This window comes from Trichosurus vulpecula, chromosome 8, assembly GCF_011100635.1.
Source record: "Trichosurus vulpecula isolate mTriVul1 chromosome 8, mTriVul1.pri, whole genome shotgun sequence".
Classification (NCBI taxonomy): domain Eukaryota; kingdom Metazoa; phylum Chordata; class Mammalia; order Diprotodontia; family Phalangeridae; genus Trichosurus; species Trichosurus vulpecula.
This window is the reverse complement of record NC_050580.1, coordinates 110,578,274-111,031,374: the sequence shown is the minus strand read 5'-3', so window position 1 is coordinate 111,031,374 and position 453,101 is coordinate 110,578,274. Positions and strand designations below refer to the sequence as shown.

The window sequence follows — 453,101 nt, the reverse complement described above, 5'->3', positions numbered from 1 at the left end:
GTGGTCTCTTTCAACGGGGTGGTTTCTGAAATCTTCAACATTGGGTGTGTTTGTGAGGTTGGATGGTACCACCTAGAGGCCAGTGAGAGAAACAGCAGGATGAGGAAGTAACAAGTCTTTGCCCTAGGAGATGATGTCCTGGCTTCAGTTAGATAGAAGGTCCTGTAAAGTCCATTAAGACCATCGTTTTTGACAGGCCGGAAGAGCACCTGATCTACCTTAGTTAGCCCAGACTACTCAATCATCCTTCCTAGGGCTTGGTCTCCAGCAGGTTCCTGAGATAGTACAGAGGTGGGGGCAGGGGCACATAGAGGTCCTCTAATGCACCAAGTACTGCCCTGTTTGGCCAGAGAGACTTCTGGGACCCAGGAGGGCCGCATTAGGATTTCTAAGGCCCCCACTTTTTGATTAGAAATGGCACGTGTTTGGGAGTTAAAGACCAGGGTGGAAATTCTATCTGTGATGATTACTGTGTAACACTGGCCCTCAGTTTCCTTCTATGTAAATTGAGGGGGGAGGGAGGTTATACTATAGGGCCCCTTCCAACCCTAGATCTGTGATCTTATGTTTGGAGACAGTGATCTTGGGCAAGTCATAACCTCTGTCTGCCTCAGTTTCCCCAACTGTAAAATGGGGATGATAATAGCACCCACCCCCCAGGGCTGTTGTGAGGATCAAATGAGATATTTGTAAAGTGCTTAGTGCAGTGCCAGGCACATAGTAGGTACTTAGTAAATGTTTATTCCCTTCTCTCTAGGTCTCGACATTTAACTAGCTCTGAACCCACCTCACCACTATCATCTAGCCCACAACCCTCCATCTTGTTCATAAAAATAACGAGACTTTGCCAAGTTATTTGTTAAAATCTAGGTAAACTATATCTACAACATTCCTTTGATCTCCCTTTCCAGTGACACCGATCAAGAAAGGAAACAAGGGATGACTTGGTCTGGCTCCTGATGACCACTGCCTCTTTTTCCTACATGTTTGCTAATCATCCCTCTAATATCAAATTCTAAATTCTCCACTCACTCTCAAACCCTTCCCCTCCCCTTCCAAACCAAAATCAAACTATCTGACTTTACTTTCTCATTTTTGAAGATTGGGATGACAATATCCCCCAATCCTTCTGTACCTGGTGACCCGACCTTGGCAGAGGCAGAAGCAGGCAGTCCACTAGCATTTATTAAGTGCCTACTAGTGTGCTAGGTGGCTAGCAGCTAGGTGGCACAGTGCATAGAGTGCTGGGCCTGGAGTCAGGAAGACTCATCTTCCTGAGTTCAAACCTAGCCTTGGACACTTACTAGCTGTGTGACTCTGGGCAAGTCACTTAACCCTGTTTGCCTCAGTTTCCTCATCTGTAAAAAGAGCTGGAGAAGGAAATGGCAAACCAGCCCAGGATCTTTGCCAAGAACCCCCCGAAAGGGATCACAAAGAGTCGCACAGGAATGAATAACCACAGTGTGCCAGGCATGGTGCTAAGCACTACATACTTTCTTACTGGTTCCCAACCTGTCTTAAGGATCAACTCCTTAGTAGCCATTTTCCTGCCATTTTCCAGTCCTTGGCTGGGTGGGGAAAAAAAAGCAACACCATAAGCAAAATAGGTTTGCCTTCTCACTCATGTCCATTATTCTCAGCCCACCCACCCTGACCAGTGGTCCTATTTCTCCAAAAAAGGATTTTTAATTGGACCTGTGATGTCATGATTGTAGAGAGTTTTTATGAGGAATTACCATTATCAGGGCAAGTTGTCAAATTTTCTGCAAGTCTTCAGGGAGTTGCCTGGGGCATTGACTTGCCCCGGGGTCTCACAGCCTATGAGGCAGAAGAAGGGCTGGAGTTCAGCTCTTCTGGACTCCTAGGCCAGCTATCTTGTTGTTTGTCAGTCATTTCAGTCTTGTCTGACTCTTTGTGACCCCATTTGGGGTTTTCTTGGCAAAGATAGTGGCGTGTTTGCCATTTCCTTCTCCCACTTATTTTACAGATGAGGAAATTAAGGCAAAGAGGGTTAAGTGACTTGCTCAGGGTCACACAGCTAGTTAGGTCTGAGACTAGATTTGAACTCAGGACAATGAGTCTTTCTGACTCCAGGCCAGCCATTCTAACCGCTGTGATACCTAGCTTCCCCTAGGCCAGCTATCTATACACTATGTAACACTGGACTGGGAAACAGGAAGACATGGCCTCAAATCTTGCATCAGATGCATATAAGCTGCGTGACTCTGGTCAAGTCACTTAACTGCTCTAGAGCCCTACTTTCTTCATTTGTAAAAAGTGGTTGGATTAAATGATCTCTCAAGCTCCATATGGCCCTAAATTCTACTATAATCCTATGACTTCCTTCTCTAATACAGTTTTAAAAAATCTCTTTCTCTCTCTCTCTCACACACACACACCCCTACCATCCCCCTCCTCCCCCCCTTATCTTTATTTGCCCAACTTAGGGTATGATAAGCCCAAGCACTTCTGACACTATTCTTACAGGATTCTGTATAGACTATGTCTGTATCATTCTCCATTCCCTGTCCTTGCTTCCATCTCTCTAAATCTTTGAAAAAAATCTTTTGGTTGATGAGTTCCCTACGTATTCAATAGATCTATTTAGACAACTTTCCTCTTCAAGGTTTCTATCATTTCTACTCAGCAGAATCAGATCCACAATGGAAGTTTCCCTCAGTTTTTCCATTTTTTGAAAGATGAAGTTATCATTGAGGCAAATCTAGAAATCATTAGCTGCTCTGCTTTGGATAGCGAGCTCCCATGAAAACACTGCAAAATAAGGGGGTTGGACTAGATGGTCTTTGAAGTCTCGATCTATGATCCTGTGTCTGGATAATTGAAATCTATGATCACTACTCAGTGGGGGCTGGGCTGGTGATGCTTCACAAATTTCACATTGATTTTTCTGTGTTCCATGGTATTCTTTGAGGAAAATATCACTTCTGTTTCTGCCTTCTTCAATCTTCACTTTAATGCTGTCCACCACCCCTTCCCCGATAGGGCTCCTGGATTTCCTCAGGTATGTCCTTAATACACAGTGCTAGCCAGTATTGCCCACTCTCTTTACCCTCCCCCCTTCCCCCCCCCCCTCCGGCTTTCACGACATTATGTTCCTTTTGAATTAGGGCACATACACTCATACAGAACAGTCTAGGCATTGGTGAGGCCAAATTTCCCTTCTTGCATTAGGTTTTCTACCTAATTTGTTACTTTGTGCCTGTGTGTATAGACATCTGAAGCCCTGAGTTTTTGGCTTGGTCCTTTCTTGGATTGGATCTCTTCTGAATTTGAATGTTTCTGCAGCAACTTTTCCTACACTGTCGCTACTCTTTATGGTCATCCACTTTGGTGGATATAGTTTTCCTCCCCCCTTTCCTTTTCAGTTGGAGGTTTTTAAAAATTAGGTTTGAAAGATTCTAGGCATACATAATCTTACTATTCTTTGTTAAATGCATCCTGTCACTAGTCAGAAATCCAAATCTCACCCAATTTCTTAACCAGTAGTTAACTTCTCAAATTTGACCGTCTCTTCCAAAACCCTTGCATTCTATCAACAACAATGATGAAAACCCCACCTGTGTCCCTAAAGTCTTCTGTTTCTTGCCCAAGGCTTTGTAATTTTTAGCAATGCTTTTTAAAAAAAAATTTCTTCCAGCCTCGCCTCTTGCATCTCAGAGTTACTAATAGAAAGTAGTAGTCATTTTGTTTAAAAAGTCTTGGTAGCGCAGTGAGTAGAGCACCGGCCCCGGAGTCAGGAGGACCTGAGTTCAAATGTGACCTCAGTCACTTGATGTACTTGTTAGCCGTGTGACCTTAGGCAAGTCACTTAACCCCAATTGCCTTGCCTCCCCCCCCCAAAAAAAAGTCTTGGGAAATTCTCAGTTACTTCCTGGATACAGGTACAAAATAAACAGCAGACCTCTCTGTTATTTGAACAAATAGCTCCTTCAATACCCTTCAGCATGTGTCCTCTCACCATTTCTTCTTTCTCTGACCTTTACTAGATCATCTCTCAATTTGATGGCACCTGTGGATTCACAGCATCATTCCTTGGAAGAATACCTTCCTTCTTAGATGATCCAGCTCCCTACTCTTCAAGAAGAGCCTTCAATCTTTTATCTTCCCTCCAAGTATTCAGTTGTCCTTCTTTCCACTTTCTCCTCTCTCTTCTACCCTTCAACCTCCTGAAATAGGTCACGATTTTTTTTTAATTTGAAGACCTCTTTCCATTAAAAAAGGGAGCAATTTAATCTCCACGAAGACCTGAAAATAGATTATATTCTTCCAATCTCTTTAATCCCTTAAAACTTGCTAGGACGGAGATTAATCTTGAGCACAGTTAAGTTACTTGGTCCTGGTAGAAAGACAAACATCACAATCTACACTGGTTGCTGCAAAATCCTCTCTGCTTTCCACACTTGCCGTAAGTCAGATTCCTAGACTTTTGCTAGTTTTGTGTTCCCGCTAACAAAAAAACTATGGTGCATTGCTTGTGGGGATTTTTAGGCCTGGAATCATCACTGTCCAAATCTTTGTAGCACCCTCTCCCTTTGCGGACTTTTCTTGCAATATCTTACTAACTTCTTTCTCCTTCTTAAGATTTTCCTCGGGTCCTTCTGTTTGAATCCTTCGGTTCAAGCCTACTCATCCTCACCTCCATCTCTCAACTTCTGAGTTATCATTTTATAACTTCAAGTTTTAATTTTTCCTTCCCAGATTCAATCTCTGATCTTCATAATTGCTAACCTCCCCCCAGTTCAATTCTCATCATCCCCCTCCCCCCCCACCAAAGTGGGGAGATGTCAAATCATAGATTCTCAGAGTTGGAAGGGATGTCAGGCCATCTTGGGCTCTGGCTCGACAAGAATCCCCCCAGGATGTCCACAATAAGTGGTCATCCAGCCTTTGCTTGAAGACCTCAAGAGATAGCCAAGCCATTACTTCCCAAGGTAGCCCATTCTCCTTTCAGATACTTCTGATTGTTAGGAAGTGACTATTACTGATGGAGTGCTGGGCTCAGGACACATTCACATTCTGTCTCTTCCACTGTATTTCCATGACGAAGGTTCAGAATGAGACACCTGGCCACCTGTTAGATCCTCACAGGATCTCAGAGTTGGAAGGGATATTATAGGTTGTCTAGTCCATTCTCCCACTCCATTTAGGACAACATCCTGGACAAGGGGTCACTCAGTCTCTGTTCCAATAATTTCAGTAATGGGGAATTGACAGTTTATTGTTGAGAAGCAAGGGTACTTTGGAGAGTATTAAACCAGGAGGCCTTTGCTTCAAAGATTCTTTGATCTCCAAACACCAAAGAAAGCTTGAGCAATATGGTGCGATAGAAGAACATCAGACTTGGGAATCAGGAGACTTAGGTTCGAATCGCCCTACTGCTGCCAGGTGTTCTGTTTTGGCCAAGTCACTTCACTTCTTCCTCATCACTAAAATGGAAAGGATAAAATCCCTACTCTGCCTTGCAGATAAAGTGAGATGATATTCATACTCATGCACTAAATTTGAGCTATTGGTATTATTAGCCTCATAATCAATATTGAAGCAGGAAAGGGGAAGTAGATACTTTGAGAGGCTACAGTATGTCCTACTGCCAGGATACAATGCGAAACTTAGAATCATGAAGACTTGCATTCAAGTTTTGCCCTGACGTGTGACCATGGGCAAATTATTTCATCACCTTGAGTCTGTTTCCTCTTCTGTAAAATAGGAGTAATACCACCTATCTCCCAGTAATCATGAGGCTCCCATAACATAATCTACGTGAGTGCTTTGAATACTTCGACATGATAGCTCTATCAATGCCAGCCTCTAATGGTGGGAGCTTAAGGGGTTCTCTGCTGGTCTCTCAGTTACCCTCAACACTGTACCCCATCAGGGCATCCATCCCTGGCTGGGCTGGCTGCTTTCCACAAAGACAGTGACTGGGGAGAATGTATTCATGGTTTCACCAGCAGGCTCATAACAGAAGCTCTTTCCGCTTCATTTTGCAGGTATCCGGAGGGGGAAATTAAGAGGCGATTTGTGCTCAATTAAAAAGGTCAAAAACTTTATTTGGTTTTGAGGGCAGTATAAGATGCAATGTAAACAAAATACAAAAAAAATTAATCACAAACCAAACCTTACAGTTGACAAGCATCCCAAGATGAAACATCTTTTCTGCAGACCAATAAGCCCCATCAGAGTGAATATACACACAGTATCTGGGAAGTGGGTGGCTGAGGGACTGGGGCTGGTGGCAGGGGCCTTCGGAAAGGGACAAAAGTTCCTTTCATAAAGGTACTGCATCTTGATGAAGACGACATTTAAAAATATCTCAGCCATATTATGAACATGGGAGTCACGTAGCACCACCATTGGTTGAAGAAATCACTAAAGCTCAGAGATGACACATGATAGCTCCTATTTTCAAGTATCCTCTGCTGAGGTGGGAGACAATGCACTGGGGTTTCAACCCAGTAGTTCTTACCCATGGAACCTGCCCTGAACTCAAGAGGAGGGGGGGAGGGAAGTCAGATAGAATTCTATAAGATCCTGGATAGAATATTCAAGAAATACACCTGACAAACTCATGGAATATTACTCGCTTTCCCCAGGACCAGAAATTTCTATCTTCAGTACTCCATGGATAAAACTTTAAAGCAGACTTTTGCTGAAACCAGTAATGAGACCAGGATTTCAATAACCCATATAAACACAATTAAAAGATTTACTGAAGGGAAGAATGAGCAACATATTCACGAATTGTGTTTCTGCTGACATGTCTATTCCCAAAGCTAATTGTTCATTTAGCTAAGAGTGATGGGCCTGGTCATTAGGAAATTAAAGTATAGGCTATTTATGTTTGATTTTCTGAGTTTTGCATTTCATAATGGGCAGCCAAGCCCATCAATTTCATGTCCTAACAGCTCTGATCCAAGCAAGGGGCTTTAATTTTACAACTATATCATAAGCTTTGAGAATAGGAAAGCCAGTGGAAGCACAGTGAGTCTGCTATTTTTTCTTCCCTGTAGTAATTAAGCAACCATATGGCTGATAGACCCAGTAGTTGACATCTAGGCCACCAGGTGTACAGGGGACCCTCCAAATTGCCCATGAATCCCCAAACCAATGATACAACTGTATTTGACCTGAAAGACTATGTTCTCCACCATGAATATCAATCTTATATCCTTAGGGTCACTAAAGACAAACTGGAGGTCATCATAGCTAGAGTCATTAGGAGTAATCATTGCATAAGCAATGAGTTTAAGTTCTTTGCCCAGCTGTGCCTTTATCTCCAATCTACTGGGTGGATGGTCTCTAGATCCTGAGGTCTTAGCCTGAGGGTAATAGGCCGCTTGACCAATGCTTATCATGGTTACTGGTTAAAAAGAAAAGTTGGGACACCTGGTTCAGGTTGCCCAGGGAAGACAAGTGGTATGTCCTTGGGTCCTGGATAATAGACTTATTATTCTGAGCTATGCATACTCAGGTAAGGGGTTCACACTAGTGCCAAGGCTAAAGAAATAGAGCAGAGGGGCATATGATACTACCCCCAGAGTCTACCTGGGGGCACCAACCAAAAGCTCTGGACAACCATTGTGAAACACCTCCAGGGTTGACATTGGAGGAGCGTGTGGCATGGTTTGGCCAAATCCCTGACAGGGGTGGATGGGTATCTGTCTGCATTTCTTTATCTCAAGCTTTTGGGTTTACTGCCTCTGGTGTGGTACCTTGAACCATTTTCTCTCTAAGCTAGTTGAGGAGCATTCACTGAGTACTTGCTGTTGGCAGAGCCCTGGAAAAAGCAGGTGCTAAGCAAATGGTTCAAAGGCGGTGCCCTTTCACAAAGCTGACAAATTCCCAGGAGGAGGTCTCAGCACCAGAACTGAAGTCTCTGCAGATTGTTAAATCTCAGAATTATGGCAGGGCCCATGGAGGTCACTAAGTTCAATGGCCCATCCCATGAAAGAACTCCTTCTATATCATCATTGGAAACTACTTAAACACTTGCAGTCATGTTGAAACCAGTACTTACTTACTGGGTAACACTGAATTAAAAAAAAATCTGCCTCCTTATGAAATCTACTTAGTTCTATCCCCTTAATTTAGAAATTGCCTGTAGATGGCCAGTCATTAGGACTTTTCCAACCTATTTTGGTCCCCTCTGTATCAAGTCACTTAACTCCTACCTACTTAAAAAAAAAAAACCTTCCTGAAACATATTGAATAGACTTCTTCTTTCATCCTTTCTTGAAACCTTTCCTGTTTTCTCTTCCTTCTCCTTCCTCCTCCTCCTCCTCTTTTTCTGTTGTGCCTAAAGCACAACCCTTCTAGGAAGTTCCTTTCCTAGTAACAGGTATATGCTCTCAGCTACCTCAAACATGCACACCATCATCTCAGTCAGACATGACACTCTCTTCCTACCAACATGCTCTTTTAGACCGTCTCTGGAATGGAAATACTCATCCTGTATTAATGATATTGCCAACATCATCCAATAACCAGAACAGGGACTGGACCAATTGGGGAAAACAACACTTAATTGCTAACTCCTAAGGGAAATGGGTCAGGGATAGAGATGAAACTGGATCGTTAAGGTTAATGGTCATTGGCCCAGACCAAAAGGCTAAAGAAAAGACTTAAGCAAGGTCCAAATTTGAAAATCCTTTCACTAGGTGGGGATTTCATGCTACATGGGCATTTGGAATTTGACCTGTAATAGAAATTCACAACGGAAGTGGGACTCTGAAACAAAAAAAAAAAAAGAGGCCATATATGGCACTGGGCAGATTAGAGTGTTATACTTTCCTTGTGATACCAAGGTGGCAGGACCACCCCTCTCTCCCACTCCCACTATATACCTTCACTGAGCCGATAAAGAACAGGAGGCTCCATACAGATGGGGTGACTTGGGTTGCTTTAGGCAGGTCTGCTAACACCAGTGTGAAGTCTTCAACCAAATAATTAATAAAATAATTACAAAAAAAAGACACATTGCACTCTCCAGCCAGAATCACCTATGTGAATAGTGTATGGACTCAACGCACAAGAGCCCTGTGGGACCCGCCCGACACTGTTGGCCTTAAACATGGAGACATCTTGGTAATGGTATTTTTTCCCCCTAACTCCATATTAATTCAAGTGGGAAAATTACTGACCTAGAATAGACCTTCTCCCCCCCATATTCTCTTCAACTCAATGCATACAGACACATGTATGCTCACGCTCACATACACACACACACCACACACACATACATATACATGTACACATGACCCTCCAAAAAATGAGGGAATCTAATTCTTTAGCATTGTGGACAACTCCCTCTCCAAAGATCCCTGTATTGAGTTTACCAAAGATTTTATATATATACACACATATAATATATACACTAATATATTTTTATACATATGTATATATGTATGCATATATATGTGTGTGTGTATGTGTGTGTATCACCGAACAGAGAAGACTGAGGAGTTGGAGTAACAGTACAGTACTGGATAAGAATGGGATTAACCAGCAACTCAAAAAGGCCACTGTGATCCCGGATCACAAAGAACCAATCCATGGAACCTCAGAAGAACCTTCACCCTGTCAATCTTGCTCACCCCAGCGCTGCCCTGTAATTAAAAGGAGGAATCTCTGCTGCAGTGGTCCGGTTTGTACCTGTGGAATGCAAGTTATCCACACACAGAACACCTGGGGAAGTCCTTAGCTTCCTCTTCATAGACTAGAATTTCAGGAAGACCCAGACTGCACCAGGGAGGGTCTCCAAGGTCTCTCCGAAATCCCCCATCCACTAGAAGAACTCCAGGGCAAGCAGCAGGATTCCAGCTGAGATGAACACATGAAGGGTGACCCAGCGCTGGGTCACGCTGTGGGTGCTCTGGTGAACATCAATCAGTGTCTCATTTTGGCCTCACAGCCTCCTTAGGATGGCACTCGGGCTTATCAAAAGTACCAAGGAGAGGACTTTGTTGCTCTTACGGTTCCTGCCCATGAGCTGAACTGAGGTTACTTAGTTTAAAAAGGAAAATGGGGGGTGGGGTGGGGAAAGAGAAGTCCCTTTTATACCACTGCTGGCGGCCTAGGTATTACAGGCTCCTGGGGTCTGAGAGAGGGCTGGGTGGAAGGTGATATTCTAGCTAATCTTTCAGGAGACCCCATTTACTTAAAGCACGTAGTCCTCCTGATTAGTTAGGCCAAAGTGACCAAAATAGTACTCCATCAGCTGCCTATCTATCTACATCTGCCTTCCACACTTCAAAGGGCCTCTGTTCCTGAAGCCAGGATCTTGGGGGCATCCTAGCCATTTCCTAGCTTTATTCTACCCATTCTCAATTCATTGACTTTGCAGCTGTTTTGGCCTGTAGTTTATTTCAAAATGATGGACACCTTCCTTTTTCCTTTACTGGGATATGGGGTGGGGAGAGGAGGAAAAGAGTATCCAAAACCAGCCAACACCACACCCCTTCGGGGCCTTAAGCCTGGTCCTTTTCAGGTCTGTCTGCTCTCGAATGGCAGCACATGCCACCCCAAGGTCCCAGACAAGGCCTGGTGTTTCTCACCTCAATATTGCACTTACCCTCTCTCTCCTCAGATTATTTTTTTCTTTTCAATTGAGAATGCAAAGTATGGGGGAAGAGGGAAAGGGGTAGGAAGAGTAACCTAAGAGGATACAATATTAGTAAAATATAAACACAGGAAAGTAAGAATAATTTTATCTTTTCTTAAAAAAAAAGCTACCAACCAAAATCTAAATTTAAATAGCACTATGTCTACTTTGCAAATACTAGTAATATGAAAATAATGAAGGCTTTACCCAAATTCCCTTGTGTTTCTCCTTAGGTGATATAAGCAGTAACATGTTTTGCAGAGGAAAGCAAATGGATACAGATTACAGTAAAATACGCAGCACAAAAGTCTGAAAGTGATTAAACAATTATATAATGCCTTCGTCAGGACTGAAAGTCAGGATAGGAGGAAATTCTTTGGGGCCGGATTTGGGCTATCGCCCTTCATGCTCTAGGGCTGTCTGAAACTGAGAAACCTGAACATGGAAGGGTATTCGATGAAAGCATCCCCGAAAGTTCACTCCCCAGAAGGAAAGTCATTCCCTGCTAGGGGTGCTTGGGGGTGCCGGGGTGTGTCCATTTTAAAATTCCAAGTGCCAGTTCATAAGAACTAGCTCTTCATTAGATCAGAGCAGAGGATCCCAGAGACCTGGAGAACCTTTCCCCTGAAGTTGGACATGGTATGAGAATCAGAGAGGAAGTTATTTTTGTTTCGTCTCTTAAAGAAAAAAAAATAGAAAATATCTTTAAAATAAAAAACAAAACCAAATGGTCAAGTGAAGCTTTTCAGGCATTATATAGACGTCAATAACGACGTCAGAAGTGCTCATCATTATTAAAGTTGCAGTATACAGCAATACAACAGCCTTTCACATTTTCAATCAATCGAATGGAAAACTAGGGTTGGATTCTGATAGGATTTTTTTTTTAAAGTTGGGGGAAGGGAGGTGGTAGAATTTGATAGTGAGGGGCTATCACTTTCTTCTGCCACCAGAGGGTGCTCTCTGCTCTCCCAGAACGGGTTGTTCAATACTTGCCCTGGGGCCTGGGAGTGAAGGGTCTGAAACTGGCTGACCTGGCAGAGCTGGTATGGGCATGCCCAAGGAGGACTGGGATCCTCATACTTCCCTGTCTTCAACTTCAAGTAATGAAACCTCCAGCTCCTTCCTTCATTTTGGCTCCTCTCTAGGGACTAGGTGGTGTCTTGGCTGGTCCTACAGACAAGGGAAAATAAAGGCAGTGGTAGAAAAGGGAAAATAAGAAGGGCACAGCGACTTCTGTTCACTCTCTAGACTTGTAGGGTGGCACCAAGTGGTGGCATTTGCCTACTTTTTTTTTAAGCTACCATGGCTGACCACCAACGATCAACCTCCAATATGCCCTGGTGTGTTCAGGTTAAATCGGGGAAGGACGTCATAATACAAGGTGGCAAATTATCATGTACGGTCAAGTAGAAAGAGCGTTGTTGGATTGGGAGTTATCGGCCCTGGGTGTCGGTCCTGGCTCTTCATATGACCCTGGCCAGGTCACATCCCTTCTTTGGGAGTCACTTTCCCCATGTATAAAAAAAGGGAGTTGGACCTGATCATTGCTAAAGTCCCTTCCAGCTCTGGGATTCATGACTCAAGAGTGTCTGGGCTAGGAAGGGCTGGAGGGGAGGGTCGGGGCACTCAGTGATTATCAAGACAAGTGCCGGTGGAAAACAGAGACCAGAACAGAGACAGAGCTGAGCATGGTCCCAAAGCACACTAGTGAGGGCAGGGAGGAGTCAGATTTCCCAGGAGAAATTCTAGTCCAGCCCATCTGAGATGCTTTTGTTTGGTCAGAGACATGCCACACTTTTCTGGAAAGGACCTGACCTGATTTCACGCCCTCAAGATTGTATTGGCTCAGTGCAGAAATGGGGGAAGTGGGGTATGCCCTGGCATTGAGGGGCAAGGGAGGGGCAGCTGTGTAGAAACTTCTTTAACCCAACGGTCATTATAATTTTTAAATTTTATTTTAAATAATCATAAATTACTTTTTTCTTTTAATAAATATGTGCTGTTTAAAAATGAGGAAAGCATATACTGCACCTTTAAGTAATGCACTCAGCTCTCTGCATGTTTCTTTCCTTTCCACTCTTAAAGTGCATTAATTAAAAAATAATGAACCACTTCTTCATCATTATTGTTCAAATAAATCATAACACCACCAGTAACTAACCCGCTACCATTAGTACTGCAATCTAGCAGATAACTCTTATGTATTGCTCTATTTAACACTGTCCAGCAGAAGAATATAGCATTTCTAATTTAAAAAAAAAAACAAACCTCACAAAAACAAAGAAATCTCATAACGGCCCTTTGACGAAATTTGGGCAGTCCTCAATAGCTGCCACACGTCAGTGTATGGAGGTTAAGGGCCGCGCATGCGCGGTTCCCCAGGCAGTGCCCTCAGAGGGTGGGAATGGGGCCCTTTGATTTCCAGAAGCACAGAGATGACTGGTGTGTTCTCAGTTAGGCTCCTGGGACATAACAAGTAGTTTGGGGAAGAGGATGTGAGTGAGGAAATAAGGTAGGGGGTAGGGAATAAGGAAGTGGAAGGAGGGCCTTTCCTTCTCTGTGAAAAATACCAACTCTCCCCCAGGTACTCAGCAGCTTGGAGCTCCTTACCATGGAGTCTGAGCTACTGGAAGTCGAAGGCACATGTGGAAATCTGCAAAGGCCACTCCTCTGCAAAGGGAGCCAGTTGTGGCCACTGGGCCCCTTTCCTCTGAACCATCACATCGAATTTAAAATGTACCCCAAAGTCAACTCACAACCAACATGTACTTGGTTCCTATGTTTCCTCTCTCACTCTCTGCCTTTCGCACATCCAACTGCAAGCTGTGTGCATTGAGGAGTTCAGCTCCCAAGAAGTTAATTCTCAAGCTTCTGAAAGCACCAACATTATCAAAGGCCTGGAGAGCATTTGAGGCAACAGGCACACCCTCCAGGGTGGGTTAGAAGGGCTGAAGGTCCAGTGCCAATCCTTCCCATCCATCAAAGAACACACACATAAACCACAGCCCTTAGTTTGTGAATGTGATTCAAATTATTGAACACTAATGTTCGGCAACAGAGTGGAGGAATCATTACTCTATGCATCTCAAAATGCAAGAGTTTTTGACAAAGCAGGAAGTTGCTCCTGGCCCCATTTTGGACCCAAGAATCCATGGGGCTCTAGCTGAGGTGCAGCCACCCTCTCTTGATTTCAAACTCTGGCTTCTTTAATCAACTCCAATTCTCTCCTCCCTCTTGTGTGGCATCGGGAACATAGGTGAAGAGATGGGCAACTTTCCTGGTTCGTGTCACTCCAGAGCTGTGGGTTCTTTCAGTTCCAATATTCCCCAACAAGCCCTGGGCTATCTTGCTGTCCACACATTTCAGACTCAAGTGGAAACCAAATGGGAAATATTTTGGCTTGTCAGGGGAGGAAAAAAAAAAAGGACAAAAACCCTAACCCTGTCCAACCCAATCCCTTTTCAGAAAAACAATGACCCTCCCCCCTTTCCTATCCCACCCCACCCTCAAAACAAATCCATCAAATATAATAAAAATCAAAGCCCTAAACACAGAGCAAAACAGTGACCAGAGATGTGCACATGAACACACATACACAGAGTATACCCTGTACCACTACTACAATACAAATGACACTTATGCAGATTTTGAACTGATGGTTTAGCCTTTTCTTTGTTTGTAAACATGGATGCTGCTATGATATTGCCTTCGTCAGCAGAGAACTGTTCCTGGTGGAATAAGGGACTGGTTCTCTTCTTGAGGGCTGAGGAGAAGAGATAATGACTGTAAAAAGAGAGGTCCTTAGGGTCACTATGCAGGACCAAAGGGAACACTTTCCCTTAAACAGAATACACTGTAACCCTCTTCCTTGGGTTTGCCAAAGGAAGAAAGAAGTCTAGAAACCCCAACTCTAGAGCTGGCCAAGGAGAACAGATAGATACTGGGGTTTCTGTCCAGTGCTGGGCTTAGATGCAAAATATCTCCGGCCTCCAAAGCCTCTAGAGTCTAGACTCTACCTGGCCCTGGCCTATAATCTGTTTTTTTTCCTTCCCCTTAAACAAAGCTGCCTGGAAGGTTAAATTCATCATTGAAAGCTCTTTTGCAAGGGATGAAGAGATATAACCTGTACCCCCAAAACAAAATCATATTTTGCCAGGGGTGCTTTTGGCGGTGAGATGCCAGTGGTGTTCCATAACCAGGTGGTAGCTATGGCCACAGTATAAGGAAGGACTGGGCGTCATGCTGGAAGAAGCCAGCATGGGGTTCCCCTCCACCCTATCAAAGTTATTGGCCAAAGGCACACATCACGTTTTTTCTTCAAAGCCTTGCTTCCACCAGGGGGCTCCAATCACGCACGGCTCATGAGTGACATCATACAAATCCAAATTCCATTCCTTTTCTTCTCTCCCTTCCCCACTCTACTCCAATACCTTTGGACATCAATCACTTTTACCCCTCCCTCCACTCTCCCACTCTCTTCCTCACCTCCTTCCTAAAAACTTATGAACCATTCACCCTCCGCTTGGATCCGCAGACATCCTTCCATTCAACCATGGTGCACAAATTTGAAGAAGAACTTTCTGGTCACTCATCACCCTTGGTTTTGTTTCCCCATTTTAAAATGATTTCTTCCTCTTTTTTTGTTTTTGTTTTTTTGTTTTTTGGTTTCATCTTGGTTCTCTTACCAGGAGACAGCCGAAGCAAGCAAAATTACAGCCCAGATAAGTTCCCTGCACATGGCTAGTTCTTTTTTTCTAGATAGTTGGAAGGCACCCATCCTTTGAAGGGCTTCATACTGTCTAGGATCTGACAGTACCACCACCCATTTGGATTCCTCTCCAGCACCTCCATGGACACCCCCTCCTGGAATCCTGCAGTCTCTTCATCCCCCTCATAGTCTGCGATAGAGACATATATGTCTTTGAGGTTATTGTGTATGAACTGAGACTTCTCAATGGGTTTTGGCCGGACAGTGGATACAGGGATCCCATTTCGTTGGGTGGGCAGCAATGGTGTGTCTGAGCCCTCACTTCCTGCCCGCTCTACCAACCTGCTCTTGGCATCCCCAGCTCCTGCTCGAGCGGTGCTGAAGGACGAATTCCGCCGGACACCACGGAGGCCATCTGTGGCGGTGAGGGACTCATTTCTCCGTAGGGCACAGGAGAGGTTGTTCTCCTTGGGGGGTGGGGACACAAACACTGATTGTGGTCTTACAGTTACCTGCCTCACACCGTTCCTCATCTTCACTGGCCCGTTGCTTAGTCCAGAGGTCTTGGAGAAGCCCCCAGGGGGCTTGGATGGGATGGGCGGTGTCACTCTTTTACTTTGGTTAACAGTGTTCAGAGCTTGAACCCTCTTCTCAATCTTTTCTAGGCTATCTGATTTACCTTCATTCCTCTTGGTCTTGGTAGAAGTAAAGTCCAAATCCTTTGTGGAAGATTCCAACTGTTCATTTTCTCCAAGGACTAGATAGTGGGAAGGGGCCCAGCCCTCTAGTTCTCCAAACCTCACATACCACCAACCACTCTCCTGCTTTTCTAAGACTTCCACCTCCACACCAGCAGGGAAGCTGATCTCTGAGTCTTGGACCTTCTGGTAGGCATCAGAAGTTATATAGGAAGAGCCCTGAACCTCCTTTTCTTGATCTTTCTTGGTCCAATTGTTGGGGGAAGGGTGAGCATGGGTGGGAGGAGTGATGAAGTCAGCTGAACCTCTCCTAGACCTCTCCTCAGGTCCTTGGGATGCTGTCTGTGGAAGTGTTTCTGAATCTTCACTCTTTGAACCCTTGAGACCACCCCGGAGCTGTCCTGTGGGCCTCAATTGACGCCGGAGGCTGCTGATGTCCATTTTCTCTTGGCTCTGGGATTCTCCTTTACTTAGTAAGGGTTTGGGTCGGACTGATGGCTTAGCTCTGAAGCACAAGTTCTGCCCGGCTTTCAGATCAGTGACCTCTTTCACACTACCCTTAGGAGGGCTCCGTAACCCAGCATCTGAGGCTGACCTGGGTTTCATGTCTCCAGTCTTGGATAAGGAAGAGGAGGAAGAGGATGAAGAGGAGGAGCAGGTGGTATTGATGGTCACTGAAGAAGAGAAAGAGGCGGTGGAGTGGTTTTTCCCCAGCTCTGACTGAGTATTTTTTTCTGTCTTAAATTTTGTGAAGGATGATTTGGGGGAATTGGATTTGGGTGAGCTTCTCTTGTTGAGTGAAAGCAAGGAACCCCTAGGGGAGTCAGCCTCACCACTGGATTCCTTGGCCTCCTCCACATATGACTGGAATCCCTCGTTCTCATAGATGGTCTCCTCCTCCAGGGCCACATCCTCAGATGATTCACCCACCTTAAACTTGGCCCTCTGCAGGGAAGATGCTGGAGAAGATCGCCGGGGTTGGTAGGAACGTTTCTCCCCAGAGCTGTCTTCTCCAGGAGCCTCTCCCAACTCTGGCTCAGAGTCAAAGCCAAAGGCAGGAATATCATATTCCGGCTCCTCGTATTTGGGCTTCAGTGGGGAGTCCTGACCTTCTATGGTACTGGATGATCCCTCCTCAGCCTCCTTGGGTTTGCTGGGAGGGGCAGGGGGAGGAACCTTAGGCCGGGTCAGAGTACTGGTACGTCGGTTGAGATTTGGCTTTTTTCTCTTATCAATGTATGATGCAGGGGCCCAGCCTTCCTTCTCTCCAATTTGCACATACCACCAGCCACCTGAGTTTTTATCAATGACCTAGGAGAAGAGAGAAGAAGGAATAGACTGGTGAGCTATGAGGATACTAGGGATGAGGATAGATTATCTTGTATTTTCCTTTCATACCTGGATGTGGAATCCACATTCCAAGCCTTTTCCATGCCTCATTTCATTTCAAGCTCACAAATACCTCCAAGACTTAGCTCAGGTTCCATCTCTTCCATTTCCTTTTCAATGTATATTAAGTGATGACTGTGTACAGGGTACTGTGTCTTTTGTTGGGGATCGAAAGACAAAAATGACACTGTTCTAGTTGTGAAAGGGCTTCTACTAAAGGGAAATTTATTACATGCACAGATTAGCAAAATATAAGAGGACGAATGAGAGAAGGACAAAGGAGAACTCACAGGACCAAAGTGCTCCAAGGAAAGAGACAAAACTTTGAGCTGAAAGGAAGGGGAGGCATTAGGGAAGGCTTCTTAGAAGAGTCAGCTAGTCAGTCAACAAGCATTTATTAGGAAAGGGAAAAGCAGTCCCTACCCTCAAAGAGTCTGAATTCTAATGCTAGAGCCAAAATGCACATAAGTAGGTACATATAAGATGTACGCAGAATGAATGGAAGGTCGTTTCAGAGGAGGAAGACCTTAGCAGCTGGAGGAGGGCAGGAAAGTCTGTCTGCCTGGAAATAAAAGGATTTTGACAGTTGGAGATGAGAATAGAGTGTACTTCAGGCATGTGGGAGAGCCTGCATGAATGCACGGAGTCTCTAGAGAGATAGCCCAAGTATAGGGAACCTAATCTGAAATAATTATTTTCACAGCAGTGTGAAGGATGTATTGAAGACCAGAGTCAAGGAAGCTAGTTAGAAGGCTATTAAAATTTTACAGGCAAAATGTGATAAGGGCCTGAACTAGGGTTGTGGTTGTGTATGTAAAGAGAAAGCAACGCATATGAAAGATGATGTGAAGGGAGAAATGTCAAGACTTGGATAGATTGGACATGTGAGGTGAGTGCAAGGGAGAATTAAGAGTGCCACCGAGGATGTGAGCCTGAGTGAGGAGGAAGATGGCGGTACTCTGGACAGTCGTGTAGAAGTCTGCAAGAGGGGAGGGCTTGGGAAGGAAACACAATGACTTTTGTTTTGGGCACGTTGAGTGTGAGATGCCTAAGGGACATCTAATTTGGGATGTCCAGAAGGAAGTTTAGCCTCAGAAAGAAGTGAAAGCTAGATGTGTAATCTGGGAATTATCTGCATGGAGATGATAATCAAACCCATGGGAGCTGATGAGATCACCAAGTGAGGTAATAATAAAGTTGAAGACAAGAGAGCCTAAGATAGAGTCAAGACAACACCCATGATTTGTGGGTATGACGTGGACAAAGTACTTCACAAGGCTTTCCGATAGCTGTACAAATGCTGGCTGTTATTGGTCATTCATTCATTCAATAAGTACTTAGTATGTGCCTACTATGTGGCAGGTACTGGGGGAGACTAAGAGACCAAAATGGAATAGTCCTGGCCTTCAAGGAGTTTATATTCTATTAGAAGAAAAGAATATGCACATAGATAATAAAGTACAAAATATATACAAAGTAATTTCCGGGGTGGGGTGTCACTGACTACTGTTATGATTATAATAGCTGCTAAGAAACTAATTTATTGTGAGGAAAATAAGACAAAAATTTTACACTTTACTCTGGGGAAAAATCCAGTTCTACAAAGAGAAAGTTAATTGAAATCACACACTAAGTCTATATACAATAGAGTTAGGATTATAACCCAAGGTTCATAATTCCTAATTCAATGTCCTTTCTATTGTCCCATAACTAGGACACTGGTAAGGTACAGAAGAAAGAACACTGGACTGGGAATTCAGAAACATCTAGTCTGGGCTCGGTTTTGCTACCCTTCTGCTGTGTGACTTTGGCTAAGTCATTTCCTCTGACCAGGCTTAGGCAGTCTGTGGAGTTCCCTAAGGTCCTAAAATGGGAATAACGATACAAGACCCCATAGGCCTGTTGCTGGTAACCAAGTGACTTTAATTCTCTGGTCTCTGTTTGCGCCTCTATAAAATGAGGGGGGTTGGCAAGCTAGAGCCCCAGGAGCAAAAGTTAAGAATGTTTTTGTTTTTACATTTTTAAATACAACAAAACCTGATTTAAAAAATATGGGGAGAAAAACCATTCTTCGCTTACAGGCTATACAGAAATGGACAGTGGGCTGGATCTGGCCCATTTGGGATAACAAAGGTCCTATCTAGTTCTGAAATCCTATCAAAGTGAGGTCAAATGAAGGATGTCAGAACGGTTTGAAAAACAGTATCTCTTGAAGTCTCAAGGTTGCTCCCAGAAGAAAAACAGACTACGGAACCCAGGTTTGCTGTGGGTCAAAGCCACGCTGATGACAATTACCTCTGCCTTCTGTCCACCCCGGAAACTGATGCCATCCGAAATGCAAGACTGGAACTCGGCGATGGTGTAGTACTCGACCTCTACGGAAGGGGGCTCTGGTGGCTTTGGCAGCTGGAAGCCCTGCAATCCATGGAGAAAGGCTGTTAGTTATCTACCTACTTCCCAAGAGTGGCATGGGGAAAATACCTTGTAAACCACAGAAGGCTAATGATGAACCAAGAGTTACCTCTCCTTCTACTGGAAGAGCTATAACTGGGATGGGGCAACTGTGCCTTTGTCTCAGTGTGCCTGACTTAGAGGGTGCTGACAATGCTTGCAGTCCTCTGGCAGTATAGAGAAACAATTGAAATGAGCACCTCATTAGCAAAGATAATCAAACTAAGGAAGCCACCAGATGGCAGGCTGCTCCTCTCCTGTCCCCCACTGAGGACTGGTTTGGGGGTACCTGTCTCAGATGCAGTTTATGGTCCTCTCTTCCTAGAAGCATAAATTCCCAGTGACAGCTTTCCTCACTACTATGATTCTCCACTGGGCTCTGAGAGTAATAAGGAAGACACAGAATATCAAGTCAACTTGGCCTTTAAAGGTCAGGGGAAAGCAAGGGTGGCAGAAATGACTACCATTGTGCCAGAAAGGTGATCTAGCATAAAAGAAAGAACATAGGACCTAGAATGGAAAGATGTAGGCTCAAGTCTCTATCCTAATCTTGGCAAGTCATCTGATCCCTGAGTCTTCATTTTCTAGACTGAAAAGTGTGTTTAAAAGCTTAAAACTGCACTAAGATTTTTGGGCTACCTTGTACACTATCTCATAAGAGTATTAGGAGGGAAAAAACTGAAATGATGTGGGTAAAGTCCTTTGTAAAGGATTAGGTGCCACAGAGATTTCAGCTGCCATTCTTTAGTACACAACTGGATACAGTATGAGACACATGTTATTTTGGCTTCAACTCAGAAGGAAGGACTTCTAGACATGAGTCATATCACCTGGGGACTTCTGTCCTGGCAAAGGATTCTTAGAATATAGAAACACCTGGTATAATGTTGTGACTTGGTACCACAAAAAGGACAGGAGTAGAAACATCACGACCAGGGATAGTTTAATCAACGGGAAAAGACTTACATAAAGTGATGAAGGCACAGAGAGAGTCACCAAAGTGGATGGAGCTGACCTGGGCAGAAGGGGGCCACTAGATGATACAAGTCAGACCCAGCCCAGTGGGGAAACTAGCAATATTATGGAGGGGGCTTGGGAGGCTTATGTCAGGCACGTGCTTATAATATCTTAATTTAATTGTAACATAGCACTGGTTAGGACAACATCATGTGAGATATACCTGTTTACTACGTCAAGGAGGCCCCCACTGTTGAAACGAACTTATGCCTGACTTGTCTGGCTTATAGAAATAATTAATTACAATATAGTAATGCCCCAAGCACCTGAAGGTCAGACTTCCAGCAGCCTGAATAACCCAGGACACAGCAGGGAATCCAGAAGAAGAAAAACAGGCATCAGAAAGTTCATATACTTTGTTCCCTAGGACAGACCAGGAAGCGACCTTGGGCCTGATGCAGATAACTGTGCATAAAATACAGCAGCCAAAGTGGCCACTGATGGCAAAGGACGGAGACAAAATTGATTGAGTTTCCCCATCTCTGAAATGAGGCTTTTGGCCTAGATGGGTTGTAAGATGATTTTTTCTCTGTAATTCTGAATGAATCATTGAATAGCTTTGGCCTTAAATCGAAAATGGAGTTTGAAATTAGATGATCTAAGTCAGTGGAGTCAAATTCAAATAAAAATGGGGGTGGGAGGGCACTAAAGGATAAGGATCCCTGTGGGCCACATACTAGCTTAGAAAAATCACTTATTAACATTACCCATGTCCTGCTGCATTTTTATTTATTTTGTTAATCTGGTTTGGGCTGTGCTGGAAGTGCTGTGAGTGGCATTCACAGTGTATTTGACACTTCTGAGCTAAGGTCCCCTCTGGATCCAGTTCTGTAGCATATTTTATTGTTGTCCTATCCCATTCCAGGTTTTCAACTCCACCATTTAAGCAGAGGCAAATAGCCCAGCAGAACACAAGAGCTACTCCGAAGCATCACTGTATAATAACCCAGTACGGTCATTTACATTCATGATGATGACCTTGAGACAATCACTGTGAAAAAAAACTGAGCTTGTTTTCAGTTTAAATGTGCACAATTTACCTGAGAAAGACGTCTATGAAAAATGGTTAATGTTTTTTTTGAAAACGCTTCGGTTCTTAAAGAGGAGAGGTCTAGTTACATAGCAAATTTCTTTGTGTGGACAGCTCTTTGCCCAATGCCTGATGAATAAGGAGTCACTGATCCTCCCCACACAGGGAGTGTGTGATAGTATGGGCTCTGGCGCCTGACACTCCGTCAAAAGAGGTGAAAGTCATTCATTCTCTAGGTAGAGATAAGGCTGAAGGTGCACAGCCCCAGGAGAGGAAGGATCCTCTCGGTGACTGACAACCTCACTCGAGCATTTGTGACTGAACGCAGAAAATAGGGTTAAGAAATGGAGGTAGAAAGGGGGATGGGGAGAAAGACCGTAGCATGGAGGGGACTGGTTTGGTCAGGGAAATGCTCATTACAGATCAGATCCTGCTGCAGCAGTAGGGTGATGTGTGTGTGTGTGCATGCATGCACATGACTGTGGTGGGGATGTGACTCATAGGATGCGGGTAGAAGAACCAGGTGTACTGGAAAGAACGTGGTTTTTGGAGTCGAGAAGGTTTTGAATCACAGATCTGTGGGATCAGGTAGGAAATCCATCTTTCTGGGCCTCGGTTTTCTCATTTGTAAAATTGGAGGGGGCTGGACTAAATGACCTCCAAGGTTCCTCCCAGCTCTAAATCGGTGATCCCGCGTCTCTCGATTTCCAGCCAGGACTTTCTTCCCCACCCCATCCTTCTTCTGTATCACCGAAAGGTGGAAGTGAGAGGATATGCCCACAAGAGGGCAAACCATGGCTATGGGGAAACCGGCTACAATAGAAGGAGACCGAGCCTAGACCCTCCGAGGGGCACAACGGTGCTCCAAGTGTGCACGTGCTTTGTGGACAGAGGCATTGGCCTGGCCTGCTCTGACCCTTGGATGGGAGGGATTCCACGGGGCTTAATTGGAACCAGCAAGGCTGCTGCCCCGGCATTCCATGTGTGCTTGGTGAGTATGGAATTAATTGCCTCACTGCTGCCAAAATAAAGTCTAATCGAAAATAATTAGTCAGGGCTAAGCGATTCAGGAGGAAAAGTCAACATTCAGCAGCACACCTCTCAGTGGGAACAGAAAGAAGCAATGTCCACATAGCCAAGAGTGCAAGCTAGATGGGGGGGTGGGGAAAGGTACCCTGGATCCCATCTTTGCCAAAGACCATCTGTGTGTGACCTTAGCTCAGTCATTTCACCACTGTGGGCTTCAGTCTCCTTCTTCATAAACTGAATGGACAATTAGACTGGATGGGACGTTAACATCCCTTTTTCCAGATCTAAACCTGGGGTCCTATGGTTTTACCCAACAGGATCTCAATCGAGATCCCATTTGTAAGGTGCTTAGCATGGTGCCTGGCACACAGCAGGTGCTTAATAAATGCTTATTCCATTTCACTACAGTGGCCACAGTCCCTTGTTCGAGCTGAACATCACTTTTTCCACAAGCCCAGCAAAGTAAGAAAAGCCTTCCTAGATTCCTTGTGTTCAAATCTACATACACACTTTGAATTTATCCTGCCTACACATTTTCCACCTGAGTCAATAAGAGCTAGCTGGTAGTAATACATTTATGAAGTGCTTTAAGTTTTACCAGCCTTACAGATGAGGAAACAGAAGCTGAGAAAGGTTAAATAACTTGCCCGGTGTCACACAACCAGTATGTAGCTGAGGCTAGATTTGAACTCGGATCTTCTTGACTCCAAGTCCAGCATTCTGCCGCCTTAGTGCTCCCACCGCCTCTTCCTATAGTCATGGCTTGGGCTGGTCACTCTAGAATGGGATAGACGCTGGGCTGACCACAGAATGTTGTAAGAGTCAGCTAGGTGATTCAGAGGATAAGAGTACTGGACCCGGAATCAGGAAGACTTGAGTTCAAATTCAGCTTCAGATAACTGACTGTGTGACCCTGGGCAAGTCACTGAACCCTTTGCTGCCTCAGTTTTCTCATCTGTAAAGTGGGGATAATAACAGCATTGACTATTGTAAGAATAAAATGAGATGTATAAGGCACTTTGCAAATCTTAAAGTGCCATATAAATGCCAGTTATTACTGTTACTATTAACGAGATCCTGTACAGGTTGGATTAGGGACCCTCTGAGGTCCCTTCCAATTCTCACGTTTGGGTATTGGCTCTTTTCCTCCACAGGACTCATCAAAAAGGTCTGAGATTGAGGAGCTCCAGGTAGTGAGGTCCTTCTTGGTGTCTCATACTCGTGCTCCCTCCCTCTCAGTTTCTGCAGAGCTGCTCCTTCCTAAGGGTTGTCTTGCTCTCTCCGCTTTTCCGATCTCTAACCTACTGCTCTGTTTTGGCTCAGCCCTGCCCCTCATTCTTGGTGGCACCCTGATGTTAGCTTGTCTTCTTGGTCCTGGTCCTGAACCTGCTTCTCTTTTTCTAAGACAGACAGTAACTCCCCAGACTTGTACACATGGCTTCCCTGTTCCCACCACTGCCCATCCTTTACGTCGAAGAGTTAGGGATCTCTAAGCGAATACTTCAGTGAACCAGCTGAGTTCCTTATTTAGTGTTAAGTGGTGAATCTTTCTCTAATACAATCCCCTAATTTTTCTGCTTTGTAAGTTGTGTTTTACTGAAAGGGGCTCACTTATACATTCACCATGGATAAATAAGTTAGGTCCTTGAAATGTGCTACCTTCAGCAAAGGCCTTTGGTATTTGAATACATTTCAACTCCAAATAGCCCACCTGGGTAAGAGAGTTATGCCATTAGTTTCTGGATACTGTTTCAGGTTCTTTTTTATTCTCATTTTTCTTTTATTCCCACAACTTCCTCCCCTGTGGGAAAAGGCCCAGGGATAGTGTCCACTGGGGTTCTTTATCCCAGAGTTCTGCCCTAGTGAGGGGAAACTTTTAGTTTGCTGCACTGAACTCTACTCAATCAAGATTAAGATTTCAACTTCTGATGTTGTGGCACTTGTGTGACTTTGGTTAAGTCACTTAACCTCTTTGGGCCTCAGTTTCCCCACCCATAAAATGAGCAAGTTAGACTAGATTGGCCTCTGAGGTTCCTTAAGATTCTCGATTTAGGATTCTAATATCTTGTCCACTCCCCTGGGGCTGTCTCTGGAATCCATGGCCTGGCTCAGTAGGGACAAAGGCCATCTGAGGAAGACTTTATAGGCTTGCGTGTTGATACAGCAGTTTATACTTTTCTGGTGGCAGAGTCAAACAGCTTACTTCCTGCTCCATATCACTTTCTGTATCCTAAGAGCCAGGGCCGGGGGTGGGGAGGGGGGGAAGGTGACTACCCATAAATGTGGTCCCTAATTATTTCTCTGTCTCTGAGGAACCCTGGCCACCACGGCCTTTTCTTACAGTTTACTCTTGACAGTTAACTTTATTATTGGTATATATTTTTCTGGGTGAAATACAAAGGCTTTTCAACTAAGCCCATGTATGCACCATCTACATTTCTAGAGCCTAGTAAACACTCTGGCGGGACACTTGAGATGTCCAGTCTAAATGTTTATGTCTGCCAGGCTTGGTGGCTACAGATGTCTTTATTTAGGTTGAGAATACAGTGGGCTTCTGAGTGATAAATCCTCCAGCCAGGCCCCCAGAGTTTCAGAGTTGGAGTCCTCTCTCCATGATCCAGACTCTTAGGAATATATTATGTTATGTCCAACACCATCGGCAATGCTTCCAGGAACATGGAGACCTCTAGCCTTTGAGAGTTCTGAACTGACAGAACCAAAATCCATTCCCCACAAAAAGTCCAGCTCCAGCCCCAGTTCTGTGAGGGGCAGACACACACAAATCCTACACCCCAGGAAGGAGTACAGGAACAAAGAGCCAGCAAACCCAAGTTCTAGTCCTGACCCTATCACAAATGAGTTGTGGGACTCTGGATAGTGGTAGATGAAGTATGGGAGTTCAAGTCAGACATTCTGTTGCAGTGCTGTCATTTTTCAGTTGTGTCCAACTCTTCGTGACCCCTTTTGGGTTTTCTTGGCAAAAATACTAGACTTCTTTGCCATTTCCTTCTCCAGCTCATTTTATAGATGAGGAAACTGAGGCAAACAGGGTGAAGTGACTTGCCCAGGGTCACATAGCTAGTGTCTGAGGTCAGATTTGAACTCAGGAAGATGGGTCTTCAATCAGAAAATCAGAAATAACTGGCTTCAAATCTTGCCTTTTATACTTACTGGCTGTGTGATCCTAGAAAAGTCACTTAACTTCTCCATGCCTCAGTTTCTTCATTAGTAAAATGAGAAAGTTGAACTACATAGTCCCACCCAATTCAGATAGTTTATGATTCTGACTGGCCAACTCTTTGAAGGCAGAGACCCAGACTTTAGGTTTCTCTGGTATTTCACTACTAACTAATTTTGGGACCTTGGATAGTCAATTTCCCTCTCCGAGCCCCAACTTCCATCTTTGATAAAATGAGAGTTTTGGACCAAATGATTTCTAAGGTGCCTTGTGGATCTATCTCTCTATGATTCCTAAATAAGAGTAGAAAATAAAATTAAATACCAACCAGACTGGATTCTCTGCGTGGTGGGGGCCTTGTCCTTAGATTTGGGGAACCTGGAACAAGAAAGAAATCCTTAGAATTCTGAATAGGACAATGAGCAGCTTCTGTACCTCAGCCTAACCTCTCCCCTTCCTCTCATTCTGAAACAGGGCAAGAAAGAAAGATACCGATAAGCCTCTAGTCCGGGTTGGGACTAAAGAAACTGACTTTTCTCCAAATTTCAAACACTTTAACTTGGTCTGGGAGACAAATTAACCTTTCCCTGGCCTCAAGTACCAATCCAATCCCTCAGCACAGAGATCTTGCTTGCTAGAAAGCTAGAAGTGGCCAGGGGTGGGAGGAATTGGATGTTTGTTCTGTGAAGTTTGGATTCAGTCAAAGGGCCACACTTGAGGACCTAGAGGGCCACATGTGGCCTCGAGGCCACAGGTTTCCCACCCATGTTATGTTATGTTATGTTATGTTATGTTATGTTATGTTATATCACATCATATTATACATACCATACCGTATCATATCACACTATACCATATTCTATTATATTGCATTATTCCTTAATTCCTACAAAAACTACAGCAATGATAATGATTATGATAATGATAATAATCCCAGCAGTGTAGATTTGTGCAGCACTTTATGCTTTATACATATGATCTCATTTGAGCCAAATAACCACAGAGATCATTATCCCCATTACACGGAGGAGAACACCTGAGCCCCAGCCACATGAAGTCTTTCCCAAAGCTACTCCCAGCAGAACTAGGATTCAAACCTAGGCTCTCTCATTTGAAAACCAAGGCTGTTTCCATATTCCATATTCTATGCGGAAGACAGTGCCTCCTTCACATGCCAGAAAAGGAGAGAGCAACAGGGGCCAGAAGCCTCCAGAGAATAAAGTCAAGGTTTGCCATGGAGCTCTTGTCTGATCAGGAATCAGGAGGCCAGGGTTTGGATACTGGCTTTTAATCTTGGACGAGTCACTTAACATTTCTGAGACTCAGTTTCCTTATCTATAAAATGGAGATAATGATCCTGCCCAGCTGACCTCATAGGGATGTTACATAAATTAAATATGATAGTCTGTCTGTTTATCTATCTAGATATGAGATGTCTATTGATAGATACTTCATCACATTTAATATACATAACATTATACAGATATAGCTCATGATATTTAATCCCTATAACTATCAGAGCTTAAAATTGCACTAAGACTTTTGGGACACAGTGTGTGTCTACTCTGACAATTGCAGGTGCTACAGAAATGTAGGGGCCCATTCTTATTTTTTCTTCTGCATGTTCTCTCCTTTCGTAGTTCGATAGGCTTAAAGGACGTGATACCAAGACCAAGGTTATCAGGAATGGCTGTCAGTAATGACATCCTGACTATTGTGCGTTATTGGAAAACTGGAGAAGCGAGATGTGACTGAACTTCTCCGGGCCTCTGTTTAGCCCTTGTAAAATGAGGAGGCCAGTCTAGAGGGCTTGTGAAGTCCCTTCCAGCACTACGATTTCTCTATGATCCTACTATTTCAACAATATCAACAAAGGCAAGGAATGAAGGGTTTTGCTTTTCCCTGGGCCACATCTGCTTCCCAAATTTCCAGAATGAAATCTTCCACCCCGCCCCCCCAAAGGCCCCGAATCACTCCTCCATGACTCGACTGCTGTGAAGTCCTTTCCTGCCTCAAGTGTTGGACAGCTTGGGCCTTTCTGACTTTTATCCCACTGCCTGGGCTGTTCTCTGTTATGGAACTGTAGCCAGGGCCCCCCAGAAAAGATGGCAGGTGCTAACAACGTGCCTCCAATGTTTAGAACACGTGTCTTTCATGGACATACTGACTTCAGGAAGGAGCCTTCCGTCGGTGCCAGCATGCAAAACCCACGGCAGACTGTCACACAATCGTGTGGCTTCGGTTGTAAGGGCTAAATTTACACTTACACACACACACACAGAAATAATACTCCTCTTTCTTTCTCTATAGGGATGTAGTTATTTGCTAGCCACAAAAATTAGGACATGAACTTGGAGCTATCTAGCAAGGGGATGGATTCAATGAGCCATCTACACTCTCCTGTTCAGACCCTTTTGTGAACAAAGACATACATTTGGATAGGGTGAGAAGTCAGTCTATTTCTAGGGTTAAGGATCCTTCTGGGGGTCAGGATTAGGGATCATTCTGTAGCTGAGATTAGGGGGTCAGTCTCTGATTGGGATGGGGGGGTCAGAGTAAAATTAGTGAACAGAGTAAAGTTCAAAGTTCATTCAAAGATGTAACCAAAGGCCTTGGCTTCCCTGGCTGCATGTTCTTGGCTGAGAGTAATGACCACATTGGAAGCAAAAAGAAAGGGGAAGGAACAAATCTCTTACTGATCTGTGCCCTCTGGGGTGCGATCCTGGCCACGGCTGGTGATCCCTGTGCCAGCTTTGAACCTGGCTTCTCTGGAGTGCCCACTGGGTTGCCATTGGCAGTGCTACAGAGGATGGGCAGGCTGATCTCCTTCTTGGTGACGGGTGCCTCAGGGCCCTCACTGTCAGCGGGGGCCTCCTTGTCAACAGAAACCTTCTTGTTCAACAGGTTGCTGATCTCCATGATGTTACCGATGATCTCAACAGGGCCTGTCAGATTCTTCTTCCGAGCAGGGAGGTCATCCTTGGCTTTTTTCAGGTATGATGCTGGTGCCCAGCCTTCTTTTCCCAGATACCTATGGCAAGGAGAACACTAAAGATTAACATGCTAGCGCTTGGGCTCTATGTCTCCGAATTGTCCAGCCCAGGGAGCTCTCAGGCCTCCATGTATCCAACCTTCCCATCCCAGTCTCTATTTGGATGGCCCAAGTCCAAGCCTGATTGCCCTAACTCTGTCCCTTCTGTCCCTCTATCATCACCAGATAACACCACCCATTCCAGCAGGAAGTGGCTGCTCAGATCCAAGGAAACAGTTACAAATAACAACTGTTAAAAGTTATAAGAAGCACAACATAGCAGCCCAAACCTCTCTCCTGGTTCTTTCCTAATGTGCCTTTTCTCCCCTAAACCAGACAGAGAGGGGAGCTAAAAATGAGACCCCATGTGTTTTAAAGCTTGGTGGTCCGGATGGTAGCATTGGCAATGGCCAAGCCATGCCATTTAAGTGCAGCTCAGTAAACTATGTAAAACTCTCCATGACGCCCCATCCTTCTCTCTTACTGTGGTTCAGGGGATAGAGAACTGGTAAGATCTGGGTTCAAATCCCACCTGTGACATTAACTGGCTATGTGATCAAGGATCATAGAATCACAGTTCTAGAGCTAGAGGAGATCTTAGAGATCACCAAGGTCAATCCCCTCATTTTTCAGATAGGGAAACTGAAGCATAGAGCAGTTAAATGATTTGCTCAGGGTCACACTACTAATGAGTATTTGAGGCAGGATTTGACTAGGTCTTCCTGACTACAAATCCAGGACTCTTATCTATTACAATGGTAAGTTAATAAAATTTCTTTGTGCCTCAGTTTCCTAGAAAATGGCATGCTTGACTGATCTGTAAAATTTTACTACTGAAGATCTTTTTTTCTTAAAATCTATAAACTTTCTAAAACCTCAATTTCTCCTCCTTGTGTTCTGTTCCAACTCCCTCACCCTGACCTGCTGAAAACCAGTGTCCTGAGAGGTTGCAGGGGGAAGAATGGTCTCTGGCAGATAATTGCAGTATTTGACTGGCTCACAATTAGTTTAGCTTAGAAAACAAGGAGACTCTTCTGGCTCTCACTTTCCATACGATTTTAAAATTTGAGGAGTCTATTGAATGTGATTTTCCCTGTGAGTGAAAGTTGTTCTATAAAAAGACCCTCTTATGGGCAGTCCCTGTGTCCCCCTCCCCCTCTCCCAAAGCTCTCCTAATCCATTGGCCAGCTGCCACAGGGAGACGAGGCAAGAGTGCTGACTTCACTAGGGGACCCAGACAACAACATATCAGCTGTCTAGACTGGCTGGGCCAAGTAATCAATCATTCATTCTCACAGGATGTGGGAGGAGGCTGTTCAGTACAGTGTAGTGTGCACAGGGGTTGGAGTCTGAGGACTTGGGTTCCAATGCTGACTCTGCTGGTTACTTGCTCTACCACTTTGGGCAAGTCACCCCTGGGCCACCCCTCTCCCCTGGGCCTCAGTTTCCTCATTTATAAAATAAGGGAGTTGGACTTGATGACCTCTAATGTCCCTTCTAACACTCTGAGAAGCTAAGGCTATCCTTAAGACCATGGGGAGGTGATGTTCTCAGGCCAGAAGCCCACTGGCTCCTGCCACAATTCTAAATAATCCTAAACCATACAAAGAAAGACTAGAATAAAGGGGAGTAACAGAGAAAGGAAAGAAACATTTATTAATCACTTATTATACACTAGGCACTATGCTAAGCACTATCTGATTTGATCCTTACAACAACCCTGGGAGGTAGGTGCCATTATAATCTCATTTTATAGTTGAAGAAACCAAGGCAGACAAGCTAGCAGCAAGTATCTGAGGCTAGATCTGAACTCAGGTGTTCCCGACTCTGGGCCCAGCGTTCTACCCAATATACTACCCAACCTGCTTCTAGTACGGAAACAGGATGAAAGGCTAACAAGAGGGAGAGAGATTCTCTAGTTTCCCTCTTTGTATCCTCTTATTACTTTGGACTCTTGGGAGGGAATCTCTGGGGACTCGGGCATCCTTCAGGGGCATAGAACTCTACAAAAATGTTGTCGCTCCAGTTTCCTTAGCATGAAGGATCCAGAGTCATATGATTCTCTACAGGTTTCTAAGTCAAGGTAAAGGATATGAGGCTAGGCTTTTGGTAGAGAGCAAGGCATGCTGGGCATCTGTGCCCTCAGATATCACCAGAAGGGGTTTTCCCTCTGAAGACAGGGGGACCTCAGAGCATAGCCATGTCATCAGCACAACGAGGGCTCCTGGGCACAACACGCTGGCTGACACTGGAGATTTCTGAAGCCACATCCCATCCCCCATCTCCCACTCAGCTTGTAGGATGACTATATCCTTCTCAAGCACATTTTCCTCAAGCACTGCTTCTAACATGTTGTCTCCTGTTCAAAAGCTTTGACAGGTTCCTCTTTTTAAAAATGCACATGGTCTTGGGAAGACTGAGGTCTCTGATCATTCCTAATTGGTTTGACAGCCTGGGATGATTAGTATGATCTCTCTAGTCTTTCCTCATCACCGCTACCAAGCCCAGGTGTCATACTAAGGGTGGGGGACAGGGGAATAGGTAAATGCTCATGGAAGACACTAGGAAATGACTGAGAGTACATAGGGAATACTCCAGATAATTTTTCAGCTATGGAGAGAGGGTAGGGGAATGGATGGGGAGGGGAAGAAAAGCAGGTCTGGGTGGGATCTTGGGTAAGTGGCCTGGGGCCCAGAGGAACATGCAATGGACAGTGACAGAGAAATACAGAAAGGGAGGTGGGAAGAGCCAATGACCAACTGCCCATTTTCAAAATGTTGCTTCCAACAAAGAGGGAGTGGGCGTGGAACGTATTTCTTCTTCCTCCCACCTGTAGCACATGTCCTTCTGCTTGTAGGTCCTAGAATTTGGGATGGTGTTAGGACTGTTATTATTGATCAGCCCCAATAGGAGACTGATAAGCTTTGTGAACTGCCCCAAGGAAGTCAATGCTGTCTCAATGGAGGTCTCTGAATAGAGGGGAATTCTGGTATAGAGAAGGAAGCTGGAAAAGAGAATATGAACTCTAGAACACAATGAAGAAAGTTCCAAATAACAGACGTACTTCTAAAGTGCAGTCCCTTCCTAAGTTGAAGAAGGCCTCTATAGGCCTATTTAATGGGATGAAAGAATCAGATGTAAAGCAAGGGCAGGAGGGAGCCTTTCCACGTCTTCTAAACTAGAGGCTAAATGAATGCAGCAATGCTAAATTAATCTATGGTACAGGTACAGGGTCTAATTCTTACCCAAATAGCTTTCCCATTCATCGTTTCACTCAGGTTTGCCATAGCCCTGGGATGAGGCTCAGACAGGCTGAGGGTCAGTACTATGGTTAGTCAGAAGGTACTCCACCTGGGATGGACCAGGCTGGAAGACAGGGTGGAAAAGGGGGAGCCCTCAAGACTGGGGGCCTTAGTCAGCTGTTGCTAGACAGCAGAAGCAGTAGACAAAGGCCCGAGGGACCAAAATACAGGGGAGGGCTAGGAAAGAAAGGAAACGAGCATTTATTAGGCCTCTATTACGTGCCAGGAACTGTGCTAAGCGCTTCACAAATATGATCTCCATCAGTCTTCACAACAACCCTGGGAGGTAAGTGCTATTATATTATTTTGCTCATTTTACGTGGTGAGCCCTAGGGTAGTGGGGAAAAGGGGGGAAACTCATCTTGGGAAATTTCAGAACAAAGCATGTCGAAGCTCAAAGGGACTGTAGAGATTGCGCAGTCCAACCTTTTCACTTTACGTAGGAGGAAACCGAGGCCTAGAGAAGGGTGAGGGACTTGTCCAAGGCTGTGCAGAGCTAGAAGCAGAACTGGAACCAGGAGTCAGGTCTCCTGAGGTCAATGCTGTGAGCCTCTTCTCAACACAACCTGAAGGTTCCAATGAGAGAGCTAGTCACAGGCACTCTGCAGAGGCATCTGCCCCTTGGCATCCTACAGCCTGAAATCTACAGGCCTCTAGAGACAGAAAGACACAGCAGGCAAGGGAGAGGGTCAATCTTTCCCAGGCTCCCGAATAGTCTGGTCTAAGCTGTTCAGGACTGGGGACCCTTGTCCCACCCTACAGAAGGCCACCCAAGAGACGCTCAACATGTTGGAATTTTTCAGTGGAAGGTGTCCTGAGCAAGGAGTAATGATATCTGAGTTTGAATCCTCTCTGTCTGTATATGCCCCGGGGCAAATAACTTGACTATTCCGACCTCAATTTTCTCACATGTCAAATGGGAATAATCCCTGCTTTCCTATCTCACAGGAGTGTGGTAATGGAAAGTTATGGATATGAAGTAATGGAAATGAAAGCTCTTGGAAAAATAAAGCATTATAAAAAGTCAGGTATTACTTTTCCTGTCAATTGTAATAATAATACTATTGGAACAGGAAAGTTTTTGCTCCCAAAAAAAACTTCCCGACCACTGGCATATAGGAACCTGGGATAGGAAAATATGAAAAGTTGCCATGGCCATTCCAAGTTTGGGCTCAGGGACCCTAAATTAATGTGTTAGTTTGAGCTTCTGACATCAGAGGTTCCATCAAAAGCAGGCCTAGCCTGGTTTCTATGCACATGGTCAAACAGCCTGGCTTCAGTGACAGGTTACAGAGAGGAAGGATGGGCCGCACCAGAGATGGTAACAGATGTCACCTGCTTCAGTAAGGGTCAGTAGGAGGCCTCAGTTAGCAGTCAGTCTGGGGCCAGGTTTAGGGTAAATCTGTGGCTGAGATTAGAGGCTAGCCTGGGTTCAGGATTGAAGGTCAGCCTACAATTAGTTTAAGAATCCAGTGCTAGGGGGTTAATCTATGGCAGAGATTAGGGGGTGAGTGTGGTGACAGGTTAGGCGTTAATTCATGGCTGGAGTTAAAGTCCAAGGCAGGTATAAGATTAGAGGTCAGTCTGTGACCATGTAAGGGTCAGCTGAGAGATTCAGCATGTAACATAGAAACGCATAGGAGCAAGCCTAGAAAGACACAGAGAAACCTTGCTAAAGATTTCAGCCCTGGATGCCCACTCACAGAAGTGAGAAGTTCTGTTCAAGCACCTCTACGTAGGGATCCTGAACAGAACACTGATTGTTAAAACTGGAAGGTAATTTAGAGATTGTCTAGTCCAATGTTCATTTTACAGGGGAGGAAACTGAGGCCCATCCACATGGCAGAATTAGAATGAGGACCTAGGCTTCCTTTTCTTGGCCCCAGGCCTCAGAACTTATTTTTGTCTCCAGAGTTACAGTGACAAAGGTAAATACTGAGCAAAGACAGGCTGGGAATTCAGAAGTGCCTCTGTGCATCTGATCTGGACTTGGACTCCTCCACATCTGCTTTCCAGCTCCAGAGCTCTGGAATCCCTCCAGAGATGGAGGAAACTGGGGGAAAAAGGAGTGACACAGAGCAACAGACAGGAAATGAGGATGAACACAGAGCCTGGAATGTCGGGAAATCCCATTTAAGGGGGCCCAAGTCAGCATTCTTAAGGTGGAACAGATCTTCGTAGGACAGACCTAGAGAACATCAGGGCTGCAAGGACGATATTGCTTCATCCAGCTCCCTCATTTTACAGATGGGAAAATGGGGCTGGCACAGGGAAGAGGAAAAGGTCACACAGCAAGTCAAAGAGAATCTAGAAATAGAAATAGAATCTAGGCAAGGACCCTGCTTCCTAATCATTCAGACTGTCAGAGGTTCCTTCTTAAAGCCTGAGCCTGGTGCTGGAGGGAGAGGCTATTGGAACGTGTCTCCATCAGGGTCACAGGTATGGTGGTGGTTGTTGTCTTAGAGAATCGGGGAAGGAGGAAAAGTTCAGAGACAGCTGGCTAAGGAAAGATAGTAACAACAGCTAATATAAATAAAGCACCTACTATGTGCACTCTGCTAAGCACTTTACAATTATTACCTCATTTGGTCCTCACAACAACCCTGGGAGGAAGGTGCTGTTATTATCTCCATGTTACAGATGAGGAAAGTGAGACAAATAGGGTTAAGTGACTTGCCCAGGGTCACGCAGCTAGGAAGTGCCTGAGGTCACACTGGAACTCAGGTAAGATCAAAGGCTATCTAGTCTGACCCTCTGTCATTTTTACCAGTTTACCAGAGGAAACTGAGGCCCAGGGTGGAGAAAAGAGAAAAGACTTCTCCAAGGTCACACAGTAAGTATCAGAGTGGCTCTGGGATTGGGTGACCTGGGTTTCTGCCTCTGATACCAATGCCAGAGCCTGGAGAGCAAGAGGGGACAGGACACATCTTCGTGTTAAATTCAGATTCCTACCTGCTGGCAGCTGTAGCATGGCCAGAGAAGCTACGCCAGAGGTGGGGAACCTGAGGTCTTGAGGCTACATGTGGCCTCTTGGGTGCAGCCTTTTAACTGAGTCCAAGTTTTACAGAACAAATCCTTTTATTAAGGGGGTTTATTCTGTGAAGTTTGGATTCAGTCAAAGGGTTGCACTTGAGGACCTAGAGGGCCACATGGGCACTTGAGGCCAAAGGTTCCCCAACCCTGAGCTAAGCTTCTTTTAGGTCAAGAGCTCTTAACCATGTTTGGGTCATGGACCCCTTGGGCAGTCTGCTGAAGCCTCTGAGCCCCTTCTCAGGATAATGTTTTTAATGCAGAAAATGAAATACATAGGACTAGAGAGGAGGTTGGAGATTAGTGGAAAATAAATGTGTAATTGTTTTTCCCTTTCCACGTTGATAGGCCCCTGAAATGTAACCACAGATCCTTTTGTGGGGGGCAGGTAGCCATGGACCCAGGTTAAGAACCACTGTTTTAGGCTGAGTCTTACTTCAGGTTCTAGGCCCATTGACCCACTGTTCTTACTATCTTGTGCTTAGTGAGCATTCTACAGATATTTCTTGAGTTGAACTGAAAACAGCTGTAGCATAGTGGAAAGGACACTGAATGAGAAATCAGGAAACCTGGGTTCTAGGAGGAAGCCCTTCCTGCCAGCGGCCTTCATAAAGTGCATAAATTCATACCAGTAGCTGAGCGAGAGTGTGCATGGCTCAGAACAAGCAGTCCCCACTGCTAGGCACACAATTCTGAGCACATACAGAACTCAGCTATGTAGGGACAGGAGCGTGTGTTTGTCTCTAATAGACAGGATGTTATGAGGAGGAAAGAGTAGATGAGGGCCTGAAAACTAAGTGGAGCCTATACACATTTAACGTAGGCTCAGAAACTGATTCCTGGGCCCAGAAGTTTGGGGGGAACTTCTCTGCCAAGCTAAGCAAAGCTCAGTGAATGGCAAGCCGAGCAGAATTATTCATACAGAGCTGTTTCCTTGTTCTCTTGGACTAAGTCGGTCTCCAAGGAAAGGATCCTTTCTAAAAGACAGACGTCTTGAGGAATGAAAAGATATGTTCTGCAAAGACGCAAAAGAATCCTTTGCTTGTCAATCAGACAGTTGGTTAAATAGGAGGCTCAGAGAAGATCTTCTAGGGGTCTTTTGCCTCAGGGTCCCTGATGACTCACTCACGAGATGTCACTCGATGGTGGTGTTAGGGAGTGAACAGAATAAGAGTTTTGGAGTCAGAAGACCTGGGGTGGAATCCTATTCTGCCACAGTCACAGTATGTAACCCGAGGCAAAGAATCATCTGTTTCCCCAGCTGAAAAATAAAGAGACTATGCTAGATGATCTCTGCCATCCTACGATTCCGTGGTCACTGGGAGGTATCATGGGGGTCCAGGGAGAAGTCCCTCATGATCATGTAAATTAAGAGCCTTACTAGAATTGACTCACATTTCTGTCTCAATGTCCTAAGAGTTGGAAGATCAGAGATCTATCATTAACTCATGTGATTCTAGGCCAAGTCCTTCCCCGTCTCTGGGTAATAGTTTTTCTTCGTAAAAAGGCCCCTTTCTAACTCTGGCAATCCAAGATCTATGCTCTTTGCCTTTGACCTCAACTCCAGCCACGTGTCTCTAGCTCTCTGGCCATGTCCCAGTGCCAGTCTTGGGACATCCTATTCCTCCTTGAGGGGCCCCATTTCATCAGGTGGCTGATAGCTCAGGATTTCCTTGAGTAACCTGACCTGGCTCCTTCTAAACTTAGGATGGGCTTAACCCCCCTCTGAGGTTCCAGCCTGGCTCCTTCAAGGTGGACAGGAGGAGAGCCTCAGGCTGGGGTCAGCTGTGACTGGCTGGTGTGGTGTTCCAATTAACTGGTGGCCAGGCCATAGCAGGGAGTACAGGAATTGGGGCTGAGTGCATCATGGCCCTTGTGGCCTAGAGCCCCAGGCAGCCCTTGTCAGAGGGGACGCCAGATGGCCCCGGTTTGGACACGGGAAACCAAACTCAGACGCACTGAAACTTTCCTGCAGATGTGAAGCCAAGGGAATTGCATCATAGCCTAAATAAGCCTGGGCCAGCCCACCAGAGGCTAAAACCACTGCCCCTACTTGGCAGTGGCTGGGTCTCCATTTATTTTTTACCCTCCAGGGAAGGAAATCTGCAAGATAAGCATGGTTTGGTCAAACCTTTCAGATCTCCAGGCTCCATCTGCCAACACCCCCACATCCAGGCCCCTACAACACGCTGCAGTTAATAATTGATTACCATCTGACACCCATTCTGCAGCAGGGGAGGGGGAAGGGAAGGGAAAAGGGGAGAGTGTGAGAAGCAAGCTGCTCTGGTTTTTCTCTGCTCTGCCAGGAATAGTTTGCCTTTAGAAACAAGAGAGTAATAAAATGCAGGACATACAGCTCTCTGGGCTAAAGGAAGCACATTACCTGATGTACCACCATCCTTCTAGGTTCTTCTGGATCACCTCCACAGTGACCCCCTTCTCAAACCCAATCTCGTCTTTGCTCTGGCTGGTGTACGGCTGCACTGTGATGTACTTCTCTTCTGGGGTGAAAGGAAGGGATTTGAGAGGCACAGTTATTAATGAGTCCATGAACAACAATCTCTTCCCAACCTCCTTTATTCCTTCCCCAAAGCACTGCCTACCCACTCCTCAAACCCATGAACTTGAAGGTCAATCTCAGACCTCAGGATGGTGGAGTAGGTATAAAGGATAGACCCTGGGAGCTGAGATGAGGGACCATGGGGACCTCGTCACATAGACTGTTCCCACCTGAAGTATAGAGGGAATTGGAAAAACAAAGCTGGCTCCTCCAACCTCCTGATCTGACAGCCTTGGAAGGTAGCCAAAGGGATCAAGAGCCAATTGGCTCCTTGGGTAGCCAACAGGGAGTAGTGTTGCCAGGGGCTGCCTGGAACCTATTTGGTGAATCCTGTTATAGACCTCTGTCTCCCACTTCCCACCCTGCCCCCGCACAGCAGGAAGATACTTGGTAAGGTGGGCGGGGGACCCCTTAATGCCCTGGGATAGCTCCAGCCTTATCTTCCCCTCCTTCTCAACCGGTCAACTCCAATCTAGTAAACCATGTCCCTTTACCATCCCCTGAACAAAATTACTCATTTCTGCCTCCCTAACTTTGCCTCATTTGATCATCTGGAATGCCCTCTGCCTCCTTCTATTTATCTAAACTGTATCCATCCTTCAAGGCTCAATGTTACTTCAGTGAGTCTGTCCTCCCTACAAACCCCTATTGCTTTTATTGTCTGGGCCACACAGACTGGCATCGTATAAATATAAGCATAATCCATCTAATTTCATTAATAGGCTCCACAAAAGTTTACTAAGTAAAATAATATTACAAGGGACAATTAGTTCTACAGGAACAGTATTATAAACATTACGAATTGGGGGTGGGTGGCCTAATGACATTGTGACATTTCTCTTTGTAAAGAGAAATGGCAGTTTTTTTAATTGAAATCCATCATGGTGGGCTTCAACCATTATGTGTTAACAATATACCAGCATCCCTCCTCCAAGCTCTGCTCTGCTAGCTTGCTCGGATGGAGTGATCACAGATGTATTGGGAATGAGGCCTGGGTACTTAGTAGGTGGACTCAAGTGGGACATGGAAATTAACCTAAACCAAGGGCATCGTAAGTAAGGAGACAGGTGGTTCTCATCCTTTAGCCTCTTTTCAATCATATAAAGTATTTCGGGGATGTTACTTCCTTTTTCTCTCCTACAAACAGTATCTCAGGGACAACTATGAAATGGAGGAAGATAAGCTAATCACCTCCAACAGACCCTTCCTGAGTTGGACAATCCTCAAACTTGGTCCTGTTCAGTCCACATTAGCCAACTTCAGAAAGCCTAGCTCAACTCCTCGCTAGCCTTGAGAGATCCTAGGAGTCATAGTGTAAGCACTTCTGAAGGCTAGGATTAAAGCAGTGAGGACTAGGCAAGAGTGCTGAGTTGCTGTCCTTGGGAGAACAATTTGGAACAAAAAAATCTGTCAAGAAGGGTTCACTCCCCTAGAAGCAGCCACTCAAGTTTCCATTCCTCATGATCAGAGGGTAAGGAGTATGGGGAAGAGAAGACAGAATGGGAGAAAGGGGCATGGTGCCATAGGGCCGTTGCCCTTTGGGAGGAGTTGAACTGATTTAGGTCCCTCTTTGGCTGGTCCATCTGTAAGCAAGTGGCCATGTCAAATGAGGCTTAAATTGAGAGTGGACAGGCTGAAGAAGAAAATACAACCTTCTTGAACCTTCTTTACAGTTCCCAGGCCTGACAATCACCCTCTTGGGCTTCTTATCCTGACCAGCATGAAAAGGACTGTCCAAAGTTCTGCTGACTGGAATGAAAATTGCCACTCCTGCTCCCTGTTCAGGGCCTCTGTCTTCATCTTTTGCTGGTTATCTGCTGGAGGAATGGTGTTGAGGATTGGAGCTGGTGGCCCTGTTTTTGGAGACAACTTCAACCATTGTGGCTAGGACAGCCAGAGCCATGCTGGAGTAAATTGCCCTTGGTTAGTCTGTACTGAGGACACCCTTTGGCTCCCCTATACTCTTTAAAAGAACCTTTTTTTTTTTGGAAGCAGATGCTCCTGTCTCCCTCCACCCCAGCCACCAGTGTTTTTGGCTCTTCCTCTCCACTCAGTATAGGTGCTGTCTTTGGAGAAGCCTTGCTTCTGGAAAGTTTCTGGTCCAACCTGGCTAGGGAGAGAGGCCAAGGAAGCGTGAGAGAAGCCCACACTTGCCAAATTCCAGCTTGGCTCTTTCAGAAGTTCATTGTTCTATAGTTCTGATCTTCTCCATTCAACAACTTCTTGTCTGGAGTGTCCCATCTTTCCAACAGGACCTTCTTTCTCTCAGCGTTGCTGAAGAAGGGGAGGGGATGGTGAGGGCAAATGTTGGACAACTACAGTGCCCGGAGGGGCAGGGCTGGGTCCCATGATCCAAAGTTCCGAGGTTAGGGATGGGCGAGGTCCCCTCCACATGGTGCCTTTGTTTAGCCATGCTATTTTTAAAAGCCTGTGGTCCTGAACAGGAAGCCATCATTAAAGTTTCCCTCTGCAGAGTTGCTTTCACAGCAAAAAAAAAAAATATAATACTAATTTTTTAAAATCACAAACACTCCTCTCTTTAGTGAGGGGGGTGGGGGAGGATGGCTAGGGGGCCAGATTGGCAGAGTACTGATCTTATGTAGATACACAGCCTCCAAAGTCAGCATCTGCCCGAGTCCCCAAATGATAATGGCTCCCTTCTATAGAAGGCAAGGAGCTAGGTCAACTGTTACAGAAAAGTGAGTTTTCTGTTGACCATTCATCGTACAAGTCTAGGGAATTAACTTTAGATGCTGGGCACTTCAACTACATTAAGCTGCTGTTTGCACTCTTAGCTCTAAGGACTAGAAAAGCGGACAGTTCTTTGGTGAAAGAGTAGCAGCTCCTTAACCTCACGTGGGTTCTAGGTTTGATAAGAACACAACACTTATAGCTTTAACATTTGCAAACTTCCCCTACAGTATCCCATTTGGCCCCTGCCTCCCCTTGTGAAGGAGAGGAGAAAGGGACGGATTCTACCTCCTCCCAGATGTTTGCCTGAGAGTCTGCAAAAGCTGTGATTTCACCATCCATGGCTCCATACCTACCTAAGACCCCTATGGTCCCAAACTCACTGGCCCCAAAAGGGGCAGGGGTAGGGAAGAGAAGAGTAGGGAGTCCAATACTCCAAGACAGTATAAACCACAAAACTCTTGTACGCTTGCCTAAGAAACCTGGAGAAGCAGAGGACCCAATGACCCACGGAAATAATTGCACTGTATGGTCAAGGGTCACTCAAGCTTTTTCTCCTGAAAATATGCCTTTGTTAGAAAGGTGACTCAAGCAGCTAGGCTCTCCCAAGCTCCTTCCTGGAGGCTCTAAGAACATTGTCACACCTATACTCAGGCATGAGGTAACAGTCCCTCCGCTGCCGGCCACCCGGCTCACCAAGCACTGAGCTTGCCAAGGGTGGAGGGAGGGTGAGAGGGAGAGCATGGAATGGCCCCAGTTTAGGTTAGGGAGCCAAACGTGGCTGGAGAGTTGTGAGTTTTCCAAACCACAGAAGACTTCTCTTTCCAGACACTTTCCCCTCCGTCAGCAATCTCCCCCACTCCCTTCCCGGCCCCCACAACTTACTCAGCCTCTGCTGAAAAAAGAGGCCTCTTCATTCCAATGGCCCCTTAACAAAGGCCTGGTAGAGGCCCCTCAAGGAAAGTCCTGTTTCTCTCTTGCTCAGCTACTCACCAACCAGCTTCCCCCATGCCTGCCTGCCTGCCTCCCTCCCTCCCAACCCCTAGGGCTGTTCTCAACAAACCGGTCCCCCAACACACTTAGCAGGATTTTCCATTCTGGTTAAATCAGTTTAACCTTGTAGGTCTAATGCTCGGAGAGTGTTTGCTGTCTAAGCCTGTGTACATATGTCTCCATGTGTATGCCTGTAAATGTGTCTATGTGCATGCTTAAGTCGAATAGGTCTTTATGGAATTGGAGGAATGCCTGGATATGCACAGTTGTAGTACGTATGGGTTTGTGTGTGCACGTTTGTTTGTAGTAGTGGGTTCCTGAACATGAAGTTTCTTTGTGCAGGGATGGGCCTGTGTAAAGAAATGCCATCAGAGTCTGGGACTCAGGTGGGAGGGGGAAGTCATAGCTTGTCACACCATATGTAGAATTTGTGGCATGTAGTTGTATAGCACGAATGAATGTGGATGTATTTGTGTGTTGTGTAAATATAATTAAAGGTATGTGTCTGTGGAGTTGTGTATATGTATTTGTACCTGTGTGTGTTGGGGGGTGCTGCTATTATAATAATAATAATAATTAATAATAATTCTCTATAGATATTTGTACATATATCCTCCCAAGTATGACTGTCTTTCCATGGTTATGTTGATACAGTCTCGTGTGTGTGTGTGTACATTTTGAGGAGGGAACTCCTCTGCCTTTAACAGGCTGGAGAGAAAAGCAGTTTCATTTCTTTCCTCGGAATCCCCGGTGAGAAAGAAAAACAAACAGAGGAGGCCAAGGTGCTGGAGTCCAACTGTGTGAAGCTGGTTTGTATCGAGTCCTGGAACCAGGACTAACGAAGCTGCCTTGGACAAGTTTGCTTTTACAAGCTCAGAAAGAAGAGGGGTCAGCTGTGGGCTGGGCCAGACTGGTCTCTTGGTGTCCTGTGGGAGGGGCTGTTTCCTTCTGGGCTGTTGTTGGGGTTGATTTTGGTCTATTCCCCAAATTCCTCTGCTTTGGGAAAGGCCCTTGGGTCATCCCGGGGCCCTCATTAGTGGATTTCAGTCTCTTCTTCCCAGTACGCTGCTTTTCATATGACTCAGCTTCTTGGGGACATTGATTGGCCTGGTAACTGGATTTCGGACCTTTCTCCCCATTGCACTTTTCCATTGATGGCTTGACTTCACGGGGACTTTCATAGGCCCTTGTTATCAGATTTCAGTCCCTCCTCCTCTAATTCCTGTGCACAAGGCAAACTAGGTCCTAGTAAACTGGGAAGCATCCCAGGGCACCATGCATTCAGGAGCGTCCTAAATGGAACACATTCATGACAATATTTTTATTTTGTTTGGGGTACCAACAATCCATAGAGAAAGCCTAGGGCTGGGCCTGCCACTGGATAGCCTAGCTTCACGGAGAGGTCTCTGACCCGTGCCATTGGATCTTCTCTCCCAAGAAAATGACCTGGGTATGCCCTAGCTTTATGACTCCAAGCTCGAGCTGTGTCCACTGCAACAAGAGGTCAGTGAGACGCTCAACTCCAGCTAAGGAAACCAAGAAACATCTCCAGTGTTGCCTAAATTCCAATGCCCATCCCATTCACCCTTCCATGTCACTTATCCCTAAAGCTCTAGCACTGATCCAGCTCCTGAGGGGCCTAAGGTGGGAAGAACAGATGGTTGTTGGCTTGAGGGTATATGTGAAAATGAACTCTTATTGCTCCCAGGTGAGCCAGCTCCAAGACGATCCAGGGTAGCCACCCACTCTCTTTTTGGGAAAGGGGCCATTGTTTGAGAGGACACCAAGGTTTCCCACTATCCAAAAGAAGTCATGGTGACTCCCCACTGTAAGTTCTCCTGCTAAGCCTTTACAAAAGGGCATAAATGAACTTCACAGGCACTATGCCATTCCTCTGGGTGTGTTCCGTGAGCTGGCAGAAGTGGAGACTCTGGCACAGAAAGGCTGAGTTTTAGGGGATTGCACAACTTGGAGAAGAGCTCCATTCACCCTTCTGAATGGTTACTCTACCAGACCCCAGTTTGCTGAGATACACCTACAAGAAGGGAGCAACTGCTATTGATAGGGAGTGAGGTGCGGGAGTAACGCCCATAGAAGGGATACATTTTGGCAATTTTGCTCCTTGTGGTCCCTGGGCTCCATCTAAGGTGGTCAGAAGGATTCTGAACAGGTTCCTGCAAATGCACTTTAGGTCAAGCCTGTTTACAATAAACTTTAATGAGGGTGTTTCAATGATTACAGATGAAGTTTTGCTATACTCAATACTGGGAGAAATAAGCTCTGAATTGGACTAATATTTTTATTATAGCTTATTCTGTAATAGAATTTGTAGTTGTTGTGATAGAAATTTGTTCTTTCCAGATTTGACCTGGAGGTTTGTACCCTTCTTAATTTCCTGAGGCTTGCTGGGGCACAGATCGGGACTTACAACTGACAGTGATTCAAAGCATCCATTTGAGAAGACAGGATTTATTAGTAGGACTAACAGATGAGGACAAGGCTCTATTAGTAGGACCAGGAGATGTGGCCAAAATGCCTCCAGAAGCTGAAACATTCAGTTCCTTCAAGCTGCTGGGCCCCTGGGTGGTCTCCCCTTCCCATTGCAGGATTCCCACAATTGCTTCTTGAGAGTCGTTCAGGCTGAACCAGATCAGGCATGGTCCACAGTAACCATTTCTTTCCCAAGAAGCAGTTGGGGCCAGTCCCACTTTTCATTCCCCAGATCTTGAGAGGCCCCCCTTCCCTTCCCTCCGAGCCCAATTCCCTAGCCCCACAGCAGAGAGGACGGAGGCAGGTGAGCATGTGTTAGGGAGCACACCAGCTGGGCTGGTCCCAGAGGAAGCGAAGAGTTGCCATTGCTGATTATATCATATGCTCTCAGCCCAACGGTTAGGTGAAGCAGTGACCAGACCCTCTGCAGCCACCCATGCCCCAATTCACCTCGACTCTGCTGCCTGTTGACTATCCCGCCCAGCGTCCACCGCCGATCCAGACGCCGCAGGTGGGCCTTGCGTCTCTTAGACACTGATGGGGGAGATGGTGATGGCCAGGCAGAGAAAACAAAAACGGGGTGAGGGGGAGGGGAGGGTGGAGAAAATGTAAATGATAATGAGATGGGCAGGGAGGGAAGGAGAGGTCACAGTTCGAGGGGAATGTTCAGATGGGACACACAGGGAACAAACTCAGACAGCCATGTAGAGTGGAAACACCTGAAGACTCAGGTGGCATGATGAGAAAATCAAAACAAAATTGCAAAGCCACACTGTGAGACTTGGGATGGACTGGGGAAGAGTATTTTCCTCCCCAGAATGAATTGAAATGCACTCATTGCAATAGTTGTCTACCCCATCCCTTCCCTGACCTGGATTTTGGGAGCAGTGCCTGGACAAGATGGCCTTTGTTTGATTTTTGCAACTGGTTTTTTTTAACCACGCCTTTCATCCCTTCACTCCCCCTGGTAGAAAATGCTGGAGGCCAATCCTTCTTTGGCAGGGCCCAGTTTTCTAGATGGCTATCAGTGATTCCTCATGATGCCGAGAGGTGAGATTTTTCTTATGACAACTCAGAAAATTAGTACTGAAAGGAAACTTAGAACCCATCTAGTCCAATTACTCCCATGTTGTGGAGGAGAAAACTGAGACCCAGGGAGGGAAAGGGATTTGTCCAGGGTCAGGCAGTTTCTAATCAGAACCTGCTGTGTAGTTTTCTAATTGTTTCATGCCTCCAAGCCTTGTCCTCTCCACTACAGTCAGCTCCCAGGGACAACAAACATTAATTAAAAGAGTCTAAGGTGTTTGAGATGCTATACAGGGTACTTGGGGGTGGGGAAGGTGTATGTGCAAAGTTTTAGGCCAGAGCCTTCCCTCTTGAGATTACCTTCTATCTATATGGTCTGTATGTTGGTATTTATTTACATGATGTCTCCCTCACTAGAATATGAATTCCATGAGAACACGAGCTGTGCATTTGTCTTTCTTCGCAGCCAGGACACTCAGCATAGCCACCGCCATATACAAGTGCATGACGAATGCTCGATGATTATCACTGATTAGATTGACTGAATTATTGATTAGATAAAGTCTCATCTTGGGCTTTCTCATGGAAGTGACCAGATTTTCTCCTCCACAGGGGGGCTAAAGGACAAGGCCAATGCAAGGTAGGTGCATAATATAAAAACCTCTTTCACTGAACTAGATGGAGGGGTGGAAAGGCTAGGAAGGCATGGGGTGTGTGGTAGGGGTTATGTTGAGATGCACTGGGGCTCCAGGGAAGGATTTCACAGATGGGAGGATTAAGGGGCAGATGGATGAATAGGATTTGAGCATCAGAAGGGACTTTGAGGTCATCTAGACCAGCTTCTCTCTCTGAGTCTGCCTGAAGACCTTCAGTGATGAGAAATTCATGACCTCACATCAGGCAGTCTACCACTGATTAGAAGACTTTCTGGGGAGCCTAACCCTACTGGTCAGAGTGCTGCACCCTGGGACCACCTAGAATAAACCTGACCACTATTGCATGAGACAATCCTTCAGATACATGAAGGCAGTGATCGGACTCCTCCGCCACCCAACCTTCCAAAGCACTCTCTTCTCCAGGCTACTTGCTCTCCACTTCTTTCAACTGAAGCTCACAGGACATAATTCAGAGTTTCTGCACCATCTTAGCTACAATTTCCTTGGGGCACACACTCCGTGAATCAGGTTTTCCAGTAGTAAAGTGAGACACCTAACCCTGAAGTCCTGCTAGTGCACCGCCCCCCCCTGCCTCCCCCACCAGCCCCCACCAGCTGTGTTCCTCAAGTACTCTATTTTTTAGAAGGACTTTTTGCTCGGGTGCCCCTGGGTTTCTAGACTCCAGTTTGTTTCACCCTGGGCCTCACCATGAGGCACAGGCATTAAGCCCAAACTCAGAAAAAACTATATCACTCCCAGTAGGAGTCAGAGTGGGATGGAGTGGTAGAAAGAACACCAGCCCAGGAGTCAGGAGCTCTGGGTTCAACATTTACTACCTGGTGACAGTGGACACGTTCCTCACACACAATATCCCATCTCCCATCTCCCATCTGCATACCTTTACCTTGGCCTTCACGCCTAGAATGCATTATGGCCTCACCTCTACCTCTTCCTCCAAAATTCAGCACAAGTGCAACTTCTAATATGGGTCATGTCCCAACCTCCCCATTTTCTCTAGTACCGTTTGCTAGTGTGTCTCCCTCTCAAAATTACCTTTCTTTACTTTGTATACATTGTGTATCTCTCTATATGGGTACTGCTGTTTTCCCTGATAGAAGTAAGCTCCTAGAAGGAAGAGGTGGTTTCCATTTTGCCTCTGTATCCTCAGCACCTAGCATGATGCTAAGTCACTTAATAAATGGCTTGCTTAATAACTTAACATCTGAGCCTCAGTTTCCTCCGCTCAAAAATGAAGATAACGATATTTGTGGCACCATCTTCGCTATCCTGTTGTGAATATCATATTTTATAAATCTTTAAATTAAAATGTAAGAATTATCATTATTCCCAGGCACTGCTACAGGACTGCTTATGGCCAATGGAAAACTTTGGCTTTAAATGGTAAATAAATAAACAAAAAAATTTGGCTTCCTGAAAAACATCTGCCTTAGAAGGCATATCTACCCTGGGCGAGTTCCGCTTGGTCAGCCCTTTACTAGTAGAAGAAGCATTGGACTCAGGAGTGAGATGGCCTGAAGTCTAGTCTTGACTTTACCACAAACCAGTCCTGCGACCTTGGGTAAATTACTTTCCTTCTCTGAGACTTAGTTTTCTTATCTATAAAATGGAGGTGTTGCTGAGACTGGGGGTTCTTAACCTGAAATCTGTGAATTCTTCAAGATTAGCTATCAGATGCAGAGAAAGGCAGATACCCATGCCACCACTACCAAGTTCCTGCGTCTCATTTAATGGGATGTGACACTGGCCATTTTAGAGTCATTCATCTCTCTCTCTCTCTCTCTCTCTCTCTCTTTCTCACACACACACACACACACACACACACCTGTACATGGGATCTATCTGCTAGTTGCCTCATACTATATCAGACTCATCTTCCTCAATCACTGCTTTCATCACGCTGCTTCCTTCTCAAGAATCTAGAATGTTTACCTATTCCCTTCCCCCACCAGTCCTAACTCTTCTTCTTGGTATACAAGGCCTGCCATATTTGGGCCCTATGTGACCTGTTTAACTTTCTCTCCCCAACTTACATCTGAAACAAAACCTCCGCTTTAGCCAGGACAGTTTCATCTTCTGACTGTGCCACATGAATGGCTTCATTGACATCCCCTGCTTAAAATGCTATCTTCTCTCCACTCTGCTGATCCGGCTCCTACTTCCCAATCCCTCAATGCCCCACTCATGTCCCACAGATACCTTCCTTCCCCTAAACCTCTTAAAATCTTTAATAGACGTACCACTCATCTAGCACCAAGCGAACACTATCCTGATGTTGTTTTCTGGTTGCTTTGTATATTAGTCCTGTCTTCCCAACGAGACTGTTGGTTCTAAGGACAGGGGCTGAATCCTTTCTTTCTCTCTTCCTCATAGCGATGGACAGGTGGCAGCTGCTCATTAAAGATTTGTTTGACTGATAAGTTGGGCTTCTGTTATGTACTGTTATGTACTGGAGTAGTACTGCTAGCCAGGGATATTGTTCCAACCTGTATAATAATGAGCAGGCTCTCCTGTATCCTTATGGAAAGGTTAGAGAAAGGTCCTTGAGGAAACCAAAAGAGCAAGACATTGGTGCAAACAAATGTGAGACCATAGACAGCTCAGTGATTCATAACCACCAACACCGGGAGCAGGAAGATGTGGGCAGGGCCAGGACCAAGAGAGAGCCCTGGGAAAAAGATGCCATATGAGCCTGAGCATGCATGACCTTCCTGAGCCTGCCCCATTCCTGGAAGCTGAATCTCCAGGAGCCAGAGTTTGGGGAAGTTAGGTCAGGAGAAAAAACAAAGAGTTTTACGTTGGGAGGAAGGGCGGGAGAATGAAGGGCTACAGGGGCCCACCCTATAACCGACACTTAGAGAAGGATGAATAAGAAATCTAAAAAAAACCCCAAAAGTTGGAGCTGAGGTTTATAGACCACTTTCATTGGTCCAGGAGCCGGGCCACTCCCTAGCTCTGCAACTTTTCTACTAGAAGAAACCGTTGGTACAGAACAGTCCTAGGAAGGGGCCCTCAATGGCAGCTCTCCATCTCCATCACAGACTCTCTCATCTGGACTATATAGTTTGTCCGAAAAAATTTTTCCCATTGTCAAGACACGGGCATTTGGAAGTCATTAGGGGCAGGGGCCCAGCTGGGAGCTGAGCGTAGGGGAATGACCCCACTGTTACAGACTCTCTCAGTTAAAAGGCTCATTGGGTCCCAATAGGAATTCTCTGTGAAAGCCTCAAGATGGACTGAGAAGTTGCTCAGGACAGGACCAAATTGTATGGAAGAATCTCTTTGAAATTGAAGAAGAAAGATCCAGACAGAACTTTCTCTAGGTCTAGATCTCAACCAACCAAAGTTAAACCAAGAAGTTATAATTTTACTAACCATGAAGTTCCCAGAGTAGACCAAGAAAAGCCTCTTCTAGGCTGGTTGGCTGTCTTTGTATCTGGCCTTTCCATGGTGGCTCATGCCAGATGCTTCCGAGCAAAGCAAAACTAATTTGCAACAAAAAGCACATGTGTGCACGCACACACAAGACACACACATCCATCCATACACACAACACACACACACACACACACACACACACACACACACACAGAAACGCACACGAACACTCTCTCTTGCCCACATACTCAGCAGCTGCCCATGCGGCAGGCAGGCAGCACCAGGGTAAAAAGAACATTCTCTTGGATTACTTTCTCAGGATCTGCTGGTTCTAGCATTAGGGGGAACAAGGAAGCCATGCAAAGGAGGAGGGTCTGGCTCTGGTTTACAGCCACTGTGGAGTAATGTGAATTTCACAGGAATTCAGAGGGGAGGGCGTAAGGTTCACCAGCCAGAAGTTTGGGAAGGGCATGGTTTCCAAAGAGGGAGAATAAGAAAAGTGGAAGAAAAAAATAGTGAAGGTAGACCAGACCAGGTAGGAAACAGTAAAGGGAGAAGATGCTAAAAGGAATGGTTCAAGGCCTGTGGGGAGGGCGAGATCATGGGAAGACAGTCTCAGGGTCATCTCCCTCATCTGTACATGTGGTAGTGACCATGGGATCTCAGAGGATCTCCACTCTATCTTTAAAGCCTTTCAGACAGCTTAGGGACATGTAAGAAGGAGGTGGTACTGACAGCATGGGGAGGTTGGTCAGGAAAGACAGGAATTGGTAAAAGTTTGAAAGAAGAACAGGGGAACAGAAGGAGTAGGAAAGGGGAAATGAGGACATGGGTCTGCAATTCCTCCTTGACCTGAGCACTCAGTGATTCAAGAGCCAAAGGAAGGAGAGGGAAGGGACCTGGGTATGATGCCCACGTGAGGTTTTTGGTATGCCCTCGTTCTTTGCACAGGGTCCTGGACAACTCTCCCATTGTAACAGTGGGTTAGAGGTGGGGGAGGCACACAGAAATGGCCCGTTTTCTTTCAGTGGGGCCTTGGCCAGCAGGCCGATTCAGACTGGCTTCATTCAGTCAAGAGTTAGGCTGAAGTCTGACTGCCTTCTCTATTGGAGAATGGGGCTGGCCAGAGCCACCAAGTTCAGTTTCTTCTGATAAGGTTGTCACCAATTCCTGAGGACCCAAACTCTCAGACATGGGCCCATTCCTCACCCCTTCCTTCTCCCAGGCTTGCCTTACCTTCCCCAGCTTTGGAGGTGTTGATCTCTGAATCATCCCGAGTACCATTCTGGGATTCCAGGTATGTGGCTGGGACCCAACCTTGCTCTTCAGATGTGCTCACAAACCACCAACCTGCAGGAATGACAAGAGAGAAGCCAAAATCATGAGGGTGACAGATCACACAGTCGCAGCTGGGAAGGAGACAGTGAGAGAGGAGGGAATAGGGGCCAAGAAAGCTGGGATTTAGACAATGAACTACAGACAGGAGAGGCGCCACAGTGTAGTAGACAGTGTTGGCCTTAGAGTCAGGAAGATAGATGGAGTCTAAGCTACCTCTGTGCAGGTTGGTGAATTTCTCTGGACCCCAGGCAACTGTCTAAGACCACCAAGTTACAAAAAACAAAAAACAAGGCCTATTTGCATCAGTAGAGAGAACTTCCACACTTCAGTTTCCTAATCTATGAAATCACAAGTCCAGACCAAAATCCAAACAAAAATGTAGACCCTCTCCCAACTAGGTTCAGGCTCATTTTTGAGGTATTTTGGGATAATAATGATAATTTGCATTTATATAGTGGCTTATAGTTTACAAAACATCATCCTTGCAACAACCCTGTTGAGTCCAAATTATCACGGGTTCTCAATTGAGAAAGACTTGAGAATTGAAGAGGTTTTTACTGTATGATAATTATCCAAGTGTGTTGAGGGAGCCAGTATTTGGAACATGCCTGGAGTGAACCCAGGAAGGTTTCCTGGAGGAGGTGGACATGAGCTGGAAGTGACAGGGAATAGCTAAGTTCCTTCAAACAAATGGGCTAGTCTGGACAAGGGCTTGGAAGTCATCTAGGATCACAGATTTAGAGTTGGAAGGAGTCTTGGAGTCTAATCCTCTTATTGGACAGCTGAGGAAAGCAGGCCCAGATATGCTCAGTGATTTGCTTATAGTCACTCAGTTACAAATGTAGGAGCCAGGAAATAAAATATACAACAGCATGTTATCAAGTGGTTAATCATAAGTTCTGTAGGAGCTCAGAGGACAGATTCATGTGGGCTTGGATGGTCAAGGAAAGCTTCCTGGAGGAGATGGTCCTTGCCCCGCAGCTTGAAGGATGGATGGGCTTTGATTGCAGGGGGGTGGAAGAAAGAATACATTATGGGCAGGTACAGTGACTTGAGTTAGAATGGGCCTAACACTGAGAGAGTGATAGGCAGGGAGAACTTGGGAGAAGAGTTAGGAGTAGGGGATCAATCCTAGAACTATCTGTGGAGATTTCTTTTTTTCTCTTCCTGACTGACACTAGTTTCTGGTGAACCATTCCTGTTTGGGCAAATGTTCTCTGGTCCAACAGAAATCTGGAACTAGCCCCTTCAGTCACTCACCACCCAGGAGTTTAAATTTAGTAAGAAAGTAATAACCCTCCCCTCCACACCAGAAGGCAGATTTTCCTGCTGTGACATCCACCGATGGCAGCGGCCACAGCAGGCCGGCCCTTAGCCAAGTTGCTGAGAACAGCTCCTCATTCACAGTTCCAATTTTTAAGGAGCAACATGGAGAACACATGGGAAGACAGATAGTTGCAGAGAATGGCAGAAGCAGATTTGGGAAGAACTGGAAATCAGATGCTCTTAGAGCTATGATTGGAGACAGGGGAAAGGAGACCAAGAAGGGTCTCTTCAATGAGTGCTTTGTGACCGCTCATGGAGAGATAAGGGGAGTGAAAACCTTCAGGGGTCCCTATGTTTGAAGAACTCCTAATAGACCATCTGTGGCTTCTTTTTTCCTCCTTCAAATAGGATATTTGGAGCTTGAACCTCTTCTTTGCTCCAAGGTTGGGCCTCCCACACATTACCAAAATATCTGTGTCTACTATGAGAGGCAGCGTGATGCAATGCAAAAGAGTCAGGAGATACCTGGTTACAAACCAAAGCTGTGACGCTAGCTCTGTGTTCACAGGCAAATCCCCCTCCTCTCTAGAACACTTGCTGCATCATTAGATAGTACAATGCTGATACAACCCACCTTCCAAGGTTGTTGTGAGGAATGTGCTTAGTAAGCTTTAAAGAATATTATAAATGGAGGATGTTCTTTAAAAACCAGAAATCAGGCCATGTGGCTTTCCCCAGAGCCTGGGCTGTGTTGGCATGAATATTTATTTTACCACTTAGTTACTGCTCCAACAAGGTCTTTGTGGGTTAAAAGCCAGAGCTCCCACCAGGAGTACACATTAAGTAGCATATATCTCTTCTGTGTTGGCCTCCCACTTGAGGCTGTAGACCCCTGTGCCAGGACCAGTTCTCAATGGGAGGGCTTTTGTGTCTCAAGGACCTTAAGATGGTGTCTTGGGACTCAGTTTTACAGTTATGCCAATGAATGGATTAGGGGAGTTGGGGATTTTGAGGCTGTTTCAGCTATCTTGCTAACTTGCCAAGCTCCTTGGGGGATGCTGCTCACCTTTTCTAGGTCTTATCTTGTCCAGAACCTTCTCCCTCCTCCCCAGTCCTACCCCATGTGATGGTTGTGAAAATAATGGAGAGCACAGAATCAAAAGAAGTCAGCAAATGACTTTGAGGAAAGGACCTTATTTTTATTTTTTTGGTGTTATGGACCCCTTGGGCAATTTGGTAGAGCCTATGGACCTTTCTCAAAATAATCTTTTTAAATGCATAAAACAAACTACATAAGATTACAAAAGAAACCAAATGTTAGTGAAAATAGAGATGTGTTGTTTTCCTAAGTTAATAAACCTCCCGAAATCTGTCTACAGATCCCTTGGGAGGGTCTGTGGAACCCCAGTTAAGAATCCTCAAGCTAGTACTGCCCTGTCATTTTCAGGTGAGGTAACTGAGACCAAGTTGCTCACACAGGGTAGTAAGCAGCAGAATCAGGACTAGGACCCAGGGCTCCTAACTTCTAGCACAAGGTTCTCTCCATGATACCACATTCAGAATTTGGCTTTGAGGCTGTCTAACTAGGTAAGACACAATGAAATTCTAATCTAGTGGGGTTACTGGGTAGAGGTATCAACCTTTCCTCAGGGCATGGCCCACCTCCCCCTTTCCATCATTGCTGCTCTATGGCACATGCTCATATAGGGCTGAGAGGAAGGCCATGAATGGGACAACAGGGAGCCTTGGTTTATTTCCTGGGAAGTTCCAACTTCTAGGGAGGCTTCACAGGCATCTGATTTCAGCTCGGCAAAGTATTCACAATAATGTAGAAAGAGGAGTCAGGAGCCTTAGGTTCTAATCCCAGCTCTGTGTGACCTTGGAAAAGCTAGGTCCCCCTCTCTGGGACTGCTTCCACATCTGTATGATGTTCTCTCCGATTCCTTCCAGTTCTAACTTCCTATCATTGTATGAACTAAGGACTTCAACTATGAATTTCCTAGACCAGCTTTCGCTAGGAGTTGGGTCCCAAAGGCTACCCTCCCCTGGCTGGCTACCTTGCCTGGCATTTCTCTGTAGGCTCCACCAGTCAGTGGTTAGAGGTGAGGAAGAGGAGCTGGCTCACCATTAGTCAACATTAGGCAGGGCCCTCTCTCTGTTTACTGACAAGCCTGTGAGGAAGAGAACTTAGTGGGGGCCATTACCCTGCTTCCTCCCTCACTCCTGGCTTATCTGACATGGTGAGGTGTTGGGAAAATCACACATTCAAGCAAGAATATGAAAGAGAAATGCTGCCAAGAGTTGAAGTTGCCCTGGACCAGCATAAGGCTCAGTCTATTCCTCCCCCACCAGCCAGGCCTCCCGCCCACACAGACACAGACATGGACTCTCTCCCAACTCATTCCTGAAACCCTCCTCCACCAACATCTGCAGGGAATTATACAGAGCTATCTGCCAAGACTGGCTGAGGCTCCCACTGCCTTCAAACCAGCTGTAGCAATTCCATGGACTCCCATTTTTCACCCACCTCCCAAAGCCTCCGATCAGCCCTTTGGGCTAGGCTTATTATGTCCCATGGGTGCCATCTTGGACCTCTCCTAGGTTCAGAAAGCTGGTGCCCAGGGTCAGGCTTGGTGGGGCAGAGAAAAGATGCAGCAAGAGTCTCTGGACAAGGACAATCCCCCTCAGGTTTTTAATTCTTTAGCCCACGGGCCAGAGGTCTGGGGGTGGGGTTGATCTAATTGCTTCTAGCCCCTCAAAGGAGCATGGAACAAGTGAGGGAGCATTAAGTTTGGTCTTACTTTCTTCAGAAAAAGGAGTATCTGGAACATGCCTAGGGCCCTGTTGTGCCCCAAATGGGTCCACAAGGGCCCATTCTCTACATGTCAGTGGCTAAGGCTGCTGTTTCTCAGGCCAGCAGGAGGCCAGGAGATCATAGGCATTGGAAATCACCAGACAAGGGCCAAAAGCATTAGAAAAAGATACAGGCAGGCTTCATTTGGGGACAAAGGGCAGAGCTATGCTAGGCCAGGGTTCAAATGCCCCTAGAATGAGACCAGAGCTTTTCTTCTCCCTAAATGGCTTAGGTTGGTAAAAAGGCAAAGTGGTAGGAGCTCTAGGTTCTACTTCTCTAACCCTGGAAAAGTCACTTTGACTTTTCTGGACCTCAATTTTCTCATCTGTAAAATGTAAATAATTATTCTGGCCTTGTCTAACCTCCAACTCCAAGGGGTGGAGTGAGAAGTAAATGAGAAAGCCTGTTGAAAATTGCTAAATGTTAACACAAATGTGAGGTATCAGCATTATTTGGCATCCATTAAAGCACACACACAGACACATTCACACAAGTAAGATTCCCATATTGGCAAGTTTCTTCTCAGCTCCTCAGCTCCAACAGTCAGTGTTTCCCTTCTTTCCATACCCCAGACAGCTGCTCCTGCATCCTGAAGCCTTGCTGCCTGACCTTTGATCCTCATCCCGGCCTCGCTTGAGCTGTCAGGGCAGGAACCTTGTAAATGAGCAGAGCTGACAGCATCTCCAGCTTTTAGGTCACCCCTAGGCCTACAACATTGCCAGGAGAACCCCAGACCGTATGTATACATGACAGAGACTGTGGGTTCTCAGTCTTTGTTATATTATGGACCTCTTTGTCAGACTGATGAAGCCTGTGAACCGCTTCTCAGAATGACATTTTTAAATGATTGAAGGAAATGCCAAATTTTAATTAGATGTTAGTGAAAATAAAGATGTGATTTTTTTTCCCCTAACTTCACAGACCTCCTGAAATCTAGAACCCTAGGTTAAGAACCTATAGGTTAAGATTCTGTATTCCTATTAACCCTGCCAAATGATCATAGTTATTCCCAATCTAGAATGTTCTCCCTCTACTCTACTCCCTTCAGTCTAGCTAAATCCTGAAGAAGGGCCACTTACCTGAGGACCTAGTTCAAGGGTCCTCTCCTTTGTGAAACCTTTCAGTCCACAAGGATCTTTTTCCCTGCATTATACCCACAGTCTTTACTGATGATGCTTCTCATTTGGCGCTTATCACACCCTACCTAATATTATTATGTGTATGTAGAGGGTGAGGGGGCCAGTTTCTCCATCTAGGCTCTGGAATTCCTTTAGGGCAAAGAGTATTTTATCTTCCTAGCATAGTGTTAGAGGCCTGTAATAAAGACTTGCTAATTGGGTAAATCACAAACTTTCAGAACTGAAAGAGGTCTGAAAGGTCTCATCTAGCACAGTGCTTTACTCAATGAATGAATCCTCTCCTATAGTGAGGTGGCACAGGGATGGAGCCCTGGACTGGGAGTCAGGAAGACTTGACCTCAGACACTTACTAGTTGTGTGACTGTGTCCATGCCATTAGCCTCTATGTGCTTTGGTTTCCTCATTTGTAAAATGTAATAATAATATCTACACCTCTCAAGGTTGTTCTGACGATAAAATGAGATAATATTTGTAAAGTGCTTTACAAACCTTAAAATGCTTTATAAACACTAGTAATAATCATAATAATTATCATTGTTACTATGCCTCACAGGCGTGGCTTTGACTAAATGGGCCCCATGAGTAGTTCTAGAGCATAAAAGACTCTAAGTAACTGATGGTGTGGAGAAGGGCCATCCCTAACTGGATCCTACATGGTGCCCCCCAATTCTCCAGTAGCTGACAGCTCCGCTTCCATACCTGGGATCCACAATCAGGACTCCTCCTCAGATGCAGGTAGGAGCCCAACAAAGTCCACATGCATCAGAAGGGAAACAAATCGAATAGGAAGAAGGTCTGGATAAAAGGGCTCTAAGTTAGACCGCGGAATTGGGGGAGAGAACTATTATGTTGGTGTCCCGAAGCTCTCTCGTTCATAATTCTAAGATGGTCTGAATCCAGCTCAGTCTGGAAGCAGAGATGAAGATAATTTGCACTCTATGACTCCTCATGTACCTTTTCCACTCGGATCCCCCATTTTCTCCCCAGACCTTCTCCCCTCTCCTTGCCCTCCACTTCTCTTTGGCATGATCAACCATCTTTCTAATCCCACAATACTGGTCTCATTTCAACTAGAATAATTTTTTATGATGTATCTCATATCTTCTCCTCCTCACCTTTTTGGTCTAAAATACTGCTGGCTCCACCCTGCCCCTCCACTTCCACAGGAGTGAGAGAACCAGGACCAAGGATGGTTCTGGCCTTGTCCCCTTGCAGGAATACAGAGAGCTACGCTGTGAGCTCCCAGGCAGCTAGGTCCCATCTTCTCCTGACTCCACCAAATGCCTAGTATGGGGCTAGGCACACCAAAGGTGTTTAATAATGATGTGTTGACTGATTGGTTGAAATACAGAAGTCCCCTTAGGCAGGAAAGAGACCAAACATGTCTGTGTTTAGACGAGAACTTCTAGCAGGCTGGGCACTTCAAATCCCAGTCCCTTGGATGCCAGCAGTCTCTCTACTAATATTCATTGACTTGCTAAACAGCGTGGCACAAAGTAAAGTGGACTGAGCTAAGAAGTTAGGGTACCTGGGGCCTGGTCCCAGCTCTGCCATTGTATTAGCTGTTGTGATCTGGGTTTTCACTTAACCTGGGTCTTGTAACATGTCAGAGCTGGAGGGGACCTCAGAGATCATCCAGGCCAACCTACTACCCTCTGCATGAATCCCCTCTATCATATCCCTCACATATGATCACCCAGCATTCACTGATGTTAATATAGAACTTTAAAAGTTTACAAAGTCCTGTACAAAACAATGTCTCATTGGAGCTTCACAACAACCCTATGAGTTAGGTGCTACAGGTATCATCATCCTCATTTTGTAGAGGAACAAACTGAGTCTCAGGCCAAATGATTTGCCATCTTCACACAGTTATCACTGATAGAGCTGGGGTTTGAACTTCTAGTAATGTGTACTAAGATGCCATCTAAAGTTCCTTCAAGCTCTAATCCTATCACTGCCATTTAACTTTGTTGATAGTCACATCACCCAGTTGACCAATATTGACCTTAAGGTCAATTAAAACCCCCAAATCTTCCCCTCCCCCCATCTAGTCCTCTTTTCCACTCTGCATTTGTTAAATCAAGTGTTGGACTTCACACTGATCTCTGTTGAATTTCTTCTGGTTGGATTTTAGCCCTTTTTTTCAACCTGTCAAGAACTAACATCCCATCCTAATTCTGGTAAGAGATTAGCTAACCCTTCTGTTTGGTATCACCTGCAAATTTAATATGCAATGTTCCAATGCAAGTAATTGATGAAAATGGTGATCAGGGAAGAATTAAGGACAGATGTCTGAGGCGCATAACTAGACACCTCCCTTCAGGTTACTATTATCCATTAATCAGGACTCTTTGGTTCTGGATGTTTGACAGTCTAAAATCTGGTCAATCAATAAGAATCTATTAAGTGCCAACTATGTGCTAGGCATTGTGCTAAATGCTAGGGTTACAGAGAAGAGCAAATGACAGTTCCTGTTCTTGAGGAGCTCACAGTCTAAACAGAAAGACAACTAAGCACAAACAAGCTATATGCAGGATACATAGGAAATTATCAACAGAGTGCATTAACAGCAATTGGGAAAGGTTTGGTTTTTTTTTTTTTTTGTAGTGGGTGAGATTTTAGTTGGAATTTTAGGAAGCCAGGGAAGCCACTTAATTATATTCCCACACCCACATTTACTTGCCTCATCTACAAACATAGCAGAAGAGATTTTGTCAAACACCACATGGAATTCCAGCTGTACCATGAATATTTCTTTGATGTGCCAGTTTAGTCATTTTTATCATAAAAAGAAATGAAATTAGTGTCGTAGGACTTGTTATTGGTAAACTTATGGAGAGTCCTGGGAATCAATCACCTTCCCTAAGTGCTTGTCACATACCATGTTGATTTCCTTATCTGTATAATAATTATAACGATTAAATAAGTCGTTTGTGAAAGAACTTGTAAAGAGCTCCTCGTAGCCTGGGAAACATGTTTATTATTATTTTTTTCTGTCCTAGGCTCTGTCCATCCATCAAGTTATCTATTCTTTAGTGATACAACCTCCTCTTATATAGTACCTACCTTTCCTACTCCCACCCATCTGCTCTATCTTTTCTCTGGAGCCCCCCACATCTGGAAACTTCTCTACTTGGAACAGACCAGGCTAGAAAGGTTCAGTTTCCTAACTGACTGCCAACTCCCTACCTGTGACCTCTGGGGTAGGAAACCCATCATACCCACCTTGGAAAGACTCTTCCCCTGTCCTCTCCACTTGCTCCCAAGCCCTTTAAAACAACTGAGCAGCTCTGATATAGAAGCTTCCCTGCCTCCGGAATTGCCTGAGCTCCCTCAGGGCAGGGACCCAGAAGTCCTAGACACCATTCCCAAGGCTCCCTGGTGACATCCTTGGTTGTATCCCTTTTCTGTCCCCTTCCCCATCCTGGTTTGGAGATGTCAGTCTTGGCTCCTGTGTAAGTCAGCTGAAGTATTGCCCTCATACTTTTTTCCTTATTGCTCTTACCTCCCACTGTCATATGTCTAGTTAAGCCATGAGGCCTTCCATTATAGGCTTTTTCTTATATCAAATATAAACATCTATTGCTTTCAGCATTGATTGGCTCATAAAACTTGATATGTAAAGAACTGTAATTATCACAAGGTGCTCTGTGGACGTTTCTAAGTGTTTATCACCTCTATCTGTCCTATCTTTCCAGTTAAACTGGAAACTCCCCCAGGGTAGGCACTGTGTTACCCCTACAGGATTTAAGTCCAACATCTATATTCATTGGATAACAATGTCAGGCCCAGTCCACCAGCACCATTTTTCAGTGTCACGTATAGTTAAATGGGCTTTTTGGACAGAAACTCCTAAAAATACAGGACGCCCAGTAGGGAAGGATGGCTAATATCTTGAATGATAGAGTCTGAATCCAAAGAGATCTTGACAAGCTAGAACACTGGGCTGGACTGGATAAAATTAAATAAAATTCAATAGGGAAAAATGTTAAGTCTTATTCTGGGTTCAAACAATTCGCTTTATAAATATGAGAGGGAAGGAGGAGGCTGAAAAAAAGATGGAGGTATTAGTGGATCACAAGTGGACTTAATTTGTTGGCAAGTAATTATGAGATAGCAATAAAAAAAGTTAATGGGCTCATGGGCTGCATTGGGCTCCAGAGCATCCAGGAATAAAGATGTGAGAACACTATTGTACTCTGTCCTAGTCAGACCACTTGTGAGGCATTGTGTTTAATTCCTAAATACCGGTTTAAGAAGAGAACATACCAAAGGAGGGCAAGTGGGATGACTGAATGGATGGGTCTTGAGTCTATGCCACATAAGAGTCATCTGAAGGACTTGCAAGTGTTCATATTGTAGAAGAGAAGGCTCAGGGTAACCTAATATCTGCGTTGCAGTATGCAATCACGTGGAAGAAGGAGCAGCCTTGTTCCTTTGGCTCCAGAGGATAAAATTAAAAGCAATGGGTAGAAGATATAGAAATAAATTTAGGTCTGACATCGGGAAAGCTTCCTAAATAATCTGAAGTGTCCAAGGGGAGGCGGGGGTGGGGTCTTCGAGCACAGGCTGGATGTCCACTGGTTAGGCATGTTATGGTGGGGATTCCTTTTCATGTGTGAGTTGGACTACGTGGTCGCTGACGTCCCTTCCAACTTGATAATCCTGTGATTTTGTGCCTATGGCTCTTCCGGATATGCCAGGAGGTGAAGGGGACCAGCTGTACATGACAGAGCTCTCCATTCATCCTGCATATCCCCCAGAGACCTAAAAGGAAATGAAGGAAGAGGAGGAGGAAAAGACAAAGGCAGCTGTAGGGAAAAGAACGCCTCTCAGCTTCACTGTGGTCATTGCCAGCTTTTCCAAAACTGACCTAAACATCTTATCCCAAAACTGCTCTTCCTCCTGATTCCCCATCTCTCTCTCAGTGGCCCTGGATCCTTGTTAATTGGGCCTGAAAACTTGAATTCATCTTTGACTCCTCCCTTACCCTCACATCCTGCATCCAAACAGTGTCATCTATCTCAGCAAACAAAGGGGAGGGGAGATAGAAAGTCACTCACAGCATAAGCCAAGGGAATTCCCATACCAGCTATGGGGATCATTGGCTCAGCATCCCCACTCCCCAGCTAACTATATGGACGTTCAGCTTTTCCTCCAGATGCTACAAGCAAGAACATGTGTATGTGTGTGTGTGTGTGTGTGTGCATATGCAAGCACATACCTGTAAGTTAACACATGTGTATGTGATACATGTGTGTGCATGTCCGCCTGCATGTGAACACATGGAGGAGGTAAGTGTGTCTATGTGCATGCATGTGTAACTTGATACCAGGATGTATATGCATGTGTGTATATACTCTTATGTGTAGAGTTTGGGGGCTGTTTCTGGGGGCTGAGAAAGGAACTGAAAATATCGTCATCTTACAGCTCAGTTGCTGTAATTCAAGACGCCATCACCTAGTGAGAAATGATAGAAAAGAGAAGGTGTCTCCTGAGGAGTTCATATCTGCACATACTTTGCCAAGAACGGTTCCAGCCTGTGTGGCTATAAGGGAAAGACAGGCTCAAACAAATTATTCCCAGGGTCAATAGATCAGAATGACATGTTAGAGATGAAGAGGCCTACTAAGGGCAACCCATCCCCTCTCAAATCCAAAGTCTTTGACCTGGCATTCAAGGCCCTCTACCAGCTGACTCTGACTTACCTTTCTGGCCTTATCTCCTATGGTTCCTACACATACCCCCTTGGCTCCAACCTCACCATGCAGGGACTATATGCACTATACATCCCTGCTGCTGTTCTTCTTGACCTGTGACCACCACTTAATAACCATAGCCAGGATATGACTATTAATCAAAGCCTGACATTTATATGGCATTTTCAGATTTCCTTTACCCACATTGTCGCATTTGATCTTTGCAATGATCCTATGTGGTACATGCAATCAGACATTAACATCCCATCCATTCTTTTTCAAAATATTATCTGTCCTTCAAAGCTCAGCTCAAAATCCACCTCCTCTAGGAAGTCTTTTCTAACCACCAAAGCCTACCTTGGTTTCTCATTTCCCCTAATTCCGATAGTGCTTCTGGTCTCAACACCATCTTTGTACGCATTGCCCCAAACCCTCAACACCTCTCCCTCATCTAGAAGACTGCAATAGCTAAGTGGTCTCCCTACCTCCATCCTCTTCCCTTTCCAATCCATTTTCCACCCAGCTGCCAAAGGAATACCCTTAAAGCACACATCTCACAATATCGATCCCCAGTGCATGAAGCTTTGCTGGGTCCCTCTTGCCTCTCTGCTCCAGTACAAATTCCTCCAGTTGGCACCCACAGCCTTTGCAATATGGCTCCAACCTATCCTTCCCAACAGATTTCCTATTACTCTCTTTACTTTCTGACTAATCCTGCCACTCTCTATAGGAGGTACACACATGTATGTATGTATGTATTATGTAGGTATATTCCTGCCATAGGGCATTTTATCTGCCTCTGAACAAACCTGTCCTCCCCTCCTCTTCGAATTTCTTGCTCCTGTCAAGACAAGGGTTCCATTTGGATTCAGTCAAAAGGCTGCACTTAGGGATTTAGAAGGTTACATGTGGCCTTAAGGCCACAGGTTCCCCACCTGAGATCTGTGAATTTTAAAAAAATATGTGTGTGTGTGTGTGTGTGTGTATTTTGATAACTGTTATTTCATTAGAATTGGTTTCCTTTCCAATCCTCATCCTATGTGTTTTATGATTATTCTGAGGAGTCCATAGGTTTCACTAGATGGCCAAAAACAAGATTAAGAACCCAGCTTTGACTCAATTTCATTGCCATCTCCTACAAGAAGCCTTTCCTGATTCCTCCAGTTGTTAATGCTGTCCCCTACATCCTTAAAATTACTTTTGTGTGTATTTTGTGTATGTTTTTGATTTATTTATCTGGCTACATATCATCTCTTCACCCCACCCCCCCACCCCACCCAGCAGACTGGAAATTCTTAGAAAGCTGGGATGGTTTTATTGTTTCTCTGTCTCTCCATTGCCTAGCACAGTATCTGGCATATAGTAAGTGCTTAATAAATGCTTGTTGTCTCCTTCCTACATAACCCTTCTCCCTGGTTAGACTGTGAGCCTCTGGTGGGCCAGGATCACATCTCACACATGTAGCGCCCTTAGCTCAGCATAGGACAGGGTACACAGCAAGCGTACTCACACCCCCAAGTGAAAGTGCTAGAAGTAGACTGGCTGTGAAAACCCTGGCAGCACTTTCATCCCTGGAGGTTGCCAAGCCCGATTAGCCCCAGCCAGCACTGACATCCCATGGGCATTTAAGACCCCACCCCAGAAAGGTTTTTTTTTTTCAGACACCCAATGGCCCCAGGAAGCTGGTTCAACATCACCAGCCCCTATAGCTGCCAACAAGGCATTTCTCCATTCTCCCTAAAAGAGCAATTCTTGGAAAAGGAAACTGTGCATGGGATGAGTTATTAATGGGCTTTGCCTTGGGCTGCTTGCTTGATTAAGTGATACTATTTTAGCTGCTGGCTGTGGGGCTGGGATGGCATAGTGGAAAGAACACTGGATTTGGAGGCAGAAGACTAGCTTTGAATCCCACCTCTGACATTTAACTAGCTGTGTGACCGTGAGTAAGTCAATTCAATGGGGAGAATCCCACTTACATTTCCTACCCTACAGGACCGGTGTGAGAAAAATGCTTTGTTAACCTCAAAGCTAGCTAGTAACATTAGTCTTTGGAAGAGCTAATCAGCTTTTGTGGACTTACAATTGGAGTTATGGTAGCTGGGGACATGGGTTCTCGAAATACATTCAGACTCTGAAAACTCACCAAAAGCTAGCTTAAGTCAGAGGATCATAGATACAGAGCCAGGAAGGACTTTAGAGGTCAATTAGTTCAACCCAACATTTTACAGATGAGGAAACTGAGGCTCAGAGAGGTTAAATGAATTGTCTGAAGTTACATAGTTTGAAATAGGATTTGAACCCAGGTCTTCATGACTCCAAGTCCAGTTTATCTGCTATATCCTGATTTTTAACCTCCTTGCACACACTCGCGCACAGACCCCTTATACTGTCCAAGTCACTAATGTGCTTCTCATCTGTTTTGGCATTCTTTTTTTTTTCTTCCTCTATGACTTTGCCTAGGTTGTCTCCCACACCTGCAATGCTCTGCCTCCTTTAATTCTGTCTCTTGGAATCTTAAACCCACTCAAGGTTCAGCCAAGTGCCACCTCCTACGTGAATCACTTACTAATTCTCCCCTCCTCCCCGAGAAGTTAGAGGTTCCCTACCCCAAATTATTTATTTTGTATACATGTTTTATTTGCTTTCCTATGTACACGCTACTTCCCTCAATAGAATGGAAGCTCTCTGAGAGCAGGGACTGTTTTTTTTGATTTGATATCCCCAGTGTAGTGCTCGATACACCATAGTTATTTATTTAATAAATGCTGTTGAATAAGCTGGATGAAATGTCATGTCAGCCTCCATATCTTTGGTTACATTATTCCCCCTCCTCCCACAAAATGCTTTCTAGCTCCTCTCTGCCTCCCCAAATGCTACATGTCTTATGAGACCCAGCTCAACCTCACCTCTTTCAGGAAGTCTTCCAGGATTATTGGAGCCCACATTATCCCTTGCATCTTCGAAGCTCCTAGAGCCCCAACATCTGAAGTACATGTTTTATAACAGGCACAATATGTCTCCTGGGACTTTCATATGATTTTAAAATGCTTCTATTTTAATTTTAAGATATGTTAATAATATAGCATTTCTAGTTTATTTCAGTTGATGGGCAGAGCTGGGCCAGGATTTTCTAGGCTACTTAAGAAATAAGTTGCTGGCTGATAGAAAGGTACAGTGAAGATAAAAGTGCTAATTAGTGATGACTTTTTTGTGCACCTTTAAGTATCCCTGGGTCAGAGAAGAGGACAAAGGGTCTAATTCTACACATACCAGAAATTCACTTTAAAACCAATAAGATAATCATTCATGGAGGAAAGTCAGACACCTAAATGAAAAGGACTAGTATGGTATCATGGGAAGAGCGGTGGCCTGGGAGTCAGAAAACCTGGGTTTTCTGAGAAGTCAACCAGCTGTGTGAACTTAAGAAAGTTAATCCTCCCCCCAACTCCTGGCCTGACTCAGTTTCTTCAGTTTACTAATCCTCTAAGAGAGGGGAGTTGACCACGTAATCTTTAAGACCTCTTCCAGCCCTAATATCCCATGAATATGTGTATTTGTAAGGCTCCCCAAAAACATTCTCAATGGCTTGGAGGTGGGAGGCCAAGGATCAAGGCCCAGAAACTCAGAATGTGTGGCTCCCAGGTGGTCCTCTCAAAGACTCTAAGTAGAAATCTACTGGAAAGGAGAATTAATCTAGGGGTAGTTTTCCCAGGAAGAAGTTTTCATTAGAGTTTGATCCAGGATTTCAAGGTACAGAGAGAGATACTCAAACTCAGTTGTTCTAAATGTGAGATTCATTGATACTATACAAGTGTATCTAATCCCTATGGCCCATCTCTGCAACTGGATTACTATATTACCACCTAAGGTTTTAACATTTGTTACGAGAGATCATAGGGACCATGGGCTCATAGATCATAGATTTAAAGCTGGAAAGGCCTTAAATCCATCCCTTCATTTTACTGATAAGGAAACAGGGCCAAAAGTGACTTGACCAAAATCAGAACATAAAAGAATCTCAGGAAATCAGCCTTCCGCAGAACTTTGCAGGCTAATTCTGAATGCTCCAGGGTTGTCAAGGCCTGTGGAATTTTATGTTGAAGTAGATAAGGGGAGATGGGACTTTTTACAAATGCACCAATATAAAGCACCTTCAAACATACCAATCATAAGTATGTCTGATAAGGAAAAACCCAGGAGTTGGTAGAATTCTTCTGGTGGCAGGGGCTGTTTTCATTAGTCATTCTAGCTGGTTCTGCTCAATGTCCCTCCCCCAAACCCTTTCCCCCTGGGCACTGTCTGACCAGACTGCATCAAGTTCCCATTGAGAGCTACCCCTGATTCCCAGATGCTGCCTCCCTCCCCCCAAATCCCCAATCACAGCTCTCATCAAACAACGGTGGAAAAAGAGGAGGATGTGATTCAGCTGATCTATTCTTCCAAGGCTGAATAGAGCTAATTGAAGTAAAAGCAGAGAAGGGGCCCAGCAGCATGTTGTCCATCTGCCTCTGCACTTCAAAATGAGGACACAGCAAAGCTCTCCCTCTTTTCCCCTCTAGCCACAAATCTAGGAATAGCAAGATTTCTGAAAGGCTCGTACAAGGCTCAGAGTTCTGAGACATGGATTGGGGAAGAAAAAAAATGCCCTAAGACTAAAGAGAAGAGATTGGGACATAGAGGCCCTCAAACCTACCCCCATCATCACACTCCCAATAATTTTTTAATGTTTAATGCTAATAATCAAATCTTTCAAGCTGTATGGTATCTGTAGCATTTCAATATTCTTTCCTGTCTTTAAGCCTCCCAACAATTCTGTGAGCTGAGGATGATGGGGGGAGGGGGGTGAGAAGGAATGGAACATTCCCATTTGACAGAGGAGGAAGCTGAGTCCTAGAGAGATGCAGTGATTTGCTAAAAAGTTCACATTGTAACTTACAGTAGCGGATCTGGAATTAGAACCCAGATTTCCTGATTTCCCCTTACACTATGTGTCTATTTCACTCAATACACTAAACACAAACCATTTTTTTTTCTTTAACAATTTAAAGTGGCCCTTCACCTTTCACCACAGCTGTGGTCCTGGAAGAAAGCTGTGGTTGGTCATATCTCATCTCTGTAATAGAATCCTACTTTTTGACCTGCAGTGATGTAGAACAAAGAAGGCTGACCACAGATACTGACCACATTCACAGAAGACAATTCACTAACAGCAGCACGATCTGACAAATATACTAAGGAAAGAGAGATCAACAGGGCTCCAAAGCAGCTGAGATGCCATTGTCATTTTGTTAAATAACAACCCAAAGTAGCAAATGGTTTAGAGTTGTGTTACAATTTTACTTTTAATTTTATTTGAGTGTTTCTGACAATGGTTATATTTATAACGGAAATTATCTTTAAAAGGAAACCAATTTCCAATGGTACTTTCCCCCTAGTGATTTCCTGAGAGGTTTTTGCAGGAAGAGAGGAGGTTTTTGCAGGAAGCAAGGAGGATTGGAAGGCTTGGGGTGGGGGTAGGGGACAGAAATGGGGAGACTGCAGAAGAGAGAGGCTGGGAAGTGTTAAAGACAGGGGTCTAGGATAAGAACAGGCAAAAAGGAGTGGTCTCTACTTTGGCTTTCCAGAGCCCATCCCTTACCCCACCTAAGCTACACCCTTATAGCCAACAGGGATTTGTTCAGGGTGTGTATGTTGGGGTTGGGAGTGGGGAGGGATGGGGAATGGGAGTGGCAATTCCCAAAGATAGATGCCAAGAAACGATGGTCAGTGGGACCCCCTGTGCTTGAAGAGAAGGGAGAGATTGTGTGATCACTGCCTGCCTTCCGGTGTATTTGCGCTAATTCTGCTAGAGAGGCTACTCCCTCAGTTCCTAATCCAGGGTACCCTGGATCCAAATTGATTCAAATAATTTCCACAGACATTTATTAAGAGCTCAGTATGTGCCAAGCACTGCACTTGGTGCTGGGGAGGCAGAGACACAAGCAAAATGGTCCCTGTTCTCAAGGAGCTTACTTTCCACTCAGGAAGAAGACCAGTGAAGGTGCTCAGAAATTTTACTGGGGGAGATGGAGGAGGATATAACACTTACACAAGTAAATAAAGTACAAAGTCTACAAAAAATAATTTTAAGAAGAAAAGCGTGCTAATTACTCAGGGGTCCAAAGAAAAAGGCTTTCAATTAAGTTCCCACAGATACAGATAGATAGATACACACACACACACACACACACACACACACACACACACACTACTGCAATTATGGGTGGCCCTTGCTTTTTGCATTAGCTCTGTTGCTGAGAGGAAGTTGTGGCTAAATTATTTTTGTAACAAAGTCCTGCTTTTTTTCCCCCTTTAATCCACACTATAAACAGAGGGTTATCATTTCATCTTATTCATTCAGGCAACAGATCTTTAACAAATACTGTATTTCAGTGCCATCACTAGGGGGTCACAAATAGGCATGAATAGGGGTACCTGCTTGCCCTCAGAGAGCTCAGTGTTTAAAAGATAGAAATAAGGTAAGCATGCATGAAGGATATCTGGTATGCAAACACAGGAAAGGAACCAGTAGGTTTTGCAGAAAACATCACATAGTCATACACCTGACTGACATGTAAAGAACAAGACTCAGCTGTGTCCATTGCTGATTAAAAATTTTTTTGGCTTAGTAGATATGGTTTCGAAGCTCTCTTCAAGCATAACCCCTTATGTGTTAAAGCCATACAAACCCCTAATTCGGGTGAATAAATACCACTTTGTTCTAAGGTTTGCTAAATATTGATGGACATCAGATGACTGAAGTATGGTGAAAGTCCTTCGAGTTACACTGTAGATATAAAATAGCCCCAAGGGCCTCCAGGTCTCAGCATCTGCTGTGCCTTTGCACCTGTCAGATGCTTGGACACTGTCATCTCACCTGCTGTCACCCTAAGGATCCCTAGGCTTCACCATCTGTCCTCTGGCTGACCTTTTGTGTATGTTGTCTCTCCCAATTAAAGTGTGAGTTCCTAGAAACCAGTGACTGTCCCACTTTCTCTACTTGTATCCCTAGCACTTAGTATAGTGCATGGCATAGGAGCACTTAACAAATGGTTTTGTTTTTTTTTTCATTTTTTCATTCATTCATCAAGTGAAGCAAAAAATAGGTAGGCATTGGTTCACCCCGGGTGTGTGTCAGTATCATGGACAATGTCTTTCACAGAATTTCAATCTCCTTTGCAGGATCATGATCCACAGACTACTCTCTAATTGTTAAGTGTCCCCCAAGGCTCTGTCCTATATCCTTTTCTCTTTCTATACCCCCAGTGTTCTCTACTCTCTTGTCAGCTCCCATGGGTGAATTTATTTCTATGCACATGACCACCAGATCTATATAAAGATTGTTCTCTGAACTAGTCTCTCACCTGAACTCCAGTAAATTAGACATTTCCAACCAAAAGTCCAAAAATGATAATGATAATAATATTAATATAGCACCATACAAAAATTATCTCATTTGATGCTCACAACAACCCTACTAGGTAGGTGCTATTATTGTCTCAAATTTACAGATAAGGGAACTGAGGCCTTCAGAGGTAAAACAACTTGCCCAGGATCACACAACCAATTAGTGTCTGAGGCTGGATTTGAAGTCGAGTCTTCCTCATTCCAGGGCCACAACGATCTTTCTACTATACCACCTAGTTGTCTCAAACTCAACATGTCCAGAACAGAACTCATGAGTTCCCTCCCAAATTCATCCATCTGCCTAACTTGCCAGATTTCTGCCGAAGGCCCCAAAATCACCCAGATTCACCACCTTGGAGTCACCCTCAACATCTTACTCTCCCTCACTCAGCATTCATTCCTTTCTCTCCACTCACAGAAGTACCTTCCTGCATAGCCTCTCATACTTCATGCCTGGACTACTGCAATAACTTTCTAATTAGTCCCCCTTTGTCAAGTGCCTCCCCCACTCCAAGGCATCCTCCGCACAGCTGCCAATGTGATATGCTTAAAGCATGGGTTTGATCTCACTCAAAAAGTTCCTGTGGTTCCCACTTACTTCTAGAATATAATACAAACTCCAGTGTTTGGTATTTAAAGCCCTTTACAATCTGGCTTCAGTCTTCCTTTCCAGGCTGCTGGCATATTACTTCCCCTCCCACACTTATGTTCCAGCCAGACTGGTCTGCTCGATGTTTTCTGCACGACATTCCAGCTCTTGTCTCTGGCTGTCCCTCTTCCCTGGACAGACTCTTAGAATCCTAACTGCTTTTAAAACTCAGTCCAAGTAGTACCTCTAACATGAGACCTTTCCCGATCCACCAAGCTGCCAGGGGTCATCCCCTAAAACAGCTTTGGAATTAGCTTTTTCTGTGTGTACATGTTGTTTCCCTCAATAAGCTCCCTGAAAGTTTGTTTGTGTCTTTGTATCAGTGCCTGGCACACAGCAGGCACTTAATGAATATCCCTAAAAGATAAACGATCAAAAAATATGAAAAAATAGTTCCCAAAAGATGAAAATTATGAACAACCATTCGAAAGAATGCTGCAAATCACTAATAAGAGAAATGCAAATCAAAACAACCCTGAGGTTTTCACCTCAAAGTAGCAAATTGTCAAAGAGGATAAAAGATTGGAATGGTAAATGAGGGAGGGGTGGTGGAAAGCCAGGCATACTAATATATTGTTGATTGAGCAGCGAATTAGTACAACCATTCAGGAAAGCAATTTGGATTTATGTAAATAAAGTGACTAAAATCTCTATACCTTTTGGTCCAGAGATTAGCCTTCTAGGCATGGAGCCAAAGGAGATCATTGATAAAGAGAAAGCCTCCACAGACACCAAAGTGTTTACAGCAGCACTTTTTGTTGTAGCAATGAAATGGAAACTAAATGGATGATCATGGACTGGGGAATGGCTAAACAAATTGTGGTAGGTGCATATAATGGAATTTATTGTGCAAAAGAAATGATGAATATAGAGAAGCAAGGGAAAGATTTACATGAACTGATGCAACGTGTAAGTAAGCAGCCAAGAAAACACTATACACAATGACCACGTCATTATGAATGTAAAGACAACAATCAAAAAATGAGTATCAGACAATTACAAAGAACGAGCATGACCCCAAGAAGAGATATGAGAAGATACCTTCCAAAGGTGAGACCTGGTCCACAGATGTGAAACACTGAATATATTTTCAGATATTTTTCAATATCTTGTTTTAAATTGTTTTTTCCTCTTTTTAGTTTAAAAAGAATACTCTTTGTTACATGAGATAGCTTTTTAGGAGGGGACAGGGGAAACATACAGGGCAAATTCAGGTGACAAAAACTAAAGCTATCAATAAAAATTATTTTTCTAAAGAAAGGAAATGGACATTGTAAAATTTCAAGAACAAGCCAAGACATCCGCTCCTTTCAGAGGTGAGAGACTTACAGGTGTGGAACATTGCAAATATTGTCAGACTTTTTTCACTGTATTGATTGGTTTTGCTGATTTACTCTTCATTTAAAAAAATTCTTATTTTAAGGGATGACTTTCTGGGAGGTAAGGGGGAAAGCATATAAGGGAAAATTTAGGCAATGTGAAAACAAAAGATATTAATAAAATCTATTTTTCTAAAAGTATGGTTATGATTGACTAGCAAGATTCTCCCAGCACTCCTATTTGAAAATACCCTTGTATCAACTGCAGGGCAGCTAGGTGGTGAAGTAGACAGAGTATCAGGCCTGGAATCAGGAGGGCCCAAGTTCAAATTTGGCCTCAGACACCTACTCACTGTGGGACCCTGGGCAAGTCACTTAATGCTCTTTGCCTCAGTTTCCCCATATGAAAAATGAGCTGGAGAAGGAAATGGCAAACCACTCCAGTATCTTTGCCAAGAGAACCTCAAAGGGGGTCACAAAGAGTCAGATTTGACTAAATAACAAAATTGTTTTAACTGCACCTAGCCACAGAAGATAACATTAAGAATCTCCTCTATGAAATCCAAAGAAATTTTAAAGAGATAGGTCTAACTATACACACCAGAAAAACAAAGTGAAGTAACTGGCTAGGAGTTGATCATGCTGGATTGAATTTAGGAACTTATGTAGTGCTTTCAAAAATCCCAAACTGCTTGCAGCTGAAAAAGCTCCATCTTTCCTAACACCAGCATCCCCCCAGTGATACTCTGTGGGAATGAATCATAAAAAACCATGATTTGGGAAGAATCAAAATTCCAATTAAGCCAATTTGGATTTCCACTGCAAAAGAGCAATGGAAAGATGCATGGTGTAAGGAGGTTGCCACATATTACTGGTAATGATTTTGCATAAGAAACAGCATCATCAAGAACACATAAGACCAGAAACAGGGGAGGGCAATGATTACATGGAGGAAAAAAGGGACAGTTACTACTTTAGAGAGTTTAAAAGAGCTGGAAGAAGGGCTCCAGCATGCTGGGTAGATAGTCTATTGAAGATGTGCAGAAAGAAATGGACAAAAGAATCATGTGTGATGGGAAAGAGAAGCAGTTAGGATGTGTTCCAACACTGAGCACAGGACATAGTAGGTCCTTCATAAATCCCTGTTCTTGACTTGGTAGATCACTAATCCATCTAAGCATCTAAGAGAAGCACACAAGTAACAAAACAAGGAGGAAATAGATAGATGAATAAAAATAGATAGATGAATAAATAAAATAGCAATGATGATGATAATTAACATTTAGATAGACCTTTAAGGCTTATAAAGCAAACCTTCCTGTGGTATCTCATTTGAACCTCACAACAATCCAATGAGGTAGATGCTATTAGCATCCCCATTTTACAGATGGGGAAACAGGCTCAGAGAGATTAAATAATTTACCCAGGGCCACATTGCTAATAAATGCCTGAGACAGACTCAGTTCTTTCTGACTCCAACTCCAGGACTCTCTGGCCACTGGCCACACTGCCAGAAGGTGGCACAAACACACACTAGCAGATGTGTAAAAACAAATAGTTTGCAAAAACGGTCAGACACTTAGACACCCAAAATACAAATACATACAGACTCACATGAAATTCTCTCCTTCCGGCACACAAAAATAGAGTGGGGAAAGCCCACCATTTCCATTTCACCAGCGCCATCCTTGAGGATCAAGACTCCATCTTTGATTTTCCCTTTTAGTTTCCCCATTGCATAGTCTATCTCCAGAATGGGCTTAGAGTAGGTGTGCCATAAATCATCAGATCATAGATTGACACCTAGGGACCCTAGAATTCACTTACTCCATTTGCCTTTATATGACAGACAAGGAACCTGTGACCTGGAGAGGGTAAATGACTTAGGATCACAGATCTAAAGCTGGGAGAGACCTCAGACATTATCTAATCCAATTCACTCATTTTGTAGTTGAGGCAGCTGAGGCTCCCAGGTGGAAAGTGACTTGCCCAAAGTCACAGGGCTACTGGGAATTAAACCCAGGATCTCCTCACTCCAGTCCTTAAGTAAATTAGTCCATTTCTATTTACTCTCAAGGAAAATAGGACTAAAAGAGATGGCTATGGAACTGGGGAGCAGAGCCTGAAGTACATTTTTTAAAGTATTCAGATGTCTGGCATCTACATTAAAGAAAGATCACTGGGGACAAGTCCCTGGCCTCACGGAAGAGACTTTATAAGTACAAACAGCAGTGGGTCCCAAAGCATACAAAAACACCTCAAAGACTTTTTGATCCCATATCCATTTCAGAGCTGGGGATAGGTGGGGACAGACATGTCAAGCCCTGAATTTGAGCACTGGGCCATATACCCTCTTCCACAGGATCATAGACTTAATGCTAGAAGGGATGTTAGAGGTCATCAAATCCAACCCCCTTATTTTTACAGATGAGGAAACTGAGTGTTTAAATGATTTGCCTAGGGTCATACAGATCCAAGCTGCCCCTCTACACCAACATTCTCAGCCACCGCATGGTTTGGCCTTGTCCCCGTTATCAGCCAACTAGGATTTACCACCTACTTATATCCAACACTGTGCTAGGCACTATCAGGAATACAGGAGAAGTAAAAATACTCGGTCCTTGCTCTGCAGGAGCTGAAGGAACAGTATAGTTAAGAATATAAGATATAAAAACTTTAAAATCCTAAATTTATGGTGAATGGCCAGGAAGTGGTGCAGAAAAAGGAGAGATCTCCATGAGAGAGAGTGATGAGAGGTTCCCTGGAGGTAATGGGACCTAGGATCATAGAATCATCTCTCTAGAGCCAGAAGGAATCTCAGATCATCTAGTCTGATCCTCGAATTTTACAGATGAGGAATTAAGGATTAATACCCCACCCCTACCCCCGGGGAGGGGGTTAAATCGCTTGCCAAAGGTCACGTGGGAAAGCACTGAAGGCAGGATTTGAACCTAGGTTTTCTGTCTCTACTGTCAGTGCTCCTTCCCCTGACTCAAAATGGGCCTTGAAGGATCAAAGCCTTTCTAGGCATGCCAGGCACCAGTGATAACATGAACAAAGGGATGGAGGAAGGAGTATACAAGGCATCATCTCACCATCCAGGGTGCTCTACTGATGGCACAGGTGTTTTTCCTAGCTGGAAAGAAGAGATGTTTGATGTCAGGGGAGGCATCCCCTCCTCAAAAATGCTTTGTTTCCCCAGTCCCATTGTAGGGCAGGAGAAAATGCCAGTGACTGGCAGTGAGTTTTCAGAGAATTCTGGGCTAGAAGAAATCTTCTAAAGTCAACTAGTTTAACTCCATTTCACATCTGAGAAAAGTGAGGCCTGGGGAAATAAAATAGCTTGACTACACCAGAGTCTCCTAGACAACAAGGAGCAAACCTCTGAGATTAACCTCTCCAGAACAGAAGGAGCTTTGGAGTCAAAGGGGTCCAACCAGAGAACTGGTCTAACTAGGACTGGACTCCTGCTTCAGCCAATTATCATCTGTGAGACCCTGAGCAAAGGTTAAAGACTTAACCTCTCTGGATCTCAGTTTATCTGCCTCTGTGACTCTCGTTTATGTCATTCTCTGTGTCTGAGGTGCCTTTCCCTCTCCAGTGACTTTTTAAAATTTCTAATTTAGTATTTTATTTTTCCCCAGTTACACGTAAAAACAATTTTCAACATTCGTTTTTAAAATAGAGTTCTGAATTCTTTCTCTGCCTCCCCTACCCCACCTCCCGCATTGAGAAGGCAAGCAATTTGATATGGGTTATACATGGCCTTTCCCTCTCCTGTATTAATTCTGCTCGTCCATCCTTCAAGGTGCAATTCAAGTCAGAGGAAAGAGCATTGTCAATAGGTTCACATTCTGCCTCTGATGCTTACCTATGGGCAAGCCACTTAGTCTTTATTTAAGGCCCTTTGATCTGAGCTTCATCTGTAAAATGTGGGGGTTAGATGAGACCCAGGTCCTGTCCAGATCTCAATCTATGATTCTGTGACCCATGTTACCACGTTAACTGTCACTTGACGTCTTCACCCTAGGAAGAATTGAGATCTGCCACCTATAGCCCTGTCATATGGAATAATCTTGGAGGTGGAATTTTTTTTCCCTCCCTTTTTGGAAAGAAAGAACCAACCATCATCTGTTCTCATTTTTCCTGGTTTCCAGGATACCAAATATCTCATTCTGCTGGAAATAGCAGAAGTTTCTCTCTTTTTTTTTCTCCTCTGTTGCCAACTAGGGTCTAAAAAAGTGGTTCTGATAGCCCAGTAAAAAGTCACAGGCCTGCCTTCTAACCAAAGTGTTTTCCCAGGAACTGGACAGGCTGCAACAATGAGCAGTTCAACTTTCCACCTGCCCCAGCACTCCATACTTTAACAGTCTCTCAGGGCTCTAACTCTATGTTCCTTGAATAAGAATGATTATTAATAACAATAGTAACATTTAGAGTGCTTTATAATTTACAAAACATTTTTTAAAATAAATTTTATCTCATTTTATCCTCACAAAAGCCCTGGGAGGTAGGTTCTATTTTATTCTTATTTCACAGATGAGGAAACTTAAATAGACAAGGGTTATGTGATTTGCCCAAGGTCACACATTTAGTCTAAGGATGAATTTGGATTCAGGTCTTCTGGACTCCAGGTTCAGCACTCTGTCCACTACACTACTTATAGCTGCCTGTTTTGGGTTTTCTCTACCTGGGATATTGTTAGAAAACCTCCAAGCTGCATATCCCTCTGAGCCAGAAAGGAATGGTAGATACACCTCCTTAGGTGGAGTCAATTTTTCTGTCCCTCAGTTCCTAAATAGCCCCCTTGAGTCATCCATGACTCTCAGCAGCTGTTAGGAAAAGCCAAGGTGGCCAGAGAAACCTTCTTTCTCATTCCCAACTCCTCATAGGTCCCTCCCCTGACCAGTGGATAAAGCCAATCAACTGAAATGCCATCCACTGCAGTACAGGAACAGAGTGACAGAGTAGTTGTCAGACCAGGGTTTAATTCCCAGCTATATATACAACACCTCTCTGATCTCTCCTGTCTATAGTTCAACCTCTTCTTCAGAGCCTCAGTTTTCTCTAGAGGTACCTAGGCAACACAGTGGATAGAATGCAGGACCTTCCATCAGGAAGATCTGATTTCAAATCCAGCTTCAGATACTCACTAGCTAAGTGAATCTAGGCAAGTCATTTAATCTCTGTCTGCCTCAGTTTTCCCATCTGTAAGATGGGTGTAAAAATAGTACCGATCTCCCAGGATTGTTGTTGAGTATGAAATACTTATAAAAATTTTAATTTACCTCATTTAAATTATCTCACCAAAAACTTGGTGAAGTAATATATTTGTAAGGCACTCTGCAATGTGGCAAAGAGCTCCCACGCCTGCAGTCAGGAAGACCTGAGTTCAAGTCCAACCTCAGATACTAGCTGTATGACCCTGGACAAGTCACTTAACCCTGTTTGCCTCATTTTCCTCACCTGTAAGAATGAGCTGGGAAAGAAAATGGCAAACCACCCCAGGATCTCTGCCCCCAAACCCCTAAATGGTGTCGCAAAGAGTCAGATATGACTGAAGAATGACCTAACAACAAACCTTTAAGCCTTATATAAATGCTTGCTATTTATTATTATTATTTTTCTCATCTGTCAAATGGGGGCAAAAGTTTGGACACATTTTCTCATTGGGTGGGTAAATAGAAAGGAAAACACATACATACTAGACTTTATTGCTGCTCTATCAATCCTATATAGTGCCTTGGCCATGCTCAAATAAATTTTCTTTTCTCTCCTGGACAAAGAGAAAGGTGTCTTGGTCCTCAGAGTGGAGGCGGGGTCAGCTGAGAAAGTCACTGCAACCTTAGGAAAGAGACTTGCCTCAGCCCTCTCTATTGGGCCACACTGCCCTGAATGAAAAAGAAGCTGACCTTGCTTGTTCACTCTTAACTAGGCTCAAATTTAAAAAGATGGGGGAGGGAGGGGAGAAGGAGAGGTTTGGGAATGGGTGGAAGACTCAATTTAAAGAACTTTAAAAAGCAAAGCAAAACAGAACTCAGACCACAGTTCTTCTGTAACATTCTTACCCAGACTCTGCTTATTTAATTCCTGGGGAATTTTAAATACAGGGCTTGCAAAAATATGCACCATTCAAAGGCAGTCACCCTTTCATGAGGCAGATTCTTCCAGACCGAGGTGAGGGGTGGCTACCAGGAATGCTGATGGATTTGGATCTCTCAAGTTCACTGATGGAACAATCAGCAGAATTGGAGGGGGGGGGGGGGGAGGCAGGGCTTGACTCCCATAGACATGTAAAGAGGACAAATGGAATGGAGCATCTCTCACTCTCAAATCTCCACTTGCTGGGCTTGGTGTTAGGAAGGAAAGTAACAGTGGGGAAGGAGAAGAAAAGTCCCTTAATAGTAGAGAATCTCTCCTCCCCAAATCCTCAGGATGAAGAAAGTTGGGTTCCAGACACACTGTTCTTTAAGACAATCCAGTCAGGGTCTGCCTCAGCCCCCAACCTCTAATTGTGCCCTAATTAGGCACAAAGAGGTTCTACAACGTACTCAAGGTCAAACAGCAAACAGATACTCCCTGCTCCACCTCTAACCCTGCTTAGATGCTCTATGAATCCTTCTAGGTTCTGGACCCTTCTCAAAACAAGAACTGAAAACCAAACTTCTGGAAGGATGGAGTAGAGAGAGTCAGGAAAACCCTACACTTATCAGAGGAGATCCACTAGGGCAGAAAGAAAAAGGATTCCATGTCAATATTTTCTCCCAAACAAACATGATTTGCCTTTCCTAGTCCCTTAGGACACAACCTCACTGGTGAGCTGCAGGATGGACACAATGAATTTGAGACAGCACCTTATACGGTAAACACAAATACAGCCCCTGCTTGTTGAACCACAGAGCCTGGCGACTCACAGCTTTGGAATGGGCAGAGGAAGACCTGCAGCCCCACATGGCCTGGGAAGGGGGAGAACAGAGAGCCAAGCTGCCCGCCTGGCCTGGTGAGCTCTGGGTTTTCCCAGGGAGAGTAAGGTTTGAGACGGCCAGATCTCAGAATACTGGGGAAAGCCTGGATTCAGGTACAAAGCAACAGAAGTTAAATAATAAGTGACAAAAGAAAAAAAAAACAGAGATGGAGTGTGTGTGTGTGTGTGTGTGTGTGTGTGTGTGTGAGAGAGAGAGAGAGAGAGAGAGAGACAGACAGACAGACAGACACAGAGCAGGGAGAGAGATAGAGGGGAGAAAGAGGAGAAGAAGAGAAAAAGGAAGGGGAGAGAGAAAGAGAGAGAGAAGACTGAGGAAGAGGAGAGAGAGAATGGAGAAAGGAGGGAAGAAAGAAAGAGGAGGAAGAGAAAGGAGAGAGAGGAGAAGGGGGAGGTGAGAAAGAAATGAGAAGGGGATAGAGAAAGCAAATGAGGGTGAAAAGAGAGAGAAGGAAGAAGAAGAGACAAAGAGAAGGGAGAAAGGAGGAAAGAGAGAGAGGAAGAGGTGAGAGATAAAGGAGAAAGAGATAGAGAAAGAGAGGAGGAGGAAAATAGAGAGAAAGCACATGAAGGCAAGAGAGAAAGTGATTAGATAATATTATGCTTCAAGGGACCTTAGAGATCACCCAACTCAAACTTCACCATTGTCCAGATGAGAAAATGGAGGCCCAGGAAAGGGAGATGACTCAGGAGGGTGGGGATTAAAGGCTTTCTGCCCTCATGCCTGCGCCTTTTATTTTACTGTTTTTAAAAGTTTTATTGCTGTTTTTTTAAACACCAGTCACTTCCCCATCAACTGCATCTCTTCCCCCACTCAGCCCAGAACCCCTTCTTGTAACAACAACAATAAAAAACATCAGTTAGCAAAACCAAATGATAAAACAACAGCTCAGTGTTCGAAAACTTATGCAACATTCCACTCCAGTAGGCCTTCACCTTTCTCCGTGTTTCATTCACTGTCTGTTCTCTGGGGCCCAGGTTGATTGTTACAATTAACCTGAGTCTGGCTGCCTTTTAATGTTGTTTTCAGTTAGATGATTGAAGTCATTGTGTGCAATGTTCTCCTGGGTTGGCTTACTTCACTCTGCATTAGTTCATACAAGTCATGTTTCTGTGACTCCCTCAGATACATTGTTTTGTATGGTGCAATAATATTCCATTACATTCACATGCCACAATTTGTTTTGCCATTTCCCAATCGATGGGCACCCATGCTGTTTCCAGTTTGTTTATTTTTTTCCACCACCGAAAGTGCTGCTACAATTCTTTTTGGTTACATATGGAAAACAGGGAAGATTATGGAGGCAGAAAGGAAGTGGGGTCCCAGTGGAAAGTTGCAGTAAGAGGGACATTCTTGCTATCCTTGCTACCCAACCTCTGGCTGGGTCTTTGTGGGATCTCTATATAAGGCTAGTGGGGTGGTTGCTCTCCTTTCCACTTCATCCCCATCCCCTCAAGTCCCAAACCTTTACTCTTTCCAACCCATACAGACCAATCTAGAGCACAGGAACCTACATTATAAGCCCCTATCCTGGGGACTGGGCTCAAATTCTACAGGAAGGAGGAGTCCAGGGATGACTAGACCAGCAGGATTCTAGGTAAGATGAACATACAGGAGTTAACTTGTAAGCCACAGTCAAGGGAGGAAGACATGCCTAGTTAGAGATAAGCTATCCCATGCAGTTCATAGAATTAATAGATTTAGAGCTAGAAGGAACCTTAAAGATCAGTTCAACTTTTTCATTTTACAGATGAGGAAACTGAGGCACAGAAAGGCTAAGTAACTTACACAAGGTCACAGAACTTGTAAGTATTTGAGGCAGGATTTGCACTCAGGTCTTCCTGGCTCCAAGTCCAGTGCCCTATCCACTATGCCACCCATCTGCTTTCCACTGGAATCTCTATTTTCTGAGACTGAGATTTCCTTAGTCCTGACCTCACCTTAGGAGGTCTAACTCTTGCCCTTAGTTCCAAACTCATTCCTATCTCCATGCTCAGGCTGCACCCCCCGCCTTCTCTGTCCATCCAAATCCTACCTTTCCTTCAATACCCAGATAAAGCAAGGTCTCTCTCCTCTTTGAAGCCCTCCCTACTCGTTCCACTCCACAGTAATTTTTCTGACTCAGATGCCTCCAGATGTACTTAGAGTTCTGCTCCATAACTTAGCACTTAATCATCCACTGCCTTGTATTAGGTGCTAATTACTTTGCTTATAGGATCTCCCCCATTAGACCAAGAGCTGCCCCCGGATAGGGGCTGGCTGTCTCCTCTTCAGCTTATCTCCTGCACAGAACAGCTAGTCTAGCTGATCCCAAGGGCTGGCTGAGAACAGGGTTGGCTCAAACTATCCTTGCTGATATACTTGCTGAGTGGTTCTTGACCTCACTCCCTGGTTGCCATGTCAGATCGAGGCCATCATACTTCCAGCCCCAACTGGGTAACATGATCCCAGTGCTTGTCTGTTTCTGCTCCTAGGAGATCTGGTTTCTCATTCATGTGGACTGAACCTGTGCCCCCAGTGGGAGATATCAGGGGATTAAAGTAGTGAGGTAATATGGTAGTAAGGAAGGCTACTGGTGACTGAACAAGGACTCCGGACAGAGTAGCCCAGATCCCAAGGGGTAATCACTGGTCTGAACAATGCCCCTTATTCTACAAGATACAACCCGAGCCATCCAAATAAGAGACAGTATTCTAGAACAACAGAACTGCCCCAACTAGAAGGAGACCCTCGAATGCCCTCATTGATCAGCCAGGCGTAATATAGTGAGTTAGTGCTATTTATTCTAGGCTGTGGGCTATTTAATAGAATTTTTACTAATAATCCACATTTGTATGGGCATTTGGTGGTTTACATAACAACACTCTACTCAAGGCAAGTAGTACAAACATTATTCCCATTTCATAGATAAGGAAACTGAGAATTTTTGAAGTGCCAAAGGTCACAACTAGCAAATACTGGATTTGGGATTTGAAACCAGGTCACCTGACACCTAGCCTAATACTCTTTCCACTATGCAACATTGCAAAGCCGAGTTTTATGCTTCTTGTGTATTCCTACCACAGGGTCATCTTCTACGTAGTAATGACAGGGATGGATTTATTTGGTGATAAGTAAACTTTATTATCTCACTTGAGCCTTACAACAACCCTGTGAGGGAGATGTAAAGATTATTCCTATTTTACAGAGGAGGAAACTGAGGCTCAAAGATAAGAAATTATTTACCCAAGATCACACGGCTACTAAGTCTGAGAAGAAGGATTTGAACGCTGGTTGCTCTGACTATATACCATGCTGCCTCTCATAATAAGTGCTGCTTATTATTTGTTGGTTGGTTTTCATTCACTCATTTATTCAGCCAACATGGGGTGGGGAGTGGGAGAAAGGAAAGAGAGGGGCATGCTGGAGAATATAGCAATGAACATGACACAATCTTGTCCTCAAGGAATTTGAAATCTCATAGGGGAGACAAGATATATGCACATAACTATGATACACAATAGAAAGTAATAAGTACATGAGAGAAGGACAAAGTACTAAGTGAGTTCAGAGGATTGGGAGATCCCAGCTAAGATACTGGGGCTAGGAAATGCCCAGGAAGGCTTTGGGGGTCATGAGGGTAAAGAAGATCCTAAGAAGGGAAGTGGAAGGTGCTGAAGACTTCACAATTTTATCTGGGACCAGATGGTCAGGCTCACCACTTCTTCTTCTGTATTGCCCCCTTCCCCCCTTCCCCCTTCTGCTCTCTCTCTCTAAGGGCTGGGCATACACCAAAAACCCAATGCCAGCTTGCTGAGTAAAAGCAGCCACGGCTCTGGTAGTTTGGGCTGCTGAGCAAGGCAGAGACTCAGAGAATGTGGGACTCCTCCAGCCCCTTCCAGAGACACTGGAAATCCCAGCTCCTAGATCCCCCAAGGGGGAAGGAGGCAAAGCACGTGAGACACTAGAGGGGAAAACCTGACAAGCGGAAAGGGATCAAACACTGATGCCAATGGGAACCTTGGAAACCTTGCAGACACTGGCTGTCTTTTTCAGACCTTATCCCAGCTCCGAGTGGGTCCCATATTTCAGCATGGGACCTATTGCATTTGCAGATCAGGTTTAACTGGGCAAAGTTTTGGGCAAGTGCTGTGAGGGGAGGGGGGCACATTCTTCCCCATGGAAGCCAACAGTCTAAAGTCATACTTCTGGTTGTAACCGAAGCCAGTCTGTTTGTGATTATGGTCCCTTGCTTGCTGCCAAACCAGCTCTCAAGCTGCTTATTCACAGTCCGGCTCTTAGGGAACACACTCAAGTTAATAATCTTGTCCTCATCTGACACAAGCCCAACCACCCAACAGCACCCTTCTCCCTCCCCGCCCCTCTCATCTCTTCCTCTACTGGGACCTTCCTTGTTCCTCAAGGCCAACTTTTGGAAACAGCATTTTTAAGAAAAAAAATTAGCAAAACAAATACCTCTCTAGAATACCTTCCAAAACACTTCCATGAACTTTCTTGCTCTCCTGCTAATCAGCTCGAAAAAATACCAGCCTGGTCATCCAGGGCAAGGGTAAACAAGCTATAGAGATGGGCCTTATCAGCTTTAAAGGGTCATAGGCTTTAGAGACAGAAAGAACGCTGAAGATGATCAAGTCCAAGTTCCTGATTTTACAGATGAAGAAACCAAGCTCCAAAGAATGACCTGCTCGAGGTTACCCAGATGAATAAGCACCACAGCCAGGATTTGAGCTTACTCCCTCCACATCCAGGTTCAGTGCTTTTTAAACTATGATGTGCTTTCTTCCTGCCTTTAAGAAACAAACTTTGTTGAAATGCAACAGAAGCAGCCAGAGGAGACTCCAGTCTATGCCTCAGCTGCCTTGTCTCCAGAAACATAATATTCAAAACATTTGGTCTGCATAAAGCTCACTCCAAAGTGCATATGGTAACCCTTGACCTCTGCAGCTGCTGTTTCAAACCCAGCCATTTTTGCCACAAGAGACACTTTTTGGTAGGATAGTTGACTAGGAGTGACTTAGAATGGCTAGATTTTTGGCCATCTCCTTAGTCTCCCAAACTGGCTTCTCTCTGGAGCCCCTGAAGCTAGAGAAAGATGGGAAAAATCTTTCAGGGGGGCCAGGAGAGGGGTGTATGTATGCGTGTGTGTGTATGTGTGTGTGTGTGTGTGTGTGTGCTCGTGTGAAGAAGTGTTGCCATGAGGACCAAGAAACAGGAGCCACAACCATCTTTCAGTACACCTTGGTAAGACCATGTCCAGCAGCCTTGGGAATACAGACTGTTCCCAAGAAAAAGTAACACAGCCCACTCCCTTTCTAGTCTTCTTACACCTCACATCCCCTCACCGGCTCTTCAGTGCAGTGACAACAGCCTCCTTGATGTTTGCTGATCCTCAAACAAGATATTCCATCTCTTAGTTCTGGGCATTTCCACACATGCCTGGAATACTCTTCCTCCTCATCCCTACCACCTGGCTTCCTTCAAGTTCCAACTAAAATCCCACCTTCTACAAGAAGCCTTTCCCAATGCATCTTTAATTCTAGTGCCTTCCCTCTATTGCTTATTTCCAATATATCCTATTTATAGTTTGTATTTAGTTGTTTGCTTGTTGACTCCTCCATTAGACTGTGACCTTCTGGAGGGCAGGGGACTGCCTTTTTCCTTCCTTTGTATCCTTGGCACTTAATACAGTGCCTGGCACATAGCAGGCACTTAATAAATGTTTATTGATTGACTGATAATAAAAAAATGCTCCATATATGAAGATAGAGACAGTTCATATTAAACTTGACTATATGAGAAGATCCACATATGTATTTTGCCTGAAATAAATGAGATTATAAGAGGAGAGGCATTTCTCCTGTACTTACCTCTGGAGCCTGCCTAGGAAACCAATCCTGTTTACTCTCCATGCCTTTCTTCCTCAACTCCCCTTTGTCAAAATGACTGTACAGCACAATGGACAAATTAATCCATTGTCTTCCACAGTCAAGCCTCATCGTTTGTTTGGTCAAAGATGCCTTACCATCAGGACAGATGCCCTATCCTTCAGCAGGATGGAAAGAGAAACAGAGCCTGAGTCACAGAACCATAGAATCTCAGGGATAAAGATTCCTATTACCGCACCACGTTGTTGTAAAGTTCAAATGAAATATATAGGTGTGTGTAGGTTTATGTGTATGTATATATACACACTTTTATGTACATACAGATAAGACATCTACACACACATCTATCTATATGGACATGTGTGTATGTGTGTATATATGTCTATTTATGTATAAAGCTTTCAGCGCATGATACAACACCAGCTATTATCTAGAGTCTTTCTCATCCACAGCAAGAATCCCCTCTAGAGATGGAGTGGGTGGGGGGTAAAGGGACAAATGTTTACATAGTGCATACTATGTGCCAGGCACTGCGCTAAGTGCTTTACAAATATTATTTTATTTGATCCTCATGACAACCCTGTGAGGTTTAGAGATGAGGAAACTGCAGCACAAAGAGGTTAAGTGACCTGAGTAGGGTCACCCAAATAGTAAATATCTGAGGAAAAATTGGAACTCAAGTCTTCCTGACCCTAGGGCTGGCATTCTATCCACTGCACCACCTAGCTGATAGGGAACTGACTGCCCTGTGAGATAGCCAATCTAATGTCCAATAGGACATTATCAATAATAACAAATAACATTTATACAGTGCTTACTACAGGCCAGGCACTGTGCTAAGTGCTTTACAAATATCATCTCATTTGACCCTCACAACAATCCTAGAAAGTAGGTGCTATTATTAGCCCCCCATTTTATAGATGCGGAACTCAGGCAAACAAAGGTTAAGTGACTTGCCCAGGGTCACACAGCTAGTTAGTGTCTAAGGCCACATTTGAACTCAGGTCTTCCTGACTCCAGGCCCAATGCCCTATGCTCTATCCATGGCACCACCTAACTGCCAGTTATTGTTAGAAAGCTATTCCTCATACTGAATTGAATCTGTTTCCTTGTTCTTTGCACCCATGTGCCTAATTGTCTGTTCTGTATCCACACAATATAGCCCTTCTGATAGCCTAATAGAAGGTTTGGCACATAATTGGGTCTTCATAAATGCGTACTGACTGATCATTTTGCCCTTCTCCTCTCCAAGGTAGACATCTTCAATTCTTTCAGCGGTTCCTGATGTGGTTTTTGGCTCATCACTACTATTCTTGTGACCCTTCTCTACAGGTATTCCCTCCAGTTTGCCCAGGTACCCTTTAAAACATGGATTCTAGCACTGACCATAAAATGCAGCTAGGGCCTAGCTGAATCCAAATCCAGCCTAAGACACTTACGAGCCGTGGGACTCTAGACAAGTCATTCACCTTTGTCAGTCTCAGTTTCCTTAAGTGTAAAATGGGTATAATCATAGCATCTCTCCCAAGGTTGTTGTGAGGACCAAATAGATAATATTTGGAAAGTGCTTAGCACGGTGCCTGGCACACAGTAGGCACTTAATAAATGTATATTCCCTTTCAATATAGATGCGGTCTAAGGCAGTGTACAGTGGTCTTTGTTTTAACATTTAATAAAGAGACCTAAGAAGATGTTAGATTTTTGTGGTATTCAGGTCATACTGATGACTCACACTGAGTTAGTAGTCAACTAAAATCTCAGGTCATTTTCACACAAACTGCAATCTATCCATCTCTCAAACCATTCTTATACCATTAGCTTTTTTTTGAACCTAAGTACAGGCCTTTATACCTATCTCTCTTAAATTTCAACTTGTTAATTTCACCTCATTTTTCAAGACAATTTTTGGATTCCAATTCCATCATCTAATATATTTAGTCATTCTTCATGTCCTCTATCAGTCATCTCCCACCCTGTTCTTGTTTAGTCGATTTTTTTAAACTTAAATGTAGGCGTTTACATTCATCACTATTAAATTCCAACTTGTTAGTTCCAACTAATCCTTCCAGATAACCAAAACAACTTTGGACCTCAATTCTTCCAACATATTTAGCCATTCTTTGTGTCATCCACAGTCTCTACACCTTCATTCAAGTGAAGGACGATGAGGTTGACCAGGGTGATTGCACTAATTTTTCTCAGCAGCTACAACACGCACACCTTGAGCACAGCCCCAATTGGCAATCCCTTGATGAAATGCTTGAAATCAGAAAGAGGTGATTTATGGCTAACTGAATGTCAACTTGGGTGCCACAGAGTAACCACTTGAGGTGTGGGATGAGCATTCAATAGTTCCTAGGGGTGCTAATCACTAAGGATGATCCTTACTTACATTTCCTCATGCTTCTAAATTTTTCCAATAAATGGAAATCCTCTGTTCTATGAAAGAAAGACAAAACACACAGGAAGAGAAAAAAAACAGCCATAACTGACTGAGACCTTTCATTACTATCAACTCAAGTACAGAAAACACATCTTTTAAAACAGTCTAGAAAGCTCCAGGATTGGGTGACCAGCCAACCACAACAGTAACCCTCATCACCTAGTTCTGAGACCATGTGGAGAACAAAATGGATGGAATAGGTTGGAGGAGGGGAGAAGACCCTCCCAAATCTAATAGGGAGATCACAAACTGGCTCATAAAACCTCTTTGATTTATGCCTCACCACGGCATCTCGCCAAGAAGAACAACATCTCCTCCAGCTGCCTGTCTCCCTCTGGCTATATCCACCCCAGGTTCCCCCAGGAGCAGTGCCGCCACTAAGGGGAGTGTCTCTACTTTTCAGGCTGTGGAATGGAGGTTTTTCTGGTAGGGGGGAAGTTAACACCTTTGAAAAGTGAGTCTCTTTAAACATTCAGGCTTTGAGGTTAAAAAATATCAGGAGGGATGAGGCAAGAGAAGCTGGATGCTGGCCAACACAGAACCACAGGATGGATCAAAGACACAATCATTAAATTCCCCCCAACTCTGTCTGCCATGGCTCTTTCTCCTTCTTTGGCGGTGGGGATGATGTGCTATACAATAGGGAAGTCAGATTAAGTTTTCTCCTCTGGGTACTGGATGTAGAGTTATCTCAGAGGGAAAGTATCAACCCAGAATCAGAAAGTGAACTTGGTCATGGATAGTATAGTGAGCACAGCCCCAACTGGCAATCCCTTGACCAAATGCTCTAAGTCAGAAAGAAGTGATTTATGACTAACTGAATGTCAACTTGGGTGCCACAGAGTGACCACTTGAGGTGTGGGATGAGCATTCAATAGTTCCTAGGGATGCTGATCACTAGGGATGATCCTTATGGGATCAGAGGGTCTTGATTCAAAACCCTGACCTGCCACCTGTATATGACCTTGGGCCAACAACTTAATTTGAATGGAAATTGGTTTCTCCATTTGTAAAACAAGGGGACTGATCTAGAACTCGATGATTTCTAAGGTTCTTTCTAGCTCTAAATCAATGATCCTGTATATGAATGGTGATAAGCAAGGGGACTGGCATTTAAAACTGTACTGTATCCACCACTGAGGTTTTTTATCTTTTCTTTTTCTTTACTAGTATTCTTTCTGACCACAGAATATAAAACAAGATGGAAGCAGGGGAAAAGATTTTGGATTTGGTGTCTGGAGGTTTGGGCTCAGATGTCCGCTCTAAGCACTCACAAGCTATGTGTTCAAATCACTTAACCTGAAACTTATTCTTCTCATCTTCTGAATGGACATAATAGTAATATACCCCCTACCTCAAAGGGTTGCTTTAGAGAAAGAGTTGTCTCAAGCTCCCATTCCAATCTCATCTTCCTCTGTTCCTTGACAAGAACCCTTTACTGTTATCAAACTGGTCTCTCCTTAATGTGACCCTCTGCTTGCACTATTCCTCCTCTGCCTAGAATTATTATGGAAGTGTGAGCTATTGTAATAATTAACTTAAGGTCCCTCAGTTGTTTTGGTCAGCCACCATTTTTCCTGGGTTAGTCCAGGGAAGAGAACAACTGAGTGACAGCATGGCCTTGCTAACTCTCAGAAATTTTGGGAAGGGCACTTAATCAGTATAGTGGTGACAGCAGTGGACACATAAAGGGTCATCACCCCAGCAACTCTAATGTATAAACCAAGTCCAAAGGGAATCCAAAGAAAACCCCCCAGGTAGAACTGGAGCAGGGCTATAAGACCTGGGCCACTTCTTGCACAGAAGTATGAGGTTTCCATGATTCTGTGGTAACTCAGCCTATATGAAACAACATAGCTCTGTTTGAACACCCTCAGCAATGGGGAAAGCAGATGCAGATGCCACCACACACAGATCCAACCATCTCACCTTTCAACCATGGACGAAAAGGAGGTGGCTCTGATAGGTTTCTTTGACTTTCCTTTCTTTGTACCATTTACCATTCAAAGCATGACAGACTTAATACTAGAAGGGGCTAGTGACTATCTACCCAACTCCTTCATTTTACAAATGAGGAAAAAAAAGGCCTAGAGAGGTTAAGGGATTTTTCCAAAGTCACAGAGGCAGTTAGTTTTGAACACAGTTCCTCTGACTCTAAATTCAGGGCCTTTCCCAGTGTACCCAACGTACTGCCTTTGTTCTTGGCAGGGCTAGCAATTTGCTCCTGAGAACTGATGAAGAAGGGTGATGATGAAGACTGCTGGTCGAGAAAACTACATTTTAAAATCTCTAGCCAAAGCTCCTGGAGAAATGCTCGTTACTGTGAAGCCTATAGCAATACCTTCCTTCTGGTGTTGTGAATGATCTCAAAAGCAGTATACAGAAAGTCCCAGAGGAGTTCAGTTGGCACAGGCCAGCCCTGGGGCTGCTCAGTTTACTCAGTCCAGTGTCCTTCCCAGTTTGAGGCAAAAAGGAATACTATTGGAGGGTTGCTGATATCCCACCCCCAACATGGGAGCGTAAGGACAACATAACCCAAGCGTTCTAGAATGGAATGTTTTGCACTGGGAGCAGCTGATTTGCTGGGCTGGGTCCGCACGAGGAGATGGACTTTCACAATCATCCTTTGATCTTGGAGGGGTGGATTATTCACTTTATAGGTCAACGAAATTTTAATCTGGCTTCCTTCCAGTAGCTGCCATGTCCCTGAGTTACTTTCCCTAGCACCCAGAGAAGGCAGAATCAGAGAGATGTGCAATTAGGAAAGGAAAACTGTAACTTTACCAAAATAATGATGATAATTAAAATTCATAGAGTATGCTATTAAGGATGGAAGTTGGGATTGTGATTTCATTAGACTAGGGAACTCCTGGACAACGAAACTCTACCAGTGAAGACCAGCATCTTCTTTGCAACTTATTGAGGCAGCTGGTGGTACAGTGGGTAGAACACTGGGGTTGGAGTCAGGAAGACCCGAGTTCAAATCCAGCCTCAGACACTACGTGTAAGAACCTGGGCAAGTCTCTTAAACCTCTGTTTCTTTAGCTGGAAAATGAAGATAAGAATAGCACCTGACTTGTTGGGAGGTTGTTGGGAGGATCAAATGAGAAAATATTTGTAATAAAGCACTTAGCACAGTGCCAATCAATTGATAAGCATTTATTAAGTGCCTACTACGTGCCATTTATTATTGTTCAGTCGTTTCAGTTGGGTTCAACTCTTCATGACCCCATTTGGGGTTTTCTTAGCAAAGATACTGGAGTGGTTTGCCATTTCCTTCTTCAGCTCATTTTACAGATGAGGAAACCGAGGCAAACAAGGTTAAGTGACTTGCCCAGGGTCACATAGCTAGTAAGCATCTGAAGCTGGATTTGAACTCAGGAAGATGGAGTCTTCCTGACTCCAGGCCCAGTTCTACCCACTGCACCACCAAGCTCCCCAACTATGTGCCAAAATAGGTGCTAAATGAATATTTATTCCCTTCCCCTCCCTTATTGTGTAAGAGTTATCTAGAACACTGAGAGGCTCAAGGTAACAAAGTCTTGAACCCTGGTTTTCCTGGCTTTGAGGCTTGGCTCTTTATCTACTACATACTATACAGCTTCTTAACTACAGTGTACTATTACTGTCTAAAATAGACTACCCTTTCCCCCAAAATCTGGCTTGTATAAAACCTGGTTGTAACCTATAATCAGTGTTATTTTTCAGTGTATATTCTACACATCTTTTTCTTCTCATGAGATTTCATTCTAGAAATACAGCCTACACACTCGAGGGTGGCTTGTAAACAAGGGTATGCTGGGGCCTGCTCATATAAACCAATTGTTAAATTTTCAGTGTGAGCATTTACACTTTGGAATTGACAATCAGGTCTTGATTTATTGTTTTGTTGATTATTTCGACTTAAGAAAGTAACAAAGAAAATGGTAATCACGCATATTAAACTTAAAGTATGTCGATGTTTTTGAAAGCTGGCTGTTAAACATTTATCAGCACACCCTTTTATAAGGTACTTAAAAACTTGCTAGCTGCAATTTTTAAAAGAATTAGCTGCTACTTTGAAATATCCATGCCATTAAGAACCTAAGGTAAAAACCTACGGTACATTTTTAGGCAGGATTCTAGAGCTCTCTCTGAGTCTGTGGCCGGTATAGTGTCCCAGCAAAACATTGGCCCCCTGGAACACTTTTTATGACGTCTGGCTTAAGTCACAGAATCCTAGAATGGCAGCTCTCAAGGTAATTTTCCTCAGGAATGATGTGAGGAGTTCTGCCAGCTGTGGTAACATGGCTATGGAACATGAGGTTATGGAATCCCAAAGACACTGATATCGGCAGAGAGAATGGTTGCGGCTGAGAATTTAGAGCAAAAAACCCCAAAGTATCTTGGAGCCCCAAAACGATTACCATAAACCCAACTGCTTAAGTGTGTAATATCACATTGCCACAAGATAATCTAGGGAAAGGAAAAAGAAAGGAACAATCTCTCAACCCCAACTCCCCCAGGGACAGCAAATTACACTCCCCAGAATGAGTTTGTTTTACATATTACAGACAATTCCGTATTGGAAATCTGTTATGCAATGAGGGAAGAAACAGGGCTGGGGTGTCATTTTTCCTATTCCTCAGCGTTAAGACCAGGCCAAAGACCTGCCAGGGTAAGGTTCCTGAGGGTGCCTCTCAGAAGGGTAATGGTGAAGGAGGTAAACCTTGTGGTCCCAGGGCAATAGTGTAGGCCTTACAAGTTTGTCAGTCTTTCCATTACAAATGGCCCCTCAACAGTTCCTAACATGATTGTTCTCTACCACATTCACAGGCAACTTGGCACTCAGGTGGCCTTTCCCTGGCAACTGTTTTCAGAGAACTGTGGCATTTCAAATTTTGCAAACAAGCAAAACTGAGGTCCAAGGTTACCCAGATAGGCCCAGTAGCCTGGGTCTTCTGCCTACCCATCCAGTGTTCTTATGGGATACTTTCTTGGACAATCTAGTGCCTGGCTAGTTTGACATAGAGGTAAGGGTTGTTCTGGAGCTCTGTCATCATGTTTTAAGTTCAACATGGCCCTTGGACTCAGGAAAAGTCATGTTTCTGAAACTCCTTTGCCCCAAGAATGAAAGGAAACCTGTTTGCTTTCAAAATGTCTATAACTGGATGCTTCCCATATGCTAGAAATCCCATCCTGGAAGTGGAGCGTCATAGCCAATGCCAAAATGGGACATTAGCATCACTTGGCATCCTGCGTCCAGAGGGCCAGGGGCCATCACCACCGCAGGCCCCCACACCAAATTCCAATGTGAAATTGGCGTGAGGTAGTTAGTGCACATTAGATAGATCACTGGCCTGGAGTCAGGAAGACCTGCGTTCAAATCCAGCCTCAGACACTTCCTAGCTGTGTGATCCTGGGCAAGTCCCATAACCTCGATTTGTCTCAGTTTCCTCACCTGTAAAAGGGGATAAACAATAGAACCTATCTTGTAGGGTTGTTGTGAGAATCATAAGAGATAATATTTGTAAAGTGCTTAACACAGTGCCTGGCATATAGCAGACACTTAATAAATGCTTATTCCTGTTCCTACATTTCAACGTGGGGGAGGGGAGGAAATGTTAGAAAGACTAGGCATGGAATCAGGAAGACTCATCTTCAGTGAGTTCAAATCTGGCCTCAGACACTCAATAGCTGTGTGATCCCAGGCAAGTCACTGAACCCTGTTTGCCTCAGTTTCCTCATCTGTAAAATAAGCTGGAGAAGGAAATGCCAAACCACTTCAGTATCTCTGCCAAGAAAACCCCAAATGGGGTTGTGGACATGACTGAAAAACAAGAACAAAAGAGCAGAAAAAGAGGTCATCTAGATAAGATCAATTACCAGATGTCTCCTACTGCCCAAACTCAACAGGACAGATTGCAACTTTTCTTCATTCCAGTTACCTGATGCACTCTCCCATCCAGGAGACTATGTTGGTGTGACTTTGGATACCTGACAGTGCGCCCTTTGGCAAGTGACCTCATCTCTCTGGTTCTGTTTTCCCATCTGTAATATGAAGCCCTTCTAAGAGCCCTTTAATGACCTCTCTGGCAAGTTCTCCCACCTGCCCTGGGGACCTCGAATCTGATGGTTTTCTCACTTGTCTTCCCACCTCCACTCTCTCTCTCTCCTGAACATTATCACTAGCTTAGTGATCTCCCTTAAGCCTTGATCATGTTACTCACTTCCTTGCTCATAGACCTTCACTGGCTCCCACTTTCCTACCATAAGCCCCACCAACTCTGCCTGCCTTTCCAAGTCCTACATCATTTGGCCTTGTCTTATCAATCCAATCTAATTTCTGTTCCAGTATCTAGTCTCCTGGCTATCTAATGAATACACAAGGATCATTTCTGTTTTTATTTCTTCACTCATATTTTCCAATTCCCCAACCCCTTATTCCCTTCTCCTTATCCCATGACCTATCTATACTTTCAGGCCCGGGTCAAGTCCCATCTCTGCCAGAAAGTCTTTCCTGGTAAGTCTTCACTGACTTATCTGACTCTTACTTATCATCTGTGCCACAGAATTTAACCATTAATTAAACATTGTTTTGCATTGTTCACCACCGTTCTGTGTGTGCGCATAAGTCTCCCAAGAGCTGGAACTGTGCTGCCTTCCCTACATCCCTCCCTGTGGTGTTTAGCACTGAGTTAGGCATAAAAGAGGACTCATATTGACTCAACTGAGTGTTTGCTAAAGTTGCTCCATCCCCTTAGGTTTTCTGGGCCAGGGTATCCTATCCCATGGCTCTTCTTTCCTTCAGAGCCATGTCTCCATCCCATCGGTTCTCTGTGGCTGGAATATCCCCTAGGATGCTTCTGGTCCCTATGATGGATCCGTAGATTGTTCCTCTTGCATTTACAGTTCTCATTCCTCTGAGCTCTGGCAGGGCACAGCCTGAGTCTGACGCATCTCTGTGTCTCCCCTGTACTTAGTGTTCACTTAGATGTTTGATGTTCTTCCTGTTCTTGCCAGCATGACTAGACTTAACCTCCCCCTGGGCCAGCCTCAAGAAGAATGGCAGCTGACCATAGAGAAGATAACCCAGGGCAGGATTGGACATTTTGGGCAAGGTTTACTCCCCCTAAAATTCTCCCTTATAGGGATGGCAGATTTCAGAGCTCAATAACGGGGCTAGAATCAAAGAATCACACAAAGAAGCAGTTGGAAGGGTTGACTATTTCCTACCTGAAATCTTTATTTCAAGTGCCTTCCCTCTAATAATTATCTCTAATTGATCTTGCCTATATTTTGTTTGTACATAGTTACCTCACCTCCTCTCCATCCTTTGACTGAGAGCAGGCACTAATTTTTGCCTCTCTTTGTATCCCCAGCACTTAGCACAGTGCCTGGCACATAGGAGATGCTTAATAAATGCTTGTTGACTAGTGACTGACTGACAGGTGATAGGCCTACCCTCTATCGCCTCTAATAACATTTGGTCTACCAGAATATGTTCTTTCTTCTTTGGAAAACACGTTTGTCTTAAACTACTTTCCCTAAGACATTATGAAGTGACCTAGGGATGTGGGTGAATACATTCTGACCTGACCTTGACCCACAGAGGAAGCAGGGAATTTGTCTGAATGAACCTACATACAGCCTGGCTCTCAATCCACTCCGAGCTGGCAGTGAAGAGCTCAGGACAGAACAAGGTCTTGGCTTCCATTCCAGGGAGTTACGAGACAGAAACTGCTCACGGAAGCATATGACAGGACGACCCTGAGGGTGCCATTCATTTGGAAAATACTCTAGGGTAGTGCCACTGTGCCAATGAGGAAGAGAGAGAAAGCGGCTGGCTCATAGGTATGTGAAAAGTTACAGCAGACGTGGGAAGAGACTCTGTCTCTCTGTCTCTGCCTGTCTCTCCACTCCTCCTAGGGACGGATCCAAACCAAGACAGAAAAGGCCGACGTAGCCTTAACAGGTTGGCAAAACTACTGAGGCAGAACATGGGGTTTTGCAGCTGGTTTCCCTACTAAGCATTATACCCTTGGTCCCTGGAGAAGCACGTCCTTTTTCTGTCTGGGCCCCAAATACACCCTGTGATTTCAGGTTAAAACTGCTTTCTCTGTGGCTACCTGAAACCTTACTCAGCAGTATCCCTGGAATCTGGCAATAAAAACTCACTCAATTAGCTCTTCCTCTGTTTGGGAAGGCTCTGTTTTAAAAGGCAGCTGGGTGGCACAGTGGATAGCGCTGGACTTGGAGTCAGAAAGACTCGAGTTCAAACCTGGTCTCACATGCATACTAGCTGTGTGACCCTGGGCAAGTCACCTGACCTTTGCTTTAGTTTCACCATATGCAAATAGGAATACTAATACCACCTATCTCCCTAATGAAATTATGTATGCAAAGCACTTAGCAAAACTTAAAGTACTATATAAACGACTACTAGCTGTTAGTATTGTTGCTAGGCACAGGGTACTCAACTCAGACTCCCTGAACTACTCCTACTCTCCCAAACTCAATCCACCACCATTTATCGAGATCCCAACTACATGCAAAGTACCATCCCAGGCACTGAGGTCACTCGCTCAGCTGGATCTCCACGGAACATTCTGCTGCACATTAGCTGGCCTGGATTTCCTCCACACCTGAATCATCCCAAACTCCAGGCTTCTCTGATTTACCTGGTGTTTCCTACATCGAGTCACTTCTCAGACCAGCATCGGCACATCCCAAACTCCATTACCCCGTATACCACAGGGTTCTTACTGCGCACACAGGCAGGAATTTTTAGATGCAGGGAAACACCACCTGGGAAGCTGTCATTGGCTGGAGCTCTTTAGAGATCTCTCGATTTCTCTCTCTCTCTCTCTCTCTCTCTCTCAGTGGAGGCAAAGAGCGAAAAACTCTGATGTTGTCAGGGCAAAGAAAAGGCAGAAGTTTCACTCGTCTGCTCAGAACAGAGCTCCAACAATGTTAGTGGAAATGCTTCAACACGCCCACGCCCCAAGGTCAAAGACACCACAGTCAGGCCATTGTTTCCAAGTTCAAACTTCACTCACTATGCATTCAGAGTCCAGCTTGTAGACAGTGGCACACACAACACATGCACATGCACATATATATACACAGACACGCATGTTGCATATTAAGGTGCCAACGTAAGCCTACGCAAGCACATACATAGGGCTGAAGCTACCTTCCTGGTCAGAAGGGGTGAGCCTCCTGAAAGTAAACCCCACCCCTCCCCTGCACACACCCCCTTTTCTGGCTAAAGCCTCAAGTTCCTTCTCTATTTCCTAAGTTTCCCATGTCAGCAAAAGAGGACCCAGGCAGAACAAAGAACCCGAGGCTCCCGGGACTCATGTGAAAATAGTTGTCCCACACTAACATTCAAAGCCTACTTGGGGTGGGGGATGGGCATAGGGATAATGAAACAACCTGTCAAAACTAAGAAAATCTAAACCCCTAGTTCAGAGAGGGCTGCAGAGCTGTCAGGGATATCAAGGAGACCATCTGGTCCCACCCTCTCCCTTCAGGCAGGTAAGACATTATTATCTCATTTCACAGACCAAATGATGGAGGCTCACAGACTTGAAAAGTCTGACCTGCCCAGAGTCACATGGATAGCAAAGGGCAAGAACTAAGACACGAGTCTCCTGTCACCTAGGGCAGAGACTCTAGAGTGTACCACGTTGTTATTTCACCTACACTGAGGCTCCATCGGTGGATTAGGTGATTCTGGTGGTGGGGTGACATTAAGGATGCTCAGGGCCCTGCAAAATGCCTCCAAGGAGCTTCTTACCACAGGGAAGGCTTGGATACTTTTTCTGTGTTTTTCTAACTACTCATTCCAGTCATTTATAAGCATTTAAAGAAACCCTTCCCCATCCACCCACTGTAACCCCCTGGCCCTCTGAATGCCACATCTTCCCAGGCTCTGGCGGGGTGTGGTGTGGTGGTAGACAGTACCTACATCGTCTCACAGAACCACAGCATCTCAGTGTTGGAAAGTAGAAGTCACCTAGTCACCCAATACAAGAAACCTTTCCCTCGAGTACTCCAGGCAGCTGGTCATTCAAACTTTACTTAGATATCTCCAATGACATACGGGGCTCATTGCTTCATGAGGCCGTCTCCTTCATTTTTGGACAGCTCTGGTGATTCAGAAGTTCTGCCCTATCCAGAGCTGAAATCTGTCTCCCTACTATTGGTCCTACCTTTGCTCCTTAGCTCTACACAGAAAAGGTTTAATGCCTCTGCTGAGTGGGAATCATGGGAATTAGAGATCACAGGATCATGGTTTTTGAGCTGGAAGAGACCTTGGATCATCTAGTCCAGTATATCCATTTTACAGATAAAGGCAACAGTCAGGACTTGAATCTAGGTCCTTTGATTCCAAATCCAGCAGTCTTCCCACCATACCATATTACCTTCAGATGTTTAAAGACTATGACCATGTTGTTCCTACCCCCACCCCCACCCCTATTCTTCTGTCCAGGCTAAAATAACCAGCTGTTTTAACTATTTCTCATACATAAGGGTTTTGAGTCTCTATACCATCCTGGGCATCCTCCTCTGAAGTGCTCTAGCTGGTCAACGTCTTTTCTAAAATGACACTGCCCAGAATTGAACCCAATACCCTTGAGGTGACATGAGCTAAGAAGAATCCAGTAGGGTTGAACCCACCTTCACTCTAGACCACATGTCTGCTAGTAAGCAGGCTGAGGTCACATTTTTGGCATCCAAGTCATCCCTCCCATTATTCTGTGATTGATCAATCATTCATTAAGCACCTGTTACATGCTAGGCATCATGCCCTAGGGGCAAAAGACAGTCCTGCCCTCAAGGAGCTCATAATCTAATATTCTTCTGGTCGTATGTAGTGGAAAGAGCCATGGAGCACAAGTTGAGATGCCCTAGTTTTAGTCCCAGTTTCTGCCAAGCAAGTGGCCAAGTGACTGGGGAACCAGCTTCTCTGTCCTAGTCCCTAGTACTCCCTTTTATAAAATAAGGGGGTCAGACTAGATGATTGTAAAGATCTTTTCCAGGTCTGAGCTTCTAAGGCCCTGTTTCTATAACTTCATTTGTTTTTCACATGGATTTTCTGTGATGCCTGTTCTTTCCAAAATGAAGATTGAGAATAGCAGTCAAAAGGGGTAACCATGGATAAAGTTTTGGGCTTGGAGTCAATGGGGCCAAGTTCAAATTCAGCTTTAGATACAGTAGATGTTGAAAGCTGTCGTGACCATTTTAATCTCTGTAACCACTTTACCTTCTGTAAACCTCAGTTTTCCCATTCTTTAAAATGGGCTGTTGTGAGAACCAAATGAGATAACATAAGTAAAGTGCTTAGCAAACCTTAAAAGCTCTTTATTATTGATTAATATAAATAATAATAATGACAATTATCAATTTAAATAAGAATTATTTATATAAATAATGACAGTTATTCATATAAATAATAACAGTGAAGATTATTAATATAAATGATAATAATCACTATTAATATAAACAATGACTATTATTACTAATATCCCTACCAGGATACCTGTGGACACACATGAGCACCATCCTCAGAAGTCAGGTCTGAGGACTGTGAGCCTCAAACAACCTCTGCCCTCACATTCCACTCTATAAAGGAAGTTCCAAGACAAGACAAGAGTTTCTTCATTAGCAACCAGCTGATTCCCTTCCCTCGTTCATCATTCGAAGACCCTCCCCACTGCAGGATGGCTGGGGAAGGATACCGAGTCACATTCAGCCTAACCACAGCCTGGTGTGATGGAATGGCCACTCAGACTAGGAATCAGGAGACCCGGCTTCTGGACCAGGCACTTCAGCTCTGAGCAAGTCACTACAAGTTTACTGATGTGTAACATAGGAAACAGCTCTGCCTTGCTAACTCATAGGAATACTAGCTCAAAGGAGAAAATGAATGGGAAAGAACTTGGTAAAACAAAAAATGCTCTAAAAATAGGAGAGATGGTTAGGCTAGCTCTCAGTACTGACTCTTCCCTTGTGGGCTGGGACCTATAATGGTCATATCGACTAGGAAGGAGATAGAATCTTCCCCATCCCTAACCCCAGAGGGCGGTGGAGAGGGACGAATAGCTCCTGGACAGGGCTCTGAAAATGTCAGTGCTCTTGAGGAATTTTCCTCAAATAAAACTTCCAGGAAAGTCAGTCCAGTGTCACCAGCCTGAGGGGAAGAGCCTTTCATACCTCTCCTGAATCCTGCCCCACAGCAGCATGGCCATTGTCAGCTGTGTGCCAATGGGAGGGATGGACCCCATAGCCCATCAGATTTATTGACTCTTGGTTCTCTCTTTTCACCACAGTGACTTTTGCTCCTGAGTCAATATGTACTTTGGCCTAGTTTGTGAAAGCCTCTTAATGGCTCTCCCCTTTCTCCCCGCCTCCTCACTACCATTTCCTGGACATCCATGGGACTGACCTCCCCGCTTCCTCTACTGATCCTGATCTTGGCCTTGTACAAAATGGGGAGGGGTGCTGACTGTAAAGTCTTGGAGCCTCACTCTCACCACACCATCCATGTAGGAATTATGGGCTTGCTCCAGAGACTCTTCCTCCCTGAAGACTTAGTGTGGGACAGGGACCTGGTAAGCTGGTGACTTGCCAAAACTTACAGTTGCTCCAACCCTCTGGGTGGCTGAGGGGTGTGGTAGCCCCCCTCGTAAAAGAGCCGAGATGCATCACTTTCTCTGTCTTGTTGGTGGTTAACTGATCATGAACTGGCTTGGTCAATGTCCCTGGCTGGGCCCTGGCTGAGAATGTGGTCCTAGGAGGAGAGGTAGCAACAGGGGAGTGGGGAGGAGAGGGAAGGGTTTAAAGAGAAATAGGCACCTCCATACAGATGCCATCCATCAAAGAACCTCTAAGCTCAACCCCCAACCCCACCCTGGGGCTGAGAGATGCAGGGTGGAGTTGGGGTTTGGGGGAAGAGTTGCCTGCTCTACCGGTCAGTCTTTGGAAGTGGGATCTCAGCCCAGGTGATGCTGCCTTGGCTTTCCATTAACGGGAGCCGGTTAATTACTCCATCAGCCCGGGAGACATTCTTACAGCACAAGACAACCTTCTGGCCTCTGGCCCAAACCAACAGGGTGAAACTTCAGCCCCCACAGCCAAGCACAGAACCAGATGGAGCTAATGTATAGCTTCAGTGAAGGACAGAGAGAGGGAGGAGGGAGGGAGAAGAGCGGCGATTGAGGGGAGGGGTGGGGTGGGGAGAAGAGGAAAGAGAACAAAAACAGTAACTTTCAGATGAGAAAGCAGACACAGGCAAACATCCCCAGGATGGCTGGGAAGGAGAGTCTCACCGCTTTCATTCTTCTCGATGACATCTACCACCTCGCCAGCCTGCAGGCTGAGCTCAGCGTTCTCTTGCTTCTTATAGTTGGACACCACCACATACTGCTCCAGGATCATGGGCTCCGAGTTCACGTCGGCACCTGGTGAGGGCAGAAAGCATGCGGTGAGCCAGCGTCCAGCCATGGCTCCGCGGGGTGGCCGACCTCTGTCCGTCCGACTCATGATAGGCCGATCTGTTGCCAGTACCAGACCAATCAGCGGGCAGCTGGGGCTCACAGCATAATCCCAAAGGCCTGGCCATATAGAAATACCCCCCTCTGGCCCGCAGTGCAGCGGGGCCTGGGGACATTGGGGAGCAGGAGTGCAGGGAGAAGGGGTGGAGGGAGGAAGAAAAAGGAGAAGTAGTAAGAGAAGAAAGGGAGAAGGGGGGCAGGCAAATCCCAAAGTTTGCCCCACAGGGAGTTAATCTCAAAGTTTCCTAAAGGAGTCTGAAAATAAGTCTCTTCTGAATGGGAGCTCCACAATCTCCCAGCCTGGCCTCATAGTGTCGAACATGGGATCCAGGGAGGGGTGGGGGGGAGGCATTCGGGTCTGTGGTGGAAAAGGGGAAAGGAAACAAAAAGAAAAGAAAAGAAAAGAAAAGAAAGAAAGAAAGAAAGAAAGAAAGAAAGAAGGAAGAGTCCCCACCTCCCCCCACCCCTGCAAACTCCAGCAAAAATAAACAGCTCTCCCCTCAGAGACCCAGCTCCTTCTCTTGGAGCTGTCTGAAGCTTAGGCTGGAAGTTAAGAGGGGGCTGTGGACGCCAATCACTTGGGTTTACACTGCAGCCCTTAAATAGAAACACATGAGCCCATCGAATGAGGAGCTAGGGGTGGAGGAAGGGAGGGAGGGAAGGAAGGAGGGGTAGGAGGGGTAGGAGGGGTAGGAGGGGAGGGAGGGCTGGGGGACTGTTTACTTGAAACTGAAGAACTAAGTTCCAGAGCCAGAGTCTTACTAACTGCCTGCCTTCCTCCCGCCCTCCCTAACTGAAGTTTCCAAAAGTTCGGTTGCATTCCTTCCCCACTGAAACCCAAGGCTCCTTCACTGCCCCATAGCGTACTGCTATTTGTGCAATGACACTCCCCCACCTCCACTCCCACCCGAAGACCCAGCCCCCAAAGCAGAGGTTTGCCCAACTGTGGGAGTGCTCCCCCTTCCCTTCCTAACTGCCCCTCTGCCAAAAGAGATTTCAAGCTGGGACTGGCCATTGCAAAATGACCCCCCCTACTTCCACCCCAGCACACTTGGAGAGCTCTCGGCCACAGCTCTTCCTCTCCTCAGGTCTCCTTTATGGGGGTCTGTTGCAACCTCCAGGATTTCAAGACTGAGGCTGGCAGTGGGAGGCGCTGAGGCAGGAAAAGGCAGGTCAGAAGGTCCTCATTCAGAAATCCAGGCCCACCCCATGGAGATAACCCCTTCTCTGTCAGAAGGTGGGTCCCACCTCTTCCAAGGGGAGATCTCTAACCACTCTAATCCACAGAAATCCTCCCCCCACCTCAACATTTACAGAAGTTATTACATATATTTATAGAAGTTATTCTATAGCTTGGTGCCTGGCATACCCTGCCTGATAACATCGCTTTTTCTTCATGTACACATCTTCTCTCCCAAATTAGACTCTAAGCTACCTGAAGGCAGGAACTATTCCTCTCTGTATAAATATGCTGGAACCTCTGCTGACTCTGTGAGATGCAGTGATTTAGGAGGCCCTGCTCTGGTCTTCTTCCTCTTTGGGTTTATGATACAGTGAAAAGAACACTGGCGTGGGTATCAGGAGACCTTGCCCTAGTCCTGGCCCTGACACCCACTTACTTTGTGATGTTAAACATCTCACTTCCTTGCCCTGGGCCTCAGTTTCTTTTTTTGTAAAATAAAAGAGTTGGACAAAACCATCTCTAGGGTCCTTTTCAACCCCAGCAATCTATGACACTACGATTTCAAGTCTTGCATCTATTTTGTGTCTGGCCTGATACAATAAATAGGAATCAGTCTAGGAACAAAACTGTCCCTAGGGAACTCCCTCTACCAAGTCAGACTGGCCTGTTCTCGGCACTGGGTCTCAGAGAGTTGTCTAGGATACTGAAAGAGTTGGGGAGATGAGTCTTATGCACATGAAACAACGAGAGACCAGCTGAAAAGGATGTAAAAGCTGAGTGTTCCATGAATGGTGAGCTGGAGACATTAAATGCTATGAGTTCATAGGAAGGAGACATCCATGAGGGCTGGGGTGGTCAGGGAAGACTTCCTAGAAGAGATGTGAACTGGATCTGCCCAGCTGGGAGCAGCCTGTTTGGAAGAGGTTCCTTCTGTCTTTGAACTTCCCAGAGGGGGCACTCCTCCACTCTCCTGAGATCTGGGATCCTGCTAAACTGATTTCTCCCATCTCCCATACATATCAATTAGCTCCTACAGAAGTTCTGGAGGGGAGAGGCCCCTATAGAGAACTATATGTGCCCAAGCTGCGCTATTGATCACAGTGGACTTCCAGCACCAACATCACCCTGTCTGGTCCATCTGGAGCGCTGCTTGAATGTTTCTCCAAACTCTCTCCCAGTGGCCCTGCCACGCTCAGCCTTGCTCCACCACCTTGCTTTGCCTTCCCTCACTTCCCATGTGTTGCTTTGTTTTTTTCTTTAACAGGCTCATTTTACTGGCAGGTGTTTATTCCTTCAGACAGACCCCAGAGTCCTTCTCTAATGGTGACGCTGAGTCCCTTCCACAAAGGGCTAGAGAACCAATGGCCAAAACCTGTAATGCCAGAGCTACCATAAGCAGTCTTCTTTTGACCAGCAAGATCCTACAGACTGGGAGCCACCCAAAAAGGGGATAAGGAAGAGAGGGACCTCCAGGAACAGGCCACAATACCCCCAGCACACAGCTAAAAAGACCACACAACTGTAGAACTATGGTTCCAGGAAAATGTGCGTGCGTATGTGTGTGTGTGTGTGTGTGTGTGTGTGTATGTGTCTACAGTGACTGTATTCCTGGAACAGTACCCAGGCCAAGCCACTCCAGGGCTGTGATTAAATGTCAAGAAGAAATGTAACTAACAGCTCTGGCAGCTTCCCCCCCTCCTCCAAGACAGGGCCTGGAGTCTCCCCTTTCTCCAGCTGGACAGCACTGCTTGAATGAGGAAAGGATACCTCCCACTGAGGCTGGAGCATGAGTACCTTCAAGGGGTGAGAGCATTCCCTGCCTAAAGGGGTTAACAGTGAGTAAAATGACACTCTTCCCCCTGCCCCTTATATTCCCTAGGGAATGTCTTGGCCCAGATGGCCACATAGGTGGGACTTCCTTTTACAGCCTACACGGTTAAAAACAAACCCTCAGTGTACAGGGGTCTGGAGCACCCATCTTTTGGGGGTATCTGGGAAAGGTGATTCAGGCCTGCCAACTGATGAGTTGGCCATTAGATGACATGAAGAGATAATTCTGTGCATTACCTACTTGGAAAGAAGTTTGGGTCCCAGAAAGGGAATGGGGTGGGGAGGGGAACAGGGGAAGAAAAGATAGAGAAAAGGAGAGAGGCTTATGGCCAAAAGATGTTGGAAGGGTCAGGCCATGTGCAGAGTATGAGGGTAGGGGCTGGAGGAAAATCAGGAGGGTTTAAACCCAAGCCAAGAAAATCTGAGGCAGCATGACAAAGGAGAGGAAAACTATGCCTTCCCCCACCCCCATCCTTTTCCCCACTCCCTCAATCCTAGGTCCCTCTTTGGAAAGTTGGCTTCAGCTTTCTAGGGGTTGAGCCTCTGTGGTACAGGTAGAAAAAGTTCATTTAGCCTACAGATGTAGACACTTAGTACACAGATGAGCACACCACTTGGAAGCTTTTCAAGGGACTGCTAGACACCCCATCCCCTGTCTGCACCACTCTTTCCTCGACCTCCTCTCTTTCTCTACATACTGACACATACAAGTGAACAGTCACAAAAGGCACATATGTTCCCACATTCCCACTCATACTTTCCTGTACATTCACCAATTTATATATGCACAGTCACTTCTAATGCACTACACACACAGATTGGACACATTTGCACATGCATATTCACAATTGCCTACTTCTGTAACTGTGCAACAAACACAAGCACGCTCAGAAACATCCATGCACACAAACAGGCATATTTGTGAACAAACTCATAAACACACACACAGGCATAGGCTAAAATATATAATCCCATTTGTACACACAACACATTCACTCACACATGTATATATAAATATATATATATGTATATTTATAGAGACATGCTTAAAATGAGCATAGTGTCTGGCGTATAACAGGTACTTAATAAATGTTTCTCATTTCCCCCTCCCTGCCTCCCTTCCAGTCCATCTCATTCTGTCTTTCTGTTTCTATCTCTCCCTGAGACCTTGGTAAGGAAGTACTCTGGCATTTGCCCCAACGCTCATACTGAATGCATGGAGTGAAGGCTGCCCCAGACACTTGAGCTGGGAGCAGGTATCCAGATGAGAAACTACTGGTCAGTAGTAGTGTAATTCCATACCGGCCACCTTGGATTCCCTCCCAGCTGGTAATGGGAACACTGGAGGTCTGCTTAGGCTGAGGCAGAAGAGAGGTCATGAGTGGGATGGCTCTAGTTTTGAGATAAGCAGGGGACAGCATGAGCCTGGTGCAGTGGCAGGAGCATTTTTGGGAAGGGGCTAGCCCATGAGCTCTGTCCTATCCTGGTGATGAATTCCTATGACAGACCCACTGAGACTCTGGCCCAAAGATTTCATGGCTGCTCTTCCTGAGGGCCAAAGTCTTAGGCCCTGGGCAGGTCACCGTGCTTTCAGCAGGCCTGGAGGAAAGCCTGGTAAGCCCAGGTAAATGGGACATGCCACCCTCATAGTCCAGACCTTCATTCCTGCACAGCCTGGCTTCCTACTCTGATCTCTTCCTCACTGGGGTTCCCCCTGCCTCTAGGCTATTCTCTTCCAATTCATCCTGCACACACCAGGAGACTTGAAGAATAATACCATCGCAACAGAAGTGAATGTTGGCGTCACCTAAAACCAGGTCAGGGACTAGAGCTTTGGGTCACTGGTTGGAAGGATCACAGGACCGTGGATTTCAGATATCACAGAGCTAGAACAGGAAGAGACTTTAGAAGTCATCTGGTTCAGCTCAACTCATTTTACAGAGAAGGAGGCCAAGGTTCATTGAGGTTAAGTGACTTGTCCAAGATCACATAGGAAATTAATGGCAGCTCCAGGATTCAAAGTCAAGGCCTGTGACACTAAGTTTATTTTAACAGATGAGGAAACTTGGGCCCAGAGAAAGGAAATACTTGTCCTAGGACACAGAGGCAGCAGGTCAGCAGAGCTAGAGCTTAAACCTACGTCTTTGGACTCCATATCCCGCATTCTAGCCAATGACCCACACTGCCACGGTGACCCTTCTTTATACTTGTCCCTGGCATCCATGTGTCACTTTTCCCCCCAAATGATGGCCTTGATATCCCTGTGAAGAAGGGCAAGTTAAGGGTCATACCAATTATTCAGGAGGGGAAACTAAAGCCTGGGGAGGTAAATCAAAGCAAAGCAACTAATTAGTAGCAAATCCAGGTTCCCTGACTCCTGGCCTGGGTCTCTTTCTAGAAGACCTAAATAACCCATCATTTTGCCTTTTACTCTTCAAAGATCCCTTCCCAAGTAAAATCCCACTATCTCCTGGCCCCAGTGCCCACCTCCCTCCCTACCTGCCCCCCTCACAGGACTCAACTCTTAGAAACTCCTTCCAAATTCCACTGAGAACCCATTTGCCCCTATAAATGTCGTGTGGTTGGGTTTTTTTCTTCCTAAGCTGGGCCAGGCCACTGCTGGCTGCCCCACAAACACACAGTTTGAAAAGCTATACGTCTCTCGAATAAAATGTATTGTTGTTGGCCACAGCTCGAGGTCCCTCCACACTTGGCCTATGGAAGGGGGGAATAAAAAAAGGAAACGGCCCAAGCGATTAGCTCAGGACCCAACACTTCATTACAGACAACATCAGGACAGCCATTGTGTGGGGAACAGCCCAGCTGGGGTGAAACGTGGCATAGAGAGCCCTCCTCTTTCCTAGGGAGAGGAGAGAAGGCCCCTCCAGAGACCCAGTGCACTCTTTTCATTCCTGCAAGGTGCCTAGGCCAGGGCTGTTCCTGCTCTCCCTCCTAGGGGAGAGGGAGAAAAATCATTGACTGTCAGCTGAAGGGGATTTTGGAGACCATACTCCAACCCTTTCATCTTATAGGGAAGGAAAGTGACTTCTCAGTAGATTCAGTGAGTGGATAGTGCAGCTGAACTAGAACCCAGGCCTCCTATGTCCCAGGCCAAGGAGTCTTCCATTACAGGGATGAGACCTGGTACAGGGTGGAGCTAGCTCTTTGGATCCTCTGTGGGTGTGGCAGGAGAGGGTAGGAGAAAGGAGGAGGGAAGAGAGAGAGAGGAGATGGGCTTCTGCAGGCTCCCCCTGTCTTTTCAGGAAGCATCATTCTCCAATAGGTGTCTGTCTATGCTCTAGAGATGACCTTTACTCCTGCCTGATATACCCTATATTGAGGAGGATATTCCTTGCTAGAAGCTCCCAGCCCTCATGCAAACTCACAAAATTGTCATTCTCTCAACTGTGATATCTGTGGTAGGAAACCACTGTGCCTGAGTGAGACCCTTCCCACTTCATAAGACACCTGGCCCTCTTCCAAATTGAAGTGCAGCCTGGGTGTGTTGCACCAAGGAACTAGAAGAGAGACTAAAGAACTGGCATAACCAGGTTGCCAGGGTCAGGCAGGTCTGGATCATTAATCCCCTTCCTCCACCTGCTGGGCCTGAACAGCATCACACCCAAAGGCATGACCACTCTGTATATCCTGGCCCTGGGAGATCCAATGGGGTCCTTATCTTTTGGGTAACAAAGATCCCCTCCAGTTCCAATGGGGTCCTCATCTGGTGGATAACAATGATCCCCTCCAGATCCAATGGGGTCCTCATCTGCTGGGTAACAATGATTTCCTCCAGGTCCAATGGGGTCCTTATCTGCTGGGTAACAATGATCCCTTCCAGATCCAATGGGGTCCTTTTTTTGGGTAACAATGATCCCAAAGCATCCTAATAAAAGCTATTATCCTTAGCACTTTAAAATTGGCAAAGACCTTTACATTCATTATCTCATTTGATCTTCATAACAATCCTGCTATTGTTATCTCCCCGTTTGCAGATGAGGAAACTGAGGCTGAGAGAGATTAAGTAAAGTGTCCAAGGTCACTCAGCTAAATAAACGTCCAAACTCTAGTCTTCCTGTCCTTAAGCTCATCACTCCTTCCACTGTATCACCTAGCTGCCTACTACCACTGCCCTGCCTAAAGTTAAAAACCTTCCCTGGTGAGTGGGAAGGCTTCCCTTATAAAAGCTCTACTGTCTTTTCCCCAGTGTGGCCTGGTTTGCTTTTTCTCTGGAAAGCCTGAAGTCCCCAATAAGCAGCTTTGACCAACTGGGACAATCTCACATAACATCTCCACCGTCCTCTGTCCTTGTCCCTCTCCTTTTTTATCCCAGTGGACAGGAAGGGGGAGGGAACAAAGGGAATGATTTCCTAAAGTACAGCCCAGAGTGATAGATTGTGCCCTGAAAAAGACCACCTTGACCTTTCCCTGCAGCCTCATAAGGACCCCCACATCTCTTCCTCACTTTACAAAATGAAACAGACTGATGTTGTCTCCCTCTTCCCCAAATGGTCTTAATGGGACCTCTGTACACCTCTTTTCTCAGAGGGGAGAAAGGACTGACTGTAAACCTCCTTATTTTCTACTTGAGAATCTGGGGGAGGCCAAGCCACTCAGGAAAAAGGGGACTATGACAGAAGGTAACAGAGATGTTGCTGCAGAAACAACCTTGGGCTGGGAGTCAGGGGGCCTAGGCTCCAGTCTCAGCTCTGCCACTAATGAGCTCAGTGAAGTCACTATACACCTCTGTGGGCCTTGTCTTTGCCTTCTGCAAAATGGGGATAATCCATGTCCTGACTGGTTTTCAGAGCTGTTGCAAATGATCAAAAGAAAGGAGAGAAAAATATGGGAGGCCAAAGGGGGTTTTCTAAGGTCCCTTTCAGTTCAGTCCATGAATAGGTCATATTATTATTATTATTATTATTGCTAACAAGGGTCTCAGGACTAGGAAGACATGCATTTTTGAGTGCTTTCTACAGGCAAACTGCAAAGGTAGGAAATAAGCAAGTGGCAGTAACGAAGGCGATAATTTGCTAGGAAAACCCAGATTGGTTGTACTACCACCTCCCTCCAATCTGGCATGTCACCTTTGTGGGGGCAGGCAGGCAGTCCATGCAGGACCCTGGCACAACACCATACACCTACACAAGCACACACAGTTCATGCAGTGAGTGGTACCTGTGAGATCCCTCTTGGGAGACTCAGCCCAGCTGGACATCCATACTTCCAAATCCCCAAAGAGAAAGGCAGCAGAGAAACAGAGTCAGAGAGGAAGAAAGCATTGGTTAGATAATCAGGCAAACCGGAAGGGTCAAGAGCTCACTCATCAAGACGAAGAAAGGAAATAACAGAAGAGTCATACAGACAGATCTCTTTCTCAGGCCAAGGCACACTGGGCGGCCAGCTGGTCAGGGGCCGCTGTCATCTCTGGAAGAGTCGCAGTTGGGGTAGGATGTGGGCTAATGAAGTGTTTGCTGAGACCCAGGAATCCCCTAAGTGCTCCAGAATCCTCATTGATTTCCTGGATCTGACCCTACCGTCATATTAGTATTGGCCTAAAAAAAAAAAAAAAGCAACCCCTGACCCTTCCTTCCTTACATCTCTCCACCACAGCAAACCATGAACAACTGAAACTCCAGAAGATTAAATGACTTAGACACACAGTTACACAGCTAATAAGGGCCAGGGGTAGGATTTGAACCTAGTTCCTTCCCCAATGGCCTGGAGGTAGTAGTTGAATTATAGTAGGTGATATCAAAGGCTAGGGTTGGAGATAAGAAGTAGGAATTGTTTCATTTCAGTGTTTTTGTGTACCTAGTGTTTGGCACATAGCAGGTGCTTAATAAATATTTGATTAATGACCAATCAGAGAGGATGCAGTGAGTGGCATGGTGGAAAAGGCACTGGGCCAGGAGTAAGGAGAACTGGGTTCTAGTCACAAATTTGCGACTGACTTATTGACACTGGGAAAGTAATTTCCCCTCTTTGGGACTCATTTCCTTCTGTAAAATGAAGGAATTGGACAATCTTTTAGTGTCTCATCTATTCAAAGTTTTGCTGAGTATTTATTGTTTGTCCAGCCTTGTGTTGGGCTGTTTGATGAGGAGGGACAGAGCAGGAAAAGAGCGACCCTGTCTGTCCACTCTGGATGGTGTGAGAAGATTCACATAAGCAACCATACATATGTATTACCAAGGGCTACGTTCCATGGTACGTCCAGGAAGGGCTGGAGGAATGAAGGGAAGGGGGGGCATCACTCCCATTTAGTGTTGGGGTGGGAAGGAAAGGAAGCCTGGAAGTATTGGGACTTGAGCCTAGCCTTGAAGGATGAGGTGAGAGCCAAATAGGTGGGAAGGCAACTCCATGCAGGAACGCTACACCAACTCCATTTCCGGAAGCAGCTTTCTGAAGAGGTTAGGTTAAGATTCCCTAAGTAAATACTTAGGTGAGGTGGCCTTCACAGGCAGTGATAATGGATTACCAGAGAGCCATGGATCTTACCAGGCTAACAGGTTCAATCTCCAGTCTTCAGGAAGGCCTGCTTGCCTCTAACCCAGAAGAGATAATAATCAGAGACCACATTTGTATAGTGCTTTTCTATGGTACAGTCAGGATTTGAACTCACACCACCTAACTCTCTAGGTTCAATAAATACACTGTCCCTCAAGAAGAGGCACCTTTAGATTAAATGTTTGGATGATAAGGAAAGTACAAGAAAATGCAGGGCCTCCTCACTTGTTTGACAAAGTAACATCGAAAATGGACTAGAAGTGGTCCTGACTTTAAAAAAATTATATAAATTCTTAGGATCATAGCTTTAGAGTTGGAAGAAATTCCACTCCGCCCCCCCCTCCAATATGATATATTTCCCAGTTCCTCAGATGAGTAAAATGAATCTGGTTGCTCTAGTCCCCTCCCCCATACAGCACAGTCTGCTCCCTAATGGGAAGGACTCATCCTGCCTCCTTACAATATCCAGAGGGGAGAGCTGGGATCCACACTCTGAGCCTTTGGCCCTCAAATGCCTGTCCTCCAGCCAGGAAGCAGACAAGGCTGTTGGCTGTGGGTTGGAAAGGGGAGGAGGGAGGGAGACGGGCAGACAGAGAACAAAGAGATGAGAGATAGAGGGAGAGAGGAAGAGAGGGAGGGGGAGAGGGAGAGGGAGGGAGAGGAAGAGAGAGAGAGAGAGAGAGAGAGGGAGAGGGAGGGGGAGAGAGAGAGACAGGGAGGGAGGGGGAGAGAGAGAGAGAGAGGGAGAGAGAGAGGGAGAGAGAGAGAAAGGAAGAGAGGGAGAGGGAGAGGGAGGGGGAGGAGGACAGGAGGGGAAGGGAGACGGGAAGGAGGTGGGGGGAGAGGGGGAGAGAGAGAGAGAGAGAGAGAGAGAGAGAGAGGGAGGGAGGGAGGGGGAAAGAGAGAGACAGAGATGGGGAGAGAGAGAGACAGAGATGGGAGATGGAGAGAGAGAGAGAGAGAGAGAGAGAGAGAGAGAGAGAGAGAGAGAGAGAGAGAGAGAGGGAGAGAGGGAGAGGGAGGGGGAGGAAGGGGAAGAGGAGAGACAAAAGATAGAGAAGATGAGGAGGCAGGGGGATCAGGAAAGAAGGGTTCCATTCCATTGAGCCACTATAACCTACACAGATCATCAGTTCCTGCCATCCCATTGTCTTGTCCTGAGCAACCACAAAGTGTTGGGAAGGACAAACCTGGATGAGGGCACTCACTTGATTGTCAGGTCTGGACAACCACCTTAATACTAGCTAACCCACAGGCAATCATGAGGAGCATCAGATATGTGACAATTCAATGTAGTGGGAAGTACTGGTTCAATTCAGAGGATGCTTCTGCTATTTACTAGATATCTGACAGATTACTCTAACCTTCTGAGCCTCAATTTCCCTGTCTCAAAAGTCCCAGGGTTGGATTAGATCAGAGGTTCTTCACCTTTTTTGTGTTGTAGATCCCTTTCAGTAAAGCCCTTCTCAGAACCATGTTTTTCTTTTTTTTTTTTTGAATGGGGGGGAGCAGATTGGGGTTAAATGACTTGCCCAGGGTCACACAGCGAGTAAGTATCTGAGGCTGCATTTGAACTCAGGGCTGGTGCTCTACCCACTGTGCCACCTAGATGCCCCCAGAATCATGTTTTTAAGTGAATAAAATAAAATACATAGAATTATAGAGAAAACTGATTACATTGAAATAAAATTATCAAAATAAGTGCAAAACAAGTTCACAGACCCCAGGCTAAGAATTCCTTATCACTAGATGACCTAAAAGGTCGCTTTCAGCTCTAAATCCTGTGATCTAAAAGGCAAGGATTATTTTACAGAAACAATTCTCCCCTTCAGAAAAAAGATTCACTTGAAACAGTAGGAACATACCTAAGAGATCATTAGTCTAAGTCCATCCAGTTTAGAGAGGAGGGCCACACCGACCTGAGGTCACACTATCAATTGATAACACAGCTAAGACTAGGACCCAGGTCCTCAGATTTCCATTTCTGTACTCTTCCCTCAGACTAACATTATTCGTATTATTTCTTTAATGTTGATCCTTTTTCCTTTGAGGTCTCTATAGCTGGGGGGAGAGTGGGGGTAGTGAACAAAACAAGCCCTTGGGCCAGGTCCCCTAAGAGCTAGATTTCTCAGAAATCAAAGCATGTGTGTGGGAAGCCAGGCTCCAGGACGGAATGTGCAGTTGACCTTCAGGGTCATAGAGCCAGGCAGTTAGGGATTGGCCAGTTTCCTATTTCAGGTAGGAAGTAGGGGTGGGGTGCTAAAGGTAAGGTAAGGACTGCCCTACGGGGCTGGGACCTATGCCAGCTCAGGACACATACTAGATGGGTACTCAACAGCAGTACCCAAGGGAATCTGTTCTGAGCTCTTCAGTAAGCAGTATCAGAACCACCTCAGCTAGGAGCATGAGGGAGCCCTGTGGGACCAGCCCCACCTCCAGCTCAGCCTGGCTCCACTGCAGCTATCCACAGATGGGAAGATGCCTTGGGAGGCATGGAATGGGAGAAATGAGGGAGGAATGGGAGTCATTTCTCCACCCTGCTAAGCAAGCTTGCACAGGCCCCAGCAAAAGACAGGTGCTGGTGCTCCAAGGGGCCCTGGACAGGGTAGGGCTGGGATGGACAAAGCCTACTGTTTGCAGCTGCTGCTGCCTGATCCTACATTAGTTTACAAACATGGGCCAGGCGAAACTGTGCTGATTGGGAGGCAGGAGACTGGGGTTCCAATCCCCGTTCTGGCAGTAAATGGCCTTTAACTTGGAGCAAGTTACCTCTTTAAATTTCAGTTTTCTCAACTGTAAAATGAGGAAAGCAATTCATTCCAGCCCTGCCTATTTCACAGCATTATTGTGAGAAACTAAGGAAAGCTCCTTGAAAATGGTAAAAAAAAAAAAATATTGATGCTGCTATAGAGAGCGATGGTGGCATAGTGGACAACAAGTAAACCTCAGTCTTGACCCGAGTGGGTAATTTAACCTTACAGTGCCGAAAGCAACCTTCTAAGACTAGAAATTGCAGAAAAGTTGCCTATCTGCATTGGTAGAAGGGATTTTCTCACTGGGAGGTCCTCACACCAATAGAATCACATGTCTAGGGGGCCCCTAAAATCACTTTGCAGCCAGAGGAGGAGGGAGGGAGAGAGAGGAGGGGTTACAAACAGGACACATATCTGACTTCCAAGTTTCAAGAACTCTGCCTTCACTCCTCCTCAACACACAGATGGTCTAAATCTTGGTGGTCCCAGCACCAACAGTGACATTCCTTACTCTTTCTGTTGCTCATCCTCAAATACCTTCCCCAATTCCCACTAGCCCCTGGCCAAGCTTGTACATTCACATGGAGGCATGGATCTAGAAAAGATGGATGGGGGCCAAGGAAGAAAAATGAAGTCATCAGTCTTGTAGCATCCCGCCCAATACCTCCTCCCTATCCTAGTACCTCCTCTCTGACTAGGGGAGAAGCTTGCAATGGGATGACATGAGGGTTTGAGATGCATTCATGGTAGACTCCTCATAAAGGTGAAAGGTCAGGAAACAGGATGGGAAAGGCAAGACAATATGTCACAGTGGGAATCTGGGAGTCGGGATTCTTGTCCCAGTTCTTTTTAACTAACTAGCTGTCCTACCTTGGACAGGTCAACATTACCTCTCTGGGCCTTGGTTTTCTTAGTTGTAACAGGAGGGGATTGGACTAAATGATCTCTGAAGTCCCTTATAACTGTCCAATTCTATCGTACATTAATTATTCCTAGAGTCTGCATGGCCATGGGTTGTGACCTACCTAAACTGGAAGCCAGGTCTCCCGATGAGCAAGCAGTCAAGTGCTTTTTCCTCTGAACTAGCATCTCTAAAAGCCAAAAAATGTCACCCACCCAGGAAAGGCTGTGGATTTCTTGCATCTGCTGCCTTTCAAACAGACATGGGTTTATGTATAAATAACTGAGTCTGATTCGAAAGCAAGATAGATAGTGCAGGAAATGAGCATCTGAACAGTACAACTCGATTATCTGTAATGTCTTGTTGGAAGCTGAGCTCAGTCCCCAGCTGCTCTTGCAGAGAGCCTCTCTGCCTCTCTCTCTCCCCCCCTCCACTCAGTGTCCAGACCAATCTCCACCCCCTCTCAGATGCCACGTAAACAGAGCTATACACACACACACACACACACACACATGCATACGCATACATGCACACAACCAGCCCCCTGCATCACCACTCCTCCTCCTCCTCCTCTCTCCACCCCCACCTCCAACCACTTGGAAAATTCTTCACATCTGGCTTTCACGTGATGGAACCGTGCCGTGCCTTGCCTTAGAAGCTGGTCCTCCCGTGAGGCCAAATGGGATGGGATAGAATGACTGTAGGACCTAGAAAAAGGGAGAAGGCCAGAGAATTGACCCCCTACTTCTTGGAGAAAGGGGCCCAGAGAAGGGCAGACATGGCCCTGGTTCTCTCCTGTTGTGGGTTAAGAAGCTAACCCTTCCGGACTATCACTTTGGTTTGGTCCCCTGGGGTCCAGCAGTTTTCCCTCTGTGAGAGGCATCTTAGCTATTCATGGTGGAGTGAAAAGACCCCTGAGCTGGGCCAACTGCAGCTCACTCGCTATCTGCATCTGGGCAAGCCACTTCCTGTCTTTAGGCATCAGCTTCCTCTTCCACAAACGATGGCTGGAATAGGTCATCTTCTAAACCCTACCCCTAACATCTCTACCTGTCATGCATTCATTCAGCATGGCAGAATGGAAGGAGCAACGGATTGGAGTCGGAGGACTTGGGTCTGAATCCGATCTCTCGCATTTATTTCTTGTACGCACTTTACCTCTCTGAGACGAAGTCACCTCAACCGTAAAGCGAGGTAGCTTGAGTAGCTGGTAAGCTCTTCCAGCTTTAAATCTATGATCCCACGATCCCATCTGCAGGCTCGAGTGAAGGCTTAAGGCCTGCCCAGAGAATACATTTTCTCACTTTCGGGGCAGCCCTCCGGCAGGGGTGTGACGTGGCCCCGAGGGGATAGGGTGAGAACATCTGCATTTTCACATCTGTGAACCTCCGTGTCTAGGATTCCATCTCTCTCAGAGAACCCGATCGGCCCTCACGACATCCACCTCGGAGCTTAGGATCATGTCCCCCAAACTGCGAGCTCCTCTCAAGAGTCTAACATAGGTCTATTTCTTCACATTTATATCTTCTTAGAATGCTGAATACTAAAAGGGACCATGCCGGCCTTCTTATTTTAATGATGAAGAGAACGGGGCTGAGAGAGGGAGGAGTAACTTGGCAGAAGTACCTAACACAGCAAGTGATGGAAATGGGACTACATCCCCTGAGGTCACTGTTCTTCCTAACTTATTTCACTGCCTTTTGAATTCATTTCTATTTCTTGGCTGTGCCTCCTCTTAGGAGCAGCATGGCATGGCAGAAAGAATCCTGGACTTGTAACTAGGAGGGACCTGGGTTCAAATCCCACCTCTGACATTCACTAGCTGAATGACTATAGGCAAGTCACTTAACTTCTGAGACTCGGTTTTTCCAATTGGTGAAATGGATAGTGCCTATCTCACAAGGCTGTTGTGAGACTCAAATAAAAGAATGGATATGTAATGATAATTGTTACATATGCAAAAATTTTCACTATATAAAGTAGGATCACCCTTTATATTTAGACTAAAATTTATTTTCCTGGGCAATATATAAATAGCTCCATCGAATCTCAGAGTAGAAAAGAACCCCTGAAGTAATCGAAGCCACCCTGCTCTTCACCGCAGGAATCTCTTCTACAGTATCTCCAACAGGCAGGCATCCAGCCTTTCCCTGAATACCTCCAATGATGGGGGAGCTCGTGACAAGGCATCCAGGTCCAGTGCTGGACAATTCGAATTATTAGACGTTCTTCCTAATATTTGATTCGACAAATATTTATTAAATGACCACGAGGAGCAGCCGAGAGTTCTGTGAGACAAAGGTGAAGGAATGTGTTCTATTAAAGGGGGAGTATTTGCGCAGAAGCACAAGACAGACCCCAAATATCCAATCAGCAGCCTACCTTATTAATCCTGCCTTATCTCTTGTATTTGTTTCCTTCCTGCCACTCATATAGCCTCTACCCTAGATCCTTATCACATCTTCTCTGAACCACTGTAATAACTTCTAAATCGGTCTTCCTATCTTTAGACTTTCTCCCCTCCAATCTATCCTCCACATAGCTGAGGAATTGATAATTCTAAAACATAGCTCTGCCTCTGTCTGCCCTCCCACACGCCAAGCCGAAAAACCTTTAATGGTACCCTATTGCCTCTAGGGTAAAATAGAAAATCCTAAATTAGGCATGTAAAGTCCTCTACAATCTGGCTCCTATCTCGTCTGACATTACACTCCTTCCTGTCTTCTGTCTCTGTGTGTCTCTCTCTGTCTCTCTCAGTGGAGGGACCTGCTCTGTTTCCAACCTGGGCCAGTTCAGCCCTCCCTTAGGTAACCTGGTACCCTAATTGGCTTTGCCCACTGCAGCTCAAAGCTGCTGAACTCTCCAGAGATCTGCCAGCCTCAGTCTCCCTGTTTGCAGGTCTGCCCCTCTACATCTAGCACCACATCAGTTATTTTCCATAACATACACACTTGCCCGTTGGTTGTTCCCATACTGGCCACATCCAAAAATATGTGCCTCAGTTTGCCTCCTGAGTCCCTCACCTCTCTGACAAGAACTAGGGAGCATATTTCAACATGAGGCTTCTGGGGTCATGGCAGACTACAGACTCTTAAGTGAATTATTCTCCCTGATTTCCCTTCTCTGATCTGCATATACCAAAATTACCAAAATGGTATTTCTAAACAAAGCTCTAACTATGCCATTCCCCTGCTCAAGAATACAAACTGTTGGGCTTGGTATTTAAAAGTCCAGTCTTTCTAGACTTACTTTACCCCGCTCCCTTCATGCATTCTATGTCCTAAGCAAACCAGCCTAGAGGTTTTTCCCTTCTCCAGCCTCATGCCAAGAATAATCCTTATCTTCTTTCAACTCAAATGCCAGCCTCCTATGAGAAGCCTTACCTGATCTCTCTCTCTCTCCCTCCCTCCCTCTCCCTCTCTCTCCTTCTTGAATTATCTTTTAAGTACAATCTGTGTATATATTGTATCATCTCTGTAGAGACTCATAAGTACCTCTGGAGAAAGAGTAGTGTTCATGTATTCTTAGTATCTATCAGTTGGTCAGTCAATAAACATTTATTAAGTGCCTTCTACTTGCCAGGCACTGCGCTTAAGTGTGGTGAATATAAAAAAGGGGTAAAAGAGAGTTCCTGCCCTCTTACAATCTAATGGGAGAGCCAACAAGCAAATATGTACAAACAAGTTATATACAGGATAAATAGGAAATAATTAAAAGAATTAAAGAGGTGTTGGGAAAGGATTCTTGTAGAAGGTGGGATTTTAGTTGAGACGTGAAGAAAGCCAGTAGGTGGAGATAAGGAGGTAGTACATTCCAGGCATGAGGAAGAGCCATTGAAAATGTCCAGAGCTGAGATAATGTGTCTTACTGAGGAATGGCCATAAGGCCAGTCTCACTGAATCAAAAAGTATGTGGTGGAGTGTAAGGTGTAAAACTAGAAAGGTGTTGGGGGGGAGGGGGGAGTGGGTTATGAAGGGCTTTGAATGCCGATTTGATCTTGGAGGTGATAGGGAGCCACTGGAGTCTACTAAATAGGGGGGTGACTTGGTCGACATGCCCTTTAGGAAAGTCACATTGGTGGCAGAAAAGAGGATGCATTGGGGAGGACAAAGACTTGAGGCAAGCTGAGCCACCAGCAGATTATTGTAATAGTCCAAAGGGCTTCAGCCAGGGAGGCTTCAGTATCAGGTGAGAAGGGGCCTATCTGAGGGAAGTTTCAACGGCAAAATTGACAGACTTTGGCAACAGATTGGATATGGAGTGAAAGATAGTGAGCATTTAAGACTGACACCTAGATTGAAAGCCTAAAGGACTGGGATGATGGTGTTGCCTTCTATATTAAAAGGGAAGTTAAGGGGGAGAGGAGAATTTAGAGGGAAAGATAATGTGTCCAATTTTGGGCATGTTCAGATGTCTCCTGGACATTTGGTTTTAAATATCTGAGAGGCAGATGGAGATGCGGGACTGAAGGTTGACAAAGACGTTGGGGCAAGATAGGTAGATTTGATGAGATGGTAATTAAATCCACGGGAGCTGATGAGATCACCAAGTGAACTAGTATGGAGGAAGAAGAGCCCAAGGCAGAACCCTGGGGGGGGGGGGGGGGACACCTCCAGTTAAGAGGGCATGATATGGATGATGATCCAGCAAAGGAAACTGAGGAGTGGTCAGACAGAGAGGAGAACAAAGAGAGAATGGGATCCCAAAAATCTAGAGAGAAGAAAATATTAAGGAGAGGGTGATCAATCAACATTGTCAAAGACTGCAGAGAGGTCAAAGACAAGATCAAGAAAGACCATTGGATTTGGCAATGGAGAGAACATGATAACTTGGGAGAGAGCAGTTTCAGTGGGATGATGAGGTTGGAAGCTGGATTTTAAGGGGTTAAAGGGAGACACTTATTGTAGACAACCTTTTCAAGGAGTTTGCCACAAAAGGCAAAAGATATAGGATGATAGTTAGCTGGGATGGAAGGATCAAGGGTGAGGGGGTGGGGGAGACATGGGCATGTTTGTAGGTGTAGGGAAGGAGTCAGTAGACATGAAGAGACTGAAGATAAATTTTAAGAGCGGGGATGACAGAGGAGGCAATCTGTTGGAGGAGATGAGATGAAATGGAATTGCTTGGGCAGGCAGAGGACTGGGCCTTGGTAATGAGTAAGGTCACCTCTTTTTTTAGCTAGAAGTGGAGGAAATACCTGGAACACAATAGATGCTTAATAAATCCTTGCAGACTAATTGTACCACCTCTCTAAAGCCTCTGAGAACCTCAAAAGGGGATAATACTTGCACTATTTCACAGCATTATTGTATGTCTCAGGCTAAAATGTCCTCTTCTATGTAGTGTGCATATCTAATAGAACCTCAGCATTGGAAGAAGCCTCAGACATCACCTGGGCCAACCTCTTAGTACACAATGGAGGAATCTCCAATATAATGAACAATATAGAAGTCTTTATTCATTCTTTGCAAGATTTTTCAATGTTGTTTCATGGTGTTTAATTCAGAGAAACAGAAAAATAGAGAAACCAGCGAAATGTGGCTCAGTATTGGTGAGGGCAATGGCGGGTGGATAAAGTAGGCTTGGGGCTAAGAGGGAAGCTCTGAATCAGGAAAATGCTTCTTCCATGGCCTCGACCCAATCCACCTGCCATGAATTTCATCTTTGACAGTACCTGGCCTTGCAGACAGCCAGACAGCTCTTCTGAAACAAGAGGTAAGGTACAGCAGTTGCAGGACAGAGAGAGCAAAAGAGGACAGGGAATGGGGGGTGGAGAGGGAGGCGGGGAAATGGCTCCTTTAATTAAATCCTGATGATCAAGTGCAAACAGGGAAGCCTTGCCAGAGGAAGCGTGGCAGTAGGGTACTTGAGGGGACAGCTATGATAGGGGGTGGGGGGAAGAGGTAGCAAGGGAATGTATGTAACACCCCCAGAAAAATGTAGCCAACCCTTGCCCCTCCCTGCCTGATGCAGAACAAAGGTGTGGAAATCCTTTGTAGCCACTTGGACCAGGGGCTCACAAAGCTTCTCTAGGGGCTATTGACAATTCACAACTGAGATCAGCATTTGGGATCTTGTCACCAATTTCATCACTTCACATAGACCTCACCCTCCCTCCCTTTGGGAGGGAGTGCTATATAAATGCTATATAAATGCTAGCTATCACCCTCCTCGTCCTGAATATCATCATCAATTAGAAGAGGTGCTGTTGTGAGGGTTGAGGTTTTTTTTTAAATAGTAATGGGCAGCTGGGTAGTACACAATGCCACATCCCTCAAAATATCTGACACGGTTGGAGTGGAGTAAGACTTGGCAAGTTGGGGGAAGTCTTGGGGTTCAGAGATTCACTGCAGTGCCTCTTTACCACTGTATCCCCACAGAGGGAGCCTGGAAGGCAGAACATGGAGGGGGAGAGTTGGTGATTATTATCCTAAGCATAGGGAAGTATGACAACTTGTCTAATGTCATCGCTAATAACATCAAGGCAGGGACTAGAACCCAGGTGTCCCTTCCCAGACCAGTACACTTTCTGTGAGATTCTGAGTCTTACAAACGCAGCTCCATCTCAACTGCTTGGGCCCTGTGAAGTGATGGGAAGTCTTAGAAAAAGGAAAAAATTCAGAGAAAGGAGAGAGAAGAGACAAATTTTTTTAAAGACTTTTTTATGTTCTCTTTTTAAAAATCTTTTGGGTAAGTAGAAAAAAAAACCCCAAATATTTGCTTTTCCCAAATGTTTCCAGCCTTCTCCATCCTAAAATATACCCAAGATAATTTAAAAAGTGAACAAAGTTATAAATACTATACTATGTTTCTATGCTAACAGCATGGCTTAAGGTCTACAGAAGGCAGCAAGAACAGCAAGGGTTGCCTATACTTCTGTTTCCCTAGGATGTACGGAAATTCATCATTAGTCAAAAGAGCCATGCATGAATAGACTGAGGAGCGGTGCTCCCTTCTGGCTGATGGCTGGAGGCAGGTGGCACTGTAGATAGAGTGCTAAGACCTGGAATCAGGAAGACCTGAGTTCAAATGTGACCTAACAACAGCTGTGTGACTTGGCAAGTCGCTTAACCTTGGTCTGTCTTAGTTTTCTTATCTGTAAAATGGGAATAACAGCACCTCCCCCAGGGTTGTTGTGAGGAAAACATGAAATAATTGTAAAGCACTTTGCAAACCTTCAAGTGCTACATAAATGCTAGCTATCACCCTCCTCGTCCTGAATATCATCATTATCAGTTAGAAGAGGTGCTGTTGTGAGGGTTGAGTTTTTTTTTTTTAAATAGTAATGGGCAGCTGGGTAGTACAACAGACACAGCACCGGTCTAGAGTCAGGAAGACCTGAGTTCAAATCTGGCCTCCGACACTCACTGTGTGACCCTGGGCAAGTCACTTAACCCTGTTTGCCTCAGTTTCCTCATCTGTAAATGAGCTGGAGAAGGAAATGGCAAACCACTCCAGTACCTTTGCCAAGAAAATCCCAAATGGAGTCACAGAAAGTTGGACACAACAGAACAACAGGAATGATCGCAGTTCCAACTTCACAGAATCCCCAAATTCCAAAGCTGGAAGGGAGCAGAGTAGTCCTCCAAGTCCAACTCCTACCCGAATAAGAATCCTTTGCAAAATAGCCAATCACCATTCATCCAGCCTTGGCTCCAAGACCTCCAGTGAGGGAAACCTCCTGGGACAGCCCATGCTACTTTGGGAAAGCTCTGATCATTGGCGAGTTTTTGCAGACGAAGACAAGCCCACATTTCCTTATTTGTAACTTTAACCGTTGCTCCTACTTCTGCCAGTTGGGACCCAACGCTCTTGAAGACATCTATCATTCCCCCCTCCTTCCCCCCCAAGGTCAAACATCCCTAGTTCCTTTAAGACACCCTTGCTCTGGCATCTTTGCCGAGGAAAACACCAAATGGGGTCATGGAGAACTGGACGTGACTGCCTAAATAATGACAAACACGATAATAAAAATAATTATAGCATCTATAAAGGGCTTTACGATTACAAAGAGCTTTGCAAAGGCGATCTCATTTTATCCCCTCAAACGCTGTGGGACGCTCCCATTTTACATAGAGGAAAAGGACTCACCCAAGGTCACACAACTAGTAAATGCCGGAGCTCGGACTTAAGCTTCAGGTATGACACCCGTCCGCTGTATCACTTAGCTATCCGTCCGTAAAATGGGACCGAGGATACTTATCCCACTTGCCTCTCAGGGGTACTCTGAGGAAATAATAATAGGTGGGATTTCCATAGACTATGTTTTCAGGTTTACAAAGTTCTTTTTTTAGAACAACCCTGTAAGGTAACCTGTGTTGTCTCCACCGTACCATGGCACTCTCTAGGGCTCCTCACAAAGACACTGGATAGAAAGGTTCCTACTAGGGACCCTGGCTCTCTCACTGTACACAAGAACTCAGTTTCCCTCTGGCCCCAGGACGCCCCCCCCCCCCACCACACACACACACACACACACACACACACACACACACACACACACACACACTAGTCATGTCTCAGGAGCTCCAGGAAGTTGGGTTAGTGGTCCAGGATGTGACGGTCCCAGAACCCCCTGCTCTTCTGCTGTGTCTCCCTTCTCTTGGCTGGACTGCATCCATTTCAGTGATGGAGAATGGAATTAATCTGAGTTTTGTGCATAAGAGAATAATATCTTCTGGGCACGAGGCCCGTGGTGGATATGGGGTCTGATTCATCTTCCCGAAAGCTTCACACTCTGTCTTTGTATCTCGGTGGCAGCTCACTTGAGAAGCCAGGTAGCTTCTGAAGGCCCTGGGCTCCTTCCTGGACTAGGAGAATCTCCCCTCAATAGCCTCCAATCTTTATCCCATTCAACTGCTCCGAGGAGGTTGTCTAATGCCAGTTTAGCAGATCCAAGCTTCTTGTCAAAAGAATTTTTTTTTTGGCTCCTCGTCAAAATCCTCACCATTGCATACTAAAAATACTGTATACACGTAGCCCTCCCAAACATTAAGGGGCTGTGTTCCAAAAGTTTGTAAGATGGGTATTTGGAACTCAGAGCACATTTTCCCACAGATATAATGTTATATGTATTTTGGTTAAGTTCCCAGGCTAGCCCACAAAAACCTATTTAGTTAGTAATGGAGCTGAAACTCTAGCACTAATATTCTTAGCCTGAGTCCTGGGATTATGGGAGGAAAAGAGAGAAAAAGTGTTCTCTTTTTTTCCTGGAGGCAAAACCAGAGGGTCTCAGCAAAATGTGAAGTCTGACTTTAGCCTCTTCTACCTCCCTTTCCTTTCTCTCCTCCATTTCTTAAGGCTCGTATTCCTCAGGCCTCTAAGACAGCTAGGTGGCCCAGTGGGCCTAGAATCGGGAAGACCTGAGTTCAAATCTAGCCTCAGATACTTACTAGCTGCATGACCCTGAGCAAGTCACTTAACCTCTGTTTGCCTCAGCCGCCTCCACTGTAAAATGGGGATAATAATGGTACCTACATTACAGGGAATGAGAATCAAAAGAGATATTTGTAAAAGTGGCACATAGCAGGCACTTGTTCCCTCCTTATTCCTTTCCTTCCCCAGCTTTTATTTCTACCCGTGTCTGTCCTCCTCCCCACATGGCCCCATACTTCAAAATGACTGCTTCTGCAATTAAAACCACCCATTCCTTCAGTCCAGATAATTTTGACTAGGAATAATTTGGACTGGGCTAAAGAGCAAAGACACCTAATGGAAATGATTCACACTAATAACTCTCCAAGGGGGTATGCACATTTTAAAAATAGGCATTTCTGAATTCAAACGGATCTCTGAGGATATTTCAGGGAAACTAAAAAAGAAACATCCTCTCGGTTGGAGGAAGGTAACTGGGGGCAGAAATGTCCCCCAAGTAAGCAGACTGGATCAGCTCTCCTAAGCAGAGGAAGAAGGGGGAGTGAAGAACACCAGAGGACAGGTTTTCGTAGCAAGGGATACTGTAGATTGGAGATTGCTCTCTATTCTTTCCCATCTAACATCTCATCTGAGTCTCACAATAACCTTATGTAGAAGACAAAACATGAAATATCACTTCCATTTTACAGATGAGAACACTTGAGGACCTAGAGGGCCAAAGTTACATGGTTAACAAGTGAGCAGATAGGGGCTAGAACTTGGGTCTCCTGATTCCGGGGTCTAATGGCTTTTTTTTTTAACTCCACACACACTGCTTGAGTCATCTCAGGACTAGGATGCTCGAGAAGAGGATTTGGAGGGCTTCCTTCTCTTCTCGGCATCCAAATCAGCTAGACCGGAGAACAGTGCTAGCTCTCCAAAGGGGAGAATTGTGTGCAGAAGCTGATTCACTTTGTCCATCACCTCACTGCCAAAAGGAGGTGGGTTCAAGTGCAGCCAAAACCAAGATGCCTCCTTTCTAATTTCCAAATAGGTTTCTAATTTCCAACGTGGGTGGTGACATCATGACATCGGGTTATAGGAGAGGTCTGTTTGAGTATAAATTTTGAAACACCAGCATATGTGACAGATGCCAAAAGCTGGTGCCTCTAACAAGACATATTCAGTTCTGGAACGGGTCTCTGGTAGCTGCCAGGAAAAGTCTTAGATGAATTCACAAAGGAGAGAGAACTCAAGCCCAGAGGACTTTCCTCCAAATGGATGGTCAGGGTAGGCCAAAGCTTTGAAAACTACATCTGACAACAGACATGCTCCTATAATACAATCCTGTCTAGACAAATGCTACTTTTCTCCCACTGCCCCCTGTATGTAGCCCTCCATCAGAAGGCTTGCACGCACACCATATTCACTCTTGCTTTGAGTCCCATCTCCATGCTATTCTGGGATACCCTCCTTTCCTTCTCTTTGTCTCTAGCCAACTTCTCTTCAAAGGCTACACTCTCAAGTCCTACCACTTCCAGGAAGTCTTTCTTCACCAGAACATCTCACAGTGATCTCTCTCTCTCTCCACCCCCCCATTTAGCGCTTAACATGACTTATGTCATTTTGTGATTTCTTGAGTATCTCCTCTGCTGGACTAGAAGCTCCCATGGCCAGGCACCATGTTTTATCCTTCTTTAACAACATGAGTTAAACTTGGCATATTAGGATCATTAGATTTAAGATTTGAAAGGAACTTAAAAGATTTCTCCTCCAGAGCCATCTGGGTCCAGTGGCCAGATACAGATCAGGATGACCAGAGATGACCCCTAGAAATATAGAATATTAGAGCTAGAAGGGCCTTTAGAGAGCATATAAATTCAACTCCATCATTTTATGTGATGGGGAAATGCAGACTTAAAGAAATGACTTTTCCAAGGTCACATAGGAACTTAGTGACAGATGACCAGACTGAGGCAAGAGAGATGAAGTGGCTTTGCCCAACGCCACACATGTAGCAGCAGAGTACAGGGAAGAGAACACTGACTTGGAAGTCAGAAGGCATGAGTTCAAATCCAGCCTTTGATGCAAGCTATCTTTGCAACCTTGTGCAAGTCACTAAGCTTCTCTTGAGTCTTAGTTTCCTCATGTGTCAAATGAAAGAGTTGGACAATTGATGATCTTATCTGTCTCTAAGTGGCAGGGCAGCATTTCAAACTCAATTCATCTGACTCTAAATCTTATGCTCTATCCACCGCACCATATTCAATAGAAATTGGTTACATTCAATTAAGAACTCAGAGAACATTAGGTTCTACTTAGAACCTCTAGTCTTGGAGTCTGTGAATCTGTTAAATGTATAATAAATATGATAATATAATATGATAAATATATATATATATATAGACCTCTCTATAGATATATATACATGTATACATACACATGTTTATAAATACACATATATAAATATAAACTATTTTTCAATATAATCGATTTCCTTTGCATTTTATTTTATATATTTAAAAACATAATTCTGAGAAGGGATCCACAGATTTCACCAGCCTTCCGAAGGGATCCATGGAACAAAAAATGGTTAAGAATCCCTGCTGTACAATCCAACTCTCTCATTTTACAGGTGAAGGGAGTGGGGGCCTGAGAAGGGACATGATTTTCACCAGGTCACAAAGCTAGTTAATGGCAGAGCTGGGACTATTCCATGAATCTCCTAATTTCTACACCTGGGGAAGGGGGAAGGAGGGGAGTCTGCTCCAATGTCCCATCAGGCTGCCTCTATTTTTAATTGAAGTAAAAGTCTCACATTGTCTCTAGTAAGAAATCTAGGCGATATTCTTGATTCTTAAGGAGAAAACTTCTTTGGGCCTCTCTTTCTACACAATTAATGAAGCTCTATAGTCGGCTTTCATGAATTCAAGTTTGGATCAGAAAGACAGCTTGGCCTTCTTTGATGTCAGGCGGGGTCATTAATTATTGGGGAAACATGTGAAGATGGCTATAAACTCTGTGTTTTTGTTTTCCCGAATCACGTGGCTTCTCTTACACAAGGCCCATGACTACCCAGCATTACTTGGTGATGTCGGAGGGTGGAGGGGAGAAGGAAAAAACAAGACAAAAGACAAAAGCCTGGGAGCCAAGAGACTCAGTTCTAGTCCCAATTCTGTCACTAAGTTCCTATGTGACCTTGGATAAGTCATTTCTTTAAGTCTCCATTTCCCCATCACATAAAATGATGGAGTTGCATTTATATGCTCCCTAAAGGCCCTTCGAGTTCTAATCTGGCCACTGGACCCAGATGGCTCTGGAGGAGAAAGTGAGGCTGGTGACTTTGCACAGAACTCACCTGCTAGTCATTGCATCATCTTCCTGATGTCATGGTCCTCTTTAAGAATGAAGGACAGACAACAACATGATATTTCTAGTCTCCCTCCACCTGACAATGACAAAGGTGGTGGCTGGAAAGGGGCAGGAATATAAAATCAATCTCCTGCTGTTAAGAAGCTCGTTAATGAAAAGTGGATTTTGAATCACTTGGCAAAATGTTGAGTATTCCAGCACCACAGACCATAATGAGTTAGACCCAGTAATTCAGAATTTCTGATCGCTGGGCTTATCGATACAAATATTTCAGGTCCAAGAAGAAATCTTCTTGTCCAACCCCCTCATTTTATAAATGGGGAAGATAAAGCCAAGAAAGGGAAAGTGATTTGCCCCAAAAGATCACTTGGACAAATAGGTCCATCCAACACAATGAGTTAGTAGAAAAGATGGGACTAGAACAAGGCCAGGAGGTCTCCTGGCTTTCAGCCTATTCTCTTTCCACTATGGCTCACAGCTCAGTTCTCAAGAAGGGAATTATCAAGGAAATACTGAAGCAAAATCTCAGGGAGAACATCAAGTGCGCCTAAGAGAACAAATTTCCTTAAGTACTTTACAGCATCCATTTGCATATTGTACAAGGAATGTGACAATCACAGATGATTCACAGCTCTTCGTTAAAGCAGATCCAAAAGAAACTCTACATAAGCAACATTTTGCTTATTCACATCCCAGCAATGTCTCGTGAAATTTCCTAATTCCATGAAGCTCTGGCCAGTCACCTGGCATCATGGGAATGTTCCCACTTGGAACTGGGTAGTTAAAAAAAAAAAAAGCATTAGATTTGAGATGAGAAGACATGCCTCTCCCAGCTCTCTTCAAACCTCCTGGGCAAACCACTCACTTCACCTGCTTTTTTCTTCATGAAATGAGGGCATTAGACTGGCCTGGACTGGACTTCAAGGTCCCTTCTGGCTCTGGCATCCTGTGACTCTGTCCTCCCGTCTTTGATAAGGATGCTGGGGGAATGTCGTCTCCAACAAATCCTCAGTTCCTCCATGGAAGGGTTTCCTCGAGAGCACAGAAGCCACATTCACAAAAACTCTGGGGAAATTCTAAAGGAGTCTTCTGAAGGAAGCTGAATGGAAGGGTCAAATGCTGCCTCCTCCTCCATAAAATATTCTCTGCCGCACCCTCTCCCTCAGTCAGAAGAGGTCTTTTCCTCCTCTGAACGCCTACAGCTCTTTGTTCCTACTCCTCTTCTGACCCATTTTATTTCATAGTATAGCTGTTTTTGAACATGTCTTACCTCCCTTACTAGACTATGAGTGAACCTTCCTCTGAAGGCAGGAATGGTGACTTACGTGTATCTCCCTCAGCATTCAGCAAAGGTAACTACACACAAGAGTGCTCTAGGTTTTTTTAGTGGATTGAACTCACCCTATTTTATAGAGGAGGAAACTGAGGCCTGCCCAGGTCACCTGGATAGTTAGTGACTTAGTAGTCCTAGAACTGAGATCAGTATAGTCAAACAATCATACATTCACAGATCTAGAACTGGAAAGAAACTTGGAGGCCATTGAATCCGATCCTCTCATTTGATATTTGAGAAAATTAAGCCTCAAAGAGGTTAAGATAACCTGCCCAAGGTCACATGGGTATTAAGCATCAGCGGCAGGGTTCAAACCTAGGTCCTCTGACTCTGGGTCCAATACCCTTTCTACTCTCCCACACTGATTCCTAACTAATGCAAGGTCCTTTCCACTGTACCTCACTTGTTCCCTTTTCCAGAGTAAATCTTGTCCCATCAGATGTCATTCCAAGTACATGTCACCCAGAATTATGCTCAGCTCCCAATGTGACATGGAATTTCTAGTCTAGAATGTACCCAATCAAAGACAGCCATCACCATAACAGGACCACTCTTCTGGATGTATTCATTCCAATGGCCCTGAGCCCATGGCTCAGGTCTTAGCCAAATGACCCCAAACAATCACATACTGTGCTTTGAAATCAGAGAGGCGGCTCAATGGATAGAGTGCTGGGCTTGGAGTCAGGAAGACTCAACTTCCTGAGTTTAAATCTGGCCTCAGACACTTCCTAGCTGTGTGACCCTGGGCAAGTCACTTCACCCTGTTTGCCCCAGTTTCCTTATCTGTAAAATGAGCTGGAGAAGGAAATGACAGACCACTCTAGTATCTCTGCCAAGAAAACCCCAAATGGGGTGACGGGCAGTCAGACACAACTGAAAAATGAGTAAACAGCAACAAAACCCAACCATATCCTAGCACTTTGGAGTTCATAAAAACACACACCTCTTCAACATTCCCAAGAACAGCCCAAACCAGATAAAAACATAACTGGGAAATGCCTAACAAAAATAAATAAAGATATAATAAAACATAGATAACATCAATATGTGCCCACAGGGATCCTTCTGTACGCATTAGTGGCCCCCATTTCGATTTGAGCTTCATACCACTGCCCAAGAGACACAACTGGTTCGTGAGTGAGTTGGGGGCAGGGGGTGTGAAGAGAAGGAGGGAGATGGATGGAACCATTCTACTGACCCCCTTCATTCCTCCAAGGGGGTAAGGGGTGCTAAGAAGAGCGGCTATCAGTATAAGGGATCCTACCCTGATTGGAGCTGACTCAGGCTCCTGGGGAGGTCTAGAAGAGGTAGTCCCTTTAGTTCATGATGAAATCTGCTCTAAATAGAGAAGCTGGAGGTGACAGAGCACACAGATACAGACATGCATGCACGCGCACACGCACACACACACACACTCATGCACGCACACATGCAGCAAAGGACCGTAGACTCCCACTGAGCACACACAGACACACAATACATATCTTAACACATATATGGTACTTGTAAACAGACACTACAACCTGCAAAACATCTTGACACCCACATATACATTCAACATGCAAACAACCCTGAACTCATACCACACCCCAAATACACAATACCCAACACTGCCAATGCACAGAATACACACCCTAATATATGCAATGCAACCCAACATATGTATAAACACAAAGAAATACATACACCTTAGCCCCACAATGAAGACTTCAATGTTCACCCAAGTACAAACATAGACATCTACACCTCTCAGTGATGAAATCCTTTTACTGGCCTTCCTGTTCTAAGGCAGGAGGTTTAGAAGGAGGGTCAGAGAAAGCCTAGTGACTTAGCTTGGTACTTTTCTCCCCTTCTTCCCCCCTCCCCATCTCCCTCCTTCTATTCCCCCCAGTCCAGCTACTGGTCTAGCTCATAACCCAGCTAACACCTCTTCTGTACCTCTTTCCCCACCTCTCCTTTCTAAATTGGCCCCAAGGACTCAGTTTCCACCCTCTGAAGTCCTTATGAATTTTAGTGAACCTGCCCTTCCACCTTCCCAGCTTCAGGCAAGAGGAAGAAGCCCTAATGGTCTCCAGTGGAGAAGGGAGGGGCTAAGGTCAGGAGTAGCCAATCCATTAAAGCTCCATTTGGTCCAAGTACAATCTGCCCAGCCCGATTAATGTCCAGCTGATCAACAAATGCCCAATGCAAGAGGAGACGCAGTAACCCTTTATTATCCCCCTCAAAGAAGAACAGAAAAATAAACCTTCCCCAAACCTCTGGGAGTGGGAAGCTGGGTTGAGGACAGGGACTCAGAAGGAGAAAAAGACTTGTTTTCTAGAAGGCTGGACCTATCAGTAAACATTCATCAGTGACCTTCCCCATCCCCACCCCCACTCCTACCTCCCCAAACACACACAGAGGAGGGGGGACAGGAGCTTTGGGGTCTGGCTGCTAGCATGTCTGGAAAAGAAGAGAGGAGAGGAAAAGGAAAAGAGGAGAGGAAAGGAGGGTTAGAGAGGAGAAGAGGAGAGGACTAGGGTTAGGTTTAGGTTTGGGGTTTTCTGTTGGATACCTCTTCCTGGGCATGCTGAGGGACTGGGTGTGCACCAGAAGTAGGTGACCCCTGGATATGGCATCTACCCAAATAAAACTGGCTTTTTGTATTATGGCAAATAGGTGAGAAACCTCAAGAAAAATGTATCCCAAATGCTTTGGAGAGCAAGTCCCTCTGCATGACCCCCAGGTAATCTGGAAAGAGCCCCCAGAGCACATGCAACAGGCAAAAGAGAAAGGAAAGACAAGCAGTCCAGAGGTCCCACTGCTTACCTGATTTCCTCTTCGAACTTCCATAGTCCCTGAAAAAGAAGCAACAGCAGATAGACATGGTTAGCTTCAGTGTGGCCGGCCACTCTTCCAAGCCCTGGAGAGGAGCCCCAGGCTCCCACCCAGAGGCCCCAGTCTCTGCCACTGGCTGCTGCCTCCAGGCAGAGGGACTGAGGAATCCCCTGCGCAAGGGCTGGCCAGCCCCACTCAGGCTCAGGCTCAGCTCTGAGAGCAGCTGGTGCTGCAGTCAGACTCTGGCAAAGCCATGTGATCCCCAAGGCAGGGAGAACCTTCCGCAGAGCTGCGGTGCAAGCACGCATGGCTCTGGGCTCCTCCCGGGGCTTCCCCATCATGCCCAGTCTCCCTCCCTCTGCCATCCTTTCCCCTTCATCACCTTGGAGGGTCATAGAATTAACCCCTTGGGAGACCAGCTACCAGAGCCAGAGCAAGTGAATTCGGAGTACAGGGAAAGGAGAAGGAGGCGATCTTCCGCATCCCCTAACTCCTTATTTATGTCATTCCCAGCCCCTAAACTACCCTCAATGCCCATCTCTGTCTGTTAACGTCTTAACCACCGTTCGATGACCAGTTCAAATGGCACCCTTCCAAGAAGTCTTCTCTGTGCTCTCGGGCCAGAAAAAAATGTTCCTCTAATTGATTTTATAGCACTTGATATCCTTATGTATCTATATTATCATTTGTACTATATTTATCTGTGTGGCCTTAACACGGCAACTAGATTATAAACTGTCTGAGGGCAAGGTGGCTACAGTTTTAGAATCTTCCTCAATGCCTAATGCAATGCAAGTCAGTGAAGTAAACCTAAATATTTGTTGAATAAATTAGTGACTCTCTGGACAACAGAATGTAAGCTCCTGAGGGCAGAGACTGTCTTTCTTTCCTCTTTGTATCCCCAGCACCTAGTCTAGGGCCAAAGGGGATCAGGACACATAACAAGTTAAGAGCCCTGCCCTTGACTACTGCAGTGGACTCACTGCCTAAAGTTTCTCTCCACTACGGGCCATCATCCGCACGGCCATCCCACTGTCAGACCCCTACTCAATAATCTCTAGTGGCTTCTTATTGCCTTTATGATAAAATATAAACTACTCTGGCTTTTAATAAAGCTTTTCACAATGTCAACATACATTACCTCCCACTGCCACCATTCCCCGCCACCATTCCCCACCCCCATCCCCATCCCTAACTATAATCTAGCCAAAGTGGCCTTCTCCCTGATCCTCACACACGGCAGCCCCTCTCTGGCCTCTGCACTCCCACACTGTCTGTCCCTCATGCCTAGAATCCCTCCTCACATGTGCTTTATAAAATCCCTCTCTTCCTTATGAGGCAGCTCAATCTCAACCTTCTACAATAGGGGTTTTTAACTAAGAGGTTCATGGATAGTCAGGAGGCCTGGGAACTTAGGTGGGAAAAAAATTTATATCTTTGTTATTTTAATTAACCTTAGGTTTCCTTTTGTAATCCTACATATTTTACTTTGTGCATTTAAAAAATATTATTCTAAGAAAAGGCCTGTTGGCTACACCAGATTTGTCAAAAAGGTCCATGACCTCTAAAAAGGTTAAATAAAATATATGATCTACAGGAGGCCTCTCCTGACCCCCACATCTGCTATTCCCCATCCTCCACAACTACCTTGTATTTATTTGTTGTTGTCGAGTTGTTTTAGTTGCATCTGACTCTCCAAGGCACCAATTTTGGGAGTTTTCTTGGCAAAGATACTGGAGCGGCTTGCCATTTCCTTCTCCAATTTATTCTTTAAATATTTGTGTGTATCCATATCTCCATCTATGTATCTCTCTATCTCTCTATCTTTCTATCTATCTATCTAAGCTCTCTCAACAGAATGTCAGCTCCTTCAGAACAGGGATTATTTCATTCCTTATATTTGTACTACTGGAGTCCAGCAGCGTACCCAGTACACAATAGCTCTTCATCAAAGCTTTCTGAATGATTGCTTGATTGGTGTTTCCCTTATCCCCCGGTTTGCAGAAATATCTTCATCTGACTCTAAACATTTAATTTCCAGAATCTTAATCATTTAAGAGTTTAAAGGAGAGTCATACACACCATCTACTCCAGTCTGCCAACCAGTGCAAGAATCTCTTCTAGACAGATCATGCTTGATAGGGGGTCATGCAGCCCCTGTTTCGATACCTCTTATGCTGGGGAGCTCGCTATCCCCCAAGGCAGCCCATTATGGTTTTAGAACTAAGTCTGTGTTCAATTCTATTAAGTGGCCCCCTGAACCTAAGAAGAACAGGGTTGGTTCTCCTTCACCTCACCCTGTGGACCAAGGAGGAAAAAGAAGTACTAAGAAAAAACACACTAAATCTTCTGAGTTCCAGGCCAATGAAACTATTCTCTGAGGAGGAAGAAGAAGATGGTGTGACTCTGATCTATCTATGTAGGAGAAGAAGCCCCTCAGATGTCCCCTCTGAGCTTCTAGAAGATGTCCTCTTAGGACTATGTCACCACTGTTGGTGACTGGCCCCTTGGTGCTGGATGGAAAGGTAGCCCTTGATGCGAGATGTATTGAGCAAGGCTCCAATCCCATAAATATTTTCCCACCCTCATCAGTTATGGTGTCTAAAATGCTACCATCAAAGACACATTCCTCAAAGACTTAAAAGTTTTGTAGTGACTATGAATCCTATTAAAAAAGAAACACTACTAGAAAGTGTCTCACATTTACACCTTAGTAGAAATTAGTTTCTCAGATGATTTCCTGTATGAATTTGGAAGGGCCTGCAACAGATGAAAAAATAGCAACATCCCCTAGCATTCTGACAGTGCTTTTCCATTCCTCATCTCATTTGATCCTAACAACAACCTCATGAGTGATCTGGAAGTGCATTTTTACTCTCATTCTCCAGGTAAGGAGACTGAGGGCCAGAGAGATTTCTACATGGTTAGTAAGCTAGGACTCCAACCTGGGTCTTCTGTCCACTGTTCCTTCTGTTATCCCAAGCTAACCCTGGACAATGGACCCCTGGCAGAGAGGGAGAAGTTGCTAGAATACAATGAGGTGTGGAGGAGAAATACCACAATTATGATTCTGACCAGTCTACCCAAGAAGACGCTTTATTATCACAAACACCAGCTGGGGCCAATATGCGGGTGGAAGATGCCCAAACCTATTCATTCATAGCCTATGTGACTCTACAGTGCCCTCCCCTTGTCCTAATCCTGGAGCATGGCCTAACTGAGGCACTGAAGGACAAGAAGCTAGGGATGTCTGGGGTCCTCTTGTAATTAGGGAACTGGTATCAACTCCAGTTAGGAGAGTTAATTAAGTGGTTTGTCCCTCAGGTTGAAATTTGTAGAGCTGGGACTAAACCTAAGCTTTCTGACTAAAAATTCCGTGTTTTTGCTTCACCACATACGGCACAGAGAGCCTGCTGGTGCAACACATGGGAGTGATAGTCAGCAAGTATCTAAAGCCACACTATGAGTTTGGGAATCATGCTAAAAAAAACATGCCCTCTCAGTCCCTAAAGAGCATTCAGCCTTTTCTGGGGTTGAGGGTACATAGGACTTGGGTGCAAATTACAGAGGGGTCACTTCTTCCTGTGTGACCCTAGCCAAGTCATGTAACTCTGGTCTGTTTCCTCATCTGGAAAACAACGTAGCCAGATGGCCTTCAAGTTCCTTCTAGCTCTAAATCTATGGTCAATCCTAAGTGTGTGATCATGTAAATATATGGTAAACTTGAGAGGCATCATGGTATGATAGAAAGAGCACAGGAATTGGAATCAGTAGAGATCTGGGTTCAAAATTCTCCTCTGATTCCTACCAGCTGGGTGACCATGGACAAGTCACTTAACCTCTGAGTCTCAGTTTCCTCGTTTGTAAACTAGGAATAACAACAGAAGTTCACTTAACTCACAGGGTTGTGAGGGTCAAATGAAACGATAAATACAAGGTACCTATGTAAAGCATTATATAAGTTTTTGAACAAAATTGTACAAAATTTTGGAAAACATTTTTATTGCTATCTTTCATTTTTATATCATCTCCATTTCCCCTTTTATCCCTTTTCTCATCTACTTTTTACAAATAGTAAATCATAAGAACTTCAGGGTGGCGGTAGTGGGGCTGGTGCTGGCCAGTTGACAAATAGGTGGACTTAATCAGGGGAAGCTTCCTGGATGAGATGGTGACTTGAGATTAAGTAGCGGCTAATGGTGGGCAATTTGGAGTTCTTCCCATGGTAGCTGGCCTTCAGCCCAGGCCAGTGTTGATGCCCCTAATAGGAAACCTCGGGGGCTTCCGGTTGGGCACCTTTTAACAAATTTATTTCATATTTTTAGACGTTGAACATGCTCAAAAATAGCCTAGGTATCCTATCCAATGGCTGGGATTGGCTGAGCTGAAAAATACCAAATCTCGGCAGAAGAATGCACGTACCAGCCAACTTCCTCCTCCCTCTCATCCACACCCAGCTCCCATTGACAGTAGTGTAATACTCAACGAGGGAGGGGCCCCAGGGTTAGTGGGACTGTTTCTCTGGTTCTGGGTCCACTGCAATTCAAAAAATCTTAACAACTCCCCTCCCCACCCTGGCTTTTTTCAATCTCACCCACCCACACTCTTCTCAGGGCTTGGCCCAAGTCAGTCTTGATAGAGCCCCCAACATGTGCATGGCACAGGCTGTAGCCTGCTTCCTACTCACTGCTGAATCACATTCTCTACAATGCCAAGGAGAAGGGGAGAGCTTGGTGGTTCTCCCTGGCACTGCCGACAGGTCAGCTGGGGAGGTGGGCGGTGCATGCCTTCTGCTCCTCTCATTGCTGATGGGAGGGGACAGCTCCTTCAGAGTGCAGGCTGAGGATTACCTGGCACACTCCTGGACTGGCTGGAGGGGAGGGGATGTTTCTTCTCCCTCCTGTTCCCTTTAGCATTGCTCTGTATGAAGGTAATCCTCCCCCTGGCTCCGCACCTGCCTCACCCACTCCCCCCAAAGGCATACTCAGTCTTCCTCAGCACCCACTCGAAGTAGCTAATTGCCTCCAGAATCTGAGGATGTTAGAGCTGGCAGCTGAGAGAGTCTGTAAAGATCATTTAGTCCAGAGATTCTTAACCTTTGTGTGTGTGTTGTGGAACCCTTCTGGGAATTTGGTAAACCTGTGGGAGGACCCCTTCTCAGAATCATATTTTTAAAGGCACAAAATACATATGATTACAAAGGAAACCAATTATATTGAAATACAATTATCAAATATTTTAAAACACTCGCTGTAGCTATTTTTAGAGGCAACAAGACACCATGATGGATATTATGCTGAATCCGAAAAGTCAGGAAGACCTGAGTTCAAATCTTATTTCAGACACTAGCTGTGTGACTCTGGATAAGTCATTTAACCTCTGTTTGTCATTGTTTCTTTATCTCTGAAACAAAGATAATAATAGTTCATATTTTCCAGGGTTGTTGTGAGGATAAAATGAGATAATATTTGTGAAATGCTTTGCAAACCTTAAACCTCTATATAAGCACTAATTATTATTATATTAAAACAAATCCACAGACTTCAGGTTAAGAACACTTGATCTAGACCAATACCAGCATTTTACACACTAGGTAATTGAGATGCAGAGAAGGAAAACCAAACCCTTCTTTCTCTCACCCCAGTCCAAGTCACTTCAATTCTAAATGACTCATCTTACCTAACAACTCGGCACTTGAGGTAGATCCTCTACCCATGGATCCCTGAAGATTCTAAGGGACAGAGTCATTCGCAATTACAAGCAATCTTGCAATTCAATTTATATTTATTTAGTGCCTTCTTGTGAGCCAGGCTCCTAGGATACAGAGACAAAAACAAACTGTTCCTGCACACAAGAAGCTTATGCTCTATTTGGGGAAGCAACAAATACAAAGATAAGCACAAATATAAAATATAAAGTAAGGACAAAGTAATGAGGGCAGAGGGAAGAATCAATTGGAAGGAATCAGGAAAGACCTCTTATGTGAACTGACATGTAAACTGAGTCCTGAAGGGGGCCTTAGGTTATAAGAGGTAGAGATGAAGAGGAAGGGCATCCCAGGCATGGACCACAGAGATGAGGAAAGGCATCCCACATATGATAGGGAAGCAGTGTGTCTCAGAGATATAGATTGGATCCATATTATGAAGAGATTTACCAAATAGAGAAGTCATAGAGGCAGGTAGAGTCACTGAAGCTCCTTGAGAAGGGGAGCAACATGGTTACCCTGGAGTTTTTAAAAATAGGTACCACCTCACACCTGTTAGATTGGCTAAAATGACAGAAAAGGAAAATGCTACATGTTGAAAAAGATGTGGGACAATTGGGAAACTGATGCATTGTTGGTGGAGTAGTGAACTGATCCAACCATTCTGGAAAGCAATTTGGAACTGTGCTCAAAGGGTTATAAAACTGTGCATACCCTTTGATCCAGCAATACCACTTCTAGGGCTATATCCCAAAGAGATTATAGATTATAAAAATGAGAAAAGGACTCACATGTACAAAAATATTTATAGCAGCTCTTTTTGTGGTGGCGAAGAACTAGAAATTGAGGGGATGCCCATCAACTGGGGAATGGCTGAACAAGTTATGGTATATGAATATAATGGAATACTATTGTGCTGTAAGAAATGATGAGCGGGCAGACTGCAGAAAAACCTGGAAAGACTTATATGAACTGATGCTGAGTGAAATGAGCAGAACCAGGAGAACACTGTACACAGTAACAGCCACATTGTGTGATGATCAGCTATGACTGACTTAGCTCTTCTCAGCAATACAATGATCTGAGACAATTCCAAAACACTCATGATGGAAAATGTTATCCATATCCAGAGAAAGAACTGAGTCTGAATGCAGATCAAAGCATACTATTTTTTCACTTTTTTTTGGTTTTTTGTGGCTTTTTCCTTTTGTTCTGTTTCTTCTTTCACAACATGACTAATGTAGAAATATGCTTACATGATTTTTACATAAACTATATCAGATTGCTTGCCATGTTGGGGAAGGGAGATGGGAAGGAGAAAGGGAGAAAAAATTTGAAACTCAAAATCTTATAAAAAAATGAGTGCTGAAAACTATCTTTAAATGGAAAAATAAAATACTATTTACAAAAAATAGCAGTTTTGCAGCTCTGTGGAGGGTGGAGGAGGGAGAGGGTTCAGTGCAGTGAGACTAAGAGGCTATTGTAATAATCCAGGTCCTGAGGGTCTGGATTAGGGTGGTTGTTGTGTAAGTAGAGAGAAAGGGTCAGATGTGAGATATGTTCTAGGGGCATAAACCACAAGATTTGGCAAGTAATTGGATAGAGGGGGTGAGTGAAGAGTTCAGGATGACTGAAGGGGGCAAACCTGGTTGACGAGACTGCAACCAGAAGAGCAGCCTGAGCAAAATGGCATTCTTGATACACAGCCTCCCACAGCAGAGCCCTGGGCTAAGAGGTCAGAGGTACAGGTTCTAATACCAGTTCTACCACTTTTTAGCTGGGTGACCATGGGAAAGAGCTGGACAAATTATCTTCATTTCACGGATGGGTAAACTGAGGCCCAGAGAGATGATATAACTTAGCCAGGTTCACACAGTGAATAAGTGGCAGAGCCCGTATCAAATCCCTTCCCACTTCTCTTATAAAGTCTGTTAATGGTACTATATAACAATAATAATGATAAAGATCTTGCAGAGCATTTATTTAAATTTTAAATATTTTAAAATATTATATCGTTATTATATTCAAACATTAATTAAATATAAAATTTTAAACATTATTAAAATTATTAAATGTTACGAATATTTAAATATCGCATTTTATCTTCACAGCAACCCTGGAAAGTAGGTGCTATTATTATTCCCATTTTAGAGGTGATGAAAATGAGGCAGAGGTTAAGTGACTTGACCAGAGTCACCCAGACAGGTATCTGAGGTTGGATTTGAACTCAGGTCTTCCTGATTCCAAGTCCTACTTGCTAACAGGCCACCGAACTTCAGTTGGGGAATGTTTTGAGTGGGTGGGATTTGGAGTAACTAACAAGGGGTTAGCCTTTGATCTTGGAGATTTTCATGGCCATATAATAACCGATATAACCTGGGATCTGTTGGTACCAGTAGGTAGCAACATAGAAACAAAGCAGAAAAAATAAGACTTTGACTACAGAAAACCCGGCCACCCACTCACCAGGCTTGTCTCTTTCCTCCATTTGTGTCTGTTCCCATAACAAGAGAGCTGAGTCCAATGGGAGCAGGGAAGGAGAGGGGGTGAATAATACATGCACATCAGGTTTGACTGTCTGCCCAGGACAGCTTCTGTCTAAAGGGCTACTCTAGGTCCCCATTCTTATTCCGATGAGTGTTCAGGGAGAGTGGGGGTGGTCTGATTTCTGAATCACTTCCTACCGCCTACTTAAGTGAACTGGCAGATGCAGAGATGCAGGCTGCCAGCTCCAGCATGCCCTTGTCCTTGCTGTCTGCCGCTGACATTGGGTAACTCTGCACTGAGCACACAATGGTGACAAAGGCTGAGCCCTGGAACCAGGAGTGAGTCTTTGACTTGCTGGGCTATCTTGGGCAATCTCTCAACTACTCTGAGGCCTTTGATGGAGGCTGTCACTGGTCCTTCCCCGACTAAAGTGGGGTCATATGCTGGAGCACGAGATAAAAGAGACGAGAACTGGGGACAGCCTGGCCAGCGGTGGAACGTAATGTGATAACGACAGCCATAAGGAGTTCAGCTACTGCCATCAAACTATCGATCAGCGTTCATGACTATATGTTGAGCCCTTGGCTTGGTGAATTATAGTCCCTGCCCTCAGGGAGCTCACGGTCTAGTTGAGAAGATAAGACTGCGCCACATGAAAAGATTAATAATAAGACAAGGTTATGGAAAAAGAAATGCCAAAGAATGATGCAAACAGTAATTGATACTTTGAGAATTTGGAAGGAGGGAGGCGGATGGATTAGATCACTACTAAGGTTCCCTCCACTTTAAAATCAATATCCTTGTGAGACATGGGTTGGATAGACTATGCGTGACCAGATTTTAGAGGGCTTTGAATGCTAGGCTAAATTGGTTGGAGTTGTAATGGAACTGGACTAGATGAATTAGGATAGATTGGAGGGGGACACGCTGATTAATTAAGGAAGCTTCTGCAGTAGTTCAAGCAGAAGTTAAAGAGGGTCCAAACTAGAGACCCTAAAATCAGGTTTGTCAAATTTGGGGAAAGCTGGGGTTTTCTTCTCCCATTTTTACCCTCCCACAAAGATGACATGCTAGTCATGTAACTGCCTTACACACAATTGTCAAGATGAGCTCAGCACATCCCTCACCCCTCCAAACAAGACAAATGCCTTTTGCCTTCTTTCCCCGTGCTTCTATTCATCTCCTGATCTAAATTGTTGTATTGTGGGTCCTTGCCAGGGACATGAATCTGTCCTTTCTCCATGAGGACCATGTTTTCCAGGGCCTTGAGAAAGGCTCCCATTGTGAGCCTGTGGAGAAGGCTGGGGAGGCCAGAATTCCTTGCCCCAGGCAAAATGGAACTACATTCCTTGGGAGGGAAGTTTGGAGCTTTGGCTCCAGGCCCAGGAGGGTCTCCAGCACCCAAGCTGCCCATGACATACAAGTCCCAAGCCTGGCCCCAGAATCCCCAAAGCACTTCCTTTGTCTCAATCTCTATTATACCCCCTTATGAGGTTTTTAAGGGAAACTGAGGCCTGGAGAGGGGTAGTGACTTAACTTGGGTCACACAACCAAGTAAAGGCAGAAACATGGTTCTGACTCCCAATTTGGGGCTTTTAAATACCTACTTTGGGCCTATTTATGTGGTAGATACCAAGGGGCAATCAAGAGAAGCTCACAGTCCACTAGGGCAGACAAGAGGCCTACAAGCAAAGACAAGACCTGACAATGTGTGTTAAGTGCCTATGGAAACCACTCAGGGAAGGCTTCCTAGAGAAGGAGGGCCTTGAACTGGCATTAGAGTAGGTGGGGAACACTGCAGGAGAAGGAAACCAAGACCTGGGGACAGCAATGTGCTGTGAGATGGTGTAACTTGTCTGTGTAAGAAAGCAGGAGGAGATAAGTGAAGAATCAGATTCTACAAGTATCAAGCCTTATATACCCAGTTTAAAGGAATCTCTGGAAAGGGCTGGGAGCAACTCTGGGAAGGACAGATCACCGAGCTTAGAGAAATCCAGCAGGGCATCTGTAATAAAACATTCTTTCCCTTTCTTTGTTTCTCCCCTTGGAAAGTCAGAGAATAAACACCATGACTAAGAATCACGTTTCCATCTGGTTCTGCTTTTCCCTGTTTGTGCCATCAGAGTGGAGGTCTGTATGCATTCGAGTTAGTTACCTACCTAAGAGCCTCCCCCACCCATTCTGAAGACCTCCAAATGGGTCTTACAACTCTAGGGCCATGCAGGGACGGATGTCTGCTCCCATCGCAGGATCCAGTGCTACAAACACACACACACACACACACACACACACACACACACACACACACATACACACACACACACACACACTATGAGGGAGGGAGTGGTGGGGGCCCATTCTTTGGCTGTGGATCCCCTACCAGTGCTGAGAAGCCCAAGCCCCTTCTTTCCCTCCCAGTCGGGTCAGGAGTTCACAAGCGGCTGAGAGTTCTCTGTTGGAGGGTGTTCACACAAGGTTCCTCTACTTCTGCCAAACCAATCTCTTCCCATGGAGCTGTTCCAAGGGGCCCAGCCGAGGATGGTGTTCCTGACCTGGCCTCCAAGGGGAAGGCCACACCTCCACCCCACCTTCCTGGAGGGAGAGAGACCACCCAGCTTCTCCCAATCACCTATCCCACCAGCAGAGCAAACTGGGGGTGGGGTGGGAACAGGAGGAAGCAACTGTAGTTTGGCCATGTGAGGTTCATGCTTAGATTGAGAGTCTGCCTTCCAATCTCCCAGGTTCCTTAAAGGCAAATCCACCTCCAAGCTTTTGCTCACAATGTCCCCCCAACTCCTAGAATTCCCTTCCTCCTCCTCTCTACCTGTCATTTTGTTTTTTTCCTTCGGGGGGAGGGGGAGGATGACTATAGGAGAGAGAGAGAGAGAGAGAGAGAGAGAGAGAGAGAGAGAAGCAATTTTTTTAAAAATGCGCAAGACAGGAAGAAGACCAGAAAGAAAGTTACATGCTGGATATATTCTATTTTTTAAAGGAAAGCAAGCAGCACATAACAGAGATTTACAGTTTCATGCACAATTGCACAATCCTCTTTCTCTCTTCTGTTATATTAAAGATAATGATGATAGCTAGCATTTACCCTGCCCCAGGCACTATGCTAAAGAGTCATAAATATTGAGCTCATTTGATGCTCACAACAAGGTAGAGGTGTTGTTATCATCCCCACTTTACAGTTAAGAAAACTGACTCGCCCAGGGTCACACAGCTAGTAAGCGTCTGAGGCTGAATTTGAACTCAAGTCTTCCTGATGCCAGACCCAGTGCTCTATAAACGGTACCACTGAGCTGTTAATAAACTATTTATATGAAAATGTTTGTTTTCTTTTTTTGTTAAGATCGAAATTTAAAAAACCGAAATTCAAATCTTACCCTGTAAGACCCAGTTCGTGTCCTGCATCCTCTAGGCAGCATTCCCAATATGTCCTAGGCAGGAGCCCTCTACCTCCAGAACTCAAGATCTGAACTCTACTCCTAAGCACTTAGATCCATGACTGTTCACATTTTATTGTTTTACATGTGTTAGCCATGACGACTCATGCTAGATTGTGAACCCCTTAAGAGTAAGCTACAGGACTCTCAATCGTCACCTCCCTTCTGGGGGCATCAGCTTCTTCTTCTATGAAATGTATTGGATTGTTGCTGATCCTCTTGGGCATGGACATTTTAATTCTGATTCTAGAGCTCTTTGGGGGAGCTAGGAACAGATCTCTCAAGCTCCTCAGACACTGAATGAGTGCCCCGTTGGTAACCCTTGAAATACCACCACCTAAAGTCTGTATATATTTACTTAGCCCCAGGTGCACCTAAGACTCATTAGCACTTGTAAAAATACAACTGCATTTTTTTTTAGTAGCAAAGAACTGAAATCAATTTAGATACCTACTGCCGAGGGAATAACTAAATAATTTGTGGTATATGAATGCAATGAAATATTGCTGCTCCAAAACTAAACAATGAGTACGAAAAATGACACATACTGGAAGACATATAAACAGATCCAAAGTGAAGTAGACAGAACCAAGAAAACAACACACGATGACAAGTACAGGATGACAACAACATAAACAGAAACAACAAAACAAGTGAAATTGAATGCTGCAAAATTATAATGACAAAGGCTGACCCCAAAGAAAGAAGAGATTTAAGAAGATAATCCCCACCCACCCATAACCCCTTCCCCTGCCTTTTTTGAAGGGAGACTATGAGTGTAAAACAAAGCATATAACGTATATAAGCATACATAAGATTTTTTTCAATATGTATATTTGTTTTGCTCAACTGTTTCCTCCTCCCTTACTTTTTCGGTCCTTGATATAAGGGATTGCTGGGTGTGGGGGGATGGCTAGGGGGTACAGGAAAAGGGAAGGATAAGTAGGTAAATGTAGGTGACATTGATTTGAAAGATAGGTTAAAATGCATTTTTTTAAAAAATGCAAGAATCTGCCCAATATCATCTTCTCCCTCCCAATAAAGCCATACCAAGGTTCTAGATGGGGGAGGAGGGGAAAGGTAAGGGGGGTTAACTTTATTGATGGGATCCATAAATGTTGTGGCAAGGAGATGAGACATATCAGAAGGCATGTAGGAGACACAGTCTATCGGCAAGTCTTGTATGAGTATTACTGTGCCTCAGTAGTAACTTGGTTCATCCATCCAACATGTATGCATCGTGCCCTTCTCAATGCTCAACTCTCTGCCAGTCTACAAGACAGAGAAGACTAGAAAAGGAGGAGACGTGCTCAGAGAGCACAGTCTAGTAGGTGAGACAAGCCCTGTGGTAGAATGAGGGGATGATAAAGGTATAAAGTAAATTATGGACTGTACATGAATGCTATAGGAATTTGGAAAGGGGAGGGAATCCTTTGGTCTGGGGATGGGCAATGAGGCTTCCTGGAGAACATGAGCGATGAAGGCACCTTGAAGGATGGGCAGGTAAAAGGCAAAGAAGAATGTCAGAAGTAAAATATTTAGGATTGAGAAGGCTGTGGTTCTGGAGGGGGATGGTCTGAGGACACAGGCATCACGTTACAGTGGGAAAAAGGCTAGATTTGGAATTAGGTGTGGGTTTGAACCCAGTCCTGCTACTGCCTGTGTGACCTTGGCCAAGTCACCACTTCTCTGGGTCTCATTCCTCATCTGTAAAATGAAGGGGTGGGGGATGGGGGGAGGTTAGATTAAGTGGTCTCTAAGTTCCCTTCCAGCTGTAAATCTAAAATCGTTTAGTGGGGGGAGGTCACACATGCTACAGATGTTTGGCCCTTCCCACTGAGAGAGTACACCAGGGTTTATCCCTCATAGGAACCCATCCCAAGGTAAGAGTTATAATAATTTATTACAAGCTGTTTTGCTGTTCAATGAATATCAGGTACATACAGTGGCTTTGTCAGATATACCTCATTAGAAACAAGTAAAGAAACTCGGTGGCCTCTTCCAGATCCCACCAAATACTGCTTTTCTGAGCAAGCACATCATCTGAGCCACCAGAGATGTCATGGAGAAATAGAGGCTTGAAGACCTGAAAGTGGGATAAGCTGGGAGGGGAAAGAGGGCTTCTTTGGAAGGGCAGAATAATGGGAGCAAAAGTCAGGTGGAGGAAATGAGCTGGGTATGTGACAAGACCAGCCCTGACTAAAAGAGGTTTCAGGTTAGTAACTGTGGGAGGAAAGGCTGGAGAAGGAGTGTGGAGGCACAGGCAGGAGGAATACGCCAGGCCTGGACAGTAAGGAGCTGGGCTGGAGTGAAGCGGAGGGTCTTTGGTAGGAAAGCGACAGCAAGGAGGCCGTGTGACTGTCACTACTGTTTCATGTTGAAGGGCAAGTTACACTGCCAGCCTTCGAAGGGCCCTCCTGGGAACTGTGATCTAGTTTAATTCCAACTAACAAGAAGGACCAGACACGACATCTCCCCTCAGCGGCCCGAACAAAGCAGGACCACTGAATGAGGCCATGCCACAAAAGAGCAGCTTGCTGACACGCTCTGAGCTGGTGGGGCCTCGAGTGCAGGGACAAAGGAGCCTGTTGGCTCAGGATGGCTGAGTGCCTGTCTGCTCTAGGAAGTTGGCATCTGTTGCCTGTGGCAGCCTGTGCTCCATCACAAGCTGTTGAAAGGTCCTGAGCCTTAGTCTCTGGGGTGTTCCAAAGGGGGTATCGATCCCTCTTTTCAGGGGGTCTAATACAAATGGGAAGAGAAACTTATTGGAAGTAAGGAAGGGGGAAAGGAGGAACCTAGCCCCCTAATCTACATTGAAAGTCCCTTAAGTGCATCAGCCAAAGAAGAATTGCAAGATATAAGATAAGTAGCAACACAGTATGATATAAGTGATAGCAGACACACAGTTGGAGAATGAATAGGTTTGCCAGGGTGACAGTTAACAGAAGTCTCCGGTTCAAGATCACTGTCTTCTCCTTCAAAGAGGAAAGAACCTCTGAGCCTCCCTAGGAATCTCCTCTATCACTCCCTCCCAGCCCTTTGGGTCTCATGGGAGTGGGAGAGGACACAGCTTCCTGACCTCACAGTACGATCAGAGACTCTGGAAAGAAGTAATATGCCCAGTACTGTTCTCCTCTCCAATGACAGTTTCCAAGTAAAAGATCACCACTTAGCAGTCCTGTCTTCCAAGGTACCTCTCGCACCTTAATCCAACCCCCTTCCCCCATCTCTCTGAATGTGGATCAGGGCAAGGCAGACATTTATTAAAAGTGTCATGGCCTGGAAAACTTCTCTCCTTCACTCCAACCATCCAATGCCTGTGTTCCGAAATGGCTTGGGGGATGGGATGGGGATGATGGACAGGAGGAGGGAGGGGGATCATTTTCTTAGGATGAAGTGATGTCACTCCAAATCACACAATCGTACTATTGACTCCCTAAATAGCTAACAGCAGAAATGATTTAAGTTAAACTTTGGAATGCCTTCCTTCCTCTTGTATGCCCATCCACGCCCAAGCTCAAGCCCCACTTCCTTTGTTTCCTCTAACAATTCTCAAATAGCTTTTATAGCATGTCATAGCCAAAGAATAGGATGCTGTACAGACCCAAATGTTGTTGTTTTGTTGTTGTTGTTGTTTGTCCTTCATTCTCAAAGAACACTACCTGCAACATCAGGAAGGAGATGTTGTGACTTGCAAGTGAATTGGATTTAAGTGAGGGAGGGCTGTGCAAAGTTACCAGCCTCACTCTCTCCTCCAGAGCCATCTAGCTCCAGTGGCAAGAGATAGATCAGGATGACTGGAAAAGGCCCTGGATATAGTCAGAGGCCTTGGCCTACAGGCCCAGATATATGCCTACACGTTGGGAAAGAAGATTTTGAAATGGCAGGTACGGTCCTATGGCCAAAACTGTGAAAAGAAGGAGAGGCTCTCTAAAAAAAAAAATCCTGATGATAGACTTGTGAATGATCTTGACAAAAAAGAAAAAAGTAGTCAACTAAAGCAATTGATGTGACTGCATATGGAGCTCTCTACCAAGGTCAGGTTTTAAAAAGTTTGTATGCAGATGGACATAAGGGCACCAAATCAAGGACAAATATGAAAAGGTGGAATCTTGTAACAGTTGCGTCAGAAGCACTAAAGTCTAGAATAAACTAAGGCTGGGTAAGGCCGGCAAAATTGCTAAGGACATACAATGTGTCATTTGGGGCTATACAGGTGGAATGAAGAAAAAAGAAAGGAAAGGTGACAACAGAAAGAAGGCACAATTACTCCAATTAAACAAGCACAATTTTCAGACTGAAAAGGGTAGGCAAAACTAAGGAAAGTGTAACCCAAGATAGGGGAGGAATGAATGAGGGAACTTAAGTGCTTTAAATGAATTCAAGTGGCCTAACCTATAAAATTACATTGCAGGGTATTGACAGAACTTGCAGATGTTATCATTGAAAAGCTATCAGTGATATGAAGAATCATAGAGAAATGGGAGATCTGTCACAGGACCGAATGTGGGTGAATGTCTTAAATGTCAAGATAAGAAAAGCCCATAGGCAGTAGAAATCACCCAAGAGACAGGATTTGTGTAAACCTTCTGCTTCTAAGTCCCATTTCTCCCTGACACTCTCCCCCTTCCACCAGTAGCAGTCTGCTGCCATTCAATCCAATGGGAACCTCATGAAAAAACAGGATGGAAAAAGGCCCATCATGTCAACATTCTAGTTACAACTTCGGGATTACAAGTTGTTCTCAGCTTCATTTTTGAGATTCAAACATACCCAGTGTTTGTCATGTCCCTTCCTTGCCCACATTATGTTCAATAAAGAAGTGTTAAATTGAATTAGATTCAGTCTAATTCATGTCTTGCCTTCCTAGGAACCTTTTAATTGCTAAGAATAGGTCAAAAGTACTGCATTCTTTTCATGGAAAGAGAATCAGGTCTGTAGTCAGAAGCCCTTCCATCTCTGCTTGTGAGATTTAGGGAAGCGTTCCTACCTCTCTGGACCTCAGTTCCCATCTCCAGAATGGAATAAGAAAAAAAAAAAACCTACCCCCACCCCTCTGTAATGATTTGCAAAAATGAATCTTAAAACTTAGATGGTAGCCACTTTGCATAGTTGCAAAGTGATGGACATTTGAGACAGAAATCCTGAGTTTGAATCCCAACTCGGGTGTTTACTAGCCTTGTGACCTTGGTCAAGTAATTTATCTTGTCGGGTGCCTGGGTCTCCTAGTCTGTAAGAGCTACCCTTTCCCAGAAGCCTCCACTGCCATTACAATGAAAGTGGTGATAATAGATAACAACATTTGTACTCTCTGTCTCAGAGGGTTGTGAGAAAAGCTCTTTGCAAACCTTAAAGTTTTTTAGAATATGCTGTTATAATTAAGATGTTTCCTCTCAACGACAGCAGCAGAGACTACTTCCTGCTTGTTCCCTCTGTACTCTCAGACTCTCTTCTCACATGTTTGCTTCCCAGTCTTGATTCCTGTCCCTTCACAGTAGCCTGGTTCTCTATTTTTTCTTTCCATGTACAGACTTTCAGGACACTGTCTCACTTTTCTCAATGACTTTGATATCTTGCATACAGCCTTCCTCTCCACGTCAATTATCACCACCCTTGGTGTCTTCAATATTCATGCTGATGCCTTCAAACACCCTGGACTTTCCAGATGATCTTCACTTCACAGGACCTCAATTTGTACTCCACCACATCAACCACATCTTGGAGCCAACTCACTATCCTCTGTAACTGTTCCATCTCAGAGAGACTGAACCCTGAAATTTCCCTCTCTGGTCATTATCTCCTCATCTCCCATCCTCCTCCTGATCTTCCTCTTTGTGGTCTTTATTGTGACCTCTCTCATCCCATTATAACTATTTCAGATTCACTTCTTTACCTTCACAGTTATGGCTCTGTTTCCAAACACCATCTTCCATCTTTGAAATGCCTGCCCTCTCTTTCTTATACTGGATCCATTCTGTTCATACCTGGGTCACCCCCACCATCTGTCTTTTCCATTCTGAATCTGAGCCACTGAATGCTGCTGGAGGAAGTCATAGAAACAGGCTGACTGGTTCCACTATAAATTTAGGATACTCTTTTGTGGAACTCTGGAATCAAAGGACTTGGGTTCAAATCTCACCCCTAGCACTCCCTGAGGGAACTGGGGAAAGTAATTTCATTACCCTGGGCCTCAGTGTCTTCATCTGCAAAAATCAATCAATAAACGTTTTTTAAATATCTACTATGTGTCAGGCACTGTGGGGTGTGTGTGTGTGTGTGTGTGTGTGTGTGTGTGTGTGTGTGTGTGTGTACACACATATACCACTACTGGGTATACAAAAAGGGGCAAAAGACAGTCCCTGTTTCTGGATCTGGGATCTTAGTATCCTTCAATTTAACTTCAACTGGATCCTCACTGCTGTACAAAAATCCTTTTACTTGTTTAAGACTAACTCCCCATCATGCTCCTCACGGTGGCTTTTGCAAACCTAATGCTTTCTCCTTAAACACTCAATGTTACTGCTGTGTTAATGCCTTCTCTTTTACCGAGAAGACTGAAACCATCCATCATAAGTTCCCTCATCCCTTCTTCTCAAGAGGCAGGTGGCGGCACAGTGAACAGAGTGCTGGGCCTGGGGTCAGGAAGACCTGAGGTTCAAATCCTGTCTCAGACGCACACTGGCTATGTGACCCTAGGCAAGTCCCTTAAACTCTATTTGCCTCAGTTTCCTCATCTGTAAAATGTGGATGATAATACTAGCACCTACCTCCCAGGGGTGTAATGAGGACCAAATGAGATAACAACTGTAACGTGCTTAACACAATGCCCGTCACGCAGTAAGTGACAGATAAATGTTCTGTTGTTGTTACTATTTCCTTTTCCAATACCTCAGAACTTCTCTATGTCTTAACCCATCCTCTCCTGATTCTCCCGACTCCTCTGATGACTCTCTCTCTCTGTCTCCTTCACTGGTTCATCTTTCTCCTCTTGTCCCCTGCGTGTGGCTACCCCACAAGGCACTTTCCTTTATTCTCTTTTCTTTCTCTATACTCCTCCTCTTTGTGACCTGACACACCACCATGGCTTCCATGATCCCCTCTGCGCAGACGACAAATGTAAATAGCCAGCCCCAGTTTCGCTCTAGAGCTACATCACCAACTACCAACTGGACATCTCAATCTGGCTCTGGCTTTCCCTTCAAACTCAACAAGTCCAAAGCTGAACTTATCATCTTCCCCCCACAACCTGCTCCTCCTCCCCCATCTCTATTTCTAATGATAGCATCAGTATCCTTCAAGTTACTCCCTCTGGAGACCTCTGGGTCCTCTGACTTTTCCCTTCCTACATCCAATCAGGTGTCAGCTCTTCTACCTCTGGAATTCATCAAATTCATCCCTTCTTTTTTATTTATATTAACACCACCCCAGTACAGGCCTTTAGAACCTCCCTGTCTCTCACCCAGACAATTAGCAAGAGATACAAAGAGAGTTTACAACAGGGGTTCTGAAGTTTTTGGGGTGTCACGGACCCCTTTGGTGGTCTAGTGAATTCTAGGGACCTATTTTTTCAGAAGAATGTTTATAAAGGCATAAAATAAAATACAGAGCATTACAAAGGAAACCAATTATGTTGAATGAAATACAGTTATCAAAGTATTTTTAAAGTCAGGTTCTCACACCTGAGATTAAGAACCTCTGGTACAGGATCCAAGGCAATAGCAGAGAATATAATTTCTTCAGGGCAGGGACTTTTTCATTTTTGTCTTAGTAACCCCAGCACCCAACCACGCCTTGCACCTTCTTCAGGAGGCCTTCCTCAGGCCCCTCACTACTAGCCCCTTCCCTTTGAGATTACCATCCATTCATCCTGTATATTTCTTGGATGTACGATTTTTTGCTGGTGAGAATGTGAGATCCTTCAGGGCAGCGACTGGTCATTTGCCTCTCTTTGAATCCCCAGTGATCAGCCTGGCACGTAGTAGGCATTTAATAAATGCTTGTTGACTGACTGACATAACAGGTGCTTGGGAGGTATCCTCCCTGTCATCCACCCTCCATAAGCCCCTGTTGCTGAGTCTTCTCTTCAGTGCAGGAAGGAGTGGGGCAGTTCATAAGAGCATAGATTCAGCAGGACACAACCCTGCTCTTTTGAGGCATACTTTCCCCTTTCCTTGGAGTAGCTTTGGGAGACCTGAGGTTCTACCTCTAAAGCTCGGTCCTCTTTCCTAACAACTCTGTTCCTTCTTGAGCTTTAGATCATAAATATGATATTCCATTCAGATGGGTACTTCATTGTTACTTAGCATACCAAGCTCACTCCTCTCATCCCCATCTTCGTTTCTGTTACGACTCTCTCCCTACCTTCCTTTCAATGCCTACCTCCTTCCACCCCATCTGAATCTTACCCATCCTTCGAGGCCCAGCTTAAAGTCTAATTTCTCCAGGAAGCATCCCTGACCACTACTTGACCTCTCCAGATCTACTTTTCTGAGCTTCGATGTCGCCAGAGTCTGAGTCACACAATTTAACGTAGTCCACCATTTATTGTCTTGCATCATTTGCTAATTGTTTATATTTGTCCCGTCTCCCCAAGGAGACCGCTGGTAGCATGGTGAGATGGATTCACCTCCTGATGGTCAGAGCCAGCATGGGCTTCTGCTTTTCATGACTGCCTATAGTAATTAATGTCTGTAACAGACGTAAAGGTCTTGATTATCTCCTCGTCATAGAAAGTCTGATATTCTGTTTCTTCATCCCTGCCAATAGTCCAGTTACCCAGGGTGAAAATGTCAGATTCATCCCTAACTCCTTCCTAACCACCCCCCTCCCCTCTAATCATTCTCTAAATCCTGTAGTTTTGATCTCCCCGATATCTCTTAAACCTACACCTTGTTCTCATTCCTCGGGTCCACTCCTGTAGCTCTTTCAGGTTTAAAAAATTTGTATACAGAGCATAAACCTGAGGCACCAAACCAAGGGACTGTAGCATTTTTGTAACAGCAATGCTGGCAAAAACCTGACTTGAGTCTCTCTCCCCTCAATCCATCAAGCATAGTCTGCCAGACTAATATCTCTGTGTTGTTGTTCAGTTATGTCTGACTCTGTGACCCTATTTGGGGTTCTCTTGACAAGAATACTAAAATGGCTTGCCATTTCCTTCTCCAGGTCATTTTACAGATGAGGAAACTGAGGCAAACAGGGTTAAGTGACTTGCCCAGGGTCACACAGCTAATAAATGTCTGAGGACTTATTTGAACTCAGTTCTTGATTCTCGGCCTGGTTGTTCTATCCGCTGCGCCACCTAGCGGCCACTACACTACCCAGCAGCGTTACTATCCCTAATGCATCCCCAATTCACACTAAGGAAAGGAATGGTATGCATTAAAAGAGCCTGGGTGTCTTCTGCCAAGTCTATGATCCTACAATATACCCTACTCCTTCCAAAAGTGGAGACAGGACTCAGCAACACCTCTGATCTTAAAAACCTTCAAGGGCTCCTCCCTGTCAACCAGACAAAGTTAATACTTCTCAACCTAATCCACAGATAAGTTCTAACTTCTATACTTTTTTCTTCCATTAGGCTATTGTACTCACCTCCAGACCAACTGGATTCAAACCTTTCCAAGCATATGTCCTTTCTGCCTATGTTTCTTTACCTAAGTCTTTCACCTTCCTCACTCAGGAAAATCCTCCCTAGTTTAGTGGCTGTGTCCTCCAATAAAGCCAACCTTGGTTTGCCCAAGTCAGAAGCTATTTCCTTTGAACACCTAGAGAACTTTTTTGGCCTTCTTATAAACTTAAAACACTCTTGTAGTATACTAAGTATACTGTACTTGTACTGTACTATGTATAAACCTTGTGCTATAGCTATTTTTTTTGTTTTATTCTTTTTTTATTTAATTTATTTAATATATTTAGTTTTCAGCATTGATTTTCACAAGAGTTTGAATTACGAATTTTCTACCCATTTCTACCCTCCCGCCCACTCCAAGATGGTGTATATTCTGGTTGCCCTGTTCTCCAGTCAGCCCTCCCTTCCGTCACCCCACTCCTCTCCCACCCCCCTTTCCCTTCTCTTGTAGGGCAAGATAAATTTCTATGCTCCATTGCCTGTGTATCTTATTTCCTAGTTGCATGAAAAAAACTTTCTTTTTTTTTGTTTTTGAATGTCTGTTTTTAAAACTTTGAGTTCCAAATTCTCTCCCCTCTTCCCTCCCCACCCACCCTCCCTCAGAAGGCAAGCAATTCAACATAGTCCACATGCGTATCATTATGTAAAACCCTTCCACAATACTCATGTTGTGAAAGATTAACTATGTTTTGCTCCTTCCTAACCTATTCCTCTTTATTCAGTTTTCTCCCTTGACCCTGTCCCTTTTCAAAAGTGCTTGTTTTTGATTACCTCCTCCCCGTCTGCCCTCCCTTCTATCATCCCCACTTTTTTATCTTCTTCCTCCTTCTTTCCTGTGGGGTAAGATACCCAATTGAGTGTGTATGGTATTCCCTCCTCAGGTCAAATCCAATGAGAGCAAGATTTACTCATTCCCCCTCACCTGCCCCCTCTTCCCTTCCTACAGAACCACTTTTTCTTGCCACTTTTATGGGAAATAATTTACCCCATTCTATCTCTCCCTTTCTCCCTCTCTCAATGTATTCCTCTCTTATCCCTTAATTTGATTTTATTTTTTTAGATTATCACCCCTTCATATTCAATTCACCCTGTGCCCTCTGTCTATATATATATACACACCTACATATATACATAGACACACATATGTGTATATATATATATATATATACACATACATATATGTGCATATTCCTTTCAGCTACTATGATACTGAGGTCTCATGAATCATACACATCATCTCTCCATGTAGCAATGTAAACAAAACAGTTCTTTAGTAAGTCCCTTATGATTTCTCTTTCTCGTTTACCTTTTCATGCTTCTCTTGATTCTTGTGTTTGAAAGTCAAATTTTCTATTCAGCTCTGGTCTTTTCACTGAGAAAGCTTGAAAATCCTCTACTTTGTTGAAAATCCATATTTTGTCTTGGAGCATGATACTCAGTTTTGCTGGGTAGGTGATTCTTGGTTTTAATCCTACTCCATTGACCTCCAGAATATCGTATTCCAAGCCCTTCAGTACCTTAATATGGAAGCTGCTAGATCCTGTGTTATCCTGATTGTTTTTCCACAATATTCAAATTGTTTCTTTCTGGCCGCTTGCAATATTTTCTCCTTGACCTGGGAGCTCTGGAATTTGGCGACAATATTCCTAGGAGTTATCTTTTTGGGATCTTTTTGAGGAGGCGATCCATGGATTCTTTCAATTTCTACTTTGCCCTCTGGTTCTAGAATATCAGGGCAGTTCTCCTTGATAATTTCTTGAAAGATGATATCTAGGCTCTTTTTTTGATCATGGCTTTCAGGTAGTCCAATAATTTTTAAATTATCTCTCCTGGATCTATTTTCCAGGTCAGTGGTTTTTCCTATGAGATATTTCACATTGTCTTCCACTTTTTCATTCCTTTGGTTCTGTTTTATAATATCTTGATTTCTCATCAAGTCACTAGCTTCCACTTGCTCCAATCTCATTTTTAAGGTAGTATTTTCTTCAGTGGTCTTTTGGACCTCCTTTTCCATTTGGCTAATTCTGCCTTTCAAGGCATTCTTCTCCTCATTCGCTTTTTGGAGCTCTTTTGCCATTTGAGTTAGTCTATTTTAAGGTGTTGTTTTCTTCAATATTTTTTTCAGTATTTTTTTGGGTCTCCTTTAGCAATTCATTGACTTGTTTTTCATGGTTTTCTCGCATCCTTCTCATTTCTCTTCCCAATTTATCCTCTACTTGTCTAACTTGCTTTTCCAAATCCTTTTTGAGCTCTTCCATGGCCTGAGACCAGTTCATGTTTTTCTTGGAGACTTTTGATGTAGCCTCTTTGACTTTGTTGACTTCTTCTGGCTGTATGTTTTGGTCTTCTTTGTCACCAAAGAAAGATTCCAAAGCCTGAGACTGGATCTGAGTCCGTTTTTGCTGCCTGGCCATGTTCCCAGCCAACTTACTTGACCCTTTTTTCAGCAGGGTATGACTGCTTGTAAAGAGTACTTTGTTCCAAGCTTGAGGGGATACGCCATTGATTTCAGAGCTATTTCTATATAGCCAGCTCTGCCACACCAGCACTCTTCCTTCCCCAAGAACCGCCAACCTGGACCTGATGAACATCTTAAGCAGGCTCTGCACTCCAGTTCTGATCCACCTAATTCCTCCCACCAGGTGGGCCTGGGGCCAGAAGCAACTGCAGCTGTAGTTCTGTAGCTGCACCACCTCCGCCGCCCTGGCGGTGGCCGAACCACAAACTCTTTTCACTCTGTCCCCCGCAGCTTTTCCCACTAACCTTTTCTGTTGTCTTTGGTGTTTGTGGGTTGAGAAGTCTGGTAACTGCCACAGCTCACTGATTCAGGTCGCTAGGGCCTGTTCTACCCAGCTCCTGGTCTGGTTGGTCCTGCCGCCACCCACGCTGGGCTCCGCTCCGCTCCCAGCTCCACACGTGATAGACCTCACCCAGACACCATCCAGGCTGTCCTGGGCTGGAGCCCTGCTTCCCTTTGCTATTCTGTGGGTTCTGCAGTTCTAGAATTTGTTCAGAGCCATTTTTTTTATAGGTTTTTGGAGGGACATGGTAGGGAGCTCACGCAAGTCCCTGCTTTCCAGCTGCCATCTTGGCTCCGCCCCCCGCTATAGCTATTTTTATCAGCGCCTTATCATCCCTACTAGTCTATAAGTTTGTTAATAAATTAATTTATTAGCAATAAGTTAAATGAGAGATTGAAAATCTAACAATAACAAAAACCAAAATTTATATATTGCTCCTAGAGGGCAGGGCAGGGTTCATGTTTCATTTATTTAATCTAACATCTATTAAGTACCTAGGGTGTGCACAATACCACTTTAGTAATGATGATAGTTAACATTTAGAGAATGATTTGTTTTACATACATTATCTCATTTAAGCTTGATACCAACCCCATGAGGTGGGTACTATGGATTTCACTACCCCACATTTTATAGATGAGGAAAATGAGGTTCAAAGATGGGTCACATAGCTAGTCAATGTCGGAGGTGGGATTTGAACCCAGGTCTCTCCTAACTCTAAATCTATTATGTTTTCCCCCATACCACATCATTGTATTAGATGCCTGATGTTCAGCGATAACATAGGTAAAGGCTATGAAGAGGGAATGGCGGTCTGCTCAAATGACACAAGCTTCCTCTTAGTGCCAGGCACAAGGCCTTGTACCTAGAATCAGATCTGGAGCTGAAAGGGACTTTAGGGGCCATCTTTTCCAGCCCTCTTCTCTTACAGATGAGTAAACCTAAGCCAGGAGAGGTTAAGCCCATGGTCACTCTGGTAGTCAATAACAGAGCTGGTATTTAACCTCAGGTTCAATACACTTCAGTACACTGTCCACTCTGCCACACTGCCTTCCCCTAACTCCTTGGTACCTACTAGTATTCATCCTGGGCCACCTCCAGTCATCCTGGTGAATATCTGGCCATTGGACCCAGATGGCTCTGGAGGAGAAAGTGAGGCTGGTGACCTGGCACAGCCCTCCCTCCCTCAAATCAAAGTCAACTGCAAGTCGTGTCATCATCTCCCTGATGTCATGGTCCTCTTCGAGAATGAAGGACAAACACAGCAACAACAACTAGTATTCAGTATAGATACATTTAGATCCCTATTAATACAAATAATGAATCCCCTGAAGCGGTCATATGTATTCTAATTAGCACTATTCAAAGTTATAACTGTGCAAAACAATGGTGTTTGGTTCCTTCGCAATGGAAATATGCTGTGTGAATCTGAATAATATGACCACTTCAGGAAGGATTCATTATTTGCACTAATGAGGACCTAGCTGTATAATTGTACCCAATATAGCCTAGTTTTTGCATTGAGACCTAATCGGGACTAAAACCCAAGTTTCCTAGCTCCCCAGAAAGGCCTCATCCCCTTTTCACCATTTTATTCTGAGACAAAATCATGGTAGAACAAAGCTCAGCTCTGCTCTCTGCTGGCTGCTCACGGTATTGCGGTGATTCAAACTGCCTTCATCCCCTCACCTCTCAAAGCTCTTCCCCTAGTTTTGCTGCTGCTCTAGAGACAGAGCTCGTCTTTGCCTGATTAAATCAGACAGAAGCTGCATCCTCGTTCTTTCTTACTTACTTTCAGGCATTTTGAGGGCATTGAGAAGCAGAGGTCATCCCAGCCTGCCAACCTTGGGCCCCAGCCCCCTAGGTTTCTCACTAAGAGTTCTGCATACATCATCAACATGCTCCAGTCTCCTCTCACAAACACAAGGAAGCCTTCGAGAAGGGCAGCATGGGAGAAAGGGGAGAACACAAGACACATGGGTTCTGCTCCTCATTCACCCTGAGCAAATCACTTAATTTCTCTGGGCCTCCGTTTCCTCATGAATAAGAGGATTAGTGTGTGTGACCAATACAGTTTCTTCCAGTCATATCAATTGTAATATTCTACCTTAGAGAACGTCTCATCCAACTTCTCTGCTTTATAGATGGACAAATGCAGCTCTCAGAGGAGTAAAGAGGATTGCCCCAAGGATTATGGAGTAAAGAAGTGATAGGAGATCCAGGGAACAAGGCTTCTCACTTCCCAGTCTAGTACCCTCTACATGGCACTGCAGGTCTATAAAAACCTCCTCTGTCCTCAAGTACTCATTAACTCCTTTCTCCCCTCATGGATTCCCGGAGGAAATAAAAACAGACAAAAGCTAAAACAGGCAATTCCCTGAAAGTTTGGGCGGGCAAGGCTTGAAGTTGGGATGGAAGCTACTCAAGGATTATCACACTGAGGCAGAAGGATGTGTATATGTGTGTGTGTGTGTGTGTGTGTGTGTGTGTGTGTGTAGCTGTAATCAGTAACACTGAGAAAGAAAGTCTCTGGAGAGAGGAGAGGTGGGATTTGTGGTGACCGCAGTGACCCCTCACATTTCTGGGGAGATTATGTGTCAGCGGCAGGCTCTCCTGAAAGTGTGGGTAACTCTATACTTCCCAAGGTCAGAAGACCAGGGACAAAATGTGCAACCTGGCCAGGAAATGTAAATAAATCCCCCAATCATATGAGCAGGGCTAGAAAAGCAAGTGTGCTTTGTGACTTAGCCCTGTGCCACCGCAGAGTCAAACTGAAAGGCTATACTAAGATTCCAGAGAAAGGAATATACCTGGCTCATTCAATCCGACCAATTCATTTTAGTGGAGCAGAAACAGCACTGGCTTGGGACTCTAATTTATGTTCTATTATTTACAATTTATCCCAACTTAAATAACACGAATAGAAACAACAAGAACAAAACGAAGCTGAGTGCTGTGGCCTTTGAGAAGGGATATGTGAATGTACCTCTTTCCCTTCTATGCACAGGTAGGGGGCTTTGGATACGGAATCCTGCACATATTGCTAGAAAGGACCTTAGAAGCCCTGAAGACCAAACCCCTCATTTCATAAATGAGGAATCTGAGGCACAGATAAGTTAAGTACGTCACACACTAGTAAGTATCTGATGAAATCAGTCAGTCAGGCAGTCAATCTATAAGCATTTTTTATGTGCCCAGCACTGGAATAAGTGATGGGGACTAGAAAGAGAAAGCAAAGAGAAGCAAAAACCATCCCTGCCCTCAGAGAGCTGACATTTTTTTATGGCTCTAATTTTTTCTTTTGGAGGGGGGAAGGGCAATTGGGTTTAAGTGACTTGCCCAAGGTCACACAGCTAGTAAGTGTCAATCGTCTGAGGCCGGATTTGAACTCAGGTCTTCCTGACTCCAGGGCCGGTGCTCTATTCACTGCACCACCTAGCTGCCCCGTGAGAGCTGACATTTTAATGGAGGAGACACATATTACAAGATATATACTGGAGATGGTCTCAGCTAGAAGGCACTGGCATTAAGGCAGGCCTCGAGCTCAAGTATTCTTGACTCAGAGCCCAGCCCTCTGACTGTTCCATACACCCAGGAAGATGGGAGAGGTGATCACTCATGTAGTCAAACACAGTTCTGTAATGGTGTATATGGAATATGTACGTTTACATTCTGCTCTGCTTTATATCATTCATTGTTATTACCAAAATATGTTTTTTCATTTTTATAAAATGTTGAGATATATATATATATATGTATGTATGTATGTATGTTTTGTGCAATGCTCTTCATATGCTGAATATATATTGTGATAAAGTATATTACTGCTGTACTTGCATCATAGAATTTTACATGAGTTCTTGGCCCTCCTTTCCTATCAGAGAAGAAATTTGAATTTTTTCTCTTTTTCTTTCATGGGGTATTTACAGTACCTTATTGTAAAATTTGGGTTAAGTATTTGGTCATAGGCTATATTAAACAATACTACACATATATTTCATGCATTTCTGAGTCTAAACTTTTTCTGCGTAATCAGCTGGCCTTTGTATGTTGTCTGCAGCTTCAGCAAAACTCCCCCCAAAATTCCCATTTAATTTCTTATGCAGACTTGCAATATATTCAAACCGTGATGGGGAAAATTATGATGTGGAAGGGATAACTGTATATTTTGTTGCTATGTAATTGTCATGAATTAGAATGTTCAGTTTTGCTAATACAATTGTGTATATATAGGGTTTGTAATGAATTAAGATGCTTACTTTTGTCTATATGTTATCTTAAATGAGAAAATTTTATTTTGAATTGATCTAATGTAAAATACGTTGATTATGTAAAATGTTTGACTGGGGTAGGGGGAGCCTAAACACTGCTTGCATATACCCCTTCTTATCCTAAATTTTAATTTGCAGAGGGCTGCAAATGTGTACTGGGCAGAGGATAGGGATATAAGGTACTGCCCCCTTTCACATATGGAAATTTTGGTTCCTGAAAAGATCAGAAAAAGGAATATTTGTGTAAGGAAAACTGATTAAATCAGCTTCAGAAGAAGCATAGCTTTTGAATAAAATGGTAAGCAGAGACACACACTTCTGGGGATCTACCTCCCTTCACATAAATATACTGACAGAACCTGTTTAAAGTCAGAGCACTGACTAAAGTAATGAGAATTGCAGGCCACTAGTTTATCAGCTTATTTGCATGTGACACTTTTCAATTTTGAAGGTTATACCTGATAAGTTATAAATCAAATAAGTGTCAGGATCTATGGGGAGATGAGATAAGGGATGCTGAAGTGATACCCAACAGAAAGGCAAAACTTTTGAGTTGCACATTATAAGTCAGGGATGGGTCACTGCCTATGAGAAGGTTCTGACTTGAGATAGAAGCCATAAGAAAAAAAGGAAGAGTGGTAGGAGATGGCCAAATGAAGACAGAAACAAGAAAGAAAGCTGAACAGCCACAGGGCAATGAGGGAAGCTTCTTTAAAAAGACCTGATGTAGGCACTGATCAAAGCCGACAGAAAGCATCTGCAACTGTTTGACTGGAGGCTATTCTGATTCGAAGAAATGTATTGCTTTAGCAGACTAGATAAAACAGGATTCCCTGCCATCTGAAGAAATGACCAGGAAAGGCTAAATAACCACTATCTCTGGCTTAAGAGGGAGAAACTCCTCAAAGCTCCTGAGCAGATCTGGGGAGCTTGGAAGTTCTCTGGCTTAAGGAAACTTCTTGGCACTGAAAGAGTGTAACACTTTCTTCACACCCTTTCAAGGGCTGAGAACAGTAGAGGAGCAGCTTGGCCCAGTAGGAGAGCTGTGAGAACCAAAAGGACAGCAGATAGCAGGTGACACATGACGCAGACCATTTTCTAAAGCAGAGGTGTCAAATCTATGGCCTAAATAATCTATAATCTATACTTCAGCACTCCTGAGTGCAGCCCAAATCTGATTAAGATTATTTGGGAAATATTTAACCTATAAATAAAAATACAATAAAATGTGGATAGTATTAACATTTTAAAACTAAATCAATATGTGGCCTGCAAGCATCTTTATTTTTGGATTAGTGGCCCCTGTTTATATTTGAGTTTGACACCACTGTTCTAAGGTACCAAGGACAACAAAGCCTACTATTGGGAGTCTGCCATGTTGTAAGTTGCTCCAGGGACATGGGCTTCCCTACTCATGTGTCTCTCTGCTAGTCTTCTATGACTATCCACTCTTCCCTATGGGTACTCTATACATTAGTGAAAGAATGTAACCATGTTTGTGGATGAATGATTATATTTTTATGACTTCTGCTCTTGATTCCTATGTTGCAAATGTTATGAACATTCTTTTATTTTTTAGCAAATGTTTCATGTTTAAGAGTCAATGGTGTCATTGTGACTCATTGATTTGTATGAACAGAAAGAAAACCAGTGGGGGCTCAGGAGCTATAGTGTTTAGTAATGAGAGTGAATGCCCTCAACACCAGGGTTACCTCTAGGATCCTGAGAAAAGAAAGAGTTTCAGTTGTAGCTGCATGGTAACCACCCCTGTAGGGATACCATTCTTACCTGTCAGAAGTGACTGCAGATGGGATGAGCTAGCCTTAGCTCAGGAAGAGAGAAAGCTTGGAGTTAATTGGAGGTTGGTGATGTGTCTGAGCTTTTTTTTTTGGTGCCTAAGTGCAAAAGTTTATATTTATCTCTATTGAATTTTATCTTATTACATCCAGCCCAATGCTCTAGCCTGTCAAGACCCTTTTGGATGCTGACCCTGTAATGCATTGTATTAATTTCACTTCCCAACTTTGTGTCATTTGCAAATCTGATAAATATACCATCCATTCCTTTATTTAAGTCATTGATAAAAATGTTCCGTAGCATAGGTCCACACACAGATCCCTGAGATATACCACTGGAGATGCCCTTCCACGTTGACATTGTACCCTTAACAACAGTACAGCCATCCAACCAGTTCTGGATCTATTTGATTGTATTCTCATCTAATCTATATCTTTACTCTACAAGAATAACCTAAGAAAGGTTTGCTAAATCTAGGTAAACTATATCCACAGCATTCCCCTCCTCTACTAGCTTACAATCCTGTAAAAAAAGGAAATGAGATTAGTCTGGCATAACTTGTATCTTGAGTAGTCATTGAATTTCTTTCAAAACATTCACCAAACATTTCTCTAATGATCCATTCTAGAATTTTTGGAGCTACTGAAGTCACTTGCAGTCTCTGTGTTCATCCCCTTTATAAAAATTAGGGCAACATTTGTACTCCTCCAATCTTGTGGTACCCCCCTCTTGTTTTCCATGACCTTTAATATATCACTAAAGTGGCTCAGCAATCACATCTGTTAGTTTAATCTGCACCATGTATCACCTGCTGATCACATCTGCTAGTTCTTTCAGGACCTGAAGAGGCAATTCATCTGGGCCAGCTAGGTGCTCTCTTACCATCTCCTTACGTATCTTGAGTACCAACTCCCTGTTACTCGTTTTTGTTCCATGATTTTCAATGTAAAGGTCATTTTCCTTAGCAGAAAAAGTGGAAATACAATGAGTGCCTTCTCTCTATTGTCAATTATCATCATCCCACTGACCCCAAGCAAATTTATTATCCCTTCTTTCACACATTTCCCCCAATATAACTAAATAATTCCTTCTTCTAAAAAACAATACACCATGTACTTGAAGACCATATGATATAGGTAAGAGGTGATGAGCCACATTACTAGGGTCACTGTGGAAAGAATGAGACTTTTGGGGTTCAGTTTTAGACCATGAACTTGAGGTATAAGTGGAGATGTCTAACGGACAAATGAATATGAAGGACTAGAACTTAAGAGATGGTTTAGGGTGAAATATATAGATTTGGGAGACATCTGAATAAAAATGATTATTAAAGATGATTATTGGAGTCAATAAATGAGGAAATGTAGACAGAAGCAAAGGCCAAGGACAGAATATTGGGAGACATCCACCTTTGGGGACAACAGGAAGAAGAGTAACAAAAAAAAAAAGCAATAAGAGAGATTTAAAAAAGAATAAAGACAGCCCAACGTCATGGAATCCACAGAAAGGAGGGAACAGTGTAAAGCTGCAGAAATTACAAGAACGAAGATTAAGAAAAGACTTTGGATTTGGCAATATAAAGGTCATTAGTGACCTTGGAAAGAGTAGTTTCAATAGAGCAATGGCGATAGAGGCCAGACTGCAAGGGGTTAAAGAATGAGGTGATGGTGAGGACATGAAGGCAGGAAGCATAAGCTATTCTTTGTAGAAGTTTGTTAGTGAAGGGAAGGAAAGAGACAGGATGATAGCTTGAGGATAGCAAGGTCAAGGAAAGATTTTTGGGTGGGGGGAGGGAGTGGAAAACAAATGTGTTTGCATGTAGTCTGGAATGAGTCAGAAGAGAAGGAAAATTTGAATATGAAAGACAGAAGGAATGTTTTAAGGAACAAGGGCCCATGGGAGAAGGAAGAGAAGGCGGTCAAGGGCAGGGGCGGTTGGGAATAAAAGTCAGACATGCGAGGGTCACGTACATATTCAATCCAAGAAAATCTGGAACACATAACTGTCCAGGATTGGGGAATAACCAGACCCTGAGAAGCATGTGTGACTTTTCACAAGAAATGGCAGGTAGATGGAACGTAACTGGCTTTGAATCTAGCCAATGAAGCATCCTCTTATATGAAGGTTAACAGGACATACCAGGAGGCTGTGTGTCTAGTGGTTGAGAAGGGATTTGGACTAGATCATTAATTTGATTTGATATAATTAACATTTATTGAGAGCTAAGCACAATGCACTTTAATACATGTTCCAGATACAAAGACAAAACTAAAGCAACCTCTGCCCCCACAGGGTTACATTCTATTAAAAGTGGAGATGGAGATGCAACATGTAAACTGTTAAGTAAGCACAAGGTTACTGAGGAGGCAAAGAGTATTAAGAACTAAGAAGGATCAGGAAAGACTTTGAGGAGTTTGAAGAAAGTAGATTCAGTGGTAAAGATGAGGAGGCTGTATGTGCCTGGCATGGGCAGTAAGTTCTGAAAATGTATGGCAGAAGGCAGAATATCAAGTACAGAGAATGAACAGACCAATCTGCTTAGAATTCATGAAGAGAAAGGATTGGAGATAAGATTAGAATGATAGGTTGGAGCCAGCCATAAATCTCAAGTGAAAAGACTGTATTTTATTCTAGAAGAAGTAAGGAGGAGTCTCTTTTGAGCAAGGGAATCATATGGTCATACTGGGGAAAAATAATTTTTCAGCTGTCTAGATTGGAAGGTGGAAGACCAATTAGGAGGGTAATGCAATAATCTCATTGAAAAGGGATAAGGATCTGAACTAGGGTGATGACCCTATGAATGAAAAGATAAGAAGACACTGAAAGGATGCTATTATGGAGGTAGAATCAATAAACCTGGGAACTGAATGTGTCCAGGGCTACAGGAAAGCAAAGGGTCAGAGTCCCAGGTAACTCCCAAACCAAGGTGACTGAGAGGACGGGGCTGCCCTCAAGAGAAACAGAAAAGGATGGAGAAGAGATGGGTTTAGGGAAAAATAGAAGTTCCATTGGGGCCTGCTGAGTTACAGATGTTGATGGATCATACAGGTGAAAATGTCCAGCAGGTAACTGGCCTCTTCCAAGGAGTCTATGAGAAAGATGTGGACTGGAAATAAAGGTTGGGTAGTGATTTTTATATATGGGATAATTCAACAATGGGAGATGATGAAATCACCAAAAGGAGAGAGAAAAAGGAAGAAAAGAGCACAATGGTTTAAGCAACATCCACATTTAGAGGGTGGAAGTGGATAAGAAACCAGCAAAAGGCGGTTAAAAAAAAGGAAGTTCATATATAAGAGAGGAAGAGAGAGAGAGGAGAAGAAAGGGAGAGAGGGGGAGAGAGAGGAAGAAGAAGAGTGGCAGGAAGGAAGGGAGAGAGAGGGAGAGAGAGGGAGAGGGGGAAAGAGAGAGAAGAGTGGGGAGGTAGAGGGAGAGACAGACAGAGACACAGAGAGAGAGAAGATTCCCAGAAGGTGGAGATGGTCAACAATATCAGACACTTCACAGATGTCAAAGATGATGGGGACTGAGAGAAGCAGTTGAGAGAGAATTGATAAGCTTGAAAAGAGTAGTTTCAATAAAAAGGTAAGGTCAGACAGCTTGATTGTAAGTAGCTGAGAAGTCAGAGAAGAGGAAATGAAGGCATTACTGCAGATAATTCATTCTAGGAGCAAGGCAGTAAAAGAGGGGAGAGTTATAGGATGCTCACTTAAGAGGATTGCAGAGTTGAATGAAGAGTTGGTACGTTTGTACCCAACAAGAAATGATGTCATTGAAAAGGAAAGACTGAAGATGGGGTAGGGGAGAGAATGATCACTAGGGTAAGCTCCTAGAGAGAACAGGATCAAGGATGCAAGTAAAGGGTTTAGAAGGTCTCACTGGAGAACTTTAGAATGCATTGTGAGACATGGGAAACACTGGCACAGACCTGCCTGGCATGGTGTATTCCACATCAAGGAAGGCTCTATGCTCTATGAGCAAAGCAGCACTGTAGTAACTCAAAAGAAACGGGAGATGTGCAAATTTAGAGACACATCCACTCCAAATGTTCATATGGTCTATTTGTGCACAAGCTGTGGTAGACCCTTCTGAGCTCGTACTGGTCTAACCAGCCAATCGGACACACTGTACCCTGATCCCAACATTGTGATGACATTTTGGTCCTCTTTGAAAATGAAGGCTAACAACTAACCAGAGGGCTTAGAAGTGACAAAGGGAATGAGGTTGTCTCTCTCTCTCAGAGACTACAGTAGAAAAGGAAAGGACAGATGAAGATATAGAGGGGCTTTTAAGTGTGGAGTTAGGGAGAAGAGGGAGCTCTTTGTGGCTTTAATTTTTTCAGCAAAGCATGAGGCAAGGTCATCCGTTGGGACAAAGAGGATTGACATGAGGTAGGGCTTGAGGTGAGAGGTTTGCAACAGCAGCTCCTGGGTATACGATAGCCATTTAGGGTTGAATAAAACAATTGTGGTGCCACAATTACTCACACTTTCTTATGTGATTATTGTTGTAAGGAACAAAAGTTTGTTGTCGTTGTTTTGTGAAATAGCTGGTGTCCATCTCTAAAACAAGATGGGGGTTCCACCATGCCCAGAGTTCAGCCTTAGTTTGGGCTCTCAGCAGATACCAGTCTGTGGCCAGGGCAATGGTGGTTCAGTTCATGGTCAGACATTGGTCTGTATTCAGGGGCATGAGTCAGTTTGAGTGAGGGTAAGGAAAGAACCTCTGGACAGGGTTAGGGCTTTAATCAGAAGTCAGGAAAATCTCGACTCACTGGCCCATTCTGAGTGGGAAACTGTCACCTTGGTCTAATCAAAGATTTGCAAGGATATGTTTGGAGGAATGCCTAGATCCCTCAGAAGAATATTTTTATTAGAGAGATTTCAATGGGTATGGCAGACTTGCTCTCAGTCACACCTGTCTTTTCCAAATTATATACCAAGATGTAATATCCTATGTCATCCACAAGATGGAGCAAGATACCCACAGACTCAATAGCTCAGAAGGTTTATGGCCAAGGAAATCCTAATGAAAAGAATTTGATTCGATTCAATAAACACTTATTAGGCACCTACTATATGCTTGGAATCACAGAATGAAAGGATTTATTAAGCACCTACTATGTGCCAGACGCTATACTAAATCCCTTATAAATATCTCATTTGATCTTTACAACAATCCCAGAAGGTAGATGCTGAGGAAAGACAAAGTTTAAGTGACTTACCCAGGGTCACAGGGCTAAATTAGCATCTGAGGTCGAATTTAAACTCAGGTCTTCCTGATTCCACTGCCTATCTATCCATTATTAGTCATGAGTAGCTTGATTTTAACTTGGACAGAGGTCTGTAGTGGAGTGTCCCAGGAATACATACTTGAATAAGACCTTCCTGACTCCAGGTCCAGTGATTCACTGTCACACCTTGTTGCCTCAATAAAATAAATTCATTATGAAGTGGTAGTGAGCGTAAGCACCTACAAATACTTGGCTTCAGCTGCATTGAGAGGCTGGGCAGTACCCAGGAGGGTGAAGATAGCCTTGCTTTCCTCTGCCCCCATCAGATAATATATGGAATAGCATTCCTTTCTAGAGCCCTCTGTGTGGAAAGGCTATCGATAAGGGAGAAGCTTGTCCAGAGAGAGGCTCTGGGGATGGTGAAAGGCCTTAAGAGCATACATATGCCTTAGGACAAATTGTTGAAGGAACTGAAGAAGCAAAGACTTGGGGGGAGGTCATAGCTCTCTTGGGGTACCTGAAGGGGCTGTCATGTGGAAGACTGGCTCAGTTTGTTCCGCTCGGTACCAGAATTTGGAGTGATGGGCGGAAAGGAAAGCATCCCAGGAATAAGGACGACCGATGTTAAGGCACAATGATGGGATGAGTCGTCTGGGAGTTGGGTGGAGAAGTAGGCAAAGAGACTTCTACTAGCCTCCTTTTCTAAATGCCTTTAGTTAGCTAGGTGGGACAGAGGCAAACAGAGGGCAGGACTTAGAGCCAGGAAGACCTGAGTTTGAATCTTGCCTCAGACACTAGCTGTGTGCCTCCTTGGCAAATCATTTAACTTTTACCGGCCTCCGTTTCCTCTTCTGTAAAGTGGGAACAATAAAAGCACCTGCTTCCTGGGTTTATTGTGAAGATCAAATGGGTCCAACATATACCACGGGCTTTGTAAACTTTAAAGCCCTCCATATAGATGCTCGCTACTGTTTTCCCGGTGACTTGTCACCTAGAAGCCCTGGAGTTCAGAATCAGCTCTGGAACAGAATGGGAAGCTAGTGGAAGCAGGCCCAGCACTGAACATTCCACAGAGATAATGACAAATATAATTGGTGGAGAAATACCTCCTCATGCCTATTCAGGGCTATTGATTATTTTCCGTCTAATTTTCCATCTAATCCTCATCATGAGGCACTTTGGGCAGTCATCATTATTCCTGTTTTACAGAAGTAGAAACCGAGTCCCAAAAAGTTTAGGTAAGTTAGGCTCATTAGGAAGGGACCTTAGAAGTCATAGGAGCCTATATTTAGGACTGGAAGGGCCTTTAAAAGCCATCTAAGTACCACCTCCTCATTTCAGAGAGGAGGAGAGTGAGACCCCGAAGGTCACTCATGCAGCTAGTTTGTGGCACAGGCAGGTGGCGATATCATCAACCTGCAATGGGATGAGGATGAGAGGTTATTTATCAGAGAGGTGCAGATGGTGCAGACAGGAAGGCCGGTCTTTCTGCAGAGAGCTCTGTTTAAACAGAGAAAAAAAATACTTTACACTGGCAAGTCGTGGTTCATCTTTCAGGTCCAAGCAGCAGGGAAAAAAAGCATATCAGTGGCACAAACAAGACTTGGGTTTGAATCCTGGCTTTGCCAGGATTTACTTTATAGGATCTTGTAAAAAGCACTCCTCCCTCCCTCCCTCCCTCCCTCCCTCCCTCCCTCTCTCTCTCTCTCTCTCTCTCTCTCTCTCTCTCTCTCTCTCTCTCTCTCTCTCTCTCTCTCGACTTCAGTTTCTTCGTTTCTTCATCTGCAAAATGAGGGAGTTGGACCAGACCCAAACTCCAGTGCCCTAATATGAACACAATATTTCAAACATTATCACATCGCCAAGCTACCCCTTACCCCTAAATCTATGCTCAGGTGATGCTTCTGTGACCTCAGAAGAGAGTTCTCAGATGCTATGTCTTATGCTAACCAGAAGCGCAAACACTGGCTGGTACTTCCCATCCACCTGCTTCCAAGAGTCAGGGGAGGCTTTGTTGGGGCAAACCACTCTATTCTTGACTCTAAGATAGAACAAACCAGGGGTAGGGAATCTGCGGCCTCGAGGCCACAGGAGGTCGAAGGTTCCCCACCCCTGCAACAAACCATCAGAGAGGTGAGCCCCATGCTCCCTTTGGAAACTCTCACTCAGCCGCGCTCTATTTGCTTCTAGGTTTTAGCTAGATACAAGGTACAACCAGATGCTCGAGGCCCAAGGTTGACAGGACTCCAGGGAGATGTAGGAGTTTGGGGGAAAATAGCCCCCAACAAAGTGTGTGGATTTTTTTTAAAGTGCCCTGGGGGAATCATTAATGATACCTATAAAATTCAGAACCAACCTCCCAGTGGGCTCTTTCCTTTCCTCCCTTCCCCCTTTTCTTCTAAAGGGGAAGACTCTGGCTCAAAGGCCTGAGGGTCTAAGCTTCCTTCCCTCCTCCCATGCAGGCAGGACATCAGAAGAAACTTCAGCGAATTTTCCTTAGGGGCTTGGCATTTATACCCATTCTGGGGTTGGCATGCAAGGAAGGCAGCCAAGTCCAGAAGCTGGGTGGTATTACATGGCTCATACTCTCTGGCAAATGTCAGGGTGTCCGATTTGGCACCACCCCCTAGCTGGGATGGAGGAGAAGGCTCTCACTCTCTGTCCCCAGACCACAGGGCAACAAACAGTTTAGGGAGGTCCAGGGAGAGAAACAGAGAACTGCCTCTTGGCAAACACTTCAATCTATCAAATAATTCATTACTGAATGTCTCCTATGTGTCTAGCCCTGTGCTCCAACTCCTGTGAGATTTATAAGGATGGGGGTCAAAATATTCCTAACTCCTTAGCATGGAGGATTGGGTGCCAATATCTGAAAGGAGTTTAGGACGAGATAAGAAAAAGACTGCCTTGCACTGAGAGAGGAACTCTAATTTTCCAAAGCCCTGTCATAGCTTGTCATAGGAACGTTTGGCTCTCTATCTCTCCAGCAGGAGGAGGAGGTGAACTTCCATGAATCTACATTCGAGTTCTTTACCTCAAATTTTATGCAAATCATGAAAACAAAGCCCCTTCCTCTATGTGGTTAGAAAACTAAGCTTCCATCCCATTCCCCTCTCCCAGTGGTTTCCAAAGGCAACCAGAAAAATAGGTTTCAAATCAATTCAACAGACTTTGATTAAGTACCTACTGTTTACAACATACTGTGCTAGGCCCTAGAAAAGATACAGAATTTACCCAAGACTGGTTTCTGCCCTTCTGTGTATCTGTGTGCATACCATAACTTCCCACCAGACATAAATGTTTATCCAAATGAATGGAGCTCGTGATCTATGTAAAGTTATACAAAAAGAACTGTAATACAAAACAGCACAATGTACAAAATAATAATAAAAATTGTAAGTATATTAGAGATGTCTAGAACAAATATTTTTGTGAAGTTAAAGGGGGAAAGAACGTTGCTGCCTGGACGAAACAGAAAGGCTTCGAGGAAGAAGCGGCATTTGAGTTGCCTTTTAAAGGGTGGCTAGGAATTCAAAAGGCAAATTCGGCAGTGAGGGAGAGGAGGAAAAAAGTAAGAGAGAACATTCCAGACAGGTAAGAAAGTATGGGCTGTGTTCAAGGGACAGATAGCTGTATAATATGCCTGGAACATTGTATGTGGCTGGGGAATAGTTGGAAATGAGGTTGGAAAGGAAGAATACCATTGTTTTATGAATGGCCCTGAATGCCAGATAGAGAAATTTGGCCCATACTTGGTAATAGGGAGCCACTGAATATTTTTGAGCAGGAGAGTGTCTATGAACAGATCAATGCATAAGGATGTGAAGGATGGATTGGAGACAGAGAGAATGGATCCCTAAAACCTGGTAGCAAGTTGTTTAATTAAGACCTAGATCTGGAGCTGAAACAGACCTCGAGAGGTCATATAGTCCAACCCTCTCATTTCAGCATTTAGATGAGGAAGCAGGCCCAAAGAGTAATTTGCCCAAGGTCACACCAGTAACGAGGAGTAGAGGCAGCTTTCGAATTCAGCTCCTGTGAGTCCAAATCCATGGCCCTTCCTGCTCCACCATATGGACTAGGTTGGTAACAGGGGCCTAGACTACAGGGTGGCGGAAGTGGGAATGGAGAAGGGGGGCGGTTGCCTCCGCCAGCAGCTATCAGACCTGAAGACAAAAACAGAAGCTCAGAGATATCAGCCACCAAGGGGCAGCAGCCATGCAATGGCCTCCACGAGCCTCAGGGGGCTCGACAGGGGCACTCACCAGGAGTGAAGGCCCCATCCACCTGCTTTTAGGGCAGTAAAGTCAGGAACGGAAAATGAGAATCCTGCCCCTTCTTGGTTTCCCGGAATGTGCCCACCCTCATTCACATGCAGCACCAGAGCAGCCCAGCTCTGCTTGACAATGGAGATTCTAACCACCTAGCCACATTGTTTGCCAGGACAGCAACATGCAGAGAACTTGAAGACCCGCTGTGTGACAACAGCCAAGTAACCTCTCTAAACCACAGTTCCTTCCCATACAGTAACTACCTCCCCTATAGTAACTACCAATGTCCTTCAACCTCTTCCTTCTTCCCAGGAGTCCTGAGAACATAGCTATTCTCCAAAAGGAACTGAAATCTAAGCCTTTCTTTACTATAAAAGTGTGCTTCGCAGGCTTATATTCAGTCTTTCTAGAATAAAGCCAACAGGAAATAAATATAGAGTGCTGACTTGGAGTCACAAAGACATGGGTTCAAATCCTGCCTCAGCCCTTATAAGCTGTGTGTTATCGTTTAGTTGATTGGTCCGAATCTTCATAACCCCATTTGGGGTTTGTTTGTTTGTTTTGGGGGGCAAAGATGCAAAGATACCGGAGTGGTTTTACCATTTCCTTCTCCAGCTCATTTTACAAATGAGGAAACTGAGGCAAAAAAGTGAAGTGACTTGCCAGGGTCATACAGCTAGTAAGTGTCTGAGGCTGAATTTTAACTCAGGTCTTCCTTACTCCAGAGCTGGCACTCTAGCCACCGTGCCACCCAGCTGCCCCATGAACTGCGTAGCCTTGGGGAAGTCACTTCACTTTGTTGTACCTCAGTTTCTTCATCTGTAAAAGGAACGGCTTGGAATTGGATGGCCTCTAAGGTCACCTTCCAGCTCTAGATCTATGTTCCTAGGAATAACTTTCAAAACAGTTTCTCTGAACTGCAAAGAAGTCTTCACAAAACTGGCCTGATCAGAAAGTCTTGCTTCAAAGTCAAAGTTATGATTTGGGGGGTGGGGAAGGGTTGGGGTGACAGAGGAGGTGTTGTGGTATATATATGTGGGTGTGGGTATGTGGGAGGACAGTGAGGTGTTGTGCAGTGGTCCACATAATAAAACAGACACAGCTTTTAAGAAGCCTGCCTCCTCCTTTGAGCAGATTGGTACTAAAAGGCCATTCAGAATTGAGTCCCTTTTAAAGTGGATTTAGTACCATTTCCTGTGGGCATTCCGATACCACCCACGCACCCTCCAGACAGGCCCTTCCAGGTGGAAGGAAAACCACTGGATGAGAGTCATACAGGAGTGCAAGTCGAAAAGGATGGAAGACGTCTAACATAAAGCTGTATGCCTGGACCACTCTCCTGGCAATTACACCCAACACTCAGAAGGGTCCACTGGCTCTCCTAACTTAACACAAAGAGTCTGTTTATGTGGCTGCCAGGCAGTGGCAGAGGTTAGCTGGGAGGACAAAGCTCCCAGGCATCCCTGGTTTTCTCCAGGGACCAGATGATGGGAGGGGGATCCCCAAAAGAAAGAACCTGAGGAACAGAGTTCAGTGAAAGCATTTCACTGGGAATTGATCAGAGCCACACAGTGAGCAAAAATGGGCCTCACAGTCAGCCAAAGCCCCACTAATATGAGACACACAGTGATTTCTCCCCAATCTACCCTAACCCCAAACTGCCTCACCACTGGCCCACCCAAGGAGAGAGGTGAGCCACATGGCCAAACCTGGCAATGTCCACTGTACTCCCAATGAAGAGGGGAAGAATGATTAGATTTCAGGGGCTAACTCATTCCAGTAAAAGGGAACCCCTACATTCTAATGCTACTCATTTTAAAGGCAGGTCAGGAAGAACCCCTAATTCATACACTGGGTGATGGGCCTGAGGAAAGAGTGAAGGAGTCTATGGCACTGCATGGGAACACAGCAGGAGGACTCTGGTAATTAATACCTTGTTATTTTTAACCCTAATCTCTCTTCTGAGCCCCAGACACACATTCTGAACTGTGTGCTAGTCCTCACCCTCCAAGGTAATCCCACCAATACCTCAAAAGCAATGCATTCAAGAGGGAACACACTCCCTCCTCTGCTTCACAGAATCCCTAGTTTCTTTTTGAGACTCAGATTAGGTACAGCCTCCTCCTATAGGAAGCCTCTTCTGATCCCTCCCCTCCTCCCCAGTTTCTAGTACTCTTTTTCCCAAAGGTACTCTGCATATATTTTATATTCAATTTTCCATGTCTGTACTGTTGTCCCCAAATAGACCGTAAGCTCCTTGAGGGGCTATTTTGTTTGTCGAAGCACCCCCAGCATTGAGCAAAGCACTTAATAAATGCTGGTTAAATGAATGAATGAACCCAAGCCCATCATACTCACTCCTCCCCCTTCCCCTTATTTCTGCTGATGGCGCCATCATCCCCCCAATGATACAGACCTGAAACTTTAGAGTCCTAAGATGAGTCACCTTTGACTTTGTCCTTTTCCTCATTCAGTTGCCAAGTGTCATATATTTTACTCCAAAGCCTCTCTGGATCAATGATTTTGAGCTGGAAGGTTATCAGGTCCAACCTGCTCATTTTAAGGATGAGGAAGTTGAGGTACAGTCACGAAATCACACGTCCAAAGGTCATGTAGGTAACAAGTAGCAAAGCCAGGGTTCAAACTCAGATCTTGTGACTCTAAAATCAGTGTTCTTTCTACCAGGCCATGTTGCTTAGATCTAGTCCTCCTCTTCTATCCCCCAGTCGCCTTTCTAGCCCACACACCCTTTATCACCCACCTGGATAGTTATGATAGCTTTCTGCTTCGTCTCCCTACCTCTGGTTTCTTCTCATCCGGGTCCCTCCTGTACCTTCTGCCAACGTAATCTTCCCCAAGTTCACTTTTCATGACACTCCCCTACTCAAAAGCCTTTAATGGCTCCAACTTCTTAGAAGATAAAGTTTAAATTTCTTAGCTTAGTATTAAAGGCCTTCCGCCAGTCTTATCTGCCATCATTCCCTTTCATGAACTTATGCTTTAGGCAAACAAGAGTCAAAATGGCACCTTACAGTGCCTCCTGGAGCCCCCAGCTCTTTGACAGGACTTAGGTAGGCTATTTTCAAGTGTCCTGGGCCAATCGATCCAGCAACTTTTCAGTGTTCTACTCACAGGTGTCTCCGCTGAACAGGCAGCCTCCTTCTGGATTTCATGTTTGCACAAATGGTACCTAGACCAGCCTCCTTCCTTGGTCTCCAATCCTTCAGTCCAGATGGCTGGCCCCAGTATCTCATTGGGCAGTCTATACTTGACCCTGGATCTCACTGTCCTCCCAACACACACACACACACACACACACACACACACACACACACACCCCTTGCAGCACTGCCCCCACATATGCTGGTCACAGCTGCTTGGCCTAGGCAGGTCACCAACAAAACTGTTACAAAAATCAAATACAGTAAGAGCTTCCCAATGTGGGAAAGAACACAGGGGTCAGTGACAGCTTGCCCTTCCTGAGCCTTGGGGAGCTCGGTACCTTTTTGCTTGGTCCCACTCCCACCCATCCTCACCAAACCTGTTTTCTGTGACTCCTGGGAGCAACTATCGGCTCTAGGTCCTCCGTGTGGAATGAAAGGCTTTAGCTATTTGGGAAACAAGACTTCAGGTATCAGCAAACAGATGAAGCCAGGGCCTTCACGCTTGACCTAATGTGCCTGTATGTACTACTAGCTCTGATCTCTCTTAATGAGCCTTAGAATGTAGCTAAAACAAAGCAGTCACCCTAACATCAACCTCAAAGTTTATCATTGCCTCCTATAGTCTAGGATTCCTGCAGAAACCTCCATGGGTATTATCTCTGCGAATTGGCCTCAACCAAGGTTTCCTAACCTCTTTTGTGTTACAGAGCCCTTGGCAGTCTGGAGTCCACGGACCCCTTCTTAGAATAATATTTGTAAGTAACTGGAAGAAACACTCAATTTAAATTAGAAGTAAGTGAAAAAAAAGATGCAATTTTTCTCCCATCCAAGTCTAAACCCTCTAGAACAGAACGTAGAACATCTGAACAGGACTAGATCCTTAGATGTAGACGTTACTTTGTCTGACTGCCCCATTTTACAGACTGTGGCCCAGAGAAGGGCCAAAGTCATACAGCAAGCTCATGAAAAGCTAGCACTAGAATTCCTCAAGTTGGCTCAGTGCTGTTTTTCAGCTACATTGTGTGCCTAATGCTACCCAAGCCCAGGCCCTACGTGGGGGCTGGAGGGGCTAACACTCTCCTCTTAGAAATTGTCTTCCCCACATACAGAGAAAACTATAGCTTCCCTATACTCAGAGAAAACTATAGCCACGTTCCCATAGTTGGTGAGGAGGAAAAGCAGAGGTTCACTACACAGCAGCCATATCGCAGCCCCTACTCTCCCTGGTTATAGAACTTGCACCCTGACTAGGAAGAGGGGGAAATCAGGTGGCAATCAACACGAAAATCAGCCAGAGTCCTCCTCTCAGTACATGAAACATTCTGGAGCAGTCATAATGGACAAGGACTGAAGAGAAATTCTTCAGCCTGAGATTTGCTCTTTCACTTCAGCCTCCAAAGGCTCCTCCTCCCAGAGTGTCCTGGTTTTTGTATTTTGGAAGTGACACAAAGCATCCTTCATCAATCTGATGCTCTGGCCCAATCTCCCCTCACCCCCTCTTGTTACACTTTCCCCCCAAAGCTTCAATTCTAAAAGTTCTCGGGCCTGAAAGCCTCCTTTTATCCTCCTCTCTGTATCCCTCTCATTTCTTTCCTGAGTCGGCACTCTCCCTCTCTGGTGCTGGGCTGAATAGACATACAGGCTTTCTGAGAACCCACCACTCCAGGGCTGGGAGGGAGGGGGAGTGAAGAAAGCATGGGCTTTCCCTCGGGGGCAGGCTAGCCCAGACAGATATAGAACTAGGCCAGTTGAGGTTAAACAAGGCTGCCCAAGGTAGAGGGGGTAGAAACAATATCTTCCTGGCAAGAACTCCTGGGGTTTGCCCTCTTCAACCCTTTCCCCTTCTCCCAGATGGTACCAGGGGCAGCCGGAGGAACATTAATGTCATTGTTCTCTGGGCACAACAGAGGCGAGCTCTGTGCGCCCCCAATGCCTGGGGAACAAAACCTGCTTTGCAGGCTGGGCAACTCCTAGGAAATGTGAGGAATTTAACCAGAATACTCAACTGGGCAGCCTTGACTTCAGCAGGAAGAAATGTGAACTGGAGAGAAGGGACTGGCCTCCAGGGCAAGAGATGGGGGCCACAACTGGAAGCAGTGAGGAAGCTTCTGTTCTGATGGAGGATCTTACCAGAAGCCCTCAGGGAGCATCTCCAGCATAGATAGACTTGGTTGCCCTCTGGCACTGGGCATACATGGCCTCATGACAGTTGTACTATAAATGTCTCTTGCTGAACTTTAGGTGTGTGTGGGGAGAGAGAGAGAGAGAGCGAGCGCGAGTATATGTGTGTGTGTGTGTGTGTGTGTGTGTGTGTGTGTCTGTATGTGTGTTTTCTATCTGAGCTCCCCGACTAGACCTTGAGCTCCTGAGGGGAGGGATTCCACCTAATTCTTGTTTCTCCCATACGGAGACCCTCTTGAGTATAATAAGGCAAACCACCCAGGGGCTTCTAAAGTCAGCTAACTCTGCCCATTATCAAAGGACATCAGATCACCCTTTACTTAAGCACTAAGTATAACAAGGGCCACATAGAGTAAGCTCAGAGACTCAGAAAGAACAGTGAAGCTGTCAGAATAAGTCTATGAGTCTCCAGGCTGGACTCTGTCTCCAATGGGAAAAGGGGGTGGCAAAGGAGAAGTGGTTTTATGAGAGACCAGCAGACACTCTCACAGGATAGTAACATCCCAAAGCATACTCATTCCTTTCATCCATAACTCCATCATACATAACTCTATGACATTAGCTTAAGTGACCCCTTTTAAGAAGGTGCTTGTATTGTAGACTGAATCTCTTCCTGGAGAGGGACCAAAAGTTCCAGAAATTCACTCGGCCCTATATGAAGCAGGGCAGACTTTGATTTTTCTAACCCTTCTGGCAAGTAGAAAAAGACCTTATCACCATTGTCCCCTGGAGCTACATAGATCCCTTGAACACCCACAATCAAACAAAGTAAACGTTAAAAAAAAAAGTTAATGACCATATAGGAGTATCAGTGTGAATGTATGAAAAAATCCTGAATGGGAAATCAGGTGATTCAGATCCTAACTGACTCCACACGTAACTTGCTATGTGCTCTTAGCCAAATCATTTCCCCTCTCTGGTCCTCAGATTTCTCAACTATAAAAGAAGACAGAAAAAATGATGTATATGGATTCTTCTAAATCTATGAGTTAACAATTCAAAAAGCATTTATCAAGTGCCTCATGTATGCAAGGTTCTGGAGATACAAAGACAGGACAAAACAAAAAACAGTCTTTGCCCTTAAGAGGATTTTAGTCTGATCTAATTTTCCTAATTCTGAGGTTCCAAAGGCCCCTCTTAGAGATAATATTCTTAGATCCCTTTTCCACTTAAGATGGCTGAGTTGACTCAGCACCCCCCCACCTCCCATCATCCTATTACACTAGGGAGGTTCCAAGGAGACCATGGTTGGTTCCTATACGTGATTTCTTTCTAGCAACCCCTCCTCTCCCTCCCCCTCCCTTTCTCTTTGCTGGGGGCACAAAACACATTGGGTTTTCAGTCTTATGGAGAGGCAGGAGTTCAGGCCTCCCACAAGTGCAACTCAAACCAAAAGTCAATATAAATGCTCCAGATAGAAAATCACTGAGGTTGTTGAGGTGCTGGCAGCAGGCAGGTCCTGGGAAGCCCAAAGAGGCAACTTGAGAGGGAATCAGACAACGGTTTTTGGGTCTGAAGAGAAGTCACATAAAACTACAAGGGAACTTGCATAAGGACGGAGCACATCAAAGGTTTCTATAAATGCACATCTTTTCTGCACTCCAGTCAATTGTTTTTTTTTTTTTTAAACAACGATAGCTGAAACTCAAGAAGAAAGCTTCTACTTTCTAAGGAAGTAAATTGACCTTGGCTCGAGGGAGCCAAGAGTAGCACACGCACACCCCAGAGGCGGTGTGGTCACAGGGAGACTTCACCAGGCTGACCTGAAAAAGGAAACCTCCCTTCCAAATGAATTCTCAATGGCCCGCTGGAGCTGGACACTTGAAAGAGGCTCTGGGGTTATCTGTGAAATTCCAATTAAATTGAAAGGCTTTGATAATTTGATAAGGGGCTCCTTTGACTCCAAACACACTGTTATTTGATCCAGGGCTTGTATTTGAGAAGGTATCAGGAGAGGGAAAGACAGTGAAGGAGAGAAACTGAGAATGCCTGAAAGCAGAGTCTGAGGAAGCTGCAGAAAGATATAAATGTTGTCGTTGTTATAGTCATTATCATTCAGAAAGGATAAAATCTGGAAGGAGTTGTCAAAATTTTGCTGACATTTCTCTGACCTCTCTAATAGAGGATGGAACACAAGGGTCCACACCTACACACACACACACACACACACACACACACACACACACACACACACACACGTTCCTCCAAGTTCTAGAGAGGAGCTAACATAGCAACAAATGCTGGGCTACCAAACTGGAGAAGGCAGGGGCTGATGGGGAAGTCCATAGGAACCACCCTGCCAGGGCCGAACACTGCTCCCAGGGACAAGGTCATTGCTATTGTCCTCATTCTACTCTGTGGCCACTGAGACTCTAGAACCCTCAGGACCAATTCAGAATCTAAGTGAGAATCTAACCAGATCCAGCACACTCCCATCCCTACTGGGAAGGTCAATTTGATGCAATTCAATCTGTTGAACATATATTGAGCCCCTAATGATCATGTGTAAGCCCCTGTTATAGGTGCTGGAATATAGAACACAAAAGTCCCTCCCACATCTGTCCCCTTCTCTCCATTCATATCACAACCTCAGCAGTTCATGCCCTTATCACTTCTCCTGGGACTGTCAAAATAGCTTCCTATTTGGTTTTCCTCTAGCCAGCCTTTTCCTTCTCCAATCCCTCCTTCAAATAGCTAATGATATTTCTTTCCTCCAACCTCCAAACTGATATTCTTCAAGCACAGGTCAGATCATATCACTCAAGAAACTTCAGTAGTTCTCTATTATCTCTAATTAATATTTAAATTCCTCTGTTTGTCATTTAGCTTCACAATCTGGCTATTTTGACCACTCTGTGATTTGCGTCACTGTCAATCACCTTCTTTTGCTTGAAACTCTCTTCTCTCTAGGTTTTCATGGCACTGCTTTTTCCTGGTTCTCCTCCCACCAGTCTGACAGCTCTTCTGTCTCCTTTGATGGACCCTCATCCATCAGGTGCACACCAGGTCATGCCCCCAGTGCTCTGTCCTGGGCCCTCTTCTGCCTCTACACTATTTCCTTTGGTGATCTTGTCACCTCCCATAGATTCAATTAGCTTTTCTATCCAGATGATTGATTATCAGATCTATGTGTCCTGCCCTAATAGCTCTCCTGGCCTCCAGTCTCGAATTTCCAACTTCCTATTGGACAAAACAAATTAGATATCTTGTAGGCACCTTAAACTCAATTTGTCAAGCCTAACCTCATTATCCCCCCCCTCCCACTTCGTCCCACTCCTCTTCCTAACTTTCCTGTTACACTCCCTCCTCCACACTGCCCCAGCCAAGTCTCTCCATCTGATCTCTGGGGCATTCCACCTTTTCTTCTGCCTTCTCTGTCAGGCTGCCCCTCATTCAGGAACAAATAGGGCATCAAGAACACATGTGACCAGAAAAGATGATGGACCAGAAATAAGAGATGAGAGCTGCTCCCGAGGCCAACATCTGAAAAAACAGATTTTGAGAATATGTGATAAATCCTCTACAGAGGATTCATGGAAAGACACAGGCAAGAATTGTGCAGGAGGAGGGAGATCAACTATAATTTGCAAGAGGGAAAGGAACATCCATATTGATGAGATTGCAGTGGTACAGGGAAAAGAACACTGGCTCAAAAGAAAGACAAGATCATCAACAAAACATTAAAAACACAGAGATAAAACAGAAAGAAGTTCAGAAGGGGACAGAAACAAGGCAGCATGGGTATTATCATGCTAAATTTAATACACACTTTTTAAAAATGGGCTATAGGTGATACTCGGTTTCTTTTACAATCCTCTTTTTCTGTTCTTTGGATATTGATATGTTCATGCTGGCTGATATTTGTTAAATTCAAAATGATATTTAAAAAAAGAAAGAAAGAACACTAACTCCTGGAGTCAGAGGATCTGAGCTCCAATCCCACCTACTCTGTGTTTGACCTTTGGCAAATCACTCAACTCCCTGGGCCTCAGTTTCTTCATCTGTAAAAAGAAGGAGTTGGACTAAATGACAGCTTTAGATCTAAGATCCTTTCATCCAGTTTTCAAATAGAGAATCAGGACAACAGAGGACCAGATCTTTACTTAGAATCGTTATGCCATCACTTCTTTCTCCTTTAGACAAGGACCACCCAAATACTCTCTCTGCATTAGCTTTTTAAGGCCACCTGCTTCATTAGGGAAAACTGGCATCTCCCCTTCCATTAAAGAATCTGGTAGGAACCCAGGCTACCAAGTGGCTAGAAGTGCTTCTGCTGGGGGCAGAGAGAGAGGCTACAGCTGTAGTAGCATGGTTTGTTCAAGTGACATGTGAGTGCTGTGGTTTTAATGAGATTCTAGTTTAATTTATTTTAATATTTATTTTTAATAAATAATTTAGTATTTATTTTAATTCAATTTAATGGGTTTTAGTGAGATCTGGGTTTTAATACTACTCTGCTAGCTACTAACTAGCTGTCTGACCTAAGAGGCAAGCCTTTTAGGCACTCTGGCTCTATTTTCCCCTCTGTGAATTAAAAGGATTGTGAGCTCTGAAACTCTATGATTAATATAAAAAAACAGCGTTTTCTTCCTCTCCTGTGCCTGGAATTCATTCATTCATTCATTCATTCATTCATTAAAGGTACATTGTTTAATAAAATCCCTACTGTGTGAAGATAAAGAAAACACGACAGAGTCCATACTAGTAAGCAGTGATAAGCTATGCACTAAAAGGAGGTAAGATATGAGAAGTGAATAAAAGGATTATAAAGTGCTATGAAAGTAGATGGGGTAGAAATCCCTTCCAATTGAGAGTACCAAGGAAGGCTTCGTGGAGGAGGTGACATTTGATCTCTGACTTGACCGCAGTATGCAGAAATAGGAGATTGGAAAGAGACTGTAAGCTCCTTTAGATGCTTCTATTTGGAGGCACCCACCATTCAACTACCCCCTCTACCAAGTCTCAGTGAGCACCCACTACAGAGCCTCTTAATCAGTACATATTCCATCAAAGCGCTAGGAGGAAATTCTAAACTGGAAATTCCCAGCTCCATTGGGGATACAAAGTTTAAGTGACAGAGTCAAGCTCAGGAGAAAACCCTAGCTCCTGAGGGTCACAAATACTGATGGTCATGGAAGAAGAAAGAAAGACTCATAACTGTGTGAAAGCATCCCGAGATTTCAAAATGTTTAATGACCTTAAAGGTCAAAGCGGCCCTGGCCCAGGAGATTTCAGCTGCTGGACTTTCCTGTCACCCTCCCCCAGGGCTCTTTTTACCTTCCCTCCATGGGATACTTATGTTCGTGTGCTTGTGCTTGTGTGTATGTGTGGGGATGGGAACGGTCAGATGAAGGAAGGAAAAAGATAGACCATGAAGGTTGGTCACATAAGCACTAGTGGAGTAGGAAAAAGGGAGCAGGAATAGAACCCACAAGTTTCATCTTCTAGTCACATCGGGGGCATCTAAAAATATGCACTTACTAGGAAACAGAATAATTCTGGTGTTAAACAAGTTTTACGAAAGGAGAGTAGTGTCCATCTAACCCAGTGAATCCAGCTTTCCTCTGTATAGGGTGCTTCTCTTTCTCTGCCTCTGTACCCCTTTCATTCCTTCCTTTTTCTTTCTTTCCTTCTTCCCTTCCCCGACTGTCTACACCCTTGAGGTACAAGATTTTTTAAAAAATCAATTGTTTAATTAATCCACTTGTAACTAGTACATCGAGATAGAATATGTAGTCCTCTTGAGATTTCATTGCAGCAGGGGTCCCCATAATCAACTTTTAATAGAAGGAAAAAAATACCTGGCATTCTAATACCCTTTATAGCTTCCAAAGTACTTTCACATCTCATCTCATACAACTAACAAAGTGTCCCATAAAAAATACTCAGTCAGGAATTATTACCTCCATTTTATGTATGTGGAAACTGAGGCCCAGACACAAAGCTATATGCTCAATGACATCTAGTTCATTAGCAGTAGAAAAAAGCTAGGACCCAGGTGCCCATTGGTCCACCATTTTTCCTACTATATACATGCATCTCAATTAATAGGGGATCCTCTGATTTGCATGGAATCAGTTCACATCCACCATCTGTCTCCAATGGGATTGGTTCTCCCCATGGTAATCACCCTCTACCTGAGAAGTGCTAGGTTGGCAAGGACCAGCTCGGGACTAAAGGGAGGGAAAACCTATGAGACCACTTCCTGTTCTCTCATTGCCAAGAACTTGTGGCCTCCCCATAAAACTAAATTTCCCAAGCCAGAGGCTGCAAATTCTGCTTAAGAGAGAAGAAGACAAGTTTTTTTTTTCCTTTTCTCCCTCATCGTTCCTAAAAGGCGGCTGAGGCCCATGGTGACTACTTGATAAAGACTTGCTGGTCAGCTGATCAAATGTTTCCTATTTGAGGCCCTCATTACCTCCTTCCTAGGAAATCATAATACCAGACCTTTCCCATTTCCACTTTTTCAAGCTTTTTTTCCTTGATGACCATCCTTTCCTAATTACTCTCCCAATCCTCAATATGTCCTATTCTTGTGACACAGTGTAGGATAGCAACAGAAATCAACATATAGACCACTGTCTAATAGTGTATGTCTCATGCCACGCCTGTAGTCCACCACCTCTCTGCCAACCAGGAGGTGTCTTCTGGAGTCAAGAGGGGTGATTGCATTGATCTGAATTCTGAGGTGTTTTAGAGTTTCCCACCCCACTTGTCTTTAAATTACCGTGGTGATTGTGCTTCTTCTCTTGGTTCATTTACCTCACTCTGTCCATACATGTCTCTCTAAGTGTCTCTTGATTCTTTGTTTTTGCATTTCTCATAGTACAATAATATTTCATTATGTTTACATACCACAATTTGTTCAGCCATATTCCAACTGTTGGGTACCTATTGGATTTTAGGGGATTTTTCTGCTACCACAATGAGTGCTGCTATGAATATTTCATATACATATAAGGACTTCCTTTATGTCAGAGTAGGGTGGCTAGGTCAAAGGGCATCAATAGTTCAGTAACTTTTCTTATCTAGGTCCATGCCAAAATCCACAGATATATTAATATGTCTGTCTCCCCCAAACCCCTGAAATACTATTCATCATCTTTTATAATTTGATAGGTATGAAGTTAACCTCAAAGTTATTTTAAGTTGAATTTCCCTTATTAATATTGGAGCATTTCTTCATATGGTTATTGATCATTTGCACTTCTTCTGAAAACTGTGCATGTCTTTTGACCTCTTGTCTACTGGGGAAATGCTCTTGATTTTATATATCTGTGTCAATTACCCATACATCTTGATATCAGGCTTTTACCCAAGATATTTGATGCAAAGATTTTTCCTAGTTGATAGCTCCTGCTCTTATCCTGCATTGACTTTGTCCATGTAAAAGCTTTTTAATTCTAAGTATTTGAAATTGTCTATTTTATCTATTTTTCTTATTTATATCCCCAGAGATTAGTGAAGTGCCTGACACATATTAAGTGCTTAATAAATGTTAATTGAATTATTGAACTGAATCTTTTATGACGACTTTTGTCCTTTTTCTCCTTTAATCCTAGATTTGAAAGTTACATATATATGTGTATACATACATACATGTGTGCACATGTGTGTATATATCTATACACATATATATGTGTGCAGGTATATTACATATGTATATGTGTGTATGTGTGTGTGCCTATATAGACACATACATATATACAGATGTATACATGTGTGTATGTACATGCATGTGTGTATGAATACACATCCAAGGAGTCAACAGTCAAATAATATAAGGCAAAAGACAACCCTATAATTACAATCTTTCTCCAGCCTTCTCTGCCCTAGATCTGCAGCATCTGGGACAGCCAGGGTTTGATGGTGACTGGCATTTCTTTCTCAGCAGGATCCCTGAACTCCCAAAGGACCAGATTTTCCACACTTTCTCTACAGTGCTTGGCACACATTAGGCTGTTGATTGACTGAAACTAGAAGATGCCTCCCAAACAAGCATTCCATCCAACTCCATCCCTCCTTTCCCAGAAGTCGTCCTAGACAGGACATTCAGAGCCCAAAGTGACTCAACCGGCAGGCTGAGGCACCCATTAACAACTGATAGCCATTTTTCAGGAACCCTATTTCCTCTCCTGCTGGGCCCACCACTCACTCCTAGAGGTTTAATGACCCCTGGCTGATGAGGAGGTAAGAAGAATAAACAGGACAAGCTCTCTAATTAGTTCTATCAGCAGGGAACCAGGAAGGAGTAGGCTGGGGTTTGTCTGGATTTTCTTCCCCCTTCTCTTGTTTTGATCAAGAGCCATTCTTCCTTTGTTGTTACCTTCCCCAGGAACATCTGCAAACAACCAGACACACTGAGTGTCTTCCAACCCACAAACCAGGCTGCTCTGAATGGACTCTGGTATCTCTCTGAAGCCACAGAGCTGATCAAAGGAAGGGCTTGTCATGGTACTTACTCTTTGGGGGGATTGACGTCCTCTGGCCGGGCCTCAAAGAACCGAAAGACTTCATCACACTGGGAGATGTGAGGGGGCAGGCGGACAAGTGCCTGGGGGAGTAAAAAAAATCAAGAAAGGGCATGAAAGAAGAACCTGGTGCAAAGAGTTACAGGAGTTAAGTAAGGTCAACCTTGCCAGGAACCAAACGCTGGCCGGCCTATGGAGAACATTGGCCATCACCAGCCACCAAACGCTTAATGGACGTCAACTCTGGGGCAAGCCTTGACTATATGATGGGGGAGATAAAGAAATTAGAGACATTGTTCCCATCATCAGAGACCTCTCAATATAGTTGGGAAAACCATTTAAAATACACTAAATAATTAGAATTTTTAAAATTCAGAATTTAGAGATGAGTGTTAAACACAAAATCTCATTCCGTCCACAAAATAGCTTTGTGAATTAGCCTGGTCTGATATTGTTAGCCCTTTTTTTCCTGAGGCTCAGAGGCCTAATGGGAGTTGCCTAGAGTGGCTAGTTAAGTGGCAGAGCCAAGACTGTAATCTGAGCCTTTGAGGGAAGGAGACATTCAAAAAGCATTTGTTAAGCCCCCTATGTCGTGATGGATGTGGAATACATAGGCAAAATGGGGGGGGAAAACCCAACAATTGTCCTTGCCCTCAAGGAGCACACATTTTATTAGGGAAGACATAGAATTTAGATAGAACATAAGCTCCACAAGAACAGGAACTGTGTTGCTTTTTTTGTATTTGTATCCCCGGCCTTAGCATAGTCTCTGGCACAGGAGTGCTTAATAATTGGGTTTTTTTGTTCCTAAGTTCAAGATAATATGAGGCAGGAAGAAACAACCACTAGACTCTAGTTATTAGGGAAATCAGGAAAGGATCCACTTCTCATAGATGAGAATTCTTAAAACATTTTTGTGTCCTAGGTCCCTTGGGCAATTTGGTGAAATCTATGGACGCCTTCACAGAATTATAATTTTAAATGCACAAAATAAAATACATGAGATGACAAAGGAAAGCAATTATGTTTAAATAGTTAATATATAAATATATTATATAGCATATAACATATTAGTTATATATTTAATTTAAATAGTATCTTTAATAATATATTTATATGCATTAAATATTACATTATATAATATATTATGTGTTATATATAATACATAATAATATATCAATAATATAAGATATTAACATATAATTAAATTCAAGGACAGGTAGTACCCAAATTGAGCCTTGAAGGAAAGTAAGGATTCTACCCAGAGGAAGGGAGCAGGAGTACATTGCATGCATAAAAGGGAGACAGTCTATGCCAAAGTGAAAGATGGAGTGGGAGTCAATGTGTGTTACAATTCAGCATAAATGAGGGAATTCTTGTCTTGGAGGAAGCAGGAAAAAGTGCCAACCATCTGTTTGGCCACCACTAACCCCAGCAGGCAACAGGCTGTTTTAAAATTAAAATCAAACTCGGGACAAAACGGAATGTCTCTTTGTGGAGATTGAGATGGCTTCTTTTCTGGGGGAAGGGGGCGAGAAGAGAACAATGATGAGTTTGGATCTTCAGCTCAGACAAAGACGCCTTTTGGCTGAACAGCCGCCGAGTTTTTATTAAATAGAGTGCCCCATAACAGGAAAAGACAACTGAACCCCTTCATTCTTGCAGACAAATGGGACTCTGATCCCAGATAAAACCTATACAAAGTAGCTTCCCAGGGCACTCTCCTAAAATCACTCCTTGTTGAAGGGAATCGGCCAGAGTCGGTGATTCCATTATTAAGGGGAAAAGAGCGACCACCAGAGCACATCTGCATATCAGGACTGGATGAGTCCTTTGAAATCCCCTGGCTCAACCTATTCAGTTTTTACAATGTAGGAAGCTGAGGCCCAGAGAGGGTAAGGAACATGCCCAAGGTTATGCCCAGTGGGTTAGTCAGTGGTAGATCTGAAGTTAGAACTCAGATCTCCTGGCTCCCAACCCAGGGCTCTTTCTACCACATCTGGCTGGAGAAAATGAGCAACAGAGGGTGCCCAAGGAGTCAGTCTTTCCTTCAGAAAGGAAAACACATGAAAAATGAAATGTCTTTTTCTCTAGCTCTAGGATCAACCTTCTTCAGAGGTGGCCACTCACTCACTCGTCAGATGCCAGAAGTTCTCTAATTATAGCATTATCCCTTGCAAAAATATAAATATCCTTGACTAGAGTAACATATTAAACTATTATGAGTCAGTAATACTTTAGTACGAATTCGTTTACAAAATTAACTAGTGCATTTGATTTTTCCCAGGGGCTTTAAGAGGACTGAAGTAATATGAAAAAATTTCCATGAGTTATACACATCCTAAAGAGACTGAATAATTATAATGATAATGCTAGGATATAATATCTACATAGTGCTTTTGAGGTTTACAAAGCAGCATATATATTATCTCACTTGATCCTCTTAACAACCCTGAGAGAGGCAGGCACTATTGCTATCCTTATTTTATAGATGTGAAAACTGAGGCCGAGAGGGATTAAGTGACTTGTCCAGGGTGACACAGCTTGTAAATATAAGGAGGCAGGATTTGAACTCAGGTGTTTTTGATTCCAAAGTCATTAAGGGAAGGTAAAAAGATTACTCAACTAGAAGAAAAGCTGGACTAGATGATTCTAAGGTTCTTCCCCATCCAGAGAGCTCTATGGACAAAACCCACTGATGAGGTAATGAGGGGGTTGGATCACGATGTATGCAAGAATGGGTGGGATACTTCATAGTTTGACACTGGACAACCCTGACCCAAGCTTCTCCTATGGCTAGTTTCTTCTGTGGGGCAGCTAGGTGGCACAGTGGATAGAACACTGGGCCTGGAGTCAGAAAGTCCTAAGTTCAAATCTGGTCTCATACACTACTGTGTGACCCTAGGCAAGTCACTTAACCCTGTATGCCTCAGTTTTTTTCATCTGTAAAATGAGCTAGAGAAGGAAATGGCAAACCAAGCCAGTATCTTTGCCAAGAAAACACCAAATGGGAGTTGTGAAGAGTTGGACACAACTGAAAAATGACTGAACAGGTTTCTTCTGTGTTTCCCTACAGTCAAAAGCAGGGAAAAACCATTTTTCTATTCCTTGGAGACACTGAGATCTGGGTCACCACACCAACCTGGGCATCCTGTGTCCCTAATCCCAGAAGAGGAAAAAGATCAAAAAGCAGGAGGTTGGAGGTGGTATCTAAGTGTCTATTATTGGGTCTGCCCCTGAATTCAGTCTCATAGGGAAAATGAGAACTTCCTGTCTTCAGAAACTTGGGAAAGCATGGACCAGCCAGGGATACCAGTTAGAATGTGTCCATTTCAAAATTCACATCCCCTCCTCCTGAAACCAGTATCCTATCAAAGTGTTTCAGGCCAGAATAAGGGGCATGGTCATTATAAATATCCCTAACTTTAGGTCATAGTTCTACATCTGCTTGGCAGTATGCAAAATGAACTACTAAAAGTCCAATAATATTTAAGAAATTTGTATCATGTTGTTGTTGATACACTGCAGCAAACTTGTGGATAAGACCAACAAACTCTAATTCACAGTTTCTTTACACTAAAACTTTGGAACAAAATAGAGGAAATTAAACCTCATTTCATACCAAAAAAAAATTACTGGCAAATAATTCAACTTTAGCAGACATTTGTCGAACAACATGTACTGAACAATATGGTAGACACTGGCGCAGAAATGAAGAAGAAACATGGCCCCTGATTTCCTAGCCTTTAACAACCTTATAAAGTCTCACCTAGGCACAAATGTACATTTGGTTTTTAATTTGGAGTTTTAGAAAGTTAATTGGGAGGTAGGAGGAAAAGGATTCCTATTTTACAAAGCACACATAAATCAAAGAAATAATTTCTTCTAGCATTAAAAAATCTTCACAGAGCTCCTGTTCCACAGAAGCATAGATTTAGGGTTGGTCTCAGTGTGGGGCCAACCTACAGTGAGGTAAGCACTTGTATGATTTAGCTAGGTGTGTATTGTATTGTATATATAAGGCCTCATACAATATCCTGAAATTCTTGTAGCTAAACCTGTCTGTCTGAGGTGAAATTGATTCTTCCTGAAAAGTACTCCTATTTTGTCTCCTATGCTCATACTAGTTGGGAAGTATGAATGAACTAGACATATAAACAGAGGCAGTATTATGTAATGGAAAGAAACCTAGATTTGGAGCTAGAAGATCTCAGTTCAAATCCTGACCCTGCTACTTGCTACCTATGCGTCTGAGCAAATCATTTAACACCTCTTAGATTCCTCTTATCTAAAATGAAGGGACTGAGCTACTTAATTTCTAAAGTTTCTTCCTTCTAGAGACCCTATGATCTTATGAACTGTCACAGTGGTTTCCCTCTGTCTGGCCCAATACAGATGTCATCAAATAGGAAGGAAAACCAGAGGCTTGTGGTTAATTGCAGAATCACAGAGTTCAAGAAGAAGAAAGGGAAGTGAACAGCCGTGTATTCTAACTCATACAGAAAAGGAATTCCCACGGTAATGGATTTAACACATGGTAGTCTAGACTCCACTTGAAGAACCCCGGGGACCTCTCCAGACAGCCTGCTCCTCTTTGGGGCAGTTCTAATTTTTAGGAAGTTTTATCTGACATCAAGCCAGAAAATGGCCTCTTTGCAACTTCTCTTTTAATGCCAGAACCTTCCCTCTGAGATTGCCCCTAATTTACCCTGTATTTACGTACAAAGTCTTGTATATACCGAGTTGTTTGCATGTTATCTCCCCCATTAAAATGTGAGATCCTGGTGGGCAGGAACTGTTTTGCTCTTCCTGTGCTTAGCATAACACCTGGAACACAGTAAGCACTTAATAAAATGCTTATTGACTACCCATTGCTACTGGTATTTGGCCTCTCTAGGGTCAAGTAGAACAAATTTCATCTCTCCTCTGTAGGGCAGCCCTTCATATCCTGAAAGACTACTGGAAGCAACTATGTCCTCCCCTAAGTTTACTCTTCTCCAGGTTAAATATGCCCAGTTGTTTCAGCCCATTCCCACTGGACATGGACTTAAGACCCTTCATCATCCTGGTTGTCCTCCTCTAGACATCTCCATCTTACCCACCTTCTTTAAACTGTAGTATCCAGAATTGAAAACAATTGTCCAGATGACGTCTGCATAGGGCAGAGTAGAGTAAGACACTATCTCCTTCTTCCTAGAGCAGTGCCCCTCTTAACGCATGCAGTCCAGGATGGTGTTAAAATTTTTGGCTGCCCTATCACATTGCTGACTAACATCTCCAGATCTTTTTCAGAACAGTTTTCAGAAAACTATGCCTCCTCATATTTTACCCATGAAGAGAATTTTTTTTAACTAAGTACAAGACTGTATTTATCTCTACTGAATTAATCTTACTAGATTTAGCTGATCCTGACTCTGTTATGTAGTGTGTTAACTAGCCATTTCCAGCTTTGTATCATCTGCAGCTATGATGACCATGTCATCTATGTCTTCAATAAAAATGTTATATGGCGTAGAGTCAGGCATGGATCCCTGGAGTACTCCACTGGAGATCTACTGCCACATTGATGTCTGTTTCCACTACAAGCCTCTTTCTGACAACCTGAAAATAGGTCTTAAGGCAACTAACCCAGACAAGGAGTCTTTTGCCTGAGCAAGGCTGGAGTTCTTTCAAGGACAGAGTTAAGTCCCTAGCAATAGAAATCTCTGTCTTAAGACCAGAGCCAAGGGAGAGTTGGGGGATGGGAGAGGGTAGAGGCAGAGGATAAGAGGTAACTACCAATACAAAGAACTTAGGAGGTGGTATTTGGGAGATTCCCAAACTCAGGCCCAGGCAGGCAAGAACCAGTTCAATTTCCCTTAATTTGACTATGTCTCTGAGGCTTCCCCTGACACAGACTCTCCCTCAATGAGAACTTAAGCCACATAGAAAAGAGGAAAATGGCATTAGCTGCCATAGGAGATTGAAAAAGATCATGGTTTAGAGAGCCAGGAAGTGAGTGCAACCACCTAGGGAGGTTGGTCCCAAAAGGTAAATTCCTTGCTCTCGTTAAAGTCCTCACTTCTAGCTTAAGTCTAGGGGGAAGAGAGGTCTCCAAGCACCTTTATCTCCTGGTTCCTCTCTTGCCACCTTTGCCCAACTCTAAAAATACAGGGTCTCTGAATTCCCCTATCAAGAAAGCCATTTGGACCTATAATGCATATTTATTGAAATAGGAACAATTAAAGTAGTTGGAAAAAAAGAGGAAAATATATATCTCTTGCCACACTCCCTAGGAAAGGATGGAACACATAAGCATCATTAGTCAGGTAAAAGGTGAGTAGATGGCACTAAAAAACTCCCTCTGACTCCAGTGTATTTTCTAAATCACCTGGATAAACACGGAAAACATGTACTTCAAGGAGGGAGTCAAAGCAAATGGAGCAGCTTATAAAATTGCCGCCTGAAGCCCTTCAGCACAGGCCTCTCCAGGCCTGCAATTTCCCGTCAGATGAAAGTCGTGACCTTGTTGTGGCCACAGAACCATTAAATATTAACCGCATAACCATGTTGCCCATTAAATTAATTTATGGAGTTAAAGAAATACTTTTGAAGCCCAACTTGATAGACGTGCAGACCCCAAGTGCCATATAAAACAATCCTTCTTGCCCGTGCTCAGGATATTTCCACAACAACCTGCCAATCTGTTTCATACATGCTTAAAATTAATAGTGAAAGTTTGGGTTTTGAAACAGACTTGTGAAGGGGAGTGAATGGTTGGCCAGAATAGAGGGGAGAGACGAAAGGTTGGGTTTTTCCAGTCAGATTTTCCATCTTTAGTCCTCTGAGAATATAGCTGGCTGCCCTGTGCTCAGGGATGGTTTCAACAATCATATAGGTACCTGCAGCACCATGAACTTTCTAGGGGCCACACTGCCCACCCGACTCAGGAAAGTGGTGAAATGTATGGAATGTAAGCACCAGAGTCAGGAAGACCTCAGTTCAAATCCCAATTCTGATCCATGCAGCGTGTTTATAGATTGGTGCCTTAATTTTCTAATCTGCAAAATGTTGACAATAAAACCTACAGTACCTGCTTCATAGGGTTGTTGAGAGGCTTAAATGAGATAATGTATATCATATAAAATACTTTGAAGGCTTATATAAATGTCAGTTATTATTATCATTCCAGAGGAATTGACACAGGAAAGATATGTTTGTTGATCTCTAAGCAATCTAAGTTGGCTAATAAGAATGCAAACTTCAGTGTGCACATTTCATTCATTCTGCAAACATTTATCAACAAGCATCTTCCAAGAACAGAGCACTGTACTAGGCACGGGGTGGGGGGGGTGGGGAAGAACAGATAGTTTAGGTAAGACATGGTCACTTCCCTCAGACCATTTATAATCTTGCCGGGAAATAAGATACAAATAACTGCAGCATACAATATTACAAGTGCATCATTATAGAGGTGTAAAATAAAGTACTATGTTGCCCATGGGGGAATATTGTTACAGACCAGGGAAGCCTAGGAAAGATTCATGGAGGAAGAAGCATTTGAGTTGAGTTTTTGTAGATGAGTAGGAATTCAACAAGCAAAGAGATAGAGAAAGACTATTTAAGGCACAGAGACAAGCCAGGTAAAGGCACATTCAGGAAGAAGACAGTAGTACAGTTTGGCTGGAGTACATAACATGTGGAAGGCAGTCATGTGTATACTATGAGATATGGCTAGAAAGGCAGGATGATATGAAAAGTATGGAGGACTTTGTCTGGCAAAGGAGTATGAATTTTGCTCAGTGGGCAAGATCAATCAATCAACAGACATTTATTAAGCACCTACTACGTTTTAGGCACTGTGCTAAGCACTGGGGATAAAAAAAGAGGCAAAAGACATTGTCCTCAAGGAGTTCACAATTTAGTGGGGAAAACGACATGCAAACAAATATATACAAAGCAAGCTCTATACAAGATAAATAATTAACAGAGGGAAGGCACTAAAACTAAGAGGGGTTGAGATGCGACAAAGCCAGGGAGGTCAGTAGGTGGAACAGAGGAGTTTCAAACTTGGGGGACAGCCAAAGAAAATGGCCAGAGCACAGAGATGGAGTGTCTTGTTCGTGAAATGGCCAGGAAGCCAGTGTCACTGGATCAAAGAGTACGTGTCAGGGAGCAAAGCGCAAGGTCTGGAAGAGAAAGTCACTGACGACTGTTGAAAAGGAATTACCAGATCAGATCCATGCATAAGAAAAATTAAATTGGCAGTTGTATGAAAGATTCCTAGGGGTTAGACAGGTAGGAAGACTTAATAGGTTATTACATCAGTCCAGAGATGTAGTAATGAGGGCCTGCTAGGTGACACAGTGGATAGAGGATTGGGCTGGGAGTTAGGAAGACCTGAGTTCGAATCCAGCCTCAAACACTAACTCTGTGACCCTGGGCAAGTCATTTAACTTCTGGCTGCATCAGTTTCTTCAACTATAAAATGAGGAAAATAGCACCTGGGCCTGGAGTCAGGAAGACCTGAGGTCAAATTCAGCCTCAGACACTCACTAGCTGTGTGACCTTAGGCAAGTCAACCTCTGTTTGCCTTTATCTACTGGAGACTGATGTGGCAAACCACTCCAGTATCTTTGCCAAGAAAATCCCAATCCTGGTTACAAAGAGTCCAACATGACTGAATGACTAAGCAACAACCATAATAGTACCTACCTCCCAGAGCTGCTGTGAGAATCAAATGACATAATATTTATTAAGCATTTGGCACAGTGCCTGGCACACGATAAGCACTTAATAAATGCTTGTTCCCTTCCCCATCCTCCATCTCCCCTTAATCCCTATACTAGGGCAGTGGTGACAGGAATGTAGAGGAAGGTACAGACAGAAGAAATGCAATCGGGCAGTACTTGGTAATTAGACGTGAGAGGAAAAGAAGAGGAAGAAGTAAAAAATAACAATAAAGTTTGAAACATGGAAGATGGGGTGAATGGTGGTACCACAGATATAATGAATATCTTGGAAATTGACCTCAAAGTGCCTTTAAAATTTTGTCACCTCCAACACTTATTTTTTCCACACATATTTGTATGTCCAGCTATTTTTCCCAAATTTATTTTTATTGAGTTCTACTTCCACTTCCTCATATTTGGATATTTCAAAATCAGCATATAAATATGTAGCCATACTAGCATTGGTGATGGGAATGGATGATTTGAAATATGCTGGAAGAGCTCTTCCATTTTGTTTCATTTGTTATTTTCCCTTCTAGTTTCAGTTAATTGGGTCTTACGACACCGCTTTCTACAATATCTTTTCCCCTGTCCTTGGCAATTCATTATTTTATGAGATGTTCATAATAATCCATTTTCCTCCTCCATAGTGTTTTTCTTACATTTTAATTTATTTCTTTTTAGCATTCTTTTTCTCCTTAAATTTTGAGTTCTAAATACTCTCCCTTCTTCCCAGCTCTTTTGTATCCCCTCCCACACTCACTGAGAAGGTAAGTAACATGTCAATTGTATGTAAAATCATGTAGAACGTATTTCTACATTAGCCATATTTTTAAAAAAGCAAGAAAAAGAAAGAAAGTGAGAAAATTATGCTTCAATTTGTATGAAGATTTCATCAGTTCTGTCTCTGAAGGTCGATAGCATTTTTTCATCTTGAGTCCTTTGGAACTGTCTTGGATCATTGTATTGATTAGAGTAGCCAAGTCTTTCACAGTTAACCATCATTACAACATTGTTGTTACTGTGTACAATGATCTCCTGGTTCTGTTCGCTTCACTTTGCATCAGTTCAGATACTTCTTGCCATGTTTTTCTGAAACCAAATCCCTCATCACTACCTCCTTTAATCTGTCCTCCCTTTTACTGTCTACCCTTTTCTCTTATCCCCTTCCTTTCCTATTTTCCTGTTGGTTAAGTTACATTTCTATACACAAATGTGTGTGTATATATATTCTTCTCTCTTTGGACTAATTCCGATGAGAGTAAGATTCAAGCATTGCTCACCCACCTCCAGTTTCAAATCCATTGTAAAAGCTCTTCTTTGTGCACCTCTTTGATGTGAGAAAATTTTCCCGATTCTCTCTCTCCCTTTCCCCTTCTCCCAGTAGATCCTTCTTTCTTACCCCTTCATTTTTTTAGAGATCATTCCAACATAATTGACTAACAACCATGTCCTTTTTCTACGTAAATTCCTTTTAACTGCCCTAATAATGATAAAATTCTCAGGAGTTACATGTATCATCTTCCTATATAGGAATGTACAAAGTTTAACTTTATTGAGTCCCTCATGATTACTTTTACATGTATACCTTTTTCTGCTTCCCTTGAGTCTTCTGTTTGAATGTCAAATTTTCTATTCAGCTCTGGGCTTTTCATCAAGGCTTTAAGGTCCTCTATTTCATTAAATATCCATTTCCCCCCTGAAGGATTAAACTCAGTTTTCTTGGGTAGGTTATTCTTGGTGGTAATCCTAGCTCCTTTGCCTTGCGGAATATCATATTCCAAGACCTCCATTCTTTTAACATGGGAGCCACTAAATCTTGTATGATCTTGACTGTGGCACCACAATATTTGAATTATTTTTTTCTGTCTGCTTACAATAGTTTCTCCTTGACCTGGAAGCACTAGAATTTGACTATAATATTCTTGAAAGTTTTCATTTTGGGATCTTTTTTCACGAGGTGATCAGTGTCTTCTTTCAATTTCTGTTTTACCCTCTGAATCTAAGATATCAGAGTAGTTTTCCTTGATAATTTCTTGAAATATGATGTCCAGGCCATTTTTTTTATCATGGCTTTCTGACAGTACAATAATTCTTGAATTATCTCTCCTTAATCTATTTTCTAGGTCAGTTGGTTTTCCAATGGGATTATTTCACATTTTCTTCTATTTTTCATTCTTTTGACTTTGTTTTTATTACTTCTTGATGTCTCATGGAGTCATTATCTTCTATGCACCCAATTCTAATTTTTAAGGAATTATTTTCTTCAGTGAAATTTTGTACCTCTTTTTCGATTTGGCCAATTTTGCTTTTTAAGAAGTTATTCTCTTCAGTGGATTTTTGAGCTTCTTTTAGAATTTAGCCAATTCTGTTTTTTAAGGTGCTATTTTCTTCAATATTTTTTGTGCCTCTTTTACCAAGCTCTTAATTCTCTTTTCATAATTTTTTTTTGCATTACTCATTTCTTTTCCCAATTTTTCCTCTAACACTATTAGCTCTTTCTTTAATTCTTCCCAGAATACTTGTTGAGTTTGGGGGCAGTTAGCATTTTTCTTTGAGGGTTTTTGTGGCTGTTTTCACCTTCTTGTCTTTTTCTTAGTTTATATCCTGGTCTTCCCTGCTACCTCGTAGCTTTTTTTTAACTAGTAGCTTTTTATGGTCAAATTCTTTTTTTGTTGTTTGCTCATTTTTCAAGACTATTTCTTGATTTTTAACTCTATGTTAAAGTTGGGTTCTGCTTTCCTGGGGGTGAGGAGGCACTGTCCCAAGTTTCAGGTTTTTTCATGATGCCATTGTCAGAGCTAGTTCTGGGGGTCTACAAGTTTTTGGTGCTTCCAAGATGGTGTGATCCTGGGAGAGGTATGGTCACTGCCTTCCTGATCTGGGCTCTGGTCTTTCCCCCAGGAAGGGTCCTCTGGTCCCCTGCAGCTGCAAGTGCTAGCACTCCTCTTTACCTTGGAACTGTGACCAGGGCTCCTGATCCCTTATGATCAACCACCAATGCTCCTTTCTATCCTGAAATGCAACCCATAATTGCATATGGGCAAAATCAGTACCAGCAAAGGGTCCCCTATAATCCCTTTCTGACCAATTGCCTGTACCCCTTACCATCTCAAAGCTCCTGAAGCTGCTGCTGCAGCCACTGTTGCCAGAGCCACATGTATGGGCTCCAGGAGCCCTCTACCCCAGAGTCACAGACTTCTGTCAACCTCTTAAGTTTTCTTAGTCCAGAAAAATGTCTCACTCTGACCTTTTGTTGGCTCTGCTACTCCAAAATTTGACTTAAGGCATTATTTTAAAATGTGTGAAGGGAAATATTGGGAGAGTTCAGCTGGGTGACTGACCCTAATCCACCATCTTGGCTCCACCCCTCCATGATGTTTTGAGAACTTTGACCCTAAACCAGTATTGCCCTTGGTTGCCATGTTCTTCTGCTTTCTGAGGAGATCAAGAATATGCTGGCTGAGACAGTATTGGACTTTCTCTAATACCTCATCATTTGGGTTCTTGAAGACTACGCCCACGAGACACACAAGTTCTGGCAAATTCTACCAAGCTGGATAAACTTCAAGCACAAGCAATAGACTATGTCTGCTTTTATTATCCTAGCTAAGTAGAGAGAGACTCACCACCACCAGACTGACCAGTAACTGATAAATTATTTGGTTCTGGCAACCCTTGAAATGGACAAAAATGCAAAACGATTCTTGCTTTAAAAAAAAAACACTTTTTAAAAAAATATCACCAATATACCTATATTCAAACTCTAATCTGATGACACATCTCTTACCTTCCATTTTGCCCAAGGAGCTTGAGATAGGGACAGCTAGAACTGATATTTAAAGTGGAGAAGTTGGGATCCTGTGTTTTTCCCAACTTCAAACAATGGAGATTTCTTCTCCTGAACCCAAACCTTGTTATGGACTTTGAGTCTTAATAATCTTTCGTTCAGTATCTTGAACTTCAGACAAACATCCTGGGCTGGCCTAGGAAAGGGCCAAAGTGAGAGACCCCCAGGGCAGGTGAGATCCTTCAACTTAATTTCGCCATGCAGGACTTTAAGGGCTGAGAGAGCAGAGGAAGTGAGCTGGGGAGAAGGCAGGGCAGGCAAGGAAAAATGAAGTAATAATGTCTATTCTTTAAGGAAGAAAAAGGGGGTGAGGAAGAATGCTAAGCAATCTCCCACCCACAACCACCATCACTCTAAGCAGAAATCTCGCACAATTAGGAATGTATGTTGGGCATCACTTGCCTCACCCGAGCCTTCTGTCCTCTGAGGATGGGCTGATCCCCATCTAGATAACAGGCCTAGGACTTAGAAATACTGAGTTATATAATCTCTGTTTTGTTGCTACCTCGTTGTGAGACTGGTCAAGTCACTTCTGTTCCTTTGACCTCATTTTCCTCACATCAAAGAACTTAAGGCATAAATGTCACCCCATTAGTCTCTTAGTAGATGTAAGATCGCCATTTTCTGAGAGTCTGCAGCTTTCTAGTTCCTCAAGGTCAGAAGTTAGGTCTGAAAAGCCCCAGCTCTTGGAGTCACTACAGGAGATAGCAGTGACCTCATGGTTTTGGTGTTTACTATCTAGGTTCAGGAGAGTTCCTGTCTGTGCTAATTGGGTTAGGAGACTACAGTTCTACCTAACCTAACCTTGCTGTGCCCCTTAGACTCTTAAGACCAATTCAGGACTCAAGTTTAAGGTATGATTTCAGGAGATAAGATGTTTATCAGTTTCCTCTACACCGGAGATGAGAGTTTCGGAGATGCCTGAGGCTAGACCATTTCAGGAAGGCTGAGTCTGATTTGGCCCTGTAAATATCAGATGAAAAAAATCTTTCCCTGAGTCTGCCCTGTTCTCCTCCCCTCCCCACCCCCATGTTTGCCCATTTAACTCCTTGGAAAAAGAAGAAAGAGAAATAAAAGCAGCGAGACCACCTGTCAATTCGTGCTCAAATGCCTGGTGCCATTTAAAAAACTGATATTGATCTGATCAAGAGAGAGCTTTTAAGAAGAAAGGACTCATCATTCTGGCACCTCATTAGCTCAAGATGGGACACTCTGGGTCATGCACTCCTTGCCTTTACTAAAACCAGACTTTTTTTCTAATTGGCTTTGTGTGGACAAGTTTGTGTATTTGTAGCAGAGGGAGAAAACAATTAACAAAGTTAGTCCTTTTGAGAAACTTTCAGTCAACCAGAATCATTTGTTTTAAGTAAGAATTTCTGTTTTCATTAAAAATATCAGGGTCTATTCACAATGTTTTAATTTCTACAAGTATATTTGAATTCCATAAGCTTTATGTTTTCCTCCACAGTCTCAGACAACAAGAATAATAATAGCAAACATTTATATAGCGCCTACTATGTGCCAGGCACCATGCTAAGCGTGTTACAATTCTCATCTCATTTGATCCTCACAACAACCCTGAGAGGTAGGTGCTATTATTATCCACATTTAACAGTTGAGGAAACAAAGGTTAGGTGACTTGCCTGGTCACACAGCTAGTTAGATGTCTGAGGTCAGATTTGAATTAAGGGCTTCATGACCCCAAACCCAGCTCCCTATCCACTGTGCCAGAAGGAAAGATCAGAAAACAAAACGGTTGTCCTTCCCAAGAGATTAAGAAACTAAACTCTGTTTTGTGAACTTGCTAATGATGCTACTCACTGACTTCGGTGAACTACGTGTTGGTACACAGATACAGAATATTTCTGTCTGTATATCTACGTAGTATGTCATACAGTTCTGAAATGATCAAATTAGCTGCCACCAAAGGATAGAGGGAAGTCTCTCAAGTTTCCAGTGAAGTTCCATGTTCATGGAATTTCTACAGCTGGATTGTCAACTTAACACCAGGTGACAGCTAACATCTTAGGGCTTCAAACAGAGCCCATTTTAAACTGCGTTGAGTGATAGTATTAAAAGGGGCCAGGGACAAGCTCCCACACATGCGCTGGTTCACCTACTAGCCTTCCTTCCCTGGGCACCAACCTTAGAGACATAGAATCTAGAGTAGGAAGAGAAGACCTCCTTAGAGGTTCTTTAGTCCAGTCTTTCACCCCATGTAATCCTCCCTCTAATTGTCCAGGAAGCACTTTTGATGGATCTACTAAACTACACCCATAATCCTGGGATATTTACACCACCTGTGTAAATACACACATGCACACTCACCACTCCCCCCCCCACACACATCCATACACACACAGACTCACACCTACATGCACACTCACCCTACAATATTCATCAATGGGCTTCAGTCTCTTCACAGCAACATCTCGAATGTGACTCCTCCGGAACAGGATCTTACCTGAAAGAGAGTGATGTGTGAGGAGAAGATAACATATTCCTAACCTGCTCGGGGGACCAAGAATATTTTGCCTGCCATCTCTTCCCTCATTACCCTGTGACCTGACAATTGTTTCTCTCCTGGCTCTTCCACACAAGCTCATCACTTGACTCTTTTTTTTTTTTTCCAATTCAACTGTCACAAAGTTGACAGGTAGCAGGCTCTGGAGTCTAATGAATATTGCCAATTGCTATCTCTGGGCTGCCTGAATGACATATGAAAAAGCCACGCTAAATGCTCTTACCACAGGGTAGGTGTTCTTCACTTGAGGTCTGTGAACTTTTAAAAAATATACATTTTGATAACTGTATTTCAATATAATTGGATTCCTTTGAAATTCTATGTATTTTATTTTATGTATTCAAAAACACTGGTCTGAGAAGGGGACCATAGGCTTCCTTAGCCTGTCAAAGGAGTCCATGACAAAAAAAAAGGTGAAGAACCCCTGTAATAGAGCCAACAACAAGGCAATGCTGCTGCCATTTTCCCTCTAAAGATGTAACCCACTCTTACAGATACATGTAAAAATGTACCAGTCCGCATGTAAATGCTGTTAGCCCTAATAAATAAGCCTGGTTCCTCTGAGCCAAGCAGGAGTTTTTGCCCATGTTGAAGTGGCAGCTTTTCCCAACAATAACATATGCTAAGAATATCCCCAGACATGAGGCCTGATCAACCTCAAAAAAAGCATGTCTCTAAGAACCAAGGCCCAAACACTCTGATCTCCACGGCTTTAGCCCTGGTTCCCACTTCTCCCCTAACTGTACCTTTTGCTCCAGAAAAACTATCCTAATTCCATAAGCACACTCATGCATTTTCTGGATTCCATACTTTATTTTTTGCCATTGTTTGGAATGTTATAACAACAATGCTACTTGTAGCTGCTGTGGAGGTGTAAGGCCAATAACACCAGCACACAAGAGGGCTGCTAGCACAGTTTCTTTGATCTGCTTTTCTAAAGGAAAGCAACTTTAAGGGGTTTACAATCTTACTTTAATTAAACATATATATCATTCACTTAGTTCAAGGGAAAAGTCAGCACCTTGAAGCAGAAATTATATAAAAAGAGCAAATAACACAAATCAGCAGACAGGGCTTCTACCTGTCTGAAAAATTAGCATAGATCAACAGACAGGGAGAGAGAAGCACCAACATCTGGGTTTTTCAAAGCCAAGGGGCTCCTTAATGGCTACCCAGAGTCTCATCTGGCCAAATCACACAAACATTCTTCCAATGAGTTAACCCCAAAACAAAATGCTAACCCCAGAGTATATACATCTATACATCTATATACCCTTTTTAGAGCCAGAAGGCATCACAACCCTCGTGATGCCTAATCAGAAATTAGCAAAAGGTGTGGGTCTTTCTACAAACAAGCTTCCCCTAATCAAGCTTCCCTTAATGGGCTCCACCTGAAGCCTATTAATAGGGGGTAGGGGGAGACAGAAGATCTTCAAATTGTATTAACATTACAAATGTATTCCCCCATGAGTTCCCTTGGCAAAGATCCAATCCATCCCTCCAGAAAAGCCCCATTGGAACACCATCTCATCATTAAGATATCATCACTTTAGAGCTGGAAGGGATTGTAGACGTCACCCAGACCAAAGTTTAAAACTTTCATTTTACAAAGGAGGAGAATGAGGCCTGTGGCTTGCCCAAGTTTGCAGAGGTGGCAAGTGGCAAGTGGCAAAGTCAGGATTTAAACCCAGGTCATTTGACTCCCAAACAATCATTCTTTGCATTGCATCTAACTGAAGCCTTACCTGATCTCAACAGGGATCTTTCTGAAACTTTGCTTATCTTTCTCTTATAGCATTTCTCTTAGAGCTGTCTTACCCCTCCCTACCAGACTGGATGACCCCAGGAGCACAGGCTACCCCTGGTTTATCCATCTTTGTATTCCCTGTTGCACTGAGCACCTGTCAGGAGGTTTAGTTGAGTGTTTACTGAATGAACAAATGTCTGAGCTGTACTCCATGGTCTGGTAACATTTGTAGCTTCCTAGTCGAGAATGAGAAATAATGAAATGCTTACTCCCAAAGCTTCAGAGAAGTTTCTTCTTAAAAATCCATCTCATTAAAACCTAATTCAAACCTGTTCAAATCCAGCTTCAGACATTTATTAGCTGTGTGACCCTGGGCAAGTCACTTAACTCTTTTTGCCTCAGCTTCTTCATCTGTAAAATGAGCTGGACAAGGAAAGGGCAAACCACTCCAGTCTTTGCTATACAGATGTCAATGTCACTTTTTGATGGCCTCAGAGTGAAGAAGACCTTCTCTTTACGTTCTCTCTCTCTCTCACACATGGAACCTTTCTCACATGCAGCAATTCTCTAAGACCAAATTCCAGAAAGAGATCCTCAATTGACAGAGGGAATTTCTTGACCCAGAATTCCACAGATCTCTCCCTCCAATTCACTGCCTCTCCCCGTCCCCCACCACCCTATGACAAATCATGTGTATGTGGTGAAGCAATAAATTAACCTACAATCTACATGAAGTCTATTTAATCACTAGCCTGCTGCCTGCCTGGTAGTTTGTTTATAAAATTCATCTCTCAAAGCCCAGCTTAAGTGTAAACTTCTTCCATGAAGCCTACATTACCTTTCCACAACAACAGTACTCCAGCCCTTAAAACTACTCTAACAATAATATCCTAAACCACACAACTCAGCCCTGAATTAGAATCACACTTGTATACTGTGCCTTGTACTCTGTCTGCTCTTCTTTCCTGTGTGTGTGGCTCTTGTCTTTCTGACTAGACAAACAATGAGCTGCCACAGGATAGGAGCTGTTCCTTACAGCTCTGAAACATGTCTTGGGGCAGTGGGGGCGGGGGGAAGGCACGGGGCTCCCACCCAGCCCCTCAGCAGCCAGTTAAGCACTGGCTCTGGGTTCCCAGGGAGGCCTCCCTAATTTTGCTAATTGGTGGCGCCATTAATTTTTCACTGGGGATCTGTTCCAAGCTGTTCTTTCACCTCCTCTCCAAAAAGGGAACATACCCTATCCAAAGGAAGACACTCAAGGAAGCCACAAATGCTGTTAAAAAGATAAATGAGTTCTGTCGTTTTATAAAAAGAGATCACAATTTATGAAAACATTGGAAGTAAGTGGCTTTTTCTTGAGGAAGATGTCACAGATTAGGTATTTCTTGCCTTGGAAGCCTTTGATCTTCCTTTCCTTTTTTGGTCTGTTGTGTTCTTCTTTCACAAGAATTGTTAGCATGTGTGTATTTGGGTGTACATCTTATGTGAAGGTATGCATAGTTCTTTAAAACAACAACAAAGCAAAAAACAACCCTTGACACATATCTCAGCACAGTCCTGAGGACCAGAACTCTCCCCCCACTTTTGCCAGAAACAATCATTAATGAAAGTGGGAGAGACTTCAAGCTGTCCCCTTTGTCACCCTCACTCCCAAAGATACTCATGTCTATCTGGATAGTGTCACAGAAAGTGAACAGACTGGAAGAAGAGGGGTCTGTGAGGGCCATATTCTCATTTTTATCCACATTCTTATTCATCTTTCACAATAATCCAACATGAGGATCATCACAACCCATTTATCTGTAGAAAAGAAAACAGAGAGGGGTAGGGGTAGGATTTGGAATAGGGGGATGAGATAAGACAAACTTAACAGGTACTGGGTCATTTGCCCAGACTTAGTGGTCTAATTTGTTCCCTTCTAGAAGACTTTGGAAGATAAGTGGTTGTCTTTTGAAAATTCTCATGTCATTAGATGTGTTATTCTTAATTTTTAAGTGATAAGGACACCGTCCTATTTGCCCAGCTAGGTGGAGATGTGGATAGAGCATCTGGCCTACAGTCAGGAAGACCTAAGTTCAAATCCAGCCTCAGACATTTATTAGCTGTGTGACCCTGGTCAAGTCACTTAACTCTTTTTGCCTCAGTTTCTTCATCTGTAAAATGAACTGGAGAAGGAAATGGCAAACCACTCCAGTCTTTGCAAAACAAACAAACAAAAAAAAAAACCAAATGGAGTCACAAAGATTCAGATACAACTGAAACGACTGAACAACAACAAAAACACTTTCTTTAAGGATAGAATCCAGAGGAGGGTCTTGAGTCATGTTGGATGAGGATAGGTTGGAAATAAGCGGGAATGTTTAATATGGAGAAGACTTTGGGGAGAGTCTGTCTCCCCAATGCCATACAAACTTGGACCCAAGAAACCAGACAAATATAATAAGGAAGACTACAGAGAGAAGATGAAAAAAACCCCAGGATATAGACAATTAATGAAAAAGAGGTGAACAACCTCAGAAAATAGAACCCTGTGTTAAAGACAGACTAGGAGGTTACCCTCCTTAGACAGCAGTGTGGTAGAGTGAAAAATGGCCCTGAAATTGGAGTCAGAAAAGCAATCTCTGTGTCTTCAATTATCTGAAAGATCATAAAGTGAAAGGGATTAGACTCAGTCTGTTTGTGACAAACATACATTAATCACTTAGTAATCTAGGTGGGTAGCAATGTAGCATGGAAGCTGTCCATTTATTACCCCCTTCACTCAGCAACCAGTACATCTCCTTTTTCCAGTCATAATAAGGAGGAAATAATCATATATTACACGCCTACTGTGTGCCAACAACTGTGCTAAGTACTTTACAAACATTACCTCACTTGGTCCTCATTTTGCAGATAAGGAAACTAAGGCAGATAGCAGTTAAGTTACTTGCCCAGGGTTACACAGCTGCTAAGTATCTGAGGCTGGATTTGACCTTGGGTTGTCCTGACTCTAAGCCCAGTACTCTATTCACTGCATCACCTAGATGCCTCTGATAATATACCTAATATAATATCATAATATATTATTTCTGAAATTGTATAATCTCTTTTCCTTGTAACCTCATAAAAATGGTACTCTTACAGGCTGGGGTATGTCACAGCTAGAGTAAGAAAAGAAGTCAAAGTCACAGGCCTAGGTGACAAGATATGGTAGATGGAGGAGAAGAAGAAGGTGGGAAAGGTTTGGAAGCAGCAGATCTCTGAATTTAGGGAGCTGAGCTACCTCAGGGACCCAGAAAGCAAAGGTAAGTCTTGCTCTCGTGGAGTTCAAGGTTATGGTTAGAGAAACAAGACTAATACATGTGAAAAAAAATTGGGGAACAATTAGGGGCTACACTGCGAGGCTGCAGGAGTTCAAAGAAGAGAAATTGGTGGTTCCATAAGTCATCAGACTAATTGAGAAGGATTTCAGGGAGGTGGTCTGAGTCTATATCCTGCTTGAACCCTCCTTACCCAATGCTGGCTCCTAAGAGAAATAACAACTTATCTAGCCCGCTTCAAAGGACCTTCAGGGGTGCCTTCCTTGATATCTCAGACTTCCCTGGTAATTATCTTGGGTTTTATGTTATGACTTATGTAGATACATAGAAATGCCATTTCCCATTTTATTTTAACCTTAAACATACAAAACCCCAGTGCTTAATAAATGTTTGTTGAATTGGATTGAATTTTCTTCCAAATTGCAACTTTCTTTTCACAGAGATTCTGGTAAAACAGGCCAGAGGAGAAGGGAGAATGAGGTCTTTGAAGCAACATTATTCTCTTGGCTTCTTTGTCCTAGCTCCAAACCACACATCAAGAGCCAAACCATTGACCATATTAAAGAGGAAAGAGAAGAAAGGAGGAGTAGCCCATACAGGGAGCAAAGCCTTCTAACATCTTCAGTCTTTGCTGAGGTCCAGGACGGGAAGGCCCGGCTCCTGCTGGTCTCCCCAATGTCATGCAAACTTGTACCCAAGAAACCAGATAAATATAATAAGGAAGACTACACAGGGAAGATGAAAAAGACCTCAGGGTATAGATCATTTCTGAAGGAGAGGTGAACACCCTTAGAAGCTGGAACCCCCTATTAAAGATAGAGTAGGAAGTCTTCTTGGAAGGCAGGGTGGTATCATAGAAATGGCACTGAACTTGGTGTCTGAAAAGCAATGTTCAAGTTCCAGAGGGAGTACCTCCTGTATGTATCACCCTGGCAGAGGGCCCCTTAGCTTCTCTGAGCTTCATTTCCCTCATTTGTGAAATGGGGACAAAACTAGTTCTATGAAATATCTATATGAGGCCACAAGGCATGGTAGATAGTAATGAGCCTCAAAATCAGGATGGTCTGGGCTCAAGGTCCGGCTCTGACACATAACTGACTGAGTGACCCTGGATAAGTCTTAACTTCTCAGTGCTCCCAAAGAACTCTCTAAAACTGACCACGTGCAGGTCTGCCTTGATAGTGGGGGTTTTCTCAGTGGGGAGGACCCTATGCCAATGATAGGAAAAGTCTAAAAAAACATGGTCACTTGCATTGCCTACTCCCTCAGAGTAGTGGTAAGTAAAATGCTTACAAAAATATGGGTGGTTGTTACAGACTGGTTCTGGCTAAGAGAATGTGAAAAGGAGGGACCAGAAGGAAGAAAATGGGAACAATCAGTCCAAGAAGCTCTGGCCATGCCAGTAGATTAGCCCTTGTTTGAGTGCACTCAAAAGTTAGCCCTACAGATCCTAGAGCAAAAACCTCAATGCTTATTAAATAAGCCCCATCCCTTAGATTAATAATGGCTTTGTCGCTGTCATACCACCTTCTTGCCTCTCTGATGGGTGGGTGGTTAGCAATTTCCCTCCTACCTACTGACTCTCCTATTTAGAGTCCTGTTCCAAACTCAACAGACATGTTGCCTGCCCTTGCCAGGAGGAAGTATAAGTTATCTGAAGGATATTCAAAGATCTTGCTTACTCCTCGATATCTCCTAACAGTCTGCCACAGCTCTATCCTTCTCTTAGCAGGCTCATCAGTCCCACCAATAAATAAATAAATAATGGTGCCTGCCTTCACAGGCTTTGATCAGTTCCTAGCTTGGTAGATAAGAGACAAATACTGTAATACCAGGTAGGGCATGATAGGAGAAAGGTTCAAAGCCCCTAATCAGGAAGGCAGCAGTTCTGATCAGGGGAAATCAGAGAAGACTTCATGGAGGCGGGTAGCATTTGAGTTCAGCCTTGAAAGATGGTTGGGATTTCAACAGGTGCAGGTAACCATAACATTAATAGCAACTACAACAGCAGCTAACATTTAAACAGAACTTAACATGGGTCAGGATGTGAGGATGGAGACAGAGCATTCCAGCTGTAGGGAACAGCCGGAGAGGATGCATAAAGACCAATCGGTGGAGGGAGAATTTAGCAAATGAGAAATAAACAAGTTTTGATTGAAGTGGAATGCGCATGTGAAGAAAGTGGTGAGAGGTGAGAGGTCAGAAAAATAGACTGGGGTCAGTTTGTGGAAGGCCTAGAACTCCAAGCTGAGAAAGTTTGCATTTTATTCCTTAGGCAATGGAGAGGTGACTGACTGTACAGGCTCCAACAGGTTGTCTATGGAATCCAAGTATTCTTAAACTGGAGTCCATTAAGTTGTTTTTTTTTAAATTATTATTTTAATTATTTAATTATTTAGTAGTTATTTCGACAAAATTTGTTTCCTTTGTATTCTACTTTATGCATTTAAAAGCATTGCTCTAAGAAGAGATTCATAGGCTTCACCAGACTTCCCAAGAGGACCAGGCCACCAAAAAATGAAGAAAACCTATTCTGATGCAATTCACAGTAGAATGTGATCACTCAAAGGACAGGGACTACTAGAAGTCACAGGACCTAGCGCAGTGCTTTGGTTCACTCACTAAATGAATGAATGGATGAATCTTCTAACCTTGCAGTAACAAGTATTCACTTCCCATTAGTGTGACCCATAAGCAAAGGATGGTTTCAGTGACAAACTGTGACCAACACTTCACCATGCCTTTAGGTGCCCATAGAGACTTTCTGACAGTGCTGGTGGTAAGCCCAGACTGCCTCTACCTGCTCTAGGAAAAAAAACTGGTTTCCAAAGGGTGGGTCAGTGGGAGGTGGACGAATGGCTGGTCCCTTATGATAAAAGGAAAAGGAAGAAAGGGGGGAAACCCATCTGTTGAACTGTATCCTATGGCCAGGCTTGGACACCAGGGAGCGGTTGCTGATAAGCATAATCACAGTTGGAATGCCTTCTGCTTGAGAGAAGGTATGGGGGAGAGATAGGTTAAGCACATATCCCCTCCCCGCCAGCCACAGCACTACTCATCAGAAGTCCCATGTGCCAGACATCTCAAGGATCCACCAGCAACAAAAAGCCTAAGAGCAACTAGATTGGAAATCAAACAACCTGAGTTCAAATCTTGATTCTATTACTACTTGAATTGAATCATTTAACTCCTGTGAGCCTCAGTCCTCATTGGTAAAAATGAAAAGATTGGACTGGATCAGGGTTTCTTAACTTGAGGCCCATGGAGCTCCAAGGAGGTCTGTGGAAACAAAACTTATTCCCTTCTCCTCCCTTCCCTTGTCTTGCTTTTCACCAGGAAACACAGAATCACAGCAAGAGGATGTCTCTCAGTGGGAAGAAGAGAGATTAACTAAGGAGGGGTGCGAAGTGGCTGGTAAATTGAAAGCAGCTCAGTGGTGCAGCAGAGGGCTAGGCTTGGCATCAGGAAGCCCTGAGTTGAAATCCAGACTTTTTAGGGTGAATCACTTAATGTGTCTGCCTCAATTTTCTCAACTATAAAAAGAGAATAATAACTGTACCTACCTCCCAGGGTTGTTCTGAATCTCAAGGGATATAATATTTATAAAGTTCTTAGCATAGCTCCTGGCACAAAGTAGGCATTTAATAAATACTTGCTCCCTTCTCTCTCCTCTAAATTAAATTCGACTTGAGACCTTTTCATGAGCAATAACTATAGAAAACTTCCGTTTGCACCCGATCTTTGGGAGGCATCCGCTAATTACCAATCAAAACCAGCAAGTTCAGAATCAGTGAGAAAAGAAAGGAAACCCAACATATACAGGCAAAGCCTATGTAAGCACCTGAGCTCCAATTCAGCAAGCACACACAGCAATCAGGCAGTTTGCAAAGCCCACAGGATCTGCAGAGAGTGATGCTAAATAACCCAAAGCCAAACATAGATAGATCCCCGGAGATCACCACTAGAGACCTCCTTACAAAGTGGCATCACATCATTAATGGTGACACTGTGGGTCAGGTAATTCAACCACTTCTAAATCCATCTAATACAAATTATACAAGGAAGAAAAATCCAATCAGGAAGAAAAGGGAGCCTGTCTCAAATGACTGGTCTGGATGTATATTTAAAATCCTAACTTGGTTAAAGCTCTGAATAGAAGAGAGAAGGGAAGATAATGGAGGAAGAACAATAAAGAGTTGAATGGTCCTGAAAATACATTGTTGGTATTGCTAGAGCACATAATAAACTAAGGCTAGCAACAAAAACTAAAGGCTTTTCGAGGAAGATCCCAAGTCTCTCCATCTTTTCCACAAGAGTACATCAGACTTTGACAAATGCTTTATTACAATCAAAATAAACTATATCTATACCATTCCCCCAATCTACCTAAGTCTAACCTAATTCTATCACAAAAGGAAATGAGCTTAGTCTGGCGTGACCAGTTCTTGATGAAGCCATGCTGGCTTTGTGATCATGTTCACTAAATGTCCTTTTAATAATACATTCTAGAAATTTGCCAGGAATTGAAGTCAAACTCACCAATTTGCAGATTCCATTACTGGTTATAGTTAAAAACCAAAGACTGGCTAATAACCACAAAAGAGAACTGTTGGCCATTTCAGTAATTATGATTTAGTTTATATTTCCATTTCAAAGTTAATTATTTAAGGCCTCGTGGCAGAACTCATGTTGTTAGCAAAAAAGTACCTGGTAGCTTTCTCGGGTGAGACTTGTAAAATACAAGCTTCCTTGTGTATGCAAACATACTTTCATCCACTAATAACCACAGTAAAGGGGAACATTTATTCAAAACATTAACCAAAAGTATAAACAAAAACAAAGTTCATGATTTTGCTAATAATTTATGCTTATGTTGGAAAGTTTAGCCAAACTTAGTCAAGTTTGGGCCTTAGCTGTGATATAAAGACGATTTATTTGATAGATGTGACAGAGCACATTAGAAAGTGAGAACTTGAATGTATCTGGCTCATTAATATAGACTTAGAGGCTCCTAGATCTAGTGTTAGAACACACCTCAGAGGTCATCTATTTCAACTCCCTCAATTTACAGATGAGGAAACTGAGGCCATGGGAAGCTAGGTGACTTGTCTAAAGTCACACAGGTAGTGAGCCTCAGAAGTGGGATCTGAATTCAGGTCCCCTGATTCTAGAGGCAGCAAAGTGGACCCATATTGCATAGAGCATCAATCAGGTCTCAGGAAGACTCATCTTCCTGAGTTCAAATCTGACCTCAGACACTTCCTAGCTTTGAGCAAGCCACTTTACCCTGCTTGCCTCCGTCTCCTCATCTGTAAAATGAGCTGGAGAAGGAAATGGCAAACACTCCAGCATCTCTGCCAAGAAAACCCCAAACTGGGTCACAGAGAGTCAGACATGACCAAAAAGTGACTGGACAATACAACAACCCCTGATTCTAGAGCGAATGTTCTTTTCCATTGCCCCATGACTTTACCAGAAGTTGTTACGGCCTCCCCAAAAAAACATTTAATGAACGAGAGAAGTATGCCCACCAAAGAACTACCATAATAACCAAAGGGATACACAAGATAGCAGGGACAGAACTGGTCTAGCTTACAAATGTAAAGACAACTACCACCACCACCACCACCACTAGAATTTGTTTAAAGATTTGCAAAGCATATATTATTTCATTTTGTCCTTACAACAACCTTGCGAGGAAAATCTTATTATCCACATTTTACAGATGAGGAAACTGAGGCTGGGAAGTTAAGTGACTTACCCAGGGGCATACAGGGGATAAGTGTGTAAGGTAGGATGTGAACTCAGGTCTTCCCGTTTGCATGATGCGCCCTCTTCTACCAGTGAGGTACAGGCTTAGGGCTGGGGGGTACTGATGTTCTTACATTTACCTTCTCAGCCACAATCACACATAGATGAGAGCTCACCAATGAGCAGCACATTCTTCCAAAACCCTTAAGACTTGGAGTAGAAAGGGGCCTTATAAAGCACCCAATCTAAGTTTTCCATTTGACAGAAGAGGAAATGGAAGCACAAGAGTCACAGAGTAAGTTAGAAGCAGCACCAGGACTAAAACTCTGGTCTCCAGATTTCCAGCCCAGAGCCCTTTGCACTCTGCAGAATGGTCCCTGAGGCGGCTTCTGGCTCTAAATAGATAGACCTCTCATAGGAGGACAACTGTAGCCATATATGTGTGTATGCAGAAGGTGCTACATAGCTAATGACTAACAGGCAGGGTGAAAAGTATATGGCACATCTTCTCTCTCCTAACAGGAGGAAAAGACATATAGAAAGAGAAATACACACACACACATACACACACACACATACATACATACATACATACATACATATATATATACTGGCCTGAGGCCACTTTTCTAAAACTGACCACTGTCTGAGTAGGAAAGGAGAGGAGCTCTCATTTATTCCTACTTAGCCCCTCAATGCTGAGGGTGGCTCAGCCCAGCCCAGTCCAGTCCCCCAGCCTGGGGCTGCAGACAGAGTGGGGCCAGAAGAGTATGATTGACTAAGTGACCCTCATGAAGACACAAACAGATCTTACTACATACGGCTGTGTGGCCGGCGCCCAGGCCCCTTGGCTCTAGGAGCCTGAGAATCAAAGCCTTCATTCAAGACCATAGAGTTTTTCAATGCCTCCTCCTCCAAAGAGAAACTCCTTTCAGAAAAAGGATTGGGGCACTTAGAAGTGGGTCACAATCCCCAGAAAGGGAGGGAAGACTCAGACTATTAAGTAGGATAAGGCCTCCAGTGAGCCTTATATATATAGTGTGTGTGTGTATATATATATATATACATATACACACACACACATATAAATGTTATATAGTAATATAATAAAGCCCCATTAGACAACCAGACCTAGAGATCATCCAATCCACATGAAGAAACTGAGATTGGGAGAAAGGAAGTCCTTTTCAGAGGTCAGTTAGTCAATAAGCATTTTTAGGTACCAACTACAGTCAGGCATCGTGCCAAGTGTTAGGGATACAAAAAGAGGCAAAAGACAGTCCCTGCCCTCCAGGTGCTCACAATACAATGGGGGAGGCAATAAGCAAGCAAATACACATATATACAAAAAAGCTATATGTAGGAAAAATGGGAAATATTTAAAAGAAGGAGGATTAATGGCAGAGCTGTGGATTAAATCATATGTGCCCCTGACTCCCAGTCAGAACCAGAACCAGAAGGCTGGTCCTTGACTTAGGTTTAGAAATGGAGTTGAGTACTATCTGTGTGATATTGGGCAAGTCTCAGTTAACTTCTCTAGGCCTCAATTTCCTCATCTATAAAATGAAAGGTTGGATTAGACCACCTCTTTGGTCCCTTCTCACAGATGTAAATCTATGACCCAACGGCCCTTTGTAGGTTCTTTGGAGCAGCACAAGCCAAAGCCTTCAAGCTGGAAAAGCTGCTGTTAATTTGGCTGCACTGGCTGGAAGGAGCGGTCTTGTCTCTCTCTCCAGCCTATAGCAAGAGGATCCCTCAAATCCTGTTTATTCGGGCACTGGGAAAAGAGCCTGCAGCAAAGATGGGAATGAAATGAAGTGGGTCATCTATTAAGAAAGAAGAGAACGTGATCTGCAAACTATAGGCCAGTGAACTTTAACTCCCATTCCTGAGAAAATTCTAGAACAGATGATTAAAGAGATGACTGGCAATATCTAGAAAAGCAAGCAGTGATTATGAAGAGTCAACTTGGCTGGTATCAACAAAGGGTCCTCCCTGACTAACCTGATTTCCTTTTTTTGAGAGGATTGCTAAGCTAGTAGATGAGGAGAATGCTATGAATATAGATTATCTACTAGGCAGTACAGTGGATGGAGTGCTAGGCCTAGAGTCAGGAAGATTCATCTTCCCAAGTTCAAATTCGGCCTTGTACACTTACTAGCTGGGTGACCCTGGGCAAGTCACTTAACCAAGTTTGCCTCAGTTTCCTCATTTGCAAAATGAGCTGGAGAAGGAAATGGCAAACTGCTCCAGTATCTTTGCTGAGAAAACCCCAAATGGGGTCACAAAGAGTTGGACACAACTGAAAAAAATGACCAAGCAACAAAAACATTTCAACAAAGCTTTTGATGATGGAGAAGATGCAAGAGACATGGATTAAATGACAATACAATTGGATGACTTCAAAACTGGTTAGTCTCAAGAACTAGAGAGATGGCCAGAGGTGTACAGGGTAGTATATGGGGATCTGGGACTGGCCCCATGCTCATCGAATCTGCAGATGACACCAGGGTAGGAGGGAGAGTTAACACCTTGGATGAGAGAGTCAGGACCTAAAAGGAGCATTGGGCTCAATCTAATAAGATGAAATACAGAAAGGATAATTAATGTAAAGACTTACACTTGCATGCAGAAAAAATCCAATTCACAAATATAAGATGAGAGAGGTACAAATGGTAGCTCTCAAAAAGAGCTGGGGGTTTTAGTGGACTACAAGCTTAGCGTGAGTCAACAATGTCATGTGGCAGCTAAAATGATCTTGGATGGATGGAATGGAACATAGCTTCCAGAAATACAGAAGGGGTTGTCCGTACTGTACTCTAGGCTCATCTGACCTGTCTTGGGTGTTCAGTTCTGGGTACCATAGTTTAAGAGACACACTGGTAAGGTAGAGAGGGTTCAGAGGAGGACAACCAGGATGGTGAGTCAATTGAAGGAATTGTTTGGCATGGAGAAGAGAAGACTGGGAGGGGGAGGGGGACATGATATCTATCTTTAAGTATTTAAAGGTGGGGTTGGACTTGTTCTATTTGGCCTCAGGGATGAGAACAAGGGGCGAGATTGAAATTGCAACAAGCCTAGTTATCAGGAAAAATTTCCTCAGAGCTGTGCCAAAGTGCAACGGGCAGCCCTGCCTTCCTGCAGAATTTGGGTGATCACTTATGACGTATGTCATAATGGTACCTTTTCTGTATGGGTTGGATTACATGGCCTCCGAGGTCCCTTCCAACTCTCAAATTCAGTGATTCTCTGTCTTTAGTGTACTCCCATCACTCTGCTTTATTCCACTCCTCTTAACTGACTGCCTCTCCAGGAGATCCAGGGTCTTCCTTCTGCTCTCCCATCCATCACTGCTTACCTCTTTCCTCCAAGTGATCTAGCCTCTAAATTGTTCTCCTTCCTCCTCTTCCCTCCCCCCAATTAAAACTGGTTTTTCCTCAGTGCTCTATTCTCTACAAAATTAGGAGTCTAGCAAATTCATTCAAACTAAGGGATTGATGAGGATTATAGTTTGTAGCATTTGTTCTTAAAATTGTTGTTATTCAGTTGTGTCTGACTCTTCTTGATCCCCCGGATCATAGCACATCAAGCCCTTCTATCCCCCACTATCTTCCAAAGTCTATCCAAGTTCTTGTTTATTGCTTTCATGACACTATCCATTTCATCCTCTGCTGTCCCCTTCTCCTCTTGCTTTCAATCTTTCCCAACATCAGGATGTTTTCCAATGAGTCCTGTCTTTTCATTATGTGGCCAAAGTATTTAAGTTTCAGCTTCGGTATCTGTCCTTCCAATAAGCCCAACCTTGGCCTTCTTCTCTTCTCTCTCTACTTCTCTCCCATGGCAATCTCATGTCTTCCCATGGCTTTAATTACCATTTTGACAAAAATAACTCAAATCTATTGCACCACCTCTGACCTCTTTTCTGCATTCTGACATCTGACCAACATCCCCAACTGCCTAGACATGAACTACTGGATGATCCACTGGAACCTCGCACTCAACCTGCATTCAGAATCAACCTTTTTCCCCCTTAACCCTCTGACTTCACTATTTTGTCTATGGCCTGACACTCAGGTTCTAGATAATTATGATGTTGGGATATCTTTGACCGTCTCATGCCTCATATTCCAACAACTACCAAGTCCTATCAATTCCACCTCCCCAACATCCACCCTATTGCCACTACCCTACTCCTCTCATTTACTGCCTCCTAACAGGTCTTCCTGCACCTACTCTTTCTTCATTCTAAAACATCTGCCAAATGGCTACCCCAATAATCTTTCCTAAATGGAGGTATATTTAAACTGTCACTCCCCTACTCAAAAATCTTTACTAGCCTTCTTTTGTTTCCCAAGTAAAGTTCAAATGCTTTTACTTGACATTCAAGATCCTCCACAATCTGGCTTTCTACCTTTCCAGCCTTGTCTTATTATCACTCCATTCAACCTACCTTCCAGGCATTAGGCTATGCCCCATGAACATTTCCTGTATTCTCCCATCTCCATGACTTTGTTCAAGCTGTTCTCCAGGCTTGGAACATCTTCCCTCACACTCTTCATTATTAAACCACCTTAGATTTAAGAAAGATTTATATAGAGAACATGGAAGCAGGATAGGTAATGTAAGATGAATACAAAATCCTAGCTTGGTACTACAAGAACAGTGTTACGAATGCTAAAGCTCAGAATAAGTTGAGGCTGGTGAGGAAAGCTATGGATAACCCAAAAGGGGGATCTTTGGGGTTTTGTTTGTTTGTTAGCTACACTGGGGAAAGGAGGATCCAAAAAGAAAGCAGCATTCACTATTCAGAGTAGATAGGATAACAATGACTGACAGTGAAGAGAAGATAAAATTGCTTTCTTTCTGTTTTCTCTGCCAAGGATAATGACCATTGGGCAGAACAAAAATGGCTAAGAAAAACTGACACCTAAGGTAAGTAAGGAAGCAGTAAGGGAACATCAATGAGAAGTACTTGAGGAGCCCTGGTTACCTGACCCGGGTGACCTACATTCTTAGGTACTGAAAAAGTAGGTAAGATATCAATGTTAAGTCATTTATTTTTAGAAGATCATAAAGGACAACTAGGTGGTACAATGGATAGAACACTGACCCTGAAGTCAGGAAGACCTGAATTCAAATCTGGCCTCAGACACTGATGGCAACCACACTGGCACTTTCAGGATGGTTGCAGGTGCAGGTTCTTAGATCTATCTGCTTTACTAGGAAAGATAGCTATTTCAGGGGTCAACAATCTTCTTTAATTACATAAAATACAAACAGAGCAAAGAAATAAAGACCAACAGACAGGGCTCACCGCCTGAATCAAAGCAATGTTGCTTTATACTTTACATACATCACTGGATTGAGAGATACCTCTGAGCAGTCGGGGAGCTCTGAATATTTGGCTACTCAGAGTCTTGACCAGGGAATCACAAGATCCTTCTTGTAAGCGAGTCCCCCCCCCCCAAAGGAAAAGCTCACCTCTCAGAATATATACTCTTTCAGCTAATAGGCTCAGAGCCAGAAGGCATCACAACCCCTCCTGACTCAATGCCTAATTAGAAATTAACAAAAGGTGTCTGTAAGCCTTCCTACAAGCAAGCAAACTTTCCTTAATGGGCTCCACGTAAGGCCAATTGATGGGCAGGGAAGATCTTATTCCCCATTAACCTTACAGACACTTACTAGCTGTGTGACCCTGGGCAAGTCAGTTAACCCCGACTGCCTCAAAAAAAAAAAAAAAAGATGATGGAGAACCAGAAGGCGATGCAGGAGTGAAAAATGTAATCTTCAAATTTTTTTTAAAGGTGAAGAAGGTGGAGTCTGCAAACTATAGGCCAGTGAGACTGACTGAAATTCCTGAAAAAAATTCTAGAACTTATGATTAAAGGGATGATGAGTGAGTATCTAAGAAAGGCATCTCTGATCTTAAGGGGCCAACATGAAGAACAGGTCATTCCAGACTGACCTAATTTCCTTTTCTGACAGACTCAATCAATCAACCAACAAGTATCTATTAAGTACAGACTGTGCTCTAGGCACTGAGCCGGGTGCTGGACATAAAGAAAAACAACCCAAAAATAGCAGATTAGAAGACTGAAGAAATGCTATAGATAGAATTTACCTAGATTTTAACAAAACATTTGACAAAGTCTCTCATGACCTTTCTTGCGGATTTTGTTATTGTTCAGCGTTTCAATTGTGTCCAACTCTCTGTGACTCCATTTGGGGTTTTCTTGACAGAGATACTGGGTGGCCATTTCCTTTTCCATCTCATTTTACAGATGAGGAAACTGAGGCAAACAAGGCGAAGTGAGATAAGATAGAGAAATGAAGGCTAGATGATAGTATAGTCAGTGGGCTCTGCTTCTGATTCTCAGAACTTGGTCACCATGCCTCAGCTGCCCTTTTAACCCTGAGACTTCCCTCAGCACATTCCTCCAAAGGCCCAGCCTTCTTCTTCCATTGGTGAGTTCCTGCCAGGAACTCCATTTTAAGTTCCCTTCTCTGCGTTATCTTCCTCCAGTGGAATTTAAGCTCTTTGAGGATAAGGACTATCTTTCTTTTTGCTTATACTTGTTTTCTCTAACACTTAGCACAGTGCCTGGCACATTGTAAGTGCTTAATAAATGCTTGCCTTGTGGTTCAAACCTTGAATGTCCAGATATAAAAAAAAAATCATTAACATTCATTAACATCATGTAATGTGTGATATAACTATCTATATTTACTTAGTCCCTTTCCTAGACCAAAAGTTCTATGGGAACAGATATTGCCTTAAGTAAATTTTATGTAACCCAGGATCTAGCAGTGCTCTGCAAATGTTAAATATTTAATAAATGTCTGTCGAATGAATGAATGAATAGAAAGAGGAGGCTTGAAGAGGTTTTCTAACTATATAGGAGTGAATTCCAGAAAGTAGAATTTCAGGCAGCGTGGCAGAAAGGTGGGGGGAATGATTTTGAGGGCAAGAAGGCTTCACAAGGTACTCATCTTATACCAGGTAGGGAGACATGGCAGTCCATGGTAGGCAGTCCTATATACAGACTATATGCCCAAAGTCTTAATACTGGACACCATGGCCATAAGCAAGGAGTCTTGCTTAGGGCTCCAAGTACATACCAAGAACTTGATGTGAAAATAAAAACTTTCTTAATCACTCCCTTTTTTTTCTTAAACTGAGTCTATGTTTGGACTATACAGAAACTTTCTTGATTAATTTTGTACACAGTAGAGAGAAGGCTAGAAACCCACAGAGCATATTAGACCTTAGACATTATATAATCCAACTTTCTCTGGAAAACTGAGACCCAGAGATGGGAAGAAAGTTGTCTAAAGTCACACAGTGGGCTAGCTGCAGAACTAAGACCAGAAACCTCTTCTCCTCACTCCCAATATGGTACTCTGTCCACTATACGAATAAAGGCTCTTTTAAAGAAAAGTCTGGGGAGAAAGGAAGAAGGGAAACTATCTAGCATTTTTAAAAGCCAGGAAGAAAGAGGATTTCTCTAATTTCTCCTGGGGGTTCCTGGGAACCCTCACTAAAAAAGTCTGTAACTAGCCAGAAGGAGATAGTCAAAGAACTGAATTATCTTACTTAGGAAGTGGGCCACCTCTGTGCACTATGAGAGAGGCATTTCTGCTGATGGAATATTTTGTGGCTGTGTTATTTATAGACGACATCTCTATTTATATGTTCATTGAATTTTCTCTATGATCCCTTTTTTTCCAGTCCATGGCGGGGAAAGAAAACAGCTTCCTCTCCCCAAGTTATTTGGGGCAAAGGTCAAGGTCAGGATCTTAAATATGCATAGAACTTTTTGGTAGGATGCCTTGGGCACTGGGATAGGGGTAAGAAGTTGGCAAACAACACTAGTCCTTCACTGCACACTGTCTAAAGGAAACAGACTGGGGGTAAAGCATGCCTTAGGAAATGGAAATGAATGAACCAATGATAAGAAGACTTTAATGAGGCAATGCCTACCATCTCTATTATTAAAAAATATAAGAGCAACTGGAAGGATGCTTGCCATATAATATTTTTCCCATCACCTGAAATTGTCTACAGACCTTGATTCCTTTGATATTTTTTTTAAAAAATAAGTTTTTAATTGATTTTATATCACCACAATTTCCCTTAATACCCTTCCTCATTCCCCTCCCAGAAAGTCATCTCATATAGCAAATACAAAGTCTCCTGGAGGGGAATGCTAGGGACATGAGAATCTAGAAGGATTCCTCTTGGGAAGTGTGTTTCACTCAGTGTGAGACATTATCCTTTTAGTGTTATTTTCATTTGTATTGTTGGAATAATAGTGTGTGTATTCTCCTGGTTCTGCTTTCTTTGCTCTGCATCAGCCTATATAGCCCTTCGTGTGCCTTATATTTCTTAGGGCTCAGTAATATCATATGACATTCCTACGCTCTGATTTTTGTTATGGTTTGGGTATCAGTCCTCAGCACGTGTGGGAATGTAGGTCTGTCACTGCCCAGACCGGTCCTCTGGGGCCTGAGATAGATCCTGTTTCTTCTCTTTGCCTGTTCCCACCCCCACCCTCACTCCCATAGAATAACACCGCCCATTCTGTAGGAGTAATAAAGGTGTGTATATAACTCTAAGACCTAAAATCATATGTCTATATCTAGCTGAGTTGTCTTGGAGCTTGTTTCAATGAGAGCAGAAAGTCTCCAAGAAACTCTTGGAAGTCCCTTTCCCCTTAAGTCTCACAAGGCCCACCTTGGGCAAATTTTTGAAGATTTCCTTTGGAACCATCCCACCTTCCCCTCTATGTTCCTCTTGCCTGCTCATAATTTCCCTTTTTCTCTCCCATTGCCCTCTACCCCTTTCCTATGTCCTGTTCCTATAGGGACTCACCCTCAGTTGTCTACCAACTAATTTCCTTTGTTATTAGTTGTAATGACCTAGGGAATAAACCTTCTTCAGGGATGTTCACATTTTAACAAGGGGTTTTGACAATGAAGAGTGGACTGGGAGTCAGGAGACTTGGGTTCTATCAAAGGAATGAAAAATGTTGACAACCCTACCCTGGGTACAGTGGGGATAACCTATTCTCAAATGGAACCCCTGGTCTGACAGGGAAACAGAGTAGCCTCTGCCCTAATCTGACTCAAGGCTGATACACTCAGGGCTTGACCAGGAGAGCTTGTCCCCCACTCTTGCAAGGTTAAAATTTGGGATTAAACAAGTGAAGCAAATGCGACATTTCTTGAGGCTTCCATTGATTCTAAAAATTAAGTTACAGCCTTATTTCTGCAATATGAACATATTGCTACAGAGGAGAGCATGGAATTTCCTTTTGCTCATAATCCCTGCCCTCCCTCCACCCTACCCCAAAGCCCAAAATAATGCTACCCCGCTGAGTCAATGCAATGACATGTCTGGGTCAGAGAAATGATGTCTATGAAATTTAGTCCTTTGAGAAGTCTGAGTTTTTCCAGGCCAACTTCTGGCTGGTTCTTGCTCCCCACTCTCAAGGCTCTACGCATGGTAATTAGAGTGGTTATCTCCAGTCAGATTGCAAGCCAAATGACCAGGTACCCCTAGTCATGGACAAGGAAAGAAAACTACAATGCAACCCAGATAGAACCTATTACATTTCTCTATTTAAAAAGAACTTAATTAAAACCATAGCATAATTATTTATTAGCCTCTATTTCTACATATAAGGAACAAGAGCAAGGTTTAAAGAAAACACAGACCTAGGAATAAGTTCTCTTTCCCTATGATTAATCACAAAATAATCCAATCTTACTTCTCCCATTCCACTTTAGAACAAGTCGAAGGTTTTCTCATGATCCAATGAAATCCAATAAAAAAATTTGTTAAGCCAACCATGCCAGGCCATTATAACAGGTACTGATAATATAAAGATAAAAAATCAAAATAACAGTCCCTGACCTTAAGGCACTTACATTCTATCAAAGGAATACAAAATGTGAAGAGATAAGCATATAAATGATAATATGAGGAACGGAAATATTCACTAAGGGCTTCCATAAGATTCCTCATAGAAATCAGTAAACAAGCTGAGACTTAAAGAGAAGTAGGGATTTTAAGAGAAAGAGAAGAGATGAGGGAGTGCACTGTTGGTAGGACAGCCTTGACAAAGGCTCCCCCAGAGGTAAGAGTCAGAATGCCAAATCTGGGCAACAGTACGCAGACAGGCTTGACTTGAATGTAGAGTCTGTGAAGGGAAACAATATGTTTAAAAAAAAAAAAAAAAGCCTGGAAAGGTAGGCTAGAGCCAAATTGTGAAGGGCATTACAAATGCCAAACAGAGGGGTCTGTTTTATCTTAGAGCTAATGGGGAACTATTGAAGTTTCTTGAGCAGGAGAATAACCCGGTCAGATTTCTGCTTTAGGAATATTATTCTGGCAGCTACAAGGAGGATGCACTGGAGAGGAAGGACTGGAAGCCAGGAGCCCAGTTAGGAAGCCAGTACAACATTCCAGGCAAGAGGTGATGAAAAGTTGAAACAAGGTAGTGGGTTGGAGAGCAGGGGATGGATAGATAGGAGATAGGGTAAAGGCAAAAGTGACAAAACTGAGCAAATGATTAGATGGTGGGGGGTGGGGGGTGTGTGAAGAGTCAAGGATAACTTTGAACTCATAAGCCTGGGTAACTGGAAGGATGGCAGTACCCTCAACAGGCCCTGCCTACCATCTACCAACAAGACGTAGTAGTTTGTGTGTGTGTGTTTTGCATTCCTATAGTAACTACATTATTGATAGGACTTCATATTACTAACCAGTTCTGACTCATTCAGCTAACTAGATCCCTTCTTGAGAAAGAATGGCCTTGTTAACTCAAGAAAGTCTTTAAATTACCTTTTTCTATACCAACCATTACTTGATTTTCCCCCCAGTTCAGATCTGAAATTTAAAAAGTATACAATGAGCTATGCAACTTTACCTTCAGTTTGAACAAAATCCCATGACCATCTTTTTTCCAGTTAGAAGAGAGTTCTTCTGCCAACCAAGTTACTGGTCATTTGCCCCTCTCAATTTTGTTTTCCTTCCTTATCTTTGACATGCAAACCTGTTATGAAAGCAATTTTATACAGAGCAGCTAAAAAGTATCCTTTGACTAGTCTCAAGACTCTCACAGGCAAGAAAGAGGCTAATTTGCTTATAGCTGAGTCCACAGGGCCCACGTGGGGGAAAAAGGCAGATATAATCACTTCTTCCACACCAGGCCGGTGATCAAACAACAGGTCATTTACTGCTTCTCTGCATTTCCTCTGCCACTGGCTACCAAAATCAGGAGGGCTGGAGGTCAGCTCTATGTGTGTATGCATGAGTCTCCGTGTGTAACTAATGTTCACCGAGTGCCTGGGCTGTATCATCTCCTTACTTCTCTTGTTCTCACACATCTGTGTTTTTGTTAAAAGAGGCCCTGCCAGAATTCAGAATCACTATAGAAAGTACAGTATGACTCAGTTATAATAGAATTTGTTTCCGATTACACAGATGTTGATATACCTTGTACTTCAAGGACCTGTGATTTCATCAGGGTAAGCACTCTCTGCACTAATACAGATCGAAGCCCCTTCCCCATATTAAGAGACAGTCTCCATGCAGGGCTGTGGATTAAATAATTATTATTATTATAATAATCCACCACCTTGTGACTAATCTCTAGGTGGTTAGTCTCTGGGCTTGACTAAGCTGGTCTTCACAAGACAGTTCATTGTCAGGTCTGTACTCCCCACCCATGTTATGGCTCACAGCCTCTCCACTCCTCATCTTGTGTCATCAAATACATTCTCCAAAGGGGATCCATCCAACAAGTGGAGGACCCTATGCTAGGTGGGTATCAGGGCAGGATGCAGGCTGTCCATCTGTTATCACACTCACTCAGTGCATCTCCTTTTTTCTGGTCATAAAATGGGGAAGGAGAGAGGCAACAAGCATTTATTAAGTAGTTACTATGTGCCAGGCCCTCTGCTAAGTACATTAGAAATATTATCTCATTTGAACCTCACAACAACGCAGGGAGGAAGGCTCTATCATTATCCTCATTTTACAAATAAGGAAACAGAGGCAAACAATGGTTAAATGACTTGTCCAGGGTAACACAGCTGTTGTGTCTAAGGCTGGATTTGAACTCAGATCTTCCTGACTCAGGGCTACCTGGTTGCCTTAGAGGACATCCATTATACCACTTTTTAAACACAGATCTTGTCCAGTTTCCCAGATATAATCCATCCTCCTCCCTTCCTCCTATTCTGGGTCCAGTTCATTCTCTATCAGCAAGTCTGTCCAAAATTAAGGGTACCAATGACGAAGCTCAATGGGCTATCCATTCAACTTCATGCCAAAGTCTGGACAATAAACATTCTTCATCCATTTGGCTTTTCCATGTGGATTATTACACTAAACTCTTCTGAGTAGTTGGAAATATTATTTAGGGGGCTCTGTTTTTTTCAAAGCTTGATGTATTTAGGACTATATAACATCTGTAAACAGGAGCACTGGAGGACCTCATCATCGATATGTGGGAAGTCATGTGGAATAGGAGATAGAGCATTGACTTTGGAGTCAAGAAGACCTGGGTTCAAATTCTGCCTCACACACTTCTGAGTTTTGGGACTGCAGGTTAAGACATTTAATGTCTCTGTGCCTCAGTTTCCTTATCTATAAAATAAGGAGAATAATGGCACCTACTTACAGGGCTGTTGTCAGGATCAAATGAGATATGTGTAAAGCTTTTTGCAAACCTTAAAGTGTTATATAAATGCTGGCTATGTTTTAAATTTTTATTTCTTTTTTTCTATTAGCAGTTACTCTTTCATTTGGATTCTGTACTGAACAGCTGCCCAGCTCCCTGATTGCTTCGTGTTAATAATTAGAGGATCACTGAACAAAATTATAGATGTAGTTCATCCACCAAGGAACCTTATATGGTCTTAATATATGTGTGTGGACCATAATTGTTAGACTAGAACCTTTAAGATTACATATTGCTTTACTGAATCAGGTGGTGATGTATTTCTTTTGTGGGCAACAAACAACAAACACAGCGGAACATTCAATTCTCTAGAACTTTTAGTCAATTGTGAGACTATGAAGATGTGGTCTGTTGTGGAACAAAATTTGCAAATGCCCATACCCTTCTCATATTTTCATCATTGATACGCCTGTAGATGAAATGACAAAACTGGCATGTAGGATGGTAGTTACTGATGTTTGCTCTCTCAATTCCCCGCCCCCCCCCCACTTTTTCTTTGGTATCGATGTTATCCATGATTTTTGCTTCCAAATCTTAAGTATCTTTCCCTTTTCCAGATACACTAAAAACTAACTCCTCAACTCTTTCCCAATTTACAAAAAAAGAGACTATTGTTTCCGTTAGTGACTCTGCCTGAAGTCTTCTGACTTTAGAGATTCTTCTCAAGATCTACCCAACTTCCTTCTTGGTCCTTTGTGTGCTGGCCTGCGTTTTCACTGACACAAATCCTGAGGCTGTTCTGTGCCTCTCCAACCCTCCCTTCTCTTCACTAGATCCAGAGACATCTGAGAGGTTTTAATCCTCTATCCAACTCTGTCCTAACAAGAGAGGCCTCCTTCATCTTCTGAATACACCATTCAAAGTTAACAGACATCACTTTTAAACTGAGAGATTCTCTGGGCTGCTGTTGACTAAGGTGCCAATCCATTTTGGCATCCTTCTGCATTTTCAAGGGAAACTAAATCCCTCACTATTCCTGAGGCAGTGAAGGTGGGAAAGAGCCTGAAATGGGTTGTTTTCTGAACACAAGATTAATCTTTGATTGCCAAAAGCTAGCCATGTCTTCCATGAATGATGCTTCAGTTCAGGTTGGTTTGCAGGGCCTCAGATTAACCTACAGTGCCAACTCACACCCTGCTCCCAGGGAGAGAAGAGTTAAGAGGCCACATCTGCTCACTGACAACTTTGTCCAACACCCTGTGATGGTAGCCATGAACCAGGCCAAGGCCATTTAGAAAGGGAGATGAGAAGTCTGGGGAAATTGTAATTTTTCTAAATACTAGGAGACAGTACAGGACATTGACATGATCCACAAACAACCTCACAGGCTGTGGAAAGAGAGAGGTTGGGATCTGGAATAGTGTTCCTCATTCACTAGTTCTCAGTCTCGTCTTCCCAGTGTTCTATAGAGGTACATATATAAGGCCCTTGGGTTAATAAGGCTACAGAACCTCTTCCATATGCACTAACAGCTCAAGAGACCTGAAGAAGAGGAAGGAGAGAGGCTGGCATCACTCACAGCTTCATCTCTGGTACGGAGGCTGAAGGAGACTCTACTCGTCTCTTCTAAGGCCAGAGCAAGCAATAAAATTGTGAAATATAGACATCTTTCCCATCTTGTGCCTCATGTCCTCTCCCTTCCCCCATCTAGGCATCTGAGGTTCTCTAGCTCTCTCCAAACCTGTTCTAAGGACAAACACCTACCCTTACTTGCTGACAACTAAATGTGAAAATTCACCTTATCTCTCCCTGTGGAATGAGAGGCTTTAAATGGGTAATCAAAGGGATTTCAGGCTTCACTAAGCAAGCGGGAGAGACATTTTTAAGGGAGGCCAAGAAGCTTGCCAGAATCACTTAGCACACTGGCATGCTCTGCCTGTTCCTGAAGACACCTTCACTCTAATTCAAAAACTCACAGAATGGTAACAATTGGAATGGACCCCTACAATCCATTTTAAAAGAAAGAAAAGTGATCCACGGAGGGGTTCTGAGTAACTCAAGATCACGTAGCCAGTTCTAGAGACAAATAAAGGACTAGAACCCAGGTCTCCTGGGTCTTAGTCTGGGAATAAAATTATGCAGACTGACCTAAATGAGATAACATAAAATACGATTTGTTATGCGTGGAGGGTCTCTCTAATTCCTACCCAGCTTAGCCCAAACTTAATTATAGGAATTCGAATGACTCAAAAAGTCAGCCTCTAGTATTTTCACCCAACAAGATATGATCATATAATGCAACTTCTTCTAAGGAAAATAAGAAGGATTTAGGAAGAATAGGAGCAGGGGTGGTATAGCATGAGTATGCATTAGAGAGATTAAATATTACCTTTAAAAATGAAAAAAGTCCTCTGACACAAGCAATCTGTTCCACGTGACTAACTTCCAGCTAAGCTAAGCCTCATTATTTCCAAAGAGGCCTGACAGCACTGAAGTTAAAAGTTTAGGAAGTGGGTGGACATGACATTGTTCAAAAATTTAAAAAAAAAAAAAAGGTAAACATTTATGTAGTCAGGTCCAGCCCTAATCATTCCCCTCCTGGACTGCTCCTTTTTCCACCTCATCAGGTTTTTGGTAATTAATTGTTGAGGAAATGAGCTCCCTGCTGGTTAGCAACTTAACTTATCACATTTCAAGGCTCACAATGTGTCTCCTGAGCCTTTTCTCCGGTGGCTTATATCCAGGGCTGGGGTCCCAATCAGACCTGATTCTGGCATGGATCCTATAAATGTGGGAGGCTTAAGCTCAGAGGACTGACAGGCTGGTATGTAGTCACAGCAGGCCTAGCAAGAAGCCCACTTACACATGGACAAGCTAGCCCCTAAAGGTCCCTGGTCATGCAGGAGAAAACGCACCCTGCCTGCAGTAGAAAAGGTCAACCTGGAGGCCAAGCAATAACAGGCCCATTTGATCAGCTGACCCTTTAACCAAGCAAGGCTTCCTCTTCCAAGCCCTGCCTATTTGCTTCCCTACCAATGCCTAGTTAGCAGCTCTGCAGTTGGGGGACCCCTCCTCCTGCATCCCTACACACATACCCTCTGCCTGTCCAGCCCACCTCAGCAGACACATGGACCAGGCTCTGAGGCACTTTTTAGAATGCCAGCCAATGTTCTCCTGCCTGACATCATCAGAGAAACAAAGTGGGAAGTCATCGCCCACTGCTGTTGGCAGACTCTGGGTACCACCTACCCCAGATTACAGACTGGGAGAATTATTCCGGGGGAAGAGGAAAAAAAGACCATAATTACAGCGATAGAAACCCCAACTTATATACCAAGGGGCCGGGGGGAGGGGTGGCTTGACCAGCACAAACTGCTCCTCTAGCCTATAATCTTGCTTACTTCTTTTTAAATACAGGCATCACAAGATGATTGGGCATCCCCTCCCCCCCTCTCCTGTCATTGCAAGGAAGCAGGAAGAGATGGGGGAACTTTAGCTCCACCACTCTGCTGTTTTTACAAATCAGTCAGTCACTGATTCCAGTGTCTCAGGGAACCTCCCCCGCACCTGGTCTTCCTGTGAAAGCTCACCTGTTGTGTGGAAAACCCAGAGATCATGAGAAATACCAGCACAAAGCTATCACTCTGCCCTGCATTACGCTCTGGATAAGGGCTATTTAAAGAAATCCCTTTAACCGGCCTTGGCTCAGGAGAAAACAAACGCCGGATCTGGTCCCAAGCAGGGTCAGGAGAGGAAGGCAATGGAAAGTGTGTTTACATTTCAGAGGTCACCCTCCCCACACAGTTTCACTCATTATTTGAGAGCACGTCAAACTGGAAAGACACCGATGAACACCTTCAGCGTGAGCTCTTTGTCAATGGACACTTCTCCCCTTTCCACCTATAGCCAACTTCACAGGCTTTGTGTCCGACAACACCTACCTGGACGAGGATTAAAAGTTTATGTTTCCCCTTAATATATATTGGTTTTTTTCACTCCCCTTCAGCCAAGGCACATTTATAACTCTATTTTTCACTATCAGTCATATTAGCTCTGCCATCCTTTTGAGGGTGGTTAACGGAGAAATAGCATGGGGGTAGTGGAAGAAAGCCATCTCTGATTCGGACTGGCTGTTGCTACCAGGAGCAAATCATCTAAACTCTCAGTGCCCCCAGGTAATTCTCTAAAACAAGTTACAGAAAAGCAATTAATTATAACTAGGATCAATAAGAAAGTGATACAGGATCAATCTTCATCTTTTCACAGACCTTTTGCCAATCTGCATTGATAAAGGGAGTTTTTCCACCAGAAGTCCCCTATACTTGGTCCTGCCAAAAATAAATAAATAAACAAACACATGGAAGCCTGGTCTCCACATCATTCCCAAGCAGATGAGAATTAGCTGTGAGTGGGCCTCCCGAAAACAGCCAGGAGACCTCCCAAGGGCTTTGGGGAAGATCACTTGGTAATTATGACTCTGAAGTTCAGGTACTCTGTCTGCTCCCAGACAGTCATTTGTTTTTTACATTGGTGGTTCCATAGTCAGCTACACTCTGGAAGGACCATTTCCTCCTAGAGAGCCTTGTCTTGCCTTCAAACTCAGAGGAGACAGGAAATCCACTGTGGTCCTATTGCATGGAACAGGAGATGGATTTTCCACAATAGTCTTTGGAAACAAGGCAGAAAATTCCATGTAAACAAAGAGAATGACAGCCACAGTTCACTAGCTACCCAGCACCCCCAGGCTGTCTTTAGTGCCTGTCTCGGAAAGCCCAGAGGTTTCTGGAGATCTCTCAAGGAATGAAGGCAATCCAAAAGACACAGGTTCTATTCTTCCTATAGGTGATCCTGGGATCACCGCACCCACAAAATTACAAAGCTCCTAATACATAGACCCTGGCATTTGTTAAGCACTTAATACATGCCAAGCCATGTACTAAACACTGGGAATAAATAATCTGTCAATAAGAGTTTATTATTACCCATGTGCCAGGATATAAAAAATGAAAAAAAAAATCGTTCTTTAGGAATTTATATTCTAATGTGGGAAATGAGTATATATGAAAGTATATACAGAATAAATATAAGAAGAATCAATATGAATAAATATAAGCAAACCCAGTATAGAAAAATCTAAATAACAGATAAATTAGGGAGATGATTTGCTTTAGATATCAAAATTATCAAAACTTTCCTTTAAATAGTGAGTTGTTGTCGTATATTTAAAATATGGTACGATTTGCCCTGTAAAAAAAAAAAGGATTAATATACAACTTTTCAGGTTCACATCTATTATTGCACGTAAAGCAAAATTCATCCATAATTTGATTGGCTTATGGACTGAAAGTAGGAAAAAGATGCTAGCTAGGAGAAATTCCTTAGGCCTTTCTTCCTGAATTGTTAGCTGGTGTTCAAATAAATACTATGCACAACATTTCCCTTTAAAATAAAAACCAAGTGCTCAGTATCATGGCACAGGAGAAATAATGCTGAACTGGGGACCAGACGACCTGGGTTTAAATATCAGATCTTCCCCCTTACCGTGTGACCTTGGGCAAATTACTCAGCTATTCTGGCACTGGGTTTGCTTAGTTGGATCAGACTGGATCTTGGTGTTCTCCGAGGTCCTTTCCCTCTCTGAGTCTATGATTCTTAGGAGAGAGATAACTCTCACCCAGATTAGAACTTCATCTCCTCCCATGAGAAATTCCACTTAGTTACCTGTGGAACTTATGTGCTGTGCATTATCTCTCCATCTGGTCTACAAAGAAGGCAAGGACAGTGTCTCATTCAAAGTGCTCTGTAAATCCTGGAAACAGGAGCTATAGAATGAGTTATTATTCTTTTTAATAGGGTTGTTATGAAGATCAAATAAGATAACAAAAGCAAAGTGCTTTGTAAACCTTAAAACACTTGGAGGACTAGCTGTTATAATATTATAGTATTATATATTATAATAATTATACTATCATATTTGTTGTTGTCTAGTTATTTCAGTCATGTGACTCTTCATGATCCCATGTGGAGTTTTCTTGGCAAAGATACTGAAGATAATATATTATTATAATGTTATAATATTACTATCATGATATAATAATTAATAATAATAATTTCAAAGCCCTAGCATGGGTCTGAGTATGTTAGGTACCCAGTAAACATTTCTTCAATAAATGAATGAATGAATGAGAGTGGAAGTAGGAGACTTGTCTGTCTTGGGACATCTGTATCTATGATCAGGTTCTGTGGGAGAAGGTTCATTTATTCAATAAATATTTATTAAGATCCTACTATGTGCCAGGCACTGAGCTAAGCACTGGGGATGCAAAAAGAGACAAAAAACAGTCTCTTCCCTAAAGGAGCTTTCAATCTAATGGAGGAGGCAACATACAAATATATACAAAGAAGCTATGTATAGTATAAATATGAAATAATTAAAAGAAGGAAAGCATCGGAATTGGGGAAGGCTTGCTGTAGGAGGCAGGATCTTAGTTGGGACTTAAAGGAAGCCAGGGATGGCAGTAATTATGGAGCAGAGAAGGGAGAGTGTTAAACATATGAGGGATGGCCAAAGAAAATGCCTGGAGCCAAGAGAAGGGGTGTCTGGTTGGTGGAACAGCCATATGTATGGGAGGAGCAGGAGAAGGTGGTAAGCTGAAGGAGAAGCAATTGTGAAGGTGACTTAGATGGCTTTGGAATCGTTAAAAGAAAAATCTAGGGATTTAATTTAAGGAGGCTAAATTTGGGAGAAAGAGAAAGGGAGGAGGAAGGAGGGCTCAATTGAAGGCGAAAGTGCTAGGATTAAAGGAAGAGAACAACTGAATGAGAAGGAAGATTTGAGGAAGAAGATTTGAATAGAACTAGAAGAGGAGAAAAAGAAGTGACAGGAGGAGGATCTTAAGCTAAAAGAAAAGAACTCAAAAAGAGGAGGTCAAAGTAGATGGTAAGACAAGGCAAGTGGCTAATAAAACAAGGTGGGGAAAGGGAGCTGAGGTGGTTGTTGAGATGATAAGATGTAGCAGGGAGGCAAGAATTAGCGAGGTGATCCCAGAGTTGTACTGAGTCCAGCCCCATCCCAGGAAATCACCATTAAAGAGTAAAGCAAGATGGCAAAAACAAGGTAAGAATAATTGGTAAGGCAAGATCAGTGGTCAATAAAACAAGGAAAGGGGGATTTGGCTGTGGCTGTTGAGATCCTAAGATGTGTTAGGGTGCTAAGAAGTAGAGGGGTCATCCTGGAGTTTACTGACAATCCCAGCATCATCTAAGGAAATCTGTCATAACAAGTCTCCAGGGCAGCCTCCAGCAAGAACTCCAGCGAGGAGGATCTCACTTTCAGCAAGAATGGGGGGGCAAAAATAATTTTCACAATAACCTTCCCAGAGCACTGACGTGTAAACTTCTGCCATGGCCATGAAACTGCCATCTATGCACAAAGTGAAGGTCAGTCATGTTGCTTCCCAGAAGAAAAGGCAAAGGGGGCCTGGGGAATATCTGTCCTTTTTTTTTAAAAAATGCAGAGACAAGAAGACAGGCCAGAAAGAAGCATAGACAAGCAGGATGTCTCTGAAAACTACAAGTCAATCTTATAAAAGAAAAGCAAGCTGTATATAAGAGATCTGTATCTTCACATACAATTTTCATTTTCAGTTCTACCATATATATGCAAATATATGTGTGTACATACATGTACATATATATGTATGTATGTATATATATACATATATATATATTTATCATTTAGTATTTGCAAGTTCAGAACTTTAAAAAAAAGGAAAAAAAAAGAAAAATCATAGCCTTCCCTTTCCCCTCCTCCCTACAACACTCCACCTAAGGAATACCTCTCTGTTCTCCAGCTTATCAGGCAAGAATGAAGTATTCTGGATTTTTAAAAAAACCACACCAATAAAAAACAAATGAAAGCTTCTGTATGAAAAGTAAAGTGCCTTATCTTTCCCCTAAGCATCCCCTCTTCCTAATTTCCCTATTACTACTATGTATTAACATTCTCCCAGTCACTTGGGCTTACAATCTAGGTGTCACCCACAACTACTTTCTCTCAGCCCTCCCATCTAACCTGTTGCCAAGGCCGATCATCTGCTTTCACAACCTTCTGTCCTCTGACCTCATCACTACTTGGTGCAGGCCATCATCACCGCATACCTGGACTATTCCAATAGGCTGCTGATCGGTATCCCCGCCACAAGTCTCTCCTGATCTAGTCCATCCTGACTCAGCTGTCAGACAGATCTTTCTAAAGCACACGTTTGATTTTGTCACTCACTTCCCACTTCCCCTCATTCAGTAACCTCCAGTGGCTCATTGCTACCATCTCCAGGATCAAATATAAATTCCTTTGTTTGGCTTTTAAAGCTCTTTATGACCTGGCCCTTTGCTATCTTTCCAATCTTTGTGCACCATACACCCTCCCCGCTCCACCAGAGGAGAGAGTGAGGCTGACAATTTTGCACAGCTCTGCCTCACTTAAATCCAGTTCAGGAGCAAGTCAAGAAATCCCCCTCATGATGGCATCAGTCCTCTTCAAGAATGAAGGGGAACAACAATAAAAGCAAGAACAGCAATTCTGCTGTCCAGCGATGCCACCTTCCTTGTTGTTCCAAAAGACACAGGTTCTATTCCTTCTACAGGTGATCCCAGGATCACTGTACCCACAAAATTACCAAGCTTAGGAGCCAAGCCATGCATTAAGCACTGTCTTCCAGCTCTGGATGTTTTTGCTGGCTGTCCACCATGCCTGGAATTCTCTGCTCCTTCACCTCTGCCTCTTAACTTCCCTGGCTTCCTTCAGATCTTAGCTAAAATTCCACCTTCTGCAAGAAGTCTTTCCCAGCCATTCTCAGTACTAGTGCCTTCCCTCTGTGGATTATTTCCAATTTATCCTGAATAGATCTTGCCTGTCTGTAGCTGTTGCCACATTGCCATTTAACTGTAAGGCACTTCAAGAGCAGGGACTGTCTTATCTTTCTCTGTATTCCCAGTGCCTGGGCAAGTCAATAACTCCGACCAATGTCAAGAACCTGAAGATGAAAAAAATGAGGGAAGGGAAAAGGGAAGAAGAAAAGAATACTGAGCACTTTGAGCTTAAGTAACCCATATGAGGATCTTCCTGAAGAGGAAGGAGCTGGACTTTCTAAGTAGAAACAATGATAGGACCCCCAGGAGCTGTTAGGTAGGCAAGGATCAAAGGAAGAAGAAGGTAAGAGTAGGTGCTAATTCCCCTGATGAGAAGTACTGAGTAAGCTATGATAAGAGCTATGCCAACCTGACAAGATATCTGCCAATTTGATAAGAGGTTCAGAGAGGCTGGCTATCTTGTTGGGGCATGTATCCAAACCTCCTAAGACTTGGCCTACCAGACAACTACCACCCCCTCCTGTTGATTCACATAGGCACAAATGGTGGGTCAGAAAAAAGTCTGGAAATTACGCTCAAAGATGACAAAGTTCTGGGCAATACAATGAACACCTTAAGGGAGAAGCATGGCTAAACATCTGTTCGTCTGAAAATGATCTGAGGGGCTTAATGGATCACGAACTGTCAAAAAAGCTAATGTAATCTTAGGTTGCATTAAAGGAGGAATTGTGTTCAGAACTAGGGAGGTGACAGTCCCACTGTAACCTGTCCTGGTCAGACAACTTCTGTAGTTTGGTTGTAGGTGCTACATTTTAGGTGAGACATTGGTAAATCCGGTGCATTGCAGTTTTGATACACACTTAATAAATGTTTGTTGAATTGAATAACATAGAAAGTGTCCAGAGAAAGGCAACCAAGATGGTGAAGGGTCTTAAGATGATAGCACATGAGGATCAGCTAAAGGAATTGAGTATGTTTAGCTTGGAGAAGGGAATACTTAATGGAGTCATGATAGCCATCTTCGAACATCTAAAGGGTTGTCTTGTGGAAAGAGGCAATAGACTTGCTCTTTTTGGTCCACGTGCAAACAAGGAACAGTGACTGGAAATTACAAAGTGGAGTGTTTAGGCTTGATTTAAGTAAAAACTTCCTAACAAGTGGAACCATCTAAAAGTGGAATGAGCTGCCTTAGAAGACAATGGTTGCCCATTGACTTGAGGCCTTTGAGCAAATGCTTGATGACCACATGTGTGTGGGGTGTGCAGGAGGTGGGGAGATTCCTATTCAGTCATAGCTTGGGGGTGCCAAAGATCATGGATTCGGCTTCAGAGGTCCTGTGTATGTGAATCAGAGCTTTGCTATTTGTGACCTTTATAACCTTAGGAAAGTCACTTTGTTGCCCAATGCCTCAGTTTCACCACCTATAAAATAATGAGCTAAGATTCTTAACCTGAGATGCATTAACTTGGCTTTTTCTTTTTCCTTCGTTGATAACTGAATTCGTCATAATTGGTTTTTCTTTGTAATCTTATGTATTTTGTTTTATACATTTAAAAAACATTTTTCTGCTGGACATAGCATATGCCTGTAGTGCTGCCAGGTAGGCTAAGGTTGGTGGGTTGTCTGAGTTCAGAAAGTTAGAGCTGTAGTGGGGCTAAAGCCAAACGAGTGTCTTCATTAAGTCCTGCACCAATATGGCGAGCCCTGGGAGAGTGGAAAACCACCAGGCTGTGCAAGGAGAAGGAAATCAGCCTAGGCTAGCAAAACAGAGCAAGTAAAAGCTAATAGAGAGAGAATTTTGTCATTTTTCCTCATAGAGGGAGAAAGTCCACAGAGAATCTGACCAAAGTCCCCTGACACTACACAGTAATTTTCCAGGCAAAGTTAGGATTGAAACATGGTGGCCCCAAAACAGCATCCAGGAGCCTGAAAGATGACAACGGGCACTGTTTCTAGAAGTGCTTTTTGTTTCCGAGCACCCAGGAAAGTCCTGTGTTACCTGGGAGGAAGGGGATGATTCTTTGCTTGGGATCCTTCTGGCCACCTTCGATGGGGAACTTATCCAGAAGTTGCATCTATAAGGCAAAAGACAAGACGACAGAGTCTTAGGAGAAGGAACTTGGATGAGTTCTTACCTTTTACTTCCTCCCTGCTAATCCCAAACAGCCTTTATTAAGCCCTCTGGGCTGCAAAAGGATGAGTTATTTCTCAAATCCCTCATTTCACAGTGAATTAGCAAACCAAACACTGCAGCTGAGAGGGCAGGAGGTTGGCTTGTGTGTGGATGGGGGTGGTGGGGGTGCTTGTGTGCATATCAGGGGGAGAGAGAGTTCTCAAATGGGACACTGAAAGCTTCTTGTGAGAAGCCCCTCCATTGTCAGGGCTAGGATGAAGCAGGCCTCATAATGCCACCATTTTTCAGGATTTGCAAAATTAAATGGCTAACTTGAAGGTGCACTGGAAACACAAATTGGGCCTCTTTGGGCTTGTTGTCTTTTCTAAGCCATATTGGGGCAAGGCATGCTGTGTCTCCTGCAGTCTGAGAAGAGAGGAACATCCCACCTGACACTTCAGACAGACCACCCACCTAACAGAACCACTCTGCGGAAACAGGCCCACATGTTAGTTTAATCACAAAGCCAAATCCAATTCATTGCCACTGCTTCAGTAAGCCCTCCCTCCTCCCCCTTCCCAGCTTCCTACCCAAGACCTTCACTGTTTTTCTAGGGAAAGACTCACCAAGGGGAAGAGTCTCCAGGATTATAGGAAAACATTCTATCTTTTTGCAGGTTTTTTTTTTTGTAAATAATGCAACACTATTTAAACTGGGAAAACACCTAAGAAATTTAACTTGAATAGAGTTTGATACATCTTTGTTGAATCAAATTGGTTGAACCAGAAAGAAATGGAAGCCAGGAGAGTGTAACCATGTGCACTCACACAAAATACATGGTCAATCTCTCCAGCACCGGTGATTTTAAAAACTCCCTAAAAGACAGAACCTTTGGCATTCCAGAAGGAAGGGAGAACAGAGTAGAATTTGTTTCATATGAGACTCCTGTCTTTATTTTAAGGTTCCCTTGAACATAGGGATTAACCCTAAATATGAGCCAGCCCAGGACTTCTCAGATCTCAAGGTTTCCTATAGTTTTAGAAATCTGTGTCTAGGATTCTCTGTCAGGAGTCAGTAAGCACATTATGGAAGTGGACACTGAGATGTCTCATGCAAAGGGCAGCAGGTCTATGGTCTACCCCAGGAGCAGCTCCCCAACCCTGCCTGGGTTGTAGGGTAGGAGAGGTGACTTGCTGAAGATCAAACTGGTCCAGGAACAGTTCCAACATGAAGCAGTTCCTCAAATCTGAGTAGCTTTTCTTCTAGAATGAGGGGCAGTTCTTCAGCCTCCTCTCCAACCCCTCCCCAGCAAAAAAAAAAAAAAAAAGCCTAACAGAGACAGGCATGACAACAGGGAGAGTAAGGGAGAATTCTGATTTCTCCCTGTCTCAGTCATGCTCAGAAAAATAATCACAGGACTAGAGGGGAAGGTGACGTCCAAGGACATCTAACCTAACCCCACATTTTACAGATAAGAAAACTGAGGAGGTTTGAGTGACCTGACCATGAGCACACAGGTAATAAGTGTTACACCACTCAGTGCGATTAGACCTTAGGTCCAATTGTGCTTTTAAAATTAAAGTGTTTCTTAGAAGGAAGGAGTCTATCTGTCTTAATGAAGAAAATGATGGATTCTGGGTATTCCTCAGAAAAGAGGAAAGGGTGGCTGCTTGGTTACCCTGTTCCATTCCTTACCATTCCTTCTATGGCCTCTCATAAAAGCCTGCCCAATATGCCACAGATTAAGTCTAGGCTACCATGAGGCCAAGAGATGCACCAGCCCACAGTTCTGGCTCCACCCCACCTTTCCTCCCTTGCTCACTGAAAATGGATCTCTTTCACACACTGCTTGGGCAGTACTAGCCTAACTGGCTATTATCTGAACTCAGCTCTCCATCTCCCACAGCCACACCTAGAATGCACTACTTCCTGGTCTCCTCTTAGGATCCCTTAGTTTCTGTCAGGGCACAGCTCACATGCTATCTCCAAAGGAAAGCCTTTCCTGATGCCCCCAACCCCTCCCAATCAATCATGTACTTGTTTATCTTTTTATATGTTGTATCTTTCCCCATTAGCCTATAAACTCCTTGAGGGCAAGAAACTGCCTTTATTTTTGTTTTTGTAGCCCTAGCACAGGGGTGAGGAACCTGCGGCCTCAAGGCCACATGTGGTCCTCTAGGTCCTCAAGTGAGGCCCTTTGACTTGGATTCAGACAAAGGGCCACACTTGAGGACCTAGAGGGCCACATGTGGCCTCGAGGCCGCAGGCTCCCCATCCCTGTCCTAGTACCTAGCACAGTCCCTTGCTATGTGATATAGGCTTAATCAATGCTTGTTAGTCTGGATTAAGTTGGAAGCACTCCTCTATATGGGGCCGAGACAGACCCCTAGATGACCTGCCCATCTCCCTCCTGCTCCAGCTTTATGGACAAAGTCTTCCGAGCTTGAAACTCACTGCCAAAAGCTAGCATCACCTAATCCTACTGACACTTCTAAAACAACAGAGATCCAAATGTTTGGGTCTGCTTTACCCTTCATCTCCACTAGCCAGCCAGCAGGGTTGGAAAAGGAAATATTTCTAACCAGCTGCTGGGGCAACATTTTCTCTGCACCAAGAGGTCATCTTTCAAAGAAATCAAATCTCTCAGGCCCCAGTGAACATGCAAACAAAACAAAGACTGCCCAGCTGGGTTTACTTTAGGAAACAGCGTGTAGGTCTCATAAGAATTGCGTTTCCAGCATCTCTGCCCCCACAAAATGGACAAAGGCAGAAGCAAAGGGCCAGGACATCTGGGGTAACATTTTCCCAACAGGGAGTCAGACTGGTAGTTAAACAGATCACAGCTTCGAGGGTCAGTTGATAAATTCAATTTAGGCAGAAATTTATTGTAGTTAAGAATGTAGTTAAGAGTACTGAATTAAGATTTTGATGGTATTGGGCAGCTAGGTGGTGCAGTGAGTAGAGCACCGGTCCTGGAGTCAGGAGGACCTGAGTTCATATCCGGCTCAGACACCTGACACACTTACTAGCTGTGTGACCCTGGGCAAGTCATTTAGCCTCATTTGCCTCACTTTCCTCATCTATAAAATGAGGTGGAGAAGGCAGTGGCAAACCACTCCAGTACCCTTGCCAAGAAGGTGTCATGACGAGTTGGCACAACTGAACAATAACAACCACAACAAACGTTAGCTCTAACACTAAGCTTTTGCCAAATACTCTAGGATATACCACCTCATTTGATCTCAAAATGGAAACAACACAAGATTTAGAGCTAGAAAGCCAATCAGAGGTCATGTAATTCAAACTTTGAGAGAGTAATCTGCCTAAGGTCACACGGGAAGCAAGTAGTGAAGACAAGATTTTGAATCTAGGTCTTCATATGGCTAATCCAGTAGGTTTTTATCATCAAAAATGTAGACAATTAGAAGGGGCTTGGTTGTGAAAGGCCTGTAAAAAGTCATTTTCCTATCATTAATAAAAGATAGGATGGGAATGGAGGGGGAGGGAAGGGTGGATCAAGAAGGAGGGGGTAGGTGAAAGCAGAAGCTATTGAATAATTTTACTACTCTGTATTCATTCCACTAGGAAGATAAATTCAGTCTCTCCTGCAAGGCCCTGGCTCAAGCTGTACCCACGGCCATGATCCAGATTCCCAGAGCTATTCTTGGAGAGAAAGGCGTTTGGCTAATACAGCCTTTTTCAACCACATCAAGAAGCTTACCATGTAAAACTTTGAACTATTTATCTAAAGGGTGGATATCAGCATGGGAGATAGAATAAACCACAGCAGGGAGAGCCTGGCTGGCAAAAGCTGGGGAAGCTGAGTGATTCCCTCCTCCTGACTCCCTTTCCCATTAACATAGCTCAGTAGCAAACAAAGTTGGGACACATTAGCTGGAAGCCCAGCTTAAACACATCTATGGCCTAAAAGTCAGTAACTTTTTCTGTCCTCCAAGGCAGAGAAGAGTCAGTCAGTCAGTCAGTCAGTCAATAAACATTTATTAGACACCTACTGTGTGCTGAGAACTGTGCTAAGCACTAGAGAGACAAAGTAAGGCAACAAGACGGTTGTTATTGTCAAGGAACTCACAGTCTAATGGAGGAGACAACATGAAAACAACTATATACAAACAAGATATGTACAGGGTAAAGTGCAGTTTGGTGGTGCAGTAGATAAAGCACTAGGCTTAGAACCAGGAAGACTCATTTCATGAGCTCAAATCTGGCCTCCAACACTTACTAGCTGGGTGTAATAAAAATGTTGCTAGCAGCTACTGTGGCGGTGTAAGGCCAATAACACCAGCGCACAGAAGGGCTGCTAGCATAGGTTCTTTGATTTGCTTTTCTAAGGAAAGCAACTTTAAGGGGTTAACAATCTTACTTTAAGCAAACATACATGTATCATTCACTTAGTTCAGAGGGAAAGCCAGCACCCTGAACTTCAGAGCAAATACAAACAGAAATTACAAACACAAACAATATAAACAGAGCAACATTTCTGTCTAACCAAATCACAATACATAGTTACCAGAGAAGCACCAACATCTGGCTTTTCAAAGGGAGTGGGGGGGGGCGGCGGTGGGGGCGCTGCTTCAACAGCATAGCCGGAGTCTCCTCACTGACAGTCTTTCAGTGAGTGTGCCCCCAAAGGCAAACCACCAACCTCAGAACTCTTATACCCTGTTCAGAGCCCTGAGGGTTCAAAGCCTAGCAAAAAAAATTTGGGACCTGAGGCCTCACACCTAGTTAGTGAAAGGGTGTGGGCTTTCCTCTAATCAGGCCTCCCTTTGTTGGCCCCACCTGAGACCTATTCAATGGGCAGGAAAGATCTTTCACTTACAGATTGGCCTCACTTAAACCTGTTGGCCTCAGTTTCCTCATCTGTAAAATGAGCTGAAAAAAGAAATGGCAAACCACTCCAGTATCTTTGGCAAGAAAACACCAAATGAGGTCATGAAGAGTTGGACAAGACGTAACTCAACAACAACAACAACAAATTGGAAACAGTCAACTGAGGAAAGGCACTAGAATTAAGGGAGATTGGGAAAGACTTCCTGGAGAAGGTGAGATTTTTATCTGGGACTTGAAGGAAGTCAGGTGTCAACTTTCTCTTCCCAATCTCTGATCCCAAATTCCTCTATCCCAGCTCCTGAGAAAGCCTAGGAATCTCCATCTCTGTGACTACTCAAGGATCAAATGCTGAGGCCTTTACCATGGAGAATGACTGAATAGTCATAACCCAATCATTCTTCCTGGGGGGATGAGGGGGGAAGAGAGTTGAAAAAAACAACCCTATTTTCCCCTCCCCTGCCCTTCCTGACCAACTCAGGGACACTCATCAGACACAAAGCCTTCTAGGTTTTTCTTTCCTTCCTCTCTTAAAATTGGATTCATTCTAAAAAGGAATCCAAACTTTTAGCCCTGAAAAACTAATAAGAATAGATGATAAAATATACATACTTCCTCTTGAAAGAGAGGCAGGGGACTACTAGGAAAGAATGTTTTATACATTGTGAGATGAGGTCACTGTATCAGGTGTTTTTGCTTAAAACTCTTTTTCTTCATTAAAAGGGAGGGTTCAATTTAGGTGGAAAGGGCAATATTTTCAGAAAGGATTTTGCTGTGAAAACAGAAGGCATCTAACCAAATAGATTTGCTATTAAAAAAACAAAATTTTTTATTGAGATTTTTTTTTAAAAATCAGATGCATTTCATAATATGGTGGCATCTTAAACTGATTAGTAAAGTCCTCATGGAGTAAGAATTTGGAGGAGGAAGAGGACTAAAGTGGAAGAGATGGAATTGAGATAAAAAGCAAAAAGGAAAAGGACCTATATGTGCAAAAATATTTATAGCAGCTCTTTTAGTGGTTTAGAATTGGAAATTGAGAGGATGTCATCAACTGGGAATGGCTGAACAAGTTGTTGTATATGATATGTATATGTAATGTATATATAATGTATGATTGTAATGTAAGAAATGATGAGCAGGATGCTCTCAGAAAAACATGAAAAGACTTACATGAACTGATATAAAGTGAAACGAGCAGAACCAGAAGAACATTGTACACAGCAACAGTAATATTATATGAAGAGCTACTATGAAAAACTTAGCTATTCTCAGCAATACAATGATCCAAGACAATTCTGAAGGACTTAGGATGAAAGGTGCTGTCCATTTCCAGAGAAAGAACTAGTAGAGCCAGAACGCAGATCAAAGATACTTTTTCTTTATTTTTCTTGGGGTTTTTTCTCTGTGTTTTCTTTCACAGAATGACTTACGTGGAAATGTGTTTTGTATGACTACACATATATAATATGTCAAATTGCTTGCTTTCTCAATGTGGGGGAAAGGGAAGGAGAGAATTCGGAACTCAAAATTTGAAAAAAAAAATGTTAAAAATTGTTTTTATATGTAAATGAGGGAAAATATCAAATGGGGTGGGGGTGGGGGGTAAAGTGGAAGAGATGAATCCTGAGGTCCCTTCCATCTCTAAGCTTGTGGCAGAGTAGGGATTCAAAGACATGCTCCAACTCCCCATCCAGGGCTCCTGCTGCTCCCACTCAAGAGCCAACAAGACTTTCAAGCTCCTGATGCCCACCCACACTTTTCATTTCAACACTCCAAAACAAAAACAAACAAAACAGCCATACAGGAATGGTTCAGGTGACTTCTGGGAATGAGAGTGAGTTTCCAAGGGCTATGCAAGGAGTAGGGCTGGCTTCATCCTTGCAGAGTCCCCAAGGCCTCTCTTGAGTTTTATTACTATTAATACTACCACTACTAATAATAATATTAACATCTATATATACATACACACATAAAAACACACACACACACACACATACATAAATAAAATTTTCCTCCACTTAAATCCTACTCTGATGCCTCATCATGGGGTAGAGGTGACTCTGGGCTTTCAAAGGCTGAACTCAAGCCCTACTGAGTCCAACTAAGTGAGAAAGGTTTTGAGCATGGACCCATAAAAGCAATAATAGCTAACCTTTATATACCATTCAGCATGCTAAGCCCTTTACAAATATTATCTTATTTGACCTTCACAACAGCCCTGGGAGTTATTCTCCTTTTCCAGAAGAGGGAACTGAGGTAGGCAAAGGTTATGACATGCACAGGGTCATAAAGCCAATAAATGTCTGGGGCTAGATCTGAATTCACGTTTTCCTGACTCTATCTACTGATATATCCACCTAGCTGCAATAGAATATATGTTTGCTGTCTGAGGACCAGTCCAGCTCCTTACCGAGCCCACTGAAGGGATGAAATCTTCAGCCACGATCAGTTTTGAAGACTGTCTGCTTTGTTACAAGCGTGTTTGCAGTCTTTGCCACTGGAAAGAGTATCCACACAGACAAACTTACAAGTCCCTGAAGCACCGAATTTTTGAAGTACATGGGCTTACAAAGCACTTTCCTCACAACAACCCTGTATGGGTTAGGCGGGGCAAATTATTCCCATTTTTTAGGTAAAGAAACTGAGACTCAAAGAGGATGAGTGACTTGCTGAGGGATCCACAAGTAGTAAGTGATGGAACCTGGAATAAAACCCAGGTCTCTCCTAATTCCAAGGCCACCCCTCTTTCCACTATGCCAGGCCATCTTTATAAGCTCTAAGGAAGGCTTCCCCGCTGTCCTGCAATGGTGCAGGGAGGTCTCAGCTGAGTCAGGTACTCTATACTGGGAGTTCTTGGGTGACCCTTCAGGCTCAGCTTTGCCCATGAATACAGCAGGCTAACTCACTAGATAGCCTTGAATGAGACACGGCCCCTTCTGAGCTTCAGTTTCATCCACAAAATAAGAAGGGGTGAGTTCAATCACCACTCAAGTCCCTCTGGAAGAATGCATGATTGTGATTCCAGGTAAGTTACACTACATAATGAGATAAGATGGAGGGCAGAGAAACCCCGTTCTCTACCAACCATCTCTAGCTAAAAGTCTACCACTATAGAGCCAGACCTTTGGGTCTTAAAAGTCCCAGATTCTGCTTTCAAAAGCACAGAGTCTGAAGAGGTAAAGACATTAGCAGTCATTAACACTTCAGAAAAGGATGTAAGAGCCAATTTATCAGGTCCATTATCACCCACAAAAGCTAACTGAGAACAAGTCTAAAGATAATGGGCTGAGTGGACACTGGGGAAGGAGCCAAAGCAAACTTTTCATCAACTTCACAAATCTGCTGAGGGAGGGCTAGCCATCCTGTAGACTTCATCTTTAGGATTCTCTACCTGGTCCCCAGAGAGATCACTCTCCTCCACAGGGGAGGGTCAGAGCCAGAACTGTATCCCCCAAGGGAATGAAGAGTGATGAAGTTTCCTCTAAGTTACATAGGGCATTCAGAGCCAGGGAGAAGGAAGGAAGGCAGGGAAGAGCCAAGGCCAGGGCCCTTGGCAAGAGCTCTCAGCATGAGGGAACACTTAGGCACAAGCCAAGCAGGTCTTGTGTATTCCACCAAATCTGAAGCCAAAATTTAGATTAAGAAATCCAGTTTTAACCCTCACTGAGGTGAGCCTGCTCCCATTCAGAAAGCTGAATGAAAATATTAAGAATTTACATATGTTGTTGTTCAGTTGTGTTCCAACTCTTTAGGACCATTTGGATGATAGCAAGTCCATACTGACCATGGGGTCTTCTTGGCAAAGATACTGGAGTGGTTTGCCACTTCCTTTTTCAGTGGATTAAGACAAACAGAAGTTAAATGACTTGCCCAGGGTCACACAGCTAGTAAGTGTCTGAAGCGGGATTTGAACTCAGATCTTCCTGACTCTAGGCATCCCAGTGTTGTATGCACTGAGCCACTTAAATTTACATTTACATAGTGCTTTAAGGCTTATAAAGCACTTTCCTCATCATAACCCTGTGGAGGATCATCATTCCATTTTACACATACAGAAACAGAAGCCCAGAGAGTTTAAGTGACTTGCTCAAACTGGCACAATTAGCTCATTGGCAGAATTAGAACTCAAAGTGAAGCGTTCTAACTCCAAATCAAATGTTCTTTCTGCTACAAAAGGATGCTGGATCTGCCCCATTGATTCACTTTGAGGATCAAATGAGAGAAAGCATACAAAGTGCATCTAAATGTCAGCTACTGTCATTTCTGTTACAACTACGGGAAAAGCTAATCCACAATTTCAGGCAGTTTGTGGAAAGTTCTGAATTCATCACAGACAATGAGTGAGAGCATAGCAGCTGGGTTTAGTTTAGACACCAGTGATCAGGGAAGGCCTCATACAGGAGAAATGAAACAGCCCAGTGCCTTGCACGTAGTAGGGATTTTAATAAATACAATTTAATTAATTAAAACAGAGGGGGATGAGGAGGAATCACAAAGCTGAAAAGGAGGAGGAAGGCATTCCAAGGGAATGGTTTAAGTGTAACACCCTCTTACAAATCATTAGCTTCATTTTAAGCCTAGTTAGATCTATGTGGTTCCCTCTTCTGAGATTTTAAGGAGTTTATTTTAAATGAAAAAATTATTATTTTACTCATAGTTGCTCCAAGCTCCCAGTTAGGAAAATTCCTAACATTTAGGCAGAGGTTAGGCTCTTTGCCTAAATTACATTTATATGTATTTCTATTATAGTTAACCCCTGGCCTCTGTGGGTGAGGCAAAACATTTAGGTAGAAAAATAGCAGATTATATTATGATGTCTTTGGCTAGATGGGGACTGAGAGAGGAAGTTAAGGAAAGAGACCTTTGAGTAGATGGCCACACAGGTAGCATCAACCAAGATCTTTGGCTCTGAGATGCCCATAGAGCTGAGATACCTGGAGAGGCAGAACATGGCCCTCCTCTATACCTCCCTTCCCTGCCCACCTGAGTCCTACTTTTCCTTTTTCCTTTTGCTGGTTGCCCTGGAGATTCCAGGCCCTGGTCTTGGCTCAGTCCTGTATGTCCCCACTCTCTCTTTCCTCTCTCCTACCAGATGCTAGCAATCTTATCTGGCTCTGAGATAGTGTCTTTCTTTTATATAAATTTCTCAGGATGACCAATTCTCTCACACAACGGCTTTGATTAGTTCAAGATGGTTTGCAGGCCTTATTCCTACTCAATTAGAATTTATTGATTGAATTAAGAAGTATTTTTACCTAATGACTGGTAATTGCTATTTTTAGCAACACCTAAGTTGCTGAAAATAGAAAGGTGTTGGACTTAGAATGGAGAAGTTTCTAGTTCAAATACAGTTTCAGACACTTAACTAGCTATGTGACTCTGGACAAATCATCTAGCCTCTCTGTCATTCAATTTCCTCATCTGTAAACTGTAAAGGATAAAATGAAATATTTGTAAAGTGCTTTGCAAACCTTAAAGCAGTCTATAATTACTATCTACTACCACCACCACCACCACTACTACTACTACTATTATTACAGGATAATCAATGGAGCCCAACCATTTACATAAGCAAAAATGCAAAGATGGGAATATGTATATTGTACCTTTTTTGGGACTAAGTAGACAAGGTGGCCCAGTGCATGGAGCTCTAAGCCTGGAGTCAGGAAGACTTAAGTTTAGATCTGAACTCAGATACTTACTGTGTGACCCCGGACAAGTCACTTAACCCTGTTTGCTTCAGTTTTCTCACCTGGAGAAGGAAATGGCAAAACTGCTCCAGTACCTTTACCAAGAAAATTCCAAATGGGGTCACAGAGCTGGACACAACTGAAGTACTGAAGAACAAGATAAATTTAACTTAATTCACTTAACACGTATTAAATGCCTAAAGCACTGTACTAGGTGCTAAGGATACAAACATACATAGGACACATGCCCTGCCCTCAAGGAACTTAAAATCTAATGAGCAATGGAAGATAAATTTGGAAAGGTAGATTGAGGCTAAATTGTGGAAGTCTTAAATAGTGTCAGGCTAAAGAATACAAACTCCTTAATCTTCTAACAAATAGAAAGGCAGTGAAATTGTTTGAGTATGGGGGCACGATAAGAGCAAAGCTGTTACTAGATTCATTATTGTATGACCTCCAAGAAGTTCTGGCACAGATTTGTCAATAACCACATTGCCATCATCCATCTCACAAGAGGAACTCCTCAAAATATTTCTTGCCCTTGTTGCTGGTACAGAAACTCCAAATTGAGGGCAAGCAAGCCCAGATAAATACCACATGGGGTTGCTTGACTTTTTCCCATTCCAGTCCTGGCTTATTCACATGTTCTCCTCCTGGACGCAATTTTAAGCTCTTAATCAACGTTTGTTGAATTGAACTCAACTGAACTGCCAAACACAGCTGGAGAAAATCACAGTGCTCTGCTGACAGAGTTCACAACCAATTTATATTATCTAATATTAAGGGGCTCTCACTGCTGCAAGGTAATCCTTTCATTTGTTTACTACTACTTTGGAGAGGCAGCATGGCACAGGAGACAGAATGCTAGATTTTGGTCAGGAGTATATGGGTTCAAGTCTTGACTCTGATCCTGCCACCCCTGAGTAACCATGGGCTGGTCACTTCAATTCTTGGTACTCTGGACAACTCTCTAAGACTATTAAATCCCAGAGAAGTTTCTCATCTGCATCAGTGGGAAGAATTTCCACAGACTGAGCCAAAAAGAAATTTGGTTTTCTATGTCATTCTGCGTGTCAGCTGCTCTAAACCTCCCTTAAGCCCTAAAGTCCACACTTTCATCATTACTCTCAGCAGAAAACTTTATTTCTTGCTCTCTTGGTAAGATCAAGACTCTCTCCTCCATTCTCTTAAACCTCTTCATATCCTCATCCATCCTCTTCATTCTTCCTCTGGAGTGCAGAGAACGAAGTGGCCTTCCTCTATGTCAAATCTCTCTATTGTACTTTTCACTCTCTTTCTCTCTCCACCGGCTCCTTCTCCCTTGCCTACAAACATGTTTGAATTTCTAAGCAGGTGTCAGGTCCTTATTGATTCAATTTTCAAAAAAATCTTGCATTTCTGTTCTCTCCCTCCACTCCGGACTGCCAAAACCCTAGATGAGACTCTCCTTTGCATTATTCTAAAGGTCTCCAAAACCATCCTCCAACCTTCACCCTCTCTCCTCTGTAAATCCATTTTCAACACCACCACTAGCTTACTGCTAGTAACGTAGTGTTATTACACATTGGCCCACTGCTCAAAAACCTTCAATAGCCTCTAGAATAAAGTATATTCTAGCATTCAGCCTGCCCCTTCTACATCCTCAGCAATCTGGCTTCTATTTATTTTTCCAGCTCTATTCAAACTAATTTTCTTCAGAAGTGGCTAGGTAGTACAATGGATTGAGTGATGGGCTTGGATTCAGAGAAACTTGTGTTCAAATCTAGTCTCAGACATTTACTAGCCATATGACCCCGAGCAAATTATTTAATCTCTGATTGCTTCGGTTTCCTCAACTGTAAAATTGGTATAACAATGGTACCTGCTTCTCAGGATTGTTATGAGGATCAAATGAGATGATATTTATAAAACTCTTAACACAGTGCCAGGCACCTAGTATGCACCATGTTGTGCACTCATACCCGACTCTTCATGACCCCATTACCCCATTTCAGGTTTTCTTGGCAGAGATACTAGAATGGTTTGCCATTTCCTTCTCCAGCTCATTTTACAGATGAAGAACTGAGGCAAACAGGGTCAAGCGACTTGCTCAAGGTCACCTAGCTAGTAGGTGTCTGAGGCCAGATTTGAATTCATGAAGATGAGTCTATCTGGCTTCAAGCCCCTTAGCTGCCCCATAGTAGGCGCTAGATACGCTATTATAAATATAGGCTATATTTAAAGATGTATAAATATACACTCCATTATAAATGTTTATTCCTTCCCCCCTTCCCTTCATATACTCTAGATTCCTGCCAAACCAGCCCACTCACTGACCTTCATTCTCACTTGCTTGCTTCTAAATTCAGAACTTTACTCAATGTCTTCCTATGCTGGAATGAACTCCCCTACCCCTTCCCCATAAGGACTTCCCCAAATGAATGAACACAGTCCCTTCTTAAAGCAACTTTGTAAAATTATCACCTAACAATGCCCTCTACACAGAAGGAGTCTGTTGAATGGAATTAACCCCATAAGAATCCTTGCTCTTCAAACCCAGCACCCACAAAACATCCCAATCCCATCACTAGGTATCAGTTGGGGATAGGAGCACCCACAGCACAACAAAGATATCCCCAGAAGATCAGGGACTCTGCTCCCACTCCGTACCTGTTCTTACAATCCCCAAGTTAGGAGCCATAATGTGGAGGATTCCATGCAAAACAAACTCATAATACTAGTGGAACTCTGCCTGTAATCCCCATTGCTACAAACTGACCCTGAATACCATAGAGCAAGAGGGAACAAGGGGCTAGGAGCAAGGTCATGCACCTTGGGTACCATCAAGGTTAACAACCTGGACTGAAGAGCCCTAGAAAAGACCAGTTACAGCTGGTGTGACAGGAAGGGCTGGGGTTGGAGAGGCTTTATTCAGCTTTAGCTTTTCTGAACAGATGATAGGGTGGGGAAGCCCCTGGGATATGTTGCAAATTAAACATGGCAGAGTTCGTGACTGACAGTTCAACGTGATCAGGGAAAGAAAGGGAAGAAAACAGAAACTGAAAGGATGGTGTAATCCCCAAAGGAGGGACCTCCTCACAGCCTGAAAAAGTTTCCACCAGAAATCTTGGAAGTCTTACAAGTCACACAGCAACGGAACTGAGGTCGCTGATTCCTGTAGCCTCCCTCTTAATGCATCCCAGCCAGGCTCATTCCACACGCCTACTCTCCCAACACAAAGCTTGGGCCCCTCTCACTCTGTGGGGAGAGATCATTTCTATCTGGTGTGATAAAAAGAGTTCAACACAAAGAGTCCTCGTCCTGGGTCTGCCTGGCCCATGTGATGCTGTGTGATCTTGGGCAAATCAGGTCCCCTCTCTGAGCCTTGATTGTCTCATCCGTCAAATAAGGATAATCAGAATATTAAAAAGGATCAAACAAAATGATGTGAGAGCCCTTTGAAAGCATAAAGACTTACCCAAATGGCAGAGATGACTGTGATTTGTACGAAGGGGCATCATTCTTGGGGCTGTCACTGTCCCCACCCCCACCCCCACCCCCACGGAGTCACTTCTCATGGGTCAGTAAAGTGGTCTCAGCAATCCTCATCCAGCCTGCACTGTGCACTCTCCACACCTACTCACTTCCTAGGATGCTCACACTGGCCATTATCTTAGCAGGAAAAACCTAATGATAATAATGCTGAACATTTATATAGCAGGTCCAGGTTTTCAAAGCACTTGACATACGTCATCTCATTTGATCCTGATAACAACCCTGAGAGGCAGGTGCTAGTGTTATGCTAGTGTTATCTCTATTTTATGGATGAGGAAACTGAGGCTGAGAGAGGTTAAGTGACTTTGTTCCCGGTCAAATGGTTGTTAAATGCCTGAGGCAGTATTTGAGCTGAAAGGTCTTCCTGATGCCAGGTCCAACAGTGACCCAAATTCCTCTTCCCCCCAAAAGGAACCACAATGATGTTCCACTCAGAGAGCCCAGAGATTCAGTGCTACAGGATGGAGATTCAGTACCTGGTCTAGCCCATGGTTTGAGTAGCCAATCAAAAACTATGTCACTTTCCTTCAACTTTAAAGATCATCCATCTATTTTTTCCATTCATTTCATTTATTTATTCATTAAGAAACAACTTAGAGAGTGCTAGTAATATTCCCAGCCCTGTTCTAGAGCATAGGGGGAGAGACAGGAGGCCCTCAGGGAGGTCACAGTCTAGTTGAGTTCAAACACTAGAAGAAACAAAAACAAAGAATAGAATAGAACTGTGTCCAGGGAGTAATACAGACACTAAGAGCTGTAGGAGCTCAGAAGATAGAGAGAACACTGTGAACTGAGGTGGATGAGGATCTCATTGTAGAATTTGGGAGCAAGAGAATCTTTTGAAAAGCTCCCTGGTTTCCCTAGCCTAGAGAATTCCCACTGAAAACATTGACTTCCACCCATCAGTCAGCTCACTGGATCATAGAAATCCCCTAATGCAAACCCCTCATTTTACAGGTGAGGAACCCAGAGAGGTTAAGAGATTTGCTCACTGTCACATATGGCAGTCAGAGCTGCGGCCCCTCTGAATCCATATCTGGTGCTACTTCCACTAGACCACAAGATGCTGGAGGACTTTTACTCCAACTCTTTTACAATGCCCTTTATGGAATTTCCAAGTCCTTGGGCAATTAAAAGGAAGGAAAGATGATGGTGTTCCCTTTTTAGGAGACCCCTAGATTTGGACCTAAGCATCAGTCACAAATTCCAAGTGTGAATAGCCCCAGCGCTTCCTTCCTTCTCTTCCCCCACCATCTATTTGGATAGCACACTTTCAGTCTTAGCTAATGATCAGGAAGGGAATGACCAGAAAGCCTCCTGTGTACTACTAGTTCCTAGCTACTGTGAGTTCAAATGCTACCCTCCCCACAAAGAAATGAATCAGTATGGGAAAATTACTGACTGAGCAGCTAGGATGCAGCCCAGCTGGGCATAGCAAGATCATTGGTCTGAGCTGCAGGAATTTGGAATTATCCACCCAACTGGTTCACATTCTGAAGTCTATGATAGGATTTTGAACTAGAAGGGCATTAGAGATTATCCATCCAAATTCACTTCCTAATCCCCCAGCCCCATTTTGCAGGTGATGAAAGTAGTATCACAGAGGTAGTGAGGATTCAAATGCAGGTCCTGACTCAAATCCAGTATTCCTGACAATTCTGCCCCACCAGACACTGAGACAGGATTCTACCCTCCCTCAAATTCTCTCCTAGTTTCATCCCAGTTGCAAACAAGTCAGGCCACTTTTGGCCCCACCCTGAAGCCAAAGAGAGTGGAAGAACAATTGAGAGGAAAGGATCCCACTTCCCTAAAGAATAATCTTTTTTAAAAAGGCGGGTGTGCAGGGGAAGAGTTAAGGAGGTTTCTCTTCAACTCTGGGTTGATTTTTGAGTCAATATTGACTGCTTCTATCCCAGAGAGCACTCTACCTCCCCGTAGAAATAGCCAAAAGTTCTGTTTAAATACCACCCACTCACCCCTTTCCCAGTGACTGCCTCCTGGCCCATCACAAGTTCTAGAAAAGTGATGTTGAACAAATTTCCAGCAAAGCCTAAAGCTGTTCTGAGGATGATTCTGCTGGACTCAGGTACCTAGGCTCAAATCCAGACCCTGAGCAAGTCACTTAACCCTGTTTGCCTCAGTTTCCTCATCCATCAAATAAGCTGGAGAAGGAAATGGCCAATCACTCCTGTATCTCTGTCGAGAAAACCCCAAATATAAGTAAGAATTATTTAGTATAGAACCAACTTTTCGTAGTTGGATAGGAAAAGCAAAAAGAGTTTGGGTTTGTTTTTTTTTTTTTTGGAGGGGTGGGGAGTGGTGGTCTTGACTGGCTCCCTGCTAGACTGTTCTAAACATAATAATAACCTCCTTGAGGAAAGAGACCATATCTTACTTCTATTTTAATCTGTTTCCCCTTCCCCCACAGCCTAGCAGAATACATTATGCATGGGTAACGTTCAGCAAACATTTTTTAATAAATGAATGAATGGAGCACATATATACTGACATGTAAATACAACATACAAGATAAGAAAGAGACTGCACAGGGGAATGTGAGGACCTGGGTGACTTTAGGTGACCTTTGTGGGGGGAAGCTCTATAAACCAGGATTCATAAAAGAAGGTAGGTGACTAAGCAAAGAGAAAAGATCTCAGCTCTATTGTCCACAGCCATCACTGATGAGAACACAAACAGAAAGAAATCTAGCATTTTTTCTAGGACTCAAGAGCTAAGGAGATCACTCACAGAACCCCCAGTTTTCAGGGGGATATGGTCATTAACGGTCAATAAACATTTATTAAGCACCTGCTAAGTGATGGGGAGAGTTCGGAGGAAGATGGTGGGGAAGTAAAAGAAACCCAAAATGAGTACAGCCAGGTGGGAAATGAGGAGATGTCTGATGGGTTTCCCCCTCCTTAAATGAAGGTGGAGGAGTTCATGGCTCTACCCTCCAGTCCAGATGGGCAGAGTGCTCATGAGATATGAGTGCCAAGGCTAACTGGATCTTTCAAGGTGATAAGGTTCCTTAATAGGGGCATGATGGACTGAGAACTATTTTGATGCCAAAGCAAAAAGAGAAGAGAGAGAAAAGTAGTATTGGGGTGGGGGGAGGGCAGTAGTCAATTCTCACAAAACTCGATGCTGTACTTATTTCAATAACTTTTTAATGGCCAAAGAAAGAAAAAATATACAAGCTAAAGGAGGCAGAACTAGATGATGTCTTAGATGCCCTGACACTCCTCTGACAAGGATGTTCTTCCTTCCTCTACCCCAAGGATCATGAGATTACCCTTGTAAGGTCTACACTTGAAGCTGCCAGTTGTAGCCATGGGTCCCACTATCAAACAATTCGACTGAATTCAACAAATGTTTATTAAGTGCAACAAATATTTATCAAGGCCATTTCTGATGTACATAAAGATAAATGATAGTCTCTTTCTTCAGGGAAGAAAGTACAATCTAGTGTGGAAGTTAAGACATACACATAAATACTCATACTTCATGTAGTGAGTGCATAGAAAAGATGGGAGGGAGTATTAGATCCAAAAACAGACATTATTTTTAGCTGGGTGGGAAGGGGAGATTCTGGGGGAGGGGGTGGGGTACAGGACCAAATCTATTAGATAAACAAAATGTAGTAATAAATTCTATTTTTGTAAAATAAAAGTTTCATGAAGAGGTGACATGACTATAATGAGGCCCTGAAGGATGGGATAGGATTTCATCAGAAATGGCAAGAGACCCAGTTTATAATAGGATATATAGTAGGAGAAAACACTGCAGGCACAGGGCGTAGCTTGAGTAAATGTAGAAAGGTGGGAAAGGAAGAAGGGCAAAACAAGGTCAGGGAATATGTCCTTTGTAACCAAGGGCATACCTGTGATATGATTGACCACCATTGGGGTAGCCTGTTTCAAGCACTGGCTTCTTCAGGGTAATAGTCTATCTAACTAGATTAACTAATTAGCTCCCATATACTTGATTAGGTCCATAGGATGGGGGCCAGCAATAAAGATCAACTTTTTCATTGCTAATGACCAGGGACTTGTCCAGCACCTGAGTCAAAGACAACATTGACTACTTCCCAAAGCTAGGAGTTAATGGGAAGCCACTGGCTTTCCGCTATGGCATATTCTTTCCAAGTCCATGTTCAGCTATGGATGTAAAGGGTGTCTCTTTATGCTGGGGGAGAGGGGGTGGGGGGATAAAGGGGAGGATCCCAAATGGAAAAGGCAAAGTTCATGAGGAAAAAATAAAATTGGGACGAGTTGCCAGCTGTGGCCTCGTAAAGCAGCCCACGCCAAGGGAACAGGCACACTCTGCTCAAACCGCCTGCCAGGCCCCCAGCTGCAGAACTTGCTCGGTTTAATGAGGTTTTTTTTCCCCCTTCTGGGCAAAGGTATCTCCTGCCAAAAAAATAAAAACACTGAACTGAGTGAAGGGAAAAAACACCAATTTTATCCTCTAAATCCGGGCTGCAGGATGTTTCTTAAAGATACGTACTCTCTTCCCCTCTAGGCTAATGTGGTCTTCTCTCTATCCTGGCCCAGGCATTAAAATTCGACTCACCCAGGTCAAGGAAATCATAAAGCAAGATGAGGGAGTTTATAGTTTAGGAAATGGGTGAGCTTGGGAAAGAAGGATTCAGTCTGTGGGTCTGCCTCCCTTTCCAACTGCATGTCCTATTGCTCCTCCAATACACACTCTCACGCTTCAGGCAGGTCCTCACTATCCCCCAGTGCACACAAGGGCAATCCTCCCACACCTGGAATCCACCTTGCTTATGATCCTCTGAGATCAAGTCCCACCTAACCTAGGAATCTTCCCTGACCAAGCCAGCCCACAACAATCCCTCACCACCACTTAAGCCTTGAGACATTTATACTTTGTCCTGTTCTTAAGGTACTGGGTCTGGGCAAATCTCTTCCCCTCTCCGGGCCTCAGTTTCTTCATCTGTAAAATGAAAGGATTAGCCTAAATAATTGCTAAAGTCTCTCTCTGCTCTAATAGTCTGTGATCAAACAACATCTTCTACTTCCTTGGTTGGTCTTTTCATGCATGTAGGTCTCCCAACTGGACTGTGAGTTTCTTAAAGATAGGGACTCTTAAGTCATATTTCCTTTATCTTCTCTGAAGTTTCCCTGAACCCACCTGGGGACATGATGAGTGTTCAGTCAGCAGTGTTTGTTAGTTATTTTAGTTCTGAGCTGAAATATGCAACCGTCCAAGCCAGAGGAAAAATAGACCCTCCAGAATCAGTTGGGTAGCTGCAAAATGAAACCATAACATGTCCCAATGGGAAGGCCATAGGATTGTGAGTCAGTAGGCCTTGGTTCTGGCCTAGGACTTCTGCCACTCATTCTTAGTCAACAACCCTTATTTTCCTCAGTTTCCTCGTTCGTGAAATGGAGCTAATGCCACATGCCTTAGCATTATGAGGTCAAGTAAAAAAAATAATGTACATAGTGATGAACCTGTTCAGGAGGAGTTGGGTTCTAATCCCACTCAGACATGTAGCTGTGTGACCTTGGACAGGCTACTTAACCACTCTTGGACTCAAATCCTCATTTGGATATCTTCAATTCCATATGTCTAAAACTGACCTCATTATCCCTTTCCCTAAACCCTCCCTAGTCCCAAACTTCCCTATGTCATGGTGTCCAAGGCACGATCACCCTGGGGTCTCAGGTTCCTAAGCTCAGCGTTATTCTTGACTCCTCACATTTCTCAACAAATGTCACATCTTCCTACTTCCGCTTTCACACCATTTCTTGCAGCTGACTCGTTCTCTTCACTCACACATCTTCGTTCAGGCTCTCATTTCCTCTGGCCTAGATTATTGCAACAGTCTCCTAACTGGTCTCCATCCCTCACATGCCTTCTCCCCACTCCAGTCCATCCTACACTGCTGCTGACAAAGTGATGTTCCTTAAATGCAGATCTAACCATGTGCCTCTTCTACTCAATCAACTCCGGTGGCTTCCTATTGACTCTGGAATAAATTATAAACTCCTCTGCTTAGTTTTTCAAGCCCTACACAAGCTGGCCCCAAGCTAGCTTTCTACGCTCACTGGATTTCACTTCCCTTCCTGGACTTTGATATGGCCAAACTGGACTTCTTTTGACTCTGGACCTTGGCACTAGCCATCCCCACAGTGTGGAATGCATTGTTTCAATGTTGGCCTCATTGTTCCTCTCTACCTTTAAGATACAGGTGAGGCCCTGAAGCTTTTCCTAATCTCTCTAACCACTAAGCTCCTCCCTCCCCCCCTTACCCTGTATAAGTAATCTGTGTAAGTAGGCATGTATATACATGTACATCTTTTTATTTACATTAGACTGTAAATTCACTGTGAGTAGGAATTGTTTCATTCTGGCACACAGTGCTTAATTAATACTTGTTGATTATTTATTGACCAGATGGACTTTAAGGCCCCTTCCAACTCTAAATCTATCACCCTATCATCCTGAAGAAAACTCTTTGAAAAATGTAATGCAAGGGCAGCTAGGTGGTGCCGTGGATAGAGCACCAGCCCTGATGTCAGGAGGACTTGAGTTCAAACTCAGCCTCAGACACGACACACTTTCTAGCTGTGTGACCCTGGGCGAGTCACTTAACCCAATTGCCTCCCCCGAAAAAAATTAATGCAGCATCTCCCTCCCTTCTTTGCAACTATGGGTGTGGAACACCACATATACTGTCAGATTTGGCCTATGTGGTAAGTTGGTTATATGTTAAGTTTGGTTTATATGTTTAGCTTGGCTGAACTATTTTTTTCCTCTTTTTTATTATTTTAAGAGATGGCTCTCTGGGAGAGGCAGGGAAGAATGTTTTGAGAAGTGTAGGTGATATTAAAAAAAAAATACCCATATAATTTTCAAGAAGAAAAAAAAGTTCAATTATCTCTAATTTATCCAGTACATATCTTTTATTTTTGGGAGGAGGGGAGGCAGGGCAATTGGGGTTAAGCGACTTGTCCAAGGTCACACAGCTAGTAAAAGTGTCTGAGGCTGACTCAGGTCCTCTTGACTCTAGGGCCGGTGCTCTATTCACTGTACCACCTAGCTGCCCCATCCTGTATAAAACTAGTTCATACGTAGTTGTTTCTTTGTTGTCTCCCCCATTAGACTGTGAGCTCCTTGAGGGCAGGGAGGGACTGTTTTTCCCTCTCTTTGTATCCCAGGTGCTTAATACAGTGCCTGGCACATAGTGGGCACTCAATAAATGCTTGTTGACTTAAATAATAATTTATTATATTCCCTTACTATGGACCAAGCACCTAATGGGGTTACAAATACAAAAACAAAGCAGTCCCTGCCCTCAGGGAGGTTACATTTGACTAGGGGAAAACGATATACACGCCAACACGTAAATACATACATAGTAGATGCAAAATAAATGCAAAGCTATTTTTTTCTTTTGGAGAGGGGATAGAAAACTAAGGGCTGAGGAGATTTAGAAAGGCCTCTTATAGGAAGTAGAACTTGAGCTTTGAGAAACAAAAGAAGGAATTCTGTTTCCACAGGATTAAAACTACTCCCAGCTTTGAGTGATAACAGGATGTAAGTCAGAGGTAACTGGTTCTAATCAGAGCTGCGAACCAGCAGAACCAGGCTTCTGATTAAGTAAAAGGTCAGGAGCTTGTACGCATGCTTAAGGGGGAACATATCAAGGAAGAGAACATGAAGTGGGAGGTTCAGGAGGTTGCATCTAGCCAATGGAGAGCAAGGGGGGGAAATTTGAATTGGGAACAGAGCATAAATAGTTTTGCATTTGTCTGAGTAAGCCTACTCCTTTAGGGAGCTACCCATTTGCAAAGAATGTAAAATAAATATGTAATGAGAACTTTTCTGGCTTCACAATGAGTATTTTCTTTCTAGAGCAAGCACGCTTCTCACAAGCTGAACCTTGAAAGAAGCTAGGGATTCCAAGAGGCAGAAGGTGAGGAGGGAAAGCATTGCAGGTATAGGGGGGCAGCCTGTGCAAAGAAAAAGGAGTGGGAGATGGAATTTCATGCATGAAGAACAGCCAATAGGCCAATCTGGCTGGACCACAGAATGCAGGTGGGGGAATAATATGAAATCAATCTGGAAAGCGAGGCCGGAACCAGATGGTGAAGAATTTTAAATGCCTAACAGAGGAGTTAAAAGTACTCCACTAATGACCACATCACTAACACAAAGTATTCTTATTGCAGCTGTTAGTAACAACATCACTGAAGCTACACTGGCTTGGCCCCAGCCATGGTCCTTCCAATCCAGGACTCTGACAGAGGTTCTAGGAGAAGGGGAAGAGGGAGAGCCCAGTGTTATACTCCTTGAAATTGGCCTCATATGTTAGAGATGATGATCTTGAAAGTACCCCTAGAAAGAACTCTCAACTCAATGAACCAAGTAGTGCAAGGGTTACTATTCCCATTTTATAGATGGGGAAATAAAAGATCAAAGAGTCTAATTTGATTTGCCCAAGTTCATACAGCTAATAATCTGGGGATCAGGGCCTGAGCCCACATCTTCTACCTCAAACCATTTATTGTCCTCTCTAAAACAGCAGGCTGACACCCACAATAAATTAACTTTTTACCGGTCATCAAGACAGGTCTCCCAAACATTCTTAGTTCAACCTGAAAGCCCATTCTTCCCAAAATGAGCATCTAACAAATACTTCGTTTCCTTTGGGTTCATTCTCAGGTCTGTTCCACCTCCACCCAGACTGGCAAGCTAGCTCTCCTAGAGGATGACTACACTCCATGGCTGTCTTTCAACCAACTTGCCACACTCCTACCATCCCTTCCTTCCCCAATTCTCCTCCAGCTTTCTGCCTTTGCCTTCTCTATTAGAATGCAAGTTCCTTAAGATTAGAGATCCAATCTATCTATCCATTCTATCTATCTATCTGTCTGTCTATCTATCTATCTATCTACCCACCTACTATGGACAGTTAACAATCTGAGTAGCAATGAAGCAGGGATGGATAACTACTCATGTGAAAAATTGGAGTTTTCAGGCATTACAAAACTGGACAAGTCAGAACCTCAGGTAATACCAAAGTCTGGTTATCTTCATAGAGAGACATATTCTGTCACAGCCACAGATTGCTTCAATCAATTATTTACTCAATAAGCATTTATTAAGCAACTCCCTGTTCCAGGCACAGTGCAAAGCTACAGGGACACAAAGACAAAAATTATAATCGTTCCTGCCCTCAAGCAGCTTACATTCTAATAGGGAAGACAAGGAGCATGTAAAATATATGTAAAACCAATACAAGGTGACCTTGATGGGAAAGCACTAGTAGCAGGAGGACCAGGAAAGACCTCTCACAGAAGGTAGTACTTGAACTAAGTCCTGAAAGAAACTATAGTTCCAAGAGGCAAAGGTGAGGAAGGAGAGCATTTTAGGACATTGTATGTGAGGAATAGCAAGTGAGCCAGTATGCTTGGACCACAGAAAGCCTCAGCTCTGGGGAAGTAATTTATAAGAAGAATGGAAAGTAAGGAACAAGCCAGGATGTGAAGAGCTTTAAATGTCAAACCCCTGCCCTCCTCAGTTTCCTCAGCTGTAAGACGGAGGTAATAATAGCACCCATGTCCTAGGGTTGTTTTAAGGATGAAATAAGATGGTATTTGTAAAGTGCTTTGCAAACCTTAGAGTGATATATAAATTCTAGGTAGTATAGTTGCTGTGGTAATTATCATTATTATTATTATTATATTGGACCCTAAAACCTTTTGCAAATGTCACAAAGGGAGACCAGGCAGGAAAGTATGAACAGCTCAGTGCAAATCCCTCCCCACTGCCAGAGACAAGAGTCAGAATGGAAGTTCTAATGATAGAACAATCACATTACCGTTGAAGGATGACTTGTCCTAGGCTGGTTGACTCCATGGACATGGAAGGGATAGCTCATACATGTGGGAGACTGGTGAACTTCCATAACTCCCTGATGAGAGAAGGGCTTAGGCCCACAATGTTGTAATCAGTCAATTTGCAACCACTTAAAATCTATTCATTAGGTACAGAGACATTCTTCAAGAGTGGAAGAACAGGGTGGTCACAGAAGATAGTATGACAAGTGGAAAGGACATTAGCTTGGGCATCAGGAGACCGCAATTCTAGTTTGTTAGTAATTAACAATGTAATTAATCTTTGCTAAAGCATCTGGCTGGTGTAGTGGATAGATTGCTGGACCTGGAGTCAGGAAGTTCTAATCCAGCCTCAGCCACTTACTGTGTGGTACTGGGCAAGTCTACCTCAGCAGTCCTGCCAGGGAGGTGCAGGGATCCTGCCACATCTGTAAAATGTGGATAATAATAGTATCTACCTCCTAGAATGGTTGTGAGGATCAAACCCAGAAATATTTGTAAATTATTTTGCAAACCTTAAAAAGTACTATATAAATGCTAGCTAATATTATTAATATTAATTAGTGATAATTAATATTATTAAGTGACTTCATTTCTGCGCCTTAGTTTCCCCATATGTAAAATGAAGGAGGCTACAGTAGATTTCAAAGGGCTCTTCCAGCTCTAACATTCCATAATTTTATGTCTTCTCTCTGTTCTTGGAAAACAGAGTCACACTAATCCCCTCCCCATAAAATCTTTTAAAACGTTGTCTTACAAGTGAATGTGACCATGTGTAAGAGCCGGAGAAGTCATTGCTGGGACTGACTCTTGGCAGAATTTCTAAGTAGATAAGTTCATCTTCCACCCTCACACTTGCCCTTTGAGCCTTTCCTTCCAGGCTGATGCCTAGCAACTCTATCCTACCCTCTCTGATAAAATAATTCACTCACAGAACTTAACTTAAAATGTCATCCAAGATGAGAAATACGAATTTTAAAAGAAGACACCAGGAAGAGAAAAATGTTTATCCCAAATGAAGGACTCTCTAAATGGTAGAAGAGGGAGCTCTTTGGGGGAAAGGGGACCTTCTCAGCACCTCAGAATTCACCTTCCATAAGCAACCACCTATTCCACCCGCTCTAAGCCCTACATGGCTCTATTGTTAGTGATAAAGAACACCTAGCTATCCCGAGAGACAAACTTGGAGACAAAAGACCTGAGTTCAAATCTTGCCTAAAACACTTCTTAGCTACATGACCATGGACAAGCTATTTAACTTCTTGGAGCCTCAGTTTCCTCATCTGTAAACTGGGGATTACCTTTGCATGACCCACCTTGGAGGACTGTTGCAAAGAAATCACTTTGTAAACCTTAAAGCCCTCTGCAAATGTGAGTTATTATTATTGACAACTCCCTAGGATCATAGCATTTTAGAGCTGGGACAGACCCTAGGGACAATCTCGTTCAACTTCTAACTTTACAGATGAAACAGTGGAGTCACTTTGCCAGAAAGATGAAACAACATGCCTGAGGTCATAGAGGCATTAAGTACCAAGCATCCCCAGTAGAGCTGGGAAAGGGCACCTCAGTGAGAAAACCTCTTCGGAAAGGAAATACCCAGGTCTATCTGAACATGAGTATAGTCTCTGTCCAACATTCCTAGCAAAGGCAAACTAGCCCTTTGACTCTGAGCTACGGCCAGGAGCATCTTTTCCGGGATCCTGGAAGCCCTATTTTTCAGTCTAGAATTCATTTGCCCTTGAGGATTAAGTGGAAAGAGAGGTGAGAATGAGCAGCTAGAGCCTAAGCTGGGAGGATTCATCCAATCTTATGGGTGAAAGCACCTGTAGACTCCACCCCACTGTTACCCAAAGGGATGCATCTGCCTTTGAATGCGCACGTGCACGCATGCACGCAGTTTCTATTTATGGATGGCATATAGGGAGGCTGGGGGTGTTGGAAGATCCAGTCCTAGTCTGATAGGACCAAAGGGGAGTGTGACAGGCACTTTGGCTGGGGCTGTAGAGGTGAAGACACACCTTTCCTCTCCCTCCTACTCTTCTCTGCTTCTCAAATAATATTTTGTATCAGGGGTGTGACAAAAAGAAGACAGAAGCAGGAACAGACCTACGGCTACTTCTCCAAAGATACTATTCCTGCCCCCCCATCCCTCTCACCCTGCTGGCATGGCCTCCCCACTCTTTTCCTAGCTAAATCATCCCCATCCTTCCAGACCCAGCTCTTGTACTATCTACTCCAGGAAGGCTTCCATGACAAGCCCAGCTCGGAGACACCATTCACTCCTATGAGCTACAACAGCTCTCAGTGTCTTCAGCACTTAACCCAGGGAGGTGACATCTGGGATTTCAGTGGTAGAATGATTCCCAGATGAGAAAATCCCTCTGCTATGCAGGTACAAGTACAGGTTGGCACCTTCTCTGCAGCTTACACTCTTAGAGAACTAACCAGAGCACTGAGAAGTGAAGTCAAACAGCCAATGTGGGTGAGTGGTGGTTCTTGAACTCAGGTCTTCGTGGCTTCAAGTCCAACTCTCTATCCACTACACCACACACCTCTCACCCCTTATCTTAGCATTTATTTATCACTTGGTATTGTTAGTAACAGATGATTAACCTGGAACTTTGGGTTGGTTACTTCCATTAGAGTCCCACTCCATTCCTTCATTATATCCTGGAGATGACCCTGGGGTATCTGAGTTTTTGCCAGTGGACCATAAGCTTTGGCAGGTTCTAATAGTTTAAACTTAGGACCCAGTGATGGACTATATGTCTGTTGCCAAAGGACCAGCCTAGCTCAGTTCAGAGAAGCTTATCACCAGACTGGCAGGAGGATTAAATACTGGCCATAGCAATTCTCTAAGAGTACCTTACTATAAATGCTTCCCCTTTACATCCCATGCCCCCTACTTTTTACCTCTTTCTCTAGGCACAGAACTCAAATAAATAGTACTCTTACTTCTCAAAAGGGAATGTAATATAGATCAACTTGCCATCTCTGGTGACTCCCCAGACAAAACTCCCTCCTCTGCCATTAAAATGTAAGTTCCTTAAGGGAAGTATCCTCAGCACTAAAGCCAATGCCTGGAACACAGTAAGTGTTTAATAAAGTGCTTTTTCATTCATTCCCTTCTCCTAAATTGTAGAGGAGTTGTATGGGTAGAGATGGTATCTGCAACGATAAAGTTCAGACCCATGAAACAGTCTTTGCCACCAGAGGCAGCATGTCACCGTGGACCCAGCCATCAATCTGAAGTCTGAGGACCAGGGTCAAGATCTTGACTCTGTCACTTTCTACTCATGTGATCCTGGCTAAGTCATGTCACCTCTCTGGGTCTCAGTTTCTCTTCCTAGAAAATTAATAGGATTGTACGAAATGACCTTTAAGTCCCCTTCCAGCTCTAAATGTCTGATTCTTTTCTTTTACGTGAGTCTTGCATTTCTTCAATAAGGCAAGTGAGCTCCTCGGCGGACAGAAAATCTGTCTTCTATTTCTTTTATATCCCCATTCTCACCCCAAGGCCTAACCCAAACAGGATAGGGCCCAAAAGATCACAGGACTCGGAACATGAAAAGTCATGATCTAGAACTGAAAGGGACCTCCGAGGCACATCTGGTCTAATCTCTTCATTTTACAGATAAGCAAACTGGGGCTCAGGAGGTTAATGTGACTTATACAAGGCCATATAGATAGTACGAGTCAAAAGCGGGATTCAAACCAAGGTCCTTTAACTTCAGATCCAATGGAATACCATGCTGTACTCCAACACCCTCATGTTACAAAGGAGGACACTGAGGCCTACAAAAAGGAAGTCACTTTCCCAAGCTATGTTCCACACAGCTAGCTTATGGAGGATCCAAGATTTGAACCTAGTATTCTGACTACAAATCCGCTACACTGTCAGGAAGCCTGGTGGACTTACAGAATATAGACACATTGGCCAATAAGTAGCTCAGCCCTGATTCCCATGATTACCCTGGGCATTTCCCTCTAAGTCAAGGGGAAAAGAAATAATCCCCGCTTCATGTGTTCCCAATGCCCAGACTAACACAGATCCCCAACAGCTGTTGGGTTATTTCTGGGCATGCCTGGCCAAACGGGCACCACTCCCTTTTCCAGGCAAGTGCACACAACTCAACTATTTCATGCAGGAAGAGCAACCACATGAGGTGGGGCCTCTAAGGAATGGCAATGGTTCACTCCCTCAGGGTGAGGCAGTGGAACAGGACGCTGATGCTGAGGCTGAAGATTTGTGACCTGCCACCCATGTACAGCCTAGACTCAGGGAATTTCTGCCTTCTACATGCCAGGGCTCACTCTTCAGGAGGTGACCTTGACTAGCTACATCCTTGTATGCACACATACCAATGCGGACCATAGACAGCCCTTCTCAAGATGAGGGTTGTAGCGGTGTGACCACAGCCTTGGAGTAGGTGTTGCTTTGAAAAATTGGGACTGTTCTGCTCTAAATAGAAGTCAAGAAATTAGTAGTCACATATAACCTTCAAAGAAACCCTGCCTCAAAAGGGCTCTAAATTTCTTCTCCTTCTACCCAGTCAGATGAGGATTTCCTTTCAAAACTATCATACAGTCATAAAAGCAATATCTGCAGCCAAGCTGTTCAGTGCTCAAGCCCCTGGGATACAAGGGGTTAATTAAAAGCCCTTCAAGGGCATGGTTCCATCCCCAGGAAAGGGTACATGGGGCAGCTAGGTGGCACAGTGAGTAGAGCACCAGCCCTAGAGTCAGGAGGACCTGAGTTCAAATGCAGCCTCAGACACTTGACACATTTACTAGCTGTGTGACCTTGGGCAAGTCACTTAACCCCAATTGCCCTGCCCAAGCCCCTCCCCCCCAAAAAAGGAAAGAGTACATGCTCATCTTCAGGTCTGCTCAAATGCTAACCCCTGTCTTTCCTCCACCAGGGAGCTCAGAACATCTAATCTTTTTACAGATTCAGGGAGTGAGGAGGAGGAAGAGAAAGATGAAGAGAAATACATGAAGGCAGAAAAGCACAACTAAGAAAAACTTACAGAGACAAGGAAATGGACACATTAAGAGAATGACAGCAAGCTTTGGCAAGGAGACAAGTACATAACAGCATGGCAGACAGATTGCCACAAAGAGAGAATGACAGGGAGAGGCCACATTCTTCAGTCAGGCATTGGAGGCACTCTGCAACGTGGATTCTTACCAACCCTTGCAGCCTTAATCCACACCATTCACCATTACATATCAATATTTCAATCAAACTGAACTATTCATTGCCCACTGCATTTGCTCATGACATTTCCTATACTGCCTTCTAATCTTTGGAGCTTTACCTTTTCCTCTCCCACCTATCCTTAAATACCATCTCAAATGATCTCCCTCCTTTGTAAGCTCCAAGATGGCAGGGACTATGTCATACTTACACTTGGTATCTCCCCCAGGACCTGGCACAGTATTCTATGTTGATAGATTTTGTTGAACAGAATGGGATTTCTTGAACAGACTTCTTCTCTGGTACAAAAAGAGGGCCAAAAAATTTTAGGCAGATTTTCCAGATCACAGGGGCACCACGTGGAAGGGATAATTATACTCCCTTAACACCTGCTACCTCTAAGGATTTATCCCACTCTACCTAGCATTTTACTGATTTGTCCATTTGTTATGATTTAGAGGTGGAAGAGACTTAAGAAGTCATTGAATCCAGCCTCCTCATCTTATAGATGACGAAATAGCCTCAGAGAAGTAGAATGACTTGTCTAGGGTCACATTGTAAGTATCTGAAGTAGAATTCAAACCCAAATTTCACTGACTCCAAGTCTAGCACTCTAGACATTAAGCCAGATTGCAATTATTTACATCATAATCTCTCTGAGGTGAAGGAATGAATCAATTGACCAATGAATAAAGTATTTATTAATTACTTAATATGTGCCAGACACTGTGCTAAGCAGAGGAAATTTTTTTAAAATAGCAAAGAAAGACAGTCTCTGCCCCCAAAGAGCTTAAAATTCTAGTAGGGAAAAATGCACGTCTAAGAGACAGAGATCCCAGGAGGGTGAGGATCAAGGAAGGGTGAAGTCACAGGGAGGGTGAGTAGAGTCACTGGGTAGTTTAACGTTACCCCCTTTCTAGTAGCAATAACAACATTGAATCGCTTATTGTTCACAGAGGAAAAGGTAGAAACAGGGTAAGGGCGTATAATGACATGAAGAAGCCAGCATGATTGGGTGATTGTTGGCCCTCACCAATCAACAGAGACAGTGTCTTCTACAGCTTCACAGACTCTAAGAATTGGTAGGGAGCACAGTTCAATCTAATCCAACTTAGACCTGACAAGCTGAATTCTTTGTAAAGCATCCTTACAATCCCTTCTAAAGCATGGCCAACAAACGTTCACCCAGCCTCTCCCTGAAGACCTCCTGCGGCAATTCGGTCTACTTCTGGATAGCTCTAATCATTGGGAAGCTCTTCCTTATACCCAGTCTAAACCTCTCTCTTTCAAACTTCTGCCTTTTCTCCTTGTTCTCCTCTCTGGGGCTAGAACTTCTTTCATGTGATAGACTTTCAAATGTCTGAAAAGAGCTCTCATGTACTCTGCTAAATCTCCTCTTCTCCAGGTTAAATATCCTCAGTTCTTTCAAATGATTGTTTTCCTGCTTTCTCACCAGCCTCATCACCTTCATCACCTAACACAGGGCCCTCCACTTAGTAATTGCTCAGTAAATGTTTGCTAAATTGAATTTGACACATGCCCATGCTCTTCTCTCCATCCACAAAGAATAAAAAATGCTTGTTCTCCTGACACTCTTCCTAATTGTGTTTCCTGGAGTCAAAGGGAAAGGTCTACAAAGTGGAGAAACACCAGGAATCCTAAGTAGTCACTTTGGCATCCAAATGTCTACTGCCCACCCTTACGCTGGCACAGCACCAGTTTCCTGACCCCTCCAGCTCCCAGGTGGGTACTAAGGGGATTAATTGAGACTAAAGCAATCAGCCTTTTCTCCCAGGCTCAATGGGAACTTTCCAGGCTCAGAGGAAAAGAGAGCTCTACTCAGAACTACAAGCTTGTCTCTGCCCTGGCTTCTAAATCCACCGACATATACATTCTCCTTTCACCAGCCAGGTCTGACATTCCCTGCTCTACCTTTCTGAACCCATGGGTTTTACCTTGTCTTACAGGCCCATGATGTCTCCTGTATCTGCTCTACAAACATCTGTTTGACCCTCTCCTCTTCCCTACAGCATCTTCAAACAAGGCACAGATCCAGAAGCCTGATCATCACAAGGACCAATCCCTAAACCCTCTATACCAGGGATTAGTAACCTTTTTGTATCATGGACCCCTTTGGTAACGCTTATGACGAGCCCTTCTCAGAATAATGTTTCTAAATAATTGAAGGAAATACTCACTTTGGTTAGAGGTTAGCGAAAAATAAAGAAGTAATATTTTTTTTTCCTATTCAAGGTCATGGTTAAGAAGCCCTGTTCTATACTCATCTAATTTATGTGGAGACATTCCTTTCTCCAAATCCCCATTATTTTCAAGAGAATCAACCAGGCCACCAGAAACTGGGTCAGCTTCTTGGAGGGGGGGGGGGAAGGGTGGGAAACACCCACTCATTTGGAAAGGGAGAAATATCATGGGGAAGACCTCATTCTCAGATGCCTGAACAAGATATTGGACTGGACCCTGCCTTGGAAGAATGAATGAAGGACTTGTCACAGCTGAGGTCAGAACCTGTGTCTCTCTAGGCATCTAAACCATAGGCTCCCACCACTAGACTGATTGCTTCCTGTTTTGGAGGAAAAAACATATATACCTGAATGTTGCCTATTTAGCTCAAATGTCCCCACTTTTTTATGCCTCCCTCTTCCTACCCCCGCTTCCTACTTTACTCCCCAGGCAGGCCTTGAGCTGAGCCTTCCAGCTGAGCTGAACTGGCCACTTTGTTCTGTTCAGCACCAGATAAATGTCCCCTAATTAGCAGACAGAAAGACAGAGCCAAACTCTGGCCAGCATTTCACACCAGCCACAGATGATTTACTGCTACCTCACAGGGGCCCCAAGGACCTTTCATAGCAGAGCTCCCTACAAGCATTCTCTATGGCCCAGTGGGACATTCACTGAGAGGGCCCAAAGGATAACTTTCCAGCCTATCTCTGCAAAGATGTCAGAACACTGGTAAGAGGACCCCGTTCAGGGACCAAACTACTACAAGATACCCAATAAATCCTATGTAGACCCACAGCTTTCCTTCTTCATGACTCAAAGCCAAACTGGATGAGAAGGGGGGGGGATTTACCATTTCTCCCCATTTCCCCCACTCTCAACTGTTGACCGTTTTCTACCAACAAGCTAATACCCTTCTCCCTCCCCCACAACCACCAAAGTGAGGCTAAAACACAGTATTATAAAATAAAAGCACCATAGGAGACAAGGAATTCAGTGTTCGCTGGGCCTAAGCAAGATAGAATCAATAGAGCCAACATCTCCCAGCCCCAACAAGTTCACTCAAGAGTTTCTCCGAAGGGTAAAGAGACGCACCCGAGAGAAACACTGTACTCTCCTATTAGGAAACTCTGGGATCAGACTCCCACTGTTTGCACTGCTGTCTGATGTGACTAATTCCATTAGCATAGAAGCCAAACAGAGACTGTTCCTATCAGCAGGAGGTGGGCAGGGATGCCAAAGCTTGGAGTCACTGGATTTGGGGAGGTACACTGGGGAAACCAGATAGGATAGCCCAGCTAGAGGAGGGGTGGGGAAGGGGGTGGGCTGAGAGCTGTGTTTGTTTAGCAGGAGCTACACCAATCCCATGCAGATCCCTAGCCTGTCCCTTCTACCAGCTGCTATCTCTGGATGAGAATAAAGCCTTCAGCCCTCCCCCTTCACTCTTTCAAAGTGGCAGCTCCTCAGGGAGGTGATTTATACAGAACCCCAGGCTTATAAAGATGTCACTCACCCGTCTGCTCCCAAAGAACTTCTTCCCTTTCATCCTCTGGACTTGGGGGGAAGGCTGCCCCCCTCCACACTTTCCAGCCACTATTTCCTGTTGGTTTTCAGGAGTGGGGGGAGAAGAGGAGAGGCAGGAACCTGGTTCACCTAAGTTAGCTTCTTCTCCCTACGACAGTGCCGAGGCTGGGACTGAAGGCAGTCAAAGCAGCACTCAGAGGCCTCCCCAGCACGTCGTCATCACCTGATCACTATCCTAACCACCTCACACCAGGAAAACAAGGTGTGCAGTGGAGGGCAGCCCCAAAGCTGGGTGTTGGCTTGACTCAGATGGGGCTACTGGAGGAGTTGGTGTCGATGATTCAACGTGCAAGTAGGAGAGAGGGAGGGAAGGCAGTGGGAGCATAGGCATAACTTCAACAAGGCAAATGAATACTATAAAGAGCCTACCCCACGAATCTTGAATTCCCCAGAGCCAGAATTTTGGCTTCCCATCCTTCTGGGAGAGAAAAAAAAATCAGTTAATAAATTCTGCCCTTGCATGGATAACTGTTCTTCAGGTTTCTGTTCCACATACTGGGAGGAATGTTCCCAAAATGGATCATTTCCATGGAAGGCACCCAGGATAGGAAGGGGACATTGCCATACAAGGATCACTTGAAACAACTGGAGCTTATGAACCTAAAGACTAAAAAAGAGATAAAAGGTAGACAATAAGTGTTTTCAAATATTTGAAGGGTCGACGTGCAGAAGGGCAGACTCATTCCACGTTCTACTATACTGTAGGACTAGTGAGTGGAACTTCTACACCTAAGCAGCTAGAGGACACAGTGGACACGGTGTAGGCAAGATGTGAATTCAAATCTATTCTGTGTGACCCTGGGGTTCCCTCAACTTCCTCATCTTTAAAACAAAAGGTAAGAGCACCAGCTTCACAGGGTTGTTGAGAGAACCGAATAAGTGAACATATGTAAAGTGCTTTGTTGATGTTAAGGTGCTATATAGTGTTATTACTGTTACTACTACTCCTGCTCCTACTCCTATTATCATACTGAAACAGATCAGCTCAATATAAGAAAGAACTTTCTAACACTGTGAACTGCTCAGAAATGAAATGGGCTACCTTATGATATAGTAAGCTCTTGGCTTCTGAAAGTGTTCTAGTAAAAGTTGAATGACCACCTATCAGGGACACTGCAGAAGGAATCTGATCCTTAGGTTAGGGAGGATGGATTAAATAACTTCTAAGGTCCTTTCCAACTCTAAGATCCTAGGAATCCAAGTTTTTGGTTTTGGTTTTTTTTTTATAAATTACACTTGGCTCCTCCCACTTGAAACTTTCTCTCATGGGGGGAAAGCAGGTTCTCCACGAAATGTGGCTCAACTAATCATCCATGAAGCTATCTCAGCATTCCTTAGACTTTTTGCAGGCCCCTCAAATCAAGTACATCTAAAAATGAACTTTTAGATGGTGCTCTTCCTCCTGAGTTCCCTATTTCTTCCACGAAATGACCATTTTCCTGGTTAATGGACTTGCAACCTTGGAGCTTCCTTTGACTCCTGCCTCATCCCTCACATCTGATCATTCTCCAAGTTTTGTCCCTTCCTTTGAAATCTCTCTCACATTCCATCTGCCACCAGCCTAGATGATAGCTTCACTTCCCCTTAAACTTCCACCTCTAATCTATCCAGCACATGCTGACAAAGTAATCTGTTTTCAATGACTTCCCCAGCATTCCTATCATCTCATTTTGGCATTCACAGTCCTCTACAATGCTTTTCCAAACTACCTTTCCAGTCTTTTCCCCCAAAGTTCCTTTCCATATATCCTACATTAGCCAAATCAGAGATTCATCATCACCCAAACCACGAAATATACTTTCTCGCCTCCGTACCTTTACTCACATCAATTACTCTGGCTAGACCATCTTCTTCAAATGTTTGCTTATCAAAACCCTAATTATTCTGTGTTCCAAATCAAATGCCACATGTTCCATTAAGATCTCTGATTTCTGCCTCCTACTGTAAGTCAGAAATGATCTCTCTCCCTCTCTCCTCTGAATTTTCACGGAACTTTGTACCTCTCTTAAAGAATGCATCCCGTCCACTTTGTTATACTGTAAACTCCCTGAGGTCAGGGATTGTGTCTTATTCTTCTCTGTATCCACCAATGTATGGAGCACATATTCTTGACAATTGTAGGTCTTCAATAAATGTACCTCTTGTAGTGGAAATAAACAAAGAGATTCCCCTGCTAGATACACTCCCCAAGAAAGCCAAAGATAAAAAGGAAAGTCCCACATGTAGCAACATAGTAGCACTTTTTAAAGTACCAAAAGAACTGGACACAAAGAAGATACCTTTTGATTGGGGAACAGCTAAACAAATGTTGGTATATTAAACTAATGAAATATTATTTAACCATAAAGAACAATGACTATTAAGAATACAGAGAAGAATAGAAAGACATATATGAACTAATTTAAAATGAAGTGAGAAGTACCAGGAAAACAATAGGCGCAATGACTACAACAATGTAAATGAAAGAACCATAACAAACCAATAATCCCTGAGTGTCATGAAACTAAAATGACTAAGCTTGGCCCCTAAGGAGTGACAATGTATCTCAATATTGGCTGGTGCACTTATTTATTGGTTTTGCTGAACTATTTTTTTCTTTCCATTTTATTCATTGTTATAAGGAATGACTTTCTAGAATGTCTTTTTCTAGAAGCAAGAGAAATTGGGAAATTAAAATGATATTTTAAAAGATATCAATAAAACTTATTTTAAAATAAATGTAGGACACTTAGGTTGTAAGTTCCTTGAGAGCAGCAGAGTCTGTCAGAGCTTATTTTAAATATTATTATGTGCTATAATATTACATATTATTGTGTGTGTGTGTGTGTGTGTATGTATGTGAGAGAGAGAGAGAGAGAGAGAGAGAGAGAGAGAGAGAGAGAGACTAACACTGTACCTTTCATACAGGACAGACTTCAAGAATCTGTGATACCATTGGTATAGGTACTCCTACTACAGTGATGAGTATCACTATTTTTCTGTACGTCTTTGAAAAATTCATTTCCCTTTCTTAGTTCTGTAAAATGACAGAGTTGGAGAAGAGTAAGGTTTTTAAATTTTTGTGTGTTTCATGAACCCCTTTGGCAATCTACTGAAGCCCATGGATCCCTTCTCAGAAAAATATTTTAAAATAATTCTTAGAGATCCTAAATTTTAGTTGGAGATAAGTGAAAATAAAGATATGATTTTTTTTTTCCCTCACCCAAGCTCATGGACCCTCTGAAAGCTATACACAGAGTTTAGGTTGAGACCCTTTGGATTGGATGATATCTTCCATTTCTGACATTCTTTAGTTCTTTGAATTTACCACAGAACCACTGATATACATTGTCAGTGCTAATATTAAAAGTCAACCTTCCAGACAGTGCCATCTACAATCACAGCAATTATACCAAAGTGAGGGGTCTCCCGTTAAAGAAACATCGTCCATCCTTCAGAGCAAAATCTGTGTAGCCCTAAATAGCAAATACTGATCTGAATCCCCAGAGTGCCCCACACTCAGCTCAACACTCCACCCCAAAGCTTAAAACCAATAAACAGGTCCAAGATTTAACACTGGGATAACATTCCAGCTCCTCTTACAATCTCCCCAGTGTCCCTGCAAAGGCCGTCTCCCAGCAAGTTTATGAAAACACTCTCTCTCTCTCTCTCTCTCTCTCTCTCTCGGATGCTAGTCCATCCAGTGACTCCTTTGGGTCACTGCCCTTTCAGGGGCCTCAATGACCAACAGTACTTTGGGGGCAACACATGCCATGACAACACAAAGTAAATATCCACATGCCATGGAGAGCGAAATTTTCTAGCATTAAAAATACATGCATTTCTTTTAAAAAGTGTCCCCTTGTCACACCTTCCTTGCACAATGGCTACCTTGCCAATTCCTAGAGTTGAAGCTCTATCTCAATGGTCTCTGGGAGACTATACTGAGAATTAGAGGATCACAGAACCAGAACTAGAAGGGACCTCAGAGACCATTTAGTCCAACTCTTTCATTTGACGGATAAAAAACTTTTAAGCAACTTGCCCAAGAACATACAGGTAGAATGTGTAAGAGAAGGGATTTAAACCCAGTTGGAACTTCCAGTTCCAGAATCAGTGTGCTTTCTTTCCACTACAGCACAAGAGGGCCTAAGAGGTTAAATTACTTGCCCAGAGTCACAGAGGTAGAAGGTAGAAGAGCCAGGATTGGTATTAATTTGGTGCCCTAACTTCCAGTAAAGCACATTTCCCATGAACTATGCAAATTATTACTTGACCTCTATTGTACCCCTTTGTTCAAATTTCTGTTGGAATCAGAAGACCTGTGTCTGATTCTTGGCTCTGACTCTTTCACCTTGAACAAACAAGCCCAATGGGTCCATTCTCTTTAGGATGGACAGCAATTGTCTGAGATTATTGCCATCCCACTCCTAGAGAGTATACATGCTCTAAGACATCCCACTTCTAGAGAGTGCACATGATCTAAGTCATTCCACTTCCAGAGGGTGCACATGATCAAAGGAATACTGGGCAAAGTCTTGGGCAGGGGTGGGGGTGGGGTAATTGTGTATTTCAAAAAACAAAAAGCTGAAACTTGGAGTTTGTACATCCCAAGTACAATCTATTGTTGATTCTGTGTGGACGAGCTCTCCTCCAAGGCTAGTCACTAATTACAGGTACACAAGACAGCTCTCCTCCTCCATGGCAAAATTATTTGCAAGAGAAGCAACAGAAGAAGCAAGAAGTTTATTCTCAGGCCATAAGGGTATGATGAAAGGGAAAGCAGCACATCAAAGCTTGAAAAAGAGAAATAGTCAGCCAAGGAATCCCTATGGGAGTTAGTGTTCTCCTGGGGTCATTGGAAGCCTCTAAACATTCTGTTGGGGTCATAGGAATTCCCAGAGTATTCTACAGGGGTCATTGAGACTCTTCGTAGCATTTTACTGGGGTCACTGGAATCCCCAAAGTGTTCTATCAGGATCACGCTATTTCCTGGTAGCATGAAATTCAGTCATAATTTAAAAATATATATATAAGGCTCAGAGAACAGATGAGTCAGTAATTAAAACTTAGTGGCTTGGAATTTGCTACTTATAAACAAAGCTGTAACAGTACCAACAGCCTCCCTCCCTCCTTCCCTTCCTTTCTCTCTCTCTCTCTCTCTCTCTGTCTCTCTCTCTCTCTCTCTCTCTCTCTCCCTCCCTCCCTACCTACCTCTCTCTCTTTCTCTCCCCCTCCCTCCCTCCTTCTCTCCCTCTCTCTCTCTCCCCCCTCAGGACTATTCTGTGCTATTTATAACTAAATTGTCCAGCCTCACCTCATCTCCAGATGACTGGTACAAATAAAAGTATTGTTATGAAAGCACAGAACTAGAGCAGTGAATCACATTGATGTGAGTTCTAATGCTCCTTTGCAACAGAAACAATCAAACAATTAAATCAATCAGTAAACATTCATTAAGTTTATACTAAATGCTACGCATTGTGCTTCGCCCCAGTTTGAGATGTTCAATGGTGGGAGTAGAGGTGGGAGAAGGGGCAAGGGGGAAGGGGAAAGGAAGAAAGGGAAAGGAAAGTTCCAACAGGCAACTAGAGATGCCAGTTTAGAGTTCGGCGGAGAGATTAGGGATGGATAAATAGCATTGGGAATTATCTGCATAGAAATGATGACTGAATCCATGAGAACTGATGAGGTCCCCAAATAGAAACAGATGGAAGAGAAGAGGGACCAGGACAATGTCCTGGAGGATACCCATAGTCAACAGATATGACCTGGATGAAGATCTATCAAAGGAGAGTGCAAATAAGTGGTGAGATAGGTAGGAAGAGAACCAAGAAAGGATAGAGTTATGAAAGTCTAGAGAGAAGGGTAATTAAGAGTGTCAAAGGCTACAGAGAGATCAAGAAGGATGGGGACTAAGAAAGGCCATTTGATACAGCACTACAGTTGAGTTGGGATATTCTCCCACCACTTAATGAGCCCAGATACCAAAGAAACCCCTAGTAGACGGCTAACTTGTTTTAAGCAAAGCAACCAAAAAAACCTCTAGTCCAACAAGACAAATTAGCCAATTCTTTAGAGCTTGTCATAAGGGGATCTGACCAAGTCAAATTCCATCATAATATTTAGACATGCCACAGAATTAATGGAGTTAGAGTCTGATAGAGTACTGGGGCTGAGTAAGAGCTGGCTCCAATGTGAAAGCCTCTGTGCCTACCAAGACAAAACAGTTCCTGCCCTTGGGGAGTTTACATTCTCCTGCGAGAATAAAATGTGAAAACAACATACACACAACAAGTTGAAGGGGTGGGGAGAAGAGAACTTTAATAAGTAAGGGGATCAGGAGATAGGAGCCTTGAATGAAGCTACAGATTCTAAGGGTCAGAGGTAATAAGGGGGTACATTTTAGGTATGGATGAATAAGAAGGTGGAGTGCATAAAAGAGGGCTATGTCAGAGCCTGAAGAGAGATGGGTTGCAACAGACTGTGAAGGGCTTGCAATGTCAAAATGAGTTGCCTGTATTTTATTCTAGAGGCAATAAAAAACCACTAAGGGTTACTGAGCAGGAGAGTAACATGGTCAGATATATTCTCCCATCCCTACCAAAAACTAGTTTTGTCTGTGTAAGACGTACACCCACCAAAGGCCATCTTTCCAGTTCCTTCACCCTATCCCTACCCACACAGCCCCCAGTGAAGTGATAGCCACACTTCGCTGGGATTGGACTAATTCCAACTGTATGCATTCAAGGGCGCGCGCACACGCGCACACTCTGCCTGTCTAACAGCCCACAGAGAATCATCCAAGAGCCATACCTGTTCTCTTCATCACTATCAGAAGATATGACTTTATAGCCCCCCTAAACTCTGAGGGAACAGTCACTCTTAAGCTAGATGCATTCTTTGCACAACACAAAGTTATTTCAATAAAAAGCCCCAGAGACCTTTCCTTCCAGTAGATCTTGATTTCAAACACCTTAAGAACTTTACAAAGTCACCTAGTAAAAAAATGAAAGGATGATAAAGGTGAGAGCAGTGTTGAAGTATAAAATAGATAATTTTTATTATTTTAAATTAAAAATTTCCTGTATTAATAAAACCTATGTATAAAGCCAAGAATAGAGGAAATGCAGAAAATTGGGGGGGGGGGGAACTCTCATATGACAATCTCACAGATAAAATATGATTGGGCCAGAATAGTGTTGTGGTATAGGAAATGATGAGCTGGTGGATTTAGAAGAAATATGGAAAGACTTGGACTTACAGAGGAAGATGCTGTCCACCTTCAGAGACACAGATGACAGCTGGAAATAAACATAATATGGCCTTACCTATATGCATTTGAGGGTATCCGTGTACGTACGTGTATGTTTATGTCTGTGTGTGTGTATCTTTAACTGTAGCCTTCTTTGGGAGAGTAGGGAAAGTTTAATTTGACAAAATCTTATGAGCATAAGAGTCTTCCATCTGTGATTCCACTAAAAAACAATAGTCCTCAATTATCTATATGTAGTTTATCCACTAAGACTTTTTTAAAATTTTTTTTTATTTTTAGTTTACAACACTAAGTTCTACATAACTTTGAGTTCCAGATTTTCTTCCCCTCCTCCCCCCCTTCCTCCCCAAGACAGCATGGAATCCAATATATCTTCTACGTATAACACACTAGTCAAGTTGTGAAGAAGAATTGTGACCAATGGAATGAATAATGAGAAAGAAGAAATAGAACCAAAAAAAAAAAAAACCCCAAAAACAAAAAGAGAGAAAAAAAAGGGGGGAAAAAAAGGTGGGCATAAAGTATGCCTCAATCTCCATTCATACTTCATAGTTCTTTCTCTGGATGTAGATAGCATTCTCCACCATGAGTCATTTGGAGTTGTCTTTGCACCTTGTGTTGCTGAGAAGAGCAAAGTCTATCAAGGTTAGTCCTCACAGAATCCATATGTCTGTGGTTGTGTATAATGTTCTCCTGGTTCTGCTCTGCTCACTCAGCATTATATCATGTAGGTTTTTCCAGGTTGTTATGAAGTCCATATCATCATCCCCATTTCTTATAACACAATAGTTTTCCATTACCTTCATATGCTACAACTTGTTCAGCCATTCCCCAATGGATGGGCATCCCCTTGATTTCCAATTCTTAGCTACTACAAAAAGAGCTGCTATGAGTATTTTTGTACATATAGGTCCTTTTCCCATTTGTGTGATCTCTTTGGGATACAACCCTAGAAGGGGTATTGCTGGGTCAAAGGGTACGAACATTTTTATAGCCCTTTGGGCATAGTTCCAAATTGCTCTCCAGAATGGCTGGATGAGTTCACAACTCCACCAGCAATGTAACAATGTTCCAATTTTCCCACATCCTCTCCAGCATTTATCATTTTCCTGTTTTGTCATTTTAGCAAATCTGACAGGAGAGTTGTGGTACCTAAGAGTTGTTTTGATTTGCATTTCTCTAATCAGTAGTGATTTCGAGCATTTTTTCATATGCCTATAGATATCTTTAATTTCTTCCTCTGAAAACTGCCTGTTCATATCCTTTGACCATTTCTCAATTGGGGAATGACTTGTATTCCTATATATTTGGCTCAGTTTCCTGTATATTTTAGAGATGAGGCCTTTATCAGAGACACTGGTCGTAAAGACTTTCTCCCAATTTTCTGCTTCCCTCCTAATCTCTGTTGCACTCGTTTTTTTTATACAAAAACATTTCAATTTAACATAATCAAAATTATCCATTTTGCATTTTGTAATGCTCTCTATCTCTTGTTGTGTCATGAATTCTTTTCTTTTCCATAAATCTGATAGGTAAACGATTCCTTGCTCTCCCAAATTGCTTATAGTATCAGCCTTTATTCCTAAATCATGAACCCATTTTAACTTTATTTTGGTATATGGTGTAAGATATTGGTCTATGCCCAGTTTCTGCCCTAACATTTTCCAATTTTCCCAACAGTTTTTGTGAAATAGTCAATTCTTGGCCCAGAAGCTGGATTCTTTGGGTTTATGAAAGAGTAGATTGCTATAGTCGTTGACTTCTCCATCTTGTGTACCTATCCTATTCCACTGATCCATGACTCTGTTTCTTAGCCAGTACCAGGTAGTTTTGATGACTGTTGCTTTATATTACAGTTTAATATCTGGTATGGCTAGGCCACCTTCCCTAGCATTTCTTTTCATTAATACCCTAGATATTCTAGACCTCTTGTTCTTGGAGATGAATTTTGTTATTATTTTATCCAGCTCTGTGAAATAATTTTTAGTAGTTCAATTGGTATGGCACTGAATAGATAGATTAATTTAGGTAAAATTGTGATTTTTATTATATTAGGTTGGCCTAACCATGAGCAACTGATATTTTACCATTTATTTAGATCTGACTTTATTTGTGTGAAAACTGTTTCATAATTATGTTCATCTAGTCCCTGGGTCAATCCTGGCAGATAGACTCCCAAATATTTTATAGTGTCTACAGTATCTCTTTCTATCTCTTGCTGTTGGACTTTGTTAGTAATGTATAGGAATGCTGAGGATTTATGTGGGTTTATTTTATATCCTGCAAATTTGCTAAAGTTGTTTATTATTTCAAGTAGTTTTTTACTTGATCCTCTAGGATTCTCTAAGTAAATCATCATATAATCTGAAAAAAGTGATAATTTAGTTTCTTCTTTGCCTATTCTAATTCCTTTAATCTATTTTTCTCCTCTTATTGCTACAGCTAACGTTTCTAGTACCAAATTGAATACTAGGGGTGATAATGGACATCCTTGTGTCCCCACTGATCTTATTGAGAATGCATCTAGCTTATCCCCATTACAAATAATGCTTGTTGATGGTTTTAGGTAGATGCTATTTATAATTTTAAGGAAGGCTCCATTTATTCCTATGCTTTCTAGTGTTTTTAATAGGAATAGGTGTTGTATTTTGTCAAAGGCTTTTTCTGCACCTGTTGAGATGATCATATGGTTTCTGCTAGTTTTGTTGTTGATATGGTCAATTATGCTAATAGTTTTCCTAATATTGAACCAGCCTTGCATTCCTGGAATAAATCCTACCTGGTCATAGTGTATTATTCTCTTGATAAGTTGCTGCAATCTTTTTGCTAATATTTTATTTAAAATTTTTGCATCAATATTCATTAGGGAAATTGGTCTATAATTTTCTTTCTCTGTTTTGACTCTACCTGGTTTGGGTATTAGTACCATATTTGTGTCACAAAAAAATTTGGTAGGACTCCTTCTTCACCTATTTTCCCAAATAGTCTACAAAGTATGGGAATTAATTGTTCTTTAAATGTTTGATAAAATTCACATGTAAAACCATCTGGCCCTGGAGATTTTTTCCTAGGGAGTTCATTGATGGCTTGCTCAATTTCTTTTTCTGAGATGGGGTTATTTAGAAATTTTACTTCCTCATCTGTTAACCTGGGCAATTTACGTTTTTGTAGATATTCATCCATATCCCTAAGGTTGTCAAATTTATGGGCATACAATTGGGCAAAATAATTCCTAATTATTGTTTTGATTTCCTCTTCATTAGAGGTGAATTCACCCTTTTCATTTTTGATACTGGTAATTTGATTTTCTTCTTTCTTTTTTTTTAATCAAATTGACCAAAGGCTTATCAATTTTATTGTTTTTTTTCATAAAACTAGCTCTTTGTTTTATTTATTAATTCAATAGTTTTCTGGGTTTTAATTTTATTAATCTCTCCTTCGATTTTCATTATTCCTAATTTGGTATTTAATTGGGGATTTTCAATTTGTTCTTTTTCTAGCTTTTTCAGTTGTATGCCCAAAAAATGTATATTCCTTTTTATCCCCACTCAGTTTTCTCCAAAGCTCTATCATATCTGCCTTTTCTAAAATTCTGTTCACCTCCTTAACTTCTTTTTTATTTATTTTAAGGTTTGATTTATCAAGTTCAGAGAGGGGGAGGTTGAGGTCTCCCATGATTATAATTTTGCTGTCTATTTCTTCCTGTAACTCCCTTAACCTCTCCTCTAAGAATCTTCATCCCATACCACTTGGTGCATATATGTTAAAACGATGATATTGCTTCATTGTTTATGGTGCCTTTTAGCAGGATGTACTGTCCTTCCTTGTCTCTTTTAATTAAATCAATCTTTACTTTTGCTTTGTCTGAGATTAGGATTGCTGCCCTTGCTTTTTTTATTTTAGCTTGAAGTGCAATATATTTTACTCCAGCCTTTTACCTTTACGCTGTGTGAATCCCCCTGTTTCAAATGTGTTTCTTGTAAACAGCATATTGTAGAATTATGGTTTTTAACCCATTCTGCTATCTGCTTCCGTTTTATGGGAGAGTTCATCCCATTCACATTCACAGTTATGATTTCTATCTGTGTCCTTTTCTCCATCCTATTTCCCCCCTGTTTATGCTTTAATTTCTCCCTTTCCCCTTCTACTCCTCAACAAAGTTTAGTTTTGACCACTGCCTTCTTCAGTTTACCCTCCCTCTTGATTCCCCTCCCTTATCTTCCGGTTTTCCACTTGCTACTTCTTCCCTCCCTTCTGACCACGCCCCTCCCTTTTTTCTCCCTTTGCCCTCCTACTGCCTGTAGGACAACTTAGATTTCTATACTTATCAGGGTATGTTATTCCCTTTTTGAACCAGATCCAATGACAGTAAAGCTCAAATACTGCTCTTCTCCCTCCCTTCTTTCCCTTTACTATAATGTTTTTGTGCCTCTTCATTTGATATAATTTACCCTTTCCTACTACTTCCTTATCTCTTCTCCCATAATCCTCCCTCTACATCTCTTAACTATGTTTTTTATCCTTATATCAGTTATTTTATACAGGCATTCACAGTCTATGTGTATCCCTTTCAATTGTCATAATAGCTGTACTATTCTCAAGATTGACACATATATATGTATATATATACACACACGTATATATATACACACACGTATATATATATATATATATACACATAACATACATAATATGATATAATCCTATATAAAGATGTCACTAATTTGCCCTTATTGACAAATAAGGTTCATGGGGGTTTTCTCCCCCTGATTACCTTTTTATGTCTCTCTTGAGTATTGTATTTGAAGGTCAAATTTTCCATTGAGTTCTGGCTTTTTCATCAGGAAGGTCTGGAATTCCCTTATTTCATTGAATGTCCATCTCCTTGCCTGAAAAATTATGCTTAATTTTGCTGGGTAGTTGATCCTTGGTTGTAGTCCCAGCTCCTTTGCCCTTCAGAATATCATATTCCAATTTCTCCTGTCATTTAATGTAGAAACTGAGAGATCCTGTGTGATCCTAACTGTAGTTCTAGGATATCTGAATTGTTTCTTTTTGGCTGCTTGCAGTATTTTCTCCTTGACTTTGTAATTATAAAATTTGGCTATAATATTTCTTGGTGTTGTCAATTTGGGATCTCTTTCAGGGGGTGATCGGTGGATTCTTTCAATTACTATTTTACCCTCTGGTTCTAGGACTTCGGGGCAGTTATCTTTGATCATTTCTTTGAAGATACTGTAAAGGCTCTTTTTTTCATCATTGATTTCCGGTAGACCAATAATTCTTAAATTGTCTCTCCTGGATCTATTTTCCAGGTGAGTTGTTTTTCCAATCAGATATTTCACATTTTTTTTTTCAATTTTTTAATTGTTTACATTTTGTTTGACTACTTCTTGATGCCTCATAGAGTCATTAGTTTCAATTCTAATTTTTAATGAGTTGCTGTCTTCATTTTGCTTTTGAGTCTCCTTTCCCAATTGGTTGACTTTACCTCTCAGGGTGTCATTTTCTCTATTTAGATTCTGAATCTCCAAAGCCATTTCACCAATCTTATTTTTTAAGGACTTGATTTCATCAGTGGTTTTTTTTTTCATTTTTTCCATTTTTTCTTTTACCTCCCTAATTTGGTTTTTAAAATCCTCCTTTAGCTCTTCCAGTAATGCTTTTTGGGCTTGAGACCAGTTCACATTCCCTTTTGAGGTATCAGATGTGGGTACAATGTCATTGCTATCCACTTCCAAACTGGTATTTTGATCCTGCCTGTCTCCATAAAAAGAATCAATATTCCTCGGTTTTTTTGTGTTCTTCTTCATGTTGATCAGCCTTTTCCTGGCTTTACAATGAATTTCTGCTTTTGGGGCTCAGGGCTCTCTGTCCCAGGTTTCTTATTCTGAGGATTGTGAGTCTAGTTAACCGGCTTTGTATATTATAGCCTTCAGTTTCCGTGGGGGAGGGGTCTGGCTGCCTGAAGTCTTCTCTTCCCCTGGGGTTGCTCTCCAGCACTGTTGCTCTTCAGCAATGGTCTCAGCTGTTTGTTGTTTGTACTGGCGTCTGGCACTTCCCCTGGGGGTGCAAGGGTAAGTCTGGGCTCCTGGTGTTGACCCCTGCTGGCTCTGCCCCTCTGGGACTCAGAAACTGCCACTGCTCAGCCACTGAAGCCCCACTTCTGTCTCCTCTATTCCAGCGTTTTTCCCCCCCCAAGGAATTCTGGGGCAGGGGTGGGGGGGAAGGATTAGAGCCATTTACTTGGCCATTATGTCTCCCAGAAGTTCAAGAAGACTCATATCATACCTTTGGGCTGCAAGCCCCAGGAGTTAACGTCTCACAGCTGGTGGTGTTGCTCTGCTGCCTCTCATCGCTTCCACAGACTCATGACTTTTTTTTAATATTCCAAGCTCACACTAGAGATCCACCTCCTTTATAAAGTTTTCCCTGCCCTGTTCTTGGGCATTCCCTAGCTATTACTCTACCTACCAGTTAGAAATATTTCCCTTCTCTGATCTCCCATATAATTTTGTTTGTACCTTTCTGAAGACACCTATCCCCTTCTTCCTCTGTATTGCCTATTGGTGATTATCTTTTCTTCCCTACTAAACTGATCTAAGCAAACCATCAAAAAAAAAGTAAATTGGGTCACCCTAGGGAAAAAAAAAAACATTATGCATTCCACATCCAAACATGAATAAATTTTTAAAAATTATATACTCTTTTGAAAGTTCCATGACACTACTCACCTTCCATCAAACTGGTTCACTGAAAGTTAATTCACTAAAAATCTGTGAGGAAGTTGGGGGTCAGGGCATCAGAGGAGCAGGGGAGAAAGAAGCAGCTACTTTTCCAAACAAGATCAGAGCTTGAGAGCCCCCCTGAACTTTTCCATTGGCTATAGCTTCCACATGCTCAGAGAAAAGAAGAAAAAAAAAAAGGAAAAAAGAAATCTCTCGCAACTCTGACTAAATATTTACCCTACACATTAACTAGCTAGTGTTCAACATGAAGGACCAACAGCACCTTCCTAGTGCCTGTTTGCTCTTGCAATTACTCCAGCCCGGCTCCTTGTAAGTCATGTTGTGAAACAACCCGCCAAAGCGCCCGCCCGGGGTTCCTAAGGACTTCAGTTCCTTCCTAAGCAGAGGCCAGGCCACTGCCTGGGACACTTAACAGTCAAGTAGGTTTGCAAAGAGGTTTTGCAGGAGCTGGAAATCTGGTTTGGAGTGTGCCCGAGAAGGTAAGTAACTTAAAATCCTCCCCCGACTCCCTCCACACCTCATTTCTCCTAATCCCACCTCTAAATCCCCTGACAGATTAACAGCCAGACCATTCTCAACATTCAGTGCCGCTATCTTTAGAACCTCGTAGGTAAACAGCTCCCTTCTTTAGTCAGATGGTATTGAGTGGGTGAGGTTTCTAGGTGGAATCACAGTAGCTAATATTTACGTAGCACTTTAAGGTTGGCAAAGTTCTTTACATATATTATCTCATTTGACCCCCACAACAACTCTCTGAGGTTGGTGCTATTATCACGCCCATTTGAGAGATGAAGAAACTGAGCCACATAGCAGTTAAGTAACTTGCCCAGGGTCAAACAGTAATATTTGAACTCAAGTCTCCTTGACTCAAAATCCAACTCTGCAATCACTATTCCACCTAGCTACCTCCTCGAGGGATTCTAGCACTGTTTCCTCATCCCCAGATCACTGTGTAAAGTGATCACAGAAGCCCTCACTGGAAATGGCCCAGATTGTCAAAGATGTTTGGAAGACTTAATGGAGCGGAATGCTCTTCAGATGATGAAAATGAAGTCAGAACATACTTCCTGTCTGCCAGCTGGTACCCTAGCTCATTACCTTGGTGAGCAATGGAGAAGGGACCGAGAGACCCTGGAGAAGGGACCGAGAGACCCAGAAGAAAGTGACCCACAAAGGCCAGTTAGCCTCTGTGGTCTTTGCTTGCCAGAGACAGTGGAAATTGAAAACTTTTGAAGAGCGCTGGGTTCTTGTCCCAATCCCTCTCAATGACCCACTGTCTGTCACCTCGAATTATACAATCTTAGGATCGAAAGGGGCCTTCCGAGGGAAGACATCTGGACCTACCCTACCTAAAGCATACAAAGCCTTTATAACATCTCAGCAGATGGACATATAGCCTCTGCTTAAAAATCTCCAATGGTCAAAAATTCACCACATCCTCAGACAAAACCCATCTCTTTAAATTAGATGCTCTCTGAGATATGTTTCAGTTCTACACCTTAGGACTCCTAAAGGATTGAATGATTAGAGTCTTGGGATCCTGCAATAGAAGAGGCACTAAAAACTTTTCTCTCCATTTACAGAAATCAAATCATTTACAGAAACCTCAACGGACCATCTAGTATGTTTTAAAAATCCCTTCTACAATGCATTCTATAAGCAGTCAGTGCTCATCTTCCATAAAAAAGCCTGAAGACTCTTAACAAGTTCTAGGCCCAAGTGACTTCAACATTTCCCCTCTTTTAAAAAGAGTCTTTCTATCACTAAAATTGAGATCTCATAGTTACACTCTTCTGAAAAGAGTGTTTGTTAAAATGACAAAGAAGATCTCAGAGCCACACACTCCAAAGGATGTTTGAACCTTTCTCTTCTATAGATAATGGAAAGAACACTGACTTTGAAATCACTGGACCTGGGTTCAAATTCTTCTCCTGATATTATTTTTGTGACTTTAGACAAGTCACAACTGCCCTGGGCCCTATTTTCTTCATCTATAAAGTGAAAGATTGGACTAGATGGTCTCTAACTTCCCTTCCAGCTCTAGGACTAGGTTTGCAGGAGATGAGTACCCATGGAACTGCATGTTGACTGTAATAGGTCAGCTCCATCTCACCATCCTAAAAAATAAACCATGCTCCTTCACACCTGGGTCTTCACTTATATTCGCACCAGCACCTCATCTTTTCCCTCCACCCTATCCAAATCATACCCATCCTACAAATCCAACGGCTCCATGGAACCCAGACCTTGATAATTTCTCTCCCCCTCCTCTCAGCATCCTTTATGATTTTAGATGACTTGTTTGTTAACCATTATCACATTGTTAATCCTCAAGCATATTAATTGGACTCTTATTTTGTATATCGATATTTCATTTGTATATGCCTTATCAGCCTAACTTGATTTTGAGCCCCTCTGAAAAAAAGAGACTGTGACACACTTTTCCAGGCTTAATGCCCCCTTCCTTCTCTTCATACACTCACATTCCAGCCAGACTGGCCTACTTCCTTTTCCTGGTACATGACATTCCACCTCACATCTCCATGCCTTTGTTCAGGCTGTCCCCCATACCTGGAATGCCTTACTTTCTCATGGCTACCTCTAAGAATCTCTAGCTTCCTTCAAGGTTCAACTCAAGTAGCATACCCAACTAGAAGCCTATTCTGATCCCCCATCATTATTTGGGTCCTCCTTGCCTCCCTTTGGATTTGCTTATTTGTAATGTTCTTTCCTTCAGACATAACTTAGTAAGCTCTTTGAGGGCCAGACCTATTTTGTCTCTGTCTATGGATTCCCAGTGCCCGGTACATAGTTGTCATTTGGTCATGTCCAGCTCTTCGTGACCCTTTGGATCATACTGTCCATGAGGTTTTCTTGGCAAAGATACCAGAATGGTTTGCCATTTTCTTCTCCAGTGGATTAGGACAAATTGAGGTTAAGTGACCTTGGCCACACACTTGGTCACACAACTAATAAATGACTGCAACCAGATTTGAACTCAGGTCTTCCTGACTCCAGATCCAGAGCTCTATCCACTGAGCAGTTGCACCAAAAAATGTTTGTTGAATGAATGAACTCATGGTTACCAACATGTCCCTCTCTCACTCCTAAGTCTATCACAGAGTTAAACCTATAGCAGGCACTCGATAGATAACTGAGCACAAAAGAGGCAAGAGAACACAGATGACACACTCTTTGCTAAAATTTATGACCTTCGGCATAGCTCCTTTCCCAGTGGATTGCCCTATTCAAAAAACTAACTGAGCCAAACTGGTGGTACTGGCTTCCCAGCTTTCTGTACTCTCACTTATACTAGAAGGTTCTCTCTTTTTTGGCTGTTCTAGAGCTTCCAGTGGACTAGACCCTTCAGTGAGTCAATCAGAAAGCATTTATTCAGCACCCACTATTTCCTGAGCGCTGTGCTAAGCTCTGGACATACAAAGAGAAACACCAGGTAGGCCCCTGCTCTCAAGGAGCTCACAATCTAATGGGAGAAACAATATGAAAATAACTGTGAACAAACAAGACACATATATATATCATAAATTGGAGAGCCTCTTAAAGAGAAGGTGCCCATAATATGGGGGATCAGGAAGGGCCTCCTGTAGAAGGTTGAATTTTAGCTAGGACTTGAAGGAAGTCAGGGGGCAGATGAGGAAAGACAGTATTCCAGAAATGGAGAACAACAGTGAAAATGTCCAAAATCTGGAGATAGAGTGTGAGAGGAACAGAGAGGAAGCCAGATCAAAGCTTTATAGTTTCTACAAGCTGGTCATCCCAAAATCATACAGTGCCCAGGCATGCTCCCAGTACCAAATGAGACTCTCCTAAGGATTTTACATAAATTATCTTCTCTGATCATAATGACCCTTTGATATAAAAACTACAGAGATAAATCCCACCCACCTCACAAACGAGGAAACTGAGACTCAGAGAGTTTAAGCAACTTAGCCATGGTCAAAGAGCTAGAAAGTGTCAGAAGCGCAACTCAGATCCTGGTTTCTCCTAACTCTAAATTCAGTTCACGACATCACATTGCCTCTAAAACAGAATCCCCTCACTCAGAACCCCTAAACAATAAAACACTTTCCCCACCGTCATTTCTACAGAGGCACAGTAATTACATAACAATAGCTGACATCTCTATACCCCTTTAAGGCTTTTACAAGGTGTCTTACCTACACTCTCTCTTTTGGATCTTTATACTGACTCTAAGAAACAGAGAGTGTAAGTATTCTTAGCCCCATTTTTTAGATGAAGAAACTAAGTCAGAAGGTGAAGTGACTTGTCCAAGGTCACATGGTTAGGAAGAAGCAGAACTGGATTTGAACCCAAGTCCCCTGGTTCCTAATCCAATTCTTCCTAACACATCATGCTGCCTCCTTGCCAAGCCATCATCAGAGCCTTCTTAAGAAGCTTCTCCCACACCAAAGCCTATGCTGCTTTAGTTACTGTAAACTACAGCATCCAGTGACTGTCCCATTTCAACCTGCAGAGAGAGTCAATTCAGAACTTGAACAACGTATGTGTCTGATTTCAAGTGACATTCGATCTGCTGCTCTTTACCACTCCCACCAATCTACCATCCTCCTGGGAGAACAGTAGAAATTCTGAGTCCCTTTTCATTGTTATCTGACTATCCCCTAGGACAAGTAGCAGCTTTTAGAGTAGCTAGAGGTGCCCCATGACACACTCTAGTGGCATGACAAGGAGATCAAAAGGATGAGACAGATTCAGTGCCAAAGTATTAGTTAGAGAAACATAGGCTCAGTGCTGCATTTTTTTGTTTTTAATCTAAACCCAGATTATCCTGGGGAAACCTGATCAGCAATGACCAAAGTGTCCCTTTAAACCCAACAATCCTGATTGATTTGTTCCATCTTGGCTAAGGTCACTAGGATGACGTTTATTCCAATTTATTTCAAGTATGAGCCCTCACCCTCTGCGAAATGGGGACACACGTGTTTTATCCACATTCTTGCCCTGTGCGAACTGACTTTAGGGGCTTGGAGGGAAGTCCTTAACGAAGACCTCACCTCAGAAAGAGAGGGTAAGGTGGAAAGTATGGACTTCAATAAGAATTCAGAAAATAGTTTTGAGAACAACAATCCCATTCAGTCTTTCCATAACCTCCTTTTTCTAATGAGGACCCCATCCTGCCAAGTCAACCACAGCGCTAATATCTTGTCTCTCCAACTAAGCCATGTACTCCTGAACATCAAGGAAGGTGCTTCATTCATCTTGCTATCAACCTCAGTGCTAAGCACACAGTCCTGCATGGGGTGGGTACTCAGTAAATACAGGGACCTGTATTAAATAAAATTGGATAGATTAATGCAAGGGAAAATAATAGAAAACTATCATGGTTCTGAATCTGCCCCATGAGTGAGGCAGGCCACTTTTCTTGTGACCTGACAACAACAAAGAAACTCAATTCTATGAAAGCTTATTCCCTGCAACTAATATTTAGAGAGAGAGGGAGAGAGAGAAGGGAAATCAATTTGTTCCTCCTTAAAGGAGCTGCCTGGTACAAAACCAGCAGTTTAGATGCCTAGGAAAGGAACCCCACAATGTCCCAGCCTTTGCTTTTTTAAATGGAGGTGAATGTAGATAAGTCAATTTATTCTAAGTATGAGCCCTCACCCTCTGTAAAATGGGGACACACGTGTTGCAGTGCTAAGATCAGAGGCTAAAACCCAAAGAAATTCTGAGAGAAGTTCAAAGGTTTCCAAGTTCAATAAAACCTTCCCCAGTTATATATGTATGATAGCATCATCTTTCAACTAGACAGATCTTGCCCATTTCCAGTGGTCATCTCATAGGCAGATCCTGAAGACACTTGGCAAACTGCTCTGCACTCAGAAGTTCCCTTGGGAGCCCCAGGAAATGATGGAAGCCAGGGGAAATGCATTCCTTTCTTATGATATTCTATAGTTGGGGAAGTAAGAGAAGGGACCAAAAAAGAAAGGGGGGGAAGGGAAGTTCTGCATTGAGAGTTTTCCACTGGCCTTTGGACCCCCCTCTCTTATCAATGGGACCTTTCAGGGCTCCCTCTCCCCAAAGGAGACATCATTTCCTGTCCAGCAACACTAACCCCATTGATCAGTGCAGCACTGCAATACTCCACCCACCCAAGTTAGAAGGACCTCTGGAGACTGGACAGGAGCTGCAAAGGAACAGAGAAAGGGGGTGGGGTGGACAGGACAGTGCAAGAAGCTCACAAAAACCATGCTCTTTGTTTATTTCTTTTAATGAGCTTTAAAAAAATTTGTTATAATTGGCTCCCAAAATGCTGAAACACACCCAAATCTCTAACAATTGTAAAATGGTTGACAACATAAATAAAATATAATAATAGCTGCCACTTATGTACAGTGCTTTAAGGTTTATAAAGGACTTTATTCTTGTTATCTCATTTGATTCTCAAAACATCCTTGTGAAGTAGGCAGACAGATGGAAAGATAGATAGACAAAGTATTTATTAAGCCCTTCCTATGTGCTGGGCACTGTACTAAGGTAGGAGCTTTTAAATAGATGATTAAACCATTTACTATGTGCCAAGTGCTGTGCTAAGTGCCAGAGATACAAAATACAAGCATCCAAGCAGTACCTGTGCTCAAGAAGCTTATATTCTAATGGCCCCATTAGAATATAAGGCAACATATACAGGAAAACTAGAAAGGGAGGGTAGGGGCAAGGCAACTAGAGAGGAGCTGGAGAAGTCAGGCAGCTGGTGCCTCTTTTCGAAATAGTGGTCTGGGCTAAGGATTTGCCAATCAAGACAGCAGGATCAGAAGATATTACCTCTCTCGGCCTCAGTTTCCTTATATGTAAAATGGAGATAATATTGTAGAGACAGAACTGGAGACATAGATAATAAAATGGAGCTAACATTGATTTGTCCAGGGTCACAGAGTTGTGTCTCAGGTCTTCTTGACTCCAAGTCTAGTGTTTTACCCATTATGCCAATGCAATTAAGAATTATAAACACAAGGAATGTAAAGAAATACAGAAACAAATTAAATAATATAAATTAAATAAATAATGGGAAAGGGGGGCCTCCAGTAAAGTTGGCACTAGTCCAGCATAGCCTCCCAACTCAACCAGAGACGGTCAGGGACACACGTGGTCTGTAAGGCTCTGTGTCTGGAGGCACCAGAGCAGAGGGTTCCCTTGAGAAAGCCCTGGGGTAATGGGCACCAAGCCTCTCAGATTAAGACCGCACAGATATAGGGGCTCTGTGGTTCCTAATACACTGTTACTTTCTTATGTCTCTGAGACACAAGAGAGAGTCATGAAGATTCAGCAGCACTCTGAACCTCAAAGACCCAAAAGGGCACAAAAACCCAGGGGACTCAAAGCAAGAGACTAAACACAACTGACCACCCCACCTGAAAGTTCAGCAAGGAGCAGAACCCGGCATTGGCACAAAGCCTCAATTCATGAACTAAAGCTGGAAAGGTGAATAAATCAAAGCCAACACCACCCACTATAAAAAATTATTGCAAACCTACAGATCCCCAGAAAGGAGAGAATGATTCTGGGGTCACTCGGTAAGGAATGATTCAAAGGAAAATATGGATTTTTCCACCAGGACTACATCTACAAAAAAAAGTTAAAAAAAGATTTTTAAATTAAATAAAACCTCTGGAGGAAAGAACTACAAGAAGAAATAATTTAGAAGCAACAGTAGTAAATCTTAATCAACAAATTCCCTAAAAACTAGAACTGACCAAATAGAAATTGATGACTCCATAAGACAGCAAGAAATATTGGAACAAAACTAAAATATTGAAAACATAGAAGAAAAGGTAGCATATATGATACTAAAAATGAAAGTTCTTGGCACAATGCCTGGCACATAGTAGGCATAGTACATTTTAAATGCCTGTTGAATGATCTGGAAAACAACTCAAGGGAAAATAAGAATCACTAGACTTCCTGAAAACTCTAATTGAAAAAAAAAAGCTGGACATTCTAAGAAATCATAAAAGGAAACTAATCTATTAGAACCAAAAGACAAAGTATAGACAGAAAAAATCCACTAATCACCTCATGAAAGAAACCCCAAAAGAAAAGTCTTAGGAATGTCACAGAACTCCCACATCAAAGAAAAAATTATGGCAAGCCTCCAGAAATAAGCAGTTCAAGTACCCAGGAACCACAGTCAGGATCACACAAGACCTGGCAGCTCTGGGAATGCAATATTCTAAAAGACAAAGGATATAGACTTACAACCAAGACTAACTTATGCTGCAAAGCTGAGAATAATCTGAGAGAGAGGGAAAAAAAATGGATATATAATGGAATAGAGGCTTTCAAGCATTTCTGATGAAAAGACCAGAGCTGAGCAGGAACTTAGAAATACATATGCTAGAGTTCAGAAAAACCTGGGGAGATAAATGTATTTGAGCAACTGGACTGAATTGTACAATAAGGTAATGCTAACATTCTAAATGAGGGAGGAGAAACAAGTGTCCCTTCAGAATCTTAATGTCTTCAAAAGTTATTGAGGGAGTTAAATGAGAAAAACAGAGGAGCTGGTATGCATCGGTTCTATTCTGAGGGTTTGAATGGAGGTGAGGGAAGGAAGGGTAAAGGGAGGAATCCAGGAGGGTACAAAGGAAGAAGAAGGGGAAGTAATTTGCTGTTTCTCATAAGGATAGTGGATGAGAAGAGTATACAAACATGGAGATGGGGGGAGTGGGCATCCAATGAACCTCACTCTTATGTGAAATGGACCAAGGAGGGCAGAAAACACACACACACACACACACACACACACAGAGTTTGATATAGAAATACATAAGTTCAATAGGGAAACAAATGGGAAGAGGGTAAGGGAGTGGAGAGTGAAATTAAGAGAAAGGATGAGCAAAAAATAACTTTCTGATCTTGAAGGGGGGAAAAGAAGGAAAAAAAAGAGCTAGGATCTAAAGGGAATGCCTTAAATTGCATCTCGGGGAATGGGTGAACAAATTGGGGTATATCAATGTAATGAAATATTCTTGAACTAAAAGAAATTGCAAAATAAATTCTTTAGGAGAATGTCTAAACTGACACAGAATACAGTGAGAGGAACCAGGAGAACAAGTTATACAAGAACAGCAGCATTGTAAAGAAAAACAAGTTTGAAAGACTTCAAATCTCAGATCGATGCAATGATCCGAATACCTATATCAAAGCATGTGACCCACCCCCAGACAAAGAGGTGATAGATACAAGGTGTACAAAGAGACACTCATTTTTGGATCTGGCCACTGCGTGGATTCATTTTGCTTGTCTCTATTTATGTTACAAATATTTTTCTTTCTTTTCTCAGTTTTTATGGACAGGTGAAATACAGGAGTGGAGAACCCGCAGCCCTGAGGATCTTGAGGGCCACATGTGGCCCCTGGTAAGAGAGGGTTAGCAATATCGATGCCAAAGAAAAAGAGGGTCATTGAGATATATGCATTTTTAATATACCGAAGAGAATAGAAACAACTACAGACAAACAGGACAGTTTTGAAAATAACAGTAAGATTTAGTATATGCTTTTTTTTAAGCAAGCAATACAAAATATAGATATGCAGATTCATAGAGTATGTGGACTAAGTGGCTTAGGAGGGCCCTTCCAGTTCTGGTTCCATGATCCTATCCATATCTCTTCTCTAAGGACCTGCCTAGTTCAGTCTGGAGAAAGTCATCACCAAAAAATCAGCCACCAGATGATTAATTTGCTATGGCACCAGCAATTCATGGACAGATTGCCATCTGTATAACTCAGTAATTTACCAAATATTTTAAAGCACCAAAGTAAAAGTGTGTTGCCCAGACCTCTTTGGGTACTGGAGGGCCTAGCACAGCAGATGCTCCTGGGAATCCTTACCCTTAATCTTCCTTTCTGCCAAGGTCTCCTCCTACCCCCACCTAACTAAATGCTGACTCCCCCATCCTCAATCCCTCTTAGAGAACTCAGAGCCCCCAATATACTCTGATTCTCAGGCCTAGCACACAGGAAACATTTAATCAATACTTGTTGACTTGACTTCTCTCTTCCTAATGATAGTGGGCCAGCCCCTCCAACTTCCCTATCCCACTCCATCAGACATGCCTTCACGTCAAACTAGATGAGCGGAAAGGCACCAACTACAATCCAGTGACCTAAGCACTATCTTGCCACTGCACGCCAAGCACCACAAAGTCTTTCCATCTCGCCTGAGCTCAACCCTCCTTTTTGTGTTGTCTCATCCAATTGGAATGTGAGTTCTCTAGGAGAAAGGACTTGCTTTGCCTTTCTATCTGTACACTCAATGCTTGGCACACAGTGCTCAATAAAAGTCTTTTTTCATTGATTCACTGTACAGTGACTTTTGCCTCACCCCACTTGCACATATTTGTATACATACACACATATACACACCCACCAATACCCATTACAGCTGCCACCTTCGCCCCACCTTGAAAAAACAATAGGCAAGAAGGGTAAGGAAACTAGAACCAATGTCAGGAAGTTACAAGGAGGCTCAATATAAGGAAGATATTTCTAACAATGAGAGTTATTCAACAATGGAATAGGCTGCCTGGATAGATGGGAACTTCCATATGCATCATTGCAAGTTTCCAAGCCAAGGTTAGATGACCAATCTAAATATCAGGAATGATATAGTGAGGATTACTGCATTTGATGGGTGTCTGGACTAGAGAACCTTTGAGGCCCCTTTCAACTCTGAGATTCTATAGGAAACCCAAGATGGCAAGATTAGGTGACCATCACAGTCTCTTCCCCCTCAAGGAGAGTTCTGAGGTTCTATGCAATGTATTAAAGCTGTGGAAAATACCCCAAAGCATTCCTGTTCCTTGGTGGAGAAACCTACATTGTCCAGGAAACACTGCTCTCACAAATACAGCTCGCTCCAAGAGGTGTGCATCATCTGTTATTGCTATACTCTGACCTTTGGCCGAAAGTACTGTCCGTGTCAAGTGAAGGGAGGGAGGGAAGAAGAGAGGGAAGGAAGGAGAGGTGAGAAGCTGAGCCATTGAGAAATCCAGATCCTTCCAAGTGAAACAAAACAGCATCTTCACAAAGGAAAAAACCTACCTGTAGGTCAAAGAACTTGCTATATCGCCGGTAGATAGTCTGGGAGGTAGAATCAGACCAAGTTACATTGATAATGTAGACCTATAAGAGAAAAAAGAAAATTGGAGTAAATTGGAACAAAAGTAAAGAACTACTTCAGAATACAATAACTCACATTCTTTCAGCATTTGAAGCTCAACAAAGTGTTTTCTTCACAGTAGCCCAGTAGTCTGGGAATGTGTTATTATCTGTATCAGAAAATCGAGTCTCACTGAGGTTCAGTGACTCGCCTGTGGTCACATTGCTAGAATTTGGAAGAGTTGGAATTCAAATCCAGATTTTCTGATTCTAAGACCAAAGCATTCAGTGAACATACAATCAATATGCAAATTTGCGATTTTCCGAATTGGCTGGAGTTAGCATATTAGATATAGGCTGCCACAAAGTGTGGCAGGGTAGAGAAAAATGCTCTAGCCACATATCCTCTCCCATATCTAGCCATTTCTTTCCCACCCTCCTACTAAACCTGTCTGCTTTGGGAAAACCCTATGTTGGAGGTGGAAGATTCCCATATTACAATCACATGAAATGCTCCAAGATATGGCCAAGAATCACAGAAAACTAGACTGTCCTGGCAAACTGTTCCCTATTGTATTTCCTTAAATAAGGGATGGATTCATATAATGATTTCTTAATAATGACTGCTAGTTGATGAATTCTGGCACGCAGGTTAGGAGAAATAACAGATGGGACAAGAAAAGAAAGAAAGGGAACTACTCTCTCTCACACACATACCCACCCCCCCAAGGAATGGAGATGGTGCTAGAGCCAGAAAACATGAAGAAGAAAGAGAAGGCAAGTGTCCTGGCTGAAAGACGAATGAGGACAGTTTGAAAGAAGATATGAAGTAGCACTGACTTTTCCAGCAGCCCCAGGAAAGGATTTTCAAACTGTGTGGTAAACTGGGGTCCAAGAAGCTGGCTAGGGTTCCAGGGAAGTTTCACAAGTAAATGAAGATGTTATTTTGGAATCTTGTTACTTTTTCTCATTCTGTCTCCAAATTAAACTTTTAATGTTACCCTGCAGAAGCACATATGTTACCAAGCAGGATCAAAGGGCCAGAAAGTGGCCCCAGTGAGGGCTGCCATGTGTGGGCAGAAAAATGAATAATGAAGAAAAGTAAATGGGAGAGAAATACTTAATTACAGTCCTCATAACCTCCACTCTCAATCTTACTTCCCTAATCTTTATTAGGTGGCATGCCCCACCCAATGTCATTCATGGATATCATAACATTGCAGAGGCAATTAATTCCACAGAAACCATTATACAAATGGGCAATCAGCCAGATGATATCATCATAGGGCACGGCCATTTAGAGTGGGGATTGATTATGAATTATTAACAAAGCTATGTCCAAGTAAATTTATATTAAAGAGTAACTTTATGAACAGCATGTCATTTTATTACTGTTTTATCATTATTATTATTTATTATTACATTTCTGATTTTGCTGCCACCATGGGTTGTTGGCTATATTTCAATGTGGCGTAGAAAGAAGGTTAAACCAGTATTGAGGAAACTTAGCTTCCTGTTTTGGCTTTGCCACTAATTAATTAGCCAGATGACCTTACCTTAGGCAAGTCACTCTCCCTATCTAGGTCTCAGTTTTCCAAATCTGTAAACTGAGGAGGTTGGAAATAATAATGGAATGGGAAGAGCCCTGGATTGCAAGTCTAGAGACCTGGGTTCTGGTTCAGGCTGTGTAAAACTGAGCTAATCAGTGAACATGTAGAAACAACAGTGTCCTCATCTATAAAATGAGGGGATTAAAGTAGATGACCTCTAGGATCCCTCTAATGCTAATCTTCTAAGGTTCTCTGAGGTATCCTGTGAAGACCTTCCAACTCTGACATTTTATGGTTCCTATGAAAAATCAGTAAAAATTCTGTTTTATACTATTTGGCTCACAGAATAATATGCAGCATGGTAATCAATTAATCAATAAGCATTTATTAAATATCTATTAGGTACCAGGCACCGTGCTAATGTGGGAGAAACAAGTACAAAGAACAAAAGTCCCTGCCCTCAAAAAGCTTACTTGTATTGGGGCAGCTAGGTGGCGCAGTGAGTAGAGCACCAGCCCTGGAGTCAGGAGGACATGAGTTCAAATCTGAACTCAGACACTTGACACACTTACTAGCTGTGTGACCTTGGGCAAGTCACTTAACCCCAATTGCCTTGTCTTCCCCCCTCTAAAAAAAAAGCTTACTTGTATTTAGAGAAACAATATCTACATATAAGTATATTATATATGTATGTACATATATATATTATTATGTTATATATATAATAACATATGTATACATTTATATACATACATATTATATGTTATATCAATACGTTTATATACACACACAAAATACCTACAAGATAATTTGGCAGGGAAAAATACTGGTTTTTGAAGGGGATCAAGAAAGGCTTCATGCAGAAGGAGGTGAGGAATTTGAAGAGGCAGAGATGATGAGGGAGTGCGTTCCAGGTATGGAGGGCAAGTTGAATGAAGACACAGAGACTGGAGAAGGAATATGATACGTGAGGAACGCATCAGAAGGCCAGTTTGGTTGGCTTAGCATGTATGGAGTAATGTTGGCTGGAAAGGTAGGTAGGAGCCAGAGGTGTGCTAGAATTAGGTCAAGACTGGCTAGAGCCAATTGTTCAGTTTTAAGTGTGAGCATTTACACCTTAGAAGTCAGCAAATATTATAAATCAGGGCTTGACTTACTGTTTTGTTGATTATCTAGACTTCCAAAAGTGATGGATAAAATGTTAATGATGTAGATTAAATGCAAAAATGTGTCTTGCATATATTTTTAATATGGAAGTTCCACAATTCTTAATATTCAGAAGCCCCTAGCCTAGGGACTAACCTTATCTGAGACTAGAGAATCAAGAAGCATCTGGCTTTTTAGGGAGCCAGGAAAGGGGGATCTTAGACTAAGAACAGGTTAGACTTGGGGACCTGGACTGAGGTAACTAAATGGAAGGGAAGAGTTCATTGGGAGCTACTCGCAAGTCAGACAAAGACGACAAAAATCCTCAGACACAACCAATTATGTTTATCTTGCTTCCACATAGATCATTCCTATCTCCATTATCTGGAGGGTAGAAGCAGTGACTGCACCCAAGAATCTGGGCTCCCAGTATGAGGCCCTACCAGAAAGAATTCAGGAGAATGAAAGACAGAAGGGGAGGGGATGATACCACACCAGTAGCTCCAAGATAGAACTCCGTAAACCCATGGCTGGAGGCAAGGAAGATAATCCCAAAGGTGGTAGCCAGGGGTGTTTTGGTGTACCCTCTATGGGCTTTCACTTCCACTCTCAATACCAAGACCAGATAGTGAAGCATCCTCCCTCCCTTCCCCTCTCCTCCCCCATCTCTTTGCTTCCTCTCCCCTGTCTTCACTCTCTCCACAGTGCTAATGTCTGCCTCCTGACCCCTGCTCTGGGTAGCTTCCATTGCAAGGAAGCAAAAGTGGACTTCCCCTCCCAGAGTGTATCCTGTCACCTCACCAGGGTCAAGTAAGCAAAAGTCATCCTTTGAAGGGGCAGTTAGGTGGCACAGTAGATAGGAGCACCAGACCTGGAATCTGAAAGAGTCACCTTCCTGAATTCAAATCTGTCCTGAGATACTTACTAGTGACTGGGCAAGTCACTTAACCCTGTTGACCTCAGTTTCCGCAACTGTAAAATGAACTGGAGAAGAAAACAGCAAACCACTCCATATCATTGCTAAGAAAATCCCCAAATGACTGAAAATGACTGAATATTCTTCCAAGCTAATCAACCAGATCCCAAATTGAGGGATTAACCTTAGCATCTTCTATTCCCTCAGCTGATAAGAAAAGGGGAAAGGGAAAAGGGAAGCCTTTTAAATTAATCCTGAAATCATTTACTGTTAGAGCTAAAGGGAACCTTAGAAAACATCCAGATGGTTCTTAACATTTTTTGTGTGATGGACCTGTTTGGCAAAGCATATAAACCGCTTCTCAGAATGTTTTTTTTAAACATATAAAATACACAGAATTACAAAGGAAACCAATTATACTGAAATATGGTTATCAACATTTAAAAAAATGAATTCATGGACTCAGATTAAGAAACTCCTAGTATAAATGTTTCATTTTATAGATAGAAAACAGATCTAGCAACCCTAATTGTCTCGAGCAATGAAAGTTCTATTGCTTATAACTATAGGAACCAGTTATCAGGACTCAGGAGGCAGGGAGGCATGGTAGCCTCAGTACCAGGAAGATCACATATACCCAGAAGTCAAAATCAACAGCTTGCTAGAAGCTGAAACTTTCTGGCTATCATCATCCAAGGACATATGTTTAAATTTCATGCCTCCCCACCCCCCAAAAAATGTTTGGAAGACTCCCTTTCCCTACCACTCTGCAGGGGCTTCTGGTATAGCAGATATGTCTCTTTTTACTCCTAGGGCCCAGGACTTAGCTCAAGCTGATGGTAACAAGGGGTATTCTGGGAAAATAGCAACCTTAATTACCTAGTAAAAACTGACATTTTTATAGCTCTTTAGAGTTTGCAAAGGGCTTTGAATATATTAAATTATTTAATTTAAGTTCCCTGATGTAGCCTGGATACTAGGAAAAACTTGACTGACCACCCAGGACACTATTTCACATCCACATGTTCTCTTTCATAAGGAGCTTTAAGAAAACTCTGGGTTTTCTGTTTCTTTTTTCCAAACCTTTTCTGGAAATAAGCCCAGAGATAAGAGAAGGGTAGATAGCAGGCCTCTCCCACTCAACTGCTGAGCAGAAGAGACTTTTCTTTGCTTCCTTTACTTCTAGACACCAGAAATCCAGGGTTATCTTCCCAGATGAGGAATAGATATACAAAGTCGTCCCCCCACCACACACACACACACACACACACACACACACACACACACACACATAGCTTCTCTGAACTCGTGGGCTTGGCCCTGCTGGCTCCAGAGGCTTTTCGGAGATAAACCACAGAGATGGGGCAGGTGAAGGGAAGAGGGGACAGGGCAGAGGTCATATAAGAAAAGCCAGCTCTGTTTACCATCAGCTCCTTCGAGGCCCATAAATCCTTCTGCAACAGGAGCCAAGCCCAGAAATAGTGGTACAGAACAGCTGGTGTCTGATGGAGGCTTTGCAATGCAACATTCTGCCTCCAAAGAGAGCTCTTTGGGTGATATGTTTCTAGAGGAAGATCTCCACCTTTAGGGTTCTGCAGATTTTTTAGAAGACTTTTTTCCCCTTTCTCTTGACACTTTTCTCCAACAGAGAAAATGTTGGGAGCTTTCCTTCAGGGAGACCCCACATCTTATCTGAGGGAGCTGAGAACACTAACTGAAGAAGTGCCCCTTTTATCTTCTATCTCTAAAAAGGGAGGTCCATACCTCTGCCAACAGCAGGGACACTTGGACACTCCTATCTCAAAGGCAGGGAGCCTCATCAGTTCAATAATGCATTCTCACTAGTCCCTGAGAGAGAAAAGAAGGGAATGAGAATTTATATAGTACCTACCATACACCAGAACTTTTTATAAATATTATCTCATTTAATTCTCACCACGCCTTGTAAGGTGCTATTATCATTCCCTTTTAATAATTCAAGAAATTGAGGCGACCAGAAACTAAATGATTCACCCAAGTTCATACAGTCAGCAAGTATCTGAGGCCAGCTTTGAACTCAGGTCTGCCTGATACCAGGCCAAGCAATCATTCTAGCCACTGCATCATTGTCTGCCTCTGAATTTTTCATATGTGTTGACCTGATCTCCTTACATCTGGCCACCTCTTTAGAATCAGGCAGTGGAAAGAGTCTTGTGTCAGATGAGAGTCAGGACCTGGATTCTAGTCCTTGCTCTGCTATTAGGTGACCCTGGACAAGTCATATAACTTTAGACCCAGAAGACACCTTAAACATCATCTAATCCAGCTTCTTCATTTTATAGATGAAGAACCAGAAACTAAGAGGGTAAATAACTTGCTTCAAAGCTGGCACAGCTGGCATTAGAACCCAGGTCTTTTTCTAGGGCTCCTGATACCGCCTCCCATCTTGATTTAGTCTACCCTTTAAGCCTTGGCTCCATGCTCTGTAAGATAAGAAGGTAGAAAAGAGAAATGCAAATTAGAACAAGCTGGTGTTTTACCCCAGATCCATCAGAATGACCAAAAATGGCCAACGCGGGAGGGACTGTTGAAAGAGAGACAGAATAATATACTTTTGGTGGAGCTGAATTGATCTAACAATACTAGAAAGCAACTTGGGATTATATTAGAAAAGTTACTAAAGTGAACATACCCTCTGACCAAGGGATATTACTACTGGTAAATACCTCTGAGGAGGTCAGAGGCAGAGGGAAAGGTCTCAGATGTGTATATATATATATATATATATATATATATATATATATATATATATATATATATATATATATATATATATATATATACACACACACACACACACATATGTGTGTGTGTATATGTATATGTATATGTATGTATGTATGTATGTATGTATATATACACATATACATACATATATATGTAATTATTAACAACATTATTTGAAAAGCAAAATGGATGTCCAACAACTAGGAGAATGGTTGAATAAATTATGGCATATAAATAAAATAGAATATTATTGTACCATAAGAAGCAACAAATAAGAAAAATTCAGAGATGTTTTAGAAGATTTGTACGAACTGATGAATAGCAAAGTAGGCAGAACCAGAAGAACAATTTATATGATAACCACAGTGTGTGAAAGAAAACAACCCCAAAAGACATCAGAATGCTGATCAATGTAGTGTATATCTTGACTTTGGAGGACTGACTAATGGTGAAGCATGCCTCTTCCCTTTGGGCAGAGGACTAAGTCAAAAAATGAGACCTGTGTTGTTAGACATGGCCAATATTTGATTTGTTTGGTTTAACAGTATTTTTGGTGTTATATGGGAGAGCTAAATCACTGGGAAGTGACTGGTTTTTCTTTAAAGAACATCAATAAAACATTTATATTAAACAATATTTATTTTTTAAATGAGGGGGTTGCACTACATGATTTCTAAGGTCCTTTCCAATTCTATATTCAAGTTTTAGTGTCTACTGTCAAGGGTCCAGGTCTATCCTCATTCTGTCAACTCCATTCTTTCTATGGTACCTCAAATTATATATGAGTTTAAATTATAATACTTACCTCACAGTGACATCTTAGAGCAGCAGTTCTCAAAGTGTGGTCTGGGGTCCCCTTGTGAGTTCCCAAGACCTTTTCAGGGGGTCCATGAGGTTAAAATTATTTTTACAATACTAAGATATTTTAACTTCAAATTCAGTAAATATTGAAGGGGCAGCTAGGTGGTGCAATGGTTGGCACAGGATCAGGACTTAGAATCAGGAAGACTCATCCACCTGAGTTCAAATCCAGCCTCAGACACTTACTCCTAGGTAAGTCACTTAACCCTGTTTGCTTCAGTTTCCTCATCTATATGTAAAGTGAGCTAGAAAAGGAAATGGCAAACCACTCCAGTATCCTTGCCAAGAAAACCCCAAAATGGAGATGCAACTGAAATGACTCAACAACAAAATAGTAATAAATATAACTGACATAGACAAAAGCCCTTTGGGGTGGGGTTCTCAATCTCAATGATTTTAAGACTATAAAGGGGTCTTGGGACCAAAATGCTTAAGAATTGTTTCCTCAGAACACTGAAAAGTCGTGTGCACACATACTGAAGAGAAGGTCTCCAAGTCAGTAGACCTGATTTCAAATCTTGACTGACATACTGGCTGTGCAACCAGTGGTAAGTCCCTTAACCTCCCAAGTAGTCCAGGTAACACTTTAAGACTGGAAGTTATAGTTCAAGGGCAGATATGGAATGGTAGATAGAGCCTCCAGACTAGGAGTTTCCTGCTTGCATAAAATCACAGGCTCAAAGACAAATGTCAGTTATTGTTCAGTATATCATAAGCTTCTCAAGGTAAAAGACTAGTTCTCATTTTGTCTATCTCCAGCACCTAGTGTCTTACACATAATAGATACTTAATAAATGCTTATTAGATTGGATGGATTAGATTGTTGGATTTAGGGAAGCCAGAAAAATTAGGGGACGTGAAGGCAGGGAAAACCTAGTAAAAACGGGGCCAGTTGACAAAATCCTAATTGGCACAAAAGCAAATAGGCTCTAAAAGTCAAGGAGGTACTGAGGAACATGTAGTCACTTCCCTGTTTCCCAGGCCTCCTAATACTACACTTTCAGGTAAGGAAATTACCCTCTATGCAAATCAGTTTCAATTTAATTTCTGAGCTCCACTAATCAAGCCTATCACCATTACACCAAGGGCACTCCCAGAATTCCAGGCTGTGGCTAATTACAGTTAATTTATGGCTCAAGCATCCAGGAGGGACCAAGACCTGCAACATATTTAATTAGTAAGTCCTGGTGCTCTCTTTACCGCTGAAAACTGCAATTAAGGGTGAGGAGTTACGGGCTTCGGAGCAGTGGTGTGCACCCATGGCCCTTTACTGTGGGCAGCTTTATTTTTGCTGGACCCTCTCCAGCTCCCCCTGGCCTAAGGCCAGAGGGGAACCCAGTAACAAATCTCCTTTGCCTGCACCCACCACCAATGGATCTGGGTCAACTGAGTCAACAACTTCAACTTGTTATCCTAGCTGAGCAGCAGCTGCCTCTGACAGCCTTGAAGGTCAATGTGTCATTGGGAACCATAGTGCTCTTAGCATCTTAATATCTTTCTAATGTCTGCACTGGTCAGTGGGGGCAATCATCGCAGATGCCCAGCGTGAGAACTATGGGAAGTCAGAATTAACTTTAGGTATAAAAATCTCCACTGACAAGAAGTGTGATGCCTTGGCTAACCAATTAGAGAAATGAGATGTTCCAGAATGTCCCAGGGGAGGCATAATACCATTAGGTTGGGACAACCTGTCCACTAATGCCCAAGATCTATAAGGCCACTAGGTAGAGAGGTCATATAGCCAATAAAGAGCTTCACCCTCAGCAAGTAGAGGGGCCACTAAGCAAAAGCCCCCACTGCCCTTTTAAGGTCTTTGAGCTGATTAATGGAATTCAAGTCTATCCACTAGGAAGAAAATCTTTGACTAAGTCATTCCAATGTAGGTACTCAGGGTGTTGCACACAGTAAGTTCAATAAATGAATGAATGAATTCTCCACCACCACTCTATGACCTCTGTGCATTCCAGCATTAATCCTTCATTTCTCCAGTTCCTGTTATAGGTATTGTCTGTTCTACACAATTAACAACTTGGTCCACAATCTCTTATCCTCCAGTCATTTGCTCCAATTTAGCATTTGTCACGGGCTATCTTATTCTCTGATTCTTAATCTTGTCTCCCTAACCAAAAGGTAAACTCCTTTGGACCTTTTCTCCCTTTCCTCTGACTCCCCTACAGGACAGCAAAGCATAAGACTGGGTCTGCCAGAGGTGCTCAAAGAATAGTGGCTGAATGAATGAACAGAAATCAAATGGTGCACGTCAGGTGTGACTTATGGGAGAGACTAGCAGGACCTCTCAGCATTTCACAGTCCTGTGTAGAAGGATGCCCATCATTTGAATCCATAAAGTTGAGGGGGAGAAAACATCTGGCTCCATGTAGGGGTCTTCACCAACAGTGAAACCCACTGGTTAGATCAAGTTTAATAGTCTGTAGCCTCTTGGTTAATGATTTTGAGCCTCAGCTTAGAAAGCAGGAAAGCCAAGACACCCCCTGGGTGCAACCCTATTAAAATTCCAGCTTACCTGCTGGGGGATGTAAATTTGGGAAATGGCAGCTACTTGAAAAACATGCAACTCAGAGAATAGGATACCTCTGCCTTCTGTTTATACTATAGGGTTAATTGCCAGGTGACAATCCTTTTCAGGTTTCAGACCAACTTCATCACTGGTCTTTGCTGGGGTTTGATGTTTAATGAGTGGTCCCAACAGGCAGTGGGGTTATTTAGAGGGGAAGAGTCATCCACATCCCTTCTCATTCCCTCTAAAATCTGTTGACCAAGAACCAGCTGGCCAAGAGGGGCCTTTCCACAGGGCTCCCACAAGTTTTTGTGGTGTAGACAATAGAACAGTGAATTGGTCTGTCAGGGGTCAGAAGCCTGGAATTCAAGGCCTCCTTTGCCACATGATCTTCCTGGCCCCCATTACCATCTGCCTTCCCATTGGCTCCATCTGAAGACAAGGTGTGGAAGTATAGGGCCTGATTGGCTGACGGACTGGGAAACAGAAACTATTCAGGCCTCCGTCACCCAGGAAGGCAAGGACGCTGCCACTAAGATGACAAAGAGTCACAAGTCCTACCCTTCTGGGTTAATGGACCTCTGGGTGTCTAGTACATCCCTATTCTACCTCCATTATCCATGGGGTGGTCATACAAGAGCATCCCCACTACAGATTGTTATACCTATCTGATCTGGAAGAATTATGAAATTCCCCTTTGATCAATCTCTGGTCCTTCTATCCCTCCTACTGTCTCATTGTTTCTAAACTGGTTCTATGACCTTACCCAGACCATCCCACTCTCAATAAGCATTTCAATCTGACAAGCTTTTTTTAAGCTCCTACTATATACAATGCATAGTGCTCAAAGCTAGGAACATAAAGACAAAAAAAAAAAAGAAACAGTCCTTGCCCTCAAGGAACTTACCTTCATTCCACAAGGCGATAACATAATTGAGAAGAAAGACAGTAGTAACAATTATCCCAGTTCTGGCTTTTCTTTATTACTTTCATAGTTTTGGCCCAATTGTTAACCAGTTCAATGATGCACAGTCCTCTTAATCCCATGTTTTTTTGTCCTCAGTCATATATGTGCCCAAACCTGGTTCACCCTCATTATCTGTGCCTTCTGGGCAACTAGGTGGTCCAGTGAATAGAAGACAAGGCGTAGTGTCTGGAAGACTCATTTTCCCAAGTTCAGATCTGGCCTCAGACACTTATGAGCTGATGTGACCTTGGGCAAGTCATTTAACCCTGTTTGCCTCAGTTTCCTCATCTGTAAAATGACCTGGAGAAGGAAATGGCAAACCACTCCAGTGTCTCTGCCAAGAAATGCCAAATGGGGTCACAAAGAGTCAGATGTGACCGAAACAACTAAACGACCAAATCTCTGCTTCTATTCTAGAGCTGCTGCATTACTGGAGAAAGTTGTAAAAAGCCCTTCGGAGTGAGCCCACTAAAAATTCACATTATCTAATTTCAACTGATCCCTAACTACTGCAAGGCAATTCTTTTACTTGTCACTAATTGCTCTATTATATTCCTCACAATTGCTGTTTCAAATTATCTCAAACCCAGTTTCTTTCAGATGACTTTTCCTCCTTCATTACTGAGAAATTTCAGAGAAAAATTGAGGCCATCCACCATAAACTTCCTCATCTTCCTACAAAACATATCAAAACATCTCTATGTCATGACCTATTCTTTCCTCTTTTGCTTCAGTCTCGGAAAATAAGGTGGCCCTTCTTTTTGCCATGGCTAACCCTGCTGCTTATACCCCTGGATCGCATCTTACTCATTCGTATGCGTGTATAAATATAGACAGACAGAATAGATAGGAGCAAGAATATAAGCTACGCTAGAATGTAAGGTCCAAGAAGGCAGGCATTCCATCTTCTGTGTCTTTGGCCCCTTCCCTCTGAGTGCCTAGTCTCTTTGTATCCAGTTAGTGCTCAATAAATGTCTGTTGAATTGAATTAAAGTAAAAAGGGCAATGGTGTAGGCTGATGTGGGGATATTAATCAGGGAGCTGCAAAACCACCCAAAAAAACCTAAACCTCAGCCTTTTATGAAGCAACAGAAGGGGTAGTCTCCCTTGCAGCAATCCGGGCCTGGGAAAAGCAGAAGATGAGCAGAAAGGAACTCATTTCTGGGCCTGGAGAACAATGATAAAACCCTTAGGACATTCCTCCTACAAAGAATAAGAGGCTGCAAGACCCCACCCCAACTCCCCAGAGAGTAATTTTTTTTAAAGATTCTTGGCAGGAAATGAGTGTGTGTGTGTGTGTGTGTGTGTGTGTGTGTGTGTGTGTGTGTGTGCAAAACAAGAGAACCCAAGACTCACAAACCTGCATGGGAATTTGTTGCTGTTACTGTTTACTGTCAGTCAACAGAATGTATGGGAATACTGTGCGCGAGGCAGCCTTCTTAAACTCTTTCTGATGTGCACAGACAATGGACCCCACTACTTTTCTGTAACACAGTGTCATCATCAGCAAACGAAAGAATGCCAACCCTCAGAAACCATTTGTGCCATTTTTACAGAGAGACCGAATGTCTTGCCAAGGTCGCATAGTGAGTTAGTTAGCAATCACAGTCTACAACTCAGGTCTTCAGCCTAATATTCAGAGTTCTTTCCACTATACCGGCTGATGGGAGAAGGCTAACTCGGAGACAGAATGACAGCCTACCTGAGCCTGCAGGAGTCTAAATCAATAATAACAAACAGGGTTAAGAATGTCATGAAAATGGATCTGTCAAAAGGAAGAAGTAAAAAAAAAAACCTCCCAGGAATGGCTTTCAAAAACAGGAGATGAAAGACAGTCTGGACCGAGTGAAGTTGTAGGGTTAAGTTTGAGACCCAAACAGAAAAGTTAGCAGGATGATCCACCTTTTAAAGTGAACCTTCATTAAGGCCTAATATGTAAAGTGCCAGAAGAATCATTCCTTTCTCAAACTCCAAATAACACTTTGTACTTTTCTTCTCATTATTTTGTATCCTACTATGTTGTTCTTCGTTTCCCGTCTCCATCTATGACTACACAGGGCTGCCCTCCATGACTGTAGCATACACTTGCTACTGATCTCTGCCCCTTAGAATCCCTAGTCTCGTGCAAAGCTCAGCTTAAATGCTGCTTCCCCTCCACGAGACCCCTCCTGATCCCCCCAGCAGCTCACGCTTCCCCATTTAATTTATATTTATTATATATATGTGTATATGTACATACATGCATACATGTTGTTTTTCCAGTAGAATGTAAGCTCCTCATGACTGCTTCATGTTTGTCTCTATATCCCCAGCACCTAGGAGGTGCTTAGTGTCTGACTGATAGCTATTTGTATTTGTCTTATCTACACTATTAGATTGTAAACCTATCTGACGTCCTAATACTCTCCCTTACTCTTCTGTGGCATGGTGGATAGAGTGCTGGGGGCCATCTCCAGTTGTCCTGATCTATGTCTGGCCACTGAACTCAGATGGCTCTGGAGGAGAGAGTCAGGTTGGTGACTTTGCACAGCCCTCCCTCACTTAAATCCAATTCACTTGCAAGTCATGATAGCACCTTCTGATGTCATGGTCCTCTTTGAGAACAAAGGACTGACAACAATAACAGAGTGCTAGACTTAGAATTATGGATGACCAGACCCACGGACACAGGCAGGAGAGGAAAGGGCAACACATGGGGCAGAAGACGGACATGCGGTACTCCAGGACAAACAGATGGAAGACAGATGGGGGTGGGGCACTGCCCTGGACATGCAGTTGGGTGGGCTGAGCAGGGCAAAGGGCTCCTCTCTTGGTGGCAGAGTTCTCAAGCCCCCCATTATATGGCAGCTGTGGCGATTTCTTCTGCCTTCACTTGGAGGGTTGTTTTGGGGTTTGGTTTTTTTTAGGTTTTTGATGGGCATAAGTGGAGAGAGAGAGAGAGAGAGAGAGACAGAGAGAGAGACAGAGAAAGAGAGAGAGAGAGAGAGAGGGAGAGAGAAAGAAAGAGAGAGAGAGAGAGAGAGAAAGAAAGAGAGAGAGAGAGAGAGAGAGGGAAAACAGTACTGTACAATAAAGTTAACACAGGTTTGGGTATGGGTTTTTTTTAATGTAGATTTCTTTCAGAATTCTTTGTAATGCAAAGTTACATAAAGCAAGATCTGCCTACAGAATAAATGGATATATACATAATAGTTAAATAGGTAGTTTGGGAGAAAAGACATCAGCAGTTGGGGGTACCAGGAAAGGTCTTGTACACAAGATGGTTCTTGATCTGAGCCTCAAAAGGGGGACTTTATGAGGCAGAAGTGAAAAGGAAGTGCACTCTAGGTAGGAGGGATGGAAGGTGCAAAGATGAAGAGATAGAGATGGAATGTCCTCTGTGAGGAACAGAGAGGCCACTTGGGCTGGATTTAAGACATTGGGAAGAGAAGTAATAGCCAACAAGGCTGGAAATATAGGTTGAGGTGAGATTTCGAAGGGCTTTAAATGCCAAACCAGGGAAGAAACCAGTAGCATGGGAAAGGCTGAAGAGACAAAGTATGGGAGGGGTGGGGAGTGATTAAGGATGTAATCTACTGGAGAAGATGAGAGGGATTAGAATCAAGCAAATGTAAAGGGATTGGCCTTGGCAAAGAGAAGGGTCACATATTTGTCAGACACTGGGGAAAGGGGAGAGTGGGAGATGATGTCAAAGGGGTTTAAGGATGAAGGGATTGTCAAGCAGTCTCAATTTTCTCAGTAAAGTTAAGAGGCAAGGTCCTCATCTGAGAGAAAGGTGGGGAAGGAAAATGTGAGAGGCTCCAAGAGGGAAGAGAAAGTTTGGAACCACTTCTCCGGGGAGTGAGACAGGGGATCAGTTAAGGAGGAATAAAGGGCTGCCTCGCTACAGAAGGCCCAGCTGAGGTCAGCACTGTTGGGAGAATTCTTCCAGCTGCATTAAGCAGCTGGTGAGTAGGAGAAGCAAAGGAAAGCAGTGAGAGTCATCCAAGGCCTGAGGTTTGGCAAGAAGCAAGTGGCAAAAGGACACAGGGACAAGAACAGAGAGCTGTGTGGCATTGAAGCAGCTACCTATTGGGCTGATGTCGAGAGGGAGGAGAAGTGAAGTCAGAGCAAAGGTAATGGCCTAAGAAAGTACTGAGGAGTGGAGGGAATGAAGGTCTTGGTGAAGGAGGGATGAGGCATAGGGAGAGATGGAGTCACAAGAGGTTGGATAAGGGAACGTTGGCATTTACAATTACGGAAGTGGAACACCTGGGTGACGGTGACATCTAGTGTGACCATCCCAATGGGTGGTTGAGGTGAATAAGATCACGAGGAAGTGAGAGGTTAAGGCATTTGAAGGGGCATCTATGCCAGTATTGAAGTCCGCTGGTGTAAGAGCAGGAGTTGAGAAGGAGAGGACAATGCTGAACACCATAAGAAAGGAAGGAGAATGACCCAGGGATTGGCATACTGTAGCCATCACAGTACGGAATGAATGGTGAGTTTTGATTGAGTTGATTAAGGAGGAAGAGATGCTGAGTGATAGAAGTAAAGGAAAGGTCTGGAAGTGACGGGGGGGTGCAAAAAGCAATATCCCTCCCCTCTTCAGGACCAGTATGTCAGGGAGCCATTGAGATAACCTATACAAAAGGTTTTGCAAACCTTAAAAATATATAAAAGTTAGATATTATCCTTGTTATCTGTGTTATTTTAACGTACGTTTTGCCCCTCATAGGCAAGAGGTATGTCATATTTCTATTTGTAGTGAGGTCAATATACTTAACAAATGTGGCTTGGTTTGGGTTGAAGAAAACTGATGGCTCCATTGCCTAGGTACCAGCTATTGTTTCCATTTCATAAGTAAATAACGAAGGAGAAGGAATGGAAGCAGGCAAGAGACTTTTGAGACTCATAACATATGAGAATTTTTCTTAGGCCCCCAGTGAAAAGCCAGAATTCTGGTTTAGGCTTGTCTCACCTCCAAAAGCAGTACTTCTCAATAGAGTATCAGGTCTAAATTCCTCACTTGGGCCATCATAGAGGTATCCCACCCTAACATTTTAATCTAATTTTCCATTGATCCCTAATGCAAACCCAAGCCAGCCAAGTCAGCGCTCAGGTCCATTTGCCACTCCCCCTTCTTGTCTCCAGGCTTCTTCCTCCCTGAAATTCCATTTTCATTCCCCTCTCTTTGCCTATCCAAATCCTATCCACTCTTCCAGGCCTAGCATAGTCCATGAATTCAGTCTTCCATGACTTCAGTCTACACAGAGTGGAATAAAGATTGGATTTGAACTCCAAAGCACCTGGGTTTTAATCTTACTGCTATTTATTATCTATATGATCTTGGTAAAATCACAATATTTCTGGGCCTTACTTTCCTTATCTGTAAAATGATGGAGTTAGGTTAAATATCCTTTAAGGCAAGGATTCTTAACCTGGAGTCTATGAACTAGTTTTTTTGTGGGTTCTTTAAAGGATTTTGGTAACTATTGCAATACAATTGGTTTCTTCTTAATCTTATAAATTTTACTTTATGGATTTAAAAACAATATTCTGAGAAGCGTTCCATAATAACAGCTAACATTTATATAGCACTTACTATGTGCCAGACACTGTGCTAAGCTCTGTGCAATTATTATCTTATTTGAGCCTTACAACAATCTTGAGAGGCAGCTGTTACTATCATTCCCATTCTATAGTTAAGGAGTCCTCACCCTCTCCGAGCCTGTTTCCTCATCCTAAAAATAAGGCATTTGGAAGAGCTGATTCCTAAAGTCCCTTCCAGCTCTGACATTCAGGATGCTATGAGCTCTCCCTTTTCAGAACTTCTATCCTACTAATCAATACTTGTTGAGTGACCTATCCATTTACATTCTGCATCACAGAGCTTTGCATCCTCCACCCCTGAGATCCTTAAGGACAAGGGCCATGGATCTGATAGTCCTCTGTATTTTTGGCCATGCCAGGCACTAAGGTGGGTACATGGAAGGCGCTCAGTCGATTCTTGGTGATGGATTGCCTGACGTTTCTTCTTCCTTGGATTTACCATTTTAGGAATCCTCTAAGCCAGGCAAAGAATCCTGGATATGTCCAGGGGGCATGCTTTTTTTTTATTTGCAAGAGATATTTTGGGGATTTAAAAAAAAGGGTCTGAATAACAGCTGTTCTGATGACCAAAACCAAATGGCCAGCTAGCATTTCCTGAACAAACCTCAAGGTCCCAACCCAGGAAATGGAGCGATAGTAACAACGCCCAAAGATGCAGTGTCCTTCTTCCCTGTGGCCAACAAGAATTGTTCACACTTGAAACCCTCACAGTGGCTCCCCCATCTGACACCTTACTGCCATTGCATCCTTGCTCAGTTTAGCCTTCTGGTTAAACTCCATTGCTGTTGATCCCAAGATCCATATCTTTTTTTTTTTCTAAATCAAAATGTGACTTTATTGGATATTCCTTTGGGGGGCAGGGCAGGGGAAAAAAACACCTTGAACCCACAGCAATTTTAATTGTGAACAAAGCACTGGATTTAGAGTCTGAGGACCAGCTGGGTCCAAATCTTTCCTCTGCTACTTATCAGTTATGTGACTTTTGGCAATGAAGAAATCAACAAGCGTTTATTAAGTACCTACTATGTACTCCATACTGTCCTCAGGGACACAAAGACAAAAATTAAACCGCCTCCATTCCCAAGGAATTTACATTCTATTCCAAGTCACTTAACCTGTCTAGTCCTCAGAAGCCGCAGCTCTTAATCTCATGACGATCTGGAGTAGCATTTTGCACCATATATTTACTCATCCTGCGTCAGAATGTTGATGTATAAATGAGTATCGGATCAATCAATAAACATTTATTAGGTACTTACTAAGTCCCAGGCACTGTGCCAAGTGCTGAGGTATACAAAATAAATCCAAAACAATCTTGATCTCAAGGAATTAACATTCTAAGAGAAAAATGGAAGATTTATATGAACTGATTCAGAGAAAGGAAAGCAATACCAGAAGACTATGGTATGTTGGGTTTTTTTTTTTTCCTTTGGAGTGAAGAAGGGAAGGCAATTGGGGTTAAGTGACTTGCCCAAGGTCACACAGCTAGTAAGCGTATCAAGTGTCTGAGGTCACATTTGAACTCAGGTCCTCCTGATGCCAGGGCCTGTGCTCTACTCACTGCGCCACCTAGCTGCCCCCAGAAGACTATTGTAAACAAAAATATATAAGGCATCTGTATACCCAGAAAAACAATCTGCATAATGAATATTAAAAATGTAAAAAGAGAAAACAACAAAATTATCAAAACTGAATGATGTGAAATTATAATTACCAACCGTGGTCCCAAAGAAGAGGTATAAAAGAAGGCACCTGCCCTTGTTTCTTTGTAGAGGCGGGGGACTATGGGCATGGACTATGGAGAGAATATGGCTGCATTATAACACCAGACTTTTTCCATAGTTTTGATTAATTGGTTTTTTCTTGTTTTTTGTTTTTTTATCCTTGGTTAAAGGGATGGGGAATGGGAGTGGGCACAGACAACATGGTGAAACATAGCTAATGTAAAAACAAAAGATGTTAGCAAAAATGTATATAAAACAAAAGGCATCTGCATTCAGATTAAGCACAATAATCAATCTTGGTTCCTGAGGACAAATGGTAAAACATACTTCCCTCTTCTTTGCCAAGAGGTGGGGGACCCTTGGGGTAGAATGTTGTGCCCAAAGCAGGTGGGGTTTCCTACACATGGCTGCACTCCCCTGATTTCTAGATCTCGTCATCCTGCAAGATCACATTGGTCCTAAAATTCACACCTCCTCAGTACTCCCTGCTCATGAGATGCCTACCTCCCCCTGCCTGGAGAGGGTAGAAGACAGATGTGCAGAGCTCCTCCAGGAGAGTGCCCAGAGCAACCTCATTTCCCACTGAACTACACCCCACCCTGCCCTGATTCATCAACCCTGCCCCCTTTACAGCTTCTTTTTAATATCTTGTCTTCTCCCGTTAGATGGGGAGCTCCTCAAGGGCAGGGATTGCTTTTCTTTGCATCCCCAGAATTTAGCACAGTGCCTGGAATATAGTAGGTGCTTAATAAATGTTTAGTGAGTGACCAACAGACTTGTCAGTTCGGCAGAGTTCAATGGGGGAAAGGGTGGCATGTTGGGAAAGTATTAAGATATAAAGTATATAAAGTATAAAGTATTAAGATATAAAAAGATATAAAAGATATAAAAAACAAAAGACATCAATAAGACATTTTTTTTTAAAAGAAATTTGAGATGAGAGAGATACCTTCTTCTTTTTCACTTTGTGGCTCCCCACAGGCTGCTCTGCTTTTGCACACTGACGCTTAACAAGTGCTCACTACATTTTTATTGAACTGAATTGATTATAGAGAAAATAAATCTCCTCAAGATGGCAGCAAGCCCAGAAAATCCTTTTGGAGCCTACGCTGAGGAACAACGTGCCCAGGGAGAAAGTTGGCAACAACAAAAAGAATCTGGAGAACTGAGATTCCCAAGCAATGCTTCTGAGCCCTCCCAGCTCAAACAAATGTAATCTTCCATCTCGCTTGGTTAAAAAGCACGTCTGATCTCTTCCGACGCTAAGGATCAGCAATGGCAATTCTGTGAGCGGTGAGGGATCAGGACCCAGACCTCAGAGAGCCTAGAAAGGACTGAAAGGAAGGCAGGTACACACATCGCCTGTTCGCCCCTGAAATCAGTGACCGACCTTAACTCAGCGCTGTACGTCACACCACACCAACACATCCTGTGAGTGTGCTCACCGCAGTCGTCAATAACCCTGATATCAATGCAGAGATTAGCTCGTGCACAGACACACACACACACACACACACACACACACACACACACACACATACCACACAACTTCCTCTCCCTGGGAAATACAGGCATGACTAGGAATGTCAGGGGCCACTGGCCTCCAGCGGGGGCCTCTTCCACAAAGACTCCACTGGAAATGACACCATTGCTTCCTCTCCACCCACTGACCAATCTTTCCATTCTTCTCTCCACTGATGCTAAACCTTTACCTGAGGCAGATACCTATCGTTGAGAATGGATCAAGTAGTTATGGGTGGACCAGGAGCTGAAAGGCTGTATAGTATTCAATATCTGTCCATTTAAGGGGCTGCAGGTTTAAAAAGTAAATTCCTGGTGAGGAGGAACAATATGTGTAATAGCATGGTGATGATAATAGAAAGGAGGAAAGGGAATAAACATTTGTTAAGCAACTACTATGTGCCAGCCCTTTAACAAATACCATTTCATTTGATCCTCACAACAAGCCTGTGAGGTAGGTGTTGTTTATAGATGAAGAGCCAAGGCGAGCAGAGGATCAGCGGCTTGCCTGGGGTCACACAGCTAGTAAGTGTCCAAGGCTGGATTTGAACTCAGGTCTTCCTGACTCCAGGCCCAGAGCTCGATCCACTATGTCACCAGCTCACATTCAATGTCAGCACCTTGAGATCAGGGGTTGCTTCCCTTCTGTCTGGGCATCCCCAGTGTGTGGCACAGTATCTGGGATGTAGTATGTACTTCAAAAATGCTTGCTGATGGATCAGTTGGTGTCCTCTTGGTGAGGACGCTTGGAATAGGGGAGAAAACTCTGGGCTTGGAATTAGAAAGACATATAATCAAATTCTACTTGTGACCTGCTAGCCAGTGCCACTGGGTAACACTCAGCCTCTCAGGTCTCTATTTCCTCATCTACAACATGGGGATTCTTACCTACAGTACCTACTTTACAACGTCATTGTGAAGAGTAAGTGAGCTGTTACTTGTAAAGCATTTTGCAAACTTTAAAATCCTCCAAAATTAGGTTTTTCATGACTATATATATACATGTATATATATATGTATATATATATATTTTATAATATTATATAATTTTTATAATATTATATATAATGGGTATCATGGTGCCTTCTCAATAGGCGTGGGGAGAGAATTTGGAGCTTAAAATTAAAAAATGAATATATAAAAAATTCTATAATTGCCGATATAGCACTATAAAAAGTATGCAATAACATTTATAAGATTGTTGGGGAATTTCTAGGATCATGAATTTAGAGCTGGAAGGAACCTTACAGATCATCTTGAAAAACTCCTCATTTTACATATGGGGAAACAGAGGCACAGAGAGTTGAAGTGATTTGCTCAAAGTCATAATAAGTAGCAAATGGCAGCACTAGGACCCAGATCCTCAGATTCCAAGTCTAGCACCTTTCCCCCATAAAGATGGAAGGGACCTCAGAGACTGTCTAATCTGAACTCTTCATATTACAGAGAGGAGAAATTGCAGCCAAGAAAAAGGAGATGATGCTCATGTTAAATCACACAGGGAGTCAATAGCAAAGCAGGGTGGAATTGGAGGTGGCCTGACCTCCATAGCTTTGGGCACAGGATAGGTATGGAACGGAAGGGAAGTGAGCAGTCATGGTCCCAACTCAACTTGGACAACTGAACTAGAATGCCCCTGAGGATATGACCACGATCACTCTTGGCTCAGGCTCCTTCCCCACCATCATAATTCAACTCAGCAGTCTCCCTCTATGCCAGTCACTCTGAGGAGCAGCAAGAACCTGACTCTTCTACTCTTTCCTGAAACCGTTAGATATCGGTTCCAGAAATGCCACTGCCAGAGGGCAGTAGTGTGTGTACCCCTTGTGAAAAGGGGATTGTGTTTGTGATCTCTGTGCTCCAGAAGGAGTCAGATGAAGAATCAACCATTGTTCAGGTCTCAGAACAAGGGACCAAAGTACTGTACTCAGTCTTGTCAACATCCAAATAATTCTGAGCTATTTCTACCTAGAATGCCCACTTCTTTCTCCTCAGCCTATGTGGATCATTCCCATCTTTTAATTACTCAACAAGGATTTATTAAATGTTTTCTTACTATATGCCAGGTAGTACACTTGAGATACAAAGAAAGAAAGTAAAAACGCTCATTGCCCATAAGAAGCTTGCAATCTCTCTCGCCAAGGGACACACACACATACACGTACACACACACACACACACACACACACACACACACACACACACTTGATACAAAGTGATTTAGGGGGAAGATACTAGTGCCTGGGAGTACCAGGAAAAGCGTCACAGCGTCATGTAGACAGTAGATCCTGGGAGGAAAGACATCCTGAGAGATGGAGAAGAGGAGGGAATACATTCCAAGAATATGGAGACAGACAATGAAAAGGCACAAAGATGGAAGGCTGAGTGGTAAGCAGACCAGTTTAGCCAGCTGGGTTGGAGGGGAATGTGTAAGAAGCCTAGAAAGATAGGAAGGATCAAGGTTGTGAAGGACTTTAAAAGCCAAACAGAAGTGGTCAGTCATATTTGATGCTGGGGGTAATGGAGAACTGCTGGAGATTATTAAGTAGGAGAGTGACATAGTCAAATCTGCATGTTAGGAAAATGGGTTTGGGAACTGCGTGAAGGGCAGATTGGAGTGGGGAGAGACTTGAGGCAGCAGCGCCCATCTCAAACCCCGCTACCACCTCATTAATGAATCCTTGTCTGACTACCACCCCATCTCCAACAGCAATCTATCTCATCCTCTCAAAAATGCTAGTATCTCTTGTCTAAACCACTCATCTAACACTTATCAGTGTCTAGCACAGGGCCTTTTACATAGTGAGTATTCAAATACTTGCTGTATGATCACAGAATCCCTTGCACAGTACTAAAAAGCCCCTGAAAGCAAGGTCCTGGACTTAACCGTCATCGTGTATTCTCCAGAGCCTGCCAGAGAGGCTTGGGTGTCAATTTTGGTTAAAGTAAAGTTCAGATCTAAAAAAGCTATTGCTCTGCCAGCATGGACAGTAAAAAAAAAAAAAAAAATGGACCTGACTGTCCAAGAGGTGTTCATCCCTGAAGTTCAGTCTTTGTCCGAAGAGCTCGCTGGCCACAGCAGCCCTCAGAATACAAACGTCTTAAAAGTTTTCCACTCCAGCAGCAAAATCGGGAAAGCTGATCAGCTTGGCTTTTCAAGACAAACCACCCTTGAAAGAAGCTGCCCCAGGCTTGCAATCTAACAATCCCACAAAACCACAAATCATAGTTGAAGTCTGCTCCCCTTCTCTGGACTGCCTTCCCCTCCTCTGACTCTTCTTGCCCAACCTCATCTTTCAGGACTCAGCTCTAATGGTGGATGGCCATCTTGGACTAACTCAACTCACACTAGCCTCCCTGACTCTATTTCTCTCCTCTCAAATCAATAATTATAATAAATTGTAATGACAATAAATAACAACAACCCCAACAAATAACAGGATTTACATAGCACCTTAAAGTTTACACATATCATCTCATTTGATGCTCATAATAACTGTGAAGTAGATGCTTTTATCTCCATTTTCAGATGAAGAAACTGAGGCCAAAAGAGATTATATGACCTGGCCAGGGTCATGCAGCTAATCCACCCTTCAAACAACTGCCAGAATAATATTAGTGCCCATAATTACTGATCACGTTACTACCTTCACCAAAAGCCTTCAGTGATACCCTGTGGCCTACAGGACAATGGACATTATTCCATTTCTGAATTCCTATATGATCCACCTTCTAAATTCCTATATGATCCACCATTTTTACGCCCCATCATATTTTCTTTTACTATTCTCTCATTTTCTTGGCGGGCAGCTAGTTAGTGCAGTGGAGGGGATGTAGGACCTGGAGACCAGAAGACTCATCTTCCTGAGTTCAAATCTGGCTTCAGACTCTTACTAGCTGTGTGACCCTGAGAAAGTCACTTAATTCTGCTTACCTCAGTTTCCCCACCTGTAAAACGAGCTGGAGAAGAAAATGGCAAACCTCTCCAGTATCTCTGCCAAGAAAACCCCAAATGGAGTCACAAAGAGTCAGACATGATTGAAACAACTGAACAATAAATTTGCTTATTTTCTTGTTTCCTCATGAATGGCCATGACCCTGACATAGACTACTCTGGCCTCCAACCTAGGACAGGCCTAGACATTCAGAAAAATAGTTAGTTATAAAAAAAAATCAAAAGGAACAAAAAAGAAAAAAAAGCCTTGCTGATTGACCAATTGTAACTTTGAGTAAGAATGGTCAGACATGACAAAGAAGAAAAAATAAAGGATGGTGCTAAACTGTGAATGATCTTAGAGATGACCTAGGATATAAGTGGACATAGATGGGAGTCTGTAGAAAATAAACACCCCCGTAGAATCACCTCACTGACAAAATTAATTTTAAGAGTGGAAGGTTAGAGTGGGATAAGGAAGACAGAGGTAGAGAAAAAAGGAAGATGGCCTAGGGAATTTTCAAGACAAAAGGAGGAAGAAATGAGGGCCAAGAAGAATGGAAGGGCCACAAAGAGGGAAAGGTAAGTGAAGGAAAGGCAGGTTAATGAAAGAAAATGATGAGATGAAATCAGGAGGGACCCAGTGACCAAAAAAAAAAAAAAAAAAAAAGCAGGGGTGGGGGGTGGAGTCAGAGAATGAAACAGTCATCAAGATATTTACCAATCAGTGACTATAAGAGCCCAAGAGAATGGAGAAAACTCCTACTACATTTTCAATATTGGCTATCAAAGGGTGTCTGAATGCACAATAGGGGAACCTCAACCTTTAGCAGGCTGGACTGGATGTACCCTCCAAACACCACTCCCAGAGTCAGCTCCAATGGAAGCTGAGGTCCTAAGGAAGGGTTGTACAAAGAGAGAAAGGTTCAATAAATTTTTAAAAGGAGAAAGAGGTGTTAGAAATCAAAAGGCTTTCTAAGCTGTCTCAGCCAAGCTGTCCCTCCCTCATGAGGAAATCTTTGAACTTTTTCCTGAATCTTTCTCCTTCTGCACTCTGAGCTCATGAGAGGCCCCAGGTACTCCCTTCCCAGGACACTGAACTATTTTCCTCTCCTATTCCATGACCACTGGGAGACCCCCCCTGTCCCCTCAAAGGCCGATTCTAGTACGTCATTCGCTTGCAGGTCTCCTCAGCAGGGGAAAAAGGCCAAGCGTGATTTAGAAGTAAGCTCTGCATGGCGGCTAGAGGGAAGGCAGCCAAAGGCTTCATCTGGTCACAGCATCCAGCACCAATTCCCTAGTTAATCATCCTGCTGAAGCCCCAGAGGTGAGATATGAAACACATACACTCCTCCTCCTCACTAGCTCTCCCCTCCAAAATCATGTCAGCAAGGTTTTCCCCAGGGGGTTCCAACTACAGCCAACTGAGACCAGCCCCCTCACTCTGACCATGAGCCAATTTATCTTGGCCAAAGCATGCACCAGGGGCGTCCTCACCACTCCCTCCACTTCCCTGTCTCCAGATCACACCCCATCCCACAAAGGGAACAGGCTACAGCTATAGATTTCTATCATCCCAGGCTTCAATCCAAAGTACAACATATGGGCTCTTCCCTTCCACACCCACACAACCATGACCGCTGCCCTTTCTGCAGCTGCAGTGTTACAAAAGGGAGGGGTGGGTTTGCAGGCCAATCCCAGAGACACAGGGATAGAGTTTTTAGGGGACAGAAATCTACTGACTCTTCTTAAGACCCTACAATCATTTAAATTTTTAATTTTAAATTTTCACTTAAACAGAGCATCAGGGTTATAAAAGCATGTAACATAAATCACCTTATTTAGATAGAGAGGCGGTGAGACTATGTGAATAGAGATTGGACCTTGGAAGGCCTGGGTTCAAGTCCTGCCTTGGATACATGCACTTGATAAAGTGACTATAAACAAGTTACTTAACCTGTCAATACCCCCAAGAAACTACCTAAGAGGAAGTTGTTCACTGGCATCTCTCAACTCTAAGGGAATTGCAGGTAAAATCTAAATTTCTTATTTAATGTTTTTTTAATCCTTCAAAAAATCTAGTGAGTTAAGGAGTAGATATACTACTATTTATATTATGCACAAGGGGAAATTAAAATTGAGAGGTTAAAAGTAACCTGACAAAGTCACAAAGCAAGTAAATGGCAGAGACAGGACTCAAGAGATTTTTGACTCCAAGTCCAGAGGCCACTGTCCCTGACTGCATCCCCTTTAAAACAAAAAGGTTGGAAGAATAGAGAGAGAATGCAGAGCAATGCCTTGTTCTGCCTGCATGCTGAAGAACTTAAATGTGCAGTCATCAGCTGCCTGCCAATCCTACCCCCACCCCCAGAATGCAAGTCTCAGCTAGAATCCTATGTTCTCTAAGAAGGCTGAGCCCTTTCAATGCTAAGGCCCTCACTCTGAGATTGCCTCCAACTGATCCTTGATACATCTTGTTTGTACGTAGCTTTTACATGTTGTCTCCTCCTTTAGGATGGAAGCTCCTTGAGGGCAGGGACTGTGTTTTGGGGGTGATCAAGACTGAGGAGGCAAGGATGACACTGAGATTGTGAATCTAAGTGACTAGAAGGATGGCGATGCCTTCAACTGCAACAAGGAAACTCAGAAGAGGAGAGGATTGGGGGTGGGAGTGAGAGAGAAGGATAAGGAGTTCTGTTTTGGACATGGGAATTTGAGATATCTATGGGAGAATTATTTTGAAATATCCAATGGGCAGTTAGTGACAGACGACTGAAGTTCAGGACAGAGACTAGGGCTGGATATAATAGATTAATCACCTGCATAGAGATGAAAATTGAACCCTAGGGAACTGACAAGATCAACGATTGAGTGAATATAGAAAGAAGAGAAGAGGACCTAGGACAGAGCCTTGGGGAACTTGCAAAGACGTCAAAAAGGATGAGGATACTATTGTCTACCCTTACAGGGACCACCTCTGGACATCCTTACCTTCTCTGCTCCTATGTCCTAGAAGTCATAATACTTTGCTGAATCTACTACAAAGCCATGCTACCTAATCTTATCAGGGCCATTATCACTGTATGACAATGCTTTTAATTATCTTTGATTGACTCAGTCATGTTCTCCACAGTGACCATTATAAATCTCCCCTTTCCTCAAGTCCTCAGATATATAGATTTGAGTGTCATCTGCATAGAGATGACCCCACTCTCTACAGCCGATGAGATCACCAAAAAGGAGGAAAGGTAGAAAGAGGAGAGAAAAGGCCCAGGACAGAGACTTATGGGATGCATATGCTTCATGGACAGGAGATAGATGAAAATTCAGTAAAAAAAAAAAAAAAGACTGAAAAAGAATAGCCCAACAATTAGGAGAAGCAGTATTCTATAAGCCAAAGGAGGAGAGAGTGTCCAGGAAAAGGGGGTGGTCAATAGTTCCGAAGGCCAGAGTTCAAGTAGGATGTGGCAACTCTCCTGAGAAGGATCATAATTTGCCTACTGGAATCATTGAACTGGATTGTATCTAGCTTCCTCTGTCTCCAGATGTCAACTTTTTCTCATTCATGCATTTCACTTCATCTTTAGACAATCCCTCCCTTGAAAGGATACATGATGCAATCTCATAGCCAAACAGGCTGGGGCCCCAAGTAGTGACCCATTCAGAGCCACAAACAAGCAACAGTACAAAAAGCGGAGCAAAGAAAGGCAGAAAATCCTTTGGACAGCAATCCAGCATCAGAAGAAATGTTGGAGTCCCTAGAGGCAGCTGGTACCCAGAGAATGGGGATGAGGACATAGAGCCAGAAATGAGATGCCATAGCCTTTAGAGAGAAAAGTGGCCATGGCCAGGAATGGGGGTGGTCTGCAAAATTTGGAACACAAGGTAATTTCTACCCCACAGCACAGCTTCCATCCAACATTACTACTACAAGGGCAGCACAGCAGAAGAAAGGATGGATCAATATTGACAAAGGCAATTGACAAAACAGAAATGAATTAGAAGAGGGACCTCAAATCTGGCAATTCAGAAGTTTTAACCCCTTGTGGGCCATGGAGACAACAAGGAACATATTAAGCCCACAAACCAAAAGTAAAATTCAGACTAGAATGGAAGCAAAAAGAAATAGTGATGAGAACAAAGCAAAGAAAAACTTCTAAGCAAAAGAAAATGCCCTAGAAAGAACAGCATGCTGGTATCATCTCTGCTTCCCTCTCAGTAAGTGAAAATGTAGCTTCCATTGTTACCTGATTAAACACCAGCCATGCCCCATCCAATATTCCCTAAGCAATACTACTTTTCAAAGCAAGTGCTGTCCCCCATGTGACAAGACACGGTTACTGACCCACCATAAGCTCTGAATTGCCTCTTTAGTAAGAGGGATGAGTTCCAATGGCTCATCCATTGTGTCTCCAGTGGAGACATTCAGGAAGTGGATGGCTGGGGTTAGGAATGCCATCTGTGGCCAAGGACAAGTTAACTGACAACCTAACTGATCCACAGGGGCAGCAAACACATGACATTAGCCTCAATAGCATCATTCCCTCATCCAGTGAGCTAACAGGGCCAGATGGATGATGACAACCCCCAATTTCCCTGAACCCTAGGGAGCTTGCTTCATGACCCAGTATGCCCTGTGGAAGGAATGAGTGGTGAATGTCCCATGTACTGAAAAGAAGAGAGGCCTCGGAGGAGCTAAGGGGAAGACATTCCCCATAGGTTCTGCTGGGACAGCTCAGAGAAAATCAGAATTTGTGCCGATGACTCTCTTGGACTCTGCTAAAGTTAGCAAAAAAAAGTGCATTTCCACACAAAGTACGCATGTGTGCCACTCTCCAGTTTACCTGCTCCCCCCGCCAGGTGGCTACCATTTCCCTACTCAGTAGAGGAAGCACATGGATTTGCATGACTATTTCAAAAACATGAAACCTCACTGCTGGCAAGCTTTCTAGGCAACCACTCACCCATTTACCCACCAGGACCTAGGATGCCAGGCTGCCTCTAGCTCAAAGAGAGAAGGACGCAAATGGGACCAGAACAGAAAGAGAACTGCGCTTGGAGTCAAAAGACCTACTTCCAACAATTTCTGATTGAAACATAGACAACCTTTCAGATTCCTTATCTATAAAAAGGAGAGAATACTGGCACCAACTACCTCAAACGATTATTGTGAAGAAAAAGCTTTGTAAACCTTAAAGCACTGAATAAATTTGAGCTATTATTATTATATTATAAACTATAAAGTGCTATATAAATGTAAGGGGTTATCCTTGTCAAGGCTGAGGATATATTACATGGAGGGAGTTTCGGGTCCTAATGAAAAAGAGCATTTTTCAATTTGCAGCGGGAAGGGAGAAGCAAAAAGACATAAATGGGAACCAGGGATAAACACATTTTCTTCCAAATCAGGATGTCTCCTGGGTAGATACAAGGGAGGTGCTAATTTGTCATGACTGTCCACGCCCATTAGAGATGACTACATCTAATGAATTAACTAGTTATATCCCCCTTAGCCAAAGAAATCCGGGCTCTGTGGGCAAACCTTACAACTCACTAACTGCAATGACAAAATAAAAGTATCTGTAATGGTGTTGCAGTGATGTAGATAGGGACTGGTCTGCTCATCTCCACCTCTTCCCCAACTCCCAAAGTGGACAGTAGTTCTCTCTCCTCTTTGCCCTTCCAAAACCGTACCCATTTTTTAAAACCCAATTCCAATCCCACCTCCTCTAAAACGTTCTTTGACCACACTGGGCTAAATTCCTACCAATATTTGCTGTCTATTTCCCTCAGTGGACATCCACATAAAGCTGTAGTATATTCTCTTTTCAAGTGTGCGTGTTGTGTCTTCCCAGTTAGATGGTGCTCTCCTCAAGACATCTGATACTGTCTTGCATCCTCCACAGGTGTATATAACAAGACAGAGCACAATAAAGGTAATCCATGAATACCAGCTGAATGAACGAATGAGTAAATTAAGTCTCAAGACCTGGAGCCTTGTTACATATATATAACATTCAGCATTCCTGTATGGCTGAAAAGATGAGGCCAGTCTCAATGGTTTTGTGAAGGTAGAAAAGGAGACATAAATAGAGACAGAAAGAAATATTACAGCAGGTAGGGAAGGAAGGTTAAGGTTCCAATGTGAGGGGGTTCTGATTTGTGGTTGTGGTATCATGGTAGTAAAAGAACACTTGGTATTAATGTTCCTGGAGCTCTGAATCAGGAGGCAGAGGACCTCAGTGCAAATCCTGACTTTTCTACATTCGACCTATGTTTGGACAAGTCTCTTGACTTCTCTGAGACTCAGTTTCCTAACCTGTAAAATGAAGAGGTTAGACTAGTAGAATTTTAAGGTCTCTTTTAGCCCTAAGACTAGAATCTATGTGTGCTCTTCAGATCCAGCTAAGCCAAGGACCAAGAGTCCACTCTCCATACATAGGATTCTTGTAGGAGGACACCCATGGCATGCACCAGGAGACAACTCCAGATGTTAGAAGGAGCCTTTCCTAGGCAGTGTCTTCAAATTATACCTCCATTCAGAGGCAGGTTTTATTACTTCCCTACTATGTCTCCTCAAGGGAGCTTCCCCAAAACTCATAAAAGACTCCACCCAGCACAGCTGAAAGCTGACAACTTTGAACAATTGCCCTCCAAGATAACACAGACTTTTAATAAAAGGCAGGATGGTTCCTGGATTTGCCTTCCAACAAATCAAATTGCCCAGCCCCTTCAGCATGCTAACACCCCTGACCTGATGGCTAGGAAGTGAAATGGGAAGGAAGCTGGGGAGAAAAGCTTATCACTCAGATTAGACTGAACCTCTGCTAGGACCATCAGTCCAGTCTTCAACTCAGTCCATCTTTATTCCAGACTCTGAATGAGGCAGCCACTTCCTGTGAATCTGCCTGTCCATCCTCCAGGAACAAAGAGTGTCCCTGTTCAACACTTCCTCTTCCTCACCCCAGCTCAGTACAGGCAGATGGAACTCCTGTTTGAATGATGAGACAGGGTTTATATTTTAATTTGTTTCCCAGGTGAAAAGACAGAGAGATTGCCACTTTTGTAAGCCAGCATGCCAAAAGAGGGGTGATGGGAAGTGGAGGTGAAGGGGAGATTCAGTTCTCATATGTCATAAGCTCCTTTGCTCTTAATAGCTTTGCTGTCTCCACCATATCTTTTTGCTCAATGGTGGAAGTTTCATACTTTGAAGACTTCTTATTTTCTTAATGGACTGGAAATATCTGATCCTTTCCATGATGTTTAGCTACCCTGATAAAACTCGTAGCCGGGTTGTTTATGTTGTGTTTCCAAGCGAATGTTTATTTAAAGGAGGGCTGTAGAATACCACACACTACCTATCAAAAGACAAATACTATAATCATGGGGGTGGACAGGAGAGACATCTAAAGTAAGGCACTCTCACTCCACTTGGGGAGGAGGGGGCAGAACAGCTGGAAAAGATCCAACTTTCCCTTAAAGAACACTATTTATTTTATATCTTTTAAGTTTAAAAGGCTCTCTGAGTCACTTGCTTAGGTAAGGAGGAAAAAAAAAGCACTATGTTAAACAAAGAATAAGCACTGGGCCAGCGATTTCATTGCTATAGAAAACTTCCAGATGAGGGATATCCATCTACCAATGCAGGTCAGAATCTTCTTTGTAACTTACATTCTTAGAGAGCTGCCCAGAGCAGAACTTGTCCAGGGTCACACATCCCACTCAGGTGGGACTTGAACCCAAGTGCTCATTTTGATCTCATGAGACAATCAAGCACGAGGCGGCCTAACGTCAATGTTAGCTATTATTATCACGGTTGTTCCTGGCCCTGGGGCCAGGTCTTTATTCAATGGCCCACTGCTTCTCATAGACAAAGATGATCATTTATTCCAGAAGGTCAGCAGAGAAAGCCACACCTGATGGCAAAGGGATTGTGTTTTCTTTTAAAAAAAATTTATTTTGAGTCTGATTTATCCTTTGATGATGCTATATTGACACACTGTATTAATATCAATCAATCAACATTTAAGGATATAGTGAAGGGCACTGATTATGGAACCAGAGGATCTTGGTCTGAAGCCTGGCTCGGTTCCAATCCTGCGTGAACAGACAAGTCACCTAACTGATCTGGGCCTCAAGCTTCCTCATCTATAAGTAAGGGGGTTAGACTAAATGACCCCTAAAGTTCCTTCCTGCCCTACAATCCTACAATCTTATTGGGTGATTATGATCCAGTGCTAAGTTCTAGGGGAAAGAGGGAAGCCTTTATATATGATCCTTTAGGGTGTTCTGAGAGCTCACAGTCCAGTATAAACAGAAAAGTTAAACAGCAATGTAATAAAGAGAGGGAAAAGGAATTAGACAGAATACAAGAGATGTCACATGATTAATCAACCAATAAATATCTCTGGAGTCCCTATACTTAAGGACCCCCTTTGTAAACACGTATAACTATTTCCATTTGAGCATAACACTACAGGTAAAGCCCTGGGCAAGGCTGAGCCCTAAATGTGGCTTCTAAGATGAGAACGAGATGAGCTGAAGACGGAATCCCATAAAGGGGCTGTATTCCAATGAATTAATCTATCTTAAGTGCTGCTTCTGAGACAGTGGCTCAGAATGCCAAGTGAGGCTGGGGGCTACTAAGCTAACCCAAGAAGGCAAGATAAGGACACATTACTTCTGTATGAGCCCAAACAGACAAAGGAGGTTTAGTTTGTAAAAGTTGGCTGCTTTGCTGAGGTAACAGAAAAGGGTTTTAGGTTACTGGTTGCCTTAGTGAGAAACTAATGGGGATAGAAAAAAGAACCTTTATCATACATAGGAGAGGGAGGAATGCTAAAGGGGATGATAAGAACAGAGGAGAATTTACCCTAAAATCTCAACCTAGGCTGGAGTTTTAAATTTAAAAAGATCTCTGAGTCACTCACCTAGGCAAGAGAAATAAAAGCAATATACTAGACAAATAGGAATATTTTCTGAGGGTCAGAAGGTTGGCTCCATCTAACCAGAGGGAACCTGGTAAGCCTTCTCTTTGAGGTGAGGTAGAAAAAGGGGGAAGGGCATTTGTTCAATGACATTTAACCCACAATTCTGAATCCCTAGTATATGCCAGGCACAGTAAGGCACCTACAGAGATGAGAGCTTATAGTGCAGCCGGAGACACGAGAGACCTATACAAATAACTACGACAACAATTCACATGTTTCTACTGTACTTTAGGTTTCCAAAATGCACTTTAATCCTAACAAGCCTTCAAAGTCTATATATAGTACAAGGATCATTCTTACCCTTCCCCCCACAAGAGGCCTTTCCTGACTCTCCTTCCAGCTGTCACATATTCTTTGTACTTACTTCTCTGTGTGCATGTTTTATCCCCTGCTAAAAAAAAATTAATTCCTTGAGGGTAGGGATTTTTTATTTTTGCCTTTCCCTAGTATTTTTGTATCTTTTACTACTCCCAGCAGTGTGGAATGATGCTAATAGTAATAATTAATAATAGCTGGCATTTACATAATACTTTAAGGTTTACAAAATGCTTTACAAATCATTTTTTCATTCTCAAAACAATACCAAGACGTGGATGTTACTAATATCCCCATTCTGCAGATGAGAAAACCGAGGCTGACCGAAGTAAGTGACTTGCCCAGGGTCACACAGCTAGGTCTTGAACTTCCTTACTCCAAGGCCAGTTGTCTATCCATTGTGCTATCTAACCATTTAGTGGATAGAGCGATGGACTTACATCCCATAAGACCTGATTTCAAGACCCACCTCTGACACATGCTGGCTGCGTGACTCTGGGCAAGTCACTTAACACACTCTCTAAGAATATAAGTTGCAGAGAAGGTGTTGACACGCACTGGTACAGGCAGTTTCCTCACCTAAAAGTTCCCTACACCAGTGAAATAACAGATCCAGGCCCCATCCCTATTCCCAGCATAACACACAGTCCCTAGGCACTTAATGTGTGTTAAATTGAAGGTCCCCCTTTATAGATTAGTAAACTGAGGCTCTGAGAAAAGAAGTGACTTGGCCAGGGACACAAAACTGGAATATGGTGAAAGGTCTCTCCTGACACTGAGTCCAGGATTCTTTCTATTTCCCCATTCTACCTCCAAATAAACATAAAGCAGAATGTGGCAAGCATCCTAAGAGAAAGCAATAAAGTGCTATGTGGAGGGAAAGCTCACTTCTAGCTGTACTGATGGGGCAGGTTTCATGGAGGAGGCAGCATTTAAACTGGGCTAGCAGCTCTGGTGGCTCTGACTGCAACTAGATGGCTCAGTAGATAGAGCACTGAGCCTGGAGTCAGGAAGGCCTAAATTCAAACCCGGCCCCAGACACTTCCTAGCTGTGTGACCTTGGGCAAGTCACTTGACCTCTGTTGGCCTTAATCCACTGGAGAGGGAAATGGCAAACCACTCCAGTATCTTTGCCAAGAGAACCCCACAGACAGTATGGACCCCAGGGTCATGAAGAGTCAGACATGACTGAACAACAACAACCAGCTCTGATGAGTAAGACTTGAATAGGTGGCAATGATACAGAGGGCATCTGAGGCCAAGATTCAGAAACGGCAAGAGTAGAATCCTGCCCAGACGTTCCCCTTGTAAGAAAACAAACGGTTGTTTGCTGCTATATTCCTCCTGCTATAAAGTTACCAGAAACATTAAACAAATAAAATGTTGGCTCAAACTGCCTTGGCCCTTGGTGATCCTTATCTAACTAGAAATATAGTCGTTTGGGAATACCCACAATCTGATTCTGGTCTCTAATCAAAAGCACTGAGAAGTCTTGGTTTACTTGTTTCTTTAATTCACATACATGTTGAAATGTAAGGCAGAATTTAGCATGGGTACAAATAAACTGATGTATGCTTAGATTAATGTCCCTGATTTTGTGCTTTCTAACAGGGTATCATGGGGGAAAGAAGAGGGGTTTGGGAATTCGGGTAAGGAAGAACTCAAGCTATGACTCCAGACACTCCTGTGTCTTTTGAAATATACCTGAAAGTCCCAAAGAACCTCATCCCTGGGGGAAGAGAGGGACCCCACCCTATAGAATTCTCCTATGAGTAAAGAGTAGACCAGAAAACCCCGTTAGCGTCAGCTCTTGCTGTTGTGAAAAGCATTCTAAGACATCTGAGGCTCTTTCTTCTACCTCAATAAATACAATCAAGGGTGGAAAAAAAAAGCCACCCATTTTGGGGAATGAATCTGACAGCTTCAGGAGCTTATAGGCCCTCCCCACTATACATTGGATTTCTGTCCAGGACTTTAGCATTGAAGGTAAAGGGAGCAGGGTTTAAATGTAACTTGACTTCAGGCCAGTCCCACTCCCCTCTATCACCTCCACTTTTGGGGAATGAATAAATCCCTGAAATTTTCTTGTTAGTAACCTCTCTTTCTTTAAACTGGAAAGCAAGTGGGGGAGGAGGAGAAAAGTCTGGTTAATTCAGAGTTCTAGTTATTTGGGAGCATGGTTAATGGAAGTTACTTCAAAAATGAAATCTCTCTCAGTCTGCTGTCATCCATGGGGGTGTACTCTGGACTGTCTTTACAGATTCACAAAGTGATGTGACATAACGGATAGAGGACAGTCGGGTTTGGAGTGAGAGGCGGAGGTGGGGGTGGGGGTGGGGGCTTTGGATAGACTCCTACCTCTTCTCCTTATTCCCTGGGTTATCTTAACTCTTTATGCCACTTAACATTCATGGGCATCAGGTTTCCTCAACTATGAAATCCATTGGCTACACCAGATAATATCAAAGGTCACCTCTAGCTCTAACTCAATGACCTTCCTCTACCCCGGGCTCAAGAATCAGTTTTGAATATAACTGCCCATGGAGCCATGAGACAACTTATACCCAAAAGGAAAAGTTCTTAATCTTTTTTTGTGTAATACATGCCATTCACAGCTCAGCGAAGCCTATGGAACCTTCTCAGAGTAATGTTTTAAATAACTGAAGGTAAAATAAATAAATAAATAATTGAAGGTAACACTAAATTTCAGTTAGAGGTTAGTGAAAATAAAGATATGTATATATTTTCTATACAAGTCACAGACCCTCTGAAATCTATCCATGCAAATGTTGGGGGACCCCCAAAGGTTAAAAATGCCTGATCCAAATAAAGTAAGCCAATGCAATATATGGGGAGAGTTATAGAAAGAGACCTTAGGTCATATAAGCCAACTCTTTCATTTACAGAGAAGGAAACTTAAGGACCAGAGTTGAAATTAATTGGCCAAAGCACCCCAGGTCCCACAGAAGTAAATGGAAGAACCAGAATTCGAGTTAAGATCCTCTGATTCCAATGTCCCCCCAACCCTCACCCCAATTCTTTCCACTGGACCATGAAAATTTAGGTTAGTCCAGTTTTTAAAATACTTTGAGCACCAGAGAGAAACTGTCCTCAGGCCCCAGGCTGTATAGGCCTTCAAGGTCAAATCTGACCTAATCCCCACCAATGCTCCTGTCTTTCTTCATTAGCTAATGTCTAAAATTCTAACACTACAGTTTCAGCCCTTGAACTGGAGCTCTTGGTCAGGATTAAAATGCAAATCTACCAACAACTGGTCATAAATGTCAGTTACTTACATTTTAGTATAAAACAAGTTCTGAAGGCTAATTTTGATGGGAGAGAGAGGAGAGCACAGGGCACTTGGCCCTACTGGCAACTAAGGAAGAAAAAGAGACAAGGTAGGTTTTTTTCCTTAGGGTGGCATTTTTATCTAGGGTTGGTTTCAGTTGGGGTATACTCCTAAGCCACTGGTGACTTCTTCATCAGCTACTTCCTAGGACAGCAGTCCCAAGCCTTCTCAAGACCTTAGGTCTCAAAGGCAACACCTGGCCAGGATCCCAACAACTTTCACTTGTGGGGGTGAGGATGGGGTAGAGTGGAGTGAAGCCAGTTTCAATATTTAAAAACAAGTCAAGATGTTCATAGTTTGTTTTGCTAGAAAGAATCCACTCAGCAACAGGTAAGTAAAGACCACTTCTGTTTCTTCCCCTTTTCCCCGAAACTGGCCACAGGAAGAAATAGGAATAAATGGCACAAGGGTTCCATATTTTCTTGAATGGATTTAGAGAAACTGTACAGCCAGAACCTGGAAGCCCAGCAGGAAACCAATCCACCCAGCCTGAAGGGGTGGGAGGGAATATACTTGAAATGGTGAAGAAGTGAGTTTACCTAATGGAGGATTCCGAGAATGTTAGAAGCAGAAACAGCAGCATCTCCTCATTCCTGATAATTCACTGTAAGCCCCCTCTCATAGTCCAAGCTATGGAGTCCATAACCCAAACTAGGCCTCAGTTTCCTCATCTATAAAATGGACTAGATGGCCTCTGAGGTCCCTTACAGAGGATTCTATGATACCTGCTTTGCCGAAAGTAATAATCAGTACTACAGTTGACCCACCTTAAACAGAGAAGCACTGATTTAGAGAAAATCTCCAAGGACTTCTTTTTAACTTCAAATGAATTATTTAATCTCACAGATACTAATGATGTCAAAGCTGGAAGTACCCTTAGAGATAAATCAAGCCCTCACAGGACAGAAAAAAAAAAAAAAGGCAGACTTACCTTTCTAAATTGGAATGGCCCAGGCAGGCAATCATGAACACAGTTTTGTCATTATAGGGCCTGGGTTCAAAACTCACTTCTGCCACCCACTACTTTTGTGATCATGGAATTCAAGCCCATTAGCATGTGAGTTCCTTGAGAGCAGGGCTTGTCTTACTTTTCTATTTGTATTCCTGACATTTCATATATAGTAAGTGCTGAATAAATGCTTTTAAAAATTCATTCATTCTTGGGAATGTCATTTAACATTTCTAAGCCTCAGATTCCTCATTTATAAAATGTTAAGTTATAGACTAGATGGCCACTAAGGACCCTTTCACCTCTAAATCATATGAGCAATCTACATCCAGAGAAAGAACTATGGAGTCTGAATGCAGATCAAAGCATACTATTTTCCCTTCTTTTTTTGTTTTTTCTTTCTCATGGGTTTTCCCTTTTGTTCTGATTCTTCTTTCACAACATGACTAATATGGAAATATGTTTAATATGATTATATACAAGTATAGCCTACATCAGATTGCATGCAGTCTTGGGGAAGGGGGAGAGGAGGGAGGGAGGAAAAAAATTGGAAATCAAAATCTTATAAAAGTAAATATTGAAAACTATCTTTACGTGTAATTGAAAATTGAAGAAATTAAAATTGGAAAAATAAAATACTTTTAAGTGGGAAAAAAATAAATCATATGAGCAAGAGGTGACAGACTCAGGGTATAGATGAAAACATATTTTTGGTCATGGCCAATGCAGGAATTTGTTTTGCTTGACTATATGTATTTGTTATAAGGGTTTTCTTTTTCTTTTTCTTTTTTAACCAGTGGAAAGCAGGGGAGGTAGGACGGACAGAAAATATTAGACTTTTGTTCATAAAAAAATTAATTAAAAAACAAAATGTGAGTGACAAAGAAAAAAGAAATCCTATGACCCTTTCTGGAGCATACAGTAGTGATGTGAGTATACAAGAAAAGAAGAGATAGCCTAGAATGTGCTGGGAACCAGGAGAAAGTATACTTTTTTTTCTTCCCCTCTGACATACAAAAGCCAGGTTCTGTATTTTCTAATGAAATTCTCAGACTTTTTAAAGGTACCTCTTCCTAAGGGTAAATCATGTTAGGGGAGAGGTGTCAAATATGGGGCCTACCTCACTCGCTGAATAAGATTAGAATGTAATAAGGAAACATGTAACAAAATAAGTATACAATAGAACATAGATAATGTTAAAATGTGGTTTCCTTATGCATGGCTTGGTGACGCTCATTTCTATTTGAAGTTGACATCACTGCTCTAAAGAACCCATAAAAAGCTCAGTGGCCAGGATTACTTCTGAGACATGAACCACTGGGACTTTCTCATGTCTACTAAACTCCCCCTAGAAACTCAACTCACCCTATATTGTAGAACCTAGTCCCAATTCATTCTCTTAACTGGAAGAGGATTTCACTTCATTTACTCCTTCCTTAATGAAAATGAGGCAGCTGATACAACACTAACCTTTCAAGACATACCTGGTATGAAACATCACTTCTCCCTTTCCTCTTCAAAGAAGAAAGAGTGTGCTAAGCAAACAAACATCAGAATTATTCCCAAAGTGATTAAAACAAGAAGATAAGCTTCATGGGCCAAACTGAAATTATCCCAAGTCTGCTTCCTTCCAATCTTCTCTCTCTAATTATAGGGGTTACCTCCAGCTTACCTTTCTGCAGACTTTGATATAACTTTCCCTATTATAAAAAAAAGAGAGAGAGATAATCATCTGTCTAGGATAGACAGGGTGCAACACATAGATTCCCAAAACGAGCAATACCACCCCCTAAGGGGCACTGGAACAATCCAGGGGGGTGGTGGTAGCTTTGGGTGCAATTGGAGAGGTATTGAATAAAAATAAGGCGGCAGTGGAAGCATAAGAAAAGAAAAGAAGAAAACTTTGAAAAACCATTCATACATGTTTCATCTATTGTGTAACAGTTAAAGTCGTAGGGTAGCATTACTTTCCAAATAAACACATAAAATGCAAGTTATAATTGATCAGTGGTCAAGTTCGCTGACAGGTCTTAACAAGCAAGTATTGGCAGGCAAGCCTGTCGCACATTGTCATAAGGTCCAGCATACATCAACAGGAATACGTGCATGTAATGACTTGTTTATAATGTATCATCAAAATTTCAATACAATATAGGGAACTGAGTCAAATTTACAGGAATACAAGTCATTCCCCAATTGAGAAATGGTCAAAGGATATGAACAGGCAGTTTTCAGAGGAAGAAATTAAAGATATTTCTAGTCACATGAAAAAATGCTCTAAATCACTATTGATTAGAGAAATGTAAATCAAAACAACTCTTAGGTACCACATGTCTCCTGTCAGACTGGCTAACATGACAAAACAAGAAAATCATAAATGCTGGAGAAGATGTGGGAAAATTGGAACATCATTACATTGTGGGTGGAGTGGTGAACTGATCCAGCCATTCTGGAGAGCAATTTGGAACTATACCCAAAGGGCTATAAAAATGTGCATACCCTTTGACCCAGCAATACCACTATATCCCAAAGAGATCACACAAGTGGGAAATGGACCAGTATGTACAAAAATATTTATAGCAGCTCTTTTTGTGGTGGCAAAGAATTGGAAATCAAGGGGATGCCCATCAATTGGGGAATGGCTAAACAAGTTGTGGTATATGAATGTAATGGAATATTATTGTGCTGTAAGAAATGAGGAGCAGATGGACTTCATAATAACCTGGAAAGACTTATATGAACTGATGCTGAGTGAGGGGAGCAGAACCAGGAGATCATTATACACGATTACAGACACACAGTATCTGTAAGGACTAACTTTGATAGACTTGGCTCTTCTCATCGATGCCAGTTTCAAGGACAGCTCCAAAAGACTCATGATGGAAAAAGCTATGCACATCCAGAGTAAGAATTATGGAGTCTGAATGCAGATTGAGGCAAACTATTTGCTCTCCTTTTTTTTTTCTTCTTTTTTGGTTTTGTTTCTTCTTTCTCATGATTCATTCTATTGGTTATAATTCTTCTTTACAACTTGACTATTACGTAAATAAGTTTAATGCAAAAGTGTATGTAGAACCTATATCGGATTACATGTCATCTTGAGGGTGAGGGGGGAGGAGAGGGAGGGAGAGAAAATTTGGAACTCAAAAACTTGTGGAACTGAGTGTTGTAAACTAAAAATAAAAAAATAAACAAATTAAAAAAAACAAATTTCAATTCCAGAAAAAACCCACAAATTCACAATAAATTATTAAATTCATGATTTGTCACTTAAAAAATATTTTATATATTTTTGAAATGATGCAAATTTTTTAAACCATTAAAGGGTTAAAGAAAGTAGACTTCCGGGGGGACGGGGCAATTAATTTTTTTTAAAGGGGGAAGTTGGCCAAATAAGCTTGAGAACCTCTGACTTAGGGACAAGGACCACAAGCCTATGGGAAGGCTCTCTTCTGAGCTGCACAGTTTCTGGGAAGTTACTGCTTTCCCCCATTCCTAGAAACAGGCACTTGTCCAAACTATCACATACTGGACTCTGGTAATATCATCAAGTTCCATCTCCCTCCTCTTTCCTCTTGTCTACTTCTTTAAAGGGAGCATTGTGGTCTCTGAGGATACTTCTGTCAACATCACCTCAATTATAATAACTATCATCATTATTACTATTAATAATAATGCTAAGCAAAGTTAGTACCCTGGTACCAGCTTGGGGCAGTGGATTCAGTTGCTGGTCATCCTTTTTCCAGGCTTCTTCATGAGAATCACTTTTATTTTCTCCATGCTCCTCAGAGGCAGCTAGGTAGCATGGTGAATAGAATCCTGAACTTGGCATCATGAAGATCTGAATTTGAATCCTGCCCTGGACACTCAATAGCTCTGTGAGCCTGGGAAAGTCACTGAATCTCTTTTAGTCTCAGGTTCCTCATCTGCGAAATGGGGTAGTAGCACTTTCCTTATATGGCTGTTGTGAAGCCCAAATGAGATAACCAGTATAAAGCACTTTGCAAATCTTAAGTAACTATATTAATCAGAGATTCTTCACTTTTCTTGTATCATTAACCCCTTTGGAAGTCTGATGAAGCCTATGGACGCCCTTCTCAGAACATGAACAAAATGAAATATACAGGATTACAAAGGAAATTTAATTATATTGAAATAAAGATGTCATTTCTTCCCTCATCCAAGTTCATGGTCCCCTGAAATCAATCGGGTTAATAATAGTCCCCAGTATAAATGGTAGCTATCATCACTACTGTCATTTGTCTGATATCTCTTTCCTAGGTAAGCAGGAGTTTATTGTGATAGTGAGAACACAACCCCAATAGTTACTCGCTGTTTTTCATTCTCACTCTTAAGTCCTGTGATTCTGGACTAGCCTTAGGTCAGGACTCACTTTCTCCACCTGAAATGTGACATGACTATCTACCACCTAAATGTCAGAAGAATGAGTTTAAGCTTCAGATATTATCATCCAAGTTTCTGAAATAGCACCAATCCATTCAAATATCTGTATAGAATGGATTTCTAGTATTGTGAGAAGAAGCAACGTGGTGGCATGATAATCCAGGACTATGTAATTTGGCTCCAATTTGTAGATGGGTAAAGTGAGCCACAAATAGGTCAGGCAACTTGCCCACGTAAGGGAGCCTACAAACAGCTGCTTACAGAGTTTCAAAATTTTGAAATCTCTATTCTTTTCAAAGTCTAAGTCACCCTTTCCCAGACTGCCTAGATGGAGGAGATATTAGATTTCTATTTATCTATGTTTTCCTTGTTTATTTTTTTCTAAGATGACTCAAAAAAAAGGCCTGATTCCCATGTTTACAAAGCTTAGCTTCCGTTCAATGTTTTTGCATCAACGCAAAGGCACTCCCCGTGAGAGTTTAGAGAACTCTAATTTCTCAATCTAGTCTTACTCAGGAGGTGGTATTCCACACTCTAATTTTCCCCTAACATTACCTTCTTCTAAGAAAGATGATATAACACTCAACTTGTCTCTCCTGCCTATAATAAGACTTAACAGACCTAGGTTCTAATAATGGTTTTGCTAGCTGGGCAAGTCAAGTCACTTCAACTTTTTTGTCCTGTTTCTTCATCTTATAAAATGAGGAGGAGACAAAAAGAAGTTCAGAAGAGAACACAAAAAAGGGCAATTTTATTACTACTTTTTAAATTTAATATACATTTCCCTCCTCCTCCCAAACAAATTGTACATAACAAGAGTTGACGATTTTATATACAATCTTTTTTCTTTGTATATTAAAATGTTTCAGTTGTCAATAAGTCGTTTTTTTTTTAAAAAACCACAATTTCTTTAAAGAAGGAAATAAGGAATAAAACTAGACAGATTCTAGGGTCTCTTCCAGCTTCAACATTATGGGATCTAGGATATAAGAAAACTCCCAATATTTGTACCAGCAGGGATGCTGGCAACCTGCCATGGGAGGTTCTGTGGGAGGGAGCTTAAAGGGGATCATCAGGAACTGAATTTGAAGCCACTGGCCATGAATCAGGCCTCAAGTTTACATTCTCCCCTGAGAAATTAGCCCTGAGTCCCTTCCTAGGAAAAGCTCTAGGAGCTCAGAATATGGCTGAAATACAAGATCTCGCTGAGGGTTCTAAATATACACTGCGCAGGTTGCAGCAGCCCTGTCCAAGATGGGAACCAGACACCACCTGCTGTGACAGCTCAAGACTCATCATGGCAGCCACTTACTCCTATCACCATCTTCCCAAGATGGCAATTTCCTCCTATACCAAGAAGAAAAAGCAATAAGGGAGATGGAAGACAAGAAGATGGTCACACAATTGAGAGCCAAAAGGGACCCTTAAAGATCATTTGCTCCAGCCCTCTCACTGTCCATATGAGGAAACTGAAGTCATTTCCTCTAGATCACACAGGTGGTAAGGAACAGAGCCAGCACTGGAACCCAGGTCCTCCAGCTCCAATTCCAGTACTCTTTCGTCTACACCCTCTTCTACTTCCTTCCTTAAATGTACTTATTCCTTAACCTGAAAAATCAGTAAGCGTTTCTGTTTGTGAACATATCCAGTACCACCATTCTGCCATCTGTTAAACTGCCTGGAACTGTGACCCAACTCAGCCTAGTGTTCATGGCTATTCAATGAAGATAATTGGTTTGGATCTGGATGCTCAAGCAAGTATTCCCAACTCAGTCTTTGAAACAGGGAGAGGAAAAAAAAATGAAGAAGCCAAAGATAATAAGAGTTTCCCAGGGTAGAGAATAGAGGAGAAAGGAAGCCAAAGTCATTCAGGACCTCAGCTGCTGGCCTGCGGGGAGAGCGTGTGAATAACATGGAAGAAAAGATCTATCATCACTCGTACAGTGGGAGAGATAACCCACCGGTCCCAAAGGGGCAAGCCACAATGCCGCTCACAGCGCCACTGCACACCCAGCAGCAGAGTATCTGATATTCTAAGTTGGTTGTTGCCGTTTTTCACTTCTCGCACCTGCAGAAACATTGCAAGGTGGAATTTTTTTTTTAAGTTGACTTCCCTTTATCATATACTTTATAAACTACCTCTTCGGAACAGATGCCCCAGAGAAGCAAAATAACATGGGCCCAAACACCTGAAAGAAACCGGTTTACAAGAGCAAGGAGGACAGCGGAAATAGCACTGAAGTTAGAGTCAGACCTAGGGTCAAAATCCACCTGTGCTACTAATAATGCCTCTGTGACTTTGAGTAAGTTATATAATCTTTCTGGGTCTCTGTTTTCCCCAGCAATAAAATGGAGAGTTTCATATATCGTAGGTTCAGAGACTTAGAGCTGGAAGGCACATTGTAACTTATCAAGTCCAACCACCTCATTTTATAGATGGGTAAACAAAGGCCCAGAAAGAATCACAGTACTTGCCCAAGATCACACAGGTAGAAAGTAGAAGAACTGAAATTTGAGCCTCCAATTCCAAGTCGAGCTCTCTTTCTACTTTTATCATGGGTTGGATTAAAAGACCTTTAGATTCCTTCCGGCTCTAAGTCCTATGATCTTATAACTTTAAGACATAATACCAGCCCCTCTGAGTTACCCGCACATGTGAATTATTTGCTTTGCGGACAGTCAGTGCCAGGCTGGCTTACTTCTTCCACCTAACCCCAGGGAACACTTTGCCCCAGAATCAGTTGCACAGCTGGAAGATAGGAGCCAGCTGTGCTAGTGAGATGGCAGGACCCATACAAACCAGCTGTCCTTCAGGCCACACCAGGAGTTTGATTGGTGGAAAACCGAAGGGCCTATAAAAAGTCCAGGCTATCAAACCAAAAAGGGGCAGACCGAGGAAGAACCAGGGTTGCTGACAGAAGCAGGAACAGCCCAGCCAGCCAGAGACTGAGGATTGCTAGCAGCTGCTGTTTATTCTGGGGAAGGAAAGAGAAGAGGAACTGGTAAGAATCCAAAGTAAACCCATTTATTTCCAACAATAAAGCTGACCAAGCTGGGAGACTGTCACTCTTACAGCAAAAGCCACCAACACCTGTTGATGTCAAGAGAGAGAATGACCTAGAACAGAAAGGGAAAGGGGGAAAAGACACAGTTGCCTTGGTGTTCTAGTGTAGCCCCTTCACTCCATGCAGAGTCTCATCTGTGACAAAGGAAGAGAAAAGGAGAGAACAAATCCTCCCCTGATATGTCAAGATCAAGGGACACATGATTTTGTCCTCTTTGGGCAGTGAGTGTGACTTAATATTTAGTACCCAACTGGTTTCATTCCTGAATTCCCCCCCTGCCCAAAGAATGTCCCATTGATACAAAATGGTCAGTGTGCTCCCTAGGAACCCTAAAAAGCAAGAAGTATTATCTCTCCCACCCTGTTCTCTTCTCATGGTTCACCAGACAGCTCTCAGATACTGCATCAGGGAAGAGGATAAGTGAAAAGGGATATTTATAATACTTCTGAATTTCCCTTCTCACTGTTGAAGACATTTCTCCATAGAAATAATGTAATGAAGAGTAGTCAGGCTCCTAGGCTAACCCACAGAGGCCTGGGTATAGCTAATATGGCTGTATGCTACTATTAACAGTAACCCTTCAACTACATTATTGGTTAATCAGTTAATCATAATGTAGTGTTATCAAATTATTAGGTCTAAGAGTACTCTTAGGGAGTAAGAAGGATCTAACATGAGACAGAGGGAAAAGGGGGGAGCGGGGCTGGATTTGGTTTCAGACCCTAGCTTTGCCACCTGAGACTCACTTTCTTAACCTGTCAAAAGAGGAAGTTGTACTATAAAGCCTCAAAGATTTGTTCCAACTCTAAATCTATCATGTTTCTGCTACATTTCAGGTAAATCAGGCTTTTGTGGACTATCCTGGACCTGATAATTAGGGGTACTTAACAACTGGCTCTCCAAAAAGCAGAACACATTTTTAATTTTAATCAGCATTATTGACATTTTCTCCTTCACTTTCTTAAGTTTAGAAAATCAATAAAATAATAAATCAAGACTTGACTTGTAGAGTTTGCTGATTTCTACAGTATAAAAGCTCACACTGAAAACTGAGCTGGTAGGAGCTACCTTCAGCACACCCCTGCTAAACGATCACATCTGCCATTCTAACATTGTTCCTTGGGAAAAATCATCTCAAGTTCTAAATATCTAATTTTTGAAAACACAACTGGGACCATCTGTACTTATAATTTTCTTTGGAGTAAGGAGAGAGACAATTTAATTAAATAAGCCATCTGATCCCAGCCTCTGAAGACTGAGGTGCTATTCTGTCAAACTAAAACAATGTTGTCCATTGAATTCAACCCCCAAATAATGCTTAAAAAGAGCTCTAAGACCTCGGAGCCCTAAAAACACAATACTGACAACTTTGCACTGATAAAATTCCAGGTCCTTGAAGTATCAAAGTGTACTTCTGCACAGTGGAGTGTGTGTGTGTGTGTGTGTGTGTGTGTGTGTGAGAGAGAGAGAGAGACAGAGAGAGAGAGACAGAGAGAGAGAGAGGAGAGAGAGTCTGCCCTTCATGGAATCTAGTTTGGTTAGATAGACAAAACAAACCTCAAGAAACAAACAGGAGACAATGAGAGGAAATCAGTCAGTCAGTCAATAAACATTGATTAAGTACCTACTATGTGCTAGGCACTGTACTAAGCACTGGGGAAGGAAGGTAAATGATAGTCCCTACTTTCAAGGAGCTAAAGGAGTAGACAATGTGCAAACAACTACATACAAACAAGTTACGTACCGGATAAATGGGAGATGGTCAAGACAGAGAAGGCACAAGAATTAAGAGGGATCAGGAAAGGCTTCCTGTGGAAGGTAGGGTTTTTGCCTGGATTAGTTTGGACAAAGAAAGTTTCATAAAAGAGACAGGAATTAAGCTGAGCCTGATAGGATTTTCCAGAACAATCAACACATATATATTCAACATGTCCCATTTTCCAGGCATTGGAGATACAAAAGAATCCCTGCCTTCAAGGAACTCACATTTTCTAGGGAAAGACAATAAGTACACATAAAAGTATACACCAAATAATACAAAAAGTATACACCAAATAAACAAAGGGTCATTTTGGATGGAACTAGCAGCCTAAAGGAATCAGGATATGCTTCACACAGGTAGTGTTGGAGCTAAGCTTTGAAGAAAACTAGGGATTCTTCCTTTATCATCCCCTCTCCCGCCCAAGGAAACTCAGAGTCCATCCTGACTCCCTGGCTGCAGACAATGCTCAGATGACATGGGAGTCCCCAATTCTATTCTTTCCACTGAGATGGTAGATGACCCATCCTTACCATCAGCCCTGCCACTGACTTCTAGGGTCTTCCGACTTTGAGCCCTTCAGACCCCTCCGCACCATCAGCTCACCTAAGGATTCCTGGGCTTTGCCAACGGCCCCTCCACTGAGCCCTTAGGACTTCTGGACCTTTCCATCCACCCTGAAGCTAAACTTTCTTTCCTGTATCTTCCCCAATTAAATTGTGTGAACTCCTTAAGAGACAAGTATCTCACTTTTTCTAGTTATATCCCCAGTGCTTAGCACAGTTCTTGGCACACAGTAAGTACTCAAATGCTTTTTCATTCACTCAATAATAACGATAAAAATAATTCCAAGTGTGAGGAATTCTACCTTTGAAGGAAAGAAGGGGAGGATTTGGATAGGGAGAGAAGAAGACAGAAGGTACTCTAGGTGGGAAGCACAAGCTGAGCACAGGAGCAGGATGAATGAGGCATGTTCGGGGACACTGAGGAATTTGGTCTACTTGGAAATGACATTTTATGTGGGGTGAGTAGTTTAAGACATGGCTTGAAGAGGAAACGGGACCAGATTATGCAGGGCCTCAAATGCCATGAACCCACTGAGGGTTTCTGAGCAAAGGATAGCATGATCAGGGCTATACTTTAAAAAATTAATGGGGCAGAACCACCAACCGAAGGAATAAGAGAGATTAACTGGTCATCCAGTCCCATCCCCTCATTCTATAGAGAAGGAACCTGAAGTCCAGAGGGACAACACGTGTCTGAAAGGACGTGTATGAGAGGAGACAGAAATGGGGTTTAGATACAGTAGGTCTTCTAACTCTAAATCCAAGACTCTTTCTACTAAACTACGGCAGCAACAAAAGATGGATTTGGAAGTAAGTACATCAATCAGGAGGCTATTATAATAAACTGGTCTGGACACAATAAGGGACCAAGAGGATTTTGTGACATATACGATATAGAAGGAGTCAAAAGATGACTGAGCTTAGCCTGGGTAGCAGAGAGTATAACATGGCACCAATCTCAATCTGGAGACTGAAAATCATTGGCTATGGAAGGCATGCAGAAAGTGGAAGAGGTGCTGTTTTGTTTACTTCTTATTTTAACAGAAAGCTGGAGAGATTTCATAAGATCTGTCCTAGTGGCCCAGGCTATTTTATCGTATATAATGGGATAATGGCTGGGGCATCATTTGTAACATCTGTACATTTTACTACAGAGAACCATAGCTCTCATGCAAACTCTGCCGGATGCTGACGGCTTGCCCAGCCTGCTCTGGGAAGATCGCTGGGTCTTGTTTGAAAGCCAAGGTTGTGGTGCTACAGAACAATAACTCATAGCATTGCCACCACAGTGTAAGTCATCCATGGTTCTACAAGGTTCCATCCAAACTCTGAGGAGCCAGTAGATTTTTTCCAGACCTTGCCCCAGACAGGCCACCAAGGGGAAAAGAAAGTCTGCTCCCAGAACAGTGGCCCACCCTGTACAGCTGGGTTCACCTCTGATGTCACAGTAGGTTGTTATCACATCTCAACTAAAAGCCTTCACCAGGTCCTCCAGGGCAGGAGTGCTGAGAATGTGTCTGGCAGCAACAGGGAATCAGGTGATCCCAAGGCTTAATCTCAGCCCTCTAAGTTTTATCAGGGAGTGGATTAGAGGAAGGGGGGAGGACAGCTCACATGACCAGCTCTTTATCCTTCAAACGTTAACATAAGCTGAAGACAGAAGCCATCCATTGGATTGGGCCTTGCAAAACTTTGGGTCTGTTCTCTGCAAACTGGTCTCCTTTCACTTCAATTGCCTGGTGCCCACTTCCCTAATCCTGCTCTCTCTAACGAACCATCAATGTTCTCAATCACAGGGCAGAATCCCCAGTCACTGTATTGTAGGAGAGGGAGAAACACCGCATAAAGACCAGGGTTTGGCCAAAGTCTAAAGGGTGGAGGAAGACCATGGTGCCAGAGCAGCGGCTTTCAGGAAACCACTTAGGTAGCTCTGGCTTGTAAAACAAAAAACAAAAAAATCCACTTGCTCAAATTGATCAAGCCTCAATTTCTTCAGCAATTCAGGAAATAGGGTAGAAATTCCATTTCCCATCTCTGGGCCTTTGCAAGCTTTCTCTCTCTCTCTCTCTCTCTCTCTCTTTCTCTCTCTCTCTCTCATACACACACACACACATCTGGAATGCACTCCTTGCTCAGCCTCTTAGAATCCCTGATTTTCTTCAAAGCTCAGCTCAAATACTACCCCTACAAACGACCTTTCCTAATCTCCATACCCTCCAACTGCTAACGCTTCTCCTTACGACCATGCACACACAAAATACCTTGTACAAGAGGTGACAGCGTGCCAAGTTAGGTTTCAAGTCAGGCAGACTTGTGTTCAAGTATCACCTCTGAAATATCAGGCAGCTAGGTGGCACAGTGGATAAATGGAGAGTGCACCCTGGAATCAAGAAGATCTGAGTTTAAATCCAGCCTGACACTAGCTGTGTGATCCTGGGCAAGTCATTTGACCCCATCTGCCTCAGCTGTAAATCTGTAAAATGAGCTGCAGAAGGAAATGGCAAACCATTCCAGTATCTCTGCCAAGAAAACCCAAAATGGGGTCACAAAAAGTGAGACATGACTGAATAACAACAAACCCACTTAACCTCAGTGTCTGAAGTACTTCTGAGGCTATAAGTGACAGAGAAGGTCTAGTAATCTTTAGTGGAAGAAGTTCCTCATTGGGAGCTCCCTACATCTATGAAATCACAGGTCTGGTTAAAAACAAACCACACACACACACACACACACACACACACACATATTTAATTTTTATTCTACTTATATGTGCCCATGTTGTCTCCCCAGATATGGTCCTTGAATGTGGGGACTGTTTCTTTTTTGTCTTTGTACCTCCTGTATTTAGCACAGTGCCTGGCACACTGAAGGCATTTGATAAATTCTTGCTTGTTTGATCCTAATAGCTAGTATTTATAAAGCACTTATAAAGGTTTACAAAATACTTTAAAAATACTGTTTCATTTTCTAGTCACAATATTGTTACTCCCATCTTACAGAGGTGGAAACTGAGGTCGACAGAGGTTAAGTGGCCTTGCCCAGGGTCACACAGCTGAATCCAAACTCAGGTCCATCCTGATTCCAGGTCCATCCTGATTCCAGGACACCATGCATTTTGCCACCCAGCAGATAATCTTTAAGGTTCCTTCCACCTACAGAAATAATCAACCAACTGGGTTGCTCTCCCTCCCTCAAAATCAATAAGAGGCATAAGGCTATTTTAAGAAGTCACCAATAAAAGATGGGTGAAGTAAATCATTAATCCATACCAGGAATCAAACAAGGCACAGACATTACCATGTTATTGACATGAATGTATAAGAGCCAGATGACCAACAGAGTACTTGGGGGATGACACAGACTACCCCATCCCTGGACCCTGGCTTGAGAAACCACTAGCTCAAGTCACTAAGAACATAGAGGATGGGGATGTTTCCTCAGAGCCTTGCTACCCGCACAGGATACCAAACACACAAAGGCCACCTCCATCTTCAGACAGTGAAATTCTCCCACACCGGCAAACCCCTTAAAATAGTCTCCAGGGCTAGATGCCAGCACACTAGGCATTAGGATTAAGTCAGACTTGGGCTAACTGTGAAGAGTGTTGTTAAAAAGCAGCCACTTCTAACTAACCACTTAGAAAATCTTTTTCCTACTAAAAAACACTGAGTTTTTTTGAGGTGGGTAGAGGGGGATAGCCTGGCAAGCAGGTAGGCTTCCCTATCCAGGTGCACTGCTCCGGAGGATCAGTCTGAGGGTCTTGCAGCTCCAGGATGGTATATAGAACCAAGGTCCCTACCCTAAGGCAGCCGTGGATGGGATGTGGAAGGAAGCCAAACTTTCTGCATGTAATATCCTCGTCATACAGGACATGGTCATGTTTAATAAAACTCAGGGCTTTCAAAGGTTCCCTGTTCTATTTAAAGCTATAACATTCCAACCCCAAATGAAAGGGGACTCTATATCTCAGGCCACCCTGTGTTTGCCAAATGTTCAGCTCCTCCCCTACTTACCAGAGTCTCCACCCCAGCTGAGATCCCAGGCAAGTTCACTATCAGCATGGGCCTGCACCACCCCCCTACCCCCTTCAGCCTCAATCAATATGAGATCACAACTGATAAGAACTACCCATTTCCTCCCAGGGTATTAAAGCACCAGGAGAACAGGAAAGTCTCAAATCCACCCAATAGGAATCCAAGAGGCAAAGAGGATTAGAGATTTAAAGTCTAAAGGGACTTTTTGAAATCAAAATGGGCTAAATGAAACACAGGCACTAGGGCCTCCATGTTGGAACTCCTAAGTACTACTTTGGTGGTCAACCACCAAGAAGACAGCTGGTTGCCCAGCTCTAGAGTTCTCCACCCAATCATCTCTCCCAGTTCATCTTGCTACCCTCAGCCTGCCAGCCTGTATTCTTACATCCAGCATGGCACCCAATCTCCCAGAGTCCAAGGAAAATGACAAAAAAAATGATGCAGGCATGGAAAATGAAGTGACAGCACTGCTGTTTCCTCTTTTCTCAATTGTAATCCCCTTCTTTCAGGTAAGAGGGAAGTTACACGAACATACAGGAACTCTCTCCTCTCTCTCTCTCTTTCCCTCTCTATTTCTGTTTCTCTGTCTCTGTCTCTCTCTTCCTGTTTGGTCCTTTAAAAAAATATACAATAATCTGGACTTCTTACTCCAGGGCATAATCATGGAGAAGAGGTGACCCTGAGTTCTCCAGAGTTAAGCCAATGGACCCGCAAGCTCTGACAGGTTCTACCAAAATAAAAGACTCTCAGTGTAGTGTCCCTACTCCTAAGACTATGCCTGTTTTCAGAAAACCAGTTCCACTAAATACAATCATACTTACAATTTGAACAGTTTGTAATAAGATGTTTAGCCAAGGCAGCCCATGAACAGTTTACAATTTTAAAAATGGCTCTAGACCTACCCATCCTCTTCCACTTCTAGCGTCGACCACGGAATGGCAGGAAACCAGGGAGAGAGTGTTCAGAATCATGATGGGTTGGTTTTTTTTAGCCTGATTATCTACATTGATTTGACAGTCAGCAGAGCTATTTCTTTTATGCAAAGAAAGATCATTTCATGAGACATTTGACCACCTCACCTGGCAGGGCTCATGATAAAAGACCACCAGGAAGATAATTGCGGTTTATCTGAGGTAGAGAAAGAAATGGTAAAGAAAGTCTATGAAGCATCTGACAATCTGAGGTAACATATACATTGATGTACGGCGACTTCAAAGCCCATGTGGACGCAAGGAAATAGAGCCAAAAATATGTTGAAAAATATAGCTCTGGATTCAATAATGAGAAAAGCCAAAGGCTTTTAGATTACTCAGAAGCCTCATGCCTGTCCATCATGAACGCTCACTTCAAGAAAGAAGGAAAGGGTTTATGCATGTGAATACCAAGCATCATACACACACATGCACACCAAAAAAAAAAAAAACCAAAAAACTTAAATTGCTTGTATCTTAGGAGACAGGAAACAAGTGGTTAGGAACATGACTGAAAAGGGTACAGAATATAGGATCCTGACATGTTTATGGATTATAAAAAGACTTTTTGACCCTAGAGCAAAATGTAGTCTTAAAGACTCTTTTCTAAGGTATCACTCATGCAGAGGTTAAGACTATAAAAGATTCTGGAGGCAATAAGACAGAGAGGAGCCAAAGTACTCTGGAAAGAGTAAACCAGACTGGAGCTGGGGCACTTGGCTCATTAACTGTGTGACCTTGGGCAACCCACAACTTCCCCTGGCCTCAGTTCCCTCATCTGTAAATGAAGAGGTTTGATTAGATGACCTCTGAGATCCCTAACAGTTCTAGATCTCTGATCCCATGGTCCTCGATAGACACAACTCTAATTGTGTTTACATGTAATTGAGAAAAAATAAAATAAAAACTCAATGAAAAAATAGTCCCTAAGATTTTACAGATGATACTGTATGTGGATGATTGCTTTAAACCCAGATACCTCCTCCATGAGATCCACAGTCACTTAAAAGAAATAGACCTAGTAATGCATGAGCCAAAAATGAAAGAGTTAAGAAATCACTTCCCAACAGAACATGACATGGGCTGAAGGTGTGGTCCATGGAATTAGTCCATCAGTAAATGTTTTGGGGCAGGCACTGTTGATAGACATGCCCCAAACTGAATCCATTATCTTTCCCCCTACACCCTCCCCTCTTCCAAACTTTCCAATTTCTGTTGAAGGCACCATCATCCTTCTAGATTCCCAAGTGGGTAAATTTTGCATTATCTTTGACTCCTTACCATCTCTCAACCCACATATCCAATCAGCTGTCAATTCCCACCACTCCTACATTCACAACATCTCCCACATTAGACTCCTTCTGTCCATTCTCATAGCTACTGCCTTGCTTCAGATTCTCATTACCACTCATCTAGATTATTACAACAGCCAGATTCTCATTGGTCTACATGCCTCAAGTCTCTCCCCACTCTGGTCCCTCTTATATACTGCTACCAAAACAATTTTCCTTAAGCACAGATTTGACCATGTCACTCCCCTACTCAATCAATTCCAGGGACTCCCTATTGACTTCAGGATGAAATATAAACTCTTCTGTTCAACTTTTAAAGTCCTACAAAACCGGTTCCCCATGCCTGAGTGACATTCTGTCTCTGTGTCTGCCTCATAGAGTCCCTCTGTTTTTTTCAAGATGCAGCTCAAGCACCAGCTTCTTCATGAATCCTTTCCTGATCCCTTCAATTACTGGTGCCTTCCCTACCTTCTACTTAACTGTTCCATTAGCACATAGTAGCTGCTTAAAAATACTTATTGATTGATCACTGACCTGAACCTAGGACTGAAGGAATAGAGCAAGCTTGGAAACTATACTATACTTTCAATGGCCATAAGCTGTCCCTGATGCAAAAGCCAATATTCAACACTAGTATTCTCCCAGCGTTGATCTATGGCTATGAATTATGGAATACCACAATCTTTGAAGGATCTAGTTTCTGGGCATACCCAAAAGACCATGGAGAGAAATACAGTGGTTGTAGATTGGCTGTAACAACAACTTGTTCATAAGAGATGGTGTAATGTCCCATACTTCAAGTAGCATATAAGCTCTCTGAAGTCAGAGATTGTATCATTTTTCAATCTTTGGGTCCTCATTATCTAAAACAGTGCCTTGCACATAGTTTTGTTGTTCACTCATTTCAACTGCGTCTGACTCTTCATGACCCCATTTGGGATTTTCTTGGCAAAGATATTGGAGTGGTTTGCCTTTGTGCAAATATGTGGGTGTGTGTATGTGTGTGTATGTATGTGCATATATGTATTATATATACACATATATACATACATACACACATATGTGTATATATACATACATTCATTTCAAAATCTTGGTGTGTATGTATATAAATTCTGGTAGATAGAGATGAAGATACATACCGTATGCATACATACACACACATATATATGAATATATATATATATATATACATATATACACATACCATGTATCTATAATTTATATATTTAAAATTTCAGCATATATCATATATAAAAATATAAATTCTGGTAACATATACATATGTATTAAAATTTTGCTATGTATATATACACACAGATATACATACATAAACTATGTGTGTATACATACACACATGTGCACGTGCACACACGCACACACACACATAAAGTTCCTGACCCTCACTCCTTTCTCACCCTGGATGCACACCATCAACCTTCCTGAGCACTGAGAGGGATGAACTCCACCATGACCAGTATGAACTCTGGACAGCTCAGGAAGCAAGAAATCAGCCCTGGGAACCAGGCTGTTGAAAGCTAATCATCCTACTTACAGGCTTCCATTATTTTTGGCCATTATCATCCCAGAACAAACCACTGGCTCAAAGTCAGAATCTATTTCCAACACACCCATCTTCTTGACCTTTACACACACACACACACACACACACACACACACACACACATTCTTTCCTTCTCTTCCCAAGATCTCTTTACCCTGTTCCATAACCATCCTAGATCCATGGAACTGAAGACTGGCAGACACATTTACAATAACTATCTCACACTTCATATTTATTTAATGAAACAGCAGAAAACCACATAGAACCCTGCCACTTCTCAGATCCCTTTTTCTCCTCCCCTCCAAAACATATTCTGGTCACAGTGACTCAGGCAGGGGAAATTAGAAGGAAATTTTCATGGGGTTACTGTTCAAGTCCAAAGTAAGAGGCCCTCATGAAATAATACTGATTAATATCCACCACTGTCAATTAACTCATAGCTGGCAGTTTTCCTCCTGGTGCTGGAATCCATCTTTGAGGACACCCAATGAGTAGCTCTCCCTTCCCTTGTGTCCACTCTTCACCACACACATACATACTCATTAAAAATATGGCTCACCCAGAAAAGGCCCTTGATCTCTTTACTCTCCTCCTTCCTCCAGGCAAGGTGGTTATTATTAATTGTTGGGAGAACTCTCTGTTCCAAGCTTGGAGAAGGATGTGGTTGCTTGTTCCATGAGCGAGCTGTGCTGTGAGGCCTGTGAATCACCTAGAAATCACTTCCCACCGGAGCTGAGGAAGAAACTGTTGCTTTGTGTGAATGATAGGCCATGGATGGGAGGAGAGGAAGAAGGGAGGGGTGGCTAAGAAGAGCTGGTCTGCTGACTCAACCAGCCCCTGTTCCATCCTGGGCATGACTCCCTTTGTCTTACTTCTCGAAAACCATTTCCCTCACCTGGGACATGCTCAACTGTCACAGATTTGAATCTGTGACTAGACTAGAGCAGGAAGAAACCTTAGCCACCAATTAGTTCAATTAATTTTGCAGATGAGGAAACTTAAGACCCAGAGGGGGGCATAACTCCCTAATTCACTCTGCCAACTGATGTCTTTCTCTACTCTTCAAAACCCCAAAAAGCCTTCTCTACCTAAACCCAACTAATTCCAAACCTTTGCTATCAGTTATAGCCTGAATTATAAATTTCTTGTGTGAGTATATACATGTGTCTGATAGCTCCCTGAGGATAGGGGGCTCTCTCCACCTTCCTCTGGATCCCTCCATTACCCAGGGTGGATGCTTAGTATGGTACAATACTATACGAACTATTTGCTATATTTAGGAAATTATTCTCTGGAAACCTAGTTTACAGAAATGTGTAATTTTAGAAAAGTTAGGCAGGATCGTCTATGAACCATGATCCTTAAAAGAAAACAGGATTTTCCAAAGAAGATGATATTGCATGTTTTATGGTGCTCAGTGATATAAATGAATGGCTTGTCAGTATATTTGCAAGGTAATGGTAGATAGGTGGTGCAATGGATAGGCCACCAGGGTTGGAATAAGGAAGATCTGAGTTCAAATCTAGCCTCAGACACTTACTAGCTGTGTGACCCTGGGCACACTCCTCATCTGTAAAATGAGTTAGAGACGGAAATGGCAAACCACTCTAGTATCTTTGTCAAGAAAACCACAAAAGGGGTCACAAAGAGACGTATATGAGTAAGTGGCAAACTGGGTTATATGACCTGCCCAAGATCACACAGCTAGTAAGTGCCTGAGGACAGATTTGAACTCATGAAGATGAGTTTTCCTGACTCCAAACCCAGCACTCTATCCACTAAGCCATCTCGCTTCCCACAAGACACTATGGCTAGATTCTAAAGAGACAATGACAAAAATAAAAGAATCCTTACCCTCAAGGAGTTTATATTCTACTGGATGGAAAATTCAAGACTAAAAAAAAAAAGATAGAAAGCATACTGTAAGACTTTTAAATAATCCATTCAAATACTTACAGAAGGCCTGCTACACGTTGTCTTTCTATATGTCACTGACAAAGTCCCAATAGAGGAAATGAAAAGTATTGAAAAGAATCAAGTCCTCTATTTAGGAGAGAAAGTCCTGAGCAACAATAAGTGAAGAAACCAGAGTTCTAGTCCTAGTGTCTAGTTCTAGGCACTCTCAATTTTTCCACCAATAAATGGGAAAAAAAAAATTCCCTACCTTCCACATTCCTCAACAACAAGGTGATTCAACCTCTATCACCAAGCAGTAAGAAACTCCTACATTCTGTTAGCACCACACAATTTCATACCTAATTATGTACTCTTTCTATATAGGTGGGTCTTTAAAGACAAGATTTCTCTGTATCTTCCATAGCAAAGGCAGTATGGTGTAGAGAGTCAGTCTCAAAGTCAGAGAGACCTGAGTGTAAGGGCTCCCTCTGATACACGCTACCTGTGTGACCCTAGGCAAGTCACTCAACTTCTCATCTAGAGAACTCTTCAAGACTACAAGTTGAAGAACAGTTGCCAAACGGCATCAACAAGAGTTTCCTCTATGTAAGTTCCCTAAAAAAATTAAATAATTCCTCCCCCAAGAAAATCTTCCATAGCACACACTAGAAATGCAACAAAATTTTGCTGATTGGTATTGATACAAAACAGACATTCTTAGTGACGTAAATTATCATGGAAGCACTGAGCATTCCAAAACCAAAGAGAATTGAGTTTTATTACCCTTTGGTCTTCTTCCCTCACCCATATGCTTATGGCAGCATTAGAAGTGTTTAAAAAGAAGCTGAATTACCACTTGTTAAAGATATTGCAGAGTACTGATACGGCGGTGGGTTTGGACTAGATAACTTTTAGGTCTTTTCCAACTGCAATTTTATTTCATAAACACACACGTTTACACACCAAGATTATGGACAACTAGGATTTTTTAGGTTGCTCTCAATCACAAAGGTATTTACTACATCACAGCTTTATCATTACACCCATTTTTGAGAGAGGTAGTCTAAGGCCAAAACCAGTTCAACCAAAGTGCCCTAGAGAGAGGCAAGGTAAGGAACCTCCCTCTTAAACAGAGAGCAGATCTCCCCCCTCACCCCGCCAGCCCCACCCCAACCCACCCCCATCTTACAGTTAGCACTGGTGTGGACTAGGGGAATCTACTGTTTAACTGATTGTTCCCAAGAACAGACCAACAATCACAGGCAAAAAAGAAAGAAGCCAATGACAAAATGCACCAAGACACAGAAAGTCAAGCCCTCCATTTTTAAATGGCTGGCCTAAATGAAATAATAATAATTAAAGTTTACGTTTGCATAGCACCTAAGGTTTGTGGAGTGTTTTACATATATAATCTCATTTGAGCTTCACCACATCCCCTCAGGCACATTTTGTTCAATGATTTCAGTTGTGTTCTACTCTTCAAAGTGACCCCTTTTGGGGTTTTCTTGGCAAAGGTACAGAGTGGTTTCCTTCTCCAGCTCATTTTACTGAGGCAAACAGCGTTAAGCGACTTGCCCAGGGTCACACAGCTAGTAAATGTTGGAGGCTGGATTTGAAATCAGGTCTTCCTGACTCCAGGCCCAGCATTGTATACATTGCACCCCCTAATATCCCTATTTTATAGATTAAGAAACTGAGACTCCAAGAGGTTAACAAGCACCAGATGTGGTATTCAAACCCAGGTCTCCCTCCTGCCTCCAAGTCTAGGGCTCTGTCTAGACCACATTGCCTCTATTAGGACCCCACCCCACCATGAGCTAACCACTAGGATCAGCAGTCCTACTCTGATAACACAACGGTGTCTCAGCAGTAAAAAGACTTTCCAAGTTCTAGAGTCAGGAGACAGTCTTTTGTACAGGCCCAGGCCTCTCATCATCTTCCTTGGACTAACCCATAATCCCATAAATTGACTCTGCTCTGCAATTAGCCAGCCATGGACTCAGAACTCTTCATTAGAGGAAAGAAGAGCAGGAGAAAGGTATGTTCCTCAAGTGCAAATGGCAGCTAGAACATATGTGATCTGAGTGTGTCGCTCCCTACACAACAACCACACAGGAGGGCATTACTAATTTGACTTGACATTAATAATAATAATGATTATTATACTAATGGCACTTATATTGTGCTTTAAAGTATACAAAGAACTTTACATATATTAATCCATTTGATCCTCACAACAACCTTGGAAGGTGGATGCTATCTATGATTAACCACTTTCCACAGATGAAGAAGTGAGGATGAGAGAGGTTAAGTCACTTACCCAGGGTCATACAGCTAAGTAAGGATCTGAGAAAGGATTGGAACTCAGGTGTTCCTTATCCCAAATCCAATACTCTATCCATTGTGCCACCTAGTTGCCTCACCTTACCCTTGGTGGAAGGCTGGGGGTGGGGGTGGGGGGAAGGATATCCACCCAAGCCAGGGGGCCCTTTGGGGCTGCACTTGAGGACCTAGAGAGCCACAGGTTCCCCACCCCTGACCCAAGCCCTGAGATCCTCCTTCTCATCCCTATCAGACTAAACATTTGCACCTACAAGCAGTTTCTCCTTTCATCGACTTCACCTTGAACACTTCAATAACCATTTGCATATTACTTAGTAATACTTGTGCAAGCTATTGTTGTAAGGCTACATAGACAGTAATCTTTCACTCTCTACCAAAGGACTGCTAGGTGGAACAGTGGATAGAGGCCTGAGCTTGGTGGCAGAAAGACTTGAGTTCAAATACAGCCTCAGAAACGTGCTAGCTGTGTGACCCTGGTCAAGTCACTTAAACTTTATTTGCCTCAGTTTCCTCAACTGCAAAATGCAACTATCTCTCAAGGTTGTTGTGAGGATCTAATGAGATATTTATAAAATACTTAGCACAAATCTTGGCATGTAGTAGGCACTATATACATGCTTATTCCCTCCCTCCAGATTCTTATCTCTGGGGAGCTCCAGCTGGGCTTGAACATGTTGAAACAATCTAACCTGGGAAAATGACCAGTTCATATTCTCCTTTATTCTGCTCTTGGGAAGGGGAGGGGGAGGGAGAGAGGGGGGAGACTGGAGCTGGAGCGTGAGGAATAAAATTAAATTAAAAAGGAGATGGAATCCCGTGGGAAAAATTGACAAGATCGGGAAAAATTGACAAGATCAGAAAAAAATTACTGATTCCTACTACTTTCTTTTTCCCTTCTCTCCTCCCCCAAATAAGAAGGGAGAGGTATCATGAAACAATAGATCTCCTTCGAGAAACAGGGAACCTTGGTTCAAGATCTTGGATTAACCACTGACTGAGTTTTCAGTCACTGTCTCTTCTTTGAAATTGTTTTGTTCTCTGTAAAATGATCGAGGTTGGCATGATCTCTGCTAAAGTCCCTGCCAGATCTTTATTTCCACAATGAAAAAAAAAAGTTTCTTCTTTAATTGTTCCCCAGAACTTAAGGTCAGGGCTTAATGTGGCCTCTCATCCACTGACATCACTGCCTGCCTTGCTTTCCCAGGATGTGACATCATCAGTTCCCATAGGGAACTATTCCATCCCTGCCCCATAATGTGAGAGGAAATGGTAGTATCCATGAATGAGTATTATTAGGAAGGGCCTTTTTTTTTCTCCAAGTTTTCATATAGTACAAGTAACTATATCCTTTAAGAGCTGATTCCTACCCCTCCCCCCTCACAAAAGCCCTGCTTGTTTTAACAAAAATATTAACTTTTTTTAAAAAAGGGTTGGATTTTAAAATTTTCTTTTTTTATGCTCTTATTCATATAGCCAAATATCTATACTTGTCAATGAAAGTCAAAATATATCTTTTTTTTTTAAATGAAGAGGCTAGAAATGAGAACTATGGTATTTTCTTTATCTTTATTCACACCTTTTGGGTGAGCTTCCAAGAGCTCTGGCAACACTGTCCTGGCCTGAGGCCAGAATCTCCAGCTTCTGTAATCTTGGGCCCCCAAGAAGGAAACTAAATTTTGATAGGGCTAGGGATGAGATTTAGGATTCCATGGGTCTAGCGAAATGATGAGGAAACTCCTTCTACTAATGCAACTTGTCATTTTCCCTGAAATTTACAATTTAACAGAGAAATGCCTAGAGCATAAATTGGCTAAGTAACCTGCCGGCGTCACAAAGCCAATATAGGTGAGAGGTAAGGCATTGACTTAGGTCTTCCTTGGCCACCACACAAGAAAATAGTGCTCTAGGCCAGTTTCGATGAGCAGATGCAGGAGAATGCTGTATTTTTAACAGGTTCTCATGTGAGCCAGCTTGACTGTTGCACCCCAAAAGAAGACCATAATGTTATCAAGCTGCTCTGCAGATTTGGGACCCCCAACTTGACAACGGTGTACAGATGTTGCTGTAAATTCAACTAGAAGCTAAAGTCACAAAGTTTATCGTGAAAGTCTCGGATAGAAGTTGCTCACGTCCCAGAGCAGAGACTGCCACCTGCTGAAAGGCGACTCCAACCTTACTGAGGATTGGTTTAAAAAAACAAAAATAATAACTGACTTCACAAGTAGAAGTTAAGCTTCTTAAATATACCTGCCACACGGATGTGGTGATCAGTCTTAAAGAAGCAATATCTTAACATTAAGTGAATACAACAGAAGGAAGAACTTATCGGCCATGAAGGGGTTAAGGGACACTAGAAGAATATCCACCCCATCAGAACACTGTCATCTCCTAGAAAACTTTGAGAATGGAACTGGTGCCCATCAATCTAAGAAGATTTAGGAATAACCTTGCCAAAAAAGTAGGATAAATGACCTTTAGGGTCCCTTCCAACCTAAGAATTCTGAGAGCTTCTGGAAAACCCCAGTAAAAACCCAAACCCAGCACAAGCCAACAATTTTCAAAAAACCATAAAATTTTGGGTAGTTCCTGGATGGAGAAGTTAAGCAAAGCTCAAAAGGGCCCCTCTATAACAAAGAAACCAACATACTACTACCGTCTAAGACAAATCTAAGAAGCATCAGAATTTGAGAAGTCAATTTGCCTTCTTTTTTAAAAAAAATGCTGAGCCTTCTAAAAAAAAAGTTTTATTTTTAAAATATAGGTATTATCGAGCCAGAAGCAACACTGTTGCTCCAAGTCTTCCGTCCCAGGGAGCTACAACCTTTAGTTTTCTCAAACTCAAGAGGACATTCTAAGGTGTCAGTGGTACTCCATTTGCTCAGAAGGTGTGAAGGCTGGGTAGTGGAGATGAAAGGGTAAAGTGTCAACCAGTCTCTTCCTCCTCCCCTTTTCCCAAGAGTACTTTGTCTGCATCTCTCCTTTACCCCTCTATAGAGTTCTGCCTTCTATCATATTTGCGTAGGTGTCACATATACACTATGAGATTGTAAGCTCCTGAGGGGGTTCTGTCCCTGGAGTAGCAACATCTGCACCGTTAACTCAAATACAAAACAGAAGCCTATACAGGAGGAGAAAATTTCTTCAGGTTGAGAATCTGATCCACAGTAAGAAAGAGTAAAATGATCATGTCATTCAATATAATGGATATGGACTTCCAGGACAAAGTAATGAAATAAGAGAGTGGTAGGTTTCCTCTGCCTAAGCCCAGAACTTAGTAGAGCAAAGAACCTGACACAAGCTGGAAAGGAGCCTGTGGAGATCCTACTGCCAAAAGTATCTCCCTTAGGACAGGTTTAGAAGACTCCGCTGGATCCCTACAGGAAGCTGTTGCCAGGAAGATGCTCTCTCCACTGACGTTCTGGGCAAGAGTGGGTTTTACAATAGCTGCCCTCATTCCCCTCCCCACCCCAGATACACACACATACACACAAACACACACACACACACACACACACACACACACCACCCCCAGCCGCAGTCCCAGGTCTATCCATCAGCATCATCAGTTGGACAGATGACTTCACCACTCAAACAGACAAGGCCAGACACTTGCCAATTCCTGAGCCAAAAAAAGAAATAAAGAAGTAGGGGGGAGGGGGGATTTGGGGGAAAGGGGACGTGTTAGGATCTAGGGAAGGGATATGAGTGTCCCCAGGGGATTACAGCGCTCCTAAGAAACTCACCAGCAACATTCTCCTCTGACATTCGACTAGCCCACGAGACTGCAACTAGCAAAGGGGAACCTGGGCTCTTCCCCATTCTGTGCCCAGCCCCCCGGGGCCCCAGCCCCAGCCTCGGACCCTGCGGGGGACGGTACTCACATAATGCTTGGAAGGGTTTCTTCTCTTCTCCACATCCACCACTGTGGCATCCTGCACGGCGTAGGCAAGCATCTTTTCCCCCACTCCGGGCAGCACGCCCCTCCCGCTCCGACTCTTCCTTCCCTTCCCTTCCTTTCCCTCTCCTGGCCGGGCGACTTCAGCTTCTCATCCTGCCTGGGGCTTCCCAGGACAGGACTGCAACTGCGGCTCCGGCTCTTCCTCCGGGGGTCCCGCGGCCCCACACTCCCCAGCGCCGTTCCCTAGTGCCCCCGGGGAAGATGGCCAGGAGAGCGGGGAGGCAGGCTGGGGGCACTCCACGCGCACAGGTAGCTGCCCTGGACACCCTAGGGGTCCCGGGGAGGCGGAGGACGCGTCCCCGGCTGGAGCCTTCTCCTGGCCCGAGGGTGTGGGCGGGGCGGCCCAGGTCAGGGGGTCTTCCTGCCTCCCCGGGCTGGCGGGCTCCTTCCTTCGCCCCAGCTCGCTCCCTAGCTCGCTCGCTCGCTGCCTCCCTCCCGCCTGAGCCGCAGCTGCAGCCTCCCGCTCTGGCCGAGTACCGCGGAAACAGGGGGAGGAGACGACGGGGGAGTGTCCTGCCTGCGGGGGAGGAGGCGGAGGCTGCAGGCCGGGAGCCCGCTGTCAGGGGGGTGGGCTGGGAGGGGGCGGCCAACGAGGGCGAGGGCGATTGTGGCTGGAGGAGCAGGAGGCGGAGGGCCAGGGCCGGAGAAGGGGAGGGCTGGAGGAGAGAGGGGAAACGCGAGGGGAGGGGCTCCAGGGCCAGGGGAGGGGCTCGGGAGGACGAGGAAGGGGCTGCGACCGTGTACTGGAGAGGGAGCGACCTGTAAAACAGCTCGCACCCACTCAGGAGCAGAGGTTTTGTGTGTGTGTGTGTCTGTCTGTCTGTCTGTCTGTCTGTCTGTGTGTATGTGTGTGTGTGTGTGTGTGTGTCTGTCTGTCTAGGTAGGGAGAGGGACAATTATGGGGGTGGGGGAGAGGGGTTCCAAACAATCAGCCCAAGGGTGGTAACCACTCCCCATTCCAACCGTTGCCAGCTTTGGTCTTAGAGCAGGGACTATTTGTGGGAAGGGTCACCCTGCCCTAATACCTAATGCTCTGGGCACACACCCCCTCCACACTTCTCTAAAGGATCTTTTTCATCTAAAATAGTGTATGCAACTGGAACAGCGAAGTGCAGTTTAAAGAGCCCTAATCTGAGACCTGGGTCCTAGTGCCATCTCTGACTCCAACTAACTACTCGACCCTTGCATCAATGGTGGGGTGGACTAAAATCAAGAATTCTGAATCTGGGGTCCGCTAACTTTTTAAATGTGTATATACATACATATGTGTGTATAAATATGTACATATGTATGTGTATGTATGTGTATATCTCGATAGAATTGGTTTCTTTGGTCATCCTATGTATTTTATGCATTTAAAAACATTTGGAAAAAGGGTCCATAAGCTTCATCAGATCCCAAAGGGATACATGACAAAAAAGTTAACCCTCGGACTAAATGATCCTTAAAAAGCTTTTTCGGCTGTAATTCCTACCTACAGAACCCTGTGGAAGAGAAAGTCATGTGGTGAGAGTGAGGGAGCCCACTCACGCCAATGAGCTTTGGTAAATAGTTGCTCCCACAGCTTGCTTATCACCAATGATGAATTCTTTCTCCGATCTGGATCATTTCCTTCTTCTCCCTTCCCCCTCACAGTCATTCATTCACCGGGCTTCTGCTAGTGCAGGAACAATATTAACTATTAATAAAACAAGAACACCACCAATTCCAGATAGAGGAGAAAGGTGGAGGAATACAGAACACAACACAGAAAGAAAGCTACTCCAAACACTCTCAGGGTTCTAGACTCGAGGCATCATGTATGATCCCTAAAGTGCAACCAGCGGTCATTCTGTTGTGAGAAGGGCCAATCTTCTCCCGGCCTCTACAGAATGACTGCTGGGCTACCCCATACCCTACATTAATTTAGTTCAACAAATGTTTCCTGAGGGCTATTGATTTCCAATTCAAGTCCCTTTTAAAATATTTAAAGGGGCAGTGGTTTTCCATAATATTTTAATAGTTTCACAATTATAACATGAACTTATGAATTTGGACTGATGTAGGAAAGTCTGAATTGTGAAATGATGGAATTTTTTAAAAAGTATCCTTATTGTGGACTTGCCTGATATTTTGTATTTAACACTGTTAGGATCTGAGCTACTGCAGAACCCAGCCCCACTTTGGCAACTCTTGTCACCAATCTCTTGGTCTTTGGGGAGAGAAAACGAAAACTCCTTATGCCGGTAAGTCTCTACACCGACTTTACAAAGTCATGTAATATCCCTGGACCTCCGTTCCATTTTTAAAATGAAGGAATTGACCTAGGTGATTTCTTAAGGTTTCATCCATTACTGGTTATTTTTTTTTAAATCTAGCCTTCTATACATCTAACTGAAAGGCAGTGTGGTGTAGTAGACAGAAAACCAGTCTTGGCATAAGGAAGACCTGGGTTCAGGTCTACCTCTGGAACACATTTGTTGTGACCCACGACAAGCCATCTAACCAATCACTACCTCAGGGAAACTATAAATTACAGACCAGTTGCCAATAGGTATCAATGGAGAGAACTTCCTCACCAGGAATTCCTTACACCAGTGGTTTTAAGCTGAAAAAGAATCTGGGGTCACTAAACCCGACATTAGAATCCTTGTGGGCTCCATATTGACTTAGAAAACCATAGTTTATATTTGTTTATTTATTTGTTTATTAATTCATTCATTCGTTTGTTTTGATGAATATTCCCCAATTACATATTAATCTGGTTCAGGCTCCAGCTGCCCTCACGTTGTGGCCCACGTCTTTGACATGTCTGCCCTATACCAATGAACTCACAAGAAAGCTCTAAATAAAATGCCCAACCCTTTGTCAGGTGCTAAATGATCCCGTTTAGAGAAACATAATGTACTGGTTCCTATCCACAAAGAATTTATAGCGTAGTTGAGGAGATGAGATAATGAAGAATATAATTCAGTATACTACCTCCCATAGCTCCCATTATATGGCTTACACAGCACTCTTCTTACAACACCTGTGAGGTAGGCAAGGCATTTAACAAATGAGTCAAGTAATGTTCAAAGCTGTTAAGTGAATTGCCCCATGGTCTTATAGCTGGTAAAGGTCGAAGACAGCACAGGTTTCAGACTCTTAAGTCCAATGCCTCACTAATTCATGCATAGCAAGACAATGACTCGTTGAAATTCAAAAAACAGCAATCAGTAAGAACTAAAACAGTTCAGACAAGACTTCACTTAGCTAGGACCTGAGCCTTGAAGAATGGCTAAATATTTTGGCTGGGCTGGAAATGACATCTCCCTCCCCTTAGTTCCTTTATCACTTATAAACTACGGTATTCATACAGTATTTACTATATTATAATATTTACATATGCCATCCCCCTACTAATTGGAAAGTTCCTAGAAGATAGCAATAGTGTCTTATGCTGATGTTAAAGTTGGAGAGACAGAGTGGGACCCGATTGTGGAGGGTCTGGATAACCAGACAAGAGGAGTTTGAAACTGATATGGTTGATCTTGTGAAAGCCAGGGTTTGGGGAAACGGTTCCGGCAGCAATGATGGGCTTAGGGAAAGAGAGACACTGCTTCCTCCCTCCCAGTGAGAAGAGTCTGTTCTTCAAGAGGGTGTTCCCCAATCCCAGAGAACTATTATCCTCAAAAACTGGGATGTGGTGTGAGAAACTGGGAACTGAACCATCTCAGAGAACTTCATAACCTTTAAAAAAGGACAGTCTAGAGAACCCTTGATAAACACTGCTTAATAATACTCTGATCTTCACCTATAGTTTTCAAAGCACTAATTAAGTCAAAAGTTTGTGGTGAGGTGAGAAGGCATTGGTGCCAATGGGAAGAAAGTCAAAGAGGGAGGTGAGGTTACCTTGCCCTGGGTCACTTGGTGAGTCAACAGTATCTTCTCACCCTCAGAAGATGTTTCCTATCCCATCTCTGGCCTTTGATCTAACTGCTGCTTAATTAAAAAAAAAAAAAACTCCACTTAATAGCATTTTATTTTTTCCAATTACATATAAAAATAATTTTCAATATTCATTTTTATAAGATTTTAAGTCCCAAATTTTTCTCCCTTCCTCCTTCCCCAAGACAGCAAGCAATTTGATATAGGTTATACATGTGCAATCTTGTTAAACATATTTCCACATTAGTCATGTGAAAGAAGAAACAGAACAAAAAAGAAAAACCACAAGAAAGAAAAAGACAAAAACTAAAAAAAGTGAAAATAGTATGCTTCCATCTGCATTCAGATTCCATAGTTCTTTCTCTAGATGTGGATGGCATTTTCCATCAAGAATCTTTTGGAATTGTCTTAGATCACTGTATTGCTGAGAAGAGCTAAGTCTATCATAGTTGATCATCTCACAATGTGGCTGTTACTGTGTACAATGTTTTCTCCTAGGTCTGCTCACTTCACTCAGCATCAGTTCATGTAAGTCTTTCCAGGTTTTTCTGAAATCTGCCTGCTCATCATTTCTTAAGGCACAATACTATTCCATTACATTCATACACCACAACTTGTTCAGCCATTACCCAAATGATGGGCACCCCTCAATTTCCAATTCTTTGCCACTACAAAAAGAGTTGCTATAAATATTTTTGTATATGTGGGTCCTTTTCCCTTTTTTATGATCTTTTGGGGATACAAACCTAGTAGTGGTATTGCTGGATGAAAGGGGATGCACAGTTTTATAGTCCTTTGAGCATAGTTCCAAATTGCTCTCCAGAATGGTTGGATCAGTTCATATCTCCACCAACAATGCATGTGTTCCAAATTTCCCATATCTCCAACATTTTCCTTTTCTGTCATATTACTCAATCTGAGAGGTGTGAGGTGTTACCTCAGAGTTCTTTTGATTTGCATTTCTCTAATCAATAGTGATTTGGATTGATTTTTTTCATATGACTATAGATAACTAATTTCTTCATCTGAAAACTGCCTGTTCATATTTTTTGATGATTTATCAATTGGGCAATGACTTGTATTCTTATAAATTTGACACAGTTCTCTATATATTTGGGAAATGATGCCTCTAACTCATACTTAAAGAAGGTTACTTAAAGAAGGAGGGTTTGGAAATGATAGAACTTAGCTTGAAACAGAAGATTATCAAATTGTAAAGGGAGTCAGTTAGTCTGTACTTGATAATACAGTTCATGGTTTGGCTCCATCCTGCATAAAGCAACCCCAGAATGCATTGGTCTGAGCTGGTACAGTAACAGGAGTACTAGGCAGAAAATTAGGAGAATTTTTTTTCCTGGCTCTGCCATTCAATAACTATGTGACCTTGAGTAAGTTACTCCCCCTTGATGGTCTTTAGATTTCTCATCTGTCTAATGAAGCAGTTAAACTAATTGGTGTCTAAGGTCTCTTATTAGCTTAATGATCTATAATAGTGTGCTCCAAATTTTTTTGATCATTCACCCCATATATAAAAATATTTTGACCATCCCCAATCCATGTGTATGTATTTATTAATTATCTTTGTACATACATATATATGTACATATATACATACATACACACATACGTAAGTATGTATATTATAAAACTTACACAAAAATATACTTTTAAAATATTAAATAAAGATGTAATATTGTTTGATCCTATCATCAGTAAGGAGTCAGTGAGGGTTTGCTGAGGAGGGTGACATAGTCAAACCTGTACTCAAGGAAAATCACTTTGGCAGCTAAGTGGAGGATGGATTGAAGAGGAAAAAGACTTGATTCAGGGAGGCCAATTGGGGGCCACTGCAGTAGTCCTGGTAATGAGAGGGGATGACGTTCTGAACAAGGTGGCAATGTGAATAGAGGAACAAATTCGAGAGACACAATGATGGTAGAAATGACAAAATTTGGCAACTGACTGGTTATGTGGGATGCCTCAAAGAATTGTGGTCTCTCAGCAGTCATAAGGAAGTTTGGAAGGGAGTGATCATGGGACCAGGGAAAGATCATGGATGAAATTGGTAATGTGAACCCATGCCTCCCCATCTTATGTTTCACCAAAAATGAAAAGTAGGACAGGATTCTTATTCACCAGCCTCTATACTCCACTGCATAGCCCAATGCCTGCCATAGACAAGAGGTTTGGGGACGCTGAGGGGAAGAGTAATTTTGTCTATGCAGCTACTAGTGGGAGTGAGGAGGGTTACTGGGTCGTTAGGTTATAGCCATACTAAAGATCTGGTGCCTGCCATGAGAAAGGCTAAGTCAGGGAGGACTGAGATAATAGGTGAGAGGAGTGGTGTATTTGTCAGTCTGACAGTCAACAAGTATCAATATGTCAGGCACTGTGCTAATTGTTAAAGATGCAAAGAAAGACAGAATTAGTCCTTGACCTCAATGAACTCACAATCAAATGGGAGACACAGCATGCAAACAACTATGGAAACACACACAAGATGTAAGTAGAATAAATTGGAGATAATCTCAAAGGAAAGACACTAGCATTAAGAGGGACCAGGAAAGACTTCTTGCGAGGATTTTAGCTAAGACTTGAAGAAAGCCAAAACTCTCTGGAGTTGGGAGTGGGGGTAGGATTGGCAGAACATTACTTCTTGCAGAAAGTAGGATATTTTTATTGTAGATGAGTGCAAGATTGGCTGTCTCATTAAGGGTGGCATGTGTACTGCCTTTCTACCCTCTGATTTCCACCATGCGATCATGCCGTGGTCCTCTAGGAGTAATCATTGACTCCACTCCACCCCACTTTGGAAACCACCGATCTACAAACTGAAAATCCTAATCATTTCTGCAAGGTAGAGTTTGGAGAAGTATCCCACCCCAGAAATATTCTCAGCTCAGAATAGGATATCCTTTTCTTTCATGGGTTCTAAATATTTCAATGAGTGGCTTGGGTAGTAATTGAGCCTATTTCAGAAAAAGTTGACTGTTGCATTTCATGTTGTATGTAAAAAGCGGGGAAGTGGCATTTAAAAGCAGAGTTTTAGGGAAAGGATTCTTCCAACTGTAGGGAAGATAGATAGATTGGAGATTCTTGATCTTCTTTCTCCTCTAGGCATATATATCCACCTTGAATAAATCACTTCTCTGGATCTCAGTAGTTCCACTGTAAAATGGAGACAGTCATTCCATTTTTGTCTTTGTATCTCTAGCAAGTCACTTTACCTCAATTTACTAATTTGTAACAATACCTATACTATCCATCTCACAGAGTTATGGATGATCAAATTAAACAAGGAAAGTAAAGTGCTACTTAATGAACCTTAAAGTGTTATAGAAACCTTGCTAATATTGTAGAGGGGAGTCCAGAGACAAATATATAAATTCGAAAGGATGGGTTTTTTTCCCCATCGGACACATGAATATGTTAGATGACAAAATTAATAATTGGGTACTTAGAACTATAGAATTTTAATAATGAAAGAGATTTTAGTGATACTCCTCTGGGCCAGTGATCATGGGATCATATGGACTTCAGAGGCCAGTCCAACATCTTCATTTTACAGATGAGAAAACTGAGACCCAGAGAATTCATATGAATCATGGATCAGTTGTCCACAGATAGGAAATATGCAGATCCAGTGTTCCTCTCCACTGAACCACACTGCCTCCCTAAGGGCCTTTGTATTAAGTGTTGATGATGATAATAACAAGGAGAGAGGATGATAAACAACAGACATTTATGTAGCTTTAAGTTTTCCAAAACCTTTCTGTATGTTATCTTATGTGGCGCCTATAGCGCTCCTCTGAGCTAGGCACTCCAGGTATTATCATGCATATATTAAAGATAAGAAATCTGAGGTTCAAAAAGATTAAGTGACTTGCCCATGGTTATATTGCCAGTTAGTCAAACCAGGCCTTGCTGACTTCGAATCCAGCACTCTATCCAATACACCAGACTGCTTCTTTCAATTAAAAATAAACTGAATTATAAGGTATACACTTAAATTATTTATCTTTTCACTTCCCTCAGCACTTAGCAAAGGGCCATGAATGTAGTAGGCAATTGGTAAAAGCTTGTTCAGAGTCAAATGCAGCTGTCAATATTCCAAAGACCTGTAATTTTGTATTTGGATTAATGTATAGAAGGAAGCTAAAGTCTAAAGTACGGAACTGGCTTCTCCAGGTAGCTAATTAGTGGACAAGTCATGAGGACTACAACCTAGGTCTACTAACACAACCCATTGCTCCTTCTGCCACTCTAGGCAGCAGACTAAATTATTCACATTTTTCAAAAAAGAGTTTAACTGTAAGGTTGCTTTAAATAGCAAGTTCCCTTAGGACTTTTGCAATTGTTTATAAAAATTTGGCTTACATACAACTTTTCTTACTCCTTTGAACTCATAAGTAATTTCTTATCTGTCCCATTAATATATAAGTAATGTGATTCCATACACCTACCTAAATTAATATAACATAATCAGTGTGAGGACTTGATGAAGTTTTAAATGTGTGGACAGGATAGTTTATGCCCTGTGATACCTTAGAAGGCATGAATCCCTTTGACTTTTGCAAAATTGGCTAACCAAACAAGCTGATCATGTTTCTTGGTACAAGAAACAGGAATTTCAGCAGTTACTCAGGCCAGTGGTGAAGCAATCAAGCTTTGGGACCTTCCAGTCTCAGAAGCTCCTTAAGGATCCAGATTCTTGCACCTGTACTAAAGATGTAGTAGCAAGGAGGGAAAGGCGAATAAGCCAAGGGGAAATGTTACCCTGTCCCTTCCACTGACCATGTCATTGGTGAGGTCTTACCAAAGTAAGTTATATGTACAGCCAGGAACAAAAAGAGACCTATACACAGTCACACAAAAGGATGCCGCAAAATAGGAAGGAAGCCCCTCAAGGAATGTAGTCTTTTGAACCAGAGAAGAATGTTGCCTGTGGACTTAAAGGAAGGACTTCTAATAACTAGGGGCTAAGAGTTAGCCTTCTGTGACAATTGTATCCTACAACCGGGCCTCACCATCATCTTATTTTACTTCTGAAATGACTTTTCCCATGAACCTGTGTGTATTTGTGGGAGAGTGTGCCCCAGGCTTTTTGTTTTTGGTGGGGTAGAAGTTTTGTGCCAATTGTTCTCACTATGTTATAAGCATATCTGACTCTTCGTGACCCCATTTTGGGTTTTCTTGGCAGAGAAACTGGAATAGTTTGCCATTTCCTTCTCCAGCTTATTTTACAGATGAGGAAACCGAGGCAAACAGGGTTGAGTAATTTACCCAGAGTCACACAACTAATAAGTATCCAAGGACAGATTTGAACTCAAGAATGTGAGTCTTTCTGACTCCAAGCCCAGCATTTTATCCATTGCACTACACAGCGGCCCCATTCTTACTATACCAACTTAGTAAATGTCCTTTGCTAAAAAGCTAATTGTCTAATGGCTGATTAAGATAGGAAGCACACTGATGAGGGCTCTTGAACAACAGTACTAGAAACCCCAGTGACCCTCAGGGTTATCCCTAGAACTCTGAGTGGTTAGTAACAACTGCCCTTTGGGAACCCAGTTCCATATTGAGGTGGGAATTGGGAAATTAGCCCTAAAGAGGATACTATTCATATATAAATTTATATAGCCTTGATATTTAACTTGAGTTAAAAGTCTGAGTCTTGTGTCCCGGAAGAGACTATTAGCAACTCAAGGGCAGGGATGACTTATGGCAGTTCTTTGTATTCCCTATCTCAATTACCTTTAGGTTAGACTATTTATTTAAATTGTTGTTTACCTTTTTGCTGGTGGTGCCCTCTTTCTCTAGACAGCAAACTCCTTGAGGGAAGAGGCCAAGTCCTAGAACTGTGTAAAAGGTCATCTAATTCAAACCCCTTAGTTTGCAGATGAAGAAACTGAGGCCCAGAGAATGGCAGTCTTTGTATCCTCTCTAGCTACACAGAAAGGTTGTTTAATTAATATTTGCCAGTAGAGGATTCTGAATCCTACCAACTAAGTCTAGCACATAAAGCAAGGTGTACCTGTGATGCGGGCAATTTTGATAACAGAGCTAATGAGCATTTAGCTGAATAAAAAAACATCTCTGATTTTGTTTCGACAATGCTATACGACAGCTGTTTTCTTTACTATTAGAGCAATGGTTTTAACAAGGTAGTATCTGAGTAACCTGTAACTTTTTTTCAGTATGGAGAACACCAGGTGTGGGAACTCCCTTTTACTAATAACAACCAGTCTATGGTTTAGGAGATGTCTGTAGGGAGTTGCCAAATCTGTCACACAGCTAGTTAAGTGCAGGTTACACAAAATTCATCAAAATTCAACAAAATTCATAGTTTAAAGTTGGTCTCATGCAGAGTGAAAACCCTGAAGCTTAAAAAAAAAAATCAGTGCTCAAAGAATCATCTGGTGGTGTTTTTCATAAACTGTGGGAACTGTGAATGGTCTATAATCTTCTGTTTTGCTGCTAATTGAATCTACTACAATGTGTGCAGTCCTGCTAAAATACAAACAAACAAAAACAAAAAGGTCTGGAAAACAGAAAAATAGGATTGCAATAGAAGAGAATAGCGAAGGAACACAGTATTTTTTTAAATCTCTTCCACATATGCACATTGTGACAAAAATGCAACCATTTTTTTTTCACATGAGAAATATGCTTTCCATTGTCCATACTACTGCTAATGCCCATTGGCACTCCTTGAAACAACTTCTAGCCTTCTGCTTAGAAAATACTCTTATCCAAAGTGAAATTTGGGGCCCTCTTCTGGTCGAGATCGTTTTTAGCACATTGAACAAGAACAGAAAAAGACCAAAAAAAAATTGTCTAGTGGACTACTATAGCCTTCCCTATTCATATATATATATGTATATGCATATGTCTGTGTATGTATGCATGTGTATATATGCGCGCACACACACACGTGTGTATATATATATATATATATATATATATATATATATATATATATATACGTATGCATACATATAAAGAGATAAAGAAATTGGTCATTTTTTCTTCCCAAAACTCTCTCATGGCTCATGTTGTTTGCCTTCAATAGAGGACTTCACAAGGAACAACAGTATTACAACACTAATTTTTTAAAAATCTCTTTGGGAGGAGAATGATGATCTGTCTTGGATTATAGAAAAAAGTAAAGCATATTTCCTGTTCTCTCAGGAGGGGATTGAATTTACAAGGATCCCTTGCCTTCTCTGATGCTCTTTTGTTGGTGTTTCAACAATCCGGCTAGCAGCTGTTGTGGGGGTAAAAGATCAGCACAAGCCCAACAACAAGAACACTACCAGAACACTGCAAAAGCACAGGTTTTTTTGACCTGCTTTAATAAGGAAAGCAACGTTAAGGGGTTGACAAGCTTACTTTAATCCAGCATACAGATATCACTCACTTAGTTCAGGGGAAAAAACCAGCACCCTGAACTTCAGAGCAAAATACAAACAAGGTACAAATGTTGACAGACAGAACTTGTCTGATTCAAATCCCAATACATAGTTACCAGAGTTTAACAAAGTCTCAGCATCTGGGTTTACGAGCCGGAGGGCTCCTTAGCTACAGCTGCCCGGAGTCTCTGCATCAGCACCACCTTGAGTGAGAGCCCTAAACAAATTACAGACATCAACAGACAGACCAAATACAGATTCATAGTTACCAACATCTAGGTTCAGCCTGGGAGCTCATAATGAAGGCTGGCCCAGAGTCACTCATGCCACCACTGCTGTGGGGAAGAGCTCCGAAGAAGAGAAAGCCAACCCCTGGTTTTATATCTTTTTCAGGGTCAGGGGTGAGTCACACATAGGACTCACCCACGTGACCTAGAATCGTCACAAAGAAGCGACTTGAACCCACGTGGTCTAAAAGCCTCTGATGTCCCAAACATGTCACTCAAATTCATGTGTAAACTAGGCCCTCCCCTGAGGACACCCAAATCTAATCAAGGAAACAAAAGCCAAACTCTTCAAGGGGACTTGGTTGAACTAAGTGCTAAGAGCCCATTCTGCTTACCAACACAGTTGGTGACTGGTCTGGGGTATGATATGGAGGTAGAACACCCCCCACACACACCTTATCCTCTCTATACCATGTGGCTGACTCAAAGAAAGCCATCTTCCATGTATGTATAGCACTAGGGGGGCCCCAGAAAACTATCTTAGGTTCAAAGTATTTTGTTGGCCAGTAGCTACTCAAAACCATAGCTTACTTTTACTAAGCCAACCAGAAAGGACGTAGCAGTTCAAAGCAAAAGACATTTATTAAATAGCACAGGAAATTAACTGATAAGAACATGCGGCAAGCATGGTCTGGCCCAGTATCCCAGGGCCAGCATGTATAATAATAATAATAAAATAACTTCTGGCATTTATATAGTTTGTTCAAGTTTGAGAAGCACTTTACCTTCTCATTTAATCCTCACAAGGATCCTGTAAGGTAGTTGCTATCATTAGGCCCATTTTATACTTAAGAAAACTGAGGCTGAGAAGTTCAGTGACTTGCCCAGGGTCACACAGCTACTCAATAAGTATCTGGGGGAAGATTCTCCAAGGCCAGCACTCTATCCGCCACCCCAAATCTTCCGCTTTAGGGTTCTAGAGGTACCCGGCGGGATCTATACCTATGAACGCTAATGTCCTTGGCTCAAGCCCCCACTGGTGTTTTCCCATTATCACTACAATTAGGTGTCAATGAGTGGCCAGCACCCCACTTTCATTTAATCATTTAAAATAGTTTTTACAAAGGCATATTTATTTCATATATATACATATATATGACAAGAACAAAAACACAAATATTTCTCTTCAACACCCTGGAGGCACACTCTCCCCCGTTCTACCTCAGACTTTTCCCCCGGGGGGGGGGGGGGGGGAATGGACTCAAACTTAGCTCAGTTTTTACATCTCATTGGTCCCACCTCTGACACTGTAGTGCTGCTGCTGCTGCTGCTGCTGCTGTCATTGTGTGACTCCCAGCAGCTCCTTGCTAGGCATCTAGTCTCTACTGGGCCTGTAGCTATGTGTTCACGGATGTACTTTCTGCTACCATTTGCTGGCCTATACCTATTCAGTTGCCTTGGGCCTTCTGCTAATCTCTGCTACCATCTGATAGGCTCCAAGGCTCCTGAGTCCCTTCTAATAGGGGAGACCTATAGCTTCAGTCCAAATTGATAACACCTAGTCTGTCAGCTAGCAAAGGCCCGACAACATCTTCACTTTAAGAGCGAGTCCATTTTTTTTAAACTAACTATAACCTTGATGGGCCACAGTTTCCTCATCTGCAACAAAAGGAAATTGAATTAGATGGCCACTGAGATTCCTTCCAAGTCTAGATCTATGATTTTATGATCCTAGTATTTCCATGTAAGAATTCCTTTCTAGCATTTTTTGGGAAATTTGCTTTTCTGAATCCTGAGAAAAAAAATCACCGAGAAACTGACAAAAAAATCTTGAAATTCTCCTGTAAGAATTAGGGGTTAACAATGGACATACAGATGATACTGGTTCAAGAGAATCCATTAACGTCATGTTGAAATTAAGAGCACCAATTTCCGATAGATGGAATTAGAGGTTAAAGTCAGTTTTTCTGAGAACCAGGGCAGGAGCACATAGGAGATTTACTCATGTTCTGTTACATCAGTCTTGCTTGTAACTGTTCTAAGTGTGTGTTCATTGCCCTGTCTGCTGAGTCATCCTTGCAAGTAAAATAAATATTAATAAGTTTATGCACACAGTATACTTTATACAAATCTCATGAGTGATGTTCCAAGAAATAACATGTTTTAGAAGCAAAGTCTTTAAACTGGCAATTTTGGCCCAAGATTCTGTGGAGTGCTATTTAACCTTTCTAGGAGGTCTTGGGGCAGCTAAGTGGCACAGTGGATAGAATGCCAGGCCTGGAGTTAGGAAAACCTGAGTTCGAATCTAATCTCAGACACTTACTAGTTGTATGACCCTGGGCAAGTCACTTAATCTCTGTCTGCCTCAACTATAAAATGGGGATCATAATTGCTCCTACCTTCTATGGTTATTGTGATGATTAAATGAAATAATATTTGTAACTTATATAAATAGCTTAGCACAGTACCTGGCACATAGTAGATGCATTCATTCCCTTTCCTAATGAGTAAAAAAAAAGGTTGGGAGTATTTTAAGAAAGAAAATAGGCTTTAAATCATTATTACAATATCTTAGTTCATAATACTAACAATGATAAACCATGCATTTCTTATTAGGTAGGTTTGTTTTGTTGGGGGTTTTCTTGGTAACAGAAAACATCTGAAGTTTTTAGTGTAACTCTATCACAGAAAAATGATTTACTATTTATTATTATGGTCACTTATTATGTAAAAACACAAATAAAATGTTATGGAATATATATAATAACATGATTTGGGGAATTCCAATTTCTCATTCCCAAATCCTGAAGATTAATATCTGTTGGGAATTTGGAAACACTATGATCCTATGTCCCTGACCCCAGTCAAGTAACTGAAGGTAGAAAATTGTTCTCGTGGTGGTGGCGGTGGTTGTTCCATCGTGTCCAACTCTTATTGGCCCCATTTGGGGTTTTCTTGGCAAAGATACTAGAGTGGTTTGTCATTTCCTTCTCCAGCTCATTTTACAGATGAGGAACCTGAGGCAAACGGTTAAGTGACTTGCCCAACGTCACACAGCTAGTGTCTGAGGCCACATTTGAACTCAGGAAGTCTTCCTGACTCTACCCACTGTGCCACCTAGCTGCCCCAGAAATTATTTTTAACTGAGGTCAAATCTCAGATTGCTAGTCTTCATACCTTCAAACCACACAGGGGCTTTACTCTTTTGACTAAACTGAAAATGAGCTGAGGGAAGGGGAGCATGGGGGCTGAAGTAAAGAGGCTCTCCGCAGCCTCTTAATGCTTCTGGCTGACATGCAAATCATCGCCAGAGACAAACACAATGATCAAGGTATATTAATGGGATAGCAGCCACTATCTTAGATCCTTGGTTCTATAGTCCTGCCTTTATCATGCACACCAATCAGCAACAACAAAATCACTGATCTTTGTTTGGTGATACTATAAGTAACACACCTGTCCCTACACTTGTCTGATGGCCTAAGTGATTGCTAAAGCTGGCTATAGTTTGACCAGTGAGATGGGTCAATGAAATTCCGATCTTCTGCTGTCAGACCCAGTGGGTAACCTCTATCTTACTTGCCTTGTAGATTAGGTCACAGTCAGTCAACAATCATTTATTAAGTGCCAACTATGTAGCAGGCACTACATTAAGCACTGGGGATGTGAAGAAAGGCAAATATGAACAAACAAAAACAGACCCAGCTTTCTTGGAGCTCATCTTGCGTCAAAATGAAGAGGTGACATGCAAACGATGTACAAACAAAAAGATATATATGATAAATTGGAGATAATCTCCAAGAGAAAGCACTAAGATTAAAAAGGATAAGGCAAGCTACTTGCAGAAGGGAAGGTTTTAGGTGGGGTATGAAGCAATTCAGGGAGGCTAGGAAACAGAGATGGGAAGGGGCAGGCAGAGAAAATGCAAGGAGTCAAAAGGTAGATGAAGTGTCTTCCGTAAAGAACAGCAAAGAGGCCATTATGACTGGATGCAGATTAAGTTTGGAGAAGTAGGATGTAAGAAGCCTGGAAAGGTCAAAGGGGGCCAGATTATGAAGGGGTCTGAATGTCACTATTTGATTCTGAGGGTGGTAAGAAACCACTGGACTTTATTGAATAGGAAGGCAATAGAGTCAGGCCTGTGCTTTAGGAAGATCACTCTGACAGCTGAGTGGAGGATGAACTGTGGTGGGGGCAGACTTGAGGTAAGAAAACCAAGCATTGGTCTATTCCAATAGAGCAGGCTTCAGGATGAGAACCTGAACCAGGGTGGTGGCCGTGTCAGAAAAGAGAAGGGAGCATTATTATGAGAGATTTGGGGATGGTAAAATTGGCAGGACTTGGCAGGATTGGATATTGCAGTGTTAGAGAAAGCAAAGAGTAGAGGAAAACACCTAGGTTGTGAACCTGAGTAACTGGGAGAGTGGTGGTGGTGGTGGTGTTACTTGACAGTAACAGGGAAGTTGAAGAATTTATGATCAGTGCGGTATCTGACCTTAATCCTGTGTTCATCTTCATTGAAGGCATTTGACAACATGGCTGAAAACTTCATACTAAAAAGCATGGGAGCAAGCACACGGCCTTGTGGCACTCCACTGGTGGCTGGGAAAGCAGGAGAGCATTGTCCATTATCCAGAACCCAGGCAAGCATGCCGTCACAAAATTGACGTACAATGCTGATGAACTTCTCCGGCAATCAAATTTTGACATAATCTGACATAATTCTCCATAAGCCTTCATGACTGACAGTATCAAAGGCCTTGGTCAGATCTACAGATGTTGTGTACAGACCTCTGTTTTGCTCCTGGCATTTCTTGACCGTTCCTCAGCCCTTTCTGAAGCCACACTGGCTCTTAGGTAGATGACCATCTTCCAGGTAAAGGATCAGCCTATCAAGGAGAACTCTGGCAAGAATCTTGACAGCAATGACTAAGAGAGAGACCCCTCTGTGATTCTTCAACTTGAAAAGGCCACAAGCCAAAACCAAAGTGGAGGGAGTGTTGGTGCCTGATTTTCTGTTTGTAGATGATTGTGCCCTCAGTGCAGCCTCTGAAGCTGAAATGTAACAAAGTATGGATTGGTTCTCTGCTGCTTGTGCTAATTTTGGCCTAACAACACCAAGAAAACACAGGTGCTCCATCAGTCACCACCACACCATCCATATGTGGAACCATCAGTTACAACAAACGGAGAAGTTTTGAAAGCTATGGATACCTTGGTAGTGTTACTCCAACAGTGTTGGAGAGAAGAGGTATATTAGACTGACTACCAAACTGAAGGTCTACAGAGCCGTTGGCTGACCTCATTGTTGTGTGTCTGTGAAACCTGGACTGTATACCAGCACCATGCCAGGAAACTGAATTGCTTCCGTTTGAACTGTCTTAGGTAGATTCTGAAGATCACCTGGCAAGATAAGATACCAGACACCAAGGTCCTTTCTCAAACTACACTGTCCAGCATTCAAACTCTAATGAAGACAGTGCAACTCCAATGGGCTGGGCACATTGTTGGAATGCAAAACGCATGCTTGCCAACAAGACTACTTTATGGAGAACTCACACAAGGCAAGTGTTCACATGATGGTCAGAAGAAGCACTACTTCTGTCAGATGCTTGAGAGTGTCAGAAGAAGGACACTCTCAAGGTCTCTCTTAAGAACTTTGAAATTGATCGTGTGGCATGAGCCTTGTGTGGTACAGGGCTACTCAGCATGGCATGCCCTCATCAGAAAAGGTGCTGTGCTCTATGAGCAAAGTAGAATTGAAGTAGCTCAAAGGAAATGTGAGATGCGCAAATTTAGAAAATACACCCCACATGTTCATATGGACTATTTTTGCCTGACCTGTTGTAGAACATTCCAAGCTCATATTGGTCTGGTCAGCCATAGTTGGACACACTGATACTTGACTCTAACATAGTGACATCATTTTGTTCCTCTAAGAACAAAGGACAACAACCAACAACAAACAGGGAAATTAGGAAGAGGGGACAGTCCAGGTAGAAAGATAGTAAGTTTGGTTTTGTTGCATTTTGTTGCATAGTAAGTTTGACATGCTGCATTTATGATATCTATTGGACATCTAGTTTGTGATGATGTCCAATGGGGGTTTGACATGTGAGACTGGAAGTCAGGAAAGAGGTTAAGGCTGGCCTAATAGATTTAGAAACCATCAGCTTGAGATGATAGTTACTACTGAGCTACTGAGATAAACAAGTGAACTAGTAGAAGGAAAACAGAAGAGGGGTCAGGACAGAGCTTTAGGGGACACCCACAATTAGTGGACAGAAGGAACCTTAAAGGTCATCTGGTCTACTCTCTCATTTTATAGAAAAGAAAACTGAAGTCCAGGGAGGCTGACTTGCCCAAATTCACACAAACAGCAAGTACCAAAACCGGGATTTGAATGCAGGTCCTCTGATGCCAAATCTGAGCCATCAAACTATGCTTCAAAGTCCTATTCCATAGCTTCTAAGTCATCTTCTAGGTTCTGGTGGAACAGAGGTTTTCTCACAGTGGAACTAAAAATTGTAACCTCATCAAATGTCTATTCCCCTAAACCCTTACTAATTGGTTAAGGTACTAGACACTGCTAATGAGGTCAAGCTCATTGCTCCCCATCAAGGTCTCATTCTTGAAGAAAAGAAGTTTTGTCCCATAAACAGACCAAAAAGCTCATATGATATCACAAAGGTACATTTTTATTTCAAGGTGAGCCAGGTAAGAGAACATGAATAGTTCAGCACACTCTCTTTCTGCTAATCAAGGCCCACGACCAAATAATGCCATTCCTCCATGTTTATCTTGGCACAAGGGGTAAAAAAGGAGCATGTTTTCATTTTCACCATTAGTAAAGTAACTATTGATTTTTTTCCCCCTCAAAATTCCTTGCCCTTTCTTATTACCACAAAACCCTGAAATGACCTATGGAAACAGACTACATTTTAAAATCCCTCCTCAGGGAGAATCCAAGATTAATTCTCTAAATCAGCCTTTCTTAAACTATGGGTCATATAACTGAATGTGGCGGTCACAAAAAATTTGTCAGTAGTAAAAGATTTCCGAACGTGCAACAACCAAAAGTTAATTCAAAATCAAACGCATAATGAGTCCAAGGTGTTTCTGGCAGCACTTGGCCATGTTGCTTTGCGTGACTTCACTGCAGCCTTGGTTCTGAACACACAACATGAACTGCAATGTCTTTACTATAAATACAAAGTTTTCTACTGTTACAGAAACATAATAATTTAATTGTGGAAAATAAAGACTTTTAATATTTTCCTAAAATCATTCCTCAGCATGTTAAGTATCAAATGAGTATATCTTTGGACTGTATTGTGTTAGAATGTTTGATTTTTAAGACTGCTGTTATTTCCTTCTTTTACAGAAATGTAAATGTTTAATTGAAGTAAGACAAAAGCTCTTTAATAATATTTCTCCACCATCACTGCTGTATGTGTATGTAAGTGTGAATACCAATTTTTAAAAATTAAGCACAAACAAATTTAATTTAATAAACTAAAACAGTATTTAGTTGAGAAATTATCAGCAATATTTATATTTCAGGACAAAAATATTTTTTGGTTATGGATAAGTGGTAAAAGTATGGATGACAACGTGGCACAGTCTTAGCTACCAGGTTGTAATACACCTAAATGGACAGGAAAAAGAAAATATGTCAAATCATTTTTTCAGTATGGATTTACTTCATGATGATGGTGTGGAAAACCTCTTTGCTTAATTTGTAATGAAGTTTTGGCTGCAGCGAGCATGAAACCAGCTAAACTAAAATGACATCTTAATACTAAGCATGCAACATACTGCAATAAACCAAAGGAATATTTTGAATGACTTTAAAAATATTCAAATAAAGAAAAACAATGTTTTGAGAAATTTGTTACTGTCAACGAAAAGTATTTACTTGCATCTTACAAAACTTCTTATTTAATTGCAAAAACTAAAAAGCCCTACGCAATTGGAGAAGATCTCATGTTACCTGCTGCTATTAAAATGTCAGAAATAGGTCATGGGAAAAAATATAAGGATAAAATTCCTAAAATTCCTTTATCGAATGATACTGTTTCCAAAAGAATTTCTGAAAATAGTAATGACCAATTCCAGCAACTAATTACCAGGCTTAAGGACAGCCCAAAGTTTGCAATTCAGTTAGATGAAACAACTGATATTTCTAACATGGCACAGCTGTTACTTTATGTAAGATGTGTTTATGAAGGAAGCATACATAAGGAATTATTGTTTTGTCACCCTTTGGAAGGGCACACAAGAGGGGAAGTTTATATACATATATATATATACATATGTATATATATGCACACACACACATACATACTCGTCTTCAAGTGGATGAATTTTTCACAAATGAAGGTTTACAGTGGAAAAATTGCATTGGATTCTAAACAGATGGTGCTAGAGCAACAACGGGCAAGAATGTTGGATTTGTAGCAAAAGTTAAAACTGGTGGCAATGAACATATCACTTTTACTCACACGTGATCCATTGGTAGACACTCATAGTCAAAAAAATGTCACCAGAGTTAGATGCTGTGCTTCGAGATACTATCAAAATCATTAACTCATTAAAAGCCATACCCTTAACAGTCATTTGCTTTCAAACCTTTGCAAAGATGTGGATTCTGATTACAAAAGCTTATTACCACATGCAGAGGTAAGGTGGCTCTCAAGAGGGTGAAGTTTAAGATTATTGAAATTGAAAGATGAAGTTGTTATATTTTTGACTGAGCAGAAATCCAATTTGTTAGCTTTTTAAATAATGACTTATGGCTTTCAAAGCTGTGTTATTTGTCAAATACTTTTTTTAAAACTCAATGATTTTAACATGTCACTTCAAGGGAAAAATTGTAACATATATGTTAAAAGAAAAAATTGAAAGTTTCACTAAAAAAATTTAACATATAGAAGAATAGGGTGGGAAATGGTTCTTTAGAAATGTTTACATCTACAGATGATTTTATAATTGAAAATAACCTCCCCAAAGATTTAATTGTGAGAGTTATAATTGATCATCCAAAGTACCTGGACACAGTTTCAGAAACACTTCCCTTCAAATTTTGATTCTAAAAAACTAAGTTGGGTTCATAAACCATACTCAATTGAAATAAAAAATGTCAGCCACCTGCCATTAAAAGTTCAAGAAGAATTTGCCAAGTTACCAAGCAATGCAGATTTAAAACTTGAGTTTCCTAAAAAATTGTTAAATGAATTTTGGCTTGGGATTAGGACAGAATTTCCAACAATTTCTGAAATGGCCCTAAATATACTTCTGCCATTTTGTGCTATGTATTTATGTGAAGTGGCATTCTCAGCATTGACAATTAAAAAATCAAAATATTGATCAACTCTGAAAAACGCTGAAGATGCTCTACATCTGGCAGTATCAAATATTTCACCAAAATGTAATTCTTTATATAAAAGTAAACAAGCACCTCCATCTCATTAATATTTGCTTTCATCTTTTAAAAATGGTAAAATTATATGTATACCAAAAAATTGTTCTAAAATAAATTTCTTTATGATTTATTATCAGTAACTGTTTGATTTGTATACCCATTTTATATACCTATATATCTGGGGTTGTGTAAAAATTTCTCAGGTGAAAAGGGGTCTCCAGCGGGAACAGCTTAAGAAGCCCTGCTTTAAATAGCATCCAACGCATCAGAGCCACAAACATAAGCAAAGAACTCAGGTAACCTCTCCATCTGCTCTGCTTTTCTGCAGTTCTTCCTCCAGGAATGGCAGAGAAATACTTAAGAGATTATTTTTTCCTTCTAAGCCCCCATGTGCTTTCCAGGGTAAGGAAAGTTTCAGGAGAACCAAAACAAGATAAAACATTCATTCTCTCCAGAGAGTAAGGTGGTTATGCTCCTTTTCCTCTCTTGGCATCACAGAAATGCCCTCTCTGCCAGAAGGCAATGGGAAGCCCATTCCTTGTAGTTACTTCACTGCCTGGTACACGTAGGAAGATTCTCAGTCAAAGGGATTTCTTCCCTAGTAGCGTCATAGCATCATGGCATCATAGCAGCTGTACTGGGATAGTCCTGACTGACTGAAAACAAACTGTTCCGTCACTATAGAACACTGAAACATGCTGGAAATTCTGATGTTTTGCCACCCCCCCCAAAAAAAAGTAATTTAATGAATCAGCAGTGAACATCACAATAAAAATATATACATGAGAGCCAGTAAGTCAGTCACTAAACATTTATATAAGCACTTACTATGTGCCAGACACTCTTCTAAGCAGTGGGAATACAAAGACAGGCAAAAGACAGTCCCAACCCGCAAGGAGCTAGAAATCTAATGGAGGAAGACAACACATAAAAGAAAAATGAAGAGAGGGGGCAGGAAGGGAGGGAGGATACCAGGTGGGAGCATAATAAAGTCCAGAGAAATGTAGTCAGGTAGGAAATGATGAGATGGCTGCCTTGGGGTACCCTCCTTTAAATGGATAATCTGAGAGGAGCTTTCAAAAGGTGGAGAGCCAGAGGCTGAAAGAAACATCAAGATTACTCAGCAAAGCATGCCCAAGCTAGCTCACATGTATATAATACCCATGTGCATGGGAGGAGTGGCAAGGTGCAAGACTGGCTCTGACATTACTAGGTGTAAAGCCTGAGGTTGTCGGGCTTATGTGCTGCTCCATAACTACATGTCTTAATATACAAATCCATGTAATTATGTGAGCCAATCCAAGCTGACTGACCACATGCCCTAATTTTTGGTTTAGAAAATAGGATAACTAATCAATTAATGCCAGAGGGGTACAATCACTAACAATACCAAGTGACATGGTTACAGCAATCATTTTCATTGGTCAGTGCTTTTTATAATTCAGAAGCAGTTTCTACTTTTTGAGAGGGATTTTACCCATACAAGGTGTCTCAAAAGCCCTACCAGGTTTAAGCAGCTAAAGTTTAAAATTGCACCAAGACTTTGGGGACATCCTGTATTTCTACGTCTGTAAAATGATGTGATTTCTAAGCTCCCTTCAGGCTTTCACATTCCATGATCTAGGTTATTTTTGTAGTAGACAGAGGGCTAGACTTGGGGTCAGGAAGACCTGGGTTTGAATCCTGACTCAGACCCTCAGTAGCTGTATGACCCGGGGAAAATTGCTCTAACTTTTCCGAGCTTCATCTGTAAAACAAAGGTAATAATACTACCTAACTTACAGGGTTGTTGTGAAATGAGATGGTGTCTGAAAAGCACTTTGAAAATCTATATAAATACCATCTGTTGTTATAGTTTAACTCACCACCCGGGTTCTCAAGGAGCTTACATATTCAAAAATAAAGCCTCTGAAAACGAGGAGGTAGGATTTCTGGGAAAACTTGGATTATTCTAAATTGCAGATGCCCAGGCAGAATAGAAAGCCCAGAGGTATCCGGAGGATAATGCTGATTTGCTTTATCCATTAGCTGAGGCATCTCCATAGCAACTGTCTCCATAGTACCAGGCCCAGGGACAGAAGCACCAAATGAGCATGTGCACAATGGCCAAGGATACAACATGGTTCCCTTCTAGCCTCCATTCTGTGCAATCCCAGGAATCTTTTGGGTTATTCGATACAACTCTTTTGTATTCAGTAAGGGGAAGCCTTCAGATTATAAGGTAAAGATGACAATCAACATTTGTCCTTTGTTTGCCAAAGAGTTTTTATTAAGGAGAGCTAACTCTTTAAATTCTTTACAACATTCTTTTTTCATTTTGTTGATTTTTTTTACATCCCAGACATTTCCCAAAATATTCCTCCCTTCTCCCAGATAGCCATCCCTTATGACGAAGAATTTTTTAAAAGAGAGAAAAAGCCAATCGAACAAAATTAATCCAAATATTAAAAATCCAACATTATATTTAGTCCCATAGTCCCCTACCTTTTCAAAGAAGGGGAAGAAGTACATTCTGATATCTTTTCTTCAAGGCCAAGTTTAGTCACTATGGTTTTGATTGTTTCATTGTTCTTTCTATTTATATTGGCGTAGTCATTGCCTTTATTGTTTTTCAAATTCTGCTCACTTCCCATTGTGTTAGTTCACATAAATCTTCCCAGGCTTCTCGGTATTCAACATTTTTATCATATCCTACAACACAGTAATATTTTATTACATTCACAATATTTTTTTTAGCTGTTCCCTAATAGATGGGAACAGTTTTGTTTCCATTTCTTTGCTACCAGACCTTTAAAAGAAGAGATAGGATAGGATTAAGACTCCTAATAGATAAACTACTAAAGAGCTTTTCCTAAAATGCAAATCTGATTATGTTACCTCCTAAATCCCATCATTCAATAAACTCCAGTGACTCCCTATTGCCTGCAGGAGCAAATACAAAATGCTCTGTTTGCATTCAAAGCTCTTCATAGCCTAGCTCCCCCCTACCTTTCCAGTCTCCTTACTCCTTACTACCCAACAGGTACTCTTAGATCCAGCAACACTGGCCTCCTGGCTGTTCCTCAAACAAGACACTTCATCTTTGGACTCTGATCATTTTCTCTGGCTGTCCCCCATGCCTGGAACTCTCTTCCTCCTCCACCCCAAAAAATGCTGCTAAATATTCTGTTGCATATGGGACCTTTTTTTTTTTTCATCATTGGCCTGTTTGGTTTAGCTTTGTTATTAAAAGGAGAAAGTCCCTCTCTTCTGAAAGGAATTCTTTTTTTTCTGAAAGGAATTATTGTTGACTTAAAGGTAGGTCATCATTAAAATCCAAGTGAGACCAAGGCACATTAGTCATCATTAATTTTTCAACCTAATTTGGAATCATCATTAGTTTACCCTTCCACTGGCTGAGGAAACATTCCCCCTAAGGGTAAAGTGAGGATTTTGCCCTCTCAACTACGTGGGTGACATACCCAGTGGGGCTCCTCTTCTACCAGACAATGACCAACCTTCTCCTCCTTTGCTTCTAGCCTTAGCCTTGGGCTTCTGTGCACCAGGTAGAATCTATCTGGGTAAAATCTAATTTGTTCCTTGTTTACATTTGGGGTAAAGGATTTTTTTTTTTCTGAACAATTTATCTACCTGTGGATAGCTAACATTTTCCTTGACAGAAAAGCACTAAAACAATGTGGTATTTTACTTCAAAATGCTTTTTAAAAGGCACAGATTGATTTTGAGGCCATGGCAATCCTACGATGGTACAAGCTACCAAAGTAGGAATACACTCAAGTCCAGTTCACTTGATCAGTGTTGACTAAGCACTTAACAGTATCCTCAGTGGAATAGTGGTTGCAGTGGGAGGATTTAAAGAAAGAGGCGGGAGACATTGTCCATGTCTTCTAGGAACTTACCGGTGTCCTACCAACAGAATGAGCTTACAAGGCAACTGTCCCATAATGGTCATTCAACTTTGGGAAAGGAAATCACCTATGGACATTCTGGCTTCTTGCTGTTCTTTTTGCTCTGTTCCTGAAACAAGCAGATTCAAATCACTAAAACAGACCTTTAAAAGAAGAGGTGGGATAGGATTAAGACTCCCAATAGATAAATTCCTTAGTTAACTTACTTCAGACTACTAAAGAGCTTTTCCTAAAATGCAGATCTGATCATGTTACCTCTTAAATCCCACCACTCTAAACTCCAGTGACTCCCTATTGCCTGCAGGAGCAAATACAAAATGCTCTGTTTACATTCAAAGCCCTTCATAGCCTAGCTTCCCCCTACCTTTCCAGTCTCCTTACTCCTTACTAACCCAACAAGTACTCTTAGATCCAGTAACATTGGCCTCCTGGCTGTTCCTCAAACAAGACACTTCATCTTTGGGCTCTGAGCATTTTCTCTGCCTGTCCCTCATGCCTGGAACCCTCTTCCTCCTCCACCCCAACTACTGACCTCCCTGGCTTCCTTTAAGTCTTAACTAAAATCCCACCTTCTACAGGAAGCCTTTCCTAACCCCTCTTAATTCCGGTGTTTCCCCTGGTAGCAGTAACTAAGGTGGGACTTTTTGCTGTTCTTCTCTTAAGTGCCTTTAAGGATTCTGGCCTTTGTTTGAATGAGGCAGATAAAGTGGGATCTTTTTGTCTTGGAGTATTTCTCAGCACTGAGACAATTGGGAGTCATTGATTCTTATATGATGTGATACTGGGGATGGGGAACTTTCCCACACCCAGCCTGGGTGAGGTCAGAGCCCTCACGGCTCCGAACAGGATATAATTGAGGAAAGCTTGGCGGTTGACTTTTGGGGCACACTCATGGAAGGAGTGTTGAGACTTTGGGCAAGCTGCAAACTGCCCCCCAGCTTTGGTTTCTCTGGTAACTATGAACTGTGATCTGAATCAGACAAGGTCTGTCTGTTGATGTTTGTAATTTCTGTTTGTATTTGCCTTAAAGTTCAGGGGGCTGATCTTTTCCCCCTGAACTGCAAATGATATTTGTATGTTTGATTAAACCGAGGTTGTTAACCCCTTAAAGTTGCTTTCCTTAGTAAAGCTGATCAAAGAATCTGTGTTGGAAACTTTCTGTGTGCTGGTTGTTGGCGGGTCTTATACCCCTATAGCAGCTGCTAGCAAGATTGTTGCTACACCCCTCTTAATTATTTCCTATCGATCCTATATATATAGCTTGTGGGCAGCTAAGTGGAGCAGTGGATACGGTGCTGGGCCTGGGGCCAGGAAGACCTGATTTCAAATATGATCTCAGATATTTATTAGCTGTGTGACCCTAGGCAAGTCACTTAACCCTGTTTGCCTCAGTCTCATCTGTAAAATGAGCTAGAGAAGGAAATGGCAAACTGCTCCAGTATCTTTGCCAAGAAAACCCCAAATGGAGTCACAAAGAGTCAGACGTGACCGAAACAACTCAACAACACATTTACCCTGTATATAGCTTACTTTATATATGTTTGTTTGCACGTTGTCTCGCCCATTAGATTGTAAGCCCCTTGAGCAGGGACTGTCTTTTGCCTCTTTTTGTATCCCCAGCACTTAGCACAGTGTGTGCACATAGTAGGTGCTTAATAAAAGTTTACTGAACTGAATTCAGACTTTAAGTCCACAGCGGTAAAACACCTACCTGTTCTTTTCCCTCCCCTCTAAGCTTTGGCAAGTCTGCCCCCATTTGTTTATAGGCTAGCGTTGCTATTTAGAGCCAGCTAGTCCCATAAATCCTTCAGGGAGCAGCTTCCTGCTTGCAGCTATGTAAGACAAAACGACAGGCTTTAGCAGAGACTAATTAAAAGCTCTAGAGGATGAAGAAAGCTATGAAGTAAATCCTTTCCCTAGAGCCATCCAGTTTCAAATTCTTCTTATTTTGTGCCCTTCATCCTTAAACCGCAACCATTCCTTTGACCAGGAATCCAGTTCCCTTGGTTCCCACTTTCTACAGTGAGGGAATTTCCAGGTGTAAATCATCAGGACACCACCAATGTCTTGGAACGGGAAAATTCTCCCCACCTGTATTCAACTACAGTTGGAGATGGAATCATACGAATAGGGACAGTATCTTGTAATTCTGACTATTTCCAGGGACACAAGTAATTCCTTCAGATCTTCTGGCTACCTCCTGCACTGTTCTTGGATTTCCTATTGCCTAGGACCAATCTGTCTATCATGGCAAGGAACCTGACTGCCTCTTCATTTTTTCCTCATTACTCGGGTCTGATCATATTACTAACTACAGATGAACAGAAATAGTGTATCACTCATGCACTTCCCTGGCTCACCCTAACCAGGTGTCTGCGCTTTCGGATCTCAGAAACCACTAACAGATTGCTTACACCAGCTTCCCCAAGCAGGTACACCCTATGGTAGTTTTCGTTCCCAAGGGGGGAGTTTCCACTTCATCCTTTCCACCATGGCAAAGCAAGCCCTAACTAGAGTTAGAAAACACAGGCCTAGGCGTTGTATGCTGGCACATCCCAAAAGGATAGGTTGGGCTGGGCTGGGCTGGGCTGAACCAGCTAAGTAAGGAAGAATTCCTCAAACTTTTTCAGGTTGGGAGAAAAATCATTCCTTAGGCTGTTTTTGAGTTTCTAGATAATTCCTGGATTAGAGAAGCTACTGGTTTACTTCCTAAATTTCCCTCCCACAAACACTGAATTGAAGAGGTCCTGCTTGCAAAGCTCTTTTTATTTGTCAACACTGTGTTTGGTAGGGGAGGAGTATATGTAAAGATTGAGATCCAAGGGAATGCTAAGGGTACAGACATATTCAGGATTGTAGATTTAGAGCTGAAAAGGACCACAGAGGTCATTTAGTGCAATTACCTCATTTCTCTATACTCTCTAGCATAGGTTCCCAGAGTGGGCAATACTGCCCCCTGGAGGATGCTGGAATGATAGGGGGTGGAGGGGTGTGGTATTTTTTAGAAACGATGCAAATTACAAAACAAACAAATGAACAAAAAAACTGTTAAAGGGTTAAAGTAGATGGGGGGCGGGGAGCACTGAGTAGTTGTTTTTTTAAAGGGGGTGGTAGGCCAAATAAGTTTGAGAATCTTTGCATCATGATTTGATCAAGGTCAGAGAGTCCATCCAGGAGTTGAGCTAAGATTTTAACCCAACTCCTCTGACTCCAACCAAATCCAATATTGTTTCCATAATTCCACTCTGCCACACATACTGCTCCCTCACTACTCTTTCTCTGTCTTTTCAGGTATGCACAGAAGATTTAGACTTAATCCTCACTTCTAACCACTCCCGTTTATGTCACCTTATTCTTCATAATTCATTAATTTTGTCTCAGAACGAACGAGACATTCTTCTGTCCAGGAAGCAAGTCCAAGCTGAACTCACCTAAAATGGCGGCGTCAAATGGCTCAGTGTGTTGTACACAATGCCATCAGGAATGAAAATGAAAAGCTTACGCTATTTAGGACCTAGATTCAAATGGAAGCAGAATCAAGACCGTGTCTATTTCTCAACAATTTTCCCCCACTTAATTATAATTTACTCCAAAAAACGTTGCTATCTTTTTCTCTTGTTGCTATGACTGGGCAGTTTTACCGAATCGATGGTTTTTGGCATCTGGTCACTTAGAGGCTCTAGCCAGTAACAGGACATGGCTGGCTTCTCTGTAATGGCTGCCATTACTGTACAATTACACAGACTACTTGGGCAGGAGGGTGGCCAAGCAATTGAAGTGGTAATTGGGGAATCTTGAGGTTTAGGTTCCTTGCTACATTTTCCATCAATGTTCCATACAAAGATTTCTTTTTCACTAGGATTTCACCTTAGAAGTCCATAGGTTAGTATCTCAAAGCTGGACTAGGTGAATATACTTTATGGACAGGCAGAGCCCTAAGTGGCAAAGGGCTTATCCTCAGGATGCCAACATTGTGGAGAGGCGGGAGGGTGGGCAGGACATCCTGCAATGATTTCCATCTTCTCTTCACCCCTCATGCCCTCTGGTAAACAAGCCATCTCTCTCCCAGAACAACTGCACCTATGAAACATCCTCTGAAACCACACACACACACACACACACACACACACACACACACACACACCCCTCCCTCAGTCACAATCTCCTCTGTGTCACCTCCAACTGTTTCTGCTGTAGGTTTAAAAATAAACCAAAACAACTTTTATGGTTTCACCAAGAGGATTAGTTCAGGGACATCCTAGAAGTCCCTAGAAGGGATGCCTCTCACATAGTTCACCAACTTGCTAACAGTGCTTGCTCATGGAACACACTCTATCTGGACCCAACTGACTGTACCTTCATTTAACAAACAATTATTAAGAGCAAGGTGGTGCAGTGGATAAAGTACCAGGTGGAATCAGTAAGATTCATCTTGAGTTCAAATCTGGCCTGAGACACACTTACTAGCTATGTGACCCGGGACAAATCACTTCACCCTGTCTGCTTCAGTTTCTTCATCTGTAAAATGATCTGGAAAAGGAAGTGGCAAACCACTCCAGTATCTCCGCCAAGAAACCCCAAATGTGGTCGTGAAGAGTCAGACACAACTGAACAACAACAACAACATAATATGTGAAACATTGGCCCAGGGCTGAGGAGAGAAACAAAGCGCTAAAAAAGAGTCCCTGCCCTCAAGAAACTTAGATTCTACTGAGAGAATATGACATTTACATAAAAAAGTAAGTACCAGGTTGAGGAATCAAGAAAGGTTTCTTGGTGGCAGTGAAGCCTAAGGTTAGCCTAGAAGGAAGCTAAAGATTCTAAGAGGAGGATGGGAGATGGAAATGCATCCTAGTCACGGAGGACAACCTAGGCCAAGAGAAAGGGGACCGAATCCTGAGCTCAGTGAACATCATCGAATAGGCCATTTGGGCTGGAACGTCGAGAACTTGAGGGGGCTTGCATGAGACAAGGTTGGAAGGGTTGGCAGGAGCCAAACGGTGGATGGCTTCAAATGCCAAGCTGAGAAGTCTGCATTTTATTCCAGAGGCAACAGGGAGCCACCAAAGATTCCAGCCACTGAGGAAAGTGACATAGTCAGATGTGTTTTAGGAAGATTAGTATGACAGCTGTATACAAAGTGGATTGAAGATGAGAGACTAGAAGATAGGCAACTAATGAGGAGGTTATTGCAGTAGTTCAAACCAGAAGTGATAAGGGCATAAGCCAAGGTTGTGGCCATGTCGCTGACAGAATGGCCAAAAAAAAAAAAAAAGCATTTTATTGGCTATGGGAAGTGAAGGCTTCAGGATGACTCTAAGGATGTGAATTTAGCTTCTAGAAGGGTAGCGATGTCTTCAAGAGAAATAGACAAGTATAACTGGTACAACAATCCCATCCAATCTAATCCTACTATGTGCAAAGTACTGAGCTAGATGCCAGAGATACAAAGACAAAAGAGCAAATAGTCCCTGCCCTCAACCATATTAAGTGGAGCGATACAACATGTAAACTTTACATAGGCGATCATTTAAGGAAGAGGCAGGGCATGAACAACTACGGGAATCAGGAAAGACTTCCCATAGGACATGGCACATGAGTGAAGTTTTGAAGGAAATTAGGTGAGGAAGTAGAGTAGTCCAGAAATGATCGTTTATTAAATGGACATATCCCTGCGTGGGTGAGCAACGTTTCTTTTCAGGTGTGGCGGAAAAAGCCTTAGAATCAGGCAGGTCTGGGTTTGAATCCTGGCTTTGTCACTTAACACCCAAATATCATTAGGCAAGTCATTTAACCCTCTTAGACCTCAGCTTTCTCATCTAAAAAAATGAAATTGGACCAGATGATGTCTAAAGTAATGTAATGGGAATTTTGGGATTTTTATTTCCTTTCATTCCTCCTGCAAATTTTGGTCAACTAAAAGTTTGTCTTCTGTTAATATTGACCTCACTTGGCCAAAACCTATCTCCTGGAATGTGAAAATTTACTTAAAGCCTTAAACATGTTTAGATAAGTAACTACAGGAAGAATCAACTGTCCCTGACTCCTTGGTGACCAGTAAATCTTACCCCTCAATTAGTCTATTTGTGAACCCTCTAAATGTATCAGAGAGGAGATATTTCTCACATAAGAGTCCCTTTCTTCCCCAAAATTCTGCATCTGTTAGAGTACTACTCTATATGGCACCTTTGCATGTTCATATATTTGTCACCACAATAACTTAGCAATTTATTATTTCAATTAATATACTTAAGCACCTACTATGTGCCAGGCACTGTGCTAAGGGCTGGAGATACAAAAAGAGGCAAAAGACACTCCCTGCCTCCAAGGAGATTATGGTAACCTGATTATATCCCCATTAAAGAAAAAATAATTCACTTTAAGCCCTTATTTTTTCTATAAATATACTTTATTGATATACATATATTTTTACAATATCTACATTGTCAATTGTATCTGTTCTCTACTCTCCCAGGGAGCTGAGAGTCATCCCTTATAATAAAGAATAAAAAGGAAGAAAGGGGGAAAAATTCAAAGTCCAGTATACTAAGCAACTCATCAAAAAGAGCCTGATGTTACATGCAGTGTTACACATCCATGTTCCTTCACTACTGCTAAGAAGCACAGGAAAATGTCTTCTCATGTTTTTTTCTTTTAGTAGGGCAAGCTTGATCATTACACACACACACACACACACACACACACACACACACACACACACACACACACACATATATATAAAATGAATTTTTTTTTGTTTTGTGGTTGTTCTTTCCATTTTGTAGTCATTGTTTTCCTGGCTTTGCTTACTTTACTTTGTATCAGTTCATGAAACTCTTCCCATGGTTCTCTGTAGTATACTATCTGTAGGATAGTAATATTACATTATATTCACATAACACAATTTTTTAGCCATTTTTTAGTCAATAGACATCTATTTTGCTTCCAATTCTTTGCTACCACAAAAAGTTAAACCTAAATGTCTTAGAGCAGAGTCATGTCTGATGGCATGGGAGATTATGCTAGTTCAGACATCTAAAAATAGCTTAGATATAAAATAACACTAAATCAAAATCCACAAAAACTGATGATCTTAACAAGACAGAAAGTATAGTGGGAGAAGAGAAGAGGGCCCAGGACAGAAACTTGGGGAACACTCAGAGTTAGGGGACTTGATGTGGATGATAAGGCAACAGAGGAGACTGAGAAGCCATCAGACATTTAGGAGGTGAAAAAGGAGAGAGAATTGTCATGAAAAGCTAGAAAGGGAAGTGAATCCACGAGATTCAAGCATCCAAGTGTTAAATGCAGCAGATAGGTCTAAAAAGATTAGGATTGCCAAAAGAATATCAGATTTGGCAACTAAGAGATCCCACTTAACTTTAGAGATTTTCAGTTGAGTGATGAAGTCAAAAGCCAGATTATAAAGGGTTGAGGAAAGGAGAGGAGGCAGCTAACATAGATCACTTTTTCAAGAACTTTGGTGGCAAAAGGGAAGAGAGACATAGGACTATAGTTTGAGGGGATGACTGAGTCTAGTGAAAGCTTTTTAAAGATAAGGGAGATGGTCATGTTTGAAGGCAGTAGGGAGAGAATCAGGAGGTAAGGAGAGGTTGAATTTGAGATGTGACAGGGGATGACTGAGGATGTAAACTTCTGGAGAAGATGGGAAGGAAAGGGATCGAATATGCACAGAGAGGGGCTGGCTTTGGCGAGAAAGGCCACCTCTTTGTCCGAGCTAAAGGAAAGAAGAGTAGCAGATGACTTCACAGGGTTTTGAGATGGAGAGAATGGGAGAAGGAACTCACATCAAATGGTGTCAATGTCTTCAGTAAAAAGAGGAGGCTCTACTGAGAGAGAAGAGCAAAGAAGAAGTAAAGTGGGGGATAGGAGGATTAAAAGGGGAGGAAGAGCAGAGGATAGTGCACAGTTGAAATGGTGACCCACTGGCATATGCTAATATGCATCATTATACCAACCAATAAAATAGCAATTCTTCAGGGTCATAACTAATTCATAAAGGGTTCTCTTCAAGAGAGGCTGTACAAATTAGGTTTTTATCACAATATTTCAAGTTTGACAAGTTCAGGTTCCGTCAGGAAAAGATGGGTATTTCCATGGAGATTAAAATTTCTTACTCTGTACTCTATAACTGAAACTTAAGACTTACCACTTTAACTCAATAGAAAGTCCTTCCAGCCCCAGATGCAGATCTGTGCTCCTCTGGATCCTACAAATGGACCTGAGTTTATTTGTTTAGGGTTTGATATAAATGTTTGAGGGGCAAAGTATGGGAACCAGGTTGTGCTCTGAGTTACCTTTCCTGGTACATTTAATAAACATGGAACCAATATCCAGTGACTTAGAGATAACAGATATCTTTGGGTTTTTTTGTTCTTGTTGTTGTTGCTTTTTTTACTTATAACAAAGATGAAAATGAGAACTTAAAAATTTATTAACTTTTTGTGCTTTGGGGTTCATATTTCGAGCTTTACTATATTACTTTTCCTTGTGATTAACAGAAGTGATAATCAGTAGTTCAGTTGTGCAAATAAATGGGCCTCCCTATGTAGGCCTTTTCCACTCAGGCTGGATTTGTCCCTATGCTTCATGTTTATTTGATAAACAATAAAAGCACTTCTTTGGACCATCCTTATAAAATGTCATTTCTAGCAAATAAACTAATAAACATTTGCAGACATATTATCCATTGGAAAAATATGTTTACTTGTTCTTTTTTTAATCCCTGGAACCAATTTGGCTTCTCATTACTGGATTCTTTTTTCTTTTTTTTGGTTTCTTCCTGACCAGCATTCCAGGACACCAAAGGTAGACAGATAATTAAGTGTGTTACAGTGATGTACCATATGCATATAATCTAAGAGCTTCAAACAAATTCTTGGACAAAAGGCAAATACTTTCTTTTGGTCCTAGCTATATAAGTTATAGCCTATTTCACACCTCCTGAAATATGTGCTTATAGATTGCTAAATCATGATGCTTGCTAAATGCTCCTCCTTACTCATCCTGATACTTTTTAGAAAGGATTTAACCATTTCAATGCCTTCTAAATGTTAAAGGACTAGAAAACATACTGGAGTCTCGGATTTTAGACAAGTAGATGGTGTTGTGGCTAGAGTGATGAACTTAAGAGTCAGGAAGGCTTATTAGCTATAACTTATTAGCTATAACTCCAAGCAAGTCACATACCCTTGGTCAATTTTGGTTTCCTAATCTACAAAAAAGGGACAAATAAGAGCATCTACCTCATGTGGTTGTTAAAATGCTCAAATGAAATAACATGTGTAAAGCATTGTACAAATCTTCCAGTGCTATAAAAATTCTTACTATTATGAAGCCGAAAGCCAATTATGAAAGCTGAAAGTCACAAGAGAATCTTCTCTATTATGCTTCCTCTTAGAGCCTTCCTGTTAGGGGCAAGAGGATTCCCAATCCTTTTATGATGTAACCTCTTTACTAAGGTGGTCCAAAAAGATCACAGAACTTGGAGAAAATACCCCTCCTGAGCGTATTATTTGGAATATATATAATGCCCCTCCTGACCATATTATTTGGAAAACATTCCAAATACTTAAGAACCAGTTCTATAAGGCCCCTTTCTAACTACTGAGCTACTTCTGCATTTTGGATTAGACCTATAACTAGAGCAGGATGACAAGAGCTTTGTCACAGGGCACAGAAATTTATGGGGTGCTGGCTACTTGCAGTCCTTCAGCATAAAAGAAAACCAACAAAAACAAACCAATAAACAACTGAGCTTCATGCCTAGCTAGCAAGAATAATTAGTTAAGACAGGAAACTGCCAAATCTTTCTACCCCATCAATACCTTGAAATGGCCTAGGGTATCATTCTTCCCCACTGGCAGCCATTTTCCAAGTGAGTCCCTTCCGACCCTCCCTTCCCAGATAAAGGCTATTATCCCTCACCATTGGGGCAAATTGCTGCATCATTCAGGTCTCCCGCCTCCCCTTTTCACATTTATCCTGAGTAATGCATGACTCTACTTGTTCTGAGTACATTAACATCTTTGGTGTCCTGAAAACTGTGTACCCCTTTCCTCCAACTTGTTTTATGCCATTTGTCCCGGGTGCAAAAATTGCTAGCAATGGCTCTGTTTGGATAACTGCTTATTATGCACTGGGCAGACAAGTTAGTGGTGATAGAAGGTAGCCGTGGTGCCAGCGTTCAGCATTTAGGTGCTTAAGTACATATGAAAGGCTGTTTTTTCCTCTCCTCTGCTCTATTTCTGAGAATGAAAATCATCCTGTTTTAACAAAGAGAGGATGAGCTATTCTAGACAAATGTAATCTCCAGCAGAGACACTTAGAGCTTATTAGATCAAAACTGAAAGACTACAAGACATGAGACAAATGCACTGGTGCCTTTTGTGAACTATTTGAAATTAACACCAATTCTTTCTTCTAAATTTATTTTTTTGGCCTGGACTGCTACATGGATCTCTTAACTCCCTGTTAGGACAAGTTGGTGCATACTTTGGATTATTTTTTTATTCCCCCATTCACACCCATGTCAATGCATGACTCCACCTGTCTAAGTACATATTGAGGACTTTGTCTGGTGTCTTGAAAACTGACAAGTCTTAAAATATATTATCTATGGCTTTGTGGGTAACCGGCTAAAATTCCCAGTGGTGTTCAGTGACAAGAACAGATGATGAAATTAGTAAGTCAGACATGCAGGACATGTACACTACAGTCTACTTCAAAGAAAAAATAATATATATAAACATTTAGCCATTACTCCCATCCCAATTTTGAAAGGAGGAATCCACTAAAACATTAGAAGGACTGTGTGTTGCATTGATCCTTATCTAAAGTCCACATTTCTTCTAGAGATGATTCTTGAGCACATCTTTGATATCTCAAGGGTCATCCATCCCAGGAGTTGGAATACATATCCCTCCCCTACAAGTGATCAGCTACAGAGTGGCCCAGTTGAGGGCAACCAGAATTGTGAAGGACCTTGAGTTCATGCCACTAGGAGCACCAGAGAAAACTCAGGGGTATACAATAGGTGTCATTAAGTATACAAAGGTCTCTCTTTTAGGAGAAGGAATAGCTTTTTTTCTGCTTGGTTCCAGAAGGCCTATGAGCAATGAGTAGAAATCGCAGAGACAAATTTAGGTTTAATAACCGGAAAAACCTCAAACCATTATAGTTATCCAAAGCCAGAATGGGCTGTCTCAGGAAAAGAAGGGCTGGAGACTCCTTGGAGATCTTAGCCAGTAGCTGGAGGACTACTCCATGACCATATGTTAGAGAGACAATTCTTTTTCTGTTAAGGGTCAGTCAGTCATTTAAGTACCAGGCACTTAAGCTAAGTGCTGAGGATACAAAGAAAGGTAAGAGATAATACTTTCTCTCAAGGAGCTTACAGTCATGGGGAAGCCATCCTGCAAGGAACTAAGTACAAATGAATATACAGGATAAATTGATAATCAACAGAGAGAATGAACTAGAACTGGGAGAGGAGGCTTTTTTTTTTTAATTTGAAGCCAGGAGGCAGAGGCAAAATAGGGACAGTCCATAAAAATGTAAGAAGTTGGAAAGGGAGTGTCTTGTGTGAGCAACAGCCCCTGCTGTTCTTGTCAACTTGGGATATTTTGTGAACTATGCATTAAAGTCAAGAACTGTGCAAGTTTGCGGCTACATTTTTTCAGTTCCTGAATGAATTGATAACACTATAAAGTAACACATTACCTGGGACTGTTCCTTGTTAAGTAAGGCAAAGGGGCATTAGTTCAGAGTGACCACTTAGCAAGCCACATTATTTCCTTCTAATACTCCGGTCAGTAAGTTATGATCAAAATATATTGAATTATATGGACACTTATAAGGTCAATGTGGACTGTTGAAGCGTTTGTGTATTCACAACCACCAAGAGAAAAGGCAAGGATCAAATTGGATTCTTTCAAAAATTTTTTTAAAAATTTATTTTTGTTACATTTTAAGTTCCAAGCTCTCTCCCTCCTTCTCCACCACAAACTAGAGAAGGCCACCATTTGACACAGTTCAAACTGCATTCTCAATAGTAACGGCTTTCATATTTTATTGTAAAGTGACTTTCTCCCAAAGTTGTAGCCACTTAAATATTTTAAAATGTGATAAATGAATACCACCTTCTATGCCTTCCAAAAGCAGCCTTTTTGCTGGGCACAACTCCAGCCCCTGCCCTCTGGTCTAAGAGGCTATCTTGCTTCACAATGAATTCCTTCCTCTCAGAACGCTGTGTAGTATCTTTCCATTGTGCTGACTATTTCACTCTTGTCCTCCAGGAGATCCAAAACCCGCTGGAGCACCGCCTCACTCATGCTGGGGTCATGGTGCAGCCGAGCACAGGCCAAGATGTGAAGGAAATGGCAACCCTTCTCAGAATCTGTCGGAAGGAAAGAGACAGACTGCTAAGTCTGGACATGCCTGCAGATCCTTCCACAAGAAAGGCTCTTCCCTCTCACGCTGAATTGTAGCAAACCGTGCTTGTGGCAGCCTGGACTAGTGGACTGAACCCTGGATGCAGAGTCAGGAAGACCGGGGTCAAAACCCACCTCTGACAGTTACTAGCTCTGTGATCACAGACAAGTCACAACTTCATTGTGTCTCAGGTTCCTCATCCGTAATCACAAGGTTACTGTGAGGATTAAATCTGATAATATGCTTTGTAAACATTAAGGCACAATATAAATATCATTAATAATAGTAATATCATAACTGGGCTTGCAGACTACAAATTTAGCACCTACCAAATACCTAGTACGATATGACCTGGTGTCTAGTATCACCCATCAGATGCTCACTATTCAGTGCTTACCACAGTGCCTGGCACACAGTAAGCACTTACTAAATGATTACTGACTATCCTTCATGTACCGGACAAGGGCAAACCCCCATCCCACAGATGCACATCTCAAAACATCCTGGAGAATTCATCCAATAAAATGTACTAGAACTAGGCCAAATCACAGATCAAACTGTTGTCCACAATCTCCTGTACATAATAATCCATAAACACTAAAGAATGACATTTTAAATAGATGTCACCATACCAAATACTCATCATCTCCAAGATACACTGAATGATGAAGTTTTCAAACTGTAAAGACTTGGCAGAGGAGATGAAAATCACATGGGAATAAGATGAAGTGTAAAACACCTCATTGTCCTAGCTGTAATGGAAGGTGTGACCAGAATGCTTCCAGTGAGCCTAATAAGTATGTACGTACATCTTAATAGTTTTATTCCATTCCTAAATACTGTTATTTTATCCACTTGTGCAAGAATCTACAGAACTGGATTATCAGGGAATACTAACAGCAGGATAGTGACTTGTCTTGGGACCATTTTTAGTGAACCCCACTGAAAAAGATGAGAAGAATTAGACCATCCCCATCATTATCCTTAGCCTCTCACCCAAAGAACCTGTTTCTAAGACCTTACTGGAAAATTATGAAACAGAGGAAGTGACTCAGCAAGTCAAACCTTCCACTACTAAGAATTCTTTATTCTTTTTAATCTACAACTTAATGATGTTCTTTCTTCCTGTAATCTTCCTAGTATAATCTTAGAATTTTTAGAACTGGAAGGGACCTTAAATATGACCTAATCCTCTGACTTTACAGATGGGGAAAGCAAGGCTTAAAGAGAGAAAAGGAACTGTCCAAACTCATGTAGCACATTACAACAAAGCCAAGACTGGACACCCATTCTAATATCCTCTAAGGGAAGCTAGGTGACACAGTTGATAGAGCACCAGGCCTGGAGGCAGGACTCATTTCTGTGAGTTCAAATTCAGCCTCAGACACTTACAAGGTGTGTGATCCTGGACAAGTCACTTGACTCGGTTTGCCTCAGTTTCTTCACCTGTAAAATGAGCTGGAGAAAGAAATGGCAAACTACTCCAGTATTTTTGCCAAGAAAACCCTGAATGAGGTCATGAAGAGTCAGACACAACTGAACAACACTGACAACCCATATTCCCTATTTTCCTGAAAGCATGTTTTCTTTACATTAATGTAAACACTAAAAGGCAACTGTCTCAGATTAACTGCAATACCCAGTCTTGGTCCCAGAGAACACATGGTCAAACACTTCCCTCCTCTTAGTAAGAATTAGGAGATTAGCGAGAAAGTGAGAGGACCTAAACTGTCAGAGGCCCCTACTTTGTTTGTTGGTCTTAAGTATTTTTCTTTGTTAAAAAGGACTTGAAACTGGAAAGGCTCTTAAAGTTCATCCAACCCAAACCCCTAGTTTTTCAGGTGAAGAACAAGCATTAGAGGGGTGAAATTTCTTGTCAAAAGTTGCACACAGCAAGTTGAGTTAGGATTTGAATACATGTCCTCTGACTCCAAATCCAATGTTCTTTGTACTAACGTTCCCAATCTGATGCACTTCTGACCTTACACCTTCTGCCCAAAGCAAATTCTGATGACCTTCAGTTATCAATACATGTCAAATCCCTGGGACAGAAAATTACAGAGTTACTGTCACTTCGCTCATTCTGGACATTTGTACTCTTTCAATTCAGCCCGAGATGATGTCAGCTTTCTGTCATGCTCTCCCTAGGTCCTTTTCAGACAAAATGATGGCTAGCCACACCTCTTCCTTGTATTTTATATTTGCCTCCCCTACCTTGTGCTTCGCATTTATCACTATTATAATTTCACATGGCTAGAGTGTCCAACTTGCAACCAGGAAGATCTGGTTGAAATCCCACCTCGGACACTTATTAGCCACCTGGCCTGAAATTCACTTCACTTGTCTCAGCTTGTTTCTTTATCTCCAAAATGAAGACAATAACACTATAACCTCAAACTGTTCTTGTGAGAATAAAATGAGATAATCTATGTAAAACTTCACAAAATTAATACACTATATAAAATGTTAGCTATTAGGATTAGCTATGGTCCAGTAGTCTGGGCCATCAAAAGTTGGCTTCTAACATCTACCATGTTAGCTCTCTCTCCAGCTTTGTGCCATCTGCTAATCTGCTCAGCATGCCACTCAGACCTCACCAAGTCATCTGGGAAATTAAAGGGCTGGGTTAGATTACTTCATAAAGTCTCATTAAACTCTTAGAGCTATGATATTATGAGTTCACTCCTACTGGCCAGATCTTTAAACAGGGGCCTAGACTAAGAACTACTTGCTAAATGCTTCCATCTAGTGGTCACTTTGTTTCACCACTTCCACTTTTTTTTTTTTTTTTGAGGATCCACTCCATTAACAATGGAAACTGAACTTCTGGGCTGCTTCGATTAAGATCTGATCATTTATTCATTTATTCATTCATTCAACAAATATTTACAGAGTGCCTTACAATGTGCTCGGTGCTTCGCCAAGTGTTGTGGACAGAGTAACACATAAAGTATTTCGTTTCTAGAATTTCATTTCTAGTTGGAAGGACATGACATACAGACAAAAAGCTAAAACAATTAAATATCCAACAAGTGTTGCAGCGATTCAGAAGAAAAGACCGTTGCCACGGGCTGGAGTGGTCTTGGGAGGGCTTCCTTAAAGAGGTAGGATTGATCTGGGTTCTTGGAGGTTGGACAGGATATGGGTAGGTAAAAGAGAAGGAAGGGAATTCCAGGGCAGTGCAACTTAAGCAAAGGCACAAAGGAAGGAAGGAAGGAGTTTGGCATGAATGAAGAAAGAAACAGAGAAGAGACCAGGTCTTTTCGGAGATGAAGGTTCATTTGGTATGGTAGTGGGAAAGAAGTCTGGATTGTAGATAGGTTAGGGACACATTGTTTAGGACCTATTGACTGTACTAACTGTGCACTTACTATGTGTCCATCTCTGTGCCAAGTGCTACACGGGATATAGACTAAGAAATCCCAGATTCCCCAGGCTCCCTTCAAAAAGGGAGTGCAGTGTAGAAAAGTGTAAGAAGCAACTGCTTAAAACAGAGGGCAATGAATGGCAAAGGTGAACTAGCAAAATATTGTTGGCGCCTTCTAAAAGAAGCATCTTTCCATCCAAAGCTTCCATCTCCAGCTCCAACATACACACACAACTTGACAGCTGGGATGAAATGGTAAATACCTGTGTCACTGTGGTGTTGTGCAAGAATCATGACTTACAGATGAAGACATAGAGAAGAGAGTACCCTTGAGGAATTCCCTCTGAGTACAGGAGCGTCAAGGAGATAGTTTCACTAGAATAACTTGGGAGGGGATTCTTTGAGTCAGATGGGGAAGTCCAGCTGTTGATACTGTATTGTATTTGCATAAAAGATCTGTGTAATGGGTACAGTTGAGTAACAAAACAAGAATCACAGTATTTGAGGGTGGAACAGAACCTTCATGGTACCTTGTGTAGTACCTCCCTATCCAGGTGATTCTCCATAAAGGGTCTGTATGGTTGCCAAAATATTTCTTCAGATGGGCCAGTCACTGCATTTCGCAGCTACATGTGAGCTAGGGACCCAGACTTGTTCTTCCCAAATCATTTTTATCATTCTCATCATCATCAGTAGCAGATTATAATTATACAAACGCTTTGAGATTTGCAAAAGCACTTTTCTTACAATTACCCTGAAGGAGACATGGCAGGTATTAGCAAAATAATTTCCTTTAAGTTTGATGATGTCATACCATTAAAGTAGATAGAGACTCCTCCATTAGTCTTTGGAAAGCCAGTATGGCAAAACATGTTAATGACAGGGAAATGTGTGCTCTTCCCACATCCAAGAGACTAACCAACAGGCAATCTCTGTACCTCAGGTGGAATGGGCCCTTCCCTAAAGGTCAAACGGAACTTCCCTGGAGGTTTGCTTATGCATGCCTTCTAGGGGAGAAGGCATGGTCTTTGGTGCACTCTGCTTGGCAATATGGCTTTAAAGCGCAGAAAATAATAACAGTTATCATAACACTTTACATTTTTCCAGGGCCTTTCTCATGGAGTAAGCTTATCTGAAGTTCATCCTTACATCCTGCTGATTTAAGATCTAAAAACAGTTAATTCTATTTGATGGATCAAAACCAAGTTCGGCCACATCCTAAGATACAGAGCACTAGCTCAAACCATCTTGGAGGTCAGCTCTACATTGTTAATGACCTGCTCCTGTACACACTGTTTCTGTGCACGGGTCTGGCCATGTCTCTTCCTTTCAGGACTCCCTGCTGTCTACAAGATAAAATGCAAATTCCTTATTGTGACATTTAAGGTCTTCTACATATTTCATGTTACTCCCCTGACCCCTTCCTCCTCACTCCTCATCATCTTCCTCTGCTGAAATCCTTTTCTCCTCTTCAAGGCCCAATTCAGTATCACCTCCATCATGAAGCCTTCACAGATCCCCTCAGTGGGAGCCGCTTATGCCCTTCTCAATTGTTCTTAAAGCACTTTATCTGGATCTTTCTTCAGCCTCTGTCATACTGTATAATTTGCATTGTATCTGTTGTGTAGAAGGTGTATTCCCTGCAGCAGATTGTAAGTTTTTATTTTTTCATTTTTGATTCTCATACCAGGAAGATTGCCTCGAACAGCAGATGTTTAGTGAATGTTAACTTGAATTGTTTCAAGATTAGTGATATGGGATGTAACAGCTGAATAAATTATCATATATGAATTTGATGGAATACTATTGAGCCATAGCAAAAGACAAAAGGGATAGTTTCAGAGAAACCTGGGGAGACTTTAATGAACTGATGCAAAATGAAGTAAGAAGCACCAGGAAAACAAGGTATATAACAAAAAACACGTTGTAAAGAAAAACAGCTCTGAAAGTCTTGAGAACTCTGAGCAATACAATGACCATCAACCCATCTGAGGACTGATGATGAAGCAGGTTACCCACTGCTTTTCAGAGAGGCGATGAACTCAGGGTGAAGTTTAAGACAACATTTTTTTGAACATAGAGAAGATAGAAATTTATTTTGCTTGACTATGCTTATTTGTTGTTATAATGGCTTTCTTTTTTCTTTTTCAATTGGGAGTAAGACAGGATAGGAAAGAGGAAAAAAAAGATTTTTGTTAATTAAAAAAATGAAATTAAATTTTAAAGATTAGTGGTATGGTCTATTTAATCATCATTTTGCTGAATCAAGAAATTTTGTTTAAGGAAAAAGTAGAAATAACTCTATGTAAGAAATGTAATGTTGAAAAAGGCTGCCATTCAATTAAAATTAATAAACATTTACTAAGCACCTACTGTATGCAACACACTATGCTACAGGTTTTCAATCTATTTATAACCTATTATTTTAAAACATTCAACACACTATACTTTTTAGACACTTCATAATTTTGAGAACCAGCCCCAAAGTAACATTCAAAATATTTTACTTGGACCACAAACTCTATTTAGTCCTCTCACGATTACATCTACTGAACTGTTTCTACTTAACCCCCTAGACACACTGTACTCTGTCCATATTCCCTAACCTTTCCTTCCAACAGGAAAAAAGTACAAAATAAATTTTCCTAGAGATCTTATTCTAAATTATTTTCTTCACAGAGACTTAGACTAAAAAAAAAAAAGCCATCCACTTGATTCTCAATTAATAATAGGAGACAACAGTGCTTGGCTCAGAAAAACCTGCATTCAAATCCCACTTTTATATATTAGCTATGTGACCTTGTGTAAGTTAGTTACCCTTTCTACACCTCCGTTTACTCATCTGTAAAATGAGGCTAAATCTGTATAACCTATCTCATAGGGCTGCTGTGAGGCTCAACTGAGGTAATACATATGTAAAACACTGCAAATTTTAAAGTATTACATAAAGTCAGTTCTTCTTATTACAGAAACCATTATTTACTAAATGTCATGAACAATCTCTTCTGATAACAAGAAAGGCGATCTTAGGACAACTCTAGCAATAATTCTTTCAAAGTTTAGTGCAAAACATTGTTAATCAATTCATCCAAGCATTTAATACTTACTAGGTCCAAGCCACTATGCAAGCTACTGATTAACAAGGTATAATCCAGAACTTCAAAGAGCAAACAGTTAAGTAAGAGAGATAAGATATGCACACAGAAAACAGTAATTCAAAGTATCCCTGGCTTCCTACAAGTTGTTCAAACCCCTACAGCTGGAGCATTTTCCTGCTCCCTCCCAAGCTGCTAGTAGATTCTAGTATAAAGTTCATCTACTTGGCATGTACCTTGTAGGTATATGCTATCTCTAGAATTTAAGCTCCTTGAGGGCAGAGACTATTTTATGCCTTTTCTTTGTACCCAGCTAATCATTGGGCCTGGCACATAGTAAGCACTTAATAAATGCTATTAAGATTGACTGAATCAAAATATCACACAGTACTCTAGGAGTTCAAGGAAGGAAGAAATTATTTTCAGTTTATTAGTGAGATGATGAGTAAATTGGTGAGAAGACTCAAAACTGTATTATCTTCTACCGAAGGAACTGGAGAGAAGAGGATGGAGGGGGAACATGTCTCCGCCTTGTTATACTCTTCTAACCCTTCCACACATGCTACAATCTAGTGACACTGGCCTCTGCTGTGCCTCAAACAACTGTCCATCTCCCAACTCTCTCCTTTGTCATTGGCCATCCCCCTGGCCCAGAATGCTCTTCCTCCTCAAGCATCTCTGCCTCCTGACTTTTTGGACTTCATTCAAGTCTCAATTCAACTCTCATCTCTGCCACTCATTGCAAGAAGCCTTTCCTGGTCCTTTTAATGCTAGTGCCCTCCCTCTGAGATGCTCTCCAATTCAGCCTCTGTATCTTGTTTGTACATAGTTTCTTTCTTCTTTGGAAAAATAGGGGGCAGCTAAGTGGTGCACTGGCTCTGGAGTCAGGAGGACCTAAGTTCAAATCCAACCTCAGACACATGACATGTTTACTAGCTGTGTGACCTTGGGCAAGTCACTTAACCCTAATTGCCCTGCCTTTTCCCCTCAAAAAAACAAAAAAAAAAAAAAAAAGGAAAAATGGGCACTCAATATATTATTGAGGAGATTGCAGTCTGGTACAATATTCTGAAGAACTGGCTGGCAATATAAGAGTTCCAAAACCAATAAAATCAGCCATCCCATTGCTGGATTACATCCTAAAGACAGAGTCTGGAACTTCTAGTGAAGAAATTCTCCCTACAATGTAGGTCTCTACCTGTTTTTCAATTTTTAGTCCTAGAGGGTTGTCTGGAACACTGAGGGGTTAAATGACTGGATCACATAATAGAGCCACGATAGGTCAGGGATAGAATTTAAACCCAGGCTTTCTTGATGTGGAAGCTGCCCTTCTACATTCATTACTCTGAGGTGCCTCACATTGCTAGTAATAGTATAAAAATAACTCTATGATTCTAGTGTTCTAAGCAAGCCCTTGCCAAGAGACTCATTGAAGAACATTGTTTCAAATCCTTCTATCAGTTAGCCAGAGAAAATAAAACACAATGGAATCACTATTTCTTGAGCATCAGAGCAGGCAGCCTCAGCTTCTAATACAGTCACTAAGGTTTTATTATTTTTTTTGGTTTGGTGGAGGCGGGGAGAAGTTATTATTGTTTTAATAGGTTGTATCAGTTAGTCACCCCACCAAATTCGGCTTCTGAAAAATTTATTAGTTTCAGTCAATTCGATGATGGCTTAATAACAAGACTCCCATTTACCCTGTGATTGGCAGAGTCTGTTTAGCACAACACAGATCTGCAGAAGCTGCCTTGCAGAGTGAGAAATGTCTAAAAAATGCTATCCTTCAGATAACAAAAGGTTGTTTGGTTTTTGTGAGATACAATTTTTTTTTCATTTGCTTCCCTAGGCTCTGAGCTAATTTCAATTAATTCTGGTCTTAATGCAGATCCAGCTAAGTGGCTGATGAGCATATATCAGTTCCTGAGGAATGCAGAACCTTATACCACTTGATCTCCAGTGAAATATGTGTCACACTGATGCTCTGGCAGCAATTATTCTGGTACATGATTAAATCATTCCATTCAAAATTCCAAAGATGACTCCAAACGAAGGGTAAATGTTTTCTTTTGAATTTAAACAAGCTTGGTGCCTATGGCTCTGAATTCATAAGACAATAAGATGTGAGCCAGGGAATGAAAACAAGACATCAGAAAGCCCTACACTAACGCTCTCTTTGAGATCCCTTTAAAGTACAACAAACTTGCCTGCCTGCACTGTGACCTCATCGGTTCTTCAAAGCTAAACAGGGCTGGGCACAGTAAAGACTAATTTAGATCTCCATGCTCCTCTCCTCTGAGTCAGGCATGGGTGGATGTAAGCTACAGAGCTGAAATTTTCAAAGATGATAGAAAGCCACGAGGGAAATGAGCCCTGGTCGCTAAGCAACCTCAAACCAAGCCACTCTTTCAAGACAAGTCGTTTCTTCCCCACCAACATTTTCAGTAGAAGATGCACATAGTAGGTACTCAGTGCTAAAAGAAGAATTCTTCCTTTCTAAAACACTGGCATGAAATGTCTCCCAAGTTCCTCTCCACAGGTCTGATTTAATGGAGAGAGATTATATGTGAAATACTGCCACTCCCACTGGAGAAATTGCAGTCCCAAAACTGAAGGGTATACTGAGGATCATTTGTCTGTCTCATAGGCTGCCACGGCCTAAAAAATATTCCATCATTTAGTGGCCAACAAGCCTCTCTATTTTGCCCTAGGCTGGTCCCTAGATAACAGTGTGTCAAAAGCTTGCTGTTGGGTAGAACCCGCCAGGCCTTGTGCACCCACTTGTGTAGAACACCCTTCAGGAACACAAGGTCACCTCTACACAAGGACCATTTAAGGTGACATGTTCTGGATAAGGATTTAAAAATAAGTGACTAAAACCTCCTGTCATCATGAGTGTGCCTGCTCTACAGTTTGACACCTCAACCACTAGAGGCTGACATAACTCCATTAAAGTAGATGACTTTCCAAGCCAATTCTTTTTCCAACCTTTGATGGTAAGCAATGTTGTAAAGCATAAGGAGCACTGGACTGGAAATAGAGGACCAAGGTTTAAATCCTGGCTCTGCTGCTTATTACCTACGCAAACTTGAGCAAACTGTGGAACTACTTTGGACCTGTTTCCCCATTAGTATGTAGAAAGGGATGGGGGTAGAGATTAGACTTACATGAACCTAAGGTTTTAGTTCCCAAGATGGCTGTTCCTTGATAAATACGTGTTTTTGAGTGCTTATAAGCTCCAATACTCAGTATAATTTCATTAACTTTGAAATTTATGTATGGGGAAACTTAGCCACGGCTCCAGAGACAAAAGAACAGGGAATGATGATAGAACTAGGAATCAAAGAATCTTTGGAATTCACAGGATCACAGATTAGAGCTGGAAGAGACCTTAGGGGTCATAATCTCCACCCCTGCCCACCCCACCTCCTCTTTTTACATAGAGCTAGGATTTGAACCCTGGTCCTCTGTCTCCAAATCCAGTCCACTATACCACACTAATTCCCATCAAATCAGATTTAGAGATGGAAGGGCCATTAGAGGTCATCTACTCCAATTTCTCTTCCTGCTCCTCCCCAACCATTTACCAGTAAAAATATAGCCCTTCTAAGGTTATAGACTTCATCTAGTCTGTCTATCTCTCTGCCATCATAGAAATGAAAAAGCTAAGGTAAAAAGAAATCAAGAGAATTTCTCATGATTATATAGCTCGGCAGGAGCAGAGCTGAAACTAAAACTCCCATTCTCTTTGCTATGCCACGTTGTCTTCTGTACCTTTCTATATCCATTGGCAGGGAACATTCTCTTTTTATATCATCAAAGGATCTATTTGCACCACTTACGTCTTGGTTTCTGGCAATCATCCTGAATGATACTGAGGATTTTTTTGTGCAGTTCCTTATCTTGACTTGTCACCTAAAAAGGGAATGTAGTAAAAGAGAAAGCTTTTTAATACTTGAGATGTACTACCTAAACCTCTAAATCAATATTTAGAATAGATTTCAAAGGAATTCCATTATCTTTCCAATGCTGATAACATGCTTTGAACACTGACCATATTACCAAATCGTTTCTAACCCTATGACTTGCTTGGACAATAAGGCCCACTGTTGTGAGATGATTCATTTGAGGTATACAGGAAACAAAAATAATTCTTTATCTATACGACAACTTTCTTCTGAACAGCTAATGAAACTTTCATGTCTGTGAAATAATTTACATAGGATTTACAGAGGAATTCATTCAAGGTTACACAATTAGTGACAGAATTGGGATTAGAACCAACTGCTTTTGCCTAAACCTCAGAGATTTAGAGCTGGAGGGGCCTCCAGTTCATCACTTGGTAGTCAAACTGATCTTCCTAAAGTGTAAATTTGACCCCACCCCACCCCATTATTCTCATTCAATAAACTCTTGTCACTCCCTATCAAGATCAAATATATGATTCTCTGAGGTTCAAAGCCCTTCCTAACCTGGTCCCCTCTGATCTTCTCTCCCTTCTTATAGCTTCCTCCCCTGTCCAAGTACTCTGCAGTCCAGTGACACTGGCATCCTGGTTGTTTCTTGAATAAGACACTCCACCAATAGTCTCTTGTGTGTGGAATCCTCTCCTTCCTCATCTTTGATTTTTGGCTTCTTTAAGCTCCAGCTAAAATCCCACCGTCTACAGAAATCCTTTCCCAAGCCTCAGTAATGCTAGTGCCTTCCCTTTGTAAATTATCTTTGACTTATCATATATATATATTTCATTTGTACATAGTTGTTTGCATGTTGTCTCCCCATTAGACTGTCAGCTCCTCCAAGACAGGGACTGACTTTTGCTTTTCTTGGTTATCAACAGCACAGTGCCTGGCACATGGTAGGCACTTCATAAATGCTTACTGACTGACTCCCAGGCTAGGGTTATTTCTCTAGACTATACAATCTTTTACTTTTGGTAGGAAGGACAAAGATAGCTAACAAAATACAGAGGAAACAAGAGTCACAATAGGAAAGACAACAAAGTAAGTACACAAATCAAGCCTGCCACAGAATTTGAAGTTAGAAAGGATTTCAGTGGCCTCCCCATCTCTGGATCCCTGCATGGAAGAGGATTCTCTATGGAACATGTGAGCATCAATTAAAGGGCTCTCATCTGTGCATATGTCTTATCGTCTACATCATCATCGGGCAGGAAAGCAGTTGTCACTTCAAGCTTTTGCTCAGAGGCAAGCTAGTGTAGTGGAAAGAGCCCTGCAGGAGATCCAGGTCTCGGTCCCACCTCTGACACTTCCTGGCTGGGTAACCCTGCTTCAGTCACTCACCTTCTTTGCCTCCTCATCCATTCGAGAGACTGCCTTACATCTCTCACTAAGGATTTTTTGTAACTTTCATCACCTCAATTCCCACCAGGCACCTGCAGGACAACCACTGTTGGCAGAATGCTGAATCCCTACATCCTTACCTCTGCTGGAGATATTCCAGAGCCTTATGCCACTCTAACCCTTGAAGCCAGTTGTCCCTCAGTCGGGAACAATCTGACCTGCTGTCACTCACCCAGGTCCTCAGGACCTTGCCATCTGTCCTGCTACTGCTGTGGCTTAAGTACTACCTGGCCTTTCTGTCTGCCACGCGTTGACCATGAACACGACCCTTTCTTCATTTGTTGCCTATCCCAATTAGAATGTGAGCTTCTTAAGAGGAGGGATGCTAGACTTCATATGTAGTGAGTGTTTATTAAATGCTTTTCCAATTCATGAAGTCGTTATTATTACTATGATTATTTAATTCAACTCAAAAACAATTTATTAAGTGCATCATTAATTATATTAGCATAGAAAATGCTATTTATTTATTGTTCAGACCTGTATCTTCAATAGTACTGGGAACTCCTGGTGTGTAAACTACGTCCACCAATAAAGACAGGAAAACTCTTCAGTATCTTAAAGTCTTAGGGCTTCTCTGGCCCATTAAGGATGCTCACCAAAGTGATCTGCCCACCACCACAGAACCAGTATATATCAGAAGGGGAGCTCAAATTCAGGTCTCCTTGACTCCAAGGCTGGCTCTGTAATCATTAAGTTATATAATGCCTCTAATAAGGCTACCTAACATCTATCCTGAATGAACAAGTTATCTATTAGAATGTAAGATCCTTGAGTAAAGGGGTGGTTTTTGCTTCTTCTTTGTATTCCTAGAATTCAGCCACAGTTCTTGGCATATATTATAAGCCTTTAATAAATTCCTGTTGGTTGATATATAATACAAACTATACTAAAATAAAATAATAGCAATATTAGATGACAGCAGGATGTAAACTCTTCGAGGATAAGGACTGTTTTCTTTTTGTCCCTGTAACCATGGTGCCTGGCATGGTGTTCAGTACATAGAAGTCACTTAATAAAATACTCTTGAAATGAACTGGCAAATGAACCAAACTTACAGACTTGCCCAAAGACTCCTGGAACAAAATTAGAAGCTAAAACCTTCAGATTTTATGCAGTGGGGGCAGTCATAGCAGGAGAGTCAGTGATGGGGCTGGTGCTGTGTATAAGAAATGACTTCCAATCCCATCAATGCAGATCCTAATGATTCACAGGAAGAAGTGGCACGAACCCAGCCACACCCTGACTCCACTGCCAATTACCCACTTTGCTATTTCTCATAAGGAAGAGCAGCTCCCTACAGACTGGGAGGGATGCAGAGTTCAAAGGATATCAACAAAATAAATATGACCACAGCAACCACTGTCTACTGATGACTCCACAAGGGGCAACTACTGATTATATGCTTAAAAAAAAAAGAAAAGGTAAGTTTCTCAATCATCCTAAGGGAAAGTTTTGAACCAACTAGCAGTGTTTACCCCTTAAATCTGGAAGAGATCCTCTCGTTCAGATTTCAGTATATTCTGTTACACAACAGATTAGGCAGCATAGTGTGGTGGACAGACTACTGGATTTTGGAGACAGTTCTAAATCTATGATTCTATGTTAAAATTATTGAATGAAGATACTAAAATGATTTAAAATTTTTTTAAGGTTTTCTAAATTCAGAAATCACTGAAAGAAATTAGCACCTGGCAAATTTTCTATTAAAAAAAAATGTTCCTTACAAATTATTTCCCAGCAGAAGTCCTTACCTCCTACTTTACTGAGAAAATCCACATCATCTGTCATGAGCTACCACTTTTCCCGGACCCCACATCATAAAACTCCTTCACATGATTCCCTATTCTCTGCTTTGCTCCAAATGGGTTTTTACAGTTGGCAAGACCCAAAGCTCCATCTGTGCCTTTGATCCCATCCTCTCTGCCTCTTCTAGGAGTTTGTTCCTTTAATCATTCCCTGTGTCTCTCAGCTTTAATTTCTTAGGTACTGGCTGCTTCGCTGCTGCCTACAAACATGCCCAAGTCATCCATATCCTTAAAAGGCACCTTTAATTGACCCTTGAAATTGGAGATAAAATCCCCTCTCTTCTCTTTCGCAGCCAAACTTCTAGAAAAAAAACAAAAACCAAAACAAAACAAAGTACCTATACTCACTGTCAGCACTGCCTCACCTCCCACTTATCAGTCTTGTCTAGCTTCCACCCCCATCACTCAACAGGAACTGCTCTCTCCAATATTACCAGTGTTCCCTTAATTGCTAAATCCAACAGCCTTTTCTAAGTCTTCACTTCCTTAACCTCTCTGTCGTTCTACACACTGTCAGCTATTCCTTCTTCTCTTAGAACCTATTTCCTCTCTTGATGTTCCTCACTCTGCTCTCTCCTGGTTCTCTTCCTACCTGTCTGATGGTTCTCTTAGGTTCCTTTCTTGACCATCATCAATATCATACCTGCCAACTCTAGGTGTTGCCCAAAGCTCTGTCCTGAGCCCTCTTCTCTTGGCAAGCTTATCAATTACCATGGCTTCAATGATCTCCCCATAGATGACTCCCAAATCCACATAAAATAGCTTTAATCTCTTTTTTGAAGTCAAATTCTCCATTACTAACAAGCTGCTAGACATCTCCAATAGATGTCCCATAGGCTTCTCAAACTCAGTATGTCTAAAAGACTTCCTTGTCTTCCCTCCAAACCTATCCATTCTTTCATTTTACTGAGTTTGTTATTCCCTCCAGTTGCTCAGGTTCACAATGCTAAATTAATCCATGAGGCCACCTTCTTCCTCATCTTCCACATATCAATCTATAAGTATTTATTAATCAGTTGCCAAGTTTTATCACATCCACAACACCTCTTCAATGCATTTCTTTCTCTCCACTCACATGGCCCCCACTTTTACCACATCTTATCTAGACTACTGTAATAGCCTTCTAATTGCTTTCCTGCTTCTAGTCTCTTCACCAATCCATCTTCTGAGCAGCTGCTAAAATAATCCTCCCAAAGCACAGGTCTGACCATATCACTTCCCTGCTGAAAAATCTCCAGTATTGTTTCTGGCATGAACAAAAACTCCTTGGCCTAGCATCTAAAGCCCTTCACAATCTGGTTCTTCCTTACCTCACTAGACTTCTCCTTTACACACTCTCCATTCCAGCCAAACTGCCCTACATGTTGTTCTCCCAGTACCATGCCCCAAAATGTGGAATGTCTTCCCTTCCCATGCCCATCTTTTCAAGGCTCAGAAGGGGGGTGGAGCAGTGGGTGCACCTCTTACAGGAAACCCTTACTGATCCCCCTAGGTGTCAGTACTCTCTTCCTCTTCCAATTACCTTAAGACCATAGATTTAGAGCTGGAAGGGACATTAGAAGTCACCCAATTCAACCTTCACATTTTACAGGTGAAGAAACTGAGGGACAAAAAAGATTAAGCACACTAGCCAAGGTCACACAGGGAATAAGTGGCAAAGGCAGGAAGTTAGGTCTTCTGCCAGCAAATCCAGTGTTCTTTGCACTGCACCAAGTACTTCTCTGTGTGTATATGACCAGGGTAGAAGACCAGCTCTTTGGGGACAGGGACTGTCTCATGATTGTCTTTGTTTTGCAGACCTCACCCATAGGAGATGCTTCACCTTTAATAAATTCACTGCTTCACTGACTAAGCTTCTTTTACCTCTAGGAGAATCAGACCGATCAAAGCACAGAGTTCTCTTTAGTATGGCCCAATTCTGGATACTCTAAAAGTTGAGACCCAGCTTATGGCCAGTAAGGCTGGGTCCTGAAGTATTAGAACAAGGACAGCATTGCAGCTCTCTTACATAGTACAGATCAGTTAAGTCATGCGTTTTCTGGAAGACGATTCCCTTTTTCCGCAGTAATCGTATAGCTTCCTTAAATATGTTGTGAATAGCTTTGGAAGTTGGACGGTTTTCTAAATTCACCTGTGGAAAGAAAATAATCAGAAAAAAAAAGAGAAACGAAACCTTGAAAGAAAAACTCCACTGTGTTGTGCCTAGGAACAACTCTCCCAAACCAACTGGTTTGTGAATTAGTCTGATGGGATTGTTCTACGCTGAGTCAAAAAATGAAGGTATCTATGAGAGAACTTGAACCAGGCAGGAATGGTACTTGAGGAGGTTAGGGAGGACATTCTTCCAGAGTTGTTTGACAAGTAACTACTCTGAAACTTAGCTGTAGGGTTTTTGTTTTGAAACTGTCATGTAAAAAACCTCAAGGCAATCCTACTGCCTTTTAATTCCTCTTTAACAGTGACGAAGACTTGACACTAGTCTCAGCTCTAACACTTACTAGCTATGTTTCCCTCTTCTCATCGTAGAATGAGAGTTTCAGAGCGGGAAGGGACCTTAGAGGTCATCTAATCTGGCTCCCACCTCATTTTACAGAGAAAACTGAAGCCTAGAGAAGTTTGGCAACTTGCCCAAAGTCAAAAGTGGCAGAGCCGAGATGAGAACCCAGATCCTCTGACTCTGACTCCACAGCTCTATTATGCCAAGGTCTCCAAAGATCACAAATTCTGAGCTGAAAGGGACCTTAGAATTCATTTAGTTTGACTCCCTCATTTTAAAGATGAAGAAACTACACCCAGAGGTTAAGTGTTTTTGCTCACAGTAGTGAGAGACAGAATCAAATCTGGGTTCCCTGATTACAAATCTAGTGTTCTTTCCCCCTGCCCTAGACCTTCCTCCCCTCACCTCCCCTAAGTCTCGGTTCAGATAACATACTTGTACTACTGTCTCATAGGGTTGTTGTGAGGAAAGTACTTTGTGAACCTTAGAGAACTGTACTCAAAATTCTTTAGTTCCTGCGCAGGACTCTAGTATCTTACAGACATGAGTCGTGGCCACTCATCATGAGCCGCAGTTATATAAAATCTTCCTCCCAAGGATTTCAAAGAATTGGATATATATACCACAACAATCCTGGCAAAGTTCCAATGCTACGGCCATTTTCTAGATAGGAATGGCTGGGTCCAGAGCTGTAGAGGAATCTATCAAAGACCATCTGGGGTGTTAAGGTCAGGAAGGGGGCCAGGGACTGGTCTGAATACTACACAGGAAATGAACGAAGAACACAGAAGAGCTCAGAAAGAAGTATTCTCTATTTCCTATTTCCCCTCCGATATCCTGGCTTCTCACCCTGTCTCTCAGTATCTCTTCAGTTCGGCTGAGTAGCTGTGTGGCAGAACAGAAAGGAAGATGGACCTGGAGTCAAGAGAGATATGGGTTCAAATTCCACCTGGGACAACAGACTAGCTGTGTAATGAGGGGCAAATGCTTCACTTTTCACAGCTGAGCCTTAACTCTACTGTGGCATAATAATAGCTGTCATACCTATCTCACAGGTTGTAGTGAGGGTTGAGTAAGATGGTATCTGTAAAGTGTTTTCTAAATCTAACGTCAGTTATGACAGATCTTCTTCATGAGACAGAGGGAGAATGGCTTAGTGGAAAGAAGGACGGTCTGCAACTAGCAAGACCAGAGTTCAAGTCAGGCTTCTGATTCACCATGACTGTGTATGTAACCACGGGGCAAGTCATGTAGCCTCCATGTGCACTGGACTTCACTCTTAGGTTACAGAGGAAGGGTCAATATGCATACCTGGAGGTAGTTTCTTCCTTGGGAGTTCCCCACATCAATGAAATCACAGGCTCACATTTTGTAAAAAACCACCATTCTCTAAGAGAAGGTTTTATCTCGAGAGGCAGCCAGACATCATTTTATATTCCTAAAATAGCCTGGGTGTTTCCTCTTGCCGCACAGCTATGAGCAACTGAGAGAGCTCTGGGCCCCTCCCATATTCCAATTAAAAGGGCTATTTCCTCCTTGTCATTCAGATGATAATATCCACTTTATTTCAACAACAGGAAAAGCTGCTGGCAAAGGAATTCTCTCTCTAGACTCCAACCCATTTTTAATGTGAAAGAAAGGAATCAAAAAAGCAAAAAAACCTACTGAAGTGCTACCATGAGTCAGTTCAATTTCATGCCAAAACCCCTACTGTAAAGAAAAGGAATTGTATGTTCAGGCCTGCAAGGCAGCCTAGACAGGGAGCTATAAAAGAAGGGGCCTGGAAGAGGGGCAGGAAGGAAGATTTCTGAAAGGTCATCAAACATGGCCACAAGGGCACTCATCCCATAGAGCAAGGCCTCACATCCACAGCTTTTTAAAAAAGGATTCCACCCAGCCAGGAATTTCTGTAGCTAATAAATATTATCGGTGTCCTAAAGTACCTTCTTATATTTAGCATGACTTGGCATATAACTCCTCCATGAACTGATTCGCTGGCATACTCAGTCTCCAGCCTATTTGGAAACTAAAAATGTGCCAAATAAATGCCAGAGTGGTATGCATGTTCAAGACAGGCAAGAGAATGATCCGGTGCTATCCCCCTGACGCTGGCTTGGTGCAGAAGTACAGTATTTCAGGGTCACAAATCCTGACATTCGGTGGGGGTTTGCAGCAACATTCTTCTTCATGTTCACAGATCCTCTTACTCATAATGATCATAATGAATCAAAAGAATCATGCCTTTTGTAGCAACCATCAAAATTCTGTGCAATTCAGTAACACTTCAGAAAAGCTCACTTTAAGAGTATGAATTCTACTGGCCAAGCATTTTAAATGTTTTACTGAGGCTAAAATTTCCAGATCAGAATTGGTAATGTAGTAACTGTTTTTAGTGATGATTGCTGGGTACTGCCTAGCAAGCTAAATGATATACAGCAGACAATGTGGCCTACTGGATATAGTACTGGAGTCAGGAAATCCTGGGTTCAAATTCTGCCTCTGACATTTATTAGCTGAGTGACCATGGGTGATCAAGTTAACCTCTTTGAGCTTTGCTTTCCTCATCTGCAAAATAGGGATAATAATTCAATGTGATGCTGTATTTAAGTGTTTTGTAGACTTCAAAGTACCATATGAACATCAAGTATTATTATTACAGACAATATACAAGCCATGGTTCCTATTTTTGGACACATAACAGAAAGATATTTTTAAAAAATCAGTTTGAATCACGCATACAAGTGAGCCCTAACAGACAAAGGTTTTTGTAAACATTAACAGTGTGTGAAACGTCCGCTCCAACCTAGCCTCGGATGACCTAAATGCATGTTTGCCTGTCTTGATTATAAACAGCCCAGGGTCCAAAGCATAGGCAGCTTTTCAGTGAGTACAGCTGCATTCCTGTCTTGGACAAGAGGATAAAGGCCAATGGATCAAGTGTGGGACTTGGGAAACAACCCTACGAGAAAAGGCAGCCATTACACGATGGGGGGCAACTCTTGCCTTGTGCCCATTAATCCAGTTCAGCAACTGGCTCCAGGATCCCCAAACACTTAAAAGCTCTCATTATCAAATAAACTTGATATTCATCATGTGGCAAAGAATGATTCTTGAAATTAATTAAAATGTGAATGGTTATTAAGCAAATTCAGTGGATTATATTTGTACTCAGTGTTAAAACTCCAAAAAAAATTTTTTTTAAAATGAAAACAAGAAACAACTGTTTTGTAAGCTGTGCTATCCACAGGGAGGCCACTATGGAATGAGGCTCTCCTTCCTCTGCTTCTAAACTCCAGGCTGTCACTAAGCCTTTGTGGAAAGCTCCCATTTGTGCCACAAAAGAAAAGAGCAGGAGATCTAGGGTTACATCAGATTTCACCACTGATCAGTGGCTTTATTTTTCAGGGACTCGCTAAGCAGAATTTAATCACACTGATCTCCCTAACTGGAGTAATATGAGGGGAAGATTCATGAATGATTGAAAAACTGTTTTCAAAAGACAAGAGCATCTACTTCAAATGCTAAATTTCCATTAGAACATACTGCAATGGGCAGACACAGTAGATAATACAGTGCTTTCAGGACATCAACTCAGAGCTCCCTATAGGTCCTTTTGGAGAAAAGAGTCATTTGGACTTCCAAATATAAAAATTAAGCCTGATTGTAGGTCTTAGAAAAAAGCTGGTTTCTTCTGGAGGATATGGTCTTCATCATTTCCCTTTGGGCTAGAAAAATTCACTACCAAAGTGCCTCATCTTCTGCGATAGTCACCAGATGTTTTGGGAAACCAATCTAGAGGCAGCCTCCTTATAATGATTTAATTTGGAAAAATTCAGTGTTCTGAGGATGACAGAAGAGTGAGAAGGTACCAGGGAGTTGTCACCTCTCAATCTCTCCAAAAAAAACCCAGAGAAATCCTGAAAACAAACAAAATGTCTACAAACAACAACAGAAGTGAAATTTATCTTACAGATGGGGAGGAAATAAAAAAATTCTGGTACAACCGAAAAATTCTACAGTAGATATGAGGTTCTATTTGAAGGCAAGAGATGGATATTTACAGTCTAATCATCCTTCATAGGAAATTAGTTAAGTACCTACTGTGTGTAAGGCACCAGGGGAGTTGGGAGAACAAAGACAAAATGAAAAATGGGCCCCACATTCAAGGAATTGATTATACTGGGATGTTCCATTTTGTAAAGAGGAACACACTCACCCCACCTCTCCCACACCCACAGAGGATAACTTGAGAAGACGGGAGAGGGAGCACTAACCACAGGGAGAATCAAGAAAGGCCTCCATTGGGAGGTAGCACATGAGACCAAACTTGACCAAAGTTACAGGCTGGGTATGTACAAAAGTGGCAGTGAGGAGGGCATGCATTCCAGGCATTCAAGACAGCCTGTACCAAGTAACAGAGGCAGGAGACTGACTGTAGGGCTTAGGCAACAGCAAGCATCTAGTCTGGCTGGAATGTAGAGTACAAGGAGGGAAGAAGTAGGTACTAAGCCTGGAAGGATAGACTGGAGAAAGATTGTGAAGGGCTTTGAGTGCTAGATAAGGAATACAAACTAACTGATACAAAGGGAAAGTGGGAAAACCCCATCAGGGAGACAGAACAACTTACTTCAGAACCAAGTAGTTTTCTAGCAAAGACTTCTCAGAGCCTCAGTTTCCCCATTTATAAGATGAGGATAACTTGCATTCCCTACCTCATAGGATTACTGTGAGGTAGGGAATACAGATGGCTCACGGTGGGCAGGCTGTAACACATCCTGCAGAATTGAATAGGAGAAGCAATGTTAGGACTATGAAGATGTATGAGCAGAAAAACAGTACTGGGGGTACAAATACAAGCAAAGAGAGAGAGAATTCCTGCCTTCAAGGAACTTACATTCTAATGAGGTAAGATGACACAGAGAAGAGAGCTAAAAAGGGGGTAAGGAGTTTGGGGAAGGCAAGATTTTGAAGTCTAGAAAGTTAGGATCAGAAACAGGGCCAAGAAGGAATGAAGGCAGAATTAGTGCAGGGAGATCTGTCAAAGCACCTCATAGCTGTGAGATGAGGAAAGTAGTTTGTAAATTGCAAAGTGCTACATAAAAATATGAGCTGTTGTGGTTGTTGGACTGATAACTCTATACTCTCCTCCATTTTGCCTTACTTGGAATCCACTGGGATTAAGAGCCCATTTCAATGGACATCTAATTACTTTAATAGTAGGTAAATCCTTAGCTTTTTGCCCTATTCACACAGAATAAGCCAAATAAGGCTAAATTGAGTCAGGTGAAAAACTGGTTCGTTGTCATCTCAGACTTCTTTGTGGCCAGGTACACTGCTGAGATGGAAAGAAGGCCCCACAAAACCACACAGTTCTTCCTCCTTGCAGTCTGTGATGGAGCAGCCTAATCTCAGCAGGAACACCCTCACCTACACACTTCATCTCTAGTTTGTGGGTATGGCTGACAGCATTCTTTAGAAAGTCCTTACCTGTTCAGAGCAGGATCTGTCAACAACAGGCTGACTAGCTGGAGCCATCAAAGACTCCACAGCTTCTAGCTCTTGTTGGTAAAAGCTTTGCACTTTGTTCTCAACAAGGAAGTCTTGGATTTTTTCACTCAGCAAACCTGTCTGACTAGAAAGGTCCAGGGTACCTGGATTGCTGCAGTGAGAGAATGAGTTTTAGAAAAATTCAGGGAAACACCAAGAGTATCTTGCACATTTTTGTCATGTTTTTTCTAAAGACCATATGTGCATTCCAGAAATGTGTGTGTATATGTATACACATGTGTACATATCGGGTTTTTTTGAAAAAAATCAATAAAAGCACAATACTTTAAAATAATAATATTATTATCTATAATATATTAATAATAATATTAATATTATTATTTAATATATTGATAATAATAATAATAATATATTATTATTATTATATTATTAACTCCATAAAATGAACAATTGGAAATTAAGGGATTCCAACCAAGATCTGAGTTATCAGGGGCAAATTCCTGAAACAACCTTGAAGCCACCCCGACAAAAGCATTTCCCTCCTTAAAAGCTCAAAATTGGCTCCTAAACTTGCAATTTAGTGATTCATGTGAAAAGTATATGTCTTAATATTCATTACTTTACATATTGGGAGGCAGTGTGAGACAGTAGCTGTTTCAGAGTCTGGAAAAACTGAGTTTAAGTCTCACTTTAACATCCTGGCTATGTGATCTTGGGCAAGTCACTTAAACTTAAAGTATCTGAGGTGACTCTCTAAGACCTGACATTGCAGAGAAAGTGCTAATACGCTCGGGTCACAAAGAGTTAGGCATGACCGATAAAAGACTCAACAACAAATTTTTATTTAACACATACTACATTACAAGGCCCCCCAAAAAAACCTCATGACCAATTCTCCTAGGTACTACAAATATATTTTAAAAATCTTATTCTTATAATTGATATCTTTTGTTTCTATACCTTGTTTTGTTTTTGTGTATACCCCTTGCCCCCTGCCTACCCAGTAAGAGAGTCATTCCTTTTTAAAAATGAAGAGAAAAAAACCAGATCAGCAAAAACAATCAATACATCCATCATGCCTTGACAGCATATGTGCTATTCCACATGCTACGGTCCTCCACCTCTTAAAAGAGGTGAGCAAAGTACAGTTTCTCAACTATTCTCTGGTGTCAAGGCTATAATTACACAATTGAACTAATATTGCTGTGCACATTTTAAACAGTGATCAGCAACTGCTTACCTTACTGCCTCTTCTTTTACTACTGTAACATTTGGGAAAGGCTGGTCATAAATTTTTCTGTAGATATCTGGAAGCTCTAACATTCTTGCAATCTGAGCATTCCACACTGGATCATCCACTTTATCTATCAGGAGATGGAAAAATGCCACAGCAGTTACACAGAAGCCTATTCTCCCCCATGGCAAAGGCACTACTTGGAGTAACAATGAATGAGGCCCTCAGTGGCTCTCCTAGTGGATCACACTAGGGGATCATTAATGTTGAGGCAAACTAAATGGTTCCCAAGTGGTCTCCATGAGGGAATGCAATTCCTCTATTACCTAACTGTGTACCACGGGAATGCTCTGGGACAAGGAAGAAGACCATAACAGAATATGACTGTCAATAAATCCTTGTGAGCAGGGTTTTGTCTCTCCTCCCTCCCTCCCTCCCTCCTTCCTTTCATCCTTTGGTCTCCCTATCTTACATAGGCTGGAATTGCAGAGCCTACTCACAGGCTTGATCCCACTGACTGGCACAGGAGCTTCATCTTGTTCTATTTCCATCTTGGGCCAGTTTGCCCCATTTTACACAACCCTCTCCTGTTAAAGCAAGACTTAGTGAAGATACCTGATCGCCTTAGCCCACGGCAGCTCAGAACTCCTGATCTCAAGAGAACTTCCAGTCTCAGCCTCCCCAGCAGGAGAGATTACAGGCATGCCTCATCATGCCCTTCAAAAAGTGATTTTCACCTTTGAGATTTCTAAAGGAACAACTACTGGAGTAATGCAAAAAGTGTCCCACATATAATTTTAAGCTATCATGTTTCTGACTGACCAGTTTCTTTTTAAATGAACAGAGTTAATGGTATACAGCAAGGCTTAATCTCAATACACTCTATAAATTAATAAATATAATGTAAATTATATTATAAATTATAAATTTATACTTTACAATTTATACTATAAACATATACTATAAATTAATATACTCTACAAATGCAAAGTGAATATCGAAGAGCTATTCAAATCCAAATCTGAAAGCATTTTCAGAGTTATATATTAGACGTGACCAAAGCTAAGCACTGTGATTCAAGGACTGCTCTTGGAATAAGGAAGACCAGGGTTCAGGTCCTGTCTCTGACCCATACTAGCTTTGTGATCATGGGCAAATCTTTTAACCTCTTAGAGCCACAGGCAGTGCTGACCAGAAGTTACAAATCTACATTCGTGGATGGAATTTCCATATTGGGAATTCTCTAGATGGATTAAATCACAGGTTGAGCTCCCAATATCAATATTATTACCAAAAACCAAGAATAATGCAAACTCATATCAATCTACTATCATCCTTAAAAATAAAATGAAGAAATTATGTCCCTCTGAAGAAATTTTGAGTAACTTAAACTGAAATCAATTTAAGTTGCAAGTTTTTTTTTTCTGAAAGAATTTTAAAAACTCCAATTTTAGCCAAAATAGCCACAGCTTACAGTAAGTGGAGGCATGGATCTCTCGTTGCTCTCTGTAGACACGGACATATCCTCTCATTCGAACAACATCCCCAATTTCCAATTTAGTTTTCTTATCTATGGTTTCTTGCAGTTTCCTAAACAGTGAGGTTAAAGTATGCCCACCAGCCATACTGGAGTCAACTTTAGCTGTAAGAAGAACACAAAAAAGAGAGAGAAGAGACAAACAAAATAATCTTCATGTATTCAAGGCCACCCTCCTCCCCCAGACAAGTAGAGATAGGGACAGGGAGGATAGGAATAGAATCTGGACCACAAAACTTAAAAACAAAGTTAAAAAATTGTTTTGACATGTAATTGGGAAAAAAAATATATATATATATATATACACACACATACTTTAAAAGGAAGAATAAATGTAAAGAAGTAAATATATTTATATTTATTTTAAATATTAAGAAATATATATGTCTTTGTAATAAATAAATATAAATAAAAATAAACACAAAAACCATACCACTCCTTTTATGAGATACTACTATGTGGCATGTTTGCATGAGATTTATGTATTTAGTCTATCGTGAATAATTTTGTTATATGTTCTATTGCTTTATATGCTAAGTATTCCGCTTATATACGTCCTCATGCCTGCTGCATGACATTCTACTGTTGTTCACATGTGCTATGCATTTAGACTACTGTCTGTAACCATCCTGGTTCAGGCACTCACCATCTTTCACTCAGTTCATTGCAATGGCCTCCTCATGGCCTCCAGCCTCTCCCCTCTGCAAGGCATCCTCCACACAGCTGCCAAACTGATTTTGCTAAGGTATAGATCTGACCATGTTACCCTCCTAGTCAGTAAGTTCCAGTAGCTCCCTATTACATTTGGATCAAGTATAAGCCCCTTATTAAAGGGGAGAAAAGTAGGAGCATAATCAATCAACCAGTCAATAAGCATTTATTAACGCCTGGTGCCTACAGTGTGCCAGGTGCTGTGCTAGTGATAAAAAGACAAAAGTGAAACAGTCTCTGCCCTCAAGGAGCTCACAGTCAATCTAGCTGAGGGGTGGGGAATGACAACAACATATATGTCTACAGGCATATACAGAATACAAAACAGGCACACAACAGAAAGGTCACTAGAAGTTGGATCAGGAAATACTTCACGTAGAAGGTATTTTTGAGCTGATTCTTGAAGGAAATAAGGAACTCTAAGAAACTGAGGTGAGAAAGGAGAGCATTCCAGGAATGGAGGCCAGACAGTGCAAAGGCACACAAGGAGAGATGGAGTGTTGAGTATAAAAACAGAGAGAAGGCCAGTTTTTCTAGAGGTGACTGCGTAGGAAAAGGAGCAATTTCCAGTGAGGCTGGAAAGATAGCTTGAGACCAGGTTATGAAGGGCTTTAAATTCCAAATAGAGGAGTTTACAAGTTATCTTAGAAACAACAGGAAGCTACTGGAGTTGGTTGAGATAGATCTCTGCTTGAGATCAACCTGGCAACCTGGAGGAAGGAATGCAAAGAGAAGCCATCTGAGGCAGGAACACCAAATGGAAAGCCAGTAGTCTTCACTCTAGGCAAAAGGTGATGAGAGCCTCAACATAACAGATGGTACATAACAGAAATGAGAAGGAACTGGGGGACTGAGGAGGAGAAAGAGAAATGGCTCTTTCTAGGCCACGGGCTTTTTCTCTAGGACTCAGTCATTCCCTACACGGACTTGTAACTGTGGAGGTGTTTATGTACCACTGCAACTAGCTCACTCCAGTACTAGGACTCCCAAGTGAAGGCTCTGTAAGTCCGGGGAGGGAAAGGAAAGCCTTGTGGAACCAGGCATGGGATTGAAGCCAAGGTTCCCACGCTTGTCCTTAATATTTTCTGAAAAGCTCTGCATATCCCAAGGTTCCCTCCCTACCACTTCCCACGAGTGACTGAGGTATCATCATCTCACTGGGTTGGGGAGACAAAGGCAGGAAAACTGCTGGAAGGAAAATTCTCTCATAATGTGATATACAAGGGGAATGAAGAGGTGCTGGGCTCAAATTGAAGTCTGTAGGCTGGAAGAAAGGTTTTTAGGGTAGTATGAGAGCATTTTCTGTGTTTGTTTTTTTCTCATTGTTCACCTTGCATTTCTATATTAAGTATACACCATGCTGTGTATAACTGGCTGATGACATTCAGGGGAAAATAGGCATTCGGGAATAACAGAACTGGGCAGTTCAAACCAGTTCCAGGGACCTATACCTTGTGAAATCTTACATGTGTAACACTGGGATGCTGTATGTGAAAAAGAAGAGAGCCCGGCAGTAAATATTAAACTATGAACTGTTTAAACATATCCAATTTTCCTTCTCTTGGCTAACATTCACTGAGATGTTTTAATTTTTTTTTATTTTTTTCTCTTTTTTTTTGAGGGGGGAAGGCAGGACAATTGGGGTTAAGTGACTTGCCCAAGGTCACACAGCTAGTAAGTGTGCCAAGTGTCTGGGGCCAAATTTGAACTCAGGTCCTCCTGACTCCATGGCCAGTGTTCTGCTCATTGCGCCACCTAGCTGCCCCTCACTGAGATGTCTTTAAATAGCTGTAATCAATTTTGTTCATTTCAAGCCAATGGCACTGTAGCTTAACTCATGGGTAATTTGTACCTATTTTCTGATGACAAAGAAGGGGAAACCAAGAAGAGGCCCATTAATTGAGGTACAGCTGAACTAATTTTGGCATATGAAAACTACTGTGCAGTAAGAAATGGCAAAAGGGGAAGTAGTTTCAGAGAAAACCCGGGAAAACTTGTATGAACAGATGCAGAATGAGTTGAACAGAACCCAGGGAACAATTTATGACACTATTAAATGATAACTACTAATAAGGACACTACTGAAAAAACTTTGAAAGATTTAAGGATTCTGATCAACACAACGATCACCCATAATTTCAGACAACTAACAATAAAGCATGCTACCCACCCCCTAAGAGAGACAACAGATTCAGAGGGTAAAATGAAACGTCTATTTTTTGGATGTGGCCAAAGTGGGAATTTGTTTTGCTTAACTAGAAATGTTTGTTACATCTGCCTCCCCACTACCACCATGGGGGTGAGTGGGAGGGAAAGTTGATATTTGAGGGGCAGCTACGTGGTGCAGTGAGTAGAGCACTGGCCCTGGAGTCAGGAGCACCTGAGTTTAAATTCGGCCTCAGACACTTGACACAATAGCTGTGTGACCCTGGGCAAGTCACTTAACCCCAATTGCCCTGCCTTTCTCCCTCAAAAAAAAAAAGAGAAAATTGATATTTGATAATTATAGTTATAAAAATAAACACTTGCTGTCCGATGTAACATCATGAGAAAGAACAGTGAGTTTAGAGTCAAAAGTTGTAGGTCTAAAGCCCTGCTCTTTAGCGCCAGTCTGTAAAACCCTGACAGGTCTGGCTGAGGCAGGAAGGAGAATGAATAGTTTGTAGGAAACAAGTGAATCAGAGGCAGTGACAGAGGCAGTGACTGTCCCAGGGCTTCAGGCAGGGCAGTGAAAGGAGCCAGCTGAGGGAGCAGGGAACTGGTGTATCTTGGATCAAAATGGATCCTGTTTGGTGGAGGAGAATGCATGCAGTGAGAATCTGTGAGCAGCACAGTGCAGCTGTAGCCCTCAGGGTTTGGTCTTGGCTCTCCTCCCCCTTGTGTCACCATTGTGCTCCATGAGACTGTCCCTGGTGTCTGCTGGTCCAGGGTCAGGCTCATGCTCTCCTGGATGGCCCACAGAAAGCCTCTGAGACAGAAATGAGGCCTTAAATGATGAAGCTGGGGTGCCTATGAATTACACTAGCTAATGACTGCAGATTTCTCATTCTGAGAGTAGGGTGAGCATTGGGCACAAGTAACAACTGCAGTTGGGTTCCTCTGTCACTCTGAATGGTCTAGATGAGGGGTGGAGAGGGCAGGAAATTGCAGCCATTACCAGCTCAGCTCAGCAGGGACACACTACTGCAGCCTACATTGAATGCCCCTCCCATACCAGCTGCTCCAAATGAGTGTATGATTATAACCCTGTCCATTTCCTGGTAACAGCATAAGACATTGGCTTTCCTTGGGCAATGTCAGAAAGTCTTCAAACCCAGCCTCTGCAACTGATAAAGCACAAACTGCTTTTGTTATTGGGAAATTAGGAGAGATTGTATTTGACAGATCAGAAGCCCTCTGCTCCGGGACTATCAAAATCTTGAGGCAGAGTTCTGGACAACATCTGAATTTGTGATACTGCAGTGTCCATGCCGATATAAGGTGGGCAGCTGCACTATTGTTAACACATATTAACAAGTTTCACCAACTTAGAGCCACTTGAGGATAAGCAAAAGTGGTACGAACAGACATTTTTAAGGAGGGGCTAATCAGGTTAGAGCAAAAGCAGAATCGTACAGATAGATAAGCATTAAGATGCATTTGGACCCTTTCTTCTGCTGCCTGAGTGGCAGGGGACCACAACAGAATATTGCATACACTGTCAGCTGTGGTCACTGTATGGGGTGTTTTTGCTCAATTGTTTCCTTTGTTACATGGAAGGTTAGACTTTGGCAGTTCGTGGAGACTGCACATATTTTCAGAAATGGCTGATGTAAAAACAAAAGGCATCAATACAACAGTGTTTTTAATAAAGGAATTCTTTTTTTTTTTTAAAGGCAGGGCATCCCTCTCCAGATAATCTGGCATATCTGATGGGCTTATCTGTCTAGCTGCCTATTCAACATCCAGGTTGATATATAAAATTCTCTTTGGCTTTTAAAACTCATAGTAATCTGGCTCCTTTCTACTTTTTCAGTCTTCTTATACCTTACTCTCCTTCAAATATTGTGGTCCAGGGGTACTGGTCTCCTGGCTGTTCCTTGCACATGACTCAACCCCAAGCACTTTCACTGGCTGTCAGCTGCCCCCATGTCTGAAACTCTCTCCCCTCCTCACTTCCTTGGCTTCCTTCAAGTCTCAGCTAAGGCCCTACCTTGTGCAAGAGATGCTTAATCTTAGTGCCATCCCTCTGAGACTCCCCCAGTATCTCATATCCTCTCTCTTTTCTCCTTCCCGCCCCCCACATATATATAGGCCTATACAGGTATACAACTATATAGGCACATACATACATGTGTATATACATATGTAGAGATGAGAATATAGACATACATGTGAATGTCTATATATTATAGAGAGCTTATAGTTTATATATAGTTTTTTGCATCTTTTCTTCTCCATTACACCATGAGCTCCTTGAGAACAGATACTGGTTTTATCTTGCTTAGTATTTTTAGCATGTAGCATATCACCTGGCTGGTGCATAACATTGAAGTTTTCTAGGCAAAGATACTGGAGTGGCTTGCCATTTCCTTAAGGCAAAGAGAGATTAAGTGACTTTCTCAGGGGTACATAGCTAATAAGTGTCTGAGGCTGGATTTGAACTCAGGTCTACCTGACTTCAGGCCCAGAGCCCTATCCACTGAGCCACCTAGCTACCTCCACTAAGTAAGCACTATTTAATAAATGTTTCCTTACTTGATAAACAGAAACACCAGAATAGGAGTTGAATTTAGGCCTAAGAAAAAATGAGAATAGTCAAGAAAGTCCATATAGCAAAGGGCTGGATGATGCAGTTTAGCATTTATTTTTTAATTAAATGTTTAAAAAATAAAAAATCTCTCTTCCTCTCTCCCTGCTTGTCAAGATGTTATTTCTCAGATTCCTTTCCTCATACCAACCTAAAATAGTTCACATTTACATAGTCCTTTAGAAAGCAAGGTTGTACACCCTGATTTGCCTGGTGGCCTGTGGTACTTGAACTTCCTTGTGTATTTATATATTTTACTTATTGTAGGTAGGCAAGGCAACATGGCGAAGTGCAGAAAGAATTGGGCACAAAGCTGGGAAAACCTGGGTTCCTTATGGAACAACTCAATTTTCCTACATCGGGTCATGAGAAAGAAATAGGTACTTCTTCCCTGGATCCCAGGAAACGGAATCACAAGAGTCATGAAATAGTTTAACAAAATGTGGACTCAAAATGGGTAACATTGGAAAGAATATTCACATTAATACTGATTTCAACAAAATACAGCATGAAGTGTAGATAAAAGTTATTTCTTCTCCAAACTGTTATTCAAAGTTGTCCCAACACATTTAATAAAATAATGATTCCTTAAGTAGTATTATGGTAAGTCTTATTTGTCACCTATAGAAGTCATAATAGTTTGAATCGATTCTATTCTAATCCATGAGTTACCTGATTTTTAACCCAATACAAAATAGTTTCAATAAATGTCACTTTCTAAGATCTTTTTTGATCTAATGATACATAGACTCTCTAATTTCTTAGACGCTGACCAGGGATTCCCAATCTGTAAACTCTGGATATCTGGGCACTCGATGAGCTATTCCAGGGATCTGCAAATCTACAAATGGACATGTAGGTCTCCACAGACTGAATATTATGTTATATATCTATGGATTCGTATTCTTGAAAGCTATGTAGATACTGCTGAGTCATAAAATACAAGTCTATTTAAAAGCACTACTGAGTTCTTACTAGCTTTTTCTCCTGCCATCCCCTCCCTTCTCTCCCTTCATACTTTCCTTCTTTCCTTCCCTCCTTTCTTTCTTTTTCTTTCCAGACAAGACAGACAAGAGTGTTTTGTTCAAGAAACAACTGAAACAACTCCAACTAAACATAATTAAACAAGCTGCTGAAACCAAAAAATAAGAAATAGATAAAAGAATAGAAATTGACACAGATTAATACCATTTCCTAAGGCAGTTTAATAGTTGTGAATCAATCAATACACTGAGAGCAAACAAGCCTAGAAACCATCTCTGCTGGCAAAAACTTATCTTCTTGTTAATCAGAGACACACTGCCGCTAAAGAAAATACCAATTCAGAATATAGATTTATCTGCAAAACCTTATGAAAGATGGTAGTAGAAGAGAAGCACTGCTTCCTAAAACCCCAAGAAAAAGTGGAGGTCGAAGAAAAAGCAAGTTGACAGAATGTTTGGTAAGAGACCTAAATAAAGAAGAGATTGGAGGCATTTGCTACACAGTAGGGAAGAAGTCGTAGGATCTGAGTTCAAATGCCAGATCTGCCATTATTATCTGTGTGACTTTGGAGAAAGTCCTTTAACTTTTCTGGCTTGAGTTTTCTCATCTATAAAATGGAAGGCTGATTCTCATCTATAAAATGGAAGGCTGGATCAGAGGACCTCATTAGGTCCCTTCTATCTCTAAATCTATGGTCCTTTGATCCTGAGGGCATTTAAGGACAAAACTGGAAAATGGAAATGCTCTATTAATATTCAAATAAACTCTTTTCTTCATCAGTTACAGTGGAGAGAACACATTAGGGCACTTAACATCATAGTCCCTGATGTGTTGTATGAAGAGGAGCATGTGGCACCAATGAAAACAAAGGCTGGAAATTATACATCATGTACAAAGAAGAGGTCCAAATAAGAGTTGAGGCCAATTTGCAAGATATTTGATAAAGGGGAGGTTACTATAAACATAGGTCTAATTTCAAAAATAGAAAGTAACCAAGAAAATATCAACAGCCATTAATCCATGTACTTACATTTCAATTTTAATTAATTTTTTTCAATCTGTAAAAATCTGCCTTATCTTCTTCCCATCCCAAATTGAGAATGAAAGAAAAACAAAATCTCTGTTACAAACCTGTATACACAAGCAAAACAAATTTCCACCCCCAAGTCTTAAAGGAAAAAATATATGTATGTATGTATAAATACACATTCTGTAATCTAAGTCTCTCTACCCTCTACCAGGAGGTAGACAGCACATTTCATTATCAGTTCTCTGAAATCCATTGATCATTACACTGATTAGAGTCTTTTAAAACTATTTGTTTGTACAATATTGTTGTCAATGCACGAACTGTTCTATTGGTTTTACACACTTCACTCTGCAGTTTATACAAATCTTCCCAGGTTTCTCTGAAACCATCCTCTTCATCATTTCTTATGGCACACTAGCATCTGATCATGTCCATACATATTCGGCTATTCCCCAACTGATGAGCATCCCCTCAGATTCCAAAAGAGCTTTAATTTTTGTACATCCTTAGTTAGAATTTGTTTTGCTTAGGGATAATCCCTCCCTTAACCTACCCTTCCTCTACTTCCCCTTTCTCACTTCTCCTCTTTTCTAGTGTCCCTATTGAGTGAGATGTATTTCTGTATCCAATTGTCTGTATATGTGTATATTCTTTCCTTCTCTAACCAGTGTTCAGATAAGGATAAGGTATAAGAGACAGTTACTTCCCCCACCCTTTCTTCTTTGTTTGTAGGAAATTCTACTTGCATACCTAATTATGTGAAAAAATTTTCCCTAACCTTCCTTTGCATTCCCTTCCAAAGATATTTCTCTTCTCTTCCCTTTCTATTCTTCTTTCAAGACCATTAAAACATAACAGAATAACTCCCAGACTTTCTGTCTAACTAGACTCTCTCCATGACCCCTAATGATGATAGACCTTAAAGGGGGGACACCATGTGCTTGCTTTTCCATCTCTACAAAATCTTTATCAGAATAACCAACATATTAACCAAGGGTATCCTAGATGAATGAATATGAAAGGAAAAGGAAGAATTTCATGAGACATCCTATAACAAGCCACATTTTTACAATCACTCAACTGACTGAAAAGTACAGAGAATAAAAGACTCCACTGTGCTTACTGTTTGTTGACTATAAAAAAGCATTTTCTTTGGCAGATCAAAATGCTTCCTTAAGGTTCTCCTTCAACAAAATGTCTACTATAAATATGCCAAGACTGTAAAGATTTCTTGAAAAAGATTTCTTGTAAGAGTGATAATTCCGAGAATCTTCTGATTATTAATATCAACTGAGACATGGAACCTGCCTGTCTGCTTAGCAAAGGTGTTTGTCACATCTGTCTTAGAGCCCAAGTGGAAAAGGGATTGATTGTCTCCAAATGCTCTTCCTTATATGTGACCTTGTGCTGATTGCATCAAGCCCTGGAACACTGTGGAGATGCCTAAAGGAGAGCCAGAATCATTTAAGAGTTCAACCTAACTATGCACATTGGAAAAGCCTGTGAATGAAATGAATGATGAATGATGATTTTCCAGTAATTCTAATGCAGTTGGATGGACAGCCCATAGAGACAATTCCTCAGTCCACATATACTGAACACTGCAGATGGACAATGAATTTGTCCTGTATTTGACTGGGAGTCAGAGCACAGGGCTGGACTGCCAATGAGAAACTGAACTCAAGTCTTCTTCCCGAAATGAAGGCTCATCTTCTTGACCTCAATATTTTTCCAGTAATATTATATCTTCAAATAGTTAAAGTGGGGTAGTTACACAAAGGACACTGGAAAGGTACATGGAGACAGTGAATAGGCGGCAACATGTACCATCAAATAATTTTTCAGTGAGGTCAAAAATCAATAAACATTCATTAAGCACCTACTATGGTACAGGCACTGTGCTAAGTGTTAGAGATATAAATATGAAAAAAGAAAGGCCTTGCCTTCAAGGGGCTTACATTCTAATAGGGGAAGACAGTATATTAAAAGCTGAAACACTGGAGCAAAAGGTACCTGACATGGGGTCATAGTGAAAAAAGTTAGAGAAGTCCCACATCAGCACAGCCAGGTGAGAAATGAAAAGATGTCTAAGTTGAACTCTCTCCTTACATGGAAGTTTTAAAGTTCATGGCTTCACCCTTCAGACAGAGGGGCGGAGGGTAGTGATGGGATAAAAGTACCAAGGCTGTTCAATAATGAGGTTTTCCCAATAACGAGCTTCCTGAGACATACTGGAAAAGTTGGAGAAATCCTAGAGTAGTGAGTGCATCGAAGTGAGAAATAAAAAAAGATGTAAATAATTTCATCAGAGAGCTAACTACATGACTAGAAAAGGAGGGACAGTCAACTTATCATGAAGTAAGAATGAGGATTAATTGATGACAATCTGTGTACTTCACTGGGATCCAAACGATATCAAGGTAGTTAACTCACTGACTTGATCCACCCATTCCTGCTGGCTACTGGCCTATGTATCTCCTACCTTTCAAGACTAAATTGCTGGAGATGGTTATCTATAATCAATGGCACCACTTCCTTTCCTCTCACTCACTTCTTAATCTTTGCAGTCCATCTTCAAACTTTATCTCATCACTCTTAGGGAATACTCTTAGCTCTTCATGGTTACTTCCCGGTTTTCTATCTACCACCATCTCTCAGTAACCTCTCTTCCTTTGGGGGTCATTCAATCCATCTTTATCACTCAATTAAGTTTTTGATGGCAGCCACCTAACTGACCTTTTGCTATCATTCTTAAACAAGTTCAGTGCCTGGCTCACCATCTTTCTCTCCTCCCCAAATCCTGTTCTCACACTAGGGGACTTCTAACACATATCGATACTCCCTCAAAAATGCCCCTTCATTTCTCAACTTACTCCCATGACCTACTACTTTACCTTGTCTCAGCTACACACAGCAACGGTCACACCACACCCACGTTCATGAACTCTGAAATTCCTTTATCTGATCATAATCTGTTGTCACCCTACCTTTCTCTGCCTTGCCTTCCCTAACACTGTTCTTCATCCTCAGTGGGACTTCACTCCCTCAACCACTTGGTTCTTCATAGGTCATTGCCTTTGCACTGGTTACACTCTCCTCCCTTCGCCATCTGAGTTCTTTGGTGAACCAGTCCGACTCTTCATTTCCCTTTTCTCTCAAGTCTTATCCTACTGTTGCCTTGGTCCTGCCAAGCCTCAGTCTTGGATTACTCCCATCATCTGTTGCTTTCACTCATGTGTTTCTGAACAAAGCTAGAGAAAATCATGGGACCAAGCTGATCGAGTTCACGATAAATCTGTTACATAATCTCAACTGGACCCTCATTGTATTGAGGCAAACCTTTTTACACCTTCCTAATTGTTTCACTATCCTACTCACAGTGGCTCTTCCCAAAGCTTTCCGTTCCTCTTCAAATCTTTCAAGGCTCCCTCTCCCCCACTCTCTTAGATGAGAACCTTGCCTCATATTTCACTGAAAAAACTGAGACCATTTGCAGAGAGCTCCTCCTTTTCATCTCACATCACTAGGATACTTTCCACTACTATCTTCTCCTTCACCCAGGTCTTATATGAAGAAATGGCACTTTTTCTGTCAAGGCAAATCTCTCTACACGCATGAGTGATCCCATTCCAACCTGTATCCCCCAGTAAATCAGCAAATTCTCTACTATTGAGAAAAATGACCATGTCTCCTCCATTCTCAAAAAACTCTCATTTGATCCATCCACAACTGCTAGCTATTGTCCTATATATCTCCTCCCTTTCATAGCTCAACTCTTTGGGGACATATGTCTACAATCAATAGCTCAACTTCCTTTCCTCTCACTCTCTTAATGCTCTACAGTCTGTCTTCTGACCTCATCATTCAACCAAAACTGCTCTCTCCAAAGTTACCAATGATCTCTTAATTGTCAAACATCAATCTTTTCTTTTTCTTTAAAAATTTTTTGTTGAGGGGTAGAGCCAAGATGGCACTGTGAAAGGAAGGAACTAATGGAGCTCTTTCACAAATTCTGTCAGATACGTCTAAAAAAGAGAATCTGAGCAGATTTGTGAGAGTTAGAAGCCACTAGTAGACTGAGAGGGGTAGGAGCTCCGGGCACACGCAAGGGCACCAGACCCAACCAACCTGGAACAGCAGAGGAATCCAGCCAGTGTGCGGGTCTGGGAGATGCCAGAGCAGGAACAGGACCAGGGCGGAAGCACCAGCTACAGCTGCGATCAAGCCCTAGGCCTCTCAGCCCAGTACAGGAGTCTGTCGGAGTGCAGAGCCTGCACCCACAGGAACACCTACCCTGGAGGCCTCCAACCCACAGTCTAAAGGTTTGAAAGTTGCCTTCTTGAACCTCCAGGAGCCACGATGGGCAGGTAAAACAGTTTTTATCCCTCCCTTGAATTAACCTAGACAATAATTCCTCAGGAGAAATAGAGGAACCAGAAGCGGACTTCAGTAGCAAGAGAAATGGGGGAGAGGGCCCTTCTTGTGGCGGCAGAAGGAGACTAGTGCAGGAAGAGAGGTGTCCCAGCAGCCCTCACCTCAGCAGAACAACGAGAGTGACTGAGCCCCAGTGGGGTGGGACATCAATGCCAGGACCCCAGACGCAGCACAGCCAGGGGAAGTGGCAGACATCAGCATGGACAAAAGCTGAGACCACCCATTCTGTAGAACAGTCCTGGGAAGCAGAGACCCGCCCCTCCCCCCCCAGGCAGCCAGACCACCCATGTCCCACACCTCATGAAACCAGAGGCCATAGAACATAAAGTCAGTGAGCAGACCCAGAGATTCCAACACAAGAAACTTGAGACAGAGCCCCTGAGCCTCAGAAACAGAGATCCACTTTAGAAGTCAGGAGGAAAAAAAAAAACACCATGAAAAAATATGCTAAGAAGCCAAAGACGATTGATTCGTATTATGGAGACAGGGAAGATCAAAATACCAATTCAGAAGAGGATAGCATGGACACTTGTAACCAGAATGGACTTTGTTTTCTTTGAATGACTCAGCTTACCTCATTGAGCTTCCCTGGACACTGGGGCTTGCTCTTCCAGGGCAGGAAGCCCAGCGACCATGCCAGGAATCAGAGAACTTCCTGTGTGATGAGTCATGGGGCTGGCTGAGGGGAGGTGTGTTAACCTGGTCTACGCTAGGGGGAGGGGCCAAGTCAAGAACCAATCGGCCCTGGTCGTTCAGGCGGCGCTTGATGATGTCAAAAACTCTATAAGAGGGGAGAGGACAGCTTGAAGATCCTCTCTTTCTTTTCCGGTTGGAGCCAGAGATGCCTACAGCCGAAGCTGAGCTGCCGGTAGCAGAGCTGACTGGAGGCCAGTGGGTAATCTTCTTACCGTAGAGGGGAAGCATGTATACGATTTTGCCTTATACCATCTCGCTTCTCTATGGCCTCCTGGTTACCCTTGTGAGGTGGACTTATTGGGCCTGGAAGCTTTTGATGAAAATATCAAAATGGGGACGCTGGTTTGTGGGCTTGTTACTGTGGAGTGTAAATACATGCTTTAGTTCTCCTGCCTTCTGCCTAGAGAATTCCTTATATCCTGCGGTTCCGGACCTTTTAGGCACATATGAGATTCTCTTTGAAATCATAAATTCTGCCTTCCTAATATAACACTACACCCACATCTGAAACCTCAAAAAGGAAAGTGAACTGGTTTCCAGACCAAAAAGCATTCCTGGAAGAACTCAAGGAGGACTTTAAAAACCAAATTAGGGAGGTAAAAGAAAAAATGGAAAAAGTAGAAAAAAAATTCCATGAGGAAAACAAATCTTTAAATGTAAAATAGGGGAAATGGTTAAGGAAAATCAGAATATAAATGGAGAAAATGTCTCACTGAAAAGTAAAATCAACCAAATGGAAAAGGAGATGGAGAAGATAAAGGAAGAAAATAAAACATTAAAAATTAGAATTGGGCAAGTAGAAGCTAATGACTCAATGAGACATCAAGAATTAGTCAAACAAAATCTAAAGAATGAAAAAGTAGAAGAAAACGTGAAGTATCTGATTGGAAAAACAACTGAACTGGTAAATAGATCCAGGAGAGACAATCTAAGAATTATTGGTCTACCTGAAAGCTATGATGAAAAAAAAAAGAGCCTGGACAGTATCTTCCATGAAATCCTTAAGGAAAATTGCCAGGAGGTCCTAGAACCAGAGGGTAAAATTGTCATCGAAAGAATCCATCGATCACCCCCTGAAAAAGATCCCAAATTGAAAACTCCAAGAAATATTATAGCCAAATTCCAGAACTACCAGGTCAAGGAGAAAATACTGCAAGCAGCTAGAAAGAAACAACTCAAATATCATGGAACTACAGTCAGGATCACACAGGATCTTTCAGCTTCTCCATTAAATGACAGGAGAAATTGGAATATGATATTCCGAAAGGCAAAGGAGCTTGGACTGCAACCAAGGATCAACTACCCAGCAAAATTGAGCATAATTTTCCAGGCAAGGAGATGGACATTCAATGAAATAAGGGAATTCCAGACCTTCCTGATGAAAAGGCCAGAGCTCAATGGAAAATCTGATCTCCAAATACAAAACTCACGAAAGACACAAAAAGGTAAATGGGGGGAAAAAACTCCTAGTTAATCAATAAGGCTAATTAGTTACATCCTTATATAGGGTTATTTTGCTTTATATATGTTATATATACATGTCAACCTTGAGAATAGTATACTTATCATGACAATTGAAAGGGATATGCGTAGACTGTGGGTATCAGTATAAAATAACTGATATAATGATAAAAAATATAATTAAGTGATATAAAGGGATGTTTCTGGGGGGAGAGGTAAGGAGGTAGTAGAAAAGGGTAAATTACATCACCTGAACAGGCACAAAAACATACTGTAGTAGAGGGAAAGAAGGCAGGGAGAAGACCATTATCTGAGCTTTACTCTCATCGGATTTGGTTCAAGAAGGGAATAACATACCCTGATAAGTACAGAAATCTAACTTGTCCTACAGGCAGTAGGAGGGGAAAGGGGTGGTCAGAAGGGAGGGAAGGAGTAGCAAGGGGAAAATGGTAAGGTAAGGGAGGGGAATCAAAAGGGAGGGTAAACTGAGGAAGGCAGGCAGTCAAAAGCAAAACTCTGTTAAGGAGTGGAAGGGGAAAGGGAGAAATAGGATGGAGAAAAAGACACAGATAGTAATCATAACTGTGAATGTGAATGAGATGAACTCTCCCATAAAAGAGGTGGATAGCAGAATGGATTAAAAACCATAATCCTACAATATGCTGTTTACAAGAAACACATTTGAAACAGGGGGATACACACAGGGTAAAGGTGAAAGGATGGAGCAGAACGCACTGTGCTTCAGCTAAAGTAAAAAAAGCAGGGGTAGCAATCCTAATCTCAGACAAAGCAAAAGCAAAGATAGATCTAATTAAAAGAGATAAGGAAGGACACTACATCCTGCTAAAAGGCACAATAAACAACGAAGCAATAATATTATTTAACATATATGCACCAAGTAGTATGGCATGCAAATTCTTAGAGGAGAGGTTAAGGGAGTTACAGGAAGAAATAGACAGCAAAACTATAATAATGGGAGACCTCAACCTCCCCCTCGCTGAACTTGATAAATTTAACTTCAAAATAAACAAGAAAGAAGTTAAGGAGGTGAATAGAATTTTAGAAAAGGCACTTATGATAGACCTCTGGAGAAAACTGAATGGGGATAAAAAGGATTTTCTTTTTTCTCAGTGGTACATGGCACATACTCAAAAACTGACCAAGTACTAGGGCATAAAAACCTCACAATCCAGTGCAGAAAGGCAGAAGTAGTCAAAGCATCCTTTTCAGATCATGATGCAATAAAAATTATTTGTAATAAAGAACCATGGAAAAATAAGCTAAAAATTAACTGGAAACTAAATAATCTAATTCTAAAGAATGAGTGGGCAAAGAACAAATGAGAGAAACAATTAATAACTTCATTCAAGAGAATGACAATAATGAGACAACATAACAAAACTTATGGGATGCAGCAAAAGCAGGTCATAGGGGAAGTTTTATATCACTAAATGCTTACATGAATAAAATAGAGAAAAAAGAGATCAATGAATTGGGCCTGCAACTAAAAAAGCTAGAAAAAGAACCAATTGAAAATCCCCGATTAAATAACAAATTAGAAATACTGAAAATCAAAGGAGAGATTAATAAAATTGAAACCAAGAAAACTACTGAATTAATAAATAAAACCAAGAACTAGCTTTATGAAAAAACCAATAAAATTAATAAACCTTTGGTCAATTTGATTAAAAAAAGAAAGAAGAAAATCAAATTTCCAGTATCAAAAATGAAAAGGGTGAATTCGCCTCCAATGAAGAGAAAATTAAAACAATAACTAAGAATTATTTTGCCCAATTGTATGCCCATAAATTTGACAACCTTAGGGATATGGATGAATATCTACAAAAATATAAATTACCCAGGTTAACAGAAGAGGAAATAAATTACCTAAATAACCCCATCTCAGAAAAAGAAATTTTTTGATTTTTTTTCCTTTTTTTTCTTTGGAAGGGGGAAGGCAGGGCAATTGGGGTTAAGTGACTTGCCCAAGGTCACACAGTTAGTGTGGCAAGCGTCTGAGGCTGGATTTGAACTCAGGTCCTCCTGACTCCAGGGCTGGTGCTCTACTCACTGCGCCACCTAGCTGCCCCAGAAAAAGAAATTGAGCAAGCCATCAATGAACTCCCTAGGAAAAAATCTCCGGGGCCTGATGGTTTTACATGTGAATTTTATCAAACATTTAAAGAGCAGTTAATTCCTATACTTTATAGACTATTTGGGAAAATAGGTGAAGGAGGAGTCCTACCAAATTCTTTTTATGACACAAATATGGTACTAAAACCCAAACCAGGAAGAGTCAAAACAGAGAAAGAAAATTATAGACCAATTTCCCTAATGAATATTGATGCAAAAATTTTAAATAAAATATTAGCAAAAAGATTGCAGCAACTTATCACGAGAATAACACACTATGACCAGGTAGGATTTATTCTAGGAATGCAAGGTTGGTTCAATATTAGGAAAACTATTAGCATAATTGATTATATCAACAACAAAAGTAGCAGAAACCATATGATCATCTCAATAGACGCAGAAAAAGCCTTTGACAAAATACAACACCCATTCCTATTAAAAACACTAGAAAGCATAGGACTAAATGGAACCTTCCTTAAAATTATAAATAGCATCTACCTAAAACCATCAACAAGCATTATTTGTAATGGGGATAAGCTAGATGCATTCCCAATAGGATCAGGGGTGAAACAAGGATGTACATTACCACCCCTATTATTCAATTTGGTTCTAGGAATGTTAGCTGTGCAGTAAGAGAAGAAAAAGAAATTGAAGGAATTAGAATAGGCAAAGAAAAAATTTTTTGTTTATTCGTTGCAAGAGATGGCTCTCTGGGATAAGAGGAAATCTAGGCAATGTAAAAACAAAATATACCAATAAAAATCTATTTAAAAAAAAAAAAAAGTTATTTTCTAAACATTACTTTTAGATGCTCCCCAAAAGCTAATATTCTACATACTCACAGATCACAGAATGCCTGGCATTTTATACAAAGCACATAACAGATCAGAGATGTTGGTGTCATGCCAACTCATGACTTTGTAGAGTTTGGGTATTGCTACCATGTAGATGAGTGATATTTCAAAACCTCTGGCCAAGCAACATGATCTCATGCTGAAGTGGAATAGTTCTGTCCCACTCAGTAACTGCTATTAATAACAAAGACCCAGAACTTCTGGATTTTCACAGCACTCTGCTGGCATTCCCATTAGTGTTGATGGAAATCAGCCCCAAATGGATGGAAAGAAGAATCATGAGAACGTCAGTGAACAAACCTGATCAGTTATACTACACTACATTATCAGTTTCCAGAGCAGCAGCAGAAGCTTTAAGTGTGTCACTGACAACCGACAAAACCTAACGGACTCATCTGAAAACATAGACTTGAATATTTTTTGATCTGTTTATACAAATAAAATGTATTGGTTAAATCAAAGGTGAATAAAAGTGGCAAATTAATGTCATCTTACCTGAAGATGACTTAGTATGATGTGAGTTTTTCCAGCAGATACAGTTTATAACACCCGTACTGTCATCCACTACAAGAGAAACATAAATACAGCAGATCAGAGATGGTGGTTTTTCTTGCATGGCAAGCATGTTATCAGAACACTTTTGTGCTTTTGTCAGTGGCAGTGAAAAAGCACAAATTATTTATGTTACTTCTTTCCCAAGAGACAAATACCTTAATCTAGTGTAAAACACATATTCAAACCCTAGTATCTCCACATATTCCTCACCAGACCCCTAATAAAAACCACTTGTCTACACATGTCAAAGGCTACACACATTGTAAACATTCCTCTTTGAACTCTGCTAATTTTTTGCATTCTAGAAAATCAGCTGCCGTACAAATTGTACATTTCCTGCACCCCACCGAGCTTTTTTTTTTTAGAGGGGGGAAGGCAAGGCAATTGGGGTTAAGGGACTTGCCCAAGGTCACACTGCTAGTAAGTGTGTCAAGTGAGTGAGGCCAGATTTGAATTCAGGCCCTCATGACTCCAGGGCCAGTGCTGTCCTCACTGCGCCACCTAGCTGCCCCACACCCCGCCAATCTCAGACATTCAATATTCTTGCCTCCCCAAAATAGTGTCTTTAGAAAGTAACTGTCCATTTTAGTCTCAAGTGCTCATAGACAGATGAACAAGCTAAAACAAAATATATTGGGATAATTATTTATACCCTACACCAAAAAGACGTCAGCCTGGTGTCTACGGTTTTGTGCTATGTTCTTCTTATCATCATGGAAAGGGGCCTTGAGAAATCAACTGAAGCCCTTATGCCTCCGTAGCAATTTCTCAGATACCTTCCACTTACTTTACTTAATACAGAGAATTGTGAGAATGAAAGTACTTTTAGCTCTTCAGAGGAAAGACTACAGAAAAACAAAGTTTTGTTTCCATCGGTAAATACATATATAACAAACACATTATTTTGCATTTTACACATATATGCACACACAAACGTGCACATGGACACACATACTTCCATTTTAAAAATTATAATAGTACTGGTCATGAAAATATTGTTTTGTTATAGGACCCTGTGGGTTCAGCAGAAGAGAAGAGCTGACATGAGGGGAGTAGGGAAGGACTTTTTGGAAAAGACAGAGGTCATCTGAAGTGCCTGACATATCAGAGGGGAGTAACTAAAGGAAAGCATACCTTGGCACTAGCCCAGGGCCTTCTCCTGGGCAGAATCTGCCCTAAAGTTATTTTAATCCTAGCAATTCTTGTCCAATAAAGGAGGTTCAAGCATCCATCATCCCTGCCACTCCCCTAGGCTACACAGCTTGCAAGGTACTATTCTGGGAAGGGTCAAAAGAGAATAGAAGATAACACTCGGTCTATTGGTCTGGTTGCCTTTTGTTTTTTTTCTTTCTTAATACAACCTTAAGAATAATCAAAAAACAAATATTTCAATATACAAAGAACAAAAAGAAGACCGTTTATGAACCCATGAACATCTGGTACATGAATTTTGTTTTTCTTTAATTGCTTCTAAAATCTTTTCAACTTTGAATTTAAGCATCATCAAAGAACAAAATATTTCAATATACAAAGAATAACAAAAGGGAGCATCTACCTATGATGTCATCAGTGCGAGGGACTTCAGTGTGGAAGGAAAGAAGGAAGAAAACAATCATTTATTAAAAGTCTATTTTGTGCCAGGCAGTGTGCTAAATACTTTACAAATATCATCTCATTTAACCCTCATGATAACCCCAGTAGATAGATATTATTATCCCCATTTTACAGTTATGGAAACTGAAGCAAACGGAGGTTAAGTGGCGTGCCCAGGCTAACACGGCAGGTCCAACGCCATCTGATTTTTTTTCCAGGCCAAAAGAAAAAAAAAAGGCCTGCTCTCAAAGGGCTAGTGAGAGAAGAACATGCAAGCAACTATGTAGAAACAGATAGACTGCAGATACTCAGCAGAGGGAAGGTACCACTAGCCTTGGTGGGGATGAAGAAAGGCTTCTTGTAGGTGTGATTTCAGCTGGGGAAGGAGGCCAGGGAGGCCAGGAGACAGAAATGAGCCCTGAAAGAATACTAGGCCTGATGGAGAGCAATGAAAACACCAAGTCAGGAGATGGGAGGAGCAATAAGAAGGCTAATGTCACTGGTAATGCAGAGGACAGGGAGGGAGGGCAGCACAGGGTATACGATGGCTCAAAAGGGAGGAGGCGGGCAGGTTATGAAGAGGTCTGAATGCCAGATAGAGGAGATGGGACAGGGAGCCTCTGAAGTTTATTGAACAGGAGGGTGACGCGGTCAGATTTGTGCTTCATGAAGATCAATCTGACAGCTGAGTGGAAGATGGACTGGATTGGGAAGAGCCTTAAGGCAGGGAGCCCAACTAGCAGGCCACTGCAATAGTCTAGACATGAGGCGGTGGCAGTGTCAGAGGAGAGAAGGGAGCATATAGAAGAGATAGAATCAAAAGGTCGAATCAACACGACTTGGCAACTGATTGAATATTGGGGGTGAAAGAGTAAAGGCTAGAGGAGAAGGTCATCCTCTTTGTGAGCCTGGGTGACTGGGAGGATGATGGTGCCCTCAAAAGCAACAGGAAAGTTAGAAAATGGGTAGGATTTTGGGGGGAAGTTTTGGGAGTTAGGAGTTCAGTTTTGGACCTGCTGAGTAATCAGCTTGGTGGTGTAGTGGATAGAGTGCTGGAGACAGAGACAGGAAGACCTGGGTTCAAAGCTGATCTCAGATGTTTACTAGCTGTGTGATCCTGGGCAAGCCACTCCATTTCTGCCAGCTTCAGTTTCCCCATGTGTAAAACTGAGATGCCAATAGTCTCTACTTTTCAGGTTTGTTTTGAGAATAAAATGAGATAATATGTAAAAAGTACTCTGCACACCTAAAAGCACTATGCAAATGCTAACTATTGTTACTGTTGTTACTAAGGACATCTAGTTCAAGATGGCTAATAGGTAGCTGGGGACATGAGAACAGAGATTATGGGGCTAGAAAAGGAGATCTGGGAATGATCGGTATTGTTTGTGGTTCAGTCGTTTTTGGTGGTGTCTGCCTCTGTGACCCCATTTGGAATGTTTTTTTGGCAGAGATACTGGAAGGGTCTGCCATGTTCTTCTCCATATCATTTTACAGATGTGGAAACTGAGGCGAACACCATTAAGGGATTTGCCCAGTGTCTGAGACCAGATCCGAATTCAGGAAGATGAGTCAACTACTTGCCCTATCATCAATATAGAAAATATATTGAATTTATGACTGCTGGTGAGATTACCAAGCAAAACAGTATAAAGGGAAAAGAAAATAGGGCACAGGACAGAGCCTTGGGGACACCCATGGTTGGTAGTATAACCTGAATGAAGACCTAGCAAAGGAGTTGGAGGAGGAGTGTTCAGATAGGAAGAAGGAGAACCAGGAGACAGAAGTGTCACGAAAGTCTAGTGAGAAGTGAATTTCAGGGAGAAGGTGAGCTGTAGAAAAGGTCAAGAAGGATGAGAACCAACAGAAGGTCATTAGATTTAGCAATTTAGAGACCACTGGTATCTTTGGAAAAAGTAGTTTTAATTGAATGATGAGGCCAGAAGCCAGACCTCAGAATTAAGAAGGAAAGAGAAAAGGAAGTGTAGACAATGGATTATAGATGTTTTAATAACACTCTTCATTTGTTTCCTTTTGCATCTCTATCACTACACACTAACTTCCCCAACCTCCCCTAATAGATGCCCACTTGAAACAAATAAATAAATTCAAGCAAAACAAATCAACTCATTGACTACATCTGAAAATGTACTCATCATTTTTAGAACCCTCTTACATGCTAACTGAAGGTGTTGGCTATAACATGCCAGGGCAGTTATTTCGTTTCAGGACAAACAGAAATCAGAGTGTATTTAAATTAATTTTAAAAATAAGCCCTCTCCTTTCTCTCTCTTTTATTTATGACTTTTGCATGAACTCATCTGTGGAAGGACACTTGAGTTATTCTGCTACTGTGACACAGGAAACAGCAGATTGGCATGGGGGTCTGCTTGGCAGGAGTCAATCTAGATAAAGCCAATCCAGACTGCGTGAGACAAATATTTTAAAACATTTCTACAAGGTGACTAGAAAGAACAAAGATAATGACTGACAAGCCAAGTTGAAGAAGCTGGGCCAGAACTGGAACCTGAAAACAGGAGCACCTCCTTGCTGGTTAATAGATTACTTTGGCCCCGACAATGATCCAAAATTGATGCCATCAATCCAAACGTCATTAAGCATCTAGACAAACTTTTATTGGTGCTGGATCCACCTTGCAATTTTATCAGTGTGAGGAACTTCTGACATGGAAACTCCTTCATCAAAGCAGAGAAGCAACTCATTTGTAACTCACAGCCCAAGAGAGTTGTCTGGAGCACTGAGAGATGGTCCTTGACAGTCACACAGCTGGTATGTGTTAAAAAGCAGGACTTAAAGCCAGTTTTTCCTAATTACAAGGCCAGCCCTCTAGCCACTATAGCACACTTCCACAGCCACTTCGTATCTAGTTCCTGCATCTTTGCAATGCCTATTCCTTTGCCTGAAATGGTCTCCTTCATCATCTCCTCTTAATTTCTCCAACTTCCTTTAAGACTCAACTTAAACCCCTCTTTTTGCAAGAAATCTTTCTCGGTCCCTGCGACTGCTAGTACCTTCCCCTTGGAGATTCTAACACCTACTCTTTCAGAGAGAGAGAGAGAGAGAGAGAGAGAGAGGCATACATACACACATATGTACATGCATACATGTATACATGTATGCATATACACACATATGCATGCACATATACACATGTGTGTATATGTATGTACACAATATACACATGTATACATACATACATACATCTTGTATGTATCTGGTTATTTACAGGTTGTCTCTCCCACTAGAATGTGAGCTCCTTGGGGGGAAGGACTGTGTTTTTTGCTTTTCTTTGTATCCCCAGAGGTGAGCAAAGAGTAAGTGCTTAGTGCACTAACTTCTGTGCCTAAAACTCTGTCAACTAAGTTCTGCACCCAGAAAATACAGACTTTTTATTATACAATCTAAAGCTCTCTCAAGTTTTCAACTGGGGACAAGTTAGATTCTTGAAGCAAAAGGACATCTGCCTCCCAGGTTTCTTGGCCCCAGTAGAAGATACCGTTTTAAGCTGTTTTGGCTATGGTATTCAAGTCCACTAACAACTGTGACAGAGGCCACAGGCTAATACTTGCTTTTCGACTCTCTCTCTAGACCCTTTCTAAAGCCTTCTGAGGCCCCTGCTGCTGAATGGATTAGAGCGGACAGATCACCACAGTGCTATGTAAGGAACTACTCTCCAGCTGATGCAATACCAGTTCCTTTCCAGGCCAGCCCTGGTCACCCCTTTGTTTTTAGCTGCGAGACAAGTCAAACAGTATGAACAGGAAACAGACCAAGTTTAGCTCCCAGTGAGTCAGGCCGACCAAAACTGAGGAAAGAACAGGGAGGGGCAGCCTGGCAGGTATTCATTCTAAAAGCTAAAATAAGGTCTCTGGACAGCAGAAACAGAAAGGGCTTTGACTCAGTCAGTGGGAGAGACTAAGCTTAGAAGTTATTTTCATTCTCAATTATTCCACTATTTGCAACACAGCCCTCAAAGGTTTCTTTCTCTTGGGGAACTCACTCTCTGGGAAAGTTTATTCAAGCATAGTCAAACACCCCAAATTTTTCTTAGATCTTGATTTATTTTATGGGAGAGATAATATCCTTGTTTAGGTCTATGTGATGATTCTTTTAAAAATCACCGTTGGCCTTCCAGCAGGTTGAATCTACAGAGAGAGCTACAGTGTAATAGAAAGAACATTGGATTTGAAGTCAAAAGTCCTGGGTTCAAACTCTGATTTTGTCAGTGATTCACTGTATGACCTTAAACAAGTACCTTAACTTCTCTGAGCCTCAGTTTCATCATCTGAAAAATGGATAAACTATCTCTACCACTGACCTCACAGGGTAGTTATGAGAATCAAGAGAATATCTGTGGCTTTCTATAAATGGTAGCTCTTAGGAGCAGCAGCAAAGTCAAAATCAACTAGCAAGGCGAAGGACAGAACTGGCACCTCGGTGCCCTCAATCAACTGGTCTTAAAAAGATAGCTACAAAACAAATATTACTGACCTTTCTCATGGACTGACAAAAGAGGGAAAAATCAGATCACTTTAGAGAGAAAAACCACTTCAACATGATCACAACTGCCAGAAAATGCCTACTACAAAAACACTGACGTCCTCTTCTGTTTCTTCTGGGAGCTCCTGAAGAGGAAGGAATTGGCTCATGCTTCCCTTATTTCCTACAGAATATCTAACTCGGGGCTGGGCACAAAGCAGGCCCTTAACAGAGCCTTATCCAAATGAGCAAGCTGGTAAAAATGGAAGGGTTCAGCACACTTTGTTCCTATAGGAATAAAAGCATATAACACAAAAAAGAAAACTCTGGATAAGAAAAGCCTCAATAGGGAATACCTGACAAGACCATCTATTCTAGAATACAAGTAAAGACAATGAGAAAATAAAAGGGCTTGGGAAAATTTCTCAATGCTCAAACCCTGTAAGTATAATCTATGATATATGGCTAGTAAATCTAATACATGGCAATTACATGTGGTAATATTTAATCTTTTTCTAAATCACCACCAGCAAAAGATACCAAATACTCTTAGGACCTGGCTCCTCCCATTTGTTCCCGGATAAAGCAAACTATGAACAAGATACTACACACACACACACACACACACACACACACACACACACACACACACACACACCCCAGAAGGTTACAAGGTAAAAATGTGGTCACTTGGCCAACCTTCGGGGACCATCAAATCGAAAGTCAAGTTTTCCACAGAAAACTCTCCTGACCCCTTCAATATGTCAGCTACTATAGGCTCCTCCACCTTTGTAAAGTCACCAAACAACAACCATGTTCTAGCCACTACCATGTTTTGGTGCAATGCCTCATTTATTGTCATCACAATAAAACAACTGTACAAACAACTTGCTCACACGGCACTTCATAACTTACAAAGTACTTCTGTAGTCACCCGCCTTACCCAGGTAAGTTTCATTTATTTCTTTAAATGTGCTAGAACTTGAAAAAATCTGAAATCAGGGATTGTGTATAGAAAAACATTTCTACAATACGTTGCCCCTCCTACCCTGCCTTCTTACGAAGAACATACTAAACATAAATCAACCTTTTCGTGAATTCTTCAGGGTTTCCTTTTGACCAATGTTCATAAATGCTATAAAACAATATCTTCAGTGGCCATGGAAGTGTTCAGGACTATCTATCCTGACACCAAATAGCAACTCTTTTCTACCTTCTCTTCAAAGCCTATCCATGTCCTTTCTCAACTGTTACCTCTCACTGGTAACATCCACATTTTTTCTAATTTGATGCCTTACTTTCCCTACAGTTTGAGGACAATGGCTCCCAAGAGGTTTCTCTTACAGAGTATAACATAAGGACTTTAAGAGAGCTTACTTGCCATTCCCCAATGTTCTCTGAGACAATGTACCTTTAAAGTAATGTCTGGCCAAGTAGGGGTACAGCTGCAACAAGAAAACTAAAGAAAAGAGAACTGATCTTACCTCCATAGCTGTAAAATGACTCTTTCTCTCTCACTCCAACTATTGTCCCCAAAACATCCACTTGTTTTATTGGGTGCCCATTGTAAAAAAATACACCTGCAAAAGAAGTAAACATGAGGCAAGGTCCATCGTGTTTCATCCATCATGTAGGAAATAAATTATAACGTTAATGTATTATTATTAATGGCATTTTCCCTATGCTATCAAATAGTTGAGTATTCAAGTCCCAGCCTTAAAGAAAGAGATCATAGGGTCATAGATTCAGAGTTGGAAAGAAACTCAGAGATCATCTAGTCCTATAATCTCATTTTAGAGAAGAGGACCTGAGGTCCAGAGAGGTTAAGTGATTTGTTAAATGATTTGTCCAAGATCACACAATAACAAATGGCAGAACTGGGATTTGAACCCAGGTCCTCTAAGTTCAAATGCAGTATTCTTTCCACTGCCTTACACTACTCAGTGGCCTACTTGGAACGCCAGACACCAAGAAAAAAATAAAGAAATCCAGACAAGGATTTTTCCACAAATATGAGAGCTAGAAATTAATTTAAAGTAGTTGGGGCTGGTGCCTAGAAGACAAATATGTATATCACTCTATTGACTCTGATCAACTCATAGAAAATAAAATGTACAAGAGTCCTAAAATATCAATATATACTATCCTATTACACAGACATACAGTGTTTGGGGAAGTATTAAAAAATGGCCTGACAACAAAAAGGAACCAAGGGAAGAGCTGGGTCAATCTGTATCTGCCAGTGTTTCTTCTGAATATTAGTCAGTTTCTCAGAATCCTTCCTTTCTTACAAAAAATAATAGGAATTGTGTCATCCAGGCCAGCCTTCTGGGGCCAAAGTGTACTGCTTCACTGTAGGGCTCTTGAGCAGTTTTCACCCTCCCTGGGACTCAAGAGGGATCCAGAATGGAAAAATTTCCTGGTACAGAGTCTTGATTATCTCTTTAAAGGAAATATTTCTAGTTAGTTAAAATATCTAATACTACCTTTTACAGTGGATCAGAATGCACTGTTGGTCTTAAGCAATTTTTAGTCTTTTAACCCAATCGTTAAGCCTTAGAAACAGATTTAGAATACTCCCGTTTGCCCCTCCCCTATTCTCCACCCCCCTCAGCCTAGTTCATCCACAATGGATCTTTCCATACGGGTGGCATTTGGTATGATTTAGTTTCTTCCTAAGGAGATGAGCTATGAAAAATACTAGACTGTTCTGGAAAACAGATGCCTGTGGGGAAGGCTGGCTGTCTCCCAACAGGAAACAAGCAAAAAAATCACACCATTTCCAAGAATGATTAGGAAAGGTGTAGTAGAAATTAAAGAATAAAAGCCTATCTAAATGTTACCAGCATGTAGAACTAAACAGTAAAGAAGCACTTACTAGGCTCCCATGTGCCGAGCACTGTACTAGGCACTGCTAAGGTGACAAATAATAACAGGTATAGTGCCTACTATTCGCTAGGCACCGTGCTAAGCACTTAACAATGACCTCATTTGACCCTCACAACAACCCTGGGAGGTGGGTGCTATTATTAGAATGAGGAAACTGACGGAAAAAGAGGTTGACTCGCCCAGGGTCACATGGATACTAGATGTTCAAGGTGGCACTGGACCACCCTGCCCCAACACAATCTTTACATTCTACTGAATGCCTAGAGTTGGTTTAGTGCAAGGGTGGGGAACCTGTGGCAGAACCCTGGTCTTGTGGATAGAGTACAGGAGTTAAAAATCAAGAAGACCCGGATTCAAATCTAGCCTTAGACATGCGACCATGGATGGGCAAATCACAAACTTTTCTGAGCCTCTGTTTTATCATCCATAAGATGGGAACCATAATCCCTGTAGTACCTACCTGATGGAGTTGTTATGAGGCTTAAATTAGATTTTTTTATGTGAAGTGCTTTGCAAAGCACTATTATCAACTGACTTATCTATAATATTACTATTATCTCACTCAAATGATAAAACTCTACCACCTAGGTTAACCTGCCTAGGAAACCTTCTGAGCTGTAGGCAGGCTATCCCTCGGGCCCCACATTTTAAAATACAGTAGAACAAATAGGTTGGGAAATAAATATTTTTTGTGAAACTCTGACACGGCAGAAATTTTCTCATAGAAGGGAAGTAGTCATTACACCAATATACACTGATCAATCCTCTCCCTAAATACCTATTTATTTGCTGTTAGGCAGACATGAGGTAGTATGGGGATAAGCATAGACTCAGGAGCACAAGAGCTGGGGCCCAGGACTGGTTCTATCCATGGCTAATTATGCAGGTTGGGACAACCTACTTTCAACCCTTCTGGGTCCATTACCTCATCTATAAAACCTAGACAATACCTAATCACAGACTCATTGTACTGTAGAAATGTGGGGTGTTATCCCATCTTTGATAATTTATATGGAACCAACAGGTTCCAGGCTAAGAGCAACCATCAAGGGAGTGAAAAGGACTAGTACAAAGGAAGGCAAACCGACATTTGGGCCACTAAAACTCTCATCGGCCTACAGAGTAGGCACACACACAAAGTTCCTTCCTTACAAAAACAATCCTCCTATGTTGTTTTTTCAAAGGTTCCTAAACAAACAACACTAAGTTTAATTTGATCCCGAGTGGAGTAAAAAGTGCTACAGTCATCTTTCAGAGGCAACGTTTTTTGCCAGGTGTCCAAGTAAGCACTTTGCAAACCCCATGTTGACAGTAAGACTTGTGATAACCCCTGCAGCAAGGTAAAGGGCTGGTTGTGCCAACTGTACTCAGAAACTACCTACCTGGAGCTTGCTGGGACTCTTTGATGCTTAGTATATCCTTTACATACAATTTTGCAAATGCTAAAAACACAGGATCCAAACCCCATAAAAGGGAAGGGGTCTCCTCTCCTCGTTCTCTGGACTCCGGCTGCATTTGGAAACTGTATCATCAATTCCAATTAACCCTGAATGGTCCAGGATCACTGATAATAACGTAACCTGGATGCGTAAAACAAGAATCAGAGGCTGTGGGATTTAACGTGACTCAGGAATTCGGTTAACTTAAAGAATCATAAATAGAGAGTAAACAGACTGAGGTGAAGCCCAATCCTCAGTTTACAGATGAGGAAACTGGGGCGGAAAGATTTTAGGTGATTTCATAGGATCATAGATCTGCAGCTGGAAGGCTCTCAGAGGCCATCTTGCCAGCCCCTCATTTTATATCAATACCTCGCTGCCCTTAAGGAGCTGCGACGGTGTATGAACCCACATCCCCAGAACTCTCGAGTCGTCACTGCTGAACCTAGGGCAACTTAAAATATCGATAGTCACTTCTAAATTACTTATTCCAACGTCCAGGCTCACTCTTCTAAATATTGTGCTCTGGAGAGCTTTTAAAGGGGTCCTCCGAAACAGCCCTGCTCTGCCCACCTCTCACGGCCTGCTCCCCCTCTAAGAACTTCCCTAGCCCACGAGTGCCAAAATTAACAACTCCGAAGGCGCCTGGCACCTACTTAGTGCCTGGACAGAGGGCCGCGCCTTACGCAGAGAAACCAGTTTGGGTTGGGCCAACGGACCTGGGTACCAGGAGGTGACGCCGCCACAAGCACGTGACCTCGAGCCTGAGCCGACCCCCCCACCCCCCGCCCCAGCAGCTGGGTGGGGCTCTACCTCCCGCGATCTCCCTTTGCTCCCCCCTTCACCTCAAAGAAAAAGGGAAATGAAAAAGAAGTCCCCGCCCTCTCCTCCCGCCTCCTCGCGCCTCCTCGCGCACGCACACTTTCGAACCCCAACGCGTCACTCGAAGGCGGGGAAACCCGGCAGGCCCAGCTCCTTCCCGGCCTGTTCCGGAAGAAGCGCTCCTCCGGACCAGCCCAGGGCCAGCTCTGGCCGGTCCCTCCCGCCCGCCCCGCCCCCTTCCCGCCCGCCCCGCCCCCTTCCCGCACCATTGGCTGCTCCAGGGAGGTCCCGCTCGCGGGCCCGGCCAGACACCGCCCCCAGACCCAAAGCCCGGCCCAGCTGGGTGCTTCTTAACCCGCAACCTCCTCCGGCGGCCTCCGGGAATGCTGCGGCTTGCGCGCGCCTGGGTTCCGCCTTCGGCCTTCTCGCTGTCGTCCTCCTTTCCCCTAACTACGCCCCTAGTCTAGTCGGGAAGCTCCGGCCTAAGGGCCCCGCGGAGACTCCGAAAGTACTGCTGAACAACAATCCATTAAAGATAAACGCCCGGGACCCCGCCTGCCCGGGCCCGGGTCCTCGCTTCTCAGGCTCGGCTTCTCTTAGGCCCCTGTCTCCAGGGGGTGAGTGTGCCGCGAGGATCCCGTTTGCCTCCTCCCATCCCCCTCCTTGGGTAGAAGAGGAAATGTTTCTTTACCTGAGGGCTTTGAAAACGTGCCATTTTGTTTGTTTTGTGTAACGGTCTGGAGGATGTTTACTTCCTTAATCCAGGGAGGCCCCAAGCAGAGGGGCTGGAGGGCCGGCCGCCTCCCGAGTGGCACCCTGGGCGAGTCACTTAGGGCTGTTAATTGGCGAGGTGCTGGAGCTGACCTGTGTTGTTAGGAGGAGGTCGCCTTCTCCAAAGAGGTCGCCTCCTCCAAAGCCTAAAAGAGTTTACACCCTTCCCCACAGTTGTTCGAATTTACCGTAATGGACTTCAGGACGATTTTATACAACGTCCTGAACAACAGGAGACCCCCTCTGCGTAAGAATTTTGGGGAGGGGTAGGTGGCTGGCCGTAGAATCACACCGCAAACCATTTAGAATATAAGTGCAGGGGAAACTGGAGACAGGGTTGGAAAATGTGCGCAATTAGACCGAGGGCTGTTAATTACCTCCCATACACTGCATGAACCCAGAGACTTGTCGGTAGGTTCCAGCATTGCCCGCCTTCAGCTACTGCTAGGGCCCCTCGTGGTTTTAGATTGAAGGCTCTTCCTTAGAACCCTCCAGAAAATGGGTGCTTCTAAGTGACAAGAGCCAGATAGAAGGAGAGGTAAGAGACAGGTTGAACTACATTTTCCTAACCACAAGTGTCCAAACCAGGGTGGGGCAGAAACAGAAAATCACTAGTTGTGCATACTTAGAGGCTTTGGATAATTAATGAATTACTCCCACAGGAATTGCACTAGAGATAAGTTACCTAGGGAGCTTACTGGCAACTCCCCCAGAGTTTTAGTGATCACTCCTAGTTTGCATAAAGAAAGCATTTTTCGCCTGACTCGAGCAAAAAATTTGTTAAGTATTAAGGGCCAGTAGAAAAGGTACCAGAATGAACTGGTCTGAGGGTAACGAACATAATGTGGAGGGAGGTGCAAAGTTTAAGTCAGATCCTGGTCTTTTCATGGTACTTGAAATGAATATAGGATGTTTGAAGTCTGGTGGGATTTCATTCTGATTTCAGCATGCTACTTGAGGAAGTAAATGTAAACTGAAGCAAAAAGGTAGACACAATAAAGAATTTCCTATAAGCTCCCTGAGGACAAAGGTCATAATCTTAGCTAAACTTTTCACTTTCTCTACCTCCTTAAAGTTCAGTAAACTGATAAATGTTTATTGAATTCGATATCAAGGATTTTTTTATATTAGAATGATTGATAAAGAAAATTTATAGAATCTTCCCCTTTGGAGAACTTTTCCAACAAGATAAGTTCTGGGATGGATTTCCTTTTCCTTCCCCTGAACTTGTATGGCTCAATGTAGCATTCCTTTGTACTCATTCCTGTTCTAATTTGTGTTACCCAAATAACTATCTATTTCCTAATCCCTAGACTACATAACTTCCAAAACCCAGAAAGTATGGTTTATTGATCTTTGTATATTCCTTGGGTCCCTTTAATTTGAATAGATTGTGTGGTACTGCCTGAAGGAAATTTTAGTCATTTGACAAGTATTCATAAATACCTAGGTGATCCCTGAAAGTACTTTCAGCCTTGGAATTCTATAATTCTGCAAAGTAGGATTTGCAAAGCTCATAAGCATGTATCACATGATAAGGCCTAAACTCTTTAATGGCTGCTCAGAATTAACTGAACATCTTGCTTGGTATTCCAGATGGAATATGGGGAGTGATATGAGCAAGGAAGGGTCATGAGATAATGAGTTGATAAGCCCAGCTAGAGTGAGGGTTTGTTTTTGTTAGGAAGTTGTGGAAAATAAAGCCAGAGAAGTTTGAGGCAAGTTAGTAGGCCTCAAATATCAAGCTAAGAAGAGAAGACTTTATCCTGTAAAGGAGTGGGGAGCCACTGGTGGTTACTGAGCAAGGAAACAATGTAAATAATTCAACAAATATTTAATGAGCACTTACTGTGTTTAAGGCACTATGCTAGGCACTTTGAGGATATAAATATTAATGACATGGTCCTGGCCCCTTTAAGAGTTTACAATCCAAAGGAAAAATTGGAGTCAGGAAAACCTGTTGGGGGGATTTCTACAACAGTTAAGCATAAATCAGTTTGATGGGTAGAATTGATAGGTAGAAGTGGAATCGAGGAAAAATGGACATAGAGGCACAAGGTGAAGGATTGGGAAGAACCAAAATTTCAAGCTGGGTATAACAAGGAGAATTAATAGAAATAAGGAAGTATCCAGTTGGCTTTTATCCTGAGATATAATGGGTGCTTAATCAGTGGTCACTGAATCTAAATGAATAAGACATGTTGATTTTGAACACTGAGAGACAACCAAGCAACAGCGTCTAGTATTCAAGAAGCCCGGGGTACAGATGTACAGATTGAGTACATAACCAATTGCATAGAGGAAACAGTTTAAATCACTCATGTCAACATCAATTCAGAAAATATTGTCATTGTGTCCTAATGACAATAATTTCTTTTCATATTAAACTGGAGAACTGATAAAAATAGATTCTTCAAAGCATCTAGTCTATTAAGAAGGTAATGTGGGAAAATGACAAGATGCAGAAAACACCTTTGACAAAATGCAGCATTCATTTGTGCTAAAATCCTACGAAGTATAGGCATAGAGGGATTTTAAAAGCATGATAAAAAGCATCCATCTAAAACTAAAAGGAAGAATTTTATAAAATAGGAAACACTGGAAGCTTTTCCAGCAAATACTGGTGAAAAAATAAGTTCTTTCCCTATTAATAGTCCTCACACCACTTTACAGCTATTCTGTTTGGTTTCAGTTCAGTTTCAGGCAAAATGCCCCTTCCGTTTTAAGTTCATTACTTCTGATCTCATCTTTTGTTGTTGTGGTGTCCCAGTCTCCATGATATGATAGACCATACTCTCCAAGTAGTTTTCTTGACAAAGATACTGGAGTGGTTTGCCATTTCCTTCTCCAGTCGATTAAGACAAACAGAGTGACTTGCCCAAGGTCACACAGCTAGTGTCTGAAGCTGAATTTGAACTAAGGTCTTCCTGACTCCTGGGCCCAGCACTTTATCCGCTGAGCCACCTAACGGCATCCTTTTAATCTCATTTCCGTGCCACTAATTCATGCTTTGATTGACACCACTTCCCTCAAACTCCTCTACCCTCTGGATGGCTGGAGTACCAAACTCCTCTCCATACCTTCCTTTATTGAGGGCAGAAACTGGACTTTAGTTCTCTCTATTTTGCATGTATGTCCCCCTCCCACCCTTTTCTGCCTCCTGTTTCATGTTGTTACCCCTTATAAGACTGTAAGCTCCTTGAGGTCAAGGACTGTCTTTCCTTTTATTAACTGTATTCTCAATGTTTGGAACAGAGTTTGGAACATAGTAGGCATTTAAGAAATGTTTATTGGATTTATTGTTTATTGGATTATTTAAGATGTTCTGGAAATGCTAGGAATGGCAATAAGACAAAAGAAGAAACTAAAGGCATAAAGAAAAAGTAAAAAATTATATGGTGGTGACATGATGGTTTTTAGAAAATCTGAGGGAATCAACAATGAAACAGACGATAGCTTCAGCAGAGTTGTAGGCTATAAAACAAATTTACAGAAATCAACATCATTTTTATATTATAATCATAATAAAAGTCAGTAATTGAAAGCAAAGTCTCATTCAGAATAACTTCCAAATGCATAAAATATTTGAAGGTTCATCTACCAAAACACCCTTAATACCTATATGTATTTAATTACATACGTTCCTTGAAGAAATAAGGAAAAATTAAATAGCCAGAGCAACATTCTGTGCTCATGACTGGGCCATGCCAAGATAATAAAAATGACAACACTACCAAAGTCAATTTATACATTTACCAATTGAAATACTAAAGAGAAATTGTACAAATCTAGACAAAATAACAGAATTCATTCGAAGGAATGAAAGAGCTAGCATATCAAGGGACACAATGGAAAAAAGGTAAACGTGAAAGAGGAATAGCACTTAAGGTCCTCAAACTATAAATTAAAGCAATCATCAAAACCACTTGGTACTAGTTAAAATATAGAAAAGTGGATGAATGAAATAAACTAGACAGAGAAAGATCAGAAATAATTGCGCTCCATACCTCAGTGTGTCAACTATTGAGAAAACTGGAAAGAAGCTTGGCAGAAATTAAGCTTAGACCAATGTCATACCACATTCCACAATAAATTCAAGATGGATACATGACTTGAATATTAAAGACTGTAGTATAAAAAAAAATAGAAGGGAAGCAGATCATATACCTTTCTAGTTATGAGAAAGGGCTGAATCCTTAGCCAAACAAGGACTAGAAGACAATTATGAAAGATAAAATAAATTTGATTATATGAAATTGGAAAGCTTTTGTATAAAATTAATCCATCTAGGATTAAAAAAAGGGAAGCAGTCAACTGGGAAGAAGTTATCAGATATCTCTGATAAGGGCATGGTATTCAAAAAATACAAAGAACTAACAAATATACACGACCAAGAGCCATTCCCCAATAGATCAATAGTCAAAGGATGCAAGCAGTCCTTCAAAGAAGAATTGCAAACTTAACAACCATATGAAAGAATGCTCCAAATCACTAATAATAAGAGACTATGATGGAAATTTGAATCAGTCTAATCATTTTGTAAAGCAGTTTGAAATTATGCGAATAAAATTACTAAAATGTCCATGTTATTGACCCAGAGATTCTACTATGAGGAATGTTGCATGATTATAAAGACAAAGCTTGGTCCCAAAGAAGAGATAGAAGAAAATACTTCTCTTTTCTTCCCTGCCAGAGGTGGGTGTTCGTAGATATGGAACATTGCATAAATAATGTCAGATTTTTTTCAATGTGTTGATTGATTTTGCTGAATTTTTTTCTCTCCTTACTCTTAAAAAAATTGTTATAAGTGATAGCTCTATGGGAGTGGTAGGGGAAGGATTCTGGAGGAAATGTAAAAGCAAAAGATATCAATAAAATTTTTTTTGTCTTTTGAAGAAAAATAACAAGAATATAGGACTGAACCTTAGTGCTTAAGGGATGAAAAGAAGAGAAACCAGTAAAGGAAACATCCATATGGGTCCAGTGGAAAGACCTGAGTTCAAATGCTTTGCAACTTAGTACCTGTTGCAACAAAAGGCAAGTCACTTGACCTCTCTGGACCTCGGTTTTTCCATTTTTTTAAAAAAGATAGGATTGGACTTAAAAATGACTTCTAAGGTACCTTCTAGCACTAAATCTGTGATCCTAAATATAAGTAATAAACTAGAAAAATATAGTGCCCCTGGGAGCTCATGGGTGTCAGTGGGACAAAATTTTTCTTTCATTATTCTATCATTCAACAAATATTTGTTAAGCACTTACTGTGTGTAATAATTTGTGCTTGATGCTGGGGAGAACACAGGAATATAAAGATAAATACAATAATTATCCTTTGCTTCCTTGTTTAGGATTTAGGAGACACTATTTTATGTCCGGGTACTAAAGGTACTAGGTTAACCTCAACTAGGGATAAGGAATTTTAGTATTAGTATAGGAGACAAAGAGTAGACCATAGATGTAGAATATCTGAAGGCTGATTGGGAGGCTGTGTAGTACAATAGGGGGGAAAAATCCAGCGTGGAGCCAGAAGACCTAGTTTTGAGTCCTGGCTCTATCTCTATTTCCTTGGCAATGACCATGAATAAGTCATTTAACTTCTAAGCATTAATTTTCTCATATGTAAAATGAGGGGAAGGGGTGTGTGATAAATAATACTTTTACTACCTACCTGACAGGGTTGTCATTAATAAAGTACTAGTTCCTTTAGTTTCCTGTCATCATGTCTGCCATAAACATTGAAAAGGGTGCCAGTGAGTTTGCTCATTAATCAGGAACCAGAAGAAGATTATCGGAATTAAGTAAGGGATAGTTGGAACCAAGATAAAGTAATTTGCAGCACTTGTTGAACTGAGAGGAGAAGATTTTAGTCAAGGCTGAAAGTGAGAGAATGGTGAAGTGTAATACTTTATCTGAATGATTCCCCCCAGACCAATAGAGTAGTTTGGGTAAAAGGGGATCCAGAGATTTGTTATACTGCAAAGATAAAGAGGACAGAGTATGAATGGGTTGTAGTTTATTCCCGAGATAAGGTCTAAAAGGAGCTATTTCCTGGCAGGGAAAGTGGATGATGTATGATGGGGTTTGAATTTTACCTTTTAAAGCCAGAATTTCTGAGAACCGAACAGTCTGTGGTATTTCTGACATAGAATACTATATATTGTAAACCTATGCAATATACCTAATTTTTTGTTCAGTTGTTTCAGTCATGTCTGACCCTTTATGACCCCAGTTTGGGGTTTTCTTGGCAAAGATACTGGAGTGATTTGTCATTTCCTCCTTCAGCTCATCTTACAGGTGAGTAAACTGAGGCAAATAGGGTTAATGGACTTGCCCAGGTCCCCTAGCTAGTAAGTGTCTGAGGTTGGATTTGAGCTCAGGTCTTCCTGACTCCAGGTCTGGTGCTCTATTCACTGTACCACCTAGCTGCCCAATATACCTAATATTTTATCCAAAACTCTACACTGAATAGCATTTTTACTGGGCCTAGCATATTATGTATGTTGCAGCAGGCAGGTGGGATGGGGGGGGAGGGAAGAGAAGGTCTTATAGGGATGAATGGAAGCAATCCTATTTTGACTCTGCCGCATAAAACTTGGACAAATACTCATCCATCTGATGAAGGTCAGAAAAACTGCCAATTTGGCAAGGTTGACAGATAAAGGAAAGACCAAACTAGTCTGTTGGTCTGGGGGGAATCATTCAGATAAAGTATTACATTTCACCATTCTGTCAGTCAGCCTTGACTATAATCCCTTTTGAGTCTTCTCTCAGTTCAAGTGCTGCAAATTACTCTGTCTTGATTGGAACTACCCCTTACTTAATTCAGATAATCTTCTTCTGTTTCCTGATTTGAGGGCTCAGCAGTGAACCTTCAACACAACTGTCACCTTCCTATCAACAGTAATGTACTGGCTAGAAGCTAAGCTAGACAGGACTTTGTCCTTGCCTATATTTATTTATAGAGCTCACAAAAATGTTGTGAAGATGGGAGTGATTTGGATATCTTCAAAGATCATATTTCCAAGAATATGAATAAATGTTCAAATAAAAGTAAAGAGAGGAACAGTAAAAATTTGGGGGAAAGAAAAGAATGTAATTTTTAAAAATCTGAATTTGTTGAGTTCCTTCTGAAAGTATTGTCATTTGAAAGTGAAAAAGATGAGTCTGATAAGAAATCAACCAAGGGAACTTGATTAGTTAGGGAGCATTTCTACCATAAAGGTATTTTTGTATCATAGAGCATTTATTTAGAATTGGAAGGGGCCTTAAGAGAGTATCTAATTTAATTCCCTCATTTTTCAAATGAAGAAACAGGCCCAACGAGGTGAAGTGACTGTTATTCTCTGGCAATCTTTTTCTTTCCAAAAACTCCAAAAACTTTCTGTAACTATGCCCAATACTAAGCTCCAAATGCTTTTGCATCCTCAAACCTATTGTGAACAGATGCTAAAGGTCATAGTTGTATTTATATGTTCATCCTATATGAGATGTGTTGTATCTTCTATTTTCTGTGTTAGACTAGGAACTCCTATTAGGTCCCTTCCTCTATTTTTCTCTACTGTCCACAGTGGGTATTATATATAGTATAGTAAACATTAACTTATTTATATTTAGAAAATTATTCTCTAGATGCAAAATTTATAGAAACATGCATCTTTAGAAAAGTGAGATAGGATTGTGTATAATGCAATTTTAAGAAC

General features: G+C 42.6%; 2 protein-coding genes and 1 long non-coding RNA gene across 6 annotated transcripts; 1 reads left to right on the top strand and 2 right to left on the bottom strand.

Annotated features, from left to right (window-relative positions):
• Positions 1 to 15,115: 15,115 nt before the first annotated feature.
• Positions 15,116 to 353,993, bottom strand: SH3PXD2A (SH3 and PX domains 2A). Its single transcript, XM_036734422.1, has 14 exons — positions 353,922 to 353,993; positions 290,992 to 291,072; positions 232,822 to 232,897; positions 198,326 to 198,402; positions 183,369 to 183,460; positions 129,909 to 129,937; positions 99,640 to 99,771; positions 50,536 to 50,649; positions 44,672 to 44,755; positions 37,871 to 37,988; positions 28,821 to 29,155; positions 26,453 to 26,502; positions 19,715 to 19,834; positions 15,116 to 17,341 (listed from the first exon to the last, which is right to left on the bottom strand). The coding sequence occupies exons 1-14, from the start codon at positions 353,991 to 353,993 to the stop codon at positions 15,365 to 15,367; spliced, it is 3,357 nt and encodes a 1,118-aa protein (XP_036590317.1). The 3' UTR covers positions 15,116 to 15,364.
• Positions 353,994 to 377,630: 23,637 nt separating this feature from the next.
• STN1 (STN1 subunit of CST complex) lies at positions 377,631 to 444,850 on the bottom strand. 4 transcript variants are annotated; one of them, XR_005008975.1, is made up of 11 exons: positions 444,729 to 444,813; positions 443,752 to 443,949; positions 440,965 to 441,060; positions 433,328 to 433,396; positions 415,678 to 415,845; positions 414,210 to 414,333; positions 412,949 to 413,120; positions 406,973 to 407,095; positions 401,636 to 401,708; positions 378,870 to 378,987; positions 377,631 to 377,661 (listed from the first exon to the last, which is right to left on the bottom strand). XR_005008975.1 is itself a non-coding variant. In XM_036735751.1 (10 exons), exons 2-10 carry the CDS (start codon positions 443,882 to 443,884, stop codon positions 391,139 to 391,141), a joined length of 1,116 nt encoding a protein of 371 aa, XP_036591646.1. In that variant the 5' UTR covers positions 443,885 to 443,949; positions 444,729 to 444,850; the 3' UTR covers positions 390,833 to 391,138. The 4 variants fall into 4 exon arrangements, 3 of the variants coding, with proteins under 3 accessions (XP_036591646.1, XP_036591648.1, XP_036591647.1); XM_036735751.1 differs by lacking the exons at positions 377,631 to 377,661; positions 378,870 to 378,987 and adding an exon at positions 390,833 to 391,296 and having other exon boundaries at positions 444,729 to 444,850; XM_036735752.1 differs by lacking the exons at positions 377,631 to 377,661; positions 378,870 to 378,987 and adding an exon at positions 390,836 to 391,296 and having other exon boundaries at positions 444,654 to 444,731.
• A 330-nt stretch (positions 444,851 to 445,180) lies between these two features.
• On the top strand, positions 445,181 to 450,096 carry LOC118828862. The gene is made up of 2 exons (XR_005008974.1): positions 445,181 to 445,247; positions 450,000 to 450,096. It is a non-coding gene; the product is annotated as an uncharacterized LOC118828862 (long non-coding RNA).
• The last annotated feature ends 3,005 nt before the right edge of the window (positions 450,097 to 453,101 follow it).

What these genes read in the sequence shown, in the direction of transcription:
- SH3PXD2A (XM_036734422.1), bottom strand. Translation starts at nt 353,993, where the DNA reads ATGCTTGCCTACGCCGTGCAGGATGCCACAGTGGTGGATGTGGAGAAG. An exon ending in CCATTGATGAATATTGTAGG is followed by an intron (nt 183,461 to 198,325) that starts GTGAGTGTGCAT and finishes TTACTCCCCCAG; the next exon opens with GCACTTGTCCGCCTGCCCCC. An exon ending in CACCTCCAAAGCTGGGGAAG is followed by an intron (nt 44,756 to 50,535) that starts GTAAGGCAAGCC and finishes CTCCCCCATCAG; the next exon opens with TGTCTAAGAGACGCAAGGCC.
- STN1 (XM_036735751.1), bottom strand. Translation starts at nt 443,884, where the DNA reads ATGCAGCCGGAGTCCAGAGAACGAGGAGAGGAGACCCCTTCCCTTTTA. An exon ending in GATCCATGCCTCCACTTACT is followed by an intron (nt 414,334 to 415,677) that starts GTAAGCTGTGGC and finishes ATCTCCTGATAG; the next exon opens with ATAAAGTGGATGATCCAGTG. An exon ending in ACTTAACTGATCTGTACTAT is followed by an intron (nt 401,709 to 406,972) that starts GTAAGAGAGCTG and finishes TTCCCTTTTTAG; the next exon opens with GTGACAAGTCAAGATAAGGA.